The sequence below is a fragment of the Podarcis tiliguerta genome, assembly GCF_965153285.1.
Source record: "Podarcis tiliguerta genome assembly, chromosome: 1".
NCBI lineage: Eukaryota > Metazoa > Chordata > Lepidosauria > Squamata > Lacertidae > Podarcis > Podarcis tiliguerta.
The window spans coordinates 132,754,139-133,330,854 of record NC_139534.1 but is presented as its reverse complement, the minus strand read 5'-3'; the positions used below and the strand labels follow the sequence as shown (position 1 = coordinate 133,330,854).

Here is a 576,716-nt window from a genome sequence, read left to right as displayed (position 1 = left end):
ACCAAAGAGGCTTGCAATCCAATTTAGACAATAAAAGCAAAATAATTAAAAATAGGAATAAGGCAAAGGAAAAATTTCCCCCCTCTCCAGACTATTAACTTGGAGAGCTTTCATTCCACTAATCTGTTTTGAAATGAACAGAAATTGTTTTATTCCCCAGTTTGCAGGGGAGACAAAGTTGATAAAAGATGCTTAAATATGTTTTCTTCTCCTCATTTCTTGTTTCTCAGTTGATGACCCGTCTTGGAATAGGCTAATGATAGAGTTTAGTCGAGAAAGACAGCAAAAAATGTATTAATTGCTTTGGCAGCACTCTAAGTCTTGCCGTGTGATTATTTCCTCCTCCAAAACATGCAAAATGTCAGAAGTGAAAGATAAGTAGGTTCGACATTTAAAATAGCCTCTGAACTTCATTAGTCTAGAATTTTTTTTTAAAAAAAGCATTACCATAATTTGCATCAACCAAATGATTGCGCACAGTTAACTGAGATATGGCACATATGAGCCCACAAGGGATCAGGACAACAGGAAAACGGTCTAACCCAGCACATTCTTCTCTCAGGGGCCAATCAGATGCCTGAAAGGAAAGAAGTCCACAAGCAGGAGCCGAGTGCGAGTGCACCAACTGGGGGGAGGAAGGAAGGATGCACTCAGGTTGCTTTGCCAGGTACAGTGCATAGCTGTCAACCGTCCCTTATTTGGTGGGAAAGTCCCTTATCCCAGCGCTGTGTCCCGCTGCTGTCCCTTATTGATGATGTCCCTTAAATTCCCTGGGTTTCAAAAGAAGCAGCTCCTCTCCCTCCCTCCCTGCTGGCCAGGGAGGAGGGAGGCTCCAACTGTGATGATTGGCTGCGTTGCTCACCCAATAAGGAGTATAAGAACGACTGGGGGGGTGGAGCTTGCATGCCTTGTGCCGATCAAATCGGCCACGTTGCCTGGGGACTCGCCTTTGCTCAGCGCTTCCCAGCGGAGAGGTGACGGTGGTTTTCCTTGCTGCATCCCCTTTGCCGGGTCGCTGCACTGTGGGAACCACCGCTTGAGCCTTCGTTTGGCTGCTGGCTGGGCTTTCTGCCTTTGGCTCGGAGGGGCTCAGAAGCTGAACATACCTGTGCCTGGAAAATCCCTTACTTTGGCTGCTGATCCCTTATTTTCGAGGCTGCTGGTCCCTTATTTTCAAATCTGTAAGTTGACAGCTATGGGTACAGTGGAACCTCTACTCATGACCACAATCTGTTCAGGAGTCCTGTCCTTTTTGAGAAACAGGTCGCTGGTAGAAGCGCAGTTGTGCGCAGGCGCCTTCGGTGGCAGCCCTCTTCTGTGCATGTGCAGACAGCGGCAGCCGCTTCTGCATGTGTGCGAATCGCGGCAAACCCGGTGTTTACTTCTGGCTTTGCCGCGGTTGCGACTTGGAACGGGCTTAAGTAGAGCGGGACGTAAGTAGAGGTTCTTCTGTTTATCAGCAGGTTGCAAAGGTTCAAGGAGGGGGGGGGGAGGAGAAGATGAGTCCCAAAAGGATGCGCTTTTCAAGCCAGCCAGCTGTTTAAAGAGCTCATTAATTTTCCGCAGGCCCCCACCATTTAAGAAAATCAATGGGGATTCGGGAAGATGAATGTGTGGCGGGGTGCACGGCAGGGACCGCGAGCTTGGCAGCCGCTCTCGGTTACCGCTCAGGAATATTAACAATCCCGTTTTGATAAGCAGGAGCAGGCCAATAAACAAACGGGCCGGCTTTATTGATGGGGCGCCATTCGCATTCTGTTTAACATCCACTTGGAAATACGGCCGGATAATTGGACATAACCTTTGTGGCCGCAGGAGGAGCTGCCCCTCGCCCAAACAAAGGGCTTCTTTGCACAGCCCGGAGTTGAACTGCGGAACTTTAGTTGGGATTCTAGGATTGTTAATGCATTTCTCCCCTAAAAACAAAAAGTTTAGGGCAGGGGTGTCCAAACTTTTTTCAAACCTCTCTCAAAGAGGGCCAGATTTGATGAAGTGAACATGCGTGAGGGCCGACCAAAAAGCGTGAACTTTTTTTAGGATTTTACAATTTTAACCCAAAGTTGTAGAGCATTTTGGGGGATTTAACTCCAGGAAATAATCTGCCACACTTGTTGTATAGTCGTTTAGTGGTGTCCGCCTCTTCGTGACCCCCTGGACCAGAGCACGCCAGGCACTCCTGTCTTCCACTGCCTCCCGCAGTTTGGTCAGATTCATGTTTGTAGCTTCGAGAACACTGTCTAACCATCTCGTCCTCTGTCGTCCCCTTCTCCTTGTGCCCTCCATCTTTCCCAACACAGGGTCTTTTCCAGGGAGTCTTCTCTTCTCATGAGGTGGCCAAAGTATTGGAGTTTCAGCTTCAGGATCTGTCCTTCCAGTGAGCACTCAGGGCTGATTTCCTTCAGAATGGAGAGGTTGGATCTTCTTGCAGTCCATGGGACTCTCAAGAGTCTCCTCCAGCACCATAATTCAAAAGCATCCATTCTTCGGTGATCAGCCTTCTTTATGGTCCAGCTCTCACTTCCATACATCACTACTGGGAAAACCATAGCTTTAAGTATACGGACCTTTGTTGGCAAGGGGATGTCTCTGCTTTTTAAGATGCTGTCTAGGTTTGTTATTGCTTTCCTCCCAAGAAGCAGGCGTCTTTTAATTTTGTGACTGCTGTCACCATCTGCAGTGATCATGGAGCCCAAGAAAGTAAAATCTCTCACTGCCTCCATTTCTTCCCCTTCTATTTGCCAGGAGGTCATAGAATCATAGAATCATAGAGTTGGAAGAGACCACAAGGGCCATTGAGTCCAACCCCCTGCCAAGCAGGAAACACCATCAGAGCACTCCTGACATATGGTTGTCAAGCCTCTGCTTAAAGACCTCCAAAGAAGGACCAGTGACCAGTGGCCATGATCTTCGGTTTTTGATGGGATTTAGAAGTGGTCAATTAAAATATACCAAATCACAGCTCCCACAACTTACCCCAATGTCTTGTGTTTTGCTCTGCGTCCACCGAGGAGGTGGGGTGGGGGGCGGGACTGATAATGCCATGGACTGAAGATGCCTTAACTCCATTTCCCAGGGAACAGGAAAGTTTAGGGACAGCGAGAGAAGTTCAAGGACCTCCCTGAGAAGGTGGCTGTCAGGCTATATCTCTTTGGTGGCTTTCTGTGACAGGAGAATGCCCTCGGATCAAGCCCATCACTGCCTGGTGACAGTTCCATCACTCACGATATACCTCACTGAAAGAAAGCATCAGAAGTCGGGTGTTTCATTGTGGATTTTACAGCTGACGAAATGAACGAATCTGTCAGAAAGAGAGCGAGGAAAAACTGCTGGCATTTGTTATTTGAGGGATCTGCTGAGCTCTTCTGAACTTCCTTCCATCTTCTGCTTTGCAGGGTCAAGCGAATGTCTCAAGGCATAACTAGACTCTACCCAAAATGGTCCACAATGTTGTTTTCCACGATGAAAGTGTGATAGGAATTTTGAGGTCTTAGATATATGTTAAATGTTCATAAGTGTACCAACCAAGCACGTACATAGATCAGCACAGGAAGACCGACCTGAAACCATTTTTTATTCCCAAACTGACCAAATGTTTTCTTTGCAAGGTCAAAGGAAAATGGAAAAGCCTCCCCATTGTCTTTTCTTTCACAAATCCTGTCTTAAGGGCACATTTAAGACATAAATAGGGGTGAGCCTGTGACCTGGCTCAGGAACTGAGTATTTATTATTACAAAAGACTGGCCAGGCTCCCCAGGCAATCCAAACAAATGACCATTAAACAGGTAGCCTGGCAGACAGGAGGTAAACAAAGCACTCAGATTTCTGCTGTAGACAGCCCTTTCTGTGATGTAGGTATGATGTATCTGCTTTCCCTCTTGCTCTCCTGGCTTCAGCGAAAGCTGTGCAGCCTGCATTCACTCCATAAGACGCACACACATCTTTTTACTTTTACTTACTTTTTAGGAGGGGAAAGTGCGTCTTATAGAGCAAAAAATATGGTATTCTGTGAAATGTCCCATTTGTTTCATTTCTGCATTTCCAGGATATAAACTCCTGGAATGAATGAATGAATGAATGAATATCCTCCTCATCCACCACATGCCTTCACTCCAGCTGTGGCTTCCAGCAGCTGCTGTGGGTAGCAAAGGAATTAAACAAACACACACACATATAAATGGGTAGCCTTGAGCATGAAGAAGATCTAGGGATAGGGAGAAATGTAATTCCATTCACATGAAAAGCCAAACCTGCCTAATTTGCACATTTCACCATAATGGGCACACAGAAGCACAGCCATGGTTTGCAATGCCATTCTCCAGGGCAGTGATCTGTACAGAAATGCATATCCTAGGGTTGGCTGGCATCTGCCCGCCTCGGGAGACAATGGAGGAGTGAGCCTTCAGAGATGAGGTCCAACTGCTGTAGAGTTGTGGTGCCTGCTGTGGCTGTAGAGACTGATAGGGGAGAGACATGTTTTGTTGCAGCTGGGGCAGAAGGAGGTGTCCGGCAGATGCATCAGGGTGTTTCTTCTCTCTGCACTCCTCGCAGCAGTCATTCCTCCTCTGCTCACTGCTGTGGGTGCACAACCTGAATGGCTGCCTCCAGGCACTGCGGTCATCTGCAAGGGATTCCCACACATCAGGGTTGGGGTTGCCAGACTTCATGTCATGTCTGCAGACATATTTGCAACACAGAGACTGTCTGCCAAAGGGCCTGGGGCCCAAAGCCAGCTGGGATAAAGTAGAGCATGTCCTTGGGGTAAGGTAAAGGTAAAGGGATCCCTGACCATTAGGTCCAGTCGTGACCGACTCTGGGGTTGCAGCGCTCATCTCGCTTTACTGGCCAAGGGAGCCAGCGTTTGTACACAGACAGCTTCCGGGTCATGTGGCCAGCATGAAGAAGCCGTTTCTGGCGAACCAGAGGAGCGCACGGAAATGCCGTTTACCTTCCCGCCAGAGTGGTACCTATTTATCTACTTGCACTTTGACGTGCTTTTGAACTGCTAGGTTGGCAGGAGCAGGGACCGAGCAATGGGAGCTCACCCCATCATGGGGGTTCGAACCGCCAACCTTCTGATCAGCAAGTCCTAGGCTCTGTAGTTTAACCCACAGCGCCACCCATGCCCCAGTCCTTGGGGTAATGCGGCTTGTGAGAGACCGTGCCTGAAACCCTGGAATGCAGCTGCCAGTCAGTGCAGACAATACTGAGGCAGGTGGACCAATGGTCTGACCCAGCATAGGGTGGCTTCTTGCATTCATTTGCACATTTCCTTGGGAGTGAGACCCATAGAATTCAATGGGGCCTTCGGTCCGAGGGGTGATGTACAGGACTGCGCTGCCTGCTTCCCTTCCCAGAATTGCCTTCAGTTGGATGCAATCCTGGAAGCAGGCAGCGTTTTCTAAACGTGGACAGGCTAAGCTAAAGATTTGCCAGCGGACGTTGACAAGGGCATTTCCAACTTAGACTCCTCCAGACCACAGTTATTTAAGTGAATGTGGGAAGGGAGAAAAGTTTTGTTCCGTTGGACATCTCTTTGCGCTTACGTTGCTTATGTTGCTTCTTCACCCATTTTGGAAGGAGCGCCTCAGAGACCTTTGCAGCTTCCGTGCGATTTGGCCATCCTAAATAATTAGATGTCATCAATGAACTTTGTTATGCCTCGGCGCCCTGTGATTTATGAATGAGTGAAACAGCACAACGCCAACACAGATTGACAGCTAGACAAGCAATAGGCTCTGTTCTCTCTCCTCCTTGCGGCACGAAATAAGCAGCCAACTGGAACAGCCATCTATCATGCGCAGCTCTGACTCTGCTAAATTTATTTATTCATTTATTTCATAATATATATATGTACTGCTTGATTGTAAAAAAAAAAAAGGCCTCTCAAAGCAGTTTGCAAAGAGAATAAAGCAATATAATTATTGGTAAAAGCAGCAAAAGCAACTATCAAAAGATAAAATCAGCAATACAGTGGTACCTTGGTTCTCAAACTTAATCTGTTCCGGAAGTCTGTTCCAAAACCAAAGCATTCCAAAACCAAGGTGCGCTTTCCCTTGGAAAGTAATGCAAAATGGATTAATCCGTTCCAGACTTTTAAAAACAACCCCTAAAACAACAATTTGACATGAATTTTACTATCTAACGAGACCTTTGATCCATAAAATGAAAGCAATAAACAATGTACTGCAGTCACACAATCAGTCAATCAATCAATCAGTAGCTGAACCGGGTTCCACACAGTCACACACAAAAAGAGCCACAAAAACAAAAACGCAAAATAAATAGCAAAAACAGACCTCAGCGTAACACTCAAAACAGAGCACATTCAGCTTCTGAAAAAAGTTCGCAAACTGGAACACTTACTTCCAGGTTTGCAGTGTTTGGGTTCCAAGTTGTTTGAGTACCAAGGCATTTGAGAACCAAGGGACCACTATAAACTAAAACATACAGCAACATTCTACATGTCTGGACAGGCCTGTCTAAACAAAAATGTTTTTAGCTGGGGCAGTGAAGGCTCTGACTTCAAGTCTATAGGCAGGGAGTTCCAGAGTTCTTACAAATGTGGAATGGGTATTTTGTGGCACTTGTAGCAGTGCCAGTTCTACCCATTGATGTGGAAGTGCCATCTCAGTTCCCTTTGCCTTTCCTCCTATTTGCAGGATAAAAGCAACTTGCTAATCTGTTACGGAGTTCCTGGGTGGCTTCTTAGCTGCTGAAAAATCCTCGCAGTTGCCTTCGGATTAGAAATCTCTTCCAAAACCTGACATCCGAAGGAGGAGGAGGTGACACCTTTCCGTCACACATCTAACTCATGAGATGCTTCTGTGTGTTGGGGGAGAGGAACGGGCACTTCGTTCTGTTCCTGAGCCGCGAAGTAACAGCGAGAGATGATGAGCTGAAGATTCTTTGGAGAGGAGGAATCGAGGAGCGTCCTGCGAGGAGGGGTGCGGGGAGAAGGGGATTCTCAGCTGCCAAAGACACTGTGTTCTTGTCATGCCGTTATCCATCTCTGACTTATCGCTAAGGCTGACAGCTTGAGAAATGTCGTTCGGTGGGAGTTTATGTAGCATAAACACACTCTTAAAAACTGTTGCATGCCTTTACTGCTGGGAAGGGCCCAAGAACACCCAGGATAAAAGAAATATTGCACATCATTTTAGAGAGCTATCAGACAGGTTTTACACCCTGTATGTATCATGCATGCAGACTTGGCTATCCCATTTTTCCCCTCGCTCAATTACTTTTCTGCCCATGAATACATCACTGGTGGGTGAGAATTTGTGATGCCTCTTAAAAAACAGCTCAGGCCCAGGGCCAGGCCATTTTCCCCTCATATAAACCTGCCCAGCTGTGAGCTTTCCAAGGGAAGCTCTTCTCTCAGTCCCACCACCAGGCACACTTGGTGGGGATGCAAGACAGGGCCTTCTTGGTGGTTGCTGCTCCCAGGCAACTTGGGACTCCCTTCCTAGAGAAGCCAGACTGCCTCCGTTCTTGCTGTGCTTCCTCCGGCAGGTGAAGACTTTCTTGTTCCTGTTGGGATACTTCCAGGGAGACGGGGGCTTCCGGCAGGCCCCCAGCTGGCTCTGGACGATCACCGGTCTCCTGTGGAACAGCATCAGTCAATTAGTGGCACGAGCCTCAGATACGTTCCAAGACCAGTGCGCACCCTTTCAGCAGAGGGTTTAATCATCCACAACGGAAGATGCAGACAGATCATATTTACAGCTTTATTCAACGTAGTCAGGAACAAAGGAAAAACATGACTGAATCCCTTCGGGTGTCTTCTAAATGCCTTCTAAATATCATATGTTCATAAATATCATGTGTTATGAAAGACAATCTTACTCGGCTACGAGTGATCACCAATGAAGAGGTGTATATACTACGTGTCTGAAATAGCACAGGAGAGCAATCCTGAAGCCATTTTGACTCTCCCAAATTGACCTCAAAGCAAGAAGGAAATGGGAAAACCTCCCCATTGTCTCTTTGCTCACAAAACCTGTCTCAAGGGTGTATCTGTGTATGAATAGGGTGAGCCTGTGACCTGAATTCAGGAACTGAGTATTTACCATCACAAAAGAATGGCCAGGCTGCCCAGATAATGCAGTCAGTGACCATTATCAGTATCCTGCCAGACAGGATTTCTGTTGTAGACCGCCCCCTCTGATGTATTTCTACTGTAGACACTCCTCCTTCTGTGATGTATGTATGATGTTTTTGGGGGGTGGCCTTGAACTACAGAGTGGGCAGTTTTAAAAGTCTATATAAGAGCTTGCACGCCTTTGTTCTGGGTCCCTCCTGCCTCCTGTATGTGAGGGGGCACCCTGTTGCAACAGCTTTAATAAAGATCAGGCTTACTAGCTGCTTTGCTTCTCAATATTCTCTGGTTGGCCTCTATTATTTCCTCCTTCCGATAGGGCACCTACTTAAGGACTCTATATGGGCTCTTGGGAAAAGGAGCAGTTTTTTTCTTTTAACGGTTTGGCGAGCCAGCCAGGAGTTTCAGCTGACTGGATCCTGGGGAGAAAGAAGGACTGGTGATCCGGCGTACACCAGGCCATTTTGCCAGGAGGATCCATCAGTCCTCCAGCAATCGCAGGGTCTGGAAATAATTGGAATTCCAGCGGGGCTAACCAAAGGAAGCCATGCCCTATCGGACTGGCCTAAAACAACCAGTCAGATATCCCGGGATCGCCAGGAACAGCGCATGCGGAAGTAAGTATTAGAACCCCTATAACACCCTGCTCCCATAAAAACCTAACAGGAGCCTGCTAGGTCAGGTCAATGGCCCATCTAGCCCAGCATCCTGTTCTCACAGTGGCCAACTAGATGCTGGTGGGAAACCCACAAACAGGAGCACAAGAGCAGAACTCTTCCCTTCTGCGGTTTCCAGCAAATGGGATTCAGAAGAAGAAGAAGAAGAAGAAGAGTTTGGATTTGATATCTCGCTTTATCACTTCCCGAAGGAGTCTCAAAGCGGCTAACATTCTCCTTTCCCTTCCTCCCCCACAACAAACACTCTGTGAGGTGAGTGAGGCTGAGAGACTTCAAAGAAATGTGACTAGCCCAAGGTCACCCAGCAGCTGCAGGTGGAGGAGGGGGAAACGAACCCGGTTCCCCAGATTACGAGTCCACCGCTCTTAACCACTACACCACACTGGCTGAGCATAGTCATGGTGGAGAGAAGTCATGGATAGCTCTCTCAGACTCACACTTGTCTAACGCTCATTTAAACACATCCAAGTTGGTGGCCATGGCTGCTTCTTGTGGGAGTGAGTTCTGCAGAGTGCTGCACAAAGGACTTCCTTCTATCTGTCCTGAATTTTCAAACAGATGATTTGGGTGTGTGTGTGTGTGTGTGTGTGTGTGTGTAGGTCGCAGGGGCAGCTGGCACTGTTGTGTTGCCAGTTTGGATGGGCCCCAAATCCATTCAGATTGTTTGCAATTAAGCCAACGTGTTCCTTCATAAGCCAACGGGGGAAATCACTTTGATTAATCTGGTGTGAGTTTGGAGGAGCTCACAAATGATCAACCTATGGATTAGGGTCTTCTTTTAGCCCTGGTGTAAATATATCCTCTGCCATTTACGTTTGTGTTGTCAGCCCTCAAGCAAACACAACCAGAATTTACCAATGCTGCATTTTTCCCAGTGTTGCAGCAACCCCCACCCAGGAGGGGTTCTGACATCCCTTTTCCGAAATCTGGGTAGAAAGTCAGAAAACATCATAGCCGTTTCCTCAAATCTTTGAACTTTCTTCATAATGTGGCTTCTTTTGCTGGGGGTGGGAGGTGAATACGTAGCCTGCAACAACCTATCCTTGAAAAAAGAAAGAAAGAAATGGTGTCTGTAGAAGCCAGGAAATCCATGATGCATTTTAATAACTGTTAAAGGTAAGAGGATAAATACAATATTAATTTTATGGACTTACTTTTCACACTCCAGTAAACATACATTTCCATAATTATATTTACAGGGCCTGGCTGCGTTGAAAGATAAGGGATAATTACATTCAAGGCTGACAGGAGAGACCTGACAGAAATCAGGCATTTTTCTTAATGTTAACATTAATTAATATTAGGGGTTTCAATTGGATCTTAATTAATAACAAGAGAAGAATGGTATCTGTGAATTATTTACAGCAAATGAATCTAGATTTGTGAAGTCGGACGCCGAGTCTGCTTTCTCCTGCAATAATTTTTCTGACACGCTGCTTACAATAGCCAGACATCAAGAGAAACCAAGACTGTGCACACAATATTTTCTTTTTTGTGGGGGGAGAGGGGAGCCTCAAACTGGACATCATGAGTGTGGTATAGTGGTCAGTGTCAGACTAGGACCTGGGAGACCAGGGTTCACATCTCCACTCAGCCATGAAGCTCACGGGGTAACCTTGGGCATCAGTCATTTATTCCCAGCCTAACCTACCTCACAGGGTTGTTGTGGGTGTTAAATGAGGAAGGGGAGAGCCATGTACGGCACTTTGAGCTCCTTGGAGGAAAAAAGGTGGGCAATGAATGCAATCAGTGATAACTAATGAACTGGTGGCTGCCTCTGAAAGTGGTCGCTGTGTATTTGGATCCCTCCAGAGACGATTCCTCCAATGTCCTTAAATCCATTGTGAATGAAGGTTTCTGGGCCCCACCCTCCTCTGTGGGGAGCAGGATGCTCTTGAACTGCAACTGCTGGGAATCCTAAGTTGCTGTGCTGCTCTGGTCCTGCTTGCAGAATTCCCTTTGGGGCATCTGCATGGCCACTGTGAGAAGAACAGGATGCTGAGCCAGGTGGGTCCCCTTTGGCCTGATCCAGCAGCCATGCTCTTCTTTGCAGTCCACTCCTAGCATTTCAGTCCTCCATTCCATTCTAAAGAAGACAAGAACATTAGAAGAGCCTACTGAAATAATAGTAATGATTCCATCACCACCTTCTTCTTCTTCTTCTTCTTCTTCTTCTTCTTCTTCTTCTTCTTCTTCTTCTTCTTCTTCTTCTTCTCCTCCTCCTCCTCCTCCTCCTCCTCCTCCTCCTCCTCCTCCTCCTTCTTCCTCTTCATCTTCTGCAATCCCTCGTAGCCAAGTAAGATTGTCTTCCATAAACACGGTTTCAACAATGAGTCCATAAGTGACTGTGAAGGCCAATTATGGATCCACATGTCCTTCCACAGTGGGGACATTGGTTTCCAGGCAGGAGCTGATCACAGTGTGGATTTGCCAAGCGTGCCTTCCTCTTAGCATGTTTCTCCCTTGTGTCCTGAGTTCAAGTGTCTTCAAAGCTCATGATGCCTTTGGTCAAGGCTGTTCTCCAACTGGAGCTCTCGCAGGCCAGTGTTTCCCAGTTGTCAGTGTTTATACTACATTTTTAAAGATTTGCCTTGAGAGAGTCTTTAAACCTCTTTTGTTGACCACCAGCATTATGCTTTCCATTTTTTAGTTTGGAGTAGAGAAGTTGCTTTGGAAGACGATCATCAGGCATCCACACAACATGACCAGTCCAACAAAGTTGATGTTAAAGAATCACTGCTTCAACACTGATGATCTTTGCTTCTTCCAGTACCCCACTCACCTGGCTGATTTGGCCAGGCTAATGGTCCATCTAGTCTAGCATCTTGTTCTCACAGTGGCTGCAAGCAGGATTCAAGCCCAAGAGCCCTTTCCCGTGGTTTCCAGCAACCAGAATTCAGAGGCATTACCACCTTTGGAGGTATGGCATTAAAAGCCATCAAGGTTGGTAGCCATCAATGCCTGGAAGTGTCATCTAGTCCAACCCCAGCTTGAAGGTTTGTAAGCAGGTACCTGAGGCACTTCCCTAAGTCACACTCCCCTTTCTCTGAGCAAGAAGATGCTCAGTGTAGCACCCAGAGGGCAGCAAAGGAAGGAGACTTCAGGTGCTTTGAAAGAGTGCAAGGACTGCCCATGACAGACCGTCCCAAAATGCAGTCTATCACAGAATCATAGATTTGGAAGGGACCTCAGCCTTCCATCTAGTCCACCTCCCTGCAGGGCTGGATCTCAACTAAAGCATCCAAGACAGATGGCCATCCAACCTCTGCTCAAAAACCTCCAAGAGGAGAGTCTACCACCTTCCGAGGGAGACCGTAGACTCATGGGTGTCCTTCAGTTCTAATGTTACCAGAGAGGGAGGAAAACTTATCTCTGTCCACTTTCTCCTTGCTATGCAGCATTTTATAAACTTCTATCATGTCACCTTTTACTCACATGAAGTCTCTTCCTACCTGTATCCAGGGACGCGGGTGGCACTGTGGGTAAAAGCCTCAGCGCCTAGGGCTTGCCGATCGAAAGGTCGGCGGTTCGAATCCCCGCGGCGGGGTGCGCTCCCGTTGTTCGGTCCCAGCGTCTGCCAACCTAGCAGTTCGAAAGCACCCCTGGGGGCAAGTAGATAAATAGGGACCGCTTACCAGCGGGAAGGTAAACGGCATTTCCGTGCGCGGCTCTGGCTCGCCAGAGCAGCGATGTCACGCTGGCCACGTGACCCGGAAGTGTCTTCGGACAGCGCTGGCCCCCGGCCTCTTTGAGTGAGATGGGCGCACAACCCTAGAGTCTGTCAAGACTGGCCCGTACGGGCAGGGGTACCTTTACCTTTATCATGTCACCTTTTACTCACATGAAGTCTCTTCCTACCTGTATCCATCAGCCCCCTTCTCCTCTCCTCCTCACCAAACCTCCTTATATTTTCTAAGCCAGCCTAAATTGGGCTTTACCAGCAACCGGCTGGTTTCCCTCTCCCCATGCCTTCATCCTTGTCTTGCCTGCCTCCAATGATCAATAAACCCAGGGGCATGACAGCACGCCTTTCAACCGATGTCAGTGATTGGGCTCAATAACTGGTTCTGCCCCGACTGGGCTAGGCAACTGGAGCACGTTCAGAGACCTTCCAATCCTGGAAAACAGGTCTCAGCGCACTGGACTCACAAGTGTGCATTGTGACCACCAGACTCAGCAGAGTATAAATAACACGGAAGCTAGCTGTGAAGCATAACTCCTTTTATTTCCAGTAGCTACTACAAACTAAAGAACTACTGGCTTGCATGAGTTGCACAGCTCCCACTCAGCCATCTATCTAGTCACTACATAGATAAGACTCTCTGCACACATAGAGACAGTCAGTCAGTCAGTAGCGGAAGAGTAGAAGAGCAGTTTCCGCCCCTGCTTTCTCAAAACATCAGATCAAGAGATTCTTGCAATGGGAGGGGTGAAAATATCAAGAGGGCAATATTGCCATTTCATTTCATTTCTGTACCCGGTGCAGAAAATTTATTGTCACCCCCCATCAGCCCCCCATCAGCAGCTTTGGCTTAGTGGCCCAGAGCCCAACGGCTGTTGGTGGCCACCTTGGCCTCCACAGGCCGCTGCTTCCTCCACAGGCCACTGCCGCGGCCCCAAAAACCCAACCGCTGCTGGTGGGGGGCTAAGGAAGTTGGCCTCAGCAACATCAGCCCTTTCCTTGCCTTCACCCCGCCCACAGCCCACAGCTGGGTTGGGGGTGGCGTGAAGGTCTCAAGGCAAGGAGGGTGGCATCTGGGACCCGGGAAGTCCTGCCCACCATAGGAGCTTCAATAAGTTTATTTTAAAATACTTATTTTTTCCAGTTTGTCACCCGCCTCAGCGGTGGCACCCAGGGCAACCTGCCTCTACCACCACCACCCTTCCTACTCCACTGATCTGAGCATTGAAGGTGAGGCCTAAATAAATGTTAGGGGCTGAGAAGCACATAGAGTCCCGCAATGCGAAGGACAAGGGAAGTAAAACTCCTGGATTGACGCCCTGCTCAGCATCCCCGGAATACTAATTATTCTTGTCAAGTCTTCTCGGCACAAAAATAAATAAAACATGATGGTTGGGACTTGTTTATGATCTTAAGCACATGAAATGCCTCGCCTGTCCCTGCTTGATAACGGCTTGGGAGCGGAAAGGAGACAATGGCGAACTAAGCCACACTCAGCACCTCAGATCCTCCGCTTGAACGGCAGGGCCCTGGGCACCAGCCTCTTGGATCCAGCCCTTTACAGGGGTTCTGTCCTGGTGCCGATGTTTGCAGGGGCGTTTGGGACAAGAAGAGAGGAGGTGGAGAGCCAAGCTTCCTCTCCCGAACCCTCCACCTGCCCCCAAGCCCAGAGCTGTAAACCCAGGAGCGCAATCAATTGGGAAGTTTCTTGTAGTAGCCAAAGGCCATAACGGCTTCAACCGCTACCGTCTGCCAAACTGCAAATCGTAACTTACAGCATACAGCATTTACATAAAACAAGGCATCAGTGACGTGAAGAAAGGGAGTCGGAATTCATAAATAGTTGGAAGGTCCATCCCTTTTCAGATTCAAGGACCCCTCTCCCTGCCTCTCATCCCCCTTCATCTCCGTTTCAGGCTTTGCTTAGCAAAGTTTCTAGTTTCTTGTTCAGCTTGGCTGCCAAACTCTTCCTTCTAGTCCGCCGTCCTCCTTCCCTGCGAGGCTCTCGGAGGAAGCTGTTAATAAGTGTGGTCACATCTCTGGCCACAATACTCTGAGCGCCACGGAAAGGAACTTTGCTGCCACCACAGTCAATGACACATCTCATTTAACCAGCCAGTTTCTCCTTCTGGGTGGAGAGAGAAATAACTTCCCGCTCAGCAGGTGGAGGTAAATGGTGTTAGAATTCCTATCCCGAGTCAGTCTTGCACCTTTTAAGACCCCTGGCAAGTGACAGACATGGCGAGACCTGGTTTAGAGTCATTTAGGGATGGAGACATATGTCAATTACGGATGCTCTCAGCTTCTCATTTGCCTGATCTTCAATTCAGTTCCCTGCATCTACACATCAGTTTGTGGAGATGATTATTTCTAAGGGGCTTTGTTTCTGATATACACAGTATGTAATATTGCCTAACATATCCACAGTTGTAAAGCAATTTCCCCTGGTACAATGCATTGCAATGTTATTTTCTCTAACCGGGGTGGGGGGTAGGGGAGGCAGCGATGGCTTTAAAAGAGGGTTAGACAAATCTATTGTTAAATTTTATTTCTATGCCACCCTGTACCCAAAGGTCTCTATGGAGGAGAAGAGTGCTATCGATGGCTACTAGTCAGGATGACTATGCTCTGCTGACTTCCAGTAACATCTGGAGCATATAAAGCCTGCTGGATGAGGCCAATGGCCCACAGAGCCCAGCATCCTGTCCTCAGACTGGCCAACCAGATGTCCTCGTGGGAAGCCTGCAAGCAGGATCCGAACCTAAGACCAACTCTCTTCTCCTATGATTCCCAGCAACTGGTGTTGCTGCCTCTGACTGCGAAGGCAGAACATAGCTTTCCTCTTGGCTAGGAGCCATCCATGGCCCTCTACTCCTCCATGAATTTGTCCAACCAGGGCCGTCTTTACCCGGGGGTGCAAGGGGTGCAGGGCACCCCGGTGCCGAATTCTGGGGGGCACCGAATGGCTGGTGGGTGTGCAGCTTCCTTCCCAAGCCTCTGCGGGGATTGCTCTTCTACTGAAGCGGCATGGGGGAGAGTTGCGCGCCAGCTGACCAGATGGCTGGCAGTGCGCCGCTTCTCCCTCCCCATGCCACTATCCGTGGTAATTTGTGGGTGCTGGGCAGATCTTTGTGCCCCGGTGCCGCATACACTAAAGACGGCCCTGTGTCTAACCCTCTTTTAAAGGCATCTAGGTTGGTGGGCATCGCTGCAGGGAGTTCCATCGTTCCTCTGTGCGCTGCCTGGAGAAGTCCTTTCTCGTATCTGTCCTGTATCTTCTTCCAACATTCAGTTGCTTATACTGTTGGGAATCTGTGTACGTGCAGCTACTCACACAGAGTCAATTAAGTTTTGGCAGACAGCCAGAAGGCAATCTGAAGGAGTAAGTCTGCCTGGAGATAACAGAGACATGGAGACTGCTCCCTGATTGGTCAAGCTCTCTCAAGGGAGTGATAATTAATGGCCTACTAACTGTTAGTTCAGTGTTTGAGTTCAGAGTTCTGTGTCAGTGTAGGAGTTGTGAGTCGTGTCAGAGAGAGCTAGCAAAAGATCCGTGTTCTGTTCCTGTAAATAGTCCACTGTATATAATAAACACCTAACTACAAGTTCCTGGTTCCTGCTTTGTCTATCCTGTCTCCAGCCAAGTCGCCAATTGCTTCCGTGGATTCTGCGTGTACTCTGCTAGGTCTGGCTAAGGTCCTGCAACTAGTCGGAAAGTTGCGAAACACCAAATAGGTTTTACCAATATATATAAAGGAGGGCCACCAGTTCTTCTGCCTGTTTTATGCAAGAGATCAGCATTTAGTTTGAGCTGTGTGCACATTGAGGGGTTCAGAAGGAACATGTACTGGCTTTTTTAGACACTTCATTGTGGAGAGAATTACCTTTGGGACCGTCTTGTCAACACTGTTCCAAGAAGGCTTCAGTATAATCATTTTCTTTTCATTGTATCCCCCATCAGCTGGTGTGCAGGAGAAAATGCGTTAGCATGGAAATAAGGTGAGAATGTCCAGGAAATGAGGGAGAGTCACCTGCCTGTGATGGAGTGGCTGCCCAGGTTTGAACTGTAAATGGGTTATCATGATGGGAAACAGGTAGCAACATCCAAATCAGGGATGCTCAATGTTCGCAGAAATTGGCCAGGGACTGCAAAACATGTTTCAGATTTGGAATGATCATCAACTTCACACACTTCATGCAAAATCTTAAACTTAACTGGGCGCCGCAGTTCGAGAAGGGCATTGATGAGCTGGAAGTTGTGCAGAGGAGGGCTACCAAGGGAAGGGCGTTGGGGGATGTCTGGAAAAGAGAAGATATGAGCACCGTCTCCAAGTATCTGAAGGGCAAGCTTGTTTTCTGCTGCTTTGGAGGGTAGGACCTGAACCAATGAATTCGATAATACGATACGATACAATAATCTTTATTGTCATTGTCCCATACAGAACAATGAAACTGAAATAAATAAAAAGATCTACATAAGACATTCAAAACCAGCAAGCCTGCTATCCCAGCTATCCCAACTTGGTTAGCCTCCTAAAAACTCTGATACCCCATTTTAAAAATACAATATACTCCCTCAAAGCAGTTTAAAACCGTAAAGGGACCCCTAACAGTTAAGTACAGTCATGAACGACTCTGGGGTTGCGGCGCTCATCTCGCTTTACAGGCTGAGGGAGCTGGCGTTTGTCTGCAGACAGTTTTTCTGGGTCATGTGGCCAGCATGACTAAGCCGCTTCTGGCACAATGGGACACCAAAATCAGAGCAGCGCACGGAAATGCCATTTACCTTCCCGCCGGAGCGGTACCTATTAATCTACTTGCACTTTTGGCGTGCTTTTGAACTGCTAGGTTGGCAGGAGCTGGGACCGAGCAATGGGAGCTCACCCTGTCGTGGGGATTTGAACCGCCAACCTTTTGATCAGCAAGCCCTAGGCTCTGTGGTTTAACACACAGCGCCACCCGGGTCCCTTCAAAGTGGTTTACAAAAATATAAAACAAGGAAACGGGGAGAAATTCACAGCCGTGCTTTAAAACATACAAAAGTTAAAATACTTTTCCTCTTTCTCTTGCAGTTTTCAAAGCCTAATCCCCCTGCCCTCCGGTTTGCTGAGTGCAGCAGTTTCTGTCTTGGCAAACGCTCCAACATCCTTGTCTTTGAAAACCCCGAACGTGGAGGGTGGCCAAAAAACTGCTGTTCTGAAAAGTAGCATCATGGAAAATTCTCTTTGAAAAAACGCCCCCCTCCTGAGAACCCCAGAGATTTCTTTGCTCTGGGCTACAGGGAGAGCCGGTTCTGTCATGAGACCAATGGAGGCTGATGCTTCAGGGGCGATTTTGGAGATCAGGGTCCTTGAGCTCACCTGCTTCCTCCTACCTGCATGGATAACTGATGTAGGGAGAGGCAGAGCTGTTGGCATACAACCAAGGAAACGGGGGCAATTGGCAGGCCCCCAGCTGACTCCAGCTCACCAGCCGGTGTTCACATCTCCAGTCCTTGTTGCAGCATCTGCGACCCACAGCTTCAAAAGCTGGGGCACGCAACTCAGCAGAGATAACGCGCAAACAGAAGTGGCAGGAGAGGCTGTCTGAGCATATTTACAAGCAGTTTATTCAGCATAAAGGTGAAGGTAAAGGGACCCCTGATCATCAGGTCCAGTTGTGGCCGACTCTGGGGTTGCGGTGCTCATCTCGCTTTACTGGCCGAGGTAGCCGGCATGCAGCTTCTGGGTCATGTGGCCAGCATGACTAAGCCGCTTCTGGCGGACCAGAGCAGCGCATGGAAACGCCGTTTACCTTCCCACTGGGAAGGGATAGCTGGGATAGCAGGCTTGTGGGTTTTTGAATGTCTGATGTAGATTTCTCCAATTTCGTTGTTCTGTATGGGACAATGACAATAAAGATTATTGTATTGTATCGAAGGGAACGGAGAAGGTTAGCCACTTTGAGACTCCTTCAGGTAGTGATAAAGCAGGATATCAAATCCAAACTCCTCCTCTGAACACCAGTTGCTGGAAAACAACAGGAGGGGAGAGTTGCTCTTGTGTTCACATTCTGCTTGCTGGTTTCCCGCTGCCATCTGGTTAGCCTCTGTGGGAACAGGATGCTGGACTAGATGGGCCATGGGCCTGATCCTGCTGGGCTCTTATTCTGTCCTGATGTTTCCAAGCAAACCCATTTTAGTGGCTTTCTTTCCAATTTTTTGCAATTAAGCACTGGATATGAAAGTGGCACATTTCCAGTTCCGTCATGTGTTAAATATGTCTCCATGTGTGCAAAGTGGCAACTTGATTATTCTGTGGTGAGAGGCAGGGGGCTTGGAGGCGGGCGTTGGGAGGAGGAGGAAAAAAATCTTCTGCGCCAGTTATCAGCTCAAGCAGGAAACTGTGGACAATTCGTCTTTCTTAATTTATGTGTCAGGGCAGGTGCTATAAATCATTGCGGCTACAGAAGACAGGGTTTAATTAAATGACAGCTCTGAGTCACTGTTCCCGTAATTCAGAACCCAGACTCTACTTTGCAAAAGATCTCTCTAATTTGGAGTGTAATGTTTAAATCGAGATACACATTCCTGGTAATTCTCAAATTGCTACCCATTTCCCACCTCCCGCAAGTTCTATCATCACAGCGGAAAATGTTTTTGCCAGCAGAAACATCAGAACTCACCTCCGGGCGAACTGTTTATCATTGCTTTCCAGCTACAGGTTTCTTTTATTCCAGTTTTTTTTTAATAAAAAGAAATGTTTACAAATATGAAAACCCTTTTTAATTCCTGGACTATGATCACTTGTGAGAAATACATTTTTTTAAAAGAGGCACAGATTAGAAGTTCCTCTCAAAGTGGTTGATTGGATTAGTCATGCGGTCGACAGTCACTGATAGGTGCAAAAACCCCATGTAGCACCAGGAGATGAAACAAGGACTGTGTCAGTCAAGAATAGCAGAAGCTGAGAGAGCATCTCTATCTCTCTCTTGCATGTGCACTCACATGTAAGAGACACACATGCACAGACACACACACACATGAGCATAAGAAGAGTCTGCTGGCCCATAAAGTACAGCAGCCAATCAGATGCCTGAGGAGAACACACAAACAGGATCAGCAAGAGTGCTTTTTCCTATGAAAAACTGGCTTCTTTTACTAGACTCTCGAGCATGGGTAGGCAAACTAAGGCCCGAGGGCAGGATCCGGCCCCATTGCCTTCTAAATCCAGCCCGTGGACGGTCCGGGAATCAACATGTTTTTACATGAGTAGAATGTGTCCTTTTATTTAAAATGCATCTCTGGGTTATTTGTGGGGCGTAGGAATTCGTTCAATTCCCACCCCCCCAAATATAGCCTGCCCCCCCACAAGGTCTGAGGGAAAGTGGACCAGCCCACAGCTGAAAAAGGTTGCTGACCCCTGCTCTAGAGACTTTCAGTTTATGGGATTCCCTCCCTCCCCAAAAAACCCCAACAACAACAAGGCTGTCAGCCAGACCCTTGAACAGGGGTCAGCAAACTTTTTCAGCAGGGGGCCGGTCCACTGTCCCTCAGACCTTGTGGGGGGCCGGACTATAATTTGGGGAAAAAAATGAACCAATTCCTCTGCCCCACAAATAACCCAGAGATGCATTTGAAATAAAAGGACACATTCTACTTATGTAAAAACACCAGGCAGGCCCCCCAAATAACCCAATATAACAGATATGTCAGGGCCAACACCCACGTATAGACAAACATGTCTTTAGTACCCACCACCCAAAAGTACAATAGAACTTCCTTTGCATGTCTGGAGTCCAGTGATGAGATCTGGCTTCCCTTGGAGAACAATGAGCCCAACAATTGTCACCTCTGGGCACTTCCTGGAGTAGGAGGTATGTATACATGTCTTCAAGCTTGGGGAGGTGGCAGGGAAAAGAGTCCTTTATCCAAGAGCAAAATGGCGTTGGAATGGAGGAACTTGGCAAAGGGGATGATTTTATATGATTCATAAAGCTAGGTGTTTTCCCTGAGCTGTCCAGTCAAAAGGATGTTGTTGTGTTGTTTAGTCGTTTAGTCGTGTCCTCCTCTTTGTGGCCCCCTGGACCAGAGCACGCCAGGCACTCCTGTCTTCCACTGCCTCCCGCAGTTTGGTCAAACTCATGCTGGTAGCTTCGAGAACACTGTCGCACCATCTCGTCCTCTGTCGTCCCCTTCTCCTTGTGCCCTCCATCTTTCCCAACATCAGGGTCTTTTCCAGGGAGTCTTCTCTTCTCATGAGGTGGCCAAAGTATTGGAGCCTCAGCTTCAGGATCCGTCCTTCCAGTGAGCATTCTGAAGGCTGATTTCCTTCAGAATGGATTGGTTTGATCTTCTTGCAGTCCATGGGACTCTCAAGAGTCTCCTCCAGCACCAGAATTCAAAAGCGCCAATTCTTTGACATCAGCCTTCTTTATGGTCCAGCTCTCACTTCCATACATCGCTACTGGGAAAACCATAGCTTTTACTATACGGACCTTTGTTGGCAAGGTGATGTCTCTACTTTTTAAAATGCTATCTAGGTTTGCCATTGCTTTCCTCCCAAGAAGCAGGCGTCTCTTAATTTCGTGGCTGCTGTCACCATCTGCAGTGATCATGGAGCCCAAGAAAGTCAAATCTCTCACTGCCTCCATTTCTTCCCCTTCTATTACATTAACTATTTGTAACATTTAACAACTCTAAAGATGTGCCCCTCCACTGTAATTTCCGTAACACTTGACGGCAAGGGTGCAAAGGTGCTGAGCAGATAAAGCCCAGTGTGGGCTCACAGGGCGCAGTGGGCACCTGCGTGCTGGAGACAGGTTTCCACCTCTTTGCCTCTCCACCACCAAGCCCAGAGCAGCCTCTTTCATTAGGCTCCTTCCAAGTGGCCCAGGTGCTTAATGATGTCAGGGCAGCAGCCATCGCATCCCAGGACGGTCCATCGCTCGCCAATTAGGCAATCAGCAAGGATCTACTTACTGGCAATTTTATTTCTCCGGCATGTCATTAGAGAGGAGGGAGAGCAAAGGGAAAGAGGCTGCATTACTCAGGGATCCGAAACGCCTTGAGAAATTGAACAAAAGACGGCATCCAACGGCCAAGGCGAGTCTCTTTTTCAAGCCAACATGTTTCTTTTGATACGATGAGAAATTGTTCTTCCTGAACAAAGAAATCCATACTATCATTCTGCACCAGGCAAGTCGATGAAGAAAGCATGATTGCCCGTGTCTTGGCAGCGTCATGCAATAAACATCTACTCAGAAGTAAGCCCTGTTGAGTTCCATGGGGCTTACTCCCAAGCGGAACCCAAATAATGAATGGAATTGGAACGACACGCAGCGGATTCGAAACAGATGCTTCTACACGCTATTCACGCAGATGCAAAGTGATCCGCACACCTCCAATAAATGTCACCACGAAGCATATAATCAATAAACATTCACTTGCAAACCTGTCTGAGGGTTTCTGCTCGTTCGTAATTGTTACAGACTGTTCATATTCCAGAAATTTAGTCCATAAGAAGTGTCAAGCATACTAAGGACTGAGAAGGGCTGTCGCTCAGGGGCAGAGACCCTGTTCTCTCCCAGGTTCTACCCCAGCATCTGGAAAATGCCCCTGCTTGAAACCTGGAAGAACTGCTGCCAATTCACTGCAGCGAAATCTGAGCAAGGCATTTTGGGAGAAATTTCCCTTGGGGGTTCAAGTACAGAGGCTTAGACCAAAGTCCCAATTGGTCAGGATTTATTCAGCAATGCATGACAGGAAAGAGTCTGCGAGAGCATTTCCATAAGGACACACTCTATTTTTTAAAAAAAATATTTTTATTGGAATTTTATTCACAACATAACATAACCTCCCCCCCCCAATACACAGGCCACCCTCATTAAACGTGAACATAACATACAATAAGCATAACATACAACAATACAGTGGTACCTCAGGTTACATACGCTTCAGGTTACAGACTCCGCTAACCCAGAAATAGTACCTCAGGTTGAGAACTTTGCTTCAGGATGAGAACAGAAATCGGGCTTCGGCGGCGCAGCAGGAGGCCCCATTAGCTAAAGTGGTGCTTCAGGTTAAGAACAGTTTCAGGTTAAGAACGGACCTCTGGAACCAATTAAGTACTCAACCTGAGGTACCACTGTACAAACAACGAAATAAAAGACTTCCTTTATCCTGTATCTGGCGTACTTATTTACTTCTTATAAACTGTTTCCTTTATGAATAATTATTAAGATTTTTCTAATTATAACTTATAATTAAGTTATAATTAGAAGTTATAAGTTATAAGTTATCATGAGGACACACTCTATATAGGAAGAACATATGTCACCTTAACTGTTGGTTCAATCACCTTCTGCCATCCCGTCATCCCAACATCACTTCATCCAACCACAGTCCTTCAAAACCCTTACTCAACCTTTCTTTCTTTCTTTATTACTGTATGTGCAGAACCCTCCTTGTACCTTATCTGGAGTTGTTTTTCACTCTGACAGTGTTAGGATTGCCCTTAGCTGATTCTTACTGGTTTTGTGGTCTGTCCTGTTATAAGAAAAATACTGCTCCCTTTTCCTTATGGGGTACCCAAGAGCCTGAACATAGTCCTTATGTAGGTTCTCAACGGTATGACCCACAGAGGAATTTATGGTCTGCAAATAAAAACATCTTGAAGGTCCCAGGCCACAGAGAGGTTAGGCTGGCCTCAACTAGAGCCAGGGCTTTCTCGGCCGCGGCTCCAATCTGGTGGAACACTCTGTCACAAGAGACTAGGGCCCTGCGGGACCTGACATCTTTCCGCAGAGCCTGCAAGACGGAGCTGTTCCACCAGGCCTTTGGTCAGGGCGCAGCCTGACCCCCTCCTCTGGCAATCTGCACAGAATTTTGCTTAACGGTTGCCATCAATTTGATTTTAATTAATTTTTAGAATGAAATGTTTTTAGAATGTTGGATTATTTGATTGTTGTTGGCCGCCCTGAGCCCGGCTTCAGCTGGGGAGGGCAGGATATAAATAAAATTTATTATTATTTATTATTCTCTATTGGTAGGAGAAAATAACAGAGGCCAACCAGAGAATATTGAGAAGCAAAGCAGCTAGTAAGCCTGATCTTTATTAACCTGTTGCAACAGGGTCCTCACTCACCACACGCAGGAGGGAGGAGGAGGTGTGCAAGCCCTTATATAGACTTTTGAAAATTGCCTCCCCTGTAGCTCAAGACGACCCCCCAAAACATCCTCCATATACCACTGAAGGGGCGTTCTACAGCAGAAAACCTTTCTGCCAGGATACCTGATAATGGCCACTGCTTGCTTTTACCTGGGCACCCTGGCCATTCTTTTGTGATGGTAAATACTCAGTTCCTGAATCTAGGTCACAGGCTCACCCTATTCATACATAGATACACCCTTGAGACAGGATTTGTGAGCAAAGAGACAATGGGAAGCCTTTCCTATTTCCTTCCTCCTTGCAGAGAAACATTTGAGGTCAATTTGGGAGAGTCAAAATGGCTTCAGGATTGCTCTCCTGTGCTATTTCAGACACGTAGTTTATATACTTATGTATGTCTTTGCCTTCTAAATTTATGAACATATGAGATATATATATATATGTATACCATATTTTTCGCTCTATAAGACACACCAGACCACAAGATGCACCTAGTTTTTGGAGGAGGAAAACAAGAAAAATATAATAATATAAATATAAATAATAATAATTATCATTATTATAGTTGAGTTCTTTGCATCGTTTGCATTTTTTTAAAAAGACCTCAAGAAAATTCATTAATGCCTCCTGTTTTGTCCCCTTGCAATATGTACATTTTTGCCAGCAGTTTCACAAATATATGTATTTTATACACATTCCCCCCTAATATGATGATTTTGATTAATTGGATGTATATCCCTCCTATTTATCCAAGGAGCTCAAGGTGGCCTACATGGTCCACCCACCCCCCATTTTAATCCCCACAAGAAACCTTTGAGGTACTGTATTTTTTGCTCTATAAGACGCACCAGACCACAAGACGCACCTAGTTTTTGGAGGAGGAAAACAAGAAAAAAAATATTCTGAATCTCAGAAGCCAGAACAGCAAGAGGGATCACTGCGCAGTGAAAGCAGCAATCCCTCTTGCTGTTCTGGCTTCTGGGATAGCTGCACAGCCTGCATTCGCTCCATAAGACGCACACACATTTCCCCTTACTTTTTAGGAGGGAAAAAGTGAATCTTATAGAGCAAAAAATACGGTATATATAAGACCTTATAATTCCTATACAGGCCACATTGTGGTATACATGACGCTGGCCTCTCTGATAATGGGCTCTGCAGAAATTCCACATCAGCAGCTTCTTGTATTTGCTGTGGTCTTTTGTGTATGCAAAGGCAGAATTGGGCATCCGATCCAACTTCAGCCAGTTTTGCCTTGACGGAGGTTAGCAAAGTCAAGCTGGTTGAATTTCCCAGGAGATTCAGGAACACCAACTTAGAGCAGGAGTCTTCCAAGTGGATTGAGCAAACCTCTCCATCTCCTGCCCACTTTCTTCCAGATGCAAACAGGGAGACATCAGGGCCACGGCCTTTCAGATCCAAACAAGTGACCCACACAAAGTCCAACATCGTGCATTTTTAAAATTGCCTTTGCATCTGAGTAATGAATAACATCTTTGCAATCAGGGAAAGGGTGGCAAATGTTTAGTACCGTATTTCAAAGGAGTTGAGGAAATGGCAGATTTTGCTTCATGAACTTCAAGAAGGACACTGACAAACTGGAACGTGTCCAGAGGAGGGCAACCAAAACGGTCAAAGGCCTGGAAACGATGCCTTATGAGGAACGGCTAAGGGAGCTGGGCATGTTTAGCCTGGAGAAGAGGAGGTTAAGGGGTGATATGATAGCCATGTTCAAATATATCAAAGGATGTCACATAGAGGAGGGAGAAAGGTTGTTTTCTGCTGCTCCAGAGAAGCGGACACGGAGCAATGGATCCAAACTACAAGAAAGAAGATTCCACCTAAACATTAGGAAGAACTTCCTGACAGTAAGAGCTGTTCGACAGTGGAATTTGCTGCCAAGGAGTGTGGTGGAGTCTCCTTCTTTGGAGGTCTTTAAGCAGAGGCTTGACAACCATATGTCAGGAGTGCTCTGATGGTGTTTCCTGCTTGGCAGGGGGTTGGACTCGATGGCCCTTGTGGTCTCTTCCAACTCTATGATTCTAGGATTCTATGAACTGGACAAACCACTCTCCCCATCCTGACTTATTATTGGGAAGAGAAACTGTTAATACCCAGAGCATCTGCAGGACATAATGTTTGATGTTTTAATGTGCTTAATATGTTTAATATGTTGGAAGCCGACCAGAGGGGCTGGGACAACACAGTCAGATGGGGGGCATGAAGGAGGAGTAGGAAGAGAATGTACAGAAATGTTTATTGGGTGCCTGGAACAGAAAGGAAGGAGGCCGATTCATTTAGAGCCTAAGAGGTAAATTTGATTAAGGAGAAAGAGCCGGGTAGCAGAAGGCTATTTAATTTAGCAGGGAGATGCAAAATGAGAATGAATGCCTCGCAATAAATGCTCCCTAATTCACAGAGGGGGAAATGACCTAGTTTGTTTTTCTTCTTCTCGGCCCTGCGGGTGATGAATGGCAAAGGGGATTCTGCACGGTCCATCACCTGTTGAATCCAGACCAACCCTGGGCATTTTTCCTCAAGCTAGGACCACGAGCGATGACAGTGTCTTTGCGAACCTGTGCAGCTAGTTCGGTGGGTTCTGGGCTGCATTCTGCAGTGATGAAGCTTCTTGATTGAAAGATCAGCCACGTTAACATAAGAGCCTATGAAGAACCTTCTGGTTCAGGCCAGGGGCCCATCTAGTCCTGCACCTTGTTCTCACAGTGGCCAACCAGATGCCTGTGGGAAACCCAAATAAAAAATAAAAATAAAAATATTATTATTTGGGACGCGGGTGGCGCTGTGAGTTAAACCACAGAGCCTAAGGCTTGCTGATCAGAAGGTTGGCGGTTCGAATCCCCTTGACCGTTGCTTGGTCCCTGCTCCTGCCAACCTAGCAGTTCGGAAGCACGTCAAAGTGCAAGTAGATAAATGGGTACCACTCCGGTGGGAAGGTAAACGGCATTTCCGTGTGCTGCTCTGGTTCGCCAGAAGCGCCTTAGTCCTGCTGGCCACATGACCCGGAAGCTGTACGCCGGCTCCCTTGGCCAATAAAGCGAGATGAGCGCCACCACCCCAGAGTCGGCCACGACTGGACCTAATGGTCAGGGGTCCCTTTACCTTTACCTTTATTTTATTATTTATATCCCACCCACAAGCAGGATTTGAGCACAAGACTAACTCTCCCCTCCTGCGGTTTCCACCGGCTGGTATTCAGAAGCCTTGCTGCCTCCAACCCTGGAAGCACGACAGAGTCATCCTGACTTGTAGCCATCCATAGCCCTCTCCTCCTCTATGAATTTGCCCGATCCTCTTTTAAAGCCCTCTAGGTTGGTGGCCCTGCCTGCCACCTGCGGGAGTCTGTATGTGCTGAAGGAAAAATGACTTTCTTTTATCTGCCGTGAATCTCCCAGCATTCAGCTTAGCTGTGTGTCCACGAATTCTTGCGTTACCAGAGAGCGAGGAAAGCTTTCCTCTATCCACTCTTGCCATGCCATACAGAATTTTACGAATTTCTATCATGTTTATTATGGGACGTGGGTGGCGCTGTGGGTTAAACCACTGAGCCTAGGACTTGCCGATCAGAAGGTCGGCAGTTAGAATCCCTGCGACCAGGTGAGCTCCCATTGCTTGGTCCCTGCTCCTGCCAACCTAGCAGTTCAAAAGCACATCAAAGTAAAACAGGAAGGGACCCTGTCCTCAATAGAAAACCTGCACAGGTGGCGCTCTCATTATAAAAACACTCTAAAACTCAAGAAATTCCTATACAGAAAGGAACAATGGGAGGCACTTGACAAAGCGATCAAATTGCGGGACGACAAAAAATTCTGGGAAATTATTGCTCAGGGAGTTTCACCCAAAGGGAAAACTATAATCAACAGTATTTCACCCAACGTATGGTACCAACATTTCTCCCGGCTATATACAGCTCCAAACATTGCTAAACCGAGCCAGTTCCCTTCTCTTAAAAATGATCTATTAATGGGCTGGGATCCTGTTACCGAATTAGAATGTTTACAGCTAATTAAAACACTCAAAAATGGCAAAGCTCCTGGTGAAGATATGATTCCTCCTGAGGTGTTTACATTAAATGCCCAGTGGTGGGCTGCTTTCTTGGCCCAATTTTTTACGGTAATAAATGATACATGCAAAATCCCAGAAAACTGGAAACTGAGCCTGGTAGCCCCCATCTATAAGAAGGGAGACCCCCAAGACCCCTCAAACTATCGCCCCATAAGCCTCCTGGACATTGTGTATAAACTTTACACTCGCTACCTGCTAAATAAACTGGTTGACTGGGCTGACCACTCTAACTTGCTTAATCCGGAGCAGGCAGGGTTTAGAAAGGGCCATAGTACAACAGGCCATTGCTTGGTACTACAGACAATGATAGATAAGTATACAAAGGTACACAAGAGCAAACTTTTTGTGGCTTTTGTAGATCTTACATCTGCTTTTGACTCAATCTGTAGGGACAAATTATGGCAAAAACTATATGAGACGGATATTGATAGACGACTTCTTAATATACTTAGAGAGTTACATTCAGACACCACAGTTAAAATCAGAACCGGGATGTCAGGCAACTATACTGACCCACTGCCACTGGGGAAAGGGGTAAAACAGGGTTGTTTGTTAGCGCCGTTCCTCTTTAATTTCTATATAAATGACATTGTTCAACATATGGCAAAGTATAAGTTAGCAGCTCCCGCCCTGGAAGGCAAACATCTGAATATATTGCTATATGCTGATGACATGGCTGTCATGGCACTTACTCGTAGGGGCCTACACAGCATGCTGGAGGGGCTCGCAGCTTATTGTGCCCAAAACTCTCTAAAGATAAATTATGACAAAACAAAAATCGTGGTGTTTACTAGAGCTCGCCAGACATTCAGATGGTCTTTAGATGAACACGTAATCGAACAGAGACTTTCTTTTAAATATCTTGGTATCACTTTCCAAGCTACATCTAGCTGGCTTGCCCACTTCAAGACTGTAGCCCTCCTAACACGTAGGACAATCGGTGCTCTGCTCAGCTTTTTTTATTTGAGGGGAGGGCAATTGGTGATCCCGGCACTAAAAGCTTTTGTAGGAAAAGTGATTCCCCAGATGCTATACGGAGTAGAACTCTGGGGATGGAATCAGAAGCTGCTAGAACGGCTTGAAATTCTTCAAAACTATTATCTCAAGAGGATTCTAGGCCTTCCTCAAGGAACCCCAGCAGCTCTCTTGAGGGTGGAGGTTGGATTACCCTCTGTGTCTGCCAGGGCCCACTTAAGATTCCTACGATTTTACATCAAACTTGCAAATACCACAAACACCTTATTGGCCAAACAAGCCTTTGTATCTCTTCAAAAGAATACCACTTGGCGTCAAAACCTATCTGAGATCCTGGTTAGATACACCCTACCGGAGTTTAACACCCTCAAACTGTGGAGCCCAGACAAAGTTCGGGAATGGATCCTGGAGAGAGACGCTCTATTAGATATCACAAAAATTCAGAACCCAGGGTCCTCCCACTGGCTTCCCCGACTGAAAACAGTCAAAACCTGTGCCAATTATTTGGCGAATATCACCAATCCCACCCTTCGGAGAGCCTTCACCATGGCCCGTTTTCAAACCATTCCTACGGCCTACCTGACAGGCAGATATGCAAAAATCCCAGCAGAGCAACGTATATGTCTTTGTCATATGAGAACCCAAGAGGATCTCACACATTACATGTTGTATTGTCCCATCTATTCGGCCTTCAGGGATGCGATGTTACAAACTATTCCCAAATCAATAGTCAACTCTGAGGACCAAGTAAAGTTTTTACTGGTGGACGCTGATCCACGGATTTCTCACGTGGTAGCGGTCTTTGTGGTGAAGGCTATGAAAACTAGGGTACGGTTCCTGGACGAAACGGTGAGGTCCCTCCCATTGTTTTCCTAACCTGTTGCTGTATCTTCTTTCCTGAATGGTGGGGGTTTTTGGGTAGTCTCCTTGCTGGGATAGCATGGCATGAATTTTAGCTTACTTTTATAATCTTATTGTTATCTTTTAATAATGTTTTATGGTATTTTGTGTAAAGGCATGGACCTCACAAATTTAATAATAAACAAACAAACAAACAAACAAACATCAAAGTGCAAGTAGATAAATAGGTACCGCTCTGGCGGGAAGGTAAACAGCGTTTCCGTGCACTGCTCTGGTTCGCCAGAAGCGGCTTAGTCCTGCTGGCCACATGACCCGGAAGCTGTATGCCGGCTCCCTTGGCCAATAAAGCGAGACGAGCGCTACAACCCCAGAGTTGGCCACGACTGGACCTAAGGGTCAGGGGTCCCTTTACCTTTACCTTTATCATTTTTATTAAAAACAAAACAAAACAGACAAACAAACAAACAAACAAACAAACAGAAACCACCCTTCACATCCCTTCCCATTTTACAATTCGACCATGATCTTCGTAGCTCATTCAATCTGGTTCTTTTTGCCTGCCCTTCTCGCCTCCAGAAAGATTTCCTGACTTCCCAGCACACTTCCAGCTACTAACGCTATTATCCTCCGTTGTGATAGTGACGGCTCTGCCTTTAATGTTCTGACCCCACACAGGGAAGCTAATTTCGTTGCTATGGGAACCTGGATGGCGGTGGCTGTCGGCCTTTCTCTCCGAATCATGCCAGGGCAGCGGACTTCACATCTCCATCTTCCTGGACCAGGGAACGAGCAGCCTGCCTTCCCTTCAGTCCTTTGGTCTTTTGGACTTCCTGGGGACACTGCAGTCCCCTATCATTGGCTGGCGACGCAAATAGGCTTTGAACAAGGAGGCAGGCTTGCTAAAATATACATTTCCTGCCACTTCTCAGAAAAGGCCACCTAGCCCCCGAAGCTATTGCTTCATTATCATCTCTGCCAGTTCTACTGTGGCTACACTCCAAAGGATGTGGGCTCTCAGAAACCCAAACTGTGGTCAAGCCATCATAGAAGCATGGAATTGTAGCATTGGAAGGCGCCCCAAGAGTTATCGGGTCAACTTGCCTGCAATGCAGGAATCACAACTACGACCAGTCCTCTGAAATTATACCTGCTGCGTTCCATAATGCAGCAATACCGTGTAAACCAAAAACAGGTTGTAACCCAAGGTGAACTTTCGCCAATGGGGCCTCCAAAAAAATTGATTGTAATCAAAAAAAAGAAAAGGAAAAAAAGTGTTGCAATCCAAAAAAAAAGGGACACACACTTCAGGGTTTGACGTGGTTGTAATCCAAAATGGCTGTAATCCAAAATGGTTGCAAACCAAGGTACCACTGTATGTTTGACTTCTTTAACATTTCCCTTTTTGTTAACATTTGCAACTTTCAGTCTCTCTTCGCTATGAATCATAGAACTGTAGAAGTGACTGGAAGGGTCATCTGGTCCAACTCTCTGCAATGCAACATCATCAGCTTCAGGAATAGCTCTTACTCGCAGTAAGTAAAAATAAAAACAGCTAAAAATATAGGGCAATGCAGGAGGAACAGCTAAAGAATCCATGAAGAATGGCCAACCACCTTCTGAGGAATCCCTTCCACTGTCAAACAGCTCTTACCCTCACAAAATTCGTCCTGATGTTTAGTTGGGATCTCCTTTCCTGTTATTTGAATCCATTGGTTCGGGAAAACAAACTTGCTCCATTTTGCATAGGACAATTATCCTTCAGATATTTGAAGATGGCTATCGCATCTTCTCCTAGTCTCTTCTTTTCCAGACTGAACATCTCCAACTCCCTCAACCGTCTACACCAGACTTGGTTTCCAGACCCTTAATGTCTTTATTGCTTGGGAGAAAAACAGATTACTGCTACTGCCTACTTACAGTGCTGTCCTATGCATGCCTTCTCAGAGGTAAGCCCCAATGAGTTTGATGGGACTTACACCCAGGTATGGACATATTGGACACCCTGTCATGGGTGGTGCTGTGGTCTAAACCACAGAGCCTAGGGCTTGCCGATCAGAAGGTTGGCGGTTCGAATCTACTACGGGGTGAGCTCCCGTTGCTCGGTCCCTGCTCCTGCCAACCTAGCAGTTCAAAAGCACGTCAAAGTGCAAGTAGATAAATAGGTACCGGTCCTGCGGGAAGGTAAACTGCATTTCTGTGCACTGCTCTGGTTCGCCAGAAGCGGCTTAGTCATGCTGGCAACATGACCCGGAAGCTGTCTGTGGACAAACGCCGGCTCCCTCAGCCACTAAAGTGAGAACAGCGCTGCAACCCTGGAGTCGTCCATGACTGGACCTAAAGGTCAGGGGTCCCTTTACCTTTACCTTTACGCCCAGGTATGGACATATTGGACTGCAGTCTTTTTCCATTATTGCATCCATCAAAACTTATTTACGCTGTTGAATTTATCTTAATGCTGCCAATGTTTTCAGCTGTACACAATTACCGGTATTTCCAATATATTCAATACATGTTTTCCGATCTTCTTTAAATGTATGTTCTTCTTGTTCTCTTATTTTATAAGTTAAGTCTGCAAGTTGTGCATATTCTGACAACTTCAGTTGCCATTCTTCTTTAGTTGGAACCTCGTTCATTTTCCATTTTGGGGCCAACAAAACACGGGCCACAGTTTTAGCATACATAAATAACCTTTCTGACACCTGGGAATTTCAGTCTCTCCTATATCTATTGCCCAGCGTGTTACAGAGGCACAGCATCTTCTTCTCACAGTGGCCAATCAGGTGCCCACGATGGGAAGCCCTTCAGCAGGACCTGAGAACCAGCATCACATCTCTGATGGTAGAGAGGGAACGTAGCCATTGTGGTCACCCCCTGCTGTGAATGTGTCGGATCCCCTTTCCTCATCATTAAGAACATCCATCAGTCTTGACAACAATGTGTCAGAAATGACAAGACAAACCATGCAGAATAAACAGGACAGGACCATCGAAGGAGAGGAGAAAACCAGCTCTCAGTTGCCTCCCGGTGGCTGCTACTCTCCCTACATGCAAAGGTTTTCTTTTAACAAAACTTAAAGTCAGGAGGAGCAGAGACATCACCTTGCCAACAAAGGTCCGTATAGTTAAAGCCATGGTTTTCCCAGTAGTGATGTATGGAAGTGAGAGCTGGACCATAAAGAAGGCTGATCGCCGAAGAATTGATGCCTCTTGAGAGTCCCATGGACTGCAAGAAGAGCAAACCTCTCCATTCTGAAGGAAATCAGCCCTGAGTGCTCACTGGAAGGACAGATCCTGAAGCTGAGGCTCCAAGACTTTGGCCACCTCAGGAGAAGAGAAGACTCCCTGATGCTGGGAAAGATGGAGGGCCCAAGGAGAAGGGGACGACCGAGGACGAGATGGTGGGACAGAGTTCTTGAAGCAACCAGCATGAGGGAGGCGGTGGAAGACAGGAGTGCCTGGCATGCTCTGGTCCAGGGGGTCACAAAGAGTCGACACAACTAAACAACAAACAAACAACAACAACAAAGGGGCAAGAGGATGGTGTGTGTGTGTGTGTGTGTGTGTGTGTGTGTGTGTGTGTGTATGCTGGAGCTAGAAATGACTCTCAGACTTCCCAAAGCTGGTATCGCTGGGTTAAGTTCAGCCATTTTGTTGAATCCATTAAGCTAAATATTTCAATTGGATTTCGAATAAAAGGGCAATTAATGTTTTGAATTTTATTGTGAATCCCTTGCGAATGACAGCAGTGCCTTGAGACAGACAGTCAGGTTGTGTGTCCACAGCAGTGACCAGAGGAGGAATGACCGCTGGGAGGAGCGTGGAGAAGAAATGCCTTGGTGCATCTGCAGTAACACAACCGGACCCCTCCTTCCTCTGCCCCAGCTGCAACAAAACATGTCTCTCCCATATCAGTCTCTACAGCCACAGCAGGCGCTGAAACTCTCCAACAGTTTGACTTTACCCACAGGGGCACAAACTTCCATTGTTTCCTGAGACAGATGTATGCCAACCATTTTCCTTAGTGTGTTGTACAAACTGCTATTTGGAATAATGATTTTTATAGTGAAGGATAGGGGGCACTGGGGATGAGTTTATGGAATGCATGGGACATGAGTGGCGCTGTGGTCTAAACCACTGAGCCTCTTGGGCTTGCTGATCAGACGGTCGACAGTTCAAATCCCCGTGACAGGGTGAGCTCCCATTGCTCGGTCCCAGCTCCTGCCAACCTAGCAGTTCAAAAGCATTGCCAGTGCAAGTAGATAAATAGGTACCACTGCAGTGGGAAGGTAAATGGCATTTCCATGCACTCTGGTTTCCGTCACGGTGTCCCGTTGCACCAGAAGGGGTTTAGTCCTGCTGGCCACATGACCCGGAAAGCTGTCTGTGGACAAACGCCGGCTCCCTTGGCATGAAAGCGAGATGAGCGCCACAACCCCATAGTCGCCTTTGACTGGACTTAACCGTCCAGGGGTCCTTTACCTTTTACCTTATGGAACTAAGGGGGTGGTGCCCGCCCAAAGTTCTGTAATTACGCATTAGAGGAATGCCACCCATAGAATGGAATAAATTAAGGATGGCCCCCTTTCTGTCCCATTCCCCCGTCCGTTTCCATGAACATCAAGTCACTTTGCTGACGCCCCTCTTCCAAGGTCTCATCCACACTAGAGGCTTTTTGTTTGTCCCACTGCTTTCAGAGGCGGAATTAGGGCAGCGTGACTGGTTCTGCCGCACTGGACGCTGAGCCTCGGGGGGCTGCAACTATGATGTTATGTACAGTTGGGCATGTGTCTCTGCCAAGGGTCCTGCATGAGAGTAGGACGCTCCTAACACTTTCCAACTCTACAGTTCTTTTGTTGTTTAGTCGTCTAGACGTGTCCGACTCTTTGTGACCCCATGGAGCAGAGCACACCAGGCACTCCTGTCTTCCACTGTGTTATGTACTGAGTTGAATAGGATCCAAAATGCAGTCTGATTGGTCCTAGAACAATAGGATTCAGAATGCAGCAGTCTGATTGGTCCTAGAACAATGCAGCAGTATGATTGGTCTGCAGGAGCCACCCAATCCGGCTCCAGGTGGAAGTGAATCCGCAACCTGATTGGCCTACAGGAGAATCCTGGAACTAGCCAATCATGTGGGGCCCATTGTGTAAATAATGTATATAAAGCAGATATTTTGGGGGACTTCCATTCCTCACTACTATGAGCTGAATAAAGAGCATGAAATCCACACTCACCTCTAAGTATATTTCATATGATGTAGTGAATTGAGCAGAGCAGAAGGGGGGAGGCTGGGGTGGGGTGGGCACCAAATTTTGGCTTTGCATGAGTCACTGCTGAACTTTGAAAGTTCAAAGTCAACCCCTGCTGCTTTCCTTGCAAAAACCCACTGTTGACCACTGTGGACTGGTATTTGTTCTGTTTCACTAGTAAGCAGAGGGTTTTCCTGGCAATGGTGCAAATGAAAAACATCTCCGACCTGGGACAAGCAGCAATGTGGACACACCCTAATGAATTTTCCCTGCACCCTGTTTCATGTTTGTTCCTTTGGCTTATCTGTTTTGTTCAAAGTACCCCGGGACTCCGGGAAAAGGGTGTGAGAGATGTGGAAAGAGAGAATTATTTAAATGCTCGCTCTGTGCAACATTCAACAGCGTTTTCATGCCAACACTTGTGGCCTCGTCTCAGAGGTTGGTGCTTGCTGATAAAAGGCTCGTCTTTGGTGACTATTAATCTATTTTTAATTGCATCATCCAAAGTGATTCACTGCCTGCCAGTGGCGTGCTGAGGCTTGGATGCGGAGATATTCCTTTGAAACAGGGAAGGCTGGAGTGCTGGGGGTTTTTTTGAAGGGGGGGGGAGAGAGCATCCTGGCAATTTTGGCTGGCAGCCCAGTTCTAATGCCTATCTATTAAAAACAACTGCTTGGAGAAGTCGGATTCCAATTTACTCCTGAAACAGGGGTCTTTTCATGTCAGGTTTGGCATAATTCCCTCCTCCTTGAATAATTAGTTGGTGCGTCTGTGGGGTTTTCTCTGCGCCAATTGGAACATGGCGATCGCTTTTTACAAGACAGAGATGGAAAACATTATCCCCACCCCCCAGAAAAAAAGGAGAGAAGAGTTTTAGCAGTGGGGCAGGCAGGAAAGACCCCCGGAGCCACTTTTCAGCTGGTTCCAATACTGGCTGAGCAATACGGCCCTCCCAGAATCCCCCACCCCTTTTTGAGGGTGGGAAAATTGGGAGGGGCCTTTTTGCAAGGGATCAGTCTGGAACAGCAAAGTCCAGTTTCTTCACAACTTGATGCTGATGGGATACAGCAGGGGTCCCCAAGCTAAGGCCCAAGGGACTCTGCCGCCCACTGCCGCCGCCCGCTCTTAGCGGCACTGTGCTGTGCGGCTGCCCACTTCTGGGTCAGAGGAGCACCGGAAATAGCTTGTGCGCAAGCGCAAGAGTTATTGGCCATGCGCAAGCGTTATTTCTGGTGCACATCCGGGTCGGAGGAGGCCTGTGCACATGCGCACAAGCTATTTCCAGTGCTCCTCCAACCCAGAAGTGCGCCGGAAATAGCGTGTGTGCACACGTATGGGCACATGCTCCCCCGCCCTCCGGCCCGCCGCGCGATCGACGCTGGAGACACCGGCCCGAGGCGTGGTAAGTTTGCTGACCCCTGGGATAGAGAAAGATAAGAGCTAGATGCCGAGAGATACCTGTAAACTGTAAGGGAGAAAGGCGGGTGATAAATAAATGAATAAGTAAATAAATAAATAAATAAATAATTGATTGGCATCTGTCTTGTCTCAGGAGACAAAAGAGAAGTGTGCTTTTGGAGATGAAGTCAAATTGTTGGAAGGTTTCAGTGCCTGCTGTACGATGATGATGTCGATACTTTGGGGGTTTTTGGGGTGTCTGTGTGAGATGAGACATGGTGGTGGGATAATAATAATAATAATAATAATAATAATAATAATAATACCCCACCCTCCCCAGCCAAGACCGGGCTCAGGGCAGCTAACATCAAGTATAAAAACAAGTGATTAAAATACAACTTAAAAACAAAATTAAGCACAACATTAAAATACAGCCTCATATCAGTGGAAACTCAAATCAAAAATTTTTGGGGGGATGAAAACATCAAATCTTCACCAAGGCCAACTATCCAGACTGGTCCTACATGGGCCAGAAAAAAGCCAGGGAAGTCCCCAAGTAGGAGTTCCATCACAGAAGGAGAAAGGAAAAAGGAAAGAGGGGGAGGGGATCAAGTTGATTCCAAGCCAAAGGCCAGGTAGAACAACTCTGTCTTACAGGCCCTGCGGAAAGAAATCAGATCCCGCAGGGCCCTGGTCTCATGAGGCAGAGCGTTCCACCAGGCCGGGGCTAGTGTTGAGAAGGCCCTGGCTCTGGTTGAGGCTAATCTGACTTCCTTAGGGCCCGGGACCACTAGGGTGTTGCTTTTTATGGACCTTAAGGTCCTCCGCGGGGCATACCGGGATCCCATTTTCTGGTTTGCCTCAAGCGGCAAACCTTCTTGGGGCGGCCCTGCCAGGAAGGCTCCCTCCTTTCAGCCTCCCCTCCTCCTGGTTTGCTGTTAATAAAGACAACGGCAACATCTAGACCAGGGCCATGTGTGTCCCTTTCCCCAAGCTGAGCGCTGTGTCAAATCGAGAGTTCATTGCAGGTCTAAAGAGCGAGGATTGCGCAAAAGAAAACCAGCCGCCCCGGTCCTCTCCTTCCCCGTCAAGTCGCTGCTTGAGAACGAAAGGTCACCGTAATTAGCAGAGACAGGTTAGCTGGGAGTCTTAAGAGCATCTCGCGCTCCTCACTTCAATTAATGCCTTGGCTTGAAAGTCTCTCCCTCTCCATCTAGCCCCACTTCTGGATAAAGAGTTCTCACAAACATCTTGTTAATTACTTTTTATAATTAGCTGGTGGTGAAAAGGGAAAGCTCCCTCCGGGGCTCGCGGGGACCTGGGCTGTTTTTATCCGTGAGACTGGGCGCACTCTGGAGCCAACGATGACCTTGCAATTGTGCCTTGACTTTCTTTCTCTCCTGGGCTAAAAGCTGCAGGTGTTGTTGTTTTTCCATGGTGCTACAGAAAACGGAAGATGCCAGCGCTGGCAGCTTCCAAGAAGCCTCAATCTCCCCTCGCGCTTGATCATATAATACCGGTCTTGAAAGACCTTCATTGGCTCCCAGTACGTTTCCGAGCACAATTCAAAGTGTTGGTGCTGACCTTTAAAGCCCTAATAGGCCTCGGTCCAGTATACCTGAAGGAGCGTCTCCACCCGCATTGTTCTGCCCGGACACTGAGGTCCAGCTCTGAGGGCCTTCTGGCGGTTCCCTCACTGCAAGAAGCCAGGTTACAGGGAACCAGGCAGAGGGCCTTCTTGGTGGTGGCACCCGTCCTGTGGAACGCCCTTCCACCAGATGTCAAAGAGATAAACAACTACCAGACTTTTAGAAGACATCTGAAGGCAGCCCTGTTTAGGGAAGCTTTTAATGTTTGATGTATCACAGTATTTTAATATTCTTTTGGAAGCCGCCCAGAGTGGCTGGGGAGGCCCAGCCAGATAGGCGGGGTATAAATAATAAATTATTATTATTATTATCCAGAGGGTGCAAATGCTGCAGTGCAATTGCTGATGGAAGCGAGGCCTCGTCAGCATAGAAAGCCTGTGCTGAGAGATCTGTGCTGGTTGCTGATTTGCTACTGGGCCAAGTTCAAGGTGTTACTATGAGTGTATGAAGCCCTGAGCAGTCTAGGACATCCAGTTTTTAGGAGATTTGGGACAGACTTGGGCATTGTTAAACTGTGGAACTCACTTCCACAGGATGTAGCAGTGGCCTCCAATTATAAAGTATTTTTTATTTATTAAATCTTTTAGTCACTTTCTCTTGCCCGTGGCAACTCAAAGCAACCTACAACCATCATTCTCTTGGCTGGTTTTAAAAGAGGAACAGACAAATCCATAGGGAATAAGGCCATCAGTGTCTGCCAGCCACAATGGTTATTTTCTGCTTCCACTCTGAAGCATCTACTCTATTCCAAACTTAAAAATGGAAAGCGTAATGCTGGTGGTCAACAAAAGAGGTTCAAAGACTTTCTCAAGGCAAATCTTTAAAAAATGTAGTACAGTTGTACCTTGGGTTACAGACACTTCAGGTTACAGATGCTTCAGGTTACAGACTCTGCTAACCCAGAAATAGTACCTCGGGTTAAGAACTTTGCTTCAGGATGATAACAGAAATTATGCAGCGGCGGCACAGCGGCAGTGGGAGGCCCCATTAGCTAAAGTGGTACCTCAGGTTAAGAACAGTTTCAGGTTAAGAACGGACCTCAGGAACGAATTAAGTTCTTAACCCGAGGTACCACTGTATAAACACCAACAACTGGGAAACACTGGCCTGCGAGCGTTCCAGTTGGAGAACAGCCTTGACCAAAGGTGTCATGGGCTTTGAAGACACTCGAACTCAGAACACAAGAGGAAGGCACACTTGGCAAATCCACACCGTGATCAACTCCCGCCCAGAAATCAATGTCCACACTGTGGAAGGACGTGAGGATCCAGAATTGGCCTCCACAGTCACTTATGGACTCATTGTTAAAACCGTGTTTATGGAAGACAATCTTAATTGGCTATGAGGGATAGCCAAAGAAAGAAGAAAGAAGACTAGCCACAATGACTGTACTCTGCTTCCACTCTGAATGCCCGTTGCTGGGAAACACAAGTGGGGAGAGTTGATTTTGCAGTCAGGTTCTACTTCCAAGCTTCCCGTTGGGCACCTGGTTGGTTGCTCTGGGACTAGGAGGGTAGACGAGAAGGTCCTGTGGCTTGAGCTCTCAAGGCTTGCATGTTCAAATCAGCATGAAGCCATTGGCAGCTAGATTTTCTCATGAGTCACTTTGAAGAGGCCACAGGAGGTACAGTAAGGAGCTATTCTTAAAGGCCTCACTGTTTACGGACCACAGTCATGAGAAGGAAGCAGTCGTGTGTCTTATGGGATCCGTACTATTTTCCTAGAAAAAGAGATGCCAGAATTCGCCATCAACACCACCCTTGTTCTCTTCTAATGGCAATGGCATCCACCTGAGAGGGGCCGGAACTGAGCTCTGGTTGACAGATGTCCATCTAACCCTCAACAAAGGAGAGTCCACCCCCTTCTGAGGGAGACCGTTTCACTGCTGAACAGCTCCTCCCTTCTCAAAGTGATTCCTAAGGTTTTGTTGGAATCTTCTTACCTGTAACCATTGGGCCCTACACTCTGGAAGAGCAGAAAACAAGATTGCTCCATCTTCCATGTGATGGCCCTTCAGATCTTTGAAGATCTCCCCAACTTCTGCCCACTCCTCAAAACAAGCCACTGGCCAAAAGCAGCTGGACCTCCCTGCGAATCTCTTCCCAGGAGTTTTTCACAGTACAGCCTCTCATTCTTCACCAGAACTTGCCTCTCAGTGACAGCGCCACTAAATCGCCTACATATCCCACTAGCCTTGTGTGTTTTTTCTTCTTTTTTAATTAAAAAGCCATGTAAGAGTTATATCAGTTCTCCAGAGGCATTGTAGCTCCCGACACATGAAATAATGTCTTTTTATAATTAAACATTTTTTTTTCTGGGGCCACGCAAGTGGAGTAGAGATATAGTCCACACAATCTGTTACTGTCCAACCATGTCAAAGACTGTTCTTCTGTCTCCAAAATGTGATAGACAGTCAGTGAGAGCAGGAGGAGAAGAAAGAAATGGTCTCTTCCTCTGTTCCTTTCTCCAGCTGCATTTAGAGGTGAACAAAGGAGCCAGTTCCTAGGGGCTGAAGTTCCTTCACCTCCCCAATAAAATGTTGATACTCGGAAACCAATTGTGGAGGCAGAACAAGACCATCATGACTTGTAGCCATCAATCACCCTCTCCTCCTCCACGAATCTGTCTAATTCTCTTTTAAAACCACCCAAACTGGTGCCCACCTGTGCCTTCTGTGGGAGCAAGTTCCATACTTTAACTATGCATTGCCTGGTGGGTCTGCTGGAGTTAGGAGTTCCACAAAGAGGGCACCATGAAGGAGAAGGCCTTACTCTCTTTCCTCCCATAGGATTTGCCAAAATGTGTTTGTGTGTGTGTGTGGGGGGGGTGTTATAGGGGACACCACATTTCACGTGGGATTTCATCCATCAGGTGCCAGAGCATCAGAACAGCAGAAGCTGTCTTAGGTCATCTGACTTGTCTACACCACTTTCCCAAATCTGGGTCTCCAGCTGCTGTTGGACTACAACTCCCATCATCCCTGCTTAGCAGGACCAGTGGTCAGGGATGACGGGAATTGTGATCTAAAAACTGATGGAGACCCACGTTTGGGAAACTCTGCCCTACACTGACTGGCAGATGTTCTTGGGGGTTTCAGGCAAGGGTTCTGATCCCCCGTTGTACCTGGAGATGCTATTGGGGTTGAACCAGGATATAAGAACATAGGAATTTGCCTTATACTGCGTCAGACCCCCTGGTCCATCTACTCAGCATCATCTACCCTGACTGGCAGCAGGTATCCAAGGCTTCTGACTCATGTGATATCCCCAGCCTTACCTAGAAACATCAATAAAGAATGGAATCTGAGACCTTCTGCATGCAAAACAGATGCTCTACCACTGAGCTATTGGTCCCTCTCCAAGAGTACCCAGAGAAGGGCTTATCCTGGTGATTTTGATGGGGAACAGAAGGGATTGGGCCTTTTCCAAGGACTAAGGTAACAGCAATAGCCTTGAAATTGTGCTGGAACCAAAGCACAACAAGATGTACATTCCCTTATTTTTTTATTTCACCTTTCCCAGCCTGACCGCAAAAAGTCTGTGGGGTCTGCTGAAAGAGGCCCGCCATTTCCAAGGGAGAGACCCTAATACTTCTGGGACCTCACAAACCGTGTGACCCACTCCACCTCGTGCTTGACCGCCACTCCGTCGTCTTCTGCGGAAACTTCCACACTCGTCCTTACAGCCCCACTCTCCAGGTCCACAAAGGTCTGTGCAGAGTCTATGTTCACCAGGGCTCCTTCACCAAGGAACTCTTCGATATAGCCGTAGTCATCATCATTGCTGGGGCGACCGCTGCTTGGCCTGCAGATCTCCTCCTCCTGCTGCTGTGAATGATGCCTGTAGGCATCTTGATGGTCTGGATTCTTCCTGGTGGGAATTGACCTTGTGCCCCCTCTGTCCTTACTTTTAGGAGAAGGCAAGTCATGGTCTTCATCCACCTTTCTTTGAATCGCCCTGGTGCCAAGTTGCTCCACATCTTCATCATCTCCAACAATTCTTGACGTGGACAGATTTGAGGACCCTTGTTTAGAGTTTCCACACTCTTCTGCAGCCAATTCATGGACGGTTGAAAGCTTGGATCCTCTTGCCTCTGGACCACATCTGTTGTTCACAATGACTCCCTCTTTGGGAGATGCCAAGGTACACAAATCCCTACTAGTATCTCTCCCTTCTTTGTACAAACTGTTGGAATAATCACTTTGCTGGTTTCCATCCATTGGTTGTATCCAAAGGAATTCCCCTGACGGTTCTGGACCAGAAATGGTTCTGTCTGCAGCTTCTTCTCCCATGACGAGGTGGCCATCTCCACATTCCTGGTGTTGCCTGATCTCATTCTGACTCTGTGCGTCAATTTCATCATTATATTTCTGTCCCATGATGCTTCGTGTTTCTTCTCTTCCTGTGCAGCTTTTGAAAGTTGACTGGTCCAGTGAGGGCTGAGAGTCTCCCCTCTTTCCTTCCACATCCGTCCTATGAAGCAACATTATTTCGTTCTGGCAGGTGAGGGGAAGGATATGACAATGGTTGTCCAGTGACTCTCTAGGCCAATGACAAACCTTGCCCCTCACCTGCCTTTGATCTTTCCCTCCCTGAACCAATATTTATTCCGCTTTACTAGGCTATAAAATATACAAAATTTGAGAACTTGTTTTCTTTTTGTGATTTCAGGCGTCCAAGGTGTTTCCTTTATTCTTCCTGGGTCATCGTCCAAACAGTTTCTTGAGTTTCTTATTTTGTTTCCTTCCTATTGGAAACCTGCTGGAATCATGGCCCTTAATGGTAAAACCAAAGCTATGAACACTTTTAAGTTCCAGCCCTCATTGTGGGATGGCCTCTCTGTTTTGTTGTGCAGGCTGCTACCTGCCCTGTTCTAGAAGCTTCCTGAGATGGTTAGCAACATATTTATGACATCACCAGGATTTCACCCACTGACTCTGCAACACATTTTGACACGGCTTGGAAGCTGGGTGCTCTGTTGAGAAAATGTGAGAGCAAATCTGTAGTTTGTGTCATCTTTGCTACTGAATTGAGCACAAGAGTTACCTCCCCTCCTCAGAAGCATTGCTACCTCCCACTTTTTAGGCAAAGCCGAGGCATCATGGCTAGCAGTCATCAACAACCTTCTACTAATTTGTCAAATAGTTTTTTCAAGCCATCCTAGTTGAGAGCTCTCACTTTCTCCTTTGGGAGAGAGTTCCATAGTTTAACAATGCACTACATGAAGGATGAGGGACGTGGGTGGCACTGTGGGTTAAAGCACAGAGCCGAGGTCTTGCTGATCAGAAGGTCGGTGGTTCGAATCCCCACGACGGGGTGAGCTCCCGTTGCTCTGTCCCTGCTCCTGCCCACCTAGCAGTTCGAAAGCACACCAGTGCAAGTAGATAAATAAGTACCACTCTGTCGGGAAGGTAAACAGTGTTTCCGTGCGCTGCTCTGGTTCGCCAGAAGCGGCTTAATCCTGCTAGCCACATGACCCGGAAGCTGTACGCTGGCTCCCTTGGCCAATAAAGTGAGATAAGAGCCGGAACCCCAGAGTCGGCCACGACTGGACCTACTGGTCAGGGGTCCCTTTACCTTTACCTTTACCTGAAGGATGACGTCTTTTTTTATCTGCCCTGATATTCTGAAGGATGCAGCTCCACAAGGAGAACTTCCCCCGATGGATCTAAGTAATCTTATAGGTCTGTAGAGAGACAGGCAGCTCTTCAGCTAAAGTGGTCCCATGCTGTCCAGGGCTTTATATTGTCCCACACCACCCTAATTTATGAGTGGGGAGGCTCCAGGAGTTCTAGGTGCCTATCTAGGTTCGGTTTCCTTGGAATGAAGGTCAGCGGAGACTTTGGTATCTATAGGATGCATGGTTTTATTTACACATATATGCCACCTGAGCATAAGATGGAGGTGCTTACAGCATCAACACCCCAGGAGACCTTGCTTCTCCAATCGTTGCAGCAATGGATCCATTTTAGAGCAAGTAGGTCTCCAATACTCTGGCTCTCCTCCTCCTACCTGGCAGGTAGGACAGGGGGGTGGAAGAAAGGCTCACCCACTAGCCTGGAGAAGGAGAAGAAGAAGAAGGAGAAGGAGAAGGAGAAGGAGAAGGAGAAGGAGAAGAAGAAGAAGAAGAAGAAGAAGAAGAGGAGGAGGAGGAGGAGGAGGAGTTTGGATTTGATACGCTGCTTTATCACTACTCGAAGGAGTCTCGAAGCAGCTAACAATCTCCTTTCCCTTCCTCCCCCACAACAAACACTCTGTGAGGCGAGTGGGGCTGAGAGACTTCAGAGAAGTGTGACTGGCCCAAGGTCACCCAGCAGCTGCATGTGGAGGAGCGGGGAAGCGAACCCGGTTCCCCAGATTACGAATCCACCGCTCTTAACCACTACACCACACTGGAGGGCTTTAGTTGTAGCTCTTGCAACTGAGCTCATTCTTTTGGGATGTTAATGAGGACACTTAAATGACCAGCTATGGTCGCTTTGTCTTACAAAGAAGCTTGTCTGACCAGCACAGCAAATAGAGCCTTCCAAATTTCAAATTGAAGGGGAGACTCCTGTTCCCCTCTGCATCAATTATTTTTCTCGTCGAGTCTGACTATTTGAGCTGCCTCCTCTGCTAACCCTCACTGGGTACAGCAACCCAAGAACTGAAAGGGACTTGAGGCATCGTGCAGACTGAACCACCCACAACGTCCTGTTAGCAGCAAGATCTTGAACGTTGTTATAAGAAATCTAAGGTCCCAATTATAAAATAAACGTTCATAAATGTACAAGGCAAAGACACACATAAGTATATAAACCATGTGTCTGAAATAGTACAGGAGAGCAGTATTTTGACTCTCCCAAATTGACCTCAATATATTTCTCTGCAAGAAAATGGGGAAAGCCTTCCATTTTTCTTTTTGGTTACAAATCCTGTCTTAAGGGCGTATCTTTGTATGAATAGGGTCCTCTGGATTTGGGAACTATAAGTATTTAGCATCTCAAAAGGAATGGCCAAGCTGCCCAGGTAATGCAGTCAGTGACCATTAACAGATACCCCGGCAAACAGGATTTCTGCTGTAGACCGCCTCCTGTGATGTATTTCTGTTGTAGACCCGCCTCCTTCTGTGATGTATGCATGATGTTTTTGGGAGGTGGTCTTGAGCTACAGGGTGGGCAATTTCAAAAGTCTATACAGTGGTGCCTCGCAAGACAAAAAGAATCCGTTCCGTGAGTCTCTTCGTCTAGCGGTTTTTTCGTCTTGCGAAGCAAGCCCATTAGCGGATTAGCGGTATTAGCGGTTTAGCGGCTATTAGCGGCTATTAGCGGCTATTAAAGGCTTAAGGGATTAGCGGATTAGCTGCTAAAAGGCTATTAGCAGCTTAGTGCCTTAGAAAAAGGGGGTAGGGAGCGGAAAACCCCCCCAGGAATTGCAAGACAAATTCGTCCTGCGAAGCACCTCCAAAACGGAAAATCCTTTCGTCTAGCGGGGCACCACTGTATAAGGGCTTGCACACCATTGTTCTGGGTTCCTTCTCCCTCCTGCATGTGGGGAGTGAGGACCCTGTTGCAACAGTTTAATAAAGATCAGGCTTACTAGCTGCTTTGCTTCTCAATATTCTCTGGTTGGCCTCTGTTATTTTCTCCTACGGACAGAGAACCTACTTAAGGACTCTGTATGGGTTCTTGGGTACCCCATAAGGGGTAAAGGGGCAGTTTTTTCTTATCACAACATGGTGTGGTAGCATGTTCTTTGGTTCCACCCTCATTCCTTGCACAATTCACCTGCAAGCAGCACTGTCTATCCTGGGCCTTGCCCATTGAAAAGGGTCTTTCCCCTCTCTTTCCTGCTGCTACAGCTCCGAGTGCTTGAACAGCATTCCTCCTCCCCCTGCGACACGCTCCCACCTGTTTCCACGCTTGCACCTTGCGCCAGCCGTGCCGTTTCCATAATTCATGACATGCTCCTTGCATAATTTAGCATGTTTGGAGGGCACGACCAACTAAATGCAAAACTCCCAGGAACCCGGCAGATGCAAACACAGAAAAACAGGGACCTACGGAGAGGCGAGCCTGCTTCAATAATTCAAGCGCTTTGACATGTTTCATTTAACAGGTCTAGGACTGTATATAAATTCACCGGCAAATCTACTCTCCCTCTATGTCTCCACAACACCTTCGCTCCTGGATTACATGGGTGCTGAAGTAGCTCTAGCAGGCAAATGCACGCACGAACGCACCCCAAAGCTGTCAATTTCAGTTCCTCCAGGTTTCCCCTTTTCCCAATAAGCAGTGGGAATGTCTGGAGGCAGCTGGAGGATGGATGGAGGCTAACAGATTGAGGCTGAATCCTGACAAGACAGAAGTACTGTTTTGGGGGGAGAGGGGGCGGGTGGGTGTGGAGGACTCCCTGGTCCTGAATGGGGTAACTGTGCCCCTGAAGGACCAGGTGCGCAGCCTGGGAGTCATTTTGGACTCACAGCTGTCCATGGAGGCGCAGGTCAATTCTGTGTCCAGGGCAGCTGTCTACCAGCTCCATCTGGTATGCAGAATAAGACCCTTCCTGCCCACAGACTGTCTCGCCAGAGTGGTGCATGCTCTAGTTATCTCCCGCTTGGACTACTGCAATGTGCTCTACGTGGGGCTACCTTTGAAGGTGACCCGGAAATTGCAATTAATCCAGAATGCGGCAGCTAGACTGGTGACTGTGAGTGTTTCATGCATTACTGTATTTTAATATTTTGTTGGAAGCCGCTCAGGGTGGCTGGGGAAGCCCAACCAGATGGGTGAGGTATAAATAATAAATTATTATTATTATTATAGTTGAGTTCTTTGCATCGTTTGCATTTCTTTAATGAGACCTCAAGAAAATTCATTAGCATGTTAGTGCCTCCTGTTTTGTCCCCTTGCAATATGTACATTTTTGCCAGCAATTTCACAAATATATGTATTTTATACACATTCCTAATATAATGATTTTGATTAATTGGATGTATATCCCTCCTTTTTATCCAAGGAGCTCAAGGTGGCCTACATGGTCCACACCCCCCCCCCCCATTTTAATCCCCACAAGAAACCTTTTGCTCTATAAGACGCACCAAACCACAAGACGCACCTAGTTTTTGCAGGAGGAAAACAAGAAAAAAAATATTCTGAATCTCAGAAGCCAGAACAGCAAGAGGGATCGCTGCGCAGTGAAAGCAGCAATCCCTCTTGCAGTTCTGGCTTCTGGGATAGCTGCGCAGCCTGCATTCGCTCCATAAGACACACACACATTTCCCCTTACTTTTTAGGAGGGAAAAAGTGAGTCTTATAGAGTGAAAAATGCGGTAGGTTAGGCTGAGAGAGGCAGCCCAGAGGCCACACCCCGTTAGCTTCATTGGCTGAGTCGGGGGATTTGAACAGTCTTAGCACTGCGCCACGTTAGCTGAAGAGTGGAGTGCAAGTGCTTTAAAAATGCAAGCACACAGTCCCAGAGATTTAAGGGGGGGGGGGAGGCATTTGCAGAAATAGTGAGGCAATGCCTCTTTCCCGCTTTCCATTGTGTTCTCCAGCCTGCTCTTTCGCTTCCCTAATGAGGAAGTTGTCTTCCAGGCATGGTTTGGCTGCGAGCTTTGTTCCTGCTAATTAAAAATCAATTAGTATGTTGAGCAATTATCTAATTAACGTACTAAAGCTATCATGTTAGATTCCTATCCAAACATGCCTCTGCAATGTTGGGCATTAGCAATGATGCAAACGGGCCCCTCGTTGTTCGCGAGCGTCGCCCTGAATTGAGGAACGTGAGGCTTCTGTTAATCCCGTGTGCTCATGGCGCATCATTTGGCACATGCGGAAGAAGGGAATGTGAAATATCCTGGCTCCTCTCAGCCAGCTCCCATGTCCTGGAAGCCCAGGAGCTGAATCCGCCATTGTTCTCTGCTTTTGCCTGTGTTTTGCTGCTGGAATGAATTTTCGGTTCTCTCATTTTCCCCAGGCCAGCCTTAAGTTCAGTTCTGCACATTTGCACATCAGCGTGCCGCATGAAAGCTTGGGAACATTTTAGAGCATGTTTGTTTTAATATACAGTGGTGTATTATACAGCGGTTCTCAAACACCTTGGTTCTCAAACGCCCAAAGCCCGGAAGTAAGTGTTCCAATTTTCGAACGTTTTTAAGAAGCCGAATTTCCGATGCAGCTGTCGGCTGCTATTGTTTCAGGGGCGCCTGCACCAATCAGAAAGCTGTGCCTTGGTTTTCAAACATTTTGGAAGTCAAACAGACTTCCGGAACAGATTAAGTTTGGTGCTTTTTGCTATTTATTTTGCGTTTTTCTTTTTGAGGCTTTTTTGGTTAATTTGTTTTTTGTGACAGTGTGGAACCCAGTTCAGCTATTGATTGATTGATTGTGTGACAGCAGAAATGGATAAAAGCCCCCCATCCAAACAATGACTGTCATCAGTGCAGGTAAGGGGAAAAAATAATTTTAATGTTCATCATTTACAATACTGTCTTATTTATTTTATAGTACAGTGCATTGACAATTGCTTTCATTTTATGGATCAATGGTCTCGTTAGATAGTAAAATTCATGTTAAAGTGCTGTTTTCTGTTTTAGGGGTTGTTTTTAAAAGTCTGGAACGGATTAATCCATTTTGCGTTCCTTTCTATGGGAAAGCGCGCCTTGGTTTTGGAATGCTTTGGTTTTGGAACGGACATCCGGAACGGATTAAGTTTGAGAGCCAAGGTACCACTGTATTATGATGATGATGATGTTAGTTATGGTACATCTGCAGCAGCAGCAGCCACCTTCATCTTCCCCAGCTGCACCAAAACACGTCTTTCCTGTAAGGGTCTCTACAGCCACAGCAGGCGCTGCGACTCTCCAGTAGAGTACCCCCTGCCTTAAAATTGTGTTATTTTATGTTACTGTTTATTTATATGCTGCCTTTCAGCCAAAAAGCCTCCCAAGGTGGCTCCTCAAAATAAACAGACATATGCAAATACAGTGGTACCTTGGGTTAAGTACTTAATTCGTTCCAGAGGTCCGTTCTTAACCTGAAACTGTTCTTAGCCTGAAGCACCACTTTAGCTAATGGGGCCTCCCGCTGCTGCTGCACCGCCAGAGCACAATTTCTATTCTCATCCTGAAGCAAAGTTCTTAACCTGAAGCGCTATTTCTGGGTTAGCGGAGTCTGTAACCTGAAGCGTATGTAACCTGAAGTGTATGTAACCTGAAGTACCACTGTACAAAAATGCAATTGCAAATAATGCAACAAACACTTCAATGCAAATACAACACAATGCATTTTTTTAAAAAAATTGAAATTAACACTTAACATTTCAAAAGGATTAAAATACATTCATTACTTTGCCAAGGCAACAAAGCAAGAATATGGACTTGAACAGTAAACACACACACCCTTTTAAGGCAGGAGGTTCTTCATATTAAAAAGGATATTAACAAGCTAGAAGGGATGCGGAGGTGGGTGACCGGGTTGATCAAGGTTCTGGAAACTGCCTGATGAGGAATGGTTGAAGGAGCTGGGTATGTTTAGCGTGGAAAACAGGAGACTGAAAGGAGATCTTATATATATACATCTTATATATCTCAAGATATATAGATATCTCAAGGGCTGTCACATGGATGGTGGAGCAAGCTGGTTTTCTCCAGCTCTGGAGGGTAGGACCCGAACCAACAGAATCAAGTTACGAAAAAGGAGGTTCCAGCTCAACATCTGGAAGAACTTTCTGGTAGTAGGAGCTGTTCGATGGTGGAATGGTCTCCATCAGGAGGTTGTGGACTCTCCTTCCTCAGAAGTTTTTAAGTAGACGTTGGAGATTGGTGATCCTTGAGCTGTGATTGTTGCATCATGGGAGATTGGATTAGATGACCATTGTCGTCCCTTCCTTCTCTAGAGTTCTGTGATTCCATGAAACTCACTCGCCTTGTGGAAATGTCAGGGTGTCATCTTCTTGGTTCTAGGTAAGAAGACTGCACTTTCATGTTCAGGATCTTGCTCTGTTACTTCCTTTTCCTCCAGGATTATGACCTGCCAAACTCAACCCAACCCTGACAATGCTGTGGAGCTCATGGCAGGGAAGTTCTCTTGTGCAGCCCCATTTCAGTGGGGCTCACGCAGGCCCACCCTCTCCTGGATTCTGCCCTTTATCTGGTACGTGTGAACATGAGAGAAGCCTGCTGGATCAGGCCAATGACTAGTTCAGCCTCCTGTTCTTACAATGGCGGACCAGATGCCTCAACGGAAAGCATGGAAGCAGGATTCAAGCACAAGAACCCTCTCCCCATGCATGGTTTCCAGCAACCGATAGCCACCTTCTCCTCCATGAATGTTATGTACTAAGCTTGGATCCTAGAACAATAGGCAAGTAGGATCCTAGAATGCAACAGCTGATTGGCCTGCAGGAAAAGACCAATCAGGCTCCAGGAGGAAGTTAATCAGCCTATTAGAGGCCAGTAGTGATGTATGGAAGTGAAAGCTGGACCATAAAGAAGGCTGATCGCCGAAGAATGGATGCTTTTGAATTATGGTGCTGGAGGAGACTCTTGAGAGTCCCATGGACTGCAAGAAGATCAAACCATTCTGAAGGTAATCAGCCCTGAGTGCTCACTGGAAGGACAGATCCTGAAGCTGAGGCTCCAATACTTTGGCCACCTCATGAGAAGGGAAGGCTTACTGGAAAAGACCCTGATGTTGGGAAAGATGGAGGACCCAAGGAGAAGGGGACGACAGAGGACGAGATGGTTGGACAGTGTTCTCGAAGCTACCAGCATGAGTTTGACCAAACTGTGGGAGGCAGTGGAAGACAGGAGTGCCTGGCGTGCTCTGGTCCAGGGGGTCACGAAGAGGCGGACACGGCTAAACGACTAATCAACAACAGGATTGTAGAATGCAACAGCTGATTGGCCTGCAGGAAAAGACCAATCAGGCTTCAGGAGGGAAGCAGAATCAGCCAATCAGACGGGACTCATTGTGTAAATAATGTATATAAATCCTGAGGTTTTGGGGGCAATTCAATCACTGTTTTACAAGCTGCAATAAAGAGCATGAAATCATTACAGGACTCTGAGTATATTTCAATGAATTCCTCTAATTCTGAAATCAGAGAGGGGTGGCTTTGAAGATGACCAGCACTGCATGTTTTCTCACTTCGAGAACATATTTTTTGCTATTTTCTTCCACATTTGGGAATGCCCAAGGGGTTTGGTTCCCACCTCCGGCCCCTATTTTAATTGCTTGTTTAAAAGGAATCCAGACATGTTTTTCCAGCCTCCCTGCCCTCTTCCGATGTCCAAAACTTCTGGAGCAAACAGCAGGCGGGAGAACACACGTCTGATCTGATCATCCTTAACATCTCCCTGACAGAGACGGGACTGGCCCCAAATGGACTTTCCATGTTCCAAACCTCTCAGCTGTAAAAGACGGCCTCTGAAAAATTTACAAGTGTGCTTTGCAACCCTTCAGCTCTCCAGATGCAGTAGGATCCTCAGAAGCTGCATCCCTGGTTCGTTGCTCTGAATTGCAAAGCAGTTTGGGCTTTAATTTTTCATTTGTTTATTTTTGGCTTGCTCCACATGCTAGCAGAGTAACTGCTTAGTGCCGTACTTTCAAACTCCTCTTTCCTTTTTTGTTTTGTTTTTGTTCAAGTTCTTCCTGAGTGACCTCCAGGCCGGTCTGGCACTCCCTTGCATTGCAAAAAAATAATAATAATAAAAATGGAGCAACCTGTTGGACAAAGGGTTCCAAGTGCTAAGAACATATAAGAAGATGTTTGAAGACTGGGAAAGGTCTTTTTTCTGATAGACCGTCTAATTCTGCATATTCTGTCAGCTTTTGGATCCAATCTTGTATAGAGGCAATTTGATTACTCTTTCATTTTGCCGCGATAAGAACTCTTGCTGCCGCCATAGCATATAAAATATACCCTTCACCCTGATTTTTAAGTGGTTTGAGATTCCAGGAGTTACTTACCCAGGGTTTGTGTTTCCTTTAGAATGAAATAGAGCAGGGACCGGGGTGTTTAGGATATATGGTTTATATATATAATTCAGGAGTAAATTCAATTATCACTTGTAATACTAATCAGTTCCAAAACCCTCGTTTTGCAGCGCACTCCCACCAGAGGTGCCAATATGTGCCTTTAACCCCACAGCTCCTGGAGGTCGTGTGAGCCAATAACATGAAGTTGTTTAAGAATTGTCACAGTGTTTTCCCACAAAGCCACTTATACTTAACCAGCATTGATTTCCTAGCAGTCTGCAAATACATCCCCACATGTAACGGACACGCCACTTTTCAGAATGACAGACATGCATGGAAAGAGGTCCCTGCCTCCAAGGAGCTTGCAATTTTGGTGGGCGGGCAATAAGAGGAGGGAAGGGGAAGGCAAGGAGAATTTGGGATGAGTTTCTGTCGCTGCAGTTACATGAATGCAAGCTTTCTCCCTGAGCGTTCACACAATTGCCAGATGAAATAGCTTGCCCTGTTTTTAAAATCTGTTAAAAATGATGTACAGATGGCACCTCATGCCAATTAAATTGTCAAAGATGTATAAAAGAAGAAATAAGAACTGTTGGAAGTGTGGGGTGAAAGAAGGCAGTTTCTTCCACATGTGGTGGACATGTGACCTAATGAAAACGTATTGGGAAAATATATATAATGAATTAAAGAAGATTTTTAGGTATACGTTTTTGAAAAAAACCAGAGTCATTCCTGGTGGGAGAGGATATTGACAAGAATTATCAGAAGCTGTTGCTGGCTCAGGTGTGGAAACAGCAAAAATTGCCTACAATAGAAGAATGGCAGTACAAGGTTATGGAGTATGCAGAAATAGCCATAACTAACAGTAAAAATTCGACATCAGGGTGATGAAACATATCAAAAAGAATGGGGGAAATTTATGTTATGTATAGAGAAGACGATGTGAAATAGGGAAACCAGTAGAACTAAAATAAACCTCATAACGGGAAAACACAAGAAATTTATTGGATAATAATATCAAAATGAATTAAAAATGTATATTAGGACTATTGTTGAACAATGTTTGTAAATGAATATAGACAGACAACAATAATTGTATATATAGAAAGATTTATTTGTTTACAGACATTTTATGGGAAAAAATTGAAGAAGAACAATTATATATAAAATGGACAAAGACAATGCGAAAAGTTAAAGACGACATAAAAAAGCCAGAAGAAGGAAGGAGGGAAGTCAGCTTGGGAGAGCAAGAACAAATGTGAAACATAATGAGCTGCATTCTACAGAATATCAGGGCAGATAAAAAAAGACGTCATCCTTCATGTAAAGGTAAAGGGTAAAGGGACCCCTGACCATTAGGTCCAGTCGTGGTCGCCTCTGGGGTTCGGCGCTCATCTTGCTTTATTGGCCGAGGGAGCTGGCATACAGCTTCCAGGTCATGTGGCCAGCAGGACTAAGCCACTTCTGGCGAACCAGAGCTGTGCACGGAAACGCCGTTTACCTTCCCGCCAGAGCGGTACCTATTTATCTACTTGCACTTTGACGTGCTTTCGAACTGCTAGGTTGGCAGGAGCAGGGACCGAGCAACAGGAGCTCACCCCGTTGCAGGGATTCGAACTGCCAACCTTCTGATCGGCAAGTCCTAGGCTCTGTGGTTTAGACCACAGCGCCACCGGTGTCCCCAGGTGTATGTATAGTATGTAACTAAAAATTAAATAAAGACCATCTAAAAAGGAAAGAAAGAAATAGCTTGCCCTCAAGCCGGGAGTGGCCTTCCTGCGTATTTGTCTGTTGTGTGCTCTGCAGCGTGGAGCTCTGTTGCAAGTCGGAAATTAAATCAGGAGCTGATGCCAACACGCGAGAGGAGAAGAGGCAGGCGTAATGGCGCTTTATAGCTCACTCTGCCCGCCACTGCCGGCTGGTGCTCAGCCAAGGGTGTGATTTATTCATACCAGACACTGTCACAGCCAAAAGGGTCTGACAATAAGACCCTGACAAGTCTTCTGCCACAAGCCATTAGGGGAGCCATCAGTGAGACGCAGGGGGAAAAACAACAACATTTGCCAGCTAAGCTTGTTCTTAATCTCACACTCTTGGCCATGGTTTCGTGGTAATTTGGTGATATGTCATGTAGTTATAGGCCAGTCAATGGTGCCCAAAAGCCTTTGGGAATTCCTCTTTTTGTCCATCACTCTAATGGAAAAGAGCTGAGATAATGATGATGATAATTTTGTTGTTGTTGTTTAGTCGTTTAGTTGTGTCCAACTCTTTGTGACCCCCTGGACCAGAGCACGCCAGGTACTCCTGTCTTCCACCGCCTCCTGCAGTTTGGTCAAACTCATGCTGGTAGCTTCGAGAACACTGTCCCACCATCTCATCCTCTGTCCTCCCCTTCTCCTTGTGCCCTCCATCTTTCCCAACATCAGGGTCTTTTCCAGAGATTCTTCTCTTCCCATGAGGTGGCCAAAGTATTGGAGCCTCAGCTTCAGGATCTGTCCTTCCAGGGAGCACTCAGGGCTGATTTCCTTCAGAATGGATTGGTTTGATCTTCTTGCAGTCCATGGGACTCTCCAGAGTCTCCTCCAGCACCAGAATTCAAAAGCATCCATTCTTCGGCGATCAGCCTTCTTGATGGTCCAGCTCTCACTTCCATACATCACTACTGGGAAAACCATAGCTTTAACTATACGGACCTTTGTTGGCAAGGTGATGTTTCTGCTTTTTAAGATGCTGTCTAGGTTTGATGATGATAATAAATAATTATTTATACCCCTCCAATCTGGCTGGGTTTTCGTAGCCACTCTGGACGGCTCCCAACAGAATATAAAAACATAGAGTCGAACATTAAAAACTTGCCTAAGCAGGGCTGCCTTCAGGTGTCTTCTATAAGTCACTAGTTGTTTATTTCTTTGGCATCTGATGGGAGGGCGTTCCACAGGGTGGGTGCCCCCACCAAGAAGGCCCTCTGCCTGGTTCTTCTCACAGGGAGGGAACCACTAGAGGGCCCTCAGAGCCGGACCTCAGAGTCCGGGCTGGATGATGGGGGTGGAGACGCTCCTTCAGGTATACAGGACCAAGGCCTTTTAGGGCTTTCAAGGTCAGCACCAACACTTTGAATTATGCTCGGAAACATACTGGGAGCCAATGTAGGTCAGTGGCTTTGTTTCAATACCCACTTCCCTCTTTCAAAAAAAAAAAAGCATGATCTGCTTTTTGCCCCTGGGCAATTCAGCTCCAGGGAACACGCATTTGCTCCATAAGACGCACAGACATTTCCCCTTACTTTTTAGGAAGAAAAAAGTGTGTCTTGTGGAGCAAAAAATATGGTAAGTTTGTTATTTGTAAGACCTTTTGTGTACATGTGCATGAATCTGAATCGTATCTGAAGAAGTGTGCATGCACATGAAAGCTCATACCAATAACAAACTTAGTTGGTCTCTAAGGTGCTACGGGAAGGGATTTTTTTATTTTGTTTCGACTATTGAAGACAGTTTGCAACAACATACAGTCACGGTGAAGCAACGAATGTAAGCCGGTACCCTCTTGGAGTCAATAAGGATCAGGCAGACTCAGCAAATGGAGAATTAGAAGGTGAAGTTTATTGCCAGGCAATAAGGACCCAGTTTGGAATCTCTTCCAAAAGGAACTGGGACCCCGATTGACAGAAATCCAGAGGTCTTTATACCTGAGCAGATCACAGCAAATCATAGATCATGAGACAACCATGAGGCAGTCACCATATCGCCAGCGAAAATTAGCCAATTAGCAAGCTCCTTGCCATGCTTCCAGCTCCTGGTCAAGCACAGAGTTCTAGTTCTGCTTTCCGTTGCTTGCAGTGACGCTCTGTCTAACCTTTCTCCTAGTTATGACAGGACAGGGAGTTTGGAGATTTTGTGGTTTTGCTCTTCCTGTTCTGTGGATTAATTTAGCCTGTATCTGAGGGGATTTTGTACCAGAATCTCTGATTCACGTCTCCCCCTTGTCCAGGGTACATGGATTTTTGTAGGGGAAAGGTCGGCTCCTAATTTTGCTGTTTCAAGCAGTATGCAGTTAGCTAAGGCACAGCTTCCCTTTGATTCAAAATGGGTTATAAAATACTGTAAGCCCTGATTATGTGTGAGCATATATGAATATATTGATTACTGATAACTGATTATATGGATAGCATAGGGGTAGCCCTTCTTCCTTGCCTCATCGGATATAAGGCGTGTCCTAACAATGTGCACCTCAGGAATCAGAAGCCATGTGAAGGGGCGTGTCTTCAGCATTCTCCAAAATTTGGAAGGGGAAGGAGTTTCACAGCCATGGGGCTACCACAGAGAAGACCCTCTCTCCCTGTGCAGCACCCCTTGAGCCTGTGAATCCCTCTTGCTTTCTCTTTCTCCTCTCCCTGCCCACCTCATTTATCTCATCTATAACTTTACTCCTTATTTTGGTATCCTGTGAGGAGGCAGGACAGCAAGGGGCCATTAAGAACTCGAGAAGGACAAGCTCTGCTTCCCGTGGTGATGTAGAAGGCAGGCAGCGCCAGTTAAAAAGTCCATTTGCAACTGCAGTGAAGCTAAAATAAGTTTTTTCTTTTTTCTTTAAAAAGAAAACCTTCAGTGGTGAATGCCGAAGATACAGAATATGCTCTCAGTCTGCTCTCAGAAGTGGGAAATATTTTAGCAGCTGTCTCCAGAGATTTGGCCCTCCTTAGTTTTCTCAGGCTGCTTGAAAGATATAATTTGTCTGCTCGCAGCAGGGCGGCGCAGAGTCCTTCCTTGTCTAGAAGACCAGCATGGAGAGCCTGCTGGCGCTTCATTAGTCCAGAGCCAAGGAGCTCCTGCTGGGAACAAGGTGTGAGAGGAAGGACCAGGGAATGGGTCAAGGGGTCAGACAAAACCCACCGTCTGCATCCTCAGGACACAATGATTGAAATACATCCTGCAAAACCACCAAGGAATTCTCAGGATGGACTTGTGGAAAGCATCATCATCATCATCATCATCTTTTCTTTCTTCTTTGCGATCCCTTGTAGCTGAGTAAGATTGTCTTCCATCAATCAATCAATTTCTTTATTCGACCTATAGTCAGAAATAAAACATTACACAATAATTATAGTCTATAACATCATAGGGGTACATAAATAAGGGTAGGGCCACAGTACTAGACCTCTCACAGATAACCCACAGATTGTCTTCCATAAACATGGCTTTAACAATGAGTCCATAAGTGACGGTGGAGGCCAATTCTGGATCCACACGTCCTTCCACAGTGGGGACATTGGTTTCCGGGCAGGAGATGATCCCGTTGTGGATTTGCCAAGCATGCCTTCCTCTTAGTACATTTCTCCTTTTCGTCCTGAGTTCAAGTGTCTTCAAAGCCCACGACACCTTTGGTAAAGGCTGTTCTCCAATTGCAGCGATCGCAGGCCAGTGTTTCCCAATTGTTGGTGTTTATACTACATTACGCTTTCCATTTTTAAGTTTGGAATAGAGTAGTTGCTTTGGAAGAAGATAATTAGGCATCCGCACAACATGAGCAGGCGAACGAAGTTGATGTTGAAGAATCATCGCCTCCACACGGGTGATTTTTGCTTCTTCCAGTATTCTGGTATTAGTTCGCCTGTCTTCCCAAGTGATATAAAATTTTTTTCAGAGACACCATTGATAGAATCTTTTGAGGAGTTGGAGATGGCGTTTATAAGTAGTCCAACAACAACAACAAGAAGAAGAACAACAACAACATATTTATTTATATCCTGCCCATTTGGCTGGGTTTCCCCAGCCACTCCGGGTGACTCCCAACAGACTAAAAACAGAATAAAACATCAAATATGAAAAACTTTGCTAAACAGGGCTACCATTGATCCTGGAATGTCCCACTTTTCCTTAGGAGGTCCCTATTTTCATCAGAGGAATGTTGGAGAGTATGCCCTTGAGCGATGTTACTCTCAAAGGATTTCTCCCAGGAGACTCCAGGGGTGATATGATAGCCATGTTCAAATATATAAAAGGATGTTACATAGAGGAGGGAGAAAGGTTGTTTTCTGCTGCTCCAGAGAAGCGGACACGGAGCAATGGATCCAAACTACAAGAAAGAAGATTCCACCTAAACATTAGGAAGAACTTCCTGACAGTAAGAGCTGTTCGACAGTGGAATTTGCTGCCAAGGAGTGTGGTGGAGTCTCCTTCTTTGGAGGTCTTTAAGCAGAGGCTTGACAACCATATGTCAGGAGTGCTCTGATGGTGTTTCCTGCTTGGCAGGGGGTTGGACTCGATGGCCCTTGTGGTCTCTTCCAACTCTATGATTCTATGATTCTACATCGAGCTAGCAAAACTCCACAGGGCACCACTGTGGAACCAGCATTGTCTTCTGGTGAATTGTTGGATTTCCTTAATTTTCTTATTATTTTCCACTGCCCTCAGAAGCCTGAGGTGGTGGTGATCCAGAAAAGGGCCTTCTCTGTGGCAGCTGAGGAACGTCCCACAGAGTTGTGTCTGGCACCTTCATTGCACAGCTTCTGGCTGACACCCTTCATTACCTTGACTTTTGGCCCTTGAGGGGTATGTTTTTAGGACCCACCTTGTTTCTATGATTGTGAGTTTATTTATTTATGGAAGCATTTATATACCGCTAAACCACAAAGTGTGCAAAAGCGGTTTGCAAAAGGAGAAAAACGGTATTATGCAAGGACAAAAAGTTAAAAAGAATTTGAAAGCAAGAAAGTTTAAAATGCACATCAATTAACTATTGTATTCTTAATTGCTTGCAAAGGTGTGTTGGAATAAACAAGTTTTCTGCAAGTGTTTAAAAATTGGCACAGAAAATGTTTTAAACATATATATATAGTTGTAAACCATCCTGGGACCTTGGGGTGAAGGACAGCAAAGCATCATCATCATTCACCGCAAATGCTGTGTGTGAAAATGCCCACAGATTCTGCTCTCTCCATCCCCACCTTCAAACAATGAAAGAAGTCTCTGAAACATTTCAGAAAACAGGATGCAAAGAATAAATGAAAAGCGAGTTTCTTCTTCTTGGGGAAAAAAAAATAGGGAACGAAGAGCTTCCTCCAGTTGAGATAAATGGCCTGCGACTTTCATCCCTTGGGAGACAAAAGAGCTGTGAAGCACAACCGCAACGCAACAGCTCCTTTGCTCCGCAAACAATACCCTTTTCATCCCGTCCCTTTCTCAGAGGATGCACCTGAAAGAGGAAGTGGATTCTCTAAAAAGGCTTCTCTCTCTTCAACGCCATTTTATTATCCCTCATTCCTTTGAATACCCAGCGGTGCACTTAGTTTATCCTCCAAGCCACCCATTCAACGCCACACAGTTTCTGATTGGAGCAGAGCCTGGGCTTGGAGGAGCACTTTGTGCCTCAAATCCTCTCCAGCTGCTGTTTCCAAAATGCTCATTAGTTTTGACACTTTGAAGGCATTCCTCAGGAGTTTCCAGGGAGGTTTCTGTGGATGGAAGGAGGTGGGGTTTTTTTGCAAATGGCACCTGTCTCTTGCAGCCCTCAAGGCTGCAAATGCTGCCCCGAAGGTTTCCCCAACTCTTGGATCAGATTTGGGGATGGGGGGCAAGAGCTGCGGAAGGAAGGGGGGAGGACAGAAAATTGCCTCCCAGCGCCCCTTCATGGAAGCCTCCTCTGGATCAAAGAGCTTCTATGAATGGTTGCAGGTTGAAAACGCACACCAGTGGCTACGTGGTTTTGATCCGAAAGACAGATAAATTGATCTTTTAATCTACTCCTTGAAGATACCTGATGCTTATTTTTATATGTTTTATTAAAAAATAGCGTGCATGCGTTTTAAATTCTGTTTTCCCTCTCTGATGATTTGCATGGGGTCATTGGGTTGTTCTAGTTTTTATTTTCATTATGTATTTTGTGTTTTTATGTTGTGATTTTATTTCGCAAACCGCCCCGAGACCTGCGGATATAGGGTGGTATATAAATTTCAATAATACAGCTGTACCTTGGTTGACAAACAGAATCCATTCTGGAAGTCCGTTCAACTTCCGAAAATGTTCGGAAAACAAGGCACGGCTTTTGATTGGCTGCTGAAGCTTCCTGCAGCCAATCGGAAGCCGCGGAAGCCACGTCAGATGTTTGGGTTCCAAAGAACGTTGGCAAACTGGAACAATCACTTCTGGGTTTGCGGTGTTCAGGAGCCAAGTGTCGTAAGGCGTTTGTCAACCAATGTACGACTGTAATAATGATAATAATACAGTGGTGCCTCGCAAGACGAAAAGAATCCGTTCCGTGAGTCTCTTCGTCTAGCGGTTTTTTGTCTTGCGAAGCAAGCCCATTAGCGGATTAGCGGATTAGCGCTATTAGCAGTTTAGCGGCTATTAGCGGCTATTAAAGGCTTAAGGGATTAGTGGATTAGCTGCTAAAAGGCTATTAGCAGCTTAGTGCCTTAGAAAAAGGGGGTGGGGAGCGGAAAAAAACCCCCAGGAATCGCAAGACATTTTCGTCTTGCGAAGCAAGCCCATAGCAAATTCGTCCTGCGAAGCACCTCCAAAACGGAAAACCCTTTCGTCTAGCGGGTTTTCCGTCTTGCGAGGCATTCGTCTTGCGGGGCACCACTGTAATGGTAATAGTAATAGTTGCACTGGCCTCTGGTCTTTGCCATGACCAAAGCGGTAACTGGGTTTTGCAGACCATCCAGGGGAAGCCATCAGCATCCCAATGTGTCCGGATCATGGGAAATCATAGTCCCACTTTCTTCTGCCTTGGTCAGACCACACTTGGAATACTGTGTCCAATTCTGGGCACCACAATTTCAGAAGGACGTTGACAAACTGAAAGGTGTGCAAAGGAGGGAGACCAAGATGATCAAGGGTCTGGAAACCCAGTCTGATGAGGAACGGTGTTAGGATATTTCCGTTCCACCTTAAAAGGGAGCAGGATGTTTGTGTCACAGCCTGCGCATTTCCTGTTTCACAGGATGTTTCTGTTGTGTCTTTGCTTTCGTTTCTGTCTCTCTCTGCCGGAGACATTGAAGCAGGCAGTTATGTTTTTCTTTGTTCTGACCAACGCTGAATGAACTTGTAAATAATGCTCTCCTGAGTACAATTTTCACTATGCATTATCTGCTGATAGAGCGTTCATCAGTTCTGGAATGTGGCAAGCTATTTCTGGAGCTCATGTCGCTAATTGCTGATACTGCGTGTCTGTGGGAGATCGATGGACGTCCGGAGACGACGTGGAGTCATGATGGACTTTGTCTCCCTGGCAGTATCCCAACAAACGGCTGAAGGAGCTGGGTATGTTTAGCCTGGAACAGCTCTGGTTTTCCCAGTAGTGATGTATGGAAGTGAGAGCTGGACCATCAAGAAGGCTGATCGCCGAAGAATGGATGCTTCTGAATTATGGTGCTGGAGGAGACTCTTGAGAGTCCCATGGACACTGACTGACTGATGCTGCTCCATGGCCTGCCTGATGCCCCCGTCTCCCTGGCAGCATCCCAACAGTTGCCTGGGAGTAAGCTACGTACATGGAATACAGTGGGACTTACTTCTCAGTAGATAGTGTAAGGCTTCATTTAGAAGAAAGGACAAAACACCCCACACATTTCCTTTAAAAATGCTGGCTGCTGAAGCATTGCAATTAAAGAATTTAAAGTGGATGTGCATGTTAGCTTTACCATTTTCTTCATTTGGTTCAGGTATTCTATTTTCAGTATAAACAGACACATACAGACACACCCGCACCTCTTTTAATTGTTCTCCGAGACGTGGAGGGGAGGAAAAAGTAAAATCAGAACATTCTGGGCTCAAATCAGAGCCCAGGACAGCTTCTGTAATTCTGGGACAGTCCCTGGAAAATCAGGACACTTGGAGGATATGTGGCAGCTGAACGTATGACCTTGGATGGTGGCGGACTCTCCTTCCTTGGAGGTTTTCAGACATAGCTTGGGTGGCCCTTTGTCAGGGATTCTTTAGCTGTGATTTCTTGCATTGCAGGGGGTTAGAATCATAGCATCATAGAATCATAGAGTTGGAAGAGACCACTAGGGCCATCGAGTCCAACCCCCCTGCCAAGCAGGAAACACCACCAGAGCACTCCTGACATATGGTTGTCAAGCCTCTGCTTAAAGACCTCCAAAGAAGGAGACTCCACCACACTCCTTGGCAGCAAAGTCCACTTTCGAACAGCTCTTACTGTCAGGAAGTTCTTCCTAATGTTTAGGTGGAATCTTCTTTCTTGTAGTTTGGATCCATTGCTCCGTGTCCGCTTCTCTGGAGCAGCAGAAAACAACCTTTCTCCCTCCTCTAGGTGACATCCTTTTATATATTTGAACATGGCTATCATATCACCCCTTAACCTCCTCTTCTCCAGGCTAAACATGCCCAGCTCCCTTAGCCGTTCCTCATAAGGCATCGTTTCCAGGCCTTTGACCATTTTGGTTGCCCTCCTCTGGACACGTTCCAGTTTGTCAGTGTCCTTCTTGAACTGTGGTGCCCAGAACTGGACACAGTACTCCAGGTGAGGTCTGACCAGAGCAGAGTACAGTGGCAGTATTACTTCCCTTGATCTAGATGCTATAGTCCTATTGATGCAGCCCAGAATTGCATTGGCTTTTTTAGCTGCCGCGTCACACTGTTGGCTCATGTCAAGTTTGTGGTCAACCAAGACTCCTAGATCCTTTTCACATGTACTGCTCTCAAGCCAGGTGTCACCCATCTTGTATTTGTGCCTCTCATTTTTTTTGCCCAAGTGCAATACTTTACATTTCTCCCTGTTAAAATTCATCTTGTTTGTTTTGGCCCAGTTCTCTAATCTGTCAAGGTCGTTTTGAAGTGTGATCCTGTCCTCTGGGGTGTTAGCCACCCCTCCCAGTTTGGTGTCATCTGCAAATTTGATCAGGATGCCCTTGAGTCCATCGTCCAAGTCGTTGATAAAGATGTTGAATAAGACCGGGCCCAAGACAGAACCCTGTGGCACCCCACTAGTCACTCTTGGACTAGATGACCCTCTGAGGTCCTTTTCAACTCTCTGATTCTATGTTTCTTTTCTCTCAGCCAAAGGAGAGGGCCTTGTCTTTGCCCATATCACACTAGCGCTGATGAAGGAACTCATTAGCGGAGTCTAATTGGCGGGCACGCTTAATCTTCTGGCTGTTTCCATGGCTTAAGGAGGCTGTCACCATACTTCTGATGGTGTCTTTTATGAGGGTCCAGCAATTGACTTTAATTAAAAAACCGCACAGAGGAAATGAGCTAGTCAAGTGTGCTCCATCAACAGGGGGATAAAACGCGTCCCAGAAGAAACAGTGAGCTGCGAAGGGCCATTTCTCTCCTCTCCATCAACACTCACACGCTCGGGGCCACCGATCCCTGGCATCTTATCTAGGTGTATTTTGGAGAGAGGAATAGCGGGACGCTGCTTTGAGAGTTTCAGGCGACAGAAACGGGGATCAAGTCCCCACTCAGCCCTGATACTCACCAAAGGGTCTTCAGAACTATGTTCTCTTAGCTTCCCTTCCTCACAGAGTAACAGAATACAGTGGTACCTTGGTTTCCATATGTTTTGGATTACAGACGCATCAAACCCAGAAGTGCATGTCCTGGTTTGAAACCTTTTTTTGGATTACAACCCATTTTTTTGGATTATGGACAATTTTGGGGGGGGAGGGCCCCATTGGTGAAAGAGCACTGTGGGTTACAACCTGTTTTGGCTTACAAACAGACCTCCAGAACGGATTATGGTTGTAAACCAAGGTACCACTGTAATAGAAGCATATATATTATTAATAATAATTTATTACTTATACCCAGTGCATTTTTTCTGGGGGTACGCAGGGGCACACATGTTGTTGTTGTTGTTTAGTCGTTTAGTCGTGTCTGACTCTTCGTGACCCGATGGACCAGAGCACACCAGGCCCTCCTGTCTTCCACTGCCTCTGGTCAGACTCATGTTCGTAGCTTCGACAACACTGTCCCACCATCTCGTCCTCTGTCGTCCCCTTCTCCTTGTTTCTCAACATCAGGGTCTTTTCCAGGGAGTCTTCTCTTGTCATGAGGTGGCCAAAGTCTTGGAGCCTCAGCTTCAGGATCTGCCCTCCCAGTGAGCACTCAGGGCTGATTTCCTTCAGAATGGAGAGGTTTGATATTCTTGCAGTCCATGGGACTCTCAAGAGTCTCCTCCAGCACCAGAATTCAAAAGCATCAATTCTTCGGCGATCAGCCTTCTTGATGGTCCAGCTCTCACTTCCATACATCACTACTGGGAAAACCAGAGCTTTAACTATACGGACCTTTGTGGGCAAAGTGATGTCTCTGCTTTTTAAGATGCTGTCTAGGTTTGTCATTGCTAGTAGCCCTCAATAGCCCTCTCTTCCTCCATGAATTTAAGGATTCAGAATACTCTTGTTTCCAGCTCTTCCACTTTATATATTTGTCCTTCAGCTTCATTTTTGTGCCTGGTTCCCCCCCGCCCCGCCCCCTGCCTTTTCCTTCTTTCATGTACATCCCTGGAATTTTACAGTTTTAGCAAAATTGATCTGTGAGTGACTGCAAAATGTAGCGCGAATTCATAAGTGGTCCAGTAAATGAATTTCTTTAAAGGAAGTTGCCTTGGAAATGATGATTTCTGATGTAGCATCTCTCCCCAGAGACCCTTTATATCCAGCATGTTGGGGTTTTTTTTAAATGGCATATATTAGAGAGCCTAAACAGCATCAACAAAGAAAAAATAAAGTGTGAACAAACAGCAATGCGGAGTTGGAAAAATAGTCAGCGTGAAAGTTCTGGCTTCATTTTACAGTCATATTCCTGACCCTCCAATATTTAAGCATCATGTGAAATTTCTCTGAAATAATAATAGTGGACATTATTATTATTATTGTTGTTGTTGTTGTTATTATTATTAATACCACACTTCATCTGGGGATCCCAAAGGCAGTTTACATATAAAACTCCTCAAAATACATGACATAATAATAAACCAAAAAAAGCCCTCCACAGTTTAAAAGGTACCAGGCGAAAACATTCCTTTATAACCCTGTCCTGGACTGATTAAACAATCTGTGACCCTCTAAACTTTTATATGCCTGTTGTCTTTGTCCATGGAGTTCTCTTGGCAGGGATACTGGAGTGGCTTGCCGGTTCCTGCTCCAGGTGGATCACGTTTGGTCAAAACTCTCCACTATGACCTGTCCATCTTGGGTGCCCTGCTTGGCATAGTTCATAGCTTCTCTGAGTTCTTCAAGCCCCTTCGCCACGGCAAGGCAGGAAATCAGCCCTGAGTGCTCACTGGAAGGGCAGATCATGAAGCTGAGGCTCCAATACTTTGGCCACCTCAGGAGAAAAGAAGACTCCCTGGGAAAGACCCTGATGTTGGGAAAGATGGAGGGCCCAAGGAGAAGGGGACGACAGAGGATGAGATGGTTGGGTGATGTTCTTGAAGCTACCAGCATGAGTTTGACCAAACTGCGGGAGGCAGTGGAAGACAGGAGGGCCTGGCGTGCTCTGGTCCAGGGGGTCACAAAGAGGCAGACATGACTAAAAGACTAAACAACAACAACCCTCTAAACGTGTTTCTGTATTGGGGCTTATTGGTTGGCTTTTTTCGCTTATTATGCATTTTGCATTTTTATGTTGCGAACCACTCTGTGACCTTCAGATGAAGTATACAAAGTTAAAAAATAATAAACAATAGTCACAGAATCATAGAATCGTATAGTTGGATAGTAGTACTAGTAGTGATTTGCTTGATTCTATCAACATCAATTTGCAATGATTTGCAATGATTCTATCAACATCAACTTTGTTGGACTGGTCATGTTGTGCGGATGCTGAGGATCGTTTTCCAAAGCAACTACTCTATTCTGAACTTAAAAATGGAAAGCGTAATGCTGGTGGTCAACAAAAGAGGTTTAAAGACTGTCTCCAGGCAAATCTAAAAAAAATGTAGTACCAACAACTGGGAAACACTGGCCTGTGAGTGCTCCAATTGGAGAACAGCCTTTACCAAAGGTGTCATGGACTTTGAAGACACTCAAACTCAGGACGCAAGAGAGAAATGTGCTAAGATGAAGGCACGTTTGGCAAATCCACACCGTGATCAATTCCCACCCAGAAACCAATGTCCCCACTGTGGAAGGACGTGTGGATCCAGAATTGGCCTCCACAGTCACTTATAGGCCCACTGTTAAGAAGACCATGTTCATGAAAGACAATCTTACTTGGCTACGAGGGATCGTGAAAGAAGAACTAGTAGTGGTGATGATGATGATGATAGAGTGACTCCCCCTATGAGGAAAAGGTGCAACATTTGGGACACATTAGAGAAAAGGTGAGAAACAGCTGGCTTGATAGTAAAAGGTAAAGGGACCCCTGACCCTTAGGTCCAGTTGTGGCCGACTCTGGGGTTGCGGCGCTCATCTTCCGGGTACAGCTTCTGGGTCATGTGGCCAGCATGACTAAGCTGCTTCTGGCGAACCAGAGCAGCACATGGAAATGCCGTTTACCTTCCCACCTCAGTGGTACCGATTTATCTACTTGCACTTTGACGTGCTTTCGAACTGCTAGGTGGGCAGGAGCTGGGACCGAGCAACGGGAGCTCAACCCATCGCGGGGATTCAAACCGTCGACCTTCTGATCGGCAAGCCCTAAGCTCTGTGGTTTAACCCACAGCGCCACCCGCGTCCCACTAGCTTGATAGAAGTTTATAAAATTATGCCTTTCATTGAGAGAGTGGAGAAAGAAAGGCATTCCTCACTGTTTCATAAAACAAGAATTCATGGAAGTTTCCAATGAAGCTGAGAACTATCCAGCAAATTCTTTGGGCCCCAGGGTGTAGTTCGCATTGCTTGTAGATGTGCCGGCCTGTATCTTTCCCACCACAAATGCCACCAGACACAAAACATGGAAGAAAAATCTGATACCTGGGACAGAATCTCAGCTCCTGGGTTGCTTTCTTTCTAAATCAAATATCTGGCTTCTTCGTGAATAACATAAATAAAACAAATCCCTGCCTGCTGCGCGGAGACAGATTTAAAAATCCAGCAGGGGGCTCAGCAGGACCTCCGATGATCAGAGGGTTGGACACCAAATTGTGTTCCGCAGAACTGTGCGTCTCTCCTAGGGACGGAGGATGATTGCAGGGTTAATTTTTGGAAGAAAAAAAAGGTTGCAGCAACATTTATTCAAGCTGCCGTGGGTAGGAAGTTGGGATAGCAATTACTGTAACAGATAAATATCAGTAATAATGTGGGAAAAATCAGCTTTCACCAACAAGATGCTTTAGACCAGGGGTTCCCGAAGAGGGTGGTGGCGCCCCCTGGAGGGCAGTGGTATTACCTGGGGGGCCTCGAAGACGCGAGGGGGCGACAGGGGGAGTTGGAGATGCAAAAGTCTGACAGACTCTGAACAGCTGGTACCACGGAACCAAGTTCCTCAGCTTGGTTGAATCAATTAAGCAAAATAGTTTTAATTGGGTTTTGAATAAATGTGCAATTAATTGTCACCGTTTTGAATTTTATTGTGTGATTATCTTCCTTAGTCGGTTGTGCAAACAGCAGTTCTGAATGTCGTTCTTTATAGGGTGGGTTACGGAGCACAGGGAATGAGTTTGTGGAACTGAAAAGGGAGCGGCCCCCGAAAAGGTTAAGAAAAACCGCTTTAGACTTTAGCCCCTTGACGTTGTTATGAGATATAAAATAAATGTCCATGAATGTACCAGGCAAACACATACATAAATATATAAACCACATGTCTGAAACAGTACAGGAAAATCGGGTCCTCCCTTAAAGAGGGCACGTGTTGCGGTGAGACTTGGCAACCAAACCCTGTGTTGTGGGTGGGTACGTTTGGATAGCCACAACACCCAATTGGTAGGTCCCTTGATGCTGGGTTTAATCAGGCCAATGGGACACAGGCTAAAGAGATCAAGGGATCTATTTATGCCCATGCACGTGACCCAGAGCTTCCTCTTCCGGTGTCTGCAATCGGAACACTTGCCCACCTCTCCCTACTTTTAGGGCTTTGTGCTTGACCTTGCTATGCTGTCATGTGTCGTCTGTCATTGGGACAGGGGCATGGCAGGAATTTCCCCCACTTGGCTGATTGGCTGTTGCCATTTGGGTTTCGCCTGCTGCGTAGCAAATCGTCACAACTTGTAAGGTTGCGGATAGGCTCTGGTTCAGGTGATAGGGATGTGGGGACGCTCTCGCCATCCCTATGTGAAGGGTATTCCGTTAAAGGAATCCAGGGACTCAATGGTTTGGTCAACCCCTGAGAGGGGGTTGTGCCTGTGGCTGAGTCCAGGGGGGCATTTGGGCGGCAGAGATAGCCTGTTTCTGGCTTTCCGCTTATCCAGATGTTCACCCTAGACTGACCTATGCTGGTGCCCTGGGTCAGCACTACCTGCCACAGTGCAGGGAGCTAGTTGAACCAGAGCCTATGCAACCACTCACCTTCTGTAATCAATAAAGTTGTGGCCTAAATTCTGCCAAAAACCAAAATTTGAGTCTTGTCTCAATTTATTTAAGGGGGAGGTTTAAAGGTCTAAACACACAAACAGTCCTAAAGCCATTTTGACTCTTTCAGTGACCTCAAATATTCCTCTGCGGTTTGGATGGAAAGCCCATTTTCATTTTTGGGGAGCGGGGAAGGGGAAGTGTATTGAGGATGACGTATTTTGGTTAAATTGTTATGTTGAAATTTCTAATAAAAAATATTCAAAAATAATGAAGAAAAAGAGAGAGAGAGAGAAAAAGAGATTCTTGGATTGCGGGGGTTGGACTAGATGACCCTGGGGTCCCGTCCAACTCGACAGTCCTGTGATTCTACGATAGGCTGCCTTCTGGGAGAGTCGCTGCCCTGTTTTCCAAGCCCCCGGAGTCTCCTTCCTTCGCTGCTGTTCTGCGCTGAGCCCTTGGTGAGAAACATCAATGCACCTTGTTAAGTGAAGTGTTTGAAACGGAATCGCATTTGCATTTTAAAAGGCACTTATCGATCTGACTTCGGAGCTGATCAAACGCCAGGAGCCATAAAGTGCTCCAATGTTCCCACTTGGAAGGGAAGCGGACAGAACAGAACATCCCTAATAAATGGTGTGATCTTGAATGTTTTAATTTAATTTTTGATTTGCAAGTTAATGGGGGGGGGGGGCAGAATGAGGGAAAGATCCCTGGGAGGGCGGCCCAGATGGCGACAAGGCCTTGTGGGGAGGGGACATTTACTCTGGAGGTGACAGGGGGACACACACACATTTCAGCTGAAGACAATCCCCCAGTCCAGGGGTTATATCAATGCCAGGAGGGAGACGACTATTGATGGCTCCTAGCCAGGAATGACTCTGCCTCTACTGTTGGAGACAGTGATGCTTCTGAGTATTGGTTGCTGGAAACCACAGGAGGAAAGAGCTTTTTTTGTGCATGGGTTGTGCTTGCTGGTTTTCCACAGGCTACTGTGGTTGGCTACTGAAATATACTCGGCGTCAAGAGTGGATTTCATGCTCTTTATTCAGCTCATAGTGGGGAGGAGGAATGGAAGTTCCCCCAGAATGTCTGCTTTATATACATTATTTACACAGTGGGCCCCAGGTGACTGGCTAATTCCGGGAGTCTCCTGTAGGCAAATCAGGTTGCAGGTTCACTTCCACCTGGAGCTGGATTGGGTGGTTCCTGTGGACCAATCAGACTGCTGCATTCTGGATCCTATTGTTTTAGGACCAATCAGACTGCTGCATTCTGGATCCTATTGTTCTAGGACCAATCAGACTGCTGCATTTTGGATCCTATTGTTCTAGGACCAATCAGACTGCTGCATTTTGGATCCTATTGTTCTAGGACCAATCAGAGTGCTGCATTTTGGATCCTATTCAACTCTGTACATAACAGCTACTGTGGGAATAGCTGGCTAACAGCAACAACAACAACATAGTCATAACTTAGAAGTCAAACGCCTTGAGAGTCAAACGTTTTGGCTCCCGAACGTTGCAAACCCGGAAGTGAGTGTTACGGTTTGCGAATGTTCTTTGGAACCCGAACATCTGAGGCGGTGTGCTGGGCCCGGGGGCTAACCTGAGCAATGTGGTCCAGATCCGGTCCCGAATCCAAGGGTTCCGTGATGAGTCAGTCCGACAGGGCCAAGGTAGGACACGAGGCAGGAAACCAGGCAAGGACACGTACAGGATCTCAAGCAGGATCTGGCACACAGCAATGTTGCTCCCCCAACCTGGGGCAGGTCCGACAGCCTTTTATCTTTGTAGGGGTTGCGGCCGGTCCTGATCCCCCGGCGACTCACCTCCCTGTCTCACCCGAAGGCGAGCACTCCTCCCGCAAGTACTCAGGTCTCTCCTTCTCTCAGACCTGAGTCTCTGCAGCTCGGAAGACGTCGGTGGGTTACTAGACCCAGAGGCCGCCTCAGCCTCCCCTGACCCAACCGGTAGTGGAGCAGCTGTAAGTGATGGTCCAGCTGGAGGCAAGGAGGTCATCCCCACATCTGGAGCCAGGGCAGGCTCAGGCCCCTGACTCCTCGGCCCAGCTGGTGCTTGTTGCAGGGGAACCTGTGCAGACTGGGGCTCTTCAGGATCAGGCCCCAGACTTGGTTCAGATGATACCTCAGGCAAAGGATCTGGTGCAGACTGAGTCTCCTCTGGTTCTGAGTCCAAGCCTGAGTCCCAGGCCATCACATGTGGCTTCCGCAACTTCTGATTGGCTTCAGGAGCTTCCTGCAGCCAATTGGAAACCATGCTTTGGTTTCCAAACGTTTTGGAAGTCGAACAGACTTCTGTTCCACTTCCAGAGACCCAGAGTAAGATTTTTGGGCTGTTTTCCACTGAGTTGCATTTGCTATTTGACCTGCCAAGAGTTGAGGAGGCCCATATGACATCTACAAGAAACCTAGCCTTTAGAGACATTGGTCTAGTCCTGTGGAACTCTCTGCCACTAGAGAGTCAGTGGGACCTTCTGTGCCAATTTTCAAATGCTTGCTGAATACATCTTCCCACAATGGTTAATTGAGGTTTTTGTGGGGTTTTTTATTGTACGGTTTCATCTTTTTAATGCAGTAAACAGCATATGTATATGTATGGCACAGCGGCATGCAAATGTTTTTATGAATAATTAATAAAATTTCAATTCTGACATTCAGGTTTTGGAGTCGTGTTTTGACAACCGCACCTGCGCTGTGAAATCTAAGTGTTTCTTGAGATTTCATTTAAGCCGTTACACGTATTGGAAACGACCATTTTCTCTCTCGCAGAGATCCAGAGCAGATGACAATAAGCAAATCATTGCAACGCAGACAAAAGGTTTGTGCTGTAAATTAGCCAAGAGAGAAAGACGAGTGCGGCAGGACACAGAAATAGATTTTACTCGGAGGGGGGAAAACAACGGTCGGAGTTGGCAATTTTTGTCTTACCAGGAGGCAAATGCGCACCTGAAAGTGATTACGTTTCAATCAAGCCTTTTGTTTCCATTAGCAGCTTCCTTTAGGGTTGCACAGAAATCTAGCAAAATCTGTCCGACACATTTCCCAATAAAAGGAACATTTTTTGGGGAAGGGGAAGGCGAACTCTCCTTTTTAATCTGCCTGAAAACGATGACTACAAGACGCAGAGATGCACTTTGTGCGCCAACACAGCAAAAGAGGAATGATATTCTGTTGTGACAAAAGACTTCAAGAGCTTCTTGCGGGGAAAAAACATAGCCGAAGAACAATTTCCCGGTAAGCGGAAAAGACAACAGCATGGGAACAAAATGCCTGCAGATCCTGAAAGCATCTTTTCCCCGCTTCATATAATCTTCAGAGGATGCCAGCATGGTTGAAGAGCAACATCAAGGGAGTTATAAAAGACACTAAAGTGTCCTTTAAAAATGCAAGCCTTGCCCAAAGAAGAAGGAACACGAACTGTAGGCAATAAGGCCACCAGGAAGAACTTTTGACAAACAAGTAAAATATTATCAGCCAAAGGATCATGTTCCCTGAAAACAGCAAAAGAAAATGACTACTGAGAAAGCGAGAACTGCAGAGAAGCTCCATTCATTAACAACAACAACAACAACAACAACAACAATAATAACAACAACAATAACAATAATAATAATTTATACCCCGCCCTTCCCAGCCAAGGCCGGGCTCAGGGCAGCTAACAAGCAATAATAAAAACAAGTTGAATGGATACAACTTAAAAACAACATTAAAATACAACTTTAAAATATTGAAGCATTAAAATATTAAAATGCAGCCTCATCACAGGAGGAGAAAGGAAAAAGAAAAAAGAAATCATTAGATGCTGAGGTTCCTGCATTGCAGGGGTTGGACTAGATGGCCCTTGGGATGTTAGGATTCCTGCTCTGTGTTTGCAGTTATGGGATTGTTGTCTATCGCATGACGGTGTATGTTTTCACTCCACCGTGTGGGAAGTGACAGAGACAGGATGTTTGTGTTACTGCGTTCCATGAAGTGGGACTGTTGTCCTTTGTCCTTTTTCTCTTTGCTGTCTGATGAGAAAGAGGAAGAAGCTAAGGCAGAATGCTCCGAGTGTATTATATGTAAATAAACGTAGATTAGCCAAAATGCTGAGCTACTGAGGTCTGTGAATACTCTACAGATCCCTAAGTGTGCTGATGTCTCCAAGGCATCAGTCATTGTCATGTTTGGACTGGAGAAAGCTTTTGAAGCTTCTGAACAACCGACCAGGAGGGAGAGAACATTCCAGTCGGGCATGTGTCTCTGCCAAGGGTCCTACATGAGAGTAGGATGCGCCTAACACCTTCCAACTCTACAGTTCTATGACTCTATTAGTCTAGAAGCTCAGGGCGGCTAACACCAGTAAAATCACAATAAAACATAATAGGGGGGAAAAACCACTTTAAAATACAGGTTAAAATACAATTTAAAATGCAGCCTCATTTTAAAAGTAGCCCATAGATCAAGACCATAAGGGGAGGGAAACATAAGGGTGAGACTGAGTCCAAACCAAAGGCCAGGTGGAACAGCTCTGTCTTGCAGGCCCTGCGGAAAGATGTCAAGCCCCGCAGGGCCCTAGTTTCTTGTGACAGAGTGTTCCACCAAGTCGGGGCCAGTACTGAAAAGGCCCTGGCCCTAGTTGAGACCAACCTAACCACCTTGTGACCTGGGACCTCCAAGGTTGTCGTTTGTGGACCTTAAGGTCCTCTGTGGGGGATACCAGGAGAGGTGGTCCCGTAGGTACGGGGGTCCTAGGCTGCATAGAGCTTTAAAGGTCAAAACCGGCACCTTAAACCTGACCCTGTACTCCACTGGGAGCCAGTGCGGTTGGTAAAGCACTGGATGAATGTGATCCCGTGGCAAGGACCCCATGAGGAGTCTTGCCGCAGCATTCTGCACCTGCTGGAAAATGAAAGCCATATAGATCATTTCTTTGAAAGGATCTCCCTGACTGTTATAGGACTCTGGGAGGAGCTGGATGCCAGACTGGCTCATCCTTTATTCTGAAGCCAAGGAAGAAGAGAGTAGAAGAATCCGTTTTCTCTGGAGGACTAGTAATCTTGGTTAGGAAAGACGCTCTTCAATTTCCATCAAGACAAATCGCTGAGCCCTGCATCCATCACAGCCAGGCAAAGGCTACATTTGAGTGACTAATTAGGCATATTTCTCTCCTGGAAAGGGCTTGTCCATTACTCGGAACTGAGCATCGCTTTAGATGAATTATGGGCAATTCTCTGGTCATGTCCAGAATTCTTTGTCCTTATTCAGGCTAATGTATTCTTAGAAGACCAACGCTGCTTTGGGCTTCTTCTCCTGACCTCCTTTCCATCTTCACTTCGACAGACCTCGAAATTAGGCTCATCAGTTTTGCTAATGGATGGATCTTTGCTTGGTTTTAATTTTGATTCACACCAGGAGCAAAATCCGGCACATTAGGCTGATCCGGCAGTTGGGGCTTTGTCAAATGGAACAAGCTCTTACTGGGACAGCAGATCTGCTCCTCAAAAGGCCCAGTTTGAACAATTCATTAAAGATGGATTTCAGTTGTGCCTCCTAGACCTGTTGGAGGCTCTGCTTCTCCATGTTTGGAGGCAACAATGCTTCTTAGTACCAGTTGTTGGAAACCACAGGAGGGGAGAGTTGCTCTTGTGCTTGGATCCTGTTTGCGGGTTTCCCACCGGCATTTGGCTGGTCACTGTGAGAACAGGACACTGCACTAGATGGACCATTGACCTGATCCTGTGGGATGCAATCCACTGGAAGCAGTCAAATACAACATTGTGTGGGCAGGCAGAGTCCCCCAAACCCTGGGCGGCCTCCCCCATGTGGAATCACAACTCAAGACAACGTGCTATGGGATTAAAATTGGCCACAACTTTATTAAGTTTCAGATGTGGGTAGACCTTGGCCCAGGCATTGGGCGTTTATCCTTCCCAGTCCCCCACCGGGGATCTGGGGAACATCAGGGTTATCCAGAATGTGTGAGGATTGGGCTGGCTCTGGAGAACATATGTTCAAGCAGAGAGAGCCCACCTCCCGTTACGCCGCCGTTGCAGAGGAGAGCAATGACGACCTCTAGGCGTACGGCCAAAGCCTCCTCTCAAAAACCCCTTTAACGGGGAACCTGATGGCAGCCCAAACCAAAACTCCGGACAAGCTGGGCGAGGGGGCGCATAAAGATGTTGAAAAGCATTGGGGAGAGTATCGCACCCTGAGGCACTCCACACACCAAGGAGTGGCGCGACGACAGTTCCCCCCCAAGCGCCACCCTCTGTCCCCGACCAGAGAGAAACGGGCGCAGCCATTGAAGGACTGCGCCCTGGATCCCCATGTCGGCGAGTACTGGGTGCATGTGATCCCGCGGCGAGGACCCCGTAAGAAGTCTCGCCGCGGCCTTCTGCACCCGCTGGAGTTTCTGGGTCAGTCTCAAGGGCAGCCCCACGTAGAGCGAGTTACAATAATCAATCCCATAGTGAACAAATGGAGAGACTGACAAATGGACAAACTGTTTTCCAAAATATATAGCCGATCAGCACCCAAATGGGTCCAAGCGCCTTCCACCCCGATGAAGTCCAGAAGACTTCAGGACACCGTTTGTAACTTATTCCAAGGTGTTGTTGTTTAGTCGTTCAGTCGTGTCCGACTCTTCGTGACCCCATGGACCAGAGCACGCCAGGCACTCCTGTCTTCCACTGCCACCCGCAGTTTGGTCAAACTCATGCTGGTAGCTTCGAAAACACTGTCCAACCATCTCGTCCTCTGTCATCCCCTTCTACTTGTGCCCACATTCTTTCCCAACATCAGGGTCTTTTCCAGTGAGTCTTCTCTTCTCATGAGGTGGCCAAAGTCTTGGAGCCTCAGCTTCACGATCTGTCCTTCCAGTGAGCACTCAGGGCTGATTTCCTTAAGAATGGAGAGATTTGCTCTTCTTGCAGTCCATGGGACTCTCAAGAGTCTCCTCCAGCACCAGAATTCAAAAGCGTCAATTCTTCGGCGATCAGCCTTCTTTATGGTCCAGCTCTCACTTCCATACATCACTACTGGGAAAACCATAGCTTTAACTATACGGACCTTTGTTGGCAAGGTGATGTCTCTACTTTTTAAAATGCTGTCTAGGTTTGCCATTGCTTTCCTCCCAAGAAGCAGGTGTCTCTTAATTTCGTGGCTGCTGTCACCATCTGCAGTGATCATGGAGCCCAAAAAAGTAAAATATCTCACTGCCTCCATTTCCTCCCCTTCTATTTGCCAGGAGGTGATGGGACCAGTGGCCATGATCTTCGTTTTTTTGATGTTGAGCTTCAGACCATATTTTGCACTCTCCTCTTTCACCCTCAATAAAAGGTATTTTAATTCCTCCTCACTTTCTGCCATCAAGGTTGTGTCATCTGCATATCTGAGGTTGTTGATATTTCTTCCGGCGATCTTAATTCTGGCTTGGGATTCATCCAGCCCAGCCTTTCGCATGATGAATTCTGCATATAAGTTAAATAAGCAGGGAGACAAAATACAGCCTTGTCGTACTCCTTTCCCAATTTTGAACCAATCAGTTGTTCCATATCCAGTTCTAACTGTAGCTTCTTGTCCCACATAGAGATTTCTCAGGAGACAGATGAGGTGATCAGGCACTCCCATTTCTTTAAGAACTTGCCATAGTTTGCTGTGGTCGACACAGTCAAAGGCTTTTGCATAGTCAATGAAGCAGAAGTAGATGTCTTTCTGGAACTCTCTAGCTTTCTCCATAATCCAGCGCATGTTTGCAATTTGGTCTCTGGTTCCTCTGCCTCTTCTAAATCCTAATTCCAAGGTAAAAGCAGCTAATTCAAGTTTATGGTTGGCACTTCTGCAGAATCATAGAATTACAGAGTTGGAAGGGACCCCACGAGTCATCTAGTCTGTCCCCTGCAATGCACCAGCCTTTTTTTCAGGGCTTCCTTTAAATTTTGTGAACCAGTTTAGAACCTCCTGAATCGTTCCGCTTGCTCTTTTCTGAAGCGTTTTTTAAATCAATATGATAATCGGACTTGCAGGAGAAGGGGAAAGTACTTAGCGAAATAAATCACTAGAAAATAAAGCAATTGTGATTTTGAGTTAGTTTTAACTAAGGCACGTTGTAAGAAAGATCGTCAGAGGAATAGTGAATTCTGCATCATACTGCATTTAATATTTGATGGCCTGGTAACTTTTTAATAGTCCTGAACGAGCATTTAATTTAGATTTAATAAGGCAGCTAGTCTATTGCAATTAAATATCAATTGATTGCTTTTTTACAATAAAAAAATCGCTTTCTGAGGTTTAATATTTGAGATAAACCTGAGCTGGTGTGTAATTAAAGCACAGGAGGGGGAAAAAATGAAATGAGATGGCGAGGATACGGGGCTGGCAAAGACGATAGATTGAATTGTGAGATATCCTGGGAAAAGCATTGAAATGAGATGCTTAAACAGTGCAGGTAATTTCAAAGATGGAGGCTGAAGGCTGACTGCTGATGGGCTTCAATATTTGCAAGAATGGTTGGTGTGTGGGGGAGTCAAAAATCATGGCAGAGTGGGAATTTTTTTTTGGGGGGGGGAGTATTTAAATAAATATAATAAACTAATAAATTTCCAGGTAGGGTTAGAAATATAAACAGCAGTCAAAAACAGTACGGGAAATGTATGGAAAGAATTGGGCTGTATTAAAAGGAGATGGGGGAGGGTGTTAAAGAATAAATAAGGAACCATGGAGGGGGGGGGGAGAGAGGAAAGTCTTTTGATAGGAGATTAAAGGATGAAAATGTAAGATGTGTATACTCTCTCTCTCTCTCAATTTTTTATTGGTTTTCTTTTCTTCTTTCCATAAGGAATAGTGATTCCACAATCAACATCAAAAATACGTCATCGTCTTCCTTCTCCTTGTACCCTCCATCTTTCCCAACATCAGGGTCTTTTCCAGGGAGTCTTCTCTTCTCATGAGGTGGCCAAAGTATTGGAGCCTCAGCTTCAGGATCTGTCCTTCCAGTGAGCACTCAGGGCTGATTTCCTTCAGAATGGAGAGGTTTGATCTTCTTGCAGTCCATGGGACTCTCAAGAGTCTCCTCCAACACCAGAATTCAAAAGCATCAATTCTTCGGCGATCAGCCTTCTTTATGGTCCAGCTCTCACTTCCATACATCACTACTGGGAAAACCAGAGCTTTAACTATACGGAGCTTTGTTGGCAAGGTGATGTCTCTGCTTTTTAAGATGCTGTCTAGGTTTGTCATTGTTTTCCTCCCAAGAAGCAGGCGTCTTTTAATTTCAGGGCCCAAGAAAGTAAAATCTCCCACTACCTCCATTTCTTCCCCTTCTATTTGCCAGGAGGTGATGTGTCCTTTTATTTAAAATGCATCTCTGGGTTATTTGTGGGGCATAGGAATTCATTCATCCCCCTCCCCAAAATATAGTTTGCCCCCCCCCCCAAGGTCTGAGGGACAGTGGACTGGCCCCCTGCTGAAAAAGTTTGCTGACCCCTGGTCTAAACTGTTGGGCTGGCTGAGGGCATGGACGACCCCCAGGCAAATGACAGGAACGTTCCCAGGCTGTCCCTCCCATCAGCGTGCAACTCTAGGGAGTTCCGACAGCCTTCCCTGACGATTTATAGTGACTCATGTCTTGGAGACACGGAGCACACATCCAGCGTCCAGCAGGGATAAAACACAGTCAGAGCTAGGCTGGGGTTGTGAGCATGAAGCTGCTTTATTAAGCATAAGGCAGAACAAAACAAAACATGTCTCTTCTCTCTGGGCTTCCTTGGGGAAAAGTCAGAAGTGAAAGCAAAAACAAATGGAAACAGAGTACAGTGGTATCTCTGGTTGCGAACGGGATCCGTTCTGGAGGCCTGTTCGCAACATGAAAAGCCCTCAACCTGAAGCGCTGTATCTGTGCAGGTGCGCAGAATGATTTGGCGCTTGTGTGCATGTGCGAAGCACAATTTAGCGCTTCTGCGCATGCGCGAGCGGTGAAACCTGGAAATAACCCTTTTCGGTACTTCCGGGTCGCCGTGGGATGTAACCTGAAAGAATGTATCATGAAGCATACTTTACATGAGGTAGGACTGTACAGTGGTACCTCTGGATGCGAATGGGATCTGTTCCAGAGCCCCGTTTGCATCCTGAGTAGAACGCAACTCATGACTGCGTGTCTGCGTGTGCGCAGTTTGTGATTCGCTGCTTCTGTGCATGCGCCTGATGTCATTTTGAGCATCTACGCATGCACGAGCGGTGAAACCTGGAAGTAACGCATTCTGTTACTTTCGGGTCGCCGTGGAGCGTAACCTGAAAATGCTCAACCTGAAGTGTATTTAACCCGAGGTATGACTATACAGTAAACATCTGCTCCTGTGATTCCAACAGTTGGTGTTGGAATGCATAACACAGACATGTGATGAACCAATCCTACACAATATCTGCACAGTGAGAGGAATACAAAACCCAACATAAACCACTGAGCCTTTTGGGCTTGCCGATAAGATGATCGGCGGTTCGAAGAAGAAGAAGAAGAAGAAGAAGAAGAAGAAGAAGAAGAAGAAGAAGAAGAAGAAGAAGAAGAGTTTGGATTTGATATCCCGCCTTTCACTCCCTTTAAGGAGTCTCAAAGCAGCTAACATTCTCCTTTCCCTTCCTCCCCCACAACAAACACTCTGTGAGGTGAGTGGGGCTGAGAGACTTCAGAGAAGTGTGACTGGCCCAAGGTCACCCAGCAGCTGCATGTGGAGGAAGAAGAAGAAGAAGAAGAGTTTGGATTTGATATCCCGCCTTTCACTCCCTTTAAGGAGTCTCAAAGCGGCTCACATTCTCCTTTCCCTTCCTCCCCCACAACAAACACTCTGTGAGGTGAGTGGGGCTGAGAGACTTCAGAGAAGTGTGACTGGCCCAAGGTCACCCAGCAGCTGCATGTGGAGGAAGAAGAAGAAGAAGAAGAGTTTGGATTTGATATCCCGCCTTTCACTCCCTTTAAGGAGTCTCAAAGCGGCTCACATTCTCCTTTCCCTTCCTCCCCCACAACAAACACTCTGTGAGGTGAGTGGGGCTGAGAGACTTCAGAGAAGTGTGACTGGCCCAAGGTCACCCAGCAGCTGCATGTGGAGGAGCGGAGACGCGAACCCGGTTCCCCAGATTACGAGACTACCGCTCTTAACCACTACACCACACTGGCTCGAATCCCCATGACGGGGTGAGCTCCCATTGCTCTGTCCCAGCTCCTGCCTACGTAGCAGTTTGAAAGCACGTCAAAGTGCAAGTAGATAAATAGGTACTGCTGCAGCGGGAAGGTAAATGGCATTTCTGTGTGCTCTGGTTTCGGTCACGGTGTCCCGTTGTGTCAGAAGCGGTTTAGTCCTGCTGGCCACATGACCCGGAAAGGTGTCTGTGTACAAAGGCTGGCTCCCTCAGCCTGAAAGCGAGGTGAGCACTGCAACCCCATAGTCGCCTTTGACTGGACTTCACTGTCCAGGGGTCCTTTGCCTTTTACAGAATTATACAGAATTATAGAATCTTGGAAGGGACCCCCTGTGGCATCTAGACCAGGAATCTCAGCTAAAGCATGCATGACAGGTGGCATAGTCAGGAATTTTATTAGGGCGGGCAGGTCTTTTGTTGGGGGGGGGCACAGAACTGACATGATTGGACAGCTAAGTATTTCTATTGTTTTACTTGATGGGGGGGGAGCTGCCCCCGCCTGTCCCCTCTTGGCTATGCCCATGGTGCAGCCTCTGCTTTAAAATCTCCAAGGAAGGAGAGTCCACCATCTTTCTCGAGGGAGACCTCTGCACTGTCAAACAGCTCTCAGGCTCAGATAGTTTTCCCTCAAAATGGGGTGTTTTGAGGTCAGGAGGGGAAGATGGCCAGGGGCTTGGAGAAACGTCCACCCACCGCTCCTAGCCACTTCATAACAATAAATTAGGCTTGATCCTGCACCCTCTGAAAGCATATAGGAATTTTAAAGGGCCCAAAGAAGAGTCAGGAAAAGCGAGGCTTCCTTCAGAGGCGAATGAAACGTTTGCGATGTTGGAGGGCAGGTCTTGGCAAAGACCTTTTTCCCTGTGCCTTTTTAGTCTGCTTTTCTTTGGTGCCTCTTCCATCGACTCAGAATTCCTGCTCTTCAAGCAGAATACAGTCATACCTCAGATTACAGATGCTTTGGGTTGTGCACTGTGCCGAACCCGGAAGTACCAGCGCTTTGGACATGCTCAGAAGCGCCGAATCGCAACCCACATGTGCGCAGATGTGGCGCTGTGGGTTGCGGAAGCTGCGGGTTGCGAACGTGCTTCCCGCATGGATCACACTTGCAACCTGAGCATCCACTGTACGGTAAAAAGAAAGTTGACAAGCTTTTTTTTGTGTGTGAAATGGGTCCTGCTTCAAGCATGGCGCCCCCCTCGTCTCAGAATGAAAGCCCTCTCGTCTGTGACTGCTGGCCAGCAAAGGGGTTGACACATCCCTGAAAGGCGAAAATAAATAGCTTTTATTGTCATTGTGGTTGGCTTGGGGCAAGATTTACAGTTTTCTTATTGCCGCTGGATGAAATAACTAATGACTTCAAAGCACAAATTTATTGGGGAGATGCTGGTCGCCTGTCAGGTTGGGCTGGATAAATGGCAGCAAACAGTTGTTTCCCATCAGAGATCCGTCATCTGACATTGAGCACATCAGCGTCTCCTTGGCAACGGAGGTCTCACAAGCGCAGCAGGCAAACAGATGGACCTTGATGGTCCAACTCCTTTCCTGGACAGGAGGGAAGTCCTTTGCGCAAGGCGTAGCGGAACTATCAAACTCCCTTCCACCGTAGGCAGAAATGGCCACCAACCTGGATGGCTTTAAAAAAGGATCAGACAGGAGATACAGTGGAATCTCTACCTGAGACCATGATCCATTCTGGAGGTCCGTCTGGAGGTCAAAATGGGTCACTGGGAGAGGTGCTGTTGTGCACAGGCGGGGATCGCTGCTTCTGTGCTTTCACAACTGGCGGCAAACCCACCGGTTAATGGGATCATCTTAATAGATGGTCCTGGTTGCGGGCAGACTCTCATCCTGGTTCCCCCCACCCTGGTGTGGGTGGAGCTATCGCCCTCACACCAGGGTGGCAAAGCCATTTGTCAGCTGGGTGGCCAACAGCCTCACACCCAGGAAAGGTTACTTCTGGTCCTGGCAGAATGAGACATTGATCAGTAAATGTCAGTTTTACCATAATCACAGCCCAGCCAACGGCGGATCAGGACGGGCTGGCAGAGAAGAGAGGAAAATCTCTCCCCAATGAATTATGTGCGGTGGGGAAATAATTTATGGTGCACAAATAACCCACCACCTGCCCTGATAAAACAGAACTAATAGCAAAGTCCTAGACAGCATCTTAAAAAGCAGAGACATCACCTTGCCAACAAAGGTCCGTATAGTTAAAGCCATGGTTTTCCCGGTAGTGATGTATGGAAGTGAGAGCTGGACCATCAAGAAGGCTGATCGCCGAAGAATTGATGCTTTTGAATTATGGTGCTGGAGGAGACTCTTGAGAGTCCCATGGACTGCAAGAAGATCCAACCTCTCCATTCTTAAGGAAATCAGCCCTGAGCAGTGGCATAGTGTGGGGGGTGCAGGGGGGCCCGCCGCACTGGGTGCAACATCTGGGGGGGGGGGCGCTCCATGGGTTAGGGGGCGCAACATCCATGGGTTAGGGGGAGCGAATTACTTGCCTTGCCCCGGGTGCTGACAACCCACGCTACGCCACTGGCCCTGAGTGCTCATTGGAAGGACAGATCCTGAAGCTGAGGCTCCAAGACTTTGGCCACCTCAGGAGAAGAGAAGACTCCCTGGAAAAGACCCTGATGTTGGGAAAGATGGAGGGCACAAGGAGAAGGGGACGACAGAGGACGAGATGGTGGGACAGTGTTCTCGAAGCTACCAGCATGAGGGAGGCAGTGGAAGACAGGAGTGTCTTGCGTGCTCTGGTCCAGGGGGTCACGAAGAGCCGGACACGACTAAAGGACTAAACAACAACAACAGCAAACTCAGGGGAGAGGGCAAAATATCAGTTTCGCCAAGTTTGACTAGAACATTGGGAGGCTATGTGTCTACATTTTGAGGTGGGAGGAAACAGGTGTCCAATCCCTTATACTGGTGCAACTGGTTATTCCTGCCTAAGTGCAGAACACAGCTGTCAACGATTCCCTTTTTTAAAGGGAAATTCCCTTATTCCGAATAGGATTCCTCGCAGGAAAAGGGAAAAGTTGACAGCTATTGTGCAGAACCTTACAGTTGTCTCTAAGGACATTCCTTTTCTTAATTTGGCCCAGGATCTCCACTCCGTAAGGTCATTGTTATGTACTAAGCTTGGATCCTTGAACCAATAGGCAGGTAGGATCCTAGAATGCAACAACTGATTGGCCTGCGGGAGCAGCCCAATCAGGCTCCAGGAGGGAAGCAGAATCAGCCAATCAGACGGGACCCATTGTATAAATAATGTATATAAAGCCAGAGGTTTCGGGGAAAATTCATTCACTGTTTTACAAGCTGCAATAAAGAGCATGATATCACTACATGACTCCGAGTATATTTCGGTCATCTTGGATTCCCCCCCCCCCCCACTTTTTCATTATTATTAATGGAAATCTATGGATATCATACACAATCTTAAATACACGTACAAAGAAAAGGTAATAGTGATAATAATAATAATAATAATAATAATAATAATAATAATAATAATACCCTTAAATAATTATACCGTTAAATATTGATTTAAACTTGTACTTATACATGCTCTTTTCTTATACTTTCTAACCAAAGAAAAATAAACCAAAGTAAAATCAAATAAACTAAGCTATGTCAAAATAGACGTCCCGTCATTTCCCAATGTACTTTACATTTACAATTTTGAATGCACTTATATGTAATACCTTACTCTTAATATATTTTCTAATACTTTCTTATAACATATCGTACCATTTTTCCTTATTTATTAGTGCTTGATTTAAACAAGAATCATTCAAACGCGCCATAGATGTTATATCGTTATTATATTTTTGTAGGTTATTTCTTGAACGTAGCCCGTTTTTGAGTGAGTGATTCTTTTATATTTCCCCTTAATCTCTTTGTCAATTGAGTCACCTCTGCATAGTCTAGCAACTTATTCTGCCATTCCCTTACTGTCATCTTGGATCCTGATTCTCTCTTCTGTCGTTTTATCTGCCCCTCCCAGTTTGGTGTCATCTGAAGATTTGATAAGCATCCCTTCAATTCCTTCATCCAAGGCATCCATAAAGATGTTGAACAACACCAAAACCAGGATGGAGCGGATCTTGATGCAAACAAGTTATTTAAAGCAAAAATGGTCTGCACAGTCCTTGTGTTCCTTATAGTTGCTGAGAAGATGGGCCAATTGTCTTGCTTGCTGATATCTCATTTTCTCTCCCTTGTTAACTCCTACTCTGGAAAGCCAAACTGTTTTAAGTTTCCAGGCAGAAAGAGTTCCTTTCTATGGAAGGGAGAACTGAAGAATTGAAAGAGGGGTGAGGTGGAATGCAAGGGCAGAAAACTGCAAGAGATACACAGAACAATGGGAAGCCAGGGGTTCATCATTAGCACATCACCTTTCCAATGCAAACATGGTGTTTTTCTGAGGAAATTGCCACTCCAGCTGATGGGAGTGGCGCAATATGAATTAGGTATGTTTGGAGGTTAATAGAAGAAGGATGGAGGAGAAAACTCAGTGCTACGGATAACAAAGACTGCAGTGTGAAATCTGCAAATGAGTTCAGTATTCACAAGATGCCACTGTTCTAGGAATTACAAGGTCTCGTATATATAAATCATATGTTCATAAATTTACAAGGCAAACACATACGTAAGTATACAAACTACGTGTCTGAAATAATACAGGAGACCAATCCTGAAACCATTTTGACTCTCCCAAATTGACCTCAAATTCTTCACTGCAAGGAAAATTTCCTCCTCATTGTCTCTTTGCTCACCAATCCTGTCTTAGGGGCACATTTGTGCATGAATAGAGCGAGCCCTTGACCTTGATCCAGGAAATGAGGTATCTGAAGAAGTGTGCATGCACACAAAAGCTTATACTTGGTCTTGAGCTACTTGGTTGGTCTCTGAAGTGCTACTGGACATTTTTTTTTTAATTTGAGTACCATCACAAAAGAATGTTCAGGATGCCCAGGTAAAAGCAATCAGTGACCATTATTAGGTATCCTGGCAGACAGGATTTCTGCTGTAGACCGCCGCTTCAGTGATGTATGTATGATGTTTTGTGGGATGGTCTTGAGCTACTTGGTTGGTCTCTGAAGTGCTACTGGACATTTTTTTTTTAATTTGAGTACCATCACAAAAGAATGTTCAGGATGCCCAGGTAAAAGCAATCAGTGACCATTAACAGATACCCCGGCAAACAGGATTTCTGCTGTAGACCGCCTCCTGTGATGTATTTCTGTTGTAGACCCGCCTCCTTCTGTGATGTATGCATGATGTTTTTGGGAGGTGGTCTTGAGCTACAGGGTGGGCAATTTCAAAAGTCTGTATAAGGACTTGCACACCATTGTTCTGGGTTCCTTCTCCCTCCTGCATGTGGTGAGTGAGGACCCTGTTGCAACAGTCTAATAAAGATCAGGCTTACTAGCCTCTTTGCTTCTCAATATTCTCTGGCTGGCCTCTGTTATTTTCTCCTACCGACAGAGAACCTACATAAGGACTCTATCTGGGCTCTTGGGTACCCCATAAAGCAGGTGTGTCCAAACTTTTTTCAAAGAGGGCCAGATTTGATGAAGTGAACATGCATGAGCTTTTTTAAGGATTTTACCCAAAAGTTGTTGACCTTTTTTAATCAATCAATCAATCAATCAATCAATCTTTATTACGGTCCAGAGACCCAACAAATCATTACAAAGCAATACACAATTCAGACAACCTCCCTCCAGGTTAAACAAGCATTTTCTTCAGACTTAAAGATAGGGATCATTGGTTCTTGCAACCACTGATAAAAACTTCACCACTGTTTTTTAAAGATTCAAATTGTTTAGCTTTTTTTAGGATTTTACCCCAAACACCTTTTTTTAGGATTAAAGTTGTTGAGTTGTTCACCTTTTTTTAGAACCCTGGGATGGGAATTACCCGTGGGGGCCAGATTAAAATGACCGACAGGCCGCATTAGGTCCTCAGACCTGACTTTGGACATGCCTGCCATAAGGGAAAGGGAACAGTAGTTTTCTTATAGCGCCACCTTTTGTAAAATGGTCATTGGATGGAAGGGCCGGGGTTCCCGTTTGCTCCGCAGCTCTCACATGACAGGGTGGACATCAGGACAAGGGTATTATCTGAGGGGCGTAAGAGCATCATCTGCTGGATCAGGCCAATGGCCCGTCTAGTCCAGCATCCTGTTCCCACAGTGGATGACCAGGTGCCCCAAGGGGAAACCAGCAATCAGGACATGTGTGCTACAGCCACTGTCCCCTCCAGTGGTCTCCATGAACTGTTCTTCAGGAGCATTGCTGCCTTTGACCATTGAGGCAGAGCAGAGCCACTGAGGCAAGTAACAACAACAACAACAGCAACAACAACAACAACAACAACAACAACAACAACAACAATTTATTATTTATACCCCGCCCATCTGGCTGGGCTTCCTCAGCCACTCTGGGAGGCTTTCAACAAAATATTAAAATACAGTAATGCATCAAACATTAAAAGCTTCCCTAAATAGGGCTGCCTTCAGATGTCTTCTAAAAGCCTGGTAGTTATTTTTCTCTTTGACATCTGGTGGGAGGGCGTTCCACAGGGAGGGTGCCACCACCGAGAAGGCCCTCTGCCTGGTTCCCTATAACCTCACTTCTCGCAGTGAGGGAACCGCCAGAAGGCCCTCGGAGCTGGACCTCAGTGTCCGGGCAGAACAATGGGGGTGGAGATGTTCCTTCAGGTATACTGGGCCAAGGCCATTTAGGCCTTTAAAGGTCAACACCAACACTTTGAATTGTGCTTGGAAACGTAGTAGCCACCAATAACCCACTTCTCCATGGATTTGTCTCATTTTCTTTTAAAACTGCCCAAGCTGGTGGCTGTCCCTCCTGTGGGAGGGAGTTCCATAGTTTAACAGTCCACGGTGTGAAGTAGGATTTCTTTTATCCATCCTGAATCTTCCAACTTTCAGCTTCTTGCTGGGTCAGACGCTCAACTATCCCTAAACCCATCCTTATATTCATTTCCCAAACCTGCCCCAAATCCCCAACTCTATGGACACACTCAGATTTAAAATACTAGTATTGATTGTGACAAATCACCTTTCACCCTGTTGTGTTAATATTTTGTTGTTTAGTCGTTTAGTCATGTCCGACTCTTCGTGACCCCATGGGCCAGAGCACGCCAGGCACTCCTGTCTTCCACTGCCTCCCGCAGTTTGGTCAGACTCATGTTTGTAGCTTCGAGAACACTGTCCCACCATCTCGTCCTCTGTCGTCCCCTTCTCCTTGTGCCCTCCATCTTTCCCAACATCAGGGTCTTTTCCAGGGAGTCTTCTCTTCTCATGAGGTGGCCAAAGTATTGGAGCCTCAGCTTCACGATCTGTCCTTCCAGTGAGCACTCAGGGCTGATTTCCTTCAGAATGGAGAGGTTGGATCTTCTTGCAGTCCATGGGTCTCTCTAGAGTCTCCTCCAGCACCAGAATTCAAAAGCATCAATTCTTCGGCGATCAGCCTTCTTTATCAAGCGCTTAAAGGTTTGGTTTTCCAAATAGGTTTTCCAGTATCAAACCTTTCCTTAAAAACCAAAACCAATAACCAATAGTCACTGTTTGGTGCTCCACAAATCAATTTCCCTTTGAGATGATATTTTGAAATCATGTGCACGACACCACTGATCCACGTAATTTAAATGTTTTATGTGGTAATTGGTTTTAAAGCTGTGCTGTCAAAAGCCAAATTTTCCAAAGGAAATGGGGTTTCTATCCTATAGCAAGGATTCCCAAACTTAGGGACAGAGAGTGGTCAATTGTGAGTGCCTAAATCTGGTGGACTCCAGTTCCCCCATGGAACAAGGTGAAAATGAACCATCTACCACAGAATTTCCATCTCATCTGATTGAGCAAACATTCTTTTTTCTCCTCCAAATCCTATGTAAATGTTTTCCTATAGCTGACCTTTCATCGCTGCTTTTCACTCTTGAAAATGTAGCCTTGTAACTTCTCAACGTTTGCTTTGAAAAGAGGCACAGATCAATGGGAGCTCACAGCTATGGCGTCCATTTAAATGTCAAGGGTGTGCAGGGAAAAAGCAGCTGATGTGTAGAACATACAGACATGGGTTTTTTTTTTAATGCTTGTCAGAATTTAGGTACTCATGTAACATGAGTAGTTAATTAAAGGGGGGGGGGATTCCATCCCCTGGAAAAATACCTGTAGGCAAATCTTATGAAAGGAGGTAGAATATAAAGTCAAGAAACAGGCAGGGTCGGACTCTCTCTGTAGTTCATTGATTTCATTCTTTGCAACTGAGTTAAGAATGTCAGAACAAAAGGAGTATTAACTCATGGTCTGTGTGTGTGGTTTGGGAGCTGCACAGTCAGGGGAAAAACAATGCTGTCCAGGGTTGTAAAGACTGCGGAGAGAATAATTGGGTGCACTCTTCCCACCTTGGATCAAATCTATGCTGCCAGGTGCCATAAGAAAGCTGCAGAGATAGCGCAGGACAGTGCGCACCCCAGAAATGATCTTTTTCTTCTTCTGCCTTCTGGAAGAAGGTTCAGGGTTATAAAGACTAGGACTAGCTGCCTGAGAAACAGTTTGTAAAGGTAAAGGTACCCCTGCCCGTACGGGCCAGTCTTGACAGACTCTAGGGTTGTGCGCCCATCTCACTCAAAGAGGCCGGGGGCCAGCGCTGTCCGGAGACACTTCCGGGTCACGTGGCCAGCGTGACATCGCTGCTCTGGCGAGCCAGAGCCACACACGGAAACACCGTTTACCTTCCCGCTAGTAAGCGGTCCCTATTTATCTACTTGCACCCGGGAGTGCTTTCGAACTGCTAGGTTGGCAGGCGCTGGGACCGAACAACGGGAGCGCACCCTGCCGCGGGGAGTCGAACCGCCGACCTTTCGATCGGCAAGCCCTAGGAGCTGAGGCTTTTACCCACAGCGCCATCCGCGTCCCGAAACAGTTTGTATCCAAATGCAATTTTGGTTTTAAACGCAGTGTAAGGTAGTCTCTGTGGGTGTATATTGTATTTAATTGTGGGGTATTAGACTTTTTAGGGGGTTAGCCAGGCTGGGATAGCTGGGAAAGCAGGCTTGTTGGTTTTTGAATGTCTGATGTAGATTTTTTCAGTTTTGTTGTTCTGTATGGGACAATGACAATAAAGATTATCGTATCGTATCATATCATATCATATTGTATTGTATTGATTCTGCTGGATCCGGCCAAAGGCCCATCTAGTCTAGCCTCCTGTTCTTGCAGTAGCCAACCAAACACCCCAATAGGAAACCAGCAAGCAGGATTCGAACAGCTCTCCCCTCCTGTGGTTTCCAGAAACTGGGATTCCAAAGCATTTCTGCCTCCAACTGCAGACCCTCTTAGTGTCCCTAGTTCCCAGAGACAGTCCTAGATTTACAGAGGCTGTCCCGGGTTCTGATTTGATCCCGGAATGTCCTCTTTTTCCTTAGCATGTCCCTATTTTCACCAGAGAAATGTTGGAAGTCGTGGAGTTATGCAACTCCCGAGCCAAGGAGATAAGTAACTATATAATCTTTAGAAGACATCTAAAGGCAGACCTATAAAGAGGGAAGGTTTTTTTTTAAAAAAAAAAAAAAGTTTAGTGTTTTATTATGTTTTTATGTATGTTGGAAGCAGCCCAGGGTGTCTGGGGCAACCAGATGGTTGAGGTATAATAATGGAATAAAGGTAAAGGTAAAGGGACCCCTGGCCATTAGGTCCAGTCGTGACTGACTCTGGGCTCATCTCGCTTTATTAGCCAAAGGAGCCAGCATACAGCTTCCGGGTCATGTGGCCAGCATGACTAAGCCGCTTCTGGCGAACCAGAGCAGCGCACGGAAACGCCGTTTCCCTTCCCGCTGGAGTGCTACCTATTGATCTACTTGCACTTTGACGTGCTTTCGAACTGCTAGGTTGGCAGGAGCAGGGATTCAAACCACCAACCTTCTGATTGGCAAGTCCTAGGCTCTGTGGTTTAACCCGCAGCGCCACCCACCTCCCTTAATAATGGAATAGGACATTCCTATTTTCATCGGTGAAATGTTGGTGGGTATGCAGCTGTGGAGGAAGCAGCCATAGCTAGCCTTTGTTAAGTATAATTGTTTAATTGACACTGAAATGGGAATTGTGTTTTGGTGAAAGGGTTTAACAGTGGGAAATTCCATTGCAGTCTTCTAAGGCACTTATGAGGAATGGTTGAGGGATTTGGGTATGTTTTCCATCTTCTTCCCCTGTTACATTTAGTGGAAGTGTCTGCTAAAATATCTGGGTAAATAATAGCCTTGATTTAGGGTCTTGTGGTCTGAGACATAGCTCCATTCTGCTGGAGCTGACCGTGGGCTTTTGCCTCTTTGATCTCAGCAATCTGTTGCTCATAATTACATCTTCAGAAGAATCTTCTTAATTGTAAATGCAACGGGGGGGGGGGGGAATCATCACGGGAAATGACAGAATCATGATCTTGCAGGGAGTCTGTTATGTAATTCCAGGTGCATGAAATGCTGCAATCAAACTATTGATTTCTTGTTGAATGGTTGGTTATTCTGGGTTATTCTGTAAAGCATAAATGGGTTCAACATTTTTCTATGGGGGTGTGTGGGGATTCAAAGCAAAACCAGTCATGTGGGGGTGTTTGTGTATGTTTATGTGCAAAGGTTGTGGCCATGCTAACCCAAGAACAAGTTAATGGATTGGAACAAAATTTGTTGAATCTTGTTGCACACAGAAGAGCTAATTAGTTTTTGTCTGCAGAGTTACAACTGGAAGTAGAGAGGAATTTGGGCTTCGGGGTGTAATTTGGTGGGTTTTTTAATGCATATCTTTGCAACTATTGCTTTGATCAACACGAAACTTCTTACGCAAGGTAGAGCTTGTTTATTTTATACGTAAAGAGCTAGAGCTTGTTTATTTTATACGTAAAGCTGGCACTGGTCAAGTCCCTTTCTTGCCATGTTTTTGGAAACATTGCATGGACCTCTCCAAAGTGCTGGACACATTTACCTCTCATATGAGGAACGGCTAAGGGAGCTGGGCATGTTTAGCCTGGAGAAGAGGAGGTTAAGGGGTGATATGATAGTCATGTTCAAATATATAAAAGGATGTCACATAGAGGAGGGAGAAAGGTTGTTTTCTGCTGCTCCAGAGAAGCGGACACGGAGCAATGGTTCCAAACTACAAGAAAGAAGATTCCACCTAAACATTAGGAAGAACTTCCTGACAGTAAGAGCTGTTCGACAGTGGAATTTGCTGCCAAGGAGTGTGGTGGAGTCTCCTTCTTTGGAGGTCTTTAAGCAGAGGCTTGACAACCATATGTCAGGAGTGCTCTGATGGTGTTTCCTGCTTGGCAGGGGGTTGGACTCGATGGCCCTTGTGGTCTCTTCCAACTCTAGGATTCTGTGATTCTGTGATTCTATGATTCATATGATCTCAGGAGTTGCATAGAATCAAACAACTGCAGAGTTGGAAGGGGGATGCGGCCCAAACTCATGCAAAGCAGGAAGCACAACTAAATAACCCTTGAGAGCAAAGCTTGCCTCTGGCCTCTTTGGCTGCCTCTGCTATCGCAGCTGGAGATGGTCACTCAGCTGGTCAGGGCCTCGCCCTCTTTGGCCAGCTGGGAGAAGAAGGCAAGGAGCAGGCCTTGCAGGACTCGCAGCCAAGATGAGCCAAACTCGCCCATGACAACGTCAAATGTCCCCCCTGTTCCTCCCCAGCTGGGGCCAAATGAGTGATATTATTGCTGTTGAACATACTCTCCTTTGGAGATCAGCTGCAGAGATGCTGAAAGTCTCCAACTTCTCCCAAAGGCCAAGATAAACACAGGCGAGGCTTGCAGGATGGCAATTTTTCCTTCTGTCAGAAACAACAAAGCAACTGTTTATTATGCTCAGTTCTCCCTCTGGTTGCCTGCGGGTGTGTGTGTGTGGGGGGGGGAATAATGACCCCAGAATACTGTTTACTCTGCATAGCAGATTTGTAGCAGGGCTTTGATGTGTGGGCTGATGCAAATTGTTCAGCATCTTGTCTCTATCTGTGGTCACAGGGCCAGGATGAAGTGGGCTCTGTTTACAAGAATCAGTGGGGATCAAGATATAGCAAGCAGTGTTTTGTGCGAAGGCTGCAAACAGATTTTACCTCCCTAGAGCCCTGGGGACGAACTGTTTGCAACGTGACAGCCGTCGTGGAGGAATTATCTTCCTATTCCTCCCAGTGCTGCTGTACGGCTTGGATTTCCCCATCTTATTTTGGAATGCTCTGTTTTTTTATGTTGTAATTTTGTGTTGTGACCTGCCATGAGATCTACGGGTATAGGGCGGCATACAAATTAAATAAAAAAAATAAAGTATAGCAGAAAAAACTCCAGTGCAATTATAGGCTCCATCAATAGAAGTTTAGTATCCACATCAATGGAAGTAGCTATCACTTCATCTCATCTTGGTTGGACCCCAGCGGAGGTCCTGGGTCCCGTTCTCAGTATCCCAGTTTAAGAAGGATATTGGTGAGCTAGAAGGTATGTATAAGAAGGCAATCAAAATGATCAAGGGTCTGGAAAACAAGCCTTATGAGGAATGGTTGAGGGAGTTGGGCATGTTCAGCTTTGAAAAGAAGATGACCGAGAGGTGATCATAGAATCATAGAATCATAGAGTTGGAAGAGACCACAAGGGCCATCGAGTCCAACCCCCTGCCAAGCAGGAAACACCATCAGAGCACTCCTGACATATGGTTGTCAAGCCTCTGCTTAAAGACCTCCAAAGAAGGAGACTCCACCACACTCCTTGGCAGCAAATTCCACTGTCAAACAGCTCTTACTGTCAGGAAGTTCTTCCTAATGTTGAGGTGGAATCTTCTTTCTTGTAGTTTGGATCCATTGCTCCGTGTCTGCTTCTCTGGAGCAGCAGAAAACAACCTTTCTCCCTCCTCTATGTGACATCCTTTTATATATTTGAACATGGCTATCATATCACCCCTTAACCTCCTCTTCTCCAGGCTAAACATGCCCAGCTCCCTTAGCCGTTCCTCATAAGGCATCGTTTCCAGGCCTTTGACCATTTTGGTTGCCCTCCTCTGGACACGTTCCAGTTTGTCAGTGTCCTTCTTGAACTGTGGTGCCCAGAACTGGACACAGTACTCCAGGTGAGGTCTGACCAGAGCAGAATACAGTGGCACTATTACTTCCCTTGATCTAGATGCTATACTCCTTTTGATGCTAGTGATAATGATAGCCTTCTTCAAATATGAGAAGGGATGTCAAATGGAAGATGGAACAAGCTTGTTTTCTGCTGCTCCAGAGAGGAGGAACCCAAATAATGGATTCAAATGACAAGAAAGGAAATTCTGTCTAAATGTTAGGAAGAACTTTCTGATGGCCAGAGCTTTTGGATTGCCTTGGAAGGTGGTGGACTCTTCTTCATTGAAGGTTTCCAAACATAGGTTGGATGGACATCTGTCAGGAATTCTTTAGGTTTGATTACTCCATTGCAGAAGATCGGACTAGATGGCCCTTGAGGGCACCTTCCAAATCTTCAATTCTGTGATTGTGTGATTCCAGGATGAGGCAAGCAGCCTGGATGCAAGGAGCATGGAAGCATCCGAGGAGCTGTGAGAGCCAGCATGCAGAAGGAGGAGCTGTTTACCTCTTCTGGGAGAATCAGTGACCCTTGAAACAATTGGTTTTGTGGTTTTCCCTCCTGCTTAGGGCTGAGACATGGAAGGCCTCAACCTCCTGGAAGTGCAGTGAGTCTTCTGCTCCCTTGAAACAATTGGTTTTGTGGTTTTCCCTCCTGCTTAGGGCTGAGACATGGAAGGCCTCAACCTGCTGGAAGTGCAGGGAGTCTTCTGCTTTCGGTTGGCTCAGACTCATCGCTGTCTCTCTTTCTGGGAATTGGGAAGTGACGGTGGAGGAAAGGAACCGAGTGTGTGACTGATCTGGGCTTGCCAGCTCTGCAATAGTATGCTTTCCTAGCAAGGGACTGAAGGCAGCATGCATGGCTCTTTCCATCATTTTATCTTTGATAGTACCGTGGTACCTCGGGTTAAGTACTTAATTCGTTCCAGAGGTCCGTTCTTAACCTGAAACTGTTCTTAACCTGAAGCACCACTTTAGCTAATGGGGCCTCCTGCTGCCACCGTGCCGCCGGAGCACGATTTCTGTTCTCATCCTGAAGCAAAGTTCTTAACCTGAAGCACGATTTTTGGGTTAGCGGAGTCTGTAACCTGAAGCGTATGTAACCTGAAGCGTATGTAACCTAAGGTACCACTGTATAGAAAATAGTAGACTTCAGCAGTATGGAAAAGATCCCAGGTTCCGTCCTTGGCATCTCCAGTTAAAATTAGGGAACAGGTAGCAGGTGATGCAGTGGATGACAGGGAAAGACTATCTTTGCCTGAGACCCCGGGGAGGTGCTACCAGTCAGAGCAGGTAATGCTAGGGCAGGCAGAAAAATAGCCTTATCTGATACATGGAAGATGGAGCAAGCTTGCTTTCTCCTGCTCTGGAGGGTAGGACCCAAACCAATGGCTTCACGTTACAAGAAAAGAGATTCCGACTCAACATCAGGAAGAGCTTTCTGATGGTAAGAGCTCTTCAACAGTGGAATTCCCCCAAGAAGTTCTGGACTCTCCTTCCTTGGAGGTTTTGAAGCAGAGGTTGGATGGCCATCAGTCATGGATGCTTCAGTTGATATTTCTGTTATTAGAGGGGTGGACCAGGTTGTTGGGATACTGCCAGGGAGACAAAGGCCACCAGGCAGGCCTACACGTCATCTCCGGACGATCTCTCGGTCTACTGTAGAACAGCATCAGTCAATTAGCGACACGAGCCTCAGACGCATTCCAAGACTCATGCACGCCCTTCTTGCAGAGTTTCCACAACAGAAGATTCACCCAGGAGAGCATATTTACAGCTTTATTCAACGTTGGTCAGAACAAAGGAAAAACATGACTGCTTGCATCCGTTTTGAGGAAACAGCCGGAACAAAAGCTATATACAAAACGGGAACTCCCAGTGAGCAGGAAGTAAACAGGCATGTGACACACAGCAATCATGCTGACTCTTTTAAGGTGGAATGGTGGAATGGAACTATATCCTAACAGAGATGACCCTTGGGGTCCCTTCCAACTCTACAATTCTATGATTCTCTGGTTTAAGGCAGTTTCTTATGCTCACCAACAATGGAATCTCATGCGCTGGACACAGACTTCAGCTGCATCACCTTGTAGGCCTTTTCGGACAAATATGTGATGGTCACTTAAGTCAGGAGATCACACACCCTAAATGGCAAACACAATATGAGTGTGTTGGAAAGGGACCAATGACACCTAATCCTGCTTTAAGGAGGCTTCATGGGATAAGCCCACCTACCCCAGTCTCAACTCCTTTGAGAAAGGACTGTTTCCACAGAGGTGAATAAACTTGACACAAGACAATCTATAGCTGAAATAGATCTCCACCCAGTTCTCTAAAGCCCCAGGGCCAACGTGATTTAGTAGGCTGCTCTCTGTGTTACAAAAACCATTAACCCTGCCATCTTTCTTAAGCCCTCGGTAGCTTTCAGTGGTCCAGTGGTTTGCCACATGTGATCTTTGCACCAGAACTCCAGCATGTTTGCTCAGCTTGCAGCTCGTTGCAAAGAGAAAGCCTCTTCTGAGATCCGGCTGAAGCCACGTGCAAAATGAGATCCAGGGAGCGTTTTCGCTGGACTCAGCAAAAGGTAACCATCATTAGCAATGTGCTGAATCAGACCTCCAGGGGGCAGCTTTCAGAAGCTTAAGGCGAAAAATACCAGGTTTAAAAACACAGAGGAAGAGAGAATGTGCCTGGAATGAGGAAGCTGCAAATCTGCTTGGAATAAGCAAGTCGTGGATCTAACAAGGCGAGTGGTGCAGCGAGAATACTTTAGTCCATGCCGAATCAGATGGTCTATCAGAAAAAATAAAGAATAAATCAAAACAGGAATTTGTTTCAAAACGGGAGGTTTTCAAAGAATATCTGAAAAATAAATATAGTAGTTTAAATTCTGTTGCAGCATTCGAGTAATAGTTGCAAGGTAGATATAAGAAATTATATTTATTAAGAATAAGTTTAATTATGATAAAAGTGTGTATTGGCAATAAGTAATATGAAATTGAAATATGGAATAGATGGGAGGTTGGGTCTTTAGTGTTAAGACCAATCTATGTTTTATTGTATGCTAAGAAAATTATGTGTCTATGGTCATTCTTGTGTGTAATTTGGTATTTGTGTTTTTTCTTTTTCTTTTTTCTTGTTGTATCAATAAAAATCTTTAAAAGATTCCATTGAGCACATGGATTGATAATATGGACAGATTAGCTACATATGAATGAATTGCATGTCGACGCAAATTAAGAATGGATAAATATGAAGAAATCTGGAATGGATATTTAAGCGATAAGGCGGATAGTGGGGGGAAGTGGAGGGAGGAGAGAGAGGTGGGGAAATATTGTCAAAAGGGGGCAGTCACAGGTATATCAGTGTATTTAAATCTGAATTGTCAAATTGTGTTATTATTGTTATTATGGTTTTTGTTGTAGTGTCTTTTGCAGTTGTTGTTTGTATCGAAAAAATGATTAAATAAATTTTTAAAAAACCACAGCCATTGGGTTAGTAGCCACTGATAGTCTCGTTACCCTCCATGAATTTGTCTAAGCCTTTTTGAAAGCCGTTCTTGTTGGTGGACACGTGTAGATAACCAGCACGTCAGAAGACGAATCCTGGTCACTCCTGGAAGATAAGTTTCCACAAGGACTGCTACAAATGCAACAACCCAATGGAGAACTCCATGTCCCAGCAGCCTCTGAGGTCTCCTTCCTGCTAAGGAGCATCTCAAGAAGCAGGGGCACCAAAACAGTTATTGCAACCCTGGTGTTGGTCCTCACTCCTGTTTTTCACAGTAAGCAGGGATCCGGGAGAAATCTGCAAGAAACAGACAAGATGCACCTCCTTCTCACCAGCTGAAGCACCTGGCATGGGAACTTGGGTGCCACAATTTCAAGACCCTGCTGAATGCAAGATGACACTAGCGGATGAAATCTAGGGAAATCAGAGGAACCTTGCTGTGTGGGCTGTGAAGAAGTCCTTGCTCAAATTCTAAACCTACGTTGATGTTCTAACTCCTGGTTGGCCACAGTGTGCCCACAAATGTCACCCTGGATCTGCAAGAAGAAGACGACACGGAAACATGTGATTCCATCAGTCAAAGTGGTTGAGCTGAAAGGTAGGCTAGATGGACCTGATCCAGCATGGCTTTCCTTATTTGCTTACGCTAGGTCCTAATGCCCTGTCAGGGAACTGCCATCAGTGCCGGAGGGAGAGAGCAAAATCCAGAGGGATTCCGGAGAGCGTCCCGGGATTGGGAGAGGCAGCCCATCTTCTGGGAAAGAGAATCAGCATAGCACCAGTGGAGAAGGGGGGCAGATGGGGGAAGCGGTGAGGCAGTCCCATTACACCTTGCCGGGGACCAGAGGGGAGAGTAGAGGTCCTCCGCTGCCTACGCCCTCCTTGCGCAGAAGGCTTTCGCGCAAAGAGAGTAGGAGAAGACTAGGCGTCAAAGAGCTTCTTTGCTGGAAGAAGTTTAAGAAACGCCCACTGACGGATTCTGCCAGCGATTGAGACAGCCACGGGTGAGTGGCTGTCCGGACAGAAAAGGTTCACTCAGGCAACCCAGCCAGGTGTTTGCACCGGCTTACGCACGAGCAACCCCTAGAACCATTACATGCCCCTTCATGGATCACTGCCTTGCCGTGGCGAAGGAGCTTGATTAACTCAGGGAAGCTATGAGCTATGCCGTGCAGGGCCACCCAAGATGGACAGGTCATAGTGGAGAATTTTGACCAAACGTGATCCACCTGGAGCAGGAACCGGCAAGCCACTCCAGTATCCCTGCCAAGAAAACTCCATGGACAAAGAAGGCTGATTGCCGAATAATGGATGCTTTTGAATTCTGGTGCTGGAGGAGACTCTTGAGAGTCCCATGGACTGCAAGAAGATCAAACCTCTCCATTCTGAAGGAAATCAGCCCTGAGTGCTCCCTGGAAGGACAGATCCTGAAGCTGAGGCTCCAAGACTTTGGCCACCCGTGAGAAGAGAAGACTCCCTGGAAAAGACCCTGATGTTGGGAAAGATGGAGGGCACAAGGAGAAGGGGACAACAGAGGATGAGATGGTTGGGCAGTGTTCTCGAAGCTACCAGCATGAGGGAAGCAGTGGAAGACAGGAGTGCCTGGTGTGCTCTGGTCCAGGGGGTCACGAAGAGGCAGACACGACTAAACGACTAAACAACAACAAGGTCCTGATGTGCCCAGACTGACATGAATCATCGCATGCAACTGAACGATTGTCTCCTCCAAACCCAGCCTGGCAATTCTGCTGCAAGAGAACCACACAGCTGTTCCCAGCTCCCTGCCCACTTCTGCCTGAGGTAAGGTGCCTAAAGTTTATTGCAGAGAAAAGGAGCAGGAGATAATGGCACTTCTGAATACACTAATGTATGCTAATGTGTGCTGAGTGTCATGGCTCCTCGGCTTGTGCTGGGACTATCTCAGGACAGCTTCATGGTGACAGGAATTTAAAAGCAGCAAAACAGCCTTGTCGGGGGAGGTCATGATCATTTCCGACAAGGGTGACTTATCCCTGCCACTCTCCCGGTGAAAGCTACTAAGCCGTCACCCCAAGGCACCCAAAGATCTGATTAATATTTCACCGTATTCTAAGAAATGCTCACCAATTAACTCGCCCAAGTCCATGATCAATTAAACATGAAGTTATAGGGAAACTTCGCAGGGAGGAGACGACAACGGGAAGACACGGTGGGCTGACTTTTTTCTTTTTCCTCTTTGGCAGTGAGCTTCTCAAGTCAGCCTCAGAGCGGGAGAGGCTTCCAGAGGGGGAAGAAATCATTACAGAGATAATAAATGAAATATTTAAAATTGCATTAATACCACAACCCAACCCCTGCCTGTTGAATTTTGTCAAGGTTGTAATGAAATCTCCCAAGTATTCGTGTGTCTATGATTTATTTATCGGCTGCAGCTGGAATTACACTGCAAGGTTTTGGAAATCGAATAAGAGGCACCTCCCAAAACGATGGGATAAGTGAGGTTTGGGGTGTTTTTTTTTATCCCATGGATTAAACTGACTGGCTATCAAGTGGGAGAGGCCCACACATGGACCTGGGGAAGAATATTTATTGTGCTGTGATATTTATGCTTATTGTCAAATTTTAAAAAGTGAGCCCTATTGGATTCAGCAATAGCATTCGATAATACTTCTGACTATACATGCTCAGGGTGGCTCTTGTGGGAATTGTTTTTGGTTATTTAATAATCATAGAGTTGGAAGGGACCCCGAGGGTCATCCAGTCCAGCCCCCCTGCAATGCAGGAATCTCAGCTCAAGCATCCATGACAGATGGCCACCCAACCTCTGTTTGAAAACCTCCAAGGACGGAGAGTCCTAAGGATTAGAACCTAAGAATGTAAGAAGAGCCTGATGAATGAGGCCAATGACCTGTCAGGTGTGCGTGCAGGAGCCGGGCCCTGTGGCCAGTAGGGCTTCACAGGACTGGGGCCTTCCTGAGTTTGTTCTGGAGAGGCAAGGCGTGGCCACACAGGTGAGGCCGCTTGGTAACTCACTGCACCTGGTGGCAAGAGCCGGGAAGGGAGGTGGACTCCCGAAGACAGCATTCCAAATGTGGTCCCATCACATATTTGTATAATGGCATCATGCTGCCGACAGTTTTATTTTCAATTTCTTCCCTAATGATCCCTTGCATGGAATTAGACTGAAGATAGATGCCAAATGAATGTTAGGAATAATTTCTTGCCCAACATTTATTTTTTATATTTACAATGTGTGTATACAATGTGCTTTTTTTGTGTATTTCTGTGTTATCTATATAATGATAGCCATTGCAAACACATTTTTGTTTTAAAACAATATGTTTGCTTTAGCATTGGTGTTCCGTTTGCATTCACTGTTTTGTTTAATTAGCTCTTTGTTAGCCCCCCTTTTAAAATCACTTTCATTTTGTTATTTGCTCATTAAATGCACGCTCATTTGGGTAATTGCTTTGTTTTCTTTCTCCTGTTTCCTTGCTGTTTCCTTTTTTTCTTCTTTTCTTTTCTTTTTTTGCCATCTCAAGTGGTGACAGTCGGAACAGCAGACCAGATTTCAGAAGCCATTCCTCATGGCTGCCATCACATTTCCTCAAAATGCCTTGAATGTTGCATTGCTCTGAAGCATTCCAGGGAAAGCTGAGGTGGCTCCCATGCAGGGCCACTAATTTTTGGTTTACGTGGCACCCACTATTCTCTCCCTCTGACTTTTATATCCCCCTCCCCTCCCCAGGAGTTCCGGGTTCTCCTCCCCCTGGTTCTCCTCCCCCTCCTCATTAAACCCCGACAACAACCCTGGTTAGGCTGAGAGCCAGTGACTCTCTGAAGGTCCCTCCATGAGCATCATGGCTGAGTGAGGATTTGAACTCAGGTCTCCCAGGCCCTGACCCAGCACTCTAACCACTCCATGGCCCTGCCTCTCTATTCACCTTGTTACAAACCGCAGAGTGGCTTGTGCAAAGAACAACGCAAGAATCGCCTAAATCAGGCACGTCCAACTCCCAAGAGAATGTGATCTATTCTCAGTATTTAAAAACTGCCATTGTCATTGGAGAGAGGAGGAGCATGCATTTTGGGGAGGAGGATTGCCCAGAGTTGTTGAGCTTTTTTTGGAGCAGAGGGACCTAGCGCCAAGGGCAGGGGGCCGCAGCTACATTCCTTGCCCACAATCAAACAGGATACCATAATCAACTCGCAATAAACCTGGAACACCCCAGAGGCTGTAGGTCGTGGTCAACCGGTTGGACATGTCTGGCCTAAATGGTGTGGAGGACTCCCTGGTCCTGAATGGGGTGACTGTGCCCCTGAAGGACCAGGTGCGCAGCCTGGGAGTCATTCTGGACTTACAGCTGTCCATGGAGGAGCAGGTCAATTTTGTGTCCAGGGCAGCTGTTTATCAGCTCCATCTGGTACACAGGCTGAGACCCCACCTGCCCGCAGACTGTCTGGCCAGAGTAGTGCATGCTCTGGTTATCTCCCGCTTGGACTACTGCCATGCGCTCTACATGGGGCTACATTTGAAGGTGACCCAGAAACTGTAATTCAGAATGTGGCAGCTAGACCCGTGACTGGGGGCAGCCGCCGAGATCATATAACACCTGTCCTGAAAGACCTACATTGGCTCCCAGTACATTTCCGAGCACAATTCAAAGTGTTGGCACTGACCTTGAAAGCCCTAAATGGCCTCAAAGGCCCAGTATACCTGAAGGAGCGTCTCCACCCCCATATTTCTGCCTGGACACTGAGGTCCAGCGCCGAGGGCCTTCTGGCGGTTTCCTCACTGTGTAAAGCAAAGCTACAGGGAACCAGGCAGAGAGCCTTTTTGGTAGTGGCACCCGCCCTGTGGAACACCCTCCCATCAGATGTCAAGGAAATAAACAGCTACCTGACATTTAGAAGACATCTGAAGGCAGCCCTGTTTAGGGAAGTTTTTAATGTGTGATATTTTAATGTAGTTTTAATCTTTAGTGGAAGCCACCCACAGTGGCTGGGGAAACCCAGCCAGATGGGTGGGGTGCAAATAATAAATTATTATTATTATTATTATTATTATTATTATTATTATTATTATTACTACTACTACTTTGTAATGATTTGTTGGGTCTCTGGACCGTAATAAAGATAGATAGATGATATAGATAGATAGATAGATAGATAGATAGATAGATAGATAGATGATAGATAGATAGATAGATAGATTATTACAGAAATCCGACGTACTGGCTGCTTTCAGTTGATGGGGTGGGGAGTCTGCAGCATGGGGAGATGATTCTGGAGTGCCGTCTGAAATGCACTTTTCTCTCAACCCACAGTTCCCCAACCTCCCTTATTTTGTCTGCCATGTTTCTTAGGAAGAAGCAATCGATGGATGCTCAGTGTGTTGACAGAAACACACCATGTCCTTCTGCCCACGAATTATGGTGACTGTTACAGCACATGAAAATTCAGATCTATTAGACTGGCAAGCCATTGTGATTCGAAATGATAAGCCTGGCTGGCTGTGCTCCCCCCTCCCTTGTCCCCCTGCTATTAGGAATAATTGAGTTTTACAACTGCCCGTGCTAATGTTTGCCTCGTCGCCAGTTTTCTTTCTCCCTTTTTGCCATTATCCTGCATGCAAGGAGACAGCCTTGTGTATTAGTTATGTACTTTCTTGCTGTCTCTGGTCTTGATTAAAACTCCTTGATTAAAAGTCTGCTTTTGCTAATAGCTGTATGAAAGCCATTTTGCCTCTGTTTTTACTCTCCGCTTCGCCAGCAATCAAAGATGCTAAATGCTCCATCTGACACAACCGCGCATCTCTCTCCACAAAGAATATAATAGCCTGAACAATAAATGGAAAGCTGGGTTGCTTTTATAAATTGTTTTCCCATTATAACAAGAAAAAGAAAGGAAGAAAGAAGCAGCGCTGTAAATTACTCTGAACTGACCACATCATGCCAGCGGGGTTAAAATCCATTAATGTCTCGTCCGTTTTGAAATGTCCGCTTTGGAAATATGAGGATCGCAAATTTCATCATTGCTTTTGGGCAAATGAGTGAGAGTCGAAAGGAATTTCTATGGAAGGGATGTGATTTTCTGCAATCTTCTGCTCTGCTCCCCTTCCTACCCCAGTCGCTTCCCCTGGCATCTAGCATCACGTACAGTGGTACCTTGGAACGGAATCTGATCCCGAAGTCCGTTCGACTTTCAAAACATTGGGAAAACAAGGTGCGGCTTCCAATTGGCTGCAGGAAACTCCTGCAGCCAATCAGAAGCTGCGGAAGCCGCTTCAGATGTTTGGGTTCCAAAGAACGTACGCGAAGTGGAACACTCACCTCCGGGTTTGCGGCGTCTGGGAGCCAAAACGTTCAACTCGCAAGGTGTTCGGGATCCCAGGTACAACGGTATCTACTTTAAAGCCTCCCTTCAAAGCCACCAACAGGACTACACACTGGGGGGGGGGGGCTCAAAAAAAAAGAAAGGAAGGGACAAATACAAGATGGGTGACACCTGGCTTGAGAGCAGTACATGTGAAAAGGATCTAGGAGTCTTGGTTGACCACAAACTTGACATGAGCCAACAGTGTGATGCGGCAGCTAAAAAAGCCAATGCAATTCTGGGCTGCATCAATAGGAGTATAGCATCTAGATCAAGGAAAGTAATAGTGCCGCTGTATTCTGCTCTGGTCAGACCTCACCTGGAGTACTGTGTCCAGTTCTGGGCACCACACTTCAAGAAGGACACTGACAAACTGGAACGTGTCCAGAGGAGGGCAACCAAAATGGTCAAAGGCCTGGAAACGATGCCTTATGAGGAACGGCTAAGGGAGCTGGGCATGTTTAGCCTGGAGAAGAGGAGGTGAAGGGGTGATATGATAGCCACGTTCAAATATATAAAAGGATGTCACATACAGGAGGGAGAAAGGTTGTTTTCTGCTGCTCCAGAGAAGCGGACACGGAGCAATGGATCCAAACTACAAGAAAGAAGATTCCACCTAAACATTAGGAAGAACTTCCTGACAGTAAGAGCTGTTCGACAGTGGAATTTGCTGCCAAGGAGTGTGGTGGAGTCTCCTTCTTTGGAGGTCTTGAAGCAGAGGCTTGACAACCATATGTCAGGAGTGCTCTGATGGTGTTTCCTGCTTGGCAGGGGGTTGGACTCGATGGCCCTTGTGGTCTCTTCCAACTCTATGATTCAATGATTCTAAATGCCTGGATTCTGAATCCTGTAGCAATGGGTGAATGGCAATGTTTTATTGGAATTTGACCTGAACATTCAGTAAAAAGTTCATTTTTCATGCCATTGTGCATTTACCTTGAGATGCAATATTCTCCTGAGTTTTCTGAGCTGACGGAATGGGGATGGGGGTGCAAGAATGGGATGGCTGCTGCTTTGGAGGTTTGGCGCTCCTTTTAGGACGAGAACCATCTGCCTGAGCTCCTGCCTGCTCCCTCCCCTGCTCTTACCAGGAAACAGACTCTGAAAAACAGATTTGGAATGTGGGAATTGTGGGAGGTAATTCCCTTGGCGGTGGGGGTGGTCAGGGGAGGGTTCAATACCAAATTCCCAATCAGCCAGACTTTATTTAGTAATGCATGTTAGAATTCCTGCTCCGTGACTGCAGTCATGGGATTGCAATCCCATGGGAAGTGACGGAGACAGGATGTTTGTGTTCTTGTGTTCCACAAAGTGGGACTATTGTCTTTTGTTCTTTTTCTCTTTGCTGTCTGATGCTAGAGAGAGAGGGAGCCATGGTGCAGTGCTCCGTGTGTGTTTATATGTAAATAAAGTTAGAAGAGTGACTAGTGGGGTGCCACAGGGTTCTGCCTTGGGCCCGGTCTTATTCAGCATCTTTATCAACGACTTGGATGATGGACTCAAGGGCATCCTGATCAAATTTGCAGATGACACCAAACTGGGAGGGGTGGCTAACACCCCAGAGGACAGGATCACACTTCAAAACGACCTTGACAGATTAGAGAACTGGGCCAAAACAAACAAGATGAATTTTAACAGGGAGAAATGTAAAGTATTGCACTTGGGCAAAAAAAATGAGAGGCACAAATACAAGATGGGTGACACCTGGCTTGAGAGCAGTACATGTGAAAAGGGTCTAGGAGTCTTGGTTGAACACAAACTTGACATGAGCCAACAGTGTGACGCGGCAGCTAAAAAAGCCAATGCAATTCTGGGCTGCATCAATAGGAGTATAGCATCTAGATCAAGGGAAGTAACAGTGCCACTGTATTCTGCTCTGGTCAGACCTCACCTAAGTGTGCCGGTGTCTGTTGCCATCAGTTGCTGTGATGTTCGGACTGAAGAAAGCTTTTGAAGCTCCTGAACGATCAACCAGGAGGAAGGGAACATGCCAGTTGGGCATGTGTCTCTGCCAGGGTTCTACTTGAGTCTAGAACAAGCTCCTGAAAGTATTTGTGGGGATATATCCATTAGTACACACCCTATATGGGAAATATGTGTCATCTTGGCTGTTCAGCCAATCACCTTCTGCCATCCCAGCACCTCACCACCTCTCATCTAACCATAGTTCTTCGAAATGCTTACTCAACCCAGGTTTTCTTTGCTGTATATGCAGAGCCCTCCTGGCCCCTTAGCTGAAGTTTTTTTCCACTCTAAAAGCCAGCACCAGATTCCTCCTAAGGTGGTGCTTACCAGTTTTGCAGTCAGCCAGCGCTCTTGCTTTGTGACAGTGATAATGGGTTTTGCAGAATTTCTACCTCAGGGTGTGTCAGGCAACAGAGAGAAGGCAAAACAGACAACCATTATATCAATGCTGTACAGTGGTACCTCGGGTTACATACTCTTCAGGTTACATATGCTTCAGTTTACAGACTCCGCTAACCTAGAAATAGTGCTTCAGGTTAAGAACTTTGCTTCAGGATAAGAACAGAAATTGGGCTCCGGCGGCGCGGCGGCAGCCGGAGGCCCCATCAGCTAAAGTGGTGCTTCAGGTTAAGAACAGTTTCAGGTTAAGTACGGACCTCCGGAACGAATTAAGTACTTAACCCGAGGTACCACTGTATTATAATTATGGCCAGCTCATTGTATCTGGGCTTTTCAAATGAGCGGCCAATAGAAGCCTTGCAGGTGAGTCATGCCTTGCAGTTAGCCAGTGTGGTGTGGTGGTTAAGAGCGGTGGAGTCGTAATCTGGGGAACCAGGTTCGCTTTCCCGCTCCTCCACATGCAGCTGCTGGGTGACCTTGGGCTAGTCACACTTCTCTGAGGTCTCTCAGCCCCACTCACCTCACGGAGTGTTTGTTGTGGGGGAGGAAGGGAAAGGAGAATGTTAGCTGCTTTGAGACTCCTTTGGGTAGTGATAAAGTGGGATATCAAATCCAAACTCCTCCTCCTCCTCCTCTTCTTCTTCTTCTTCTTCTTCTTCTTCTTCTTCTTCTTCTGGCTCTGCCTTGAAGGCCTCATTGAGTTTATGGAAGAGACTGAAGACCCACTTCAAGCCATAAGGTAATGTTCAAACACTGCTTCGTCCCACCTCCAAGAGCACCAGCTGCCCAGGCTCATGAATTCCACCAACGAGCTTCAGAGTTACCTTACGAGAAGTTTTGAAACATGCTTTGGTTACAAAAAGGAGATAAACCAGTAAATATGATATCTATAAGGTGATGAGGAATCTATTGAAAACAAATTCAATAGAGGCCATCAAGACTAAATGAATGTTTTATTAGATATATAAATCTTGTGCTCCACTATTAAGTCCCGCTTGGATTTATTAAATTCTGTGTGCTTTGAGGAACACACTCGAATTGTAATAAAAAAGACGGATTGAATCTCATCAAATGTTAATAATCCTCAAGCAGGTCGATTAGATCTTCTGCGATGTGGGTGAATATTGGAAGCCCTAATATTTGTTGGGAAACATTCGGCAATCAGAGGCGGTGGGCATGAAGCTATGACGGCTGCAAGGTATGAGGCTGGCGGTTCTCCTGCTCAAGTTCTACACTGCTCACTTAACAACTTAAGACGAGTCTGCTGGGTCAGGCCCATCTAGTCCTGCACCTTCTCCTCCCAGTGGTCAACCAGATGCCCCACTGGGAAACCAGCAAGCAGGATCCGAGCCCAAGAGTTGAAGCTCCTCCTGTGGCTTCAAGCAGCTGGTGTTCAGAAGCTTTCCAGCTGTGGAGATGGAGCAGAACAATCCTGGCTTCTAATAATAATAATAATAATAATAATAATAATAATTCTGAGCACAATTCAAAGTGTTGATGCTGACTTTGAAAGACCTAAATGGCCTTGGCCCAGTAGACTTGAAGGAGTGTCTCCACCCCCATCATTCAGCCCAGACACTGAGGTCCAGGTCCGAGGGCCTTCTGATGGTTCCCTCCCTGCGAGAAGCCAAGTTACAGGGAACCAGTCAGAGGGCCTTCTTGGTGGTGGTACCCAGCCTGTGGAATGTCCTCCCATCAGATGTCAAGGGGATAAACAACTATCTGACATTTAGAAGACATCTGAAGGCAGCCCTGTTCAGGGAAGTTTTTAATGTGTGACATTTTAATGTAGTTTTAATCTTTGTTGGAAGCCGCCCAGAGTGGCTGGGGAAACCCAGCCAGATGGGCGAGGTACAAATAATAAATTATTATATGACTGACTGCCATGGTGCTCAAGAAATGCAAAAAAAGGAGAAGAGAGCTATCAATGGCTACTAGTGGTGATGGACTGGCTTTGGCAGGCGCTGACGAGGACCAGAGCCTTCGTCCTTATCTTTCCTCAGCTGAATTTGAAGAATTCTGTGCATTATGCTGGCAACACCAGCAGGGAATTTTCTCAAAAGACAGAATATATTTATATGCACGTGCTAACTGGACTTTCAGGCAGCAAATCATCCAAAGTAAGCAATACATTACAGCAAAACAGTAATAGAATTTATATATATATATAAAAAAAAAGCATGTGAGGGGAACAAACAGCAGGCCCGGGACCTGGGACCACGCTAATGAATCCCATTATTCATCACTCTCTTAATGGCTCAGCCATGGATAACGTGCATAATTCAATTGTAAAGAGGCTTCATTGAAACAGATGGAGCCTGTCAGGACTTTAATGTGCACCAATGTGCATTTCGCACGGCTAACCAGGCTGACAGGGGCACTGCCCCACCCATTTGAGAAACTGCACTCATCCTACCCAAATTCTGTTTTGTTGTTGTTGCTAACAACACACACAAACACACACGCATAGAGATTTTCCCTACAGATGCATTGTCCTGGGACACATGAAATGGAGTGCAGATCAAGGGAAGTATTAAAGGTAAAGGGACCCCTGACCATTAGGTCCAGTCATGGCTGACTCTGGGGTTGCGGTGCTCATCTCACTTTATTGGCCGAGGGAGCCGGTGTACAGTTTCCGGGTCATGTGGCTAGCATGACTAAGCCGCTTCTGGCGAACCAGAGCAGCGCACAGAAACGTCATTTACCTTCCCGCTGGAGCGGTACCTATTTATCTACTTGCATTTTGTTGTGCTTTCGAACTGCTAGGTTGGCAGGAGCAGGGACCGAGCAACGGGAGCTCATCCCATCGCGGGGATTTGAACCGCTGACCTTCTGATAGGGAAGCCCTAGGCTCTGTGGTTTAACCCACAGTGCCACCCACATCCCTAAGGGAAGTAATAGGACTGCTTTATTCTGCCTTGGAGACCTGTGTCCAGTTCTGGTTACCACAGTTGAAGAAGGCTATTGACAGCCTAGATGGTGCACATAGGAGGGCCACCAAGATGGTCCGGGGTCTGGAAACCAAGCCTTATGCAGAACAGTTTAGGGAGCTGTGGAAGCCTGGAGAAGAGATGGTGGAGAGGAGAAATGATTGACATCCCTAAATGTCTAAACTGGGCTGTCACATACAAGATGGACCAAGCTGGTTTTCTGCTGTTCCAGAAGGGAGGACTCGAACCAATGGCTTCAAGAAAGGAGATTCCAACTCAACATCAGGAAGAACTTGGTGACAGCAAGAGCTGTTCGATAGTGGAATGGTCTCCTTTGGGAGGTGGTGGACTCCCCTTCCATGGAGGTTTGGATGGCCATCTGTCATGGATACTTTAGCTGAGATTCCTTCATTGCAGGGGGTTGGACTAGATGGCCCTCGGGGTCCCTTCCAATTCTGCAGTTCCATGCAGCTAAAATGCAGCCTGGCACGCCCCTGCTTATTCCCCCTCCATTTGTTAAGCTCATCTCACCCGTCCTCTGGCGCCATAATGTCCTGCGTTTCACACCATGAGCTGCTGGGAGTTGGCTTTCCCAGGTCATCTTTGCTGTCCATGCTGGTGGTTGCCATTCACGAAAGGGTGTCTCGCCCTCGCTCCATCTCGCTGGCACGCTGTGAAATTAAGAAAAGAAAAACGGCAGGAAACTGAGCTAACAAAACAAGTTTCCCAAAACACACTCACACCCCGGCATTTCCAAAGGAAAGCATAGTTAATAATAATAATAATAATAAAAAATTTTATTTATATCCCGCCCTCCCCAGCCGAAGCCGGGCTCAGGGCGGCTAACAACAATTAAATAATCAAACAATCAAATAATCAAACATTCTAAAAACATTCCATTATAAAAATTAATTAAAGTCAAATTAATGGCAACCGTTGAGCAAAGTTCTGTGCAGGTTGCCAGAGGAGGGAGTCAGGCTGGGACCTGACCAAAGGCCTGGTGGAACAACTCTGTCTTGCAGGCTCTGCGGAAAGATGTCAGGTCCCGCAGGGCCCTAGTCTCTTGTGACAGAGCGTTCCACCAGATTGGAGCCGCAGCCGAGAAAGCCCTGGCTCTAGTTGAGGCCAGCCTAACCTCTCTGAGGCCTGGGACCTTCAGGATGTTTTTATTTGACGAGCGTAGGTTTCTCTGTGGGGCATACCAGGAGAGGCGGTCCCGTAGGTACGAGGGTCCTAGGCCGTATAGGGCTTTAAAGGTTAAAACCAGCACCTTAAACCTGATCCTGTACTCCACCGGGAGCCAGTGCAGCTGGTATAGCACCGGATGAATGTGATCTCGCAGTGAAGACCCTGTAAGGAGTCTCGCTGCGGCATTCTGCACCCTCTGGAGTTTCTGGGTCAGTCTCAAGGGCAGCCCCACGTAGAGCGAGTTACAATAATCCAGTCTGGAGGTGACCGTCGCATGGATCACAGTGGCTAGGTCAGGGCGAGAGAGGTAAGGAGCCAACTGCTTAGCTTGGCGGAGATGAAAAAATGCCGCCTTTGTTATAGCTGCAATCTGCGCCTCCATGGAGAGGGAGGTGTCGAAGATTACACCCAAACTCTTAACGGACGGTGCTGGCACTAATTGCACCCCCGCTAGAGATGGGAGTTGCCCCCTCAATCCCATATCGTCCCGTCCCAGCCAGAGGACCTCTGTCTTCGAAGGATTTAACTTCAACCGGCTCCCACGTAACCATCCAGCCACAGCTTCCAAGCATCTGGTCAGTGTGTCTGGGGCCGAGTCAGGGTGGCCATCCATCAACAGATAGAGTTGGGTGTCATCAGCATACTGATGGCAGCCCAGCCCAAAACTCCGGACAAGCTGGGCGAGGGGGCGCATAAAGATGTTAAAAAGCATCGGGGAGAGTATCGCACCCTGAGGCACTCCACACACCAAGGAGTGGCGGGATGACAATTCCCCCCCAAGCGCCACCCTCTGTCCCCGACCGGAGAGAAACGAGCGCAGCCATTGAAGGACTGTGCCCTGGATCCCCACGTCGGCAAGGCGGTGGTCCAGGAGTTCGTGATCGACCATGTCGAAGGCTGCTGACAGGTCTAGAAGAATCAGCAGCCCCGACCCGCCTTGATCCAGCTGCCTGCGGAGATCATCTGTTAGGGCGACCAGAGCCGTCTCGGTCCCATGACCAGCGCGGAAGCCGGACTGGAATGGATCCAGAGCCGATGTTTCATCCAGAAACCTACCAAGCTGTTCAGCAACCGCTCTCTCAATCACCTTACCCAGGAATGGAAGATTCGAAACCGGGCGGTAATTGGATAGATCTAAGGGATCTAATGATGTTTTCTTTAAGAGCGGGCGCACCACTGCCTCCTTCAGTTCCCCTGGGAATGTCCCGGTGCCAAGGGACAAATTGATGATATCCCCCAGGGGGGCCCGCACCTCGTCTGGACACGCTCTAATCAGCCAGGACGGGCACGGGTCGAGAGGACAAGTAGTGGGCTTTCCAGCTCGGAGGAGTCTGTCCACATCGGCTGGGGATATCCGGTCAAAGTGGTCCAATACTGGACCCGAGGACAGTCGAGGGGCCTCCAGTTCCTTTATTGTATCCAAATTGGCAGGGAGGTCATGGCGGAGCAACAGGACCTTCTCCGCAAAGAAGCTCGCAAATGCCTCACAGCTGTGTGTCAAATTATTATTTAAATTTGGCTGTCCTTCAAGGGATGTTAAAGACCGAATTATACTAAATAATTGCGCCGGGCGAGAGCTAGCGGATGCAATGGAGGCCGAGAAGTAGGACTTCTTAGCGGCCTTCACTGCCATCTCATAGGTTTTCATAAAAACCCTATAAGATGTTCTTGAAGCTCCGTCACGGGCACCCCGCCATACTCGCTCTAGCCGTCTGAGGTCCCGCTTCATTTTCCGGAGCTCCTCGGTAAACCAGGGAGCCCGGTTTCTGCGGGGTCGCAGAGGGCGCTTAGGTGCGATCTCATCGATGGCTGCCAGGAGCTGGGTATTCCAGCCCTCAACAAGCTCAGTCAATGAGTCGCCAGGGGGAGCAAGGTCCCGCAAGGCTTGGCGGAATCTAACAGGGTCCATCAGCCTCTGCGGGCGAGCCCAAATCGGCTCGCCACCTAAGCGGGGTGGGGGTGGAACATCAATCCTGGCTTTCAGAGCGTAGTGATCAGACCATGGCACCTTCATCGAAGGAAACATGATCACATCTATACCGGCCCCAAAGATCAAATCCAGCGTGTGGCCTGCTTGATGTGTGGGGCCCGAAACAAACTGGGAGAGCCCTAGTGTCGCCATGGAAGACACCAGGTCCAGAGCCTGTGAGGAGGGAGTGGCATCAGCATGGATGTTGAAGTCCCCCAATACCAATAGGTTAGGAAACTCCAAGGCCCAGCCGGCCACAGCCTCCAGCAGGCCTGACAGGGTGGCTGCTGGTGCGCTAGGTGGCCGGTACACCAGCCAGACAGCCAAGCTCACCTCGGAGCCCCACACTAGGCCAACACATTCAATGCCGGGGATCGATGGCGATGGTAGAGCCCTGAAAGAACAATTTTCCCGGATTAATAATGCCACCCCTCCCCCCCGGCCCACAGTCCGTGACTGGTGGAGGACAGAGAAACCCGGGGGCGCCATCTGTCGTAAGGTAACAGTATCCCCTTCGCGCACCCAGGTCTCCGTCACACAAGCCAGGTCGACCCCCTGCGAGATGAAGAAATCTCGCAGGGTGGCGGTTTTGTTGCCTATAGACCTGGCATTGCACAACACCAGTGACGGAGGTGAGTAATCCTTGTTCACCCTACCCTCGTCTCTCGGGATGGGGCGCAGATTGGAAGGGGTACGAGCATATCCGTATCTCGATCCCCTTCGCCTATAACATCTGCCCCCACCGCCATACCTCCCTCGCCCCTCCACAGTAGGAATCCCAAGCCTCATACTCTCCTCGATTTACAAAATATAAAAGCAACCAAACAGGCAAAACAGTTACACTAAAACAAAACCAATCCCCACCCCACTCAACAACCATCCCACCCCACCCCAAAATAACACAAAACAAAATAAAAATACATGGATAAAAACCACCGTTTATGGTGGTACAACAAAGTAAAAAACTAAAAACCCTTTAAAAATATATAAAAACATTTTAAACATTTGCTGCTGTAGCACCAGCGTCCTTACAGTTGTGGCGATGGTGAATGTGGGCCCCGCCCCCTGGCCTAGTAAAGTGGGCTTGCTGGGGGAAGAGCCCTCTCCACAAACTCATGGCGAAGCGGCAGCAGCAGTGTCCCGAGGCCTCCCTGGAGCCTTAAGTGCTGAGGTGGGGTATGGGGCCCGTCCCCAGGCCCAAGATGGAGAGTGGGCTTGCAGGGGAAAGAGCCCTCCCCACAACTCACGGCGAAGCGGCAGCAGACGAAATTACTATTATTTCCATTAAGTGCGTCCTCCACCGGGGATGGCGATTTGCTTCGTTGGTTGATTTAAATCATCTCTCCCATCTCGTCGGGCTCCGAGCCCTGTACTCATGTTCCAGTCTCCATAGAAACAAGATGCGGTTGGCTTTCACTCAAATGCTACCATCAAAGCGATGCGCTCCAGCATTGCCTAAATAGCAGCTCTGCTCTGCAGACACACATGCCAGCGGGTGGGGTAGGGGCGGCAGTTCCTTGAGAATGCAATTGCTGCTTCCAGATCTTATCCCTCAAGAGAAGTGGCTATTCCTCTCGGAAGGCGGATGGGAGAGTGTTGTTCTGAGCAATCAACACAATACTTACCCCATGACATTTTGGCCCAAGGAAGTTTCCCCTGGTGCTTTCATTATCTTCATCAGTGCAAACCCATAACTCCTCCAGGAAACAGAAAACTGCCGTGCTGGAAGGCCCAAAGTGCTGGATCCCATGTCTCTAATGTAATCCAATGGGAGCAGTCAAATACAACATTCCTTGTTTTCCTAGAGTGGACGTGCAAGGGGATGTTTGGTCCAGCCAGTCAAAACTTCCTGTTCCTCCTGGCTGGAGCATCCTTCCTTTTGCATGTGATAGAAAGTGGGTGTGACCTCACCTGTCCAGGTAACAAAAGGACGAGTCACGCAGCACACCTCTCTCTTTTTCACTTCCTTCTTCGTTTGACCAGCTTTTAGCTCGGACTGCTCTGCTAGCTCTCAGCTAGCAGAAGCACTGGGATTATTCCCCCGTATGGGGCAGATCCACATGTACATATTTGTAACCTAGTATGCCTTCAGGGATCCAACTGTGAACTGATGTGAGCAAACTTCTTTTATTGAGTTTGAATAAGATTGTGGAGTCTTTATTCTTTTAAGAGGGATTCAAGGGAACTTACCAGGAACTGAGACAGACTGAATTGTATAACAGTGAACTCACACGAGCCTGCAACCAGTTATCTGCTGTGCATGTAAAAGGGGGAATGTAAACTCTGCTAAGTAAAGGAACTTGCTAGTGCAAGTTAGGAAGGATATTAATAAACAGTATATCTTCTCCTGCCACCCTCAACATTCCCACAGTCTCAACTCTCTCCCTCCAAGCAAAAGCATCCTCTGGTCAGCCAGGGAGCAGCCAAGGTTACTATTCTCTGAAGGTCATCTTTATGTAGGATCTAGGGATGTTGGTGCCACCTGAAAGCCAGGACTCCCCAGTTATAGACTCCGCACACACTCAGGAGCAACATGACCGCCACATGTGAGCATATGATATGCTAATGTACTTCTAGGCTGCATCAAGAGAGGTCTTGCCTTCTGGTTTCCCATTGGGGCCCCTGGTTGCCACTGGGAGAATAGGATTGTGGGTTCAAACCCTGCGTTGGGCAAAAGATTCCTGCATTGCAGGGGGTTGGTCTAGATGACCCTTGACCCTTAGGGTCCCTTCCAGCCCTATAATTCTAGGGTTCTATGAACTACAGCCCTAATGAGTGTATTCAGCATCTTCTCTTGCTTTTAAAGGGGATGCAACAACAGCCTGGGAGCTTCAGAACATCAAGACACAAGGAGAAATCAAGGTACCCTGATACAGAGGAAATTTGCGCTGGAATCCTGACATGTTTTTCTGAGGGTCTGTCCTGAAGACAGATAGCAGGAGCCAGGTAGTAAAAAGCACCTGCTGCCGCAAACTCCTGATTTCAGCTCCTCACTGAACAACTCAGACATGGTTTTGATAATTGCTAAAAAGGGGAGGAAAATCTCAAGCGAGGTTTTTGTTGCAGTCTGCTGTGCCGAGCTGGGTAATGCAATTCTTCCCAGAGACACTAAAACAGCAAATGAAGTCTGCAGGTCTATTTTTGCCTTCTCTTATGTGGTGCATTATGAAGTGATGCTCAAGGTTCTGATAAACAGGTAAATAAATTTTACTTTTTTTAAAAAAAAAAAAAAGAATAAGAAAAAAGGCCAGTGCTACAAATTGCTTTCCTGAGTGTTTTCATCTTCAACAGAGATGGCAAATGCAAACAAGCCCAAACCTATTTTTATTCCCTGGTAATTCCCACATGGACGAGATCTGCAAGCGAGCTGCTTTTGGGAGAAAACTATTCTGCTGATGTTGGCAGGGTCAGGAGGGAGAGGACGGCAGAAACAAGGAGTTGGGAGAGACTGAACGAGCGGCAGAGGGGGGTACTTAATAGAAAATTGGAGCGTAAACAGGACAGGCACACACTCCAGTTGCACTAACACATTTTCACTCTCCGTTGATGGTGTGTTTTATGTTATTTTATTCAAAAAATGCAAGTTAAGTTTTTGTTGAGACAATCCAAAACAGGGGGAGAGGAGAACCTTTTCCATGCTTGCAGTTTGCCTCCTTAAATCACAGGGAGGTAACATTAGGAAGAACTTTCTGATGGCAAGAGCTGTCGGATGGTGGAACAGACCCACCTCAGAAGCTGGTGGGCTCCCCTCTTTTGGAGGTCTTCAACAGAAGTTGAATGGCCATCTGTCAAGGATGCTTTAGCTGTGATGCCTGCATTGAAGGACCCCTTGGGGCTCAAGTAAAAAGGTAAAGGTACCCCTGCCTGTACAGGCCAGTCTTGACAGACTCTAGGGTTGTGCGCCCATCTCACTTAAGGAGGCCAAGGGCCAGCGCTGTCCGAAGACACTTCCGGGTCACGTGGCCAGCGTGACATTGCTGCTCTGGCGAGCCAGAGCTGCACACGGAAATGCCGTTTACCTTCCCGCTAGTAAGCGGTCCCTATTTATCTACTTGCACCCGAGAGTGCTTTCGAACTGCTAGGTTGGCAGGCGCTGGGACCGAACAGCGGGAGCACACCCCGCCGCGGGGATTCGAACCGCCAACCTTTGGATCGGCAAGCCCTAGGCACTGAGGCTTTAACCCACAGCGCCACCCGCGTCCCTCCTCACTTGGGGGTCAAGTACAACTCTCCAATTTTATGATTGTAGGTGTGATGAGCTTTTATTTATTTTATTTATTTCATAAAATCTATACATCCCCCCTTCCTTCCATCTATCTGTCTGATGTTCCCTTTCTCTGTAACTATCACTGAATCTAAATAAATAGTAGATAGTTTCAGAGATTCAGGTAGGTAGCTGTGTTGGTCTGATGCAGTCAAAATAAATAAAATAAATAAAAAATTGTCCAGTAGCACCTTAGAGACCAACTAAGTTTGTTCTGGGTATAAGCTTTCATGTGCATGCACACTTCTTCAGATACCATGCATGCGCATGAAATCTTATACCCAGAACAAACTGTGGAGGCCAATTCTGGACCCACACGTCCTTCCACAGTGGGAACATTGGTTTACGGGCAGGAGTTGATCTCGGTGAGGGTTTGCCAAGCGTGCCTTCCTCCTAGCACATTTCTCCCTTTTGTCCAGAGTCTGAGCATCTTCAAAGCCTATGACACCTTTGGTAAAGGCTGCTCTCCAATTGGAGCACTCGCAGGCTGGTGTTTCCCAGTTATCGGTGCTTATACTACATTTTTTTAGATTTGCCTTAAGAGCATCTTTAGATCTCTTTTGTTGACCACCAGCATTACACTTTCCATTCTTAAGCTGGGAATCTGCCATCTACCTACCAGCCTACTTACCTCTCTGCTGGTTCTGCGATGAAGATACTTTTAGCATTAAATGGCAACCAAGCCTCTTGTTCCTCTGGGTCTTCCAGCTGTCTTCCGTTGTCCAGGGAAAACTTTCAGTAAGATGCAACTGGTCCATGGTGAAAGTTATCTGCGGGTCAACAGGCTGTCTGCCGTTTATTAATGGCCGGTTGAAGGGAAAGGCACCATTAAGCAGTATCTCCTTCCGAAACTTATGATATCCTGGGCTGGTTATGGAACATTTCTTCCACACCTGGCGGCAGCTGCTGCCTCACCTGCTTGAGCTAACATTTTCTCAGTGTGAAGGATGTGGCCTGTGAAGGGGAAAAAATCCTTCGTTCTGCTCGACCTTTAGAAATGGAGACAGATACCAGAGTTAACTTTGGTTTCGGCCAAATGGCTTCAAGTAACAGGAAAGGAGGTTCCTATGAAGCATCAGGAAGAACTTTCTTTCTTTCTTTTTTTAAAAAATAATTTTATTAGTAATTTCAACATAACAATTCATTTTTCCTTCTTCATTCATTACATACACCTCAATTTCTTAACATTCACTATATATTCCTCCCTCCCTCCCCTCCAGGGCTTCCTCCAACTTCTGCTTCTGTTTGTTTCTCTTTTCACCCACTTTGCTCTCTCTCTTAACAGAAAAAGTTATTAATAACATAACATCAAGCCTAAAAACATAAAAAATAAAATACACTCTAATATTTCACTATTTTCTAAACATTTTCTAATACTAATAATGTCAATGTTTATTTAAATCCTGCCATCAAGTCTATTGACTTTCTTTGTTTCTGCAAATATAATATAAATGGTTCCCATTCTTTTTCAAAGTGTCTGTTGTCTTTTTCTCTTTATCTGCCATTTTTGCCAGTTCTGCATAGTTCATCAACTTCTCTGGCCATTGTTCTTTCGTTGGTATTTCTCCTGACAGCTGGACATATAAAGGGCCCCATTACCTCCAGTACTTTAGGGCCTCATCAAACCTAAATCCGTCCCTGTATGAAGCCATCATGGCCAGTCGCCACTGAGAGCCTTCTCCTTCCTAATTTTGTTTCTCAATGCCCTTTGTTGGTTTGGATGTAAATTTGCCCCCTGCCAACGCTCTTTTTCTGGCATTAGCCCCCCTCCCTCTCTCCTTCTGCGTTATATCCCAGCAATTCTGGACATGAAGATATTCTGTTTGAATTGCTTGAATGTTATCTCCGTTCAACTTCGATGCGTGACCTTTCCACTGGGATGCAGCCATTACACTGAAGGCTCTATTCAGCGGGATTGTTCGATGCACTTGAACATGGCTTGCCAGAGCCCTGCGAAGGAGAGATAGGGCTCTTGCTACGGAATTCACAATGCAACAAAACACACACACCCCTTTTCTCTCTCTCTCCTGGTGACTCACGGTACTAACAGGCTGCTCTCATTCTCCTGATCTCAGTATCAGAAGGGGGGCGAAGCTCGCACCTCTCTGAACCTGATTAAACAGCTGGAAAAATCTGCTTGAATATCCAGAAGACCCTAGAGGACCCCCCTCCTGTGTCCCTGACATAGAGGGGAGCCGGCCTGGAGATATTTAGAAGAAGAAGAGAAGAGTTTGGATTTGATATCCCGCCTTTCACTCCGTTTAAGGAGTCTCAAAGCAGCTCACATTCTCCTTTCCCTTTCTCCCCCACAGCAAACACTCTGTGTGGTGAGTGGGGCTGAGAGACTTCAGAGAAGTGTGACTGGCCCAAGGTCACCCAGCAGCTGCATGTGGAGAAAAGCGAACCCGGTTCCCCAGATTACGAGTCCACCGCTCTTAACCACTAGACCACACTGGCTCTCAAATACAGAAGGTCAGTGTTGGAGCTGACGAAATCAATAGAGGAAGGCTGGAAAATGAAAGCAAGGTATTGATGAGGAGGCTGAGCTGTGGGCACAGTAGTAAGAATGAAAGAAGTGTGTGCTGGATTAGGTCAAATGCATTACTTTTCCGTTCCCACAGTGGCCAAACAGATACCCATCACCAAGGGTCCCTGTTTTCCAGGAACATCCCTGAATTTACAGAAGCTGTCCTGGTTTCTGATTTGATCCCGGAATGTTCTGTTTTTCCTTAAAAAGGTAAAAGGGACCCCTGACCCTTAGGTCCAGTCGTGGCCGACTCTGGGGTTGCGGCGCTCATCTCACTTTATTGGCCGAGGGAGCCGGCGTACAGCTTCTGTATCATGTGGCCAGCAGGACTGAGCCACTTCTGGCAAAGCAGAGCAGCGCATGGAAACACCGTTTACCTTCCCGCTGGAGTGATACCTATTTATCTACTTGCACTTTGACGTACTTTCGAATTGCTAGGTTGACAGGAGCTGGGACTGAGCAACGGGAGCTCACCCCGTCACGGAGATTCGAACCACTGACCTTCTGATCGGCAAGTCCTAGGCTCTGTGGTTTAGACCACATCACTATTTTCACTGGAGAAATGTCAGAGGGTATGGAAGACCACACACAGGATTCAAGCACAAGAGAGCTTTCCCCTCTTGTGGTTTCCATCAACTCTTATTCAGAAGTGTCCGAGTCTTCTCCAGGCGGCATGGGGAACTTCTCTAACAGATTTAGGGAGCAGAGCAAGTAGAGGGGGGGGGGGACATTCTGTTGTGCGAGGACTTCTTGCAATGAGAAAATGCTTACACAGCCCTAATTCGGATTCAACCCTTTGATTCTTCCTCTCTAAAGGATGATTTGGGTGGCGCTGTGGGTTCAATCACAGAGCCTAGGACTTGCTGATCAGAAGGTCAGTGGTTTGAATCCCCACGATGGGGTGAGCTCCCATTGCTCGGTCCCTGCTCCTGCCAACCTAGCAGTTCAAAAGCACATCAAAGTGTAAGTAGATAAATAGGTACCGCTCCGGCGGGAAGGTAAATGGTGTTTTCGTGCGCTGCTCTGGTTCGCCAGAAGCGGCTTAGTCCTGCTGGCCACATGACCCGGAAGCTGTACGCCGGCTCCCTCGGCCAGTAAAGCGAGATGAGCGCCGCAACCCCAGAGTCGGCCATGACTGGACCTAATGGTCAGGGGTCCCTTTACCTTTACTTTTAAAGGATGATTTGCCTTATCAGAAACAAAGAATGTGGCACAGTCATTGCCAACTGCAGAATTTCAAAACACAACTGCAATGATCACACCGCTTCTCCCCCCCGCCCAGTTTTCTGTGTGAGCAGATTCTGCACACAAATCTTGAAGAGCAGTCAACCACACTGCTTTGCAGCTGCCTTTTAAAGGGGAACAGCAGGTCTGTATTGCATCTCCATCTCCATCCCCACTCCCTTTTCTTTCTCCCTTTCTCCCTTTCTCTCTTTTTCTCTCTCTTTTAGCACTTTATTTTCATAACTGAAATTGAATGAATGAATGAATGTTGACCACCTTGAAATATGTAAAGGGCTGTCCCATGGAAGATGGATAAAACCTATTTCCTGCTCCTCCACAGAGTAGGACGCAAAGCAAAGGATTCAAGTGACAAGAAAGGAGCTTCCAAATTTACATCAGGAATATTTTCTGACAGTAAGAGATGTTCCACAGTGGAACAGATGACATAGGAAGATGTCCTATGCTCCACATGACAGGGGGTTGAATTAAATGACCTTTGGGGGTCCCTTCTATGATTCTCTGTTGGGTTGGGACTCATAAAGATATGCTTCTCACGAGAAAGGATTGTGGCTTCTCTCTCCAATGTTTGGGTCGAATCCTGGTGCCTTCGCCATTCTGCTCTCCAGCCCGGCGTAGTCTTGCTCCTCTCTCCTCTCTTTGCTCCGGCAATCCTTGAAGCGGGCGATTGAAATTCTTGCCCTGTGCTCTGCACATTCCTTGCCAGAGAGCCCCATTCATCAGAACTTCCTTGTTCTGGTTCAATTAAATTCTATAGCACTCGGAGGTGATGTAGCACCGGCCCTGGTGTGGAATTTCAATGCCGCCGACGCTCTTGTAAATACACGGCTGAGGATAAATTGGCCATCAGTGGCGCTGAGAGGCGGCGCAGAAAGTGTGTGACTACAGCTTGTTTTTATATGCTTGGAAGAGGGTGAGCCATTGCCAAGGACCTGGGCAATGTTCTTGAGCCTGGCAAGAAGGGGGGCAGGATTTGGTGGTGGTGGTGTGTGTGTGTGTGTGTGTGTGTGTGTGTATCATAAAATAAATCCTGCTTTGCATTGGATGTTTTCAAGCAATGTTTTGAGAAAGACTGGGAGATCTTGCTCGGATCACTATGATTAAAGCTGTATTTGTATGTATTCAGATAATCCCCCCCCCCCATCTCAGAAGTGGAAAGTGGGGCTGGAAAAAGAAACTCTTTTCTCCCACCTTAAAGCTGGGAATTGGCTTGATTATTTATTTGATTTATTGACGACCTAATGCCAACAAAGGTCCATATAGTTAAAGCTATGGTTTTCCTAGTAGTGATGTATGGAAGTGAGAGTTGGACCATAAAGAAGGCTGATCGCCGAAGAATGGATGCTTTTGAATTATGGTGCTGGAGGAGACTCTGGAGACTCCCATGGACTGCAAGAAGATCAAACCTCTCCATTCTGAAGGAAATCAGCCCTGAGTGCTCACTGGAAGGACAGATCCTGAAGTTGAGGCTCCAATACTTTGGCCACCTCTTGAGAAGAGAAGACTCCCTGGAAAAGACCCTGATGTTGGGAAAGATGGAGGGCACAAGGAGAAGGGGACGACGGAGGACGAGATGGTGGGACAGTGTTCTCGAAGCTACCAGCATGAGTTTGACCAAACTGCGGGAGGCAGCGGAAGACAGGAGTGCCTGGCGTGCTCTGGTCCAGGGGGTCACGAAGAGGCAGACACGACTAAACAACTAAACAACAACAACAACAATAGCAAAGTCAGGGGAGAGGGCAAAATATCACTTTCACCAAGTTTGGCTAAAACATTGGGAGGCTATGTGTCTATTAACAACAAAACAACAACAACAACTGGTTTCCCAGTGTGGTGTAGTGGTTAAGAGCCAGTGTGGTGTAGTGGTTAAGAGCAGTAGTCTCCTAATCTGGGGAACCGGGTTCGTGTCTCCGCTCCTCCACATGCAGCTGCTGGGTGACCTTGGGCCAGTCACACTTCTCTGAAGTCTCTCAGCCCCACTCACCTCACAGAGTGTTTGTTGTGAGGGAGGAAGGGAAAGGAGAATGTTAGCCGCTTTGAGACTCCTTAAAGGGAGTGAAAGGTGGGATATCAAATCCAAACTCTTCTTCTTCTTCCCTATTTCACCTTATCTTTCCTATGTATGACTTGAATTTTTCCCATTCTTTTTGAAATGATTCATCGCCCTGTTGTCGAATTTCCCCCATTAATTTAGCTATATCTGCATATTCCATTGCCTTCTGTTGCCATTCTTCTACTGTTGGCAGTTGTTGCTGTTTCCAAACAGCAAACGGCATGTGCCCTTTCAGCGTTGATGAGGGGAAAGCTCTCTCTCTCTCTCTCTTTCTCTCTCCCTGTTCTCTGGAATCCAAACACATCGCCCGGTGCAGGGGAGAAAGAGCTATTTCAGGAATATGAAATTGCTGCAGAGCAAGGGAGGTAGAGAATGGCTGTCGAAACGAGATGTGCAATGTTTCTAGATTGCACGAGAGCTCAAAGGGCAAAGAGCACGGAGTCTATTTCTTGCTAAGGGACTGTTGAGGAGGCCTTGCTGAGCAGGCTGGCATCTGGTTCAGGAAAGGGGGGGGCAACAGCAACAAATCAACCCCCAAACAGGCTCATCTCCTCATCTCCTGGAAGAAGAGTTTCCTTTCCCGCCCCCTTGACATGGTAATTATCATTCAAGGTGCTGATGGCAGCAAGCTTTACAGCTTCCAAATAAACGGTGCTTTTTGAGGGAAGGGCTCCCCAGGCAGACATCAGCCGGAGGAGAAGAGTCAGGAAAGGTGAGCCTGGGAAAAAGATGCTGCTTACATAAGATGGGCAGAGGAGGGCTGGACAGGCGTACAGATGAGATTGAGACCGCTTGAACTCTTGACAGAGAGATTCCGGGGCAGGGCAACAGAAAAAACAATGCCATGCAATATATATTTCCAGTCCTGGACAAGGCAGATATCTCCAGGTGTAGCCTAGTAAAGGTAAAGGGACCCCTGACCATTAGGTCCCGTCGTGGCCGACTCTGGGGTTGCGGCACTCATCTCGCTTTATTGGCTGAGGGAGCCGGTGTACAGATTCCGGGTCATGTGGCCAGCATGACTAAGCCGCTTCTGGCGAACCAGAGCAGCGCATGGAAATGCCGTTTACCCTCACGCTGGAGCGGTACCTATTTATCTACTTGCACTTTGACGTGCTTTTGAACTGCTAGGTGGGCAGGAGCAGGGACCGAGCAACAGGAGCTCACCCCGTCATGGGGATTCGAACCGCCAACCTTCTGATCGGCAAGTCCTAGGCTCTGTCTACTCAGAACGAGTGAAATCAGAATGAGTGAAGGCGGTGAAGGTCCTGTGTGAGTGTCTGGAGGCAGTTGCAGGATGAATGGCGGTTAAAAGATTGAGGTTGAATCCTGACAAGACAGAAGTAATGTAATAATAATAATAATAATTTATTATTTATACCCCACCCATCTGGCTAAGTTTCCCCAGCCACTCTGTGCGGCTTCCAATGGATTGTTAAAAACAATACAACATCAGACATTAAAAACATCCCTAAACAGGGCTGCCTTCAGATGTCTTTTAAAGATAAGATAGCTGCTTATTTCCTTCACATCCACAGGGTGGGCGCCACTACCAAGAAGGCCCTCTGTCGCCTTCAGGTGTCCTGGATCGAGGCCGTTTAGGGCTTTAAAGGTCAACACCATCACTTTGAATTGTGCTCGGAAACGTACTGGGAGCCAATGCAGATCTCTCAGGACCTGTGATGAGTCTGAGAGGTTTTCTATTTGCCTTGCCACTTCCCCTGGGGAAAAGGGCACTTTGCCGCTGAATCTGAGCAAATGTCAGTCCATGGGAAACACTCTTGATGTTTGCTCTGGTTCAGCAGTAAAAAGCAGCTATCCCTGGGGCGAGAGAAGCCACAGGACAAGCAAAAGTGTGGATGATTCCCCGTTTCCAGCAGTCTGCAGAAGGCTTATTTGTTGGGTAGTCAGTGCAAAGAATAGTGAGTTAGATGAAGGAATGGTATGATCCAATATTAGGCAGTTTCCTACATTCCTGTGTTGACTTCGGGCCAGATAGAATCATGGAATCATTCTTTGAAGGGATTTCCAGGTATCATCTAGTCCAACCCCCACATTAAGAACATAAGAAGAGCCTGCAGGATGAGGCCAATGACCCATTGAGTCCAGCATCCTCTTCTCACAGTGGCCAACCAGGTGCCTCAATGGGAACCCCGGAAGCACCTGGTATTCAGATGCAGGTGAGGCAGAGCCCAGCCATTGTGGCCAGGAGCCATTGATAGTCTTTCCCTCGCCTATGAATTTGTCCAATCCTCTTTGAAAGCCAGCTGTCTTGGTGGCCATCACCGCCTCCTGTGGCAGGGAGTTCCATAGGCTGGCAGGACACAGCCATCCCAACTAGGAGCCCTCAGTGAAGGCTGGCTTCTTATCTTCACATCCCTCTTTGCTGCTAATAATAATAATAATAATAATAATAATAATTTATTATTTGTTCCCCAGCCACTCTGGGCGGCTTCCAACAAAGATGGAAAATGCATTAAAATGTCAAACATTAAAGACTTCCCTGAACAGGACTGCCTTCAGATGTCTTCTAAATGTTGGGTGGTTGTTTATCTCTTTGACATCTGGTGGGAGGGCGTTCCACAGGGCGTGCCACCACCGAGAAGGCCCTCTGCCTGGTTCCCTGTAACTTGGCCTCTCGCAGAGAGGGAACCACCAGAAGGCCCTCAGAGCTGGACCTCAGTGTCCGGGCAGAACGATGGGGGTGGAGATGCTCCTTCAGGTCTACTGGACCAAGGCCGTTTAGGGCTTTCAAGGTCAGCACCAACACTTTGAATTGAGCTCAGAAACGTACTGGGAGCCAATGTAGGTCTTTCAAGACTGGTGTTATGTGGTCTCAGTGGCCGCTCCCAGTCACCAGTCTAGCTGCCACATTCTGGATTAATTGCAATTTCCAGGTCACCTTCACAGGTAGCCCCACATAGAGCACATTGCAGTAGTCCAAGCAGGAGATAACTAGAGCATGCACCACTCTGGTGAGACAGTCCGCGGGCAGGTAAGCTTAAGGCTACATTCTCACGTACAGCCAGATGCAACCATTCATGGCGAATTACAGCCGCAGCAGCTCTGCAACCCATCTCAGCCGTGAGTCACGGCACATTGTCTTGAGAGCAAAGGTGGATTTACAACTCCCTCCCCTTGTCGAATGACTCCGCCACCATCAGCCTCTTTAGAATTCACCCGTTGTAATTAAGATTCAGGGGAAGGCTGAGGAGCCAATAAAACCCAGAGGGAACTCACATTCTTTTAAGCTTAATTTACTAGTTCATAAGCTGGGCATCCTCACGAATTCCGGAGTGGCGGCAAAGCAGTTGGGCTAATGAGCGCGAGGGGACTGGTAAATCGAATTCGGGACTCGGCCGACTCTCAGCGTTGCTGTTTTGTGGTGGGAGGAGGAAGATGAAGAGGGGCAGTGAAGAAAGACAGGCACAATCTGTTGGGTGATTTACTATTATTATTATTATTTTACTTTTTGAAGTGGATTTTCATCATAATTTTCAACTGGGGGCATCCCAGTCAGTTGGGCGGCACATTAATACAACTAATACTAATACTACTAATAAGCTAAGAATATCTGCCCTCCTGCCACCCCATGCACTTTAAGGGTGACAATTTTTATTTGGTTATTTTTGAAGTAAGAACATGAGAAGAACTTGCTGGATCAGGCCCATGGCCCCTCCAGTCCGGCATCCTGTTGTCACAGTGGCCAACCACGTGCCCCGATGGGAAACCCATAAGGAGGACCTGACCACGAGATACCTGTGGGAAACCTGCAAGCTGGATTTGGGCGCAAAAGCAACTCTCCCCTCTTGCAGTTTCCAGAGGCTGGAATTTCAGAAGCATTTCTGCCTCCTGCAGGGCATAGTGTTCATCCTGGCTAGGAGCCACCAATAGCCCTTGTGATAAAGAATTTTAAAGTCTTCTTCTTGTTGTTGTTTAGTCGTTTAGTCGTGTCTCCGAGGGAGGATGCCTTCATTTTGCTCTCCGTTCCCAAACAGAAGAGCACAAAGCGGAATGAGGCCGTTGCCGCCTTTCAGCGTGGGTTCAGCTTCAGCCCACGTACGGGTCCCAAACCCAGCATTCCTCAAACTTGTTGTTGTTGTTTAGTCATGTCTGACTCTTCGTGACCCCCTGGACCAGAGCACGCCAGGCACTCCTGTCTTCCACTGCCTCCCGCAGTTTGGTCAAACTCATGCTGCTAGCTTCGAGAACACTGTCCCACCATCTCGTCCTCTGTCATCCCCTTCTCCTTGTGCCCTCCATCTTTCCCAACATCAGGGTCTTTTCCAGGGAGTCTTATCTTCTCATGAGGTGGCCAAAGTCTTGGAGCCTCAGCTTCAGGATCTGTCCTTCCAGTGAGCACTCAGGGCTGATTTCCTTCACAATGGATCTTCCTGCAGTCCATGGGAACACTGGACTTCGAGAACACTGTCCCACCATCTCGTCCTCCGTCGTCCCCTTCTCCTTCTGCCCTCCATCTTTCCCAACATCAGGGTCTTTTCCAGGGAGTCTTCTCTTCTCATGAGGTGATGACCAACCTAGCTGGCATTGAAAGAGGATTGGACTGATTCATGGAGGAGGACAAAAATCTGCCCTTTCTTTCTATATGGGGTACCCAAGAGCCCATATAGAGTCCTTACGTAGGTTCCCTATTGGTAGGAGAGAATAACAGAGGCCAACCAGAGAATATTGAGAAGCAAAGCAGCTTGTAAGCCTGATCTTTATTAATCTGTTGCAACAGGGTGTTCCCCTCTCATGCAGGAAAGGAGGAGGACACAGAACCAAGGTGTGCCCGCCCTTATATAGACATTTGAAATCCCCTGCCCTAGAGGACCTAAGCGACTAAACAACAACAACAGGTTGGTGGCCATCCCCGCCTTCTGTGGCAGGGAGTTCCATAGTTTGAGTATGTACTTTTTAAACAAGTCCATTCTTTGATCTGTCCTGAATCTTCCAGTGTTCAGCTTCAGTGGAAGCACATGAATTCTGGTGTTACAAGAGAAGAAAGTGACCCCTAATGGTCAGGGGTCCCTTTACCTTTACCTCCACTTGGGCTCCATATGGGGATTTGCCTCCAAGGCCTGAGGCAGTGATGTTTCTGACAGCACCATCATCATCATTTATATACCGCCCTATACTCGGAGGTCTCAGGGAGGTTCACCGAAAAGATCACAATATATAAAATAAAAATAAGAACACTAACCCAATAACCCCCGCCCAAAAAAGAGCCACATTTTAAAAGGGTATAGGATGTCAATCAGGTCAGGCAAAGGCCTGGTTAAAAAGGAACATTTTTGCCTGTTACCTAAAGGTGTCTAATGAAGGCGCCCGGCAAACTTCCCTGGTGAGAGCACTCCACAGATGGGGAGCCACCGCAGAGAAGACCCCGTTCTCAAGTTGCCACCCTCCGGACCTCTCGAGGAGGAGGCACACAAAGAGGGGCCTCGGAAGATGATCTCAGGGTCATATGGAAAGAGGCGGTCCTTGAGGCATCACAGTCCTGAGCATGCTTTTCTTCTGTTCTTATGGAAATCCAATTTTCCCCTCTTGAATTTGGGCCTGGGTTTGGGGGTTCTCAATTACCAGACCTTTCCCCACCACCCCGGAATGGCACCAAGGCATCTACCTGTGGACACTCACCATTCCAGAAGAATTGCAACATATATAGAGAAATTCCTCCCCACCACGGCTTTCCAGACATGCCTGTGAGGAGAATCAGAGCTTAAGGGTCAATAGCTCAGAGTCTGCATTCTGCCCACTGGGGGCTGGTCCCACATAAGGAGTTTTGTCTGTTCTTTGTTATGAGACTTAGTTTCGGTTTTGCTGACCACCAGAGCCAGCAATGTCTGCTCCTGGAATGCTGATATGCTGATTTATTGCTGCTGTACAAATAAATGCTTCTTAGATTAGGAAGAAGCTGTGTACGGACTGTTATTTCTGCACACACACACAAGGCACACACCGCTGTCCGCGATACTCTGCTCGAAGCTGGGAAAAGTCCAGAGGCACAGAGAAACGTGCCGGATGTCTGAATCCCACAATGCCTCTGTGAATTCTAGCAATTGCATTTTTGCTGCCTGTCCATCTTTGCTGGCATAGCTGTGAGTCTTTGGACACTCATGAAATTTGACCAGGGCCATCAACGTTTGCAACTTGAATGTCAATGTTCCTGTAGTTTTGGACGTTCACTGTCACTGTCCGACCCAGCACTGAACACAGCTTTGAATGTTTTCTGCCCTCTGACCACTGTTAGGTTCTCAGTAATGATGAACGAAATCTTGGGTCATGTCAACAGCTTTGCTCGCCCACCACCTGCCCGCAGGCCCAGAGCATAGTGCTGATTCGCTATATCACGCTAACATTGTTCCCCGTCGTCAGGTGACTTCTTCGCACCCGTTGCAATCTTGCCTAATATTCCACTGCAACTTTCCCTTTCATCAGCCTGTCATCCTCTTGATGGCTATTCATACGCCGAGGCACTTGCACTATCCATCACCTGTCAATTATCTTCCTTTTCTTTTCTGTATCGGAGCTATCGGAAAGGAGCCTTTCATCCCCAGCGCACAGGAGCAAACCCTTTTTTCTAAAGATAACACCTTCTGATGTGCAAAGGTATTTGATCACATCGCTCCGCTAAATGGGCTCTCAGACGCAAAGTAAATTTGGACATCACCTTACAGGAGCTGGAATGGCCAGTTAACAAAGGCGTCGAGATAATCATGTACAGATAAGGGTGCTGCTCTCCTGTAAATTACAAATTGAGATACAACCACCATTGTCTCAATCCCCATAATAAGGATTTGCGAAGTAGAGGCTAATTTGATCACGTGCAAGATCTCCAGGCTTGCTGTTGGCCTCTGTTTGTCTCAGGAGACAATGGAGGAATGAGCCTTTGGGGGCAAAGTCAAACCATTGAAGAATTACAATGCCTGCTATGGCTGTAGAGACTGATATGGGAGAGACATGTTTAGTTGCAGTCGGGACCCAGGAAGGCTTCTGGTGTGTTGCTGCAGATGCACCAGGGCTTTTCCTCCCTCTGCGCTCCTCCCAGCAGACATACCATCTTTGTTAACACAGCCTTATGGGCAGTTGAATAGCATTGGTACCAGGTGATGCCAATTTTGGCCTGAGCTTGTAGGTCTGTTGTGAACTTTCAGAGCTGCATCTTTAGTTATCCTGCGGGAACATCAAGAAAGAGCAGACTTTTGCCCACATGGCTTCCTCCACAAGTTTTGGACAACAACTCCCATCAGCACCAAGCTGGCCAGGGCTGAAGAGAATTGCAGTCCTAGCTTTTGGAAGGAGCCAGTTTGAGGAATGTATAGTTAAAGCTATGCTTTTCCCAGTAGTGATGTATGGAAGTGAGAGCTGGACCATAAAAATGGCTGATCGCCGGAGAATGGATGCTTTTGAATTATGGTGCTGGAGGAGACTCTTGAGAGTCCCATGGACTGCAAGAAGATCCAACCACTCCATTCTGAAGGAAATCAGCCCTGAGTGCTCACGGGAAGGACAGATTGTGAAGCTGAGGCTCCAAGACTTTGGCCACCTCATAAGAAGAGAAGACTCCCTGGAAAAGACCCTGATGTTGGGAAAGATGGAGGGCACAAGGAGAAGGGGACGACAGAGGACGAGATGGTTGGATAGTGTTCTCGAAGCTACCAGCATGAGTTTGACCAAACTGTGGGAGGCAGTGGAAGACAGGGGTGCCTGGCGTGCTCTGGTCCAGGGGGTCACGAAGAGTCGGACACGACTAAACAACTAAACAACAGCAACAAGTTTGAGGAATGCTGGGTTTGGTACCCGCACGTGGGCTGAAGCTGAACCCACGCTGAAAGGCATCAACGGCCTCATTCCGCTTTGTGCTCTTCTGTTTGGGAACGGAGAGCAAAATGAAGGCATCCTCCCTCGGAGACACGAACACGGCCGAGAGGATGAATGAAGCTGCGTCTTCCTTCATCTGAGCTCAGCATGCTCTGCCGCCGCCAAACTGAGACTTGCCTGGCTATGTGCGCACAGCCACTTCCTCTCGCTCCGGGGTAGCAATAAACCCACCGTCGGATGATAAACTGCAAACATCTTGCGAGAACCTTGGCAGGGAATTCAACGACAAAGTGGGAAAACATGTGTGGGGAATGACCCTGCTGTCTCAGGGGCAAGTGTGTTACCGGGACACTTTTATGACGATGTCATTATGATCATATAATTATAAATTTCCTCCATTGTCTTCCGAGACGGATGGAGGCCAACAATTATATATTTGTTTATACCCCACTTTCCCCCTGACTCAAGTGGCTTACAGATAACATAAGAACAGCTAAAACCATCGAAGCAAAACAACCATTAAAAAACAATTAGACATGAATAGAAGTAAAACTATATATATAATCTGTTAAAAACATACAGATACTTACAATAAAAACAGCACAGCGCCAGCCCTTTCATTAAAAGCAGTCAGTTCCCTAAAGCCTGTTGGAATAAGAAGGTCTTTACTTGCTGGCAGGCAACAAGTGAGGGAACTAGTCTCTGGCTCTTCTAGGCAGGGAGTTCCAAAGTTGCCTGGGAGAAGCCACCACCAAGAAGGCCCTCTCCTGCTTCCCTATCAAGCGTGCCTGGGAGGCTGGCAGGACCAAAATAAATCATGGAACTTTGAAGTGTCAGGCATAGCTCTAATGGCTTTAGCCCAAACGTAGCAGAGTTTTCCTGCACAGCAAAGAAGCTAGTTGAGGTGGAAATGACTAGTCAGCTAGACTCAGAATAACTATTTACAGGATTTATTAAAAGGGAAAAGAAACCAGCAGAGTTTCTGCATACAAAACAAAGCAAAATAAATCCTTTCTTTCTCTCTCTCTCTCTTAACCATATACAGCACTCCTACTCCTAACACACCTAACCCAAACTGAGCTAGCATTTCTAGATAACAGAGTTGAGTGCTGGTCGTTAACCAATCAGAGTAAGTAGTTTCTAGGTCAAGCAGACATTGGCTTTCTGCCAAGAGTAAATTGACACTGCCTTGAGTTAATTGTGTGAAGCCAGAATCTGTAAGTTTGCATGAGAAACTTTCATGAGAATCAATTAACAGAAACTTCCCTGAAGATGTCAGAGTCTGGGCAGATTCCCAAAGCCTGGACATAAGCTGTATAGGGCTTTCTAGGTCATAACCAGCCCTTTGGGTTGTGCCCAGAGACAGACTCATAGCCATCTGGGCTAGTTGGAGTTTCTGAGCACTTTTTAAAGGCAGCAAGTTGCAGCCACCCACTTTTCAGCCTGTGTCCAGAATATGTGGGGTTGAAGGCTTAGCAACCAGAAAACACAACTGAAGCATCTCAGCAGCTTTTGTTTTGTCTTGTTTGTTTATGGAAAAGCATTCATAAGCTGCTATTTCACGAAAAAGAAGATCATAGTAGTTTGCAAAACATAAAAACAGACAGTGAAAAAACAAAACAAAAGGTTAAAAGCAGACGTAAATCAACCATTGTGGGAAGATGCATTCTGAATTAACACCAGGGTGACAGCAGCCTTCAGTTTTTATTTATATAGGAAGATAAAGAGGATTGAGCAAATTGGGAGGGGGATCTTTCCCAGGCACATGCTACAAATTCACAAGGTTTTTTTTTCATTAAAAAGCCCTTCTCTTCTTTCGACCTTTCCTCATAGGGTCAGCAGGCTGTTAAGGGTCAACAGGGGATGTGAGTGGTGCTGTGGTCTAAACCACTGAGCCTCTTGTGCTTGCTGACTGCAAGGTCGGCGGTTCGAATCCCTGCGATGGAATGAGCTCCTGATGCTCTCTCCCAGCTCCTGCCAACCTAGCGGTTCAAAAGCAAGTCAGTGCAAGTAGATAAATAGGTACCACTGTGGCGGGAAAGTAAACGGTGTTTCCATTTGCTCTGGTTTCCGTCACAGTTCTTCATGCACCTGAAGTCATTTGGTCCTGCTGGCCACATGACCCGGAAAACTGTCTGCGGACAAACACCAGCTCCCTCAGCCTTAAAGAGAGATGAGCGCCACAACCCCACAGTCACCTTTGACTGGACTTAACCGTCCAGGGGTCCTTTACCTTATCTTAAGAGAAGCAATAGGTGGCATCTGGTAAGACTGGATTCATGCTCCATCAACCAACAGGAAGCGGGTGAGACTGACACACAGTCAATCGCTACCGCAGCTCATTCTCAAGGATGCACGATACAATAATCTTTATTGTCATTGTCCCATACAGAACAACAAAATTGAAAAAGAAAAAAATCTACATGAGACATGCAAAACCAACAAGCCTGCTATCCCAGCTATCCGAACCTGGTTAGCCTCCTAAAAACTCTGATACCCCATTTTAAAAATACAATAAACTCCCATAGAGACTCCTTACACTGCATTTAAAACCAAAATCGCATTTGGATAGAAACTGTTTCTCAGGCAGCTAGTCCTAGTCTTTATAACCCTGTACAGTGGCACCTCAGGTTAAGTACTTAATTCATTCTGGAGATCTGTTCTTAACCTGAAACTGTTCTTAACCTGAGACACCACTTTAGCTAATGGGGCCTCCTGCTGCAGCCGCACCGCTGGAGCATGATTTCTGTTCTCATCCTGAAGCACTATTTCTGGGTTAGCGGAGGCTGTAACCTGAAGCGTATGTAACCTGAGGTACCACTGTACCTTCTTCCAGAAGGCAGAAGCTGAAAGTGATCATTTCCGGGGTGCGCACTATCCTGCACTATCTCTGCAGCATTCTTATAGCACCTGCTTCCCCAAATGCTTTGGTCCAGATCCAAAGTCAAATTAGAAGACATTGTACTAGATCCCTGTGTCTAGTTCTGGGGACCCCAATATAAGGTCCGTATAGTTAAAGCCATGGTTTTCCCAGTAGTGATGTATGGAAGTGAGAGCTGGACCATAAAGAAGACTGATCGCCAAAGAATTGATGCTTTTGAATTCTGGTGCTGGAGGTGACTCTTGAGAGTCCCATGGACTGCAAGAAGATCAAACGCATCCATTCTTAAGGAAATCAGCCCTGAGTGCTCACTGGAAGGACAGATCCTGAAGCTGAGGCTCCAATACTTTGGCCACCTCATGAGAAGAGAAGACTCCCTGGAAAAGACCCTGATGCTGGGAAAGATGGAGGGCACAAGGAGAAGGGGATGACAGAGGACGAGATGGTGGGACAGTGTTCTCGAAGCTAGCAGCATGAGTTTGACCAAACTGCGGGAGGCAGTGGAAGACAGGAGTGCCTGGCGTGCTCTGGTCCAGGGGGTCATGAAGAGTCGGACACAACTAAACGACTAAACAACGTACTAGATCCCTGTGTCTAGTTCTGGGCACACCAATTTAAGGAGGATATCGACAAACTGGGACGTGTTCAGGGCAGGGCGGCCAGGATGACTGAGGATCTGGAGAGGAGGAGAGAGAGAGGTGACTTGAGAACCACCTTCAGATATCTAAAAGGCTGTCACATGGAAGAGGGAGCAAACTGGCTTTCTCAAACCAAAAGATTCAAATGACAAGGAAGGAGATTCCGACTCAGTTAGGAAGAATTTTCTGATAGCAAGATCCATTCAGCAGCAGAAGAGACTCCCTTCGAAAGTGATGGACTTGCAGGAGGTTTTTGGACAGCGATGGAATGGCCATCTTTCAGGGATTCCTGAATACTTTCTTTCAGAAGACATAGAAACCTGCTCAGGTGTGAATGGGTGTTTGCACAGTGTGTGTGGTATTAAAAATGGGGGGTAAAGTAAGGTAAAAGACTGAAGAAAGCGAGACATTTTATTTTTCATCTCCGACGTAGCAAACATCACAAGGTCTTTCACTTCCTTTGACTCTGCCTTTGTCAACTCTTTCTCTGCAGAGCAAAACATTTGTCAAATAATATAGCATCTCCCTTTTGCTTTCTGCTTCCTCATCCGCCCTCCCTTTTGGTGTGAATATCCATAATCCACAGATCCAGGCTCTTGGGCCTGGTTTGTTGTTGCTCTGGGCAATGGTTAAATTTATGATTTTAGGCTTGCTGCACTCATGGGAAAAGAGAGGGGGAAATTTGCAGAGATTATTTCACCTTCGAGGGTGAATAAATGTTTAGCAAAGAGCATAATCTCTTTGAACGAGGCCGGCATTTTCGCACGGCTTTCGGCAGGAGACAATGAGGGACCTGCTGCCTTATTTTATTTAAATGTTGCTTTGGATAGCGTCGTTTTCAAGAAGATAATGAAGGTTTAAGGTTGGCCTCTTTTAAAAAGTGGATGTTTATCAGGACAAGGCTTGAACTGGGGAGAAAAAACCCCCAGACATTCTTAAAAACCATTCAGGAATATTGCACATAAAAGCTCTCGCATACCATCCAACTTTGTTACAGGAAAAACCAGGATGCACATCTTCCGCGACACATTCACAGGATCTCGCCCTGAGATCACGGCACAAGAGTGCATGAGATTTCATCACCCCTAATGGCCGCTATGATCTTGCATGGAAAAATGTCCTGTTTTTCCTGGGACACTTGGCAGGTGTGCTCTCAGCTGTCTCTCCCTAAAGGCTTGCAGCCTGCGAGTGCTTCTGGATCCAGCTCTTTCGCTGGAGACTCAGGTAGCCTCAGTGCCCAGAAGTGCCTTTTACCAACCACAGCCCAACAGGTAAAGCCATTTCTGGCCTGGGAATGCCTGGCCACAGTAGTTCGTGCATCGGTTACTTCAAGGCTGGATCAATGCAATGCGTTTATGCAGGACTTCCCTTGCTCAGGTCCATGGAGGCGCAGGTCAATTCTGAGTCTACCAGCTCCATCTGGTATGCAGGATGAGAACCTACCTGCCCGCAGACTGTCTTGCCAGAGTGGTGCATGCTCTAGTTATCTCTCGCTTGGACTACTGCTATGTGCTCTATGTGGGGCTACCTTTGAAGGTGATCCAGAAACTACAAGTAATCCAGAATGCGGCAGCTAGACTGGTGACTGGGAGTGGTCGCCGGGACCACATAATACCAGTCCTGAGAGATCCTGCATTGGCTCCCAGTACATTTCCGAGCACAATTCAAAGTGCTGGGGCTGACCTTGAAAGCCCTAAATGGCCTTGGTCCAGTATATCTGAAGGAGCGTCTCCACCCCCATTGTTCTACCCGGACAGCGATGTCAAGCTCCGAGGGCCTTCTGGTGGTTCCCTCACTGCAAGAATTGAGGTCACCGCTGGGGCATGCCTAAGGCCCTCACCTCCCTAGGTTTCCTTTATCTGACTACCCTTCAATATGTGGGGTGAGTGATGGCGCTACCTCCCCTCTTCCATCTACAGAACTATACCAATGCCTAACCGCCAATACCCAGAAAGTTGTGATGATTTGCCATGAGTAAGGCAAAAACCAAGTGGCTGGTGCCAATTTGCCAAGGGGAAAAAATTCCGACCTGGCCCCTTAATGGCGACCAACCGAGGTCCATAGCAAGGTCAAGGGTGGGAGGGTGGGAAACAGGAGCAGCTGGAGGCGGCGAAAGAGGGAGATCCCCAGCTGTGCCTCCGTTAAATAGGGCAGGCCCTGCCCCCAGAGCAAGCCGGGTGGAAGTGGCTTTTTTATTCCACAGCCCATAACAGAAACACTACTGGAAGAACTATGGGGTTTGTGGGTTTGTGACGCGAGAGACGGACAGCCCCTGAGACAGCAGCATCTGAACCGCAACCTCATAAACGTGGGGGTGGGGGGGTGGGGAGAGGCTCCTTTAAACAATGCTCCTTTTGCATCAATGTACTCAAACCAATCAATCAAGAAATGTGGATTTCCTGATTGCAGAACGCATTTAAACCCCCAAACGAGAACATTGCGAGCGTCTACCTTGCTCAGCCCAAATTAGCGGTCTATTTTTATGTAAATGGAGTTTCCGCATGGATTTCTGTCAATCAGGGACTCCATCTCTTGTTTGGCATCTTTCCGACACTTTGGCGCTTGATGAGTGTTCATCATCTCCCTGTCACAGTTGCCCTGAAAAAATAAAGGGGGGGGGGATGCTCAAATTGGAATATCTTTGCAAGACTATAATTTATAGATTTGGATTTGTAGTTTTGTAGTATGAAGACGGGGAGTATGATAGCCAGATGGATGATGCTGTGCTTCTTCCAAAAGACTGAAGCTTCTTACGGAAAGCTCCATACAATCTTAGTTGGAAGGGACCTAAAGGGTCATCTAGTCCAACCCTCTGCAATGCAGGAATCTCAGCTCAAGCATCCCTAACAGGTAGCCAGCCAACCGCTGCTTAAAAACCTCCAAGGAAGGAGATGTTAGGAGTTCAGCCTACACTCGAGTAGGATCCTGGCAGAGACACATGCCCAGCTGGCATGTTCTCTGCCTCCTGGTTGATTGTTCGGGAGCTTCAAAAGCTTTCTTCTGCCTGAACATCACAGCGACCGATGCCAACCGACACCGGCACACTTAGGCATCCGCAGAGTATGCGCAGTTGCGTAACAGACCTCAGCAACTCAGCAGTTTGGCTAATCTACTTTATTTACATATAAACACACCCGGAGCACTGCAACATGGCTCCCTCTCTCTCTAGCATCAGACAGCAAAGAGAAAGAACAAAGGATAATAGTCCCACTTCACGGAACACAGTAACACAAACATCCTGTCTCAGTCACTTCCCATTCTGTGGAGTCAAAATATACAACGCCATGTGAAAGACAAAAATCCCGTGACTGCAATCATTGAGCGGGAATTCTAACAGGAGAGTCAACCTCCTGAGGGAGACAGTTGCACCCCCCTTGAGTCTGCCCATAAAAAGAGAGAGACTCATTGTGAGACTTTTGTGGGTGAGATGAGAGTTTATTTGGACGGAGAGGGATGGTGTTCCAGAAGGAAAAATGAATTGATGTTGTTGTTGGTTGGGTTTGGAGGAGACAATCGTTCAGTTGCATGCGATGATTCATGTCAGTCTGGGCACTTTAGGACCTTGTTGTCGTTTAGTCATGTCCGCCTCTTTGTGACCCCATGGACCAGAGCACTCCAGGCCCTCCTGTCTTCCACTGCCTCCCGCAGTTTAGTCAGACTCAAGCTGGTAGCTTTGAGAACACTGTCCAACCATCTCATCCTCTGTCGTCCCCTTCTCCTTGTGCCCTCCATCTTTCCCAACATCAGGGTCATATATCTATTAGTAACTTGGTCTTAATTTTATAGGCAACTCTGTATTCTTGCAATATTTTGTTTAAGTTGTCTGCTGTTGCTTCAGTTTTTTTTGCCCACCACTTAGAGATATTTTTAATCTATTAAGTGGTAAAGAAAGTAAATAATCAAATTAAAGGCTGTTGCTGGAATCAGAGTGTCTGTCATTTGACACAGGGAAGTCAAAAGTGCGAAGGGGCAGCAACCCCCCCACACAAACCATCGTATTCAGAGGCCGCGGACTTCTGAGGGTCTGGAGATATTCAAGTCCCAGATGCAAGTCCCGTCCTTCATGCTGTGCTCTCTGCTGGCAGATGGGGCACCCCAAGGCATCTAGAGGTGCCATGGTTTCCCCACTCCTGCTTATGCTGTTGGCCAAATGAATCGAGGACCCGCATGACACACCCAGCAGGAAACAAACACAGCCAGGAGACTAATGACATTGTTTATCGGAGTGCAAACCTTCACGGCCGAGAGGCCATCAGGACCGCCTTGGGCAGCAAATGCCATGAGTTTAATTATGCATTGCATAAAGCACTTTCTTTCACCTGTCCTGGATCTACTGCAAATCAACATTATCGGAGGGGCCCAAATTAGGAGTAGAAAGCGGTGATTTCTCTCTAGCCTCTGTCTCTGCACCATATTTTACAAAGCTCCTCTCAGGTGGACCTCTTCAGCTTCCTTCCTTTCTTCCCTCCTTCCCTCCCTCCTTCCTTCCTTCCTTCCTTCCTTCCTTCCTTCCTTCCTTCCTTCCTTCCTTCCTTCTTTCCTTCTGAATCAACAGATCTGAAATTATTTACTCAGTACTTCCCAAACCCTTTTGGGTCACCACCTCCTGAGTTCCACAAACTAACCGACTATATCCGGCTTCAGCCCGTCCGCTAGAAGTCCGGGAAGGGTTAGCCACCAGTAGAGGGAGTCCTGCTGATGCACATCAACTAGGGACTCCCCCGGGGTCACCGCTAGGGGGTGTGCCTTAGGCCCTCACCTCTCCAGGCTTTGGACAGGGCCACGCCCCCCCGGAATCCTTTACCGGATGACCCTTCAATATGGGGGGCAGGTGATGGTGCTTCCTCCCCTCTTCCATCTACAGAACTATACCAATGCCTAACCGCCAATACCAAGAAAGTTGTGTCGATTTGCTATGAGGTAGGTGAAAACCAAGTGGCAGGTGCCAATTTGCCAAGTGGAAAAATTCCTACCAGGCCCCTCATCGGCGACCAACCGAGGTCCATAGCAAGGTCAAGGAACAAAAACCTTAAAGGGCGGGAGGGTGAGAAAAACAGGAACAGCTGATGAGCGGCAAAGAGGGAGATCCCCGCCACCCCCAGAGCCAGCCAATTGGCTGGCCAGGGGATGATGCAGCCGGGTATTTCCCCAATCGCACGCGTGGTGAGGCTGTGACGCCCGCAACTCCACCTCCTCTGCAAGGTGAGAGTGGCATTCTGGGAACCAGTTTCCGGAAACCGCAGGAGGAGAGAGTTGGGGTGGGGTAGGATTGGGTCAAAGGGCTGCCATTTGCTGCTCCCTCTTGGGCAGCCTTGGGGCAGACCCCTTTGCACCAGCTGAGAATAACATTGCACGACTCTGAAGAAGCGCTTTCTGCCAGGTCCATCAAAGCCTGTGCCACAGGGAAGTTGTTACCCCTGTGGATTTCATTCCATGAGACGGCAGCTCCTCCTAGTGGGGCACAAAGCAAGTGGAGACAGCAGCCCCGTTCTCCAGATGGAGCTGCCGGAACGTCTTCCACTGGTGGGGAACAGCATCGCTGCCATTTATTTCAAAGAGCCGTGTGCTGGAGCTGAAGGCTTCAGTTTCTGTGAAAACACCCTAATTTGTTGCGCACAGAAGACTGCAAATTCCAGGCGGATTCCTGGCACGTTGCAAGTTTGGAAACCTTCCAAGCACAGCCCACCCACCCGTCCCTTAAAGAGGGGGCAAGATCTCAGCGGCTTTGCAGGCATCTGAGCTGACCCCAGTTTCAGTTCTTGGTCTAAGAAATGACTAAGAAGAGGTGTGGGAAAAGGAGACATGAGGGCAGATAGATAGTCCAAGCTGGGGGGAAATATGGGAGAAACGTACGTTGAAAATGTTGTCTATAAGAATGAAAGAAAATTATTATAAATTAGTTTGGAGATGGTATTGGACACCAGTCAGATTAAATCAAATAAACAAGAATATTTGGTGTTATGTTGAAGGGGATGCCAGGAAACAGGGAATCACGTTCACATGTGATGGGGGTGTAAATCCGTACAATTTGGGGGGGCAAAGAGTGTTTAAGGAGATAACAGAAATCACTAGGTTAAAGCTGACCGAAAGTATAGAGGTAGCATCATTATCAATTGACGATGGCGTGGAAGGTTCGCAGGCTACGAAGGACTTGCTCATAAATTTATTGACAGCTGCATGCGTTATTATAGCTAGGAAGGGGCAAGCGGAATATAAAATGGAAGACTGGTATAAAGAGGTGTGGGATATAGCTATTAATGGTAAATTAACAAGTGCCGTTAAGGTAAGACGGGGAATATGCAGGAGGAATGATTCTGAGGAGATAGGGAGGGTGTTTGTAGAATTTGTATTGTTAAAATGGGAAGGGGTCAAACCACCCCAAGAGGGGATGGTTGAAATTTTGGGAGGTTGGATAGTTCCAATGGAATGGTCTCGGTGGTGGGGGCACATTTTTATTCTTAATTCTTTATGATTATTACTTTGCCAAAATAATAAAATAAAATAAAATAAAATAAAATAAAATAAAATAAAATAAAATAAAATAAAATAAAATAAAATAAAAAAATAAAATAAAATATGTCTTAGAACATAAGAACTTAATAAAAATCTGCCAGATTCAGAAGCATTGACTGCCTCCAAGCATAGAGACAGAGCAGAGCTAATTTTGAAGGAGCATCCCTGTTTTTCATTTGCATCTTCTTCCTTTTTGGAAAGCATGAATTGCACAGGTTCACCTTTCAAATGCAACCTGATCCAAATTCCTCCCTACCAGGCACCATCAGGAGTTTGCAAATGCACCGTCCTGGATCCTTGGGACTTCTCTGTGCTCCCAGGGCAGGACTGGGCTGCTGGCTCTGAGCTTTGCAGTCATCCGATATCCAGGCAGTAAAACTCGAGGAGATTTTACACACCAGCTCAGGGCTCAGGAGTCACTGCTAAAGCCCATTTATGGACTCGCCTGCTCCCCGAGCAAATCCTCTCGTCGTTAAACCTTTCTGGGGAGAGCCATCAGGTTTCACCGCCTTGTGTCACAAATGGCAAACGGGCCGAGAAAATGCCATTCTGGGACTGCAAACCAGGAGGCGGAGGAGGCCTCTGAAACGACCTGAAGCAGAATGAGGCTGATGGGAGGAAGTCGGACATCTGGTTATTCGTATATTTTTAGGTCCTCGGGGGCAGGGAAAGCAAATTGATGGAAAAGGAAACTTGACTTTCTGAGCCCATGAAAAATAGAATCTTAGAACTGGGGTGCGAGTTGGGTATGGAGAAGAGAAGATATAATAATAATAATAATAATAATAATAATAATAATAATAATAATAATTTATAATTTATAATTTAAACCCCACCCATCTGGTTGGGCTTCCCTAGCCTCTCTGAGTGGCTTTCAAAAAAATATTAAAATACAGTAATGCATCAAACATTAAAAGCAGGGATTTGAACACTGGCCTCTCGTGGGCCCTAGTTCACGCCTCTGACCACTACACCACACCAGTTTGCTATTCCTGTGCGGCAGGCTGGAATAGGGCCCAGTCCCAGTGATGGGGTGAAACCTGTCCTATTTATTGGAGAGATGGAGACGAGAGTTTTCCTCTCCGTTTTAGTCTCCCAGCCTGCGAATCTGTGGTTTTTGGGCTCACTCACTCCCTGATCCATTTATAGAATGCAAAAACGCAGAGAAGACACCTAATGGCTTCATCTGTTTCCAGCGCATTCCGGAAGCTTCCTTGACATGTCACCAGGAATATTTCACAGCTTCCTAATGAGGACCGGTGTTTGCCACGCCGAGCCAGCTTGGTTCTCTTGGCAGAGAAGGAGCTGCTGTTTGCCTCCTAATGAATTTACGATGATAACTGAATTACTATAAAGAGATTCACTTGCGTCTAATTGTAATTGAGAGGGGACATCCCTAACAACCTCTCGGTCTCATTAGGAGCTGTCTGTTCTCTCCCTGGTGTTCTGGTGGGGTTTCTTTCCTCCCAAGCCAAGGTTTATTCTAAGCAAATTAACTTCTTTAGCAGAGGAGCGACTTGGCAAACACCTCTTGGAGAAGATGCTGAACCTTTCAGGGTCTCCACATCCGCTGGCGTTGTGCCACCAGGTAGGTACCAGTTTCTGGGAACAAACCATGAGAGTGTGGTGTCTCCTTCATGCTCTGTCCGTGGCTCATGGGCCAAGGCTAGATTGAGAAGCATCAAAGAAGCTGTTATGTATTGAAGTCCTCACCCTGGCCACCAGGGGTATCATGTATATAGTTTTCACTCAGGTCCACGTGAGTTAATTTAGGCAGGAAACCCTGGGGTGTTGTTGTTACAATGTTGACAGCCAGCTGCCTATAAAAGCAGGCCGGCTGAGCTGTTTGCTCTTCAGTTCAGTTCCAGCTTACTTATAAAGAACTACTTGGAGAAATCTCTGTGTCATCTGCTATGTCCACCCACTATTTAATACTGGCGACGAGGATGGGATCGGATGGACATCAGAGCACAGCCAGATTTAGACACTCACTGAGCTGAAACACTGAGCAACACTGAGCGAAATCACTGAACAGAACCAATTCAGAGCTGACTGTTCTGGCTAGAGCACGGTGTTCCATCCATCGCCTCCACGTCGGCATCAGAACTATGGCTTCACTCGTGCCTCTACTGCCATTTGCCCCAGCCTCTGAATCATGGGACTCCTACCTCGCTCGGTTCACTTGCTACCTCCAAGCAAATGAGCTGACGGAAGGGTCAGAGGAGCATAAGCGGGGCCTATTCCCCAATCTCTGCAGGCCCGAGGTGTTTGAGACGGCCCAGGTTTTGGTCGCGCCACTAGCAGTCCAGGCAGCGCCATGGGACGTGCCAAAAGAGAAGCTAAATAACCACTATGCTCCGAAGCCGTCCAAAATTGCTGTCCGCCATGCATTCCACCACAGAGGGCTGAGCTGTTTGCTGTCCGGTTCAGTACCAGCTTACTTGTAAATAACTACTTGGAGTTCTTTACCTGGAGAAATCTGTGTTGTCTGCTATGTCCACCCACTATTTAATAGAAGCGTTTCAGTTAAACGCGCTGTAAATTTAAACAGGGAAAACAGGTGGAGAAAAATGAGACTTCACGGTGCCACCTGGCGGCACAATGTTATATTGCATATACAACACATATACTGTATTTTTCCATGTATAACATACACCCATGTATAAGACACCCCCTATTTGGGGAGACTTAAGATTAAGAAAATGGGGGGAGATTGCCCCTGTGTATAAGACTACCCCCCCTTTTAACATTATTTTTTAGAGTCTCAAGTGAACCTTCGGGATAACAACAACAATTGCTACAGCTGTGAATGGAGGAGCCCGGGTGGGACCTAAGAAGAAGAAGGAGGAGGAGGAGGAGGAGGAGGAGGAGGAGGAGGAGGAGGAGGAGGAGGAGGAGAAGAAGAAGAAGAAGAAGAAGAAGAAGAAGAAGAAGAAGAAGAAGAAGAAGAAGAAGAAGAAGAAGAAGTTTATTACTTATTCCCCGCCCATCTTGCTGGGTTTCCCTAGCCACTCTGGGCGGCTTCCAACAAAATATTAAAAATACATTAAGACATCAGTCATTAAAAGCTTCCTAAACAGGGCTGCCTTCATATGTCTTCTAAAAGTCAGTTAGTTGTTTATTTCCTTGACATCTGATGGGAGGGCGTTCCACAGGGAGGAAGGAGTCAGAATCCCATGCCCCTGCCAATATCTCTTGGGGTACCAGAGTCATCAGAACATTGGAAGAACCTTTTGGATCAGGCTAATGGCCCATCAAACCCACCATCCTGCTGGCACAATGATCAGATGCCGGTGGGCAACTCTACAGTTCTATGATTTTGGCCACCTTTGGCCACCTGCCATGTGTGACTTAGTTGAGATTCCTGCATTGCATGGAGTTGGACTAGGTCAGGCACCCCCAACCTTTGGCCCTCCAGCTGGAGCTTGTTTAGCTTATACATAAATCCAGCACTAAGCTGGACCAAGCTGAGAAACAGCACCCAGTCCTGGCATAAAATGAAAAAAAACCAATAGACTTTATTTCTGAAAAATTCTGTCCCCCCCCCCTTTGTCTAGCTGGACCCCCTTTCAGCTCTGGCAAATACTTTCTCAAAACTCACCCCACATTTGAGTTCAAGACTATTACTCTGGTGAAAGATACCCTGTTTCTCAAACCCCCCTGTGATATCATTATTCTTCGGGGCTTTCTCGATGATCCATTACTCTTGTGTGGTTTTTTTTTTTTGTCTTTCATTTTACAATGTAAAATCTTTTGTGTCAACAGAATCATGTACAAGGGACTAATAGGATTTATAGGCTTTTATAAATTAGAGTTATGGAATATTACCTGCTTCTCTTCATTCTTAACCAGCAATTCCTGGAGATAGATGGCCTTTAATGACACGTCGTGGCATTACACATTTATTTATTTTAAACTCGCCTGCCATGCAAAGCTGAACATGGTGAAAAATGACATTTCAAAGGGGACCTGGGAGATTTTAGGAGGAGATGGAGAGGAACGGAGATCCATTCTAATCCAGCCGACTGCCAGGCATGCGTTTTGCACAGCAATTAGCTGAACAACACATTAGCTCCAGGAAACGGGGTTTTGCTTTTTGAAGTCTGCAACTTTTTAGCACTTCTGAGCTTTCTCCTTTGTGGGAAGGAAAGGTTTCTGGGGCTCAGCCCTGTGGAATCCCTTCTTCACCTGCCATATGTAGGAGAAGGGGAGGGTGATCAAAATCCCATCAAGTTAAAAGTCCAGCAGCTGTTCTGCAAACTTCTCTGAAAGTGAATTCAAGTTTCAAGAAAGGAAAGTCATGCCTTTCTCTTCTCCTTATCCTCTCGCACAGCCAGAAAAGGAGGATTTCGGAAGATTCCGCTTCCCCTTTCCTTTAAACTTGCCATGTCCAATCCCAGTTTCACCATAGCAAGGGCTCATTTCAGCAAGGCAGCTTCATGAAACCATGGTTTGCATTTGGCATCTTTTGAAACAGACCATAGTTGAGCCATGATGCCTCATTCAGATGCAAGCTTGCAACAGCTTCTGGCACTGTCCTGGCTATGCAGGAGGCTGAGGGTCATGGGACAGGTGATCCAGCTCGATAATGCTGCGCTAAACCGTGGTTTGAGGGTAACGTGCAAACACAGCCCAAGTACACGGGACAAGGTCCTCTCTCTGCTCCTTTCGGCACACCTGACTTCCTTCCCCACACCGCAAACTGGATGCGCGAACTGTTGTTGTTGTTTAGTCATTTAGCTGTGTCCAACCCTTCGCGACCCCCTGGACCATTTTCTGCCAGGACTGTGTGCTGTTTCTCAGCTTGGTCACCAGTGTCGGATTTACGTATAAGCTAAACAAGCTCTAGCTTAGGGCCCCATTCTCTTGGGGCCCCCCCAAAAAAAATTTAAAGGAGGAAAAAATTGGATGTACATTTCCAAAATATAAGATAAAAAACAAATGAAATAAAACCTACACCCAGCAACAGTGTTTTGTGTTGTGTAGGCTCCTATGATGTAAGTCATGGGCCCCACCTGCTCCCTAAAATACCACTGGTTTGCTCCTTTCTATATATAGGGTGCCTACATTTTGCATGGACTGGTTGCATGGCAACATGGGCAAATGGCTTGAGATACCTATGAGGTCCATAAATTACCATATAGCATATATTCAACACAAAAAGCAACGACAATTTGTTGTTGGCAAAGGACAGCTGGACATAGAAAGGGCCCCATTACCTTCAGTAGCCAAGGGCCTCATCAGACCTAAATCCGGCCCTGGACTTGACCAGGGGTGGGCAGAAGTGAGCATGTTGCACAAAGGCCCCCATGCTCAAATTCCAGAAATCCATCTGCCAAGGGATCTGGTTGGGGAAGGGGGTGATGACCAATAGACTGTGGCTCAGGGGTAGAGAACCTGCTTTGCATTCAGAAGTTCACGGGTTCAATCCCTGGCAACTCCAGGTAGGACTCATGCCTCAAAACTGTTAAGATTCTTCTCCCGTGTTGCAGTCATGGGATTGTTTTTATCGCATGACGGTGTATGTTTTCATTCCATCTTGTGGGAAGTGACAGAGACAGGATGTTTTATTACTGTGTTTCTGTGATGTAGGACATTTGTCCTTTTGCTCTTTCTCTCTTTGCTGTCTGATGCTAAAGAGGAAGGAGCTGAGTTGCGATGCTCCAAGTGTTTATATGTGACTAAACATAGTTTAGCCAAAAAGCTGTGCTACTGAGTCTGAACGCTGACTGCCTATACTCCGCTGATCCTGAAGTGTGCTGATGCCTCTAAGGTATATGTTGCTGTGAGGTTCAGGCTGGAGAAAGATTTTTAATCTCCCAAACAACCGACCAGGATGGAGAGAACATGACAGCCAGGCATGCCAGTTAAGTCAGAATCTCCTTTCTCTCCCCCCCCTTCCTTCCTTCCTTCCTTCCTTCCTTTCTTTCTTTCTTTCTTTCTTTCTTTCTTTCTTTCTTTCTTTCTTTCTTTCTTTCTTTTTTGGTAACCAATCCAAAGCTTTATTTTGAGTACAACAATCTTCTTCCTCTCCAGAGGGGAAGAGAGGAGATGGGCATTTGGTTGAGCAGTGAGTGGCATTAGCAAGGGATTATACAGTTCACTGGAGGAGACTCTTGAGAGTCCCATGGACTGCAAGAAGATCAAACGTATCCATTCTTAGGGAAATCGGCCCTGGGTGCTCCCTGGAGGGACAGATCCTGAAGCTGAGGCTCCAAGACTTTGGCCACCTCATGAGAAGAGAAGACTCCCTGGAAAAGACCCTGATGCTGGGAAAGATGGAGGGCACAAGGAGAAGGGGACAACAGAAGATGAGATGGTGGGACAGTGTTCTCAAAACGACCAGCATGAGTTTGACGAAATTCCATGAGGCAGTGGAAGACAGGAGTGCCTGGCGTGCTCTGGTCCATGGGGTCACGAAGAGGCAGATACGACTAAACGACTAAACAACAACAACAAATCTCGCCCTGGGGCCACCTGCATCCTGTGTCAGACTGGTGCTATTAGACAAAGAAATGGGAGTTTCAGTTCAGCTCGATTTGGTCGTGCTCATTAGGTGCAAAGCATGGGCCAGAGGGTCCCCGATGTGCCTGATCCTTTCTGTCAGGCCGCTCCCCACTCTATTCCCCTACCATATGGTGGGCTCAGTGCAAACATCAACACAGGGATGGTTGAAGCTGACACTGTGAATACCTGCTTCTCCCCAGAGCATCCTGAGCCCCGCAGCATGGCCCCCGAAGGCCCCCGGAGCCGCTTCTCATAGCAGACGCGTCATCCGAGCTACATTTGGGAGAACATAATTTCTGCTGCCCTTCAATTGCATGTCAAACACTTCTGGTCTCGCCACGATATTACATCCCACAGCCATTAAACATGTATTATCTTTGGAAGGAAAAGCAGAGATTAATGACCCAAACCAGAATGATGAATTTACTGTGGAAGGAGAAGGTAGACTTACGAGGGAAGCCGGCAGGATGGAAGAGCAAAAAATGTTATTATGGGCAGATAAGTAATGGAAGGAGAAGGTTAAAGAAGGAGAAATGAGCAAGTTGTTATTGTAAATGATTTTCTCGCCGGGGAAAGGAGAGAAAGGGGAAAAAAAGACTGATTATTTGGATGACTTTGTCCCCTCTGCCTTTTTAGACACACTCACTTCCCAGCTCCAAAGTAATAGATTGATAGATTTCCATACAAGACCGGATCATTATGATCTGCTCTCATCTCTTGTCTAATTTAGGCCAGAGCAGCTCAGTCAACAGTCTCAGAGCTGCAGCCAGGATTTCTCATGCAGGAATATCACAGCTTTGAAAGTCCAGATGGGCAACCTGTTGCTGTCCCAAGTGTTGTTGGGATTACAACTCTCATCAACCTCGACAACGGGACTGTTGGAAAATCCAGGAAAGACAAGAGAAAGAATTTACTCCTGCAGCACTTAGTTAAACTGTTTTAAACTTAGTTTAAAACTTATTTAACTGTTTTTAAACTAAGTTTAGTTTTAAACTTAGTTTAACTGTTGTTAAACTTAGTTAAACTGTTTGGATCCATTGCTCCGTGTCCGCTTCTCTGGAGCAGCAGAAAACAACCTTTCTCCCTCCTCTATGTGACATCCTTTTATATATTTGAACATGGCTATCATATCACCCCTTAACCTCCTGTTCTCCAGGCTAAACATGCCCAGCTCCCTTAGCCGTTCCTCATAAGGCATCGTTTCCAGGCCTTTGACCATTTTGGTTGCCCTCCTCTGGACACGTTCCAGTTTGTCAGTGTCCTTCTTGAACTGTGGTGCCCAGAACTGGACACAGTACTCCAGGTGAGGTCTGACCAGAGCAGAATACAGTGGCACTATAACTTCCCTTGATCTAGATGCTATACTCCTATTGATGCAGCTCAGAATTGCATTGGCTTTTTTAGCTGCCGCGTTACACTGTTGGCTCATGTCAAGTTTGTGGTCAACCAAGACTCCTAGATCCTTTTCACATGTACTGCTCTCAAGCCAGGTGTCACCCATCTTGTACTTGTGCCTCTCATTTTTTTTTGCCCAAGTGCAATACTTTACATTTCTCCCTGTTAAAATTCATCTTGTTTGTTTTGGCCCAGTTCTCTAATCTGTCAAGGTCGTTTTGAAGTTTGATCCTGTCCTCTGGGGTGTTAGCCACCCCTCCCAGTTTGGTGTCATCTGCAAATTTGATCAGGATGCCATTGAGTCCAGTACTTCTGTCTTGCCAGGATTCAGCCTCAATCTGAGTTTCCCATAGGCATCTGTTTGGCCACTGGCAACAGTATCCTGGACTAGCTGCTGCCCTGGAAACTTGCCCATTGACTCCCTTCTCTGCCTTTCATTGGAAATTGCCATTGATCCATGTCCCTGGTCTCTGGCTTCCCACATGGAAAGCCACAATCCTGTTATCTCTTTGGATGCCTTTGGGAGACAAGCAAGAAGGATTTGAACACAAGAGCCTTGTCCACACCTGCAGTTTCCAGCAACTGGTATTCAGAACCATTTCTGCCTCTGACTGTGAAACCATCATAGTTAGTAGCCTTTGATGGCTTTTCCCTCCATGAAGTTGCCCAGTCCTCTTTGAAAGCCATCTAGGTTGGCTCACCGTTGCTTGGCACAGGTGCAGCTTTCCAGCTGAGTCCACCTTCTCCTCCATAGTCGTTCCTCTTCTTCAGCCACAACACACCTGTTCTGCTGCTGCATCCAGAGACTCTAAGGTAAAGGTAAAGGGACCCCTGACCATTAAGTCCAGTCGTGGCCAACTCTGGGGTTGCGGCGCTCATCTCACTTTATTGGCCGAGAGAGCCGGTGTACAGCTTCCGGGTCATGTGGCCAGCATGACTAAGCCACTTCTGGCGAACTAGCGCAATGCATGGAAACGCCGTTTACCTTCCCGCCGGAGTGGTACCTATTTATCTACTTGCACTTTGACGTGCTTTTGAACTGCTAGGTTGGCAGGAGCTGGGACCGAGCAACGGGAGCTCACCCCGTCACGGGGATACGAACCGCCGACCTTCTGATCAGCAAGTCCTAGGCTCTGTGGTTTAACCCACAGTGCCACCCACATCCCAGAGACTCTAGATCTCCCTTAATTCCTGGGGGCCATTCGCCTTGCCCGTCAGAAATGCCACACCTGATTTCGGCGTATCTCGGCTTTGTATCACTCAATACAAAGCATTTGGCGGAGACATAAATACTATTATCATTTTGCAGTAACTGACACCCACCGGCTCCCAAAGTGAAGGCTTAAATGGACAAAGGAGGCCTGGCTACCCCCTGCCCCCCCTGCCGGACGACAGCTAAGGAGCAATTATTACTTTGGAAAGGTCAGGCTGCCTGTTGTGCATCTTTGCTGCCAATAAAGCTCAGCCTCCAGCTATTTCTTGCCTCCACTGATCCACTCGGCTATTGTAAATCCAATCTGGTTTATGATTTATTACAGGATGAAATCCATGTATTATTTCCCCCCTCCGTAATAGGATCTGATGATTTCTGGCTTAGCGAGAAAGAAAGTCAATAGTACAAATCTACCCAGTCCAGTACTCAGCGACCACCTTGGGAGCCCTGGCTTATCCTACCAGAGAAGGCTGCCTTTCTGGCAAAGTCCCTCTCTCAACAGAAAGCCCTGGAGCTCTTGGGGGGGGGAGAGGGGGAATCGTAAGTGGAGGCCATGGTCCTCAGGGCCGTCTTTACCTGGAGGTGCAAGGGGCGCAGGCACCGATTTCTGGGGGGCGCCCAGCACCCGCCTCTGAAGCCACCTAAGCTCTCAACTATCTAGCTGTTATGAAATAATAAATAATTTGATCAAGCTAGAAAACCAAAATACATGTATACCTAGGTATTACCGAAATGTCTTCCTTTCGGGGAAACAGAGTCAGTGGCGTAGCGTGGGGGGTGCAGGGGGGGCTGGCCGCACCGGGCGCAACATCTGGGGGTTAGGGTTAGGGGGCGAAAATCCACGGGTTAGGGGGCGAAAATCCACGAGTTAGGGGGCGCAAATTACTTGCCTTGCCCCGGGTGCTGACAACCCACGCTACGCCACTGAACAGAGTAATAAACACATTTCCCATGTAATTTTGCCTAGGGACAGTTTTTGAAAAGCAATTTGCCCCAATAGAATGCAATTTTGCATGCAGTTTTCATTCTTAGGTCCTAGTAAGATACATTTTTGTACACTGCAATGCAAAGCTCAGAGAAGCACTGGAAGGTTGTGCAGGGATGCAGCTCGCCCCGAGGGCCATCCCGGGGGGTTGACATCGCCGCACCCTCCATGCTCACTGCGCCTCCAGACATTTGCCACGCAGTCGGCTAGCGGCACCCTGCCCTGACGCTCGTCACATGTGCAGTGGGAGGCTAGTGGCGCCTCCATGCTTGCTGCACAGCTAGCAGAAGACTGGTGGCGCCCCTCCCCTGAAGGCGGTGGGAGGCTAGCAGGGCCACCCAATGCTCACTGCATGGGTGGCAGGTGACTAGCCCCGCCCCCGTGCCACTCCAGGTGCAGAGCAGGTAGCTCCGCCTCTTCAGAGAAGGGAGGTTTTCAAAGGACTGCTGTGTTTCAGTTCACATAGTGTTTGCTGCTGATGTTGCATTGATTTCCCACCTTCTTCTCCGAGCTGCTCAAGGGGGGGGGGGCGACATGGCCCTCGCCCTCCTCATTTTAATCCCCACAACAACCCTGTGAGGTAGCTTAGGCTGAGAGGCAGTGACCAGCCCCCCAAGGTCACCCTTGTCCGAGTGGGGATTTGAGCCCTCGCCTCCCAAGTCCTGGTCCGACACTCTAACCACCAGGCCATGCTGCAAATTGGGTAAAGGTAAAGGTAAAGGGACCCCTGACCATTATGTCCAGTCGTGACCGACTCTGGGGTTGCGGCGCTCATCTCGCTTTATTGGCCAAGGGAGCTGGCGTACAGCTTCCGGGTCATGTAGCCAGCAGGACTAAGCTGCCTCTGGCGAACCAGAGCAGCGCACGGAAATGCCATTTACCTTCCCGCCAAAGCGGTACCCATTTATCTACTTGCACTTTGACATGCTTTCAAGCTGCTAGGTTGGCAGGAGCAGGGGCCAAGCAATGGGAGCTCACCCCATCACGGGGATTCGAACTGCCAACCTTCTGATCAGCAAGCCCTAGGCTCTGTGGTTTAACTCACAGCATCACCTGCGTCCCTCGCAAATTGGGTAGGCCCACATTTAAATGCGAAGAGAATCATTTTTCTTCCCCATTGCCTGCGTGATGTGGTTCTCACAAGAGTTCCCTGTGCCCCCTTGCTCTGCTTGAAAAACCCCCTCCAACTCTTGAAAATCCAGGAGAAACCTTTCGCACGCAGGTCTGATTCATCCTGGAGCCCTGGCTGACTTGGCGACGGGCTGTTTTCTCTTCCCTCGGCAGGAGCCAAACTCCACCTGCTTCGCTGAATGCATCATTGCCGTGAATTCGCTTTTTTAAAATAGTGGGGTATTTCTCGCTGTTGAAACATCGAGTAGCAAGGCATAAAAGAACTGACAAGTGCTTTGGAACAAAATGCAGGCAGCCAAAGAATGGGAAATGGCTCTCTGTTCCACACACAACCTGCCCCCTCTTTTCCTCCCATTCAGCTCCCTCCAATCATGCCACTTCCATTGTGAACTATTATCCCTTGCTATGCAAAGCAATAGAAAGAGACTAATGGATTCCTTGAGGGAAAATGTGCATGTAAGGTCAGCTTTCCCGCTTCTTGAATATATATATATATATATATATATATGTATATATAGAGAGAGAGGAGGGGTGAGAAAAAAGCGAGTAATTACCCCTGCTTTTATTTAAGATTGCCTTGGCTAAATATATCATATTTTTGCAGCATGAAAGACTACCTATTTGAGCTCCTACCTAATGGCTCACCATTAGCATTTGCTTAAAATAGAGTCATTGATTCACCAGGCAGCCAATACTTTGCAGGAAGAAGAAAGCAGGCTCTCGCCTTGATCTGGGGATCCCTGTTTGGGTCTGTGGCTTATGGCAGGACACAGGGCCATGCTTGCAGTAATCTTGTGCGTGTTGCAGAGGAGGGCAACCAAGATGATCAAAGGTCTGGAGGAACGGTTGAAGGATCTGGAATGGTTGAAGGTATGTTGGCCATCTTCCAATACCTGAAGGGCTGTTTACAAGTAGGTAGCTGTGTTGGTCTGCCGTAGCACCTTAGAGACCAACTAAGTTGGTTCTTGGTGTGAGCTTTCGTGTGCATGCACACTTCTTCAGAAGAGCTGTCTCATGAAAGATGGAGCAAGCGTGTTTTCTGTTGGACAGTGGAATGGTCTTCATCAGAAGATGGAGAACTTTCCTTCCTTGGAGGCTTAAGCAGAGGCTGGATGGCCATCTGTCAGGGATTCTTTAACACAGACATTTCCGGTCGATCGCGATCTACTGGTCAACAGTGTCAAAAGCAGCCTTAATATCTAGGAAGGCCACATAGAGATGTTCTTTGAATAAAGTGGATTTCCCTGGCCTAAACCCTGCCTGCTCTGGACCTATGATGTTATTTTCATCAAGTCAAATACAGTGGTACCTGAGGTTACATACGCTTCAGGTTACATACTGTCAGGGGTTCAGGAGCAGAGTCACTGGAGAGGGAAGAAACAGAGAGCGAGGGGGAGGAGTCGGAAGGAAATGTCAGCGGCGACAGTAGTCCAAGATCTCTGAGTCTCTCCAGTGACTCGGAGGATTCACAGAAAGGGGCCCCCATGGTCAGGGCAAGGGGAGTGCCCAGGGGGACACCTCGGGAAGAAGGGGACTCAGAGAGTAGCAGCTGGAAATCCGGACCAGCGTCCCCCCCAGAGTGCAGTAGGGGGGAGGAGTCTAAGGCATCGGGATCAGGGAGCGCGCAGGCAGAGGGAGAACGTGAGGCAGGAGTGGCCACACCCTCGTCAGGGAGCGAGGAAATGGTCATCCGGAAAGTAAAACGCGCGCGCGCGCCAAGTTCAAATGTACAGGAGGGCGGCAGGGTGGGCAGCCCGGGTAAGGAGCCAGGTCCTAAAGCCCGCCGAAGAGAGGGGGAGGAGTCAGAGGGGTCTAGCTCCGCGTCGGAAGAGTCCAGGAGGAATGAGACCCCGGGGGGTAGTAAGACCCAGAGGAAGAGAGAAAGAAGGAAGAGGTGGAGTAAGATTAGAGTCTTGAACTGGTGCACGGGGGGTGGAGATCCAGACAGAGCTTCGCCGGTCTAGAGTCCAGACGTAGGGCTGGGACGCTGAGACTTGTAAATGGAGACTATTCTTCAATAAAGACTTTGATACTGTACTATCGGCTAGCGTTGGTCCTTGGTGAGCTGGGACCCGGAGCCAGCCCTGACAGTAAGCTCTGTCTCAAATTTTAAAGTTTTGGCACCAAGAACCTCGCCACGTGAGTCGGCGCAGCGAGGACAGAGGAGGGGTGCTTACAGAGCTCACAAAACTCAGGCAAGATGACGACGGAAGAGAAGATAAAAGCCCTGCAAGAAGCGGTGACACAACTCAGCACTGAGGTAATTGCATCCAGGAAGAGAGAGGAGGAGATGGTTACCTCCTGCCGGGATCTCCAGGCCAGGTTGGACGTGCTTTCCAAAGAGGGGCAAACGGGAGCCAAGGCAGAAGGCATAGGTTTGGGGAGAAGGGGAGGAAGCCTTGTATCGCATTTCGACGGGAGTTTGCAGCAGTACCCCAACTTCAGAGCAGACCTGCTGTTTGCGCTGGATTTACTTGACAAAGACTTTAGAGATGAGAGAGAGAGAGTGGGGTTTATCTTGTCCCATTTGCATGGGGAAGCCAAAACGTGGCTGCGGAATCTATGGAGGGACAATGATCCAGCGCTCCAAGATGCGAAGGCTTTTATTAAAGCAATGGACTCATGCTTTTTATCAAAGGTAGACGTCGATATTGCCAGGAGGGACATACATGGACTTAAACAAGGCAAAGCCAGCGTGCGGCAGTACCATACTCGATTTTTCGGACTGGTTCATGCCCTGGGGTGGGAAAAAGATTCTGCGCCAGTCAGAGACCTCTTTTGGGAGGGGTTGAATGCAGATGTAAAAGCGGAGATTGGAAGAGGGGAGAGACCAAGGAGCACCCAGCAGGTAGTCCAGAGGGCTCTGGAGATCGGGGTGCATCTGGAAGAACGTCCTTGCAACAGGGAGGAAGGGCGTTGGGGAAGGGCACCAGCCAGAGCACCTCCCTTCTTTCCCAGAGAAGCAGCGCGTGCGCACTCCACACCCTCGCAGGGAGGGGGAGAAGAGCCGATGGAGATAGGAGGTGCCAGGGCTCAGTCAGCTAACAGAGCCCTAACACCGGGAGCAGCCAAAACGAAGCCTCCTAGAGGGAACAGGAAGTGCTACATCTGCGACAGTGCTCAACACATGGCGAAAGAGTGTCCCCAGAGGCTCCACAAGCACACTGCAGCCTCCGCAACAGTCGCTGAAGCAGCTCAATTGAAAACGCAGCAACAGTTAAACGACAGAGTCTGGCTGGAGGAAGAGGCACTGGGGTCCAGTCAGACAAGTCAATGAAACAATCCCCAGCACTTTTGCAACCCACAGACCCCCTCCCACCCAAACCAGTGGTGCAGCTTACAGCGTCTCTCCAACTGCCCAATGGACGCACTCTGGAGGTGCCGATCACCATTGACTCCGGCAGCAACGCTGACTTTATGGGACAGGAATTCATTCAGCAGCACAATATACCACTGCTACCAGCCACGCTGCCCCTGAACGTTGTCACGGTGGATGGCAGAGACTTGTTAGGGGGGCAGGTGGTGCAACAAACGCAACCAATGGTGATGCGGATTGGAAATCACCGAGAAGTCATCAGCTTTAATGTCACACACCTGTCGGACACGCCGGTAGTCCTCGGCATGAGTTGGCTGCACAGGCACAGCCCAGCATTGGCGTGGTACCAACGCCAACTGACCTTCGGCTCCTCCTATTGCGCGGAACATTGCATCCTTCCTAGCCCGGAAGAAGGAGGGGACGACCCGCAGCTACAATTAGGCACGCTGCAAGCAGTGCCTCGCAAGTATGCAGCGTTTTTGGAGGTTTTCTGCGAGAAGGAAGCGGACAAGCTGCCCCCCCACAGGCCCTATGACTGCAAGATTGACCTCCTGCCAGGAGCGACGCTGCCAGCCGGGAAACTGTATTCCATGTCTGAGGATGAGCTGCAGGAGCTCAAGGAGTTCATAGACCTCAACTTGAAGCGCGGTTTCATCCGGGAGTCGAAGGCAGCGGGGGGCAGTCCTGTATTCTTTGTGAAGAAGAGGGACACGCCCCAAAAAAGACTTGTGGTAGACTTCAGAATTTTAAATTCCAGAACCAAGCCCGCGGCCTTTCCCATGCCCAAGATAGATGACCTGCTGGCGACGGCGAGGAAAGGACGCGTTTTTACAAAGTTGGATCTGCGAGGGGCGTACAACCTGATTCGCATACGGGAAGGAGACGAGTGGAAGACTGCCATGTTCACGCCCCTGGGCACATATGAATACAGAGTTATGCCCTTCGGTTTACAAAATGGCGCCCACTGTTTTCAAGCTTTCATGCATCACGTCCTGGCGGGTCTCCTCTACAAGACATGCGTCTGCTTCTTGGACGACATCCTGATATTCTCAGAATCGGAGGAGGCCCACGAAGGTGACGTCAAGGCAGTTCTGCAGAGACTGCAGGAGCATCGGCTGTATGCCAAGCTGGAGAAGTGCCAGTTCGACAGGACGGAGGTGGATTTCCTAGGCTACAAGCTGTCGGACAAGGGGCTTGCCATGGACAGCGCCAAGGTTCGCACAGTGTTGGACTGGAAGAGCCCGCGCAATCGGAAGGAGGTCCAGCGGTTTGTGGGGTTCGCCAACTTTTACCGCAAGTTCATCAAGGGGTTCGCGATGCAGACGGCGGCCATTACTGACACGCTCAGCTCTAAGAAGAAGAAGTTCATCTGGACGGAGCAAGCGGAGCAGTCCTTTCAGAACCTTAAGCGTCTCTTCTCGTCCGAAGGGCAGCTACTGCATGTGAATCCCAGCAAACCGATGAGGGTTGAAACAGACGCCTCAGACAGAGCCGTGGGCGCCGTACTGTTGCAGGAGGACCCGCATGGGGACTGGAGACCGTGTGCCTTCTACTCTAGGAAGCTCAGCAAGTCGGAGCAAAACTACACCATCTGGGACAGGGAGTTGCTGGCCATTCATGCAGCATTCAAGGCGTGGCGACACTTCCTCGTCGGGGCCAAGCACACCGTGCAGGTCCGCACGGATCATAAGAACCTGGAGTACTGGCGCACGGCAAGATTCCTAAACCAGCGGCACATCAGATGGGCGGAATTTTTCGCGGATTTCGACTTCAGGATAGAATACATCCCAGGCGACAACAACATCATGGCGGATGCACTGTCCAGGAAGCCGCAATACCTCGAAGAGGAGGCACCAGCAGCGGCCAAGCACATTTTCGCTCCGAAAGCGTGGGCGTGCGCTGCAGCAACCGTGGACTTGGAGGCGGTCCGTCGAGCACTGCAGAGGGACCCCTTTGCACAAGCCAAGATGGAGGAGGTGCACAAGGGCACGGTGAAGGACGACGAGTTCCAAGTACGAGACGGATTGCTCATCCGCAGAGGGGCCCTCTACGTACCGGGAGACGACCTCCGGGCGAAAGTACTGCAGCAGTTACACGACGCACCCACCGCCGGGCACTTTGGCAAGGAGAAGACGGCAGAACTCGTTGCCAGAGATTTTTGGTGGCCCAAGATGCGGGGGGAAGTCGCGGAGTACGTCTCGAGGTGCGACACCTGCCAAAGGGCCAAGTCAGTCCACAAACCTCCGGCGGGACTGCTCGAACCGCTGCAGACTCCGAGCGAACCGTGGGAGAGGGTGGCCCTGGACTTTGTCACGGATTTACCCAGCTCAAGGGGTAAAACGGCAGTGCTAGTGGTGGTGGACATGTTCACTAAAATGGCCCACTTCATTCCGTGCGCGAAGGTCGCCACGGCAGAACAGACCGCCAAACTGTTCATAGACCACGTCTTCAGAGTGCATGGACTGCCACGGTCTATCTTGTCCGACAGGGGGCGCCAGTTCATTTCGAGCTTCTGGCAGAGGCTGATGGGTTTCCTGAACGTCAAGATCAACCTAGCGTCGGCGAGACACCCGCAGACCAATGGACAAGCGGAACGCGTCAACGCCGTCATGCAGCAGTACCTGAGATGCTACGCAAATCAACAGCCGACGACATGGGTGGACTACCTGCCGCTCGCTGAGTTCGCTTACAACAACACGAAGCACGTGTCCACAGGGGTGACGCCGTTCTTCGCCAACAACGGGAGGCATCCCAGAACCTTCCCGGGATTAGAGAGACTGGGGGAGGGGGAGCCACAGGCAGCGGAAGTCTTGGCGGCGGAATTGCAGGAAGTCCACGAGCAGCTTAGGAGGCAGTTAGAGCTGGCAAAGCACGCATACAAACTGCAGGCTGACAAGCACAGGAGGGTTGGTGAAGACATACAGGTGGGAGACTGGGTGTGGTTAGCGGCCCACGCAGTGCCGACCAGATCCTTAGCTAAGAAGAAACTCGGACATAAGCAGCTAGGACCTTACCTAGTTGAGGCACAGATCAATCCGGTGGCCTTCCGGTTGACACTTCCGGAAGGATCCAGAATGCACCCAGTATTCCATAGGTCGGTGCTCACGCCCTACAAAGCACCTCACCGATTTCAGGCGCAGGGCACGGCACAAGACCGGTATGAGGAGATCCCCCCAAGGAGGGAGTCGCCAAGAAGGGAACCCATCAACCAGGTCACAGAGATTTTGGACTCGAGATGGGGGGAAGAGGGAGTAGAATATTTTCTCGCAAGGGAAGGTACCCCGGCCAGCGCCAACAGTTGGGTGCCGGACTATGCCCTGGACGAGCCTCTCCTCAAAGAGGAGTTTCATGCCTTGTTCCCACACAGGCCCATGCCAGCCGAGTATTTCGACGACTGGCTTTTCACACCCACGCTTTCTACCAGCACGTTCCAGGGATTTACCTCGGACGAAGAACCACCATTAGACACACGTTCACCGGAGGGCTCGCCCTCGGGGTTTGCCTCAGACCGCTCGTTTTGGTGGGACAATCGAGGAGAGGAGAGGTGGCTGAGGGGCCCTTGGCAGGCAACGGACCCAGAGGGGAACGAGGGTGAGAGGGACATGGACGTGATGGGGGAGGACGTTGGGTTCGAGCATGGCGGCACGGAGATGGAAGCAGAGGAGAACGAGGTCGGCGAAGACATGGAGGACGAGCCGGATTTCTCTAACTGGATGCACGCCACGGGGGACGAACTGTATCCACCATTCACCCCCACAACGACGGAGCACCCAGCACCCCCGCCGGAGGAAGGGGAGGGGGGAAGGGGGGGCTTCGAGGGGGGGATGGATGTCAGGGGTTCAGGAGCAGAGTCACTGGAGAGGGAAGAAACAGAGAGCGAGGGGGAGGAGTCGGAAGGAAATGTCAGCGGCGACAGTAGTCCAAGATCTCTGAGTCTCTCCAGTGACTCGGAGGATTCACAGAAAGGGGCCCCCATGGTCAGGGCAAGGGGAGTGCCCAGGGGGACACCTCGGGAAGAAGGGGACTCAGAGAGTAGCAGCTGGAAATCCGGACCAGCGTCCCCCCCAGAGTGCAGTAGGGGGGAGGAGTCTAAGGCATCGGGATCAGGGAGCGCGCAGGCAGAGGGAGAACGTGAGGCAGGAGTGGCCACACCCTCGTCAGGGAGCGAGGAAATGGTCATCCGGAAAGTAAAACGCGCGCGCGCGCCAAGTTCAAATGTACAGGAGGGCGGCAGGGTGGGCAGCCCGGGTAAGGAGCCAGGTCCTAAAGCCCGCCGAAGAGAGGGGGAGGAGTCAGAGGGGTCTAGCTCCGCGTCGGAAGAGTCCAGGAGGAATGAGACCCCGGGGGGTAGTAAGACCCAGAGGAAGAGAGAAAGAAGGAAGAGGTGGAGTAAGATTAGAGTCTTGAACTGGTGCACGGGGGGTGGAGATCCAGACAGAGCTTCGCCGGTCTAGAGTCCAGACGTAGGGCTGGGACGCTGAGACTTGTAAATGGAGACTATTCTTCAATAAAGACTTTGATACTGTACTATCGGCTAGCGTTGGTCCTTGGTGAGCTGGGACCCGGAGCCAGCCCTGACACATACGCTTCAGGTTACAGACTCTGCTAACCTAGAAATAGTGCTTCAGGTTAAGAACTTTGCTTCAGATTGAGAACGGACCTCCGGAGCGAATGAAGTGCTTAACCCGAGGTTCCACTGTAGTTAGTTTATTTAACAGATGTTGAGCATACAATTTCCTGATGTTTGACAATTGGCCGATAGCTGGACGGCAGCTTTTTATCACCCTCACACATCTGGTTCTCAGTTGTAAATTATATGCTGATCTCCGTCAGTAATTTCTAGATCAACTCTGTATCCCCAAATGGAAACCAGAGTCGGAGGTCATACATTTTCTATGACTGGGGAATGATCAAGAGCTCACCAAGTTAGTGGCTAAATATCTCTATTTGGTTTTGTGTTGTCGAAATACACTGCAGGCGTCTGATCTCCCTTGGAAGCCAAGAGATGTGACGATAGACTGCTCTGCCTCCTTTCTTTTAGCAAATGTTTTGTGCCACTGGGGAAGTGGTAATTCTGTATTGATTTGTTTTGGATGTTGGTATGTGATGCCAATAAAAGGTTTGATAGTGATGATCTACTGGTCAATCGCGGGGCGTCTCTGCTCGATCCTGGTCGATCTTGCGATCTCAAAAAGCTCAACAACTTTGGTCAATCCAATGGATAGTTCACTGTCAGGTTTTTTTTTATATTGGGAGTAGATAGCAATCTCTTGAGAGAAGAAGAGAAGAGTTTGGATTTGATATCACTTTTTGATTTGATATCCCAGTTTATCACTACCCGAAGGAGTCTCAAAGCGGCTAACATTCTCCTTTCCCTTCCTCCCCCACAACAAACACTCTGTGAGGTGAGTGGGGCTGAGAGACTTCAGAGAAATGTGACTGGCCCAAGGTCACCCAGCAGCTGCATGTGGAGGAGCAGGGAAGCGAACCCGGTTCACCAGATTACGAGTCCACCACTCTTCAACACTACACCACACATGCCTGCTTCAACAGAAAGCCCTGGTCCTCTGGATGGAAAAAGGAGACTCCTGCCATGGGAGCACCATAAGTGGAGGACATTGTCCTCATGGCTGAAATGTGGAGAGCAACAACCAAAGTGGCACATTGCTTCCCAAAGGGATCAATACATCCTGCTGTCTCCCCTGCTTGCTGGTTTCCCACAGGCATCTGGTTGGCCACCGTGAGAACAGGATCCTGGACTAGATGGGACTTTGGCCTCATCCAACCAGCTTGCCTTAGGTTCTTAAAGGTCCCGCCCAGAAGCCTTTCCCAGCAGGTGACAAGGAGACCTCACAAGCCATTGAACAAAGATGACTCAATTTCATCGGCAGCCACAATGCACGGGGGCAGAGATCCTCCTTGTCTCCAACGGTTAGGCGAGCAGCGACGGGCTGCAGCCCTAATTTAATAAATAGCATTTAATTAGATATATCAAATTAGTGCCGCGCAAATATTTGCAGAGCTACTGTTTGTGCTGGCGCTAATTAATGAAACGCTGGGGCCCTTTCAGGCGGTCTCCCGTTCTTTTTTTTCTTTTCCACGGGTTTTCTTCTGCCACGTCTTTTGTGCCAAAGGAAACTAGGAGGAATTAATTACCCTTCCAGTATTGTGTGTGGTGAGGATTTTTTTTAAAAAAAGAAAAAAGAAAAAAAGGGGGAGGAGGAGGGGATCTGATCTTGGACGTTTGGTTAATAGCTTTTCTTTTCCTGCTGAATATGTATTATTGACGTGCATCAAGGAACAGCGCGGAAGACAAAAGGAGCTGGCCTTGAGCCTGGCGACTCTGGAAGCAGCCAGGGCCACGTAACTGATTATCTCTTTCATTTGGAACAGTTTTATATGCTAATTCGGAGGGCCGAGCATGCAGATACGGGCAAATCAAAATTCCTGGCACACGTGGAAAAACGGAAGCTGGCCGGGCGGCCTCCTCCCCTCCCCGAATTGCCTTTTTGTTTGTTTTGTTTCAATATGTTAGAAGGCAGGAGAAATAATTCCACTCATTTGTCTTCCCTGGCACTGTGCAAAGGGCGCTCAGGATGGGCAGTTTGACATCCAGGGCATTCCCTCGATTCCTGGACTTCAAAGCTCTTGTTACTCGGTGCCAGGTGAGCCAATATTCTGTCCCCGACCGCAGAAGGAGGGATTCTGCAACCAGAATGAAGCAAATCAGTGCATTTGGGAAGATCCTCTCTTTTCGCCATGAGAAGGGTGGCCATATTTGGAGCATTAATAATAATAAAAAATTATTTATACCCCGCCCTCCCCGGCCAGAGCCGGGCTCAGGGCAGCTAACACCAGTAAAATGACAATACAAACATAATAGGAAAAAAACCAATTTAAAATACAGATTAAAATGCAATTTAAAATGCAGCCTCATTTTAAAAGTAGCCCATAAATCAAAACCGTAAGGGGAGGGAAACATAAGGGTCAGACTGAGTCCAGACCTAAAGGCCAGACGGAACAGCTCTGTCTTGCAGGCCCTGCGGAAAGATGTCAAGGGCCCTAGTCTCTTGGGACAGAGCGTTCCACCAAGTCGGGGCCAGTACTGAAAAGGCCCTGGCCCTACCTGAGACCAATCTAACCACCTAGCGACTTGGGACCTCCAAGGTGTTGTCATTTTGTGGACCTTAAGGTCCACCGCGGGGCATACCAGGAAAGGCGGTCCTGTAGGTACGTGGGTCCTAGGCCGCATTGCGTATGGTTCTGGTCACCTGGCCTCGAAAAGGATATTGTTGAATTGGAAAAGGTTCAGAAAAGGGCTGCCAAAATGATCGAGGGAATGGAGCAACTGCCCTATGGAGAATGGTTGCAGCCTTTGGGGCTTTTTAAGTTTAGAGCAAAGACAGAGATGGCTGGATGTTGTTGTTGTTTAGTCGTTTAGTCGTGCCCGACTTTTCGTGACCCCCTGGACCAGAGCACGCCAGGCACTCCTGTCTCCCACTGCCTCCCGCAGTTTGGTCAAACTCATATTTGTAGCTTCGAGAACACTGTCCCACCATCTCGTCCTCCGTCGTCCCCTTCTCCTTGCGCCCTCCATCTTTCCCAACATCAGGGTCTTTTCCAGGGAGTCTTCTCTTCTCCTGAGGTGGCCAAAGTCTTGGAGCCTCAGCTTCAGGATCTGTCCTTCCAGTGCGCACTCAGGGCTGATTTCCTTCAGAATGGATAGGTCTGATCTTCTTGCAGTCCATGGGACTCTCAAGAGTCTCCTCCAGCACCATAATTCAAAAGCATCAATGCTTCGGCGCTCAGCCTTCTTGATGGTCCAGCTCTCACTTCCATACATCACTACTGGGAAAACCATAACTATTACTATACGGACCTTTGTTGACAAGGTGATGTCTCTACTTTTTAAGCTGGATAGATGTTTATAAAACCATGCCTGGCATGGAGAAATCAGAGAGAGGAAAGCTTTTCTCCCTCTCCCAACACCAGAACCCGCAGCATCCATGGAAGTTAAATGTTGGAAGGTTCAGGGCAGATAAAAGGAAGGACTTGTTCACACCACATATAGATGAACTGTGGATTAGGCAAATCCGTGGAGGAAGTGAAGGCTCTGAACAGCTCCTTGCCAGAATGGCTATGCTCTGCCATCATAACCGGAAGCAGCAATGCTTCTGAATACCAGTTTTGGGGAAATGCAGGAGGTGAGAGAGAGGTCTTGGGTTCGAATCCTGCTTTCAGGCTTCCTCCAGGTATCTAGCTGGACACTGTTTGAACAGGAAGTCAGACTAGGCTGGCCGCTGGTCTGATCTAGCAGACTCTCCTTATGTTCTGTCCCAAATCTAGTAACCCAGAAGAAATTGCCATAGCAACAAGCGGAATTTTCCTTAGAGGATGTGAGAGAAGAAGTTGACAATAAGGAAGAATTAATTGAAGCCGCTTAATGAATAGAAACATTAAATGCTAATGAATCATAGATGTCCCACTAAACCCTCTTATGAATTAGTCTGAAAGCCAAAAAGAAGCACTCCAGTTGAGTGAAATCAAGGGCGAAAGAATAAGCATTTTCGCACTCACTGTCCTTGCAATGGATTAGAAAGCAAACAAATCTGGAATTTCTGAAGAACTCCAGAAGTTGTACAGCTAGAGAAACAGATTGGAAGCCCCTGGATTCTGAAATGCCTCCAAACGAACCACAGAGTTGGGTCGTGGGAGATGAGGAACGAGGAACGGACAAACAGCATTGGTAGCAGCAGGAGAAGAGTTTTAAAAACCAGGAGGTTTTGGGGTTTTTTTAGAGAAAGAAAATAAATCATTTGCAGCTCACTTAAAATGTCTGTGGTAGTGTAGAGAACTGAATGGAAGACTGGGAAAATCAGGCTGGAAGGAAATGAATAAACGGAGTTCTGAAGAAGAAGAAGAAGAAGAAGAAGAAGAAGAAGAAGAAGAAGAAGAAGAAGAAGAAGAAGAATTTACTATTTATACCCCGCCCATCTGGCTGGGCTTCCCCAGCCACTCTGGGCGGCTTTCAAAAAAATATTAAAATACTGTAATACATCAAACATTAAAAGCTTCCCTAAACAGGGCTGCCTTCAGATGTCTTCTAAAAGTCTGGTAGTTGTTCTTCTTTTTGGACATCTGGTGGGAGGGCGTTCCACTGGGAGGGCGCCACTACTGAGAAGGCCCTCTGCCTGGTTCCCTGTAACCTCATTTCTTGCTGTGAGGGAACCGCCAGAAGGCCCTCAGAGCTGGACCTCAGTGTCTGGGCAGAACGATGGTGGTAGAGACACTCCTTCAGATATACTGGACCAAGGCCGTTTAGGGCTTTAAAGGTCAACACCAACACTTTTAATTGTGCTTGGAAATGTACTGGGAGCCAATGTAGGTCTTTCAAGACTGGTGTTATATGGTCTTGGCGGCCGCTCCTAGTCACCAGTCTAGCTGCTGCATTCTGGATTAGTTGTAGTTTCCGGGTCACCTTCAAAGATAGCCCCACGCAGAGCGCATTGCAGTAGTCCAAGCGAGAGAAAACCAGAGCATACACCACTCTGGCGAGACAGTCCGCGGGCAGGGAGGGTTTCAGTCTGCGCACCAGATGGAGCTGGTAGACAGCTGCCCTGGACACAGAATTGGCCTGCGCCTCCATGGACAGCTGTGAGTCCAAAATGACTCCCAGGCTGCGCACCTGGTCCTTCAGGGGCACAGTTACCCCATTCCGGACCAGGGAATCCTCCACACCTGCCCGCCTCCTGTCCCCCCAAAACAGTACTTTTGTCTTGTCAGGATTAAATCTCAATCTGTCAGCCGCCATCCATCCTCCAACCACAATCCCTTCTTCTTGGAATTCCGAGTAGAAATTGGTAGGATTGTGATGTAAGCAGGGAAATAAATGAAGGTAAATCATGCAGCAAACCAGATTGGCAAGGAGTCCAAAAAACCAAGGCGTACGGTTTCGCGCAACCTTTGGAGCTCCTGCAAGATCTGGTGGCAGCTTTGAGCCCTGTGGGTTGATAGGAAATTTGCAAGAGCTCCGTGCAACCTGGGCTCTCCTCCCGTCTGGAAGGGATGGTCTTCAGGGAGCACATTATGAACTCTTCATCATCCGCAGGAAACCAGGATTGCCGTGGAAGCAAGTCAGAGGCTGGAATCAATACTTGGCATTATTTTAATTAACAACTGGAGGGCACTTGATCCTGTCTCCAGTCAATTAAAAAGACATTATGTAGTGATGAAGTGGGAGGTAATGATATCCGCGGTTCGTTCCCACCTATTTGCCTTGAATGAAACGGGCCTTTAAAGAAAGGTGGAAGCAGCAGAGGCCAGATCACTTCCACCCTCCTAGACACTCGCGAGTCCCCAAGCAGCTGCCATTTGGGTGGGGGTACCAAAAACAAGCCCATTCGGGTGGGGGGGTCAGAAGGAGTGTTACGTACTGAGTTGATTAGGATCCAAAAGGCAGCAGTCTGATTGGTCCTAGAACAACAGGATCCAGAATGCAGCAGTCTGATTGGTCCTAGAACAAACGGATCCAGAATGCAGCAGTCTGATTGGTCCTAGAACAATTGGATCCAGAATGCAGCAGTCTGATTGGTCCTAGAACAATTGGATCCAGAATGCAGCAGTCTGATTGGTCCTAGAACAATAGGATTCAGAATGCAGCAGTCTGATTGGTCCTAGAACAATAGGATCCAAAATGCAGCAGTCTGATTGGTCCTAGAACAATAGGATCCAGAATGCAGCAGTCTGATTGGTCCTAGAACAATAGGATTCAGAATGCAGCAGTCTTATTGGTCCACAGGAGCCACCCTATCCAGCTCCAGGTGGAAGGGAATCCACAACCTGATTGGCCTACAGGAGAATCCCGGAATTAGCCAATCACGTGGGGCCCATTGTGTCAATAATGTCTATAAAGCAGACATTCTGGGGGAACTTCCATTCCTCCTCACCACTATGAGCTGAATAAAGAGCATGAAATCCACTCTCGACTCCGAGTGTATTTCAAGGAGGCTTCCTGTTCTGAAGGGATCCACTCCAGGGGGCATTAGAGGGAAGGAAGCGGAGCTCAGTGGGTGGATTGAAGCACAGGAGCGAGATCTCCTCTCTTATCAAAGGCCAGCCATTGTGATCCATAAACCATAGGATTTGTATGGCACGTTAGAATGACCTAAGTCATCATTCTCACAGTGCCCCCGAAGTTAGGATGTTGTTTATTGTTTTAATGTTGTTATTTCTTTAAAGATTTCATTGAAGTAGATGAAACAAATCAATACAATGAAAATAAAAGGAGTGCAAAGAAGCAACACAGTATATCGGGAAGAGAATATTAGGTTGTTAAACGACTTAAGTGGGTGTGTGGGTTGTTGGGGAAGAGGTGGTACCTCTGGTGGGGGACATATGGCGCTCCTTCTGGGGCAGTTTGCCCACCTGCACTCAGCTCCCACCTGTAGCTCCGAGATGCTATCAGCATCGAGGGAAATGGCTTCATCTGGCCAGCTAAACCAGGTGAGCGTAGTCGATAGGTCTAAAAGACTCGGTGAGTGATGGATTTCCCCTGCATTCAAAGACAGGCTCCTGTGGATTGAGTGGACAAGACCAAGAGATGGTCCAGAAGGTGGTTTCCGGAGGCGGCGCGAAACCGTGATGGCGGACCTCTTCGAGCTCTGAAGAGGGGCACCGCAGAAAAGGGTTGTTTCGCTACGGCGCAGCGGCAACCCATCAAGAAAAACCACGGACAGAGAGAGTCCGTGGCCGTGGGACTCGGCGGGCACCTGGAGCGACCCCAAATTCGCGGAAGGGACCCCGTAAGGGGCCCCGGAGTGAAGGAGGGGGAGCGGTGCTGTGAGTTCATCGCTCTTTCTGCGGAGGCGAAGCCGCGCGGCTGTCACGGATGAGCGCTGACCTTTCTTCCAAAAATACTATTCTGAAACAGCAAACCCGTGAGTAAGGACTTAAGATTTGTTATAATAACTTGAAGAAATTTGGCTGAAACCGGGAGACGAGAAAGAGGAAGTCCGTCTTCCGGCACTGCTTATAAGATCAAAGCAGACTGTTTAAAGAGCGGAAAGCGCTGTGAACAGGGAAGCTTTAAGGCTTTAAAGTGGGACTTTCGTGCACACTTGAAATTCTATTCTTAAAGGAAGAAAAAATACAGTTTAAATCGGACTTGGAGCGGTCCCCCATGGGGCGAGGGAAGACTCTAACCCCAAATCTTCGGGTGGCCGGGTGAAGTTGCTTGACTGCGGAACTGTTACAAACTTCCAGATACTTTTGTAACTGAAGTGCAACTTTTGGGCTTACTTAGTTTGAGTGGATACAATTGCAGGCACCTTGTTGGAACATTGTTAAACGTTTTAAAGTGCTCTGCAGGACTTTTTTCTTAATGTTTTGGAACTAACTTGCTTTTAAAATTGTTTTTGAAAACGGAAACTTTAATGGCGGAAAAGTTACCTTCTTCTTACTAACTTTTGGTGGCACTCCCCCTAGAGGACATTGGATAACAAAGGCCTGGGAAAAGTTTTTTTGCTTACTTTCTTTCTCCAGACTGTTTATAAATTTGGACTTGTCTTTCCCATGGGATTATAACATCTGACCTTGAACATTGACTGATGAGTGGTACAGGAAAGACAAGAGCAGCCAAAGCTAAGGAAGCTAAGGAAAATGAAAAAGCAAAAAAGCAGGCACAGCTTTTGCAAACAACTTTAACTCAGGGACGTAGACTATCAGTGCCTGCTGTGCTTGCAACACAAAAAGTAGAAAGTGAAAAGCCTGAAAAATCTGAAGAGGAAGATATGGCATCAGGAGGAGCAGAGGCAGCACTGAAACAAGTTTTGGAACAATTGTCAACATTAAATCAAAAAATTGATAACCAATCAACAAAAATTGACCAAGCTACATCCTTGATCCAGAAATTGACAGATCAGGTTTCCCAACACACCCAAGCAATTGAAAAATTGCAAGGAGCAACGGAAGAGAACCGTAAATTGGCAGGGGAAGCCGTTGAAATTGCAACATCAGCTAAAAAAGAGGTTGAGGAAGTTAAAGCAGAAGTCAAGCCTCTGCATAAACAGATAGGGGACCAACAAACCTATCTCTCTTTGGTGGAACTGAAAAACCGGGAGACTAACCTTAGGCTTAGGGCGGTCCCAGAAATCGAACAAGAAGATTTGATTGGATTTTTGACAACAGAATTTTCAAAGTTCTGGGGCTTAAAAGAAGAAAGTGATTTTAAAATAGTATCGGCTTTTCGATTGGGAAGATTGGTAAGAAAAGACAGATCTAGAGATTGTCTAATAGCTTTGAGATCAAGAGAGGAGAGAGACAAAATACTAGGCCTACACTTCAAAAACTCAATCGAGATACAAGAGAAAAGGGTGGAAATCTACCGAGATATTCCTAAACAGCTATTGGATCTGAGAGCCACCTATTCAGAATTGGCTAAGTTGTTGAGACTCAACTCAATTCCTTATAGGTGGGAGTTCCCACAAGGACTATCATTTACTTACAAACAGAAGAAGGTTAAAATAAGATTACCAGAGGATCTACAAAAGTTCCAGCACGACCACGGAGAAGATCTCCAAAAAGAAGCAGCAGCCCTTTGGCCTATACTTAAACCAGGACCCACTCTGCCAGCAGGCGGAGGGACGCCTAAACCCTCGGAATTAGAGGAAAAAGAAGATACACCGCTCTAGGTGTAACAGAATAGTTCAGGATGTCTCTGCAGCTACTCAGTTGGAATATAAATGGTGGAAACTCCCCGGAGAAAAGAAGGAAACTGTTTCATATATTGAAGAAAGAACAATTGGACATTATTTGTTTACAAGAAACCCATGTGACCAGGCTCCACAGGAAAGTTTTGGTTAACAAAAGACTAGGCCAAGAGTTTATTTCCTCAGACAAGGTAAAGAAAAGAGGAGTGGTGATTTATGCTAAGGAGAGCCTGATACCTAAATTTTTATTCAAAGATGAATATGGAAGAATTCTGGCAATTGAAATCCAGATCCAAGGAGAAAAAATATTGATACTAGGAATTTATGCTCCAAACGACGGGAAATCAGAATTTTTCAAGAAGCTGCATGAGACGCTGCTGGACTATCTGGACTATGCTAACATCATAATGATGGGAGACATGAATGGAGTGGTGTCTACACATATGGATAAGTCTTATAACCAAAATCTAACATCAGACGGCAGACTGCCTAAAACTTTTTTTGAAATGACTGACAACCTGGATTTGATTGATATATGGAGGACAAAGAACCCCCTAGGTAAAGAAGGAACTTTCTTCTCTGAGGCCCACCTGTCCTGGTCAAGGATCGACCAAATCTGGACCTCCAGGGGGCTGGCACCCAAGACTAAAAAGGTGGAAATCTGCCCAAAAACATGCTCCGACCACAACGCTCTGAAATTAGATCTCAGACTTACTCAAACCGGATCCTTCAGATGGAGAATGAATGACACTCTTTTAAGAGATCAAGAGATTGTGAAAAAGGCCCAAAAAACATTAAAGGACTATTTTGAGATAAATTTGAATACTACAGTAGAAAAAAGAACGATCTGGGACGCAAGCAAAGCTGTCATGAGGGGGTTTCTGATACAACAGAATACAATTAAGAAGAAGCTCTGGAATGGAAAGAAAGATAAAATATTGGAGAAAATACATCAAGGAGAGAAAAAATTGAGAACTAAACCAAAGTCAAAGGATCTGTTGAGAGAAATTAAATTCCATCAAGCAGAATATTCAAAATTGATTAATCAGGAGATTGAATGGAAAATAAAACAGATGAAGCAAAGATCCTTTGAATCAGCAAATAAATGTGGAAAGCTGCTAGCTTGGCAGCTGAAAAAAAGACAAAAGTTGAATACAGTTACAAATCTAGAGATTGAAGGAAGAACGGTGCAGAAACCAGAGGAAATTAGGAAGTGCTTCCACAGATATTTTAAAGAACTTTATGCACAGGGGCCTCAGAAAGAATCAGAGATAGATCATTTTTTAAAGACAAATGGACTATCAAAAATAACTCAAGATAAAAGATCAATCTTGAACTCTACAATAACCACCCAGGAAATTGAAAGTGCCATTCAGAACATGCAACTAGGCAAATCTCCAGGCCCGGATGGGCTTACCTCCAAATACTACAAGACTTTGAAAGACTATTTAACACAACCCTTGTTGGAGGTATGCAACCAGATCATGGATGGGAAGAGGGCACCAGAAACGTGGAAAGAAGCGTTCATCACATTGATACCTAAGATAGAAACTGAAAAGACTCAACTCAAGAACTACCGCCCCATCTCACTTCTGAATGTGGATTACAAAATATTTGCAGACATTTTGGCAAGTAGACTTAAAAAAGTTTTAATTGAAGTAATTCACAAAGACCAAGCAGGCTTTCTCCCTGGTAGACATTTATATGAGAATACCAGAAACATCATCGATATCTTGGAACTTTTACAAACTAATAGGAACACAAGGGCGGTGTTAATTTTTGTTGATGCGGAGAAAGCATTTGACAATATATCTTGGATGTTCATGAAGAAAAACTTGGAAGGGATGGGAGTGGGGCGGGGGTTTGAAAATGGGTTACGAGCAATTTATTCAGAGCAAAAGGCCAAATTAATAGTGAACAATGTGGTGACGGAGGAGTTCAAAATTGAAAAAGGGACACGACAAGGGTGCCCTCTATCCCCTCTTTTATTCATTTCAGTCCTGGAGGTGCTATTGAACATGATAAGGGAGGACCGGCTGGTACAAGGGATAGAGGTCGGAGTGAAACAATATAAACTTAAAGCTTTTGCAGATGACCTAGTTTTGACATTGCAGGAGCCAGAATCCAGTACAAAAAGAGTTCTTGAACTTATATCTGAGTTTGGTCGGGTGGCGGGGTTTAAGTTGAACAAACAAAAAACCAAGGTTTTGACCAAGAATTTGACACTTACAGAAACAGAGGGGTTTCAGAGAGAAACAGAATTAAATGTGGTAAAGAAAGTGAAATACCTAGGGATCTATTAGTCTTCCAAAAATTTGAATTTATTTAAGGACAATTATGAAAAATGCTGGTTGGAAGTAAAGAAGGATTTAGAAATTTGGTCAAGATTGAAACTTTCCTTGTTGGGAAGGATTGCAGCAATTAAAATGAATGTATTGCCGAAAATGTTATTCTTGTTTCAAACCCTACAGATCGTGGACAGAGAGGAATGTTTTGGAAAATGGCAGAAGGATATATCTAAGTTTGTCTGGCAGGGCAAAAAGCCCCGAATAAAGTATAAAATATTAACTGACTCAAAAGAAAGAGGGGGATTTGCCCTGCCGGATCTGAGGTTGTACTATGAAGCTGCAGCCTTCTGCTGGCTGAAAGATTGGTTTTTGCTAGAAAACACCGATGTCCTAGATCTGGAAGGTTTTGATAATGCATTTGGTTGGCATGCATATTTATGGTATGACAAGGTTAAAGTTCACAAATTGTTTAAAAGCCATATTGTCAGAAAAGCGATTTTTGCAGTCTGGATGAAATATAAAGACTTATTAGAGAGTAAAACACCGAGGTGGCTATCACCGGTGGAGGCCAAAGCTCGAAAAAGAACCAATATGGAGGCCTATTGGCCGAAATATTGGGAATTAATTGAAAAAATTGGAGACGGTTGGAAGTTGCAGAGCCAGGACAAATTAAAAAACAAGGTGCGAGATTGGTTACATTATGCTCAAATTCAAGAGGTTTTTAAAATGGATAAAAAGGTTGGTTTCCAGGAGGGGAAATCGAAACTAGAGACAGAATTGTTAGAACCAAAGACCAAGATTTTATCTAGAATGTATAACTTGCTGCTTATGTGGAACACACAGGATGAGACAGTTAAATCTGCTATGATAAAATGGGCACAGGATGTTGGACATAATATTATGTTTGAAGACTGGGAAAGGTTATGGAACACCGGAATGAAATTCACGGCATCTACTGCCTTGAAGGAAAACATTATGAAAATGATATACCGGTGGTACATGACCCCAGTCAGGCTAGCCAAGATGCATCACCTGTCTGACAACAAATGTTGGAAGTGTAAGGAAGCAGAGGGGACTTTCTTCCATCTCTGGTGGACCTGCCCAAAAGTGAAGGCCTTTTGGGAAATGATTTATAATGAATTGAAAAAGGTATTTAGGTATACCTTTCCTAAGAAACCTGAGGCCTTCCTGTTGGGCATGGTGGACCAGAAAATGTCAAAGAAAGATAGAACTTTGTTTATGTACGCTAGCACAGCAGCAAGAATACTCATTGCAAAGAGTTGGAAGACACAAGATTTGCCCACGCTGGAGGACTGGCAGACGCAGTTGATGGACTACATGGAGATAGCTGAACTGACCGGCAGAATCCGAGATTTGGATAAAGAAACAATTGAGGAGGACTGGGGAAAATTTAAAGATTATCTGAAAAAATATTATAAGCTGTATGAATCCTAAGAAAGTGCATGATTAGGAAACGTTAAGCTTCTGCGAATATGATTAAGTAAATGGTAAAATTAGTGACAAAAGAGAAAAGGAGACAATTTAAATTGAATATGTTATGTTTATTTTAAAGGTATTGAAATTGAGATATAATATATTGTATTTGGATACATAACATTCGAAAGTTACAACAAGGTATGAAATAAGGTAACAAAATGCTGACATTGTTAATGCAAAGAACGCAGAATCGGAAGGGGTGGGGAAGTCCAAGTTGTTTTTTTTGTTTTTGTTGTTAAAAAAAAGAGAAAATTTGTTTCTTGTAACTACTTTATTTGTTTATAAACCTATAAAATTGTGGAAAGAAACGCAATAAAAAAATTTATAAAAAAAAAAAACAGAAGGTGGTTTCTGCACTTGCTGTAGAGGAAATTGAGGGGCAGTTGATGCTCCTCCACCTGGGAAGGTAGCCCACCTAGAAGGAAAACTCTGGTCCTAAGCCTCCGCTGCCTTTCGGGACATCTTTGGGAGAAGAAAAGGATAAGAGGTAAACCCCAGTGGTGTAGCCAGGGGGCGGTGGAAGGAGCAGATTGCCCTGGGCGGCACTGGGTCTTCAGGGTGCCTGAGCCACCTGGTCCCTCCCAGGCCCCTCCAGCTGGAGGGGAATAATAATAATAATTTATAATAAATTAAATTAAATTTTAATAATAAATTAAAGCAATGACAAACCTAGATAGCATCTTAAAAAGCAGAGACATCACCTTGCCAACAAAGGTCCGTATAGTTAAAGCCATGGTTTTCCCAGTAGTGATGTATGGAAGTGAGAGCTGGACCATAAAGAAGGCTGATCGCTGAAGAATTGATGCTTTTGAATTCTGGTGCTGGAGGAGACGCTTGAGAGTCCCATGGACTGCAAGAAGATCAAACCGATCCATTCTGAAGGAAATCAGCCCTGAGTGCTCACTGGAAGGACAGATCCTGAAGCTGAGGCTCCAAGACTTTGGCCACCTCATGAGAAGAGAAGACTCCCTGGAAAAGACCCTGATGTTGGGAAAGATGGAGGACACAAGGGGACGACAGAGGACGAGATGGTGGGACAGTGTTCTCGAAGCTACCAGCATGAGTTTGACCAAACTGCGGGAGGCAGTGGAAGACAGAAGTGCCTGGCGTGCTCTGGTCCATGGGGTTACGAAGAGGCGGACACGACTAAACGACTAAACAACAATAATTATCATTTATACCCTGCCCATCTTGCTGGGTTTCCCCAGCCACTCTGGGTGACTCCCAACAGAATATTAAAAACACGATAAAACATCAAACATTAAAAACTTCCCTATGCAGGGCTGCCTTCAGATGTCTTCTAAAAGGCAGATAGTTGTTTATTTCCTTGACATCTGATGGGAGGGCATTCCACAGGATGGAAGGATAATAATAATAATAATAATAATAATAATAATAATAATAATAATAATAAAAAAAAAATGTGCTCCACATCACAGCTGAGATGTGCTGCACTGCGAAGTGAATGTTTTGCTGGTTGCCTATTGCCTCTCAATCGCTGGATGGTCACCTTGTTGTGGTGAGTGGGCTTGCATGTTCTTATGGCACTTGTGAGCGAAGCCGTCGGGAGTCTCGTACTCCCAGCTGGGTCAACCAAGGCGGTAAGGTCAAAGGGAAGGAGCTAGACAAAGAATTATCCAAGAAGTCCTCAATAGCAGAAGAGGCGGAATATGACAAGGGGCATGTTACAACGGCTGTGAAGGCAGGTGAAGGCTGCAGGAGATAAGAATCTACTGGTCGTCATGATTACTCATGCCATCGGAAAACCACTTCTGCCCTGTGAGTGGCGGTTAGGCATTGGTATTATTTTGTAGATGGAAGAGGGGAGGAAGCGCCATCACCTGCCCCCCATATTGAAGGGTAGTCCAATAAAGGATTCCGGGGGGCGTGGCTGTGTCTGAAACCTGGGGAGGTGAGGGCCTAAGGCATGCCCTCTATTGGTGACCCCAGGGGAGTTCCTAGTTGATGTGCATCAGCAGGACTCCCCCTACTGGTGGCTAACCCTTCCCGGACTTCAAGCAGATAGGCTGAAGCCAGATAGTCTGTTAGGACTAATGCCTAAGCCAATACCGCTCATCACCTGTAACCAATAAAGTCGTGGCCATATTTAGCCCATTAATCTTAAATAATTGTGTCATGTGTCTTTATTTCCACCGGGGGGGGGGGGGGCAACTCGCCACGCAACAGAGCCTTACTGCGAAGACTGTGTGTTGGTCAGCGTGCACTGATCTACACACATAAAACACATCCACGCACAGGTGTCTTCCAAAAACACATCCCAAACCCAAACTCCCAAAGTACCATGGTTAACTGCAAATGGTAACGGGGGCAGGATCGTGAAATCTGGAAGCCCCTAGTCATGGACCGGCACATGGGCGCTGGATACAGATTCAGTCGCTCTGACTCAAGGAACGAGGCAGTTGAGCAGCTCAGCAGCCGTATCCAGGACTGAGCAGCCCTTTTTAGGATCCACTCTGCTCGCCCTGAAAAGGGGGAGGGGCTGGGAAAGGTGCCCTAAACATAGTCTGCCTCCCTTTTCCCTGACTGGATTACTGCACCCAGTGGGGACACCACCTAACGGTCGTAAAAGATCAACGCCCGCCCAGAAACCCATGTCCCCACTGTAGAAGGACGTGTGAATCCAGAATTGGCCTCCACAGTCACTTACGGGCTCATTGTTAAAACTGTGTTTATGGAAGACAATCTTACTCGGATACAGGGGATCACCAAAGAAGAAGGAGGAGGAGAAGAAGAAGAAGGAGAAGAAGGAGAAGATGATGATGATGATGAAGAAGAAGAAGAAGAAGAAGAAGAAGACTATTGCCTAGAATGCAATTTCTATTTGAGTTTAAATCCTGAGCCTCTTACACCTGCCTTTGAACAGCCTCTGGACAGGCTGATGGTTTCTGAGAGCTCTGTCCCCCCTTGCCGGGTGGGATGCAAATTCAGAAGCAGAGGACCGTCCAGCCGGACCCTCCCTTCACATTGCCCTGAAAGTTCTTGATTGTCTTGCTGGCCTCGTTCCCCCTCAAGTGGCCACTCTCTGCTGATGTGAGCCGTGGATTAGCATTCATGCCCAGCGGGGGAAAGAGCATTGCAGCGAAGACCCCCCCACAGAGCCCGTAGTGGCACCACTAATGAAAATTAGAGAGGGTTTAAAGGTCATTCCAAACTCATTCAGCCTCTCTTAATGGCTGTCCGTAGGATGTGATTACCATTTGTTAACAACAGAGATGATTTATTAGCAGGTTGCAGAGAGGCTGGTCTTGTAAAACAGAGAGGAAGGGAAAAGGTTCACACTCCTGCGAGCAAAGAAAAAAACCTCAAACCACTTGGGATCACACAATCTCTTGGTCTTGCCCTGGTAGCAGGGCAGGAATTTCCTTGGAAAACTCACAATCCTCATTTATTGGGGCAGGAGACCTGGCATCCTTAGGGTGGCATGTATGCTGATTTCTGCACATCTGAGCCGCTCTTCTGAAATCCACATCCATACAAGCTAGTTGCCTGTGTCTTGAAACATCTGGTGGGGGCTTGGGGCATCCGTCTGCTCCACTATAAAATTGCTTGATGCATAATTTGGGTCAAAACTTGTGTGGAAAGGTTTCCCTTTCCACACAAATAACATTGCATGGTGAGGGAGTACGGCTGTGGGCATTAACGCTCTCTCACCACTGCATTCCCTGCCAGCCTGACTCCATCAAGACTGACCCTTACACACTCAGGGCCTTGCAGAGCCAGGCAGAGGCACAGGCCAGGTAGATAATGTGCCCCCCTCTTTTTTTACCCTGGGGATAACTGAAGTCTTATCTTTAACGTACGTGTGGTTTTAATTCTTGGCAAACAAGATTTCAAACAAAAACTCACCAACTTTTAACAGCATTGAAAAAATGGTCCACCATCACGTTTGTGGCGCCCTGGCTGCTGGAGCCTTGGTTGCCTCCACCCACCTGGCGCCCGTTCCGCACTCCTCTGCGGAGCCGATCGCAGGCCCCACCCCGGACGCTGGGGAAGCTATTCTCTCTCGCTGCCAGCCATGGCCCCAGGGAATCCGCCACCACCGCCACCGCCATTGCGCCTCCACGTTCGCCCCAGTGCATCCCCTGCGATTGTGAATATGTTGACCGAGGCCCCCTTTGGAATCGGAGGCCGGGGCCAAGTGGCCCATATGCCCCCCCTCCAATGTCTGGGCCTGCACACACTGTCCCCGGTCACAAAGGGGTGCAGATCACAGTCACAGCCTTGCATGCGTTGTGTTGGGTGTAGTGAAGGGTTAACCTTCTGTGCCTCGAGGCTGAGGGGAAGGGCTTGCGAGGGAAGTGAGCCAGGAGGATGTGACGTGAGCTGTCTGAGTTCAGTGGAAATCGAAAGTGCAGTCTGCTAACTGCGTAGCTCCGAAGAGGGAGGCAGAAACATGCAGTTGCATTCAGATGGAGTTTGATCTGTAAATACTTGTTTTTTGGAACAATAAAGTGACTTTAGAAACAGAAGCAAAGTCTTGGGGGATCCTCTTTTCATCATACGCTGCTGTGCTATTCTGCTGATTGTTTTACAACCTGCAGAGGCTCACAAGAGGGAGCGTGCTGGACGCCAGCAATAAAGCCATAAATCTATCGAAAGAGATTTATCGGAGCCAGGTCAATCCAAGACGTTGGAAATGAAGGAATGGGTTTCTGTGCAGTCAGTTTGAAACTGACCCAAAATCCCCATTTTTCCTCCTCCAAGGGAGCATTTCTAAAATGCTCTAACTTGAGCTCTTGAGCCAAAACCCAGCTGTATAAACAAGTGCTCAAAGCTCTCTCCCTTATCAGTCCGTGACGGCAATGAGTGGCCTTGCCAGTTCCAGTAGAGCAGGGTCTTACCTTACATCCTGACCACAAAGACCACAAAGATGCACAGACCTTGTCAAGTCTGACAAGAGACCAGGGAACGGCGCCAGGAGTTGGTGGCCTCCTGCCCCAAGATCAGGAACAACCTTTTATGGTCAAGAGTACAGGAAGAGGAAAACCCTTTTATGGTTAAGAGTACCGGAGCAGGAACATATGTGATGTCAACCTGCGTGTATAGGCTGATGTAGCTGGATTCCTGGGGAAGGAGGGAGAGGGTGCCTGGAGGATATATATACTGCATGAAATTTCTCGTTTCTTTGGACTTGCTGTGGACTGACCACGCAAGTGCCTTCTGCTATCCGGAGAGCAGAATAAACTCTTTCTCTGAATCAACCTTGGTGTCATTTGACTTCCTCCCTCCCTCCCGGGAGCAACGCAGACACCACCAGTCAGTAAAGTCTAATAAGGCTACAGAATCAGCCACAGAGTAAGCCGATCGGGCACCTGGGGTGGTGCACGTGCCCTGCGCCCAGGGGTGGTGCCAACCAGGGCAGGACACTCAGCAGGGCCTCCAAGGAGTCTGCCTGCCTCCTCTTACTCAGCCACCCTGTAGCTGAGAGGGAGGCTGCAGGTGGATCATTTGGGAGAGTGTGGATTCTGCGGGCGCCCAAGCCACCGTATCACACCCAGGAGAGACCCGTGGCTCAGGCGCCGCTGCAGGCCCTGCGGTGAGTGCCGCCCGGGATTTTGTCACCCCCTCAGTGGTGGCACCCGGGGCGGACTGCCCCCACCACACTCCCTCCCCCCGCCCCTGGGTGGAATCCCTGTTAGATCCATTATTACCGAGTCCAGGGTCACATACACAAGAGGGCAACCGAAGCACAAGACTGGCGAGAGCTGGTTGAAGAGGAACTTAACAGCGGAATGTTAAAGAGAAAAACAGCTTCAGATAAAGTACAAGGAGGGTTCTGATACGTGCAGGAAAAAATAAGTTGCCTTTCAAGGGCTGTGGTTGGATGAGACGGTGAAACAGCCAAGTTGACACACACTTTTTCTATATAGTGTTTTCTAATGGAAGGCTCTCACAGAGAGGGTTGGGGATAAAGGAATGAAATAATAATAATAACCAGATTTCCCCCCTAATGCAATAGACCCAAAATGGTCTATAGTAACAATGATTAAGTTAGCGTATTAAAAAATAATACATATAAATCATCCTAACAGATTTCTGGAAAAATAGGTATTTTCCATAATGTTTTGGAGTACATAATGAAAATGTTCAACCTCAGGCCTTTGCCCTGTTGTAATACCATGAGGACCTGCTTATGGATTATTATTGTTATTTGTTTAGTTTATTGAATTTAAATATAAAACAATACAAAACTAATAATAATAATAATAATAATAATAATAATAATAATAATAATACCATTGTGATTTCTGTGCTAGGCAGCAAAACGACCTAAGCAAACCATTTGAAAATATGAAATAGCCAGGTTTAAAGTATTATTATTATTTTGCAATAAAGGATCAATCCACCTCTTTGCCCATCTAAAGTGTGGCTTCTCCCTGCGGAAAGGAAATCCTGCGCTGACATCATGGAGATGAGCCAGCTCATGTCCACACTCAGGAAAAAGAAAGGGAGTTCTTTGGCGGTTAGCAGGAGTCTCATTTCTGCCTGGGGCCATAATGAATAGATGCCTTTTATTCAGCCGGGCGAGAAATGCCTCTCCCTAGTCACCTAATGGATGCCACCAGAGAGAATCTATTTGCGAGGAGTTATTGTGCCCATGAAACAAAAGGGAGCAGCTCTGGGCAAGCTTGGCTGCCCTTCAGTAAAGGAGCACAGCATGCAAAAGGGATCACAAAAAATAATTAGCCAGGGACCATTGGATTTCTCTTCTCTGGGGATCCACGGGCTCCTGTGCCAGCCTCTGGTGTAGATCCATCTCATGCCCGCAGAGCCAATTTAATGTGGCTGGGCTAAGTCAGGGCAGGGGTGAAGGAAGCTAACAGCACCCGGTGTAGGGTGCTGGGGGTGGGGCAAATCGCTCAGCGGCGCATGCACCGTACGTACAATTCATGCTCGCCGCTGCTACGTACAGTGCACACGCATGCAACGTACATAGCGCTGCCGCGTATGCGCCACCGGGCGGTTTGCCAACAGCGCCGCTCGAGCGCCGTACAGATGGTGGCAGGATTCTCTGCTTGCGGTGGCAGGATCCTCCACATGCAGCTGCAGCAGCGCGATGGCGGTGGCTCATGACGCTGCGTCTGGGGGCAGCAGGGCAAGTCTCCCACAGGGTGCCTTCTTGTCACCCCCTTATAGATGGCAGCCAAGGTGGACCACCCCCTTGCACCCTTCTATGTGGGGCTACCTTTGAAGGTGACCCGGAAACTACATCTAATCCAGAATGCGGCAGCCAGACTGGTGACTGGGAGCGGCTGCCGAGACCACATAACACCGGTCTTGAAAGTGCTGGCTTCCAGTATGTTTCCGAGCACAATTCAAAGTGTTGGTGCTGACCTTGAAAGCCCAAAACGGCCTCGATCCAGTATACCTGAAGGAGCATCTCCACCCCCATCGTTCTGACCGGACACTGAGGTCCAGCTCTGAGGGCCTTCTGGCGGTCCCCTCACTGTGAGAAGCGAAGTTACAGGGAACCAGGCAGAGGGCCTTCTCGGTGGTGGCACCCGTCCTGTGGAACGCCCTCCCACCAGAGGTTAAAGAGATAAACAACTACCAGACTTTTAGAAGACATCTGAAGGCAGTCCTGTTTAGGGAAGCTTTAAACATCTGAAGGACTATTGTATTTTAATATTGTGTTGGAAGCCGCCCAGAGTGGCTAGGGAAACCCAGCCAGATGGGTGGGGTATAAATAATAATAATTTATTATTATTATTATTATTATTCCTCCGCCACTGAGTCAGTGCTCCAGACAGACAGCGATGGTCCTTAGGAAGCCTCTCTCAGAGATAACCGACTTCCTTTCTCTCTCTTACAGTATGAACATGTATTGCCCAACACAAACTTTCATCTCACATTACAAATTAATCCATCAAATGGAGGGTTCTAGGAATCACAAGCCTTTTTTCTCCCCCAAGCTCCAGCCCATCTAGGAGAAAGGAAAACTCTGGTCCTCAACCTTGGCTGCCTTGTGGACATGAGTGAGAAAGGCTTCAGGAGTAAACCCCAAGGAACAAGCCATAGCCACCACCATGTAGGACATCTTCAGGAGAAGAAAAGGATAAGGAGTAAACCCTACACAAATCCAGAGGAGTCCCCAAGACCATTGGATCATGCCTTGTATGCCTCCTTCTGGCAACTCCTACAGCCGAGCTGGTGACAAATGTCTTGCTCCGATTTCTTTTGTATCACCTCAGTGAGACCGAGAGTGGGGTCTTGTCCAGACCTCCAGACACACTGTCCAGGTTTGCACCTAAGGGCGGTCACTACATAGAATTCATGGAATTACAGAGTTGGAAGAGACCCCAAGAGTCATGTAGTCCAGCCCCCCTGCAATGCAGGAATCTCAACTAAAGCATCCATGACAGATGGCCATCCATCCTCCACATAAAAACTTCCAAGGAGCAAGAGTTCACCATCTCCCAAGGGAGTCCATTCCATTCTCACTACCTGAATGTTCTTCCTGATGTTTAGTTAGAATCTCCTTTCTTACAACTTGAAGCCATGGGTTCGAGTCCTCCCCTCTGGAGCAGGAGAAAACAAGCTTCCTCCCTCTTCCACGGGACAGCCCTTGAGATATTTCAAGATGGCTCTCGTATCTCCTCTCAGTCTCCTCTTTTCCAGGCTAAACATGCCCAACTCCCTCAACACCACATAAGGAGAAGGCCAGGGGGAGGAGAGGACTTGGGGGAGGACTAGAATGATCTTACCCAACACTCTCCAATCACAGCAAATGGGGGCGGAGCTAGACTTTGCCTAATGAGGGATGCAAGATTAGCCTAGAATGCTATGACCTCACTCAATGCTCTCCAATCACAGCAACTGGGGGCGGAGCTAGACTTTGCCTAATGAGGGATGCAAGATTAGCTTAGAATGCTATGACCTCACTCAACACTCAATACTGTGATTGGAATCATAGCAAATGGGGGCGGAGCTAGACTTTGCCTAAGGAGGGATGCAAGATTAGCCTAGAATGCTATGACCTCACTCAACGCTCTCCAATCACAGCAAATGGGGGCGGAGCTAGACTTTGCTAATGAGGGATGCAAGATTAGCCTAGAATGCTATGACCTCACTCAACGCTCTCCAATCACAGCAAATGGGGGCGGAGCTAGACTTTGCTAATGAGGGATGCAAGATTAGCCTAGAATGCTATGACCTCACTCAACACTCAACACTGTGATTGGAATCACAGCAAATGGGGGCGGAGCTAGACTTTGCCTAATGAGGGATGCAAGATTAGCCTAGAATGCTATGACCTCATTCAACACTCAACACTGTGATTGGAATCACAGCAAATGGGGGCGGAGCTAGACTTTGCTAATGAGGGATGCAAGATTAGCCTAGAATGCTATGACCTCACTCAACACTCAATACTGTGATTGGAATCACAGCAAATGGGGGCGGAGCTAGACTTTGCTAATGAGGGATGCAAGATTAGCCTAGAATGCTATGACCTCACTCAACACTCAATACTGTGATTGGAATCACAGCAAATGGGGGCGGAGCTAGACTTTGCCTAATGAGGGATGCAAGATTAGCCTAGAATGCTATGACCTCACTCAACGCTCTCCAATCACAGCAAATGGGGGCGGAGCTAGACTTTACTTGATGTTCTGTTTCAGAAAACGTTTAGTGGAATTGGCTGGCAATTGCTCCGCTTATGTTTCTTTTGAATCCTGTCCCCATATATGCCATTCATTCCCATTCTTTTCTTTTTAGTTTGCTGTCTTGGTCTCAGCCTCTCCACCACCAGTTTTGCTTCTAGTTCCTAGGTAAGGTTTACTTACAACTGAGTTTAGTTTCCTGCATCTTACTATCAGTTCCCTTATTAGAACTGTGTTGTGTTGTGTGCGTGCATGTGTTGTGAGTACATTGCACACAGTCCAGTACTTTATTATAACAACAGCCAGCCACATCATTATAGTGTTTTTCTGATAATTGTTATAATTCCAGTTGCTAGGCAGCCACCAAGCAAGCAAGACAACAGCCTAGTTTTGTGGCACACAATGTTATTCTCATCATCATCACCACCATCATCATCATCGTCTAGCCACCCACACTTTGTGGAAACATTGGCCAGCATTATTATTATTATTATTATTATTATTATTATTATTCCTGAAACTGGGGACCTCTGGGTGGCTGGAGTGTTCAACAAACATAATCAACACTTACCAATACCTTACCTGGAAATAAGCTTTATTGAACATAGTTGTAAAATTATCTCTTTCAGTTCAATGACTGAATCATCGGCACAAACGTTTTTCTACAGATTGTTTTTTTAAAATATAAAATCAAGCCTCCTCATTGTTTACCTGTGTCTCTTTGTGCTTTTTTTTTGGAAATATTACTGTTTTCAAAGATTGAACTTTTATTTTCTTCCTTTTAATATCCGAATTATTTGCATACACGGTTCCCCCCTCCCCTTTCCATCCCCCGGGTTCTGAAAGAATGGAGAATATTCGTAATAATTATAATAACTCTTGCTTAGGCAAAACTCTTTTTCTTTTTAATGAAGTCAAAAGCTGAGATAATTTAAGGAAAAAGGTCTTCAATTTTTTTTCCCATTACCGACTTGTATAGAAGGGGAAATTTACAGTGTATTGGAAAAATTGGCTGATTATAGGTATGGGATGGAGCCAGGTAACTGGAAATAATTTGTACAGGTTTTATTTTTTTCTTTTATTATTATTTTTTTTGTAAAAGTGATTTGCTGTCGTTGGTTTTTTTTCTGTATTTTTTTCTTAAAATTTTGCTAAAATAATAAAATAATATTTCACAATTTTGCACAAGAGTCTGATGAAAGGGCAGAGGACTTCTCTTCTCCGTGTTTTTGACATGAAACCAGGTCGGCTGGCTTGCATTTTGCCGCAAAGAGTCTTGTTTGCTTCCCCTCGCCCCGCTGACCTCCCCCTAAAAGTAAGGACCAATCTGGTTTTGCACAGAGGTTAGAGTAAGAAAAACTCCGTGCTTTTGTCTCTCTGTGTGTGTTTGTGTGTGTGTGAACCACCTTCTTTTACAACTCCTCCAGCCAACCTCACATGGTACTCTGAAAAGCAAAGGCTGGCCCCGTTTCCCCCAGGATCAAACGGGCACCAATTTCTCACGGGCGCTACGTAGAAAGGCCATGGCTGTCGGGAAGGTCTCTGCCCGCAAGGGGCTTCCAAGTCAATCCATCTCCTGAAGCAGCTCACTGCTTCTGCTCTTTACCATTCCTCTTCAGCGTTTACGATTGACTTTTTATTGATTGATATTTTTTTTTGCTCTTTAGGGAAAAAAAGAGAAGTGTTTTTTGTTTTTGCAAACGTCCCCCGAACCTGCAAGCTTCTCTCCTCCGTGATTCCGTTTCCCCACCCACCCCACGTTTTTCTTCTACTTCTCAGGCTTGTTATTGTTGAAGGCACTTGGTTTCCATGGCGTTTTAGAAAAAAAGATGGTAGTTTGGTTTCGTCACTTGGTTCAAACGGATGACTCCGGCCGGACTTGGGAGGGGAGGGGGCGGAGCGAGGAGGAGGAGGAGCAGGAGGAGGAAAGGGGTCTCAGAGGGTGCGAGGGCCTGGGGGCAGGGGAAGATGGCGTCCAGGCATGGCGTCCGAGTGGCCGCAAGCCAACTTTGGACAGACCCGTGTCACCACCGAACGTCCGAACGTTCCCGGAGTTACGTCGATGCATGCAAAGCGAGGAGGCCGCATACCGTGGATCTAGCCTTGCCATGGGGAACTGAAACGAGAATGTCTTCAAGAAGAGCTGGGGTGCCGCTGAGTCCTCCTTCCCAAGGGCAGCGGCGAGGAAAGGGGGCCTGAAAGGGCGGCGTGGGACTCGATGCGGGAGAAAAACCTCGTGTGGAAGGGGGAAGAACAGAAATGCAGGCTCATCTTCTACCCTGTTTCGCAGTGAGGTGTAGGGAGTGGGCTCTCTCCTCCGTTCCCCCTTCTTTCACGCTCTCTCTTTCACGAAATCTCTCCGTTGGCAAGTCATTAGGGCCTCCATGGCAACAAGCGAGCTATTCATTTGAAACAAAACAAGCCATGACTTTGTGCTTTGAACAAGGAATTCTATAGCTCTTTGACAGAGTTCTTCCAATGAATGCTGTGTGTATGTGTGTATGTGTGTGTGTCTCTCTCTTTCTCTCTCTCTGGTTTCGTTTGTTCGTCTCTAATTAACCACAAAAGCACCTGAAGGTCTCTCTCCTTCACTTCCACGTGGAAAACTGTGGCGTCCGCAGCCCCTTTGTCGCTCCATCTCTTTTGTCTTTTATAAACTCCCAAGGCTCCCTTTTTTTATATATATTTATATTTTTTTTTAATGTTTGATTCTTCTTCTTCATCGTCTTCTTCATTTTTTATTTTTTAAAAAATCGTTTTTGAGTCAGTCAGTGGAGGAATCTTTGGTAGTTTTTGTTTCTTTTTAAAAATGTTCTCGTTTCCTCATGCCCACCTCGTCTGCTGTAGCCTCTGCCGGAATAAGGTCACCTCTGATGACTTAAGACAGACATGAGAAGGAAAACGGGGAAAATCCGTATATGTGGCAGAGTCCTGACTGTGCCCGAAGGTATATCTGAAGAGAGAAGGGGAAAGAGAGTTAGCAAACATTGGAGTTAGGCAGGCCTCTGAGGATTCAGTGGACGGACAGAGTTCTCCCTTTCCTGTTTCCAGTTTGATGCAGTTTTATGCCCTCCCAAAAATCTCACCAGATTTCAGGCGCATTCCTCCTAGAAAGCACATTTTCCTATCAAACTGTCCTTCCATCACTGCTAGAAGTATAGTCTTTCAGTGCAGAATTTGCTCGATAAATTCATTATCCTCCTCCCCTTTCAATGGTATGAGCTGGAGGTTCAGTTGCTAACAGGGGCTCAGGGCCGACTTACTCATAGGCACTAGGGGTGCGGGGCACCCAGGCGCTGGACTCTCTGGGGCGCCAGGCTGAGAGTCCGGGGACAAGATTTGGAGTCCAGGGATCGAAGAGCCAGGCCAGCCGCTGCCGAGTGGACCAGAGCCTGTCAGAGCACCACAGGTGTTTCTGCTGCGGGCACTGAGGCAGCTGGCCGCCTCTGCCCTTCTGAGTGCCTGGGATAGGCGGGCCGTAGAGAGGCCCACCCAGCGCATGCATGCTGCTCACACAAGGCGCGCAGCTTCCCTCCCAAGCCTCTGGGAGGTTGCTCTCCTCTTGCAGCAGCATGGGAGAGAGTTGTGTGACCCCCCAAAAGTTCAACAACTCTCATAGAATCATAGAGTTGGAAGAGACCACAAGGGCCATCGAGTCCAACCCCCTGCCAAGCAGGAAACACCATCAGAGCACTCCTGACATATGGTTGTCAAGCCTCTGCTTAAAGACCTCCAAAGAAGGAGACTCCACCGCACTCCTTGGCAGCAAATTCCACTGTCGAACAGCTCTTACTGTCAGGAAGTTCTTCCTAATGTTTAGGTGGAATCTTCTTTCTTGTAGTTTGGATCCATTGCTCCGTGTCCGCTTCTCTGGAGAAGCAGAAAACAACCTTTCTCCCTCCTCTATGTGACATCCTTTTATATATTTGAACATGGCTATCATATCACCCCTTAACTCTGAGCTGCCCCCCCCCCAAATTGGGGGTGCTGGGCAGTTTTTTGCACCCCGGTGCCGCATATGCTAAAGACAGCCCTGCAGGGGCTTGGACTACATGACCCTCGCAGGCCCTTCCAGCAATTCTATTTTTCCAGTTGTGCATCTTGTTCCGTAATGCCATTAACCAGAACGGTATTTTTCTCCTCCTTTCTGGCTAGTTCACCCTCATGAGCAACCCACAGCTTCAATTCAGTGTTGGCCTGAATGTCGCGTGGGGTTAATGACAAACGAGCAGCGTCCTCGGCTAAAGGGACAGAGCGGTTAGCCACTTAAATTGTGATTAAGGGGCTGCTTCCCCGTTTGCAAGTCTTCTGTTCCAAAGGAAGCAGTCAGGAGACATTAAGCCTCTTACACATTTCATGCCGTAATACGAGGAGATGTGCATGGGAGAGCGAACCGGAGAAATGGGAGCAATCTGCCGTAGCGTTTTAATGTTCTAATGCTCTGCTGAATTATAGCGCTTTAACCTGCTCAGAGATCTTAGGGTGAAGGGCAGGAAACAAACAAACAAACAAACAAATATTGATCTTCTGCAAACTAAGGCTGTTGGTACTAAAGGGTTAAGAGGTAACAAGTCGCTCTAATCACTGAGCAGCTGGAAGTCATTAAGCATCCAGGAATGTGAGTTAGTTTGTATAAATAGTCAGTTCACCTGTGTGTTTCTCCCCTCTCCGCCTTCTTTTTGACCTGACTCGCAGACTCAGTTTGTGGCCATGGGCGTGTTTGCTGATATGAATTAAGTTTAGAGTAAAGTTTTCTTTATGCCGGAGATAAAAGCATGTGTGCTTTATCGCCAGGGTTTTTCTTTTGTAAATAAAGTTTTTTTTCTGAGTTCCAAAGTGCATGCTCCAGGATTCTTCATTGAAAGGTACTGACTCTCCTGCCTTCTTCAACCGCTGCACAAAATTCTCTGCTGAGATAAGATTTATGGCGTTGGAAGCGCACTGGACGTTTACTTAACATTAAACTAATTAAAGTTTAATGGACAAAGGCGTAACCCATGGGTTGGCAAACTAAGGCCCAGGGGCCGGATCTGGCCCAATTGCTTTCTGGATCCAGCCCACGGACGGTCTGGGAATCGCCACATGGATCAGTGTGGGGATTCTGTTCGTTTGGGCTGCACCATTTCTCTCCCTCACACGCATCACGGTGCCGCCTCCTCCCTCCCTCCTCCTGGCTTCTCCTTGCCCTGCCTAGAGGAGGAAGGGGGCCGGGCAAAGCTGGCTGAGCACCATTTTGAGCAGCCCCTCTCCAGAGCCAGCCCTTTTGCACCGCTCATCATCCCTCCGCTGCCACCACAACCAGCCCCTGCCACTCGCAAGGTCCAGGTAAGCAGCCACTGGGGCTCGTCCGGTGATGTGGAGAAGGGAGGGGAGAGTCGTGGGCGTGATTTTTTCTCCAAAATATAGTCTGGCCCCCCACAAGGTCTGAGGGACAGTGGACCGGCCCTCTGCGGAAAAAGTTTGCCGAACCCTGTAACCCATTGCAATTTACTCAGGGGCAGAGCACATCTAAATAGGGCCTGGATCGGGTGCAAGGGGCAAGTCCCCAAAGGGGGCACGACACGGAGGGAGTCCGCTACAGCACCGGCACAGGGGCGCCCTCACACACCCCAGTCCAGGAGAGTGGGTGGCACAGCCTCTCTCTGTCCTTGGGTCTTGATTCACCCTGGGAAGGGGGGGGGGATGCGGCTGGGCGTGCCAGGTGGGGGCAGGACACACAGAGGGGGATCTTCATCCTTCAAGCTCTCCAGCTCCCACTGCCAACAGGGCGCAAGGGGTGCCTCTGCGGGGGTTGCCTAGTTTGTGCCCCCCCAGATTGTACGCCCTGGGCTACGGCCCCCATGCCTCCCAAGCTACACCACTGAATTTGCCTGTTCCTTAGTAGTAGCTTATATTTAGAATATGCAACAAGCCCTCCTGTTGATCATGGCTTATTTATTGTGCCTTCCTCTAAGCCCGTTTTTTCTTCCCATCCCAGATAAAAGCATTTATTAATTGCATTTATTATAGCTCATATATTTTCCCCTTTTTTTTTTTTTTTTGCAAAACATCAAATTTTTGCCACGTTTATTTTCAGGATAGTCGCTCTTATTGTTTTACAATATTTTCCAGATCCTCCTGTTCATTTCCATTGATGCAGTCTAGAAAGAGGCTCCTGTAGTTATGACCCTGAGATCATCTCCTGAGGCCCTCCTTCGTTTGCCTCCTCCTAGAGAGGTCCGGAGGGTGGCAACATGAGAACGGGGCCTTCTCTGCAGTGGCTCCCCATCTGTGGAATGCTCTCCCCAGGGAAGTTCGCCTGGCACCTTCATTATACAGCTTTAGGCGCCAGGCAAAAACGTTCCTTTTTAAGCAGGCCTTTGGTTGATCTTATTGACATCCAACACCCTTTTAGAATGTGGCACTTTTTTTGGAAGGGTGTTTATTGGGTTATTGCTTTTGGTTTGATTTTATATGCTGTTGTCTTGTTGTGAACCACCCTGAGACCTCCAAGTATAGGGCGGAGTATAAGTTGAATAAAAGAAAGAGAGTAAGAGAAGAACTTGGATCATTACATTTACACTGGGGCCTGGGAGCAGATTGTGGCTGGGACGCTGCTGCGAGGACGAGGGTGGATCAAAGAGACACTTACGATTGTTCACATAGTCCTCTTTTGTGCATTCGCCTTCCACAATCGAGATGTCGTCGATGGCGATGTCGCCTTCGATACCCTTGCCACGGATCCCTTCAAAAACAACCTGCAATGAGATCACATGAGATGCACCTGAAAAAGATGATCAGTGCAGCAGGAGCAACAGAAATAGGGGATCGTGCAGGCAGAGTTGCTTCCAACAGATACAGGGCCAGTTGAATCTCCTATGGCTACCATATCTCTCCTTTCTGAATGTTCGGTAATCTGTTTTAAGAAGGCATCATCCACAGTTCCTTCCATTTCTTTACTATGTACCATATGCGGTGGAAATGCAAAAAGATAAAGGAATTTTGGGACATGAACTAAATTATTTTAGTTAACCTTCGCCAAAAATCCAGAAGCCTTTCTCCTAGGTATTATAGGCGTAGATATACCGAAAGATTTGAGGATGTTATTTACGTAGGCAACCACAGCCGTGAGAATACTATTAGCCCAATGTTGGAAAGGAGAGAATATACAGACAAAAATGGAATGGCAGGCAAAACTGATTGAGTACGCTGAGATGGCAAGCCTAACAGGGAAAGTTAGGAATGGCTGGGGAAGCCCAGCCAGATGGGCGGGGTATAATTATTATTATTATTATTATTATTATTATTATTATTATTATTATCATGACGACCAAACATTGTAAACATCTGAAATCTTTGGCAGGCTTTGAATGACTCCTGCAAGGTGACATAACCTATTGGATAAATATAAACTAGACGTTATTCAATATGCAGTTAACATAGAAATGTAGAGGACCCACGTGGAGGGAAGCCTTAATACATTACTATATACCGTATTTTCCCGTCTATAAGATCCCCCCATGTATACGATGTCCCCTATTTTGGGGGACTCAGATTTAAGAAAATGGGGGGAGATAGATCTGTGTATAAGACGCCCCTAATTTTTGACATTATTTTAAAGGGAAAAAACCTAGCCTTATATACGGAAAAATATGGTAATTTTATTTCATTTTCAACATTTAAGTATTTTTTTAACGTTTAAGTATTTTTTCCCCTTTTTATGTATATCTCTGATGGAGAATGATAATTGTGATGTATACTAAAAAATCAATAAAGATTAAATGCAAAAAAAAGAAGAAGAAGAAAAGGCGGCATCATCCAAGTCTTCAGACTGGCTTGGAGATCCATCACAAACCCCCACAGTAAGAGAACAGTTGTTTCCCTCACCTACAGTTTTTACCCATATACTCCCAATCTGCCTTCCATGCTCCAGGTCACGGATTTCTTCATAAGTGTACACATCCTTTACATGCAATGCTACTCCTCCTCCCTTCCTGTTTGGTCTGTTCCTTTTGAACAGGTTATACCCCTCAGTTTCTTACATTTCAGTCATGAGTTTTATCCCACCAGGTTTCAGTAATGCCTACCAGGTCATATTTGCCATCCTGAATTAAAAGCTCAAATTCATCTTGCTTGTTTCCCATACTCTGTGCATTAGTATAGAGACAACTGTAACCAGGAGGCAACTGCTGTCTCTGCTCCTCTGGCTCCGAATCAGTGTCTGAGATAAGGGCAAGGAATCAATTTTGCAGCTCCAGGGACACAGCATGGGTCCTGACAGTCCTGCTTCTGTGTGTCATATTCCTCCATCACCTGGATGGGTGGTCTTCCTTCTCCCTATGAACACCTCTCATGTCATCTGGCCCAATAGCTTGAATTGTGGATAGATGGGGTTCAATGAGAGCCATCTTCAAATATCTCAAGGGCTGTTACGTTAAAGGTGGAGAAACCTTATTTTCTCATGCTCCAGAGGGGAGGACCTGAATCGATGCATTCAAATGATTAGAAAAGGAGACTCACACTAAACATTAGGGAAAACTTTCTGATGGCAAGAGCTGCTTGCCATGGGATGGAGCACCTGGCAAAGTGGTAGACTCTCTTTTCTTGGAGGTTTTTACGTAGAGGTTGGGTGGCTATCTGTCAGAGATTCTTTAGCTGTGATTCCTGCAGTGTGGTGGTTGTACTAGATGCCCCTCAGGGGTTCATTCCAACTCTACAATTCTATATTCTTTGTGGTTAATGCATATCTTATGGTGGTTCAGAAAAGGGCTATATCAGACTGTCAGACTGCGAGACTGCAGTGAGATCTCAGAAGGTCCTTTGGGCAAGGACTGGCACTCTCTTCATCTATACAAAACAGCACTCCAGTAATGTTAAATTCTAGTTTATACTAGGAAATGCTCTTGCTATAATTTATCCCTGCCTTAGCTGGTCATTTAGAATCAGGGATTGCTGCAAAGCATTCATAATCCCCTCTTCAGATGAGAAATGCTTCGCCGATGATATGTGGGCCCGGAAAGCATAAAATAAATCTTGGATGCACTTCAGTGTGCGAATTAACCTATAAAAAGCTTTAATTTCTGTGCTGGAGCAACAGCATTTACTGCAGACAGAGATTCACTCTGATTCACTCTACTTAAAATTAACTGGGAGGTTTACATCCCTTCCCATTTAGGCTCTGAAATGCAAAATAAAGTTTGGTTGGCCCAGGAGCTGCAAAAAAAGAAAGAAAGTAATTTAAAGTTCCAGCTGTGCTGACATTTATTCGGCTTTATTTGTTCAGCGTTTTCACGGCCTTAAATTTGTTTTATGCTGTAAAATAAGAAAAGGAGGGGCAGGGGAACCAGGGAGGCAGGGAGGCAGGAAACTCCAGGAGCGAATGGACAAAAATCGAATGATTCCACTGAAACAGACTCTCGCTAGTCCTGTTCATGGGGAAAGTAAGAAGGACAGGGCATTGGAGTTAGCACTGAGTTGTGCAAAAGCTATTTACATCACAGATGCATCTGGGGTTGGGGGTTTTTCAGTGTGGGGGGGTTATCTTGGGAATGGCAAAGTTCTTGGGGTACACTGCATAGACTAGAACCCCATGGGACTCACATTCACTATCTCCCTGCCCCCTCTATACTTGTAAGCAGTTTCCCTCTTGGTCTGAATGTTCCCCTATCAGTATTCATTGTGGTTTTCATTCTGCAAATGACACACAATTGATTATTGCCTCTCCCCTCTGCAATTTGCATTGTGTTTCCTTTGCATTGAAATGAATGGGGTGGACCAGCCTAATAGTCGCACAACTGATGGCGTAATTAATCATGGGGAATAAGGCGACAGGCGAGAGAGCAAGGTGGAAAAGAGCAGGTTTTGTCAGAAGCCGAATCGCAGCAGAGCGGAAACAGAGCGCCACGCAGCAAATATGTCTCAGAATGGAAATCAGTGCTGTATTACTGTATATCCCTAGTTGCAATTCAGTTCTAAGCATGGCTACTGAGATGCAAGCCCCACTGAGTTTGAGGTATCTATGAAAAGGCAACATGTTTGTGAGTGCGCCACAGGGACAACTTGAATTTCATGGGATGCCCCTCAAATCTTCATTTCCTCTGCAACGTGTGAAATCCAGCCTCGTAGCTCTGGCAGGTGCATTAACACAAAAGGATCAATTTTGTTCATCAGCCAAGAGCAAGAAACCAGAACGGATCTATTCAGCCACCTGACCCATTTCAGGAAGCATCTGCCAATCATCTGCAGATGCTCCAGACCTTCAGACCTTTTCAGATGCATATGCAAGAGGGGAGAGAATGCTTTGCCTGGCAATATAAAGTCCAATATTGATGCTTAATCAGCAATGTCATCATATGCAAAAAAAATTTAAAATGCTTTGATCAGCAACCCAAACGAAGAGATGAGTAACACATTATAATAATGGAACTACTGGACGACTGTGAATGTTGGACCTCAATCACCATCTGCCAGTTCAGAAGACTCTGAATTTCATCCATCTTTGGACGTTATATCTAAGACCAGGAGCCTGAGTCTCCTGTGCCCATGACTGTCCCAAAGGAAGACGTGTCATTCCAAATTTGAGCTTCAGCACCCAGGAATGTCCTCCTGACTTGGGTGACTATTTAGACAGAGACAGTGCAACCCCATTACTCAGAAGGAAGCCCGTCCAATGGTGAAGCAACTAACTCAGGAGAATATAAGGAGGGTCCTGAAGAAGGATTGGGCCAAAGGGAGCCCATCTAGTCTGCAGCCTGCTCTCACAGGGACCAAGCAGGTGTCCATGGGAAGCCTGCCAGAAGGACCTGAGATCACTCCTCCATGCTTTATTCCCAGCAATCTGTATTCAGAGCTCCCTGGCAAGTGGGTAGGCTTGTAGCAGATGGCTATGGGGATTTACTAATATGATGGCCATCTGTCAGGGTTGCTTTAGCTGAGATTCCTGCATTGCAGGGGGTTGGACTAGATGACCCTGGGGGCCCTTCCAACTCCTCAGTCCTATGATTCTACAGAACCTTTAGTCCAAGGTTCTCAGGGCGGATTACATTCAAGTCAATAATCTCACTGGTTGCTTTTGGCGATAATCAGATTGGAGCTTCAGTTTGTTAAGTTGGAGGAAAGAACTGAAACACTTGCAGAATCTCAGTGGGATCCCGTGTCTCTAGCACAGGGGTCCCCAAACTAAGGTCCACGGGCCGGATAAGGCCCGAGGGACTCATTTATCCAGCCCGCGGTGACCCCCGCCACCCGCTGTCCGCTCTTACCGGCACTGCGCTGCGCGGCTGCCCACTTCCGGGTCGGAGGAGCACCGGAAATAGCTTGTGCGCATGTGCAAGCATTGTACGCATGTGCAAGCATTGTTTCCGGTCACATCTGGGTCCGAGGAGGCCTGTGCACATGCGTACAAGCGATTTCCGGTCCTCCTCCGACCCGGAAGTGCACCAGAAACAGCGTGTGCGCATGCGTATACGCATGCGCTCCCCCGCCCTCCGGTCCACCGCATGATCAGCGCTGGAGACACCGGCCCGAGGCACGGTGAGTTTGCTGACCCCTGGACTAGCACTTGCATTATGAGACACCCAAAGCTCAGTGCAGTTATGAGTGACAATTCCTGCCTGGAGATTTTTCTCTTTTGTTCCACCCTGTTTTGGATCCTGCCCCCAACACCCCCAAAAACTTCAAAACACCGAAAGCAATTTATAAGCTTTTTGCTGGCAGTGTGCTTGCTCCCATGAGTGCGCATTCATGCATAACAGATTTAAAAAATAAAATAAAATAGAGGGACCTCATTGCTGCTATGAACTGCTGCTATGTTTCTCTTTGCAGTATAATTGTGATGGTTTTTATTGCATTTCGTATAATTTTTGTTGGGATTGAGTGGAATTGTGCAAACCTTAGGCCATAGCTGTCAACTTACAGATTTGAAAATAAGGGACCAGCAGCCTCGAAAATAAGGGATCAGCAGCCAAAATAAGGGATTTTCCAAGCACAGGTATGTTCGACTTCTGAGCCCCTCCGAGCCAAAGGCAGAAAGCCCAGCCAGCAGCCAAACGAAGACTCAAGCGGTGGTTCCCACAGTGCAGCAACCCGGCAAAGGGGTGCAGCAAGGGAAACCACTGTCACCTCTCCGCTGGGAAGCGCTGAGCAAAGGCAATTCCCCAGGCAATGCGGCCGATTTAATCGGCACAAGGCATGCAAGCTCCACCCCCCAGTCGTTCTCAGACTCCTTATTGGGTGAGCAACGCAGCCAAGCAACACAGCTGAAGCCTCCCTCCTCCCTGGCCGGCAGGGAGGGAGAGGAGCTGCTTCCTTTGAAACCCGTGAAATTTATGGGATATCAACAATCCGGGACAGCAGCGGGAAATGGCACTGGGATAAGGGACTTTCCCGCCAAATAAGGGACTGTTGACAGCTATGCCTTAGGCAGGTTGCTTGTGCTTTGTGCATGACAGGTCGGTTTTTAGAAAGGAGGAAACCAATAAAACGGGGGTTGTCCTCCTCTAAGACAACCATCTTACCTGAAACGAAGTGTTTGGGTGTATATTCACTCGGGCCTGAGACCAATGCTGCCCTTTGTTGCCGCTCGATGACCAGAAGGGGTTTTCTATGGAAGCCTGGTTCTTTAACCGCAGGTAGACATTCAACGTTCCTTTGGGGGGGGGGGGGAGCAAACACACACAGCAGAAGGCAAAGGTTAGGAGGTTGTGAGATGTTGGGTGATGGGATGCCGCAAAAGAAACCTGAAATGGGCCACTGAGCCAGAGCTCTTGAATCACAGACTTGCAGAATCACAGAAGGGACCCCCAGAGGCATCTAGTCCAACCCTATGCAATGCAGGAATCTCATCACACAGTTCTCCTCATCCAATCTGAAACCACACCTGACCCTGCTTAGCTTCACAAATGCATCAGCAGTGATTTGAAGATACCCGTTGCTCGGTCCCAGCTCCTTCCAACCTAGCAGTTCGAAAGCACATCAAAGTGCAAGTAGATAAATAGGTACCGCTCCGGCGGGAAGGTAAACGGCATTTCCGTGCGCTGCTCTGGTTTGCCAGAAGTGGCTTAGTCATGCTGGCCACATGACCCAGAAAAACTGTCTGCGGACAAACATCGGCTCCCTTGGCCAGTAAAGCGAGATGAGCACTGCAACCCCAGAGTTGGCCACGACTGGACATAATGGTCAGGGGTCACTTTGTGTTTACCTTTAAGAAGAATCTGCTGGATCAGACCAAAGGGGGCCCATCTAGTCCAGCATTTTGTTCTCACAGTGGCCAACCAGTAAAGGTAAAGGTAAAGGGTAATATTTCTGGATTAGCGGAGTCTGTAACCTGAAGCATATGTAACCTGAAGCGTATGTAACCCGAGGTACCACTGTATTATAATTCTGCTCATCACATTTTATATTTTAATGGAGCATTTTCACTGTGTTAGTTTAATGGAGTACTACTACTACTAGTTGTTGTTGTTATCATTATTAAAATTATTATTAGTAGTATTACTATTATTAAAATGCATGTTTACACACCCTGAACTTTAGGGAGATGGTGAGATTAGAAACTGAAATATATATTTATGTGTACGTGAGTATTAAATATGAACAGATATATATTATAATGATATATTATTTTTCTTTTCCAACGGAATGTGTCCTTGCAAAGGCCCAGAGTGGCACCTGCCCTATTCGGACCTCAAACCTCCGAGGGCACTTGGCGAAGGCCTCAGAAACTCGCTCCAACGGACTTGGTGACTTTGCGGAAGAGTAACCCCAGAGAAGTTTGAAAGCAGCTTATCCCCCAAACTCGTGTCTGCCCGGCGAGGCCTTTCATTCCCGCTTCTAATAAGGAGCAGAGCTTTCATGCATATGGATGTTGCCAGCCAGACTCGTTTGATCTCCGCAAAGAGCTTAAGAAGGTTTTAAGACGCTCGGACAAATGGCGCTCAAGATGCTCAGGCTCCCAGCCCTTTTCCCCAGACTCAGGGGGGGACCTTTTGTACAGCAGATGTCAATTCATCTCGGCAGACTCCCTGGCCTCTTCCAGATCCATTACCCTAATTTAACAGTCTCCCAAATCCCTTGGAACAGATTCCGGCTGGAAGATTTCCGACGGCGAATAATCCCAGGCAGTGATGAAAGACGGAGGCAGTCAGCCGGCCAAGACTTGCGATGTGGCCACTGGCGGAAGGAATCCACGGCCAGACCTGCGGCTTCATGTCCCAGAAAGAGGCGCAGGGAGTGCTTTTCAGTCCTGAGGGCCATATTCGTATCTGGGTGACCTTCTGAAGGCTACCTGCTACTTGTGCCCAGCAGGGCCAGAGGCTGGGTCTGGTTTGGAGACTCCAGCTGGTGCAGAATGTTGATGGGTTGCTGATGAACACAGCACACCGTGGTTAAAACAGCTGCACCAGTTGCACATCCAGTACAGGCCTGGGTTCGAAGTCCTTGGATTAATTCCCAAAGCCCGGAACAATTTATGTCTGGGGTCTCTCAGGGATCGACTGAACCCTTCAGTCCCAACTCGATCTCTGAGATCATCTGCACGAGTTTTGTTGGTCATTCCCTGAGCTGGAGAGGCTCACTTGGTAGCAATAAGAAACTAGTCCAGTCCTGTGGAACTCCCTGCCACTGTGCCTTCTGTGCCAGCTTTTAAATGCCTGCTGAAAACCTTTCTATTTTGCCAGGTAGTTATGAATACAACCTTCACTAAGTAGTTGATTGATGCCAGATTTTAACTCTTTATATGGTTTTTATTGTACTTTTGTTGTAAACAGCTTTGATATATACACATCTATTTAATGATACAGCAGTGCAGATATTTTTATATAAATAAAATAACATTAAATAAATCTGCACAACTCCCTTTCAACTCTACGCTACTGTGATCCTATGATCTAACGGCTGAGATGTAATGGGATGTCTGGGAACATTAAGAAGAAAGGCTGGCCGTGGTGAGAGACAATGGACCTCCCTGGGGCATTTGGCTAAGCCAGAGCTCTCTTCCACCAACTTCTCCACGTCTGAATTCTCTCTGGAGGTCAAGCAAGAGATGTTGAAAAGGGCAAGGCCAGTAGCAATGTTTGCTAAGCAGTCTCAGCTCATCCCCAAAGACCAGGCGCTGGAGATGAAGGACAGAATAAAGGTCAAAGGTAGGGGAGGAGAGGAGAGTAGGAGAGGAATCTTCTCTGCCCAGAGAACATTCAACATCAATCGGAAGATCTGGGCAAACGTATCTTGTGACAGCAGTGAAATTAACACCAGTGGCGGAATCAGCTCACCTATGTGTTATTTAACTTATATGCAGAATTCATCATGCGAAAGGCTGGACTGGATGAATCCCAAGCCGGAATTAAGATTGCCGGAAGAAATATCAACAACCTCAGATATGCAGATGACACAATTTTGATGGCAGAAAGTGAGGAGGAATTAAAGAACCTTTTAATGAAGGGGAAAGAGGAGAGCACAAAATATGGTCTGAAGCTCAACATCAAAAAAACGAAGATCATGGCCACTGGCCCCATCACCTCCTGGCAAATAGAAGGGGAAGAAATGGAGGCAGTGAGAGATTTTACTTTCTTGGGCTCCATGATCACTGCAGATGGTGACAGCAGTCACGAAATTAAAAGACGCCTGCTCCTTGGGAGAAAGGCGATGGCAAACCTAGACAGCATCTTAAAAAGACATCACCTTGCCAACAAAGGTCGGTATAGTTAAAGCCATGGTTTTCCCAGTAGTGATATATGGAAGTGGGAGCTGGAAATAATTGATGCTTTTGAATTACGGTGCAGGAGGAGACTCTTGAGAGTCCCATGGACTGCAAGAAGATCAAAGCTCTCCATTCTGAAGGAAATCAGCCCTGAGTGCTCACGGGAAGGACAGATCCTGAAGCTGAGGCTCCAAGACTTTGGCCACCTCATGAGAAGAGAAGACTCCCTGGAAAAGACCCTGATGTTGGGAAAGATGGAGGGCGCAAGGAGAAGGGGACGACAGAGGACGAGATGGTTAGACAGTGTTCTCGAAGCTACCAGCACGAATTTGACCAAACTGCGGGAGGCAGTGGAAGACAGAAGTGCCTGGCGTGCTCTGGTCCAGGGGGTCACAAAGAGGCAGACACGACTAAATGACTAAACAACAACACTATCTTGTGACAGCGGTGAAATTAACACGAGTGGCAGAATCAGCTCACCTATGTGTTGTCCGTACATGTTGTAATAGAAGCTGAAGCAGTAGGCCGTGTTGGTGGCTCCGTAGGGGTTTTTTGGGGGGATGCTGAACAGAGGGCTGGTCAGTCTGGCCCGGTCTCCTTCCTTCCTGGGACTGGAGGCTTCAATGTACATGAAGAACCCTGCAAAGAGGAAACAGCAAGGTCAAGAGGCGGGATGACAGCAGCCAACCGAACCCAGGAAAGGAGCTTCTCCTTCTGCCCAGGCTGTAGACAATAATAATAATAATAATAATAATAATAATAATAATAATAATAATTTATCTATACCCCGCCCTCCCCAGCCAAGACGGGGCTCAGGGCAGCTAACAACCAATAATAAAAACAAGTTGATTAAAATACAATTTTAAAAGATTAAAATACAACATTAAAACATTAGGATGCAGCCTCTTCACAGGAGGAGAAAGGAAAAAGAAAGAGGGGGAGGGAATCAAACTGATTCCAAGCCAAAGGCCAGGTGGAACAGCTCTGTCTTACAGGCCCTGCGGAAATAAATCAGATCCCGCAGGGCCCTGGTCTCATGAGGCAGAGCATTCCACCAGGCCGGGGCCAGTGTTGAAAAGGCCCTGCCTCTGGTTCAGGCTAATCTGACTTCCTTAGGGCCCAGGACCTCTAGGGTGTTGCTATTTGTGGACCTTAAGGTCCTCCGTGGGGCATACCAAGAGAGGCGGTCCCGTAGGTATGAGGGTCCTAGGCCGTGAAGGGCTTTAAAGGTCAAAACCATCACCTTAAATCCGACCCTGTACTCCACCGGGAGCCTGTGCAGCTGGAAAAGCACTGGGTGAATATGCTCCCATGGCAGAGACCCCATGAGGAGCCTCGCTGCAGCATTCTGCACCAGCTAGAGTTTCTGGGCAGCCCCGCGTAGAGCAAAATACAGTAGTCAAGCCTGGAGGTGACCGTCGCGTGGATCATAAGCAGGTAAATCAGCGGTTCCCCAACTTTTTGGGGGGTCACCGGCCTCTTGTTTCCATAAAATCACCCCAGTGCCCCCCTTCCCTATAAAAAACATTATTCAGAATAGCTCTTTGCATGACCCACTAAGGAAGCTGGCAATGCAATGGAATTCAAAACGGTAGCAATTAACTGCGCATACGTTCAAATCCAGTTGAAACTATTCAGTTTAATTCAGGCTTTCCCAAACTTGGGTCTCAAGCTGCTTTTGGACTACAATTCCCGTCATCCCTGACCACTGGTCCTGTTAGCTAGGCATGATGGGAGTTGTGGTCCAAAAACAGCTGGAGACCCATGTTTGGGAAACTCCATCAGGCAAGGCCTCCATCCCCAACCTCCAGTCTCTGCTTCTCAATTTGTATTGTATTATTTTATGCACTGTGGCTGGCCGTTGTTTTATTGATTGTACTTTCGAAATTATTTATTGTAATTTATTTATTTATTTATTGTAATTTATTTATTTATTTATAGTGGGTTTCTCTTTAATTTTTATATGCTGATATTATTATTCTACACTATTCTAATGATTGTTGAATGTGGCTTTATTTGATGTAGATTGCGTATTTTAAAGCTATGCTTTATTATCACATTTTTGTAGTACATTAGATTGTTATAAGGTGTACATTCCTTGTTTCTTCAGCTTGTAAACCGCCTTGAATATTGTAAGATAGAAAGGCGGTATACAAATTAAAAGTGATGATGATGATGATGATTTAGCAAGGCTCTTAGAGGCCACATTTAACAACTATGTCAATTTTCGGTAAATTCTTAATGTGATGGGTGAGCATGAAATGACTGCAGATTCCCAATGTCTAGTTTAGAGTCACTTAGCAGGAGTTTTAAATTGCCACTTCCAGGGTCCCCCTGTCACCCCCTCACCTCTCAGGTCCCAAAGGCCAATTGCAACTTCCTATGAATGTGCAACCAGGACATATTGCGTGACGAGTCCCCCCCCCCCCCGCCTCAGGGAAATAAAGACACATTACACAATTATTAAGATTAATGGGCTAAAAAAGGCCACAACTTTATTGGTTACAGGTGATGAGCAGTATTGGCTTAGGCATTGGTCCTAACTGACTACCGTATTTTTTGCTCCATTGGACACACCGGACCATAGGACGCACCGGACCATAGGAGGGGGAGAACAGGGAAAAAATTTTTTTTCTTGCTTTCCCCCTCTAAAACAAGGTGCGTTCAAGGTACATTCACCAGAGCTTGTGAGGCTGGCGGTGGGGGGAATCGCTGCATTCCCCCACCGCCAGCCTCAAAGATCCCTGAAGCCTTTGGAGCGCAGCGCCCCGCTGCCCTGCAGAGGCTTTGCGCACAGTCATCCCCAAACTAGAACAGCAAGACGGAGCCCTCCGTCTCGCTGTTCTGGCTTGGGAACAGCCTTGCTAGCCTCTGTAGAACAGCGGGGTGAAGGCACCCCGCTGCCCTGGAGAGGCTTTGCGCGCAGCCGTCCCCAAGCTAGAGCAGCGAGAGGGAGCGCTACGCAGTGCTCCGTCTTCCTGTTCTGGGTTTGGGCATAGCGGTGCAGCCTGCATTCACTCTATAGGACGCACACACATTTCCCCTTAATTTTTGGAGGGGAAAATGTGCGTCCTATAGAACGAAAAATATGGTATATCCGACTTCAGCCTGTCCGCTTGAAGTCCGGGAAGGGTTAGCCACCAGTAGGGGGAGTCCTGCTGATGCACATCAACTAGGAACTCCCCCGGGGTCACCGATAGGGGGCGTGCCTTAGGCCCTCACCTCCCTAGGCTTTGAACAGGGCCACGTCCCCCAGAATCCTTTACCGGACTACCCTTCAACATGTGGGGCAGGGGATGGCGCTTCCTCCCCTCTTCCATCTACAGAGCAATACCAATGCCTAACCGCCAATACCCAGAAAGTTGTGACGATTTGCTATGAGGTAGGCGAAAGCCAAGTGGCTGGTGCCAATTTGCCAAGTGGAAAAATTCCTACCAGGCCCCTCAATGGCGACCAACCAAGGTCCATAGCAAGGTCAAGCAATGAAAACCTTATAGGGTGGGAGGGTGGGAAAAGCAGGAACAGCTGGCAGGCGGGAAAAGAGGGAGATCCCTGGCTGGGCCTGTGTTAAATAGCTCAGGCCAAGGACCCCGAGCCAGCTGATTGGCTGTCCAGAGGATGACGCGGCCAGGGATTCCCTCAGTTGCACAGAGGCTGAGAGTCAGCCACCGCACACATGGTCCAACTTAAAAGTTCCTGGCTCAAATGGTAGCATCCTTCCCAGAGATGTCTGAGATTGGAGGTCCTGAATCATGTCCCCAGCACATAAGATAACCTCAAGGTTAGATTGCTGCAATGCGTTCTACGTAGGGCTGCCTCTGAAGGCAGTTCGGAAACTGGTGCAGAATTCAATGGCCAGGTTGCTCACTGGAGCAAGACTGTTTGAGCATATTACACCAATCCTGGTCGACCTGCACTGGCTACTGATTAATTTCTGGGCCTAATTCAAAGTGCTGGTTTTGACCTATAAAGCCTTAAGCGGCTCAGGACTGCAATTCCTCAAGGATCGCCTCTTCCCATACGAACCTACCTGGACCCTGAGATCATCTTCTGAGGCTTCCTTCACGTGCCTCTTCCTCGAGAGGTCCAGAGGGTGGCAACATGAGAACGGGGTCTTCTCTGCAGTGGCTCCCCATCTGTGCAATGCTCTCCCCAGGGAAGTTTGCCTGGCGCCTTCATTATACACCTTTAGGCACCAGGCAAAAACGTTCCTTTTTAACCAGGCCTTTGCCTGACCTGGTCAACATCCTATGCCTTTTTAAAAAATGCTGGCTCTGTTTAGGGGGGTTCTATTGGGTTGTCGTTGTATTTTGATTTTATGTATGTGATCCTTTATGTGAACAGCTCTGAGACCTTCTGGTATAGGGCGGTGTAGAAGTAAAATAAAATAAATAAAATAAAATAAAGATGCTCAAGGGACACATTCCCTTAGTGTCTCTCCCAACAGAGTTCATGACCCAGGGTACCCAAGACATTACAAATGGAAGTGTGAAGGAGCTCTTGTGCTTGGTCAAAAGCCAATCTGAGCTTTAGGCTGAGATATGAACTTTACCTTCCTTGGATCCTGACCGGTCAGCGCTGGGCCCTGTGTTTGGGGTGTACTTGGTGTCCCGGAGGATAATGTTTTGCCTCGTCCAGTCAAAGTTGTCCTTCTCGTCTTGGGTGAACAAACAAATGTTGCCGTCTTCAAAGCCGCAGTGGAATTCTCCTGCCAACAGACGGACACCGCATTCGCATGAAAAAAAGAGGATTTCAACAACCGTGAAGCGTTTGGGGCTCATCTTCTCAAGCAGGCTGAATGCAGACAACCCTGAGACAAGGCTCCACTTTGGACCATAGCCCTGGCAACCTCTAGGAGTAGACAGCCTGGGAAGTCAAGCAAAGCCTTTGCCTGCATGCAGGAACACAGAGAACAGGCATGCCCAACTCCCAAGAGACTGCGATCTACTCCCACTATAAAAAAAATGACAGCGGTCTATCCATTAGATTGACCAAAGTTGTTGAGCTTTTTTGGGGGGAGCCTTCACCAAAGTTGTTGAGCTTTCCAACAATTGATTGTTGTTGGGAAATCAATCTGGGATGCCAGGGATGCCCAGGGATCAACCAACTGGTAGATCGCAATCGACCGGTTGGACATGCCTGATGTAGAAGATTTCTTGGTGGGGGCAGGGAGGAGCAGCAGTGGAAGGAATTGGGGCGTGGGGTGGAGGTTGTAAAGCAGAGCAGAACATCCCTAGGTAGGTTTAGCTGAAAATTTGTCCGAATTCAATGGGACTTCTGAGAAAACCTGCCTGGGAATGGGCTGCCAAACCCATCGAATGCAGGAGGACTGTATAGGTTGCACCGAACTCTATAGTAGTGCTTTTAAAAGCTGGGAGCAAAACAAGAAATTAAGAGACTGCACCTAGGATCCTAGGGAGTAGGCTGGCTCTGCTTCTCTTCCCTTGCCATCAAAATACCCCCAGGGCAGAAGGAGGAGAGCGAGATTGTTCCATGAGGCAAGCAGAAATCTTTGCATTTATGGAGGGATCTCCTTAGTGCTATGTCATATTCCTTCTTGCATCAATTAATAGCAGGCTCATAGCCAGCATTGTTTGGGAATAATAATAATAATAATAATAATAATAATAATAATAATAATAATATTTATACCCCACCCATCTGGCTGGGTTTCCCCGAATATCTGGGCGGCTCCCAACAGAATATTAAAATACAATAGTTTAGAGAGGTTCCGTTCAGCATATAACTGTATCCCAACATAGTAGAAAACCTGTTCCCAAGATCTCAGGAAGCATCATGCAAAATTTGGTTAAAATCAGTGCTGCTTTGAAAAGTTGGGTCTGCCATCTTGATTCAAAATGGCACCCAACCACATCCCAACATAGGCAAAAAGCTGCTCCCTTGATCTAAGGAAGCACCATGCAAAATTGGGTCATGACAGCTGAAGAGGTGTCCAAATTGCTGAGCAAACAGAGAGGCAAGCAACTTCCCTAAGCATACCATAGACTATTTTTATTGACATTTCATTCTAATTAATGCAGAAACCAGGTATTGCAAATACTTACGTAGGTGAGGATTCATCGGGGCTAGAAGGGAAGGAGAGAGAAGATCCTAAAATTAATTAATTTCTGCACATGCTGATGAGAAGTTTGCGGCTGATTCTCTGCCCCCTCTAATTATCTTTCCAAATCCACTTAAATTGCATTCTCAGTTCGTTTTATTTAAGGCATTTACATTTATTTATTCAAGGCCTCAATTTTTCATACTTCTAAATGGTGTGCATACAAAACCACCTACAGAAAACGGGATTTCTGATGTTGCATTTTTTATGTTTTGCCAAGTTTTTTATATTAACTTTGCACTGGCCTTATTTCTTTAGAGCGAAAGGCATTACATAAATACTCTTATGACATAAATGCATTACAATGAACATTTCGCCTCCGGTTCAAGTGGGTTTACTTTGTGAGCGTATATTCATGTTTCAGTAAAACAACTTCTGAGGTGGAGGGAATGGGGAAGAAGATCCTGGCACTCTGCCCGACACTTGCTGATACGTCGGAGGAGATTTAATAAATTCCTGCAAAGGCGTAGAAATTTTAGAAATAAAATATAATAAAATAACTACAAAGATAAATGATGTCATGTGACTCCAAGGCTACAGAGGAAGGGAAGATCTCGGATCTGAATATCCAGAACCCATTTGTTCTTCTGTGTCCTACTTCAGGTATAGGGGAATGTTTGCTCCCACTCAATGTTGTTAAATGCCAACTCACATTAGGCCCAGGAACCATAGCCAATGGTCTAGCAGGGTGGGGGCTGTAATCCAAAAACATCTGGAAGGCCACAGATTCCCCATCCCTGTTGTGTTTCATGGAAATAGGTTTGAAAAGCATTGTGTATATAAGAGGGTCAGCATCTTAAAAAGCAAAGCAGAGCCATCACCTTGCCAAAGCCACTCCCGAGTTCAGGAGGGGGGGGTTGCGGGCTTACGACCCCATCCACACCCTCGCGGGGCTGGCCCTAGCCCCGTGGGACTCCCCATGATTCCCATTCCCATTATTATTCATTTGCAGCAGCGTCGGCCAATCGGCTGGCGCTGGGGGGCGGGCCAACCTGAGGGCACTTAAGGTCAGGTCAGCCCCAGGCTCGCCCCTTTCCTCTCTCGGAAGCAGCAGCACTCCTGTCTTCCACTGCCTCCCGCAGTTTGGTCAAACTCATGCTGGTAGCTTCGAGAACACTGTCCCACCATCTCGTCCTCTGTCGTCCCCTTCTCCTTGTGCCCTCCATCTTTCCCAACATCAGGGTCTTTTCCAGGGAGTCTTCTCTTCTCATGAGGTGGCCGGACTCTCAAGAGTCTCCTCCAGCACCAGAATTCAAAAGCATCCAGTCTTCAGCGATCAGCCTTCTTTATGGTCCAGCTCTCACTTCCATACATCACTACAGGGAAAACCATAGCTTTAACTATACGGACATTAGCTTTAACCTTAGCTTTGCCGCTTACCTCATAGCAAATCATCACAACTTCCATGGTTTGGCGGTGAGACATTGGTCGGGGTATTGTTATGTAGATGAATGGGGGGGGGAGCGCCATCACCTCCCCCGGTTGTGAAGGGTAGTCCGGTAAAGGACTCCAGGGGCATGGCCCCATCCGAAGCCTAGGGAGGCCAGGGCCCAAGGCACGCCCCTGAGCGGTGACCCCAGGGGAGTGCCTAGTTGATGTGGATCAGCAGGGCTCCCCCTGCTGGTGTTAGCCCTTCCCGGCCTCTCAGGCATACAGCCTGAAGCCGGATAGTTGATTAGGACCAATGCCTAGGCCAATACCGCTCATTTCCTGCAAGCAATAAAGTTGTGGCCAATTACACCCATTAACCTTAACTGTGGTGTCTTGTGTCTTTATTTCTTCTGGTGGGAGGTGGGAACTCGCCACGCAACTGAGCCCATTCAAGGCAAGCAGAACTTGAGTGCTACCCTGGTCCGAAATTTGACTCAGCAAAAACCCTTTTGAAAGAACACTTTGATTCAGCTGCACTGCCTTTATATTTGATTCCCCCACCCCATTCCTTTCTCTAAGAAGAATAATCAGCCATTTGCTTCCTGTGTAATTTTCCACGGGAAAAACGTAGTCAATTATTCAAGATCACCCTCTCCGTGTTTGCTAACACAATTACTTCGCATTTGCTGAGGAACGCACTTTCTCTCTCCTTTTTTTGGCATTCTCCTGACTCCAAATGAACCCAAATTGTGGGGGGGACAGCGCTGAGCGACACTCGCTTTGTCGCCAAACTTTGTGGCTTTCAGGGAAGCTGTAATTAATGGCGGACCTTGAATGGCGCAATATTCATATTGTTCTCAGCGTGGCGGCCAGGGCGGAACGGGTGGGCTGGCAAACAAGGCTCACCTCCCCTGTGAGTGACAGGAGCATAGAAACAAATCCAACATGCTGGTTAGTTATTTGAATGTCAGGGAACGGCAGCGAAAAGAGAATCTGGAAATGTAGGTGGGGGGCGTTGCAGCTCACGGTGATTCTTCCACTGTCCCTTCTGAAAGTTCTGGCGCCGAATGGGTGGGAGAGAGGGTGGCGAACCAGTGCAGGGTGGTGGATAGAGCACTGGGCTACGGCCCGAGAGAGAGCAGGGTTCGAATCCCAGCTCGGCCTTGCAGCTCACCGCAGGACCTTAAGCCAGTTACCGCCTCTGAGACCAGCTTCCTCCGCAGGTTTGTCGAGAGGAGAAAAAGCAAAGCAATTTCCCCTAACAGACACTTCTCAGTTTGGCAGTTTCACCAATATGTGCATTTCTATGCAAATATATGCATTTCTATGCAAATATATGCATTTCTGTGCACATTACTAGGCTGGGGAAATGCAGTGCAAAATTCAGAGAGGAGAAAATTTGGAACTTTGCCTCTGTTTCACCTGGCACATCATCTCAGAAAGTGTGAATTACGTAGATATGCCTTTCAGTGTGAAATGGATCAATTATCTCTCCCATCCCTAAAGTGGTGGAGCTGCAAGGGCAACTACCTCTTCCTAGAACAGGGACATCCAACTCCCAATAGACTGCGATCTACTCACAGTATAAAAAAACTGGCAGTGATCTACCCATTGCCGTTGGATGGATCAAAGTTGTTGAGCTTTTTTTTAGCAAGCTAATGAATGAATGGAACTGAATCTATGAATGAATGGAATTGAATGAGGATTGCAATATACACAGAACATAATAAAAAGTCAATTATGTAAAACACAGCTTGTTGTTTAGTCGTGTCCGCCTCTTCATGACCCCCTGGACCAGAGTACGTCAGGCACTCCTGTCTTCCACTGCCTCCCCCAGTTTGGTCAAACTCATGCTGGTAGCTTCGAGAACACTGTCTCGCCGTCTTGTCCTCTGTCGTCCCCTTCTTCTCCTTCTGCCCTCCATCTTTCCCAAAATCAGGGTCTTTTCCAGGGAGTCTTCTCTTCTCATGAGGTGGCCAAAGTATTGGAGCCTCAGCTTCACAATCTGTCCTTCCAGTGAGCACTCAGGGCTGATTTCCTTCAGAATGGATAGGTTTGATCTTCTTGCAGTCCATGGGACTCTCAAGAGTCTCCTCCAGCACCAGAATTCAAAAGCATCCATTCTTCGGCGATTAGCCTTCTTGATGGTCCAGCTCTCGCTTCCATACATCACTACTGGGAAAACCATAGCTTCATGGATCACTGCCTTGTTGTGGCGAAGGGGCTTGAATAACTCAGAGCAGGAGGCAACAAGCTTGCTCCATCTTCCACCTGACAGACCTTGAGATATTTGAAGACTGCTCCTATCTGTAATCAGTCTCCCCTGCAAACCATTGTCCTAACCATAAACCAGCTTTGGCAAAACGGTGGCATGCAGATAAATAATAATTAGAATCTGGATGAAGTAATCCACTTCTTCCTGCATATTTCCGGAGCAGATCTGATTGCGTCCACATGAGTGTTTGGCGTTGTCATGGAGATAGCCTCAGACAATACCTGGATAACAGGCTCATTTGCAGCCGCGAGTCAAGAGGCAGGCAGGAGATATCGTAAACATTTACCGTGCAGGGCTTCAAACGTTAAAACAGGACGAATGCAGGAGTTAAGGAAGAATTTACAACCCGGTTGGTAGCATGACTAATCTTTCGCTCTCCCCCAACTCCTCTCAATCTAGCCTGCAGCCAAAGAGCCATGAATCAGACTATTAATATTCTCAATAAAGTTCTAATTGCATGTGTGGCTCTTTGCACAAGCCAAAATGACTCATTCTTTGAAAAAGATGTACCGTATTTTTCGCTCTATAAGACGCACTTTTCCCCCTCCAAAAATGAAGGGGAAATGTGTGTGCATCTTATGGGGCGAATGCAGGCTCCTTGGCGTCAGCGATAGCAACGCGAAGCCTCCGAAGCCTGCGCTCCGGAGGCTTTGCGTTGCTTCCACTGAAGCCAGGAGAGTCTGCTCTTTGAGGCTGGCGGTGGGGGAAAGCAGAGCTATCCCCATCGCCCGCCCCAGAGGATGGGGCGCAACAGGAAGGCGCGTGACGCCTTCCCGCTACTCTCCAACCCGGCTTTGAGGATGGCGGTGGGGAAAGCAGCGCTTCCCCCGTCGCCAGCCGCAGAGGATGGGGGGCAGCGGGAAGGCGCTCGACGCCATCCCGCTACTCTCCAACCCTCCTGTGGGCTTTTGCGGGAGATGGGGGAATTCCCCCACCTCCCACAAAAGCAGGCAAAAGCCGCACGCTCTTTAAAGGGGCTCCGCGGCTTCTGCTGGCTTTTCTAGGAGGTGGGGGAATTCCCCCACCTCGTAGAAAAGCCCGCAGGAGCCGCGCACCCTTTGAAGAGCGCGCCCCTCTTGGGGGCTCTTCCCCGAGGAGGGAGAAGGGACTGACTGGCCATTTCAGTCCCTTTTCTCTCCTGGTCAAAAAGCCCGTAGGAGTCGCGCACAGCTCCTGTGGGCTTTTGCGGGAGGTGGGGGAATTCCGCCACCTCCCGTAAAAGCAGGGAGAAGGTCTTGGAGTAGCGCACTGGCTGCGTGCAGCCTGTCCGCTGCTCCCAGAGCTGCGGGGGGGGGGGGGGGAATCATATTTTTTTCCTTGATTTCCCCCCCTGAAAACTAGGTGTGTCCTATGGGCCGGTGCGTCCAATAGGGTGAAAAATACGGTAGCCCTCCTTTTTTCGCGCAGGAGGGCCAGCCAAGTATATACATACATGTGCGTGTGCCTGCAACAGAGATAATATTCAGGATGGATTTGTTTTTTAAAGGACCTCTTCACCCAGGGTGTAGGTAAACTATTGAAGTCCCTCCCAGAGGAGGCAGTGATAGCCACCAAACCTGGGTGGCTTAAAAACAACTTTGGACAAATTCCTGGAGGAGAGGACAATTGATGGCTCCTGGCCAGGATGGCTGGCCTCTGCAGCCGGGTTTGGACCTTTCGCCACAAGGCTTGGTTTCCAGACCCTGGATCATCTTGGTTGCCCTCCTCTGTACACTTCCAGCTTATCAGCTTGCCAGTATCCTTAGATTGTGGTGCCCAAAACTGGACACAGGACTCCAGGTGGGGGCTGACTAGGGCCATCTTTAACTGGGGGTGCAAGGGGTGCAGGGCACCAGGTGCTGAATTCTGGGGGGTGCCCAGAGCCCACCTCTGAAACCGCCTAAGCTCTTACCTATCTACCTGTTAAAGGTAAAGGTAAAGGTACCCCTGCCCATACAGGCCAGTCTTGACAGACTCTAGGGTTGTGCGCTCATCTATCTCTATAGGCTGGGAGCCAGCGCTGTCCGCAGACACTTCCGGGTCACGTGGCCAGCGTGACAAGCTGCATCTGGCGAGCCAGCGCAGCACACGGAACGCCGTTTACCTTCCCGCTGGTAAGCGGTCCCTATTTATCTACTTGCACCCGAAGGTGCTTTCGAACTGCTAGGTTGGCAGGCACTGGGACCGAGTGACAGGAGCGCACCCTGCCACGGGGATTTGAACCACCGACCTTTCGATCGGCAAGTCCTAGGCGCTGAGGCTTTAACCCACAGTGCCACCTGCGTCCCTATCTACCTGTTACGAAATAATAAATAATTTTGATCAAGCTAGAAAAACAAAATACATATACAGTGGACGCTCAGGTTGCGAATGTGATCCATGCGGGATGCATGTTCGCAACCTGCAGCAGTGCGTGGGTTGCAATTCAGCACTTCTGCGCATGCGCAAAGCGTGATTTAGTGTTTCTGCGCATGCGTGAGCCCCCAAACCCGGAAGTAACCCGTTCCGGTACTTCCGGGTTTCAGCGGGTCCGTAACCCGAAAAAATGCAACCTGAAGTGTCTGTAACCCAAGGTATGACTGTATACCCAGGTGTTACCAAAATGTATACCTAATGTTTCACTAAAGGACTTTCGACTTTGTGCGCTCATTTACCAAAGATGCGCCAGCGCTTGTCATTCACAATGGCGGCACTTGTCAGACTTGGGGTTGCTGGATGGATTCTTTGCACCCTGGCGGCGCATACACTAAAGACACCTCTAGGTCTGACCAAGTCATCATCATCATCATCATCATCATCATCATCATTTATTTATTCCCCGCCCATCTGGCTGGGTTTTCCAGAAGAGAGCAGGTATCTCTGTGACTAGACAGCAGGCTTCGCGGCATCTCGCTTCCTCTGCTGCCGGCTCCCTGCAGCACCTCCTGCTGTTGGGACCTGATCCTGCCAGCACCCAAGTTCTGCAAGCATGATGGATCTGCTTGGCAGGCTGAGCCAAGGTCCTAGCAAGGGGTTTTGGCTTCCTCTCGTGCTATAAAAGGCAGCCTTAAAAAGCAGCCTTTTTTTATGATGATGTACTTACAATGTGGAAAATTCCCCCTTTAAAAACGAGGTAGAGGGAGATTGTAAACATTCAATTAACTGCCTTTGGTTACCGGCTGATAACGGTTTCGTTCCTGGCATTTGGAGGAGGACGTTTCAGCCGACAAAAGGTTTATGCTCTATTAATACGATTAATTGGCTTTAAAAGTGCTACAGGAATCTAATGTTCCATTACTGCGAGGAGAGACACCCTCCTGTCCTATTGCTGCAAAAGAAAAAAAAAAGCCATTTCTTGAGGGAGGGATATTGTCTAAAGCTTTGAAGAGCCACATTTCCCAAGATCCTCAAATTAGGGACCCCATAGGATCACCCAGTCCTCCCTTCCTACGATGCAGTGCTTGCAAAGAAACCCTCTGCAATTTGCCATGCGTAGTTCCAGGGCTGTCTGCAAGTTTTAATCTGGGTTTTTGTTTGTTTGTTTATTTGTCACTGATTTTATCTTTGGAATATTTTAATTATTTCATTCCCCGATGGCTTCATTGTCTTGCCTTTTCTGAAAACTGCTTTGAGGCTTTGAGGGGTGATTGTTTACAATCTACAATTCTACAAAATTACTACGACGAAGCAAATATTCTTACCGCTGTATTTGATCACGCGTATGGTCGAGTCTCCGTCTCCGAATATGGTGACCGGGGTCAGGCGGACTTCGTAAGCCTCAGGCTTGATCAGCTCTGTCAGGTTGTAGGTGATCAATTCTCCCTTCTGGATCTTCAGGTTCACGGCAATTTCCTGCTCCCACCAGCGCTGCTGTCCGGCCTAGAAGCAAGAGGCGAGAAGGTTGCTGAGCTCCAGATGAGCAAAACACGCAAATCAGCAGCGCAAAACCCGGCAAAACTTGAGAAAACCAAAAAGATGTTTATTTATTAAATATATTAGTTCAGGTATAGGAAAACTTGGCCCTCCAGATGTTTTGGGACTACAATTCCCATCATCCCTGACCACTAGTCCTGTTAGCTAGGGATGACGGGAGTTGTAGTCGCAAAACATCTGGAGGGCCGAGTTTGCCTATATTAGTTGCCTACTTTTTTGCCCAGAAACTGAAAACGAAGTACAGAACAACTTGGGGAAGAAAACTACTGTATTTTTTGCTCTATAAGACACACTTTTCCCCTCCTAAAAAGTAAGGGGAAATGTGTGTGTGTTATGGAGCGAATGCAGGCTGTGCAGCTATTGCTGAAGCCAGAACAGCAAGAGGAATGGTTGCACAGCAAAAGCAGCGATCCCTCTTGCTGTTCTGACTTCGCTTCGCTGAAGAGGCGCTGCGCAGAGAGGGAAAGCTGCGCAGAGCTCCTTCAGCGAAGCGGGAGGAGAAACGGAGCCCCTTCCATTTCTCCTCCTGCTTTGCTGGAGAGGCTCTGCGCGGATTCAGAATATTTTTTTTCTTGTTTTCCTCCTCTGAAACTAGGTGCGTCTTATGGTTGGGTGCGTCTTATAGAGCGAAAAATACGGTACATAAAACCAGGAAAACAGATATACTGTATGTTGAAACAGGCCACCCACTCCAAAAGACCACAGAAAGTTAAAATTGAAAGGCCTGGTTTAAAAGGAATGTTTTTTGCACTTGAAGGATGGTGCCAGGCAAGCATTCTAGGGAAAGCCTCATTACGCAAATGAGGAGCCACCACTGAAAAGGCCCTGTTCTGATGTAGTCACCCTCCAGACCTCCCATGGAGGGAAGCACATGTCAAAGGGACTAGGGTGATAGTCCTAGGGTCTGGGTCAGTTCATATGGGGAATATCCCATGAATGGCTGCCCCCCCCCTTGACCTCAGTGGGTCACAGCCATGGCAGGAGAATTAGGGAATCACATGCGGACCTTCGTTCATTTGCTCAAATCTCAATTCCAATGGTGTTCCTTTGCTCTCGGCACCTGTTCCAAGACATGCTTGGAGTGGTGAAGGGTCGTGGTCTGCGTGTCAATTGCCCCAGCCTCTGTCCCCTGGCATCTCCCGGCATGGCTGGGAAAGAAAGGAATCCACTGTCTGAAGTTCTGGAGATCCACTGTCCACATCCACACCAAGCATGGAAAGCACTACGATGCCTCATTTTGTCATATGTGGTGGGATTGTAAGGTAATTAATTTTTTGGGAAATGATATACAACGAATTGAAGAAAATGTTCCATTTAACATTTGTTTAAAAACCCCGAGGCATTTTTGTTGGGGATTGTAGGGAAAGACCTGCCAAAAAAGTTGAAAAACATCTTCATGTATGCGACAACGGCCGTGAGAGTTCTGGTAGCACAAGGATGGAAGACTGAAGAACCCCCACCTAAAGAATCATGGCAAGAAATATTGATGGACTATGCAGAACTGGCAAAACTGACATATAAGCTACGGGACAAATGTGTTAGGAAAAATGGGGGGTAAACAAGGATGATATGTTTTTGGATAATATGTCATGTTATAATTTTGAATAATAATAAAAAAAGAAAGCACTACGATGCCACATTAAAGAGTTGCATCGCAGGGGGTTGGACTAGATTACGCTTGTGGCCCCTTGCAGCGCTCCGATTCTACGATTTCTATGTATGTAGAGAGAAAACCCTATTAATCAGTTCAGAACGAAGTCTGGCTGGTGGAGGCAATTGCCTTGTCTTCATAAACAGAGTCTTTTAACAAACCTTTGCCCAACCACAGTGCGTAGGCTTGATTTCCTTTGACATCCTGCGCTAGCCTGGTTGATGGGAAGAAACCGCTCAAGGTGCAAGGAAAGCAGAGCAGAGATGCCTCTTTAAACATCCCTGGGAAATTGCATCGGGAGACGGTTCGCTTGCAGAGAGAGTTTCCATTTGACCCGAGAGGGAGATGGATGGGCCACGCTCCATTATTCATTAGGATGTAAGTGAGCAAATTTGTTTGCTTGTTTTGAGATCTTACGGCCGATTTTCAAGGCCGTTCTCTCACAGAGCTGCTTCCGACATGTAAAACGGCAATAGAGCCCTGAAGAACGGATCAAAAAAAGCAATAAAAGCCCACTCTCTATGCTTTCTGGAAGTGATTGAAGCCAATCCCCCCCCCCCCCCCACGTAACAAGCTTTCCCAGCTAGATGAGAAGGTCTTTGCACCAGGAGTTCATTTGTTTTGAATTGCCCTGTGATATTCGGGTGAAATGCGGTATACAAATTTAATAATAAACAAACAAATCAATAAATTTGGGATTGTTTTAAAAATGATTTTCAGGTACGTTTCTGCACCCTCCACCCACTGTTTTAAAAACAACTTTAGTCGCTTCATGATATGTCTGTAAAAAAAAAGTCTTGTGGCAAATATGCAAAAGGACATTCCTAAAGTAATCAGTTTAATCATAAAAAAAAACACAATTAAAAAGACAGAGCTTGACAACAACGTCAAGGGAGACCTCCTGGATGAGGCCAGCGGGCAATCATGTCCAGCTTGGCCGCCGGTATTTAAATATATCTTCCAGAAGAAACCAGAGGCCTTTCTCCTGGGCATGGTTGGCCAATTGGTGTTAAAGAAAGACAGAACTTTCTTTATGTATGCTACAACAGCATCAAGAATACTTATTGCGAAGTATTGGAAGACACAAGAACTACCCACTCTGGAAGAATGGCAGATGAAGGTGATGGACTATATGGAATTAGCAGAAATGACCGGCAGAATCCGAGACCAGGGAGAAGAGCTGGTGGAAGAAGATTGGAAGAAATTTAAAGATTATCTACAGAAATATTGCAAAATTAATGAATGTTAGAATGATGTTGGATTGAGGTTAAGGGTTTTTTAGCAATAATGTTGAAAGAATATGCAAAAATGGAATGTTAACAGGTGGAAAGTTAAAGCTATAATATATTAAGATCAAGATTAAGATAAAGGTAAAGAGGGAAAGGATTTGCTGAATAAATAAATTGAACTGGAATACAAAGAGGGGAGGTGTGGGGAGGTCCGAGAAACAAGAAAATGCAAGATATGTTATGAAAGATTGAACTGTTTTTAATTGTTTTTTATTTTTGTATTTTTCTTTTTTCTTTTTGTGAAAATCTTAATAAAATATCATTATATATATATAAAAAAATCATGTCCAGCTTCCTGTTCTCATAGAGCCTATGATAAGAATTTTAAGGTCTAAGATATATAATAAATGTTCATAAGTGTACCAACCAAGCACGTACATAGATCAGCACAGGAAGACCGACCTGAAACCATTTTTGATTCCCAAATGTTTTCTCTGCAAGGTCAAAGGAAAATGGAAAAGCCTCCCCATTGTCTTTTCCTTCACAAATCCTGTCTTAAGGGCACATTTAAGATATGAATAGGGTGTGAGCCTGTGACCTGGCTCAGGAACTAAGTATTTATCATTACAAAAGTCTGGTCAGGCTTCCCAGGCAATCCAATCAAGTGACCATTAAACAGGTAACCTGGCAGACGAGATAAACAAGGCACTCAGATTTCTGCTATAGACCGCCTTTTCTGTGATGTATGTATGATGTATGGAGGGGTGCTCTGGAGCTCCAGGGCAGGGAATTTAAAATTTCTATATAAGGGCAGGCACACCTTTGTTCTGGGTTCCTCCTTTCCTGCACGTGAGGGGAGCACTCTGTTGCAATAGATCAATAAAGATCAGGCTTTGTTATGTACTGAGTTGAATAGGATCCAAACTGCAGAAGTCTGATTGGTCCTAGAACAATAGGATTCAGAATGCAGCAGTCTGATTGGTCCTAGAACAATGTAGGAGCCACCCAATCCAGCTCCAGATAGAAGTGAATCCACAACCTGATTGGCCTACAGGAGAATTCTGGAATTAGCCAATCACATGCAGCCCATTGTGTAAATAATGTATATAAAGCAGATACTTTGAGGGGACTTTCATTCATTCCTCCTCTCCACTATGAGCTGAATAAAGAGCATGAAATCCACTCTCGACTGAGTATATTTCAGGCTTACTAGCTGCTTTGCTTCTCAATATTCTCTGGTTGGCCTCTGTTATTTTCTCCTAACAATAGGAAACCTACGTAAGGACTCTGTATGGGCTCTTGGATACCCCATAAGGGAAAAAGGGCAGATTTTTGTTTACAACCAGGCCAAGCAAATAATTGGGGCAAACTCGCAAGTAGATTTGAGAACAGCAGCCATTCTCCCTTCCTGCGGTTTCAAACTGCACAGTCAGAGCCAAGCTATACTGGCCAGCAGCCTTCAATAGCCCTCTCCCTCCAAGAATCTTATGCGCCCTTGAGGACTAACACCTTTGCTATGGCATAAACTGTAGTCCACGAAAGGCAAGGAGCACGTTAGTTTTTAAGATACCGAAAGGCTCTTTGTTGTCTCCATTTCATTAAGTGTGTCAGCGGAATCAATAAGTTTGGTTCGGGATGGAGAATTAAAGAGGCCGACCTCAGCCCCAGTTGAAATGGGAAGGAGAGCAACCTGGAACAAAAGGTGGCATGGCATTTAATCATTTTGCTTAGCTGCAAAAGAGCAGAGTTGCGTCCTGACACATGTATCCGCAGACCGCCTGGGACAGGAGAATAATTGGGCTAAATGCAAGATGGATTTAAAGGGGAGACAGCAATTTCAGAAAAGCTGAAAGTTTGCTTTGAACTTCCCATTGCTGGTATTATTTAAATTTGTGGACAAGACCATTATATAAAAATGAAATAGAAAAGAAAATAATAAAAAGAAATGGGGGGGGGGGGGGGGAGATCGCATAGCAAGCAAACAAACAAACACCCTCTAAAGTATGGTGAGTAAATTGAAAGGAAAAAATATCATCATTTACATTGGAATTCCAGAAATGTAAAAACAGGGCCCCACCTCTCCAATAATTTGTTTTTGTGATTGTGTTTCTCTCATAATTTTTTATCATTAAGGCACTTTGCCAAATTTTTCTTAACCAATTAGACACGGTAGGGGGGAATCTTTATTTTTCCATTTCCCCGCTAGACAGTTTTGCTGCTGTTAGCAGTGTGGTAATAACCTGTAAATCAGTATTAATGGCTTCATTTTATATTTTGAAGGGCAACCAAAATGATGAGGGGGGTGGAGGCAATGATGGCGTCCGATGCCTACTGGCCAAGCTGGCTACGCCTGTGCCTCCCCAGGAGGAAATTGCTGGAAATTGCTGGAGGTGATAGGATCCTGCTTGGATCTTGCTCCCCTTTTTCTCTTTAAAAAAATATATATATTAAATTTTCCAACATACATTTATAGTATCCAGTCTAAATTTATCACCTATTTTCTCTTTTAGACTTCCTTCAACCTCTATGACAATCATCCATTATTCAAATTGTTAAATACGCATTTCCTAATTTTATATTGCATTTTATAAACCTTCACACACTTAGTTTTCATCAATACAATAGTCCTCTATCTTTTACAGAACTTCTTGAAATCCCACTAGCGTCATTTGCTCATCACATACACATTTCAGATAGTCTGAAAATTTTCCCCAGTCTTCAATGAACTTTTGATCTTGTATATATCTGATCTTTCCTGTTAGTTTGTCCAGTTCAGCATACTCCATCAGTTTCATTCTCCATTCTTCGAGCGTCGGCAGTTGTTCCTGTTTCCATCTTTGGGCCAATAATATTCTCGCTGCTGTTACTGCATATTGGAAAAGTTTACAGTCCATTCTATTTATTTCATTTCCTACTATTCCTAGAAGAAAAGCCTCTGGTTTCTTAACAAATATATATTTCAACATCTTTTTCATCTCATTATATATCATTTCCCAGAAGCCCTTCACCTTCTTACAATCCCACCACATATGATAAAATGTTCCTTCTTTTTCTTTACATTTCCAACACTTATTACATGTTTTATACATTTTTGCCAGTTTCACAGGTGTGATGTACCATCTATAAATCATTTTCATCTCTCTAATGGAGATAGCCAGTGGGGAGTTCTTGATTCTAATAAACTTCTATATGTCTCCCATATTTCTATGAGAGATCTTCTAAAGATGTGGTTTTCGAAACCTTTATGAATCTTTCTTTTCCCTGTTTCTCATAGGCAACTGTTCAGCCCCTGTGAGAACAGCCAGCAGGTTCTTTTTAAGTTCTTAGTCCTTGTTCTTCGTGTGACAAAACACATATAAACATAGCTGTCAACTTACAGATTTGAAAATAAGGGACCAGCAGCCTCAAAAATAAGGGGTCAGCAGCCAAAATAAGGGATTTTCCAAGCACAGGTATGTTCAACTTCTGAGCCCCTCCAAGCCAAAGGCAGAAAGCCCAGCCAGCAGCCAAACGAAGCCTCAAGCCTCAAGGAAAACCACCGTCACCTCTCCGCTGGGAAGCGCTGAGCAAAGGCGAGTCCCCAGGCAACGCAGCCGATTTGATTGGCACGAGGCATGCAAGCTCCACCCCCCAGTCATTCTTAGACTCCTTATTGGGTGAGCAACGCAGCCAAGCAACACAGTTGGAGCCTCCCTCCTCCCTGGCCGGCAGGGAGGGAGGGAGAGGAGCTGCTTCCTTTGAAACACGGGAAATTTAAGGGACATCATCAGTAAGGGACAGCAGCGGGACACAGCACTGGGATAAGGGACTTTCCCGCCAAATAAGGGACGGTTGACAGCTATGCATATAAATATTCCTTACATTCTGCACACAGCTCAGAGGACTTGGCGCTAATCCAGGCTTGTGTGTTGAGCAAGCTGCTTTATGGAAGTGGGTTGTGGGTCGTGGGCAACTTATAACCATCAGGAGCGATGCCTCAACACCTTCCATGTGCATTGCATCAATAATAATAATAATAATAATAATAATAATAATAATAATAATTTATTTATATCCTGCCCTCCCCAGCCAAAGCCAGGCTTAGAGCAGCTAACAACAGTAAAAATAGCACAATTTACATAAAACCACAGTCAATTAATTGAAATACATTCTAAAATCAGTTCAGAATCAAATTAATGGCAACCATTGGGCTAGAGTTCTATGAGGATTACAGAAGGAGAGAGGGGGGTCAGACTGTGCCTTGGCCAAAGGCCTGGTGGAACAGCTCTGTCTTGCAGGCCCAGCGGAAAGATGTCAAATCCCTCAGGGCCCTAGTCTCTCGTGACAGAGCGTTCCACTAGATTGGGGCCATGGATGAAAAGGCCCTGGCTCTGGTTGAGGCCAGCCTAACCTCCCTGTGGCCCAGGACCTCCAAGATGTTTTTGTTTGAAAACCGTAAGGTCCTCCGTGGGACATAGCAGGAGAGGCAGTCCTGTAGGTACGAGGGTCCTAGGCTGCGTAGGGCTTTAAAGGTTAAAACCAGCACCTTAGACCTGATCCTGTACTCCACCAGGAGCCAGAGTTGGGCACCACATGGCAGGAGAGAATCCCAAACAAAGATGTGCTCTCCCAAACCCACATTCCCGGCATGTTCACACTCTTGTCTCTGCAAGGTCTACGCTGGTTTGGTCACGTCCACACAATGGAGGATGGCAAGACCCCCAAGGACACGCTCCATGTGGAACGAGCTTCAGGCACCAGGTCTGTTGGCAGAACAACTCTGTGCTACAAAGATGCTTATAAATGTGATATGAAGTCTGGCGAAGTCATCAACTGTGTGGGAATCCCTTGCAGACGACCGCAGTGCCAGCAAACAGCCAGCGGTGACCAGAGGAGGAATGACCGCTGGGAGGAGCGTGGAGAAGAAACGCCCTAGTGCATCTGCAGCAGCACAACCGGACTCCTTCCTCTGCCCCAGCTCCAAGAAAACATGTCTCTCCCATATTGGTTTCTACAGCCACAGCAGGCGCTGTAACTCCTCAACAGTCTGACTTCATCCACAAAGGTGCACTGTTCCATTCAGGTCCGTCTTTAGCATATGTAGCGCCGGGGTGCAAAAAACTTCCCAGTGCCCCTATTTTTTGGGGGGGGGGGCAGGCCAAAGTTGTGCAGCTTTTTTTTGGGGGGGGGGGGGGGTGCAACTCTCTCCCATGCCACTGTGAGAGGAGAGCAAACCCCACAGAGGGTGAAGGCCAGCTGCCTCAGCGCCTGCAGCAACAAAGCCTGCGGTGCTCCAAAGGGGTCTGCTCCGCTCAGCAGTGGCTGTCGGCTGGTCTGGCTTTCTTCAATCCCCAGATGCCAAATCTCAGCCCTGGACTCTTGGCCTAATGCCCCTGAGAGCCCAGCGCCCAGGTGCCCCACACCCCTAGCGCCTATGGGTAAGGCAGCCCTGGTTCCATGGTCTCCTGAGACAGACAGATGCCTTATGAGGAACGGCTAAGGGAGCTGGGCATGTTTAGCCTGGAGAAGAGGAGGTTAAGGGGTGATATGATAGCCAAGTTCAAATATATAAAAGGATGTCACATAGAGGAGGGAGAAAGGTTGTTTTCTGCTGCTCCAGAGAAGCGGACACGGAGCAATGGATCCAAACTACAAGAAAGAAGATTCCACCTAAACATTAGGAAGAACTTCCTGACAGTAAGAGCTGTTTGACAGTGGAATTTGCTGCCAAGGAGTGTGGTGGAGTCTCCTTCTTTGGAGGTCTTTAAGCAGAGGCTTGGCAACCATATGTCAGGAGTGCTCTGATGGTGGTTCCTGCTTGGCAGGGGGTTGGACTCGATGGCCCTTGTGGTCTCTTCCAACTCTATGATTCCATGATTCTATGATGCCAAAGCAACATGCAGGTGCCTGAATAAAAAGAGAGCTTTAAGGTGAATCTGTACATTGCTTGCTTTTCCTCAAACAGCATTGATTGAGGCCTTTCCTTTTGCCAGCTTGTGATGGTCACCCATACGTAAGAGAGAGAGGGGGGGGGAGCAGACAATGACAGGCCCTGTTCCCTTTCACTGGATTCGTCTCCTCCTGCTGAGCTTGAGTGACAGCTCAATTTTTTCAGCTCCAAGGGATCTTGGTGATCGACGCCGTTGCAGCCCGAGGGGGGGTGGGTGCGGGAGGGAGGGCAGCTCACTCTGGAAACTTAAAGGTTTTCAACTTTCACAAGATTGTTACCCGTCAAAACCCTCCTGACATGTGTTTAGCACTCGCTCTGTCAGGGAACAGCGGCAGAATGACAAGAGGTGCTGTTTAAGGAATTCTGCCACAGAGCTGGGCGATTGATCTCCGGTGGAATCTGGGTCGTTTCTCACTCAGATCCAGACAGACTTTTGTCTCGCTGGGAAATAATAATAATAATAATAATAAGCATCTGCCTTCACGAGAGGGCAGGGATGGTTTGCCACTTCCAAGACTGCCTGAGCTGTGTCTGAGCACCGCAGCCCATCTCCCACATGGGTGGAGGCAACTCAGAGAAGTCTCTTTCGAAGTTGCCCCATGCAGTGAGACTTCATCGCTCCCGTCAGTTTCCTCTCTTGCCATTTATTCCTTGTTATTCAACAAGAAGCCTTGGAAGAAGGATGAAGGGAAGAAAGGGAGGCAGGCGGGTGGTGAATCATCCATCCATCTGCGCAGGGAAGGACTGTTCTTGCTCCATCTGGCAAGTGACTGACACCCTTATCTGGCCTTTCAGGATCCTGGAAGTTGCCGATATCGCCTCCTGTGTCCTCCCATCAATCAAGCCGTGATTGACGTGGCTTTGAATAGGCTCCTCCACTTGCCATTTCTGGAGTCTGCTCGGAACCACTTCCGAGAAGGCTGGCAAAACTCTCTAGAAAACAGGAGGGCAAAAGAGCATGGGTGCTGGATCAGGCCAGTGGACCATCTGCGGCTGGAACCATCAACGCTTCTCAAGGCCACTGGCTGGGAACTACAGGAGGGGAGCAAGTGCTCTTGTACTCACATCCCGCTTGCTGGTTTCTCCTCGGGGCATCTGGTTGTGAGAATAGGATGCGGGAGTGGATGGACCGCTTGCATGGTTCTGCAGGATATTTGTATGTCCTTAAGCTAGCCCAGCATCCTGTTCCCAGGATGCCCCATTGGGAATGATAATGATGGTGGTGGTGATGATGATAATATTAATAATAATAAATTTATTATTTACACGCCACCCATCTGGCTGGGTTTCCCCAGCTGCTCTGGCGAGCTCCTAACAAAATAGTAAAAGATCAAACATCAAAAACTTCCCTAAACAGGACTGCCTTCAGATGTCTTCTAAAAGTCAGATAGTTGTTTATTTCCTTGACGTCTGAAGGGAGGGTGTTCCATAGGGCAGGCGCCACCACCAAGAAGGCCCTTTGCCTGTAACCTCACTTCTCGCAAGGAGGGAACCGCCAGAAGGCCCTCGGCGCTGGACCTCAGTGTCTGGGCTGAATGATGGGGGTGGAGACGCTCCTTCAGGTATACTGGGCCGAGGCTGTTTAGCACCAACACTTTGCATTGTGCCTGGAAACGTACTGGGTTCCAATGTAGGTCTTTCAGGACTGGTGTTATCTGGTCTTGGCAGCCACTCCCAGTCACCAGTCGAGCTGCCGCATTCTGGATTAGTTGGAAGCCCATAAGCAGGACCTGAATGCATTTTGTCTCTCTGCTCTTACCATACATATTGTATGTTTCTCTGGCCTCAAGAGATCTGCACTGCAGGGGTCATCCCTAGATTAAAGTGGGTTGGTCTAGATGACCCTCTGGGTTCCTTCCTAACCGACAATTCTATGATTCCAGCCAAGATTTTGCACATGGAGAAATGAAGCGCTCAGGTTTGTTATTTTTATTTATTTTTGCTAAAGCACAGGCATAGAGGATATTTTGTTTTTGTTTAGCGAAAAGCTTCATTTAAGTTTTGAAAAACCCCACGTTGCTCCGCTCTAACAACACAAAACACCCCGAGCTCCTCAGAACTCCAAGGGGCAGCCTTTTTGACAGCCTCACTTTGTAATGCCTATCGGAAAGCCTCTAAGGCCCAGACTGGCGTGGAGCTGCAAAGGCTTTTAAAATGCGGGAAATGAAGAGCTTTGTTTAAGCACAGATTGAAACGGAGGGAGCACAGAGTGACTTGGAAAAAGATCAGAATTTTGTTTAGCCTGGAGAACAGAAGATCGAGAGGAGATAGGATTTGTTGTTGTTTCATCGTTTAGTTGTGTCCGCCTCTTCGTGACCCCATGGACCAGAGCACGCCAGGCCCTCCTGTCTTCCACTGCCTCCCCCAGTTTGGTCAAACTCATGCTGGTAGCTTCGAGAACACTGTCCCACCATCTCGTCCTCTGTCATCCCCTTCTCCTTGTGCCCTCCATCTTTCCCAACACCAGGGTCTTTTCCAGGGAGTCTTCTCTTCTCATGAGGTGGCCAAAGTCCTGGAGCCTCAGCTTCAGGATCTGTCCTTCCAGTGAGCACTCAGGGCTGATTTCCTTCAGAATGGAGAGGTTGGATCTTCTTGCAGTCCACGGGATTCTCAAGAGATAGGATAGCTATGTTCAAATATCTGAAGGGCTGCCCGGTGAAAGATTTCTTGATTTCTCCTGCTCCAGATTGCAACAACCCCAGAGTTGTCCGTGACTAGACCTGACTGTCAGGAGTACCTTTACCTTTAACCCATTCTGGTGTATCAGGTGCCAAGCCTAAGGGACGTCATGATCTACACAGTCCCTTTTATGTCCTTGGGAGTTCTTCCAAAATCATTACCATGGAAGGTAATAATTTTAGTGTTGGCCACCCATAAACCTCTTGCAAACAAGATCCGAAGAGCTCTGTGGGTTTCGCTGCTTTAGAAGAGAGCTCTTCTCCCGGTTAACTTGGCCCTGGATGGCGTCTGGAATAAAACCCAAGTGTCAGATTGTGGATTAAGCACCCGCACTCCAACAGGGTGGTTAATTTAAGAAATCAAGGCAAGGCAATCTAAACCTCTCAGTTGGAGCACTCGACACCCGCTCTCCAAAATCAACTCTTTGCCAAAGATGGAAATGAGATGATGTTTTCTCCAACAAAAGTGTGTGGAAATTTTGACACACAAAAAAAGGTCTCAGCCGTTTTTATTTCGCATAGGTTGAGAGCTCCTTTAGCACAGCAGCTGTGAGATGAAAAATCCTCCATTTATCGCTTTGTTTTTATTCTGTTTTTCAGAGTGAGAAACCCTCCCGAGGCAGCTCGCGGCGATTTTAAAACTTAAAATGACAAAAAATGGTTGATACGCAATTAAAGATGATCAAAACCAGCCAGACAACAGGAACTCACTGCCAGCATGTATGACAAAATCAACCAAACAGGAAGCAAAACAAAAAAGTTTTTTTTTTTTAAAAAAATATTTATTACTTTTTCAACAATTTAAACACTACAAAAAAAAACAAAAAACAATACAATATAATACAAAGACACTACATAACACTAACACATTAAACTAACAAAACCAAACAAAAACAGCTTAAAACACTCAAACACTTTCAATATCTTGTCTTTCATTCACTTATTTCACCGACCTCCTCACACCTCCCTCTTTTTATTCCACTTCTGTCAATTGTTTCAGTAATTCCTTTCCATCTTCCTCTGTTTTCTGTCCTATAATTATCTTAACACATTCTAACCTTATTTTTCCTTTAATATTCTATTAAACTATTCATACTTAAATCCTTATAACATTTCTACTAAAGCCATATAACTTCATTCCGACATTCTTTTAACATTCATTAATTTTGCAGTATTTCTGTAAATAGTCTTTAAACTTTTTCCAATCTTCTTCCACCGACTCTTCTCCCTGGTCTCGGATTCTGCCAGTCATTTCCGCCAGTTCCATATAGTCCATCAACTTCATCTGCCATTCTTCCCGGGTGGGTAAATGTTGTGTCTTCCAATACTTCGCGATAAGTATTCTTGCTGCTATTGTTGCATACATAAAAAAAGTTCTATCCTTCTTTAGCACCAATTGGCCGACCATGCCCAGGAGAAAGGCCTCTGGTTTCTTCAGGAAGGTATATTTGAATACCTTTTTCATTTCATTATAAATCATCTTCCAGAATGTCTTAATCCTTGGGCATGTCCACCAAAGGTGAAATAATGTACCTTCAGTCTCTTTACATTTCCAACATTTATTGTCGGGCAGATGATAAATTTTTTCAAGCTTGACTGGTGTCATGTACCATCTGTAAATCATTTTCATTAAATTTTCTCTTAGGGCATTACATGCCGTAAATTTCATACCTGTGGTCCATAACTGTTCCCAGTCAGCCATCATTATGTTATGTCCAACATCTTGTGCCCATTTAATCATAACTGATTTCACCATTTCATCCTGAGTGTTCCATTTCAACAGCAAGTTATACATTCTTGACAAATTCTTAATCTTTGGATCTAACAATTCTGTTTCCAATTTTGATTTTTCCACCTGGAAACCAACTTTTTTGTCCAAATTGTATGCCTCCATTATTTGGTAATAATGGAGCCAATCTCGCACTTTGTTTTTCAATTTTTCAAAGCTCTGCAATTTTATTCTGTCTCCATCCTGTTCCAGAATTTCCCAGTATTTCGGCCATTTGGCCTCCATATTGAGTTTTTTCTGTGCCTTCGCTTCCATTGGTGACAACCATCTTGGGGTTTTCTTTTCTGACAAATCCTTATATCTTATCCAAACATTAAACAATGCTTTTCTAACAATATGATTTTTAAACGCTTTATGTGCTTTTACCTTATCGTACCACAAATATGCATGCCAGCCAAATGCATTGTTGAAGCCTTCTAGATCCAACACTTCAGTGTTTTCAAGAAAGTTTTCAAAAAAGTTTTGAAGGGCTGCTTAAAGGCAGCTACTGTTAAGGGCATTCCACAGATGTGGAGCCAACACCAAGAAAACCCTGACTCTGGCAACTGCCAGTCAGAAGGTGGAGCGGAAAGTAAGTCTGATTTCAGGGGCTGAGCATCTTCCAGCATTGAAGGGGATTGGTCTAGATGAACCTCAGGGCCTCATCCAGCTCTACAGTTCTAGGATTCTAAGATTCTATATGGGTTCTTCAAGCAGTTCCTCAAATAGCTTGGTTCCAGTATGACCTAAATTGACAGATTCCTCATCATTCCTCATCATGGCCTAGGACGCTCATACCTACAGGACCACCTCTCCCGGTATGCCCCATGGAGCACCTTAAGGTCCATAAATAGCAACACCCTAGAGGTCCCAGGCCCTAAGGAAGTCAGATTAGCCGCAACCAGAGCCAGGGCCTTTTCAACACTGGCCTCAGCCTGGTGGAACGCTCTGCCTCATGAGACCAGGGCCCTGCGGGATCTGATTTCTTTCCACAGGGCCTGTAAGACAGAGTTGTTCTGCCTGGCCTTTGGCTTGGAATCAGTTTGATTCCCTCCCCCTCTTTTTTTTCCGTTTTCCTTTCTCTTCCTGCGATGAGGCTACATTTTAATATTTTAATGTTTCAATATTTTAATTGTTGCATTTTAATCTTGTTTTTAAGTTGCATTCATTCAACTTGTTTTTATTATTGCTCGTTAGCCACCCTGAGCCCGGCCTTGGCTGGGGAGGGCGGGGTATAAATATATTATTATTATTATTATTATTATTATTATTATTATTATCTTTAGCAGGGCTTAAACATCAGACAAAAAAGTGTGGTGGACACTTTGGAAATCCCTGCTTATTGATATTAGGGAGGCACTTCCACTGTATTCTTTTCAGCACCTGCGGAAGCACATTCTTTTTTAGACCAGCCTACCCAGATGTTTAGGAAGTTTGAGTTTTACCGAGTTTTACCGAGTTCTAGTCCACTCTATTGTGGCTTTAACTGTGTGTATGTTTAAAATGATGGTTGTAAAAGTTTTAGTGATGATTTGAATTTTTTTTTTTTTTATCTTCGAGTTTTTTCCTCTATGGCATATAGATTTTATGAAATGAATGGAAAATAAATAAAAACGAACCCTAGCCTGCTCCATAAAGGCAAGAGTCGCCTAAATATATACAATTTGTCTGCCGCTGGAAGTCATCCAAATATTCCAATCCCTGGATAGCTGGATAGCTCAGCTGGTCAGAGCCTGGTCCTGATAATGCCACGGTTTGGCCGCAGGGCTGGTTCCCCTCCCTGACTTTAGGACACTGCCATAAAAAAATTGACTTTTTGACAGTGCAGAAAAGGTTTCTAAAAGACAGAAAATGGATTCATGGAATTGTAGAATTGTAGAGTTGGAAGGAACCCGGGGGTCATCTAGTCCAACCCCCTGCAATGCAGGGATCTTAGCTAGAGCACCCATGGCAGGTAGTCATCCAAGCTCTGTTGAACAGCTCTTCCTGTCAGAAAGTTCTTCCTGATCTTTAGTTAGAATCTCCTTTCCTGTCATTTGAATCCATTGGTTCGGGTCCCGCCCTCTGGAGCAGCAGAAAACAAGCTTGTTCCATCTTCCGCTTGGTAGCCCTTCAGATATTGGAAGGTGGCCATCATCCCCACTGTCAGTCTTCTTCTCTTCTCCAGGCTAAACACACAGAATTCCTGCAGCCATTTCTCATCAGGCTTGGTTTCCAAACCCATCACCTTCTTCGTCAACCTCCCCTGGACACCTTCAGCTCCAACCTCTATCCCTAACCAGCTTGTGTATGTCACAGCAGAAAACTGGATTTGCAAAAGCAGAGGGTAAGGAATTCACTTTTGAAGAACAGAGGAAAAACAGAAATGGTGGAGGGTGTTCTCGGTTTAGATCCAGTTGCAAGTCAGACCAAAGTTGGTGTCGGAAAAGATCCACGCAGCTCGGTAAAGGATGTGACTGTTAGAATTCCTGCTCCATGATTGCAGTCATGAGATTGTTGTCTTTCACATGACGGAGTATGTTTTGACTCCACAGAGTGGGAAGTGACAGAGACAGGATGTTTGTGTTATTGTGTTCTGTGAAGTGGGACTGTTGTCCTTTGCTCTTTTTCTCTTTGCTGTCTGATGCTAGAGAGAGAGAGAGGGAGCCATGTTGCAGTGCTCAGTGTGTGTTCATATGTAAATAAAGTAGATTAGCCAAAATGCTGAGTTGCTGAGGTCTGTTACACATGATGCGCAAACTCTGCAGATCCCTAAGTGTGCCGGTGTCGGTTGGCATCGGTCGCTGTGATGTTCGGGCTGAAGAAAGCTTTTGAAGCTCCCGAACTATTGACCAGGAGGGAGAGAACATGCCAGTTGGGCATGCGTCTCTGCCAGGGTCCTACTTGAGTGTAGGACGAGCTCCTGACAGTGACTGTGCCTTTAAGCCACACAGAGATGCACACTCAACCACACAAGGATTTCACTAAGGATGAACTGATGTTCCCTGCTCTGCTTTCCAACAATGGAAACATGGCAGATGGTGAGCCACAATCCACAACAGTTAATGTGGAGCCTCAACCTCCTTGGACAAATCTGGATAGCAAGAATTGTATAAGATTCTTACCACACCTGAAATCAACAGCACAATCCTCACCACGCCTTCTCAGAAGGAATTCTCACGGCTTTCAGTGAGAACGTAAGCTTTCCTTTATCTGCAATCCCAGGTAAAGATGAGTAAGACTGTAGCCCTAAGTATGTGGCACGTAACACAACTGCATTTCCCACGGGCAAAAGGGGTCACAGGACCATGGATGATTTTTTTAAGTGTTACGGTTGCAGATGAGGAAAGTCCCTTGAGCTGATTTTTCTTTTTTCTTTTTAACATGTGGGTGAGAATTTGATCTGCCTTCAAGCCACCCCAGGAAGACTGGTGTGCCTAAAGATCAAACTGTATTATTTAACACTCATTCCCACTCCTTATCAGGTTCCACAACTGAGTCAAAGAGGGATATTCACTTCTGCAAATGTGTTTGCATTGAGAGATTTCTTGAACGTTATCGCTGGGCAGACTAACTCTTAAGCAAATTCGCAGCAGGTGTTAACAGGGAAGAAGGCGTCTAATTATCACCCTGGCTCCAGGAGATATCACGGCATAATGAAGGAAGAGAGCGGAGTCTCTTTCTCTCTTCCTCAAACAAACACACACGTGAAAATCCCCATTTGCAGTTGAGTCACATAACCCAGTCAAGAGCAGCTCCAAGCGAAGGCTCCCTGATGGGCACTCCAGGACATTTAAAAGATTGCGGCTGTTTATTTGAAAGATGTCCTACTCACCCTTCACCATAAGGTTCCAAGGTGGGTGAGAACAATACACTGATAGAACTGTAGAGTTGTGATCCCCAAAGGTTATCTAGTCCAACCCTCTGCAAGGCAGGAATCTCAACGAAAGCATCCATGGCAGGTGGCCAGCCAAGCTCTGCTCAGAAACCTCCAGTGGTGAGCCCACCATTTTCCAAGGCAGACTGCTCTACTGTTGAACGGTTCTTGCCTAATATTTAGCTGGAATCTGTAGGAATGTTCAGGGATGCAGGAGAGGATATATTGTTTGATTATAGCCTTTCCAACTTGTGTTAACAAGTTCACAATTTAGCAGAGTAACATTCCCTTTTTTAAACTCACAGCGGATGCGTTTGCTCAGGCTCGCTAAAGCCTCTAGAATAACTGTTCTGGTATTTCCCCCTTATTCCCTCATAAAAGATAAGACACGACACAGTCTTCTATAAAAGTATAAAAAGAATTTACTCACATTCTGTTCACAATCGGATCCCAGAAGGCAGACTTAGCTTAGAAAAGTAACATACACCTGGAGACTATCCCATAAGGAGACAATCCCTTTGTCCTCTCTTGGCTGGAGGCCAAGAGAGCATCTTTGGCTAAGCAGATGTTGCTTCTTCGATGCACGTAGTCAAAGAGAGAGAGATGGCTGCCCTGCCCTGTGCTTTTGTCGTTACCTGAACAGGTGAGGCCACGCCCACCTCTAGTCACATGCAGAGGAAGTCTGTCCCAGCCCAGAAGGAAACAGGAAGTTTACCTGCTGGCTGGACAAACATTCCTCCCCATGTGTAAACATGTTCACTCTAGGAATGTTGTACTTGACTGCTCTTGTGTTTCACATCCCACAGAATCTCCTCCCTTCCAGAGCAATAGAAGAAAAGCTTGCTCCATCTTCCATGTGACAGCCTTTTGGATCTTTGAAGACAGCAATCATCTCACCCCATAGTCCTCTCTTCTCCAGGCTAAGCAGTCACAACTTCCTAAACCAGGGAGTGGCACCATCACTGAGGTTTTGCAGTGTGCACATTTATGGATTTGCACTTGATGAATGAATGAACCAATTAACCAAATGAACGCAAATGAATGAAAATGGATGTTCTTTGCACCCTCTTCCTGGCCCAGTCACCATAACTTTAGGGGACGGTCCATAGATGAAGGAGAAGAAGAGTTTGGATTTGATATCCCTCTTTATTACTACCCGAAGGAGTCTCAAAGCGGCTAACATTCTCCTTTCCCTTCCTCCCCCACAACAAACACTCTGTCAGGTGAGTGGGGCTGAGAGACTTCAAAGAAGCGTGACTGGCCCAAGGTCACCCAGCAGCTGCATGTGGAGGAGCAGGGAAGCGAACCCGGTTCACCAGATTACGAGTCCACCTCTCTTAACCACTACACCACACTGATTTGAGCCTCTTCTGAAAGGGGCCATTTGTGACCATTCACTTCCTCACACGGTTCAGAGGTAGACTGTGGAACTCCCTCCCACAGGAGGCAGAGATGACCACCGATTTGGATGGCTGTAAAAGAGGTAGAGACATCAACTTGCCAACAAAGGTCCGTATAGTAAAAGCTATGGTTTTCCCAGTAGTGATGTATGGACCAAGTGCAAGCTGGCAGAACTGCCTCCAACGTGCTTCCCCTCTTGGCACAGCCCCACCTAGCAAGAAAGCAAATAGCACGAGGCCCAAGCAGAGCTGTTCCAGAACGCTTTGAGCTTCCCCACCGAACGGCAAGCAGCTCACATCCCGTTGCTCTGCCTGAAACGTGCTCTTGCCGCGAGAGCTGAGGTGAGCCAACTCCCCGTCGCAGACATGTCAGCCCTTTCAAAAGCTGCTTATCTCCACGAGTGCTCTTTGATAATGCCTTGTAAGCTTTGCCTGGGGGCCCTGCGTCTCGAGCAGCCGATCCGGGGAGCGCCGAACATGTCCCGCCATCTTGCCTTTCTGAAGACAAACCCGCCTCGCAGGTGTCACTTGTGAGGATGTAAGGAATATCAAAGTGCTCATGTAACTCCTCAGATAAAGGAGGATGTAATTATTGTTCCTGACCAAAGCTGGCAGGCAGATACAAAAGCCAGCCTTCGCTTTGCATCATCTCATCCACAGGGAAAGCTGGGAACTAGTCAATGATGTCCAAAGAATTGGTCCTGCTCATCAGGAGGTTGTCCTCGACCAAGGCCAAAGGCTGCCCATAATCTTCTCACTTCGCCGTTGGTTTATCCTGCAAAGTCTAGGTCGGCCTTTGCTGATCCGGTGCCCTCCTGATGTCTGAGACCAAGAGCAATAACAGTTGTGTAGCAGCAAAGTTTGTTGCCAACCAAGGTCCGTATAGTAAAAGCTATGGTTTTCCCAGTAGTGATGTATGGAAGTGAGAGCTGGACCATCAAGAAGGCTGATCACCAAAGAATGGATGCTTCTGAATTCTGGTGCTGGAGGAGACTCTTGAGAGAGTTCCACAGTCTAGCTCTGTGCTGTGCAAAGAAGGACTTTTTCTTACCTGCTCTCAATCACCACTCAAGCTTTGCAAGACTTTCTGGGAGTGGCCTTACACACCAGTGACCAGCAGTAAGTTGGCAGTCCAATTTAGGAAAATAATCTTGCGGTAATGCACCCAGTTTCTTTGCAGAAGAAGCCAGCCTTCTTATGCATGTGCTATTAAAGGCTGGCTTCTTTCTACGTCACTTTCAGATTATTTTTTAAAGTCTTCGTGAAAATGCATTAGCATTTTAGCACTGATTTCTCCTTCTACACAGTTTTGTTTCTGTGGTTTCCCCAAACCTACCTCATTCTGAGAACAAGTTTATCCCTAAAATGATGGGTTTGCTATTTTCACTGAAATGGATATTTGTATGGACGCTTTCCTCTAATAAATGTATGCATGGCGTTTGGTCAGAAAGCTACACCACAAGATTCAGGCACAACCAACTTTCCATCTTTGTACACAAAAGAGTTCCCTTTGAAATATGTTGGGCTCCATAGACAGAGTTCTGTGCCCCGTCTGCCTTTCCCTCAACAACCAGGGAAAAAAACACAACGTGAAGCTCATGCAGCAGATGTGATGACACCGCAGGTGTCCGTTTCTGCTGCAAAACATCTCTCCTTTTTTTTTTTTTTGCTGAGATTCCTGCAGCCCTCCAGCTTCAACCGGGACCACGTCTATCATCTTCCTGTTCAGCTCTGCATCCCAGAGAGCTGCAAATTCATTTTGCACATCGAAAACCCTCTTTTGTACATCGCACGTCGCCCCCCCCCAAAAAAAATCCTTCTAATTGACAGAGACAAAAAGCGAGTTGAAACAGGAGATGAGATTGGAGTTGGGCAAAAGGCACCTCGCCCTGCTTCGGAAGAAGCGCCTGAGACTCTCACCTGCCGGATGCCCAGGTGGTACGTGAGGATGCGGTCCACAGCGTCCGGGTTCATCTGAGTCCACTCGAGGCTGTAGGCGTAGACGCGGGCCCGATTCTGCCACAGCGGGTTGTACGTATCGTAGTAGAACTCTGGTGCATAGGCTTTGCCTGTGGGCAAGAGAGGAACGAGGGTCAGGCGAGAGGTAAAAGGTAAAGGTAAAGGTAAAGGTACCCCTGCCCATACGGGCCAGTCTTGACAGACTCTAGGGTTGTGCACCCATCTCACTCAAAGAGGCCGGGGGCCAGCGCTGTCCGGAGACACTTCCAGGTCACGTGGCCAGCGTGACAAGCTGCATCTGGCGAGCCAGAGCCGCACACGGAAACGCTGTTTACCTTCCTGCTAGTAAGCGGTCCCTATTTATCTACTTGCACCCGAGAGTGCTTTCGAACTGCTAGGTTGGCAGGCGCTGGGACCGAGCAACGGGAGCGCACCCCGCTGTGGGGATTCGAACCGCCGACCTTTCGATCAGCAAGCCCTAGGCGCTGAGGCTTTAACCCACAGCGCCACCCGCGTCCCTTAGGCGATGCCAAAGCAGCAAGAAAACAAACAGTGTGGGCACATCATGTTTCTAGATCATGGGTAGGCAACCTAAGGCCCAGGGGACCGGATCCAGCCCAATCACCTTCTCAATCCGGCCCACGGATGGTCCGGGAATCAGCGTGTTTTTACATGAGCAGAATGTGTCCTTTTATTTAAAATGCGTCTCTGGGTTATTTGTGGAGCATAGGAATTTGTTCATTATTTTTTTCAAAATATAGTCCGGCCCACCACATGGTCTGAGGGACAGTGGACCAGCCTAGGGCTGAAAAAGGTTGCTGACCCCTGTTTCAGAATCTCATGGGCAGCCAAACTAAGGCCCGGGGGCTGGATCCGGCCCAGTCGTCTTCTAAATCCAGCCGGCGGACGGACCAGGAATCAGCGTGTTTTTACATCAGTAGAATGCGTGCTTTAATTGAAAATGCATCTCTGGGTTATTTGTGGGGCATAGGAATTCATTCATTCCCCCCCCCCCAAAAAAAAAATATAGTCTGGCCCCCACAATGTCTGAGGGACAGTGGACCGGCCCCCTGCCCCCCCCAAGCCACATTCTAAAAGGGTGTTGGATGTCAATCAAATCAACCAAAGGCCTGGTTAAAAAGGAACATTTTTGCCTGGCGCCTAAAGGTGTATAATGAAGGTGCCAGGCAAACTTCCCTGGGGAGAGCATTCCACAGACGGGGAGCCACTGCAGAGAAGGCCCCGTTCTCGCGTTGCCACCCTCCGAACCTCTCGAGGAAGAGGCACGTGAAGGAGGGTGTCAGAAGATGATTTCAGGGTCCGGGTAGGTTCATATGGGAAGAGGTATTGTGGCCCTGGGCCAATTAAGGCTATATACCAGCGCTTTGAATTGGTCCCGGAAACTAATCGGTAGTCATTGCCATGAGTTTTTCTAACAGATGAGGTTCAAACTATAAACATTCATAAATAAAATACATAGTAAAGCAATTCCATTAAAAAACACACCACAGTAATTAAAAACAAGAGGCTCAGGTTGAACAATGGAAGGTGTGCTGGTGTATGGTGTAAATAATAATAATAATAATAATAATAATAATAATAATAATAATAAATCCCAACTGAGTGTTAAAAACAATACAGCATTAAATATTAAAAGCTTTCCTGAACAGGGCTGCCTTCAGATGTCTCCTAAAAGTCTGGTAGTTGTTTTCTCTGGGAGGGCTTTCCACAGGCGTTCTGCGGGTGCCACCACCAAGAAGGCCCTCTGTCTGGCTTGCTGTAACCTCGCTTCTCGCAGCAAGGGAACCGCCAGAAGGCCCTCGGAGCTGGACCTCAGTGTCTGGGCTGAACGATGGGGCTGGAGACGCTCCTTCAAGTATACTGGACCGAGGCAGTTTAGGGCTTTAAAGGTCAGCCCCAACACTTTGAATTGTGCTTGGAAACGTACTGGGAGCCAATGTAGGTCTTTCAAGACTGGTGTTATGTGGTCTTGGCGGCTGATCCCAGTCACCAGTCTAGCTGCCGCATTCTGGATTAGTTGTAGTTTCCAGGTCACCTTCAAAGATAGCCCCACGTAGAGCGCATTGCAGTAGTCCAAGCAGGAGATAACCAGAGCATGCACCACACTGGCCAGACAGTGCTTGGGCAGGGAGGGTCTCAGCCTGCGTACCAGATGCATCTTCCAGAGCCAGCAGAATGCCAGCATAGATGGGGACTCTTGCATTTCATTACGGAGTACATGCCACATTTTATTTATCTATTCAGTTTTTATACTGCCCTTCATCCAAACACCACAGGGCGAATCACAGCATAGCAATGCAAAATAACAACACAAAAGACATAATAAAGAAAGGCTGCATTGCGGGGGTTGGACCAGATAAGCCTCAGGGTCCCTTCCAACTCTACAATTCTGACTCTAAAATGGAGTGGGTTTTATTTGCTGATCTTAATGCTTGGTGCCTCAGCTCGCTTGTTTTCCTCTTCCCTCCCCATCCCTGTTTCCTTTTGTGCCGTGTCATTTTAGACGGAGGGCAAGGACCGTGTTGCATTCCTTGACACATAAGCTGCTCCAGGAGCCCTTCTGAGCAAAGAGAGGGAGATAAGCGGCCTTTGAATAAATCAATGAACAATAAACGTCTGAACGAGCTCTTTATATATATTTGAGCAAAGAGCAACACTGCCCTGCATTGTGAAATGTATGAATATTAGTGGAGTGTAGGATATTTTCTCCCACAGGAAATGGAACTCGCGGTCTCTTTTAGGTTGTGATCCCCGACAGAGCTGGCCTCTGCCTTGAAAGGAGATGCTCTGGGGCGCCTGTCAGCCCAGCCAGGAGAATTTCAGTTAAAATTCCGCTCGCAAAGCGCCTTCCATCTCCACGGCATTTGTTATCGACTGCAAGCTCGGTGCTTCCTAAGAACAGGGGAGGAAAGTGCAGGATCTCTTGAGTTCAAAGAGGTTTCTCCTGCCCCGTGAGCAGGAGGATCAATACGGAACAGAGATTGCGGTGCTGAACTCAAAGCAACACATGTGTGTGTGTGGGAGGGAGGGAGGCAGTGAGAGAGAGCTGGAAATCGTGGACTTCCAATGAATCATTGCTGCAACAATTCTTCCACATCAACTTCGTTCGCCTGGTCATGTTCTGTGGATGCCTGATGATCCTCTTCCAAAGCAACTACTCTATTCCGAACTTTAAAATGGAAAGCATGATGCTGGTGGTCAACAAAAGAGGTTTAAAGACTCTCTCAAGGCAAATCTTAAAAAATGTAGTATAAACACTGACAACTGGGAAACACTGGCCTGCGAGCGCTCCAGTTGGAGAACAGCCTTGACCAAAGGTGTCATGGGCTTTGAAGACATTCGAACTCAGGATGCAAGGGAGATTCCATCAATGGTGTCTCCAAATTTTTTTACACATCATTTGGGAAGACAGGCAAACTAATGCTAGTGTACTGGAAGAAGCAAAGATCGCCCGTGGTGGAGCAATGATTCTTCAACATCAACTTCGTTGGACTGGTCATGTCGTGTGGATGCCTGATGATCATCTATTCCGAACTTTAAAATGGAAAGCGTAATGCTGGTGGTCAACAAAAGAGGTTTAAAGACTCTCTCAAGGCAAATCTTTAAAAAATGTAGTATTAACACCAACAATTGGGAAACACTGGCCTGCGAGCGCTCCAGTTGGAGAACAGCCTTGACCAAAGGTGTCATGGGCTTTGAAGACACTCAACTCAGGACGCGAGGGAGAAAGTGCAAAGAGGAAGACACGCTTGGCAAATCCAAGCGTCTCAACCGGCTTATTGCAACACAGCTCCCTGTTTTGGTCCTGGAGGAAGAACTGTGAGGGGAGAGACTTCGTCAGGCATGGCCTCCTTCCATCTGCCTTGCTCCACCCTCTAGTCTCTGCTTCTCAATTTGTATTGTATTATTTTATTTACCACGGCTTGCTGTTGTTTTATTGATTATAGTTTAGAAATTATTTATTGTAACTGTTGAGTGGATTTCTGTTTAACTTTTATATGTTGATATTGTTATTTTATACTATTCTAATGATTGTTGAATGTTACTTTTTTATGTAGGTTGCTTATTTTAAAGCTATGTTTTATTACCACATTTTTGTATTGCATTAGTGTGTTATAAGGTGTACATTTTTTCTTTCTTCAGCTTGTAAGCCGCCTTGAGTATTGTAAGATAGAAAGATGGTACAGTGCTACCTTGGGTTACAGACACTTCAGGTTACAGATTCCACTAACCCAGAAATAGTACCTCGGGTTAAGAACTTTGCTTCAGGATGAGAACAGAAATCGTGCAGCGGTGGCGCGGCGGCAGCAGGAGGCCCCATTAGCTAAAGTGGTGCTTCAGGTTAAGAACAGTTTCAGGTTAAGAACGGACCTCCGGAACAAATAAAGTACTTATCCCAAGGTACCACTGTATACAAATATGATGATGATGATGATGACGACGAAGCATGAAATGTAAGCCTCTTGGGGACATGGGAAAGTACCTTATAATGAGCCAGACCATTGGTCCATTTTGCTCAGTATATCCTTCACTGACTTGCAGCATCCCTCCAGGGGGTTGGGGCCGGAGATGCTCTTAGCCCTACCAGGAAATGCCGCTAGGACCACCTGCGTTCAAAGCAGATGTTCTGTCACGGAGCTATAGCCTTCCAGGGATTCCAGAAACCCAGGCCACATCCCAAAGGCCTTAATGGATATGTTGTGTGTTCGTTTAGCGCTCTCTGCGTTTTCCATAAATACACAGAGAGAGAGAGAGACAGGGAGACACAGCGATTAGTCTGTCAGGGTGCGGTGGAGGAAATGAACTGGGGAACGGCGCTCCGGCAGATGGCGGGGAAGCATTTCCTCTCCCCCGGAAAGATCAGGCGCATCAAGTCTCAAAGCCTCGTTCTCATAATTACCAATTTGGCAAAGAATTCGAGGCAGGGAAAGCAGACACAACTGTTTACACTTCCCTTTCTTAAATGGCTCAGGGAAGAAAGAGCATTTTTGCATTCATCCACATTCTCGGAGGAAGAGATCGCAGCGTCATATCGTAGAACTGGGTGGCAGTAATTGGGGATGGTTTGTTTTTTAAACAACAACAACAAAGTTTGTAAAGAAAATAAAAAGGGCTGAAGAGTTGGGAGGGGGTCCCAAAGTTCAACTCCCCCCCCCTCCCTCTGCAATGAAGCAATTGTTAAGCGTAATTGTTTAATATTCGCTGAAATGGGAATGCCAGTGGGTGGTAGGGGTGAAAGGGTTTAACTCTAAGGGACTCTGAGCTTTAACTGAGTGGATAATTAATGATTGTTTTCTGCTAGCCAACGCATGAGTGTTTAACCTTAGATCACATGAGAGGTATTGAATTGCAAATCTGCCATCCTGGAAAGGGGGTGGCTGGAGTCTTTGTTCTCAGACTCCATGGAAGAAAGGCAGCTCTCCAGGAAAACAGCCTCAGGCTGGAGTGCAGATTATGGGGAGAGACAAGCCTCTGCTTCTAGGACTGTTGGAATTAGTTCATTTGTTGTAAGATGCTGAGTTTATGCCTCAGACTGGCATATGTCCTGTGGGTGCATCATTTGATGTTTCTGTATCATTTTGAAGAAAGGTCTGCAAGTGAAGTTTTGAATAATACCTAATGGGTCTGGAGAATGTTTCATTTCCAAAAAGAGTTTTTATGTCACATCAAACTGCAGTAGGAATCACCGATGATCACAGATGGCAGTCTGTGGGGAGGACAGTTTTGCTCAAGAATTTGCTCCTTTTGGGATCACCACTAAGAGCACAAGATTGCAAGAGGAGTGTGCTGGATCAGACCAGTGGGCCATTGAGTCCAGTATCCTGTTCTCTATGTCGGAAACTCACATAGTTCTGAGAGCCAGTGTGGTGTAGTGGTTAAGAGCGGTAGACTTGTAATCTGGGGAACCGGGTTCGCGTCTCCGCTCCTCCACATGCAGCTGCTGGGTGACCTTGGGCCAGTCACACTTCTTGAAGTCTCTCAGCCCCACTCACCTCACAGAGTGTTTGTTGTGGGGGAGGAAGGGAAAGGGGATTGTTAGCCGCTTTGAGACTCCTTCGGGTAGTGATAAAGCGGGATATCAAATCCAAACTCCTCCTCCTCCTCCTCCTCCTCCTCCTCCTCCTCCTCCTCCACCTCCTCCTCCTCTTCTTCTTCTTCTTCTTCTTCTTCTTCTTCTTCTTCTTCGCTTCTGAATACCAGTTACTGGTGACCACAGGAGGGTGGGGAGCGCTCTTGTGCCCATGTTCTGCTTGCAGGTTTCACATTGGGGGCATCTGGCTGACCCCTGGGAGAAAAGTCTTGGATTAGATGAGCCATTGGCCTCATCCTGCAGGATCTTCTTAATTTCTTATGTAGGTCTAGCCTCAAGCTTCATTACACAACTGTTTCAGGTGTTTGGTTTCCAGTGCATCACCTGCCCCAGGTGCACAGCCCTTTACAGCAGCAGGGAGCCTGTCAGGGATGCTTTACCTGTGATTCACGCACTGCAGGGGGCTGGTCTGGATGACCTCTGGGGTTCCCTTCCAACTCCACGACTCCACAAGCCTCCTGGACGCTCCTTGTGGGGTTTAGGGCCCTGGCTGTTCCCCAAACTGCAATTCTGAAGATGGGTGGGGGGCGAATTCGCTGACCCCCTCGCAAGTTTTGGTTCCTCTCCTTACGAGGCCTGTGGTTTATAAATCCTAAACAAAGCAGAATATTTACCCTGCGAGTTACGGCCGGCTGCAGCCAGCCTGAAAGATGCTCTGTATTACCCGCTTGGCCTTTATTATGCAATATATATTTTATGAAGAGCTGGTAATAAATGCAGATGCAAATTCCGCTCCTCTGTCTGTGCAGTGGGGAAGGCATGCCGTCCTTTGAATTAGATACGCAAAGGGTGATTTTCACATCTTCAAGCAGCCGGGGTCTGTTGGAGGAGACCATTCTTCACATCGCAAGTCACTCTCCACCTTCCGGCACCAACTGATCCTCTCTCCCTTTTTGCTGCTTCCACTAATTACACAATTATGGAACTTAAGATGGGCACAGCGGCATCTCTGGAGCTGGCGCAATCCTAAGAAGTGGAGCGAGTTTCTTCAATGTTCCTCTCTTTCCTTTTCCCAGATAACAGAAAGTCCACAGAACCTTCCGTGCCAAAACTAAGCAAACGTGACCCCTGCTGGATGAAGAGGGAAAGAGCAGGGACTCATCTGCCTTCCCTGCAGCACAGAATCAAAGAACTGAAGATGACCTCCAGGGGTCATCTAGTCCAACCCCAGCAATCTTGTTTCCCCGACTCCAGCTTCATCCTCCTAGTGCAAAAAAAAGGTGTGTCACTAGCTTATCCTAGAGACCAGGGACAGATCTGTTAATTTCAGATTCTCTCAATCTTCCCATTCCAACCCTAACAACAACAACAACAACAACAACAACAACAACAACAATTTTTATTTATACCCCGCCCTCCCTGGCCAGAGCAACCCAGGTCAAAATGCAATTTAAAATGCAGCTTCATTTTAAAAGTAGCTGTCAGGGAACTACCATTGGCTAAGAGGAGGTTAAGGGGTGATATGATAGCCATGTTCAAATATATAAAAGGATGTCACATGGAGGAGGGAGAAAGGTTGTTTTCTGCTGCTCCAGAGAAGCGGACACGGAGCAATGGATCCAAACTACAAGAAAGAAGATTCCACCTAAACATTAGGAAGAACTTCCTGACAGTAAGAGCTGTTCGACAGTGGAATTTGCTGCCAAGGAGTGTGGTGGAGTCTCCTTCTTTGGAGGTCTTTAAGCAGAGGCTTGACAACCATATGTCAGGAGTGCTCTGATGGTGTTTCCTGCTTGGCAGGGGGTTGGACTCGATGACCCTTGTGGTCTCTTCCAACTCTATGATTCTATGATTCTAAGGGAGGAGAGGGGAAAAGCCGGATGGATTACAGAGAGCCCCCAAAGATCGTGGGAAGCAGCTCCTCCTCAGTGGAGGAGAGTAACCACGCCTCCAGCAGAGAGGAGCTTCAGAGCTCGGGGGAGGTGAGGCGGTGCCAGGACACCTTGCCTGAGCAAAGCAGGAGGGGGGGGGGAGAGAGGTCCTCCATTACCCACGCCCTCCCTGCGCAGTAGGCTTCCGCGCAGAGAGGGAAGGCACAGATTGGACGTCAAGAAACTACTCTGCTGGGAAAGGTTTAAGGACTGCCCACTCTCAGATTCTGCCAGTGAATGAGGGAGCCACGGAAGAGTGGCGCTCTGCATGGTGAAGGGTTTTTGGCACCAATAACAAGGCTTTACGGCCAACCAGGGAGGAATTTGCCTGATTGCTCTCAAGCAACCCCCTGATACCCTTACAGCAGCCCATGGATCAAAACCATAAGGGGAGGGAAACATAAGGGTCCAAACCAAAGGCCAGGCGGAACTGCTCTGTCTTGCAGGCCCTCAGGAAAGATGTCAAGTCCCGCAGGGCCCTGGTCTCTTGTGACAGAGCGTTCCACCAAGTCGGGGCCAGTGCTGAAAAGGCCCTGGCCCTAGTTGAAACCAATCTAACCACCTTGCGACTTGGGACCTCCAAAATGTTGTCATTTGTGGACCTTAAGGTCCTCCGCGGGGCAGACCAGAAGAGGCGGTCCCGCATTCCTGCAGCAACTTGGCAATTACTATTTCTATAAATCCTCATGAAAATTCATCAGCATTACAATGAGAATTTCTGCTGATAAATGCATTTTCTAGGCAGCTTTGGTTAATAGATCCATTTTTTTTTATTTTTTTCTGCAAAGCAATTTACCCCAATAGAACATATTTCTATATACACAGAGAGAAACATTTACTCTAGGATATCCATTTCCATACCCATTCCTTGGCTGGAGAACTGCACCGTGCAATTCAGAGAAGTGTGAATATCAAAGGGTGAATATCGCCTTGCATGGCATTGGGTTGGACTACATGACCGTTTTGGTTCCTTCCAACTCCACAGTTCTATGACGCTCTGTACATTTCCTGCAACAAGCCAACTGGTCATGTTATGCAGATGCCTGATGATCGTCTTCCAAAGCAACTACTCTATTCCGAACTTTAAAATGGAAAGCGCAATGCTGGTGGTCAACAATAGAGGTTTAAAGACTCTCTCAAAGCAGATCTAAAAAAATGTAGTATCAACACCAACAACTGGGAAACACTGGCCTGTGAGTGCTCCAGTTGGAGAACAGCCTTGACCAAAGGTGTCCTGGGCTTTGAAGACACCCAAACTCAGGACGCAAGGGAGAAATGAACTAAGAGGAAGACACCGGGATCAACTCCTGCCTGGAAACTAATGTCCCCACTGTGGAAGGACGTGTGGATCCAGAAATGGCCTCCACAGTCACTTACGGACTCACTGTTAAAAGCGTGTTCATGGGAGACAATCTTACTCGGCTACAAGTGATCGCCAAAGAAGAAAAAGCCCTCTGACCTTGGAGAAGATGGAGAGGTGACAACATAGCCATCTATCCAAATATCTTAAAAGCTGTCACATGGAAGAGGAAGCAACCTTGTTCTCTCCTGCTCTGGACGGTAGGACTCGAACCCATGGCTTCAAATTACAAGAAAGGAGTTTTTGACTAAACATCAGGAAGAACTTTCTGACAGCAAGAGCTGTTCCACCGTGGAACAGTCTCCCTCAGATGGTGATGGACTCTCGTTCCTTGGAGGTTTGATGGCCACCAGTTGGGGATTCTTCACTTGCAACTCCTGCATTGAGGGGGGTTGGACTAGATGACCCTGGGGTCCCTTCCAGCCCTGCAGTTCAATGATTCTATCTCCCAGGCATCCAACCACCTTATCTCAAGAGATGGATGGAGCTCCACAGCTGAACAATGTTCCTGCGAGGCTCAGAGGCCATGTGGAGCACCTTTACAGTTTATGAGCCACTGGGATTTGGAGCCCAGTCCATTCAAACCACGCAAAAATTAATTACCGCCCTGAGCCTCCTGTGACGGAGAGGCAGCCTGCCAGGCTCATGTTCCCGATTTACCTTGCGCAGACACAAAGCCCTATAATCAGCGTATCGGCTGCGTCGAATAGACGTGACAAAGCGTCTTTGAAAAGACCCACAGCGCTAATTTACTGGAAGCTTTGAACACTTAAAACAGAGTTTTGGCTGCGGGAGGAAATGTACAGGGTGGGCTTAATCCTGCCCTGACATTTGGCAGCGGCGGCGGCGAGGTCAGTGTGATGATGGAAGTGAAAGGAGAGATACAGGTGTGTTTCTGTTTAAACTGGATCTCGTGGGTGTGTGGGGGTCATTGACGGATCAAGTGCTTTAATAACTGAAAAATAAAGGAACTGGCAGTATTAAATAGTCTGTGGTTTAATGAACAGCCTTTAGTTATTCCTGCAGACTGTAGTTTGGTCAGGCTGTGTCTGTTGCAAAATAATTAGACAACTCCTTGCTCCCATATTGTGCTTTCCTGAACCCACAAAAGATCCCTTTCGAGTTTGGCTCCTCGTGGGTTTGGTTTGATATGTCTATAGACCCTCTCCTTATCTATTCTGGGATGCCCTCTGAAGTCAGAATTGTGGCGTGGCGGCTCAGGATTAAATATAAAACCCTGGCACATGTCTGCCCATTTCCTAAACTAGACATGGTAGGTTGGGATTGAGGTGGAAGGTTGCGATCCAGCAGCATAAAAATAAATAATCCCATTGCAGGTTGCATCAATTGAAGTGTCACGTCCAGATCAAGTGCAGCAGGGATGGCGTTGCCCCACTGGCACAGACACTTTCACCTGGGTTGTGTGGTAGTACTCGTGAAGCAGTAGTTGGTTCCTGTGACATTTGGTGAGATTTTGGTGAGGTCTCACCAGAAACCGGCACCACTTCAGGCAGGCTCTGCTTCTCCATAACTGGTGGTGGTAGCAGGGCAGGCAGGGCACTCAAATGGGTGCCACCCTATGGTATTCTGCTGCCCGAGGCAGCGGTTGCCTCAGCCTGCCTCATGCGTGGTCCGGCTCTGAAGGGAAGTCATAGTACCACTCTGTTCAACCTTGGTCAGACCACACCTGGAATACCGTGTCCAGTTCTGGGCACCACAATTTAAGAAGGATGTGGACAAGGTGGAAGGTGTGCAGAGGAGGAGGACCAAGAGGGTCAAGGATCTGGAAACTAAGCCATAAGAGGAATGGTTGAAAGAGCCTGGAAAAGAGGAGACTGAGAGGAGATATGAGAGCTATCTTCAAATATATTAAGGGCTGTCAGATGGAGGAGGGAGCATGCTTGTTTTCTCCTGCTCTGGAGGGGAGTGTTAGATTTCTGTTATGCCACTGTGCAGTTTTTGGAGTCACAAGACTCTATTGACATTCCAGACATTCGAGACTGCTGGAAGTCTCACGGGAGACGGATGTTGATGTTACTGGTTTCCTGTTTCTTTGTGCCTTTTCTCTCTCACACACAGAGAGAGCCGTCGCATATTCTTTTCTGTCCTGCATAGTTAGGAATAAACGTAGCAATGTAGCACACATTTCCCGGCTCCTTCTGCTATTTGGATACTCTGCGTAATGGGGGAGTGTGCCTAAGCCTCATCAAAGGCTTAGGTCATTAATCATCATCAGAGGAGAGCCTAGATGGATTCCTGAAGACACGACCGGAGGAGGAGAGGCGTTTCGGTCGTACGGAACCCCCGACACGGAGGACCTGAACCAATGGCTCAAAGTTGCAAGAAAGGAGATTCCGACTAAACATTTGGAAACACTTTCTGACAGTAAGAGCTGTTCAGCAGTGGAACGGACTCCCAGGAGGGATGGTGGACTCTCCTTCCTTGGAGGTTTTTAAGCAGAGGTTGGATGAACCACCTGTCAGGGATGCTTTAGCCGAGATTTCTGCATTGCAGGGGGGTTGGACTAGAGCAGAGGTCCCCAAACTAAGGCTCGTGGGCTGGATAAGGCCCGAGGGACTCGTTTATCTAGCCCGCGGCAATCCCCGCCACCTGCTGCTGCCACCCGCTCTTACCGGTGCTGCGCGGCACGGCTGCCCACTTCCGGGTCGGAGGAGCACCAGAAATAGCTTGTGCGCATGTGCAAGAGTTATTTGCGCATGCACAAGTATTATTTGCAGTGCACATCCGGGTCGGAGGAGGCCTGTACACATGCTCCTGAGCTATTTCTGGTGCTCCTCCGACCCGGAACTGTGCCAGAAATAGTGTGTGCGCACGTGTATGGGCACACGCTCCCCCACCCTCCTGCCCGCCATGGAAGCGGTGCTGGAGACACTGGCCCAAGGCATGGTAAGTTTGCTGACCCCTGGACTAGAGGGCCCTTCCAACTCATTATCTTCTACCATGTCCCCATTTACCGTCGTTTCTCATAAACTCAAAAGCCAGGCAAACTCCGAGAAGAACATTGATCTCTTTGAATAGGCTGGTTCTCCGAACTGCCGACTGAACGAGGAGGCAGCACATGAAGGTCCCAACATGGTGCCCAAGACATCACAGAACATTTGCCGGGTGACTCAGCCGGACCCAAAAGGTCACGTCGTGAGAGCTCTGATGTGTTAAACTGGCTGTGTGAATTGAACCAGAGCCTCAGAGCATCAAAGGTGAGGGATGGCTTGGTTTGAACTTTGCCTGTTGGAGGGTCAGAGCTTCAAAGAGGAACCAGATACATGGCCTGCAGGACTCTGAAACGGCCACCCTGAATGGCGCAGCTAGGAAAAAAGAGACTTCTGTTCTCCCTGTCCTTGCGGGAGGTTTAAACATCGCAGGAACCGTCCTTAAGGCTCCTATGGAAACTTATAATTTACTCTGCTGGTTTATAGCCTCCAACTTTCATTTGGACTTAAAAGCGGAAGCTAATAACTAAGAGTCAGTCTGATAATCAAATCTCCCTTTGCAGGAAGACCAGGGCAGGCAGGAGAGAATTACAGGGGATTTGTTCTCATGGCCCCACAAGGAAACACATTCAATTCAGTGCCATCATTTACAGTGGATGTCTCTGAGGTATTCAGTGGACTTGAGGGTACCAACTGCCCAGGGGGTTCCAGAAAGAGAATGTTGCAAGCCCCGGCATGGAACCTGAAACCTTCTTCATGCAAATTAGGTGCTTTATAGTTTAACGGTCTGTGGCCCTTCCCCTTATCTAATGCTGTCTTGTTGGATTGCAAATGCAACAATTTGCACTGAAAATAAACACTTTCCCACTGAACTTTGGTCCTTCTGCAAAAATAAATACAGTGGTATCTCAATTCGTTCCGGAGGTCCGTACTTAACCTGAAACTGTTCTTAACCTGAAGCACCACTTTAGCTAATGGGGCCTCCAGCTGCCGCCATGCCGCTGGAGCACGATTTCTGTTCTCATCCTGAAGCAAAGTTCTTAACCTGAAGCACTATTGCTGGGTTAGCGTCTGTAACCTGAAGCGTATGTAACCTGAGGTACCACTGTACAGCAAGGGGCCTCAGAAGAAAAGAAAGATACCCAAAGAAAAAAGCAGATGAACCCAAAGTTGGCAACTTGTTTAAGGATAGATCAAAAGCCTTCTGAATGTGGTTTTTCCAAGGAGAAACAAGCCCAGGGAAGAGGCACTTTATAAAAATCATGCACTGAGTGGAGAAAGTGGATACAGAAAGGGTTTTCTCTGTTGTAATAAGAGAACTCATGGGAATCCATTGAAGCCGATTGCTGTAAGGCTCCGGACGGATAAAAGAAAGCACTTCTTCACACAGCGCCTGGCAGCACTTGCCCCCCCAGGAGGCAGCAATGGCCACCCACTTAGATGGCTTTGAAAGAGAAGGAGGCAAATTGGTGGAGGAGGAAAAGACTATTGGCTGCTACCGCCGGGATGGCTCTGCTCTGACTCCACAGTTGGAGGCAGGAATGCTTTTGAATGCCGGTTGCTGGAAACCCCAGGAGGGGAGACCACATAACACCAGTCTTGCAAGACCTACATTGGCTCCCAGTATGTTTCCAAGCACAATTAAGAGTGTTGGTGCTGACCTTGAAAGCCCTAAGCAGCCCAGTATACCTGAAGGAGCATCTCCACCCCCATCGTCCAGCCCGGACACCTGGGTCCACCTCCCGAGGGCCATCTGGCGGTTCCCTCCCTGCAAGAAGTGAGGTTGCAGGGAGCCAGGCACAGGGCCTTCTTGGTTGTGGTGCCCACCCTGTGGAATGCCCTCCCATCAGATGTCAAAGAGATAAAGAACTACCTGACTTTTAGACGACATCTGAAGGCAGCCCTGTTCAGGGAAGCTTTTAATATTTGATGAATTATAGTCATATTTCATGTTACGTCCGCTTCATGTTATGTTCTTTCAGGATACGTCCAGTGGTGACCCGGAAGTACTGGAAAGGGTTATTTCCGGGTTTCACCGTTCGCGTATGCACAGATGCACAAAACGACGTCACGCGCAAGCGGCAAATTTCATCCCGCCCATGCGCCGCTGTGCCGCTGCGGGTTGCGCTCTTTTCATGTTGCAAACGAGCTTCCGGAACGGATCCTGTTTGCAACCAGAGGTACCACTGTATTGTATTTTAATATTTTGCTGGAAGCTGCCCAGATGGGTGGGGTATGAATAATATATTATTATTATTATTATTATTATTATTATTATTATTATTATTATCTCGTGTTCAAATCCCACTTGCAGGTTTCCCCATGCATTTGGTCGTCCCCAGTGAGGACAGGGTAGGTGACTCAAGGGGCCATTGGGCTAATGCAGCAGGATCTCACATTCTGAAGCCTCTCAGCCCTCCCACAGACAGGAAATGGCCCTTATGGTTTAAAAACAAAACACTCAACGAGAACACAAGACTGTTTGCAACCTCCAGAGCCCACTCTGTAAACAGTTCTCTGCCAGAGGGCACAATCGTGATGTTTTAAAGACCTTGTTCTACAAGTTATCTCATAAGAGCCACGATTCCGCACAATGGTTTGCAATATCCTTTTTCTTTTTTCTTTTGCAATGCAATAAAAAACCAAGTGAGGTGTTCAGCCTAGGATCCAGGATTGTGACATGAAGACAGGAATCAATCCCAGACAGAAGACAAAGAGGGACCCAAGGATTTTGCATGCCCTTGTGTACTTTTCTCTGCCTGTCTATAAGTCATGTTGATGAGAGGTCCCATACTGCCTTGGATGCAGTGGGTGCCAACAGGCAGAATGAGGCTTCGGCAGGTAATGGGCCCCGATCCTGCACCTCTCTTTGTAGGGAAGAGCTGAGAGACAGGGAGTGGGTACCTGATTCAACCCTGCCAGCGCTGTGCAGATGGGAAAATATGTCAAGCTCAGTTTATCATTTCCCCCCCAATCTTAAATTTGGTTCTGTGCATTTTCAGATCGGCTTGTGATTCTTATTTTTTAAAGTCCTCATGATAAATGTTGTGCAAGCATCCCTAATGCCATCCATTTTAACCAATATATCTATTTTTAAAATGCACCTTTCAATCCATTCTTGTAGACATTAGTCTGGACAACAAGACTGCAACTTTTGGATGAAAACGAATTTCCAGAGGCATTTGTGCATCAGTCTGTATGTTGTGTCAGGAAGCGCAAGTTAAGTTTCATTTTCCATGGAAATGGAACTGAATTCTTCCTCCATCCCTGTTGTTTAGTCGTTTAGTCTCGTCCGCCTCTTCGTGACCCCCTGGACCAGAGCATGCCAGGCCCTCCTGTCTTCCACTGCCTCCCGCAGTTGGTCAAACTCATAATGGTAGCTTCGAGAACACTGTCCCACTATCTCGTCCTCTGTCGTCCCCTTCTCCTTGTGCCCTCCATCTTTCCCAACATCAGGGTCTTTTCCAGGGAGTCTTCTCTTCTCCTGAGGTGGCCAAAGTCTTGGAGCCTCAGCTTCAGGATCTGTCCTTCCAGTGAGCACTCAGGGCTGATTTCCTTCAGAATGGAGAGGTTGGATCTTCTTGCAGTCCATGGGACTCTCAAGAGTCTCCTCCAGTGCCAGAATTCAAAAGCATCAATTCTTTGGCGATCAGCCTTCTTTATGGTCCAGCTCTTACTTCCATACATCACTACTGGGAAAACCATGGCTTTAACTATACAGACCTTTGTTGGCAAGGTGATGTCTCTGCTTTTTAAGATGCTGTCTAGGTTTGTCATCCTCCATCCCTACATTAGAGAAATGTGGGGACTAGGCTAGAAGAAGACTCATCCAAAGCTGAATTGGGTGGCATTAATATCCCTGGAGTTGACAGTTGCATCCTTCCTTTGGGGCATAAGAGCCTTTTGGATCTGACCAGTCACCCATCTAGTCCAGCATCCGGTCCTCACAATTGCCAAGAAGATGCCCTAATGGGAAGCCCATCAGATGGACCAGAAATCAGCACCCTTCTCCCTTCCTGTGGTTTCTAGCAACTGGTACCCAGGAGCATTGCTGCCTCCAGAACTCATCTCTCTCCATTTTGGTTTTCCACAAAATGTTTCGGGCCACAACTCCAAATCTCCATTCTGGTTGATGGGAGTAGTAGCACACAACATCTGCGAGACACAACATCAGGTTGCAGCGGCTGCCCATTGCGGTTGAATAATCTGCTCTGAAAGAATGAGACCCTCCCTGCCCACAGTCTGTCTTGTCAGAGTGGTGCATGCTCTAGTTATCTCTCGCTTGGACTACTGCAATGCGCTCTATGTGGGGCTACCTTTGAAGGTGACCCAGAAACTACAACTAATCCAGAATGTGGCAGCTAGACTGATGACGCGGAGCGGCCACTGAGCCCACATAACACCGGTTTTGAAAGACCTGCATTGGCTCCCAGTACGTTTCCGAGCATAATTCAAAGTGTTGGTGCTGACCTTGAAAGCCCAAAACGGCCTCGGTCCAGTATACCTGAAGGAGCGTCTCCACCCCCATTGCTCTGCCTGGACACTGAGGTCCAGCTCAGAGGGCCTTCTGGCAGTTCCCTCCCTGCAAGAAGTGAGGTTACGGGGAACCAGGCAGAGGGCCTTCTCAGTGGTGGCACCTGCCCTATGGAAAGCTCTCCCACCAGATGTCAAAGAGTAAAATGACTACCAGACTTTTAGAAGACATCTGAAGGCAGCCCTGTTTAGGGAAGCTTTTAATGTTTAATAGATTATTGTATTTTAATATTCTGTTGTAAGCCGCCCAGAGTGGCTGGGGAAACCCAGCCAGATGGGCGGGGTATAAATAATAAATTATTATTATTATTATTATTATTATTATTATTATTATTATTATTATGAACAGCCTGAGCAACAAGCAGCTGGTCGGCCTTGTGGAGCCCCAGAGCATCTCACCGTTGCATCAGGCTCCTGAAATGCCTCTCCGTCCTTCCCGCCTGTCTTCAGTCCGAGGCAGACCGGAGAGAACAGGAAAGAAAGATGATCAAGTGCCTAATGCACACCTCAGGGGAGAGCGATGGAGCTGCGCTTGCTCCGGTGGCAAATCGTTGGGCAATGAGTGCCAGAACTATTAAACAGGGACTCGCCAGCGAGCAGGAAGGACATTAATGGTCCCCGAGGCTCCTCTCTGCACCGGCAATTTGCGCTTCCGACAACGCAGTAGAGCTGAGAACAAAAGCAACCGTGTCAAAGGGATTCCTTTCAGATCACTGAAAGGAGCACAAGGCAAGCAATCCAGAGATGATGCAAAGATGCCTGCTTCCTCCTGCACATTCCTTCTCCTCGCCCCAAGGCATATCAGAAGAGCCTGGTGGATCAGGCCCTTGGCCCATCTAGCTCAGCATCCTGCTCTCACAGGGGTAAACCACGTGCCAGCGGGGAACCAGCAAGGAGGATGCAAACACAAAAGGAACCTCCCCTCCTGGGGTCTCCAGCAACTCCCATTCAGAAGAAATGTTGCCTCCAACATTGCTGCCTCATGAAAGGTAATAATAATAATAATAATAATAATAATAATAATAATAATAATAATAATTTATTATTTGTACCCCGCCCATCTGGCTGGGCCTCCCCAGCCACTCTGGGCGGCTTCCAACAAAGATGAAAAATACATCAAAATGTCACACAGGGCTGCCTTCAGATGTCTTCTAAATGTCAGGTAGTTGTTCTTCTTTTTGACATCTGGTGGGAGGAGAAGGCCCTCTGCCTGGTTCCCCGTAACTTGGCTTCTCACAGTGAGGGAACCGCCAGAAGGCCCTCAGAGCTGGAACTCAGTGTCTGGGCTGAACGATGGGGGTTGAGATGCTCCTTCAGATATACTGGACCAAGGCCGTTTAGGGCTTTCAAGGTCAGCACCAACACTTTGAATTGTGCTCAGAAACGCACTGGGAGCCAGTGCAGATCTCTCAGGACCAGTGTTATGTGGTCCTGGTGGCCGCTCCCAGTCACCAGTCTAGCTGCCACATTCTGGATTAGTTGTAGTTTCTGGGTCATCTTCAAAGGGAGCCCCACATAGAGCGCAATGCAGTTGTCCAAGTGGGAGATAACCAGAGAATGCGGGCAGGGAGGGTCTCAGCCTGCGTACCAGATGGAGCTGGTAGACAGCTGCCCTGGACACAGAATTGACCTGCGCCTCCATGGACAGCTGAGAGTCCAAAATGACTCCCAGGTTGTGCACCAGGTCCTTCAGGGGCACAGTTACCTCATTCAGGACCAGGGAGTCCTCCACACCAGCCCGCCCCCTGTCCCCCAAGAACGGTACTTCTGTCTTGTCAGGATTCAACCTCAATGGTAGTAATCAATACCCTTTTACTCAAGGGATGCGGGTGGTGCTGTGGTCTAAACCACTGAGCCTCTTGGGCTTGCCAATCAGAAGGTTGGTGGTTCGAATCCCCACAACGGAGTGAGCTCCCATTGCTCTGTCCCAGCTCCTGCCAACCTAGCAGTTTGAAAGCACACCAGCACAAGTAGATAAATAGGGACCACTGCGGCGGGAAGGGAAACGGCGTTTCCATGCACTCTGGTTTCCGTCACAGTGTCCCGTTGCGCTAGTAGCGGTTTAGTCCTGCTGGCCACATGACCTAGAAAGCTGTCTGTGGACAAACGCTGGCTCTCTCGGTCTGAAAGGGAGATGAGCGCCGCAACCCCAGAATCGCCTTTGACTGGACTTAACCAACCAGGGGTCCTTTACCTTTTTTTCTTTTATTTACCCTTCCCACCCACAAATTTGTCTAAATTGCATCCTAAATGTGCAAGTCCTTTCTATACACACATGCAGTATGCCTTCCAACATTTCTCCAGTGAAAATAGGGATGTCCTAAAGAACGGCTCAGGACTGCAATACCTCAAGGACCACCCTTTTCTATATGAACCTACCTGGACCCTGAGATCATCATCTGTGCCCTCTCCTCAAGAGGCCCGGAGGGTCGCAACACGAAAACGGGGCCTACTCTGCAGTGGCTCCCTGTCTATGGAATGCTGCCCCAGAGAAGTTCGCTTAGCGCCTTCATTATGCACCTTTAGGCGCCAGGCAAAAACATTCCTTTTTAACCAGGCCTTTGCCTGACCTGATGGACATCCTATACCCTTTTAAAATGTGGCTCTTTGGGAGGGGAGGGGTATTATTGGCTTATTGTTTTTATTTTGATTTTATATATTGTGATCTTTTCTGTGAACCACCCTGAGACCTCCAGGTAAAAAGGTGGTATACAAATTCTAATAGTAATAATAAAATAATAATAATAATAATCAGATCATTCTAGGATCAAATCAGAAACCGGGACAGCTCCTGTAAATCCGGGACTGTTCCTGGAAAATAGGAACATTTGGAGTCTCTCTTTCTCTTTCTCTATCTCTATCTCTTTCTCTATCACACACACACACACCTCTACACACAATTATGACAACATGCTCTCAATGCGCACACACACTGCTTTTCCTCCATCACAAAGTCACCACTGCCTGTCCACATTGATCAGCGATGGAGGGAGGTGGCTCATCATTTGCACCCAAGAGAGAAGGCACCTGTTCTGCATTTTCATGCGCTGGAGTGCGCACTGCAGCCTTGGCATCATGGCAACCCTGGAGGTGGGGTTGTGGGGGCAAAGCCTTTGTCCCCTGCCCCACCCTGGCCTGCCAGCCCTAGACGGAGCAGTACGGGGGGGGGAAGCCTACCTGTCACCAGAAAGGTGCACCTCCCGGCCCCCGCCTCGTTGATGATGTTGCAGTTGTAAATCCCATAGCTGTCTCTGGAAAGGCTCCGGATCGTGTACTCGGTGGAGTCCTGGGCGTCAAACTGCCCCGTCCGAAGGAGTTTGTTGCCCAGCCGCCACTCGAAGGTCAAGACGCGGGTGGGGTAAGCCCTCAGGACACGGCAGGTCATGGTGACGCTTCGGCCTTGGCCCTGACGGATCTCCAGGAAGGTCGGCTCCACGGCTGGAGGATCTGCAAGAAGAAGGAGAGGAGAGGGGATTGCAATTGGTTTCCTTCAGTGAACCACACCGGCGGTGATGCTGGAGACCGTTTTGCTAGGTCAGAACCCGCAAAAAGCAGAGTCGCCAGGCCTGTAAACTAGTTGGTAATATCCAAGGCAACACGATGACCAAATTCAGTGATATGATATCAATACAGTGGTACCCCGCAAGACGAATGCCTCGGAAGGCGAAAAACTCGCAAGACAAAAGAGTTTTTCGTTTTCTGAGGTGCTTCGCAAGACGGATTTTCCTAAGGGCTTGCTTCGCTAGATGAAATGGCCCTGCCTCTCGTGTCATGGCGACGGTCACTGCACGCACGCTCGCTCGCTTCCCCGCTCCTCCGGCTCCCTCCCACCTTCCGGCTGATGGTTAGTGCCTTGCGCCGCTGCCCACCGCCCTCGCGCGCTCCCCTCAGAGAGCCGTTGCCGCCAGTGCCTCTCTCCCTGGAGTCGCGCTCCTGAGCCCCGCCGCCCTCCAGCAGCCGCGTCGCACGGTGGCCACAACGCACGGGTGAGTCTGAGGTACCGGCTGCGGCAGCTGCCCTGCTTCTCCCCACCCCTCCCTGCCGTTGTCAGTGTTTAAATGCAGTGGTGCTTCGCAAGACGAAAAAACTCGCACAATGAAAAAACCACTGTATTTACTCTTTATATAATATGAAATATATGAAATCACATAAACAGAAAACTTAGGAATCTCTGAAAGTCACAAAATAAGCTCTCTTAATGGATTCTCTTGAAAACATAAAACCAAATAAACATAAGTCTTATAAGTCTCGAAAAGTCTTTGAAGACTATGCAAGTCTCTGAAAGAAGCAATGTATCAGATTCTTATCTGGCAAAAAACAGGCTGTAAAGCTTTGTTTATGGCATCCGGCGATGCCGAAGTAGTTCGCAAACAGACGTTGTGAACAGTGATTCTGGATATACCCACTGTTTCGTGGAATTCTTCTTCAGCACAGCAGAAGGATACAGAAATGCTTCACAACCCATCTATATGGTGAATGAAAATGTATAAGGGTAAAGGTAAAGGTACCCCTGCCCATACGGGCCAGTCTTGACAGACTCTAGGGTTGTGCGCCCATCTCACTCAAGAGGCCGGGGGCCAGCGCTGTCTGAAGACACTTCCGGGTCACGTGGCCAGCGTGACATCGCTGCTCTGGCGAGCCAGAGCCGCACACGGAAACCCCGTTTACCTTCCCGCTAGTAAGCGGTCCCTATTTATCTACTTGCACCCGAGAGTGCTTTCGAACTGCCAGGTTGGCAGGCGCTGGGACCGAACAACAGGAGCGCACCCCGCCGCAGGGATTCGAACCGCCGACCTTTCGATCGGCAAGCCCTAGGCACTGAGGCTTTAACCCACAGCGCCACCCGCGTCCCTAATGAAAATGTATAAGTACTATATAATATGCCTTGGATATTACTGACTATTGTTTGCAACACAGGGGTTAAATTGTTAGGCCCCTCAACTGCACAGAGGCCTTCCCTCACCTTAGCTTTACACACAAGTAGACATTAAGTCACATAGCAAGCGGAGCTGCAACCGGGTAACTAAGCAACAGCCTTATCAGACAGAGCAATCCCAGGCGCAGAGGAAGCATCAAGGCTGTAAACTCATCAGCAAATTTCTTCAATCATCAGAAGATCTCCTGGCTCTGTTTTTACAACATTCCCCCCACCCAACAAGGATTTAACAGTTTCTTTTCACTACTAACTATTGCTAAGCACTGGACAGCAGTCATGAAATTAAAAGATGCCTGCTTCTTGGGAGAAAAGCAATGACAAACCTAGGCAGCATCTTAAAAAGCAGAGACCTCACCTTGCCAACAAAGGTCCGTATAGTTAAAGGTATGGTTTTCTCAGTAGTGATGTATGGAAGTGAGAGCTGGACCATAGAGAAGGCTGATCGCCGAAGAATTGATGCTTTTGAATTCTGGTGCTGGAGGAGACTCTTGAGAGTCCCATGGACTGCAAGAGACCAAACCGATCCATTCTGAAGGAAATCAGCCCTGAGTGCTCACACTGCCACACTGCTACTCGTCCTGTGCCTAGAAAGTACTGGTTCTGAGCCGTTTTCATCTTGCCCCTCTCCTTTCCCAGGGAAAACCCACTCTTTAGTGCTAATTCAGAGCAAATGTCCATCTGGTGAAAACTTGCATTGCTGTTTGCTCCGATTGAGTACTAAAGAGCAGTTTTCCCTGGGGGGAAGCAGCAGGACAAGTGGGAATGTGGATAAGGCCTAAGACTCTGAGATGCTTTTCCTGTGTACTCCTGTCAAGCTAGGTGTGTCCTCCATCCTACCTGTGTGCATCTGGTTGCTTGTGCCTAAGTGCTGAACAACAAATAAATGACAGAAGAGACATTCCCAATTTGGCACATCCCCCAGCAACGACCCAAACATCCTTTATGACCATCGTCCTTAGCCTATGGTTACCAGACGTCTCCGTTTCTCGGGGACAGTCCCCGGATTTACAAATCTGTCCCTGGACAAAATCCGTCCCCAGAATGTCCCCGGACTTCATTTAATGTCCCCGGATTTATATTTTAAGTGTTGTAGATTTATTAATAGGGAATGAATGTTGTGTGATTGGTTCAACGGCACAAGACACAACATATAGGGACTTCCGGAGCGGCAAAATGGCGGGTGCTATGGCAGCGAGCAGCTCCTGATGCCAGCCAGAGCCAACTGCGCTACCAGGCTGGCTCCGGGCTGCTGAGACTGCGGCTGCCAAGGGGGAACCGGGGACACGCAGCGTGTCAACTGCGAAAACTGCTGACAACCCCCCTCCCCATGACTCAAATTGACCCGGGAGCGAGAGCGTCTGGCCACCCGGCCGACTGCCCAGCGGCGCTCCAAGGCTAGTAAAATCCCCAGAGCCAAAACAGGGAGAAGCAGGAAAGGGGAAGGAGAAGGAAGAGAGAGAAGGAGGAAGGAGAAAAAAGAGGGGAGCCCCAACCTTGCCACGCCGCTGCAGCTGCCACCACTGAGGAGGAGAGGTAGGAGAGCGCTGGGAGGGCAAGGACACATGGCTGAGCCCCGGCCCGGCCCGAGCCTATTCCAAGGCAGATAGCGCTCCAGGAGATCAGGCTAGAGCCCAGAGGAAAGCCGTGCGACAGAGGAGACCCAGAAGAGAAGACATTGCTTCGTAATTTATTTAAAAAATGATTTTTAAAAAGTAACTTTTTTTTCTCTTTTCAAAAAAGAAAAGTGTCCCTGGATTCTTTGGGGGCGGGGAATCTGGTACCCTTCCATTAGCTGTCCTGGCTCTGCTGGGCTCCCACAGAGAAGCTGCCCTCCTCGGTCATCTGACACTGACAAACTGGAACGTGTCCAGAGGAGGGCAACCAAAATGGTCAAAGGCCTGGAAACGATGCCTTATGAGGAACGGCTAAGGGAGCTGGGCATGTTTAGCCTGGAGAAGAGGAGGTTAAGGGCTGATATGCTAGCCATGTTCAAATATATAAAAGGATGTCACATAGAGGAGGGAGAAAGGTTGTTTTCTGCTGCTCCAGAGAAGCGGACACGGAGCAATGGATCCAAACTACAAGAAAGAAGATTCCACCTCAACATTAGGAAGAACTTCCTGACAGTAAGAGCTGTTCGACAGTGGAATTTGCTGCCAAGGAGTGTGGTGGAGTCTCCTTCTTTGGAGGTCTTTAAGCAGAGGCTTGACAACCATATGTCAGGAGTGCTCTGATGGTGTTTCCTGCTTGGCAGGGGGTTGGACTCGATGGCCCTTGTGGTCTCTTCCAACTCTATGATTCTATGATTCCTCCAGCCTTCAGGCTATTAATGGGCCACAACCTTCCAGCCTGTGGAGCAGCAAAGACCTTTGCGGCTCCAGGCACCTGTTTGATTGACAGGCAGGAGATTAGATGGTTTTAGACAGCGCTGAGAGTTACAGGTCATTCTGAGTCCTCGGGAGGGCAATTAAAGTTCTTTCTCTTTTCCTCAACTCTCTGCCCCTAAACTCCCCTAAAATCACAGATCCTCTAGGCAGATGTCCCCCCTTCTGATGAATTTCGGTGTTCGGTCCAGGTGTGGGAGGGAGCTGGAGGCATACCTGGACTGGGGTTCTCATGTGGGTCTGGCTTGGGAAGCTCCCTAGTTCAGTGGCAGAGCAGTGTGGACAGTCCTGAGCCACGTAGGCGGATCAGTGTTTCCATAGAATCACAGAACTGTGAAGTTGGAAGGGACCAGGGTGGATCTGATTTAAATCAAATTGATTTAAATCACAATTTAAATCACAATTTAAATCATGATTTAAATCACTAGTCAGCAAGACTTCATTTAAATCATTTCTTTTTACAGAAAGACTCCTTCTTGCTGGTATAATCTTAATATTTACAACCAGAGGAAGGTTTCATTTTGGAATAATAAATTTTCAGAGTAGTTTTTACAGTTATATAAAAAAAAATTCTGATTTGGTTATACTATTAGAAATACATAGACAGATAATTATGAAATTATGGTGAGGTTTAATAAGTGAACTGTTTATATTTGGACAACTTTTCTTCTGGACTTTATTGGAAGGAGAAAAATAATCATTTCCTTAACAACTATTTAAACAATTTATTGAACTAAAACAATAACATTATAGCACATGTATCCATGTTTGTTAACTGATGTGGTTAAACATTCCCTCCCCCCCAAAAAAAACCTTCGACTGAGTTTTACCACACATGAAAACTTAAAACAAATCCTTATTTCCTTATTAGCCTTTGGACTATAATGTAACTTAGTATTTAAGTGCGAATTTAATGAAATTTTCCATTGGAACGCAGGACATAAGAAGCATAACATTTGAAAAAATGAGCAACCTGGTATTTTTTTCTTGTGATCTCCCATGAAGCCTTGTGATGAAGGACGGCCTATAAATCTAATAAAGAAAATAGTAAGGGCACAAAAAGAGCTTTGGGCTGGATCCTTCTCCACTGTCAAGAGCTCGGGATTTGGGTTTGCTTTCAGGGAAGAAAAATTACCAAGATATCTTTAGCCTTGAAAAAAAGACTGCAATCCTGAATACCAGTTTCTGAGAAGCACAACTTGGATGTTTGTGCGTTGTGGCACCTGGGTGGCCAAAGGGAGAACAAGATGTTACACAAGATGGGCTCCATTTGTCCTGATCCACCTACAGGGCTTATCTTCTCCTCTTAACAAGAAAGTTTGCTCCGTAGATTTGTTGCCAAAGATGAGGCAAGAATGTTTGGAGGAGCCAAACAGAGACATGAAGGAAGACAGATGCTTGCTAAATATCTTCGCAGAAGCTTACGAAAAGCTCGGCCTATCATTCAAAATCCAAAACACCAAAGTGCTGCACCAACAAGCACAAAACAACCCCTCTGCAGCGCCACAAATCCAACTCAATGGTGTAACGTTGGAAAGTTTCAATCACTTTTCCTACCTGGACAGCTATCTTTCCACAAGGGTTGACAATGATGCCAAAATCCAGCATCGCCGGAGCTCTGCAAGTGCGGCTTTCTCCCGATTGAACTGCAGAGTTTTTGAAGACCAGGACATTCTCAGGGAAACCAAAATGCTTGTTTACAAAGCTATTGTACTACCAACCTTACTGTACGCTTGTGAAACATGGACCACTTATAAACCCCATCTTCAACTCTTCGAAAGATTCCATCAATTGTGTCTCTGAAAATTTTTACACATCACTTGGGAAGACAGGCAAACTAATGCCAGTATACTGGAAGAAGCAAAGATCACCAGTGTTGAAGCAATAATTCTTCCACATCAACTTCGTTGGACTGGTCATGTTGTGTGGATGCCTGATTATCGTCTTCCAAAGCAGCTACTCTATTCCAAACTTAAAATGGAAAGCGTAATGCTGGTGGTCAACAAAAGAGGTTTAAAGACTGTCTCAAGGGAAATCTTTAAAAAATGTAGTATAAATACTGACAACTGGGAAACACTGGCCTGCGAGTGCTTCAGTTGGAGAACAGCCTTTACCAAAGGTGTCATGGGCTTTGAAGACACTCAAGCTCAGGATGCAAGGGAGAAATGCGCTAAGAGGAAGTCACACTTGGCAAATCCACACCGTGATCAACTCCTGCCCAGAAACCAATGTCCCCACTGTGGAAGGACGTGTGGATCCAGAACTGGCCTCCAGTCACTTGCGGACTCACTGTTAAAACCGTGTTCATGGAAGACAATCTGACTCGGCTATGAGGGATCGCAGAAGAAAAAATCCTATTGCTCCCAATCTGACGCTGAGCGAGGTGATGCCATAGATCCCAGCTTCTGGTTTCCTTGCACTTGAAAGATAATAGCAGGTGAGGGGGGACCTTCCTACTGCCCCCTCCTGCAAGGAGATTGCCATGGTTTTGGCTTCTCGGCTGCCGATTCCTCAGGCAGCAGAACAATTTGCAAGCTGCTTCAATCAAGGATTGCAAACAGCAGCCCCTGAAATCAGCGCCGGCTTTAGGAAGGCTGTCAAAGGGCTGTTTCACAGCAGATCTGCCGGGCGGGCTCCTGGCAGACAGGTTGCTGGGAACAATCAGAAGCTCACCTACAATTAATGTTGAGGCTTCTTGACGTGAGTCTGCTTCTCTTCTCTGTGCCTCTGCTTCCCAGTGGTGCAATGTGAATCCTGGCAACAGACCTGCCTCCCAACGAAGATGGCCATAGAGTGCCAAAAACCAAGCTTCAATTAAGCCTAAATATAAGGGAGGAAGAACCCTGCTGGGTCAGGATAGTGTCCCATCTAGTCATAGAATCGTGGGGTGGGAAGGGACCCTGAGGGTCATCTAGTCCAACCCCCTGCAATGCAGGAATCCCAGCTAAAGTCTTGCATCCTGTTCTCACAGTGTCCCAGCAGATGAGTCTTTTGGCAAGCCCCCTGACAGGAGCTGAGCACAAGAACCTTCTCCCTTCCTGATGCTTTATTAATTGTTATTTTATTTATTAGTTTCATATACTGCTGAGGGTCACAGGGCGGTTTCCAAAATAACGGTGTTCAGAAGCATTGCTGTGGAGGCAGAGCACAGCCCTGGCGGCTAGGAGATATCAATGGCCATCAGCAGCCCCCTCCTCCTCCAGGAATTGAAATTGATTGAAATTGAAATAGTTTATTGTCACTTGTACAACTTGTATACAGTGAGGTTACACGAGCGGTATAAGTAATTTATTATTATTATTATTATTATTATTATTATTATTATTATTATTATATCATCCCCTCCAACATTTCGCTGATGAAAATCAAAAGGAAAAGCAGAACAGTCTGGGATCAATTCAGAAGCAGGGACTGCTTCAGTAATTCCAGGACAGTCCCCAGGAAATCGTGACACTTTGGAGGGTCTGGTATACCCATTGCTGGAACCGCCAGGAGAGGGAGATCCTGCTTCCCAAGAGAGCCATCTGGTTGGCCACTGTGAGAACAGGATGCTGGACAAGATGGTCCACTGGTCTGATCCAGCACATGCTCTTCTTATGCCACAGGAAGGCCCCCACCCCGTGAAGTGGTTTTGGGCTGCCTGTCATCGCAAAGACCGTGTGTGTGTGTCTGAATCAATCCACTCCAGATCCCCTCCTTCGCTGCAGGGCTCTCTTCTCAGCAGCGTCTCTCTCCTGCTCCCTCCCTCCCTCCCTTAGAAGCCACCAGTCACCAGAGTGTTCTCCAAGAGACAAATATATCTCAAGCCTGTTTGTAGTGAATTTGAAACTTTTATTTGCTGAAATAGTCACAAATCACAAGGAGGGGGCCTTACGCGGCCGCCTCTCGAGGGATTCTGATTTGCCACAGTGACAGACTTCTTTAAAGTTCCATGAAGCCTGCATAATTTACGGCTCTTCAGAATAACCTACTCTGCGGCCGATGTTTTATGCATTATCGCTCCATACTTCATATTTTGGATGAGGTGGTTTGCATAGCAGAGACGGACTGCGCAAAAAGAGCGATGCATCATTGGAAGCGGGTGGAAATGGCTTGGATTAGCAGGCTCTGCTGGGGGTGGGTGGCAGCAAATAGGCGGCTGGGGGGGGGGATTTTGTTCAATCCATAGGATGAATCCCCAGTGCAGCTAAGCCACAGGAGATGGACTGGAGCCAACATTGGTCCCTGTCTGTGCAGGTGAGATGAAGGGACAAGCAAGGTTGGAGAAGTTGGGGATCCCAGGAAAAGAGATGCTATGCTCACTTGCACCTGCAGCATGCCATTAAAGCCATGTGATACCACTCTAAACAGTCCGTATAGTTAAAGCTCTGGTTTTCCCAGTAGTGATGTATGGAAGTGAGAGCTGGACCATCAAGAAGGCTGATCGCCGAAGAATGGATGCTTTTGAATTCTGGGTGCTGGAGGAGACTCTGGAGAGTCCCATGGACTGCAAGAAGATCAAACCTCTCCATTCTTAAGGAAGTCAGCCCTGAGTGCTCACTGGAAGGACAGATCCTGAAGCTGAGGCTCCAAGACTTTGGCCACCTCATGAGAAGAGACGACTCCCTGGAAAAGACCCTGATGTTGGGGAAGATGGAGGGCACAAGGAGAAGGGGACGACAGAGGACGAGATGGTTGGACAGTGTTCTCGAAGCTACAAATATGAGTTTGACCAAACTGCGGGAGGCAGTGGAAGGCAGGAGTGCCTGGCGTGCTCTGGTCCAGGGGGTCACAAAGAGTCGGACATGGCTAAAAGACTAAACAACAACAACAAAACCACTCTAAACATACCGTATTTTTCCGTCTATAAGATGCCCCCATGCATAAGACGCCCCTGATTTTTGGGGACTAAATTTAAAGAAAATGAGGGGAGAAGGCCCAAAATTGTTGAGCTTTTTAAAGGGGGAATTACACGCACGCCATCACCCCAGCAGGGCCGTTGCTGGGGGCTGGCAAAGTTTCCAACTGTGGGTGGGAAACACTCCCTAGAGCATGCACCACTGGCATCGGCATGGAGGGTTGCGTGCCTGCCAACCAGCTGGCGGATGGCGCGCAGCTTACCCCCATGCCACTATCCATGTATAGGACAACCCCAGTTTCTTGACATGATTTTTGAGTCAAAAAACCTCATCTGAGCCCAGCTTCAGCTGCGGAGGGCGGGATATAAATAAAATTTTATTATTTACTATTATTTTATTATCTAATTCAGTGGTGCCTCTGGATGTGAACGGGATCCGTTCCGGAGCCCTGTTTGCAGTAGAATGCAACCCATGATTGCCTGTGCGCAGGTCGCGATCTGCTGCTTCTGCGCATGTGTGTGACGTCATTTTGAGCGTCTGCGCATGCGTGAGCGGCGAAAGCTGGAAGTAACACATTGCGTTACTTCTGGGTTGCCGCGGAGCGTAACCTGAAAAGGCTCAACCTGAAGCATATTTAACCCGAGGTATGACTGTACATGGAAAAATACAGTATATGGCTTCCTCCTAAGAACCCTGGGGGGTGAAGTTTCTTAAGGGTGCTGAGAGTTGTCAGCTGACCCCCCTTCTCCTCTCAAAACTATCAATCCCTTTTCCCAGGGAACTAGAATGTAAGAAGGGCATTTGCTGGATCAGGCCAATGGCCCATCCTGTCCAGCATCCTGTTCTCACAGGAGCCGACCTGCAAACAAAAAGTCAGTCTGGCTCCCCACCCAACACAACTCTGCATTCTTTCTTCATTGAGCCTGGGAGGAAAGGTGTTTTTCTTCTCTTCAGCATTCAAAATCCAGCCTGCATTTCCTAGGCACCTGCTGTTTATTGAATGGGAGATCCCAGGGCTGAATTAGTATGTTGTTGTTGTTATTATTATTTGTTAGCAGAATACGTTTCCCTCAAATAAACTTCCAGCCACGGTCTGTGGCAACCCAGCTTCATGGAGGTTCCTCTTCATTCATTAGAGGCAAAACCTTCCCTTTGTTCAAGGTCAAGCAACCCCCTTTCCCCATTTTTGCACGGTAATAAAACATTTAATTTTTATTATAGTTATTGTCCTTCCTTCTCCCTCAAAGGGGCACAGAAGCTGCTGCAGAGATCTCTGTTCACAGACCCCGGAGGCCTGGCAACCCTTCTGATCTCAAGGCACACACTCCGTTTAATTGAAAATAGTAATTTATCCCCTTGCAATCTTGCCTGGTTACCATACAACAGAATCTTTCCCATTGTTTCCTGGCCCTGTTTATGTGATTTTGTTTTTGGGGGTATTGTATTCCTCTGTTGATTTTTATTGCTTCGCTCCCCCCCCCCCTCCGCTCTGGGATTGAAAACATTCGACGAAGAGCAGGCTATGAATACTGCAGAAAATAAATAACACAAGACTTTTGCAGGCCCTGCGATGGACGTCCTGAGCACTTTCTAGCCACAGTTAGGAAGGGCCTGGCAGTAGGAAATAAAACACGACGAAAGCGACTGGAGTGGGCACGACTTGGCAGGCTCTTAATACCCATAACAATATTGCCAGCATGGCTTCCCTGACCATATCCAGAGCAGCAGTCTCTTTTGCCAACAATATACCTCATCTTGGAGGTATTTGAGGGGCTCCTAAAAGGAACCACAAACTCACAACAGTGGGGGCTATTGCTCAGGCACTGGATGCTTGGGCCTGTCGCTCAACATCCAAAAAAAAAACAAAGTGCTGCACCAACAACCCTCTGCAGCGCCACAAATCCAACTCAATGGTGTAACATTGGAAAGTGTCAATCACTTCTCCTACCCAGGCAGTTATCTTTCCACAAGGGTAGACATTGATGCCGAAATCCAGCGTCGCCTGAGCTCTGCGAGTGCAGCTTTCTCCAGATTGAAGTACAAAGTGTTTGAGGACCAGGACATTCGCAAGGAAACCAAAATGCTTGTTTACAAAGCTGTTGTACTATCAACCTTACTGTATGCTTGCGAAACATGGACCACTTATAAACACCATCTCCAACTCCTCAAAAGATTCTATCAACAGTGTCTCCGAAAATTTTGACACATCACTTGGGAAGACAAGCGAACTAATACCAGTGTACTGGAAGAAGTAAAGCTCACCAGTGTTGAAGCAATGATTCTTCAACATCAACTTCGTTGGACTGGTCATGTTGTGCAGATGCCTGATGATCATCTTGCAAAGCAACTACTCTATTTCTGGCTATGAGTGATCGCCATAGAAGAAAGATGAAGAGGAAAGCACAAAAGCACAATTGCACTTTGCAGGGTAAGAACAGACCCTCCAAATTTCCCTATTTTCCAGGGACATTGCCTGATTTAGTGAAGCCGTCCTGGTTTCTGATTTGATCCCAGAATGTCCCACTTTTCCTTAAAGGTAAAGGGTAAAGGGACCCCTGACCGTTAAGTCCAGTTGCGGATGACTCTGGGGTTGCGGCACTCATCTCGCTCTATAGGCCGAAGGAGCTGGTGTACAGCTTCTGGGTCATGTGACCAGCATGACTAAGCCGCTTCTGGCGAACCAGAGCAGCACACAGAAACACCGTTTACCTTCCCGCTAGAGCGGTACCTATTTATCTACTTGCACTGGCTGCTTTTGAACTGCTAGGTTGGCAGGAGCAGGGACCGAGCAACGGGAGCTCACCCCGTAACAGGGATTTGAACTGCCGACTTTCTGATCAGCAAACCCCCGGCTCTGTGGTTTAGACTACAGTGCCACCCATGTCCCACTCACTTTTCCTTAGGATGTCCCTATTTTCATTCGAAAAATCTTGGAGGGTATGGAGTTATCCCACCCCTGAGCTGTCTGAAGTCAATCCTGTATAGGAAAGGTTTTTTCAAAAAAATGTTTAACATTTTATTATGTTTTTATATATGTTGGAAGCTGCCCAGAGTGGCTGGGGCAACCCAGTCAGATGTGTGGAGTATAGTAAGTAAAATGATGGAATGGGACGTCCCTATTTTCATCGGAGAAATGTTGGAGGGTATGCGAGGAGGCGTGGCTGCATGTTTCAGCTGACCAGCTGCACATACAGAAGTTGAGTGTGTTGTGCTCAGGACAGGCAGCGGGGGGCAAATGGGTCCATTTCAATTCCTCCCTGTTTCTCATTTTTCCAATCTTCAGCGCAGGCCCCCTAGCTCAGGGGTAGAGCACCTGCTCTGAGTGTAGAAGGTCTCCATGGCATCTCCACCTGGGGGGGAGAAGACTTCCTGAGAGAGTGTATGGCTTGATTCAGGAGAAGGTCTTCCTATAAACTGACAGGCTTCTCCACACTTCATGGAGTTCCATGTAGAAACTATTCAGCTCACAAGAAAATCAAGGTTGTTGTTGTTGTTTAGTCGTTTAGTCGTGTCTTCGGCGATCAGCTTTCTTTATGGTGCAGCTTTCACTTCCATATATCACTACTGGGAAAACCATAGCTTTAACTATACAGACCTTTGTTGGCAAGGTGATGTCTCTGCTTTTTAAAATCAAGGTTAGCAAATCCATATTTAAATTATGAACAAATCCAGGTGTTTGTGTGTGTGTGTGTGTGTGTGTGTGTGTGTTTAAACGAAATAACACCAGGTTCTCTGATTCTTGCAGCTTTAAATATCTTGACTTTCTGGCTCCCTTCCAAAAATTATTTTCCGGGTAGCGTGTGGCCTGACCTTTTCAAAAGCAAACAAACATCAGCGGCAACATATCTAACCCACCTTATCTAGGTCACGCCACTGTGCATGGAGATCTTTCCTGGGCACTCACTTGTTAAAGTAACCCCCCAAATTCCACTTTCGTATATCTGCTAAAGAACCTTGGGGAATGTCGCCTCCTGCTTCAACGTGGATCTCAAGGCACAATGCAGTAGTTCGAAAAAGCGCCGTTCCTCCAGCTCATGCAAATGACACCTCCAGAGTTTTCATTGAAGATTGAAAATGTTTTATGGGCCCAAGACCTGGGTCATAACATAATGTTTGCTGACTGGGAACGGTTATGGACCACCGGTATGAAATTTACGGCATCTAATGCTTTAAGAGAGAATATTATGAAAATGATATACAGGTGGTACATGACACCAGTCAATCTTGCAAAAATCTATCACTTGCCCGATAATAAATGTTGGAAATGTAATGAGGTTGAAGGTACATTCTTTCACCTTTGGTGGATGTGCCCAAAGATCAAGGCATTCTGGGAGATGATTTATAATGAGCTGAAAAAAGTGTTTAAATACACATTCCCGAAGAAACCAGAAGCCTTTCTCCTGGGTATGGTTAGCCAACAGGTGCACAAGAAGGATAGGACATTTTTTATGTATGCTACAGCAGCAGCAAGAATACTCATCGCACAGTATTGGAAGACACAACAGCTACCCACGCTGGAAGAATGGCAGATGAAAGTTACCGACTACATGGAATTGGAAGAAATGACCGGCAGAATCAGAGACCAGGGAGAAGAGACGGTGAAGGAAGATTGGAGGAAATTTAAAGACTATTTACAGAAACATTATAAGATAATGAACGTTTGATGACATCGGATTGATGGTGAATGGTTATTAGTTAAAAAGTGAATAGAGAAAGATCCAACATTTTCTTAGATTTAAGGAAATGCAACTATCTATTAGACTTTAAGATTATTAGAAAATCAAAATATGATAGAGGGAAATAATTTGCAGACAGAATATTTGATTTGGAATACAGAGAAGGAAGGTCTGGGGAAGTCGGAGAAATAAGTTAATGCAAAGAATACAAGGAGATAAAAATTGTTTTTAATATGTTTATTTTCTTTTTTGTATTTTGCTGTTTTGCGTTTGTGTGTTGTAGTGCCCTTTTTTCTTTTTGTTCCTCTGTTGTGATGTTGTTTGTTTATTGTTGTTTTATGTCTATTGTAAAACCCAATAAAATATTATAAAAAAGAAGAAGATTGAAAATGTTTTAAATAATAATAATAATTAATAATAATAGCTGATTCGGCAATATCTTTTGAACAAGGGGTGTTCCTCCAGACGTTTATTTTATGCTTTTTATTTTGTAAAGTTTACATACTGCTTGGTTGTTTAGAAAACTCCTCAAGGCAGTGGACAAAAAGATAAAACAATAAAACTATCAATAAGAAAATAATCAACGACAATAATGCAAGAGTTTTGAAAAGTTAAAACCATAGAATTATATCGTTGGAAGGGACACCATGAGTCTTCTAGTCCAACCCTTGCAATGCAGGAATCTCAGCCCGTACGGGCCAGTCTTGACAGACTCTAGGGTTGTGCGCTCATCTCACTCTAGAGGCCGGGGGCCAGCGCTGTCCGAAGACACTTCCGGGTCACGTGGCCAGCGTGACAAGCTGCATCTGGCGAGCTGGCACCAGCGGAGCACACGGAAACGCTGTTTACCTTCCCGCTGGTAAGCGGTCCCTATTTATCTACTTGCACCCGAGAGTGCTTTCGAACTGCTAGGTTGGCAGGCGCTGGGACCGAACAACGGGAGCGCACCCCGCCGCGGGGATTCGAACCGCCGACCTTTCGATTGGCAAGCCCTAGGCGCTGAGGCTTTAACCCACAGCGCCACCCGCGTCCCTACGATCAGGATCATGCCAGAGAGTAAATCCAATTGAACTCAGTGGGACTTAGTTCTAAGGATTGCAGTGTAAGGCCGTCCAGTCTTTACTCAGTTGCCTGGGAGTAAGCTCCATTGAATACGGTGGGACTTACAGCTGAGTAGACATGTGAAGGCTTGCAGGGTAAGGCTCCATTTACGATAAAGGAATAAACGCCTCTCTCGCTTCCTAAGAAATGGCTGACTGCTGAATCATCGCAATTAAAGAATTTTAAGTGGATTGGTGACATTTCCCTTAGAAATTATAGGAAGGGCTTTATATGCTTCTACATTTCCTTCATTGGGTGCAGGTACATTATTTTCAGTTTAAACAGGGCTCCATTTTTGCACCTACACACACATCTTCTTCTTCTTCTTCTTCTTCTTCTTCTTAAATTTTTATACTGCCCTATACTCGCAGGGAGGGAGAAACTTGGGCATTCTGGGATCAAATCAGAAACCAGGATAGCTTCTGTAATTCTGGGACTGAACCTGGAAAATCGGGACACCTGGAGGGTATGCAGAAGAAGGTGACCCCTCTGGGGTCGAGGCTCATTGAGGCTGTCATCCTGCTTCTCATAGCAGATGACCAGTCTGTAGACTTCCTAATAATAATAATAAATAATAAATAAATAATAACAATAACATATTATTTATACCCCGCCCACCCAGATGGGCCTCCCCAGCCACTCTGGGCGGCTTCCAACCGAATATTAAGAACAATACAGCATCAAACATTCAAAACTTCCCTAAACAGGGCTGCCTTCAGTTGTCTTTTAAAAGTAAAATAGTTGCTTATTGCCTTGACATCTGCTGGGAGGGTGTTCTACAGGGCAGGCGCCACTACTGAGAAGGTATTTAGCTGCTCCATCTAATACAGTGGTGCCTCGCAAGACGAAATTAATTTGTTCTGTGAGTTTTTTCGTCTTGTGAATTTTTTCGTCTTGCAAAGCACCACTGTGTATTGACGGTTTCCCATAGGAATGCATTGGTGGTTTTTTTTTAAAAGGCGCAAGACGTTTTCGTCTTGCAAAGCAAGCCCATAGGGAAATCCGTCTTGCGAAGCAACTCAGAAAACGAAAAACTCTTTCGTCTTGCGGGTTTTTCATCTTCCGAGGCATTCGTCTTGCGAGGTACCACTGTATTTTGCCATACATGCAGCTGGAAAGGTTTTTGTCATTCAGCAGCCCGCAAGCCTTTTAAAATAAAATAAACAATGCAGAAAAGCAGGCAGAGGGCTTTCCCCCTACATTCAGACAAAACCCGAAATGGAAAAGGGAAGTCATCAACAGACACGGTTCCTTGAAGCGGAGCCAATTTGCATCCGCCGCAAAACTCACGAGTCGGGTCCCAAACGCTGCCGCCCTTTCGCGCAACAGCACAAAACATAAGCCCAGGCGGCGCTTTTTGCGGCCACATGTCCTCCGTAATGAAAGCTAACAGACCAATTTGCTAGTAATTTAGATAATGTACAAGCGAGAGACAGCCACTTACGCGTAATTTCGAACAAATTAGAATCGGCCAGGGTTTGTAAATTTTACCTGGAAATGATTCTTCCTAATGTGGCACATGCACACAAGGTTTCCTACGATTCAGCGGCCACTTGTAAGTTCATCATCGCCGTTGACTGGCAATCAGATCTCTCCGGCGGGGCTGGCCCTGTTGCACTTCCGACAACAAGCGCTTTGCAATTTGCGGAGAAAAGCGAGCAGGATTGTGTAAGATGTGTCAGGAGAACGGAAGCACAAAAGAGCAGCCCAGAGGAGGAGAGGGCGACCCTTCCAGGGCCCCTATCCTGCGGGTGAGTTTTGCCTTTGACAAAGGCCCTCATCACCAACAGAGACACAGTTTACAGTGGTACCTCAGGATGCGAACGGGATCTGTTCCGGAGCCCCGTTCTCATCCTGAACAAAACGTAAGATGCGTCTGCGCGTGTGCGGGTCACGTTTCGCCCCTTCTGCGCATGCGCATGACATCATTTTGACTGCCCGCACATGCGGCAAAACCCAGAAGTAACACGCTCCATTACTTCCAGGTCACAACCCGGGAGCGCAACCCGAAAATACTTATCCTGAAGCGTATTTATCCCAAGGTATGACTGTACTGACAAAGGAAAGAGGAAAGCAGAAGACTGTGAGGAATTTGCATGGAGATATGGATGTGAGGAAGGAAACTGCAGTTGGGTCACCCAGCTTAGTAATACACTGATTCCAGTATTTCTCAGACTCGGGTCCCCAGTTGTTGTTGGACTACAACTCCCATCATCCCTGACCACTGGTTCTGCTAGCAAGGAGCTGGGACAGAGCAACGGGAGCTCACTCCATCGTGGGGATTCAAACCACTGACCTTCTGATCGGCAAGCCCAAGAGGCTCAGTGGTTTAGACCACAGCACCACCCACTAGCAGTTCAAAAGCACACTAGTGCAAGTAGATAAATAGGTACCACTGAGGTGGGGAGGTAAACAGTGTTTCCGTGCGCTCTGGCACTCGTCACGGTGTCCTGTTGCGCCAGAAGCAGTTCAGTCTTGCTGGCCGCATGACCTGGAAAGCTGTCTGTGGACAAACACGCCAGCTCCCTTGGCCTGAAAGAGAGATGAGCGCTGCAACCCCATAGTCGCCTAACAGGTTGATTGCGGGTGTGTCCCAGGTCGATCATCGTATGAAGTAAATTTTTTTATATATACATATAATATTTTATTAAGACTTTCACATAAAAAAAAGAAAAAGAAAAATACAAAAAGAAAAAGAAAAACAAATAAAAACAATTCCATTTTCATAATATTACTTACATTCGCTTATTTCCCAGACTTCCCCACACCTCCCCTCTCTGTATTCCAATTCAAATATTTAATCAGCAAATCCATTCCCTCTGTCTTATCTTTATCTTTATCTTTATCTTAATGTATTACACCTTTAATTCTTCATCTTTTAAACCTTTAAATTTTCTGTACTCCTTCACCACATTATTACTAATAACCCTTTAACCTCCATCCAACATCATTCTAACATTCATTAATTTTATAATATTTCTGTAAATAGTCTTTAAATTTCTTCCAATCTTCCTCCACCGTCTCTTCTCCCTGGTCTCTGATACTGCCAGTCATTTTTGCCAGTTCCATGTAGTCCATCACCTTCATCTGCCATTCTTCCAGAGTGGGTAATTCTTGTGTCTTCCATCGTATGAAGTAAATTGATCTCCTTTACAACTTTGGTCAATCCTCCACAATGGGTAGATCATAGACAGTTTTTTTTTTTTTTTATAATGGGAGTAGATCGCAGTCTCTTGGAAGTGCCTGGACTAGACTGAACCATCCAGGGATCCTTTTACCTGCTAGCAAGGGATGATGGGAGTTGTATTCCAACCACAGCTGGGGACCCAAGTCTGAGAAACAGTGGGACTCTACACTGCTTGGGCGTGGCTCTCCAGGGAAAGATCCCTGATTAGAGAATCTGCTTTGCATACAGATGGGCCTACATTTGATCCTTGGCATCTCCAGCTGGGGTTGGGAGAGATCCCTGCCTGAAGCCCAGGACTTCACATTTGACCATCTCAGGCTCTTCCCCATCTCCAAGATGACCATTACATTCAGGGTCTGGAACAGGGGTGGGGGAGTCGGGTCCAGGATCCAAATGTGATCCTCCAAGACCTCTCTCCTTGGCTCTCAGGACTTCCCCTGGGCCATCATCCTCCGAGTAGGAATGAAAGGATATGTCCATTTTGCTTCTCATTTCAACAAACTCAGAGGCTTTTCCTAGCTCTTCTCTGTTTCTTCTCTGCTGGATGTGGAGTCTGGGCAAATGTTCATGGGCAAAGGATGCTGGACCAGGTAGGTGACTGGCTGGACCCAGCAGGCTCTTCGGATGCTCTTATGTAATTCTTGCACCAGTGCAAAAGCTGAGCTGAATCCCACCTTCTGCTCTGCAACCCCACAGCTTCTGCTGGGCTTTGGGTCTCACCCGCACCCCATGCCCAGAGGGAGCCTGATCCAGACATAGCTCCTTGCAGCTTCTGTGAAGTCCACCAGGCAATCTTCTTCCTTTAGCAGGCTCCTTTAGGCAGGAATAAGATATTATTTTTTATACAGTGCATCCCTGCATCTGATCATCGCCCTCCTATTTCAGGATTTCATGAAATCTAATGCTTCTCCTTTGCAAGTCTGCTTTCTTCCTCTGTGCCGTATAATTGTCTGCTTTTTTATTATTATTGAAAAAAGAGACCCACACAAAAGCATCTCACCTGCACCGACCCCGTCCCTTCCGGGCTTTCTCATTCCCTTTCTTCTGCGGTTCTTTGCTGCCCCCTCCAAGCTCCTCGCTCATTTTTATCAAGCCCCCTTTTTATCTCTCAAATTGAATTTCAAGGTTACTGGAGAGAGGTATTTCCCCCTCCTCCTTTTCTCTGTTCCTTTCTGAATACTGTCACACCTTATTCTGCAAATGCACTTTCTCTCCCCCCCCCCCTTTGCAACCCTGCAGTGCTTTCCAGGGCTGCCTCCCCCCCAAAAGAAAAGCCTTGCATGCTTCCCTTGCAGGGATACAGACCCTGTGCGGACCCTGTGCGAGTCTCCCTCCCCAAGAGCCACAAGATGAACGCAAAGTCCTCTCTTCCCCCTGCAGCTATGCCACAAAGACACACCTTTCGCCTCCAGGCTGTCAACTGGGCCATAAAGCACATTTATGTTATCCTCCGGGGAAGCAACACCCTTGTTTGTCAGGTGGGGAAGAAGGCATCGCATTTGGGAGCTCTCGGAGCTGAAAGCCTCCGATCCGGTGACAGGTTTGCTTACCTGGCATTGCAGCTGATTACCCTTCCCTTGAGCGCCCGCGAAAGGTTACTGTTGAAGGACAGACCCCGGGCGCAACTGTCAGTTTTTGAAGAGCCTTTACCAGATCTGAAGGGTTGTGCTTTCTGGAGGGATGTCACAAGGCCTTTTCCTCCCTGAGTTGAGAAGGGAGATGCTGCACACACACACACACACACACACACACACACACACACACCCTTAGCTTAGGCTCATGCAAACATAGAATTGTGGGGTTGGGAGGGATCCCCAAAGGTCATCTAGCCCAGCCCCTCCTGCAATGCAGGAATCACAGCTTCGGAATCCCTGACCGATGGCCATCCAGCCTCTGCTTAGAAACCTCCAAGGAAGGAGAGTCCATCGCCTTCCGAGGTTGCCTGTTCTAGGGTTGAGAAACACCCTCAGAAAATAATAATAATAATAATAATAATAATAATAATAATAATAATAATAGCAATAGTAATTTGTTTATACCCCACCCATCTGGCTGGGCTTCCCCAGCCACTCTGGGCGGCTTCCAACAAAATATTAAAATACAATAGTCCATCAAACATTAAAAACTTCCCTGAACAGGGCTGCCTTCAGATGTCTTCTAAAAATCTGGTAGTTGTTCTTCTCTTTGACATCTGGTGGGAGGGTGTTCCACAGGGAGGGCGTTCCACAGGGCGGAAGGCCCTCTGCTTGGTTCCCTGTAACTTGGCTTCTTGCAGGGAGGGAACTGCCAGAAGGCCCTCAGAGCTGGACCTCAGTGTCCGGGCTGAATGATGGGGGTGGAGACGCTCCTTCAGGTATACTGGACCGAGGCCGTTTAGAGCTTTAAACACTTTGAATTTTGCTCAGAAACGTACTGGGAGCCAACGTAGGTCTTTCAAGACTGGTGTTATGTGGTCTTGGTGGCCACTCCCAGTCACCAGTCTAGCTGCCGCATTCTGGATTAGTTGTAGTTTCCAAGTCACCTTCAAAGGTAGCCCCACGTAGAGCGCATTGCAGCAGTCCAAGCGGGAGATATCCAGAGCATGCACCACTCTGGCGAGACAGTTCTTCCCAATGGTTAGCTGGAATCTCCCTGCATAGCGTATGTGCACTTATAACTTTTTGCACTTTATATGGTGTGGAACTCTTTTCCCCAGTGACTTATGTGCCATCATTTTGTTTTATTTTGGAGAAGGAAAGTTCTTCATAACTCTTAGCAGGTTGAGAGTTACTGGGGGATTTTTAGATGTACATTTGATCCAGTTATTCAGTAGGTATTCTATTTAAAGAGGGTTAGCAGAAACATTGGAATAAGCCCCAAATCTCTCTCTCTCTCTCTCTCTCTCTCTCTCTCTCTCTCTCTCTCTCATCTATCTTCCTCCTCATATGTTGTTGTTGAGTCGTTTAGTCGTGTCCGCCTCTTCGTGACCCCCTGGACCAGAGCACGCCAGGCACTCCTGTCTTCCACTGCCTCCTGCAGTTTGGTCAAACTCATGCTGGTAGCTTCAAGAACACTATCCAACCATCTCGTCCTCTGTCCTCCCCTTCTCCTTGTGCCCTCCATCTTTCCCAACATCAGGGTCTTTCCCAGGGAGTCTTCTCTTCTCATGAGGTGGCCAAAGTCTTGGAGCCTCAGCTTCAGGATCTGTCCTTCCAGTGAGCACTCAGGGCTGATTTCCTTCAGAATGGAGAGGTTGGATCTTCTTGCAGTCCATGGGACTCTCCAGAGTCTCCTCCAGCACCAGAATTCAAAAGCATCCATTCTTGGATGATCAGCCTTCTTGATGGTCCAGCTCTCACTTCCATGCATCACTACTGGGAAAACCATAGCTTGAACTATACAGACCTTTGTTGGCAAGGTGATGGATTTTCCTTCCTCTTAACCTATCCTCCTCATATACATACACACAGACCCAAAAGCAAAACAATGCCAAACATTTTCTGAGCCTCTGCTAAGAGCACATTTCCCTGAGTAATTAAAACATTTTGGGGTCCCTTTTTCTCTCTCTTTCCTCCATTTTTGCAGCTGCAACTGCTCCCTGCCCTCCACCCGCCCCCACAACCTAACCACGTTTCTACATTTCTGCTCTTTTCCTCATGTATTATCGATGGTCTGGGATTTTCCTTCCTCTTAACATATCCCAGTAAGAATTCTGAGCACGAGTCAATACATTTCAAAACCCACATTTTTTATATATGTATATAAAAAAGCGATCTGGCTAAATCGACAAGCCATCATATCCCATGTTGTACACCTGTGTGAATAACAGAACATGCTCACGGAGGCAGATTAGACATAATCTAACGCAGTGTAGCAGGAAATACGGATTCACTCGCCCGTAATGCTTTTACACGCATTCTGGAACTAGACACATATACATGCAAATGCAGCTTCGCTGATAAACAGAACTCTGTCCTCTGTGCCAGGGCTAGACAAATGCACGCAAGGGCTATCAGCAGCTACCAGGTACAATGGATATGTTCTCCCTTCACTGCTGTAGACACCAGGAGAAGAGGATGCTGGTTTAGACAGCCCATAATAACAACAACAACAACAACAACAACAACAACAACAACAACAACAACAACAACATTTTATTTATACCCCACCCTTCCCAGTTCAGAAAACCAGGCTCAGGGTGGCTAACAACAAATTTAAAACACTTAATTAATGCAACAAAAAACAACATAAAATACAGTATAAAACGTGAATAATAAATTCAGAATTCAAAAATCAATTTAGGGGGGAAATCCATCCAATAAACATTAAATGATCACCAGGGCTAGCTGCATAATTAGTCCTACTTGGGCCAGCGAGGAGACCAGGGGAGAATTAGCTGCGGGGTCTCAGAGCAGGTAAACTTCATAAAGGGGGGGGGGGGGAGGGAAGGAAGGGGAATAAAAGATCAGGCTAAGTTCAGATTGAAAGCAAGGCGGAATAGCTCTGTCTTACAGGCCTTGCGAAAGGAAGTTAAATCCTGCAGGGCCCTGGTCCCATGGGACAGAGCATTCCACCAGGTCGGAGCCACCACCGAGAAGGCCCTGGCCCTGGTGGAGGATAATATGACTTCCTTAGGGCCCAGGACCTCTAAACTATGATTATTCATGGACCTTAAGGTCCTCTGCGGGGCAGACCAGGAGAGGCGGTCCCGTAAATATGAGGGCCCTAAGCGCTTTGGCCCTGATCCGGCAGCCAGGATCTTCTTACCTCCTTATGGGTTCAGACCAGGGTGATTGGCCAGGAAAACAATAATATTTTTATTATTTATATGCCACCCATCTGACTGGGTGGCCGCAGCCGCTCTGGCTGGCTCCCAACAAAATATTAAAAACACAGTAAAACATCAGCCATTAAAAACTTCCCTGAACAAAGGCACATTTTATCATATGTGGTGGAATTGTAAGGTAGTAAAAGGATTTTGGGAAATGATATATAATGAGTTGAAAAAAAATGTTTAAAACAGCTATTTTTAAAAAAGCCTGAAGCCTCCCTTTTAGGAATTCTAGGTGCTGAAAATAACAGAAAAGACTATTTATGTCTGCAACCATGGCTGCACGGATGTTACTGGTCCAGAGATGGAAAGAAGGTAAAGTCCCTACTAGAGAAGAATGGAATATGAAGCTAATGGACTATGCTGAAATGGCTAAAAGGACTGGAAGATTCAGAAAGACTAACATTTTAATAAGGAATGGGGGAAAATTATAAGGTATCTTAAAGACCATTGTGAACAGCTAAAATTGTTAGTAGGATTGGAATATCACTTGTAGTTCAAGTTGAATTCTGGACATAATGGAAGAGGTAAAGGACTTGGAGTATCATAAAAGATCATAGCTGTCAACTTTTCCCTTTTCTTGCAAGGAATCCTATTTGGAATAAGGGAATTTCCCTTAAAACGGGAAACGTTGACAGTTATGTAAAAGATGCAGGAGGAAATGATTCATAAAGGACCCACAAAGAGGAGGATGGAAGTCCAGGAGATTCTTTGGAATCCTGTTTTTTATGTTTTATGTTTGATATAGCTCTGTAAAATTTTAATTTGAAAAACCAAATCAATAAATTGTTTTTTTTAAAAAAAAAACTTCAGACGTCTTCTAAAAGTCAGATAGTTGCTTATTTCCTTGGCATCTGATGGGAGGGCGTTCTGCAGGGTGGGCGCCACCACCGAGAAGGCCCTCTGCCTGGTTCCCTGTAAGGGAAGGCCTTCGGAGCTGGACCTCAGTGTCTGGGAGAACAATGGTGGTGGAGACACTCCTTCAGGTCTACTGGGCCCCTAAACTGTGAGAAGCGAGGTTACAGGGAACAAGGCAGAGGGCCTTCTCGGTGGTGGCACCCGCCCTGTGGAACGCCCTCCCATCAGATGTCAAAGAAATAAACAACTATCTGACTTTTAGAAGACATCTGAAGGCAGCCCTGTTTGGGGAAGTTTTTAATATTTGATGAATTATTGTACAGTGGTACCTCGGGTTAAGAACCTAATTCGTTCTGGAGGTCTGTTCTTAACCTGAAACTGTTCTTAACCTGAAGCACCACTTTAGCTAATGGGGCCTCCCACTGCCGCTGCGCCACCGCTGCATGATTTCTGTTCTCATCCTAAAGCAAAGTTCTTAACCCGAGGTACTATTTCTGGGTTAGCGGATTCTGTAACCTGAAGCGTATGTAACCCGAGGTACCACTGTATTTTAATATTTTGTTGGAAGCCGCCCAGAGTGGCTGGGGAAACCTAGCCAGATGGGCGGGGTATAAATATTATTATTATTATTATTATTATTATTATTATTATTATTAAGCTGTGGTGGGATTGTGCCCTGGCGGCTCCTGCAGCCTTGCTGCTTCGAGGTGTGGTCAGGACTGAAATCGAGGCTCAGCACAATGTAGCTCAGGGAGTGTTGCGCCTAAACCCTGCTTTCTGCAGCTTTGGCACAGTGCACTCTGTGGAGGCGAGGGGTCGATGTAAGTTTGCAGAGTCCAATCTGGGCTCCCCCCCCCCCCCGCTGGAAAACTTTGCCATCGTTTTAGAGTAGAAAGGCCGTCTCCCTTTGCCCACCCCACCCCTGCCAAATTCAAACGTGGCCGGATCATTTAGAGGAATCAATGTGCACTTGATACGAAAGTTCGGGCTCCTGCTAACGAGATGCATATTTTGACCCAGAAGCAAAAAGCAAAGCCATCAGCCTTGGACTGGGGACTGATTAGCTGCTCAGGAAAGGGGAAGAGTGTTCTTTTGAACGAGTGTGCTTGATTGAAAAAGAAAATCAAGATGGCCCTTTGGAGTAGCCGTAAGCCGCTAATTACCTCCTCTAATGAAACCAAACTATCCGGGGGTGCTCTGGAGGAAGAGGCATGAAGGACTTGCTTCCACTTCGACACAGTCCCCCGAGACAGAAACTTATGAGATCGGCTCTGCAATCAACCTGCATAATGTGGCTAAGACGGCATAAGCTGCTAATTAGCAATTTTCCAAAACAAAGCTGTTTGAGCTTGTATGAAAGGGCATGGAGGAGGGATTAGCGGGCTGGAGCCTGGAAATTGGAGATTTGTTTGGAGTGCTGTTGGGCGCAGCTGCGGGGAAGGGTGCGCAACTGGGGGGAGCTATGGGACCGAGATGTCTGGGCCCCAGAGCTTGGCTGGATTTGTCCAGAATCGCGAGAAAACGGCTACTTTTTGCAGTGCTCGTGATGTGGCAGTTCAAGAGAGGCGCTTGAGCAGCTCAGGGGAGAACATGTGCCTTGCATGCAGAAGGGCCCAATTTCAACCCCCCTGGCATCTGCGGGTGGGGCTGGCAGCGAAACCGGGGATGAAATCCTGGAGGGGCTTTGCTGCCAGTCAGTCCAAACAGTACTGAACAATACAAACCCGTGGTCTCACTCAGGGTAAGGGCTTATCCACATAACAACAGCAACTTGATTACAGTGGTACCTCGGGTTAAGAACTTAATTCGTTCCGGAGGTCTGTTCTTAACCCGAAACTGTTCTTAACCTGAAGCACCACTTTAGTTAATGGGGCCTCCTGCTGCTGCCGCGCCACCTCTGCATGATTTCTGTTCTCATCCTGAAATATACTCAGAGTCACAAAGTGATTTCATGCTCTTTATTCAGCTCAGAGTGGTGAGGAGGAATGAATGAATGTCCCCTCAAAGTATCTGCTTTATATACATTATTTACACAATGGGCTGCACATGATTGGCTAATTCTGGAATTCTACTGTAAGCCAATCAGGTTGTGGATTCACTTATATCTGGAGCATGATTGGGTGGTTCCTGCCAACCAATCATACTGCTGCATTGTTCTAGGACCAATCAGACTGCTGCAATTTGGATCCTATTGTTCTAGGACCAATCAGACTGCTGCAGTTTGGATCCTATTCAACTCAGTACATAACACATCCTGAAGCAAAGTTCTTAACCTGAAGCACTATTTCTGGGTTAGCGGAGTCTGTAACCTGAAGTGTATGTAACCTGAGGTACCACTGTATTTATACCCCACCCGTCTGACTGGGTTTCCCCAGCCACTCTGGGTGGCTCCCAACAGAATACAGTGGTACCTCTGGTTGCGAACGGGATCCGTTCCAGAGGCCCGTTCGCAACACAAAAAGAGCGCAACCTGCAGCAGCGTGTCTGCGCATGCGTGGGTTGTGATTCGCCGCTTCTGCGCATGCATGTGATGTCATTTTGCGTGTCTGTACATGCGCGAGCGGCGAAACCCGGAAGTAACCCTTATCGCAACCTGAGGTTCCACTGTATATAGAAATGAGCAAACCAGTGATATTTCAGAGAGCAGGCGGAGCCCATGGCTTACATCATAGGAGCCCACACATCACAAAACACTGTTGCTGTATGTAGGTTTTCTTTATCTTATATTTTGGAAATGTACATCCAGGTTTTCTTTTCCTTTAAATTTTTTTGGAGCCCCCCAATAGAGTGGGGCCCTAAGCTAGAGCTTGTTCAGCTTATATGTAAATCCAGCACTGGTTCTGCTTCTTAAACCAAAGTCATATTTTAGTCCTCCGTTGGAGTTCTCATCTCTACTCTGAATTCTTTGCAGGTTGTCAACACTGGATGCTGTTGACACATCCTCCTTGAGAGAGAACCGTGATGCTGATGGTGCCAGACAACTGCTTCAGGGACTGAGGATTCCCTGCCTTCAATATTTGCAACACCGACAAGTGGGGGGTGGGGGCCACCGCCTGCCTTGTTTGAAGGCTTCTGTTTGCTTGTTTTCTTATCCAACAGGTCTCATCTGTTCTACCAGATTCTTCTTTATTTATTTCGGGGCTCTCACCGCCTCAATTTCTTCCCCTTCTATTTGCCAGGAGGTGACGGGACCAGTGGCCATGATCTTAGTTTTTTTTTATGTTGAGCTTCAGACCACATTTTGCGCTCTCCTCTTTAAAAGGTTAAAAATCAATAAATAGATTTAATTTGATTTTGGAATCAGTGTGCAATGAATTGTTGCTGTTTGGTGTTATTATCTTCCTTAGTGGGTTGTGGAAACCACTATTCTGGGGGGGGGGGGATCTTTTTAATAGGGTAGGGGCCATTGGGGGCGAAGTTTACGGTGCCGAGGGGGAAGTAATCTCCAAAAGTTTGGGAACCACTGCTTTCGATATGTAAAGAAATAGATTCAACCTCTAATAGCTGGACTCTGCATTCTCTACTGATGTGTCAGCCAGGAAGGGACAAACTACACAACACTCCTTGGGTCGCCTTTTTAAAATAAATCAATAAAATAAAATACACCAGCTAGGAGTAAGAGCCCTTTCCACCAGCCACAACCTTGCTAAACTTATCCTCGGCATTTGCAAGTTTCTTTTTCTGTTAATACTTGCAAATTCCTCACCTTTGCACAGGTCGTTGGGCACAGATAGCCTTCAACCACCGTAAATGTCAGGGTGTCCTGACTGCTCGCTTTAGTAAACAGCGTCATGGTGTTGACAGCTGCTTAATTTTTCTTGCTTTGTTGCTTTCCGGAGCCAGTGGGGAGTTTTCCCAAGCCACCCCCCCCCCAGTCAGTTTGCTGTCATTTTCAGGAGTGGCACCTAGCCTCCCCACACGCTGCCATCCCATAGCTGAAGATCAGCTCCAGCACCACAATGAAGAACGGTTGCAGCGTTGGAAATGTGTTAGTTTAGAGAAAAGGCAGGGAAGCAGCGGCATGATAGAAGATTATAAGATCACGCACGGCTTGGAGAAAATGGAAAGATAAAAAGTTTATCTCTGTCTCTCAAAACACTAGAACTTCTGGGCTTCCCAAAAGCTGAGTGTTGGAAAATTTAGGACAGGTAAAACAAAGGCTTTCTTTATGCAGCACGTTAATGCACTCTGGAACTCACTGCCACATGAGGCAGTGCTGGCCACCAAAGGCAACAGCCAACTTGGAGGAGAGGGCTATTGATGGCAACCAGTCACAATGGCTCTGCTTTGATTATCGTCTTCTGAAGCAACTACTGCTCTGGTTTCGCCAGAAGCGGCTTAGTCATGCTGGCCACATGACCTGGAAAAACTGTCTGTGGAAAAACGCCAGCTCCCTTGGCCAATAAAGCGAGATGAGCGTCACAACCCCAGAGTCGTCCCCGACTGGACCTAACAGTCAGGGGTACCTTTACCTTTTGCAGCTTGGCTCAGACTCCACTTTTCGATCCAAAGTTTCCAAACCAAAGGACTCTCTTCGTTACCGATTCAAATCCCAACAGACATATAGGACAGAAGAATTTAACAAGTGTGTGCATGTGAGCGAGAGAGAGAATTCAAATGAAAGTCTCTCTTTTGACGGAACTGCTGCTTTCTTTATCAAAAGGTCCACGGCAGGAGGCTCTGTGCAGAAACACGCTGTGAGAGTTGCTACAGGTCTGAAGGTCAGTGCCGATGGATGAATAAGGGTCCAGCTTAATAACTCAAAGCAGGGCAGAGATGATCAAAAGGGAGGTGAGATAAAGAGCGATCCTGGGAACGTGAAAAGTGCAGGAGAAGCAAGAGCAACAGGAACATAGTTAAGAGAGATCTCCTGCTGGGGGAGAAGAAAGGAAGAGCGATACACCAAAGGAGCAGAAATCAAGCAATGACATTATTAGGACATCACCCCAGGAGAAGAAGAAGAGGGCCTCTGTATTTCCTTACAGAGTGACACAGTAAGAGACCTCTTGAGCAGAGTCCTGCAGCCAACATGCTCCCAGCTCCTTTAATACAATCATGGATCCTTCAACATCAACTTCGTTGGACTGGTCATGTTGTGTGGATGCCTGATTATCATCTTCCAAAGCAACTACAGTGGTACCTCGGGTTACAGATGCTTCAGGTTACAGACCCTTCAGGTTACAGACTCCGCTAACCCAGAAATATTGCCTCGGGTTAAGAACTTTGTTTCAGGATGAGAACAGAAATTGTGCAGTGGCAGCAGGAGGCCCCATTAGCTAGAGTGGTACCTCAGGTTAAGAACAGTTTGAGGTTAAGAACGGACCTCCAGAACGAATTAAGTTCTTAACCCGAGGTACCACTGTACTCTATTCCGAACTTAAAAATGGAAAGCGTAATGCTGGTGGTCAACAAAAGAGGTTTAAAGACTCTCTGAATGCAAATCTTTAAAAATGTAGTATAAACACCGACAACTGGAAAACACTGGCCTGCGAGCACTCCAGTTGGAGAACAGCCTTTACCAAAGTTGTCCTGGGCTTTGAAGACACTCGAACTCAGGACGCAAGGGAGAAATGTGCTAAGAGGAAGGCACGCTTGGCAAATCCACACCATGATCAACTCCCACCCGGAAACCAATGTCCCCACTGTGGAAGGACATGTGGATCCAGAATTGGCCTCCACAGTCACTTACAGACTCATTGTTAAGGCCGTGTTTATGAAAGACCATCTCAGTTATGAAGGATCGTCAAAGAAGAAGAAGGAAGCATAGAGTTGGAAGGCACCCCGAGAGTCATCTAGTCCAACCCTCTGCAATGCAGGAATCTCAACTGCTTAAAAACCACAAATGAAGAACAGTCCACTGGCTCCTGAGGGAGACCATTCCACCATTGAAAAGCTCTTGCTGTCAGAAAGCTCTTCCTGATGCTTAATTGGAATCTCCATTCTTTTAACTTGAAGCCATGGGTTCAGGTCCTCCCCTCCAGATCAGGAGAAAACAAGCTTGCTCCATCCTCCTTGTGACACTCCTTCAGACAGCTGAAGCACCTCTTACCTCCTCTCAGTTTCCTCTCCTTATAGATATGCAGACAGTTAAGAGTACATTGAGGGATGCGGGTGGCGCTGTGAGTTAAACCACAGAACCTAGGACTTGCTGATCAGAAGGTCGGCGCTTCGAATCCCCACGACGGGGTGAGCTCCCGTTGCTCGGTTCCTGCTCCTGCCAACCTAGCAGTTCAAAAGCACATCAAGTGCAAGTAGATAAATAGGTACTGCTCTGGCGGGAAGGTAAACAGCGTTTTCGTGTGCTGCTCTGCTTTTGCCAGAAGTAGCTTAGTCATGCTGGCCACATGACCCGGAAAAACTGTCTGAGGACAAATGCCGGCTCCCTCGGTCAGTAAGCAAGATGAGCGCCGCAACCCCAGAGTTGTCCGCGACTGGACTTAACAGTCAGGAGTCCTTTTACCTTTAAGAGTACATCACCCACAATACTCAACCAATGTTTGCTTTTGTTTCTTATTTGCTTTTGACATATTTTTAACTTTTTATTATTTCACCACCCTGTTTTATGTTTTCCTCTTGTTGTAAACCACTGTGGTACATTTTATGACACTTGTTTAGTTATTTAGTCGTGTCCATGACCCCATGGACCAGAGCACGCCAGGCACTCCTGTCTTCCACTGCCTCCCTCAGTTTGGTCAAACTCATGCTGGTAGCTTCGAGAACACTGTCCCACCATCTCGTCCTCTGTCATCCCCTTCTCCTTGTGCCCTCCATCTTTCCCAACATCAGGGTCTTTTCCAGGGAGTCTTCTCTTCTCATGAGGTGGCCGAGGTCTTGGAGCCTCAGCTTCAGGATCTGTCCTTCTAGTGAGCACTCAGGGCTGATTTCCTTCAGAATCGAGAGGTTTGATCTTCTTGCAGTCTCTTTAATAGCAAGCTGCTGCCTGATTCTTGGTTTTGCTTTGTTGAATTTTGATTACTTAAAGTTGAAGAGGGGAGAAATAAGGGTGCTGGAGTGAGTTGTCGCAGATGGAAGCTATTATGACTCCGGAGTCCAAGAAAAAAATGAAATCCAGAATGAAGATTTCTCTTCTCCAAGCAAAGAGGTTCCTACAGACCTTCTCAGCTGTGAAGCTCCAAGCTTCTCCAATCAATTTGGAAGTCATAACCTGTGTCGGCACAATTAATTAAATTGTTATACATCACTTCGCAAATACCTCCGGGAAGGTGGGCTTCCTCGCTCCTGTACACAGAGCCAGGCTTCTCCTTCCAAGGTGCTGGTGTTAATCAATAGTTGCTCTGATCCCAATATTGGCTTTAGATGAGAGCTCCTTCCGTGGTGGCCCCCTAGGGGAGCTGCTCTCCGCGATCCTGATTACCGTTAACAAAACAAGGCCGTTTGCTCATCAAGTCGCGGCACCCCAAGAGCGAGAGAAGGTGAGCGGCGCTCAATACATCTATACTGCCGTCTTCCGTCGGTTGGATACAGCTATGCCATCGTGTGAGAGGAGCGATTTCTCCTAGTGCAACAGAACTTTGCATCTGCCGTGGATGCTTGAGCTGAGATTCCTGCATTGCAAGGGATTGGACTAGATGGCCCCTGGGGGTCCCTGTCAACTCCGCAGCTCTATGATTCCACGATTCCCCTCCCTCTCTTCCCCTCGCCCCACCCCCAACTTTAAGGCGATGGTGGGTGCACAAAGGTGCGGGTGGAGGAGAGGGAAGGAAGGTCCGTTGCTCGAAAGGAAGCTGTTCCACTTCTGCAGTGGACCAGAAGAGCATGAGAAGAGCACCTGCAGGATCAGACCAATGGCCCACCTGGCCCAGAATACTATCCTCTCAGTGGCTTGTGGGAAGCTCGAAAGCTGCTGTTTGTGTGGAGCATGCAAATCAGATAGGTTCACACTAAAATGCAAAATGGGTGGCTTTCCTTCCTCATCTTAGCAACAAAATTCCTCCTAACCCCCCCTCCCAACACAGCACATGCCATACTGCAGATTTCCTTAGCCATTCCTAACACACAGGGGCGTATCGTGGGTTGCCAGGTCCCGGGGCAGGGCAAGTGTTGCACCCCCTGGTGGCCGGGAGCAGTCAGTCTGTTCGCCGGCCAGTATCTAATCAAGGGAGCCTCTGCTTGCAAAACCAGCTCTAGCCTGGGAGCAGAGATAAGGCAGAGAAACGGGATGCTGGGATTGCTGCTGTGTCGCCTTCCCCTCCTGTCCTTGCAGTGGGGCAGAACACACGGGGCTCTGGCAGTGCTTTCCCCCCTTCCACTTCCTCCCTCCTCCCTCCCTCTCGGCTGGCTCAGGGACAGGGCATGTGCGGGCATCCCAAGGTGGCTTGCCTCCCCGTGGCTTCGGCCTCAATGGGGGAGCCTGTCATGGGGGCGCCTGGTTGCATCCCCCACTTCAGAAATTTGCACCTGGTGCCACGGTCCCCTGCTCCCCATGCTACACCACTGCCAATACAGTACCAGGACGTCTTCCCTCCCACTGCTCCAGGCTCCCTTGAACTCCTCTGGGCTTCTGGAGGCAACCCCTTACCACTTGTTGCTGCCCCATAAAAAGTTCCACAATGGGAAAATCCACCGCAAGTATTTCTTTGGGTGGGGGGAGAATGCTGTGTCACATTCTAAACAGATGTCCCTCTTGCACTCTCCAAAATGAACAGTGGAACAGTGACTGTGATAAAAACTATAATCACTTCCGAAGCGGCTGTTTTTGGCAGTCCTGATGGCCTTTGGATGGACAATGAATCTTCCCAACTTTGTTGAATGCTCATTGGACAAGCTAGCACCATCCCTGGCATTGCCCTAATACTCCAAAAGTCTCTTCCGTCGGGCTGTTCTCTGTTGGGAAAGCACATAGCCTCAAAGCAGGCTGGGTTTTCTCAGAAGGCCTCATAAGTGTTCCAAGGCAAATCCTTTCCCCAAGCCGCGGATGCTATAAACAATATTTTCTATGCAGCGCCAACGAGAAATGATTGCATATAAACTCTGGACGGAAACCCCGGCAATAACTTACCTCTTGTCCTTTTGGATATTGTGGCTTGATAAGGTACATGATGTAAACATCTGATTATATTGTGCCTGGTGGCATTTTTATGCGCTAGGTGTCGTCCCCGAGGATGGTAAAAGCGGATGGCTGAAATTGCTTTTGGACACGGCTCCATGCTGCCGTGATGGTTTTGCGCTCATCAGCATGGATGCGAGGAGTGGGAACAGAGGGCTCAGGCACACTTCTCTTTTGCCCCCCTCTTTCCAAGCACAGGTCCAAATTTAAAGGTCCGAGCCCTCCTTCTCCCCCGTGAAAACCAGCTCTCTAAAGCTGAAGTGCAACAAATGGCAGTTTGGGTTTTCTGTGGGTTGCTGCTTGCTCCAATTTAGCTATAAAGATCACATTATCGTGGGGAAAGCTCTGTGACAAAAAGGGCACTTGGTCATGGAAAGGTTAGTGTGGCTATGCCCAGAGACAGGCTGAAACTCCAGACCAGGGGCACCACAAGGGGTGGGGGTGCCCTGGGTGTCATGCCTGGGGGGGTGACAAAATCTCCCCGAGCATATCAGTATGCCATCACTCCCCCCCCCCCCCGGGCAGATGGATTTTCGCAATTGGCGTGATCGGCGTTGCGAAAATCCGCCCACTGATCGCGCAAATATGCCAGCCGTATTTGTGTGATCGGCAGGCTATGCTGGCACCCCCGGGAGGAGCAGCGTGCCCCCAGGTGCACGTCATGTTTGCCGCTCCAGGTGCCCGCGCAGTTTCCTCCATCACTGCTCCAGAGGTCTTCACTGTTGCATCTCACGCTTTGCTCTCTTTGGGTTTGTTTGTGTTTAAGCCTATCCAGGACAATGGGCACAACCCACTGGAAAGATCTCCTGCCCAGACCACAAGAATGAATGGAATCTGTGCAACAGCCTTACCCCGGTTTTGCCCAGGCCCCATTAATTTCAGTGGTTCTTGGGCAGGAGAACAATCCCAGGAGATTTTGTTCAGCGTGTTTAAGGAGGAAGCTTCCTGCGTAAGAACACAATAAGAGCCTTTCTGGGTCAAGCCAAGGGCCCGTCTACTCCAGCATCCTGTTCTCATAGTGGCCAACAGATAATCCCAAAGGGAAACCAGCAAGCAGGATTCAAGCACAAGAGCTCTCCCACGCTTTCCAGCAAGCGTCACTCAGAAGCATTGGCGCCTCCAACTCTGGAGAGTCCCCATGGCTAGCAGCCATTGTTAGTCCTCTATGGAAGTGAGAGTTGGACCATAAAGAAGGCTGATCGCTGAAGAATGGATGCTTTTGAATTATGGTGCTGGAGGAGACTTGAGAGTCCCATGGACTGCAAGAAGATCCAACCTCTCCATTCTGAAGGAAATCAGCCCTGAATGCTCACTGGAAGGACAGATCCTGAAGCTGAGGCTCCAAGACTTTGACCACCTCATGAGAAGAGAAGACTCCCTGGAAAAGACCCTGATGTTGGGAAAGATGGAGGGCACAAGGAGAAGGGGACGACAGAGGACGAGATGGTGGGACAGTGTTATAGAAGCGACCAACATGAGTTTGACCAAACTGCGGGAGGCAGTGGAAGACAGAAGTGCCTGGCGTGCTCTGGTCCATAGGGTCATGAAAAGTCGGACACGACTAAACAACTAAACAACAAACAACAACTTTTGAAGCCATCCAAGTTAGTTGTCATCGCCGCCTTCTATGGCAGGGAGTTCCACAGTATAACCATGTTGCATGGCGCACAAGTGTGACCCCAGACCAGGAATGCATAGGCTGTGTGAATTCAGCATCCTTTGAAAAGCAGCAAGATCATTACTGCAGCACAAGCTTTTGCGAACAACACTATTATTACTGTTACCTTTGGCGTGGTCCCTTCACATCTCCCAAGAAAGAAGGAAATAAAGGGTTGATGATCTGCTTAGTGAGGATGGTGAGAATTTAGGGCCATTATTCTCTGTGGGGTTGTTTTTTGAGACATGTCAGCAGAGGATGCCCATGTTGTGATTCTTGCACTGTGGGAGGTTGGACCAGATAGCACTTCCAGCTCTGCAGTTCTATGATTTTTCCAATCTTGAAAAAGGTGGTATCAGGGAAAAGCAAGTCCACTCTTGTCTATGAAAGCTCCTGCTGCTCCAGTGAATTTGTCAGTCATTAATGTCTCTAATTTTCAGACATTTTCTTTACTGCTACTCTTTCTAGATCGTGTGTGTGTGTGTGTGTGTGTGTGTGTATCAGGGCACTTGCTTCTGTAAAAGCTCCAATTTTCAGCCATTAAACAAGATCACTTTGCAGAGGATAGAGGGTGATGATGAAGTAAATTGCACAATTTGTGCGCACGCACACACACACACACACACACACGAATCCATCCTTCCAGCCACGTGTAAAGTGGCTATTTAATAGCATCAACTGGAACAAATAACATTAATGGCTACACCTCCAACAGGAATGTACTATTTTTGCCCATTTCATGAGAGTCTTAGGGCCAAGCTACATATTACACCGGAATGCATCACTTAAGCTCAAAAGAGACATTGTAGAGTCGAAAAAAGCTTAGAAAAGGGCCACCCAAGTGGTTAACTGGATGGAGTGCCTCTTCTGCAAAGAAGGGTTGCAGCACTGGGGATTTTTAGTTTAGAGAAATGGCTAGTAAGGGGGCACATGATTGTTGTTGTTTATTCGTTTAGTCGTGTCCGACTCTTCGTGACCCCCTGGACCAGAGCACACCAGGCCCTCTTCCACTGACTCCCGCAGTTTGGTCAGACTCATTGGTCAAACTTATGCTGGTAGCTTCGAGAACACTGTCCCACCATCTCATCCTCTGCCGTCCCCTTCTCCTTGGGCCCTCCATCTTTCCCAACATCAGGGTCTTTTCCAGGGAGTCTTCTCTTCTCATGATGTGGCCAAAGTATTGGAGCCTCAGCTTCAGGATCTGTCCTTCCTGTGAGCACTCAGGGCTGATTTCCTTCAGAATGGATCGGTTGGATCTTCTTGCAGTCCATGGGACTCTCCAGAGTCTCCTCCAGCACCATAATTCAAAAGCATCCATTCTTCGGCGATCAGCCTTCTTTAGGGTCCAGCTCTCGCTTCCATGCATCACTACTGGGAAAACCAGAGCTTTAACTATATGGACCTGATATGATAGACGTTTCTCAAATTATGCATGGCCTGGAAAAAGTGGGGAGACAAAAGTTCTCCTCTCTCCAATGCAGCTGAATATTGGGAGATTCAGGACAGGTAAAAGGAAGGACTTCACCATGCAGTGCGTGGTTTATCTGTGGAACTCCCTCCCACAGGAAGGAGCAATGGCCACCAAACTAGATGGCTTTAAAGAGCCAGGGCCTTTTCAGTCTGGTGAAACGCTCTCCCACAAGAGACCAGGGCCCTGCGGGACTTGACATCTTTCTGCAGTGCCTGCAAGATGGAGCTGTTCTGCCAGGCCTTTGGCCGGGGGGCAGTCTGACCTATTTTCCTTTGCATAAGAACAACCATGAAGGAAGCCTCCCAGCCTGTTCACAGGTCCTTATATGATCAGTGAAAACAGTTGGTCCTGGCAAGTAGTAACCGCTCTCAATCTTCGCCTGATAACTGCCATTTGTCCAGATTTTAATTAGTCTGAATCAATTTTAAGATGGATTTTAATTACGGTATTTTTTGCTCTATAAGACTCACTTTTTCCCTCCTAAAAAGTAAGGGGAAATGTTTGTGCGTCTTATGGAGCGAATGCAGGCTGTGCAGCTATCCCAGGAGCCAGAACAGCAAGAGGGATTGCTGCTTTCACTGCGCAGCGACCCCTCTTGCTGTTCTGGCTTCTGAGATTCAGAATATTTTTTTTCTTGTTTTCCTCCTCCAAAAACTAGGTGCGTCTTGTGGTCTGGTGTATCTTATAGAGTGAAAAATACGGTAATTGATGTCTGTTTTTATGCATATGGTGTTGTTTTTATGATGTTTAGCTGTTCTGAGCCTGGCCTTGGCCGGAGAGGGTGGGATACAATTAAAAATATATTATTATTATTATTATTATTATTATTATTATTATTATTATTAGACAATTACATGGGAGAGGAGAGGATTGTCGATGGCTCCTAGCCAGGATGGCCAAGCTCTGCCTCCACAGTCCAGGCAGAAGCACTTCTGTATATGAGATGCTGTGAGCCAGAGGAGACAACTGCTCTTGGGCTTGGATCCTGCTCGCTGATCCCCCCCCCCCCCCAGCCATCTGGTTGGCCACTGAGAGAACAGGCTGCTGGACTAGATGGTCCAGTGGCCTGATTCTGCAGGCTCTTCTTACTTAGATGTTCTTATTTGGTTTAACTGCGATAATTTCTAAAATTCAAAATTAAAATTTGGAATTTTAATGTGTGCAACTTGCCATCATTTTCAGGCTGAACCTGCGGTGCCGCAATCCTTGCCTCTTAACAGGTTTCCGACAGCCACTTGAACACATGGGAAACGGTGAAAATGCAACTCTCCCCAAATGTATCTAGGTGAGACTGCAAAAACCACAGCACTGTGGGTTTTTTGTGCTGTGATCTCCGGGCACAATGTAGCTGCTGCACAACGGTGACTTGCAAAAATAAAAATTAATAAGAAAGTTGCAAATGTAAAACTTCAGAAATACGTGCACAGAAGTATTGGCAAAGCCAGAGACTGCAACTTCTGTCTTTGCATTTGGGGTGGGGGTGGGGAGAAGCACCCTCTCATCTTATATACACTCACACATTTTACAAGAAACCAATTATGGCATTCTAAGATAAGATACCGCATTCTATTTATAGCCCACCACAGAGTCATCTCAGACGGAATCTTACATAATTGCTTCCCAAAAAAGAATTGGAGTGCCTTAATAAGGTGTTCTGCAGGATCCTCATTTGCCTTCAGAAATAACCCTGAACTCAGTCATGCAAACACACCTCCTCACTGAGCCAAAAACCCTCCCCAGGTAACACCTCCACATTCTTTCACATAATAGCAGCCAGATTTCATAATCTTTACTTTGATGCTTTTTTTCTGATTGCCACGCTAAAAGCAGGGGACTGGGATTCTAGAGAAAGCCATTTCCCTCACCCTGAGAAAAGAAAGTGCGGCGCCAGACCAAGAACCTAAACATATTACCCCCAAAATGCAATATTAAAAAATGGGGTCAGTGTGGCACCTTCCAAAGGCCTTTAAGGAGCCATTGAAACTTCCAATTCCTTCCGTTTAGACATGAAGAGTGATCAGCAGTCAAAGACCAGAGCCAGACTCTGTAGAGACCATCACCCAAACCCCTGCAAGCAGCAGATATCCTCCCTAAATAATATTTCTTGGAGGCAAATAGCTCAGTTGGTTAGAGCATGGTGCTGACGATGTCAAGGTTGCAAGTTTGATCCCCGTTAGGGGCAGCTGCATAATCCAGCATTGAAGGGGGTTGGACTAGACGATTCTCTGGGTAACTTCCAATTCAATGATTCTATGAGCTAAAGCTTCTGGAAAAGAAGAAAAAACACACCTCAATTTATCCTGCCTTATGGAACAAACCCATCATAAGCTAAACAAAACAGGATCCGATCCACAAAAGTTGTCGCTATAAAGCTGTGAAAGGCACAACTGATTAAGAAGGTGACATCTCTAGAATTTTATTACACTAAACTGGATCACAAAACCACAAAACTGTAGAGTTGGAAGAGACCCAAACGGTCATCTAGAGCAATCTCCTGCAATGCAATGTATCCAATGTATCATTTAAACAACAACAACACACTGTGAAATGGGAGAGGTGTATATTTTGAACTCAATATTTCATTACTGAAGAGCTTTCCCCAATCTTACAAGGGTTAAGAACACCCACCGCATTGTCAAAGGTGACCATCACCTTCTGTTTCCAAGATACCCAAAGCCACCTCTTTTGACTTGTCTTGGGCCAACTACACAATACAGTTGTGAGTTTGTGGGGCCAGTTTGAAGGATGCCGCAACTTACTTCCAATTCTTGGGGTCCTCTACCCAGTGAGGGTTAGAATCTAAATAAAGGGTTCAACTCCTACCAAATTACCAGACATGTTTCTTTGCAAAACGACGACCTTAGCTGGCCACTCAAGTGTCTTCATCAGCATCCCAAAAGGATGGCTCAGGTTGCAAGAGCTATAACTGACGATGCCTTCCAGGCTAATGGGAGGGGGGCTTTCCTCCACCTGCCTCACCTGTCTGCTAGGTAGGAGAACAAGAGCCAGAGAGGTGTGTGTATGAACTGAACCAGAAGAAGGCTGGAAGCTGGGGACACAGACTTGCTTGCTCTGTGCTGGATCCAAAACTGTGACTAATGGCGAAGCTCAGGTTGTGTTTATGTGTTTATGTGTAAATACAACCACACATCCCAAAGACATTGCAGTCGCTGGTGATCTCCACTCCAAGGAAACAGAGCCCAGGTAACTGCCTGGAACCCCCAGAGTCCCTCCCCACTGGGAGATTGGGGTACATGCAACAATACTGATTTACCCCGCACCCAAGACATCGTTGTTTTGTAAAGCTGAACCCCTGACAACAAAGGAGAAGCCACAAAACTCTCACACAAAACTGTATCATGAAGCAGGTTCCCAAACCTACCCGCAAGACTCTGTGGAGCTTAGGAAAACCTCGGGCGCTTAGCACCAACAGCGGATGGTTCCAGAGACAAGACCTGGCCCGGAAACGCAATCCAGACTCATTTTTACAAAACCAGGGGGCAGGGGAAGGTGTGGACTTACACTGCACTATGAGCTGCACCAGGGCTTCCCTTGGCTTGACGTTAAATCCATTGTACTGGCTGGTCTGACACCTGTAAGTCCCCGTCATCTCCCTCGAGACGTTGACGATCCTCAGGATCCCATCGTAGCTCTCCATCTGCATAGTTCCATCGGGCATGGGGACCTCCTTGTCCGCCCTGGACCAGAGGATGATCGGCTTGGGCTTCCCGGTCACCTGGCACTGCAGCTCAACCGTGTCTCCTTCCCTGGTCACCAAGGGCGACTTTTCTTGCGGGACAGTCAGGTTGGGTGGAACTTCAAATGGGGGCAAAGGGGTGGGAGAGAGAAAAGGGAGGAAAGAGAGAGGGGGGCAAAAAAGGGATGATTAGTACTTAGAAGTTCTCTGCATATGATGCAAGCATAGGAATCATAGAATCATAGAAGAGTTGGAAGAGACCACAAGGGCCATCGAGTCCAACCCCCTGCCAAGCAGGAAACACAATCAGAGCACTCCTGACATATGGTTGTCAAGCCTCTGCTTAAAGACCTCCAAAGAAGGAGACTCCACCACACTCCTTGGCAGCAAATTCCACTGTCAAACAGCTCTTACTGTCAGGAAGTTCTTCCTAATGTTTAGGTGGAATCTTCTTTCTTGTAGTTTGGATCCATTGCTCCATGTCCGCTTCTCTGGAGCAGCAGAAAACAACCTTTCTCCCTCCTCTATGTGACATCCTTTTATATATTTGAACATGGCTATCATATCACCCCTTAACCTCCTCTTCTCCAGGCTAAACATGCCCAGCTCCCTTAGCCGTTCCTCATAAGGCATCGTTTCCAGGCCTTTGACCATTTTGGTTGCCCTCCTCTGGACACCTTCCAGTTTGTCAGTGTTCTTCTTGAACTGTGGTGACAGTGGCACTATTACTTCCCTTGATCTAGATGCTATACTCCTATTGATGCAGCCCAGAATTGCATTGGCTTTTTTAGCTGCCGCGTCACACTGTTGGCTCATGTCAAGTTTGTGGTCAACCAAGACTCCTAGATCCTTTTCACATGTACTGCTCTCAAGCCAGGTGTCACCCATCTTGTATTTGTGCCTCTCATTTTTTTTGCCCAAGTGCAAGGATTGCTCTGTCTGTCAGGATTTACAGCATATATATATATATATATATATGCTTTCGTAGATTTTCACGGGTACAGGAATGCAGGTTTTGGTGTCCTCGGGTGTCTTCCCGTGTAAAAGTTGGGGTGTCTAGGCGACGTTTCGACGAGGTCTCACTCGTCATCTTCAGGCTGGTGCTTTCGGCTTCTTGTTACTGGAACAGAGCAGGATCTCAGTGTTTGAGTTCCTATAAATACTGTTGAGGAGGTGTGGTGTATAGCCTCCAATGTTCTGGGCAGAGAGGAGGTTCCCAGGCTAGTGTGCCTTTTCTTCTTTTGTTCCTTAATTACTTGAGGGATATCTTGGGTGATTTCTTGAGTGATTTCCTGAATCCCACTTAGGTGGGTCATTAGGTGTGGATTAGTTGCTAAAGCCTTCGTGTCTTGAACTCTTGAACTTTGTGAAGAGTTTTTCTGAGAAGATGGCTGTACTGCACTTGGTTGTGCTCTGGCTTGGCTTCGTGTATAGGGGCGAGCTGTGGTTTTGTGGCCTGTGCCAGCCAGATCTGTGTAGGGATTGCAGGGGGGTGCAGCATCCGGAGGTGCCACCCTGGTTTGGCTACTGGATGGTGTCTGTAATTTATCTGTGGAGAGGGTCTGGGTTTGGGTCTGGTGTGGTTGATTGGTGATGGCGTTCTGTGTGCCTCTGGATCTGGTGTCAGATTTTGTGGGGAGGGCTAATTTCCAGATGTCTGGCAAGCGGGATGTGTCGTCACGCTTGTTCATGTTGTGAGGGTGTTTCTCTATCTCGATGGCTTCCATGATTATTCTCTTGTGGTGATGTTCCATGTTAAAGAGCAATTTGGAATCTGCAAAATTAATTTCGTGTCCTGTTTCTTTCATGTGTTGGAAAAGGGAGGAAGTTTTTTCTTCTTTTTTGACGGCATTCTTGTGTTCTGCGATCCGTGCATTTATTCGTCTGTTTGTTTGTCCAATGTACGTGGCTGGGCAGACTTTGCAGGGTATTTCCATTATATATATATAATGGTTGAAACTGTGAAACTGTGCAAATTAAATGCGGGGGGGGGGGACTCTTTTGCACCGGGTGACCCAAGTGGAGCCCATGCAAAAAGATTTTAATCTCTCTGCCTTGCTTGCTAGGCTAGGGATGGTCTTGTGGATAGTTGGATGGCCCTGTGAGATCCCGTGAGAGCATCACAGAGTCTTGCCCAATAAACAACTTTTAGTTGGGGGGGGGGTATAGGCTGGTTGGCGCACCAGCTCCAGAAGGCATGAATGCATATATGGGGGCAGTTCCAAGGAGGCCGTTTGAATATATGCATTTTTGCATATCCGCACCATCCCCAGAACATAACACCCAAGAAAGATGCCATTGTACAGAAATTGTCTGGGCTTTTGAGAATTTCACATGAAGCAGGACAAAGAGGGGAGAACTCGCCCTTGCAGTAGACCAACCACTGTGCAGTCCATCTTCCTCAATGTCTGCTGCTCACAGCACCAGAAGTGTGGGAAATTAGCAGCCAAATCTAACAATGCATATTCTTGCTAGTTAGCATAAGAAGGGGTTAAGGCCACAGAGCTGTATTGCTGATGGGCAGAGACTCAGACCATAGAAATGTAATTGGTAGAGAGGGCTCTGCGTGATGTCATTTCCCCTCCTCTCTTGAGCAGGAAGAATCAAAGAAGTATTTCCTGTTCCTTTCCTCTCTCTTTCTCTTTGACCAGCGATGGGAGCAGGCATGGATCCTACTGTTCCATCGCAACCACACGCCTCAGGTCTGTTTATGCGGTAAAGATTTTCCCTTCATTTATTTCCCTGCTGTTGCTGCTGAGAACAAATGCAGGACTATGAGTAAATAAATCATATTTTAAACTACTTCTCAGCCTGTTGTCTGCATCTTTGTTAAGGAGGGGAAGAAAAGGGGGAGGCAGCTTGCTTCTCAGCTGGACTTAATTCGCAACCTGTTCCTATATGCTTTCCATTTTTCCGCTAAGGATCAGACTTTAAACTCTTCTCAGTATATGTTCAACCCACACACGTTGGCACCTGGAGGGATAAATTGCCATTAATATATCCTCTCCTACGTATTAAAACATATCCCACAAGAAGTAGATAAAAAGAAGTGAAAAAAATAACTTATTTTTCCATTAAAACAGGTATTTGTTTTGCAGGCACAATAATATTGAAAGGTGTTTAATTTTTTTTAGAAATGATTGGAGGATGGATGGACGGTTGGAGGTTGGATGGCGGCTAACAGATTGAGGTTGAATCCTGACAAGACAGAAGTACTGTTTTTGGGGGACAGGGGGCAGGCGGGTGTGGGGGACTCCCTGGTCCTGAATGGGGTAACTGTGCCCCTGAAGGACCAGGTGCGCAGCCTGGGAGTCATTCTTGAATCACAGCTGTCCATGGAGGCGCAGGTCAATTCTGTGTCCAGGGCAGCTGTCTATCAGCTCCACCTGCTATGCAGGATGAGACCCTTCCTGCCCGCAGATTGTCTCATCAGAGTGGTGCATGCTCTGGTTATCTCTTGCTTGGACTACTGCAATGCGCTCTATGTGGGACTACCTTTGAAGGTGACCCGGAAACTACAACTAATCCAGAATGTGGCAGCTAGACTGGTGACTGGGAGCAGCCACTGAGACCATATAACACCAGTCCTGAAAGACCTACACTGGCTCCCAGGACGTTTCCGAGCACAATTCAAAGTGTTGGGGCTGACCTTGAAAGCCCTAAACAGCCTCGGTCCTGTATACCTGAAGGAGCGTCTCCACCCCCATCGTTCTGCCTGGACACTGAGGTCCAGCTCCGAGGGCCTTCTGGCGGTTCCCTCATTGCGAGAAGCCAGGTTACAGGGAACCAGGCAGAGGGCCTTCTCGGTGGTGGCACCCGCCCTGTGGAACGCCCTCCCATCAGATGTCAAAGAGAAAAATAGCTACCAAACTTTTAGAAGACATCTGAAGGCAGCCCTGTTTAGGGGAGCTTTTAAAGTTTAATAGGTTATTGTATTTTACTGCTTTTTGTTGGAAGCTGCCTAGAGTGGCTGGGGGGATCCAGCCAGATGGGTGGGGTATAAATAATAAATTATTATTATTATTATTATTATTATTATTATTATTATTACTCTGAGTAAGGCTTGCCGTTTTTAAGAAGTCTCGGCCGAGCCATTAATTACAGTGTAGGAATTTACTCTTGCCATGATTGCAACGGGCACATTTATTTAAAGGTAACAAAATACTCCAGCGGTTGCTTTCGGAATGAAGAGATGGTTGTTTCTCTCCTTCCCCGCCAGGCTCATCCGGGGAAGGGAGCAAAAGCACCGGGAAGAACAGGCTCCCTTTGGTCTCTTGAGAGTGTGACATTCAATTAGTGAGTGCATTTTGCAGATAAAAAGGTCAGTCAAAAGGAGGAGAGGCCACCCTGACCCGCCACTTCCTTGCTCAAAGAGCTGAACACAGATTCCAACTGTGACTCACGCTGTACGATAAAAAGGGGGGGGGGGGGGCAGAGAAAGAAACAACTTCTCCAGAAATGACTCAGAACAGGAATCCTGATGGATGTTCTGTAGCAACCAGCCTGTGCCCTAACTTTTGGCGAGGTTACCCTAGTTGAAGGTAAAGGTAAAGGACCCCTGGGCGGTTAAGGCGACTATGGGGTTGTGGAATTCATCTCGCTTTCAGGCCGAGGGAGCCGGCGTTTTCCACAGACAGCTTTCCGCGTCAAGTGGCCAGCAGGATTAAACCACTACTGGCGCACGGAGGACCGTGACGAGTGCCAGAGCGCACGGAAACGCCGTTTACCTCCCCGCCGCAGCGGTACCTATTTATCTACTTGCACTTTGACGTGCTTTCGAACTGCTAGGTTGGCAGGAGTAGGGACCGAGCAATGGGAGCTCACCCCGTAGCGGGGATTTGAACCACCAACCTTGCGATCGGCAAACCCAAGGGGCTCAGTGGTTTAGACCACAGCGCCACCCAAGTTCCCTTCTTTTACCTTTGCCTAGTTGAAGAGGAGGAGAGGATGGGAGAAGCTGTTTGAAAGTCAGATGATAATGATGATGATATCATCATCATCATCATCATCATCACCACCACTTGTTTATTTAATTCACAAAATTTATATACCGCTTGATTGTAAACAAAAGCGGTTTACAAAAAGATAAAAGAAGAAAATCTGGGCAGGCTTGTCTAAAAAGGAATGCACTGGAAAAAGCACAGTGAAGGTGCCTGCTTGATCTCAATAGGCAGGGAGTTCCACAGAGTACATGCTGTCTCACGAAACGATCAGCTTCTCGCTAATGCGGAACTGGTACCACGTGGCAGCTGCCCATTCTGCCAATTGAAGCGATCGAGTGGGCACATGTGGAGTAGGGAGATCTTGTAGGGTTTTGCCAAGTCAACTCCAAGAAGCTTACAAAACAACTTTCAGAAAACAAACAGCCATACAGTATATTAAAAACCTTAAAACACCCAGAAGTCAGGAGAGGGCTGCTGTCCCATCACATCATCATAGAATTGTAGAGGAACAGGAGTTTGGAAGAAGAAGAGACTGAGAGACAATGGGAAAGCCTTCTTCATATACCTGAAGGGCTGCCCCATGGAAGATGGAGCAGGCTTGCTTTCTGCTGCTCTGGAGAGTAGAACCTGAACCAATGGATTCAGATGACAAGGAAGGAGAGTCCAACTAAACATTAGGAAGAACTTTCTGACAGTAAGAGCCGTTCGGCAGTGGAAAGGAGCCACCGGAAGGTGGTGGACTCTCCTGCATTGGAGGTCTTCAAAAAGGTTGCCTCCTGTCAGGGAATCTTGAGCTGAGATTCCTGCATTTCAGGGGGTTGGACTGGATGGCTCTTGGGGTCCCTCCCAACTCAACAATTCTATGATTTTAAATCCACCTGGGGAGTCACAGAGGAATGTGCAGAACAGATCTGGGGGCATGTGGGGAGAGGTGGAAGTCCCGCTGCGGAAGCAGAAGTCATTCCACTCATGTAGTGACTTAGCACTACTTGGGATTTGATATATATACGGTATATGTGTGTGTGAATTGTTGGACATTATGGAAATGTTTCGAAATATCTCTTTGCTATCCCTGCAAGTCCAAACAGTGATGAGTAACTCTCAATGACCTTCACATGCACTTGGAGTTGGCTGTGCGATTGTGATCAAGTTCTGCCCTCTAGACAGTGTTGATGACTAAGAGGACACCCAAGGAGATTGGTTCTACCTCAAGGCTTTCTTCCTCTCAGCCCTTTCTCCATCCATCATCGCCCATCCATCACTGCCCGAGGAAGTTATGGAGAGCTTTCAGGTCCGACCTTCTGATGGATGCTTCTGATATCTCCAATCCCTCTTCCAAATGAATCCATCACAACTAACAATAATGCATCGGTTACTTTCTGCTGGAGAAGAAATACGCCACTGTGTGGAACGGCCCGGCGGCAACCTGGCGAGACGGTCACAACACAGCCGTGTCCGTCGCCCATCCATCATGCCATGGACATCCAATAAGACCTGTATTCACACTGCACTTCAACATTTGGGTCTTGCTGTGAGTTATGAGCAGCTGTGTTGTGCTAAAGGAAAGAAGGATGTTGGCAACCCTGAGCAAAGTTACTTTAGGATCCATGAACATTGCTCACATTCTGTCTTCTATTGATTTAAAATCCTAGAGGAGGGGTGGGGATTCTCTCGCCCGCAGGCCCACCAGAACTGATAGGCTGGCCAGCGAGGATGTTGGGGGCAAATGCCCACCTTTCCAGGGCCTGACATATTGTGTGCGTGCCTGTAATGAGCTTGAGGGCCGGGGTCAGCCTGGATGATGCCCTGAGTTCCTTTCAATTCTCAGAGGACTGTACCCTGCTGTCAGCTGGTTTAGATGCAGGTCAGCACTCAAGATGTAGACAAGCAGAATGAATGGTTAGCTCTTCCTTCAAGAAAACAGCGTGCCAGGCAGCAATGCCTATAAAAAAGGACTGGTCCCCATGAAACAGTTGCCAGGACTGAAGCTCTCTGCCTTCTACTTCCCACTAAGTCTCCTCCCCAGCTGGATGTCTCCCAAGCAGCCTTAAACTAAGTTGGGGTGGGGCCACCATGCCTACCGTTCTGCTACATACAAGGCTCTCTGTGACCTTGGAGACAAGCAGCCCCTCCTTCTCTGCTTCATGTCCTGAGTCTGCATTGCTTTCTGCTCTAGCTCTTCTCTCTCACTCAAGCCAGTCGCTTCTTCAGCCTCCAACCCTCCTGTCCCCCACCTTCATTCTCCGGCCTATCCTCAGTGTCCCACCACCACTGCCCAGGCTCTGAGTCTTCCTCCCCTGAGTCTTCTTCCTTGGCTGGTGCCTCCCACCCCTCCTGACATCTCCAGCCAGCACCTGACATCTCGCTTGCTCTGTGCTGGGTCCAAAACTGCAGCTAATGAAGAAGCCCATTGACACCCATTGGAGTGTCAATGCTGTGAGCTCCTCCATCCTATGCTCAGGATGTATCTATGTGCCAACAAATCCAAATATTCTAAAGACACCACAGTCTCCACTGACCTTCATTCCAAGGAAACTAACTCCTGGGTAAGCGCAGGAGGTCTCTCACCGCCTAGAGATTGGGCTGGCATGTCACACTCTCCCTTCTTGTGGTTTCCAGCAACTGATGTTCAGAATCAATTCTGCCTCCAAGTGTGGAGGTGCAAAATAGCCAGGATGCCTAGTAGTTATCAATAGCATTGTCCTCCATGAATCTGTCCACTCCTCTGTTCAGCCCATCCAAGTTGGTATAGAATCATAGAATCATAGAGTTGGAAGAGACCACAAGGGCCATCGAGTCCAACCCCCTGCCAAGCAGGAAACACCATCAGAGCACTCCTGACATACGGTTGTCAAGCCTCTGCTTAAAGACCTCCAAAGAAGGAGACTTCACCACACTCCTTGGCAGCAAATTCCACTGTCAAACAGCTCTTACTGTCAGGAAGTTCTTCCTAATGTTTAGGTGGAATCTTCTTTCTTGTAGTTTGGATCCATTGCTCCGTGTCCGCTTCTCTGGAGCAGCAGAAAACAACCTTTCTCCCTCCTCTATGTGACATCCTTTTATATATTTGAACATTGCTATCATATCACCCCTTAACCTCCTCTTCTCCAGGCTAAACATGCCCAGCTCCCTTAGCCGTTCCTCATAAGGCCTCGTTTCCAGGCCTTTGACCATTTTGGTTGCCCTCCTCTGGACACGTTCCAGTTTGTCAGTGTCCTTCTTGAACGGAGGTGCCCAGAACTGGACACAGTACTCCAGGGTAGCCATCACTGCCTCCCGTAGGATGCCAGTTCTGTTGTCTAACGATCAGCATCATGAATTGTCGAGTTGGAAGGGACCCCCAAGGTCAATCTAGCCCAACCCCTGGTAATAAGAACCCAGGAAGATCCCTGCAGGATCAGGCCAGTGGCCCGTCTACACCAACATCCTGTTCTCACAGATGCCTGTGGGAAACCTGCAAGCAGGATCCAAGCACAAGGGCAACTCCTCCCTCCTGTGACTGGCATTGCTGCCTCCGACTGCGACTGAATCTCTGCCCCCTTCATTGTCCAACCCCTCCTTCTCCTTCTGGTGAGTCAGCAGCCTGCCTTCCTCGAAGTTGTCCCAGGAGGCGTGTTACTCATACCACAAAGGACCAGGAGACTGTGGAGAGACACTCATTCCCAGGACACAACGTCTGCTTTACAGGTCAGGGTGTTTGGCTTTACAAAAGCATCAGACAATGGGAGCGCCTCTTGCCTTTCAGTCCTCAGCTGAAAACTCACCTACTCTTCTTCCCTGACAACCTCCTTGGTCACCCTCCCAAAATGTTCATCTTTCTTAGAAATCAAATCTAAAGCTTCGTGAGCTCTTCCTTCCTCCCCTCTGGTGCTCTGAGCATTAAGTAATAGACAGACTAAATTAGGCTGAATTGGGGCCTACGCCGAGGTGCTTAATTTGCAGAATGCATTCTATTCACAGGATCGGGATCCCTATCAATACAGTAGGTGGCCTTACATACCCTTCAACATTCCTCCAGTGAAAATAGGGACATCCTATTCCACCCCATCTGACTTTTCTCCAATGAATACAGGGGCATCCTATTCCACCCTCTCCACCATTTCTCCAGTGAGGGAAAAGTGGGACATTCCAGGATCCAATCAGAAACTGGGAAGGCTTCTGTGATTCCAGGCATGGGAAATTGGGATACTTGGAGGGTCTGGCCTCATACGGAACCAGACCCACTGGTCCACCTAGCTCATAACTAGCTAGGGTTATATATATTTTTTGTAATTGTGCAAATCTGTTCATGTTGCAAGTCACCTTGGGCATGGTTTTAACAATGAAGAGGTGAGGCAATGATGAATCCCAGCCCAAATTAGCTCCTTTGATATTTGCCCCTGTTGAAATGAGTGGTGAGGAGACGGCTGCCCATCACTCCTGGAAACCTAACGGAGTCTCAAGGCTCCGTGACAACCGTGCAGCTGGTCTCCATCCACTGCCCACCCAACTGAATCTCCACAGTGGTGGAGGGGTTGGAGCAATGTTTCTCAAACTTGGGTCCTCAGTTGCTGTTGTTGGACTACAACTCCCATCATCCCTGACCACTGCTAGCTAGAGGAGACGGGAGTTGTAGTCCATAACCAGCTGGGGACCCCAGCTTGAGAAACACCAGTAGAGTGTTGGTCTAGGAGCTGGGAGCTCACTGGGTGACCTTGGGCCAGTCCCTGCTTCTCTCAGCCTAAACTAACTCCCAGGGTTGTGGTTGTTGTGGGGATTCAATGAGGAGCAGCTGGAGGAGAACTATGGACCCCACCTTGGAGGAAAAGTTGGGCCATAAATGCCATTAATAAATAAACATTATGTCAGGGAGCTGCCGTCGGCCCAGAGGCGAGAAATAGAAGGGCAGTTGTGTTACAGGGAGCCTCCAAAAATCTTGCAAAGCAGTTCCTCTTCCATTGAGGAGGAAAGCCCCACCTCCAGTGGAGAAGAGGTGGAAGGACCAGAGGATGCTGGTTAGAGCCTTAACACTGCTCCTGGGCAGGCCGGACAGGAGGGAAACACGCCCTTGCCATCGCCCATCCTGCGCATATAATAATAATAATAATAATAATAATAATAATAATAATAATAATAATTTATTATTTATACCCCGCCCATCTGGCTAAGTTTCTCCAGCCACTCTGGGCGGCTCCCAATCAAGTGTTCAAAACAGCACAACATTAAATATTAAAAACTGCCTTCAGATGTCTTTTAAAGATAGGATAGCTGCTTATTTCCTTCACATCTGAAGGGAGGGTGTTCCACAGGTGGGTGCCACTACCGAGAAGGCCCTCTGTCTGGTTCCCTGTAACCTCACTTCTCACAACGAGGGACCCGCCAGAAGGCCCTCGGCGCTGGATCTCAGTGTCCGGGCTGAACGATGGGGGTGGAGACGCTCCTTCAGGTATACAGGACCGAGGCCGTTTAGGGCTTTAAATGTCAGCACCAACACTTTGAATTGTGCTCAGAAAGATACTGGGAGCCAATGCAGATCTCTCAAGACCAGTGTTATGTGGTCCCGGCGAACACTCCCAGTCACCAGTCTAGCTGCCGCATTCTGGATTAATTGCAGTTTCCGGGTCACCTACAAAGGTAGCCCCACGTAGAGTGCATTGCAGTGGTCCAAGCAGGAGATAACCAGAGCATGCACCACTCTGGTGAGACAGTCCGCAGGCAGGTAGGGTCTCATCCTGTGTACCAGATGGAGCTGGTAGACAGCTGCCCTGGACACAGAATTAACCTGCGCCTCCATGGACAGCTGTGAGTCCAAAATGACTCGCAGTAGTTTGAGGCACAGAGAGGGGAGGAGATGTTTGGGCGTAACAAAAATCTTATGTTTGGGGAGGCCCCAAAAGAGACCAGTCTCGGATTCTGCTAGCGATTGAGCCAGACATGAGCTTTGGGGCTCTTCACTGTAAATAGTTTGCATCAAAATAAAGCCTGAAAATGACAGGTCGGCGGGCCAAAGTGGAAAATCTAAAGTTAGATAGTGCTAAGATAAATTATAGAACAAAAAATTGAGAAAGATGGAAAGGATTTGCTGAAATAGCTAATTGAACTAGAATACAAAAAAGGGAGGTGTGAGGAGGTCAATGAAACAAGTAAATGAAAGGTAAAGATATGGAAATTGGATGCGTTTAAATGTTTTTGTTTTTCTTGTTGTTTTGATGTATTTTTTTTTGTTTTCTTTTTATATCTTTGATGTATTGTTTGTTAAATTCTTTGTTGTTTTTTTGCTTTCTTTCTTTCTGTAACTATTAACCTTCTAATAAATATTATTTAAAAAAAATAAAATAAAAATGAAAATGACAGGTCGGAGTCCTGCCTGGTTACTCTCGAGCAACCGCAACAGCCACCTGACACATGATCTCTTGCCTCCCATTCTGGCTGCCAAATCAGACTCCAAGAGTGACGGAAATGCCCTCACCTGTGCTGCTGGAAATGTTGACATCGATGCTGATGTCCGAAATCCCCCCGCCCTTCAGGGATGCAACACAGGTGTATGTCCCAAAGTCCGTGAACTTCAGGTCAATGATATCCAGGTTGGTGGTCCCCGGGGAGACGTCGGGGTCCGTCTGCGTGATGACCATCCTCTCCGAGCTGCGCAGCGGCCGGCCGTTTTTGAACCAGCTGAAGATGAGCTCCTCGGAAGGGACCGCCTCCACCTGGCAGGAGATCTTGACCTCCCGGCCGATCTGGATGTTGTCGTCTTTGTGATACGGGTCAGGCGTGATCCAGAACCGCCCTTTCTTCAAGGCTAAAGGGAAGAGAAGCGCAAGGTGAGTTGCGGGCAAGGACCCCTTTTGATTCACCCCACAGGTGAGACCAGGGATACAGGAACCTGCCAATTTCTACACTTCTCTTTTTTATTTTAATAATTTTTATTAATTTACAACAAAAACAAAACAAAACATACATTGTTTTCACATTCAAATTTTTCCAAATCTTTCTTTTTGAACTTCCTTCAGCTTTTCCGTAAATCTTTCGTAGTCATTATTAATTTACGCATTTCCTTTGTTTATATTGTCATTGCTTGAATCTTTTTCCTCTATTCCCTTTTAACAATACCTCTCACATTTTCACAGTGCTCTTTTGAAACCCTCTAGCGTTATTTGACCCTCACTTATACTCTCCAGATATTCAACAAATTTTCCCCAGTCCTCTGTAAGCTTTTGGTCTCTTAAATATCTAAACTTCCCAGTCATCTTATCCAATTCAGCATAGTCCAACAACTTCAATCTCCAGTCTTCTATTGTCAGTATTTCCTGTTGTTTCCATTTCAATTTCTACACTTCTCACAGCTTTTCCAACTGGGTTGTCCACATTTTTTCAGCAACTTGCAACACAAGTATAATGTTTCAAAAGCTGCATGAAACTTTGCTGGCAATTTAGTGCAAATTTCTCTTAATGTACACATTTTTTGTATGCACTTTTGACTAATGTGCATAATTCTGCAAGCTGCTTCCTTTCATATAATGCGTTCATGATGCTTTCCCCACTAATACACACATTCTTATGCACCCTTTAATACACATTATTTGGTTGGAGAAGCGTTTTGCAAAATTCAAAGAAGTGCAGATTGCAGAGGATAACTGTGTGTTGGGTTCATGCAATGGTTTGAAATGCTAGAATAAGGTCGTTTCTCATTAAAACAACGCAGATATAACCCAAATACCTAAAAAACCACCTCCTTCCTTACAGACTCTCTTGGGTGCTGGGATAGGCAGAGGGGGCCCTTTTGGTCATTCCTCCACCCACTGAGGCTCAAGGGGTGGCAGCACAGGGCCTTCTCTGTAGTGGCCCCTGAGCTGGGAAACCCCTTCCCCACAGAAGTGTGCCTGACACCTTCATTGTGCAGCTTCTGGCAAATGACGAATGGCTTTTGACAACCTGGGATGTATATTTTCAGCTCCTACATTATTTCTGTGATTGTAAGTTTCTTTAAACTGATTTTAATATTGTGTTTTCACTGTTGCAACCAAACCCTGGGGCCTTAGGTGGAAGGGCAGAGAAATAACAAGAAACAAAGTAAGATTCCCCCCCCCCCTTCCTTGAGTGAGACACAACACTATGGCAAACCGTCAAAAAGGGAGAGCATCTCTGTTGGGCCAGCAGTTCTGTAAGTAACAGCTAATCCCCCCCCCCAAAAAAATTCTACATTTTCCTTTGGACTGAATGTGCTTTGCTGTGTTATGCTGTAGCCATGAGGCCAAGGAGAAGCAACCACTGTGCCTCTCTGCCTGGCCTGCTGCTCTCACTTAGCCTCTGGGCGTGCTGAAGTTTGATGCTCCCCAAGCCACCTTAAAAGATAAGCCACTTTTTAAGTGCCACCCATACGATTCCTGCTCCTATAAGTGTCTCTGTTTTGCTTCGTGCTGGAAAAGTGCCATGAAGACAAAGACACGGGCCGAACGTTTTAGCAAGCAAACATTCAGGCTGAATGCAAACTGTGCAAGACAAATAGCAAAATGCAAATTTCAGCAGCAGCAGCACGGACTCCGCAGCCTAGGAGAACTTCCACGCCCCCTTATTTCTCTGGCTGCTGATTCCACACCCCCTTACTTCCCAGGAGGATGAGGTGTGGGTGAAATTAGGACACCGCTGACAGTCTGTTGCCCTGGACTGATGCAATGGTGGACTGACCAAGGGGGACATTATCGCAACAAAAGGCAGAAGGCTCTAGACGAGCTCATCGTCCCTCTGTGTCACGACACGGTTCTTACGTCATTTGGCAATTTCGTGGCCGGATGTGCAGCAATGCATGCTGGGAAAGGTCTTACGAGGGCATCCATAGTTCACATCAGGACAGCTCCCTCCCCCCTAGTCGTATGCATGGCAAATACAGAAATCTCTCATCCACACTCAATTGCTTTGACTCTTTTGACCAAGGCTTTGGAAACCAAGCCTCCTGAGGAATGCTTGAGGGAGTTGGCTGGTCTAGCTTGGAGAAGAGAAGACTGAGAGGAGATATTCTGCTCTGGTCAGACCTCACCTGGAGTACTGTGTCCAGTTCTGGGCACCACAGTTCAAGAAGGACACTGACAAACTGGAACGTGTCCAGAGGAGGGCAACCAAAATGGTCAAAGGCCTGGAAATGATGCCTTATGAGGAACGGCTAAGGGAGCTGGGCATGTTTAGCCTGGAGAAGAGGAGGTTAAGGGGTGATATGATAGCCATGTTGTTTTCTGCTGCTCCAGAGAAGCGGACACGGAGCAATGGATCCAAACTACAAGAAAGAAGATTCCACCTAAACATTAGGAAGAACTTCCTGACAGTAAGAGCTGTTTGACAGTGGAATTTGCTGCCAAGGAGTGTGGTGGAGTCTCCTTCTTTGGAGGTCTTTAAGCAGAGGCTTGACAACCATATGTCAGGAGTGCTCTGATGGTGTTTCCTGCTTGGCAGGGGGTTGGACTCGATGGCCCTTGTGGTCTCTTCCGACTCTATGATTCTATGATTCTATGATATTGCAGGGGGGGGGGCGGGTAGACTATATTATCCTTAGGGTACCTTGGGGTTCCTTCCAACTCTATGTTTTTGTGATTCTATGAGATGAGAGCCATCTTCAAACATCTTATTCCAGAAACTACAACTGATCCAGAATGTGGCTGACAGGCTGGTGACTGGGAGCACCGGTTCTAAAGGATTACGAGCTGTTTGACAGTGGAACCGTCTCCCTCAAGAGTTTGTGGACTCTCCTTCTTTGGAGGTTTTTTTTAGCAGAGGTTAGATGGTCACCTGTCATGGATGCTTTAGCTGAGATTCCTGCGTTGCAGGGGGTTGGACTTCCAACTCCACATGGGATGCAGGTGGCACTGTGGTTTGCACAACAGAGCTTCTTGGGCTTGCCGATCAGAAGGTTGGCAGTTCGAATCCCCGCGACAGCGTGAGCTCCCGTTGCTCGGTCCCTGCTCCTGCCAACCTAGCAGTTCAAAAGCACGTCAAAGTGCAAGTAGATAAATAGGTACCGCTCCAGCGGGAAGGTAAACAGCATTTCTGTGCGCTGCTCTGGTTCACCAGAAGCGGCTCAGTCATGCTGGCCACATGACCTGGAAAAACTGTCTGCGGACAAATGCCAGCTCCCTCGGCCTATAGAGCGAGATGAGTGCACAACCCCAGAGTCGTCCGCGACTGGACTTAACTGCCAGGGGTCCTTTACCTTTCCCTTTTTTACCTCCAACTCCACAATTCTCTGATTCTATATGGAGTGCTGCTGAGTTGTAGCTTTCTGCTTTACTTTAAATGTTCCTTTCATCTTTCCTCCCTGATCATTTTAAGCTGTTTTGGACGGGCGTTTGCCTTAAAGGATTTGATACTTTTATAAAAAAGGGAGGCCATTTTAGCAGTTGACTGCTTCACACTCAGGAAACGCCACACCTGCAAGACTCACCTACTCAAGAACACCTTCTTAAGCAATTCCAAAACATGTCCTAAGCCCTCCCTGTGGCCAAAACCAGCCCCTCCTGTCCCCTGCCTCAACCAACTGCATTGCTAATGCACAAATTAAGTTGCAACCGCCTTGGCGACAACTTCTCCGCGTCCTCTCGAGGTGTAGCTGTGCTGGCCTTCCTCCACCCCAAGCATTCCTCTAATCTGCCCAAACATCCCTATCTTGCAAATGCACATTTAGCAGGACATGAATGGCATCAAAGGGAGGCTTTCAGCTCCCTTCTGTCAACAGGCTTTGCTGGAATACTTATGGCAAAGTCAGCCGCCTCTGAAGCACCCACCAGGGACCCAGGGCTGCTCACGTCGGCCTCTGCAGAGGGTGTTTACGGGTTTGACCATGCAAAGCCCGTGGCGTCGGCTGTAGTAAGGAGCCGGCCTGCGAGACGAAGCAAATTGGGCTAGAGCTGAGCCAACAATTCTCAGAAGACTGTTTCTTTCCCCCCGAGGAAATTCTGCTGAGTCTTTTTTCTCTTTCTCGCCCCCACTTCACGATCAAAGCCACATTCACACCGTGCATTTAAAGGACTACAGTGCCGCTTTGAAGCACACATGGCTTTCCCAAGAATCCTGGGAACTATAGTTTCTTGAGGGTGCTGGTGGCTGTTAGGAGACTCTCATTTTCCCCCTGCCAAAGCTACAATTGCAGGAGCTCCCTGGGAAAAGGGATTGGTGGTTCTGGGAGGGGAATAAAGGTAAAGGTAAAGGTACCCCTGCCCGTACGGGCCAGTCTTGACAGACTCTAGGGTTGTGCGCCCATCTCACCCAAAGAGGCCGAGGGCCAGCGCTGTCCGGAGACACTTCCGGGTCACATGGCCAGCGTGACATCGCTGCTCTGGCGAGCCAGCTCAGCACACGGAAACGCCGTTTACCTTCCCGCCAGTAAGCGGTCCCTATTTATCTACTTGCACCCGAGAGTGCTTTCGAACTGCTAGGTTGGCAGGCGCTGGGACTGAACAGCGGGAGCGCACCCCGTCGTGGGGATTCGAACCGCCGACCTTTCGATCGGCAAGCCCTAGGTGCTGAGGCTTTTACCCACAGCGCCACCCGTGTCCCCCGGGATGGGAATAGGGGGGTCTTATAACAACCTGCAGTGCCCTTAACAAACTGCAGCTGCCCCAGATGCTACCCCATCTAAATCAGACTGGCAAAACAAATTAAGAGAATCTGTGGAACTAGCAAGACTGTCAGGGGACTGCCATCGGAAAAGGGAAGGGAGGCACGGGGCCGTTGGGACACAGGGAGGCTCCGGAAATCTTGGAACAGTCCTAACTGCAATAGAGACCCCCGTCTGAATCCCCAGAGAGTTGCAGCTGCCAGTCCATGTGGGCGATACTGAACTGGAAGGAGCCACAGTCCGGCTCCGCAAACAGCGTCTCCCCGCGCTCCTCTCCTTCCAGACGCCAGCAGCGCCTTCCTCTGCTCCTGGTGGGGCTCCTCCTCCGCTCCTTAGCATTTAACAAATCCCCAACTTCCAAAAAGTGTCGGTGCAATTAAGCAGCAAGGCATTATCCTACCAGGGCATCTCAAAACTTTTTAATATCAAGTAATTACTTGGCACTTATGAGACCAGATGCATTCACATTTTCAATTTAAATGCAAATACTGCTGAAGGATTTACACAGGTTGGTACCTCTAATTTTTATAAATGCCTCTTTCTTAAAAGGGGGGGGGGAGGAGAGGAGAGGGGAGAGGGGGAGAACGGCAAGAGAACTTGATCTTTTGCAAGTGTAGCTCTACAGATGTCTCCATCCGCCTGGGATCAAGTTAATTAGGTACTGTTTGTCTGGCAGGATTCCAGGGGTGGGGGGTGGGGGCCATAGGTGGATTCTCTGCAGGAGTGAGGCACTCAGCAGCTGAAGTGCACCTGAGCACAGTTCTGGCACCTCTCAGGTGCGGACCATTGCGGGCTCGTGCTCCCCCCAACCGCTTCTCGCCTTTAGCTAAAAAAAGGTAAATGACCCCTGGATGGCTAAGTCCAGTCAAAGGCGACTGTGGGGTTGTGGCGCTCATCTTGCTTTCAGGCCAAGGGAGCTGGGGTTTGTCCACAGACAGCATTTCAGGTCATGAGGCCAACATGATTAAACTTCTCCTGGTGCAATGTGTGCTGGGCCTGGGGGTAACCTGAGTGACTCGGTCCAGGTCCGGTCCTGAATCCAAGGGTTCCGCGAGGAGTCAGTCCGACAGGGCCGAGGCAGGAAACCAAGCCAGGTGAGGCACAGGATCACAGGCAGGATCTGGCAAACAGCAATGTTGCTCCTGCAACCTGGGGTGGGGTCCGACAGCCTTTTATCTCTGTCGGGGTAACGGCCGGTCCTGATCCCCTGGCGACTCACCTCCCTGTTTCACCCAAAGACAAGCACTCCTCCTGCAAGTACTCAGGTGTCTCCTTCTCTCAGACCTTAGTCTCTGCAGCTTGGGAGACGACGGTGGGTTACTAGACCCAGAGGCCACCTCAGCCTCCCCTGACCCAACCAGTAGTGGAGCAGCTGTAAGTGATGGCCCAGCTGGAGGCAACGAGATCATCTCTACATCTGGAGCCAGGGCAGGCTCAGGCCCCTGACTCGGCCCAGCTGGTGTTTCTTGCAGGGAAACCTGTGCAGACTGGGACTCTTCAGGATCAGGCCCCAGACTTGGTTCAGATGATGCCTGAGGCAAAGGATCCGGTGCAGCCTGAGACTCCTCTGGTTCCGAGTCTGAGCCCGAGTCCCAGGCCATTACATAATGGAACACCATGACAGAAACCAGAGCACATGGAAATGACGTTTACCTTCCTGCTGCAGCTGTCCCTATGTATCTACTTGCACTTTGTGCTTTCAAACTGCTATGTTGGCAGGAGCAGGGACCGAGCAAAGGGAGCTCACCCCGTCACAGGGATTCGAACTGTCGACCTTCTGATCGACAAGCCCTAGGCTCTGTGGTTTAACCCACAGCGCCACCTGCTACCCTGGGTAGCTTCCAGCAAAGTATTCAAATACAAAACCCTCAGATGTTGAAAACCTCCCTGTACCTCTTGAAGCAGCATAATCCTTGCACATAAAAAAGGTAAAGGACCCTTGGACGGTTAACTCCTGTCAAAGGCGACTATGGGGTTGCTGCGCTCATCTTGCTTTCAGGCCGAGGGAGCCAGCGTTTGTCCACAGACAGCTTTCCGGGTCATGTGGCCAGCAGGACTAAACTGTTTCTGGCACAATGCAACACCATGACAGAAAACAAAGCGCATGGAAATGACGTTTACCTTCCCACCAGAGCAGTACCTATTCATCTACTTACACTGGCATGCTTTCGAACTGCTAGGTTGGCAAAGCTGGGACAGAGCAACAGGAACTCACCCTCTCATGGGGATTTGAACCGCTGACCTTCTGATCGGCAAGCCCAAGAGGCTCAGTGGTTTAGACCACAGCGCCACCCATGTCCCTTCTTGCCTTTACGTACTTCTGAAAAGAGCAAAGCAGAAGCTGGCCAGCATGTGCAAGTCTACACTCTTTTTTAGACCTATGATTCCAGCTAGCTTACTAGCTGCTCTTGGACAAGCTACGGGGCAAGTCCGTTTGCATTTCCTTTCCTTCAACCCCTCTCCTGTGTAGCAGCTCTGGGCTTTGAGCTTTCGAGCCCACTACTCTACTGTTGCACATGTGTGTGTTTGCACAAGGGCTCGTCCACACTGTCCTAGCCACCTGCTTGTATCTAAGACAGGGGTGCCCAAACTTCTTTCAAAGAGGGCCAGGTTTGATGAAGTGAACATGCATGAGGCTGATCAAAGTTGTTGAACTTCTTTTAGGATTTTGCCCCAGGACATATATTACCACAGGGCCAGATTCAATCAAACGGTGGGCCAAATTAGGCCCCCAAAATGGACCTGATCTAAGAGAACGAGGAGGAGCACATTTATTTGACCGGCACCAGAGCTGATCCCCGAACCAGCTAGAGAGACAGCTTGCCGTAGTTTTCAGCACCTCCATGGGTGCCGAACGCAGCTTTTGTCAAACTGGCATTGGTTCAAGGCTGTAACAACTTCATGATGAGTTCTGGCACCTATTTTTCTTGTTGGGAAAGCAACGGTTCTCCCTTTTCGTTTGCTGGATGGTATTCTACAAATGATTTAGCGCGTCTATGAAACATGAAGAGCAGCCCTCTTCATGAGGTCAATGGGCCATCTAGCCCAGCAGATTGACAGAGGTCAGATGGCCATCTGTCATGGATGCTTTAGCTGGAATTCCTGCATTGCAGGGGGTTGGACTAGATGACCCTCAGCGTCCCTTCCCTGCAATTCTACGATTCTATATTTCCAGTAAATGGGCTGTTCGTTTGAGGTGCTTACACTATATAGAGAAAAGCAGAGAGGCGTTCCTCCCCCTTTCTTGGATCTGACAAGCACCCATCTCCTTGTCACCACCTGGAGACAGAAGTTCTGGGGGTGGAAACAGGTAGGGAATGAATCAGGAAAAGAGGGGGATTTTGGCACCTGGCTGCTAGCCCCATCAATGAAAGGGCCGTACAACACATATTCACAATTTGCAAAAGAAAACAATAACAGGTATCATATTGTACTGCACCATCGCAGAAGCTCAGGGGTATTTTAATCACATTCACAATATTAATGAGCAAACAAAGCTCTTCTAGCTAGACTGTTCCCCTACCGGACGTTACACTGCGGTTCAGGGAAATCTCCACCCGAGGTGATACTTGGGCCTGGATAGCTCAGTTGGTTAGAGCATGGTATTGGTAACACCAAGGTTGCAGGTTTGATCCCTGTAAGGGACAGCTGTCTGTTCCTTCACTGCACTTCCAACTCTACAATTCTATGATCTGACTTAGCAGAAGACAGCTTCCAATATTCCTCAGGCCCTGGAGATCCACCGCTGTTTGCAGCCTTCCTTCAGAGCTTGATTGCACCCTCTTCCCCCCAACACTTCAGAGGAGCTCTCGTGGCACGGAAAGCTTTTAACCTATTATTTAGGAATAATCATTGCTGCATCCGGCTGCAACAACCATGATCAATAGGCTATCTACATCTTAATGTGGAGCTGCCTATAAAATCGACCCAGGAAATGCCTCGGCTGCTGGCAAAGGAGAGAGTCCCAGCCTCAGTTCCCGGCTGTAAAATGCACAAGGCGATTAAACTGAGTGGCCATTGCCCTTCTGTGTTTTTATCCATGGGCTTGTAAAGTTTCATGGGGAGAGGGATGCTCAGCACGGCAAGAGTGGAAACTTTAAACCACTTGGAAACCGCTAAAGAATGTAGGAAGAGCCTGCTGGCTGGGGCCAATGCTCCATCTCGTTCAGAATCCTGTTCTCACAGTGGCCAACCAAACGTCTGTGGGGAACCAGCAAGCAGCATTTGGGCACAAGACCCTTCTCCCCTCCTGTAGCTTCCAGCAACTGATGTTCAGAAGCATTGCTGCTTCCAACTGTGGAGGCAGAACAGAGCCATCACGGCTAGGAGCCATCAACGGCCCACTACTCCATCAGTTGGCCTAATCCTCTTTTAAAGGCTTCTAGGTTAGCGGCCATCCAGTTTAACTATGTACAGCATGCAGAAGTACAATTCTGCTGCTTTGGATTCCACTGAAGAACCTTGGCTCGAGGGGGTTTATTGAGATGACCTTATTGCAGTCAGATCAACAATTCATGCTTTGCCTGATAGGCACATCAAAGGATTGAGGCTCACAGAGTCCCCCCCCCCCCCGAAACAAAATAAAAAAATTCCTTCCAGTATCACCTTAGAGACCAACTAAGTTTGTTCTTGTTATGAGCTTTCGTGTGCATGCACACTTCTTCAGATACAGTGGTACCTCTGGATGTGAACGGGATCCGTTCCGGAGCCCCGTTCGCATCCTGAAGCGAACGTAAGATGCATCTGCACATGCACGGGTCGTGTTTCGCCGCTTCCGCACATGTGTGTGATGTCATTTTGAGTGTCTGCGCATGTGCGAGTGGCGAAACCTGGAAGTAACACACTCCGTTACTTCTGGGACACCGCAGAGCGCGACCGAAAATATTTAAGCTGAAGTGTATTCATCCCGAGATATGACTCTACACTGAAACAGAAGTCAACAGACCTTTATATATCATGAGAGGGAGGGGTATTACTCCGAAGGGTGGTGGGAATGGGTGATTGGCTGATAGGTGTGGTCAACCTGTGGACGAGCTTTCTTGTAAAATTTGCTAGAGAGAATTCTGTGAGATTACTTCCTTTGTCTGCCTTGGCAGGAAGCTGCAAGACTACAGACTTCCTTTCTGAGCAGCCTCCTCTTTCTTCATCGTGATTCCAAGCTGACCACATATACATGTCTGAGCTCTGCACCTCAGATGCCATTTTTTGAACTTAAGTTTTGAGCTTTTGTAACTTAGATAATAGTTATAAGCTTGCCTTCATTTTGCTACTGCAATTGTTGCTTCAAGACCTAGATTATGTAAGTAAGTCCTACTTTTACTTCTTCACAAAACTGTGATTTTTGCTTTTAAGGGGGAGAAAAAGTGTTAATCCCAGGAAAATCCACTGCACCTTAAAGCATCTTGCATAATTGTTTCTAAAAGTTTAAAACAACCTTGTCTTAGCTTCTGAGTTTAAGCTGCAAAGAACTGTACTCTGCTGATCTCACTCACATGAATTAGGAAGGATCATAGCTATGCAATATATCTTCTGCTAGTGTCTAAATCCAGACCTGCACATTGAGGGGACTCCTTTACAGTTGTGGGGTGCATGCACTTTGAAGGTGCCAAAAGTTGGGGTAGGATATTGAATCCTCTGCAACTGGGAAACATGAATGGACTTGTTTGAGCACCACATCAACAAGCAGAAGGAGAATGAACCCAAACACATATTACAGGCATCTAGCTGTCTGCAGAAGGAGATTGTCCCTCCTGGTGGGGCATGGCTTGATTTAGCTCCAGATGACTCAAGCAGTATGCTGAAATGGCAAATAAATTCTTGTCCCTGAATCCCTCTTCGCTCGCATTTCTCCCCAGCCCTGGAACAGGTGCTAACAACTGCGCTGGGCTTCTGAGACTTCTGTTTTGGAGACGTGCAACTCACACTGACAGGCCCTGAAAAGGCACACACACCCCTCTTAAAATAAACTCTCCGAAACCAAAAATATGGAGAAGAGTTTCACCACAGAGGAACAAGGCACCAAGATACCTTGGCAGCAGTAGGATGGAGCTTCATTAAATTTACAAATTTCTCCAGGAAACCAAACACCCGTTTCAATGGTTTCTACGAACTTCTGGATCACTAAATAAGAATGTGTTTTACAGATGTATGTACAGTTGTACCTCTGAAGTTGAATGGAATCTGTTCTAGAAGTCCGTTCGACTTCCGAAACGTTCAACTTCCAAAGCGCGGCTTCTGATTGGCTGCAGAAAGCTCCTGCAGCCAATTAGAAGCCGCGGAAGCCCCATCGTACGTTCGGCTTCCCAAAGAACGTTTGGAAACTGGAGCAGTCACTTCTGGTTTTCCATCATTCGGGAGCTGAAACGTACAAGTTCCAGGGTGTTCAAGAACCGAGGTACGAATGTACTGTGATTTGTTGTGGTGTACGTACAGGGATATAGGTATTTTGGGGGGTCTGCAGGGAAATAAGAAGGAAAGAAAAAAGAATTGCAACTCACGGGAACAAAATCTTAAAAGCCCCCTTAAAAATCTCTCTGAAACCCAAAATACGGAGAATAGTTTTCCTACAGAGAACTTGGTACCCTGGAGCATATAAAACAGAACAAAGTAATCTTGTAATAATACAGGAAAGGTCCCCACTGCTTGAGCACGGAAGATTAAAAAGCTGGCACCAAAATGCCCGCTCTGCCAATGCTGTGGCTCCCTGCTGGCCTTCCCTGCCTAAGTGCAAACATGGGGCTGCTACATGAATGACTTGCTCCTTCCAAATGAGCCACAGAGGCTTTGGAGCACTGGGCTGCATTTCCACAGATGCGGCACAGCTCCCATGCCCTCCCTCCCAACCTTTTCATTCCCCTGTCCAAACGAGAGCTTGGCACAAAGGAGACACAAATCAAGGGCCTGCTTCCTCTTAAGGATGGAGCAGCCAGGGGTAGAGGAAGGAGGGCGGTAGGGACGGTCTGCCCCAGGTGTCATCGCCGAGGGGGGTGACATTTGGCATGTCACCCGCCCGTGACTCCCAAGCCTACACTGAGCCGTCGTGGGAAGGGGGAGGAGCTGCGCCAGCTTGACCAAACTGCGGGAGGCAGTGGAAGACAGGAGTGCCTAGTGTGCTCTGGTCCATGGGGTCACGAAGAGGCGGACACGACTAAACAACAACAACAATAATTAAAATTATTGTTATTTCTGCTCCGCTGAATGAAGCCCGGCTGACTGGGAATCTTTACCCTCTTAACTTGAACCCTCAAAGGGAATTTTCTGGGTTCGCTGCGGAGATGTTTCAATGCCACGTCCGAAGCGAAGCTGACCACATCTCAGCCACTTGGTGTGTCCACCATGCGGGGACACGTTGCAGAAATCAAATAGCTGCTTCGGTCCACATCCTCTGTGTGCATCTTTGCAAAATTCAATGGGAACTGGAGGGAGGAAAGGAGAGCCATTTTGTAGGCATTCTCCTTATTTCCTACGCTTTCCCTGTTTTGAAAATGTGCTTGGAAGGAAGCTCACAGTTTGAGCTGTAAATTTGTTTATTTCATAAGGAAGCTCACAGTTCCGAGTGGCCAATCTGCTTGTTTCAAACACTGATGGGCTCCCTGAGCTTCTGGAGCAGGGCTGGTTCAGGCAATAGAGAGGGAGGCAGGCCATCACAAGTATTTTCTCTCGCCGACGTTGGAGGCTTTGGGGATGAAGCTGAGTTTACTCGCGCTCCCTGACATTTCCATTTCCTTCTCCCAGCTTCTGATCGTTTGAGGAATTCATTAGGCTGTGCAGGAGTGTGGTTTTTGTTGTTTTTTTAATTTCAAAAAAAAAAAATCAAGATAGAATTTTAATTATATTTTGTTCAGTCTCATGAGGCTCCCAGGCTTGAGTTGCTATGAATAAATATGCAGAAGGTTTGGTTTATTATGCCATGACTCATGAAATCTGTATCCAAGGGGAGTCAGGGTTTATATTCTTTGCTATCTCTGAGAGAATCTTGGATGCTAACCTCTTTCCTTGCCTGCTCTGAAATGCTAAAACACACACACACACAGACACGCATACCAACCCACTCCAACGAAACACACCAACATATCAAGTCAGTTTCTTCTCAGTTTACATTTCCAGTTAGGGATATGTGAGACCCCCCCCCCCCCAAGGAGAAATTGCACCTCTAGATTGAGAGCTGGACCATAAAGAAGGCTGATCGCCGAAGAATCGACGCTTTTGAATTCTGGTGCTGGAGGAGACTCTTGAGAGTCCCATGGACTGCAAGAAGATCAAACCTCTCCATTCGGAAGGAAATCAGCCCTGAGTGCTCACTGGAAGGACAGATCCTGAAGCTGAGGCTCCAAGACTTTGGCCACCTCATGAGAAGAGAAGACTCACTGGAAAAGACCCTGATGTTGGGAAAGATGGAGGGCACAAGGAGAAGGGGACAACAGAGGACGAGATGGTTGGACAGTGTTCTTGAAGCTACCAGCATGGGTTTGACCAAACTGCGGGAGGCAGTTGAAGACAGGAGGGCCTGGCGTGCTCTGGTCCACGGGGTCACAAAGAGGCAGACACGACTAAACGACTAAACAACAAAGATTGATTTTCCCAGTGCAAAGTTATGCATTTCCATGGAAAACATTACAAAGATCTACTCCACTGGTCTTGGCTATTCCTGCCTACAGTGCAACAATTCTCAGTTTCAACATCTTTTCTCTTGTGCATTCTCCCTTCACCCTTACACTGCATCATGGGCCTTGCAGTATTACACGATGCTGCAAGAAATGTTGAAGGAGATGCTCGGTTGTGTGTCATTTTGAGGTGCGCTGGGCAAGAAAAAGCGACCCATAAATTTAACAAACAAACATCAAAACTTTAAATGAATTTCACACTGCATTATGGGTTTTGTTGCTTTTGATGGCATCCACAAGCCCCCTGCAGCCCGGCTCCCGGCAGATGTCCTGAACTGCTGACTGGGGCTCATGGGAGTTTTAGTCCAGATTGCCTGGATAGCATCAGGTTGGGGAAACGGTTAATATTGCTAATAATAATATTCACAATTATTTTGAAATAAGACTATAAACACATGATGCAGTGTGACTGCAAGCTGCCTATGAATGAAGGAGCACATGCAGCACTTGTCTGTAACAGTCGTTCCACTGCAGCTGAGCAGATGGTAGCAATGAACATATCGACAGTCTGCCAATGAATCTTGAATGAAAGTTCCCATTTTGGGATTTCCATTTTAGGCAAAAATCTGGCTCTTTTCAGAGAGGGGAGAGTGGTTTTAAGCCATAGCTCACTTGCTAGGAAGGACCAGCCATCTCCCACAGATTTAATTTAACAGTGTCTCCGCCATCGCATGAACAATATTTATGGTACAGTGGTATCTTGGTTCTCAAACGCCTTGGTTCCCAAACGCCAAAAACCCCGAAGTAATTATTCCAGTTTTCAAACACTTTTCGGAAGTCGAACGTCTGATGCGGCTGTCGGCTATTGTTTCCACGGTGCCTGCACCAATCAGAAGCTGCGCCTTGGTTTTTGAACATTTCGGAAGTCAAACGGACTTCCGGAACAGATTAAGTTTGGCGCTTTTGTTATTTATTTTGTGTTTTTCTTTTTGAGGCTGTTTCGGTTCATTTGCTTTTGTGACTGTGTGGAACGCAGTTCAGCTACTGATTGATTGATTGATTGTGTGACTGTGGAAATGGATAAAAGCCCCCCATCCAAACAATGACTATCATCAGTGCAGGTAAACCAAAAAAGTTGTTTTAATTTTTATCATCTACAATACTGTCTTATTTGTTTTATATTACAGTACATTGATTATTGCTTTCATTTTATGGATCAGTGGTCTCATTAGATAGGAAAATTCACGTGAAATTGCTGTTTTAGGGGTTGCTTTTAAAAGTCTGGAATGGATTAATCCATTTTACATTCCTTTCCATGGGAAAGCGCACCTTGGTTTTGGAACGCTTTGGTTTTGGAACGGATTAAGTTTGAGAACCAAGGTACCACTGTATTTATAGGGGGAACCTCCTGCAAACAGAGGACTGAGCATGCTCAGTGAGCCCAGAATTTCGATTGGCTGATGGGGAGTTAGGGTAACTAGGATTATGGGATGGAATAGCCCAGAAGGAGGTCATAGCAGGTGAACACTGAACAGGAACTTTCCACTCTGCACCATTTTACTGCAGATCCAAATTGCTCAATCTAAAAATTCACCAACTGTCTACCTTGTGACACCTCTACCCTCCCCACTGCCGCCGTGAGCCACACACTATAAAACTTGTCATCCTGAGGACTCCATAGTTTTCTGGGTAATAAAGTGCAAACAGAGGTTATGACCCTCATGAAATAATCACAGCGGGATTTCTCTGACACCGCAAAAGCCCTCCGAGGCTATTATTATTAATCTCTGGTTCTTATTAAAAGCCCCCTTTGCGAACGAGGCTGTGTTCTAGTGTTATTGCCCTATTGGATTACAGAAAGAAAGAGAGAAAGCAAGGTTTATATGAACTACTCGGTTTGGGCAGATTAATGTGCCACATTGGCGCTAAGCAGCCAACACAAAGCAACCGGCTCGCCACAAGAGTTATCAGTATTGTTTTTAGTTGCAAATTGGGAAGCCTCACCTTTAAACTCTACGTGGGGCTACCTTTGAAGGTGACCCGGAAACTGCAACTAATTCAGAATGTGGCAGCTAGACTGGTGACTGGGAGTGGCCGCCGAGACCACATAACACCGGTCCTGAGAGATCTGCATTGGCTCCCAGTTCATTTCTGGGCACAATTCAAAGTGTTGGTGCTGACCTTGAAAGCCCTAAACGGCCTCGGCCCAGTATACCTGAAGGAGCGTCTTCACTCCCATCATTCTGCCCGGACACTAAGGTCCAGCTCCGAGGGCCTTCTGGCGGTTCCCTCACTGCGAGAAGCCAAGTTACAGGGAACCAGACAGAGGGTCTTCTCGGTAGTGGCACCCACCCTGTGGAACGCCCTCCCATCAGATGTCAAGGAAATAAGCAACTACCCTATTTTTAAAAGACATCTGAAGGCAGCCCTGTTTAGGGAAGTTTTTAATATTTAATGCTGTATTGTTTTTAACATGTGATTGGGAGCCGCCCAGGGTGGCTGGGGAAAATCAGCCAGATGGGCGGGTTATAAATAATAAATTATTATTATTATTATTATTATTATTATTATTATTATTATTATTATTATTATTATCGCAAATGGAATCAAATTTCCCTCCCACCCCTACTTTTGAGAAAACTTATTCTGATGGAAGAATGGAGGTGTCCTAATCACACACTGAGAGAGACACACCCTGAGCTGTTTGACAGTGCAACAGATTCCGCCAGGATAGAGTCTCCTTCATTGGAGGTTTTTAAACAGAGGCTAGATTCCTGCCCCCAGTCCTTCGTGCATTGTACTAGATGAGCCCTGGGATCTCTACAATTCTATGATTCTAAAAACAACAACTTATCAGTCACCTTTTTATTAATTTGCAAAAGTACAGTGGTACCTTGGTTCTCAGACTTAATCCATTCTGGAAGTCCGTTCCAAAACCAAAGCATTCCAAAACCAAGGCGCGCTTTCCCATAGAAAGTAATGCAAAACGGATTAATTCATTCCAGACTTTTAAAAACAACCCCTAAAACAGCAATTGAACATGGAGTTTACTATTTATGGATCCATAAAATGAAAGCAATAATGTACTGCAGTCACATAATCCATCAATCAGTAGCTGAACTTGGTTCTACACAGTCACAAAAACAAAACAAAAAAGAGATACAAAAACGCAAAATAAATAGCAAAAACAGACAGACCTCAGCGTAACACTCAAAACGGAGCACGTTTGTCTTCTGAAAAACATTCGCAAACCAGGAACACTTACTTCGGGGTTTGCAGTGTTTGGGTTCCAAGTTGTTTGAGTACCAAGGTACCACTGAAATTCAAAGCAGCTTACAGCAATAAATATGGAACACGTGCATTAAAAGCAGTATTAAAAAAACCTAAAACACATTCATGTTTTTAAAAGGCAGGTTGAAAGCATCCCACCCAGAGGAGGAGGGCCCAGGTAATTAAAAACCAAAGGCCTGGCAGTAAATAAATGCTTCAGCCATGTCCCCACCAATCTTTACTGCATTCCCACCCATCAAATGTGATTTGCCATTTCTTTTGACGTTCAAACACCAGTTTTTCTGTGGGATTGAGGCCACCCACTCCCTTGCCATTGTGTGTCCCTTCCTTCCCTGATCGGCCACCTCTCCACCCATTAACTTTTTGGGTCCTGTCCTTTATTCGAGGCCTCCGGAGTGCTGTGATGGCTCCCTTGTCATGTTATCCTCATGAATAAGGTGGGAAAGGGGAATATGAGCTCAGGGCTTCCATGGTTGAATAAGTCTAACACCCTCTTTCTTTATCTGAACCACCTAACAGAAATACAACATGGAGTCAGGAAAGCAGTATCATAAAAACAGAGGTGCATTTTTTTTCTTTTTAAAAAAGTATGATAAAAATAGGAATTCGGTGATAAAAGGCGCCGATCTTATGGGCCAGGGAACACCTGGAAATAAAGATATGTCTTTAAAAAACACCTGAAGCAAAGTGATGGATGGTGCATCACATACCCACAAAATCCATTATATCACAGAGGCTGATACCACCGCTCTCCATCTCTCTGCTTGCCAGCAAGATCTATTACCAATCTGGACCTCTGCAATTATGGTGGGAGAACACAAGGGGGGGTGGGAATCCAGCATACACAAAGGACCCTGAGTGAGATGTACCCATCACTCAAAATTCAGGAAGTCCCTGTGTGGTTTCTCACTTGGCAATAGTCTTCAGAACATAGGAACTCAAGATGTGCGTGCTGGATCAGGCCAATGGTCCACCTGGCCCAGCATCCGGTTCTCACAGTGGCCAACCAGATGCCCCAATAGGAAACCAGCAAGCAGGATCCAAGCTCAAGAGCCCTCTCCCCTCCCATGGTCTCCAGCGACTGGTGTTGAGAAGCATTGCTGCCTCTGACTGTGGAGTCAGTCATGGCTAGTAGCCTCTGATGGTCCATGAATGTGTTTGATCTTCTTTCAAAACCATCTAGGGTGGTGGTCTTCACTGCCTCCTGTGGGAGCGACTTCCAAAGTTCAACAAGGCACTGCACAAAGCCACTCCCGACCTCAAGAGGAGGTGTTGTTGCGGGCTTCCAGCCGCCGCGCGATTAGGGGAATCCTCGGCCTGCGTCATCCCCTGGCCAGCCAATCGGCTGGCCCAGGGGGTGTGGCCTGCTCCATTTAAGGCAGGTGCGGCCAGGGATCTCCCTCTTTGGCCGCATTGGTATGAGTGTTGCTATGTAGATGGATGGGGGGGGGGGGAGGAAGCGCCATACCTCCCCCGCATATTGAAGGGTAGTCCGATAAAGGATTCCGGGGGGCGTGGCCCTGTCTGAAGCCTATGGAGGTGAGAGCCTAAAGCAAGCCCCCAATCGGTGACCCCGGGGGAGTTCCTAGTTGATGTGCATCAGCAGGACTCCCCCTGCTGGTGTTAACCCTTCCCGGTCTTCAAGCTAACAGGCTGAAGCCGGATAGTCAGTTAGGACCAATGCCTAAGCCAATCCCACTCATCACCTGTAACCAATAAAGTTGTGGCCAATTTTTGCCCATTAACCTAAAATAATGGTGTCACGTGTCTTTATTCCTACTGGGGGGAGGCAGGAACTCGCCACACAAAGCACCCTGACTCTGGAATGGGGCGCTGTGAAGGGAACAAAACACCAAGGCAGAAAATGACCAGAGCCAAGAACTAAGAGACAGAGCAACAACAGAAGACAGATCTGGACGCCAGATGGAGAAGACCAAGCAGCAGAGGAGCACAGGAGCATAGGAAGATTCCTTATTCTGATCCAGACCAAAGGTCTCTCTAGCTCAGCATTGTCCACACTGACTTGCAGAGGCTCTCCAGGTGTTCAGACCAGGGTCCTTCCTGGTCCTACCTGGAGATACCATCAGAGGTGGAATCTGGCACCTTCTGCATACAAGGTAGATGTTCTGCTAAGGAGCTATGGACTTCTCTCATGCATGTCCAGACTGCAAGGGGATTCTCAGGATGAACCCCCCTTTAGCAGTTGTGCCCCTGTGCAGACTGTGACCCACCAAGCCCAACCACAGCTTTCGAGCCATGCATGATAGCCAGCTCGCTGGATCACCACCTGGTCATGGCAAGTGAGCTTGCACGTTCCTATGACCCTTGTGAGCGAAGCCTTTGGGAGACTTGTTCTCCCAGCTGGGTCAACCAAGGCGGTAAGGTCAAAGGAAAGGAGCTAGACAATGAATGATCCAAAAAGTCCTCAATGGCAGAACAAGAGGAAGATGACAAGAGGCATGTTACAACGGCTGTGAAGGCGGATGAAGGCTGCAGCAGATAAGAATCTCCTGATCATCATGACTACTTCATGCCATCGGAACAGAGCCATACTGCAAAGACTGTGCATTGGTCAGCATGCCCTGATCTACACACATAAAACAAATCCACGCACAGGCTTCTTCCAAAAACCCATCCCAAACCCAAACCCCAAAAGTCCCATGGTGTTTGGCAAATGGTAACTGGGGCAGGATAATGAAATCTAGAAGCCCCTAGAAGAAGAAGAGTTTGGATTTGATATCCCGCCTTTCACTTAAGGAGTCTCAAAGCAGCTCACAATCTCCTTTCCCTTCCTCCCCCACAACAAACACTCTGTGAGGTGAGTGGGGCTGAGAGACTTCAAGGAAGTGTGACTGGCCCAAGGTCACCCAGCAGCTGCATGTGGAGGAGCGGGGAAGCGAACCCAGTTCATCAGATTACGAGTCCACCGCTCTTAACCACTACACCACACTGGCTCTCCCTAGTCATGAATTGGAACATGGCTGGTGGATACAGATTCCGTCGCTCTGACTCAAGGAACGAAGCAGTTGAGCAGCTCAGCAGCTGTATCCATGACTGAACCGCCCTTTTTAGCATCCACTCTGCTCGCCCCCAAAAGGGGGAGGGGCTGGGAAAAGCGCCCTAAACATAGTCTGCCTCCCTTTTCCCTGACTGGATTACTGCGCTCAGTGGGGTCACCACCCAGTGGTCATAAAAGAAGGACGTGTAGATCTAGAATTGGCCTCTGCAGTCACTTACAGACTCACTGTTAAAACTGTGTTTATGGAAGACAATTTTACTCGGCTATGAGGGATTGCAGAAAAAGAAGAAGAAGAAGGAGGAGGAGGAGGAGGAGGGGGGGAGGAGGAGGAGGAGGGGGAGGAGGAGCAAGCTAGTTTAGCACACCTCCTCCAATGGTATGACATTACCCCTGATGGCAGACTCTTCCACTGTCTCTTGAGACAGACGGATGCCAACAATGGGTTTGGCATGGTGGGTCACACATGGGAAGAAGCCTGGTCTGCAGTGATTAACCAAGAGTTCGAATAAGGACCAAATCCTCCAGATGATTAGGGTTGCCATATATTGAAAAGCAAAAATGAGGACACTTTGCCGGCACCTGGGGCAGAAAGGGGAGGTGGTGCAGAAGTGGGCATATTCTACAATGTCCCTACAAAATGTACAAAAACGAGACCCTGATCCTTTCCTGCATCATGCAAAACCCACACAGTCTGTATATGTTTTGCACTTGGTTGCCTAGTACTGAGTAGGCCACATAAAAGGTAGCCCAACTCCCGGACCCCTGGACATTTTGGCAAATTCAAAAAATCTGCCTGGACAGATATTTTACCCCTGAAAAAGAGGACACGTCCTGGAAAAAGAGGAGGAATGGCAACCCTAGATGAAATGCCAAGTGTGAAGCTTGGTTGGAGAGGCAGCAGTTGTCTTAAAGGACCATCCTGGGCGCTAGCAGAACTCTGGGGCGATGGCCTGTCTCCTCCGTCAACAGGCAGGAGCTGACATCTGTCCCCAATGTAAAGACAGCTTTAAAAATAGCACAACTATTTCTTCCTGAATTACCTTCTACATGTGTGCCATGCTAAAAATAGTTGTTGTTTCGAAAGAGCGGCACTAAAAATAACTGAAGTTAGGTCAGGAAACAGTAGAAAATGAACTCCTCAGACAGAGACCTTTTCATCCCAATGAGAAAGCTTGTTTGAAGCAAAAAAAATGTCTTCAGCTGTTTCCGGAAAGCACTTGTGATATCCGGATGCTGCGATGCGGCGCCACAGAACAGGGACAGCCACGTTCAAAGCCCTGCTCTGTGGAGAAGGCCTCGGGTATTTGGGGGGACCCCCAAGGAGAAGTTAAAAAACATGAAATTAGAAGACACCTGCTTCTTGGGAGAAAAGCAATGGCAAACCTAGACAGCATCTTAAAAAGCAGAGACAACACCTTGCCAACAAAGGTCTGTATAGTTAAAGCTATGGTTTTCCCACTAGTGATGTATGGAAGTGAGAGCTGGACCATCAAGAAGGCTGATTGCCGAAGAATGGAAGCTTTTGAATTCTGGTGCTAGAGGAGACTCTTGAGAGTCCCATGGACTGCAAGAAGATCAAACCTCTCCATTCTGAAGGAAATCAGCCCTGAGTACTCAGTGGAAGGACAGATCCTGAAGCTGAGGCTCCAAGACTTTGGCCACCTCATGAGAAAAGAAGACTCCCTGGAAAAGACCCTGATGTTGGGAAGTATGGAGGGCACAAGAAGAAGGGGACGACAGAGGACGAGGTGGTGGGACAGTGTTCTCGAAGCGACCAGCATGAGTTTGACCAAACTGCAGGAGGCAGTGGAAAACAGGAGTGCCTGGCGTGCTCTGGTCCAGGGGGTCATGAAGAGTTGGACATGACTAAACGACTAAACAACAACAAGGAGAAGAAGAAATCAATCAGCTTGTTTCTCCAGTTACCTGGTCCTGAGATAGGACAGATATAAACACACAAAATGGAATCGTAGAATGGTAGAGTTGGAAGGGACCCCAAGATTGAGTCCAATTCCCTGAAATGCAAGAATCTTTTCCCCATGTATATACACATTCTATCAGACTGTCTTGGTGGGATAGATAGGAAGGAGAAGGTTCATTTCATCAGCTTTGCTGGAAGCCCTGCTCCACCAGCCACCTCCTGCCCCAAATTGTCCCAGCTGGTCAGAATAAGAACTGTTTAGAAATTGATGCCTGAGAAACCCCTACGAAGGAGCAGCGGCAAGAAAAATTGATGGACTTTGCAGAACTGGCAAAACTGACGCACAAACTACGGGACAAGGACAACTGTGACTTTAAAGAAGAATGGGAACCCTTTACAAAGTACTTAAAGAAACAACAAAATGAATTGGACGCCTTGGCAGGTTTCGAATAAACAGACACAAACTTATTGGTTGTTAACATAATGGACAGATGATTTAAGGATCTTGACAATTTGATAATATGCAGGGAATAATATGTGTTGAAAAATCAGAGAGAGGAACTGAGGGAAGTCTCGGGGGGTGGGTGGGTGGGAGGGTTTCTTTTTGGGGAGGGGGGAATGGGGGGAATGAAAAGAGGATGATAATTGTTTTGATAATTTGTTATGCTGAAATTTTCAATAAAAACTATTTTAAAAGAAGAAAAAAGAAATTGATGCCTGAGTTCCGATTTTTATTTTCCTCCTCTCTCCCTGTCCCTATTCCCTTGTGTGTCATGCCTTCAGCTTACCACCACCACCAAAGTGCTATTTTTCTAGAAAAAGAGGAGCTGGAACTCTTCATGAACGCCTCCCTTGTTCTCTGTGGTGTAGTGTGGTGTAGTGGTTAAGAGCGGTAGTCTCGTAATCTGGGTAACCGGGTTCGCGTCTCCGCTCCTCCACATGCAGCTGCTGGGTGACCTTGGGCCAGTCACAGTCTCTCAGCCCCACTCACCTCACAGAGTGTTTGTTGTGGGGGAGGAAGGGAAAGGAGAATGTTAGCCGCTTTGAGACTCCTTAAAGGGAGTGAAAGGCGGGATATCAAATCCAAACTCTTCTTCTTCTTCTTATAACGGCAATGGTGCCCACCTGAGAGGGGCTGGAACTGAGTCCCAGAGAGTTCCAGCTGAAGAAAAGTCCTGATTATGATCATTGTAAGCCTGCAGGTATCCCTGAAGGATTGTCTCCACCCCCATCGTTCTGCCCGGACACTGAGGTCCAGTGCCGAGGGCCTTCTGGTGGTTCCCTCCCTGCGAAAAGCCAAGTTACTAAGAACCAGGCAGAGGGCCTTCTCGGTGGTGGCACCCGCCCTGTGGAACGCCCTTCCAGCAGATGTCAAAGAGATAAACAACTACCTGACATTTAGAAGACATCTGAAGGAGGCCTGTTTAGGGAAGCTTTTAATGTTTAATAGACTATTGTATTGTAGTGTTCTGTTGGAAGCTGCCCAGAGTGGCTGGGGAAACCCAGCCAGATGGGTGGGGTATAAATAATAAATTATTATTATTATTATTATTATTATTATTATTATTATTATTATTATTGCGTTATTTTGCCTGTTTGTAAGTCACTCTGCGAGTCCTTATAGTTGAACAGTGGGGCACAAATGCTCTAAAAAACCCTCCCCAGAACAAATAAATAAACATAAGGCCTTCTACGTATGTAACTACCCAAACGTTGAAGCCCAGCAACAGAGGGGCAGCCAGTGCTAACAACAACAACAACAACAACAATAATAATTTTGTTATTTATACCCCACCCATCTGGATGGGTTTTCCCAGCCACTCTGGGCTGCTCCCAACAGCCTACAAAGCATAGCTGTCAATGTTTCCCCTTTTTAAGGGAAATTCTCTTATTCCAAATAGGATTCCTTGCAAGAAAAGGGAAAACTTGACATCTATGCTACAAAGGTGCCATATCCTGTGGCATTTTGCCCCCAGAGGCCATCGAGCCTCCACGTTCTGCACTAGCTGGACCCACCTCAAAAATAGCCCCACACAGATGCACTCTGCATTAATCTGCACCTTCCAGCCAGTAAGCCCAGTTCCAACGCCATTCCATGGGTCTTCCACCGAATGTTTCAACCCTAAAGAGTCGCGCGGTTTGCCGGGATTTGAACCGTCTCCATCAGAGGCATGGAGACCCAGATCTCACGCCAATTCAAAACTGCTCAGGCAAAGAAGACCCAGTCTCATTGGCACAGAAGGTGGCCGGCGGCTCTTACCTCGGACGATGATGTTGGTGGACTTCTTTGCTGGGTTCCCCACGTTGTTGTTGGCGATGCAGCTGTAGGTGCCGTCGTCGTCGGAGGTGATGGCTGGGATGGTCAGCGTCCCCCCCTTCAGGACCGTCTTCTCAGGCAGGGCCCCCACCGACCGGACCCAGGTGAGGGTGGGGAGGGGCTCCCCGCCTGTTGTGACGCACACCAAGGTGATGGCCTCCCCAGGATTGACCACGATGGGGTCGTCCACCAAGAGCTTGATCGAGGGAGATGCTGTGGAAAGAGGACCAAGGGGCAAGTCGGTCAGGGTTCAAGGTCACCGCCAAGAAGGATGATAAAGGAAGAAGTTAAAAAATGTTGGGGGGGGGGAATTATTACACCCTTCGAAGAATTAGTGAAAGGATATAGGACAAATGGGATGTGGGTGGCGCTGTGGGTTAAACCACAGAGCCTAGGACTTGCTGATCAGAAGGTCGGAGGTTCGAATCCCCGCGACGGGTGAGCTCCTGTTGCTCGGTCCCTGCTCCTGCCAACCTAGCAGTTCGAAAGCACATCAAAGTGCAAGTAGATAAATAGGTACCGCTCTGGCGGGAAGGTAAATGGCGTTTCTGTGCGCTGCTCTGGTTCGCCAGAAGCGGCTTAGTCATGCTGGCCACATGACCCGAAAGCTGTATGCCAGCTCCCTCAGCCAATAAAGCGAGATGAGCGCCGCAACTCCAGAATCGGCCACAACTGGACCTAATGGTCAGGGGTCCCTTTACCTATAGGACAGATAGGTCCAAAATAGTTTCAAAACTGTATAAGGTGTTATTAGACAAAGGGAAATCACCAAAGGAAAGTTTGAAATAATATTGGAAGCTAGATATTCAGGAGCAGATTTTAGATGAAGATTGGGAAAGAACCACCCTTTGTTGCAACCTCTAGGATAATCCAGGAACAAGGGTTGGTATTGGTACAAAAATGGTATTATACACCTGTAAGGTGATATCATATTACAAAATGTGGAAGTGAGAATTGCTGGAGGAAATGTGGAGCGATGGGAACATACAGTCATATGTGGTGGGGTTGTCCGTTAGTTAATGAATTTTGGAAACAGATTGGTATAGAAATATCGGGAATTATGGGTAGGTGAAAATATCTAAATTAATGGTTCTTATTAGCCTGAGTAGCACCTAGTTAAAAACAAAAGAGGAATGTAAATGGGTAAAATTGATGGTAATTGCAGCCAGACAGGTTATAGCGAGTAATTGAAAAAATGCAGAAGAGCTAGGGGTGAACCAATGGAGGGAAAAACTGAAAAATATTATAATTTTAGAATACCTAAATGTGAAGATACACAAAATGAAAGGGTTTAAGGTCAATGAGAAAACCTGCTTGGTCCTTATATATTAAATCATTCATAACTTTTCAAAAAAAAAAAAAAAACAACCCAAAATAAAAGAAAGAGGAGGATTGGTTTGAGAAGATATTGAATTATTTGGGTAGGTTTGAACAACTTGGGGCAATTAAAATGTTAAAAGTTTAATAAACCTTGTGGAGGGAGGAGTTTAATGTATATAGAACTGTACATATGGTTGATTTGAATATGTTATTATTGATTATGTATACGCAATGTATCATCCACCTGGGGGGTTTCACTGTTTGCGTTTTGGTTGTTAGTTAAAAAAAAAAAAAGAATATCAGAAGAATTTTGGGAATTATAGGGACAGAACAAGCTGAATTGCATAGAAATTGATTTATATATGCGACTACAGAAGCAAGAATGCTACTCAGCCCAAAATGGAAAGAAGCAGAAGTCCCAGCAAAGGAAGACTGGATACAAAAACTTATGGAACATGCAGAAATGGCAAAACTTACCGGAAGAATAAGAAATCAAGATAACAAACTTTTTATAAAGGAATGGAAATGGTTTATTGGATATTTGCTGATAAATTGCAAACAGATATTAAAAAAATTGGCAGGATTATGGTAATAACCTGCAGTTTCGTCAGAGTTTATATTTCAAGTAGATAATTAAATGAATTTGGATATGCAGAAGATATTGGAAAATAAATTTAAGGAACTACAGAAAGAGGAGGAAGGAAGTCAAACTTTGAAATGTCAAAATGATTGTAAAATGAATGAAATGGATAAATTTGAAAAGTATAAATACATCTAGAAGGCAGTGATGGCCACACCTGGCAGCATCAGGGGCGGGCTGGGCACCCAAGAAATGTTGACTGCGAGTGCCTGGCCTTCTTCCGCTGCTGCCACCCGCTGTCTTACCTGCCAGACCCCCCTACCCCAAGGCCGCAATGGGCCCCGTCAGGCTCTCCTATAGCCAGGCAGGCTCCGTCGGGCATCCCTGTGGCCATGGCGGCTCCCACGGCACCTTCCTTTGTCGTGTGATCTCATGCACATGCTCCGGACACCCACAAAATGGAGGCAGAACCTGGCACGTCTGATGGCCACCAGCTTCGATGGCTTTAGAAGAGGATTAGACAAATTAATGGAGGATGAGAGGTCTCTAGCCTTGAAAACCACAGGAAGGGAGAGTTGCCATGGGAATGGGATACTGGAATAAATAGGCTATGGACCTGATCTGTCGTTCCAGAAATGGGCTGTGCCCACTGTCCGCTTCCAGACACTGCCAACTATCCCTCTTTCCCTTATCGCAGGGATAGGCAACCTAAGGCCCGGGAGCTGGATGCGGCCCAATCGCCTTCTCAATCCAGCCTGTGGATGGTTTGGGAATCAGCTTGTTTTTACATGAGCAGAATGTGTCCTTTTATTTAAAATGCATCTCTGGGTTATTTGTGGGGCCTGCCCGGTGTTTTTGCATGAGTAGAATGTGTGCTTTTATTTAAAATGCATCTCTGGGTTGTTTGTGGTGCATAGGAATTCGTTCATTTCCCCCCAAAAATATAGTCCGGCCCCCCACATGCTCTGAGGGATGGTGGACCAACCCACGGCTGAAAAAGGTTGCTGACCCCTGCCTTATTGCTTGTGGGCCATGGGTAATTTGCTATTTCAAGCCTCCGCCGTGAAGCCACCCCATTTTATCACTCCGTTCTGCTTATTAAAGGGGCTGTTTTCCTTATCGGGGGATTACAGGCATCCTCGGAGCGAGGCAAGTTGTTGTTCTGCCTACTAAAGGAATAATTTATATATTGTAACGCGCACACAGAGACATGCATACACTCCTCAACCCAGATAATTCCTTAATATGTTGACATTGAAAAGAATTTCTCTCCCCCCCACTCTCTCACTCTCTCTCTAAAAAAAGCATTAGACAAAACAGCCCGACACTTAATGGCGAGATTAAGAGTCGAGGCAACCTTTTTAGCTTGGACCTTAGGAGAGAAGATAAAAGGGCAGCTTATGACATGATTTCATTACACAGCGCCACACCGCTAAGGCAGGCAGATTGCAGGGGATCATCCTTCCTTAAGCAACCCATCAGCATCTAACATCCGCATTGTGCTCCTCGCCACGAGGGCCGCTGAAATCTTAGTCGAGAGGTGGGCTTAATCCACCCGCCATGCCTTTGCAAAATGAGCATGAAGTCATCGCTGGAGCAGCAGATCATCGGAAGCCCTGCTGCCTCCGACCAAGGAGGAAGAGCATAGCCCATGGGTAGGCAAACTAAGGCCCAGGGGCCGGATCCGGCCCAATCGCCTTCTCAATCCGGCCCACAGACGGTCCGGGAATCAGTGTGGTTTTAAATGAGTAGAATGTGTCCGTTTATTTAAAATGCATTTCAGGGTTATCTGTGGGGCATAGGAATTCGTTCATTTCTTTTGGCAAAATATAGTCCAACCCCACACAAGGTCTGAGGGACAGAGGACTGGCCCCCTGCTGAAAAGGTTTGCTGACCCTTGGCATAGCCTATGTAGCATAGTAGTCAAAGCATTGGACTAGAACAGGGGTCAGCAACCTAAGGCCCGTGGGCCACAAGCAGCCTACGGGGGTCGTTTAACCGGCCCACAAGCTGCCCCCGAACCGAGCCGCCCTCTCAGCGAGTCCCCACATGTGGTGCTAAACCGGCGCAGCATGGTGCGGGGACTCGCTTCCGCGGTGCTGGAAATCACGTCTACGCAGATGCATACACCAGAAAAGAAGTCTGTGCAGACGCTGGAAATAGTGGGCACGCACGCTCTCGCACGCTCACGCACGTGCACAATCCGGCCCTCAGCTGGATCTCCGCTGGAGTGAACCGGCCCAGGCGAGGTAAACCTTGCCGCCCCCTGGACTAAAACCTGGGGGAACAGGATTCAAATCCCCACTCAGTGGGTGACCTTGGGCCAGTCCCTGCCTCTCAGCCTAGCCTACCTCACAGGGTTGTTGTGGTGATGAAATGAGGAGTGCAAGGACCGTGTTCACCACCTCACGTTCCTTGGAGAAAAGGATAGGATAGAAATGTTATCATTATTATTTTATTATTCTGATGGTGGTGGTGACGATGATGACGACGATACATAGAGAGTAAAGAGAGGTGTACTACCCCTGGTAGTGGACACGTCATGCTCCTCTGGGGGTAGTTTGTCCACCTTTGGTTCCCACGTTGCACTCAGCTCTCACCTGTGGCTCCTAGAAGCTGTTCACATGCAACAGCAGCCATAATCCTGTGAAGCAGCTTTGACTGGCTGGCTGAACCAGGTGAGGGGAGTCGATGGGTCTCAAACCCTCAGCGAGTTAGGGACTTCCCCTGCATGCGAAGACAGGCTGCGGCGGACTGAGTGGATGAGGCCCAAAGTGGGTCCAACTGTCAAGAAAGATTTCTGCACCTGCTGTACAGGGAATCTGTCAGGAACTTGTCCTACACTCGAGTAGGACCCTGGTAGAGACACATGCCCGACTGGCATGTTGCCTCCCCCCTGGTCTTTTGTTCAGGTGCTTCAAAAGCTTTCTTCAGCCTGAACATCACAGCGACCGATGCCAACAGACACCGGCACACTTAGGGATCCGCGAGTTTGCGCAGCTTGCGTGACAGACCTCAGCAACTCAGCATTTTGGCTATTCTACTTTATTTACATATAAACATACACGGAGCTCTGCAACATGGCTCCCTCTCTCTCTAGCATCAGACAGCAAAGAGAAAAAGAACAAAGGACAATAGTCCCACCTCACGGAACACAGGAACACAAACATCCTGTCTCCGTCACTTCCCACACGGTGGAATGAAAACATACACCGTCATGTGTACAATCCCATGACTGCAATCATGGAGCAGGAATTCTAACATCAACCTGAGAAGGTAGCCCATCTAGAAGAAGGAAAACTCCATCCTAAACCTCTGCTGCCTTGTGAGATATCTTCAGGAGAAGAAAAGGCTCAGGACTGAACCCCACACAAATTCAGAGTGGAGTCCCTAAGACTGTTGTGTGGCACCTTGCATGCCTCCTTATGGCAACTCTTGCACCTAGACTGGTGCCAAACGTCTTGCTCTCCATTCCTGTGGACTACGTCAGCAAGGCTGGGTCTTGTCATCTGGGCAGCCCAGGACCTCCTGGCACACTGCCAAGGTTTGCACCTCAGGGAGGTCATGTCACATGTCACATGTTCACGGGTGATCAAAGTCCCGGCAGGGGACATCAGGACCGGGGGCAAGATGGCAGGGTGGGAGCAGGAACAGGGGTCCAGAAGCCAGGAGTCAAGAAGCCAAGAGTCCGAGGGTCAGAGAGCCGGGAGTCAAGAAGTCAGGGGTCCAAGGATCAAGAAGCAAGGAGTCATGAAGTCAAGAGTCACGAAGTCAAGGGTCAAGAAGCCGAGGTTCAAGGATGAGGAAGCAAGAAGCCAAACGCAGCAAGGCATGAGGCGTGTTGCTGTGGCAAAGAGCCGAAGGGAAATGCTGACCTTATATCTCTTCCCGGCTCTTGCCACCAGGTGCTGTGAGCTACCAATCGGCCTCACCTGTGTGGCCGCGCCTTGCCTCTCCAGAACAAACTTAGGAAGGCCACAGTCCTGCAAAGTCCTTTTGGTCACAGGGCCTGGCTCCTGCACGCACACCTGACAGGTCACTCCAGCTCTGCTCACGCAGCTGTTTGACTTCACCCCCAGAGGTGAGCTCCATTGCTTCCCAAGACAGATGTAGGCCAACAACAATGATGTTATTTATTGTGGCTCCTCAGGAGGTCTGTGGAGCTGTTCTGCACACTAGAGGAACTGGGCCTTTGGTGCCATGGCACCCTCCCTTAGAACAGCCATCAGAGTGGCCCAACCATATGCCTGTGGGAAACCAGCACACAGGATCCCTCTCCCCTTCTATGGTTTCCAGCAACTGGTATTCAGAAACATCACCGGCTCCAGCTGTGGAGGCAGGGTGGAGCCATCCTGGCTAAGAGCCATCGATAGCCCTCTCCTCCTCCATGAATTTGTCTAATCCTCTTTTAATGCCATCTCGGTTGGTGGCCATGACGGCCTCCTGTGGCAGGGAGTTCCACTGCTTAACTATGCATTGAGTGAAGAACTGCTTTCTTTAATCCGTCCTGAATTTTCCAATGTTCAGCTTCACTAGCTGTCCACGAGTCTCGGTGGTGCTTGAGAGAGAAGGGAGTCTGCCTCTGAGAGCATCCGAGGACAAGCACGATGACTCAGGTGATGTACAGTCAAGCCCCACAGATAAAATCAAGCGGCCGGTGAATTAGGTGGGTTTAAGTGCACCCAATTACATTTCTGGGCAATGCTGTAAACCTCCATTGCGTCTGATGCCTTCCTGATGAACACATGTGGAGCTGAGGCATCGGCTTAATTGTTTGCTTCTGATTAAGGCAGACGACCCGTCGATTAGGAACCCGGCCAGCTGATGGCCAGGTTGCACTGGGAAAATTGGCTTTCAGGAGACGCAAAGAAGCAGGGGAAAAGGAAGGGTCGCCGGCACCTGGTGCGGGGTGTCAAGGGGCGGGGCAAATTGCCCAGAGGGGCGGGGCAAACCGCCCAGTGGCACATAGAATCATAGAATCATAGAGTTGGAAGAGACCACAAGGGTCATCGAGTCCAACCCCCTGCCAAGCAGGAAACACCATCAGAGCACTCCTGACATATGGTTGTCAAGCCTCTGCTTAAAGACCTCCAAAGAAGGAGACTCCACCACACTCCTTGGCAGCAAATTCCACTGTCAAACAGCTCTTACTGTCAGGAAGTTCTTCCTAATGTTAAGGTGGAATCTTCTTTCTTGTAGTTTGGATCCATTGCTCCGTGTCCGCTTCTCTGGAGCAGCAGAAAACAACCTTTCTCCCTCCTCTATGTGACATCCTTTTATATATTTGAACATGGTTATCATATCACCCCTTAACCTCCTCTTCTCCAGGCTAAACATGCCCAGCTCCCTTAGCCGTTCCTCATAAGGCATCGTTTCCAGGCCTTTGACCATTTGGGTTGCCCTCCTCTGGACACGTTCCAGTTTGTCAGTGTCCTTCTTGAACTGTGGTGCCCAGAACTGGACACAGTACTCCAGGTGAGGTCTGACCAGAGCACAATACAGTGGCACTATTACTTCCCTTGATCTAGATGCTATACTCCTATTGATGCAGCCCAGCACCGCTTCATACAGCGCATGCGCTGTGCCACTACATACAGTGCAGGCATGGCGCCACTACGTATGGCACTGCCGCGCATGCGCCGTACGGATGGCGGCAGGATCCTCTGCTCGTGGCTGCAGTGGGGCAGGGAAAACCACCTGGCAGCGCATGCGCAGCACCGCTATGTACCTTCTTGTCACCCCCTCAGAGATGGCACCCGGGTCAGACCAGCCCCTGGCCCCTTCCTCCACCACTGCAAAGAAGATGCCCATTGGCCTGATCCTGCAAGCTTTCCTTGTATTCTGGTCATTGGGCTAAGGACCTCTAAGTTCCGCTCCCCTCTCACAATTTCCAATTTTCAAATACTGGTGACAAGTGGTTTTTTCCCCATAGATAAAATGTCCAAAAGACAATCCCAGTTTTACGAATTCCATAAAGCATGGATTATCAGCAGGAAATGGATGCTGGAATAAAATTAATTCCACCACCATCCCCAGTGAATGGTGTGGATTTTACATTATTTGACCATCAGCTGCTTTCTGGGAGGCCGTTGTCATGATCGCTTTGTGATATGAAACGGACACTGGAGACAGAGTTTTTTCAGAGCTGACTCCCCAGTGCAAGCATAAATCTCTGAGCCTGAGAATAGTGTTGGCTCCAGGCCCACAAACAGAGTCATCTCACCTTTGTCAACAGGCTGAGCAAAGCATTCAGACACTCCTTCCTTACCGAATGTTTTCCCCACCGAAGCTGCATATATTCTCTTGGCAATAATGACAAAAGTCTATTCTGTCACACAGCTCAAATATCTCAGGCGTGGTGAGGATTTAAGAGTTCCTGAATCTGCCAGGTCCAGTTTCTCATTTTTCTGGTCTAAACTCCAAATTGCTTTGCAATTTAAAAAAGAAGAAGTTCCCCTGAAAATTCATCAGGCTTTTAGTGTGCACTTCCCTTCACGAACACATTAGTATGCAAGTTTGCCTAATGCACACAGCCTTGCAAAGCAATTTCCCCTAATACAGTGCATTCTTGTATGTTATTTTCAGTAATATGGGCATTTAGATGCACAATTTACCCCAATATCGGCATTTTTATACACATTACTTGGCTGGAGAACTACAGGGATGTACACTGAGGGGAAGAGAAGAAAGTCTTTCTTCACACGGTGCATATTTAAAACTATGGAACTTGCTCCCTAGGAGGCAGCAATGGCCGCCAACTTGGGTGGCTTTAAAAGAGGATTGGGGCCATTTTTGAAAATGCTGGCGGGTGAGCAGGTGTCTGCACCCGCTTTTGTTCCTGTTCCATTCCTTGTTTCTGCCACCTGCTGCACCCCACCTGTTGAAAAATGGTAAGATTAATTTCAATCCTCCTTTTCTCCCCCTTAGTGGCTTCCACTGCGCAAGAGTGAGCATGGGTACGGCAGCTTTAATCAGGAGCGTACAATGCACTCATGTGCTTCGGCCACTTCTAAGGGGGAAGCGGAGAGACCCAAATGGAAAGTTGCGACAAACTGTGAATGCCCAGAAGACCTCCGAACAAATCATGCAGATCAGGAGCAGATTGTTCAGGCAACAGGGCTGTTCCCACCCGATTTGATCACTGGGAACCAGGATGCTCAGGGACAAATTCTAACAGGGAGGAAAATGATTGGCAGATCTGGTTTTCCCTACAGGAGGGAATAGAAGCAAAAGCTTGATTCAGGTTTGGTAGAATGCCAAGAGGCAGGTGGAAGTGCCATCAACTGCATAGTTCTTTCTTAGAAAAAGAAGAAGCTTTCTTTGAGTAACCATTTGCCATGAACATAGGACTTAGCCGCCGTCAGTACAGAACATACCATCATAGTTACAAATCTGTAGGTTTTCCAGCAACCATGAAACGAACAAGCCACATAAAACAAAACCAGCCGTAAAGAACAAAATTGCAGTGTTGCAGTAAGCTGCCCAGGTTACAGGTGAGTTGGAATTAAATTCTTATCTTTTGTGCATTTAGGATAAAGAGAGCACAATAAGTAAGTTTCTGTGAGCCTGCCTGCCTGCCTTGGTCTCCATGATGCTATGATTTATGAAGCCTCCTGCATCATGGTGTCTGGTCATTGCTGAGACCATATCCAACAGTCTCACCAGTCCCTGGGATGCATCCCTGACCTAAATTTGTGCAACCAGTTTGACTTTCTCCCCCCAGTAAGATTTCTGAGTTTGAGTCCCCACTCACCAAGAGGTGGGGTGTTAAGGGGCTTCTCTGAAGCCCACTCCTTCTAAGAACATCAGAAAAGCCTGATGGATATCAGACCATGGGTAGGCAAACTAAGGCTCAGGGGCCGGATCTGGCCCAATCACCTTCTAAATCTGGCCCACGGACGGTCCGGGAATCAGCGTGTTTTTACATGAGTAGAATGTGTCCTTTTATTTAAAATGCATCTCTGGGTTATTTGTGGGGCATAGGAAATCGTTCATTATTTATTTATTTATTTCAAAATATAGTCCGGCCCCCCACAAGGCCTGAGGGACAGTGGACCAGCCCCATGCTGAAAAGGTTTGCTGATCCCTGGATCAGACCCATGGCCTATCTTGTCCAACATCCTGTTCTCCCAGTGGCTGACCACTGTTCCCCCAACGCATTCTTGGGACACTCAACTTTCTACACCCCCCCCATTCAGAGAACCATCGATTAATTCCTACCCTTTGCTTCCCAATTCCTCATTCACAAGAGGACCTCTGCTTTGACTGCTAAGCTTACTCGGGAGTCTTTGGTGAGGTACTTTGTCGAAAGCTTCTTCAAAGTGAGAGTATGTGATGTCCACTGGATCATCTCTATCAATATGCTTGTTGAGACTCTCAAAGGACTCTGCTAGGTTTGCGAGGCACGAAATGCCCTTGCAGAAGCCATGCTGACTCTGCCTCAGCAGGGCTTGTTCTTCTATATGCATAATGGAAACCCTTGACTATTCGCTCCCAGGCAGTACAGTGCTACCTCCGGTTGCGGACGGGATCCGTTCCAGAGGTCTGGTCGGATCCCGAGGTTTCCGCAACCTGAGGAGTGCTTCTGCGCATGCGCACAGCACGGTAGAGCACTTCTGCACATGGGCGTGTGGCGAAACCCGGAAAAATACTTCTGGGTTTGCTGGGTTTGCATCCTGAAGTTTACCAGAGGGTTACGTAAGGCAAGGTACTACTGTACATTGTCCAAGAGTTTCCTTAATATTTAAATCTTAGAATAACTTTGGAAGTGGATATAGGCTGTAGGGTTAGAAGTAGAAGATAGTGTATTTTAAAATAGTATTATTTGTAAGTGATGTGAAGATTTTTATGGTTAAAGTAAGCGTGATAAAAACATGTTTAGAAATTATGCTAAAGATGAGGTAAAATGAAAATCAGATAAGGGGGACTTGGGGAAGCCCACCTAACAATGTTTAGAAAAAATAAGGATAAGACAAGAATTTGTTTGTATTGTTTGTTTTTCTGTTTGTGTTGTTTATTTGTGTTATAAAATGAATAAAAAAAAAATTGGGGGGGGGGGAGTTTCCTTTTCTCCATGCAAAAATAAAGGAAGGAACCCAGCGAGATCCAAGAAGCCAGATGCAAAGGGGCCCCAATTCTCATCCCAGACACAAAGCAGGAATCTCATTAAGGCTGCTGCTGGCAGCTCCCTTATTTAGGAGTGCTCTGTGCCTCGGCAACATTGATATTATTCATCCTGGAGTCTGCTGTCCTCCAAAATGTTTTGACATTTCCTGCAAAATCGCATCCCACCAAACATCAGCTCAAAATTAGTAGCTCCTCTTTACTTGGAATCTGAAGAACGGTTAACAACAGGAGGGAAGAGGATGCAATGAGCACAGAAACCAAAGCATAAAGGTGAAGGGACCCCTGACCATTAGGTCCAGTCGTGGATGGCTCTGGGGTTGCATGCTCATCTTGCTTTATTGGCCGAGGGAGCCGGCGTACAGCTTCCGGGTCATGTGGCCAGCATGACTAAGCCGCTTCTGGAGAACCAGAGCAGCGCATGGAAAAGCATTATTTCCACATTTTTAAAAAATCCAGCCCTACCTGGATTTGGGAGTCCGTTCGACTTCCAAAACGTTTGGAAACCAAGGCGCAGCTTCCGACTGGCTGCAGGAAGCTCCTGTAAGCCAATTGGAAGCCGTGTCAGACATTTAGTTCCAAAGAACATTCACAAACCAGAGCACTCACTTCCCGGTTTGCGGCATCCGGGAGCCAAAACGTTTGACTCGCAAGACGTTCTGGAAGCAAGGTACGACTGTAAATCTGTATGGGAGCAACTCTGCACAGTATGGAAACATGGTGGGTGGAAATGCGTCAGTAGCACTAACCACTGAGCTCCCCGCCACCCAAAAGTGAGCAGGCTTGATGAGAGGTCTCCTACTGACCGACAACAGAAATGAGAACTGGGGATGGAGAAATACCTGTTTTGTTGGAAAGCCGGAAGGACACCATTTTGTCGGAGATGTTGCAGACGTTCCGGACCGAAGCGATGCAGCTGTAGTTGGCATAATCCTGCGGCCGGAGGTTCTTGAGCTTCAGGATCTTGGTTTCACCCTGTTGGCAGCAGGAGAAACAATTGTGAGTGTGCAAGGAGGGAGGGATCATGACTCCCGTTTGCAAAGAGGTATCCAGGATAAGTTCATCCTTGTGAAAGAGTCTAGATAAGGGCAACCAAAATGCTCAAGGGCATGAAATGACTCGCCTAGGAACTTGCAGAGTTTGGGACTCTTTGGCTTGCAGAAAAGGCGAGGAAGAACCAACATGATAGGAGTGTATGAAATGATCCCTGGCATGGAGGAAGTGGATAGAGGAATGTTTTGATAAGAGTCTTCTGGATCAGGCCAATGGCCCATCTAGTCCAGCATCCTGCTCTCACAGTGGCCAACCAGATGTCCCCCAGAGGAACCAGCAAACAGGATTCAAGCCCAAAAGCACTCTCCCCTCCTGTGGTTTACAGAAACTTGGATTCATTTTTTTTATTACTTTTTTTTATTACTTTTTTATTGATTTTCAAAAACAAAACAAATTTAAATTAAACTTAAACTTAAACATTCAACCTTTTTTCTCTTCTTATTTACCCTGCGCAATTTCGTGCCCGAACTTCCCTCCTTCTCTGCTTCGGTTTTCCCAATTTACATCCATTACTGCAGATTCTTAATTACATTCTATATACATCACAAGATTTATGTTAGCCCTGCCACAGTTTTTAAACTTCTACAGTTATTTCGTATATACACAACAAATTTACTCCACTCCTCCTCAAACTTTGTCATTTTTTGGTCTCGAATTTTATAACTCATTTTTGCCAATTCAGTATACTTGAATAATTTCGTTTGCCACTCCATTAGGGCTGGTAACTCTTGGGATTTCCACTTTTGGGCCGCAAGAATCCTGGGTCTAGTCACCCACCGACGTCTCCCAAGCTGCAGAGACTGAGGACTGAGAGAAGGAGAGACCTGAGTACTCAGCAGGAGGAGTGCTGGCCTTCGGGCGAAACAGGGAGGTGAGTCGCCAGGGGATCAGGACCAGCCATTACCCCGTCAGAGATAAAAGGCTTTCGGACCCCGCCCCAGGTTGCGGGAGCAACATTGCTGTGTGCCAGATCCTGCCTGAGATCCTGTACCTGTCCTTGCCTGTTTTCCTGCCTTGCGTCCTGCCTTGGCCCTGTTGGACTGACTCCCAGCAGAACCTTTGGATTCAGTACCGGACCTGGACCGCATTTCTCAGGTTACCCCCGGGGCCAGCACGCAGAAGCATATGGCGGCAAGGCATAGCCATCCTGGCTTGTAACCATTGACAGTCTTCTCCTTCTCCATGAATTTGTCTAATCCTCTTTAGAAGACATCCAAGTTGTTGGCCAACTTCTCTGTCCAGAACCTTCCAACTTTCAGTTTCATTGGATGCCTATGAGTTCCAGTTTTACGGGGCGTGGGCGGGACGAATAAAAAGGAAGCACTTCTTCATTTCAGCAAATGAAGAACTTTGGGACTCCATCTCACAGGAGGCAGAGATGACCATCAACCTCTTAGGGCTTTCATAGAGAATTAGACAAATTCGTGGAGGAGAGAGCCATGGGTGGCTCCTGGCCAGGATGACTATGTCCTGCCACCAGCAGGGGGCAGAAATACTTCAGAGTCCTGGTTGCTGGAGGCCACAGGTGCAGAGAGTGCTTTCATTGCCCTCATGTCCCAAAAGATGAACCACTGGCCTGATCTAGCTGAGGTTCTTCTTATGTTCTTTGTAGGACGAATATGTGTTGCGGAATAAAAGAAGGGAAAGTCACCAACACCACCCATGATCATTTTATTGATTCCCACTCCCCTCTCTCCTTTGATAATTTTCAAATACAATTTCTTTCCTCATTCACTAATGGAGAACAGTTTTGCAGGGAATCACCGGAGTTATTTCATACAGCAATATTGTGAGCTGGCCAATGTTTGGCTTGGAACGTAACTACTGGGTTTTGTGATTCTTGGAATACCATAGCAAAAATAGGAGAAAGAAACAAGTTGAAAGTCTCTTAGGAATTGCTGAGATAAAATATGCCCAGAAATGCATATATATTTTTGGAGAAAACCTGTTCCAAAATCCATATGACGTTGTAAAGTTTAATGCAGATTTTCAGGGACTGATTCAGTAACAAGATGGGAGCAGAGTTATGAGACTGAAAACAGACCACTTTCCCCACCTCTACAAATAAAGTATTTTGCATATTAAGTTTATGAAGATATTGAGCAGAGGGGGCAAAACACCCCCCACCCCCCAAAACAGGTTCTACCTCCCAATCAGAGTGGGATCCATGCCATGAAAATTTCAAACATTTGTCAAAAGAATTTTTCTCAGCCAATTTGTGTAATTAGACTTATTATGCCTAATGACTTAATTAGCGTAAACACAGCAAATGTAATCTCATAATTGGGCTCTGCAATTACAATATGTAATGATGATGAAAATTGCTTTTTTGGGGGGTGGGGGTGAGGTCCCCCCTCCTGCCTGCAAACATGTCTGGCCACCCCTCCTCGTAAGGAGAAGTTACGTTCAGTTCAAACCCAATTCATTTGTTTAAGGCATCAGCCTCTTCTAAGTGCATCTATGATTCAAATTGCATATAGCGAATGATACCAATGTTTTGCAACTGGTGGTGGAGTACGGCTTTGGAAACAATTTCACCTAGATTGAAAACCCTGAACTTATTCTTCAAAAATTTAATCATTGCAGACAGCCAGTGATATGAGGAACAAAGATGCACATGGAGTTAGTTGGAAGTCGATTTCTTGGAAGGTGGTGGACTCTCCTTCCCTGGAGGTTTTTAGGCAGAGATTGAATGGTCATCCGTCAGGCCATCAGTCTTTAGCTGTGATTCTTCGTATTGTAGGCGATTGGACTAGATGATCCTTGGGGTAAGTTCTAACTCTACAGTTCTCTGATTCTATGAAGTTGAGCCTGGGAAATGCTGTCTTTGGGTACCTCCCAACTTTACAGTGCTATGATTCTATAATAATTATAATAATAATAATTTATTATTTGTACCCCGCCCAACTGGCTGGGTCTCCCCAGCCACTCTGGGCGGCTTCCAACAAAGATGAAAAATACACTAAAATGTCACATATTAAAAACTTCCCTGAACAGGGCTGCCTTCAGATGTCTTCTGAATGTCAGGCAGTTGTTTATCGCTTTGACACCTGATGGGAGGGCGTTCCACAGGGCAGGCACCACTACCGAGAAGGCCCTCTGCCTGGTTCCCTGTAACTTGGCCTCTCGCCGTGAGGGAACCGCCAGAAGGCCCTCGGAGCTGGACCTCAGTATCCAGGCAGAACGATGGGGGTGGAGATGCTCCTTCAGATATACTGGACTGAGGCCATTTAGGGCTTTCAAGGTCAGCACCAACACTTTGAATTGTGCTCGGAAACGTACTGGGAGCCAATGTAGGTTTTTCAAGACCGGTGTTATGTGGTCTCGGCGGCCGCTCCCAGTCACCAGTCTAGCTGCCACATTCTGGATTAGTTGTAGTTTCCAGGTCACCTTCAAAGGTAGCCCCACGTAGAGCGCATTGCAGTAGTCCAAGCAGGAGATAACTAGAGCATGCACCACTCTGGCAAGACTGTCTGCAGGCAGATAGAGTCTCAGCCTACGTACCAGATGGAGCTGGTAAACAGCTGCCCTGGATACAGATTTGACCTGTGCCTCCATGGACAGCTGTGAGTCCAAAATGACTCCCAGGCTGTGCACCTGGTCCTTCCGGGGCACAGTTACCCCATTCAGGACCAGGGAATCCTCCACACCTGCCCGCCTCATGTCCCCCCAGAACAGTACTTCTGTCTTGTCAGGATTCAACCTCAATCTGTTAGCTGCCATCCAACCTCCAACCACCTCCAGGCACTCACACAGGACCTTCACTGCCTTCACTGCTTCTGATTTAAAAGAGAGGTAGAGCTGGGTATCATCTGCATACTGATTCTAGGACAAGTAGGAAAAGGACAAGGGAAGCAATGGTACTCCTCTATTCCATGAAGTGCTCTTTGGGGAGCTGGCTTCAGATAGCAGGTCCGTTGGCAGACCCAAATGAATCCCTTGCACACGACTGCAGTGCCTGGAGACAGACAGTCAGGTTAACCTCTGGGAGGAACAAAGAGAAGAAACGCCCTGGTATGCCTGTATCAGCACAACCGTACGCCTTCCTCTGCCCCAGCTGCAACAAAACATGTCTCTCCCATATCGGTCTCTACTGCCACAGCAGGCGCTGTGACCTTCCAACAGTTTCGCTTCACCCTCAGCGGTGCACTCCTCCATTGTCTCATGAGACAGACGGATGCCAAACAATTCCATCTTCATATTTTAATGCCTGAGTGATTGCTTTCAATGCTGGTGAACCACTTAGTGTCCTATTTTGGAATTAAGTGATTGATAATGCTAATAATAGGATGCGGGTGGCAGTGTAGTCTAAACCACAGAGCCCAGGGCTCGCCGATCAGAAGGTCAGCGGTTCGAATCCCTGCGACGGGGTGAGCTCCCATTGTTCTGTCCCAGCTCCTGCACACCTAGCAGTTCGAAAGCATGTCAAAGTGCAAGTAGATAAATAGGTGCTGCTCCGGCGGGAAGGTAAACAGTGTTTCTGTGCGCTGCTCTGGTTTCACCAGAAGCGGCTTAGTCATGCTGGCCACATGATCTGGAAAAATTGTCTGTGGACAAATGCCAGCTCCCTCGGCCTGTAAAGTGAGATGAGCGCTGCAACCCCAGAGTCGTTTGCAACTGGACTAAACAGTTAGGGTTTCCTTTATCTTTATCTTTAATGCTAATAATAATTATAATAAATAATAACAACAATAATACATAAGTAAAAGGTAAAGGTAAAGGAACCCTGGATGGTTAAATCCAGTCAAAGGCGACTATGGGGTTGCAGCACTCATCTGGCTTTCAGGCTAAGGGAGCCAGTGTTTGTCCACAGGCAGGTTTCTAGGCCATGTGGCCAGTAGGACTGAACTGCTTCTGGTGCACTGGGACACCGTGACGGAAACCAGAGCGCACAGAAAAGCCTTTTACCTTCCTGCTGCAGTGGTACCTATTTATCTACTTGCACTGGTGTGCTTTCGGACTGCTAGGTTGGCAGGAGCTGGGTCAGAGCAACGGGAGCTCGCCCCGTCACGGGGATTCGAACCACCGACTTTCTGATCAGCAAGCCCAAGAGGCTCAGTGGTTTAGACCACAGTGCCACCTGCGTTAATTAATACATAATACATTAAAACATAAGTATCAGCACTGCTGATAGGGCTGACAGCATTCCAGTTCATTCCAGCAGGATCTGGGACCTTTGCAAAGGGTGAACCGATAGGTCTACTCTCTCTAGTCCAATATTGCCTACACTGGCTTGCAGCAGCCCTGGAAAGTCAGCATCCAGGCAGCCTTTTCAATGATCCTCTTTAAAAAGAACAACGATAACTGGAGCCTTGCATGTTGTACATGGAAATCATGCATTAAGCTTCAGACCACCCCAACCCCCGGCATCAAGGCAGATTTGTGGGGAGCATTGGCGATTCTTAAACTTTTAATTACATTTTGTCCTTTTTATAAACATCTTTCCAATCTCACCCTCACCCAGGGAGAGATACACTAATTCAAGCTGACCTCTGATAAATATAGAAAAGGTTAGCGATAAGCCTTCAGTTATCAAGGCGGCAACTTGATTTGTTCATTAAATTCAAAGCAGAGAACGAATCCCAGGCAGGAGCCTAAAAAGCTCAGCGCTATTCCAAAATGGAATCTAATTTAATGTGACATATCATATAACCCGGTAAGAACTTATCTAATAAAGGAGATAATAATAAACATTTCCGTATCGCGGCATTATTAGGTGAGGAATCCCAGCTCGCAAGGAGCCCTTCACTTTTAATTAAATGCTCAAAAGAGCAGCCAGTCAGCCTGTTTGTGTCCGTCCCTCCAATAATAATTAATAAATTAATAAATTGTGAATCACCCACGCGGCATGAAGATGAAATCCAGCGGCTGAGATCGCTTTTGACAGGGCAATCTCCCCACCGGATTACGGGGCCTTGTCAATTTCTTGGGGGGTGGGGGGAGAACGCTTCCTATCAACGCACCTTGACATTTGGGCAGCTAATGCTTTGACGTTATGGATTACTGCCTTGCATTTATGTCCCAACCTTTTCCTCCAAGGAGGCGAACGCAGTTCTTCCAGTCTCATTTAATGACACAACAACCCTGCAAGGTGGGTTAGGCTGAGAAAGGCAGTGAGCGATCCCTAAGGGGAGTTTCTTAATGTTTAATGCTGTGTTGAGTTTTTAATATTCGGTTGGAAGCTGCCCAGAGTGGCTGGGTTTCCCCAGCCAGATGGGCAGGATATAAATAATAAATTATTATTATTATTATTATTATTATTATTATTATTAGGTCCCACCCGGGCTCCTCCATTCGCATCTGTAGCGGAATCAGATGGATACCACCACCATCCGTACGCTGCTGGCAAACCACTATGTACAGCGCATGAGCGTTGTTGTTACGTACAGTGCATGTGTGCGACGCTGTACATAGCAGTTTGCTGCCAGCGACGGAGGATCCTCCACATGCGGCTGTGGCGGCGCAATGGCTGCTTACGCCACCGCAAGCCCCCACACGGTGCCTTCTTGTCACCCCCCCCCAGACATGGCACCCGCACTGCCCCTGCACTGCCCCCCCTTGCGACGCCACTGCCTCAGAGGATGATCTCAAGGTCTGAGTAGGTTCATATGGGGAGAAGCTGTCCTTGAGGGATTGCGCTCCTCAATGGCACATTTTCTCACCACACCAAAAAATCTGTCCGTCTTTTGCACCTTGCTCTGGTTGGTAGAACTTGGGGTTCTACTACTAAAATTAAAAATAAATATCTGACTAGCCTCGAGGTCTCTCCATTCTGGGTGTAAAGTACAGTCATACCTCAGGTTACAGACGCTTCAGGTTGCGTTTTTTTGGGTTACGGACATGCCGAAACCTGGAAGTACCGGAACAAGTTACTTCTGGGTTTCGGCGGTCGCACATGCGCAGAAGCGCTAGGTCACGCTTTGCACATGCGCAGAAGGTCCGAATCGCAACCTGTGTGTGTGCAGACGCGCCACTGCGGGTTGCGAATGTGCCTCCCACACGGATCACATTTGCATCCCGAGTGTCCACCGTATCTCGTGTGCTTGTTCTGTTGAAAATTATTGGTGCTACTGTTGCTCTTAGTTTTATTTTGCACAATTACAGTGGTACCTTGGGTTACGAACTTAATTCATTCTGGAGGTCCGTTCTTAACCCAAAACCATTCTTAACCTGAAGTGCGCTTTCGCTAATGAGGCCTCCTGCTGCTGCCACGCTCCCACCATGTGATTTCTGTTCTTATCCTGGGGCAAAGTTCTCAACCCAAAGTATTTGTAACCTTAAACATTTGTAACCCGAGGTACCACTGTATTTTAAAATGCATTTTAAAATGTCGGTGCGGTCTAGTGGTTAGAGTTTTGGACCAGGACCTGGGGGTGCTGTGTTCAAATCTCCGCTTGGCCATGAAGCTCACTGCGTGTGGCCTCTCAAGGATTAAATAAGGAAAAGCAGAGATATAAATAGAATAAACAAAAAATTGTCCACAGCAGAAGACTATCCACATTTCAGTTCCAGCAAGGAGCCTCTCCTGAGCAGGGGCCCTATCCTGCAGAGCATTGCGGGTGATCCCAACCCGGGAAGAAGGCTGCAACTTCCTAAAATGTCCCTAAGGAAGGGAGTCCAATCCCACGGTGTTGAACCTGGCCCAATCCCTCCTCCTTCTTGAGGTCCCATCGCTGCCTCATCCTCAGCAAGGCTTTGCCAGCGATTCTGAGCAATATAAAGCTGTCAGGTGCAATAAAGGATGAAAGCGATGGGCCTTTCCGAGCCATTAGTTGAGAATTATCTATGAAAGTTGAAAGTTGTTCTGCGCCGGGTTGCTGATTGTACACTCAGCATCTCATTTGTTGCCTCTCGTCGGTTCTCGCGCCTCGATCCCAGGAGCTGCGGCTCCGCCAAGCGGGGAAGGGTCTGGAGCCGAACGGGATGCTCACATTGGGAAGGCAGCTCATGCGCCGGAGGATCTGGCCCAAGAGAGAATCACGGAAACGTAGAATTGTAAGTGGTCCCCAAGGGGCATCTAGTCCAATCGGCTCCAATGCAGGAATCACAGGTGCAGATGTTGTATCTGCAGCTGTCGCCAGATGATAGAAAGATAGAATCAAAGAAGCATAGAACTGTAGCGTTGGAAGGGGCCCCCCAAGGTGTCAGGAACTCGTCCTACACTCGAGTAGGACCCTGGCAGAGACACGTGCCCGACTGGCATGTTCCCTCCCTCCTGGTTGATCATTTGGGAGCTTCAAAAGCTTTCTTCTGCCTGAATATCACAGTGACCGATGCCAACTGACACCAGTACACTCAGGGATCCGCAGAGATTGCGCAGCTTGCGTGACAGACCTCAGCAACTCAGCGTTTTGGCTAATCTACTTTATTTACATATAAACACACACGGAGCACTGCAACATGGCTCCCTCTCTCTCTAGCATCAGACAGCAAAGAGAAAAAGAACAAAGGACAACAGTCCCACTTCACGGAACACAGGAACACAAACATCCTGTCTCCGTCACTTCCCACACAGTAGAGTCAGATAGTTGAAGACGGCTCTTATGTTAAGGTTACCAGACATCCCCGTTTCCCGAGGACAGTCCCCAGATTTACAGTTTTCCCAGCATCCACATGTACATAGAGAACAATAAGTGTCCCCGGATTCATTGAAAAAATCTGGTAGCCTTATCTTATGTGTCCTCTCCTCTACATATGCAACTCCCTCATCCCTTCCTCCTCAGGCTTGCTTTGCAGACTCCTGATCATATGGACCTTGGGTGGTGGTTTCCTGAGCTCTGTTTTGGATCATGGAGACAAACTGATTCTCCACATTGAACCTTGCATCTTGAGACTAGGCCGCACCTCGAACCCCAGCCTTTTGCATACGTTTTTGGGTGAAAGGTTTTACAACCTCGGACCGAGACCCTTGTCCCTGAGGGCACCCCATGGAGCATGACAGGGTGTTACAGAGGGAAAGAGAACAGGTGACACCCCACCTTACGGGGTCCTCACTGTGAGATCACATTCAGCCGGTGCTATACCAGCTGCACTGGCTCCCCCTGGGGTACAGGATCAGGTTTAAGGTGCTGATTTTAACCTATACAGCCTAGGACCCTCGTACCTATGGGACCGCCTCTCCCGGTATGCCCCACAGAGAACCTTAGGGTATTCAAAGAAAAACTTATTGGAGGTCCCGGGCCATGGAGAGGTTAGGCTGGCCTCAACCAGAGCCAGGGCCTTTTCAGAACTGGCCCCGATCTGGTGGAACGCTCTGTCACAAGAGACTAGGGCCCTGCGGGACTTGACATCTTTCCGCAGGGCCTGCAAGACGGAGCTGTTCTGCCTGGCCTTTGGTTTGGACTCAGTCTGACTCCCTCTCCCCTTTCATAAGAACTTACATGAAAGTGGCCTCCCAATTTTTCTCACAGGCCCATATAAGTTCAGCACAAACCGTTGGGCCTGGTGAGCATTCAAGGTCCCCAACCCTAATCTGCGGGTTGCCATCTGATTGGATTTTATTCTGATCCTGATCTGATTTGAGGATGTATTTTAATTGATTGTCTGATTTTATGTTAATGTATTATACATTTGATCTTATCCGCTCTGAGCCCGGCTTCGGCTGGGGAGGGCGGGATATAAATAAATTTTATTATTATTATTATTATTAACCCACTTTTGTCAGAATTGCGCAGCCCCCAAGCACTTTCACAGTATAGGATGCACCACTCTGACCCCCAAAGCTTGTCCACCCTGGCCCTAGAGGACAAACCCAGAAGCAGGGCATCCCTGGCAGATCTTACCTGGCCAGGTACTCTCTAGGAAGGGAGCAGCAAGGTTTACCTTGCCTGGGCCGGTTCACTGTAGCGGAGATCCCTCCATGGGCCAAAATGTGTGCGGCTGTGATTTCTGGCGTCTGTGTCACAGAAGCAAGTCCCTGCGCCGCGCTGCGCTGCACCCATTTAGCGCAGCACACGGTGACTTGCCCGAGCAGGCGGCTCAGTTCAGGGGTGGCTCGTGGGCCAGTTAAACGACCCCCAAGGGCTGCTTGTGGCCCATAGGCCTTAGGTTGCCGACCCCTGCTCTAAGATGAGCCTTTACAAGATTTAAACCTGGCATTCAGTGGAACCCAGAAACATACCGGCCACTAGTGCAGCTCTTTTGTCACCGGTCTGCCTTGCTTTCGCCTCAACCCACATGCCCATTTGAAAGGCGTTTCTGCAGAAATTGAAATGACATTGATAAGAGTAGTAAGTAAGAAAAAGTATGACTGTACCTTGATTCCTACCTGGGTAAAGAAGGGCTCGTAAATTTCAACCCCCTTGTCGGATCCTTGGAGCAGCACCTCCTGCCCTCGCCGCCAGCTGTACCGGACAGGTGGGTTGGAATTGGCCACACACCTGAGGAACACCGTCCGCTCATAGTAAAACTGCTCCTTGGCTTCCCCTATGCTCTGGTGGACGGTCACAATTGGGTCGTCCAGATCTGGAAAGGGAAGGAGGAGGAAGCAGGAGGTTAGCAGAGGCATAGGGCTCCCTTGTTTCAATAATAATAATAATAATAATAATAATAATAATAATAATAATAGTTTATTACTTATACCCTGCCCATCTGACTGGGTTTCCCCAGCCACTCTGGGCTGCTTCCAATAAGAGATTAAAAATGCATTAAGACACCAGTCATTAAAAACTTCCCTAAACCGGGCTGCCTTCAGATGTCTCCTAAACGTCAGAGAGATGTCTATTTCCTTGACATCTGATGGGAGGGCGTTCCACAGGGCAGTCACCACCACCGAGAAGGCCCTCTGCCTGTTTCCCTGTAAATTTGCTTCTTGCAGGGAGGTAACCGCCAGAAGGTCCTCTGTGCTGGACCTCAGTAGCTGAGCAATGGGGTGGAGACGTTACTTCAGGTATATTGGACCGAGGCCATTTAGGGCTTTAAAGGTCAGCACCAACACTTTGAATTGTGCTCGGAAACGTACTGGGATCCAATGTAGGTCTTTCAAGACCGGTGTTATGTAGTGTCTGCAGCCGCTCCCATTCCCCAGTCTAGCTGCAGCGTTCTGGATTAGTTATAGTTTCCGGGTCACCTTCAAAGGTCGCCCCACGTAGAGCGCATTGCAGTAGTCCAAGCGGGAGATAACCAGAGCATGCACCACTCTGTCGAGACAGTCTGTGGGCAGGGATGGTCTCATCCTGTGCACCAGATGGAGCTGACAGACAGCTGCCTTGGACACAGAATTGACCTGTGCCTCCATGGACAGCTGTGAGTCCAAAATGACTTCTAAACAGGGTTATAGCATGTGTTCTTTATAGATGATTCAGGTTGCATCTTAAGGTGAATCTACCACATTAAGCCTTTCCAAACAATGGGGGGAACACAACACAACCGTCTTTCGAATTTTGCACTTTTGCAATGTCGTTCTTGAACCAAGCAATGCTACCAAAATGCATTTATCACAGGAAATAAAAATGAATATGATTGTGAAAGCAACATATGAAAATGCATTTTCCCCCCAAATGCTGATAAATTTCTGTGTTGATTCCTGCAGAAGTCTGGAGAACTAAATTTAAGATTGGGGGGGAAATGAGAAACCTTATTTTTCACTTATTTATTCACTTTGTTTGCCGAGCTTCATCTGAAGTCCTGAGGGCAGTTCACAACAGAAAAATGCAAAAGGGGAATATAAAACACATAACAAATTGTAGTTTGAAGAAGCTCCTGAGAATTCCATAGGAGAAACGCTTGCAGGATTTCAGCTCCGGGGCTTCCTTGGGCGAGAAAATGTCTGCTCAGCAAACTCAAAGCTGTGTCTCTCTGCCCAGACCCCGAGGTGCAAGACTTACTCCTAAGTAATCATATATAGGATCGAGCTGCAAACCTGAGCATAGTGATGCCCAGGGCAATGAGCTTCACGACCTTTTCCTGCCTCACGGCCTTTGGATTCTGTACCTTTTGCCGGGAGTGTAATCTAAAGCCTTGCTTCCAGCAAATGTCCCTACAGAGGGTTGTAACTTCTCTCCCGGCTGCAGCAATTAAGATCCAATTCGGGGACCGAAAATATAGTTCAGCTGCCTCATTAATTTCCGTGCTACCTTCGGAGTCGAGTTTCCTCTGGCCTCTCTGCAGACAGGCCAGCCTTCTTATTGCAATGCCACTTTCAATATCCATCCAAGGTAGATACCCAAATCGTATCGCCATCGAAAGAAGATTTGGCGAAATATTATTATGCCCCCCCTTGTGTTTAATTCAGCATAGGAGGCAGGATTGGACCCAGGGCTGGATTGAGGTTTGATGAGGCCCTAAGCTCCTGAAGGTAACAGGGCCCTTGATATGTCCAGCTGTCCTTTTTCAACAACAAGTTGTTGCTGTTTTGTGTGTGGAATATATGCTATATGGTCATTGATGGACCTCATAGGTGTCTAAAGCCATTTGCACATAACAAAATATGTATTTTATCAAAGTTATTGTTGAATTACATCCAGTTTTTCCTCCTTTAAACTTTTTTGGGGACTTCACAAGAGAGTGGGACCCTAAGATTTTCTTGTTTAAAGGTAAAGGTACTCCATAACCGTTAGGTCCAGTCACGGGCAACTCTGGGGTTGCGGCGCTCATCACGTTCCATAGGCCGAAGGAGCCGGCGTTTGTCTGCAGACAGTTTTTCCGGGTCATGTGGCCAGCATGACTAAGCCACTTCTGGCGAAACCAGAGCAATGCACAGAAACGCCATTTACCTTCCCGCCGGAGTGGTACCTATTTATCTACTTGCACTTGACGTGCTTTCAAACTGGTAGGTGGGCAGGGGCATATAGCTTATACGTAAATCCTGCACTGGTCGGACCACTGTTGGGAATAGGGGATCTTATTTTTAAAAATGGCTGCCTCTTGTGTGTCCTTGACACACTAAGGACATGAGGACATGAAAAGAGCCTGCTGGATCAGGCCACTGACCTCTCTAGTCCAGCATCTTGTTCTCACAGCAACCAGCCACATTCCCATGGGAAATCCACAAACAGAATTTGAGGCATCTGATCAAAGATCTGTATTTTAAATTGGGCTTAAAAATATATTTTCAGATGCTTGCTCCAGGCTAGGCAGTAAAAGTTGCTGAGTGCCTTGGCAGTTGTTTATTTTTCTGAACAGGGCCCCTCATTGATTTGTTGCAGTACCTCAAAGTTGTAAAAAGGAGCAAAAGCTGGGAACAAAGGTCATACAAATTACAGAATACAATCCAAGCTGCAAAAACATTAATTAGAGTTGGTAATTACTCAGACTCAGCCATATCTTCCCAAGGTTTAAGGTATCCTGAGAAGGTTAAAGGGGCAAAGAGCTAATAGCAACAACAGCTGCAGCCTGGTGAGGAAGAGAGACTGCTCTGAGGTTGCTTTTAGGTCACTTTGGAAACTGTTTTTTACTAATCGTTTCTTCTAAAAATCTATCTGTGTTATATATATGAAATGTATTGACTTTAGTGTAATTATGCAAAATCTAGAAAGTAAGAAATGTTAGATTCTTATGTTAGATTCTTATTTCATTGATGGGGTGTGAGAAGGTGAACCCAAGACCTCTGTTTATATGACAAAATTTGAAACCATGAGCCATCTGTTTTAGCCATTTGCCCCTGTTGCCAAGGGCAGAAGAGCAAAGAGCAGAAGAGCAAAGGGCATAGGGTGATCTGATAATTAAGATGCCTTGTCAAGGCAAATGTAAGATATATGATAGAAGGAAATATAGCTCTTTGTCTCCCATAAAAGGTAATAGGAAATGGGTGTATCTTTTATGATTGGTTCTAGCAAACAGCCAATAGGAATTTCAACCAGGCTGATTGGACAGAGGCAGCCAAAGGAGGAGTAAGGAGGCTGGGCTGAGGGAATATAAGTGCTGGTCACCAGGGCTGGGGTGTGCAGAGCTTTTGGTAAATATACCACTGTGCCAATCATTTATTTGTCTGACAAATAAATTATTATTTTAATTTCTCTATTGCTGCGTTGAATATTTCATTCCAGCTAAGTGTTAACCACAAGCAGGGTGCTACAAATTCAAGCGCAAGAGCAACTCTCCCCTCCTGCTGTTTCCATCAGCTGTGATTCAGAAGCATGGCAATGGATGCACAGCCCAGCCGTTGTGGCTGGTAGCCAGCGCAGTCTTTAGCATATGCGCCGCCGGGGTGCAGAGATCCGCCCAGCGCCCCCAAATTTAGTTTAGCCCCCAAATTAACTGAGAATGACAAGCACTGTTGTTGACTCATCTGACAAGTGCCACCATTGTGAACGACAAGCGTCACCACTGGCGTGGCGCGTCTTTGATAAACGAGCGCACAAAGTCGAAAGCCCTTTAGTGAAACAGCAGGTATACATTTCGGTAATACCCAGGTATATATGTATTTTGTTTTTCTAGCTTGATCAAAATTATTTATTATTTCATAACAGATAGATAGTTAAGAGCTTAGGCGGCTTCAGCGCCTGGCGCCCCCCAGAATTTGGCGCCCACGTGCCCTGCAACCCTTGCACCCCCGGGTAAAGACAGCCCTGCTGATACCCACTGGTAGTCATCTCCTCCGTGAATTTATCCTCTTATAAAGGTAAAGGTAAAGGTACCCCTGCCCGTACGGGCCAGTCTTGACAGACTCTAGGGTTGTGCGCCCATCTCACTCAAGAGGCCGGGGGCCAGCGCTGTCCGGAGACACTTCCGGGTCACGTGGCCAGCATGACATCGCTGCTCTGGCGAGCCAGAGCCGCACACGGAAACGCCGTTTACCTTCCCGCTAGTAAGCGGTCCCTATTTATCTACTTGCACCTGGGAGTGCTTTCGAACTGCTAGGTTGGCAGGCGCTGGGACCGAACAATGGGAGCGCACCCCGCCACAGGGATTCAAACCACCGACCTTTCGATCGGCAAGCCCTAGGTGCTGAGGCTTTTACCCACAGCGCCACCCGCGTCCCATCTCCTCCGTGAATTTATCCTCTTATAACGCCATCTAAATTGGTGGCCATCACTTCCTCCTGTGGCAGGAAGTTCCACAGCTTAACTCCGAAGAAGAACTTTATTTTAGCTCTCCTGAACCTTCCGACATTCGGCACTCCTTGGATGCCCATGAGTTCGCGTGGGGAGGAAAACTTTTCTCTACGCGCTTTCATAGAATCACAAAATGGTACAGTTGGAAGGGACCCCGAGATTCATCTAGTCCAGCCCCCTTGCAAGGCAGGAATCTCAGCATCCGGGACAGATAGCCATCCACCCTCTGCTTAAAAACCTGCAAGGAAGGTTTGTAAACTTTATTTTAGTGTAAAACTGGGGCAATTCTCCCTCGTTTCAAAGTGGGGAATCCTTCTTCCACGGTAACTCGTTCTGAACTTGGAGCCTCCTTGCAGTGAGAGATCATTAGCAGAGGCTGAAGGACAAGAAGTGATTGGCAGGTGTTTGGGGTTTGGTTTTTTTTTTGCTGTTAATGAGCCTTTGCCTTGCCTCATATAACCAATGGCAGGCCAGCCCCGGGGGACTTTAAATCACGAAGGCCTGCTACAATGGGTATCTTTGCAATGTTCATTTAATTAAAGTGTGGTTAATTTTTTAACAGAGCTACATCCATTATTAGTCACGCATGTTAGCAGTAAGATTTTTCTTTCTGGAAACACATCCCTGAGACCTATTTTTTCCCCTCCCACAAAGGCTGGTGGCACCGCAATTAGCTCAATAAAACATATTAATTAGTTCTTTTCCAAATGGAGACAAAATGCAAATGAGCTCTCCAGCCCATTAATTTGTAACTAAAAAAAACAAAAACCCAACTACTGTGAGCTTGTTCTGGTGCAGTTTGTGCAGTTTGCTTCCGCTGGACTTCAAGCAAGCTGAATCTCTGGTCCGATATAGGCTCCATCTGTAGCTTTGTGCAATTGGTGATCTGAAATATCAACCTCCCATTTCTAAATCAGAGATGATAAAAAGATAATAATGGATTCTCATTAAAAAAAACAAACCAGTCAGTAGCTTGTAATTCTCATTTGTTTACAGGTGATGTGTTCCTTTTTTAAATAAAAAAAAAAATCAGGTACACTTTCCTCATGTTAGCTCAGCATTGTGCAGAGCTATATCATAGAATTGCAGAGTTATGAGAGACCCATAGGGTCATCCAGACCAACCCTTTGCCATCAGTTTGGGTGTTCAGAGAGAGCGTGTTCTCCCTGAAAAGAGAGCACGTGTTGCGGACGGGTCCGCTGAGTCACCCCTCTGTTGCCAGGCAGGGTGGTTAAACTGACCCCTGGCAATTGATTGGTGGGGCTGGATTGCTGGGGGAAATTGTTTGTTGCAATTTGGTGGGAGGGATCGGAGCTTTTGAATTCAGGACATGCAGCTTGCCATTTAGTTTTTGCCCATTGCGTAGCAAATCGTCACAATCTGTAAGGTTGCGGTTAGGCATTGGTTATCAATTGGTTGGAGGAGGGGTAAGGATTGGCTGGGCCTGCCCCTCCAATGCTGCTGCGGAAGGGAATTCCGTTAAAGGAATCCAAGGGCTTGCCACGATTTCGTCCGAATCCCTGAAATGGGACCAGGGCCAGCAAGCCCCAGGAAGCATGCGGGTGAGTGCTGAGGGTCTGTGACTCAGCTCCTTCGCTCCCCAATACAGTGGTGCCCCGCAAGACGAATGCCTCGCAAGACGGAAAACCCGCAAGACGAAAGGGTTTTCCGTCTGCAGAGGCACTTCGCAAGACGAATTTCCCTATGGGCTTGCTTCGCAAGACGAAAAATGACGGAAAAAAATTGATTTTTTCCCCCGCTCCAAAACCCCTTATTCTGAATCGCTAAGCTGCTAAAAGCATTTTAGCAGCAAAACCGCTAATCTCCCAAGCGTTAAAAAGCCGTTTTTAGTCCTTAAAATGTCAATAGCGCTAATAGCGCTACTCCGTCAATGGGCTTGCTTCACAAGACGAAAAACCCGCAAGACGAAAAGACCCGCGGAACGGATTCTTTTCGTCTTGCGAGGCACCACTGTATGCATTATTATTTTTTAATCCCCTTAAAAATGCACCAGCATTAGAGTGCGAATTTGTCCTAAAATGCACTTCTTCTTTTTTTGCTAAGCATTTCCCCAATTTAAGGCATTTTGGTACATTTGCTTCACTGACACCTGCATTTATTTTTTATTTTTTGCAGACATTGCACTGCACAGTTCGGAGAAGTGAATGTTGCGAAGGATGCACCTAGGCTGGCAAGCCGTTGCAAGAAGAGGGCTGGTTGCTGGAGAAATGCTAAACCAGGCATTTCCCTTCAGAGACTGGGCTCGGTTTGCAATCAGCAGTTCCTGCTACCTCCCTCGCTGCAAGGGAGCACAAATCTCAGGCGTTGCACTCCCCAGGATGTGGGTGGGGGAACATATAAGATAATAATATTGGCATTTCAGGAAAATGCCTTTCTGTGCTTGGGGGATGAACAAGGGGGAGGGAGAGAGAGAGGGGGAGAGAGAGAATCCATCTCTGTATTACAACCCTTTCTTTATTTGTTATGGTGGTAATTGGTTCTCTGAGGAGCAAGAGGCTGGGAGCCAGAGATGTTGCGGATCGTTGTGAATCAAGATGCCAGCAGCTGCTCTCCTTTCCTGCCTCTGCTCTGCCTCCAACATCGTGCAGGACCCTCAGAGACCCTGGAGAGGAAGAGAGTTCCTTTGTAGTCCCAGATCTAGACTCTGTACTGTGCTTAAGAGCTTTAAAGGTAAAGGTACCCCTGACCATTAGGTCCAGTCGTGGCCGACTCTGGGGTTGTGCGCTCATCTCACGCTATAGGCTGAGGAAGCCAGCGTACAGCTTCCGGGTCATGTGGCCAGCATGGCTAAGCCACTTCTGGCAAACCAGAGCAGCGCATGGAAACACCATTTACCTTCCCGCCAGAGTGGTACCTATTTATCTACTTGCACTTTGACATGCTTTTGAACTGCTAGGTTGGCAGGAGCAGGGACCAAGCAACGGGAGCTCACCCCGTCGCGGGGATTCGAACTGCCGACCTTCTGATCGGCAAGCCCTAGGCTCTTTGGTTTAGACCACAGCGCCACCCGCATCCCTCTTAAGAACTTTACTTATTTATTTACAGTGTGTTACAGATGTTATGGGGGGGGCACATGTTTAAAGTTGTTAAATGTTACAAATATTATGCATAGAGGTATCATTTTGACTTGACAGCTCAGGGAAGTTACCTAGCTTTAAAAATCATATAAAATCAACTCTTTTGCCAGTTTCCTTCAAACCACCGCCAATTTGCTTCATTGGCCAGGGACTTGGAAACCACTCGGCCCCCACCATAATCCCTCAAGCGAGAGGTCACATACTCACAGGAAGGTACTCGTAGGTGTCAATTGCTGGGCAAAGGCACTTGCCCAGGTGGCAGACTATGCAAACCAAAGTTCTGTTGTCCTTTTGCAGTAGGTGCTTCGAATGTACTTCCCAATACATATCCTGTATCTGCCTGTTGCCCCAACACATTCCTCCTATGTTAATCATGTATAAAGATAAAGGTAAAGGGAATCCTGACCATTAGGTCCAGTCCTGACCGACTGGGGTTGCGGCGCTCATATTGCTTTATTGGCCGAGGGAGCCGGTGTACAGCTTCCGGGTTATGTGGCCAGCATGACCAAGCCGCTTCTGGCAAACCAGAGCAGTGCATGGAAACACTGTTTACCTTCCCACCGGAGTGGTGCCTATTTATCTACTTTCACTACTTGCACCTTGATGTGCTTTCGAACTGCTACGTTGGCAGGAGCAGGGACCGAGCAATGGGAGCTCATCCCGTCGCAGGGATTCGAACCGCCAACCTTCTGATCGGCAGGTCCTAGGCTCTGTGGTTTAACCCACAGCGCCACCCGCGTCATGTATAACCCTCCCCTTTTCTGATGTAGAAATTATGTAGTGATGATGCTTAATGAACTGTATGCTGGGATAAGACAGAAGCTTCTAAAAGTCCTTGTCACCCCATCCTCGGGGTTCAAAATTCCTCTTTGAACCTGTTGCGCAATAAACTTTGGTCTACAGCTCTTTGCTCCCGTTGGTGGCTGGACTCCTTCCTTTATTCCGTAGGGACCCGTGGGCTCTGCCTGACCAGCTGGGTGACTGAGCAGCCTCGTGCCTAGATTTTCCATAACAAGCGTCATAGTGTAGGGCAGGGGTCAGCAAACTTTTTCAGCAGGAGGTCAGTTCACTGTCCCTCAGACCTTTGGGGGGGGGGGAAACTATGTGCCAAAACCATCCTCTGCTACCACTTCTTGGGATTTATGACACTCTGGGGTTGCCCAGAGGCCCCCTCAGTCTCCCTGACCTTTCTGAGCGTCCTCCCAGTAAGCACAATTCTGGAACGGCTCATCCCTTCATTCCAGTGTGCTCTTCAGCAACATCTCCCAGATGAAAGATGCAAGCTAATCTTCTGGCATAGCATAGCAAGAAGAATGGGCCATCCGTACGTATTCATTTACACTATATACAGACAGAGAATCATGGCGCTCTCTCTCAGTCAGGTCCAAGAGAGAACAGGCACAGACAAAAATGAAAGAACAATACAAAGCATATACAGATAGGACAGTATCCTGTTCTCACGCTTCTTCTCAGATAGTGAATTACACCAGTCACAAAACACAGCCTCGGAGGAGTGATTTGCTAACATTGCCATGATTATGACCCGCATTTTGGGCAAAAACCTTTATTGGGACCAACCCCAAAGTTGCCCAAATGTGATTTTTTGGGGGGAGGGGGGTGTTCCCTAATACATCCATGCTGCTTCCTTTGCGTTTTACGTGTTGACGGTTCTTATTTCTCTCGTAAGGTGGGGTGGCGGGCTGAGGTAAGCGCGCCATTTCTGTCAGCCCTGGAGAGCATGTGCGCCTGCGTGAGTGAAGGGAAAAGCCATTGGCCACGCTAAGTCAGGCCGGTGCTGCTCAAGTAAAAACGTTCTTTTCCCCGCATGAGGGAAGAAGAAGAGTTTGGATTTCATATCCTGCTTTATCACTACCCGAAGGAGTTTCAAAGCGGCTAACATTCTCCTTTCCCTTCCTCCCCCACAACAAACACTCTGTGGGGTGAGTGAGGCTAAGAGACTTCAGAGAAGTGTGACTGGCCCAAGGTCACCCAGCAGCTGCATGTGGAGGAGTGGGGAAGCGAACCCAGTTCACCAGATTACGAGTCTACCAGTCTTAACCACTACACCACGCTGGCTCTCTGGAAGATGAGGTGGCAGTGGCTATTTACCTTTCCATGGCTGGCACCGTGTAGCTAACGAGAAGCTTCCCCAGGACAGTACAGAACTGCTTAGGAGTGCAGCCACCCAAGCGCTCACCGCTTCCTCTGGATTCCCAGACCATCCGCGGGCCGGATCTGGAAGGCAATTGGGCCTGATCCGGCCCGCGGACCTTAGTTTGCCAATCCATGGTGTAGGGGGCTGCAGGGGAGGTTGCAAAGTTGTTAGAGGCACGAAATTTCAACGCTTGGTGCTGCCTCAACAACTTCTGTTGCTGCATCCTATTATTCTTAGAAATAAGAATTTGGAGAACTGTTATACAGGTGATATAATGAAATTAGTTAGAGGGGATTCAAGGAAGTCAGTTATCAATGTAAAGAGATTTAGGTATTTGAAGTAATAATTTTCCTTTGTGTTTAGTTTAGTTTATTGTAGTGTAATGTGTTTTTCTTTGTTGTGTGTTTCGTTTTGTCTTTTTTGTGATAAATGTGGAAAATCAATAAATGCACGTTGAATGCATGTCCATTTTGGAAAATGCATCTTTTTTTGTGATGTTGGATTAATTGGATAAAGGCAGATGGTCATTCAGCTAAAAATACATATTTAATTGCTTGAGAGTCCTAATGAATTTATTTTTATAGGGGTACTTGACTGCTTTCAAATCTTTGAAGCAGTGCAGAATTATTTTTAAAGTGTTTTCAAAAGACATATTAAAAGTTAAAGTGAAGCAGACAGTGGTGGCGGCTGCTAATAGTTGGAGTCCTGGACTAGGACCTGAGAGACCAGGGGTCAAACCCCATTCAGCCATGCATCTTAAGAAGCAGAGACATCACCTTGGCAACAAAGGTGGAATTGGCACTTTTACAGCTGCCACGTAATACCTTCATTGCATTTGTAAGAACGTAATGGTGACAGCAGTCACGAAATTAAAAGATGCCTGCTTCTTGGGAGAAAAGCAATGACAAACCTAGACAGCATCCTAAAAAGCAGAGATATCACCTTGCCAACAAAGGTCCGTATAGTTAAAGCTCTGGTTTTCCCAGTAGTGATGTATGGAAGTGAGAGCTGGACCATCAAGAAGGCTGATCGCTGAAGAATGGATGCTTTTGAATTATGGTGCTGGAGGAGACTCTTGAGAGTCCCATGGACTGCAAGAAGATCCAACCTCTCCATTCTGAAGGAAATCAGCCCTGAGTGCTCACTGGAAGGACAGATCCTGAAGCTGAGGCTCCAAGACTTTGGCCACCTCAGGAGAAGAGAAGACTCCCTGGAAAAGACCCTGATGTTGGGAAAGATGGAGGGCACAAGGAGAAGGGGACGACAGAGGATGAGATGGTGGGACAGTGTTCTCGAAGCGACCAGCATTAGTTTGACCAAACTGCAGGAGGCAGTGGAAGACAGGAGTGCCTGGCATGCTCTGGTCCATGGGGTCACGAAGAGTCGGACACGACAAAACGACTAAGCAACAGGGATGGAGGAAGAATTCAGTTCCATTTCCATGGAAAATCAAACTTACTTAGCGGTTCTTGACACAACATACAACAACAGGAGAACAATGTGCAGGACCTCAAGCTCTTTAGAGAAAAATGTGGCATATAAATGTTAATCATCATCATCATCATCAGGGCAAAAGGAATATGTACTGTTGGGAGGGTCCCTGTTGCTATAGAAGCAGTATATAATTTTATTTCTAACTTTTAGAAGACATCTGATGGCAGCCCTGTTTAGGGAAGTTTTTGTTTGAATGTTTGAAGTTTTATTCTGTTTCTAGTGTTCTGTTGGGAGCCGCCCAGAGTGGCTGGGGAAACCCAGCCAGGTGGGCGAGGTATAAATAATAAAATTATTATTATTATTATTATTAAGTTTAAAAACAAAAACGAAAGCATGTGCATCCCCCACTCCTGGCTGGCATGCAAGTCCTGCAATTTTAGTCACTTTGTAGGAATATTTGGCCGAGAGTTGCCCTTTCCTCCCGGAGGTCTTGTTATCATTCTTGCTGTGTTCAATTTTTGCTTCGTTTTTTTTACGCCGGGGTCTGTGGAAGGAGAGAACTGTCAAAGGCAGGCTAGGTGTGGAGGTGCAGGAGATGCCAATCAAGTTGTCAATCGGAATGGAGGGAGACTGGCTTGCCCTTTGGATGAAAGGGTCAGCCGTGTGCTCTGCATGAAGATCGCTTGACGCCTCGCTCCCTCCCTGCCCTGGGAAAGAATCGGGAGCCGCAAAGAGTTGTCCTGGCCTGGGGTGAAGGCTTGTAAACATCCTGCGTCCTCATCTTGCAAGCTGTTGGGATGCAAATGCGATTCACTCCTTGCAAGCCTGATGTTGGAAGCAGGCATTTCACGGGGGCCGTCGTGCAAGTCAGAAATGAACAAAACTTCTCCCTGTCATCGTAGTTACAGGTGGGGTGATGGGAGATAAGGATGCCTGCAAAATCCCCCCTATCCACACTTCTCCCCATATCAGTTGTTATAGGAATTCCAAGGTCTTATATATAAAAATAAATGTTCATAAATGTACAAGGCAAACACATACATAAGTATATAAACCACGTGTCTGAAATAGTACAGGAGAATAATCCTGAAGCCATTTTGACTCTCCCAAATGGACCTCAAATATTTCTCTGCAAGGAGGAAGGAAATGGGAAAAGCTTTCCAATTGTCTTTGGACTGTAGAGGCTTATACCTCCCTGCAAAGACAGTCTGGCAAGTATGGGTTAAGCTGAGCACACTCTCAATATGCCTAAGAGATTCAGGAACTAAGTATTTACCATCTCCAAGGAATGGCTACTCAGAGAAGGCAATCAGATAAGGCATGATCAGGTATCAGATAAGGCATGATCAGGTATCCCGGCAGACAGGAGAGAAACAACACACTCCAATTTCTGCTGGGGACCACCTCTTTCTGTGATGTATGTATGGTGTTTTGGGGGTGGTCTTGGGCTACAGGGTGGCAATTTCAAAAGTCTATATAAGGCCTTGCACACCAATGTTCTGGGTTCCTCTCCTCCCTCCTGCGTGTGGTGAGTGAGGACCCTGTTGCAACAGTTTAATAAAGATTATGCTTACTAGCTGTTTTGCTTCTCAGTATTCTCTGGTTGGTCTCTGTTATCTTCTCCTACCGATAAAGAACCTACTTAAGAACTCTATATGGGCTCTTAGATAAAGGAAAAAGGAGAAGTTTTTTTCTTACAACACAGAGAAAAGTTTTCCTCTGTCTCTCTACTAAGCCTAGAACTTGAAGCTGAACATTGGAAGATTCAGGACACATAAAAGGAAGTCCTTCTTCACACAGTACAGAGTTGGACTATGGAACTTGATGTAAACAAAATCTGCCCTTTCTCCCCCTTATGGGGTATCCAAGAGCCCATATAGAGTCCTTAAGTAGGTTCCTTATTGGTAGGAGAAAATAACAGAGACCAACCAGAGAATATTGGGAAGCAAAGCAGCTAGTAAGCCTGATCTTTATTAAACTGTAGCAACAGGGTCCTCACTCAGCACACACAGGAGGGAGGAGGAACCCAGAACAATGGTGTGCAAGGCCTTATATGTTGTTGTTGTTTAGTCGTCTTAGTCATGTCCGACTCTCCGTGACCCCATGAACCAGAGCTTGCCTTGGAAATTTCTTCTCAAAGCTTCTCCTTCTTAATGTCCATGGAGTTTTCATGCCAAAAATACTGGAGTGGTTTGCCAGATCCTTCTCCAGGTGGATCACATTTAGTCTAAACTCTTGGCTATGACTTGTCCGTCTTGGGTGGCCCTGCATGGCATAGCTCATAGCTTCTTGGAGTTATTCAAGCCCCTTCACCACGACAAGGCAGTGATCCATGAAGGGGAAGGCCTTATATAGACATTTTTAATTCCCTGGCCTGGAGCTCGACCACCCCTCCATATATCATACATACATCACAGAAGGGGTGTAACCTAAGACCACCCCCCAGATACCTACATCACAGAAAATGTGGTCTAAAACATAAATCTGAACGTTGTTTTTCCTGTTTGCCAGGTAATCTGATCATGCCTATTCTGATTGCCTTTCCTTATAGTCTGTCACCCATTAAAATTCCTGAGACAATGGGAAGGTTTCCTGACCCCCTCCCTCCTTGCAGGGAGAACATTTGGTCAGTTTGGGAATCAAAATGGTTTCAGGTCGGTCTTCCTGTGCTGATCTATGTACGTGCTTGTTTGGTGCACTTGGGTGGGCAGCGCTGTGGGTTAAACTACAGAGCCTAGGGCTTGCTGATCAGAAGGTTGGCGGTTCGAATCCCTGCGATGGGGTGAGCTCCCGTTGTTCGGTCCCAGCTCCTGCCAACCTAGCAGTTCGAAAGCATGTCAAAGTGCAAGTAGGTAAATAGGCACAGCTCTGGTGGGGAGGTAAACGGTGATTCCGTGCGCTGCTCTGGTTTGCCAGAAGTGGCTTAGTCATGCTGGCCACATGACCCAGAAGCTGTACACGGCTCCCTCGGCCAATAAAACGAGATGAGGGGTGCAACCCCAGAGTCGGCCACGACTGGACCTAATGGTCAGGGGTCCATTTACCTTTAAGACCTCAACATTCCTATCACAACTCCCTCCCACAGGAGGCAGCGATGGCCACCAAACTAGATGGCTTTAACAGGGGATTGGACAACTACATGGAGGAGAGAGGGGGCCAGTGATGGCTGCTAAGTATGGTAGCTCTGCTCTGTCTCCACCACCGAAGGCAGCCATGTTTCTGAATACTAGTTGCTGGAAACCACAGGAGAGGAGTGTTGCTCTTGTCCTCAGATCCTGTTGGCAGGTTTTTGAGAACCATATGCTGGACTAGATGGGCCCCCTCTGGTCTGATCCAGCAAAGCTGAAAAAATGTTTTCAGCAAAAAAATATATTTATTTATTGTGCACATCTTCATCTTCATCCATGCACACACCCTTTGTGGTACATTTCAGCCCCCCGTTCTTTGCACCTCTGTATTTTTTAAAAAGACGATCTGGTTTCTGATGCACGCCATGCCAAACAAGGAATCTCGGAGGGTGTAATGTTATGCGTGATCACACGCTTCATCCATCTGCCCTGACACTCGCCAGGAGCCTCGGCTATTATTCAGCATCCGAGCGCATCGGCAAAGCAGGCCAGGAAAGGGACGCAAATTAATCGAAGGGGCTGAACTTTTGCTGCAAACTGCCCATGCACTAATTCTGGGATAAATTTGAGAAACGATCTATGTTCCGACTGGCAGGAAGCTGGAACATAAGTCACAGGTCAGTAATGGACAAAACGCAGGGGAGGTGGTCATAACTCCTGGGAAAATAAAACCATAGAATTGCTTGACATTCTATAAATAGGAATTCAGTAAATAGAAATTTACCTGCTTGTGACTGGTGGGATAGATCAGCCAGTAGAGCATGAGTTTTTAATGCCTAATGCTAAGTTTTAGTTTTAATGTTTAATGTCTAAGTTTTTAATGTCTAATGCTGTATTGTTTTTAATACTCAGTTGGAAGCTGCCCAGAGTGGCTGGGGAAACCCAGCCAGATGGGCGGGGTATAAATAATAAATTATTATATATTATTCTTATATGAGACTCTCAAAATCAGGGTTGTGAGTTTGAGCCCCATATTGGGCAAAGGAGTCCTGCATTGCAGGGGGTTGGACTAGATGACCCTCGTGGTCCCTTCCAACTCTACAATTCAATTCTATGAATTCTTGGATTAGGAAGCACCAGATCAGTATACAGAAGATTTCAGGAAGGGCTTCCTTCTTCACAATGTACGAACTACCCTCTGCAAGACATCCTGGGAGCCAATGCAGATCTCTCAGGACCGGTGTTATGTGGTCTCCCAGTCACCAGTCTAGCTGCCGCATTCTGGATTAGTTGTAGCTTTTGGGTCACCTTCAAAGGCAGCCCCACATAGAGCGCATTGCAGTAGTCCAAGCGGGAGATAACCAGAGCATGGACCACTCTGGCAAGACAGTCTGCGGGCAGGTAGGGTCTCAGCCTACGTACCAGATGGAACTGGTAGACACCTGCCCTGGACACAGAATTGACTTGCGCCTCCATGGACAGCTGCGAGTCCAAAATGACTCCCAGGCTGCTCACCTGGTCCTTCATCGCACCTGTCCCACCACCAGGATCCGGGATCTATGCCATGGAGGCATGTTCTGTTTGCACTGAGGAGCCTTCAGTCTGGCAAGCCACCACCTGCAGCCTAAAGCGGTACAGTCCAGGATGGCTCTCTCCACGAGAACTCAGCCCTGATGACCTCGCTCGTAACCATTGCCCCATGCCAAGCGATTCCTGACCTTGGGTGTTTGCCAGGATCAGCCACGTAAGAAGATTAAGAAAACACACTCGCCATGCATCTGTTAAGACTCCTTTTGTTCGAAAGCTAGTCAACTTCTTTTCTGAGCGGAGAACAGAACCATGACTAGAATTCTTTCTTTTAAAAGATAAGACGACCATTTTTCCCCCCCATAAGCTGATTTTGCTTTATACAATGTAGATAATTCATCCTCCACTGGGTCAAATTTCCTTTCCAGGGAAAGTATAAAACGTTCCCCATCAGCACCCTCGGGTAGAGAGAGAGAAGAGATACCGGCAAATGCTTTGCGCATGCTGAGATCTTATATATCTGCCTTATACTGAATGTCTTTCCTATGACTTTCCTCATGCTGTGTGTGACTTAAAGCTGCAGAAGATCATAGCATCAGAACTGTAGAGTTGCAAATAATCCAAAGAGTAATTTTGTGCAGCCCTGTGCAATGCAGGCCAAAAGGGTGGAATGCATTTTCTTCCAGGATAGCTAGTTCCCCATATCTGAGATTCCTGCATTGTAGAGGGTTGGACTAGATGACCCTCGGGGTTCCTTTTAGCTCGACAGTTCTATGATTCTATGTGTCTATGAACTGTGATATGAAAAGGCACTCAATACACAAACGGTGTATATAACCATTATTGTTTGGTGAAATGACTAAAAGTGTATCAGCAGTGTGTTGACAAAATAGTAAGGCCATTGGCTCACTTATCCACATGTGGTGGCCATGCCCCAAAGTATTTCTGTTTGGGGAAAAGGGTCTTTCATGAAGCAGGCCTTATCACAAAACAAGACATCCCTTTGTTTCCTAAAATAGCACTTCTGTCATATTACAGTGGTACCTCGGGTTAAGCACTTAATTCGTTCTGGAGGTCTGTTCTTAACCTAAAACTGTTGTTAACCTGAAGCACCACTTTAGCTAATGGGGCCTCCTGCTGCTGCTGCGCCACAGGAGCACAATTTCTGTTCTCATCCTGAAGCAAAGTTCTTAACCTGAAGCACTATTTCTGGGGTAGCGGAGTCTGTAACTGAAGCGTATGTAACCTGAAGCGTATGTAACCCGAGGTGCCACTGTATTCAGAAACTGCTGAACAACTTTCCCACAAGGATCTCATTATTCACCAAATGGCTACAGCACAGTATACTATTGCAAGGGATTGGGATTCCCTAAATGCAGACCTGTTTGAGATCTGGACCTCACAACTCTGAAATGCAACATTACTAGACAAGCCTACAGACCATGTCCGAGAGAGTGGCATAAACGAGAAAACCACTACTTTTCAATCTACCTGCCACAGTTTTATTACATGTGCAACATTGGCAGAACGTGCTTATTGGTGCTCACCAACACATGACAACTTATGGAACAAGACCTTTGTCTAGAACCAGTTAAATGCAATAAAATAAACATTTAGTGCTTTTGTTGGGCGTGGGATTGTTGAATATTGGTTGTTGCTTCTCGCATAAATAAGTGGAAACAATAAAATATTTGGACAACATAAATTGTTGCTTTCAAACGCTAGCAAACTCTGCCGGCCACCTGCCTGGCACCCTGCCTGGTCAACCCCTCTCTTCCCTCCAGGATGCCAGCCATGGCACTTTGACGCTCAACCGCAACAGAGAAAAGGGCTTTCAGAAGCAGGTACTTACAGTACACGTCGACCCTGATCGATTTGATGGCTGGCGAGCCCAAACCATTCTCTGCCTTGCAGTAATAGCGGCCCCCTTGATGTCGCTGGATGTTGGCGATCCTCAACGTCTCGTTGAAGACACTGGAGTCTTGAAACCGGTCAGAGGCACTTCCTGCTGTTTTGGTCCACCTGATCTGAGCAAGCATCAAAACAGATTGTTACTTTAGCATGCCCATTTGTGTTGTGGAGCGAGGGCTGCTTTCTGAAGACACAGAAAAAGAGAGACTCTGCCCTTAACAACTTGGGGCCAGTTTACCTTGAGAACACCTTGCTCTGTATAAGGCAACCCTGTTTAGGGAAGCTTTTAATGTTTGATGCATTACTGTATTTTAATATTTTGTTGGAAGCTGCCCAGAGTGGCTGGGGAAGCCCAGCCAGATGGGCAGGGTATAGATAATAAATTATTATTATTATTATTAGTCCACTTGACTGCTTTGATCTGAGGAACAGGCACTGTCATAAGTGTCACAAAACACCCATTTACATTTGTAAGAAATTCATCTCTTAGTGTTGCAGGACCTAGACTTGGGAACTCCCTGCCTATAGATATCGGGGTGGCAACTTCACTGTACTGTTTTCGGCACCTGCTAGAAATGTTTTTGCTTCGACAAACCTACCTAGACATGCAGACATGTTGCTATATGTTTAAATCTGTTTCTAGCTTACTGCTGTATAGCCTGTGGCTATGGGAGAAGGAGGACCTTTTGAGGGCTTTGATGTTGTCACCAGGACTGGACAATGTCTCGATACATCATCCAATCCCATGATAATGGTTTCGCAATACTCAACAAGGCGATACATCATGATGTGTGCACATGCTGTGTAGAAACGTGTGATGCGGGGAAAACTGTGAAGCCGTAAATCACTTCTCTCATGATTCGCACCACCTCTAGTGCCCTGGAATATTAAATGACGGTTGCAAAAATATGTGAACACAAATCAGTTTTAGACCCCTAAGTAGTAGCAGTTGCCAAGACATTACCCCATTAGGTCCATCCTTATTTCAGACATTGTGATATATTGATATATTGTGCTGTTTAGTCGATGATATATCACAATGTTGAAAACCAGGCATTGCCCAGCCCTAGTTGTGTCCCCTCCAGGTTCTATATAGGTGTAAATAAACCAAATATATTGTGAAGACCCCACGATCTCGCTGTGACTTATTCCCAAAAGGAAACACAAACTCTGGCTGAGCCCCTCGAACTCCTGGAATCTCGCACTGCTCAGAGATTGGGGTGGCATGCAACCATAGGAAGAAGCTGCTGGCAGACCCTCCAAGTGTCCCTATTTTCCAGGGATTGTTCCGGGTTTACAGAAGCCGTCCTGGTTTCTGATTTGACCCGAGAATGTCCTGCTTTTCCTTAGGATGTCCCTATTTTCACCATAAAGAAGACTGATCATCAAAGATTGATGCTTTTGAATTCTGGTGCTGGAGGAGACTGTTGAGAGTCCCATGGACTGCAAGAAGATCCAACCTGTCCATTCTGAAGGAAATCAGCCCTGAGTGCTCACGGGAAGGACAGATCCTGAAGCTGAGGCTCCAATACTTTGGCCACCTCATGAGAAGAGAAGACTCCCTGGAAAAGACCTTGATGTTGGGAAAGATAGAGGGCACAAGGAGAAGGGGACGAAAGAGGATGAGATGGTGGAACAGTGTTCTCGAAGCGACCAGCATGAGTTTGACCAAACTGCGGGAGGCAGTGGAAGACAGGAGTGCCTGGCGTGCTCTGGTCCAGGGGGTCACGAAGAGGCGGGCACGACTAAATGACTAAACAACAGCAATTTTCATTGGAGAAATGTTGGAAGGTATTAAGTTATCTGACTTCTGAGCTGTCTGAAGGCAATCCTGTAGAGGAAAGGTTTTTTAATGTGTTGGAAGCTGCCCAGAGTGTCTTGGGCAACCCAGTGAGATGGGCAGGGGAAATGTTGGAGGATATGCCTGCCGGATCTAGTCCAGCATCCTGTTCTCGCAATGGCCAACCAGATGCCCCTGGGAAACCTGCAAGCAGGATTAGAGCACAAGAGCAACTCTCTTCTCCTGTGGTTTCCAGCAACTGATGTTCAGAAGCCTGCTGCCTCCAACCCTGGAGGCAAACTATAGCCATTGTGGACTGAGTTGAGTCCAGCCCTTATATTCTACCTACCCTACTTTTCGCTCCGTAAGACACACTTTTTTCCTCCTAAAAAGTAAGGGGAAATGTTTGTGCGTCTTATGGAGCGAATGCGTGGTCCTGTCTTACTCTATCTGAATAGAAAGACTAGACTTTATTTGCATAGCCAACAGGCCATAGCATCAAAGGACAAACACCAACAGAAATACATTACAAATATAATTAAAATCTTGTGACCTATTAAAACCCTAGGTAAATTAATAATCTCAGTACTTAAAACTTGGCAGAAGTAATAAAATAATAATAATAAAACATAATGATAATAATCATAAAAACCTAGGCGAGGAATCCGAGTGACCACACTGATATCATTCAGATACCAGCTCTCAGTCTCATTGCTCTCTCGATAAATTTGGCAACCTTCTCTGTTGTCGAGCTGTTCTGGTCGGCTAGAAGTGAGCACAATTTGGCTTCGCAAGAGCGGCCGGGGATGGCAGATAGGAGCGGCGTAATGGTCTCGTCCCTGAGATCTTTATATAGGGAGCAAGACAAGAGAACGTGTGACGCCGTCTCTACATAGCCAGCTCCACAGGGGCAGAGCCGGTTCTCAAATGGAATTTTTTGATATCTACCTTCAAGAACAGCTGACGGTAACATATTTAGTCTGGCCAGTGTAAAGGCCCGCCTAAGTTTTGGAATGGTTAAGGTAGACAAATAAGGTGCCCGAAAATCAAAATGGGAGGGGGGCAGATAAGCGTACCAAGCACTAAATTTCTTAATATAGGCCAGATTATTCTGCTGCTCAATATCCTTCAAGCGCTGATTGATAATGGTTTTTGCCTTGGGGAGACCCATTTTCAGGAGATGCTGTGCTTGTAGGCCACATGTAAGTAGTTTTTGATGCACTACTTTGGACCACCGACTTCTATGAGCATCTCGTGCTACTAGAGGTAATAGTCCAGATGGGTTTAAATTTAAACGAAGCCAATAGTTGAATGTTCTTATCCAGGTCCGGGTCTCGACGGAGAGGAGGCCGGTCTCCAGCCGTAGGGCCGCATTTGGTACGCATGATGGAACGGCTAGAATCTGTCTTAAGAATTTAGACTGGACCGTTTCAAGTGTGCGGCAATGATTTCCCGTCCAGATTTGGGCCCCGTAGAGTAGTTGTGCCAAGGGTTTTGCTTGAAAGACCTCCAAAGCTGCTGGGATATGTCTGCCCCCCTTCGTAAAGTAAAAGCGAGACAGTATTTTGACGCTTTGGGATGCTTTTTCCCTAGCATATTTATGGTGGGCCTCCCAGGCCCCTGTTGACTGGAAAAGTACTCCGAGGTATTTGAAAATTTTGACCTGTTCTATTGGCTGATTGTCCATCTCCCATCTGTGATGTCTGTGTCTCCTAGCGAAGACCATGACTTTAGTTTTTTGGTGATTAACCACCAATTGATCTCTCCTGCAGTGAGCTGAGAATTCTCTTAGTAGCCTGGTGGTCCCTGGAGCCGAATTGCCCAGGGGCAAAAAGCAGATCGTGCTTTTTTTTTTTTAGAAAGAGGGAAGGGGGTGTTGAAACAAAGCCGCTGAGCAGCTGATCGGCAAGTGATCGGGAGGGAGATAAGGGATGCTAGCAATAAAGGAGGCTGCCTGGGAGCGGGGAGGTAAAGACAACAAACTTGCACAGAGAGGAGACAGGAATACTAAAACAAGCAATGAGAGAAATTAGAAGAAGAGGAGGAGCAAAAAACTGCTCCAGCTAAGGAAAAGACGCTAAGGCAAACAAGAGGGAAGTGGGTGTTTAAACGAAGTTGCTGAGCAGGTGGTCGGCAAGCGACCAGGAGGGAGATAAGGGATGCTAGCGATAAAGAGGCTGCCTGGGAGGGGGAAGGTAAAAGCCCATGGATCCTCAGGATTTTTGCATTGGGTCACCCCAAATTCACCATCAGATCACATAGCATGTCCATGGCTACAGCCTGCACCCAAAAAATCACACATCCACTGTTTCGTGGGGCTGCAATGGCGCAAAAACGTAGTTACAAAGCACGGATCCACACGGATCCTGAGGATTTTTGCATTGGGCTACCCCAAACTCACTGTCAAATCACATATCATGTCCATGGCTACAGCATGAACCACAAAAATCATACATCCACTGTTTCATTCAGAATATTTTTTTTTCTTGTTTTCCTCCTCTAAAAACTAGGTGCGTCTTATGGTCAGGTTCGTCTTATGGAGAGAAAAATACAGTATATCCTCAGGAAGTCAAGATGGTGAACAAGTCACAATGCAAATATCAATGAACCTATATAATTCAATTTTCAAACCCCATCATAAAAAGCAATAAAGTAAGAAGCACAGCAATAATGATATTCAAACTAGTATACGTTGCTAGCCATAGATGTTCAAACATTTCTGCTAAACCTCTCATCTGCATCTAATTGTCTGCTTTCTGGAGATGTTGAAGAACACTGTCTGCAAATCACCACATATTTAAGCACACACAATAATCTTAGGGAAAAGGTTTCGGAAACTGTAAAAAAACCAAAAACCCACCCATTTATTTTCCAACAGAGATGAAAGCCATTTTCACAGCATCCAAGTAGAATCTGTACACTTCAGCCAATATCCTGCCTATTTTTAATATCTCAGCTAGACAAGGGAAGGAAAAGAACAGAAGGAGATGGCAGGCAGGGGCAGGCATGAGGTTTCTTGTTTATTTCATGAAATTATACGCTGATGAATTCTGGAGGGGAAACTTCAATTCAGTTTACAAAAAAGACAAAATAAAATAATATTATCAGTAAAAAATTTAGAGCCACAATTCAAAACTTACAAATAATAAAAACGTGATAGAACAGACTAAAAGAAATTAAAACACATAGAAATTTTCTAAGCATCTGGATTAGGTTTGTCCGCCAAAAAGAATAAAGAATATCATGAGGCAGGGAGTTCCAAAGTTCCAGTGCTGCCACACTAAATATTGTTGTTGTTGTTGTTTAGTCGTTTAGTCGTGTCCAACTCTTCATGACCCCCTCGACCAGAGCATGCCAGGCACTCCTGTCTTCTACTGCCTCCCTCAGTTTGGTCAAACTCATGCTGGTAGCTTCGAGAACATTGTCCAACCATCTTGTCCTCTGTTGTCCCCTTCTCCTTGTGCCCTCCATCTTTCCCAACATCAGGGTCTTTTCCAGGGAGTCTTCTCTTCTCATGAGGGGGCCAAAGTCTTGGAGCCTCAGCTTCAGGATCTGTCCTTCCAGTGAGCACTTAGGGCTGACTTCCTTCAGAATGGATCGGTTGGATCTTCTTGCAGTCCATGGGACTCTCAAGAGTCTCCTCCAGCACCATAATTCAAAGCATCAATTCTTCGGCGATCAGCCTTCTTTATGGTCCAGCTCTCACTTCCATACATCACTACTGGGAAAACCAGAGCTTTAACTATACGGACCTTTGTTGGGAAGGTGATGTCTCTGCTTTTTAAGATGCTGTCTAGGTTTGTCATTGCTTTTCTCCCAAGAAGCAGGTGTCTTTTAATTTCGTGACTGCTGTCACCATTACGTTCTTACAAATGCAATGAAGGTATTACGTGGCAGCTGTAAAAGTGCCAATTCCGCTGACTGAAGCAGCTTAGAGGGCACATGTCGGGTAAGGAGATCTTTCAGGTAAACTGGTCCCAAGTTCTTAAGGGCTTGGTATACTAATAGTAACGCCTTGAACTCAGCCCAGTAGCAAATCAGCAACCATAGTAGATCTCTGAGCACGGGTGTTACAAGAATAATAATAATAATAATAATAATAATAATAATAATAATAATTTATTATTTATACCCCGCCCATCTGGCTGGGTTTCCCCAGCCACTCTGGGCAGCTTCCAAAAGAATATTAAAATACTGTGATACATCAAACATTAAAAGCTTCCCTAAACAGGGCTGCCTTCAGATGTCTTCTAAAAGTCTGGTAGTTGTTGTTCTCTTTGACATCTGGTGGGAGGGCATTCCACAGGGAGGGCGCCACTACCGAGAAGGCCCTCTGCCTGGTTCCCTGTAACTTGGCTTCTCGCAGTGAGGGAACCGCCAGAAGGCTCTTGGTGCTGGACCTCAGTGTCCGGGTAGAGCGATGGGGGTGGAGACGCTCCTTCAGGTATACTGGACCGAGGCCATTTAGGGCTTTAAAGGTCAGCACCAACACTTTGAATTGTGCTCGGAAACGTACTGGGAGCCAAGACCCGTCAGCAATTGTTTATTTTTATTTACTGTATTTTAAAATGATTCTTTATTACAAAACCATTTACACAGAACGTAAACAAAACAAAAAACAACATAGACACTGACTAACAACACCTCATTTGACATTACATACCCTTTAACTTCCGATTCACCTCATTGTGCTTTTTATACCTTATACTAGTTTATGCGCACTTCATTTTTATGATTCTTTTCAGTTAATTATCAGGAAAAATGTTACTTTATGATTTCCTTGAACTTCAATCCAAATCTGTCAGGATTTATTACAGTACTTTTTAAGATATTAAGATGTTTGAAGATGGCTGTCCTGTCACCTATTCATAAGAGTAGGCAGTCTGCCCTTTCACAATCCCAAACATCTTGAAAAACCAACGAGCCCAAGAAGATCATGTCTACGTGCAACGATAGCTCCGCCATCTTGGAAACCAGCAGCACGCTCTTGACTTAGAAAGTGGTGCATTTTGCTGCAGGGTTTGTGGTCCATGTCTGCTTCAAAATGCCCTTCCAAATGCAAAGGGAGGCACTGCCAATGTCTTCCCAGAGCTGTCAGATCTCTCAGAGCTTGGAGTGGCAGCTGCCCCCATCCGTGCCACACTCGACAATACAAGCACCATCTGTCAGTCCGTCTAAAACCGAACAGATGTGTTCTGTCAAGAAAACTCGACGTACACGCGAGACAGCCAACCTTAGCACAGATATATTCCCCCCCCCCCATCTCAGACTGTCAGCATTTCTCTATTATTAAACTCCTGGCAATGAGGAGCTTTAAATCATTTGTACAAGGAATGTGCCACTGGATAAACGCATGATCGGAGGTCAAATTGATTGTTTTCTCCCTTCCCCTTCCTGCTTTCACATTAGAAAAGGCATCCTTCATTGCATTAATTCACGGGAGCCAGAATTTGGAATCATCATTGCGCCTTTTGAGATTAGCAAGCAAAGAAGGATGGAGCGAATCATATGGCATTTGATTTACCGTATATTTCTTTTTTAGAAAAATGTCCAAATGGAAGAAATGGGAAATGCATTCCAACCGCATGTTGGAGCTCACTTAAAATGTATAAAAAAAGAAGAGAGGAAGAGCACAAGTCATGATGGGCACTGGTGTAACGGAAGCTATGGGGGGCCGTGGCCCCGGGTGCAAAATTCTGAGGGGGTGCAACCAGGTGCCCCCACGCAGGTGCCAGCTTCTGTGGGAATCCCCACCTGGCAGAGCAGCCTAGGTCCACAGTGAGTGGGTGTGGATGGAGACAGACAAGGGGCAACCCCAGCACAGAAGAGCCCAGTGCTCCTCTCTGTGGGCATCAGGGGGATTTGCCCCCCAAGGGCCGTGTTGGCCAGCCAGGCTCCCCACTGTATGGGCAAGCAAGCAGTGCAACATGGCCTCGCTTGGCTCCAGTGGGGAGGAGCACAGGCAGCATCCGTGGCTTGCCTGCCCCGGGCACTGGCAACCCACAATACGCCACTGACAATGGGAAGATCAGGAGTTGCCTTGAATCAAACCACTGTTCCATCGAGCCCAGTGTTGTCCACTCTATCATGACCTGCAGTGGCTCTCCAAAGTTTTGCACAGACATCCCTTCCCTTTCCCAGAGATGCCATGGACTGAACCTGTGGCCTCTGCATGAAAAGTAGCCGCTCTACCACTGAGCCTTTGGATAGTCCCATGTCCTGGTCCACATGCCACACGAGCCACTGAAGAGCTCCAGATGATTGTTGAGGTCCCACCAGAAAAAGCTCCCCTTGTGCAACACACATGGTCTCCTTTGCAGAACACAGAAGTTTGAACTCCGCGATGAACCCCTGCAGCTACTTCTGATTCATTCCTACAGTTTGCCAGGCACTCTTCCCCATTAAATGCAAAGATGTAGCTTCTGCCGTGAGCCTTGTAAAGGAGGAGAATGATGAAATATCACTGTCTCCTATTGAACTTTTGCAAATTGCCACGTCTGCGCTCCACTTCCGCAGCCTGAAACAGCAGGCTGCTTAGCTTGCGAGGCACCAAAGACTCCCATTTAGCATATTTTGCTTGGGAAGGAGAGGATTGTTTGCTAATGCTGATAGGCTGACACCCGCAGCTGGCTTCATAACAGAGAAGAACCTCTAGGAAGGGAGGAGGCCCCGGCGCACCTTGCCCGTGTGGCAAATTACAGGTTTTACTGTAGACCCATTTGTAAATACTTGCAGGAGGTGGATTTAAATTTTTATTGTGCGGCAGGAAGTAACTTACTGGCCACCCACAGAGTCTGGAAAAATGTATAGGATGCAGATCTTCATTTGAAAGAAGGCAGCAGAGTAATGAATATGCAAGGGCAAGATGGAAACCTGCCTTCGTACCTTATTTCATATGCTAATAGCTGTGAGATGCAGAGAAAAGCAGCCTTGGTCATCTACAGCTTAGAACAAAAAATGGGAATATCAAACAGTTTGCAAGATAATCACCCGAGAGCAAGTCCCACAGTCGATAATAATGATAGTTTAAAGTAAAAGCCGGCATGATAGAAGTTTGCATGGAGAAGGGGGAGAGGGAAAAGTTTTTCTCCCTCTACCATAACAACAGAATTTGTGGACATGCAATGAAGCTGAAGGCTGGAGGATGCAGCACTTCAAGCAGTGGGAGAACTACCGTATTATACCTCCATAAGACGCACCTTTTTCCTCCTAAAAAGTAAGGGGAAATGTCTGTGCGTCTTATGGAGCGAATGCGTGGTCCCTGGAGCCGAATTGCCCAGGGGCAAAAAGCAGATCATGCTCTCTTTTTTGAAAGAGGGAAGTGGGTGTTGAAACAAAGCCGCTGATGGGCAAGCGGTCGGGAGCAAGATAAGGGATGCTAGCAATAAAGGAGGCTGCCTGGGAGCGGAGAGGTAAAGACAGCAAACTTGCAAGGAGAGGAGACAGAAAGACTAATGCAATGAGGAGAGAAATTAGAAGAAAAGGAGGAGCAAAAAACTGCTCCAGCTAAGGAAAAGACACTGAGGCAAACAAGAGGGAAGGGAGTGTTGAAAAGAAGCAGCTGATCGGTAAGGGATCGGGAGGGAGATAAGGGACGCTAGCGATAAAGGAGGCTGCCTGGGAGGGGGGAGGTAAAAGCTCATGGATCCTCAGGATTTTTGCATTGGGTCACCCCAGATTCACCATCAGATCACATAGCATGTCCATGGCTACAGCCTGCACCAAAAAAATCATGCACCCACTGTTCCATGGGGCCGCAATGGCGCAAAAACGTGGTTACAAACCACAAATCCACATGGATCTTCAGGGTGTTTGCATTGGGTCACCCCTAACTCACCGTCAAATCACATGTCTGTGGCCACAGCATGAAACACAAAAATCATGCACCCGCTGTTTCATACAGAATATTTTTTTTCTTGTTTTCCTCTAAAAACTAGGTGCGTCTTATGGTCAGGTGCGTCTTATGGAGCGAAAAATACGGTGACTCCAACAGTCGGCAGGGATGACTGCAAACCTGGTTGGCTTTGAAAGAGAATTAGGCAAATTTGTGGAGGAGAGGACTATTGGTGGCTCCCGGCCAACATGGCTCTGCTCTCCCTCCACAGTCAGAGGCAGCAAAGCTCCTGAAGACCAGTTGCTGGAAACCACAAGAGAGGGCTCTTGCGATGTTGTGCTTGTGAGCTTCACACTGGCATCTGTTTGGCCCTTGTGAGAAGAGGATGCTGGCCAGGGCCATAATAAATACCCACCCTGGACCCTCTCTCCTGAGACCCTCCGTCAAACTCTCCCATGGATCATAGAATCATAGAATCATAGAGACCACAAGGGCCATCGAGTCCAACCCCCTGCCAGCAGGAAACACCACCAGAGCACTCCTGACATATGGTTGTCAAGCCTCTGCTTAAAGACCTCCAAAAAAGGAGACTCCACCACACTCCTTGGCAGCAAATTCCACTGTCGAACAGCTCTTACTGTCAGGAAGTTCTTCCTAATGTTTAGGTGGAATCTTCTTTCTTGTAGTTTGGATCCATTGCTCCATGTCCGCTTCTCTGGAGCAGCAGAAAGCAACCTTTCTCCCTCCTCTATGTGACGTCCTTTTATATATTTGAACATGGCTATCATATCACCCCTCAACCTCCTCTTCTCCAGGCTAAACATGCCCAGCTCCCTTAGCCGTTCCTCATAAGGCATCGTTTCCAGGCCTTTGACCATTTTGGTTGCCCTCCTCTGGACACGTTCCAGTTTGTCAATGTCCTTCTTGAACTGTGGTGCCCAGAACTGGACACAGTACTCCAGGTGAGGTCTGACCAGAGCAGAATACAGTGGCACTATTACTTCCCTTGATCTAGATGCTATACTCCTATTGATGCAGCCCAGCATTGCATTGGCTTTTTTAGCTGCCGCGTCAGTGAGGGGGAAAGCAAGGAACCTTTTCTTCATAGATATATGGAAACACAACCCAGGGACTTCTTCCTCTGAGGGTCTGCAGAAGGAGATTCCCTGTGACCTTCTTCCCTGCAAGAGATGAAACATCTCTCTTTCCTGTCTAGCTCCACATTCTCCAGGCCTTATCATCCAAAGGTTTGGCACTTAATACCGAGACGTTTCCTTCTGCTGTGCCTTAGGGCTCAGCTCTCCTTATAGCTTAACACACCGAGGAAGTGTTTGGCTACCTGAAGGCCTTCAAAGCAATTGTGCACAGCAATAACCCTCTGCTGCCCTGAGGTGAATGGAGCTTCAACTGCTCAGAACAAGGCAACTGAAGCTGAACAGGATCCTGCCACCTGATGAGCTTTCAGTGTCCATTTGCACACAGGGGGTGGATATTTGAGCTCCTTCAGACCTCCTGATCTGCCCCTTGTTCTAGGCAATGTGAATCCAGGAATGAGTCAATCAACATCCTGTCTTCCTAAAAAGACTTTGCAAATCTTTTTAAGAACAGAAGAGGAGCTCGCTGGATCAGGCCTGTTATGGAACCTTCATTAGAGGCTTTTTAGCAGAGGTTTGGGTGGCCATCTGTCAAGGATGCTTCAGCTGTGTGATGGACTTGGGCTCGGACTCAGAACCAGAGGAGTCTCAGTCCTTTGCCTCAGACGGCATCTGAACCAAGTCTGGGGCCTGATCCTGAAGAGCCCCAGTCTGCACAGGTTCCCCTGCAACAAACACCAGCTGGGCTGAGTCAGGGGCCTGATCCTGCCCTGGCTCCAGATGCGGGGATGACCTCGTTGCCTGCAGCTGGGCCATCACTTACAGCTGCTCCACTACCGGTTGGGTCAGGGGAGGCTGAGGCGGCCCCTGGGACTAGTAACCCACCGACGTCTCCCGAGCTGCAGAGACTGAGGTCTGAGAGAAGGAGAGACCTGAGGACTCACAGGAGGAGTGCTCACCTTCGGGCGAGACAGGGAGGTGAGTCGCCGGGGGATCAGGACCGGCCGTTACCTTGACAGAGATAAAAGGCTGTCGGACCCCGACCCAGGTTGCGGGAGCAACATTGCTGTATGCTAGATCCTGCCTGAGATCTGCACCTGTCCTTGCCTGGTTTCCTGCCTCGTGTCCTGCCTTGTCCCCGTTGCACTGTCTCCTCGTGGAACCCTTGGATTCGAGAGCGGGCCTGGACCGCATTGCTCGGGTTACCCCCAGGCCCAGAACAAGCTGTGATTCCTCCACAGCAGGGGGTTGGACTAGATGACCCTTGGGACCCCTTCCAGCTCTGCAATTCTATGACTCTATGACAAAAGCCCTCTCCCCTCCTTTGTCTTCCAGCAACTGGGATTCATAAGCATTGTTGCCTCCTACTTTGGAGCCAGAGCAGGGCCACCCTGCTTCGCCACCACTGAGACCTCTCTCCTCCATGAATTTTCCCAATCCTATTTTAAAGCCACCCAGTGGCCACCACTGCCTCAAGTGGGAGGGAGTTCCACAGTTTAACTATGTGCCACATCAAGGAGGACTTTCTGGGAGTCTGTCCCGAATCTTCCGACATTCAGTTTGGTTGGATCTCGAGTTGTAGTGTTAAAGCCCAGTACTTCCAGACATGATTAACTTTCTCTGATAGCTGAAGTATCTGTGGCTAAGCAGCTTAATTTAATTAGATCATCTGCTCCAGATCATCTGCTTGACAGTATGGTGCAAACCATTGACGCGCCAGCCCTCTTGGGAGAGAGACTACAGGCTCTCCTTCATTATACGCCGTCGCCTAATGATCCAGACAAGGTGCAGAGACTAAACAGGCTGGACTTCTGAGCTCAGGTCAGATGTTGGGATGCGACCATGTGCCAAAGTATGTCTGACATCTCCCTGCAGGCTGCATCTCTCAAAGTGATGGATAACTTGGTGTGGCTCCTTTAGCCTCTGCAGATGTTCCCCTTTGATTCTCACAGATTTCCTTTGTCCAACCTCCTTTCCCAGCAGTTAAGTAGCAAATCGGGAAGAACAAGACTCACGGGAGGAGAACCACAAATTCATTTATTACTGATTGCACCAAATATCAAAAACATTGATTTCGTTGGCTTCCTGCTCGCTTCCTTTCGTGGAGTTCAATGCCAATCTCTTTAAAGGAGGATGAGACAACTTATTGGAGGAGAGTTATCAGGTGGCACAATGGGTCTGGCTCTTAATCAAAAGGTCGGTAGTTCAAGCCTTCCCAGGGATGGCTGTGGACAGGATTCCTGCATTGCAGGGGGTTGGACTAGATAATCGTTAGGTTCCCTTTCAACTCTACAGTTCTATGATTGGGCTATGAGTGGCTGCTGACCATGATGGCTATGTTCTAACAACCTACGCTGATCCTTTCAAACTTCCTGCTCAACCACTATGATGGCGGCTAACAGATTGAGGCTGAATCCTGACAAGACAGAAGTACAGTTTTGGGAGGACAGAGGGTGGGTGGTTGTGGAGGACTCCTTAGTCCTGAATGGGGTAACTGTGCCCCTGAAGGACCAGGTGCGCAGCCTGGGAGTCATTTTGGACTCACAGTTGTCCATGGAGGAGCAGGTCAATTCTGTGTCCAGGGCGGCTGTCTCCCAGCTCCACCTGGTACGCAGGATGAGACCCTCCTGCCCACAGACTGTCTGGCCAGAGTGGTCCATGCTCTAGTTATCTTTCACTTGGACTACTGCAATGCGCTCTAAGTGGGGCTACCTTTGAAGGTGACCTGGAAACTACAACTAATCCAGAATGCGGCAGCTAGACTGGTGACTGGGAGCAGTCGCGGAGACCACATAACACCGATCCTGAAAGACCTATATTGGCTCCCAGTATGTTTCTGAGCACAGTTCAAAGTGTTGGTGCTGACCTTGAAAGCCCTAAACGGCCTCAGCCCATTATTATTATTATTATTATTATTACTACTATTACCCATGAGGTCCCTTTCAACATGGCAATTGTATGATCCCCCCAATATTGGAGGTTAAAAAGGGGACAGAGTACCTCTATTTTGCATTGTGCTGGTCACCTAATCTGAATTCCTGTGTCCAGTTATGGGCGCCACAATTTAAGAAGGATGTTGAGAAACTGGAACATGTGCAGAGGAGGGCAGCCAAGATGATCAAGGGTCTTGAAACCAAGCCTGATGAGGAATGGTTGAGGGAGTTGGGCATGTTTAGCCTGCAAAAGAGGAGGCTGGGACGAGATATGAGAGCCATCTTCAAGTATCTCAAGGGCTGTCGCATGGAAGATGGAGGAAGATTGTTTTCCCCTGTTCTGGAGGATTCTTACAAGAAAGGAGTTCTAGCTCTACAATTCTATGATTCCAAATTATAGAAATGCCTGTGGATTTTGTTTCCTTTTCCTTTTAAAAGGAATGGGGAGCAAAGGTTTTGTGGATGTTTGTGTGTCTGGAATTGCTTTTTTGAAAAAGTTGAACCCTCGGCAGTTCTTTGGCACAAATAAAGGGGTAGCGAAGTGCTTGCATTCAAAATGAGAGGCTTAAAAAGCCCCCGAGCAAGCTAATGGCTGCATTATGCAGAAAAGAAGGTATGCTGTTAAAAGTAAAATTGCTGGAGCCGTCTTATGAGAAGACCATTCTGGAAATCGCCATCATAACAGATCCGAGTAAATGTGTCATTATCACGAAGGCAAGGAAGACGGGATGCTGTAAAGGCATCTCTTTTGGGGGCTCACCCAGCAAGTGATCAAAGGCAGCCATTAATCCCCGTAATTCCTCTGGGATGTGAAGAGGTTTTTATCGCTTCCCATTTAGCACTTTTCATATGAAATAATCAATACTAATTCTATGATTAAATAATTCTTTTGAATGGCTGTTTTATTGGTTTTGTATTTTTGTCAATGCAGGCAGGGAAAACAACCTTTTCCCTTCTTGCTTTCAAAATACAGCAGATAGATTATTTCTCCTTATTGGATCAGGATCTCCCAGGACAACTTCCAAATATATTTTTATTAACCTGACTAGTGAATGTTTGCTTATTTGCTTACCTACTTATTTATTACCTGCCCTTCTCACCAAATCTCCCAGTGTGGGTCACAACATTAAAACACAATATTATATCAACTACAAGCAACTTCAAGAGAACTACAAAACATCCTACAAGATGGCTTTGCCCTACATGTGCCCACGCAACCAGCTGCCAAATAATCCATATTCCACATCTGTAAGATCTTGACCGCTTAGTGTGGCCTTCGCCTGAACATTGGAACTTTCTGCTGCAGATATTCATATTGTGCAGCTTGAAGTGACTGGATGCATAAGAACCGACTCCCTTTGGAAATAAAACATTGTCAAGGCCCATCCGTCTAATTAAAGCTTTACTTGCACAACTTTCTTCAAAACAGAAAAAGGCAGTAGATGATACACCCAAATAGTTCCAGACAATACTTAGCACCTTAGAAGTAAAAGAAAATTCAAACGGTCTCTCTCCTTCCAGCTTCCATTTTGCCTGCAGCTTTTTTCCTGGGTATCCATTTATACATCCTTCCTTCGACAGAGCCTGGGAACAAAAACTAAAGGCAACTCCCTTTCAAAATGGAGATTTGCAACCAAATACCTTTGTCACCTGATCTAAGGTTAAACACTCATGTGTTAGCTAGCAGAAAACAACAATAGTTAATTAACAACCAGTCAAAGAGCTCAGAGACCATTTAGTATACTTCAGTTGAATTTTCCAATGTTAAACCTTTCAGCAACACACACAGGCATTTTTCCATTCCAGTGCTAATTAAACAATTACGCTTAGCACCTCCTGCCTATTGATATCAAGTAGGTGCCGAATTCTGGTGCTGGAGGAGACTCTTGAGAGTCCCATGGACTGCAAGAAGATCCAACCTCTCCATTCTGAAGGAAATAAGCCCTGAGTGCTCACTGGAAGGACAGATCCTGAAGCTGAGGCTCCAAGACTTTGGCCACCTCATGAGAAGAGAAGACTTCCTGGAAAAGACCATTGTTGTGACCATTTTAGCCTATTAGCCTAAATAATTGTGTCACGTGTCGTTATTTCCACCAGGGGGAGGCGGGAACTTGCCACACAACTGCTGGTGGAAATCAGCATGTAGTTTACATTTAAAGACCATATGAGTAAGAGTTTCCAGCAGGTGTTCTTGACATGGGCAAATTCTTTCTCCTTCCACCATTCCCGAGAACCTACCCCAAAGGAGGTTTGATGGGTTTGAATTAAACCTGGCCAACGAAAATGCCCTTCTTTCTTGGGAGAAGAAGCAGAAATTAAAGATAATTATAATTAGTTTCATGTGCCCAAGAAAGTTGAAAGTAAAGAGGGGAGGTACAAATAAAGGGAGGACTTTGCAGGCTGCAATTTCCGCAAGAGGAAAGCACACACACACACACACACACGCTGTCAGCACGCACGCTGACAACAAGGTTGGAAGTAAGACAACGTGTGCTGCTTGATACTGTGAGTTTTGCTGTGTCAGGATTGTTGATTACTGGACTGAGATTATACCGTGCTGGAGAGATAAAGAAGGAATGTGAATAGTTTCCTATATAATAGTAACAGAAATGCTTGTGCAACCAGTCAAGCAATAAAGATGCTCTTGACTGTGAATCTGAGTATGACTCCTGATCTTGTCCTCTGCCTCCGGGGAAAACTCTGCTACAAACCGTAAGAAGTGGTTTTACCGAGGTGCCACCACACAAGCAGAAAAGCACAGCGGATGTGTGTGAGCGGTAACCTCTAATATCTTATACACCACAGAAAAGGGCATTCATTGCGTTCTGCTTGCCTGGCGACCCCAAGTTACATGCTGACAAGTCCACATCTAGGGAAAGTCACTGGTGGGAGGTGCAGGGATGAATATTGAGGAGGAGGAGGAGGAGTTTGGATTTGATATCCTGCCTTTCACTCCCCTTAAGGAGTCTCAAAGCGGCTAACATTCTCCTTTCCCTTCCTTCCCCACAACAAACACTCGGTGAGGTGAGTGAGGCTGAGAGACTTCAGAGAAGTGTGACTGGCCCAAGGTCACCCAGCAGCTGCATGTGGAGGAGCGGAGATGCGAACCCGGTTCCCCAGATTGCGAGTCCACCGCTCTTAACCACTACACCACACTGGCTCCCGCGATGCTGGTTTTGTTGAGGGGCAATGGCTCTCCCTAGTCATGAATTGGAACATGGCCGGTGGATACAGATTCAGTCGCTCTGACTCAACGAATGAGGCAGTTGAGCAGCGAACCCAGTTCCCCAGATTATGAGTCCACTGCTCTTAACCACTACACCACACTGGCTCCCGTGATGCTGGTTTTGTTTAGGGGCAATGGCTCACTTTTGCAAATTGCGACCCAGAGGAAGACGTTTTCCCACCCCACTGCTGAGAGGCTTGCAATCAGCTCTCCATCCTCAGGGCTCCAGGGAGCATTTCTGTGCTGGTCCCGGGGGCTAACCGAGAGGCAAGGTCCGAGTCCAGTCCGAGGTCGAGGGTGCAGTATGGAGGCTGTCCGTCAAAGCTAAAGATGGGTCCAAGGCAAGGAGTCGGGTGAGGTCAGGAACTCTGGCAGAAGAGCAGGACAGGGTGCAGGAAGGAACAGGCTACCAACAATGTTGCTCCCGCAACTTGGGACTGGGGCTGGCCGGCTTTTATCTGCCCCGAGGCACAGGGCGGCCCCGATCCTCAGGTGACTCGCCTCTCCTGGCCTGGAGGCGAGCACTCCTCCTGCGGGAACTTACTTCCCTCCGCCTCTCTGCCCTGAGCCTCTGCAGCTCAGGAGAGGCTGGAGGGCTATCAGACCCAGAGGCATGGGTCTGATGGGGCTGAGAGTGGAGCACCTGCAGGCAATGGGTCCTCCATCACCTCAGGAGCCAGAGCAGACTCAGCTGGTGCCTGCACCTGAGGATCCAGCACAGGTGAGGACCCTTCAAGCTCAAGCCCCAGCCCCGGCTCAGCTGGATCTTGAGGCGGGGACTCCTGTGCAGGCTGGGATTCGTCAGGTTCAGCCTCCGAGTCCGATTCCCAGGCCATCACAGTTTCTCTACATCCTGGCCCTGCAAGTAGGAAGCTCCTTGAGCCTCTGAAAGCCTTTCTTCCCAAGCGAAATCATCCGGGAGGTATTGAAGCAGGATCATGCATTGAGCTGTATGCCAGGGTTGAACCACTGACCTGCCTGACAGCTCCGTAACTCGAACTCATATCCTTGGAGACAAGAGAGTGTCAGAGACTACACCGCTAGGCTGGTGCTGAGCTATCCCAGCCATTCTCCCTACAGCAGCCTTGGCACTGTTTTTGGCCCCTTCGCCGCCTCCCCCCACCTTCAAATTAAATCCAGTTAACTGAGCATCCAGGAACACGCTCTTTGAATGTTTTCTTTCCTCCCACTATATTGTCCTTTGTGCGCAGACACTATTGATTTCTTGCAATACAATAGCGTTTACTTAAACTAGCTCCCATGACGAAAACCCCACAGCATTAGTTAAACGAGAAGCGGGGTAGATTCCAGCATAACGTTTTATGTGCACTGGGCCATGGCGGCAATTTTTCTCCATGGCTAAATACACAAAATGTTCAGTAAAAAAGAAAAAAAAGCAGGTTATCCCTCTCTCAGATTACTAGGGAGGGACGGAGCTGGATGTTGGAAGATTCAGGCCAGATAAAGGGAAGTCCTTTGTGCAGCACACAGTCAACTTAAGTTCAGTTAACTATGGAACTCCCTGCCACAGGAATCCACCAACCTGGATGGCCTTCAAAGAGGATTAAACAAATTCATGAAGGAAGTTAAGGCTATAGATCAGGGGTCAGCAACTTTTTCCACGGGGGCCGGTCCATTGTCCCTCAGACCTTGGGGGTGGCTGGACTATATGGGGGGGGGTGAACAAATTCCTATGCCCCACAAATAACCCAGAGATACATTTTAAATAAAAAGACACATTCTACTCATGTAAAAACATGTTGATTCCCGGACCGTCCGTGGGCCGGATTGAGAAGGCGACTCGGCCAGATCCGGCCCCCGGGCCTTAGTTTGCCTGCCCATGCTATAGATGACTACTGTCTTGCCAGAGTGGTGCATGCTCTAGTTATCTCCTGCTTGGACTACTGCAACGCGCTTTACCTGGGGCTACCTTTGAAGGTGACCCGGAAACTACAACTAATCCAGAATGCGGCAGCTAGACTAGTGCCTGGGGGCGGCTGCCGAGACCACATAACATCAGTCTTGAAAGACCTACGTTGGCTCCCAGTACATTTCCGAGCACAATTCAAAGTGTTGGTGTTGACCTTTCAAGCCCTAAACAACCTCGGTCCAGGACACCCGAAGGAGCGTCTCCACCCCCATCGTTCTACCCGGACACTGAGGTCCAGCTCCAAGGGCCTTCTGGTGGTTCCCTCATTGCAAGAAGCAAAGCTACAGGGAACCAGGCAGAGGGCCTTCTCGGTAGTGGCTCCCGCCCTGTGGAACACCCTTCCAGCAGATGTCAAAGAGATAAACAACTACCTGACATTTAGAAGACATCTGAAGGCAGCCCTGTTCAAGGAAGATTTTAATGTTTGAAGCTGTTTTTAATATTCTGTTGGGAGCCACCTAGAGTGGCTGGGGAAACCCAGCCAGATGGGCGGGGTATAAATAAATAAATTATTATTATTGTTATTATTATTATTATTATTATTATTATTATACTAGCCACAGTGGCTATGCTCTACCATACCCTCCAACATTTTTGTCCACAAAATTGGGAAGTCAGGAGAGGCACACCTTCCAATTCAGAGTTCTTGCACAAGTCAGCAGGGTCTGAAAGCCGCTTTAGCTCTCATCAGCAGGTGTGCCAGAGCTCTGGCGCGACCCTGCTGACTCACGCCGGATCAAAAAACAGGAGATGCAAACAGAAGCTGGGATTGGGTTCAGTGATTCTGGGATGTCGCACATATAACGGGACCGTTGTGGGATATGTGCTCTGCTTCCCTGGAAACCGCAGGAGGGCAGATTGGTGCTCCTGTGATCGAATCCTGATTGCAGATTTCCTATAACGGGTAGCTGATTAGCCCCTGTGAGAACAAGAAGCTGAGCTAGATGGGTCATTGGCCGGATCCAGCAGCGCTGTCCTTCTGCAACAGAACATGGGACTTGGTGGGGGATTGGACTCGATGGCCCTTGTGGTCTCTTCCAACTCTATGATTCTATGACTTCCTGCATCTGAACTACGTGTTGGAAATGCTCAAAGATGTGTCAGTCTAGAATCCCTGCTCAGGTCTCTCTCTCTCCCCCCTGTGAATAACATTTGCACTTTGATGATCTCCTCAGGGGTTCAACTTACTCTTTTGGGGTGGTTCCTGCCAATTTCCTTGATTTTTTTTTTTTAGGTGGGAAAAAAGCTTTTTCTGGTAATTGGGTATTTACCTCATCAGCATAATGATCCTCAATTATGCAATTAGTTTTCATATGTGTAATCATTTGAACATGTCATTATGCCTAATTGCGCCTTTAAAAAAATGGTATAAGACAAAATCTCCATCCTTTGATTGACAATTGCGTGGATGCAGTAAGGGAGGCCCAGCGAAGAGAAGGAGGCCTTCTGTCTTTCAAGATATTTTTTTTACATTTTCTTACAAAAACAACATCCTACTAAGATGAAGAAGTTTTTCGTGTCCTCTCCTGGTTTTTGTTTGCCTTTGCCTTGAAATCATTGTGGGTATTTTGGATGCGTCTCCACCCCCATCGTTCTGCCCGGACACTGAGGTCCAGCGCCGAGGGCCTTCTGGCGGTTCCCTCACTGCAAGAGGCCAAGTTACAGGGAACCAGGCAGAGGGCCTTCTCGGTGGTGGCGCCCGCCCTGTGGAACGCCCTCCCACCAGATTTCAAAGCGATAAACAACTACCTGACATTCAGAAGACATCTGAAGGCAGCCCTGTTCAGGGAAGTTTTTAATATGTGACATTTTAGTGTATTTTTCATCTTTGTTGGAAGCCGCCCAGAGTGGCTGGGGAAACCCAGCCAGATGGGCGGGGTACAAATAATAAATTGTTGTTGTTGTTGTTGTTGTTGTTGTTGTTGTTGTTGTTGTTGTTGTTGTATTTTCAGTCTGGAAGATGCTCTGAGTCTCCTCCAATTCTTTGGCTCCTGTGCCCAGTGAGGATTGGAGGAGTTTGCTACGGTGGTCTGACAAGGTTTTTTTTTGTAAGACAGTGGTCTTAGCTGGCCACACAAGTGTCTTCATCAGCATCCCAAAAGGATGAGCCAGGTTGCAAGAGCTACAACTACCGTATTGGCCTGAATATAAGCCTCACTCTTCTTTTCCCCCAAATTCTGACCGTGGAAATTTAAAGTGCGGCTTATATTTGCAACCTTACAGTATGCAGCCTGGAGCGTGGGGCAAACAGCGCCAGGAGCGCGGCAGAGCGCCGCCCACCCTGCATGCGATCCCTTGTCCCCTGCCCCAAGGTTGGGAAGGGAGAGAGCACAGCTCCCCCCCCCCATATGCAGCCAGGAGCAGCCGGGAATGGAGCGGCTTATATTGGGGTATTTTTTTCTTCCCTCCAGTTTTAAAGGTGTGGCTTATATCCGGGTGCAGCTTATATTCATGCCAATACGGTAAGCGGTGGGGCCCTTCAGGATAATGGGTGGGCCTTTCGTCAACCCCATCGTCTAGCTGTGAGGTAGAAGAACAGGCTGGAAGCTGGAGACACCGAGACCTGCTTGCTCTGTGCTGGATCCAAAACTGCAACTAATGGGGAAGCAAGTTCTGTTGGGGTGTTGATGCTGTGAGCCCCGACATCCTATGCTCAGGTTGTATATACAGTGGTACCTCTGGTTATGTACTTAATTTGTTCCGGAGGTCCATTCTTAACCTGAAACTGTTCTTAACCTGAAGCACCACTTTACCTAATGGGGCCTCCCGCTGCCGCCGCGCGATTTCTGTTCTCACCCTGAAGCAAAGTTCTTAACCCGAGGCAATATTTCTGGATTAGCGGAGTCTGTAACTTGAAGCGTATGTAACCTGAAGCGTATGTAACTCGAGGTACCACTGTATGCTTATATAAAAGCATATACAGTCATACCTCGTGTTGCATTCGCTTCAGGTTGAGCGTTTTCAGGTTGTGTCCCGCGGCGACTCGGAAGTACCGGAAAGGGTTACTTCCGGGTTTTGCTGCTCACGCATGCACAGACACTCAAAATGACGTCATGCGCATGTGCAGAAGCAGAAAATTGTGACCTGTGCAGGCTCAGACACGGGTTGCGTTCTGCTCAGGTTGTGAACGGGGCTCCGGAACGGATCCTGTTCGCAACCGGAGGTACCACTGTATCTTAAAGGCACCACATTCTCCACTGGACTTCATTCCAAGGAAACAGAACTCCGGGCAAGGGCCTGGCTGGCACCCCCAGAGACTTTTGCCGCTTGGAGTTTGGGGTGGCATGCGACTTTGTGCTTGGGTTCCTTGTGGGGTGGCTGTGGCGATGAGGCCATGGCGCAGCTCTGCAGTCCTGTGAGCCTCAGCCAGCATTCTGGAATGGTAAAGACGAGATGCAGGTTTGCTGCCTCGTTGAGAAAAGAGGCCACAGACGCAGCTATTTTTGATTTTGTGCAATCTGCTGCTGCCCTCATCACAGCAAGGATTGCTAAAGTGGGCATTGTTATTTTGCAAGCCAAATTTGCAACAACAAAAAGAAAAGAAAAGGACCTCTTTAAAATTATATTTACAGCTTCCTTTGATCACAATTAAGTGAAACATAAAAGGCTCCTTTCATGTCTAAGCAGAGACAGGAAGTGCAGTTTTAATTGACAGAAATGCTGATAATTACACTTCATTATTGCCTGCAAGGGGGATATTGCTTACTCAGAGCACTCCTGTCCTGATTTGATGCTCCAGGCCTAGATTACGAAAATTCATACTTTGCAAGGCAGCTCTTGGAGACAAATTTCCAAAGCTTTAGGTAGAACGTGGAGGTAGAAATAATAGTTTTGCGGGATCTTAAGGATGAAAAAAATGATTATGGTAGAGGCTTTTGCAGCCTGAAGTCCACTTCATCAAAAATACAGTGTGTTGTCTTGAATTGCAGGTTCAATGAGTGTTCAGTCTGCCCGGGTGCAGATCTCTATGGTTGTGTAGTCATTCACATGTGACATTCAATGCGTCTGTCTACCTGCGTATGTAATAGCTGCGCTGCCCAAATCAACCAATGTAACTCTTTCACAAAAACACTTGTACATGTGTAGAGGCAGCTTGTGCCTGGGTTCAAGGTAACATGTGGAAATGTAAAGAAAAGGAAGGGACTTTTTACCATATGGGGTGGGAATGCAGAGAAATTTTAAAATTTTGTGAAACGATATATAATGAGTTGAAGAAAATGTTTAAAATAACATTTATTTTTTTAAAAACAGAAGCATTTTTGTTAGGGATTGTAGGACAAGACCTGCCAAGGAAAATAAAGAATTTATTTATGTATGCTACAACAGTGGCAAGAGTCTTGATTGCGCAAGGATGGAAGAATGAGGAAACCCCGACAAAAGAACAGTGGCAAGAGAAATTGATGAACTATGCAGAACTGGCGAAATTGGCATGCAAATTGCGAGACAAAGACAAATGTGACTTTAAAGAAGAATGGGAAGCTTTTACAAATTATTTAAAAAGGCAACAAAATGAACTGGACTCCTTGGCAGGTTTTGAATAAACATAGACAAATTTGTTGAGGGTTAACATAGTAGATAGATTATAGAAGGATGTATACAATTTTATAATATGCAGAAGTTAACATGGGTTGAGAAATCAGAGAGAGGAGCTGGGGGGGAGGGAGGGAGGGAGGGTTTGCTGGGGAGGTGGGGAAATGGGGGGGGGGAAATAATGAAGATGATTTGTTTTGATAATTTGTTATGTTGAAATTGGTAAAAAAAAAAATTAAGGTAACATATAACAGTAGTAACAGCTGTTTAACAGTGGAACAGTCTACCATGAGAGGTGGTGGACTCTCCTGCCTTGGAGGTTTCTAAGCAGAGGTTGGATGGCCATCTGTCATGGATGCTTTAGCTGACATTCCTGCATTGCAGGGGGTTGGACTAGATGACCCTCAAGGCCCCTTCCCTTCTTCAGTCCTATGAGTCTAGGATAAGACCATATGATGAGCTTCCTGGATCAGGCCAGTGGCGGTGGAGGAGGAACAGCCCAGCTGTTGCATCAGACCAAAGCCCATCCAGTCTAGCATCCAGTGCTCAGACGCCTGTGGGAAACCGACAAGCAAGATTTGAGCATAAGAGCCCTCTCTGGTGGTTTCCAGCAACTGGAATTCAGAATTCAGGAATTGCCTCTCACCACGGAGGCAGATGCCAGGGACTGAACCAGAGACATTTGGCATGCAAGACAGATGCTCTACCAGTGAGCTATGGTAGGGTGACCAGACGTCCCTGTTGCCCGGGGACAGTCCCCAGATTTGCGAATAAGTCCCTGGACAAATTCCAGCCCCGGAATGTCCCCAGATTTCATCTAATGTCCCTGGGAAATGCAGCGGCGGCAGTCTCAGCAGCCCGGAGTAGTTGGCTCTGGCTGGCTTCAGGAGCTGCTGGGAAGTCCCCATATGATGTGGTGCAGGGGCTCCAAGATGCAGCTTCCAGGCTGCCTCCACCTTCCCTGACCCCAGCAACTCAGCTGTGAAGGGAGGCTTCATGCTGCCTATTGGAGCAGCCTCCCAACTCCTACTTGTGTGCAAGCAGGAGTGGAGCAGGGATCTCTCAGCTGTGAAGGGAGGCTTCACGCTGATTATCAGAGCTTGCGTGCAAGCAGGAGGGGGCAGGGATCTCTCAGTTAGGCAGTATGAAGCCTCCCTTCGCAGCTGAGGGATCCCCGCCCCCTCCTGCTTGCACACAAGTAGGAATGGGATTGGGGCTGCTCCAATATGAAGGGAGACATCACACTGCCTGAGAGATCCCTGCCCCCTCCTGCTTGCACACTAGGAGTTGGGGTGGGGCTGCTCTGAATGGCAGTGTCACGCAAGTAGGAGTGGGATTGGGGCTGCTCCGATGGGAAGGGAGGCATTGCGCTGCCCGAGCCTCGCCACCACCTCCGCTCTCGGCCCTCCTTCTCCGCCTTCCACCGCGCACCGCTTCCCCACCACCACCACCAAGAACCAACAACTCAGGGGCTGCCCAGGCTCATGGAGAAGGAGATAGAAGCCTCAGAGGAAGGGGAAACATGGCGCTTGAGGTCAAGGCGGCGGCAGCCCCTCTGCCACCGCCATCGCTGCAGCATCAACGTCCTGAACGTGTAGTAATTAATTAATTTACTGTCCCCGTATTCATTGAAAATAATCTGGTAACCTCAATTATGGGACCCTTCCCCATGTCCTAGGAGACAAGGATTTGCTCAACCTGCATTCTGAACAGGAATTCTCCAGCAGAGGTAGGGCAAGATGCTCCCAGAGAAGGGAGCGCAAGATGCACCAAGCTTATTTCGCATGGTCCTGCAGGTAAAGTAAAGGACCCCTGGACGGTTAGGTCCAGTCAACGGTGACTCTGGAGTTGCGGTGCTCATCTCACTTTCAGGCCGAGGGAGCCGGCGTTTGTCCACAGACAGCTTTCCAGGTCATGTGGCCAGCAGGACTAAACCCCTTCTGGCGCAACAGGACACCGTGACAAGTGCCAGAGCGCACAGAAACACTATTTACCTTCCCGCCTCAGCGGTCCCTATTTATCTACTTGCACTGGCGTGCTTTCGAACTGCTAGGTTGGCAGGAGCTGGGACAAAGCAACAGGAGCTCATTCCATTGCAGGGATTCACACCGCCGACCTTCCGATCGGCAAGCTGAAGAGGCTCAGTGGTTTAGATCACAGCGCCACCCGCATGAGCCTGCATCCCGGGCCCCATTTCCTGCTGCTGTGGATGAGCTTTGCCCATCTGCTGTTTGTGCTTCTAGGAGACGGGGTGGAAGAAGGAGACTTCAGCTGGCTGCCCCGAGGCCCAGCACCGGCTCCCACCCCACACTGGCCAGCGAGCCGCCCCCCCCCCCAGCCCTTCCTTGCGCAGCCGACGCCATCCATGCAGCAAGAGCCTTTGGGCAATGTTAGTGTACACCAGCTTCGCTCCTCGCTGGCTTGCTGCTTGTTGCTAACCAGCCCTGCAAAGCTCAAGGATCGGCTGTGCTAAATATAGCCCTCCTCTCTAGGCCACTGCTGGGATACAAAGGAAGATGCTCCAGCAATTCCTTCCTAACCACATCAGCATCTTCACCGAGAGCAGGCCTCTCGCTCGGAAGAAGCGGCAGGGATGCGGGCGATGCGGAGCCCTCCTTCAGAACAGGAGGATCATGGAATCGTAGAGTTGGAAGGGAGCCAGGGGGTCATTTAGTCCAACCACCTGCAATGCACAAACGGCAGCTCAAGCACAGGTTGATAGGTAAGACTGGGACCTAACCCAATGATCTCTCTCAGATTCAGCTGGTCACAGCTCCTGCCAGTCCAGCCAGCACAGCCCATAATCAGGGTGGCTTCCTAGAGACATCTGGTTGGCTGCTGAGAGAACAGGATTCTGCACTAGATGTTCTGCTGTGTGATGGCCTGGGACTCAGGCTTGGACTCAGAACCAGAGGAGTCTCAGTCTGCACCGGATCCTTTGCCTCAGGCCGCATCTGAACCAGGTCTGGGGCCTGATCCTGAAGTGTTCCAGTCTGCACAGGTTCCCCTGCAACAAGCACCAGCTGGACCGAGTCAGGGGCCTGAGCCTGCCCTGGCTACAGATGCGGGGATGACCTCGTTGCCTCCAGCTGGGCCATCACTTACAGCTGCTCCACTACCGGTTGGGTCAGGGGAGGCTGAGGCGGCCTCTGGGTCTAGTAACCCACCGACGTCTCCTGAGCTGCAGAGACTGAGGTCTGAGAGAAGGAGAGACCTGAGGACTCACAGGAGGAGTGCTCGCCTTTGGGCGAGACAGGGAGGTGAGTCGCCGGGGGATCAGGACCGGCCACTACCCCGACAAAGATAAAAGGCTGTCGGATCCTGCCCCAGGTTGCGGGAGCAACACTGCTGCTTGCTGGAACCTGCCTGAGATCTTGTGCCTGACCTAGCCTGGTTTCCTGTCTTGGCCCGGTTGGACTGACTCCTCGCAGAATCCTTGGATTCGGGACTGGACCTGGACCGTATTGCTTGGGTTACCCCCGGGCCCAGCACACGCTGGCCTGATTCAGCAGGTTCCCCTTGTGTCCTTACCAGGGCCGGATTTAGGTTCAATGCGGCCCTAAGCTCCTGAATATAATGGGGCCCTTTCTATGTCCAGCTGTCCTTTGCCAACAACAAATGGTCACTGTTTTTTCTGTTGAATATATGCTATATGGTAATTTATGGACCTGATAGGTATCTCAAGCCATTTGCACATGTGTCATGCAACCAGTTCATGCAAAATGTAGGCACCCTATATATAGAAAGGAGCAAACCAGTGGTATTTTGGGGAGGAGGCTAGCAGGCGGGGCCCATGACTTACATCATAGGAGCCTACACAACACAAAACACGGTTGCTGGATGTAGGTTTTATTTTATTGGTTTCTATCTTATATTTTGGAAATGTACATCTGGATTTCCCCCCTTTTTGGGGGGGGCAAGAGTGTGGGGTCCTAAACTATAGCTTGTTTATCTTATAAGTAAATCCAGCACTGGTCCTTATGCCCTCCCAGCCAAGCCCGCTGCAGATATTGACAATGTATTTCGGTTCGGCGTTTGCATCCTTCCATACGTAGTTAATTACAGCTGACTCCTTCCTTAGCGCCTCGGACTGCGCTAACAAGGTTTGCGCGCCATTATTCTCGGAGCGCCATTAGGGAGGCTGTCTTTTATAGATTTCACTTTTATTACATGCACCGCTAATGAAGGCATAATGCGATTATGATGGACTGAGTCCCAGGGAAAATTGTTGCCAATTGGGTTTGGCACAAAATAATAAATTGCCTTTGGATCGAGTGGTAAGTTTGGGGAATAAAAAGAGGGACCCTTATAGGCATCAAAATAAGGCCGGTTATAAGTTGAACAAGGAAATTAGATTTAACAGGAGCAAATCAATTTGCGGCATAAACTAACACAGTAGCTATATACAAGCTGGGACTCCATTTTTTGGGGGGGGGGGAGGGGAGGATGTGCAGTGACTTTATTCTGATTTTATTTTTTGCAGAGGAAATTTGTTAGATGTATTAGTTGTTTGTCCCTCCTCCCGCCTGAGTGTTTTCCCCAATTAAATTTTCTTATAGATTCTTAAAGCGAACAAGCATTTTTGCTAATGGCTGTTCCTCTAAGGAAAGTTGAATTGGATCGCTAAGTAGGAAAGTCATAAAGAATTGTCTCTAAACACCAGAGGTGCCTGTTCAGCAGCAGAAAACTGCCAGGTCTGAAAAAAATTATAAGGATTCTCAAGCCTAGCAAGGACTCCAGAAAAATGGGGTGGTAGTCATAGAACCATAGAATCACAGGAAAATTGGGGTCTCCGGGGCTTTTCTCGTCCCATCCCCTGCAATGCAGGAATCACAGCTAAAGAAGCTCTAAGATATCTCCTCTCAGTCCACTCTTTGCCACAGTAAACATACCCAACTCCTTCAACCATTCCTCATCAGGCTTGGTTTCCAGGCCCTTGATCATCTTGGTCGCCCTCCTCTGCCCACCTTCCAGCTTGTCCACATCCTTCTTAAATTGTGGCACCTAGAACTGGACACAGTATTCCAAGTGTGGTCTGACCAATGCAGAATAGAGCGGGACTATAACTTCCCTCTATGGGACGGGGGTGGCGCTGTGGGTTAAACCACAGAGCCTAGGGCTTGCTGATCAGAAGGTCGGTGGTTCGAATCCCCACGGCGGGGTGAGCTCCCATTGCTCGGTCCCTGCTCCTGCCAACCTAGCAGTTCAAAGCACGTCAAAGTGCAAGTAGATAAATAGGTACCGCTCCGGCGGGAAGATAAACGGTGTTTGAATGCACTGCTCTGGTTCGCCAGAAATGGCTTAGTCATGCTGGCCACATGACCCGGAAGCTGTACACCGGCTCCCTCAGCCAATAAAGTGAGATAAGCGCTGCGGGGATTCGAACCGCCGACCTTCTGATAGGCAAGCACTAGGCTCTGTGGTTTAACCCACAGCACCACCCGTGTTGTAATCAATGTACTGTACTATAAAGTAAACAAGACAGTATTGTAGATGATAAAAATTCAAATTAAATGATAAAAGTCTGTTCCAAAACCAAAGCGTTCCAAAACCAAGGCGTGTTTCCCTGTAAAAAGTAATGCAGAATGGATTAATCCATTCCAGACTTTTAAAAACAACCCCTAAAACAGCAATTTAACATGAATTTTACTATCTAACAAGATAGTAATGAAAGCAATAATCAATGTACTGTACTATAAAATAAATAAATAAGACAGTATTGTAGATGATAAAAATTCAAATTAAATGATAGTCACTCTTTGGATGGGGGGCTTCTATCTATTTTTGCAGTCACAGAATCAGTTGGTAGCTGAACTGGGTTCCACGCAGTCACAAAAGCAAATGAACAGAAGAAGCCTCAAAAACAAAAATGCAAAATATATGGGGGGGGGGGAGCACCAAACTGAATCCGTTCCGGAAGTCCGTTTGACTTCCAAAATATTCGAAAACCAAGGCGCAGCTTCTGATTGGTGCAGGCGCCCTGAAAACAATAGCCGACATCCGCATTGGACGTTCGGCTTCCGAAAAAGGTTCAAAAACCGGAACATTTCCTTCCGGGTTTTTGGCGTTTGGGAACCAAGGCGTTTGAGAACCAAGGTATCTCCATCAGGGATGCAGCAAGCAGATAGCTCAGCTGATGCATCATCTATATTAGGGGCTGCATAAAAATGGTTTTTTAGCAGGGAGAACCGAGCACCAAAACTGCCTCCCTTGCAGTGCTGAGGCGCTCCAAACCGTCTGTTTTCGGGAGACGAGGCCAAGAATGGGAGAGAAATGTGCAAGCGCATTTCAGCATTTTTCTCTCTGCCCCCCCCCCCCTGCTCCAGGGCCCACAGCCTCTCCGACTCTTTATGGAATTTCACTTTCCCTGCTAATGCTGATGACTCTCGCTTTCCCCACTGTGGCAGTAATAGCTGCTAATCAACTTGTAATGCAGTAATCACAACTGCGGGCTACGGCCATGCAAAGCAGGGGGGAAGAAATAAAGAAATAAATCAGAGGGGGGGGAAGAGGGGGAAAGAGAGAGAGGAAGGAAGGAAGGAAGGAAGGAGAGAGGAGAGAAAGAGGGAGAGGAATGAGGTGGAGAGAAAGAGGGCTAAGGCAGGCACCACAGAAATTAGAAAAAAGGAGAATTTTTTTGTCGGATATAAATAATGTGGAAGTATACAATCATAAACATTATTTTCCGTCTCATTGTAGGTTTTGTTCCATTTCGAAAAATGTAATTTCTTTTTGCTGTTTATCAGTGCTTTTTTTCCTGGGGGGGACGCAGGGGTACGCATACCCCTAAACCTTTTGTGAACCTTTGTACTTTTGTCCATTTACTGTACAGTATTTATTTCCCCCGATTTGAACTATAAAGTGGTGATTTTCGTGAGACAAAATGAGAGTACCCCTCGACATTTATTTATTTTTAGGGGGGAAAAGCACTGCTGTTTATTATAGTTCATATTTTGAATTAGATGTATACGGGGCACCGAAATCTCTTAAGTGCTTAAGGCCTCAAAAGGTCTTGATTTGGTCCTGGAAAGAAGGGAGAGGGTTGAGGTGGGTGGGCTGAGAGAGATACAAACACCAGTTTGGCTGCAGAAGTTGCTGGAAGGAGACGTACAAGACGACATCCGAACATCTTGGGGACTCATCTCCATATTTTTGTGGGGTTTACTCCCTTTTCACTCCCAAAGATGTCCTACACGTCACTGGAGGTTTGGGGTCAGAGTCTTCCTTCTCCTAGATGCAGCGCCAGATTTACGTATAAGCTAAACAAGCTCTAGCTTAGGGCCCACTCTCTTGGGGGCCTCCAAAAAGTTGAAGGGGAAAAAACAACTGGATATACATTTCCAAAATATAAGATAAAAATAAAATAAAATAAAACCTACCTACAGCAACAGTGTTTTGTGTTGTGTAGGCTCCTGTGATGTATGGTAAGTCATGGGCTCTGCCTGCTAGCCTGCTTCCTCAAATATCGCTGGTTTGTTCCTTTCTGTATATAGGGTGCCTACATTCTGCATGGACTGGTTGTAACAATTACTTTAATAAAATACATATTTATGTGCAAATGGCTTGAGATATCTATTAGGTCCATAAATAAACATATAGCATATATTCAATAATAATAATAAAATTAATAATAATAATTAATACTTTTATTTATACCCCACCCTCCCCAGCCAAAACCGGTCTCAGGGCGGCTAACACCTGATATAAAAACAATTGATTGGAATAAAACTTAAAAAACAAGATTAAAATACAACATTAAAACATTAAAATGCAGCCCCATTTCAGTGGAAACTCAAATCAAAAACTTTTTTAGGGGATGAAAACGTCAAGTCTTCACCAAGGCTAACTATCCAGACTGGTCCTACGTGGGCCAGAAAAAAGCCAGGGAAGTCCCCAAATAAGAGTTCCATCACAGAAGGAGAAAGGAAAGAGGAGGAGGAGGGGATCAAGTTGATTCCAAGCCAAAGGCCAGGTGGAACAACTCTGTCTTACAGGCCCTGCGGAAAGAAATCAGATCCTGCAGAGCCCTGGTCTCATGAGGCAGAGCGTTCCACCAGGCTGGAGCCAGAGTTGAAAAGGCCCTGGCTCTGGTTGAGGCTAATCTGACTTCCTTAGGGCCCGGGACCACTAGGGTGTTGCTGTTTAAGGTCCTCCATGGGGCATACCAGGAGAGGCGGTCCCATAGGTACGAGGGTCCTAGGCTGTGCATATATTCAACACAAAAAACAGCAACCATTTATTGTTGACAAAGGGCAGCTGGACATAGAAAGGGCCCCATTACCTTCAGTAGCTTAGGGCCACATCAAACCTAAATCCGGCCCTGCCTACATGGGCTCCCTTCCCAGGTGGACAAGCCCCATCTGTCCCTCACTTCCCTCTATAGCACATGCAGAATCCGTCTTCTTCACCATTGCACCCCCTCTTGGTCTTATCCACTCCATCCCTGTTTTAACACACAGGGGAAGTCCCTAACATAGGCATCCCCAAACTCGTCCCTCCAGATGTTTTGAGACTACAACTCCCATCATCCCTCGCTAACAGGACCAGTGGTCAGGGCTGATGGGAGTTGTAGTCCCAAAACATCTGGAGGGACGAGTTTGGGGATGCCTGCCCTGACGTATCAAGGGTTAGAGACCCATCGGCTACCTTTCCTGGTTTAGCCAGCCCGTTGAAGCCGTTCCCCAGGTGTGGCCGCTGTCACCTGCTGACAGCTACTAGGAGCCACAGGTGAGAGCTGAGTGCAGGGTGGGAACCAAACTACCCCAGAAGAAGCACAACATACCCCCTAACACTCCACACACCCCAGAAGCAGGGTGACCTGGTGCAAAAGACCAAACTGACCGCTGAGCTGCAAAAGAACAAATGAGCGCAGTGTTCTTTCACATGTAACCACAAGCTGCCTGGAACAAGGAAGCAGCTGCTGTGCAAACTCACGTCAACAGCTTTCATTCAAAATCTGCTTGTACCTTCCATTTTATTTTAAGGAGTGAACCTTGCACCTTGCGGGACAAGCTGTGCAGAAATATTTCTTCCGTTCTGCATGTTCCCAGAGGATTCACTGACTCTCCTGGGGTTACTGATCACGCTCTCAGGTGCCTAAACAAAAGGTACTGACCTAGCCACTGTGATCCACGCGATGGTCACCTCCAGGCTTGATTATTGCAACTCGCTCTACGTGGGGCTGCCCTTGAGACTGACCCACAAACTCCAGCGGGTGCAGAATGCCACGGCGAGACTCCTTATGGGGTCCTTGCTGCGGGATCACATTCAGCCAGTGCTATACCAGCTGCACTGGCTCCTGGTGGAGTACAGGGTCAGGTTTAAGGTGCTGGTTTTAACCTTTAAAGTTCTATATGGCCTAGGACCCACGTACCTACGGGACCGCCTCTGTTGGTATGTCCCACGGAGGACCTTACGGTCTTCAAACAAAAACATCTTGCAGGTCCCAGGCCACAGGGAGGTTAGGCTGGTCTCAACCAGGGGACATGCTTGTTTTGTGTTTTCCAATTTATCTGAAGAAAAGGACCTCTGCATGGATCCTGTTTGGTTGTCGAACACTGCAGTCCTGCTCTCAGAAATAACTCCCACCGATTTCTGCGTGGCTGGTTCCCAGGCAAGTGTTATAACACGACGGCTGTTTTAGACATACTTCAGAGTAGACATGCTTACGATTGTCTGTACACAACCCCCCTCTCCAAAACAAAGCACTCCTGGATGCTTTTTAGCCATTATCTGTGCTGAAATATCAAACACTTTGGCAAATTACTTAATTTTCTATTTTGCATCATTCTGGTGCAGGAAGCCAGGAAGAATGTGAATAATTTCATCCATTAAGTGGGACATTAGTTGCCATGGAAGCAATGCCCCCATATAAACGCATATCGTAGTCTCTCTGTCCACTGTGGGGGCTGCAGAAGGGCCTTAACAACCTAGGAGAGTGCAGGATCAGGCCAAGTGCCTGCCTAGTCCAGCAACCTGCTCTTGCAGCGGCCAGTCATATATTCTCAGTGCTCACAACAGCCCTGTTAGGTAGGACAATATAGTTGCAGTTGGTAGAGTAGGAGACTCTTAATCTCAGGGTTGTCGATTCAAGACCCACTTTGGGCAAAGGATTCCTGCATTTCAGGGGGTTGGACTAGATGACCCTCATGGTCCCTTCCAACTCTACGATTCTCTGATTCTATAGAGGGAGGCATGTCTGAGGCCACCCTGGGAGTTCATGGGAGAGGCATGTGGCGATCACACAGGGCCCCCGGACGTTTGACGGTCTATTGACCCTGTGCCACCACTGTAATTGCTTTCTTCGCTGCCACCAACCCGTTCCTCACGGGTATACACAGAGTCCAGTCAGTTGTTAACATTAACAAATAATCAAGTTTATCTTATAGGCATAAACAAGCTTATGGTTTCAGTTCATTTTTCTTGTCAGCTTTTTAATCTTAGTTCCTTAAGTGTCCTACTCGTTCCTAACCACTTCCATCTGATTATCCCAACTATCTGACTCCACCTAACAGTTCCTCTCACTCTCTCACCACACAACTCGACCAACTCACAGACTATTCCTCCCTCTTCCTTCTCCAGCTCCCAACTCTCAACTGACTTCCACACAGCAGGACTCTAACCCTAACTCCTACCAGTTTCCACTGGCCAATCACATCACACTCATTTTAACCCTTTCCTTATGACCCACCTAGGAGGCAAATGCCACAAGGCAAGATTCAAGCCAACCAAAATGATCTGGGTGTTTCTTCATCCTCTTAAAGGTTGCAGAGAATGCATGGCAAGGAGAAAGCAGATAGAGAAAGCCTCCTCTTCTCATAAAGCAATATCCAATGGGCCCCTGGCCTGATCCTGCGGGCTCTTCTTATGTTCTTAAGCCACGGACTTCCTGATTCCAAGCTCATCCCCCTTGGCAGAACACAATCATGGTTTGCTTTCTTCATCAGGGACTTCAAGCAATTCATTGTCAGAAGGGACGGCTTCTCCCACCCCTCTCTTTGCTGAGAGTTGCAATGAGAGAGAGAGAGAGAGAGAGCGCAGGACAGAGGATGGGAGACAGGCGGAGATGATCAGCGTGCGAGCAGGAGGGAGAGACAAATCCATAAACTGGTAAAATGAAGTGAAATCAATTTTCCTTCCAGGGCCTGAGATGAGAAAATAGAGATTTGAGGGGAGAAAACACACTGATCTGTGCAACATGCTGGAACCACGATAGGCTTGTTTTGCCAGAGTTTTGCTGATCTGGGGCATCAGAGTCTCTTTGCCTGCTTAAGGAAGCCATTTTCCAGGCACTATAAAAAGCTGGCAGCCACACTGAGCCATTCAGCGCATCTGAAGCTCTCAGGTAGCAATGACTAGGAGTCCTCCAGGGACACGGGTGGTGCTGTGGGTTAAACCACAGAGCCTAGGACTTGCTGATCAGAAGGTTGGTGGTTTGAGCTCCTGTTGCTCGGTCCCTGCTCCTGACAACCTAGCAGTTCGAAAGCACGTCACAGTGCAAGTAGATAAATAGGTACCGTTCCGGCGGGAAGGTAAACGGCGTTTCCGTGCGCTGATCTGGTTCGCCAGAAGCGGCTTAGTCCTGCTGGCCACATGACCCGGAAGCTGTACGCCGGCTCCCTCGGCCAATAAAGCGAGATGAGCGCCGCAACCCCAGAGTCGGTCACGACTGGACCTAATGGGGTCCCTTTACCTCCAGGAGTCTGATACAGTTCTGTGTCATCCCCAAGTGGTGAGAAATTATAACCAGAGCATGTACCACTCTGATGAAACAGTGCGCAGACAGGTAGGGAATCAGCCTACCTGTAGATAGCTGCCCTGAACCCACAAATAACCTGCACTTCCATGGACAGCCGTGAGTCCAAAATGACTGCACACCTGCAAGTTCACTGCACGTACGGTGTTAAAGGACAACATTATGAAAATGATGTATAGCTGGTACTTAACCCCTGTAAAACTAGCAAAGATATATCATAATAGTGATAATCTATGCTGGAAATGTAAAGAAAAAGAGGGTACCTTTTATCATATGTGGTGGACCTGCCCCAAGGTGAAAGACCTCTGGGAGAAGATTTACAATGAATTGAAAAAAAATGTTGAAATATACATTTCTTATAAAATCAGAGGCCTTTCTTCTTGGAATAACAGGTTTGGAATTGCCCAAAAAAGATGTTAGATTTTTTTTGTATGCCACAACTAAAGCTAGAATTTTATTAGCCACGAATTGGAAAACACAAGAAGTACCAACAGTAGAGGAATGGCAGATGAAGGTGATGGACTTTTCGGAGCTAGCTGACCTGACCGGAAGACTCCGCGACCAGAAGGAGGAGGAACACCACAAAGAATGGAATAAATTTAATGATTATTTAGTTAAATATGCTAAGATAACTTAAATAGAAATACTTGCAAATAATAGACTTAGGATTTCAATAGAATAGAATAATAGAATAATAGAATTATAGAATAATATGTTTAAAGTAAAGATGAAAAGAAAGAAAGATGTTAACTGATTAAGTAAATTTTATGAGAAATTTGTTTTGGAAAACTGTTACAATGATATATATTGATATTCAGTCAGGGGAATTTGAGGAAGTCACTTAACAATGTCACTAAGATTGGATTAAGTACAGTTAAGATGTTTGTTTGTTTAATTTTTTTGGAAAATCAATAAAAAAACTTGAAAAACAAAACAAAAAACAAAAGGACTGCAGACCTGGTCCTTTAGGGGCACAGTTACCTGATTCAGGACCAGGGAGTCCCGTCCCCCCGCCGGCCCCCCTGTCAATATCCATTAAGTGGGACATTAGTTGCCATGGAAGCAATGTCCCCATATAAATATATATTGTAGTCTCTCTGTCCACTGTGGGGGCTGCAGAAGGGCCTTAACAGCCTAGAAGAGTTGCAGGATCATGCCCAAGTGCCTATCCAGTCCAGCAACCTGCTCTTGCGGCGGCCAGTCATATATTCTCAGGGCTCACAACAGCCCTGTAAGGTCATTTAATTACGTAGGTTTGGTGCATTCCATATCCTGATTCAAAGGTGTCTCTAAGCAGCCTATGACGTCATACAAAAATGTCGCAACTAAAGGCAAGAAAAACCGCCCTCCCCCAATTTTGGAGATGCAAATCCAGCTGTGGACCTCGCGCCTCACAAGAAGAGCTCACCTGCGGCCGAGGGTGCCCTGTGACCAAGCAGGTCAGCTCCAGCGTCTCCCCTTCCCGGATCGTGTACACTCTCTCTGAGTATCGCTCCTCCTCAATGTTGCAGGCCAGACCTGAGTGGATGATCCTCACTGTGGGTGGGGCTGCAAAGACAACCGGAAGGAGATCTCTGTTATCATTTTGAAAATAGGATACATGACAAAACCAAACCGTGAACTTGCGGCTTGTCGATGCACAGAAAAAAAGAACGGAAGCAATAATGCTAGATGAGATGCAGAAATAGCAATTGAGGATGCCAAAGGAAGCAATTTGCACATCCCCCTTGTATGCGTGACCTCTTAGTATGCCACAACCCTAACTGAATGCCAAACATTTATCCTTTGGGCAATGCTCCCATCATAGCTGTCAACCTTCCCTTTTTATGCAGGAGATTCCCTTATTCCAGCGCCGTTTCCCGCTGCTTCCCGCTGCTATCCCAGATTGTTAGATATCCCGTAGACTGTCTCTGGGACAGCTGAGGCTGCTGTTCCCTTATTTTCAAATCTGAAAGTTGACAGCTATGGCTCCCACTGTTTCATTTGAGATTGTACTCTCCTTGGAGGCAGGGACCGTTCTCTTTTTTAACCAATGAATTCATGTACAGTCATTCATTCATTCATTTGTCAGACACCTGCTATAACCCCACTGAAGAGGATGCGAGTGGCGCTGTGGTCTACACCACTAAGCCTCTTGGACTTGCCAATCAGAAGGTTGGCAGTTCGAATCCCCACAATGGGGTGAGCTCCCATTGCTCTGTCCCTGCTCCTGCCAACCTAGCAGTTCAAAAGCACACCAGTGCAAGAAGATAAATAGGTACCACTGTGGCGGGAAGGTAAACGGCATTTCCATGCGCTCTGGTTTCTGTCATGGTGTCCCGTTGCACCAGAAGCGGTTTAGTCTGCTGGCCACATGACCCGGAAAGCTGTCTGTGAACAAACGCCAGCTCCCTCAGCCTGAAAGCGAGATGAACGCTGCAACCCCATAGTCGCTTTTGACTGGACTTAACTGTCCAGGGATCCTTTACCTTTACCTTTTACCTATAACCCCACTGAACTGTAGGTCATCGGACCAGGTAACCATTAGGGTCCCTTCCAACTTTCCAACTTATGATTCTGTGACTACTACATTAATTCTGTATAGTAATACAGTGGTACCTCGGGTTACAGATGCTTCAGGTTACAGACACTTCAGGTTACAGACACCGCTAACCCAGAAAGAGTACCTCGGGTTAAGAACTTTGCTTCAGGATGAGAACAGAAATCGTGCAGCAGTGGCGAGGCAGCAGTGGGAGGCCCCATTAGCTAAAGTGGTGCTTCAGGTTAAGAATGGACCTCTGGAACAAATTAAGTACTGTATTTTTTGCTCTATAAGACTCACTTCTTCTCTCCTAAAAAATAAGGGGAAATGTGTGTGCATCTTACGGAGCGAATGCAGGCTGCGCAGCTATCCCAGGAGCCAGAACAGCAAGAGGGATTGCTGCTTTCACTGCGCAGCGATCCCTCTTGCTGTTCTGGCTTCTGAGATTCACAATATTTTTTTTCCTGTTTTCCTCCTCCAAAAACTAGGTGCGTCTTGTGGTCTGGTGCGTCTTATAGAGCAAAAAATACGGTACTTAACCCGACTTATCACTTTAGTGAACTATTTCTCCATGTGCTAGCTCTAGCCAAAAGAGCATTACCCTCACAAAAGAGGGGGGGGGGGTATCAGCAGAACTTTAAAAGTGCCAAAATATCTGTGGAGAGGACCCGACCCCTAAGTGGAGGAAGAAAACCAGCATGGAAAACTGGCAGAAAGAAAACCCATTGGAGACATGATCCCAGAAAAGGTTCCTTGTCATCCTGAACAAGGCATTGCGACATCTTGTTACAGGTTCCCCTTGTACTAGCTCATAGAATGGTAGAGTTGTTAGGGACCACGAAGGCCATCTAGTCCAGCCCCCTGCAATGCAGGAATATTTTGTCTGAGGCGGGTCTCGAACCCACAACCCTGAGATTAAAAATATCATGTTCTGCCAACTGAGCTATGCCAGCTGAAATGTCTCCACAGTAATCACTTGGTACTATGAGATGGAAAATGGACATGAATTAACATCAGGATTCGATCTCAGGTCCACCAGCACTAGGAACCAGATAATTACCAGCTTAGCTTAAGCTAATGGAACCATCCACGGTTCCCCAACAGTTGAAGGCATGCTTAACAACACTCTTCCGACCCAGAACTTCATAAAGGTTCACATGGCTGCATCGAAGTCCTATTGAAAGGAGATTCCTGTCCCCCATTTTTCATTTCACTGGCATGTACAGAATTTTCCCCTCCGCTGAATCTGCAGGTGGGGAAAACTCCATCTCTTCATCCCACCGCAATGGTGAGAAATTAGCAGACAAGCCTCCATCCATCATCGTTTTATTAATCTCCAAGAACCCCCCAAAGGAAACTTTGCATTTTTAATTTTTTTTAAAAAAAAAAACTCTGGTTATTTTGGGTTTAATTTTCAAAAATTAGCTTTTCATTATTGTTCCTTCATTATTGTATGTACTGCTTGAAGTGCATTATCTCGCTCGTTACGCAAGCGAAGCACTTTAATGAGGACAATAAAACTAAGCAGTTGGCACAATGGGACCCCCTCCCCAGCCTCCCTCTCTTTTGCACAACTCATCTCCTGTAACAGCCCCTTCCTCTCCATGGGAGGCGCCCCCTGCTGGCTTATTGGGGACACTCAGGCTTCCGACTCAATCATCGTAAAATAAAATAAGAGGCCTCCCCACGCCTCTCCTTTTCTAGGTAGCTCGATTTCCAATCCTTGGGTGGGAATTGACAGTCAAACATTAACTAACACTCTGCAGAATTTAAACTTAATTGCAAGCGACGGTTCAGCCCAGATGAGTGTCCTGTGTCCTGTAGAAGTGATGTCTATGGAGGTGGGAATTCCATTGGCCCATTAAAATAACAGAACAGAATCAAACACACTGAGAGAGAGAGAAAGAGCCATCCCCTGGTTTTTAAAAAATGAGCTCCTTTATTTCATGGCATGGAGAAAGCAGTTTTCCCTCCCTCTCTCCTAATATTTGAATTTGTGGATATCCGATGAAGCTGAATGTTGGAAGATTCAGCGCAGATAAGAAAAAGTCCTTCTCATGGTGCAGAGTTAAACTTCGGAACTCACTTCTGCAGGAGACAGCGATGGTCACCAACTTCAATGGCTTTGAAAGAGGATTGGATAAATTCATGGAGGAGGAGGAGAGGATGAATGCTATGCTTTGCCTTCACAGCTGGAGGCAGTGATGCTTGTGGGGTTTTCCATGGACATCTGTTTGGCCACTGTGAGAACAGGATGCCGGACTAGAGTGGCTGGGGAAACCCAGCCAGAAGGGTGGGGTAGAAATAATAAAAAATCATTATTCATATTATTATTACTAGAAGGGCCATTGGCCTGATCCAGCAAGCTCTTCTTATGTTCTTCAAGGTAGACAGTTACCGCTCAGAGATGCACTTTGCAAATATGCCAGCGGTGATGATTATGCCACCTGTTGCTAGACTGAGCTCCATTGCAGAGAAACAAGACCCTGGCAACAACGTTTAGAATCTGTTGGTGTAGGCAGTGGTCATAGAATCATAGAATCATAGAGTTGGAAGAGACCACAAGGGCCATCGAGTCCAACCCCCTGCCAAGCAGGAAACACCATCAAAGCACTCCTGACAGATGGTTGTCAAGCCTCTGCTTAAAGACCTCCAAAGAAGGAGACTCCACCACACTCATTGGCAGCAAGTTCCACTGTCAAACAGCTCTTACTGTCAGGAAGTTCTTCCTAATGTTTAGGTGGAATCTTCTTTCTTGTAGTTTGGATCCATTGCTCCATGTCCGCTTCTCTGGAGCAGCAGAAAACAACCTTTCTCCCTCCTCTATGTGACATCCTTTTATATATTTGAACATGGCTATCATATCACCCCTTAACCTCCTCTTCTCCAGGCTAAACATGCCCAGCTCCCTTAGCCGTTCCTCATAAGGCATCGTTTCCAGGCCTTTGACCATTTTGGTTGCCCTCCTCTGGACACGTTTGTCAGTGTCCTTCTTGAACTGTGGTGCCCAGAACTGGACACAGTACTCCAGGTGAGGTCTGACCTCTGGTGAAGCTTCTGGTGAAGCTGCATGCTCCACTACCGGGGGCGGAGAGCAGGCAGGGGCATGGCTGGTGCCCACTGGGGGGGTGATGCATGCCCGGGGGCATGGTGCACATCCTGGGGCATGATACGCCACCCGCGAGGGCATGGCGCACTGCCCACAGGGGCGTGACGCGTGTTCTGGGGGCGTGGCGTGCCACCTATGGGGTGTGGCACCCAGCACGTGGGGGGGGGGTGTTGAGGGGGCATGATGGCACCCTGCCAGAATAGTGGTGCCGGAGGCGGTCTGCTTCCTCTGCACTCCCGTTCCTCCGCCAGTGGGTGTAGGCTCTGCACAGAAGTTCAGTTCAATGCATGGAGTTCAAGAGTAGAGCTTGTGGCTACATCCTGGCTCCACAGTCAGTGTCCACTTGCTATTATTCCCAGATTTATACCAAGAAGAAAGCACACCAAGAACTCCGGTCAATGTAAGTTTCAATAGTGGGAGTGGTCCCTGCTCACAAATCAATAGTCAATAGTAACAAAAGCTAATCCATTTGAGTTTGTAATCTCTGTTTGAGTTTGTAATCCTTGTCAGAATACATACTTTTGAATGGATTAGTTTTTGTTACTATTGACTATTGATTTGTGAACAGGGACCACTCCCACTATTGAAACATACATTGACCTGAGTTCTTGGTGTGCTTTTTTCTTGGCATATTATTCCCAGATTGGCATAATGAACAGGTTAAGGGCTTAAACACAGGATCAATTAGATTTTGAGGAGGAATTTGAAGGCAGAGAGAGAGAGAGAACGAACAAACAAACGAACAAATAAACACACGCACCATTTCTACCAACTGGCTAAGAATGCATGAGCAAGATGCCCAACTTTTAAATTAGCAAGACTGCTTCAAAAACAGGCTTCTTCTGGGCTTTCTTTTGCCATAGGGTTGTCACCAGAAATTGTTCCCTGCTCCTCCCATGGTTGCATGCAGGGTGCAATCCCACCCTCACTGCGTTCCTGGTCCTTGGGGATGAGAAGCTACAACAACCCCAGACCTGTCCCGTCTACCCTCTGCAAAGGGTTGTACCCCAGCAGACCTCCTTCTAAATGACATTGCCCAGGCCAGACTCATGTCAGCAGGCATTCTTGGGAATGACTTTTATGAAGTCTTCGGACTGCAAAGCCCATCCATGCATTTGCGATCGCAAGGGAACTGTCCAGTCACACAAGCATCCTTGGCCTTCATTTAACACAAGCTGTTTATCCAACTAAAGCAGGGGTAGGCAACCTAAGGCCCAGGGGCTGGATGTGGCCCAATCACCTTCTCAATCCGGCCCACGGAGGGTTCAGGAATCAACGTGTTTTTAAATGAGTAGAATGTGTCCTTTCATTTAAAATGCACCTCTGGGTTATTTATGGGGCCTGACTGGTGTTTTTACATGAGCAGAATGTGTGCTTTTATTTAAAATGCATCTCTGGGTTATTCATGGGGCATAAGAATTCATTCATTTCCCCCCTTCAAAATATAGTCCAGCCCACCACATGATCGTGGACTGGCCCACGGCTGAAAAAGGTTGCTGACCCCTGAACTAAAGGAACCGGCCTGCAATCAGAAAGTCCTGAAAGTCCATGTCGCAGATTGATCTTCCCTTGAAATTTGCTGCTCCACCCCGAAAGATGAACTTCAACATGGAGTTCCTCCAGGTGGTTGGGTTTCCCATACCCAGTTGCAAATACCATTCATCCATTAATATACCCAGTGCCAGATTTGCGTATAAGCTAATCAAGCTATAGCTTAGGGCCCTACTTGCCCCCCCCCCAAATCACTATTAATATACTTCTTCTTAATTTCAGTTCAACAATTCCTTTGATAAAATACATATTTTGTTATGTGCAAATGGCTATAGATACCTCTTAGGTCCATCAATTACCATATATTCAACACAAAAAAACAGCGACCATTTGTTGTTGACAAAGGACAGCTGGACATATAAAGGGCCCCGTTACCTTCAGTAGCTGAGGGCCTCATCAAACCTAAATACGTCCCTGAATATACCTAACAGAAATTGCAAGGACCATTTGTGAGGTATTCTGTAGCTATGAACCCTTTTGGACCCCTTCTAATTCTATGATTCTACCATGAAGATGTCACAGAAACAATGATTCTGGCTTCCATCCCCTTCTACTCCTTGCAGTTTCAGTGGAGATAAATTCTCCCTGACATTTCACCTAAATCCCACTTCCTGCCATTTAAGATGATGCAGAACAATCGGGAGAGACAAATGGTTGAGTCAGAAGACAGTAAAGATCAAACTCATACGCCGTGATCAAGAGTATCGCGTTTTGTTGCTGCTGCTGCCGCTTGCTGCTGCTGTTTCGACTCCTGGCTTTTTTATGGTTCAGGAGATCTCGCATATTTACCAAATGTCACTTCCTTCCCACCCCTGGAAATAATCGCCACCGTGGCTCCTCCCGAGAGAAGGTCAGCCAGGATTAAATGCCAGGCGAGACACGGCGGTAATATACTATGTGGCATTTATGTTGGGGAGAGACTTTCTTTTTTCCCTCGTAGAAGAATTCATCTTTTTATTATACCCAATAAAAATTGTACGAAAGAAACCATTAGGATCCTATCCTCAGGAGTAAATAAACCGAATGCAAGAAGGCAGAGGTAACGAGGAACTGACAAGGTACAGCCAAAGTTCTGACTGATTGGTCTAAATTAATTAGTCTAAAGACTCTCTTTCCAGATTTTGACAAATACCTCTGAAGGCTGCGAATCAGGTGAACTCATATCCTGCTTCCAGGCTTCCCTTGGGGGCATCTGGTTGGTGACTGCATTTTTAAAGGTAAAGGTAAAGGTAAAGGTACCCCTGCCCGTTCGGGCCAGTCTTGCCAGACTCTAGGGTTGTGCGCTCATCTCACTCTATAGGCCGGGAGCCAGCGCTGTCCGCAGACACTTCTGGGTCACGTGGCCAGCGTGACAAGCTGCATCTGGCGAGCCAGCGCAGCACACGGAACGCCGTTTACCTTCCCGCTGGTAAGCCGTTCCTATTTATCTACTTGCACCCGGAGGTGCTTTCGAACTGCTAGGTTGGCAGGCACTGGGACCGAACGACGGGAGCGCACCCTGCCGTGAGGATTTGAACCGCTGACCATGCAATCAGCAAGTCCTAGGTGCTGAGGTTTTACCCACAGCGCCACCCACGTCCCACATTTTTACCCCACGCTTTTCTCCAAGAAGCTCAAGGTGGCTTCCATGGTTCTTCCTCTCCTCATTTAATCCCAAAACAATCCCGTGGGGTGGATTGGGCAGAGAGGAAGTGACTGGCCCCAAATCACCTGTTGAGATTCATGGCTGAGTGGGGGTTTGAACCCTGGTCCAGTACTCTAGGGCTTGCCGATCAGAAGGTCGGTGGTTCGAATCCCTGTGACGGGGTGAGCTCCCATTGCTCAGTCCCTGCTCCTGCCAACCTAGCAGTTTGAAAGCACACCGGTGCAAGCAGATAAATAGGTACCGCTCTGGCGGGAAGGTAAACAGCGTTTCCGTGTGCTGCTCTGGTTCGCCAGAAGCGGCTTAGTCATGCTGGCCACATGACCTGGAAGCTGTACGCCGGCTCCCTCAGCCAGTAAAGCCAGATGAGTTCTGCAACCCCAGAGTCGGTCATGATTGGACCTAATGGTCAGGGGTCCCCTTACCAGTACTCTCTAACCACTGCACCACACTGACTAGATGGGCCCTTGGGCCTGATTAAAGAGGCTATTCTTACAAGCATGTTCTGTTATTATATACATCAAGTCCTGAGAATGGAAAGCTGGACTAGATGGGTCATTGGCCTGATTCAGCCCTGCAGGACTCTTCTGCTCTTCTTGGGTTGAGCTCCTTCCAAAACTCCCCTAGTCTCCAGGGTCTGGAAGCCAACGCCAATGATTTAAGCGAGTTGGGTAGATGTAGCCTGGAGACGAGGAGACCAAGAGGTGATACAACAGCCACCTTCATACGTTATTCAGCTAAGAAGATAACAAAATATTCTCATCAGCTTAGAACATATCTGCTGCTATCTACAGGAATGTCACATGGAAGATGGATCAAGTTTGCTTTTTTGCTTCTCCAGAGCAGAGGACACAAACTGGTGGATTCCCATGAAAGAAGAGGCCAACTCAACATTGGGAAGAACTTTCTGATGGCGAGAGCTGTTTGACACGGAAATGGATTCTGTCAGAAGTTGGTGGATTCTCATATAGGACATAATATAATCTGTGGGAAGAACGTTGGAAGAGTGATCTGAAGTTCACAGAAGTTCCTTGAAGGAGAACTACCTGAAAATGATTTACACGTGGTGTTTAACTCTGAGTAGACTTGCTAAGATATAAAAGATTGAATCAGAAAAGTGCTGCAGATGCAATGAGGCTGAGGGTACGTTCAGTCATATGTGGTGGACTTGTAAAAGGGTAAAAGAGGACTGGGAAATAATTTATAATGAATTGAAAGAAAATGTTTAGAAATATTTTCCAGCAAAAACAAAAACAAAAAACCCAGAGAGTCCTTTTTGTTGGGGAAAATTCAGACGGAAATTCTTAGGTGTCAAAAAATGTTATTTATGTATGCTGCCAGTGAAGCCTGTTAGCCCAAAAATGGAAAACGAGTGAAGTCCCAACTAAAGAAAAATGGCAACTTAAACTGATAGAATATGCACAGCTTCTAGACTTAACGTATAGAATAAGAGAAGAAAAAGAACACACGTTGAAAGAACATTGGAAAATATTTATTGAATATATTGGGGGGGGTTGTCTACACTTGAAAATGTTGGCAGCATTAAGATAAATTCAAAAGTATAAATATGTTTTGATGGAATACTGAATGGTTTGGTTTATATAAAATATGCAGGGATATCTGTTATGCAAAATGAACCATGGAAACAGAAGAAGGGAAATCGTTGATATTTTAAGGTTGTATAAATGAATATTCTAAATTGTGAAACAGAAAATTTAGTAAAAATTATGGAGGGGGAGGGAGAAGTTGGTGGATTCTCCTTCATTTGAGGTTTTTAAGCAGATTTGGAGAGCTTATTCAGCTGTGATTCCTGCACAAGAGGGGTTGGGCTCGATGCAAAATTCTACGATTCTACTCTAGGATGGCCGCTTAGAAGGTGCGTAGCTATTCCCCGGAGCCACTGCAAATGAGCCTGGCAGCAAGATGCCCCCTCCCTGGGGAGGCAGACTGCAGGGGTCCCCTTCGCCTTGCACCCTCTGATTTCCACCCTGCATTTCCCCCAAAAGCATCTTCAATTGGCTTAGAGAAATAAAACTCAGCCGAGGCCTTTTGTTGAGGTGGCACAAGTGCAAAACAAGCCCGTGCATCTTCGGCAGCCTGTCTGGGGAGCCCTAGGAATGCCGTTGAACTAAGAGATGGAGACAGGCGACCAGATGCATTTCATAGGAAGAGGACAAATGCGGAATGCGATCACCACGGCAGCGTGTGAAGGAGCCAGAGCATGGCCTCAACATCTTATTTCACAGTGGGGAGAAGAGGCTGGCTGTTAATACAATGCATATCACAGCAAGGCTGGCTGCACAGACACGAGGCAGGGGGGATGAAGGGTCAGGGCAGATTGACTTGCTTGCCCTTGTCCCAAAGCGCTTCCATACAGAAGAACATCAGAAAAACCTTGTGGATCAGGCTAGTGGACCATTCTCACAGCAGCCAGCCAGATGACCCTGTGGGAAAACCCTCCAGCACAATTTGAGCGACTCTCCCCTCCTGTGGTTTCCAGTATTCAGAAGCATGTCTGCCTTTGACCCTGGAAGGACAGCACAGCCATAGTGGCTAGGAGCCATCAATAGGCCTCTTCATGTATTTGTCTAATCTTCTTTCAAAGCCATCCAAGTTTGCTACCCAAAGGACAAAGGAGCCTTCCTAGGTTGATCCAGCCTCCTCCAGCCAACGTTTCACCACAAACTGCCTCTGCAGGCCAGTGGTGCCTTGGTTCTCAAACTTAATCCATTCCGGAAGTCCGTTCCAAAACCAAAGCGTTCCAAAACCAAGGCGCGCTTTCCCATAGAAAGAAATGCAAAATGGATTCATCCATTCCAGACTTTTATAAACAACTCCTAAAACAGCAATTTAACATGAATTTTACTATCTAACGAGACCACTGATCCATAAAATGAAAGCAATAAACAATGTACGGCAGTCACACAATCAGTAGCTGAACTGAGTTCCACACAGTCACAAAAATAAAACAAAAAGAGCTGCAAAAACAAAAACGCAAAAGAAAAAGCAAAAACAGACAGACCTCAGCAGAACACTCGAATAGGAAGCATAACACTCAAAAGCTTTCTTTGGCTTCCAATAAAAGTTCGCAACCGGAACATTCACTTCCGGGGTTGCAGTGTTTTGGTTCCAAGTTGATTACAGTATTTTTTTCCCTCACTTTTTCCCTCCTAAAAATTAAGGGGAAATGTGTGTGCGTCTTATGGAGCGAATGCAGGCTGCGCAGCTATCACAGAAGCCAGAACAGCAAGAGGGATCGCTGCTTTCGCTGCGCAGCGATCCCTCTTGCTGTTCTGGCTTCTGAGATTCAGAATATTTTTTTTCTTGTTTTCCTCCTCCAAAAACTAGGTGCGTCTTGTGGTCTGGTGCGTCTTATAGAGCGAAAAATAGGGTAAGCACCAAGGCATTTGAGAACCAAGGGACCACTGTACTTGCATGTTCTGACTTGTACATTTGTTTTACTCTCTTCCCTCTCTCTCTCTCTCTCTCTCTCTCTTTCACTCTCTCTCTTTCTCTCTCTCTTAAAAAGATATTTATATATACCACCTTTCAGGATAAGATCTCACAAGATGGTTCACAAGATGGAAACGCAAGATAAACCACAGATAAACAGTCCAAACAGAGGCAACAGAGCAGTAACCGCCCCCCCAGCCCATCAACAAATGGCTGTAGAATATTAATCAGAAGTCATCAGATGAACCTCCCTGCTGACAGCATTCCACAAACAGTTTCCAGGTAAGCTACAGAACCCAGGATTATTATTATTATTATTTTGGGGGGATGTGATACGCTTTAAATTTGTTTTAAATGTATGGTATGGACACAACCACAGACCCACAGAGAAAGATTTGCCTTTCTGGCCAGCGGCTTCCATTTGCTGAACATTTGTCTGTTTCTGTCCGACCCCCAAACCACACTGCCCAATTTGTGCCAGTGTCCCTAATTAATAGCAAAAGCATAAGAAAACACGCCGCTAATTAGATCCCAGCCCTGCCTCTCTGGCCCTCCTGTAGCCGGCTGATCTAATTTTGACACTGCAAGGCTGATCAGCAAGCTATCTATTAAGTTAGAGTAGGGGGAAAGACTCTGGTTCTTGGAAGCGCCAAGATCTCCCCCTTATAGCACATTTGCAGGGCTGTTTTGTGCTCCTCCAGCTGGGCGAGCATTAAAAACTTATGGCCTGTGACATACGGCGCATGTTCATATTTACTTGCAGAGAAGGAGGCTGTAGCAGTTCGAGGGGAGAGGTGGGAAGCCAGGCCTTTTATCATGCATTTTAAAAGGCCATTGTGTTTTCAGTTCTCTGCTGATGGATCCGAGCTTGTCAGTTCCTTTGAATTGATCAGCATCCTGTATGGCAGGGCAGCATCTTCAGGCCAATTTGCAGGACTGCCGGGTGTGCGAGGGCTGGGTGAGAAAGCACTTGCAAATCCTGCCCATGCTGTTTTACAAAATGAGCGCAAGCCATGCAGAAGGATTGAGGATCATCTAGCTCACCAAGGCAAGAATGAATCCTGCAAGTGGCAAGGGCTATACACAGTAAATAATAATAATAATAATAATAATAATAATAATAATAATAATAATAATTTTTATTTATATCCCGCCCTCCCCAGCCAAGGCCGTGCTCAGGGCAGCTAACAAGCAATAAAAAAAAAACAAGTAGAATGAATACAACTTAAAAACAAAATTAAAATACAACATTAAAATATTGAAACATTAAAATATTAAAATGTAGCCTCATCGCAGGAGGAGAAGGAAAAGAAAAACAAAAGAGGGGGAGGGAATCAAATAGGCTCCAAGCCAAAGGCCAAGCGGAACAACTCTGTCTTACAGGCCCTGCGGAAAGAAATCAGATCCCGCAGGGGTCTTATGAGGCAGAGCGTTCCACCAGGCCAGAGCCAGTGTTGAAAAGGCCCTGCCTCTGGTTGAGGCTAATCTGACTTCCTTAGGGCCTGGGACCACCAGGGTGTTGCTGTTCATGGACCTTGAGGCTCTCCGTGGGGCATACCGGATCTCAAAAGAAAAGGATATCAAAATTCCCCATTTTGTCTCAGGCTCTTCTTATGTTCTTATCACTGGCATCAATTGTTGGGACTGTCTTTTGGAAAACGCAGATCCTGCTACAAACAGGGGAGGAAAACAAGGGATGCTTCCTGCAAGCAACAATGCCAGGTTTCTGAGAGCAGGGAGCTGTCCACAGAGGACCATCAGTGGGCAGTGCTGAAAGCTGCAATTGAGATGTTGAGGAAGGGTTGCTTGTGGAGAGGAAAAGAGGGGGGTTGACATGGATTTTTAGTGGGGAGGGGGCTGCTATAAGTCAGAAAGACCCTGGCAATTGGCCCTGCGTGAGGCTCAACAAGGTGGCCAGAATCTGTCCTCCTTTATTATTCCCGTGGAGGCCTTTACAAGATATCATATATGAGAGGTGGTATGAGAGCCATCTTCAAATGTCACAGCTGTCTCCTGAAACACATGCTTTCCTGAATGCTGAGATGTAATTTTCCAAATGAAAATGAACGAAACGTCTATATTGGGCAATAACGCATATAAAAATGTGTCTACTAAGGCAAAGTGCATACTAAAATGTTAATCATGTTTGTGAGAATCTTTTTTTAAAAATAAATAAATGCAAGCCGATGCAACAATGTGAGGAACGGAACCTAAGATTGAGGAAATGTGAAACTGGGGGAAAGCAAAGGTGATAATGTGACTTCCATCACACACACACACAACACACACACACACACACAAAGCACAGGCCTGTGTGTGACTCAAGAGACTCTAGGCAGCTTCAGCAGGAAGAAATGGATTCTTAGTATTCAAGAGATGCCCCCCCCCCTCCCTCTTGGCCTTGGGAGAATTTGCATTTCTGTAAACACCAGCTCACGCTGCTGAGTGATCACATTCACAGCCACTGAGAGGCAGCATCAAATTCCTTCTTCTGCTCAGCCACCAGTACTGAAAGGTATCTGCTTTGATATGCAGGAACAAGAGGCTTTTGCAAATGAAAGGAAGCTGCTCCTCAAAGGGTCTTAGGAGGCTTGAGAGCTGCCACTCCAGAAAACAAATTGAGAGGGGGCATTGCTGATAGACAGAGCTAAAGGAGGAAGGAGAGATAAAGAAACTCTACCCAGGTTGCTCTTGGCGGGTCACAGTGACCCTTTCAGATGCTTCCTGGAAGCCTTTATAGACACCCATCTTAACGGCCCTGTGGATTTCATGATTCATGGCAAGCACTTAAGAACATAAGAAGCGTCTGCAGGAAACAAGCTTGCTCAATCTTCCACGCAGCAACAGCCCTTTAGATATTTGAAGACAGCTCTCAGACCACCTCTCAGCCATCTTCTCCTGATTAAAGACCCCCGACTCCCTCAACCATTCCTCTTAAGGCTTGGTTTCCATCATCAGCACCATCAGACATCTGAAAGTGAGGTGGTTGAACCACCTTCGGCCTTCTCCTTAAGAGTCGGAAGTCATTGATTTCCACTCTGAGGGGGCCGGGACCCCTGAAACTTTTAAACGGCAAAGGAAAATGCAACACCATGGTCTCGTTCTTCAGAGGAACCATACTAATTATCCCCCCCCCCCATAAAGGTAAAGGTAAAGGGACCCCTGACCATTAGGTCCAGTTGCGGATGACTCTGGGGTTACGGCGCTCATCTCGCTTTATTGGCCGAAGGAGCCGGCATACAGCTTCCGGGTCATGTGGCCAGCAGGACTGAGCCACTTCTGGGGAACCAGAGCAGCGCACGGAAACGCCATTTACCTTCCCACCGGAGCAGTACCTATTGATCTACTTGCACTTGACATGTTTTCGAACTGCTAGGTTGGCAGGAGCAGGGACAGAGCAATAGGAGCTCACCCTGTTGTGGGGATTCGAACCGCCGACCTTCTGATTGGCAAGTCCTAGGCTCTGTGGTTTAACCCACAGTGCCACCCACGTCCCTATCTCCCCGCTGTCTTGAAGCAATATTAAATGATCAACTGAGAATGTGGATTCTGCTCCCTAATCCCCCTCTACAGCTCTGGGATGGTGGGGCATGACTTCCACGTAAGAAGATATTATTGCTATTTTATCTGGGGGCTGTCATGAGCCTAAACGGCCTCAAAGGCCCAGTAGACCTGAAGGAGCATCTCCAGCCCCATCATCCAGCACGGACACTGAGGTCCATCTCCAAGGGCCTTCTGGTGGTTCCCTTGCTGCGAGAAGCCAAGTTACAGGGAACCAGGCAAAGGGCCTTCTCGGTAGTGGCACCTGCCCTGTGGAACGGCCTCCCACCAGATGTCAAAGAGAACAACAATTACCAGACTTTTAGAAGACATCTGAAGGCAGCCCTCTTTAGGGAAGCTTTTAATGTTTAATAGGTTATTGTATTTTAGTGTTCTGTTGGAGTGGCTGGGGAAACCCAGCCAGATGGGCAGGGTATAAATAATAAATAATGATTATTATATTATTAGATCTCATTACTCAGATCTTGCTAGATGCCATCATTTTATCACCTTGTGTTGTTTTTAAATGTTTGTTACTTATTTATTTCATTTATATCCCCCCTTTTTGCTTCCATGAACTTGAGGTGCTATACACAGTTCCCCTTGCTCGTTTAATCTACACAACAACCCTGTGAAGTAGGTTAGACTGAGAGGCAGAGACTAGCTCAAGGTCACCCAGTGAGCTTTGTGGACTCAAATCCTGGTCTCCCAAGTCTTTGAACAACCCCTACTTTTTAACCACCTTGTCTCTCCATAGTCTGAGCCACTTCAAATGTAAGAGGAGAAACCACAACATCCCAAGGTATTGGGTGGGATCCAGAACACAGCTATGGAATCCAGTTAGCCAGCCCACTTTCTGGATGTTTGGCCAAACTTCCTCTGCGGAGGTCAGGAAATCGGTTTGCCAATGAAGCTGGACTAGAGGTGGAACCTCCTTGCTACATTATATTTTGTCAGGGTGCTGAGGAAACCACAGACATCCCTGCTTACTTCCTTATTAAATGAAAGGAAAGCCTTTTGGTACCTCTCTCCTGATCTCAGCATCAGGCCATTAACAGAAACTCTTTGCATTACCCGCTAATTGGGAGAACTTTGCAGGAAAAGTCCAAGCACAATCGCAAATGTCAGCAGGCTCTGGAACAAAGACCATTCTTTCTCCTCTTTTGAAGAAATCAATGTTCTCTTGTAGAATTTGGCACTTGAATAATGCAGAGCTAAGGGGAAGGGAATTAATTTGATATATTCCCCTTTTCTAAACAAAGTGATGAAGTAAGCAGAAGGGGTGGTTGAAGCCAGATATTTCAGAACAAGCCCTTTCTATAATTATAATGATAATCATGTCAACAGGTTTGGCATGTGTGAGCCAGTGTGGTGTAGTGGTTAAGAGCGGTAGTCTCATAATCTGGGGAACAGGGTTCGCTTCCCCGCTCCTCCACCTGCAGCTGCTGGGTGACCTTGGGCCAGTCACACTTTTTTGAAGTCTCTCAGCCCCACTCACCTCACAGAGTGTTTGTTGTGGGGGAGGAAGGGAAAGGAGAATGTTAGCCGCTTTGAGACTCCTTAAAGGGAGTGAAAGGCGGGATATCAAATCCAAACTCTTCTTCTTCTTCTTCTGAATGGTGAGTCTAACATGTGTTTACCTTAAACGGGCCTTTGATTAATTTTTAAATTTAATTTAATTGAGCTTTGGTGTAAAATAAATCCTTGTTCAGGGGTCTTCAACACACTCAGAATGCATATTGTTTGGAGTGGGACGCATCTATAGCTCTCATATACATCCTTTTTGCTACCTGAAAGAACTCAACACCAACATTAGCTTCATTCATGGACAGCTAATGAAGTTGAACGTTGGACTACACAGGACAGATAAAATAAAGTCCTTCTTCACACAGTGCATAGTTAAGCTTTGGAACTCACTCCCATAGCTGACCACCATGCTGGATGGCTTTGAAAGAGGATTAGGAAAATTCATGGAGGAGGAGAAGACTATTGATGGCTACTAGCCAGGAAGGTTATGTTCTGCCTCAACAGTCGGGGTAATTGCCAGCAGGCAGACCGGGCAACTAGGCAAACGACATTATACAGGCTAACCTGTTCCTCTCATCTGCGTCCTGTTTCCGGGATCCATCAAACTTATTCCCCGATGAGATTCTGTGACTCATGTCCAGAGACACTGAGCACACATTAGCAGAGAAACAACATCAGCAGAAACCAGGCTCTGGGGTGTGAAGACTAAGCTACTTTATTGATATACAAAATCAGGACAAAGGAAAACATGGCTCCTCTCCTTCTTGCTCACGGAGCGAAGGGAAAACACAAAAGCAATACAGAACAGAACTTCCATTCACAAGACTCCAACAATCAGTGCTGGAATGCAAAACACAGACATGTGATTAAAACAGTTCCACCCGTCTGCACAACGAAGGAATGGAATACCAACAAGAGGCAGCAATGCTTCTGAATGCCAGTTTCTGGAAACCACAGGAGGAGAAAGTGCTGGTGTGCTCGGATCCTGCTTGCAGTCTTCTCATTGAGGCATCTGGTTGGCCTCTGTGAGAACAGGATGCTGGACTAGATGGGCCATTGGCCTCATCCATCTCTTCTGTTCTTAGCTATTCTATCTTTGAACTATTCTTAAGAATATAAGAAGTGCCTTGATGGATCAGGGCAAAGCCCACCAAGTTCAGCATTGATGGGGCACCAGGAACTGATTCAGTCCTGAAACACAAGGTTCCCCTTTCCCCATTGCTGCAGAATACTACCCAGCGCAGACTTTGCCAAGCTGTGGCCCTCCAGCTGTCTTGGGCTGAAGGTCCCTTCCTCCCTCACCATTGGGCATGCTGGCTGGAGCTGATGCGAGTTGCAGTCTGAGATATCTGGAGGGCATCAGGTTGGCCATGGCAACCTCAGGGGCACAAAATTAAATGCAAAGCCTTCCCTACAGCAATTAAGCTCAGAGCCTTTTCTTTCCGTGCCAGCAGCACCATGGCTGAAATAAAAATCCATATCAAATAGGGATCATGCAAATTTTACTGCCCCAATATCCCCAGAGTTTGTATAATTATTAGCACTTCCTTGGGCTTTTTTATTCTTCCATAAGATCAACAAATCAATAAAAAAATTAATGACGAAGATTCTCGTTTCCCTGTTCCAGTTTCCAGAGCACATAAAGATGATGGATTAAGGCTTATACAATATCTGGTCCCCCTTCAAGCTGTTGTATGACATTTTCAGTTTAATTAACACAATACAATTAGCCATTAACTTTCATTATGGAAGCGCTCGTTCTGTTGAGAACTGGAGAGAGCCAGTTAAGTGTGCAATGGGAGAGGAAATGGGAAATTGGTTTGGAGCAGAGATGGACAGCATTTCCCAGGCTTGAATTCATAGAATCAGAGAAGTGTAGAGTTAGATGGGACCCCAAGGATCATCTAGTCCAACCCCTGCAATGCAGGAATCACAGCTAAGGAATCTCTGACAGACGGCCACCCAACCTCTGCTTAAAAACCTCCAAGGAAGGAAAGTTCACCACCTCCCGAGGGAGCCTATTTCACTGTTGAATGGCTCTTGCCATCACAAAGTTCTTCCTAATATTCAGTTGGAATTGCCTTCATTGTCATTGGAATCCATTGCTTTGGGTCCTACCTTTTGGAGCAGCAGAAATCAAGCTTGCTCCATCTTCCATACAACAGCCCACCAGATATTTGAAGAGGGCTATCCTATCTCCTCTCTGTCTCCTATTCTCCAGGCTCTAGCACCCCCGTTTCATGATCTAAGTTTGTCTAGAGACAATGGATAAAACAAACACCATTAGCTGTACAGTGGATGCTCAGGTTGCGAACATGATCCGTGCGGGAGGCACGTTTGCAACCCGCAGCGTTCGCAACCTGCAGCGGCACATCTGCACACGCTCGGGTTGCGATTTGGCGCTTCTGCACATGCGTGACCACCAAAACCCGTAAGAAACCCGTTCTGGTACTTCCAGGTTTCTGTGTGTGCATAACCCAAAAAAACGCAACCTGAGGCAGCTGTAACCAAAGGTATGACTGTACTGCTGGATAAGTGTTTAATGGTTATTGCATTTGTTTAAAAACCAATTAAAATTGTTTTTAAAAAGAGATTTGGAATGGCCTTGCTTCTAAGGAGCAGATTTGGGATCATTTCAGATATGAGGCTCCTTTTCACCTCAAGTTCCGGATTTCGTAATGATCCTGGTTATGTCACTGGATATATACCAAGAACCTAGTCTCCTGAGAAGTTTAGAGAATGGAAAAGAACATTTGGAGTACTATGTCCAGTTCTGGTTGCCCCACCTCAAAAGGCATATATTAGAAATGGAAAATGTGAATGCCATCATTTAGTGTTGCTACTTTCTTGGGCTCCATGATCACTGCAGATGGTGACAGCAGTCACGAAATTAAAAGACGCCTGCTTCTTGGGAGAAAAGCAATGACAAACCTAGACAGCATCTTAAAAAGCAGAGACATCACCTTGCTGAAAAAGGTCTGTATAGTTGAAGCTATGGTTTTCCCAGTAGTGATGTATGGAAGTGAAAGCTGGACCATAAAGAAGGTTGATCACCGAAGAATTGATGCTTTTGAATTCTGGTGCTGGAGGAGACTCTTGAGAGTCCCATGGACTGCAAGAAGATCAAACCTCTCCATTCTTAAGGAAGTCAGCCCTGAGTGCTCACTGGAAGGACAGATCCTGAAGCTGAGGCTCCAAGACTTTGGCCAGCTCATGAGAAGAGAAGACACCCTGGAAAAGACCCTGATGCTGGGAAAGATGGAGGGCACAAGGAGAAGGGGACGACAGAGGACGAGATGGCTGGACAGTGTTCTCGAAGCTACCAGCATGAGTGTGACCAAACTGTGGGAGGCAGTGGAAGACAGGAGTGCCTGGCGTGCTCTGGTCCAGGGGGTCACGAAGAGTCGGACACGACTAAACGTCTAAACAACAACAACAACAACCTTTAGTGTTAGCAAATTCCATCATTTTCACATAGAACAGCTTCTTTTTGTCTATCCTCAACTTTCCTTTTGCCCTTTTCTGAGTCTTTTCTGGCTCCACAATATCCTTTTTGGTTGGCTATTGGCTGACCAAGCAGGTTCTTCTTATGTTCTTAAGAGTATTCCAAATATGCATGCAACTGAGAGCTCTGGGATCGGGATGAATAATCCTGAGATGAAACACAAGGCAGAGATCTGGACGCAGCCTTAGGCTGCAACCCAACACCCTCTAACCTGCGAGTAAGCCTCACTGAATGCATTGAAGCTTCCACAGAGCTGTCACCGTTTAACACGGGCTCCTAAAACTTGGATCACGGCACCTACATATTTGAAATTAATTTTAAAGCCCATTTCTGCAGAACTGCATGAAAAAGAAATCCGGAAGGTGTGACTGGGCCCAAAGAAATCTATCCCTAAAACCTTACAGGCAAGTTTCTCAGTTTCTTGCTCTCCCGGCAAACTAATATAGATAGCATCCCCTCCTCTAGACTTTGTTTCTCAAATGAAAATAGTCCCCTTCCATCGTTTCCATACGCTGCTTTGGTGTGGAACCATCTAACCACAGGGAATTCCACTGAAGCATGTTCAGAAGGTTATTCGGCAGGCTTTTAATCTTGTTTTTACTTGCTGTGAGGCGAGGCAAGTTTAAACCATTCAAATGCAAAGTTTTATTGAAGCCACAGACTAAAATGGAAGGCAGTCTTTGTGCGGCAGGTGGTCTTCCCCAACAGGGAAGCATGTTAGCTCAGTGGTAGAGGATTTGCTTTTCAGGCAGAAGGTCCTGTGGGTCAATACTCATGCCGTTCGACAGAGGAACAGACTCCCTGGGAGGTGAGGGACTCTCCTTTCTTGGAGGCCATTAAGCAGCGGTTGGATGACCACCTCTCATGGATACTCCTGCATTGCAAGGGAGTGGACTAGATGATCATGGTGGTCCCTTCCAACTCTACAATTCTTTGAGACACTCCCTCCATTAAACCCTGGAGAGCTACTACCAGTCTCTGTGTGTGTGTTTTTAAAAAGTCCCATATGCCCAGAGACATTGCTCCTGCCCATTGGGGGATATAGGAAGATCCGAACACATTTTTTTTTAGACGTCACTTTTGTGATGAGATGGGACACGGGTGGCGCTGTGGGTTAAACCACAGAGCCTAGGACTTGCCGATCAGAAGGTCTGCCGTTCAAATCCCCGCAACAGGGTGAGCTCCCGTTGCTCGGTCCCTGCTCCTGCCAACCTAGCAGTTCGAAAGCACGTCAAAGTGGAAGTAGATAAATAGGTACCGCTCCAGCGGGAAGGTAAACGGTGTTTCCGTGCGCTGCTCTGGTTCACCAGAAGTGGCTTAGTCATGTTGGCCAAATGACCCGGAAGCTGTACGCCGGCTCCCTCGGCCAATAAAGCGAGATGAGCACCCCAAACCCAGAGTCGGCCACGACTGGACCTAATGGTCAGGGGTCCCTTAACATTTACCTTTACTCATGCCTGCTTCTGCATGGAACGATAGGGGTCTCCCCCACATTTATAAGGCTTTTGGGTCCCGCCAGAGCGGTACCTATTTATCTACTTGCACTTGACGTGCTTTCAAATTGCTAGGTTGGCAGGAGCAGGGACTGAGCAACAGAATCTCACCCCGTTGCGGGGATTCGAACCGCCAACCTTCTGATCGGCAAGTCCTAGGCTCTGTGGTTTAACCCACAGCACCACCCAAGTCCCCAGGGCTGAGTAGTCAACCCCTTTTCTGTGCTTGGTGCTGTAATTCCCACCACTGCCACCAGGAGGCAGGCTGCTGTGCTTTGTTTGTCCCCGGCTGCCACCTCCAATTCCCGCGGACCCAGCCAGAGAATCCCCGAAGTTTCTTTCCGTGACAGCTGTCAAGCCTGAATAACCATGTACAATATTTGAAGGCCTCTAATCTTGTGTTTCAGCCCAAATATTTACTAGACTCAAGTCTGTGCTGAGCAGCTGCTCTATTCATAAAAACTTCATTTATTTATTAATTTATCTCTCAAAAGGGAGAGAGTTGCGGAATGCGTCTCGTTTGCAAATCGGGACATGTGTGATGGACGAAAGCATATCGGTGGGCTTTTTCGGCATCTTACCATCGGATAATCCAACTCCCAAACTGGGCACGCTTGTCTGTTATGCGCACACATCAAGTGCAGTTAGCACAGCTTGCCAGGCGATTGAGTATGCAACACAGCCATTGAATCCCGGCATTATTACTGCCGATCAAAGGTATCCTTTATAATTAAAGTGTTCCCCGCAGCTGTTTGCGAAGAAATGTTCAAGAAACACAACACATTAAAGGGATAGTCAGGCACGTTTGCAGGGAACAAATCTCCTCTGTTTGGGACCATCTCAAAACCCCAGGTTCCATTCCATGTGTGGATATCCAATTAAGGAAAATGTGATCTGGCAAAACGTGCCGGGGTTGTGCACATCAGAATGTAAGAAGAGCCCTGAAGCATCAGGCGCAAAGGTGGTCCATCTATTCTAGCATCTGGTTCTCACGGTGGCCAACCAAATGACCACAAGAAGCCCACATAAGAATGTAAGCGGATAAGAACGGCTAAGGGAGCTGGGCATGTTTAGTCTGGAGAAGAGGAGGTTAAGGGGTGATATGATAGTCATGTTCAAATATATAAAAGGATGCCACATAGAGGAGGGAGAAAGGTTGTTTTCTGATGCTCCAGAGAAGCGGACACGGAGCAATGGATCCAAACGACAAGAAAGAAGATTCCACCTAAACATTAGGAAGAACTTCCTGACAGTAAGAGCTGTTTGACAGTGGAATTTGCTGCCAAGGAGTGTGGTGGAGTCTCCTTCTTTGGAGGTCTTTAAGCAGAGGCTTGACAACCATATGTCAGGAGTGCTCTGATGGTGTTTCCTGCTTGGCAGGGGGTTGGACTCGATGGCCCTTGTGGTCTCTTCCAACTCTATGATTCTATGATTCTATGAAGTTCTAGTTGCTCGTCTAGTCCAATATCCTGTTCTCATAGTGGCCAACCAGTGGCAAATTGGTAAGTAGGACAAGAGCATCAGAGCCCTCTGCTCCTCCATGAATTTGTCTAATCCTCTTTTTAAAGGATTAAAAGGACCCCTCGTCACAGGGTCTCTGCCATGGGAGCATATTCACCCAGTGCTTTTCCAGCTGCATTGGCTCCTGGTGGAGTACAGGGTCAGATTTAAGGTGCTGGTTTTGACTTTTAAAGCCCTTCACGGCCTAGGACCCTTGTACCTATGGGTCCGCCTCTCCCAGCATGCCCCACGGAGGACCTTAAGGTCCATATATAGCAACACCCTAGAGGTCCCTGGCCCTAAGGAAGTCAGATTAGCCTCAACCAGAGCCAGGGCCTTTTCAACACTGGCTCCACCTGGTGGAACGCTCTGTCTCTTGAGACCAAGGCCCTGCGGGATCTGATCTCTTTCCGCAGGGCCTGTAAGACAGAGTTGTTCCACCTGGCCTTTGGCTCAGAATCAGTTTGATTCCCTCCCCCTTTTTCTTTTTCCTTTCTCCTCCTATGATGAGATTGCTCCCTAATTGTTTTAATGTTGTATCTTAATCTTTTAAATTGTACTTTAATCAACTTGTTTTTATTATTGGGTTGTTAGCCGCCCTGAGCCCGGTCTTGGCTGGGGAGGGCGGGGTATAAATAAAAAATTATTATTATTATTATTATTATTATTATTATTATTATTATTATTATTCCCAACCAGGTTGATGGGCATCACAGCCTAATGTGGGAGAGAGTTCCATAGTTTAAGTATGTGATGCATGAAGATGGACTTTATTTTATCTCCCCTGCATCTTCCAGCAAGCACAGCTGGAATGCAATAGTATGTTTCCCCCAGTAGCCAACATTCAGAGGTTTACTGCCTCCAACTGTAGAAGGAGGACACATGAATCTATGATCTTGACATATACTGAGTCAGACAGACCTTACAGAGGCCCAGTAATGGGGTAATGAACATTTCCCTTCTCATTTCTCTAACTCACAGGTGTCATCCAGATGTTTGGGACTGCAATTCCCATGAGCCCTGACAAACCAGGAGGCCACCTGGTTTGGGAAGGCTGAGTTAAAAGTATGTGTTGGCATTTTCCCAGTACAGTGGTACTTTGGGTTACAGACGCTTCAGGTTACAGACTCCGCTAACCCAAAAATAGTACCTCGGGTTAATAACTTTGCTTCAGGATGAGAACAAAGGTGGTGGCGTGGCGGGAGCGGGAGGCCCCATTAGCTAAAGTGGTGCTTCAGGTTAAGAACGGTTTCAGGTTAAGAATGGACCTCCGGAACAAATTAAGTACGTAACCAGAGGTATCACTGTAATGTTATTAAATGTCGAAAGTAAGCCTCATGACAGAACCATTTCTGACAGGAGATCTTAACATCCAATGGCCAAATCCCATCCTACTTTCCTGGTAAAAAAATTCAGGCAAGTATCAAAGTCTGGTGGCTTGTCAGTAAAGGGAAAGGTAAAGGGACCCCTGACCGTTAGGTCCAGTTGCGGATGACTCTGGGGTTGCGGCGCTCATCTCGCTTTATTGTCTGAGGCAGCCGGCGTGCAGCTTCCAGGTCATGTGGCCAGCATGACTAAGCCACTTCTGGCGAACCAGAGCAGCGCACGGAAACGCTGTTTACCTTCCCGCCAGAGCGGTACCTATTTATCTACTTGCACTTTGTTGTGCTTTCGAACTCCTAGGTTGGCAGGAGCAGGGACTGAGCAACGGAAGCTCACCCCGTCGCGGTGATTCGAACCGCCGACCTTCTGATTGGCAAGTCCTAGGCTCTGTGGTTTAGCCCACAGCGCATTGTCAGACATAGGCATAAAACAGATCTCTGTGTCTCCCTGGGTGCTGTCCGTGGTCCTGAAAACTGGTCAGTTCGGTCACAGAACACAGAGAGGTGCCTTATTATACTAATTCAGACCATTGTTCCATCTAGCTCTTTATTTATTGCCTTCACACTCACTGACAGTGGCTTCCCATAGTTGCCATTTGGGACTGAACCTGCAAACTTTTTGCATGTAACATCTTCCTCTGATATATGATTCATCCAAGTTATTTTACAGCTCACTGATTTTTCCCGAAACCATAAGAGTTTTACACAGTGCATGTTTTTCCCCCCAGCTAGAGCTCACCAGAGCTCAGCTCCAGCACCTCTCAGGTGGGTGCCATTGCTATTCTAAGATAACAAGGAAGAAGTTCATGGTGAGCTCTGGCACCTTTTTTTCCTAGAAAAAAACATCACTGGTTTTACCTGCATTCATTCCTAAGCCTGCTCCATCTAGTTTCCACATTTATCAGCACACACATATATCCGTACAAAAATGTGCATTTAATATGTGCATCTCTGAAAAAACTATTTTAGTCCAATAGATGAGGTTTTTGATGCATCTCAGCCCTTTTTGAGCTGAGAGTTGTGTCACAAAATTCAGATGGCTGCAATTCAGACTGGATTTACACCGGGCTTGGAAAGATGAAGACCCAAATTGAAACTCTAAGTTGTCTGCTTGCTGGCCACTCCCAAGTGCTTTGGTCTGCCCATTTATAGCTAACGCTTCCTTTTCTCATTAGGGACATGTTTGTTTCTAAATAAAAACATGCCAATTCTGTCTCCCTTTAATTGGGCCTGACCCATTTTCTTTCTTTCTTTCTTTTGCAAGGCAGTGAACCAAGTGGCAATTAACGAAATGCCCCATCAGGATAATGTTCTACTGGGTCCCTGCAGGTGCCTGTTCAGGGAGAGGGGAAAAAAAGGAAAGGGCAAGGACCTGAAAGGAAGGGGCATTGGTCACAAAACATTTGAGGGCTTGCTGATCAGAAGGTCGGCGGTTCGATTCCCCGCTCGGTCCCTGCACCTACCAACCTAGAAGTTCAAAAGCATGTCAAAAGTGCAAGTAGATAAATAGGTACCACTCCGGCGGGAAGGTAAACGGTGTTTTCGTGCACTGCTCTTGTTCTCCAGAAGCAGCTTAGTCATGCTGGCCACATGACCCAGAAGCTGTATGCCGGCTCCCTCGGCCAATAAAGCAAGATGAGCACCGCAACCCCATAGTCGGCCACGACTGGACCTAATGGTCAGGGGTCCCTTTACCTTTATCCCATGGTTCTTCTCCTTCTTTAATCCCCAAAACAACACTGCTATGAGGGAAGTTTGGCTGAGAGGCAGTGATTGAGTCATCCAGTGAACCAGAGCAGCGCACGGAAACGCCGTTTACCTTCCCGCTGGAGCGGTACCTATTAATCTACTTGCACTTTGACGTGCTTTCAAACTGCTAGGTTGGCAGGAGCAGGGACCGAGCAATGGGAGCTCACCCCGTCGTGGGGATTCGAACCACCGACCTTCTGATTGGCAAGCCCTAGGCTCTGTGGTTTAACCCACAGTGCCACCCGCGTCCCTACAATATCTCTAGAGAGGGTAGCAAATATTGCTTTTAAAAAGGTAAACTTGGGGCAGGTTTTTCATGAGCATTTGGGTCCTTCTCAAATGAAAATGTTCACCCCGTCCCAAAGTTTCTGTAACACTGATGATGCACCAGCTCATTGCCGGCCATGTCTCTGGCTGGATCGCCTGTGGGCAGATGGCACGTACCATGCCAGAGGAGGAAGCCAAAGGATGGCTGAGGCTTTTGTCCCCCACCCCCCCTCTGGCAATGAATGGATTCTCTCTGGGAGCTTCTGAAGACCAGCATTGATGTCCCCGTCAGAGACAGCTGCTCACCCATCTTTGCAGAGTGGAAAATTGGTCGCAGCCAAAGCCAGGAAAACATGCATCTGTCAGAGGAACTGGCTGTAACTTTGAGCCGCTGGTAGAAATAATGAGGAAAGCGAGGAGGCAATAAGCAAAGAAGAAGAAGAGAAGAGTTTGGATTTGATATCCCGCCTTTCACTCCCTTTTAAGGAGTCTCAAAGCGGCTAACATTCTCCTTTCCCTTCCTCCCCCACAAGTGGTGAGTGGGGCTGAGAGACTTCAAAGAAGTGTGACTGGCCCAAGGTCACCCAGCAGCTGCAGGTGGAGGAGCGGAGACGCAAACCCGGTTCCCCAGATTACGAGTCCACCGCTCTTAACCACTACACCACACTGGCTCTCAGAAGAAGTCCTTTGGGGGAAATGGAGTCTGGCAGCAATGCTCCTGAATCCCAGTTGCTGAGGCCACAGAAGTGGAGACAGCTCTTCTGCTCAGTTCCTGCTTGTGGGTTTCTCGTGTGCATCTTGTTGGCCAATGCAATCCAACAGGCTCCTCTTAGCAGTTTATTTTTTCCGTTTTGCTGCGTCAACTTCTTTTCAGAATGAAACACACAGGAGGGTTTAAAAGACGTCTCTTGGCATTTTACAAGCTGTTTGCACAACCGCAGTGCGAGCCGACCCCCTCACTTAACCCCCTCGGTCTGCTGGGATCTCCAGTCCTTGTATTTATGATGGGGAAGAGGGCAAAGCCTTTGCATTCTTCATCAGATGACAACCACCAGCAAAAACACCAACGCTAATATTTGTCCCTGAGGCACACACCCCCTTAACCCTTCAACATGGCTTTTCACACTCCTAATAGTAATTAACTGGGCGGACATTTGCCTTCTCACCCAGCAAATCCTGTATTTCCAGATAGTTGTCTCCTTACATGACTTCGCCACTCTTCATTCACACGGCACCATCTCTCTTTGAGATCTGCTGTGATTGTGTTTGCTCATTTCAGTAAATCAAGCCCAGCTCTCTGAAACTGAACATAAGATCAGGCCAAAGGGAGCCCATTGGGTCCCACATCTGTAGGAATGATCGCTGGGTTGGGGGGCACACTCCCTGGCCGCGGGCAGCCTCAGCTGTCTGCATGCGTGACGTTGGGGTGCTTTGGTCAAACCCCACCTGGAGCACACTCCCCCTCACAGATAAAGCCACAGCTGTCTGAACATCTTGCCCTCTGTCTAACCTTTTGCGGCCTTAGTAGTCTGCCCTGTCCTGTCTGTGACCTTTGTCTCTGAGACCTTTGTCTCCTTCGTCATACACTGTGAAAGGGGAAAATGATGCGGTGGAAACAGGCGCCAAAATAACTTTGTACCACCCCATGATCTCGGGACTGGAAGATGTGTAAAGGCCACAGCCCAAAATGTATCTGCCAGGGATTGCATATTATGTCAATAAAAGGAGCCTCCACAAAGCTGGCCGGCATCTTGCCTGCAGCTCACCTGTGCGCAGCTCACCTGCATTATCAACTCCTGCCTCATGGCCTTCACTTCAACATCCTGTTCTCACAGTGGCCAACCAGATGCCTCAATGGGGAACCAGGAAGCAGGATTCGAACACAAAAGCAGCCCTCTCACCTCCAGCAACCGGAATTAAATTGGCCTGGACCTGTCTTTGCTTCTCAGCTAATAAATGGTTTGCATTTCTATCTCAACACTTTCTTTTAATGAACACAACAACAACTGTCCAAAATTTGGTAAGTGTAAAATAGTTGAACCTTTGGGAAGGAAGCATGGGATATAAATTCTAATAATAAGGGCAGGGCTAACAGATAGGGAGAAATATACTATTTCTGGTTTTCCACTAACTCTTCAAGCTCCATCTCTACTCCCCTCTCTCCTGCCTGAAGAAACCGTGAGAAACTAGCTCCCACCATGGAATAAATATGAAGAAACTGTAAGTAAAGACTCTTTACTCTTTTAAGCACTGCTAATGAGACAGGTGGGTGGTGGAAGGACTGGGTGAATCCACCTCCCTTCCTTTTAACTCTGCAATATATAAGCCAAGTTATATATTTCAAAACCCAATTTTTAATGGCATCAGACTTGGTTGTCTCCAAGTCTTTCCTGCAATGCATCTCTCCCAATGGTTTTTTGGGGGGCCACCACCCCCTTGGTTCAATAAACTCATCCCTGGTGTTTCCATCCTATAAAAAGCATTATTCAGAATAGTCATTTGCATGATAATAACACAAAAAAAATTCAAAATGGTAGCAATTAATTGCACATTCAAATTTAAAACTATTCCGTTTGATCCGTTCAATAAGACTGATGAACCTGATCCAGTGATAACAGGTTTTTGAAGTCTGAGAATCCAGCACCCCCCCTCGTTCCCCTTGCCTTTTAACACCCCCCAACTAACCGCCCGCCCCCCGGAGGTGGTCCTGTCCACTTTGGGAGCCACTGCTCTAACCAATGGACAACATGTACCCCCTCTCTCTCTTTTTGGGCTTTGCCTTGTTTTCCTTCCCTGGATATTTCAGCCACTCCATTCTTCTGGATCTCTCAAGCATGGGGGGGGGGGGGGCATCAGCCCCAGCAGACAAGAGAGATTTGGAATCTAAATACCTGCAGCAACGCAGAATAAGCAGCGCTGGGTGAAGTGGGCTAGGTATAATCCAGGGATTAAATTATCAGCAAAAGGAAACGTTTCTTTGTTCCCTTCCCTGCTTTCAAGTAAAGGAAGCGTGTTTGTGTGTAGGTGGTAATCAGCTGTAGCGAAGAAACCTGGTGAACAATATGAGCATTTCAACCATTAAAACCTCTCTCAGGTGATTAGTCACTGTAGTAATGAACTATTTACGGATGCTCTGCTAAGTGTAGGATGAAGTAACACACAAATTTACACCCCGATATATCCTGAGTCCCAAAATACTCACAGTGTAGAACTAAACAAACCCTTTGCCTTGTGAGCTTTGTAAAACTGCTCACCTATTCATCTACAGTACCCTTAATAATAATAATAATAAAATTATTATTACTACTACTACTATTATTATTATATTTTTTATGATAGCTTTTCTATCCCACTTTTTCTCAAAGGTGCTCAAAGGGCATGCGTGGCTCTGCCCCATCCCCATTCAATCTCCACAACAACCCTGAGAGGTAAGTTAGACAGAGAGGCAGGGAGGTCATGCAAAAGGAGCTTCCTGACCAAGTAAGGATTTGAACCCAGGTCTCAGTCCATCGTGCTAAACACTGCACTATTGTCCTTGTCTCTAATTCCTGCGCCCGCCTCCCCCATTTTGACAGAACTCTAGATCAATAGGGGAAACTGTATTTTATTGCGTAGATGGGGGGGGGGTCCTGGGGGAAGAACACAAGGAGATCCTCTTGGGTCAGATTTATGTCCCATCAACCTGTTCTCACAGTGGCCAACCAATGCCTGCTGGAAACCAGAAAGCAGGATTCAAGCGCAAGAACTACTCTCCAGCAACTGGGATTCGGAAGTACCGTATTTTCCTGTATATAAGACTAGGTTTTTCCTCCCCTAAAAATAATGTCAAAAATTAGGGAGTGTCTTATACATGGGGCCATCTCCCCCCATTATCTTAAATCTGAGTCCCCCAAATAGGGGGTGTCTTATACATGGGGGCTGCTGCTGGAGGAGACTCTTGAGAGCCCCATGGACTGCAAGAAGATCCAACCTCTTCATTCTGAAGGAAATCAGCCCTGAGTGCTCACTGGAAGGACAGATCCTGAAGCTGAGGCTCCAAGACTTTGGCCACCTCAGGAGAAGAGAAGACTCCCTGGAAAAGACCCTGATGTTGGGAAAGATGGAGGGCACAAGGAGAAGGGGACGACAGAGGATGAGATGGTGGGACAGTGTTCTCGAAGCTACAAACATGAGTTTGACCAAACTGCGGGAGGCAGTGGAAGACAGGAGTGCCTGGCGTGCTCTGGTCCAGGGGGGCACGAAGAGTCTGATACGACTAAACGACTAAACAACATACATGGGGGCGTCTTATAGATGGAAAAATACAGTATTTACTGCCTCCATCTGTGATGGCAGAGCATGGCTAGTAGTCGGAGAGGAAGGAGGGAGAGAGAACTGTCTCTGCTGCTACGAGAAGTCATAGCCTATTTCCGACATTCTTCTCCCATTAAAGTAATGAAAGGCAACACGCAGCCTTGCCCCCCCCTCCTATTTTTAGCTCCGCTCCGTAGGTACAATAAGAGCCTCCCAGAAGACTTATGCGTTGTGACACAGCCGAGGGCCCGCCGGGCGCTTATCTCGCAACTTGTTTCATTTCATGTGTCTTGAACTATAAGGAATACATATTAAAAATAGCCCATGTTTCCTCTGTGGCAACAAGTTCAGCAGACAAGACAGAGAAGGCAAATTTAAGGTCACCGCCCCCTTCTGAAAGGATGCACTGCTGTGGACTGGGTCTTCTCCCCCCATTATTATTATTATTATTATTATTATTATTATTATTAATGCCCTGCCTTTTTCCCTGATGGGGCTCAAGGCAGCTTACAGATAAAATAAAAACAGCTAAAAACATAGGGGGGGGGGAACAATTTGAGAACAAACATATATATATAAAACATACAGAGGATTACAAGAGAAACAGCATGGCACCAGCCCTTTCCTCAAAAACAGTCCAAAGGCCACTGGAAGAAGATGGTCTTCAACTGCCAGCAGAAGGACAGCAAGGAGGGAGCCAGTCTGGCTTCTCTAGGGAGGGAGCCCCAAAGTCTTGCAGCAGCCCCACCGAGACGGCCAATATTGAAATAAACAGGAGTATTTGAAGTGCTTCAACATTTTAATGCTTGCTCTTGGGAATTTGAGTACAGTGGGCGTTCAGGTTGCGAACATGATCCTTGCGGGATGCACATTCACAACCCGCAGTGTTCGCAACCCGCAGCAGCGCATCTGCGGACGTGCAGGTTGCGATTCGGCGCTTCTGCGCATGCGCGGCCGCCAAAACCCGGAAGTAACCCGTTCCGGTACTTCTGGGTTTTGGCAGTCCATAACCCAAAAAAACGCAACCTGAAGCGTCTGAAACCCAAGGTATGGCTGTATTGTTTCCAGTCTCAAAGGAGAGGAGGACACAATGTTGTGGGGTTAAGGAGGAGAACAGCAACAAAAGCAGAAGGCAAATGAGCCAATGGCACACAGCAGTGACTGCTCCTGCAACTTTCCTGGGTTACAAACTCTATTACAGTTATTTAGCCATGCTTTGTGCATCCTAATTGCACTACAGTGAAATTCAGGTCGATGGAGGGGGAGGGGCGGGACACACATACATATGTAAGTATGCAAATCTCTGTGCAAATGTGATGCAACCCTTGGGGCTTTGGTAAAATGCCAAAAAATTGGTTTCGGACATGGTAATGAATTTATATTCCTGAATGAAGGATGTTTCTTGGGTCCAGAGAGAAATAGCTCGACATGAAAACGGCCTAGAAAAAGTCTTCACTTCATTTGCATCTGAAGTCCAGAAGGGATGCTAAATCTTCCAGGGCATCTTACCCATGATCCCCAAGGGTTTAAAGGGATTCCATCCCCGGTACCTGACCTGGCCTGGGCTTTGGTAAAGGTAAAGGACCCTGGACAGTTAAGTGCAGTCAAAGGCGACTATGGGGTTGCAGCGCTCATCTCGCTTTCAGGCCAAGGGAGCCGGCGTTTGTCCACGGACAGCTTTCCGGGTCATGTGGCCAGCAGGACTAAACCACTTCTGGCACAACAGAACACTGTGATGGAAACCAGAGTGCACGGAAACGCCCCTTACCTTCCCACTGGAGTGGTACCTACTTATCTACTTGCACTGGTGTGCTTTCGAACTGCTAGGTTGGCAGGAGCTGGGACAGAGCAACCGGAGGTCATCCCATCATGGGGATTCGAACCGCCGACCTTCTGATCAGCAAGCCCAAGAGGCTCAGTGGTTTAGACCACTGCGTCAGCCGCTGTTTCTGAAGGATACACTGCACTGAAGAGAACTCTTTGACCACATCCTTGTCACCCTACATAAGACTATAAATCCAACATTCATATATAAACTGACTGGGTCTAAAGTGACAGGGACTTAACCAGGGAGCAGATCTCGGTCTCCTGATGGAGAGGTCAATGACAAGGTCAATCCAGTGTGTGTTGCAGCTGTGAAAAATTCCACACTGGTGATTATTTGGAAAGGGATTGAATATTGAACAGCTGGTATCATCATGTCATAGCCAGAGTTGTGCTGCAGCCATATGTGAAATGCTTTGGGGTAGTTCCATAGTGACCAACATAACATTTGCATGCATCCTTCCATATTTTTTTGTGTGTGTTTTAGCTAATATTATTTAACTGCCATTAACATCAAACTACTTGTTTACTGCTTTTTCTTCCCTACAAAAATAAAAGCTGTGGCCCACGTTTTAAAAGCTGCGACCCATGTAACAGTTTTGCAACCTGAAGAATTTATCTGTGACTTGGACAAGAGTTTTCTCTAAAAGTATGAATCATACCCCCTGCCCAAATATGACAATATATATAAAGATCTAATGTTTCATGGGCAAGTGTCAAACTTATGGTCATGTTTACTGTAAACAGTGGAGGAAAGCTTTTCTGGCAGATGACATGACATGTGACCAATGAAATGTGACCAATGTAGCATGTGAAAATTCATTGATAAAGGCTTCCAATGCAAGACTCTGTGTATGTGCTGGGTTCCTCACTGTGAGAAGTGAGGTTACAGGGAACCAGAGAGAGGGCCTTCTTGGTGGTGGCGCCCGCCCTCTGAAACGCCCTCCCACCAGATGTCAAGGAAATAAACAACTACCTGACTTTTAGGAGACATCTGAAGGCAGCCCTGTTTAGGGAAGTTTTAATCCTTTGGGAGCCGCCCAGAGTGGCTGGGGAAACCCAGCTGGATGGGCAGGGTATAAATAAATAAATAAATAAATAATAATACCCCACCCAAATCACTAGTAATGATTTGTGTTTTTTTAACCCCTGTATTTATCATGTCACAGAAGTCCTTATTCTTTTTAAAGGGGGGGGGGAATATATTTCATACTAATGAATACATCACATTAAATCACCAAGCTAAGAAATTTTCTTTTCAAATTCCCACTCTCAAACCCAACGATAACAAATCTACATTTCCCATGGGCGCATAATTCCCTGTGTTTGTGGTGCTTATTTCAGATGATGTCAAAATTCTTTTGCATTTTCTGTTCAAGACAGCCTTCAACCTTTTACAGGGTTATCCCTTTACCAGAAGCAAGGGTGAATGTTCATATCCCTAGATCAGGGGTGGGGGCCCTTCGTCTGGTGGGCCAACCTTGGCCTGCCAGGATCTCCATTTTGGCCTTTGAGACCCCTTTGGGCAAGCCATGCCCATCCAAACTACACCTGATGTCATCTATAGGTAAGGGTGGGGCTTGACCGAATTGCCCAGCACACCTGACAAACAGCTGGTTGTAGGACCCTTGGTGTAAAGGTAAAGGTAAAGGTAAAGGGACACCTGACCATTAGGTCCAGTTGCCTATGACTCTGGGGTTGCGGCGTACATCTCGCTTTATTGGCCGAGGGAGCCGGCGTACAGCTTCCGGGTCATGTGGCCAGCATGACTAAGCCACTTCTGGCGAACCAGAGCAGTGCACGGAAACGCCGTTTACCTTCCTGCCGGAGTGGTACCTATTTATCTACTTGCACTTTGATGTGCTTTCAAACTGCTAGGTTGGCAGGAGCAGAGACTGAGCAATGCGGGGATTCGAACCGCTGACCTTCTGATCGGCGAGTCCTAGGTTCTGTGGTTCTATCCACAGCGCCACCCGCGTCCCAACTCGGACCCTTGGTGAGTGTTGCGCAAATGTACACACAATCTCTTAAGGAAGTCCCAGGAATTGCAGAGTATTCAGGTGTTTTTTTCTACAGCTGCACATTTCTTCCCCCCTTTGAAGAGGCCATGCGTTTCCACTCCACAGAACCTGCGCATGCTTGGGGAGTGAATGGATGGGGACAATGGGAATACTATAGAGCTTTCCCGTGCCTCAGAGAAACAAACAAAGATCCTCTCAATTATGAGCAAAACCCTCTTGGCTACAAGCCCTCTTGCACACGGAATAATGCGCAGGAGTGGCCTCAGCTTCCGATATTCATTCCTAAGTAGGGAGAAGAAATGTGGATTGATCCTAATTGGATTCTTTCGACACAATGCAATAAGGAAAAGCATCAAATTAATGGCCCGGTGGCTGCCCTTCTTGAATCTTTCCCTTAACAGCCTCCTTGTTGCTTTCACTCTAAATTGCTTGGAAGGGAAGAAGGGTGGAGAGGGAAGAGGCTTGCTTGCAATAAACGGAGAGAGTAGAGAGGGAGCCCCGTGATCCTTAGGCACTAAATTAAATTAATCTCTGGATTGAAATGCCATGGGGTGATGGAACAGTGGGCACCAGACCCTGGGAAGAGGAAGAGGAAGAGGAAGAGGAGGAGGGCCACTGGGTGATGGTGTAGAGGTTAGAGTGCTGGGCTAGAATCTGCCAGAGACCAGGGTTCAAATCCACACTCAGTCACGAAACTCACTGGGTGACTTTGCGCCATCCCTCCTCGTAAGGAGAACTTAGGTTCAGTTCAAACCAAATTCATTTGTTTAAGACATCAGCCTCTTCTAAGTGCATCTGTGATTCAAATTGCATATAGCAAACGATAGCAATGTTTTGCAACTGCTGGCTTTGGAAACAATTTCACCTAGATTGAAAACCCCGAACTTATCTGTGTGAGAGCCAGTGGGGTGTAGTGTTTAAGAGTGTCTGACTAAGACCTGGGAGACGGGGTTTCAAATCTCTATCCCTCCCTGGAGCTCATTTGGGCCAATCCCTGCCCCTCAGCCTAACCTACCTCACAGGGTTGTTGTGGGGACTAACTGAGGAGGGGTGGACCATATAGACCACCTTGAGCTCCTTGGGGAGAAAGGCGGGATAGAAACAAAACAAAATAATTAAAAACCGTGCAGCCCTGACCTTGGTGCTGCCCTGCCCTGCCCCAGCCCATCAAACAGCTCTCCACCACTGACACTCCTAAGGAAATAAAGGTAAAGGTAAAGGGACCCCTGACAGTTAAGTCCAGTCGCAGACGACTCTGGGGTTGCGGCACTCATCTCGCTTTATTGGCCGAGAGAGCCAGCGTTTGTCTCCTCCACAGACAGTTTTTTCTGGGTCATGTGGCCAGCATGACTAAGCTGCTTCTGGTGAAACCAGAGCAGTGCATGGAAATGCTGTTTACCTTCCTGCCGGAGTGGTAACTATTTATCTACTTGCACTTTCTGGCATGCTTTTGAACTGCTAGGTTGGCAGGAGCTGGGACCAAGCAACAGGAGCTCACCCCGTTGCGGGGGTTCGAACCGCCAGACTTTTGATCTGCAAGCCCAAGGCTCAGTGGTTTAGTCCACAGCGCCACCCATGTCATTTCCTAAGGAAATAGCAGCATAGAAATCCTGAAAATAAAGAAAGAAGGCAAGATACTGGCTTTAAGCCTTCGAGTCCCAAATAACCCTTGTTAGCTGAAGGAGCACCATTTTGCAGCAAGCATATCACAAAGGTGAATATCCCCTACTTCTTGCATTTCTGCCAGCCCAAGCAGGCATCTCGCACAGGGCTGTTGTGGGCATTAAGGAAATGTTTATTGTGAAGGATGGTGTACACGATGGAAATCTATGGCGTAATGGAAATAATGAACTGCTTCTCGCATCTGGAATATCCATCCTGGGATTAGGACAGAGGGTGTGCCTTGACCATACCCAGTGTCCTGTAGAATCATAGAATAGAATCATAGAATCATAGAGTTGGAAGAGACCACAAGGGCCATCGAGTCCAACCGCCTGCCAAGCAGGAAACACCATCAGAGCACTCCTGACATATGGTTGTCAAGCCTCTGCTTAAAGACCTCCAAAGAAGGAGACTCCACCACACTCCTTGGCAGCAAATTCCACTGTCGAACAGCTCTTACTGTCAGGAAGTTCTTCCTCCTGTTTAGGTGGAATCTTCTTTCTTGTAGTTTGGATCCATTGCTCCGTGTCCGCTTCTCTGGAGCAGCAGAAAACAACCTTTCTCCCTCCTCTAGGTGACATCCTTTTATATATTTGAACATGGCTATCATATCCCCCCTTAACCTCCTCTTCTCCAGGCTAAACATGCCCAGCTCCCTTAGCCGTTCCTCATAAGGCATCATTTCCAGGCCTTTGACCATTTTGGTTGCCCTCCTCTGGACACGTTCCATTTCTGGGGACCTCAGATGAAGAAGGCTATTGACATCCTGGAAGGTGTGCAGAACAGGGTGACCGAGGTGATCAAGGGTCTGGAAACCAAGCCTTAGAAGAAATAGTTGAGGCAGTTTGGTCTGTTTAGCTTAGAGAAGGTGGTATTGCCTTATTATCTGAAGATGCCTTTGGGGACGAAGTCAAACCATTGGTGAATTGCAATGCCTGCTGTGGTGGCAGAGACCAACACAGGAGAGAGATGATTTCTTGCAGCTGGGGAAGGTGATATTATAGCTATCTGCACACATCAATCTATCACATGGAGAATGGAGAAGGATTATTTTCTGCTGCTCTGGAGGGAAGGATCCAAACCAATGGATTCTCATGACAAGAAAGAAGAGTCTGACTAAACATCAGGAAGGACTTTCTGGTGATGAGAGCCGTTCGACACGGAAATGGGCTCCTTCGGTAGGTGGTGGACTCTCCTCTTAGATAGAAGTTAGATGGCCAGATGTCAAGGATTATTTAGCTGTGACCCTTGCATGACCCTTGGAGTCCCTTCAACTCTGGTTGGCATCCGTCTGTCTCAGGAGACAATGGAAAGGTATGACTTCAGGGCTGAAGCCAAAGCTTTGGAGAATTACAGTTCTGCGGTTCCATTATGCATGTGAATTTCTGCGTTTGCAGGCATTCCAATCTGCTTCCCACGTTTCCGATGGAACGCCAAGGGGGTCGATGGGTCTGGGCTTGTGAAAAGAAGAGCTTTCCGGGGGTTTAATTAAGTCTGAAATGATGCTCAATAGGATTGATTTCGGTAGAGGGTTTCCTTCAAAAGCCTGATTGCCTATTTGTAATAAAGGCAATGGCTTATCAATTGCATAAACAAATGGATCGGCAGACAGCTCAGCGGATCAATCCACGCTGGGCGCGGCACACCTCCCAGATATTTAGCCGCTTCTCTTCTGTTTCTCTAGTGCAACTTCCAGCTTTTGGATACGTCTGCAGCCAAGAAGCTGGTGCTGCAGCCGTGGCTGGAGAAGGGGAGGCCCACAGAGTCAGTGCCATGTTCTGGTGAAGGCTTGCAAACAAGAGGAAGGTTTAAAGTATAGGGCCATAGGAAGGGGCCTTATACCGAGTCAGAATATTGGGGCCCATCTTAGTCCTGTGGGATGTGAAACACAAGTCAAGTACAACATTCCTAGAGTGAACATGTTTACACATGGGGAGGAATGTTTGTCCAGCCAGCAGGTAAACTTCCTGTTTCCTTCTGGACTGGGACAGACTTCCTCTGCATGTGACTAGAGGTGGGCGTGGTCTCACCTGTGCAGGTAACGACAAAAGCACAGGGCGGGCTAGCCATCTCTCTCTCTTTGACTACATGCATCAAAGAAGCAACATCTGCTTAGCCAAAGATGCTCTCTTGGGCCCCAGCCAAGAGAAGACAAAGGGATTGTCTCCTTATGAGATAGTTCCCAGGTGTATGTTACTTTTCTAAGCTAAGTCTGCCTTCTGGGATCCAATTGTGAACAGAATGTGAGTAAACTCTTTTTCATACTTTTATAGAAGACTGTGTCGTGTCTTATCTTTTATGAGGGAATAAGGGAGAAATACCAGAACAGTTATTATAGAGGCTTTAGCGAGCTTGAGCAAACGCATCCGCTGTGAGTTTAAAAAGGGAATGTTACTCTGCTAAATTGTGAACTTGTTAACACAAGTTGGAAAGGCTATAATCCAACAATATATCCTCTCCTGCATCCCTGAACATTCCCACAAGTTCCATCTGCACTGACTGGAAGCAAGGGCTCTCTGAGAGTCAGTCAGGGAGTCTCTCTCAACCCTGCCTGGAGTGGCTGCCAGGGGTTTTCTCCAGGTAAATTTGTAAATTCTGGGTTAGATCAGTCATTGCTTTGTTCCAGCAAGGCTCTTTGTATCACCTTCTAGTTATTTGAATTTGCAATGACCATGGCTATCAGGACCTTACATACAGCGGACGCTCGGGTTGCGAGCGTGATCCGTGCGGGATGCATGTTCGCAACCCGCAGCATTCACAACCCGCAGCGGTGCGTCTGCACATGAGCAGATTGTGATTTGGTGCTTCTGCGCATGCGCAAAGCGCAATTAAGCGCTTCTGCACATGTGCGACCCCTGAAACCCGGAAGTAACCCGTTCCAGTACTTCCGGGTTTCGGCAGGTCCGTAACCCGAAAAAATGCAACCTGAAGCGTCTGTAACCCAAGGTATGACTGTACCATGATCCAAGATGGATGGCCATCTGTCATGTATGATCTAGTTTTCTGCATTGCAGGGGGTTCGACTGAACGACCCTCGGGATCCCTCCCAAGTCTACAGTTCTATGGTTCTATGCTTCTATATTCTGTCTGCTAGCTGTTTCGACTTATCCCTAACGCCAGGCACACCTCGCACTCCAACTGGAGCAATACATCTTTTCGAAACCTTTGAAGAAGTTGTTGTTTCTTCCTGCCCACAGAGAACATTCATTATTTAATTGGCATCCCAAAAGGTCATTCCTTCCATTGCTCACCAGGTGAAAATAGACATGTTAAAAGCTCCTCGGTGTGACAGTGCAGCAATCCATTTGGCAAGATCTGACAGCAGAAAGGCCCCTAAGGAATGGATTTTGCAAATCTGGATGTTGCCATTCAGATCCAGCACTGAGTCACATGTGATTTAGATGAAATGCACTTTTTGTGCATTATTCTGCACTGAATTGTGGCCAATGATTCTATGAATTTGAATACTCACTAGCTATATATACTGTAGGATGTGCAGAACCATAGAACTTAAGGAAAGCTAGTTAATTCTAGTTTTATGCATGGATTTGCCTTCTGGGAGCTACTGGTGTCCAGCTCTCATTTATATTGTTACAGATTGGAGGGGTGGCCTCCCTAAACCCTAGAATTTAATAAATGGTAGAGTTTTGATTATGTGGGGTGTGAAGGAAGAAGACAGGCTGCAAAGGAATTCCTGGGCTAGCCTATGCAAAACGACCTAGCCAAGCTGGGGCCGTTAAGGAACAGTAAAGGGCCATTGAAGGGCAATTCAACGCAAGAGAACTGTCCTGTCCCCTCTTGTCCTGAAGTGTCAACAGAGACGGGGGTTTGGGAAGCTTGACAGAGTAACTGGGTGTGAGGTGACAGGAAAAGAGAGTCCTGAGCAAGGGTTGCTGGGAAGAAGGAGGAGGAAGAAGGAGGGGGTCCATCTTGGGCAGGTTGGCTGCAGGCTGGCTGGGAGAGACCCTTCAGGGATGCATGGCAGTGGGGGACAAGACCCTCTTGAAATGACCATGCTGTGAGATCTAGACTCCTTCCATGATGATATTTGGCTGAATGACATATTTGCTGGGATTAGGGATTTGTTACAGGTTGGAGGGTACTGGCGGCAAGCTTCGCTTGAGTGGCGGTTAGGCATTGGTAGGGGTATTGTTATTTAGATGTGTTGGGGGGAGGAGCACCATCACCTCCCCCAAATATTGAAGGGTAGTCCAGTAAACGGATTCCGGGGGGCATGGCCTCGTCCGAAGCCTATAGAGGCCAAGGCCTAAAGCGCGCCCCTGAGCGGTGACCCCGGGGGAGTGCCTAGTTGATGTGCAGCAGCAGGGCTCCCCTGCTGGTGTTAAACCTTCCCGGTCTTCAAGCAAACAGGCTGAAGCCGGATATACGGATAGGAGCAATGCCTAAGGCAATACCGCTCTTTACCTGTAACCAATAAAGTTGTGGCCAATTTTAGCCCATTAACCTTAATCAATGGTGTCTTGTGTCTTTAATTCTACTGGGGGAGGTGGGAACTCGCCACGCAACAGTCTCTGCTGTGACTCAATTCTCCAAATGACCACAGACCCTGGGTGAGTGTCAGGAACTCCCTGGGATCTTGCTACTGCTCGGCAGAGAGTGAGGGGTGGCTCTCAACTAATGATGATGATGATGATGATAAATTATTTATACCCCACCCATCTGGCTGGGTTTCCCCAGCCACTCTAGGTGGCTCCCAACAGATTAAAAACAGAATAAAACATCAAGCATTAAAAACTTCCCTAAACGCCCTCCCACCAGAGGTCAAAGAGAAAAACAACTACCAGACACCTGAAGGCAGCCCTGTTTTGGGGAAGTTTTTAATGTTTGATGCTGTGTTGTGTTTTTAATATTCGGTTAGAAGCTGCCCAGAGTGGCTGGGGAAATCCGGCCAGATGGATATAAATAATAAATTATTATGATCATCATCATCTCCACATTGGCCTACATGGCCCCTTCCAGTTCCACAATTCTATGATTCTATGAATCTACGGATCCTGTTCTCACAGTGGCCAATGCTTCCTGCTACTGAAATGAAGTCTGCCCCCCTCCCGTTGTACCCTTACCCCCAAATTGGTTTCGGGGTTTAAAACACACACCCCTAAACACTGTGCAAGGGAAGGAGAGAGGGGGTAATTTCATTTAACAAGCAGAAAATGTGATTAATACTTTACTGTGCTGGTTTTACTGTATTTTTTTCCTAGGGTGAGGGTAAATTCTTTCTAGAGTCAAAGGTGATCTATATATATATATATATATATATATTGCACATCACGTGAAGTCCACTGCCCAACACTTTCACTGTCCCAATGTTAGGAGAGAGGAGCAGCTCATTTGGGAGCGCATGAGACTCTGAGTCTCAGGGACGTGGGTTCAAGTCTCACACTGGGCAAAAGATTCCTGCATTGCAGGGGGTTCGACTAGATGACCCTCGTGGTCTCTTCCAACTCTACCATTCTATTATTCTAACCTGGCACAGCCCAGGACCTAAAGTTTGGGTTCGCACCCTCAAACCCACCCCAGCTCTATAGAAAGTGGCTGTCAGTGTTCTGGTTTGCAATCCACTGCAGAACTTCATTATCCAGGCTTCGCCCGTCCCTGGAGATCGAGCAGAGAGCTCCAGAGACAGCTCTATCTCTTGCAAAAGTGCCTTCCTGGATTCATAATCACCAAGCAAGAATCTCTCTGTGACTGGATTGCACAAGTTCATTCCGACATGCTCACTCTGCTTCTGGGAATTACAATGAAGCTTTCTGTCAAATTTCACACCAGGAGTCCACAGTCTACATATGCTGCTTAGGACTGGCATAAGTCTGGTGCTCAAAAGCAGAGGATCCATTTCACACACAAAAGGTCCTGGGTTCAGTTCCCAATGGTGAGACTGAGAGAGACTCCAGTTTCTGAAACCCTGGAGAGCTACTACAAGTCAGTGCAGGAAATACTGCGCTAGATGGACCAACAGTCTGACTCACTAGGAGGCACCTTCCTACAATCCTATGATTCCACCCCATCATTGATGTCAGACAGTAAATTGAGTTTAGAATTGAGGCTTAACATGTTGAACTCTCAAACCTAGACAGCATCTTAAAAAGCAGAGACATCACCTTGCCAACAAAGGTCTGTATAGTTAAAGCCATGGTTTTCCCAGTAGTGATGTGTGGAAGTGAGAGCTGGACCATAAAGAAGGCTGATCGCCAAAGAATGGATGCTTTTGAATTCTGGTGCTGGAGGAGACTCTTGAGAGTCCCATGGACTGCAAGAAGATCCAACCTCTCCATTCTGAAGGAAATCAGCCCTGAGTGCTCACTGGAAGGACAGATCCTGAAGCTGAGGCTCCAAGACTTTGGCCGCCTCATGAGAAGAGAAGACTCCCTGGAAAAGACCCTGATGTTGGGAAAGATGGAGGGCACAAGGAGAAGGGGACGACAGAGGACGAGATGGTGGGACAGTGTTCTCGAAGCTACCAGCATGAGTTTGACCAAACTGCGGGAGGCAGTGGAAGACAGGAGTGCCTGGCGTGCTCTGGTCCAGGGGGTCACGAAGAGTCGGACACAACTAAACGACTAAACAACAACATGTTGAACTCTGCCCTAGTTGAAATGGGAAGCAGAGTGTTGCAGGGTGGGAACCAAAGGTGGACAAACTACAAACCTGGGCAGTGTGTCCAGAGATCCTGGGCTGCCCAGTTGACAAGACCTGCCTCTCCCTTGCTGGTCCAAAGGAAAGCAGAACAAGATGTTTGGCACCAGCTTCGTTTCAGGAGTTGCCGGAAGGAGGTGTACAAGGTGCCATTCAATTGTCTTGGAGACTCCATTCTGGATTTGTGACTCAAGCCTCAGACACCTTTAGAGACTCTGAGCACGCAAACCAGCAGAGATAAGAACTCTTTATAGCAGAAGAGGAGGGCAGAGACATGTGTAAGCAGTATATTACAGGCGTTTTATTCACCAGCAGGAACAAAGGAAAAACATGTCTGCTCCCCTTCGTCTCCAGCAAAACAGCAGAAACACAAAAGCTATATACAAACGGAAGTTCCCAGCAAGTGCTGGAAGTAAACAGGCATGTGACACACAACAGTCATGCCTGTACCCTTTTAAGGTGGAACGGAACTATATCCTAACAAAGTTTACTCCTGAGTCTTTTCTTCTGCTGAATATATCTCACAAGGGAATGGAGGTTTAGGATCAGAGATTTCCTTCTCCTAGATGGGCTACCTTCCCAGATGGATGACCCCATCTGCCCCTCTTTTCCCTCTGCAGCTTGTCCAGAAACCCTCTTCTTGACCATTGGACCCACTTCTGGTCTCTTCTGCTCAATGCACCAGAACCTGTCTTCACAAGCAGGGGAAGTCCCTGATGGTTTCAGACCCATTGGCTCCCCTCACCTGGTTTAGCCAGCGAGTCGAAGCCAAACCCTGGGGTAAATAATTAGTAATATTAATTTCTTATTTGTACCCCGCCCATCTGGCTGGGCTTCCCTAGCCACTCTTGGCGGCTTCCCAAAAAATATAAAAAATACGTTAAAATGTCACACATTAAAAACTTCCCTGAACAGGGCTGCCTTCAGATGTCTTCTAAATGTCAGGTAGTTGTTTATCTCTTTGACATCTGGTGGGAGGGCGTTCCACAGGGCAGGTGCCACCACCAAGAAGGCCCTCTGCCTGGTTCCCTGTAGCTTAGCTTCTTGCAGTGAGGGAACCGCCAGAAGGCCCTCAGAGCTGGACCTCAGTGTCCAGGCAGAACGATGGGAGTGGGGACACTCCTTCAGGTATACAGTGGTACCTTGGGATGCGAATGGGATCCATTCCAGAGCCCCGTTCGCATCCTGACGTCATTTTGAGCATCTGTGCATGCACGAGCGGCGAAACCTGGAAGCGCTCAACCTGAAGCACATTCAACCCGAGGTATGACTGTACTGGTGTGGCCACTGTCAGAATCTAGGAACCACAGGTGAGAGCTGAGTGCAGGGTGGGAACCAAACTACCCCAGCAGAAGCACAACATACCCCCTAACACTCCACACACCCCAGAAGCAGGGTGACCTGGCACAAAAGGCCAAACTGACCGCTGAGCTGCAAAAGAACAAATGAGTGCAGTGTTCTTTCACATGTAACCACAAGCTGCCTGGAACAAGGAAGCAACTGCTGTGCAAACTCATGTCAACAGCTTTCATTTGAAAAATGTTGGAAATCTGCTTGTACCTTCCATTTTATTTTAAGGCAGTGAACCTTGCACTTTGCGGGACAAACTGTGCATAAATATTTCTTTCATTCTGCATGTCCCCAGAAGATTCACTGACTCTCGTGGGGTTACAGATCACGCTCTCAGGTGCCTAAACGAAAGGTACTGACCTAGCCACTGTGATCCACGCGACGGTCACCTCCAGGCTTGATTATTGCAACTCGCTCTACGTGGGGCTGCCCTTGAGACTGACCCACAAACTCCAGCGGGTGCAGAATGCCGTGGTGAGACTCCTTATGGGGTCCTCGCCATGGGATCACATTCACCTGGTGCTATACCAGCTGCACTGGCTCCCGGTGGAGTATAGGATCAGGTTTAAGGTGCTGGTTTTAACCTTTAAAGCCCTATACGGCCTAGGACCCTCATATCTATGGGACCGCCTCTTCTGGTATGCCCCATGGAGGACCTAACGTCTTCAAATAAAAACATCTTGGAGATCCCGGGCCACAGGGAGGTTAGGCTGGCCTCAACCAGAGCCAGGCTTTTTCGGCTGTGGCCCCGATCCGGTGGAACGCTCTGTCACAAGAGACTAGGGCCCTGCGGGACTTGAGATCTTTCCGCAGGGCCTGCAAGACGGAGCTGTTCTGCCTGGCCTTTGGCCAAGGCACAGTCTGACCCCCTCCTTTGGTAATTTCTTCACAGAACTCTAGCCCAATGGTTGCCATTAATTTGATTCTGAACTGATTTTAGAATGTATTTCAATTAATTGATTGTGATTTTATGTAAAATGTGTTATTTTTACTGTTGTTAGCCACTCTGAGCCCGGCTTTGGCTGGGGAGGGCAGGATATAAATAAATAAATAAATAAATAAATAAATAAATAAATAAATAAATAATTATTATTATTACTACTACTACTACTACTACTACTACTAAAGAAACCCTGGACAGTTAAGTCCAGTCAAAGGCGACTGTGGGGTTGAGGCGCTCATCTCGCTTCAGGCCGAGGGAGCCGGCGTTTGTCCACAGTCAGCTTTCCGGGTCATTTGGCCAGCAGGACTAAACTGCTACTGATGCACAGAGGGCAATGATGAGTGCCAGAGTGTCCGGAAACGCCATTTACCTTCCCGCTGCAGCGATCCCTATTTATCTACTTGCACTTTTTGGCATGCTAGGTTGGCAGGAGCTGGGACAGAGCAATGGGAGCTCATCCCATTGTGGGGATTCGAATCGCCGACCTTCCGATCGGCAAGCCCAAGAGGCTCAGTGGTTTAGACCACAGCGCCACCCGCATACTCTCTCTGTGTGTGTGTTTTATTTCCACAACATTAACCTGAAACTGCCACCCGAGTGCCAAGGAGACATTTGACTCTTTGCCCTGAGCTGCAACTCAGTTCTCCAAACCAGTCAATAATTACACACACACACACACACTGCTCCGACACCGCATCTGATCATCATCCTTGGCATCAGGAAGGAGCTTTTGGCCAGTTTCCATGTGGTGTGTTTATGAGGTTTTTCCTTTCAGATATTTAGAGATACAGGCAGCTGCTGTCTCCTGAGTCAGATAACAGGTCCATCTAGCTCATCATTCTCTGCACAGACTCACAGAAGCTCTCCAGGGTTTCCGATTTAGGAAACTTTTCCTGAATGCAAAAAGGGGGGCTCCACCCTGTGCTGGCTGAGGCTGATGGGAATTGTTGTCCTAAACATCTGGAGAGCACCAGATTCGCAAAGGCAGCTGTATGGTCTTGCTGGATGAGACCATGACACTGATGGTCTTCTCTTGCAGCAGGACTTCTCATCAGAGAGCCTCTGCGTCTTCCGTCCAGCTCTCCAAAACCTTGCAGCGGATCATGTCCCAAGTGGGCGAGGCTGACATCACGCTCTACCACCCCCACAAATCTTTTTTTAAGAACGTTTCTCCCCCTTCCCCCACCCTAACATTTCCCCCCAAAATTCCTCCCCCGACTAACGTTCACGTTGAGTCGCCTTGATGAACACGTTGACTCACCGCTGAACTTCAACTATGCATTAGACACTGTTAGGGAATTAAAGTCTTTTGTTTCACTCTGGGGGGCTGTCATCTTCCTCTCTCCCCTCTCCCCTCTGGATCAATAATGAACAGGGGAAGTTACAGGAAAAGAAGGGCTTTGTGGAACTTTACGAAGATCCAGCGCGAGAGTGATTAAAAAACCAGAACGTTCCAAACCTATCAAAACATCAAGGTGAAATATCTGTACTTTGCTGTTCTCACTTTCCTTTTTTGGGGAAAATAAAATAAATAAATAAATAAATAAATAAATAAATAAATCCTTCCAGTAGCACCCTAGAGACCAACTAAGTTAGTTTCCTTTTTTTTTTTTTGTCTGATTGAAACAAATTCAAGAGTCTTAGGGTTTACAATCCCCTTAAGTGGGTGTGCTGATCAATTGCAAAAGACCAGACACAACCAAATATTTTTTTTCATTAAATTTGTATACTGCCCTTCATCCAAAGATCATAGGACAGTTCATAACATGGAAGTTCAAAGTTGTGACTATTTGCACCTAGCAGGACTGAACATTCCTGCGCTCAGTTGTGTGTGAGTATGATAAATGTGTTGCAGTCAATGACCACTTCTGCAAATACCGTATTTTTCCATGTATAAGACTAGGGTTTTTTCCTAATAAATGCTGTCAAAAATTAGGGGGCATCTTATACACAGATAGTGCCGGGGCCATTTTCTTAAATCTGAGTCCCCCAAAATAGGGGCGTCTTATACATAGGGGCGTCATATAGAAGGAAAAATATGGCACTTCCTTGATCAAATGCCTTGCTGGCTCAAAACCCTTTCGACAATGATTGGACTACAATGTTCATTATGAAGACTTCCCAATGCATTTGAAGACTGCTCGTTTTGCTTTCTTCAAAGGCAGAACCATGCCACCAATAACAACAAACCATGCAGATGACTTAAAAACATAAAATAAATTCAAGGACGTTTTTCAGCCGCGATAGTTAAAAATAGAGTTCTATCAATAGTTGCCATGAGGAGCAGCCGCAACAACCAAAAAAAAAGAAATCTGTTGGATGGCTCCTCTTTAAGACTTCTTCGTGCCACTATCGGGACTGTCCTCTCTGCTTTCTACAGCTTCTTAGAATTTGGAAGGGTCGCAAAGGGTCATCTAGTCCAACTCCCTGGAACACAACGCAGTTATTGACGTGGTCTTTTTTGTCATGCGTGACCCTGTATTTGAAAAAGGGGTTGGTTGCAAATAAAGGCAGATGAAAGAATGTAAGAAAAGCCCTGGTTGTATCAAGCCAATGGCCCATCTTGACTGCCACTCGTTTCCAATGGTGGTTGGCAGTGGTGGAGAAAACCGCTTAGGTACCTGGAACGGCAAAAATGATGTGCACCTGGGGGCAGAGCGATCCACCCACAGAGGTGGTACGATCTGCCCACGGGGGCACGCTGATCCTCCCAGGGGTGCCAGTGGTGCTTGCTCATTGCACAAATACGCCCAGCGTGCAGCGCTGGCTGCCGGGGATGCAATCAGTGAGCAAATTTTCACGGCGGCAATTGCACCAATTGCAAAAATCCACCCGCCGGGGGTGTGATCTGGCCGGGGGGGGGGGTGGGTTGTCACCCCCCTAAGCATTATACCCGCACCCCCACACTCCCCTTGCGATGTCCCTGGTGGTCAGATGCTTCCAGAAATCCTCTCTGCCCGTCCCCCTCTAGCAACAGGAGATCATGGAAGACTGCCTCTGAACCTCTATTCAGTGCCACGGACCACCCAACTGACTGTATTCACAGCCGCACTTAGGAGATCAGTTCAAAGGTTTCTCCTTTTTCAGTGAAATATCCTTCACCTCTCCTCCCTTACATTCCTCATATCTGCTCCAGGGGTTCCCCCAGTCTTCTGCAGCATATGGGGAAACAGCATGGGACATGTCCAGAGGAGGGCAACCAGAATGGTCAAAGGCCTGGAAACGATGCCTTATGAGGAACGGCTAAGGGAGCTGGGCATGTTTAGCCTGGAGAAGAGGAGGTGAAGGGGTGATATGATAGCCATGTTCAAATATATAAAAGGATGTCACATAGAGGAGGGAGAAAGGTTGTTTTCTGCTGCTCCAGAGAAGCGGACACGGAGCAATGGATCCAAACTACAAGAAAGAAGATTCCACCTAAACATTAGGAAGAGCTTCCTGACAGCAAGAGCTGTTCGACAGTGGAATTTGCTGCCAAGGAGTGTGGTGGAGTCTCCTTCTTTGGAGATCTTTAAGCAGAGGCTTGACAACCATATGTCAGGAGTGCTCTGATGGTGTTTCCTGCTTGGCAGGGGGTTGGACTCAATGGCCCTTGTTGTCTCTTCCAACTCTATGATTCTATGATTCTATTCTATGATTCTATGAATGGGGCTCAATAACGGATCTCATTCGCATCCCAAGGTACCACTGTATTCTGTGATTCCGTGACCAGAAACTGATTGCTATGTCATCACTGGCAAAGGGAGAAGATCCTCAAAATCGCCTGAAGGCAGCAGGCTAAGGAAAACATTGTGCCTTAAGAACATCAGAGGAGCCTCCTGGATCAGGCTCATCTAATTCTAGAACCCCAGAGTCGGGATTTGAATACAAGAGCACCCTTCTCTACACTGCTTTCCAGCAACTGGTATTCACAAGCATGGCAGAGCATAGACATCATGGCTTGGAGCCACTGAAAGCCCTCCCGTACAGGAATTTGTCTCATCTTCTTTTACACCCATCTACTTGGCCATTACTGCCTCCTGTGGCAGTGAGTTCCATAGTTTAACTCTACTTCGGTCCAGTATACCTGAAGAAGTGTCTCCACCCCCATTGTTCTGCCCGGACACTGAGGTCCAGCACCGAGGGCCTTCTGGCGGTTCCCTCACTGCGAGAAGCCAAGTTACAGGGAACCAGGCAGAGGGCCTTCTCGGTGCTGGCTCCCACCCTGTGGAACGCCCTCCCACCAGATGTCAAAGAGAAAAACAACTACCAGACTTTTAGAAGACATCTGAAGGCATCCCTGTTTAGGGAAGCTTTTAATATTTAACAGACCACCGTATTTTAATACTTTGTTGGAAGCCGCCCAGAGTGGCTGGGGAAACCCAGCCAGATGGGTGAGGTATAAATAATAAACTATGATGATGATGATTCTGTCCTGAACCTTACAGCATTCAACTTCATTGGTTGTGCATAGGTTCTCCCCGCTACCACCCCCCCCCCAATATCTGCCGTCTGAGGCAGCTGCCCCACTTTGCCCCATAACAGGGCTGTCCCTGGACCACCCCCGTCCCACATGGATGCTCGATCCCTTCTCTCCGCAATCTTCCGAGGAGCTACAAAGCGAGAAACGGGAGAGCCTTTCCGTCTCCAATCTGGCGGTGCTCTGGCCCCGAAAGAACAAATAAAAACCTCCTGCATTTGTCATTTGATTTGGTGCTGCTTATAAACCTCCCTAATTAACATGCTCGCTTGAGCTTGCCTGGAGATACGGCTCGCTCCTGCACTGTAATAACACCGCGGAGATAGAAAGTGGTGATACTGGAAAGCACGCACGGACAAGGAATACCCGCCCACACCTGCAAGCCGCAGCCGAAGGTTCGTGTCGGTGGTCAGGACAATGACAAACACAACTAGGAACAGCAAAGAAATGACTCAGGAAATGGAATTCAATTTCTCGACGCCGCTCCTGGAGAGGTACATGACAAATAGAACAGAAAAGGGAACACAATGAAACAGAATATAATGTATTTTGCCGCGCTCCTCCAGGGTTGTAAAAATGCATTTTTCTGCTATCCTTCTTTCTGCCGCGCTGACAAGTCTGTCGCCGTCATTCCCCGCCTGAATCGTTTAGCTATTCTTCTAGCACGGAGCTTCGTAAAAAAAAAAGTCCCAGACCGCACAATGCCCCTTTGGACAAGACGGGAAAATTAATGAGTTAAGAAGCCAGAAGGTGTGATAGAGCTCCTCTGGAAGTCAGGAGGGGACGTGAGAGGACTTTACGAAATTGTGGACGGCACGGAGAAAGGGGATAGAGAAAACTTATACCTCGCACTAGAACTGTGTCCAGTTCTGGGCACCACAGTTCAAGAAGGACACTGACAAAATGGAACATGTCCAGAGGAGGGCAACCAAAATGGTCAAAGGCCTGGAAACGATGCCTTATGAGGAACAGCTAAGGGAGCTGGGCATGTTTAGCCTGGAGAAGAGGAGGTTAAGGGGTGATATGATAGCCATGTTCAAATATATAAAAGGATGATGTCACATTGAGGAGGGAGAAAGGTTGTTTTCTGCTGCTCCAGAGAAGTGGACACGGAGCAATGGATCCAAACTACAAGAGAGAAGATTCCAGCTAAACATTAGGAAGAACTTCCTGACAGTAAGAGCTATTCGACAGTGGAATTTGCTGCCAAGGAGTGTGGTGGAGTCTTCCAACTCTATGATTCTATGATTCTATGAACTCGTGGATATTCGTGGATATTGGAATATTCAGAGCAGAGCTCACTCCAACAGGGAAGAGTGCTGGCCACCAACCTGGGTGGCTTTGGAGAGGATTGGACAATTTTTTCCAGGAGGAGAGGGTTCTGTAAGTCCTAGCCAGGATGGCTGAGATCTTGGAGGCAGCACTGCTTCTCATGACCAGTTGCTGGAAACCACAAAAGGGGAGTTGGCTGTTGTGCGCAAATCTTGTTTGGGGATTGCCCATTGGGGCATCTGGTTGGCCACTGTAGGAACAGGATTCTGGACCAGTTGAATTGCATCAATAGCTGGTTGATCCGCTCCACTTCCCAGTGGGGAGGAGTTGCGGTGGACCTAATATGTCCTTGCGTGTGTTATTTCTCAACAAGGGGGTGGCTTCAGGGTCTTGACACAAAGAAAGCTTTCTGTTGGCTTATCTCCACCTGTTCAACACACACACACACACACAATGCCTATATACAAAGTATATTTAGCATCTCCCCTGAAGGGATATTCACATTTAAGTTTTGCCGGCTTACTGGTGAACAGCTGGTCTCTGAAATAACACCCCAAGAAATGCTATTTTCTCACAATGAAAATGTAACGGCAACGTTGGGGAGCACCCCCCCCCAAACACCTGCAACAAAATATATGCTGGCCAAGAAACAAACATTTTCCTCTGTTTCACATACAGTCTGGCAGCCTCAGACTCCTGCGTTTTGGCTCAGAGTTGGAACTCAGGTGAGTCTTTGCCTAAGTCCCAAATCCGAAAGAGCCAAGATCAGTGCCCCACACGCTTAGCTCAGAGATGGAGACTGAGTAAGATTCTCAAAGACTTGCATTTTGCAAATCCCTCTATGAAATGTCATGATCCACATCCCAGCTGGGATGACGAAGGCACCACTTCACCCTGTTGTTGTCTGGAAAACAGTTTCCCTCTCGGTTTTTTTCTTTTATTTAGATCACAAAGGGAGTTATTTAAAGACCCAGCAGAGCTCTGCTTTGCTGTCAGTCTCCTCAATTAAGATTTTTGTCAGATGCAGCTGTCGCTGACAAGGACGGACACCAGCCGGGGAAACGCCACTCTGAGCTCTTTGGAGGAAGGTTGGGAAACAAACAGGAGAAGTCAGAGTGGCCCCAAGGTAGTGTTCTTTGCTGGTTGGTTTTAATGAAGAAAATCAAGCTACGTTCAGAGGTGTAGCTAGGGGTGCAGGGGCACTGGATGCCACACTGGGGGGGGGGTGGCACTTACCACAGGGCCTGCAGCGCACCTGAGCCATGCGTCTCTCCTGGGAGTGACATGGTGATCTGGGCACCAGCAGGCTCCACGCTGACTGAAATGCCAGCATGGGAAGAAGAAGATGAAGAAGAAGAAGAAGAAGAAGAAGAAGAAGAAGAAGAAGAGGAGGAGGAGGAGGAGGAGGAGGAGGAGGAGGAGGAGGAGGAGGAGTTTGGATTTGATATCCCTCTTTATCACTACCCTAAGGAGTCTCAATCAGCTCACTGGAAGGACAGATCCTGAAGCTGAGGCTCCAAGACTTTGGCCACCTCATGAGAAGAGAAGACTCCCTGGAAAAGACCCTGATGTTGGGAAAGATGGAGGGCACAAGGAGAAGGGGACGACAGAGGAGGGGATGGTGGGACAGTGTTCTCAAAGCTACCACCAAACTGCGGGAGGCAGTGGAAGACAGGAGTGCCTGGCGTGTTCTGGTCCAGGGGGTCATGAAGAGGCGGACACGACTAAACGACTAAACAACAACAAAGGAGTCTCAAAGTGGCCAACAATCTCCTTTCCCTTCCTCCCCCACAACAAACACTCTGTGAGGTGAGTGAGGCTGAGAGACTTCTGAGAAGTGTGACTAGCCCAAGGTCACCCAGCAGCTGCAGGTGGAGGAGCGGGGAAGCGAACCCGGTTCACCAGATTACGAGTCCACCGCTCTTAACCACCACACCACACTGGCTCTCAGTGTGGGACTAGCGTCTACCTGCTACCTCCCCTTCAGCCAGTGAGGCTCCACGCAGTGCACTCTGCCCCAACTCACCTTGCCCCCATAGGCAGCTAACCCCCGTCCCTGGGCACAGGGCACAGGAACCACTCCAGGCACCCGAGTGGCTAGCTACACCACTGCTACGATGGTAAAATTCTCCATCAGCCCACCCTCTTTCAAGTCTGGCTCCAATTACTGGTGTAGAGGGAGGTGGCCAGGTGGTAGAGTCAGGGATGGTCTGCTTTAGAAATCCAAGAAGCCTTCTTTTCATCTGACTAATCTGAAAGAGGTTGAGGGCCCATCATTTCTCTCAGAGCAGCCTTCTCCTATCAGATGTTCTCCAGATGTCTTGACTTCAACTCCCTCCTTCCCTTGGCCATGCTGGCTGGGCCTGATGGGAGCTGGAGTCCATCAACCTTTGAAGGAGGCAAGATCAGAGAAGTCTGTCTCAGATAGCAAGAACTGGAAAGGAGGAAGTGGGGATGAATGGGCCCATTCATATGGATTTCTATGCCCATTCATATGGATTTCTATCCATTCATATGGATTTCTATGCCCATTCATATGGATTTCTATGCCCATTCATATGGATTTCTATCCATTCATATGGATTTCTATGCCCATTCATATGGATTTCTATGTCCATTCATATGGATTTCCACCCCACCTCCAGCTGCCCCATAATTTCATGAAAATTAGCCAAAGCATTCATGGGAAAGGTGAGGGTTTGGGCTGAGATTTGAAGACAGCACCACAAATGTATTCTGGGATGGAAGGCACCTTGGAGCAAGGTAAAGCAAAGCAAGCTCAAGCTGATAGGGGAATAGGTGTGCCAACTTGAGCAAAATATTGTGGGGGCCCAGTTAAGCCCCACCCTGCATAACCGATCACATGATACAGTGCACACACACCATTTGAATGGGAATGACCACCAACTTTGTGGGGGACCAGCACCTTCAAATATTTTGTTGTGGGGGTCTGAGCCCCCATGCCCCTAGGAGTTGGCACCTATATATAATAATAACAATAATAATAATAATAATAATAATAATAATAATAATTTATTTATACCCCACCCATCTGGCGGGGTTTCCCCAGCCACTCTGGGCGGCTTCCAATTGAATATTAAAAACAATACAGCATCAGACATTAAAAACTTCCCTAAACAGGGCCACCTTCAGTTGTCTTTTAAAAGTAAAATAGTTGTTTATTGCCTTGACATCTGCCGGGAGGGCCTTCCACAGGGCAGACACCACTACCGAGAAGGCCCTCTGCCTGGTTCCCTGTAACCTCACTTCTTGCAGGGAGGGAACCGCCAGAAGGCCCTCGGAGCTGGTCCTCAGTGTCTGGGCAGAATGGTGGGGGTGGAGACGTTCCTTCAGGTATACTGGGCTGAGGCCGTTTAGGGCTTTAAACCTTTGGCCCTCCAGGTGTCACTGAACCACAACTCCCATCATCCCTGGCCATTGGCCATGCTTATTGGGACTGATGGGAGTTGGAGTCCCACAACATCTGGAGGGCCAAAGATTCCCCGCCTCTGAAATAGAGAAAAGCTGGGATGTGTCTGTATGGGTCTATGTATCATGAAAAGAAAAGAGATTCCAACTTAACAGCAGGAATAACTTTCTGACGGCAAGAGCTGTTCAGCAGTGGAATGGACTCCCTCAGAAGGATAGTCACCCTGTTATGGATGCTTTTAGTTGAGATTCCTGCATTGCAGGCGTTAGACTATATGACCCCGGAGTCCCTTTCAATTCTACCGTTCTATGATTCTATGAAAACGCTGCTTAGCAGCACTGCAGACAAGCAGGCTCTGGGTCCTAGAACTCTCTTGATCCTTGTGTTGTGCCCAATACAAAATTGCAACTTATGCAAATAAGTGAATGACTAAGCAGAGGCTGTGTTTAATTAAACATTCATAGGATATTGGAAGAAATTTGAGATTTCTGCCTTTATAGACTTAAGACCCCAACGCTCCGTAGAATTCATCTTGAAGATAACACCTACTTTGTATCCAGATTTTTCTGCTAATTTGTTGTTTGCCGCATTTCCTTAGATTCCCCCCCCCCCCATCCTTAGTGTTATTAAAACTGTCACCTTGGCTCCCAGCATTGATTTAAAATCCCAGGTGTAATACTTAGGAAGGCAAGAAACAAAAATATTTAACTAAAGAGGTTTGTGGGTTTTTAAAAAATATTTACACACACTGCATGTTCCACGTATAAACGTCAAGGGTGCAATCCTAGGCCTTTGTGACAAAGTCCCTCACCAAAGACCCCTGAGCAAGCTTAGTAAAAGGTAAAGGTACCCCTGACCGTTAGGTCCAGGCGCAGACTACTCTGGGGTTGCGGCGCTCATCTCGCTTTATTGGTCGAGGGAGCCGGCGTACAGCTTCCGGGTCATGTGGCCAGCATAACTAAGCCACTTCTGGCGAACCAGAGCAGTGCATGGAAACGCCGTTTACCTTCCCGCCGGAGCGGTACCTATTTATCTACTTGCACTTTGACGTGCTTTGGAACTGCTAGGTTGGCAGGAGCAGGGACCGAGCAATGGGAGCTCACCCCCTCGCGGGGATTTGAACCTCCAACCTTCTGATCGGCAAGCCCTAGTCTCTGTGGTTTAACCCACAGCGCCACCCGTGTCCCTCAGCAAGCTTAGTAGTCAGGGAAGAAGAAGAAGAGAGGTCCTCTTGCAGTTCAGGAGCTGGTTAAGTAACAAGATGCAGAGAACAGGAGCAAATGGACAGTTAAGAACCTAAGAAGAGCCTGGAGGTTCAGGTGAGTGGTCCATTTAGTTTAGCATCCTGCTCTCACGGTGGCCAACCAGATGCCTCTTCTGGGAAGACCATAAGCAGGACCTGAGCACAAGAACGGTATCTCCTCCTGCATTTCCCAGCACCTGCTATTCAGAAGTATTGCTTCCTCCAACTGTGGAGGCAGAGGATAGCCAGAGGCAGAGGAAGGGGGTATGGGGGCGCCGCACCCCAGGTGTCATTACGGAGGGGGTGACATCCGGCGTGCCACCCACCCACGACTCCCAAGCCTACCCCGAGCCGTCGGGGGAAGGGGCAAAGCTGTGTCGCCTTGCTGGCGGCCTTCCCCCCTTCCCCCTTCATTTTGACAGCTTGGGGGAGGCTTGGGAGTAGCAGGCGGGTGGCACGCCATTGCCCCCCACTCCCGGGCTGTTTCCTGGGCAGGGGAGCCTGCCCGAGCTGTCAAAAGGAAGAGGGAAGGGAGGAAGGCTGCTGGCAAAGTGGCATGGCTCTCTCCACCACCACCCTGCCCAGGAAGCAGTCCGCCATGGGTGGCTTGCTCTGGCCCGATCTCACCCACTGGGACATTGGTGTCTCACACCCCATGGCCCTGCCCCTGGGTGCACAGCATATGCACCACTCTGGGTGCTGGAACAGCTAGCTCCATCATGGCTGGTAGCCTCCAATAGCCTTCTCCTCCTCCATGAATTTGTCTTGTCTTCTTCCAAGCCATTCAAGTTGGTGGCCATAAAAGAGAAGGAGAGAAACTTTACTATCCATGTTCTCCATGCCATGCATAATTTTAGAGACTTCTATCACGTCACATCTGACTTGCCGTTTCTCTGAAATAAAAATTCCCAAACGCTGCCAGGTTCCTCCATGTGAGTCTGACCAAAGCAGAACAGAACAGAACTATTCCTTCCCTCGATGATCTCATGGTGTTGGCTGCATGTGCATGCATGTTTCTTTGTACATGCCCAATAGCCCTGCAATATGCAGGCTTCCCCCCAATATGCAGGGAGAAGGAAGAGAGGGATGCAATAAAGTAAGCCAAAAGCCAACGTCTAAGATGACAAAAAGGGACGCGGGTGGCGTTGTGGTCTAAACCACAGAGCCTAGGGCTTGCCAATCAGAAGGTCGGGGGTTCGAATCCCCGCGACAGGGTGAGCTCACGTTGCTCGGTCCTTGCTCCTGCCAACCTAGCAGTTTGAAAGCACGTCAAAGTGCAAGTAGATAAATAGGTACCACTCCAGCGAGAAGGTAAACGGCATTTCCGTGCGCCAGAAGCGGCTTAGTCATGCTGGCCACATGACCTGGAAGCTGTCTGCGGACAAATGCCAGCTCCCTCAGCCTGTAAAGCGAGATGAGCGCCGCAACCCCAGAGTCGGTCACGACTGGACCTAATGGTCAGGGGTCCCTTTACCTTTACCTTTAGCTAGTTAGAGCATCTGCTTGGAATGCAGAAGATCTCAGGTTGAGCCCCCATTATCCTCTCAAGGTGGGACTGAGAGTGTCCCTCTGCTCCAACCCTGCAGTGTCGACCAGCCTTTCTTAACCTTGGATCTCTGTATGCCATTGGACTACAACTCCCATCATCCCTGACCACTGGTCCTGCTGGCTAGGCATGATGGGAGTTGTAGTCCAACAGCATCTGGGGAGACAGGGTTGAGAAAGTCTGCCGTAGACAATACTGAGCAAGATGGATCAATGATCCATCATTGCAAGGCATGTTCCCTTTACCTTTTGAAGATGACAAATGGATATGAAGGCTGAGAGTTGAATGTAGCAAGTGGCAAATTATTCTGCCTTGATCAGCAGTTGCAGATTTCCCTACTGTATAGTTCTGTGGAGTCCCAGAAAGTAATCTTGAGCGCCCACCCATGCATTTGAACACTGAGTGGGGGGCTGGTTCTGTGGAAGGCACTTTGTCCGACTCAGCCGGAGAGACTCTCCAAGCATAACTCATATGAGCTACGACTGACTGGTGGACCATAACTCTTTGCTTGCCTGATGTTGGTACATGTAAATCTGAAGCATAATGTAGCATTACATTTCCAGTGATTTCCAGTTATTTGTTTGGGCAAGGATGAATGCCGCACCTCAGCTAGCAAGTAACCAGAAGGCTGTATAAAACAATAAAAAAATAAGCAATATGGATGAGGAATGGAGGAATGAAGCCAGGAAGCATCACGGATATTACGGATAAATAAATTGTGGCGTTATGATCCCAGAAGTCTCTGTTCTTAATGCATAATGCATCGTTTCGCTTCGTTTAAATGAACTTGGTTAACTCTTGCTGCCTCAGCAGCCTTCAACAGAAAGGGAGCCTGCTGGATCAGGCCTGTGGCCCACCAAGCCCAGCGTCCCTGTGGGAAACTTGCAAGCAGGATTGGAGCGCAAGAGCATCTTCCCCCTCCATTTTCAAGTTACAAGAAAGGAGATTACGACTCAACATCAGGAAGAACTTTCTGAGGCTAATGGCCATTCAGCAGTGGAATGGACTCTCCTACCTTGGAGGTTTTTACGCAGAGGTTGGATGGCCATCTGTCATGGATGCTTTGGTTAAGATTTCTGCATTACAGAGGGTTGGACTAGATGAACTTCAGGGTCCCTTCCAACTCTAGGATCCTATGATTCCTGTGGCTTCCATCAACTGGTATTCAGAAGCATTGCTGCCTCCAGTTGTGGAGGGTAGAGAATAGCCATCCTGGCTAGTAGCCATCAACAGCCCTCTCCTCCGTGAATTTGTCTAATTCTCTTTTAAAGCCTTCCAAGCTGGTAGTCATCACTTCATCCTATGGCAGGGAGTTCTATAGTTTAACTACGGCCTAGGACCCTCTTCCTACGGGACCGCCTCTCCCGATCTGCCCCACAGAGGACGTTAAGGTCCACAAATAACAACACCCTGGAGGTCCCGGGCCCTAAGGAAGTCAGATTAGCCTCAACCAGAGTCAGGGCCTTTTCAACACTGGCCCCGGCCTGGTGGAACGCTCTCTCTCATGAGACCAGGGCCCTGCGGGATCTGATTTCTTTCCGCAGGGCCTTTGGACAGGGCCTGTAAGACAGAGTTGTTCCGCCTGGCCTTTGGCTTGGAATCAACTTGATCCCCTCCCCCTCTTTCCTTTTTCCTTTCCCCTTCTGTGATGGAACTCCTATTTGGGGACTTCCCTGGCTTTTTTCTGGCCCACGTAGGACCAGTCTGGATAGTGGGCCTTGGTGAAGACTTGACATTTTCATCCCCCAAAAAGTTTATTTTTATTATTATTAACTATGCATGGCATGAAGAATTACTTTCTTGTGTTTGCCCTGAATCTTCCAACATTCAGCTTCGTAGGATGTCCATGATTTTAAATTTTATAAAAATCTCTCTTGCCTTTTCTCTAAATGCTGCAACCTTTCTTCATTTGCGAGTCACTACACCCCCTTCATCATTTGGGTTGCCGTTTTCTGTACCTTTCCCAACTCTACAGGTGGAGGTGATACAAAGATGCTTGCATCCCCTTCATTCTGCAGCTGGCCATCTCACACTCTGAATCTGCAGGCTCAGCCGCTGAAGAAAGGAGAACTTGACCCCCATGCCTGTCTCTTTATTTGGCAATCGTTTCCCCTCTCCATCCTTCCTCTGTTGCTCACATGCTGCTCTGTCTCTCCAGCTCAAACCCCCTCTCCAGCTTTAACAAAATAATTGCCAGTTCCATCTGAAAACTGTTAGAATTCCTGCTCCGTGATTGCAGTCATGGGATTTTTGTCTATCACACAACGGTGTATGTTTTGACTCCACAGAATGGGAAGTGACAGAGACAGGATGTTTGTCTTACTGTGTTCTGTGAAGTGGGACTATTGTTCTTTGTTCTTTTTCTCTTTGCTGTCTGACGCTAGAGAGAGAGGGAGCCATGTTGCAGTGCTCTGTGTGTGTTTGTATGTAAATAAAGTAGATTAGCCAAAATGCTGAGTTGCTGAGGTCTGTCACGTAAACTGCGAACACTGTGGATCCCTAAGTGTGCCGGTGTCTGTTGGCATCGGTCGCTGTGATGTTTGGGCAGAAGAAAGCTTTTGAAGCTCCTGAACGAAAGACCAGGAGGGAGAGAACATGCCAGTCGGGCATGTGTCTCTGCCAGGGTCCTTCTCGAGTGTAGGCTGAACTCCTGACAAAAACTAGCTATGTACTAATTTTGCCTAATTTTTGTGATGAACTATCTCATTGCAAATTTCTTGGATCTTGGAAGATTTGGGGCAGATAAAAGAAAGCACTTGCTGACACAGTGCATTGTTAACTATGGAACCTGCTCTCCAAGAAGGCCTTCAACTTTGATAGGCTTTAAAAGAGGATTGGACAAATTCATGGAGGAGAGGGTTATCGATGGGTACCAGCTATGGTGACTATGGTCTGCCTTCACAGTTGGAGGCAACAAGACTTCCAAATACTAGTTGTTGGAGGCCACTGGTAGTGAGAACGCTCTCGTACTCCTGGAAAACTCTAAACTGTATTCAACACAGCACTTAAGACAAACATTGTATCAGTGCAAAGACCTCTCCTTGTACAATGAAATGTCCCCCCTCCCCTCCCATCAGGCACTCCCAGATCCATTTTTAAGGGTTCTCCCAACCCCTTGGAGCAGGCATGGGTAAAGACCAGCAAGGAGGAAGACCAAAGTCCCATTGCACTGGCTGTCATCCTTGTGTCCTCACAGCTGTTTTGTTGAATGCCACCCCCAGTTTTTAACCGACATCCTATGACTCTAACATACCTTTCAACATCATAGTCAGACACTGGAGAGACCTGTCAGGAGTAAGTATGGACCAATGGTACCAAATAGTATGGGAAACAGCCCTACTAGAAAAATTAACTAATAAACTGAAACTGACACGGGGACAAACAGAAGAAGACGCCATCACCCCGGTATGGCTCCCCTTTATCACATACACAGCCCAACAGGACAATGACAATAATCCACCAACAGCATACAACTCAATATGGCTAACCTGATCCAAAACACCCACCCACCTCACTCACACACGAAAACAAAGATCACCACAGCCAATCACAAGCAAACAATCACACCCTAGGCCAACCCCAACCTCTCTCACCACCAAAGGAACACAAGTGAACAACACAAACAACGCTGACCCCAAACTCTACATACATTAAACATAATAGAAACACCGCCACCCGACCCCACCCCCTTCCATCTTCCCTCTCTCCACCCCCCCTTTTCTTTTTTCTTTTCTTCTCCCCCTAATGCCTCAACAAATGAAAAGGATTTGTAAAAATGTTACATGGAAAAAACAACAACAAGGCATTACACTCACTTCTGTAAAACAAGAAAACCCTTAATAAAATATATATTAAAAAAAAACATTTCTCTGATGAAAATAGGGATGTCCCGTTCCATAATGGTAATTTTACTATTAATACCCCCCCACACACACACACATCTTACTGCGTTGTCCCAGCCACTCTGGGCAGCTTCCAACATATATAAAAGCATAATAAAACATTAAACATTAAAATAAAAACCTTCCCTATACAGGATTGCCTTCATACAACTCGGGTATCAGACAACTCCAGACCCTCCAATGTTATTCCAATGAAAACAGGGACATCCAGCTAAAGAGTATATGAAAACACATTGTTTTGGAGTAAGCATATCGGTATGTAATGAATGATGCTTTGCAGGGTTAAAGAAAGAGAAAAATGGTGTAAAAAGTATAAAGATAGAAGTTATCTACATTAGACACAACAACTTAATTTCAAGGTCTTAGAACAAAGGAAGGAAGTCAATATTTTCATATGTATGTAATGACTAGATTAGAATGATGATATGGTTTTATTTGTAGATGTGTCTTTTTGTGTTCTTTTTTTCTTTTGTGTTCTTTTTTTCTTGTTTGTACCGTTTTATTTTGGACTCAATGTTTGTAATTTTTGCTGTAATTTTGTATTGAAAATAAAAAGTTCTAAAAAAAGAAAAAAGAAAATAGGGACATTCTAAGGAAAAGTGGGACATTCCGGGATCTAATCAGAAACTGGGGCGGCTTCTCTAAATCAGGGGCATCCCTAGAAAATAGGGACACTTGGAGGGTCTGCTCTAAGGTTCCAGCACAAGTTAGTTGCATGTGAGGCAAGGAAGAAGGCCTACCTCTATGCTATTCATATAATCAGTTATCAGTAATCAATATATTCATATATGCTCACACATAATCAGGGTTTACAGTATTTTATAATCCATTTTGAATCAAAGGGAAGCTGTGCCTTAGCTAACTGGAAACTGCTTGAAACAGCAAAATTAGGAGCCGACCTTTCCCCTACAAACATCCGTGTACCTTGGACAAGGGGAAGACGTGAATCAGAGATTCGGGTACAAAATCCCCTCAGATACAGGCTAAATTAATCCACAGAACAGGAAGAGCTAAACCACAAAATCTCCAAACTCCCTGTCCTGTCATAATTAGGGGAGAGGTTAGACAGAGCGTCACTGCAAGCAACGGAAAGCAAAACTAGAACTCTGTGCTTGACCAGTGCTTGACCAGGAGCTGGAAGCATGGCAAGGAGCTTGCTAATTGGCTAATTTCGCTGGCGATATTGTGACTGCCTCATGGTTGTCTCATGATCTATGATTTGCTGTGATCTGCTCAGGTATAAAGACCTCTGGATTTTTGTCAATCGGGGTCCCAGTTCCTTTTGGAAGAGATTCCAAACTGGGTCCTTATTGCCTGGCAATAAACTTCACCTTCTAATTCTCCATTTGCTGAGTCTGCTTGATCCTTCTTGACGCCAAGAGAGTACCTGCTTATATTCCCGTGCTTCACATAGACATGTGGAATCACATGTAGCGTATTTTTCGCCCTATAGGGCACACTTTTTCCCCTCCAAAAATGAAGGGGAAATGTGTGTGCATCCTATGGGGCAAATGCAGGCTTTCGCTGAAGCGTGGAGAGCAAGAGGCGTCGGTGCGCACTGACCCCTCTCGCTCTCCAGGCTTCAGGAAGCTATCTGCAAGCCTTGCGCGCCCGGCGGGAGTTCCCCCGGGCACGCAAGGCTTGCGGGCGGCAGCCTGCAGCGCGGAGCATGGGGCGCCCTCCGGAGGACGCCCCGTGCTTTGCGCAGGTGTCCGCAAGCCTTGCACGCCCGGCGGGAGTTGCCGCCGGGCTCGCAAGGCTTGTGGATAGCAGCCTGTTCTGGGGGCTGGGGTGGGAAATAAAAAATTTTTATTCATTCCCCCCTCCAAAAAAAATGAGATGCGTCCTATGGGCCAGTGCGCCCTATAGGGCGAAAAATACGGTAGATAAGGATCGGGGAGTCCAGCTCAGTCCCAGAGTAGTAATACTGCTTTCAGTGGGCAGATAATTTGGCCTGTTACAAAACAACTTCCAAAGGCAGTCAATGAAAGCAGTGAAGCAGAGATTCCTTGAAAGGTCAGGTGATAAAACCATGAAAAATGTTTTGAAGTGCATAAAAAAGGGGCAAAAACATTTACATTTACAAAAATGCAGAAGCCCAAAGAATCTACGGCGAAAAAATGATAAGATTACAGCATGGAACTGCAGTTAGCAGAATAATGATAACATCAGCATGGAGGAGCTAAGGGAGAAGTATTTTTATAGTTCTACCGTTAACACTCCTTTTGGTTTTTAGTCTTATTTCTCTGATTCTTTGTTCATGCATCATATGCCCCTCTCTCGTCAACACATAATATTATTAGAGTGCATGCAGTAGAATGCTGGAAAACACTGCAGCTTCAGCGAGGAAAGGGAAAGGTCAAATGGAAAGACTCTGAGCTTTTGGCAGGAAGGAACCGGCCACACAAGAGAGACCTAGAAACTGGAGGTGTGTGTGCATGACACCAGCTGTGCGCTGATTTTTATAACGTAATTCTGATTATTAAGAGATATGAGAGTGAGTAAGAAATAGAGCTGTGGGTTTCTGGGGGTCAGTTTGGATGGTGTCTCCCAGTACGTTTCCAAGAACAATTCACAGTGTTGGTGCTGACCTTGAAACCCCTAAACAGCCTCAGTCCAGTATACCTGAAGGAGCGTCTCCACCCCCATCGTTCTGCCCGGACACTGAGATCCAGCGCCGAGGGCCTTCTGGTGGTTCCCTCACTGTGAGAAACCAAGTTACAGGGAACCAGGCGGAGGGCCTTCTTGGTAGTGGCACCCGCCCTGTGGAATGCCCTCCCTCCAGATGTCAAAGAGAACCACAACTACCAAACTATTAGAAGACATCTGAAGGCAGCCCTGTTTAGGGAAGTTTTAATGTTTGATGCATTACTGTATTTTCATATTTTGTTGGAATCCGCCAAGAGTGGCTGGTGAAGCCCAGCCAGATGGGCGGGGTATAAATATATTATTATTATTATTATTATTATTATTATTATTATTATTATTATTATCATTATCATTATCATCATCATCATCATCATTATTAAATTATTGGGGTCTTGGGGTCCTCCAGTGAGAAGGATGTTGTTGAACTAGTCAAAGAAGTTTCTTTAGGAGACAATGACTTTAGTTGGCCATTTGAGTGTCCTCATTAGCACCCCAAAAGAACGAGCCAGATTGCAAGAGCTACAACTAAGTGATGGGGCCCTCTAGGGTAATGGGTGGGCCTTTACTTCCCGCCCCCCCTCACCTAGCTGCTAGGTAGGAGAGCAAGAGACAGAGTGGCTTGTGAGAGCTGAGCTGAGCTGAGCTAGAAAGAGGCTGGAAGCTGGAGTCTCTGAAACCTGCTTGCTCTGTGCTGGATACAGAGTTGTGACTTATGGAGAAGCAATATATGCTGGGGTGCTGATGCTGTGAGCTCCGCACAACTTCCGCTCAGTTGCATATTTGTGTACATAAGGTCATACATTCTAAAGCAGGGCTTTCCTAACTTGGCTCTCCAGTTGTTTGGGGAGCTATAGTTCCCATCATCCCCCACCACTGGTCCTACTAGCTAGGGATGATGGGAGTTGTAGCCGGAGACTCAAGTTTGGGAAACCGTGTGAAGACATCACAGTTTATAATAATAATTTATTACTTATACCCTGCCCATCTGGCTGGGCTTCCCCTGCCACTCTGGGCGGCTTCCCAAAAAAATATTAAAATACTGTAATACATCAAACATTAAAAGCTTCCCTAAACAGGGCTGCCTTCAGATGTCTTCTAAAAGTCTGGTAGTTGTTCTTCTCTTTGACATCTGGTGGGAGTGCGTTCCACAGGGAGGGCGCCACCACCGAGAAGGCCCTCTGCCTGGTTCCCTGTATTTTTTTTTTTATATAATATTTTATTTTCCGCATTCAATAAACAAAAAAAAAGAACAAATCGACAAACACATCAAAAGGAAAAAAGCAAAGGAAAAACAATACATACATTATACAAAAACATAAAGAAAAATAAAAACGGTAAGAATAAAAGAGTTAAAAACAAATATTGTATCATTATATTCTTCAGCATTAACTTAGGTCTGCGACTTCCCCATACCTTCCCACTCTGTATTCTAGGTCTTATATTCTGGTAGTAAACTCTTTCCCTCTGGCGTATCTTTGGTTCAGATTAGTATTATTGTCTTATTTATCCTTACATTTCCCTATGTCTTATTAAATATACTTTCTTTAACATTGTCATTTTTATAATAACATTCTTTTACATTCAATCTGATAACCTCAAACGTTCGTAATTTTATAATGCTTCTGTAAATAGTCTTTAAATTTCCTCCAGTCTTCCTTCACCATCTCTTCTCCCTGGTCTCTGATTCTGCCGGTCATTTCTGCAAGTTCCATATAGTCGATGAGCTTCATTTGCCATTCTTCCAGCGTGGGTAGATCTTGCGTCTTCCAATATTGCGCGATGAGTATTCTTGCTGCTGTTGTAGCGTACATAAAAAAAGTTCTATCCTTCACTTGAACCTGTTGGTTTACCATACCCAGGAGAAAGGCTTCTGGGGTCTTTCTAAATGTGTATTTAAATATTTTTTTCAATTCATTATAAATCATTTCCCAGAAAACCTGCCTGGTTCCCTGTAACTTGGCTTCTCGCAGGGAGGGAACTGCCAGAAGGCCCTCGGAGCTGGACCTCAGTGTCCGGGCAGAAAGATGGGGGTGGAGACGCTCCTTTAGAGATACTGGACCGAGGCCGTTTAGGGCTTTAAAGGTCAGCACGAACACTTTGAATTGTGCTCGGAAACATACTGGGAGCCAATGTAGGTCTTTCAAGACCGAAGTTATATGGTCTCGGCGGCTGCTCCCAGTCACCAGTCTAGCTGCCGCATTCTGGATTAGTTGTAGTTTCCGGGTCACCTTCAAAGGTAGACTTCCTTCCTAGGAAATCAAACCTGAGTGAGTACCTGGAGCATCTCTCATCGCTCAGGGATTGGAGTGGTGTGTAACAGGATAAACAGATTGACTTACGGTCTTTTGTTTTTCCTTCAGTGTGGTGGCCAAGCCCAGGAAGATGACAGCAATTATTTGTCCCCAAGGCTTTTAATCAGAGATGAGTGGGTGACTTTTCTTCTTCTTCTTGTTCCCCCACCCTCCTCCCAAGGCCTTTCCTGGATAAGATTTATGGGGAGTGTGTGGCCAGCTCTGATCTTGATGAAGGATGGCAGTTGATACCAAAATTAATCCAATCCTAAATGATACTTAATAAATCAGCTACGAGCCACAAGCTCCAGTCTGAAGCCAGGCTCTGCTGAGGACTTTCCGCTCCTGACCTCTTTAATTAAATTGCCCAAGGACAGGTTGCTCCTTCGCTGGCGGCTGGTTCAAGGGATGCAGAGCAGCAGCCCAGAGCCAATCAAGGAAGGGCATCTGGGGTCACCAGGCAGCGGTGAGGCTGGCTTCGCACTTCATCTCACCCATTAGCGACGTAACATGACGGCTGTTCAAAAAAATGTGCATTTTGCTTCTGCTGAGGTGGAAATAAGATGGGAAGAACAAATGAGAAGCATTGCTCTGTAAGACCAGAGGAAGTGCAAAGAGGTGGATGGAGACTTTTATCACATGTGGTGGACTTGTGATAAAGTTAAGAACTTTTGGGAGTTAATTTATAATGAACTTAAGAAAATATTTAAGTACACATTTCCTTTGAATTCTGGTGCTGGAGGAGACTCTTGAGAGTCCCATGGACTGCAAGAAGATCAAACCTCTCCATTCTGAAGGAAATCAGCCCTGAGTGCTCACTGGAAGGACAGATCGTGAAGCTGAGGCTCCAAGACTTTGGCCACCTCATGAGAAGAGAATACTCCCTGGAAAAGACCCTGATGTGGGGAAAGATGGAGGGCACCAGGAGAAGGGGACGACAGAGGACGAGATGGTGGGACAGTGTTTTCGAAGCTACCAGCATGAGTTTGACCAAACTGCAGGAGGCAGTGGAATACAGGAGGGCCTGGCGTGCTCTGGTCCATGGGGTCAAGAAGAGTTGGACACGACTAAATGACTAAACAACAACAAACACCTTTCCCCAAAAAACAGAAGCCTTTTGGTTGAGTTTGATGGGGAAGGAAATTAAGAAAGTGGACCTGCAGCAAGAAATATTCTTGCCCCAAACTGGAAAGTGCAAGAAGTCCCTACCATTGCAGAGTGGCAGACGAAAATGATGAGTTATGCAGAACTAGCCAAACTGACGGGAAGAATTCAGGACCAGGACGACCAGAGGTTTCAAGAAAGTTGGAGTAAATTTATTGTGTATATAAAAGACAATTGTAAAAGCTTAAAAACACTGGCAGGATTGAAATAGCTCTTACGATGTACGGCAGATATAAGATTAAATAAATAGAATATGCAATATAAGAAAATAAGGGAGACTCGCTGAAGGAGGGAGGGAAGTTGTGAGCACAGCAGAGCTAAAGTACCTATGGGATTTACTGTACAGTGGTACCTCGGGTTAAGTACTTAATTCGTTCTGGAGGTCTGTTCTTAACCTGAAACTGTTCTTAACCTGAAGCACCACTTTAGCTAATGGGGCCTCCTGCTGCCGCTGCGCCGCCGGAGCACGATTTCTGTACTCATCCTGAAGCAAAGTTCTTAACCTGAAGCACTATTTCTGGGTTAGTGGAGTCTGTAACCTGAAGCGTATGTACCCCAAGGTACCACTGTACTGCCTTGTAAAAGTATGAATAAGGGGGGGGATTGGCTGTTGTGTAAGACCAGAGGCATGCCCAATGTAGCACCCGGTCTCTGACAGGAGGAAGTCCTTCTGGGGAGCCCACAAGCATAAGAACATAAGAAGAGCCTGCTGGATCAGGCCAATGGCCCATCAAGTCCAGCATCCTGTGGCCAACCAAATGCCTCTTCTGGGAAACCCATAAGCAGGATTCGAACACAGGAGACCTCTCCTCCTGTGGTTTCTGGAAAAGCGTGTTCTCCTTCAGGGAGAGCACGTGTTGCGGTGGGGTCTACTGAGCCACCCCTCTGTTACCAGGCAGGGTCTCTAAAGATGGCCTGGGGCAGTGATTGGTTCGATGGGTTGCTGGGGTAAAAGTTATGTTGCAATTTTGGTGGGAGGGGTAAAAGGTTTAAATACTCTGCACGCAGCCTTGTACTTTCTCTTTTGCTGCGTGCAACGGATCACCTGCCCACCCGCCCTAGAGTAAGGGGTTGTTGCGTTGACCTTGCTATGCCTGTCATGGGGTCGTCTGCCTTTGAGCGGGGGCCTGGTAGGGATTTTTCCACCTGGCAAATTGGCTGGCTGGGTGGTTTTTGCCTACTGCGTAGCAAATCGTCACAACTTGTAAGGTTGTGGTTAGGCATTGGTTATAAATTGGTGGAGGAGGGGTTAGGATAGGCTGTGCCTGCCCCTCCATGGTTGCTGCGGAAAGGGAATTCCGTTAAAGGAATCCTGGGGCTTGCCATCTTTTCGCCCAATCCCTGGAATGGGACTAGGGCCGGCAAGCCTTCGGGGAGCAGGCGGATGAGAATTGAGGGTCTGTGACTCAGGTCCATTTCTCCCCGACTTGCCCGGAAGTCAGTTCTGTCCCCAGGCCGGAGGACAGATAGTCTTAACCAATGCCTAAACAACCACTCACGGTTTGTATTTGAATAAAGTTGTGGCCAAAATCATGCCAAAAATCTTAAACAAAAATTACGTGTCTGTTGTGAGTTATTTGGGGGGTGGATTGGGGACCTCGACACGCAACTGGTATTCATAAGCACTGCTGCGTCCGACCCTGGAGGCAGGGCATAGCCATGACGACTAACAGCCATTGACAGCTCTCCCCTCTATGAATTTATCCAGTCCTCTTTTAAAGCCATCTAAATTAGAGGCCATCACTGTCTCCTGCGGGAGGAGTTCCATAGTTTAACTCTGCGCTGTGCGAAGAAGCACAGTGTGAATTTCACCCCTTACCCACCAAAATGCCCCATTGTGAGCACACCAACTATAAAATAGGAATTCCAGGATAATGGGCATGCAATAGGGTTGCCATTGACGCCATGAAGGCTGTGGGGTCAATGGAGTGCGCCATTTACTGCCCGCAACTACTTTCCACCTACCTACGGGATCACCTCTCCTGGTATGTCCCACGGAGGACCTTACGGTCTTCAAATAAAAACATCCTGAAGGTCCCAGGTCCCATGCTGTAGGCTGGCCTCAACCAGAGCCGGGGCTTTTTCGGCCGTGGCCCCGACCTGGTGGAACGCTCTGTCACAAGAGACTAGGACCCTGCGGGACTTGACATCTTTCCGCAGGGCCTGCAAGACGGAGCAGTTCCACCAAGCCTTTGGCCAAGGCACAGTCTGACCCCCTTTGGTAATCCTCACATAACTCTAGCCGAATGGTTGCCATTAATATGATTCTGAATTGATTTTAGAATGAACTGATTTTAGAATGTATTTCAATTAATTGATTGTGATTTTATGCAAACTGTGTTGCTTTTACTGTTGTTAGCTGCTCTGAGCCTGGCTTTGGGTGGAGAGGGTGGGATATAATTAAATTATTATTATTATTATTGTTATTATTATTATTATTATTCACAGTGGAATTGATTCCCACAGACAGTAGTGGGCTCTCCACTGGAGGCTTTTAACAGAGGTTGGGTGGCCATCTGTCAGGGATTCTTTCGCTGGGATACCTGCATTGCAGGGGGTTCATCTAGATGACCCTCAAGGCCCCTTCCAACAATTTTATGATTCCATGACGTGAACCAGGGACCACCCTTGGGTGAACTTGCCACAGGGCACCACTTCCCTTTCTTTCCATTCTCAAATCCCCCTTGTGTATGTGTGTTGGGGGAGGGAGGGCATTATCGTTCCCAAGAGAGCTGGCCTGGTCAGCTTCCATTCATGACTTAAGAGCATCCATTGGGCCTCATATTCTCCTTCCCATTGAGCTGCCCCCATCTGCCTCCAGCAGTGGCTGGCATGTCAGTTTCCAAGAAGAAGAGGGAGGATTGTGGGGTTTTTTAAAAAAAAGGGGGGGGAGAGGAAATATAGGGAGATAAAGTAGAAAGCCAAGAATATAGTTGTAAAAAAATAAATTATGATGCGCATCTCTAGAAAGGATTTTGAAATCTACACAGCTCCATGGTGACATGACATATTTATACAGGGCCAGATACTTCCATCACGAGGAAGATGCTATGCCGTTTAATTGAAGGATGCTGGAACGTGGCTGTTGCTTAGGAAACAAAGCTTTTGAGGAAGAATGCTGGACCGCAGTGATGAATTGAGGGCTTTTTCAAAAGGTTGTTTGGCCCCAGAAGAAAAGCCATTTCTGCGGAAATAACAGGTTCCGTGCTTCTCAGCGAGAGCAATTGAACGCCGAGTCAGCTGCTTCGCTCCACGACTAAATCGCATTTTCATATATTGGACTCCACAGATCCCCCAGTAGGATTTCCAAATGCAATTAATATTTATTCAGACTTATCAAAGATTGACTGCTTGGTTATTAATGTTTGTTATTGACTATTAACTAGGGAGCGCCAACTTCCTTCACCCATAACTTCCAGATCCTTTTCATTTCGTAATTGCATTAAAAACAGAAATTGTGTCAACCAAGGCTTAATTTTAAAAAGTCCCTGATGGGCTAAAAATAATGAACTCATCTCCATTAACTGCAAGGGCTGGATTTTAGACTATTATTAAGTGCTGCTGCTTCTCTCCGACATAATAAAGTTTTATTTTTGCCAGTGCCTTAAAGCATGATGAAGTTGCAGACCGACTGAAAGAGGGCAAAAAAAAAAAAAGTCCTTAATAACACAGCACATATTTAAACTACGGAACTCCTGCCCCCAGCATGGATAGCTTTAACAGAGAATTAGACAAATTCAGGGAAGAGGAGAGGGCTTTCTATGGCTCCTAACCACAATGGCTATGCTCTGCTCAGCCTCTACGGTCAAAGGCAGCAGCGCTTCTGACTAATAGTTTCCAGAAACCACAGGAAGGGAGAGTGCTGCTTCGGTGCTTGAATCCTGCTTCTGGGATTGCCAGAAGAGGCATCTGGTTGGCCACTGTGAGAATAGGATGCTGGACTAGATGGGTGTTTGGCCTGATCCAGAAGCCTCTTCTTATGTTCTCAACACTAAGAGCAGAACGACATATTTTTCTTGGTGCTGGGATGCTATCAAAAAGAGTATGTCTGCATTGAGTTCTCAGTTCTTATCATGCACATAAATATTAATAAAACACCACTACTACTACTTCTACAAATGATGATGATGATGAAGAAGAAGAAGAAGAAGAAGAGGAGTTTGGATTTGATATCCCGCTTTATCACTACCCAAAGGAGTCTCAAAGCGGCTCACATTCTCCTTTCCCTTCCTCCCCCACAACAAACACTCTGTGAGGTGAGTGAGGCTGAGAGACTTCAGAGAAGTGTGACTGGCCCAAGGTCACCCAGCAGCTGCATGTGGAGGAGCGGAGACGCGAACCCGGTTCCCCAGATTACGAGACTACCGCTCTTAACCACTACACCACTACATAATAATAATAATAATAATAATAATAATAATAATAATAATAATAATAATAAATTATTTATACCCCACCCTCCCCAGCCAAGACTGGGCTAACACCAAATATAAAAACAATTGATTGAAATACAGCTTAAAAAACAAGCTTAAAATACAACTTTAAAACATTAAAATGCAGCCTCATTTCAGTGGAAACTCAATCAAAAACTTTTTAGGGGATAAAAACATCAAGTCTTCACCAAGGCTTATGTCTTATCATGATTAGGCAAAAAACACCTTTCCTCCTCCCTTAGCAGGTGTCTGCAGGATCTACTATCCTTCCAAATTAACCATCTGGATTCCACATATCACTACCATCACAATCAGCAACAGGGACATGATAATTCTCATTGTTAATATATTTCAATCAGCGTTTGTGGCATTTTGCAGAGGGAGAGAGAGAGAGGCCTCTGCCCCAAACCGCTTGCCATTTAAGATTCACAAGCTGGAGTTGACTCTGTATTAGCAAAACAGGATCTACACCGGTGTGTCAGGCCTCATGAGCACAGCAACTCAGGTCTTGCCCCCATGAGCAGCTGCTGAGACTAAAGGTCCCTGAATCCCCACAGCCAGCTGTCTCCTCCTCTCCAGGGTTCCCCCCACCCCAAGCAATCAGAGACTGCGCCAGCATGACTGTCTTTGCTCCGCTCTCTTCATACCTCTCCTGGTTCTGGGAGACCAGGGCGAAGGGGAGCTGGAGACAGCAGGAGGGAGAGACACCCATGCCTCTTCATGGACTCCTCTCTGCCCCAGACTCTCTCTGGTCACTAAGCCTTGTTAGATCTTCAGCTTCTGAAACCTCCTCCTCTCCATCTCGAAGATTCATTGCATTCACAAAGCTAGCATGTCAGGAAAAGGAGGTCTTGTCTCACCTCCTGTGCTAGCTTTCTTCATGCATGGAGGGTTTCTGTTTTTTATGTGGGGTTAAGATTCCCCAGTGTGATCCCTGCGTGCATAGATATACCTTCCTCTGATCTGCACCTATTTCCCCGATGTGGGAACAGCTCAAGGTGGAGATTCTCCTTCCCGGCCCACGCTGGCCTGGAATTAATAAAGCACAAAAACATCCATCATGTCAAAAGCCCTGGCAGTACACCTAAACCGCCACCACGAGAAGGCAATTTAGAAAGCTGATGGGTTTTTGTAAAGGACTAATGACATTAGTCTAATCACTAAAAATCAGACACAGTGAGAGAGGGAAGGGAGCTTTTTACATCACAGCAGGGATAAAATTAATGCAGTGCCCCATTCTTTTAGGTCGTTTCCTCGACAAAAGAGGATGATTCAAAGGTGTCAGGTAGGGGTGCTCAGCTCCTAGACCTGCCTTCACTTGGACCCAACACAAGAGCCCAATCCTGCTCTGTAGTCTATGAGGAGCCAGGCAAGCTTCTATCTTGCCTCCATCCACGTAGGGCTCTGTCCCAGGTCCTGAAGGCTGGTCGCAGAATAATTGCTTTTGAATTCTGGTGCTGGAGGAGACTCTTGAGAGTCCCATGGACTGCAAGAAGATCAAACCTATCCATTCTGAAGGAAATCAGCCCTGAGCGCTCACTGGAAGGACAGATCATGAAGCTGAGGCTCCAAGACTTTGGCCACCTCATGAGAAGAGAAGACTCCCTGGAAAAGACCCTGATGTTGGAAAAGATGGAGGGCACAAGGAGAAGGGGACGACAGAGGACGAGATGGTGGGACAGTGTTCTCAAAGCTACCAGCATACGTTTGACCAAATTGAGGGAGGCAGTGGAAGAGAGGAGTGCCTGGCATGCTCTGGTCCATGGGGTCACGGAGAGTCGGACACGACTAAACGACTAAACAACAACAACAACCCAGATGTGTGTTTCTTTTTATAATTTTTGTATTTGATTTTAAAAGGTGGGAAAATATATATAAACATACAACAAAAAAACAGTTCCAAATCCAAATATCGAGATTTCCCTGAATCTCCTGACCCCACCCCCCGTTCCTTCAATGGGTTATAATATTATTATTTACAACTGCATATCAATACTTATCCAAATTTTAATCGCTCTATATTATCCATCCTTTCTATAACCCCTTTGAGGTTGTTGTTGTTTTTCCACAATCAAGTGGCATATACATTTTATGTTTAAAATGTATACATTTAAATGTATACATTTAAAATTAGCCACTTGAGCATCCTTTTCTTCATGCCCCAGGGATGCGGTCATTTCCCCCGGGGCTAAAGGGGACGGAAAAAAGAAATTTGGGGAAAATAATGATAGATAATACAGAAGAAGAAAAATCGATGCTGTAGGTTTTCTCCCTTGGGAAACCTTAAGGAAAATGAAAGATGACAAGTTGCTGGAGGCCTTTGCTGTGTTTTTGTTCTGGAGAGAAGCATGTGATCCACACAAATGGAGATGTTTTCCTAAGTGTTGCTGAGGATGGGGATCCTGGCAGAGGAACAGGTTGCAGGTTCTCCAACTCCCATGCTACAGTTTTGTGAGCAAAAGGCCTGGGCTTGCAGTTTCAGGTTAAGAACGGACCTCCGGAACGAATTAAGTAGGTAACAAGAGGTACCACTTTATAAGCTTTCATGTGCATGCACACTTCTTCAGGTATCTGAAGAAGTGTGCATGCACATGAAAGCTTATACCCAGAACAAACTTAATTGATCTGGACTCTTGAGAGTCCCATGGACTGCAAGAAGATCAAACCTCTCCATTCTGAAGGAAATCAGCCCTGAGTGCTCACTGGAAGGACAGATCCTGAAGCTGAGGCTCCAATACTTTGGCCACCTCATGAGAAGAGAAGACTCCCTGGAAAAGACCCTAATGCTGGGAAAGATGGAGGACGCAAGGAGAAGGGGATGACAGAGGACGAGATGGTTGGATAGTGTTCTTGAAGCTACCAGCATGAGTTTGACCAAACTGCGGGAGGCAGTGGATGACAGGAGTGCCTGGTGTGCTCTGGTCCAGGGGGTCATGAAGAGTCGGACACGACTAAATGACTAAACAACAACAATAGTCAAGAGAATGTTTGAACCTCAAATGTCCATTATGCAGGTTTGGCAGGACTTTCTCCATCTAAGATGACAGCCAAACGAATCCAGAACTTTCCTTTGTTTTGTTTGTTTTGGTTTTTTACAAGCAAGTCCCTCCACATGCAGAGAGAGAGACAGAGGCACCACCAGCCCACAAAGGGAGGCTGAAGTCACCAGCAACATAAATTAAAGCAGATATGTTCTTAACGGATATGATCTCTTCTTTTCAAGTGCCCAGGATTGGGATGACTTATGAGGAGCAGGCCTGCAGGGTGAAGTTAATAAATCTATCCATGCCTGAATCAAGGCCAAGGCCTGGTAATAGCTCAGGTGCAAAATGCAAATGCAAGTCTCCAGCTGAAAGAGAGGCTTGTAGGAAGCTGAGCACGTTTTGCATGGTTTTTGGTGCACCGCCTCGCAGATGCAACCCATTCCTTCTAAGTGCCCCAAGCGAGGCACTTGAGAGTGGCTCAGAATTCACCTCTGCCACAGAATTGCAGCCTTGAGGAAGACTCTGAGCAATGGTTCTCTTGCCTGTGAAGTAAGGATAAATTGTAAGTGGACTTACAACTCGCAGGACCAATGTGCAGGTGAACAGGGTTAGCTTGGACTTCTAAAGAGCCACTCACCTGGTTGACTATAGGGAGCAGAAATTGCCTACAGGTTATTATGCATGAAAATGCTTGGAAAAGAAAAGAGAAATGTTTGGTTGGGAGGGGAATGCTCTGGAAATCGTTACTTTTGGAGCTCTCTAGCCGAAATTAAGAGCACTGGAAGAAATATCAACAACCTCAGATATGCAGATGACACAACCTTGATGGCAGAAAGTGAGGAGGAATTAAAGAACCTTTTATTGAGGGTGAAAGAGGAGAGCGCAAAATATGGTCTGAAGCTCAACATCAAAAAAAAGAAGATCATGGCCACTGGGTCCTTTGCCTCCTGGGAAATAGAAGGGGAAGAAATGGAGGCAGTGAGAGATTTTACTTTCTTGGGCTCCATGATCACTGCAGATGGTGACAGCAGCCACGAAATTAAAAGACGCCTGCTTCTTGGAAGAAAAGCAATGACAAACCTAGACAGCATCTTAAAAAGCAGAGACATCACCTTGTCAACAAAGATCAGTATAGTTAAAGCTATGGTTTTCCCAGTAGTGATGTATGGAAGTGAGAGCTGGACCATAAAGAAGGCTGATTGCCAAAGAATGGATGCTTTTGAATTATGGTGCTGGAGAAGACTCTTGAGACTCCCATGGACTGCAAGAAGATCAAACCTCTCCATTCTTAAGGAAATCAGCCCTGAGTGCTCACTGGAAGGACAGATCCTGAAGCTGAGGCTCCAATACTTCGGCCACCTCATGAGAAGAGAAGACTCCCTGGAAAAGACCCTGATGTTGGGAAAGATGGAGGGCACGAGGAGAAGGGGACGACAGAGGACAAGATGGTGGGACAGTGTTCTCGAAGCTACCAGCATGAGTTTGGCCAAACTGTGGGAGACAGTGGAAGACAGGAGTGCCTGGCGTGCTCTGGTTCAGGGGGTCACGAAGAGGCGGACACGACTAAAGGACTAAACAACAACAACAGCCTATTGCATATGCTATATTCAGCAGCCTGGAACTGTTGTGAAGTGGCTGCCTCCATAGCAGTGAAAGGAACAGTTTCTACTGGGTCGTGTCTAAAGGCTTACTCACACTATGCATATAAATTGCATTGAAAGTGTTTTCCCCAAAGAATTCTGGGAACTGTAGTTTGTTCAGGCTGCCTTCACAAAGCGCACCCTTAAAAAGACGATAGTTCCAGTATTTTTTTTTGGGGGGGGGATAAAGGGATTGAAATGCATAAATTGAATAAGCCCGTAATCAACAGGCTGCATGGCCAAGACAGACCATGTTTGACCTTGGCTTCAAGGTCAAGCCATCAATCTTCCGCACCGCTTTAAAAAATAACAGTTTCTGTATATATTTTTATGGAAGGATTGATCCTATCACAATAGAATGAAGATGCTAGGAACATGCTGGAACCACAAATAAACTACAAATGAAATACAAACAAAAGTCATGGGTCTTTGTCACTGCTGAGGAATCTTGAGATCAAAGAAGGTTAACCCACCCAGTTCTATTGTCGTTTGGTGGAAGGAGTGAAATGGGTGGTGTCTGGTGAAATCATGCCAAGCGACTTTAAAAGAGGGTTTTTAAAATTCATGGAGGAAAGCTGTTGATGGCTACTAGCCACAATGGCCTTGCTCTAATTCAGGCACCTCCAGACTCAGCACCCTCCAAATGTTTTGGGACTACAGTTCTCAGCATCCCTGACCACTGGTCCTGTTAGCTAGGGATGATGAGAGTTGTAGTCCCAAAACATCCGGAGGGCCAAGTGTGGGGATGCCTGCTCTAATTGTCTCAATGGGAAATAAATGTCCAAATGAACATATTAAATGAAAATCTACTAGGCAAATGTATGGAAGAGGAGGCTATTGATGATTACTAGCTGCAATGGCTACTGTCTATCTCCTCTGTCAGAGGCAGCAAGGCTTCTGAATCCCAGTTACTAGAGACCACAGGAGAGGCGAGTTGCTCTTGTGCTTGCTGGTTTCTCACATGCATCTGGTTGGCCCTTGTGAGAACAGAATGCTGGACTAGATGGGCCTCTTTTGGCTTCATCCAGCTGCAGGGTTCTTCAGATCTTGGTGCCCAGTGCACCCTGGTGTTTATGCCAAGCCTCCAGAATCTCTTTCCCTCTCTCCCTCTCCCTCTCACGCACTTGCACACTCACAGGTTGGCATGCACAGGGTGCCCCCGAGGCCGGATCCTGCACAGTCACAGATGCCGCTTGCCTGGGAACTGACAAGGGGTGCAAGGAGAATTCAAAATTGCCCAAGCCCAGCACACAGACACACCCCAAAACTTCTGGAGGGCCGAGTTTGCCTATGCCTGCTCTAGCTCCACAGTTGGAGGCTGTGATGCTTCTGAACATCAGTTCCTGGAAGGCAGAACAGCACCTTGGACAGCTCCAAGGCCTGGAAATGATGCCTTATGAGGAACAGCTAAGGGAGCTGGGCATGTTTAGCCTGGAGAAGAGGAGGTTAAGGGGTGATATGATAGCCATGTTCAAATATATAAAAGGATCTCACATAGAGGAGGGAGAAAGGTTGTTTTCTGCTGCTCCAGAGAAGCGGACACGGAGCAATGGATCCAAACTACAAGAAAAAAGATTCCACCTAAACATTAGGAAGAACTTCCTGACAGTAAGAGCTGTTCGACAGTGGAATATGCTGCCAAGGAGTGTGGTGGAGTCTCCTTCTTTGGAGGTCTTTAAGCAGAGGCTTGACAACCATATGTCAGGAGTGCTCTGATGGTGTTTCCTGCTTGGCAGGGGGTTGGACTCGATGGCCCTTGTGGTCTCTTCCAACTCTATGATTCTATGATTCCAAATGAGTTGGGCTTGCTGGCTCAAGTGTTCTCCTAAGGAAGTGGTTGTGCTGCTGAGAGCAAGAGCAAAGGGACCTGGTCCATAAACTGAGGAGACCTGGAGTGGGATCTGACTGCATCCAAAAGGGAAGCACCTGCTTTGCGAGCAGAAGGTCTCAGGTTAAGTCCCCAGCATCTCCATTCAGGAATGGGAGCTAGATGATCCAACGGCAACTTCCTAACATAAGAGCATCAGAAGAGTCTGCTGGATTAGGCCAAAGCTGCTTTAGTCCAGCTTCCTGTTCTCAAAGTGGCTGACCAGATGCCTGTGGGGAGGGGCATAGGAAGCGGGTGGTGGGGGTGGACCGCCCCGGGTGACCTCACCGAGGGGGTTACATTCAGCGTGTCGCCCACCCACAACTCCCAAGCCTAGCCTGAGCCATCGGGGTAAGGGGGGGAGCTGTGCTGCTTTGCTGGTGACATTCCCCCCTTCTCCCTTGATTTTGACAGCTTGGGGGGGGAGGCTTGGGAGTCGCGGGCGGGGAGCGCGCCAAATGTCCACTATGGGTGGCTCACTCTGCCCCCGGCTGCAGGGCACTCTGGGCACTCCACTCTGGGCACCCGTGCAGATATCCCATGCCTGGGAGGGCACCCTCTGTGCCGCACCCCACTCGGGAGTGCGTTTGCCCTGGACAGCGCGGGCATATGCTCCACCGCTGCCTGTGGAAAACCTGCAAACAGCATTCAATCACAAGAGCACTCTCCTCCTTTGGTTTCTAGCAGCTAATGATGATGATGATAATAATAATAATAATAATAATAATAATAATAATAATAATAATAATTTATTATTTATACCCTGTCCATCTGGCTGGGTTTCCCCAGCCACCCTGGACAACTTCCAACAAAGTATTAAAATACAGTGGCTGCCTTCAGATGTCTTCTAAAAGTCTGGTACTTGTTGTTCTCTTTGACATCTGATGGGAGGGTGTTCCACAGGGAGGGCGCCACTACTGAGAAGGCCCTTTGCCTGGTTCCCTGTAACTTGGCTTCTCACAGGGAGGGAACCGCCTGAAGGCCCTTGGCGCTGGACCTCAGTGTCCAGACTGAACAATGGGGGTGGAGACTCATCGTCAGAAGCATTGCTGCCCCAACAGTAGCAGAACATAGCCATCATGGCTAATATACATCACTAGCCCTCTCCTTCTCTTTTAAAGCCCCCCTTGTTGGCGGCCATCCCTGCTTTCTTCTCACTGCTTGGAGAATTACTTCCTAAGTAGGGCTATTGACCACCAGAGCCCAGAAGGATATCCTTAGATCATTGTTGCCATCTTTTTCAACAGGGATCTCTTGGGTAGAGCCAATGACCTTGGGTGGCTGGGAGATAAGGTTTCCTCTTCCCAAAGTTCTGGGGAAATGGTTCCAGAGATAAATTCATTCAAAGATACCCACAACCGCAAACTGATCACCACCAGCCCTCCAATGAACTGAGGTTATTGTAAGAGTGACAGTGAAGGAAAACAGCTGAGCTGGCTTGTGGGGTGGGGTGGTAGCCAGCTGCCAGCTCAGAGCAGGGGGGAAGGAGCCTCCGAGAGGAAAGCTGACATTTTATTAACAGCTTTGTTAAAATTAATGGGACCACATCCAAGCAAACAATCAGGAATCAATAAAAGAGCTGCTTTAAATTAAGAACTGTGTCATCCTGTGGGAGGCTGAGAAGACAAGACCCAGCCAACACAGCGGTGAATATTGGCAACTTCATATTCTTGGATGGCGGTACATTGTTTTGAGGAGAATCAAGAATTCCCGCCCGTCAAGGCTTTGCAAGACTGGCAGTGGCTGGAGAGAATCCCGAGAGCCGAGTGCCAAATTATCTGGGCGGGAACTTCCGAATGAGGCAGCTGCATCTTGAGCCAAGGAGGCTCCAGGTATACCTTAACTTAGGTGCGTTGAGAGCATTGATTGCTCTCCCCCAATGGGCTGCTGTCCAATTGACACTGGGTGGCCCATTAGTCCTTTGTGGTTGTCTGAACATCCAGCTGGATGTTGCAGGGGGCTCACTTGCAAACAATGATTCTTCAACATCAACATCACTCATGTTGCGCAGATGTCTGACTTGTCTTCCAAAGCAACTACTCTATTCCGAACTTAAAAATAGAAAGCATAATGCTGGTGGTCAACAAAAGAGGTTTAAAGACTCTCTCAAGGCAAATCTTTAAAAATGTAGTATAAACACTGACGACTGGGAAACTGGCCTGCGAGTGTTCCAGTTGGAGAACAGCCTTTACCAAAGGTGTCATGGGCTTTGAAGACACTCGAATTCAGGACGCAAGGGAGAAACGTGCTAAGAGGAAGGCACGCTTGGCAAATCCACATGTGATCAACTCCCACCCAGAAACCAATGTCCCCACTGTGGAAGGATGTGTGGATCCAGAATTGGCCTCCACAGTCACTTACGGACTCATTGTTAAAACCGTGTTTATGAAGGCAATCTTACTCCGCTACGAGGGATCGCAGAAGAAGAAGAAGAAGAAGAAGAAAGAAGAAGAAGAAGAAGAAGAAGAAGAAGAAGAAGAAGAAGAAGAAGAAGAAGAAGAAGAAGCATGAGGCAAGATGTTGGGCAAGATCGTTCCTTGGTCTGATCTGGCTCTTCCCAAACTTCCACTAGATTTCCACAAGTGGTGTTTACATCATGAGAAAGGTTATGCAACATGCGGGAAACATCAGGGAAGGAAATGGCATGGAAATGGCACGAAGCGCTGTCTGATTGCAGCCTGTCTCCTGCATAGCAGGACTAAGCTGCCCCATGTGGACACAGACACAGCCCAGAGCCTCACAGAGCAGCAATGAAGGTTTCAATTATTCACACTTGTCGCCTGCCCCTTGCCAAATGTTCTCTGGCTTTGGCTTTGCCTTTACAAAAATGTCACAGTTACAAAAAGCACAAGTGCTATTAAGACGATATGATGAAACCCACCCAGCTAACCACCAAAAAGAGCAGCACAGGAGAGAACATAAGCGGAGAAACTCTGAGCAGGAATCAAGCACACAAGAGACTCTCTCTTCCTGTGGTTTCCAGCAACTGGTATTCAGAAGGATGGCTGCCTCTGACCATGTGGGTAGTAGCCAGCAATAGCCTTGTCCTCTGTGAGTTTGTCTAATCTCCTTGTAATTATCACACTAGTTCCAATGTCACAATTTCAAGCAAGTCGTGGCCCCGAGTGTAGCAAACAGTTTTAACCCAACTGTGGTTATTTTCTGCTGGTATGAATAAAAATAATAATATAATAATTTATTATTTGTACCCTGCCCATCTGGCTGGGTTTCCCCAGCCACTCTGGGCGGCTTCCAACAGAACACTAAAATACAATAACCTATTAAACATTCAAAGCTTCCCTAAAGAGGGCTGCCTTCAGATGTCTTCTAAAAGTTTGGTAGTTGTTTTTCTCTTTGACATCTGGTGGGAGGATGTTCCACAGGGCGGGTGCCACCACCGAGAAGGCCCTCTGCCTGGTTCCCTGTAACTGTAATGAAGAGGGGGAAACTTGATCGGCATAATGTTTCTAGCATGTTCCATATGGCTTGGAGAAGCAGCCTAATGGAGGTCTTTAACCGAAGAGACAAGTTCATTCCACACATCTCTAGGAACTTACATGGCTCAGGACCTCAACACCTTAAGGATCGCCTGTCCCCGTATGAACCGACCCAGACCCGGTCTGCACTTGTCATCCGAGACCCTTCTCTATGCCCCCCCCCCCCCGAGAGGTTCAGAGGGTGGCAACAAGAGAATGGGGCCTTTTCTGTGGTGGCTCCCCAATTGTGGAATGCTCTCCCCAGAGTGGCTGACCAGGTGCCATCATTACATGTCTTTAGGCGTCAGACAAAACATTCCTCTTTACCAGACCTATGACTATTAAATGATCTGTGGTCTTTGAAAGTGTGGGCCCTCATGATGACTATTGTATTATTTGGCTGTTGGTCAGTATGGTTTTTATTATGCCTTTATCATCTATGTTTTGTAATGTGTTTTCGATGTCGTACAGTGGTACCTCGGGTTACATATGCTTCAGGTTACACACTCCGCTAACCCAGAAATAGTGCTTCAGGTTAAGAACTTTGCTTCAGGATAAGAACAGAAATTGGGCTCTGGCGACGTGGTGGCAGCAGGAGGCCCCATTAGCTAAAGTGGTGTTTCAGGTTAAGAACAGTTTCAGGTTAAAAACGGACCTCCGGAATGAATTAAGTACTTAACCCGAGGTACACTGCACACTGTACTGGGATTTTCTGATAAAGGCTGGTCTATAAATTGAATTAACAACAACAACAATTGCCTCTGTTTTCTCCTTTCCATGGGCTTCAAACATGAGAACATAAGGAGGACCTGCTGCATCAGGCGAATGATCCATCTAGGGTAGCATCCTGTTCTCTCAGTGGCTGACCAGATGCCCCAATGGGAAACCTGCAAGCAGGATTTGAGCGCAAGACCAACTCTCTTACACTGTGGCTTCCAGCTACAGATATTCAGAAGCATTTCTGCCTCCAAATGTGGAGGCAGACCATAGCATCACAGCTGTCAACGTTTCCCTTCCCTTATTCCGAATGGGATTCCTCGCAAGAAAAGGGAAAAGTTGACAGCTATGCATCACATTCATCCTGGTTAGTAGCCATCGATAGCCCTCTCCTCCATGAATTTGCCCAATCCTTGTCTAAACAGAAAGTCGAATGGAAGACATGGAGCGTTGGCATAAATAGCATTGGCCGGCTGAGGAGTGTATGACAATATATCCATTTCGCTCATCAGCTGCGAGTGCTGAATCAGCAGGTTGCTAAAAGGATATAATCAAAGGGATGTCAGGCGCCCGTTACATACCCACCGGCAACGGCCACTCACAGAAAGAGCCTGTCAGGGATGGCTCCTGACATGAGACTTCCTGCACAAGGCCATTCATCATGGATTTGACACCGTCTTGTCCAGTCTCATTTCCGGAACAGAGCCAAGGTGTTAGCTAATCAACCTGTCACATCATTTCAGATTCCAGGACTATTGCCAGTCCTCTGGGCATGCCCCATTTTGAATTAATGTTAGAGCTGCATTTTTGGAAAGTTTCTCAAACTGGAAGGCAGGTGTTGTAGACTTTGCAAATGATCATGAAACAGAGATTGGGAAGATTATATCTCTGCTCCTGAGCTTTGCAGAAACTGGCATTCGAAAGCATTGCTGCCTCCAAAGTGGAGGCAGGACAGAATCATCCTGACTTGTAGCCATCCATAGCCCTCTCCTCCTCCATGAATTTGTCCCATCCTCTTTAAAAGACATCTGGGTTCAACCACAGAGCCTAGGGCTTGCCGATCAGAAGGTCGGCGGTTCGAATCCCTGCAATGGGGTGAGCTCCCGTTGCTCGGTCCCTGCTCCTGCCAACCTAGTAGTTCGAAAGCACGCCAAAGTGCAAGTAGATAAATAGGTACCGCTCCGGTGGGAAGGTAAACGGTGTTTCCGTGTGCTGCTCTGGTCCACCAGAAGCAGCTTAGTCATGCTGGCCACATGACCCGGAAGCTGTACGCCGGCTCCCTCGGCCAATAAAGCAAGATGAGCGCAGCAACCCCAGAGTCAGTCACGACTGGACCTAATGGTCAGGGGTCCCTTTACCTTTTTAGGTTGGTAGCCACTGCTGCCTCCTATGGCAAGGTTACCAGATTTTTTTAAAAGAGTCCAGAGGCACTTTTTAAAAGAGAGAGAGAGAAAAAAAATATTATTATTATTTAAATTAAGAATATCTCTTCTGTGGTTTCCTCTGTCACGCAGCCTTCCTCTGGCCCCTGGGTCTGCTCTCTTGGAGTGCTAGCTGCCATGGAGTAGGCCTGGGTCAGGCCTGGGCTCAGCCATGTGCCCTTGCCCTCCCGGTGCTTCCCTACCTCTCCTTCTCAGCGTCGGTAGCAGTGCGGCAAGGTTGGGGCTCCCCTCTTTTTTCTCCTTCCTCTTTCTCTCTCTCCCTCCTCCTCCTCCTCACTGTATCAGCTGAGGGGTTTTTACTGGCCCTGGAGCGTCGCCAGGCCATTGGCTGGGTGGCCAGGCACTCTTGCCCCCGGCTCGATTTGGGTTGCAGGAGGGGGGTCAGCAGTTCCCCCAGTTGACGCACCGGGCGTCCCCGGTTCCCTCTCGGCAGTGGCAGCGGCAGCACAGTTGGCTCTGGCTGGCTTCAGGAGCTGCTCGCTGCCATGGCGCCCACCATTTTGCCTCGCCAGAAGTCCCCATATGATGCGTCTTGTGCCATTGAACCAATCACGCAACATTCATTTCCTGCTAATAAATCTACAACACTTAAAATTTAAATCCAGGGACATTAATCTGGGGACATTCCGGGGACAGATTTGTAAATCCGGGGACTGGCCCCAGGAAACGGGGACGTCTGGTAACCATATGGGAGAGAGTTCCACAGTTTATGCGCAGATGTGATTTACAATGATTTATAGCTGCTGCTACTACAATGATGACAAAACTACAACAAAAATATTCTGACAGTAAGAGCTGATCAACAGTGGACCCTCCTTCCTGGGAGGTTTTTAAGCAGAGGTTGGGTGGCCATCTGTCATGGATGCTTTGCAGGGGGTTGGTCTTGATGACCCCTCGGGGTCCCTCCTAACTCTACAATTCTACGACTCTATGATAAAAAGCAAAAGCAGACAGGAGTTGTAAAACTGGGTGTCTTCCCCAGGACAGCCTCAGGTTGGATTTTGAGGAGCATTTATTCAAAAAGTCACAAGGCCAGCATCTTCCCTGCACAGCTATCCATCAAATAAAAGTACACGGCTTCAGTTTGGAACCCAAGCAAAACTGTCTCCTATTTCTTCCATTAGCAGCTTGCAAGCTGAAGAGTGTAGCAAATGGGATCATAAAGCTGAGCTGAAGCATTTATTTTCCCCTGAAAACTATCTTCACAGAGTGGAACTGACAACCTTTTCCAGTAACGCTCGAGGACAAATCAAGGGCAGGCAGGGAGGGGGGAATTAAAGAGGCCTCAAGTTCCCTGGGAGCATCTTAATTTCCCCCCTCCCTACCACCCCTTTCGGTGGGGGGTTGCGTGTAGCAGCCTTTTCAAATGTAAAATATCTACACAGTTGTCACTTTGGTGTACAAAACATATTTGCGGAGAAACAGGCGATTATCATTTCAAACCAGAGGAAGGCAGCCCTCTAAGCCTGGGTTATTAAAAAAGCGTGATCAAAGCCTGATAGGAAACTTTTAAAACACACACGCCACACAGAAAAGAGACAGGAAGATAAAATCTTAACTCAGGAGAGCAAGAAGTGTGTGTGGGGGGGGGGAATATAGTTCATTATGCTTTTCCTATGTGCAACATATTGAAAGAGGTGAAATATTAAAAATGCAAATTGAGGGGGCGAGAATATTAAACGTCATCGAACTTCAGGAAACCAGGAAGACGGTAAAGGAGACCATCGAAATTCAGCTCCAAAGTGTTCCTGGCATATGGAAGGGGGGGGGAAGCTTAGAAAAATGGGGTGCTTGATATGTTCAGCTGCGTATCACAGCTGCAGATTAGAGACTTGACTATTGCCCCAAAAGTTCCCAGTTTGGATCTTCCATCTGCAATGAATGTGAACGGTGGTTCTCCATCCCTCCCTTTGCCCCAGTCTCCTTGCCCCATCTGACCATAAAAAACATAAGAATGGCCTGTAGGATGAGGCCAATGCCCCATCTAGGCCAGTCTCCTGTTCTCACAGTGGCCAACCAGATGGGAAACCTGCAAGCAGGATACAGTGGTACCTCGGGTTACAGATGCTTCAGGTTACATACACTTCAGGTTACAGACTCCGCTAACCCAGAAATAGTACCTTGGGTTAAGAACCTTGCTTCAGGATGAGAACAGAAATTGTGCTCCAGCAGCATGGCGGCAGCAGGAGGCCCCATTAGCTAAAGTGATGCTTCAGGTTAAGAACAGCTTCAGGTTAAGAACGGACTTCCAGAACGAAATAAGTAATTAACCCGAGGTACCACTGTATATTGTAAGTCGCTTTGTGTTACTTTGGTAAACAAAGAGAGCAACCAATACATTTAACAAACAATACGAGTACAGTGGTACCTCGGTTCCCGAACGCCTCCGCTGTCGTATGTTTTGGTTCTCAAATGCTGAAAACCTGGAAGTAAATGCCTTTTTCGGAACCCAAATGGGCGATGCAGCATCCGCTGAGCGCAAGAAGCTCCTGCAGCCAATGGGAAGCTGTGCCTCAGTTTTTGAGCATTTTGGAAGCTGAACAGGCTTCCAGAACTGATTCCGTTCAAGAACTGAGGTAAAAAGGTAAAGGTACCCCTGCCCATATGGGCCAGTCTTGCCAGACTCTAGGGTTGTGCGCTCATCTCACTCTAGAGGCCGGGAGCCAGCGCTGTCCGAAGACACTTCTGGGTCACGTGGCCAGCGTGACAAAGCTGCTCTGGCGAGCCAGCACCAGCGCAGCACACGGAAACGCTGTTTACCTTCCCGCTGGTAAGTGGTCCCTATTTATATACTTGCACCCGAGGGTGCTTTCGAACTGCTAGGTTGGCAAGGGCTGGGACTGAACGACGGGAGATCACCCCGCCATGGGGATTCGAACCGCCGACCATGCGATTGGCAAGTCCTAGGCGCTGAGGTTTTACCCACTGAGGTACTACTGTATATAATTATTCTATCTATTGCATTTTATGTGACCTGCCTTTGGACCCCAGTTGCTTGAGACCTCAGGATGGCAGAGGGTTCGTTTGCTCAAATTCTGCTTTTCAGGCTTCCTTTTGGAGCGTGCGAGAGGCTGCGGTGGGAACAGGACGCTGAGCCAGACGGGGTCTTAATCAAACATCCAGAAAACACAATAAGTTAGTTCCTCCATCAGATAATAAAGTGTTTTCTGCCTCTTGGGCTCCAGAACCAACGTCCTACTCCCAGCTACCTACAAATTGTATTTTCCTTCATCTGATTGGATAGCCCCCAGCTCCGCTCCCCACTCAAATCTGCCATATGTCCCATTTGACCTCGTTCTTGAACTGCCTAGCATGTCAAAACTCGCACCGCATATGTGGCAGGAAGAAGGGGGTCTTTGCAGAATGCTTTGGATGCCGGCGGCACGACAGGCAAACAAGAACTGCTGCAAAGCAAAATCGCACCACCAACTGGCCCTTGGAGAAGGAAGGCCACATCTCTAAATGCGCTAAACATTCAAAGCAGTTTCATAACACATTAAACCGCCTGGGCTTCTCTCAAAACATCCTAGAATCATAGAATCATAGAGTTGGAAGAGACCCCAAGGGCCATCGAGTCCAACCCCCTGCCAAGCAGGAAACACCATCAGAGCACTCCTGACATATGGTTGTCAAGCCTCTGCTTAAAGACCTCCAAAGAAGGAGACTCCACCACACTCCTTGGCAGCAAATTCCACTGTCGAACAGCTCTTACTGTCAGGAAGTTCTTCCTAATGTTTAGGTGGAAACTTCTTTCTTGTAGTTTGGATCCATTGCTCTGTGTCCGCTTCTCTGGAGCAGCAGAAAACAACCTTTCTCCCTCCTCTATGTGACATCCTTTTATATATTTGAACATGGCTATCATATCACCCCTTAACCTCCTCTTCTCCAGGCTAAACATGCCCAGCTCCCTTAGCCGTTCCTCATAAGGCATCGTTTCCAGGCCTTTGACCATTTTGGTTGCCCTCCTCTGGACACGTTCCAGTTTGTCAATGTCCTTCTTGAACTGTGGTGCCCAGAACTGGACACAGTACTCCAGGTGAGCTCTGACCAGAGCAGAATACAGTGGCACTATAACTTCCCTTGATCTAGATGCTATACTCCTATTGATGCAGCCCAGAATTGCATTGGCTTTTTTAGCTGCCACATCACACTGTTGGCTCATGTCAAGTTTGTGGTCAACCAAGACTCCTAGATCCTTTTCACATGTACTGCTCTCACATGTACTGCTCTCAATCCTGGGAGCTGCAGTTTCTTCGGGGTGCTGAGAGTTGCTGGGGGACTCTCTCATTCCCCTTACAGAGCTACAATTCCCAGAATGCCTTGGTTAAAGGGATTGATACTACCAAGTAATAGTCCTTTCAGGGACGCGGGTGGCGCTGTGGGTAAAAGCCTCAGCGCCTAGGGCTTGCCGATCGAAAGGTCGGCGGTTCGAATCCCTGCAGCGGGGTGCGCTCCCGTTGCTCAGTCCTAGCGCCTGCCAACCTAGCAGTTCGAAAGCACCCCCGGGTGCAAGTAGATAAATAGGGACCGCTTACTGGCGGGAAGGTAAATGGCGTTTCCGTGTGCTGCTCTGGCTCGCCAGAGCAGCGATGTCACGCTGGCCACGTGACCCGGAAGTGTCTCCGGACAGCGCTGGCCCCCGGCCTCTTTGAGTGAGATGGGCGCACAACCCTAGAGTCTGTCAAGACTGGCCCGTACGGGCAGGGGTACCTTTACCTTTAATAGTCCTTTCAACCACCTTATTGGGTAAGGGGAGGAACCACTTTTGAAAGGGTAGGATAAAAAAGCACAATTTCACAAGTTGCCAGAGCTTCCCTTTTGCCCGTACATTTCAAAGAAGCAAGATGAAAGCAGCAGCCAAGAAATGGGAAGGGATCCTTGCTCAGTGGTTACAGCACAACGCTCTGCATCTAGCAGGTCCCAGGTGAGATCTCCAGCATTCCCCAGTTAAAAAGGACTGGTGGTAAGTGATGGGGAAGTCTCCTTGCTTCCGTCTCTGGAGACCCCCCCTGCCAGTTGGAGTAGACACCACCAGTGTGAGATGGATAATAATAATAATAATAATAATAATAATAATAATAATACCCTGCCCATCTGGCTGGGTTTCCCCAGCCACTCTGGGCGGCTTCCAGCAGAATACTAAAATACAATAACCTATTAAACATTAAAAGCTTCCCTAAACAGGGCTGCCTTCAGATGTCTTCTAAAAGTAGTTGTTTTTCTCTTTGACATCTGGCGGGAGGGCGTTCCACAGGGCAGGTGCCACCACCAAGGAGGCCCTCTGCCTGGTTCCCTGTAACTTGGCTTCTCGCAGCGAGAGAACTGCTTTTAGAAGACATCTGAAGGCAGCCCTGTTCAGGGAAGCTTTGAATGTTTGATGCATTACTGTATTTTAATATTATGTTGGAAGCCGCCCAGAGTGGCTGGGGAAGCCCAGCCAGATGGGCGGGGTATTAATAATAATAATAATAATAATAATAATAATAATAATAATAATAAATTTTATTTATACCCCGCCCTCCTCAGCCAAAGCTGGGCTCAGGGCGGCTAACAACAGTCAAAATAATCCAACATTCTAAAAACCTTTCATTATAAAAATTAATTAAAATCAAATTGATGGCAACCAGCAAGCAAGACCCTGTGCAGATTGCCAGAGGAGGGGGTCAGGCTGCGCCCTGACCAAAGGCCTGGTGGAACAGCTCTGTCTTACAGGCCCCGCGGAAAGATGTCAAGTCCCGCAGGGCCCTAGTCTCTTGTGACAGAGCGTTCCACCAGATTGGAGCCACAGCCAAAAAAGCCCTAGCTCTGGTTGAGGCCAGTCTAACCTCTCTGAGGGCTGGGACCTTCAGGATGTTTTTATTTATGGACCGTAGGTTTCTCTGTGGGACATACCAGGAGAGGCGGTCCCGTAGGTATGAGGGTCCTAGGCCGTATAGGGCTTTAAAGGTTTAAACCAGCACCTTAAACCTGATCCTATACTCCACCAGGAGCCAGTGCAGCTGGTATAGTACTGGATGAATAAAAGGAAACCAGCATTTTGCACCTTGATTACCTGGACAGGTTGGACAGCACAGGTTGCATTTTTCTAGCATAACGGGAAACCAGCAAGCAGGATACCGCCTGGTATTCATAAGCATTGCTGCCTCTGACTGTGGAGCCAAAGCAGAGCCATCATGGCCTGTAAGTAGCCATTGCTAGCCCTCTCCTACACAAAATTGCCTTTTCTTTTTAACAAAAAGAGACACTTGGGGTGGCGGCCATCACTGTCTCCTGTGGGACGAGAAAGGCTTCCACCAGGTCTGCTGGAGCAACTTCTCTCTCTGCTTGTCCTAGAGGATAAATGGAAAACCTATTTATCGCAGGTCATCTGCGCACAGAGATCAGAGGACCCCTGTCAGAATCAGTTAGCCGCTCCCCCATCAGCAAACTCGCGGTATATATTTATGGAGGAATTAAGAGGTCAATTGATTTCCGAGCGCAGTTTGAGCGCTGCCAGGATCTCTGCCGGCAGCTCTTCTTAGCAGGAGCGGCCCACAACATTCCACATGGGAGCTGGCCTTAGGAACCACCGGTTGACTCCGTGAAAAATTGCCCACCCCCCAAAAAAGGGGGCGATTTCCCCATCAGACTCTCTGGCATCAAGCAAATCACGTATTCTAGGACTGCGCCGCCAACTTGCCAGCCCCAGAGCCACTCCAGCCTTATTAATCTGAAGTATGAAAGTCAGGGACGCGGGTGGCGCTGTGGGTTAAACCACAGAGGCTAGGATTTGCCGATCAGAAGGTTGGCGGTTCGAATCCCCGCGACGGGGTGAGCTCCCGTTGCTCGGTCCCTGCTCCTGCCAACCTAGCAGTTCGAAATCACATCAAAGTGCAAGTAGATAAATAGGTACCGCTCTGGCGAGAAGGTAAACGGCGTTTCCGTGCGCTGCTCTGGTTCGCCAGAAGCGGCTTAGTCATGCTGGCCACATGACACGGAAGCTGTATGCCGGCTCCCTCAGCCAGTAAAGCGAGATGAGCACCGCAGCCCCAGAGTCGGTCACGACTGGACCTAATGGTCAGGGTCCCTTTATCTTTACCTAATGAAAGTGACACCGTCGGCTGGAGGGCATATGGAATGCTAAGAGGATCAATGGCGCAGGGCAATGGGAAGAGGTCAGAGGATGTGCAGAAATAGTGAGAAGCGAGGAAAGTGAACAACTTGTGTCGGGGGAATAGCAACACAACACGCATTTCGCTCGGTGCTGGCCCTCGGCTATTTGCAGGCTCCAGCCTTTGCCAATGTGGTGCCATTTTGAACTACAATTCCCATCAGCCCCGGGAATCGCATGGCAGGTGGAGGGCACCAAGTTGGCAAAGGCGATCATATCGCATCCATCTGTGTTCCACACCGACAGCCGCAGGGAGCAAGTTGCTCTGGGATGAAAGGAACAACATGCCGCTCCGGACCAGCCGTAACAAGACAGGTTCGAGGTTGTTGTATTAATTAAAAAGTCCAGGGTACCTCAGGGACCATCCCAACTCGATCACTGAAATCACCTGCAAAAGCATCGCTGGTCATTCCCTGAGTTTGTGAAGCACACTTATAACAGTGAGAAACCAAGCCCTTAGTGTCATCAACCTAGTCCTGCGGAACTCTCTGCCACCAAAGATTCAGCAGCGCCTTCTGTGCCAACTTTTAAGGACCTGCTTAAAACCTCTCCATTCTGCCAGGCCTCTGCAGGCAATTGAAAGTACATCTTTCCACAATGCTAATCAAAGTCTGTTTTCCACTATTTTAACTTTTATGGTCTTTACGGTACTGTTGTAATGTTTTATTGCTGTAAACAGCTTTTTTTTTTTAATGACCTCTTCATCCTGGAGAAGAGTGACTAGTGGGGTGCCACAGGGTTCTGTCTTGGGCCCGGTCTTATTCAACATCTTTATCAACGACTTGGAGGATGGACTCAAGGGCATCCTGATCAAATTTGCAGATGACACCAAACTGGGAGGGGTGGCTAACACCCCAGAGGACAGGATCACACTTCAAAACGACCTTGACAGATTAGATAACTGGGCCAAAACAAACAAGATGAATTTTAACAGGGAGAAATGTAAAGTATTGCACTTGGGCAAAAAAAATGAGAGGCACAAATACAAGATGGGTGACACCTGGCTTGAGAGCAGTACATGTGAAAAGGATCTAGGAGTCTTGGTTGACCACAAACTTGACATGAGCCAACAGTGTGACGCGGCAGCTAAAAAAGCCAATGCAATTCTGGGCTGCATCAATAGGAGTATAGCATCTAGATCAAGGGAAGTTATAGTGCCACTGTATTCTGCTCTGGTCAGACCTCACCTGGAGTACTGTGTCCAGTTCTGGGCACCACAGTTCAAGAAGGACATTGACAAACTGGAACGTGTCCAGAGGAGGGCAACCAAAATGGTCAAAGGCCTGGAAACGATGCCTTATGAGGAACGGCTAAGGGAGCTGGGCATGTTTAGCCTGGAGAAGAGGAGGTTAAGGGGTGATATGATAGCCATGTTCAAATATATAAAAGGATGTCACATAGAGGAGGGAGAAAGGTTGTTTTCTGCTGCTCCAGAGAAGCGGACACGGAGCAATGGATCCAAACTACAAGAAAGAAGATTCCACCTAAACATTAGGAAGAACTTCCTGACAGTAAGAGCTGTTCGACAGTGGAATTTGCTGCCAAGGAGTGTGGTGGAGTCTCCTTCTTTGGAGGTCTTTAAGCAGAGGCTTGACAACCATATGTCAGGAGTGCTCTGATGGTGTTTCCTGCTTGGCAGGGGGTTGGACTCGATGGCCCTTGTGGTCTCTTCCAACTCTATGATTCTATGATTCTATGATTCTAATTCTATGATTCTATGATTCTACCTAGCAGTATATAAATATTTTTTAAATAAATAAATGAATAAATCCTCATGGGCATTAGTCAGCATTTCACAGTTTTTCTCCTAATACACCCATTTTCGAAAGGCAATTTTGCCTATCGTGCATCTTTTTACAGTGCATTTGAGTATGCTGTTAGCACTAACTTATGCATTTATTCAAACTTTCCCTTGGCATATATATGTTTGCATACGCTGGGCAGAGAACTACATTGGAAAGGTTGGAGAAGGGTGATCTCCAAAAGACAGCTGTGTGAATTACATATCTTCCAACATTTATCCGATAAAAATAGGGACATCTTTAATAATAATAATATTAATAGTAATAATAATACCCCACCCATCTGACTGGGTTGCTCAAGCCCCTCTGATCAGCTTCAACAATATATAAAAACATAATAAAACATTAAAAAGTTTCCCTGTACAGGGCTGCCTTCAGATGTCTTCTAAAGCTTGTACAGTGGTACCTCGGGTTAAGTACTTAATTCGTTCTGGAGTTCTGTTCTTAACCTGAAACTGTTCTTAACCTGAAGCATCACTTTGGCTAATGGGGCCTCCTGCTACCGCCGCGCCGCTGCTGCGCGATTTCTGTTCTCATCCTGAAGCAAAGTTCTTAACCCAAGGTAATATTTCTGGGTTAGCGGAGTCTGTAACCTGAAGCGTCTGTAACCTGAAGCATCTGTAACCTGAGGTACCATTATATAACTTAGCTCCTTTGCTTGGGGGTCGGATAACTCTACACCCTCCAACATCTTTCCGAGGAAAATAGGGAAGTCCTAAGGAAAAGAGGGAGATTCTGGGATCAAACCAGAAACCAGGACAGCCTCTGTAAATCTAGGACTGCCTCTGGAAAATAGGGACACTGGGAGGGTCTGGAATCAGGGATATTGGCTTTTAAATGCCAGCTGAATCTTCTCCCATCGTTACCCCCCAACTTTATTCATAGTGGTAGAACTTCCTAAAAAAACTCTTTCCAGGCGCCCATCTTGGCAGTCCCACTGAGCCCCACACCCCATCAGCTGGCAATTGTGCCTCCAAGGAGGGAGCGGAAGTGTGCCACAATGTCTAACACACACACACAAGTGCACACACAGATGGCTGATCTGACTAAACCAGATTTAGTTGACCCTGGAGCTAGTCCATGGAGCCAGCCCCAACATGCGACAGCTCCGCTCTGAACTTTGCCACCCCAGCCGAGGCGAGGGTGGGCTCGGCTCCAGAGGCCTAATCCCCGCCTGCTCCAACAAGGGATTACGAGGGCGCGTGTGAAAACGAGGAGGGCAAGGACCCGGCAACAACGCAGGCGGGAGGGTGAAGCGGAGCCAGCCCAGGCTGGCAGAGGCACCAGGGAAGGCAAACGGCGCAGGAGAATGCAGGGAGAAAACCAACCGCGGGGCCAGATTCTGCAATGTTTCGCAAGGTTTTTGCAATCAAAATCGTAAGAACAGAGGCTGCTGGATCAGACCAATGATAATAATAATAATAATAATAATAATAATAATAATAATAATAATCGCCGAAGAATGGATGCTTTTGAATTATGGTGCTGGAGGAGACTCTTGAGAGTCCCCTGGACTGCAAGAAGATCCAACCTCTCCATTCTGAAGGAAATCAGCCCTGAATGCTCACTGGAAGGACAGATCCTGAAGCTGAGGCTCCAAGACTTTGGCCACCTCAGGAGAAGAGAAGACTCCCTGGAAAAGACCCTGATGTTGGGAAAGATGGAGGGCACAAGAAGAAGGGGACAATAGAGGATGAGATGGTTGGACAGTGTTCTCGAGGCTACCAGCATGAGTTTGACCAAACTGCGGGAGGCAGTGGAAGACAGGAGTGCCTGGCATGCTCTGGTCCAGGGGGTCACGAAGAGTAGGACACGGCTAAACGACTAAACAACAACAAAGTCTGCTCCTGGCTTAATCCTCTTTCAAAGCAATGGTCACCAGAACAAACCATAAAACTCGGCCGGAAAGGGGGTCACGAAGAGTCGGACACGACTGAACAACTAAACACCACCACCACCACCACCAACAACAACAACAACAACAATAATAATAATAATAATAATATATTATTATTTGTACCCCGCCCACTCTGGGCAGCTTCCAACAAAGATGAAAAATACACTAAAATGTCACATATTCCAGCATCCTTTTCACACAGTGAACAAATGCCTGTGGGAAACCAGCAAGCAGGATCTGACCACAGGAGCAATTATTCCCTTGTATGGTTTCCAGCAATTGGTATTCAGCAGCCTTGCTGCCTCCAAATGTAGGAGGAAATGGAGGAGGAAGGCATAGCGTCATCGAAGTGTAGAGCCATGGGGTAACCCAGGGGTCATCTAGCAGACCCTCCAAGTATCCCTATTTTCCAGGGACAGTCCCAGATTTACATAGGTCAGTGCAAATGTGAGGTGATGGTAAACCTCCGACCTCAGAGCATGGGAAGTCAAAGAAAGATGGATGATTTGGCTTAATATTTGGACTGTTGGCTTATTTGATAACATTAGCTAAAGTGGTGCTTCAGGTTAAGTACAGTTTCAGGTTAAGTATGGACCTCCAGAACCAAATAAGTACTTAACCCGAGGTACCACTGTACTTTATTTATATATAAACACACACGGAGTGGCGCTGTGGGTTAAACCACAGAGCCTAGGACTTGCCGATCAGAAGGTTGGCGGTTCGAATCCCCACGACGGGGTGAGCTCCCGTTGTTCGGTCCCTGATCCTGCCCACCTAGCAGTTTGAAAGCACGTCAAAGTGCAAGTAGATAAATAGGTACCGCTCCAGCGGGAAGGTAAACTTAAGCCAGAAGCGGCTTAGTCATGCAGGCCACATGACCCGAAAGCTGTGCGCTGGCTCCCTCGGCCAATAAAGCGAGATGAGTGCCACAACCCCAGAGTCAGTCACGACTGGACCCAATGATCAGGGGTCCCTTTACCTTTACCTTTACCCACACAGCACTGCAACATGGCTCCCTCTCTCTCTAGTATCAGACAGCGAAGAGAGAAAGGACAAAGGACAATAGTCCCACTTCACGGAACACAGTAACACAAACATCCTGTCTCCGTCACTTCCCACTCTGTGGAGTCAAAACATACACTGTCATGTGATAGACAAAAACCCCACGACTGCAATCACGGAGCAGGAATTCTAACAAAAACAAGCTTGCTCCCTCATCCATGGGACAGCCCTTCAAATATCTGAAGACAGATATCACAGTGAGGCTGCAGTGACATCACAGAATCCCAGCCAATCATAGAACAAAGGACTCCCAAGCGGGGGAACGGGGACGGACGCAACCGGCCGGCATCACCGCCTCGTCTGGAAAGTCACAGGTTGTTGGCTTCCTAACAAACAACGCCTGCTTCCCCCAAGGCACGAATCCTGCGCTTTGCCAAGCAGCCCCTGCATCTCAGAGGCCCCAAAGAAGCACGGACCGCGCTCCGGTTAATGATGCCCTTGTTGCGCACACAGCATCATTTTCATGTCAAGCCGCGACAACCCCTGGCTATTACGAGTCCCCAGATTAATCATTCTCCTCCGCTATTTCAATAATACATGTAATTTCCAATCCCGCACACCCCCCCCCCCAGCTCCCGATGCACCCTCTATTTACGACTGAAGCGCGGCCTCGCCAGCGCACCCCGGGCCTTATTAATAACCTGCCGGCCTGCGAGCCTAATTGGTATTCCGGCACATGTGGAAACGTGGAGGTTGATTACACCTGATCCACTGGAGGCTGCTTTGGACGGCCGCCAAGGCCTGGCCCTTTGCCAGAGAGGCAATTCTGTGCCATCCTCGACTAGAATGCCAACTCAGGATTAGGCCCCGGAGGAAGAGCCCCAAACGGAGGGCGAGGCCAAAGGTCTCCCGTCAACTCTCAGCAGTCAGCCGTCTCCGAGACAGGCAGTTAAGGATCCTCTGCCTAACATTTCAATCTTAGGGAACGGGCAAATCTGTAACCAACCAACCAGCAATTATTATATTAGGTCCAACAGATCAGTAGAGTAAGAATAACAGAAGTACCGATGCAAAAAGGAAAGAGCTGTGTTGTATGGTTCCTGCATTTCAGGGGTGGTATGGATGACCCTCCTGACGCTACAATCCTGCCTTTCCATATCTGGAAGAGACGGATCCAGCAAACAGATAATTAGGAAAGCCACATTTTGTGTTGTGCCAGGCCTGTATTTGCTGCATATTTGCCAAGTTTCAACAACAGCCGACTCTGAGACTGGAGTTGTGGAGGATTCTTAACTGCCTGTCTCCGCGTTGATATGTTAATCGTAGGAATGGGAAAATATGTCAATTTTGATAAATATTTTTTTAAAGATTGAAGCAAAGCAAACAAACCAATACAATAAAAACAGATGACGTAAGCTCCCCTTACTTTTTCACGTGGTGCATCTAAGACAGTTGAGGGATGCGGGTGGCGCTGTGGGTAAAAGCCTCAGCGCCTAGGGCTTGCCGATCGAAAGGTTGGCGGTTCGAATCCCCGCGGCGGGGGCGTTCCCATCGTTCGGTCCCAGCGCCTGCCAACCTAGCAGTTCGAAAGCACCCCTGGGTGCAAGTAGATAAGTAGGGACCGCTTACCAGCGGGAAGGTAAACGGCGTTTCCGTGTGCTGCACTGGCTCGCTGGCCACATGACCCGGAAGTGTCTGCGGACAGCGCTGGCCCCCGGCCTCTTGAGTGAGATGGGCGCACAACCCTAGAGTCTGTCAGGACTGGCCCGTACGGGCAGGGGTACCTTTACCTTTACCTTATCTAAGACAGCAAGAAAAAGGTAACAATAATGACTTCCAGACATTCTTATTGCGCTACTTTATTTTTCCAACTAGCTTAAACGCATTTCATTATTTCTCTAATCTCTTCTTTTATCTTAACTTTACTCTCCTTTCACTCCAATCATTTTCTAGATTCACTCAGTATCTGTCAGAAATTCTACTTTTTCCACATAAATTTTGATGCATTCCTTAAAGATAGCCATCTCCTTATTCACTTTTTGCACCATATCTCCTCTTATCCTCCCTGTTAGTTCGTCAAGTTTTTAGTATTTAGTGCTGTATGGTTTTTAACACTCGATTGGGAGCAGCCCAGAGTGGCTGGGGAAACTCAGCCAGAAGGGCGGCGTATTATTATTATTATTATTATTATTATTAAACCCAGTTCCCCAGATTACGAGTCCACTGCTCTTAATCACTACACCACGCTGGCTCCTCAGAGCAATGCAGCCTCTGACTGGGGAGACAGGGCATAGCCATTGTGGTTGATGTGCCAACAGGAAAGAGTGCTGCTGCTTTGGCAAAATGCCTGATAGAAACTGATATTGTTGTCGTCCCCCCCACCCTCCTAATCACACCCAATTTATATATCCGAGTCCCACAAAGTCCCCTTTTTTCACACACACACACACACACACACACACACACACACACCATTTACAGATCAAAGCCCCCCATCTGGAAAGCCGAGCTACCATTAAACACTGATAGTTGGGCTTTAGAATATTTTTAGCACTAGTGTTTAATGACATGGAGGCAGTTTTAACTACAAGCCGGGAAATCCAGCGAAATGCACTTTCGTTTAAAGAGGAAATCCCAACTTTGGAGCTGCGTGGTCCAATTACGGGGTTTTAGTCCATCCCGTATGCGGCAGAAAGATTAAAGCGGCTTAGGGGAGGGAGGAAGACGTGGGAAGAGAGGAGGAGATGGAAGGAGAAGAAGACCCTTTTTTCAGAAGCACACCCCCCCACCCAACCCCAACTGCAATGAACCAGGTGTGCATCTCGGCACAAGAATGGCTTGTTATTTTAAAGCGATGTTTCCTTCCATTGGCTGTAGGGCGTTCTGGCTTGAACCAAGACTTCATGGTGGGATATGGCTGTAGCTCAGAACAGGGATGGAAGTAGGGGGGCGGTAGGGGGGGTCCGCGCCGGGTGTCACCACTGGAGGGTGTAACAAAATGCCAGTTAGCACTCACTGCGGGGCCTCCAGTGCGCCTGAGCTACGCATCTCTCCTGGAAGAGAGCGTCTCCACCCCCATCGTTCCACTGAGGTCCAGCTCCAAGGGCCTTCTGGCGGTTCCCTCACTGCGAGAAGCCAAGTTACAGGGAACCAGGCAGAGGGCCTTCTCGGTGGTGGCGCCCGCCCTGTGGAACGCCCTTCCACCAGATGTCAAAGGGAACAACAAATACCAGACTTTTAGAAGACATCTGAAGGCAGCCCTCTTTAGGGAAGCTTTTAATGTTTGATGTATTACAGTATTTTCATATTTTTTTTGGAAGCCACCCAGAGTGCCTGGGAAGCCCAGCCAGATGGGTGGGGTATAAATAATAAATTATTATTATTATTATTATTATTAACTAGGGCTGGATTTAGGTTGGGTGAGGCCCTCAGCTCCTGAAGGTAATGGGGCCCTTTACATGTCCAGCTGTCCTTTGTCAACAACAAATGGTTGCTGTTTTCTGTGTGGAATATATGCTATATGGTCAATGATGGACCTAAGAGGTATTTAAAGCCATTTGCACATAAAATACGTATTTTATCAAAGGAATTGATATAGAAATGAGCAAACCAGTGATGTTTTAGGGAGCAGGCTAGCAGGCGGGGCCCATGACTTACATCATAGGAGCCTACACAACACAAAATACTGTTGCTGTATGTAGGTTTTATAAATAAATACAAATAATCTTTATTGAGGTTTTATTTTATTTGTTTTTTATCTTATATTTTGGAAATGTACATCCAGTTTGTTTTCCCTTTTAATTTTTGGGTGGCCCCCAAGAGAGTGGGGCCCTAAGCTATAGCTTGTTTAGCTTATATGTAAATCTGGCACTGGATGCAACATCTTCTAATTTCCCTGCAAGCAGGTCTGAACGAAGGCTCAAGACACAGGTTGTCTGCAGGTGACCCTGAGGAGGGGATCATGCCCTCAGGGTTTTGTAAAGTGGATTATTTGAAATACTGCAAGAATGTCTATGAATAGAATTATTAGTTAAGGACAATTAAATGTAATATAGAAATTAAGAAATGCAGAATAAGTGATAAAGAACGAAAAATCATCAGAGGTTTTGACGGAAGTCTAAAATATTGTATAAGATGAGAAGATACGTTGTATGACTGTTGGAACTGATGTTAAAAAATCAATAAAAATGTGTGTGTGTGTTGTTACAATAAGCGACACACTTTCAACATTTGTGGGGAAAAGGTCTGATATCGTGTAACCCATGGGTACGCAAACTAAGGCCCGGGGGCCGGATCCAGCCCAACTGCCTTCTAAATCCAGCCCGCAGACGGTCCGGGAATCAGCGTGTTTTTGCATGAGTAGAATGTGTACTTTTATTTGCAATGGATCTCTGGGTTATTTGTGGGACATAGGAATTCGTTCATTCCCCCCCCCCCAATATAGTCCGGCCCCCCACAAGTTCTGAGGTACAGTGGACTGGCCCCGTGCTGAAAAAGTTTGCTGACCCCTGGTGTAACCCCAGAAAAAAGCACCAGTTTCCATCAATTTTGGGTTGAAAAAGAAGATGATGAAAAAGCTCTATTGACTGAAAGTGTTTTAATCAATTGGTAATTGAACGGGTTCATTAAATAATTAATAATTGTTGCAGCTCTGTAGTCCATGTTGTTCTTCCATCGTCAACATCAACATCATCACGGTTTTCAGAGTTTTGACTCCCTGAACCATACGTTGTCTCTGGAGAGCATCTGACAGCTTCCATGTGTGCACCAGAGATGGGTTGTCTGGTCACATTAAATCTCTGATCAAAGAAAGCATTTAAGCGAAAGAACAGGTGGTGGTTCTAACAGAGAGGCCATCGCTACATCTTGCAGTAGGGAGTTCTGAACCTTCTGATAACCCCACCAGTCAGCTGGCCAAAGTGGTTGATCCTAGAGCTTTCCCATCATTTCAGGGGTTACATGAATCTACTCTCTGTTTCTTATTAAAAGGAAAGTAGAATGGTTATTATGAGGAATGGTTGAAGGAGTTGGGTACGTTTGGCCTGGAAAAGAGGAGACTGAGAAAAGATATGAGAGCCATCTTCAAATATCTCCATGGAAGATGGAGCAAGCTTGTTTCTCCTGCTCTGGACATTAGGGTCCCCAAACCAATGGCTTAGAGTTACAAGAAAGGAGATTCTGGCTAAACACCAGGGAGAACTTTCTAGGAGGTTTTTGAGCAGATGTTGGATGACCATCTGTCAGGGATGTTTTAGCTGAGATTCCTATATTGCAGGGAGTTGGAACAGATGATCTTTCCAACTCTACATTTCTATGATTCTGTGATTCTATGAATTTTTATGGTCTACTAAGACCCATGGATTCTTTTCACGTATCCTACTGTTGAGCCAGGTGCCCCCCACCCAACTTTTACTGGTTCAGATGGTTATTCCTGCCTATGTGTAGGCGCCCGCCCTGTGGAACGCCCTCCCGCCAGATGTCAAAAAGAAGAACAACTGCCAGACTTTTAGAAGACATCTGAAGGCAGCCTCATGTCAGCAGGCATTCTTGAGAACGAATTTTATGAAGGCTTCGGACTGCAAAGCCCATCCAAGCACTTGCGATTGCAAGGGAACTGTCCAGTCACACAAGCATCCTTGGCCTTCACTTAACACAAGCTGTTTGTCCAACTAAAGCAGGGGTAGGCAACCTAAGGCCCAATCGCCTTCTCAATCCGGGAATCAGCGTGTTTTTACATGAGTAGAATGTGTCCTTTTATTTAAAATGCATCTCTGGGTTATTTGTGGGGCACAGGAATTCGTTCATTTATTTTTTTCCCAAAATATAGTCCGGCCTGCCACAAGGTCTGAGGGACTGTGGACCGGACCCCTGCTGAAAAAGTTTGCTGACCCCTGTGTCAGGGAACTGCCATCGGAGGTGGAGGCGGAGACAAGGCTCCAGAGGGATGCCGGAGAGGGTCCCAGTAGGGAGAGAGGCAGCCCATCCTCTGGGGAAGGAAATCAGCGTAACACCAGTGGAGAAGGGGGGCAGATGGGGGAATCGGAGAGGTGGCTCCAGGACTCCTCGCCGGAGACCAGCGGAGAGGGCACGGGTACTCCGCTGCCCACACCCTCTTTGCGCAGAAGACTTCCACGCAGGGAGAGTAGGAGAAGACTGGGCGTCAAACAGCTTTTATGCTGGAAAAGGTTCAAGAAACGCCCACTGACGGATTCTGCCAGCGACTGAGGCACTCACGAAACTTGAGGCTGTCCAGACAGAAAGGGTTCAACCAGGTAACCTAGCCAGGAGTGGCGGCAACTTACGCACGAGCAACCCCTAGAACCATTACACCCTGTTTTAGGGAGGTGGGAGATTATTTACTTTAGGGTCACAGAACAGCTCCCAATTCTGCTCCTTGCTCACACTTTTTCACTAATGCTTAAGAAGATTGAAAGAGGGGGAAAGGAGAAGAGAGAGAAATAAGACAGTACCAGATGCCTGTGCATTTTTGATGAGTGCCAGTGCACAGCAAGTTCGCAATGATTTGGCAGAGTATTAACTTCTATTCCTTTTCCTGGCTCTGCAGGACTAAAGGGGGGGAGGCATCCAGCAAGGGCTGGAAGATGCCTCTTCCCTGCAGTTGGAACCAAGAAGCTGCGAAGGACAGATGACCATCTTGAAAATTTGGCAGCGATCAGGTTACCATTCTGCCACTCACACTTCTCATCCCGATAGGCCCACAATTGCAAGCTCATTGCATCGGAGAGAATATGGGGATGAGCTTATATAGCCCAACTTCCCGAATTTAGCCAACCATTACCTATGAATGGGACGCGGGTGGCACTGTGGGTTAAGCCACAGAGCCTAGGACTTGCCGATCAGAAGGTCGGCGGTTCGAATCCCCGCGATGGGGTGAGCTCCCGTTGCTCGGTCCCTGCTCCTGCCAACCTAGCAGTTCGAAAGCACACCAGTGCAAGTAGATAAATAGGTACCGCTCCAGCGGGAAGGTAAATGACGTTTCCGTGCGCTGCTCTGGTTCGTCAGAAGTGGCTTAGTCATGCTGGCCACATGACCCAGAAGCTGTATGCTGGCTCCCTCGGCCAGTAAAGCAAGATGAGCGCTGCAACCCCAGAGTCAGCCACGACTGGACCTAATTGTCAGGGGTCCCTTTACCTTTACCTAGGAATTCCTCTTGGAAGGAGGCAAAGGGTTGTCCCCTTTGCAGCATAGCCCAGAGCAAAGGAGGGAAGAGGCAAAGGAGAGAATGGTGAACTCCAAAAATATGTCATAAGAACAGCCTACTCTTGCATGGGATGTGCCCTTTTAAAATGCATGTGTGAGTTATTTGTGGAGCCTGCCTGGTATGCATAGGAATTCGGTCATTATTATTATTTCAAAATATAGTCCGGCCCGCCAAAAGGTCTGAGGGACAGTGGACCGGCCCCCTGCTGAAAAAAATTGCCAACCCCTGCTCCACCAGTTTCAAAGCAGAGTTCATTGACTCTGTGAACATGTGATTTCTATTCTTATACCTCACATTTTGGCCAGAAGATCTTCCAAGCAGAGCTGATCTATATGTGTGCCGACAGACTGAGGTGGGCGTCGTTGTTGGTTTTGGCAGTGTTGAAATGCAGCCGCCGCCCCTTTAGTCAAATCTGAGGAAATTTCTTCTGAGCACTTTCAGAGAATTCTCCTAATAATCAAACTTTGCCATCCCTCCGAATCGATTTCTGCGGCCGGTCTCAGTGATGTTGGCAGATGGCCAGATCCGATTGCCTCCAGAGCATCTTTCTGTCATCCCATTCACGGTGCCAATGGCAATTTTTTGAAAATGCTCCTGTGACTCATCCCGGCTGACGATTTGCACAATTAAAGGCTTATGGGGAAATGTGGTTTTTTTCCCCTCCTGCAAAAGCACTGGTTTTTATCCAGTGATTCAAAACAGAGGAACTTGTTCTAATGTCCACGGTTCTGACATTAGGATTTCTCTATCCTACTCCTGAGGAAATAGCTCAGTGACAGAGCATCTTCTTCGCATGCAAAAGATCTCAGGTTCAACATGCAACATCTCCAGGTAGAAAAGTCCCCTGCCAGAAAGCCTAGCTAGTAGCTGCCTGTAGGAGTTGACAGAACTGAGCTAGATGGATCAGTGGCCTAACGTGCTATAAGGCAGCACCGACCGTTAGGTCCAGTCACAGCCGACTCTGGGATTGCGGCACTCATCTCGCTTTATTGGCCAAGGGAGCCGGCGTATAGCTTCCGGGTCATGTGGCCAGCAGGACTAAGCCGCTTCTGGCGAACCAGAGCAGCACATGGAAACACCATTTACCTTCCCGCCAGAGCGGTACCTATTTATCTACTTACACTTTAACGTGCTTTTCAACTGCTAGGTTGGCAGGAGCAGGGACCGAGCAAAGGGAGCTCACCCCGTCGTGGGGATTCGAACCGCCAACCTTCTGATCGGCAAGCCCTAGGCTCTGTGGTTTAACCCACAGCACCACCCGTGTCCCACTATTATGAAAGCATGTATCTATTTATTCCCTGCCTTTTTCCTTGATGGGACTCAAGGGGGCCTACAGATAAAAATAAGAACAGGGGGGAAACGGGGGGGGGGGTCACTAAAAAAACAATTAAACAGTCGTGGATGCTTTAGCTGAGATTCCTGCATTACAGGGGGTTGGACCAGATGTCCCACAATTCTATGATTGGCAAAATTAAAACTATATACTTATAGAAAGTATATTAACACCTTACCAGTGATTGCAATAAAAACAGCACAGCACCAGGCCCTTCATTAAAAGCAGTAAGTTCCCCAAAGGCTGATGGAACAAGAAAGATTTCACCTGCCAGCAGAAGAACAGCAAAGATGGAACCAGTGTGGCTTCTCTAGGCAGGGAGTTCCAAGGTTGCCTGGGAGGAGCCACCACCAAGAAGACCCTCTCCTGCATCCTCCCTGTGAGGGCAGCAGGACCAGGAAAAGAGCCTATCCAAGGATAGGGTGTTAGATGTATGGAGCTGCCTTTTTCAAATTTTATAGCCCACCTTTCCATCAAGGGACACACAACGTGAGGGGTCTCCCTCTGTCATGACAGTTGAGTTCATGGACATCCAGCGAAGCTGAATGTTGAAAGATTCAGGGCAGATAAAAGGGAGCCCTTCTTCACGCAGCACAAACCGGGGAACTCTCTTCCAAAGTAGGCAATAATGACTGCCAACTTGTTGCAGATATTAATATTGCCCAGTTTGAAGTGACTGGAAGCATAAGTACTGTCTCCTTTTTGGAATAAATCATTGCTCAGACCCATAAAAATATTTTTCAATCTTTTACTGCCAGAACTCTTTAAAATAAAACAGAATGCATCAAATGATTCCTCCAAAATATCCATACAATGTATTGTGTTGTCCAGCACAGGCTCAGCATCTTGGAAAATATTAAATAATCCAAACAGAACTAAAAGCAAAGGTCTTTCCAAGACCTGCATTCCAGTCTCTGGGCTGTTTAATCTGCCTTCAGGAGAGCTTCATTTTACATCTTCAATCCATTGAGTTTGGGAGAAAAACTCAAAGGCAACTCCTTTCAAAATGGAGATGTGCAACCCAATACCTCTCACATGATCTAAGGTTACAACACTCACATGTTAGCTACCAGAGAACAATCAGTTAGTTAATCATTAACTTAGCAAGAGCTCAAAATGCTCTCCTCAGCTTTAATATAGCCCCATGGGGGGGCATGTTAAACCTTTTCACCAATACATATTTAGTCATTCACCTTTTAAACCTTAATACACATGCAATTTTTCATTTCTGGGTGCATTAAACCATTATACTTAACACAACATAAATGGCTTTAAAAGAGGATTGGATGAATTCATGGAGGAGGAGAGGGCTATCAGGGGCTACTAGCTATGCTCTGCCTCCACAATCAGAGGCAGCAATGCTGAGGACCACAGAATGGGAGAATGCTCTGAGGCTCAGCTCCTGCTTATGGGCTTCCCAGAAGAGGCAACTGGTTGGCCATTGTGAGAACAAGATGCTGGACAAGTTGAGCCACTGGCTTGATCCAGCAGGCTCGACGCGGGGGGCGCTGTGGTCCAAACCACTGAGCCTCTTGGGCTTGCTGATCGGAAGGTCGGCAGGTCAAATCCCCACGACAGGGTGAGCTCCTGTTGCTCTGTCCCAGGTCCTGCCAACCTAGCAGTTTGAAAGCATGCCAGCGCAAGTAGATAAATAGGTCCCGCTCTGGCGGGAAGGTAAACAGCGTTTCCATGCACTCTCCATGCACCAGTAGCGGTTTAGTCCTGACGGTCACATGACCCGGAAAACTGTCTGTGGATAAACACCAGCTCCTTCGGACTGAAAGCGAGATGAGTGTCGCAACCCCATAGTTGCCTTTGACTGGACCTAACTGTCTAGGGGTCCTTTACCTTTACCTTTTACATTTTAATGTACAAGGAAAGAATTATCCATCCAGTTAGATGTTTCCTATGCTCTTCCCTCTGGCATGGAGCTTCCTTGGCTGTCTTGCTTGGACAAGTGAGAAGTGGTTGCTGTTCAGTCTGCCTTTCATTACACACACACACACACACACAGGCTCCCTGACTGCAGCACATGGCAGCCCGGAACTACAGAGGCCAATCCGTGGGCAGATTGACATTTGGTCCTTTCCAACCCCTGTGCAAATGCTGTGCTTCTTAAATTTGACTTTGCCATCTGTGACACTAAACCCAGAATCGAGCAAAATGAATTCGAAAAATAGCGCACTAGGCAGGTAAAAATAGCTCCCAGAGTTCCTTATCAGCCCCCTGGCTCCTTCCGAAAAGTTGTGCTTGTATTATTCATCCGGCTTTTAAAAAGATTGAGTGAATTGGAAGGAAACAAAAGGAAGGAAACCTGCGGTAAACAGGGGAATGGATGCTTATGCTACCGCCAGGAGTCCATAGCCTTTTCTTCTCCCATTCAGAAGCAAAATCTATGAATGTTTGGTTGGAACTCTAACCATTTCCCTCAATGCAGAAGTGGATTCGCTGTACCTGAGATGCCACCCCCAGGTGTTCATACCAGGTGGAATGCACCAAAACAAAGACATCCACATTCAAGCTGGGAGGGGAGGGAAGCTTTGACAATCTCTTGCTTACTAAAATGCCAAAACCACGCTCACAGAGTCGGGGAAGAGAGACCTTAACTCAGTATAGAAATGGGTTGCATTTTGCATGAATCCACACGTGCCAAATTAATGATAGCATATGAACGCCTTTCTCCTCAAGGCTGGGCTGATGAAAATATTAGAAGACCAAGCACTTTTCTCTCCTAACGAAAGACGCCAAAGGGTTTGGTCTCACTTCCACAGTGTGCCACAAACAAATCACGTGCGTCCCTCCTGTATCTGAAGGGTTGGCATGTGGAAGATGGAGCAGAGGGTTGGGCCTGAACCAATGGATACGAATGTCAAGGGTGGAGAGTCCAACTCAACGTTAGGAGGAACCTTCTGACAGTAAGAACTGTTTAGCTGTGGGATGGACTATTTCAGAAAGCAGAATCATAGAACTGTAGTCATCTGGTCCAACCTCCTGCAATGCAGGAACCACTTAAAGAGGAAAGGGTGCAGATTTTAAGAGAGACTCTCCTCCATTGGAGGTTTTTAAGAAGGGGTTGAACGATGGCCATCTTTCAGGGATTCTTCAGGTGTGATTCCTGCATCACTGGGGCTTGGGCTAGATTTGTCAGCTGCGTTCCTTCACTGACAGGGAATGAGAACGCAGGCATAGAGAGAAAACAGATAAGAGTGGAATGCAGAGGGGAGGGAGAAGCAGCTGGGAGCAGCCATAACTTGATCTCTGGACACAGGGAAAACAAAAGAATGCAACTTGTTGGCTCGGACAGTTGGTGCCCTCTCCAAAATCACGTAGGGTCACGAGACTGGCTGGAAGCACGAAAAGGAAAGGGAGAGAAGGTGGGGGTTTTCATGTTGGGGGGAAAGGGGGCAGAGCTTTTAATGTTTGATGCATTACTGTATTTTAATATTTTGTTGGAAGCCACCCAGAGTGGCTGGGGAAGCCCAGCCAGATGGGCGGGGTATAAATAATAAATTGTTGTTGTTGTTGTTGTTGTTGTTGTTGTTGTTGTTGTTGTTATTATTATTATTAGAGTTTGCATTTGATATCCCGCCTTTCACTCCCTTTAAGGAGTCTCAAAGCGGCTAACATTCTCCTTTCCCTTCCTCCCCCTGCTTGGCAGGAGGTTGGACTCGATGGCCCTTGTGGTATCTTCCAACTCTATGATTCTACGATTCTATGATTCTATGAAACACTCTGTGAGGTGAGTGGGGCTGAGAGACTTCAGAGAAGTGTGACTGGCCCAAGGTCACCCAGCAGCTGCATGGGGAGGAGCGGAGACGCGAACCCGGTTCCCCAGATTACGAGACTACCGCTCTTAACCACTACACCACATTATATCTGTGCAATTTGAGGATGATGGAGATTAGCTGAGCTCCGACCGGGGCTTTTTAATGTGACTAATAAATCTGAAATAATTAACTGCCGGAGTCATCTCTCGTGTGTGGGAGAGACCCAAGCCATTCCAAGATTACTCTTTGGGCCCTTAGAACCCTATGATTCTATAAGCCACCCTGGGAAGGAACACAGGACAACATTCCTAAAGGCCAGACAGCAAGGCTTCATTTGGCCTCTGGGCTGAGTTTTCCCATCCCTTCCTAGGCTATGTGGCAGGAAAGAGGAAAACTCCACAGTCAACAGGGGCTACCCAGCTCTTTTCATAGAATCACAGTCAAAGAACTGTACAGCTGCAGGAGACCCCAAAGGTCATCTTCTCCAACTCCCCTGCAATGCAGAATAATGATGACCCAAAACACCATCTGGAAAGTCTCTGTGTTAGGCAGACAACTGCATCCTCCTCGCAATCTCTCCCAGTGCCGTATTGAATAGCAAGACTGCTGAAACATTGCAGCAACATCAAAGGTGAAGGCACCCCTTTTTAAGGGAAGATTGGCTTTGTTTTTTCCTGCAGTGCCGAACATAAGCCCTGACACCGATCGTTGAGTGTAATAATTAGATTGGTTTCGTGTTGCAATTTTCGCATTCAATCACAATTAGTCAGAATGGATCCATGCTAAACTAATGCAACCCTATTATCTTTCCTCAGAAGCAAAGCTTTCTTGAGACAGGGTGGGAAACACACAAGAGGGACAGCAGCACCTTCAGTGCCTGCAGGATGGAGATAATGTCCTCTTGAATATCAGTTCAGCCGAGCAGCCTGAAGCGCAGAACGGAAGTCTGATTTGGGGTGTTCCTTCCGTGCGCTGGGAGTAGATTGGCAAGGAATGCAGAGCTAAGTAAATCAATTAGTTATACCTGGATGGTTGGCTAAGGAAGAATCCGTCACCACAAACGGCAGCATTCAGAATATGAATACCATCCTGTATATCGGGGGGCCAATGCGGTGACCTTCACTGACAAACTGGAACGTGTCCAGAGGAGGGCAACCAAAATGTTCAAAGGCCTGGAAACGATGCCTTATGAGGAACAGCTAAGGGAGCTGGGCATGCTTAGCCTGGAGAAGAGGAGGTTAAGGGGTGATATGATAGCCATGTTCAAATATATAAATGGATGTCACATAGAGGAGGGAGAAAGGTTGTTTTCTGCTGCTCCAGAGAAGCAGACAAGGAGCAATGGATCCAAACTACAAGAAAGAAGATTCCACCTAAACATTAGGAAGAACTTCCTGACAGTAAGAGCTGTTTGACAGTGGAATTTGCTGCCAAGGAGTGTGGTGGAGTCTCCTTCTTTGGAGGTCTTTAAGCAGAGGCTTAAAGCAGAGGTCTTTAAGCAGAGGCTGATGGTGTTTCCTGCTTGGCAGGGGGTTGGACTCGATGGCCCTTGTGGTCTCTTCCAACTCTATGATTCTATGATTCAGAGGCTTTTAGATCACAATTTAGAACCACTGAATTGTATAGGAGGGACCCAACTATACACTCCCCCTGCAATGCAGGAATCACAGTTACAGCTTCACTGACAGATGGCCAGCCAAGCTTTGACTGGAAACCGCCAGTGATGGAGAGTCCACCACCTTCCAATAATAATAATTTATTATTTATACCCCGCCCATCTGGCTGGGCTTCCCCAGCCACTCTGGACGGCTTCCAAAAGAATATTAAAATACTGTGATACATCAAACATTAAAAGCTTCCCTAAACAGGGCTGCCTTCAGGTGTCTTCTAAAAGTCAGGTAGTTGTGGTTCTCTTTGACATCTGGTGGGAGGGCGTTCCACAGGGAGGGCGCCACTACCGAGAAGGCCCTCTGCCTGGTTCCCTGTAACTTGGCTTCTCGCAGTGAGGGAACCACCAGAAGGCCATCGGTGCTGGACCTCAGTGTCCGGGCAGAATGATGGGGGTGGAGACGCTCCTTCAGGTATATTCGACCGAGGCGTTTAGGGCTTTAAAGGTCAGCACCAACACTTTGAATCCTCTTTGGCCATTGGCTCTGCTGGTTGGGGCTGATGGGAGTTGGGGGTCTAGCATAGGAGGGCACCATGTTGACTACCACTGCCCCACATCCCTTTCCAACCCAGGTGGACTACCGATAACGTACAAGTCACCAAGCAGCCAAAGAATGACAAAAGGGCTTGGATCCAACTGATCAACATCACCAAAATTAACAAACCTAAGTCAGTCACATCTATTCATTGCGTTAAGTCTACTCTGTATAGGGCAAATGTTGGAGGCAGGCTAGGATCTCTGCTAGAGCCAAGCCAAACAGATCTTCAAAAACGAATGTCAAGGAAAACCCCACTGTGACAAGACAGCAGGCAAAAGGCAGCTAATGAACAGCACCTACCGGCTGCTGTACTGCTGCAAGGCATTGATTTCCACACCATAGTCCTGGGAGAACCCAGAGGTTGCTTAGATGCATTTCAGGGGTTATGTAAGAATGGTGACTAGGAGCAGCCGCCAAGACCACATAACACCGGTCTTGAAAGACCTACATTGGCTCCCAGTACGTTTCTGAGCAGAATTCAGAGTGTTGGTGCTAAATGGCCTCAGTCCAGTGTACCTGAAGGAGCGTCTCCACCCCCATCACCCAGCCCAGACACCAAGGTCCAGTGCCAAGGGCCTTCTGGCGGTTCCCTCGCTGCGAGAAGTGAGGTTACAGGGAACCAGGCAGAGGGCCTTCTCAGTAGTGGTGCCCGGCCAGTGAAACGCCCTCCCATCAGATGTCAAGGAAATAAACAACTACCTGACGTTTAGAAGACATCTGAAGGCAGCCCTGTTTAGGGAAGTTTTATTGTGTTTTTAATCTTTGTTGGAAGCCACCCAGAGTGGGGAAACCCAGCCAGATGGGTGGGGTGCAAATAATAATAATAATAATAATAATAAGTATTATTATTATTATTATTATTATTATTAGTGCATTGCTGGATCAGGCCAGTGGCCCATCTAGTCTAGCATCCTCTACTCACAATGGCCAACCAGATGCCCGTGGGAAGCCCGCAGGATCTGAGCCCAAGAGCCCCCTCTCCTCCCATAATCTCCAGCAGCGGGCATTCAGAAGCATTTCTGCCCCTGACCATGAGGGCAGAGCGCAGCCATCCTGGCTCCTAGCCATCAATAAACTTCTCCTCCCTGAATTCATCCAATCCTTCTCTCAAAAGAATGCTGCACCATTAAAACATAAATGGAAGACATGGAGCGTTGGCATAAATAGCATTGGCCGGCTGAGGAATGTATGACAATATATCCATTTCGCTCATCAGCTGCGAGTGCTGAATCAGCAGGTTGCTAAAAGGAAATAATCAAAGGGATGTCAGGCGCCCGTTACATACCCATTGGCAATGGCCACTCACAGAAAGAGCCTGTCAGGGATGGCTCCTGACATGAGACTTCCTGCACAAGGCCATTCATCATGGATTTGACACCGTCTTGTCCCACCCTTCCCCCAGCAGGCCAGGATCCAAGAGCAAGAGGGCTTCCCAGCGGCTGACAATCAAAAGCATTGCTGCCTTTCTCAGTGGAGGCAGAGCCGAGCCATCGTGGCTAACAGCCATCAATAGTCCCCTCTATCATGGATTTCCCTAATCAGAGGCGGGTTTAGGACAGCGTGCCTGGTTCTGCAGCACTGGGCACTGAGCCTAGGGGGCGCTGCAGGGCACTGCAACTATGACACAGTGAAATGGGGAGAACAGAAGGGGAGAGGGGTTGCGGGGGGGTGAATTTTGGCCTCGCATGGAGAGCTGCTGAAATTTGAAAGACTAAAGTCTGCCATGGCAAACCTAGACAGCATCTTAAAAAGCAGAGACATCACCTTGCCAACAAAGGTCCGTATAGCTAAAGCTATGGTTTTCCCAGTAGTGAGGTATGGAAGTGAGAGCTGGACCATAAAGAAGGCTGATCACCAAAGAATGGATGCTTTTGAATTCTGGTGCTGGAGGAGACTCTTGAGAGTCCCATGGACTGCAAGAAGATCCAACCTCTCCATTCTGAAGGAAATCAGCCCTGAATGCTCACTGGAAGGACAGATCCTGAAGCTGAGGTTCCAAGACTGGCCACCTCATGAGAAGAGAAGACTCCCTGGAAAAGACCCTGGTGCTGGGAAAGATGGAGGACACAAGGAGAAGGGGACGACAGAGGACGAGATGGTGGGACAGTGTTCTCAAGGCTACCAGCATGAGTTTGACCAAACTGCAGGAGGCTGTGGAAGACAGGAGGGCCTGGCGTGCTCTGGTCCAGGGGGTCACGAAGAGTCGGACACGGCTAAACGACTAAACAACAACAAAGTCTGCTCCTGGCTTAATCCTCTTTCAAAGCAATGGTCACCAGAACAAACCATAAAACTCGGCCGGAAAGGGGGGAAATGAATGAAAAAGTAATTTTGCAAAATGAAAAATAAAAGAGCAATGAAATAAGCACACCATAAGACTTCCGTTCCATCACACGCCTCTTAAGGCTGGTCCAGCCACTGGACTACTTGCTTTCTGAATTTCGCTCCTCCACCAAAGTTATTCCCCTGCAACTCCTTGTTTGCAATCTTTATTTAGAACTTGCGTAAGAAGAGCCTTATTTTAAACATTAAAACCTCCAGCGTTTCAATACGAGATCCCAGTGCGCTGGGTAGGAGAGAACAGTGTTCCTTAAAATAATCCCAATTTGATGCTCTCTGTTCTAATGTTATGGAGATTAGTGAGAAAATGACATCTCAAAACTGATTTCCCTTGAAAATATGTACAGTTAAAAGCACTTCAGCTCGCTGAGGCTCTGCAGAGCAATTTTGTTCACAATGTGCTATAAAAAGCTTAGACGTTGCCACTATTTCAATGTTCGTTAGCAATGATCGTTTAAAGAGCTTGAAGCGATGGGGCATGGAGGGTTCCCCCCCTCTTTTCCTTAATTAAAGTGCCACAGGTAAGGCTTCTATGCAAAATAGGTGTAATCACAATGCTAATAATAATAATAATAATAATAATAATATTTTAATGTGTTTCCTTTCAAAACAAATATTCTACTCCAGGTTTTGGATTTCCTTTTCTTGCAAAGCTTAGCCACGTGAACACCAGCAGCTAGAGCAAGCATAGGCAAACTTGGCCCTCCAGATGTATGGGGACTACAATTCCCATCATCCCTAGCTAACCAGGACCAGTGGTCAGAGATGATGGGAGCTGTAGTCCCAAAACAGCTGGAGGGCCGAGTTTGCCTATGCCTGAGCTAGAGATAACAGAAGGATCTAGAAAGCCACTCAGCCAACACTTTGTAGGATCATAGAATAATAGAATTGTAGAGTTGAAAATTGGAAGACAACCCGAGGGTCATCTAGTCCCCTGCAATGCAGTAATCTCAACCCTGAAAGTCTGATAATACAGTGCGGCTTGTGATGTTCCCATGCATTTGGAATATTTCACCACCAGTGAAAGGGGTTGGGGGTGGGAGATATCTGAGCCACCTTCTATGAACAAGAGAAACAGCATAAGTGGACCAAAGCTGACAAAATAAATTTCAGCGGAGACAACTATAAAGTTCTACACATAGGCAGGAATAACCATCTGAACCAGTAAAAGTTGGGTGGGGGGCACCTGGCTCAACAGTAGGATACGTGAAAAGAATCCATGGGTCTTAGTAGACCATAAAAATTCATAGAATCACAGAATCATAGAAATGTAGAGTTGGAAAGATCATCTGTTCCAACTCCCTGCAATATAGGAATCTCAGCTAAAATATCCCTGACAGATGGTCATCCAACATCTGCTTAAAAAGCTCCTAGAAAGTTCTCCCAGATGTTTAGCCAGAATCTCCTTTCTTGTAACTCTAAGCCAATGGTTTGGGGACCCTAACCTCCAGAGCAGGAGAAACAAGCTTGCTCCATCTTCCATGGAGATATTTGAAGATGGCTCTCATATATTTTCTCAGTCTCCTCTTTTCCAGGCCAAATGTACCCAACTCCTTCAACCATTCCTCATAATAACCATTCTACTTTCCTTTTAATAAGAAACTGAGAATAGATTCATGTAACCCCTGAAATGATGGGAAAGCTCTAGGATCAACCACTTTGGCCAGCTGACTGGTGGGGTTATCAGAGGGTTCAGAACTCCCTACCACAAGATGTAGCGATGGCCTCTCTGTTAGAACCACCACCTGTTCTTTCGCTTAAATGCTTTCTTTGATCAGAGATTTAATGTGACCAGACAACCCATCTCTGGTGCCCACATGGAAGCTGTCAGATGCTCTCCAGAGACAACGTATGGTTCAGGGAGTCAAAACTCTGAAAACCGTGATGATGTTGATGTTGACGATGGAAGAACAACATGGACTACAGAGCTGCAACAATTATTTAATGAACCCGTTCAATTACCAATTGATTAAAACACTTTCAGTCAATAGAGCTTTTTCATCATCTTCTTTTTCAGCCCAAAATTGATGGAAACTGGTGCTTTTTTTCTGGGGTTACACCGGGGTCAGCAAACTATATGGGGGGGGCTATATGGGGGGGGGGGGAATGGATGAATTCCTATGCCCCGCAAATAACCCAGAGATCCATTGTAAATAAAAGTACACATTCTACTCATGTAAAAACACGCTGATTCCCGGACCGTCTGCGGGCTGGATTTAGAAGGCAATTGGGCTGGATCCGGCCCCCAGGCCTTAGTTTGCGTACCCATGGGTTACACGATACCAGACCTTTCCCCCGCAAATGTTGAAAGTGTGTCGTTTATTGTAACAACACACACACACACACACACAGACATTTTTATTGATTTTTTAACATCAGTTCCAACAGTCATACAACATATCTTCTCATCTTATACAATATTTTAGACTTCCGTCAACACCTCTGATGATTTTCCGTTCTTTATCACTTATTCTGCATTTCTTAATTTCTATATTACATTTAATTGTCCTTAACTAATAATTCTATTCATAGTCTTTCTTGCAGTATTTCAAATAATCCACTTTACAAAACTTCTTGCAGTCCTACTAGCATAATCAAATATTTACTCCAGTCTTCTAAGAATCTCTGATCCCGCAGGTTTCGAATCCAGCTTATTGTAACAACTTCCTGGTGAGTACGGGCACCTTTTTTTCTTATTGGTTTTTTTTAAAAGTCCTGATGGACACCATCTAAGAGCAGGATTTGTGGAATCACAGAATTGCAGAGTTGGAAGGGACCCCGAGGGTCATCTAGTCCAACCCCCTGCAATGCAGGAATCACAGCTGTTCCTTCTTCACCTCCGTACTTTCCACAGCTAATGAACTAAGGTTTCAAAATGGATAGGATCTAGGGAATTATCCCCTCCTCAGGGTCACCTGCAGACAACCTGCGTCTTGAGGCTTCATTCAGACCTGCTTACAGGGAAATTAGAAGATGTTGCATCCAGTGCCAGATTTACGTATAAGCTAAGCAAGCTATAGCTTAGGGCTCCACTCTCTTGAGGGCCGCCCAAAAATTAAAAGGGAAAACAAACTGGATGTACATTTCCAAAATATAAGATAAAAAACAAATAAAATAAAACTTCAATAAAGATTATTTATATTTATTTATAAAACCTACATACAGCAACAGTATTTTGTGTTGTGTAGGCTCCTATGATGTAAGTCATGGGCCCTGCCTGCTAGCCTGCGCTCTGAAATATCACTGGTTTGCTCATTTCTATATCAATTCCTTTGATAAAATACGTATTTTATGTGCAAATGGCTTTAAATACCTCTTAGGTCCATCATTTACCATATAGCATATATTCCACACACAAAACAGCAACCATTTGTTGTTGACAAAGGACAGCTGGACATATAAAGGGCCCCATTACCTTCAGGAGCTGAGGGCCTCATCAAACCTAAATCCGGCCCTAGTTAATAATAATAATAATAATAATAATAATAATAATAATAATAATTTATTATTTATACCCCATCCATCTGGCTGGGCTTCCCAGCCGCTCTGGGTGGCTTCCCCCAAAAATATGAAAATACTGTAATACATCAAACATTAAAAGCTTCCCTAAACAGGGCTGCCTTCAGATGTCTTCTAAAAGTCTGGTAGTTGTTGTTCCCTTTGACATCTGGAGGAAGGGCGTTCCACAGGGCGGGTGCCACCACCGAGAAGGCCCTCTGCCTGGTTCCCTGTAACTTGGCTTCTCGCAGTGAGGGAACCGCCAGAAGGCCCTCAGAGCTGGACCTCAGTGTCTGGGCAGAACGATGGGGGTGGAGATGCTCCTTCAGATATACTGGACCGAGGCCGTTTAGGGCTTGAAAGGTCAGCACCAACACTTTGAATTGTGCTCAGAAACGTACTGGGAGCCAATGCAGATCTCTCAGGACCGGTGTTATATGGTCTCGGCGGCCACTCCCAGTCACCAGTCTGGCTGCCGCATTCTGGATTAGTTGTAGTTTCCGGCTCACCTTCAAAGGTAGCCCCACATAGAGCGCATTGCAGTGGTCCAAGCAGGAGATAACCAGAGCATGCACCACTCTGGCAAGACAGTCTGCAGGCAGGGAGGGTCTCATCCTGAGTACCAGATGGAGCTGGTAGACAGCTGCCCTGGACACAGAATTGACCTGCGCCTCCATGGACAACATGCATCGCAGCATGCGCTGCTGGTGCTTAGGGAGCCCAGGTTTGTTTGTTGCGAAAGACATTAGAGCACTCTGAACACCTCGTTCATTTCATAGCGTTGCAAAAACAAAAAACAAAAAGATATTGCAAACCATTGTGAGAATCCGGCGTGTTATGAGATAACTGAACAAGAGATAGAATGCAGAACAAGGTCTTTTAAAACATCACGATTGTGCCCTCTGGCAGACAACTGTTTACAGAATGGGCTCCGGAGGTTGCACACGTCTTGTGTTCTCGCTGAGTATTTTGTTTTTCAACCTTGAGGGCCATTTCATATCTGTGTGAGGATTGAGAGGCTTCAGAACATAAGAAGATCTTGCTGAATCGGGCCATGGGCCCATCTAGTCCTGCATCCTGATCCTGATGCCTGTGGGGAACCAGGAAGCAGGATCTGGTCACAAAAGAAGCCCATTCCACTACAATGGCTTCCGCCAACTGGCATTAAGAATCATGGCCGCCTCCAGTCGTGCAGGCAGAGCAGAGCATTGCCTCCCAGTTAGCTATAAATTGCACTGGCTCCCGGTGGAGTATAGGGTCAGCTTTAAGGTGCTGGTTTTGACCTTTAAAGCCCTTTGTGGCTTAGGGCCCCCACATTTATGGGACCGCCTCTCCTGGTCTACCCCACAGAGGACCTTAAGGTCCATGAATAATCATAGTTTAGAGGTCCCTCGTACAGTGGTACCTCGGGTTAAGTACTTAATTCGTTCCGGAGGTCCGTTCTTAACCTGAAACTATTCTTAACCTGAAGCCTCATGCTGCTGCCGTGCCGCTGGAACAGGATTTCTGTTCTCATCCTGAAGCAAAGTTCTTAACCAGAGGTACTATTTCTGGGTTAGCGGAGTCTGTAACCTGAAGCATCTGTAACCTGAAGTGTATGAAACCCAAGGTACCACTGTATTTATGGGACCACCTCTCTTGGTCTGCCCCATAGAGGACCTTAAGGTCCATGAATAACCATAGAGGTCCAGGGCCCTAAGGAAGTCAGATTATCCTCACCAGGGCCAGGGTCTTCTCAGTGATGGCTCCGACCTGGTGGAATGCTCTGCCCCAGGAGACCAGGGCCCTGCAGGATTGAACTTCCTTCCGCAGGGCCTGTAAGACAGAGCTATTCCACCTGGCTTTCAATTTGAACTTAGCCTGATATTTTATTCCCTCCCCCTCCCCTTTTTATGAAGATTCCCCGCTCTGGGATCCCACAGCTAATTCTTCTCTGGTCTCCTTGCTGGCCCAAATAGGACTAATTTAGCCAGCTAGCCCTAGTGATCATCTAATGTTTATTGGATAGATTTCCCCCCTAAATTGATTTTCGAATTTATTGTTATTCACATTTTATACTATATTTTATGCTGTTTTTTGTTGCATCAATTAAGTGTTTTAAATTTGTTGCTAGCCGCCCTGAGCCCAGTATTCTGAACCAGGAGGGGTGGGGTATAAATAAAAATTTATTATTATTATTATTAATTGTGCAACATGAATTTATGCATCTGCAGGTGAATCCCATCCCCAAATAGTTTTTAGGTGTTTCCAGGTAACTTTCTGCATCTCCTTTCAAAGTTCCTGGATGCTCTGTGCCAGCAAGTGAACAATGGGCTGTGCTCACTCCCCTTGGATACGGGAGAGAGGAGAAGCCTGCGACGTTTTCTTATTCAGACTCACTCCATGGTTGTACCACCTTAAATCAGCCACCGTAATGTTCGCATAATGCCTTTGTGTGTTTAATTAATCCCATCTCCCGGGACTTGCCTGGGGCAGCGAAAATGGCAGCCGCCGAAGAGTTTCTTGCAATGATTTGTTGCACCGCTGCATGGCCAGGGCTCCTGCAAGCCATGGTGATATAGATGCAAATTCCTCCTGCTAAACAGGACGAAAAGGTGACTCCATTCCAGCTTAGGAAATCCCAGTCCAGGATTCCATCTACAGTATTTTTCGCTCTATAAGACGCACCAGACCACAAGACGCACCTAGTTTTTGGAGGAGGAAAACAAGAAAAAAAATATTCTGAATCTCAGAATCCAGAACAGCAAGAGGGATCGCTGTGCAGTGAAAGCACCAATCTCTCTTGCTGTTCTGGCTTCTGGGATAGCTGCGCAGCCTGCATTCACTCCATAAGACGCACACACATTTCCCCTTACTTTTTAGGAGGGAAAAAGTGAGTCTTATAGAGCAAAAAATACGGTAATTATAAGATGAAGGCCTATCCGTGGAGCGGCTCTCTCCAGCGGCCTATCTGTTCCAGCATCCTAAATACCCTCCAAAATTCCTTAGATGAAAATAAGGACATTTCCCCCTCCCTCCCAACTAACCCCCTCGACTCCCCATTTTTGCCCCTCCCCCAAGCATTTCCTATCAGAAGAGAGTGCCACCAATGGGGCACAGCGCAGACGCCATCCATCTTCCTGAGAAAACGCCTTCATCCCAAATTTATATTTTACAATCATCTTCATTGTCATTGTCCCATACAGAACAACAAAATTGAAAAAATCTATATCAGACGTTCAAAAACCAACAAGCCAGCTATTCCAGATATCCCAGCCTGGTTAGCCCCCTAAAAACTCTGATACCCCATAATTAAATACAATATACTCCCATAGAGACTCCTTACACTGCATTTAAAACCAAAATCGCATTTGGATAGAAGCTGTTTCTCAGGTGGCTAGTCCTAGTCTTTATAACCCTGGACCTTCTCCCAGAAGGCAGAAGCTGAAAGAGATAATTTCCGGGGTGTGTATTATCCTGCACTATCTCTGCAGCTTTCTTATGGCACCTGGAAGCATAGATTTGATCCAAGGTGGGAAGAGTGCACCCAATTATTCTCTCCGCAGTCTTTACAACCCTGGACAGAATTGTTTTTCCCCTGACCGTGCAGCTCCCAAACCACACACACAGAACATAAGTGAATACACTCTCAACAGTACAGTGAAATATACTCAGAGTCAAGTGTGGCTTTCATGCTCTTTCTTTAGCTCATAGTAGTGAGGAATGAATGTTCCCCCACAAAATCTGTTTTATATACATTATTTACACATATTTGAACATGGCTATCATATCACCCCTTAACCTCCTCTTCTCCAGGCTAAACATGCCCAGCTCCCTTAGCTGTTCCTCATAAGGCATCGTTTCCAGGCCTTTGACCATTTTGGTTGCCCTCCTCTGGACACGTTCCAGTTTGTCAGTGTCCTTCTTGAACTGTGGTGCCCAGAGCTGGACACGGTACTCCAGGTGAGGTCTGACCAGAGCAGAATACAGTGGCACTATTACTTCCCTTGATCTAGATGCTATACTCCTATTGATGCAGCCCAGATAATCTTTTAAAGCCACGTAGATTTGGGGCCATCACTGCCCCACTGGAGAAGGAAGTTCCATAGTTGAGACTAGGGCCCACAGCCCAGCTCACTGTCTCGCCAGGTGCAGTTCAGTAGCTCTGGGAGGAGATCTGTGATTCCTCAGCTGAAGCAAGCTCAGAACAGGTGAGGGTCACATTCCTCATCAAGTCCAGATGTTGCAATCAGCATGCAAAGTATAAAAGGGCAGCAGAACTGCAGGGTTGGGTCTGCTCAACTTCCCATGTTGGTTGAGCCATGGCTTAGATGTTCCAGGGAGCTCTTCAGGACTGATGAACAAATGTCACATAGAGGAGGAAGAAAGGTTGTTTTCTGCTGCTCCAGAGAAGCGGACACAGAGCAATGGATCCAAACTACAAGAAAGAAGATTCCACCTAAACATTAGGAAGAACTTCCTGACAGTAAGAGCTGTTCGACAGTGGAATTTGCTGCCAAGGAGTGTGGTGGAGTCTCCTTCTTTGGAGGTCTTTAAGCAGAGGCTTGACAACCATATGTCAGGAGTGCTCTGATGGTGTTTCCTGCTTGGCAGGGGGTTGGACTCGATGGCCCTTGTGGTCTCTTCCAACTCTATGATTCTATTCTATGATTCTATGTCTTGACCCCTGGATTGGCTGCAGATGTGGGGACCTGGCCTGACTGCACTCTCTACCTGTTGGGCTGCTGACTGCATGCTAGAATCTGCTGTGGGGTGATGCACTCCAGATGTCCAGATGTTGCAATCAGCATGCAGAGTACAAAAGGGCAGCAAAGCTGAAGAAAAGATTTTGGAAGATAAAAGGGGGGGAAATATTTACTTTCATTATTATCATTTTGTGTGCAGGTGTGGGTGTCTGCACATATGTGTGTTTTTGTATGCAATGTTTGGGGGGAAATAAGACGGCAAATAACAAACTAAATATTGATGTATGTAATTTTTATTTCTTAATTATATTTAGTGGTAGTATGGCTGTATTGTTTTTTGTAACATAAAATCATTCAATGAAAATTATTTAAAAAACAAATAAATAAACACAAAAGGCCAGCAGAACTGAGAGGTTGGCTCTGCTCAATTTCCCATGTTGGTTGGACCATGGCTTAGATCAGGGATCAGCAACCTTTTTCAGCCATGGGCCGGTCCACCGTCCCTCAGACCATGTGGTGGGCTGGACTGTATTTTATTTATTTTTTTGAGGGAGGGGAATGAACGAATTCCTATGCCCCACAAATAACCCAGAGATGCATTTTAAATAAAAGGACACATTCTACTCATTTAAAAATACACTGATTCCTGGACCATCCACGGGCCGGATTGAGAAGGCGAATGGGCCGCATCCGGTCCCTGGACCGTAGGTTGCCCACCCCTGTCTTAGGTGTTCCAGGGAGCTCTTCAGGACTGACCGTCAAATGTCTTGCCCCCTGGATTGGCTGCAGGTGTGGGAAGCTGGCCTGGCTGCACTTTGGACCTGTTGGCCGGCCAAACTGCTGGACTGCATGCCCAGATTTGGGGCCATCACGGCCTCTGGTGGGAGGGAGTTCCATAGCCAAATCTTCCAACATTCAGCTTCGTTGGGTGTCTGCGAGTTCTAGTGTTTGAAGAGAGGGAGGAAAGCTTTTCTCCCTCCATTTTCCCCCATGCCAGGCATCCTTTTGTAACCTCCTCTCCCGTCACCTCCCCCTCACCTTTTCTCTAAACTAAAAATTGAAGATGCTGCAACCTTCATGAGAAGCTGCTCCCTGTGCTTGATCATTTCCAGTGTTATGAAAGGCCTCTGATCTCAGCTGGTGTGGGAAGAAATGCCTCTCTTTTCTCTCTTGAAAGTTCCCCTTTCCAAGTCTCACCCATCAGAAAACTCATCTCTTCCACGAAGATGCTGGCTTATTTACGATTTCGGAAGATTGATGTCCCACCCTTCAGTTATCGGTAGTTTGGGGGCTGGGGCGGTGGTGGTGGAGAGAGGGACTATCAGTCACACACAAAAGCAATAAACTCATAAAAAGGCAATGCATTAATAAATCAGACAAATAAAGTCATCTCTCAACTAAAAGCACCAGGGCGGTGAAGGGGGAGGGGGGAGTCCTGGCGGCAGGAGGGTAATGTGGGGAAATCAGCCACAGATTAAAAGGCCTGAGAAAACATCAAAACAATATCCGTCCTTCTTCCCAAAGGAGCCCAGGACGGCAATCACGGAAAAGATAAAACAATTTTAACATCTTAAAAATCTGTTCAGGACAATATTTCTGACACGTTAGGGTATCGTATACCCTTAGATCCTGAAATATTTCTGCTTGGTGAGCTGAAGGAAAATGTTCGAGAAATAGTGTTCCAGTCCTGTAACTGCTGCTAAGATTATGATAGCCTAAACTGCAGGGAAAGTGCATCCGCTATTGTATGTGAAATAATAATAATAATAATAATAATAATAATAATAATAATAATAATAAAGGTCTTTGGAAATAATGACTAAAATAAAAAGAATACACATGGGAAAACATCTTTCATAATGTTTTGGAACAATGTTCAATGATAATGTTCAATCTTATGTTGCCTTCAGCCTATTGTAATATTATGAATCCCTCTTTATGGATATTTTTCTGTTTACTTTATGTAAATTAAATATATATATAAAGAGAGAGAGAGAGAACAATTTCAGTGCAGACTGGAAGATATCTCTTCTTAAAAGGCTTGTTGGAAGAGGAAGGTCTTCAGTAGGCCCTCAAAGACAACAGAGATGTTGCCTGTCTAAGGGGAGGTGCCACCACGCAAAAAGCCCCGATTCCTACACTGTGCGGAAGGGACCTCCAGGATAAGATGCAGCTGCAGGAGGTCCTCACCTGCAGAGCCCAGTGATCTCTTAGGGTGTGTAAGGGGCGAGGTGATGTTTCAAGCATCCTGGTTGTATAGGGCTTTAAGCACCAAAGTCAGCACCTTGAATATTGTTGCTGTTGTTTAGTCGTTTAGTCGTGTCCGCCTCTTTGTGACCCCCTGGACCAGAGCACGCCAGGCACTCCTGTCTTCCACTGCCTCCCACAGTTCAGTCAGACTCATGCTGGTAGCTTCGAGAACACTGTCCCACCATCTCGTCCTCTGTCATCCCCTTCTCCTTGTGCCCTCCATCTTTCCCAACATCAGGGTCTTCTCCAGGGAGTCTTCTCTTCTCATGAGGTGGCCAAAGTCTTGGAGCCTCAGCTTCAGGATCTGTCCTTCCAGTGAGCACTCAGGGCTGCTTTCCTTCTGAATGGAGAGGTTTGATCTTCTTGCAGTCCATGGGACTCTCCAGAGTCTCCTCCAGCACCAGAATTCAAAGTAAATACAATGTTGGGGGTCCTGTGCATCTCCAGACGTTGTAGGACTCCAACTCCCACCAGCCATATTCAACCTGGCCAATGGCAAGGGATGATGGGAGTTTTAGTCCAGAAGAATCTGGAGAGTCGGAAGGAGCACCCATCCCTCATCTGTCTCTTGCTTCTCTGCTTGGATGAGGTGCCTGAATGCCTTGTGTCTGTGGGGAGGAGGGTGCCTTACTCTGAGCACAAGTAAGCATTCAGCTAATGAGCCTCTTCCAAGGGACCATCAGCCCACCGAGTCTTGCAAGAGCAAAGTTAATGAGGTCTGGGTGGGTAATGCATTCTCCATTATAAATGGAGCACTGCAACTTTTAAAACTTAAACGCGGAGAACAGAAACCAGCGCAAGTGTTCTGCTCGTTCCTCGCAACATCACTTTCCATTCTTCTCTACCAGAACTTTTCAAAATAATCAGAATTTTTGCATGCAACTCAAATGGAAACATCAGAGCTGGGGGGTGGCAGGAGGAATCCTAGGTCTTTCCTGAGAGCAATATATTTTGTCATGAATAGTTATGCAATTTTCAGCTTTATTATCCTCATCATAGTTTGAGGTTCACATGTGCTGTTAGTGGGAAGGTAGTCTTCCTCCTCCTTTGCTGTCCCCACCCTGAAAAATTTGCAGTGTGAATCCAAAGCATCTGTTTGCAAAAACTGCAAATAAATGACAGCCTAACTTAAGAATATAAGAAGAGCCTGCTGGATCAGGCCAGAAGGGGTCCATCCATTTAATTTCTATCATGTCACCTTCTAGAGGGGATGGCTAAACCCAAAGTTCAGGGGATCAGAGAGAGAAAGGAAAGTGAATAACAAAGCAAGAAACTATCCTCCTGCCCAACTTATGCAAGGAAGGACAATTAAGGGATGGTGCCATGTTTTATGAGACAACGTTATCTGCCAAACCCCAGTGGTGTGCTCCACCATTTCACACCTTAATGGATTTATCTTCTCGTAAGAGTAAGTGCACCTGAAACTCTCTGCTCGGTCCAAGAGTCAGATGAGTTATTTCACTTCTCCTTGCTTTCGTCCCACCCGGTGACCTTCCAGAGTAACCAGGAAGCTCTGTTCATATATCAGCATAATCTGTGCATGCTTGGCTGTGATGGGGAAGATGAAGGTTACCTGCTATTGGAAGAAACCCATCCAAGATAAAGGTTGGCTCGCTAAGCTAATTTACAAGAAGGAAGGGACCCCGGAGTGCCGCACCTAACAGAAGACAGAAAGGTCATGGAGGGAGGAAAGGTACTTATGGGGAATGGGGAGCAATTATCAGAGAGACCCAATAAATACGCAATGGACCTTCAATAGCCTTTCTTGACTCAGACTTCCTGAGGCACATACTTTGCCCTTTCACATACCAACAGATTTATACCTGAAAGTCTTCATATGATGAGGTGCCATATATCCAAGGAGGCCAGTCTAGCCCCAAGCTGGCCAGTTTCCCAAACCCAGAACTGAGGTCTTCTCCATCCAACTGTCCAATACTATCAAGGGAAGTAATAGTACTTTTCTATTCTGTCTTGGTCAGACCCCATCCTGTGTCCAGTTCTAGACACCACAGTTTAAGAAGGCTATCGTCAAGCTGGAAGGTGTGCAGAGGAGAGCAACCAAGATGACTGAGGGTCTGGAGACCAAGCCTGATGAGGAACGGTTGAGGGAGTTGGGTATGTTTAGCCTGGAGAAGAGGACTGAAAGGAGTCTTCAAATATCTGAAGAAAAGATGGAGGAAACTTGTTTTCTGCTGCTTCAGAAGATAGGACCAATGGATTCAAATGACAAGAAAGGAGATTCTGACTCAACATTAGGAAGAACTTTCTGATGGCAAGAGCTGTTTGACAGGCTCCCTCAGAAGGTGGTGGACTCTCTTTTATTGGAGGTTTCTAAGCTGAGGTTGGATGGCCATCGGTCAGAGATTTTTTAGCTGTAACTCTAGCATTGTAGGGGTTGGACTGCATGGCCTTAGGGTGTCCTTTCCAACCCTGTGGTTTTATGGTGATTTTTTCATCTGAAGATAATTTTATCTGAAAGTTCAGCCTCTCTATTCACTATTCCTACTATTATTATTTCAGGCTTGCAACATGCCACACATGATAAATGTAGGTACACATCGGAAGGAAAACGCTTGCCTTTTCTGTTTGCAAGGGGGATTTATCACCACATATGCTATCTAATGTGAAGTCAGCTCGAACCTGGCAGGTGGAAGACATAAGCCATTCTGTTTCCCCCAACTGTTCACCTGGAAAGAACCCTCTGCTCGCCATAGGCGAATGTCTCCATAGATACCTGGCATATCATTCTTAGCCCTTCAGATATGCTAACATGATTTCTTTCCCCCCAGTGCCTGCCTTGGCTGTAAACTGCTGCCCACTGTAGCAGATGGGCTTCAGTCTGTTTCAGAAGGGGCTATTTATGGTGTCGCCATTTACACGAGAACAGGAAACGCAGCACATTTCCATACAGAAGCGTGTGGCAACCTACCATCTTTGCTGCGTTCCGATTCAAGCACGTTTCGTGCTGAGGAAGCCTCGTCTTAATGAGAAAGTCTACATAATTAACCCAGATTAATTTAGGGTGTGCATTTAATACACAGAACTTAATCCGTGCTAAGCCCTTCTAAACCTCCAGACGGGCACCCATTGTAGATTAGCAGGCCCTCCTCTGAGCCAAGATTAATGCTGTTTTAAACTGAATTAAGGGTAGCTGAAGGAAAGGGGGCAGCCACTTCTAATCTATTCCTCGTGCTCTGCAGGTGTCAGACTTCACCATGGGCAGTGTCGAAATCCTGCTCCTCTTGTCTGTTCTAAGCCAAGACATTCCAAGAAACAACTTAACCATTTCCATGTTTGCAAACATTTCTCTAGGAGCCCAATTTGAGCAGAAAGCTCTAACATCTGCACAGTGGAGAGGTAAAGGTAAAGGTAAAGGGACCCCTAACCATTAGGTCCAGTCGTAACCGCCTCTGGGGTTGCGGCGCTCATCTTGCTTTAGTGGCCGAGGGAGCCGGCGTACAACTTCCGGGTCATGTGGCCAGCAGGACTAAGCTGCTTCTGGAGAACCAGAGCAGCACACGGAAATGCCATCTACCTTCCTTATATAAAGGTAAAGGGACCCCTGACCATTAGGTCCAGTCGTGGCCAACTCTGGGGTTGCGGCGCTCAGCTTGCTTTATTGGCTGAGGGGGCCGGCATACAGCTTCTGGGTCATGTGGCCAGCATAATAAATAATAATAATAATAAATTTTATTTATACCCCGCCCTCGCCAGCCAAAGCTGGGCTCAGGGCGGCTAACAACAATCAAAACAATCCAACATTCTAAAAACTTTTCACCATAAAATCAATCAAAAACAAATTGATGGCAACCAGCAAGCAAGACCCTGTGCAGATTGCCAGAGGAGGGGGTCAGGCTGCGCCCTGACCAAAGGCCTGGTGGAACAGCTCTGTCTTGCAGGCCTTGCGGAAAAATGTCAAGTCCCGCAGGGCCCTAGTCTCTTGTGACAGAGCGTTCCACCAGATTGGTGCCACAGCTGAGAAAGCTCTGGCTCTAGCTGAGGCCAGCCTAACCTCTCTGAGGCCTGGGACCTTCAGGATGTTTTTATTTGCAGACCGTAGGTTTCTCTGTGGGGCATACCAGGAGAGGCGGTCCCGTAGGTACGAGGGTCCTAGGCCGTATAGGGCTTTAAAGGTTAAAACCAGCACCTTAAACCTGATCCTGTACTCCACCGGGAACCAGTGCAGCTGGTATAGTACCGGATGAATGTGATCTCGCAGCGACGACCCCATAAGGAGTCTCGCTGTGGCATTCTGCACCCGCTGGAGTTTCTGGATCAGTCTCAAGGGCAGCCCCACGTAGAGCGAGTTACAATAATCCAGTCTGGAGGTGACCGTCGCATGGATCACAGTGGCTAGGTCAGGGCGAGAGAGATAAGGAGCCAACTGCTTAGCTTGGCGGAGATGAAAAAATGCCGCCTTTGTTATAGCTGTAATCTGCGCCTCCATAGAGAGGGAGGTATCGAAGATTACACCCAAACTCTTAACGGACGATGCTGGCACTAGTTGCACCCCCGCAAGAGATGGGAGTTGCCCCCTCAATCCCATATCACCCCGTCCCAGCCAGAGGACCTTTGTCTTCGAAGGATTTAACTTCAACCGGCTCCCACGAAACCATCCAGCCACAGCTTCCAAACATCTGATCAGTGTGTCTGGGGCTGAGTCAGGATAGCCATCCACCAACAGATAGAGTTGGGTGTCATCGGCATACTGATGGCAACCCAGCCCAAAACTCCAGACAAGCTGGGTGAGGGGGCGCATAAAGATGTTAAAAAGCATCGGAGAGAGAATCGCACCCTGAGGCACTCCACACACCAGGGAGTGTGACTAAGCCGCTTCTGGCAAACCAGAGCAGTGCACGGAAACACCGTTTACCTTCCTGCTGGAGCGGTACCTATTTATCTACTTGCACTTGACGTGCTTTCAAATTGCTAGGTTGGCAGGAACAGGGACAGAGCGACGGGAGCTCACCCCATCGCAGGGATTCGAACCGCCGACCTTCTGATCGGCAAGTCCTAGGCTCTGTGGTTTAACCCACAGCGCCACCCGTGTCCCGCACAGTGGGGAGGGAGAGGGGCAACTACTGTTTCCTGCACCAAGATTTTTTAAAATCCCATTGGCCACCTGCAACATGGCGATCTTCCAGGATCCAGCTCTCTACTCAACCAGGTGTTGGAAGGCTGAGAAAGAACAGGACTCATCTCCTCTTCAGCCCTACAGCTGCGCACTGAACGGCCAGCACAATCTCCCTTCATATTTTTCTTTTTGACAGCCAGGGCTTCTGTCGGTGAGGTCCACATAGCGATCTTTGGTTCTAATACTCCTTTATATTTTACCCAGACCTTATACAGCAATTTTCTTATAATGTGATTCAAAAATCCCTTGTGTACCCTCACCTTTTCATAAATTAGATAAAGCATGTCAACCATAGCAGTTATCAAAACCCTCTAGGTCTAGCACACCTGTATCTCTTAAGGTAATCCAATCTTTAATCCTTTTTAATTATTATTTTTCAAGTGCAGCACACCAATAAAAAGTTCATTGAAACTGGTATTACAATAAAAAGCAGTATCGATGTCATCCAAAAAACAAACCTAGTCTGTTCACCCAAGTCAATGAACAGACGCAATCCTTTTTAAAAAATAATTATAATAATAATCAGTCTTCATTGTCATTTGTACTTATGGATATCATTAGTTATTTTGGATACCACTGTATCATTCCTCAGTTATCAAAGAACCAAAGAATTGTTGAGATGGAAGGGATCTCAAGTCCAACTCCCTGCAATGGTTTATCATTTGCTTTGACACCTTACTCCATTTCCAGTGCATATTTTATTCTGGATTCTGTGTTTACACCGGCCAATAAACATGCCTGAGTGTTTTCTACACACAGCTAACACTGCATGGGAGATGAGCAGGGCTGCCTTGACCTCTCATGCTCCCTGTAAATATGTGAGATGCAAGCTGCAATGGAGGAGAGACAGAGTTTGGATTTTTGGAATCTTTTATTTCAAAAAAGATGCTGAGCCTGTGTTAGAGAACACAAGACATTGTACGGACATTTTGGTTGCATCTTTGATGCTTATGTTCAGTTTTTGAAGCGTTCTGCCAGTAAAACTTTGAATAATATTGTTATGGAACTGGACATAACAATGAACTGGCTTGAGAGCAGTACATGTGAAAAGGATCTAGGAGTCTTGGTTGACCACAAACTTGACATGAGCCAACAGTGTGACGCGGCAGCTAAAAAAGCCAATGCAATTCTGGGCTGCATCAATAGGAGTATAGCATCTGGATCAAGGGAAGTAATAGTGCCACTGTATTCTGCTCTGGTCAGACCTCACCTGGAGTACTGTGTCCAGTTCTGGGCACCACAGTTCAAGAAGGACACTGACAAACTGGAACGTGTCCAGAGGAGGGCAACCAAAATGGTCAAAGGCCTGGAAACGATGCCTTATGAGGAACGGCTAAGGGAGCTGGGCATGTTTAGCCTGGAGAAGAGGAGGTTAAGGGGTGATATGATAGCCATGTTCAAATATATAAAAGGATGTCACCTAGAGGAGGGAGAAAGGTTGTTTTCTGCTGCTCCAGAGAAGCGGACACGGAGCAATGGATCCAAACTACAAGAAAGAAGATTCCACCTAAACATTAGGAAGAACTTCCTGACAGTAAGAGCTGTTTGACAGTGGAATTTGCTGCCAAGGAGTGTGGTGGAGTCTCCTTCTTTGGAGGTCTTTAAGCAGAGGCTTGACAACCATATGTCAGGAGTGCTCTGATGGTGTTTCCTGCTTGGCAGGGGGTTGGACTCGATGGCCCTTGTGGTCTCTTCCAACTCTATGATTCTATGATTCTATGATTCTATGACAGTGATTTTTTGCAAAGGAGTCAGTTCTTATGCTTCCAGTCTCTTCGAACGGTGCAATAATAATATCTTCAATACATGTTAAGATCCGAATGCAAACCTGCTCTTGCAGATGTGACCTTTGGGCTTCAAACTTCCAACCATTCATAGCATTTTCACTTCCTTTGTTAAAGTCAGAGCTAAATCAGCGTCACTGGCTATCAGGGCAATTTTCCATCACAGGGCTTACAATAAAAAGGTGCTCGGTTTTAAAGATAAGTAGACGATTTGCCAATAAAAGTACATGGTGGTTATCATAATGATAGCTAAGTCCTTCATCCTACCAGCCCATCTTCCCAAAATAGCAACACACTTTGAATTAACATATAATGATCCTTTTTATTCGAGTCATCTGTGTCTGTAAAAGAGGAAGTAATTGGTGGGGAAATGGGAGGAGGAAGGCGGCAGCAGCAGAAAACACAATTTGTGCTTCTCCTGCTGGGGACCAAGTCAGGACTCCAAAAAGAAACACAACATCCTGCCTTCTGGATGTCGCCTGTCTACAAACACCCCACTTTGTTTGCTCTGCTGGCTGAGGCTGATGGGATCTGGCATCCCCAAAGGCAGGAGCTTCCACTGCATTGGCTACAACTGAGTGATGCCAACTAGGTATACCTGAAGGAGCGTCTCCACCCCCATCGTTCTGCCCGGACACTGAGGTCCAGCTCCGACGGCCTTCTGGCGGTTCCCTCCCTGCAAGAAGTGAGGTTGCAGGGAACCAGGTAGAGGGCCTTCTCGGTGGTGGCGCCCGCCCTGTGGAACGCCCTCCCATCAGATGTCAAGGAAATAAAGAACTATCTGACTTTTAGAAGACATCTGAAGGCAGCCCTGTTTAGGGAAGCTTTTAATGTTTAATAGGTTATTGTATTTTAGTGTTTAGATGGAAGCCGCCCCGAGTGTGGGGTATAAATAATAAATTATTATTATTATTATTATTATTATTATTATTATTATTATTATTATTATTATTGTATTATTATTATTATTATTATTATTATTATTATTAGTTTCCCCATATGTACTGGGGATGCCCAGAGGTAAAGTAATTCTGGAATAAAATCCTAAAGTTTATTAATGAAATTTTTAAAGTGGAGCTTTCAATAGACTTTGATTTCATGGCAATGGGCACACTTGGAATCACGGCTATAGAGAAAGGGGACCAGCTTATTTTCAAAGCTATTATATTAGCGGGAAAGGCAATGATAGCTTTAGGTTGGAAAGATAGAGAAAAATGGACAGTAGAGGCATGGAATAGTTATTTGTTTGAACTTATTCAGTCGGACATTGTTGCAGTAACGTCACAGGAAACAAGGTGGAAGGTCAAGTCCACCGCAATAAGGAACAGACGGAACCCCTATCTTCAATGGATAAAAACTACTGGAACAAAAGACATTTGGTGGAAACGAAAGACGCTATGGCTGTGGCTGAGGATAATTGTTTGAACCCTTCCAATGGATATGGGGGGGGGGGGGAAGGGACGGGAAGGAAAAACTGTACGGAAAATTTAAAAATTGGAAGGAGATAATATAATGTATGTAAAAATCCCAAAATAAATTAATTAAAAGAAGAAGACAAGAAATCACCCAGCTGATAGATGCCATCAGTCCTCCTGCTTCTAAGAAGAGACTCTGGGTTTGAACCCAACATTGGGTGAAAGATTCCAACTCTACAATTCTCTGATTCTTACGATTCTATCGCTTGCCAGATCCAAGTTACAGAAAGGATGGTTGTTTTTATTATTACTTAAAAAATCAATAGAAAAAGTTTGGAAATTCTCCAAGTGCAAAGACCCCCCCCCCCCAAGGTAATCTCATTCCAAGGAAACGTGTGATAGAAATGTGAAATGAAGAACCTGGGTATCTGTCAATATTCACAGGAGCTATTTTTAGGCAGGCAAGAGAGAGAGAGAGTAAGAAAGAAGACAAGTATTAAAATGTTAATACAAACTTGTCGGCGTATGATTGCCTTTAGGGAGCCACTCGCAGCTTCGTTAGCCAGCGGCAGCTCCCAACCTGTGCCGCCTTCAGGGATCACGGATCCCGAAGTCTGGACTGGAAGCAGAGTTCGCCAGGAAACTGTAGCTCTGCCAACCTCTTTAAAGCCCAAACCCTTCGCTCTCCACTGCAACTAGAGCCTGCTCTTTCCTGTCTCCCCAAATCTGCAGTTCCCAAAGTGGGCAGGGGCTCTCTCTGGGGGCAGGGGGATTATCCAGAGGGGTGCTAAGAGACAAAGGGCTAGCAGAGGGGCAATGGAAGTGACCATTTAGTACTCCTGCTAAGGGACTTTAAACCAAACACTGGGAGTCAAATCGGTTATGATCAAATGGGCACAAGATATAGGACATAATATACAATTTGAGGACTGGGGGAAATTGTGGAAAGTAAATATGTGGTCCAGCTCTCACTTCCATACATCACTATGGTTTTCCCAGTAGTGATGTATGGAAATGAGAGCTGGACCATAAAGAAGGCTGATCGCCGAAGAATTGACGCTTTTGAATTCTGATGCTGGAGGAGACTCTTGAGAGTCCCATGGACTGCAAGAATATCAAACCTCTCCATTCTGAAGGAAATCAGCCGTGAGTGCTCACTGGAAGGACGGATCCTGAGGCTGAGGCTCCAAGACTTTGGCCACCTCATGAGAAGAGAAGACTCCCTGGAAAAGACCCTGATGTTGGGAAAGATGGAGGGCACAAGGAGAAGGGGACGACAGAGGACGAGATGGTTAGACAGTGTTCTCGAAGCTACAAACATGAATCTGATCAAACTGCGGGTGGCAGTGGAAGACAGGAGTGCCTGGCATGCTCTGGTCCAGGGGGTCACGAAGAGTCAGACACGACTAAATGACTAAACAACAACAACAAAAATATGAAATTTACAGATTGTTCTCTTTTGAAAGAAAATTACATAAAAATGATGTATAGATGGTATATTACACCAGTACAGATAGCAAAAATGTACAAAACTGGGTCAAACACATGTTGGAAATGTAAAGAAAAAGAAGGGACTTTTTATCATATGTGGTGGGAATGTAGAGGAGTGGAAAAAAATTGGGAAATGATATACAATTAATTGAAAAAAAATGTTTAAAATGGCATTTGTAAAAAAAACAGAAGCATTTCTGTTAGGGATTGTAGGACAAGACCTGCCAAGAAAAACAGAGAACTTATTTATGCTACAACAGCGGCAAGAGTCTTGATAGCACAAGGATGGAAGAACGAGGAAATCCCAATGAAAGAACAGTGGCAAGAAAAATTGATGAGCTATGAAGAACTGACTAAATTGGTATATAAATTGTGGGACAACGACAACTCTGACTTTAAGGAAGAATGGGAGCTTTTTACAAATTATCTAAAAAGACAACAAAATGAACTGGACTCCTTGGCAGGTTTTGAGTAAACATACACAAATTTATTGGTCGATAACAGGGTAGATAGATAATGTAAGGATATGTATAATTTTATAACATGCAGAGAACAATAAGTGCTGAGAAATCAGAGAGAGGAGCTGAGGGAAGGGGAGGGGGGAGGGTTTGAAGGGGGCTGGAAAAAAAGGGGGAATAATGAATATGATATGCTTTGATAGCTTGTATGTCGAAATTGTTAATAAAAATATTTTTTTAAAACAACAACAACAACAACCAAACATTGGGAAACTGGTATCAACACAATAAGAGCTTACTGAGCAGTGAAGCTGTTGCTAAAAGTGGAATCGAAGACTCTTGCTAAATGACCATCAGACCTTGAAAGGCTGGTGGCAGAAGGACAGGAAAAAGAGGCGTCCCCATCTTAGGTGGGATCACATTCCCATGGAAGGTTTGGATTCACTGCCTGGAGGCATTCCAGGACCTTGCTTAGGGATGCCCCGTTGTAGCGGTGAATGTTGAGGCTGCTCCTCCACAATGCATGACTTTGGATGCACATAGCAATGTGGTGGACCACCATCCCATTGGCCTCAACAATGAGGAACAGCTACTTCTCTCCCACCCCACAAAGGAAGCCACAACAGCCAGGAGAAACCAAATACAGAAGCTCACAACTTGGGTGGTTTAAGAAGATTGAGCAAATTCATGGAGGAGAAGGCTACTGATAGCCACTAGTCATGGTGGCTGTGATGATAATGATGATGATGATGATGATGATGATGATGATAATAATAATAATAATTATTATTATTATTTATTATTTGTACCCTGCCCATCTGGGTGGCTTCCACAAAGACAAAAAAATACACTAAGATGTCACACATTAAAAACTTCCCTTCAGATGTCTTCTGAATGTCAGGTAGTTGTTTATCTCTTTGACATCTGATGGGAGGGCATTCCACAGGGCGGGTGCCACCACTGAGAAGGGCCTCTGCCTGGTTCCCTGTAGCTTTGCTTCTCGCAATGAGGGAACCGCCAGAAGGCCCTCGGCGCTGGACCTCAGCATCCAGGCAGAACAATGGGGGTGGAGACGCTTCTTCAGGTATACTGGGCCGTTTAGGGCTTTAAAGGTCAACACCAACACTGTTCTGCCCTCCACGTTGCAGAAGATGGAGCAATGCTTATGAATAGCAGTTGTTGGATTCTACAGGAGGGGAGAGGGCTCTTCTGCTTGAATCCTGCTTACAGGTTTCCCAGAGGCATCTGTTGGCTGCTGAGAGAAAGGGATGCTAGACTAGATGGGCCTTGTTTGGTCTGAAATATCTCAAGGGCTTTCTCATGGAAGAGCAAACAGGCTTGTTTTCTCCTGCTCTGGAGGGGAGGACTCAATCCAATGAATCCAAATTACAAGAAAGGAGATTCCGACTAAGCATCAGGAAGAACTTTCTGACAGTCAGAGCTGCTGGACAGTGGAATGGTCTCCCTCGGGAGGTGGTGGACTCTCCTTCCTTGGAGGTTTTTAAGCAGAAGTTGGATGGTCATCCATCATGGATGCTTGAGCTGAGATTCCTGCATTGCAGAGCAGGTTTGGGCAATGATGAGACACCCCCCCCACACACACACACACACCAAACAAAACCCTCCTGGCTTTATCAAGATGAACTTTCTGGAGAATGGTTTGCTTTGATTTTGTAGGGGCTTTATTCTTGCAGCGTTTTAAATATCCAGCACTAACCCTGCATCACTAGAATGTTTTTGGATTATTTTATGCAGGACTGCAAGCCGACTACCTGCTGGATATAAGGAAGTGCCGGCGTTTATAAATAATCCAGAGGCATACAGCTCAAGATAAAACCCCAGCAAAATCAACTTGCCAGAAGCCAGGAATAGCTCTTTGTTTGCAAAAGCACCAGATGCCTCTACACACCCCTTCTGCAAAACAAGCCTCTTTCCTCTCCAGTGTCTAGCAGTGGAGGGCATGTCTGAACTCAGAAGCTGCTCCACGCCACAGTCTTCTTTGTTCCTGGAAACTTCTGAGGGATGAATCAAATCTCCCAGGCTTTATTCCCAGGAGAATTTGAAAGAGGTGGCACCCAACTCTATATTCACCTGGCTGGGAACATCCACATATCCAGACCAGGGTACATGCCTGCATTTTGAAGAAAGGACTGCTTTCCTCAGTGGCCCTCCCTCATCTAGGCCTGGTGGTAGGTATCCTGGGGGATGTTATTTCCCAATGGCATCCAAAGTAGGGTTGCCATCTGTCCATTCCCCCCGCCGCCCCCGGACACATCCTCTTCTTCAGAGTTAAAATTTCTGTACGGGCAGATTTATAAAATTTGGGGGGAAAGTCTGGAGTTTTTTTGTTTGGTACGAATACCATTCTATTCACAGAATCATAGAATCATAGAAGAGTTGGAAGAGACCACAAGGCCCATTGAGTCCAACCCCCTGCCAAGCAGGAAACACCATCAGAGCACTCCTGACATATGGTTGTCAAGCCTCTGCTTAAAGACCTCCAAAGAAGGAGACTCCACCACACTCCTTCGTATTCGTACTGAGCTGGAAGTTCCTTCAGCAACCAAGGGCAGAGGAAAAGCAACCGACAGCTTCACTCAATCAATCAATCAATCAATGACTGGGCTTAACCGAATTCATTTCTGGACATCTATGGCTTGGTAATAATAATAATAATAATAATAATAATAATAATAATAATAATACACTGGTACAGTGGTGCCCCGCAAGACGAATGCCTCGCAAGACGGAAAACCCGCAAGACGAAAGGGTTTTCTGTTTGCAGAGGTGCTTCGCAAGACGAATTTCCCTATGGGCTTGCTTCGCAAGACGAAAATTGACGAAAATTTCCCACTAATCCCTTAAGCCTTAAAAAGCCGTTTTTAGCCCTTAAACTGCCAATAGCGCTAATAGCGCTAATCCGCTAATAGGGTTGCTTCGCAAGACGAAAAAACCGCAAGACGAAAAGACTCGCGGAACGGATTCTTTTCGTCTTGCGAGGCACCACTGTACCTCTGGTTGTGAACAGGATCCGTTCTGGAGGCCTGTTCGCAACATGAAAGGAACGCAACCCACAGCGGCGCACCTGCGCACACGTGGGTTGCAATTCGCCGCTTCTGCGCATTCATGTCACGTCATTTTGCACTTCTGCACATGTGTGAGTGGCGTAACCCGGAAGTAACGCTTTCCGGTACTTCCAGGTCACCACAGGACATAACCTGAAAGAACGTAACATGAAGCAGACGTAACATGAGGTATGACTGTAATAATAATAATTTATTATTTATACCCCGCCCATCTGGCTGGGTTTCTCCAGCCACTCTGGGCAGCTTCCAACAAAGTATTAAAATACAGTGGTCTGTTAAACATTAAAAGCTTCCCTTCCTTTCAAACCCCCAAAACACAGAACTTGGAAGTATCTGCTCCACCATCAGCGAAGGCACAAGATCCATCGTCTCTGCAGTAGCCACGAACGCAGAGATTAACATTTGAAATGGTTCATTCCTTTTCTACACAACCACCCAACTTTTAAAACCTTTTCAAACTTCTTGTTTGATGAATATTTGAGGATGAGAGCTTTAAATACTGGGCTTGAGAGCATTTTCTTGTCTCTTAAAAGGATTGCCAGAAGAATATGAGGCCAACATGCAGCAAGGCCCATTTATTAGAAGCCCCTGGAAATAATTGGCATTATTTTAAAGACCGTGATATTTGTACAGGCTCTGACAATGCACAACTCTGTGCCTCTTCTTGTCATGAACTAAGTCTTTGCACGATGTAAACGGAAGACTCTTCGCATTTTACTGTGGGCCTAATTCATATGACTGGGATCCTCCCTCTTCCAGTCTTGACACATCTCAGCACCCTTGCAAATGTCTACCATCTCCAAACCCACATTCAGTTTAGTGGACACTACAGGAAAGGGGTCTGTGCCCCTGATTTCAGGCATCCCAGAGGTACCCCAGGGATGATGGGAATTGTAGTCCCAAAACACCTGGAGGGCTGCCTTTGCCTATGCCTGGACTAGGGCTGGGAGACAAGGGTTCGACTCCTCACTGGGTTACCTTGGAGGCCAGTCACTGCCTCTCAGACAAACCTACATCACAGGCTTGTTGTTGGGATTAAATGAGGAGAGAGAGAAGGAACCATACATGCCACCTTGAGCTCCTTGGAGAACAGGGACTCAGCTACATTAGTAAAAAACCAACACCCAATGTTTTAAATGCATTATAAACATGCAACACCAGATGGCGCTGTAGAGCACAAAACTTTTCTATGTGATTTCACATAGTGGTTTCCCCCCCCCCCCATTTGTTAAAATGATTTCATTTGTGACTTATTTATAGCATTTCCTTTCCTGTGTGCAGATCTAGCCCAGGTAGGATATAAATGCAATAAATAAATAAGTGGAGGAGGAAAGTGGAGATAGGGAGGGAGAGGCTTCATACACGGCTCAAGTGCTGGTGTTGTGCGGATACGAAAAGGGAGGAGGAAGGTGCAATTGCTACACAAACTCTCATCGGCCAATTCCTTGGCTGCGAGTCTTGGCTTGACGTATAAACACAGCGATTAACCGCCACTCTCAGCCTGCCCCACTTGAACTAACAAGGCTAGCATCAGCCAGAAAGAGAAAGGATAAAAAGATGGTGCTATAAAGATATCCGATTCATTTGGCCTTGCCATCAGGGCTTCCCATCAGGCAGGGCCAACCTTGGAGCATGCTGCTTTCTTCAGCTCCCACCTGATGAGAAGACCCAGTTTGCATAGCATCCAGGCCAGGCATAGGCAAACTCGGCCCTCCAGATGTTTTGGGGACTACAACTCCCATCATCCCTGACCACCGGTCCTGTGAGCAAGGGATGATGGGAGTCGTAGTCCCAAAACATCTGGAGGGCTGAGTTTGCCTATGCCTGATGCAGGGACCCAAGGTAGCTTCTAGCAAAGAGCTCGGTTTGGAGAGAGGGAAGCAATCAAGGGGGAAGGAAACACAGCCTTCCAGGACTGCAAAGGCGCTCTGCAGCAGCACTGCAGCCTCAACTTCTCTGCAGGAAAAACAGCACTTGCTCCATCAAGAGGACATCGGGTGTGATGCGCACGGCGGAAATGTAGGCAGATGCCTGATACTAAATCAGTGCATCTAGCACGGATTGGCAGTGGCTCCCCAGAATTTCAGACAGTGGATCTTTCCCAGCCCTGTCCAGAGATGGAAGCTGAGATCTTCGGTGTCCAAAGCATGTGCTCTACCCACTGAGCTACAAGGCAATCCAAGTGTGATGGCCTGGGAATTGAATTCAGAGGCTGAACCTGAGGGATCCCAGCCTGCACAGGAGCCCCTGCCTCTAGGACCAGCTGAGCCGGGGCTGGGGCCTGAGCCTGAAGGGTCCTCACCTGTGCTGGATCCTCAGGTGCAGGCACCAGCTGAGCCTGCTCTGGCTCCTGAGGTGATGGAGGACCCATTGCCTGCAGGTGCTCCACTCTCAGCCCTGTCAGGGGAAGGTGAGGTTGCCTCTGGGTCCAGTAACCCTCCAGCCTCTCCTGAGCTTCAGAGGCTCAGGGCAGAGAGGCGGAGGGAACTAAGTTCCCGCAGGAGGAGTGCTCACCTCCAGCCCAGGAGAGGCGAGTCACCAGAGGATCGGGGCCGCCCTGTGCCTTGGGGCAGATAAAAGCCAGCCAGGCCCAGTCCCAGGTTGCAGGAGCAACATTGTTGGTAGCCTGTTCCTGCCTGCACCCTGTCCTGCTCTTCTGCCAGAGTTCCTGACCTCACCCGACTCCTTGCCTTGGACCCCGCTTCACCCTTGACGGAGAGCCTCCATACCACACCCTCGGACTGGACTCGGACCACGCCGCACGGTAACCCCCCGGGACCAGCACACCGAGTCTGTTTTCCTGCCCCTCCGCTTTGCTGCTCTCGTCCTGCAAAGACCCTGTAAAGGGACCAGAAAACTGCCGCACATTAAAGATGCCATAAATACCCAGGATCTCAAGTCTCCAAAGTGATAACTATGTATCGATTCCTCTCTCGTTTGGGATAAGGGTCCCAAGGAGTCAGAGGGAATCTGAGAATTATCACTGTTGCAAGATAAAAACACAGCCAAACACACACACACACACACACACACACACACACAAAAACACCACACACACAAAAGTGACTCGTTACTTCTCTTGCAAATTGTGTGGTGATTCATGCTACTCAATCTGGTTTTTGAATGGGAGACATAAAAACATGAGAACATAAGAAACACTTGCTGGATATTTATTTATTTATTAATCTATCTTTTAAAAAAATGTTTAGGGGTGATCTCATTTTCCTTAAAGGTAAAGGGACCCCTGACCATTAGGTCCAGTCGTGGCCAACTCTGGGGTTGCAGTGCTCATCTTGCTTTATTGGCCGAGGGAGCCGGCGTACAGCTTCCAGGTCATGTGGCCAGCATGACTAAGCCGCTTCTGGCGAATCAGAATAGCGCACAGAAACGCCGTTTACCTTCCCGCTGGAGCGGTACCTATTTATCTACTTGCACTTTGACATGCTTTCGAAATGCTAGGTTGGCAGGAGCAGGGACAGAGCAACCAGAGCTCACCCCATTGCAGGGATTCGAACCTCCGACCTTCTGATCGGCAAGCCCTAGGCTCTGTGGCTTAACCCACAGCACCACCCGCATCCCCTACTCATTTTCTTACTCATATTGAAATACTACCCCCTCAGTGAATCCAAACTTAGATTCACAAAATGTTTAGGGGCATGCGCACCCCCAGAAAAAAGCACTGTATCTTATTAGATTCAGGGGTGCCAACTTGAATAGAAAATGGGGGCAGGTAAGCCCCCCCCTGCATAATCAATCACATGGCTTAGTGCACGCACACCATTTGAATGGCAATGCCCATCACCTTTGGGGGGGCAGACTGACCCCTTCAAATGTTTTATTGGAGGGGACAAAGACCGCTTGGCCCCTAAGACTTGGCTCCTATGATTAGATTTGTATAGGATTAGGCCCCGTACCCCATCTTGAGCTTCTGGGAGGAAAAGGTGGGGTAGAATCAATCAATCAATGGAAAGTCTTGCTTTTTTAAGAAAGCTATTGTCAGGGAACTGCCATCGGAACAGGGGAGGGAGGCGGGGGGGGGCATTGGGATACAGAGAGCCCCCGAAACTCCTGAGGAGCAGCTCCTCTTCCAGCGGTGGGAACATTGCTGTCAACTTACAGATTTGAAAATAAGGGACCAGCAGCCAAAATACAGGATCAACAATTACTTTGATTAAATACATATTTTGTTGCTTGCAAATGGCTTTAGATACCTATTAGGTCCATAAATTACCATATAGCATATATTCAACACACACAAAAAAACAATGACAATTTGTTGTTGATAAAGGACTGCTGGACATAGAAAGGGCCCCATTACCTTCAGTAGCTTATTTAAGGGACATCATCAATAAGGGACAGCAGCGGGACATGGGGCTGTCCCGCCAAATAAGGGACGCTTGACAGCTATGGGCGGGGAAAGCCACACCTCCAGTGGAGAAGAGAGGGAAGGGGCCAGCCAAGCGAGGAAAGGGCTTGAGGATGCTGCTGAGAGCCCCAGCACCTCACCTAGCCGGGCTGGCCAGGAGGGACGCACGCCACTTCCGTCGCCCACCTTGCGCAGAGGGGTGAAACGCAAGGAGGGGAGGAGGAGGCTTGGGGTGTCGAAGTTCTTATGTTGGGGGAGAAGCTGGAAGGGGCCACTCCCGGTTCTGCAAGTGACTGAGACAGACATGAACTTGGTAGATCTGCACTGTAAATAGTTTTCACAATAAAAACCTGTAAAAGACAGGTCAGAGTCCTGCCTGGTTACTTGCGAGCAACCCCCACCACCATCTGACAGCTATCAAGTTTGATAGCAAATTAGGGGAGCTGGGTATGTTTAGCCTGCAGGAAAGGACACAGAGATGGCATGAGAGCCATCTTCCAAATATCTGAAGGGCTGTCACATGGAAGAGGGAACAAGCTTGTTTTCTGCTGCTGCTGCAGAGAAGAGGACCTGAACCAATGGATCCAAGCTACAAGAAAGGAGATTCCGACTCAACATTAGGAAGAACTTTCCAATGGCAAGAGTTGGAAAGGACATCCTCAGAAAGTCATCATCATCACTGGAGGTTTTTAATCAGGGCAATCTGTCCGGGATTCTTCAGTGGTGATCCTGCAATGTAGAGGGTTGGAATGGATGACCCCTGAGGGTCCCTTCCAATTCTACAATCCTGTGATTCTATGATCCACTAGAAACCAGATCAATCAGCCTTCTGTAGTCAGCTGTGCATCTCTGCAGAAGATCTTTGGATCAGCCGTACAAATCTCTCTGCCCCCACACCCACCCAAAGCAGGCCGACGTAAGAGTTAAAACCCGATGAAAGATTGGTTGTTTCTCTAAATTTTTGCCGGAGTCCCTTGGCTGCGCTGGGAGAGAGCGCAGCATGCTATTTAGAAATGCATGGCACTGCAGCCCCAGCATAATGAGGTCCCTGTTCTCTGCTGAAACCGCTTTGGTTCCTATCGCACAATATCCAGAATTGTACAGGGTTAAACCCATATGATACAATAACCGCATTCAAAACAGCGCTCCCAAACAGCCACGGACCACCACCAGCAGCAGCCCCCCCCCCCCCAAAAAAAAAGACAGGCTCACGAGGACAATCATCACCAGCTTGGGGGGAAATAACAAGGAATAATGAACTACGCCCCCTGTTTTTATTGGGCTTTCTAATGAGGAAGGTGCATTTCAAAAGCTGTGTTTTGGGAGGGAGAGGTTTCGCCAGACCTCCTTTTCCGATGTTCTCCTTCCCACCCACAGCAAATCCCACCCTCCCTTTCACTCTCCTTAAAGCATCAGACCAAACACGAAGCGTTAGGCAAACCTGAGCCAGCTCCGATGACATCCATCCATCAAGAACCACCGAGCCAGCCCCCATTCATCCCCCCTCCCGCCCCGCTTGGCGGTAAAACGTGAGAAATGAAAGGAGAGACTTGGCCAGCAAAAGCCGACTTTGACTACAGCCTGCTCAAGAAACAGACCCTTCCTAGATGAAGAAGCTCCAACCATTATTATTTTTTTAAAAAGCAAATTGAACAGATACATTTCCATTGGCACAGAATTTCTCCCACTAGCTGTGGCAATAGAGGGGAACTACAACGCCCATCATCCCCGATGACTGGTCATGCTGTTTGGTGCTAAAGGGAGACAGAAGGGCTGGGGCCTTCCTGCTAGCAGAGAGGAAACCAGTCCCCACCAGGGGCACAAAAATCACCTATCACTCTATGGATTGTGTGGCATTTGTCGTCGCAAGATCAAAAGGGGCAGAAAGTCCCCGTCCTTCTTGCACCACAGCATAAAAGTGTGCGGTAAACTGATTTTTTCCCCAGGGGGTGGGCAAGGGCTGATGTAGCTCATTGCTGGGGATGCCAATACAGCTTTTTGCCAAGGGCACAAGGAATGCCTCTGTGTATAAGAGCTCGTAGTTTGCATGCCAAAGGTCCCAGTTTTTTATTCCCAGGATCTCCAAGTTGGATGGCAAAGGCTTCCACCAGAGTCCTCGGAGAGCCACTATTAGTCTGGGTGGACCAAAGGTCCCCAACATGGTGACTTTAAAAGTGCCATGCTCTCCAATGCCTCGGTGGCAAAATCTGGGGCACAATCTTGCCAGTTGCCATCTTCCCATTTCCCCCCGCAAGAGAATGGTGCCCATTTTGGGAACTGTGCCCTCGTGTGAATTTGCACCGCACTTCAAAATCGCCCAAGAGAGCGCTGTCCTAGAAGGGCCACCATTCTCTCGCAAAAAATACACACAGGATGTCCCGGTTTTCCCACGACACTTTCAGGGTATGCAGTGTGCCCACCAGTACTGATGCCCATTAAATACCCCACTAAAAATCTTATTCAACATTCAAGCTGCTGTTTGTTCTTTCTCTTTGCACTGGATTAGGTGCATGCCTGAATTTCATTGGATGCCAGGATTGGACACCCGCCCTCCCTTCTGTGAAGAACAGGAGAGCGGTGTGGCGGCCATTTTGTGCCACACACAACACAGCGGCCATTTTGCGGTTGGCTCCCACGGTATTTTCTCAAAATGTGCCCTTCAGTCTGGTGCAGAAAGCATTAAGCCAGAAACATCTAGAGTCCGGCTCAGCATAAGACCAAGTCCAATAATTTATGGATGACCAGAGGTTCCTCAACTTATCTCCAGGAGTTTACACCGTGACTCGTCTCTCTACCACCTCCCTCAGAAATGGCAAGCCTGGGTGCCAAAGTCTTTCTACTTCTGACCAAGTGCACTGAGCTTTATTTGAACTGATTTGCAGAGCAGTTCAGCTCTTGCAGTCGGCTCTGTTGGAACATAGGAGCTTGGGTCATGCAAAGTTTCTTTCCGCTTGCCAGTGGTTGGCCAATACACTAGGATTTCCAGTGCATTTGGAATTCTAAGGTCTCATATATATAAAGCGTATGTTCATAAATTTACAAGGCAAACACATATGTAAGTATATAAGCCACATGTCTGAAATAGTGGGAGAACAATCCTGAAGCCATTTTGACTCTTCCAAATGGACCTGTTTAGGGGTGCCCTGTTTAGGGGAGCTTTTAATGTTTGATGTATCACAGTATTTTAATATTCTTTTGGAAGCCGCCCAGAGTGGCTGGGGAAACCCAGCCAGATGGGCGGGGTATAAATAATAAATTATTATTATTATTATTACCTCAAATATTTCTCTGCAAGGAGGAAGGAAATGGGAAAAGCTTTCCAATTGTCTTTGGACTGTAGGGGCTTACACCTCCCTGCAAAGACAGTCTGGCAAGTCTGGGTTAAGCTGAGCACACTCTCAATATGCGTAAGAGATTCAGGAACTAAGTATTTACCATCTCCAAGGAATGGCTACCCAGATAAGGCAATCAGATAAGGCATGATCAGGTATCCCGGCAGACAGGAGAGAAGCAACACGCTCAAATTTCTGCTGGGGACCACCTCTTTCTGTGATGTATGTATGGTGTTTTGGGGGGTGGTCTTGGGCTACCGGGTGGGCAACTTCAAAAGTCTATATAAGAGCTTGCACACAAATGTTCTGGGTTCCTCCTCCCTCCTGTGTGTGGTGAGTGAGGACCCTGTTGCAACAGTTTAATAAAGATCAGGCTTACTAGCTGCTTTGCTTCTCAATATTCTCTGGTTGGCCTCTGTTATTTTCTCCTACCAATAGAGAACCCATTTAAGGACTCTATACAGGCTCTTGGATACCCCAAGCAGCAGGCTCAGCTTTTGACTTCTAAGAAACTTTCACAGAAAACCTCAGAAAGGACCTGGTAGGGATGAAGCTGTTACCTGGGAGACCAGGGTGCAAACCCTACTCAGCTATGAAGCCCACTACTGCCTCTCCTTAAGAAAAGTCACTGTCTCTCAACATAACTGACCTCACAGAATTGTTGTGGGGATAAAATATAAAGCAGCAGAGAAGTGTGTGCATCAGCCTTGAGCCCTTTGGAGAAAAGGTGGAATTGAATGCAACCATTTTAAAAAGAGAGAAGTGTGTGTGTGTGTGTGTGTGTGTGTGTGTGTGTTTTCATTCTTGCTTTCCTTCTCTCATGGCTGACCAAGATGGGTGACATGCCTGGCACTCACACAAAAATCCAAATGTGTCCAAAGGCCTAAAAAAAAGTTAATGTCCCCTAGCAACATTTTTAAGGGATGTGGGTGGCGCTGTGGGTTAAACCACAGAGCCTAGGACTTGCCGATCAGAAGGTCGGCGGTTCAAATCCCCACGACGGGGTGAGCTCCCGTTGCTCGGTCCCTGCTCCTGCCAACCTAGCAGTTTGAAAGCACATCAAAGTGCAAGTAGATAAATAGGTACCACTCTGGCAGGCAGGTAAATGGCATTTCCGTGCGCTGCTCTGGTTCGCGAGAAGCGGCTTAGTCCTGCTGGCCACATGACCCGGAAGCTGTACGCCGGCTCCCTCGGCTAATAAAGCGAGATGAGTTTCGCAACCCCAGAGTTGGCCACGACTGGACCTAATGGTCAGGGGCCCCTTTACCTTTACCTTTAGCAACATTTTTATTTTAAAAAGAAACCAGAGAGTGCCTTCTCTGCAAAGCCATGGGTGGAGTAAGGCAAGATCCCCTTTTCCGTATTGATCGATTGATTGTTAATTTGTTTACCCCGAAGACAAAACCTTTTTCAGACATTGTGGTGAGGAGGGAGAAGTATAAGCAATGCGGTGAGGATCCGTTTGCTTCCCTGATTTTATTGGCTATTTTATGTAGGCTTTAGTGTACCATCAGCACTCTAGTTTTCTGGAATTACACGAGCTATAAATACAGAGCTCAGCCTCTGTGGCACATGGGACAAGAGCGGCGGAGGAATTTTTTTCTGCCTGGGACCAATTTATTATGCTGCTCCTGAACTTCCGTGATTTGATTTAATATTTGTATTCTGCTTTTCCAGCAACAAATGCTGAGCTAAAAGTGGACCAGAATAATCACAACCACATTAATAAACAACAAACGTGCCATTACTATGATATCAAACACAGCAGTATGTTAATAAAGAGAACGACAACAGTTTGGGAGGCAGCGCCCAGCCAGATTGCTCAACTCCCAGATTTTATGATGCGGTTTGGAAGGAAACAATCCATTGAAAAGAACCAGGGGATGTTTTCCTGAACTTGTCATCTGGGAGAAGTATATATAGTTATGAAAATTCTGAAGTCTCAAATATATAGAATAATATATATTAAGTCTCAAATATATAGAATAATATATATTCTATAATATATAGAATATATAGGGCCTAGGACCCTCGTACCTACGGGACCGCCTCTCCTGATATGTCCCACAGAGGAACCTACGGTCTTCAAATAAAAACATCCTGAAGGTCCCAGGCCACAGAGAGGTTAGGCTGGCCTCAACTAGAGCCAAGGCTTTTTCAGCTGCGGCTCCAACCTGGTGGAATGCTCTGTCACAAGAGACAAGGGCCCTGCAAGACTTGACATCTTTCCACAGGGCCTGCAAGACAGAGCTGTTCCACCAGGCCTTTGGTCAGGGCGCAGCCTGACCCCCTCCGCTGGCAATCTTTACAAAACTTTAGTTTATGGTTGCCATCAATTTTGATTTTAATTAATTTTTATAATGTTTTTATAATGTTGCACTATTTTAGTGTTGTTAGCCGCCCTGACCCCGGCTTCGGCTGGGGAGGGCGGGATATAAATAAAATTTATTATTATTATTATTATTATTATTAGCATAATTCTTGCTTTTGAAACGTGTTGGTCATGTGGGCCTCTTTGCATTGTAGGAGTCCTTCATAATTCCCCTTGCCTGAGAGCACATAGACCAGGGGTCAGCAATCTAAGGCCCATGGGCCGGAAGCAGCCCACAGAGGTCGTTTGACCAGCCCACGAGCCGAATCGAACCGCCCGCTCACGCACTGCGCTAAACCGGCGTGGCGCAGTGTGGGGACTCGCTTCCGTGGCACCAGATTCAATGTGGCAATTCCCAGACCATCCACAGGCCAGATTTAGAAGGCATTTGGGCCTGATCCGGCCCGTGGACCTTAGTTTGCCGACCCATGGCCCAGATGCTCAGCACTGAGGGATCACCAGGTCTGGTTGGGCTTTCTGACTGTCATATCAATGATCCTCCTCTTCCTCTTCCCAGTGTTGATGCTTTGTGTAAACTCTGTTAATCCTCAGGAATATCACACCTTGACCTGCCTGAGCCACTGTGACCCCACCTTATGCTTGAAGTATTTCTGCTTTGCAAAGGGGATGTCTGTCTTCTCCATGCCAAAAATGGTAACCTTCAAAAAGAGGTGTCTCTCTTTGTTCTGGGTCTCTCACCTGTTTACAAGGAGGAGTGGGGGACACTGTGGCAACAGAAAAATAAAGATCAGCCTTGCTTCCACTGGACCCTGCCTCCATCCTTTCTTCTCTGACCAATCATGGACTTAGGGGACTCTTGGGGAGTTGGGCAGCCAAAGCCAAACAAGAATTTCCCCAATAACAATATTATGGGAAGAGGCAGCGTTGTGCAGTGGTTAGAGAGTGTTGAACGAAGACCTGAGATGCCAGGACTCAAATTCCTCACTCATCTATAAAGCTCACTGGGTGACCTTTGGGCCCAGTCTCTGCTTCTCAGCCGCACCTACCCAGCCTAAATATACTCAGATCCTTCGACTGTTCCTCATAAGGCTTGGTTTCAGGACCCTTGATCATATTGGTCACCCTCCTCTGCACACCTTCTAGCTTGTCCGTATCCTCCTTAAGTTTTGGTGTCCAGAACTGGACATAGGACTCCAGGTGGAGTCAGATCAAGACAATACTGAACAATACTATGGCTTCCCTTGATCTGGACACTAGACTTCTGTAATTCAGTAGACTCCAGCAGAGCTAGAATTTGACTCCTGGATCTTCTGAGAATCTCAGGAAACTCTTGCCAGCTTTCCGGAACTTGACTTGAAGAGCAAACTTTTACTATTCTTCCTCCTCCTCCGAGAAAAAAGGGAGAATTGTCCTTTTGAAAGCTCAATCTCCTTGATATTTCTTATGTTAATGATCTCACATTTTTTATCCTCCTTGCTGTAACAATGGCTCCTTGCAGCCATGCTGTGCTCTTCCCTTTCGTTTTACTTAAATGATTGCCCCATGACACCCCTCTTGAATAAAAGCATGGAAAGGGAAAAGCTGAGCTTCTCTTATTATTAAGCAACATTAGACTCGTGTTTGTTCTCCATTTAATTTGCATATGGAGAGTTAAAAACCACTCCTGTCGGGATTGACAAAGAGGTAATTCTAAGGTTGGGTTCTCTCCCCCCAAGAAAATAAAGTCAGTATGCTAAACAAAGAGGCTAACAGGACCTTTTGTTCGACCTTTCCAGGAGCTTTGAAAAATGCTTTCAGCTTCCCACAATCACCAGAAATACATGGTATCACACAGAGATGTGCCCGCTTCCAGCAGATCAAGGAAATGAGATTGGGATTGTGTTGAAACTGACTCTGAGCCCACAGAAGGGGGAACAAGGAGAGTGAGAAATCTAAGATCACCATAAAGTGGGCAAGGAAATCAGCCCTGAGTGCTCACTGGAAGGACAGATCGTGAAGCTGAGGCTCCAATACTTTGGCCACCTCATGAGAAGAGAAGACTCACTGGAAAAGACCCTGATGTTGGGAAAGATGGAGGGCACAAGGAGAAGGGGACAACAGAGGATGAGATGGTTAGACAGTGTTCTCGAAGCTACAAACATGAACCTGACCAAACTGCAGGTGGCAGTGGAAGACAGGAGTGCCTGGCGTGCTCTGGTCCATGGGGTCACGAAGAGTCGGACACGACTGAACGACTAAACAACAACAACAAAGTGGGCAAGGAACCATCATTGATTTGGCTACTGACGGCGGCCGACAGACTCTACTACAAACTGGCTGTGGTTTAACATATTTCATAAGAGCATAAGACAATAATATGAGGCTGCTGGATCAAGCCAGTGACCCATTTGGTCCAGCAACCTGTTCTCACAGTGGACAACCAGATGTCTGTGGAAAACCCGCAAGAAGTACCCTAGCAACCTTGCACAACTCCAAGACAACGTTGTCTTCCCAATTGACTTCAACGAGCAAAGAGATGCTGAGATGAAATAGAGCGTGCTGAGCAGTTGGTTGTAAACAGCACAGCTGCCCCACCATTCATAGCAACACTGCAAGGCAGTAGGAGAAGCTCATTGGATGCAGACCTCTGCTACTCCTACAGCGCTTGCAAGGGGCTAACCCTGCTTCATATGTCCTAAGCGTCAGGCATGCCCTCTAGATCAGACCAGAGTGGGTCAATCGGGGTCGCAACCCTGTTTCACGTAGCAGCCAGCCAACGCAGGCACAAACAGAGTCACAAGACAACCCCCGTCTCCCACAACTAGTATTCCATGTTAGGCTACCCCTGAGGCTGGAGGCTCCATTGTTCATTGCTGTCTCAACAGCACATTGCACACCGCCCTGTGACCATGATGGATAAATGACAGTCTAGGTGTATAGCAAACTAATGTAGCCGTCATGACTAACAGGCAGCAAGACATTGACTCATGCATTAAGTAATGAAGTAAGATTCCATCCTGAATCTATTGTCAATCAGTTTATGAAAGCAGACTCTTGAGAGACAGGTAGGAAAAATTATCTTGGATCTTCCAACACCATATATCATCTGTGATCTGTGATTACTAAGACCTAACACGGGTTTCTCAAAAATAAGTCATGTCAAACAAACCTCATTTCTTTTTTCGATGGAATTAAGTTTGATGGAACTTGGTGGATCAGGGGAATGTTGTGGACATAGCGTATCTTGATTTCAGTAAGGCTTTTGACAAAGTCCCTAATGATATTCTTGCATTGAAGGTGGTAAAATATGGGTTGAACGAGGTAACTGTTAGGTGGATTAGTAGCTGACTGGCAGGCTGAAACCAAAGATGACTCATTAATGGTTCCTGTCACCCTGGAAAAAAGTGCCAAGTGGGGTGCTGCAAGGTTCTGTCCTGGGCCTGTTGTTGTTCAACGACTTTATGAATGACTTGTATGAAGGAACTGAGGGAGCGTTCATCCAATTTGCAGATGACACCAAACTGGGAGGAGTAGCTAATGCTGCAGAAGACAGAATCAGAATTCAAAGTAATAATAATAATTTATTATTTATACTCCACCCATCTGGCTGGGTTTCCCCAGCCACTCTGGACGGCTTCCAACAAAGTATTAAAATGTTAAACATTAAAAGCCTCCCTAAACAGGGCTGCCTTCAGATGTCTTCTAAAAGTCTGGTAGTTGTTCTCCTCTTTGACATCTGTTGGGAGGGCGTTCCACAGGGGGGTGCCACCACCGAGAAGGCCCTCTGCCTGGTTCCCTGTAACTTGGCTTCTTGCAGTGAGGGAACCGCCAGAAGCCCCTTGGTGCTGGACCTCAGCGTCTGGGCAGAACAATGGGGGTAAAAATGCTCCTTCAGATATACTGGACCAAGGTCAGATTGGACCTTATCAGATTGGAGAACAGGCCACAAGCCAACAAAATGAATTTCAATAGGGACAACTGTCAGGTTCAGCTCTTAGGCTTTGCACCCTAAGGTCCTATGGCAGGTTACAACAATTAAAATCAAGTATATCTAAGGTCCTATGGCAGGTTACAACAATTAAAATCAAGTATATCTCCACCCCCATCGTTCAGCCCACAAGCTGAGGTCCAGCACCGAGGGCCTTCTGGCATTTCCCTCGCTGAGAAAAGCCAAGATACAGGGAACCAGGCAGAGGGCGTTCTCGGTAGTGGCACCCACCCTGTGGAATGACCTCCCACCAGATGTCGATGAGAACAACAACTATCAGATTTTTAGAAGATATCTGAAGGCAGCCCTGTTTAGGGAGGCTTTTAATGTTTGATGTATTACAGTATTTTAATATTTTGTTGGAAGCCGCCCAGAGTGGCTAGGGAAGCCCAGCCAGATGGGTGGGGTATAAATAAATTATTATTATTATTATTATTATTATTATTATTATTATTATTATTATTATTGTTATTATACACAATGTCAATAATAGTTTGAAACAACTTACAGTCATAGAAATGTGGTGGGTCCTACAGTGTGTCTAGAGGGGAAACTCTCCAGGGAGGAGTCCAGCTCTGACCCTGGAAGTGGCACCTCCCTTGGATGAGGAGTCTCAACCATCTCCCCAACCAAGTCTGTCTGCCCGTACCAGTTCTGCAGAATGTCAAATAAGCCTTCAGCGCCTGTTGGGAGAGGCCACACCACAAGGACTCTCCAAGGTCCTGAAGAACCCAAGGCTACGCGTCTCTTTCCCAACCATCTTGCCCTGCAGATGCTGCAGAGTGCAATTCCCACCAGCCCCAGCATGATGCAACCATGTAGCTTGGGATGGTTGTGAGATGCAGTCCCAAACCTCTGGAGGATATCAGGTCGCAGAAGGCTGGTTCAGGGAGAGTTCTGCCATCCTTTCTTCTGTAGCTAAATTTTAAAAAAAGAAAAAATTCCTGGAACAGCCTGCACATGAGTGGAACATAAGAGGATCCTGCTGGATCAGGCCATCTAGTCCAGCATTCTGGTCTCACAGGGACCAACCAGATGATTGTGGGAAACCAGCAAGCAGGACTCAAGCACAAGAACATTCTCCTTTCCTGTGGTTTCCAGCAACAGGTGTTCAGAAGCATTGCTGCCTCTGACCATAGAGGCAGAGTATAGCCATCATGGCTAGTAACCATCAATGGATTTTTCCTCCATGAATTTGGCCATCTAGGTTGGTGGAGGGGAGTTTCATAGTCTAACTCTGCTCTGAATAGAGACGTATTTCCATTTATGCGTCCAGGATCTTCCAATATTCAACTTCACTTGATGTCCACAACTTCTAGTGTTGTGACAGTGGGAGGAAAACTTTCCTCTCTCTACTCTCTCCATGCCATGAATAATTTTTACAAACTTCTATAGTGTTACCTCTTACTCAGTCATCAAAGATAAGCAGGACTTGGTCTGGGTAATGGTGGAACGGGAGACCACCCTGGGAACTCTCTGCATGATATTTTGAGTTCCACAAGAGGGGGAACATAATGTTTTGAAGGTCCAGGTGAATCCTTGTAAAACTGGACAATTGCACTGGGTCTCTGTGAACTCTGTCCAGGGCTGCAGGAGATTGATTATATATTTTAAAAATTGCCGCTAGCTTCTGAACCCACTGAACTGAAGCATCTCCGAGACGGAAATTAATTACCTTTCTCCTACCTATTTGCAGAGCAAAATCCTTGATTGAGCCTTCTTAGCCCTGGCAAAATATTAATCATCATATTCATACTTGTGTCAAGATTTTAGATTATTACCGGTAACTGTTATTTTTTTAATAATAATAATAAATCCATCAGACACGTTTTGCTGAGATTTAAAGGCTCTCTGGCAATGCAGATAAGCAATGAAAACTTGGAGATCAGCCGTCCCCAAGTAGTTCCTCTCCAAAGGATTTCGACTGCAACTTCCATCAGGCTCAAGCTGATGCTTCAAAGCAACTGGAGAGCAACATGCTGGAAAAGCTGCTTTTCCAGAGGAAACAAGGGAAGGGCACTCTCAAAGCTGCTGAATGCCCCCTGTTTGAGCTGTTGACCCTTGTTTCCAAAGGCCATAAGAGTGTGCCCATAAGAACATAAGGAGACCCTGATATATCAAGCCATTGGCTCCTGCAACCCAGCATCCTGTTCTCACAGTGACCAATGAGATGGTTGTGGGATACCTGCAAACAGGACCTGCTGAATATACTCTCTGTGCACAGGCAAACTTTCCAACGTACATCATAGACTAGACTACACTAGAATAGAATAGAATAGAATAGAATAGACTAGAATAGAATAGAATAGAATAGAATAGAATAGAATAGAATAGAATAGAATCATAGAGTTGGAAGAGACCACAAGGGCCATCGAGTCCAACCCCCTGCCAAGCAGGAAACACCATCAGAGCACTCCTGACATATGGTTGTCAAGCCTCTGCTTAAAGACCTCCAAAGAAGGAGACTCCACCACACTCCTTGGCAGCAAATTCCACTGTCGAACAGCTCTTACTGTCAGGAAGTTCTTCCTAATGTTTAGGTGGAATCTTCTTTCTTGTAGTTTGGATCCATTGCTCCGTGTCCACTTCTCTGGAGCAGCAGAAAACAACCTTTCTCCCTCCTCTATGTGACATCCTTTTATATATTTGAACATGGCTATCATATCACCCCTTAACCTCCTCTTCTCCACGCTGCTGTTGGTTAGTGGCAGATGACACCAGCCTAGTCATAGCAATGGGAATAATAATAATAATTTATTATTTATACAGGGACGCGGGTGGCGCTGTGGGTAAAAGCCTCAGCGCCTAGGGCTTGCCGATCGAAAGGTCGGCGGTTCGAATCCCCGCAGCGGGGTGCGCTCCCGTTGTTCAGTCCCAGCGCCTGCCAACCTAGCAGTTCGAAAGCACCCTCGGGTGCAAGTAGATAAATAGGGACCGCTTACTAGCGGGAAGGTAAACGGCGTTTCCGTGTGCGGCTCTGGCTCGCCAGAGCAGCGATGTCACGCTGGCCACGTGACCCGGAAGTGTCTCCGGACAGCGCTGGCCCCTGGCCTATAGAGTGAGATGGGCGCACAACCCTAGAGTCTGTCAAGACTGGCCCGAACGGGCAGGGGTACCTTTATTATTTATACCCCACCCATCTGACTGAGTTTCCCCAGCCACTCTGGGTGGCCCCCAATCAAGTGTTAAAAACAGTACAGCATTAAATTTTAAAAACTCCCCTAAACAGGGCTGCCTTCAGTTGTCTTTTAAAAGTAAAATAGTTATTTATTGCCTTGACATCTGCTGGGAGGGCATTCCACAGGGCAGTCGCCACCACCGAGAAGGCCCTCTGTCTGGTTCCCTGTAACCTCACTTCTCGCAATGAGGGAACCGCCAGAAGGCCCTCAGCACTGGACCTCAGTGTCTGGGTAGAACGATGGGGGTGGAGATGCTCCTTCAGGTATACTGGACCGAGGCCATTTAGGGCTTTCAAGGTCAGCACCAACCCTTTGAATTGTGCTCAGAAACGTACTGGGAGCCAATGCAGCTCTCTCAGGACCAGAGTTATGTGGTCTCAGCGGCCACTCCCAGTCACTAGTCTGGCTGCCACATTCTGGATTAGTTGCAGTTTCCGGGTCACCTTCAAAGGTAGCCCCACGTAGAACGCATTGCAGTAGTCCAAGCGAGAGATAACTAGAGCATGCACCACCCTGGCAAGACAGTCCGCAGGCAGGTAGGGTCTTAGCCTGCATACCAGGTGGAGCTGGTAGACAGCTTCCCTGGACACAGAATTGACCTGCGCCTCCATGGACAGCTGTGAGTCCAAAATGATTCCCAGGCTGCTCACCTGGTCCTTCAGGGGCACAGTTACCCCATTCAGGACCAAGGAGTCCCCCACACCCGCCCGCCCCCTGTCCCCCCAAAATAGTACTTCTGTCTTGTCAGGATTCAACCTCAATCCGTTAGCTGCCATCCATCCTCCAACCGCCTCCAGGCACTCACACAGGACCTTCACCGCCTTCACTGGTTCTGATTTAAAAGAGAAGACACCCCAAAGCAAATCTTGCTGCCTTACTGAGCTCTCAGAATAACACCACAGCAGAAACTCTGCAATCCCCAATGTGTACAGGGTGTATACCTGAGATTTTGTGTGTGTCAGCTAGTTTACACATGTGCTTTTGACATTGTAAATAAATATACATACATTACAATTCCCGAGTAAGGAGATGGCCTTTCCCCAAGGTGTTTGCTTAGCCTTAGCCAATAGCTAAAAGGGACACCTTAAAGCAGTGGTTCTCGAGGGGTGTGGAGCATCACACCAGTGTGGCAGGCGAGGAAGGCGAGTGTGGCAGGAAGATTCAAGGACAATCAAAGAAGCACCTAAACCTTTCGGTGTAGTAGCGTATTGTATAGTTTTGTTTTAGTTTTTTGCAGAACAGAGATAGATACCTTCAGTGCTTTTTTCTGGGGGTACACAGGGATGCACATACCCCTAAACATTTTGTGAATCTAAGTTTGGCCTCATTGAGGGGCAGTATTTCAATATGAGTTGGAAAATGAGAGTACCCCTAAGCATTTTTATTTTTATTTTTTAGAAAAAAGCACTGGATATCTTTGCAAAATGAGAACAAGTGATTATGCAAGCTCACCCCTCTCATTGAGGCCCATACGCAAGAGGCTCATTTATAGTTATATTTTGGAAATGATTCCTGTTCTTATGTAGCTGCATTATTTTATACTTTCCAGGGATGTCCCATGATCATATTATAAAGTAGCTGTGTTCTGTGCTATAAATCAAACCCCGCTAGGGAATTGTTCCTTTTGGTTTTCCAATGTATAAGAAGTACACCCAATAATCAATATCTATCAGTATCAATAAAAGCAACAATATTCATACCAATATCAATTTAAAAAATCAGTATGAGCCCAGAGAAAATAGTTTGAGAACTGCTGCCAATGGCTAGAAGATGCTTGCTTAGATGAGCGTTGCTGGCCCTTGATTGCTGGTGGCTACTAGCTGTAGAACAAGTTCTGCTTATTTTGGTGAGGTTTAATAGGAAGCTGTTTACAGGTTAGGAATCCAGAGATACCAAACAGGAGATGCCTGGGAATGTTGTCATCCCCACCCCCCTACCCCACCCCACACAATTCAAGAAGGAGCTTTGACTGTGGAAACTCTAAGGTTTGGGGGAACAACTGTCATTACTTAAAAAGCCAGCTCTTGCCTTCCCTCTCCAGCTTGGCATGCATTTTTCCTTAAGCAAACAGGTACAGCAAAAGAAAGTGTTCTCTCTCCAGGACAGTCTCATCATTAGGAAACTGACCCTGTGAAAGACTGCCCCCTAGAGGCTCCTGCTGCTCAAGGAGAAGGTGGTGAGCACAAAGCATTGAAATAATTCAACTAGAGTTGCTTTTGCTGAACTAGGCATTTTGGACAATAGTACATGGACGGCCCCATCTTCCACAGAAGGCGCACCTTAAAATCAGGAATGTTCTGGATCTGAGCACCCTGCTAAGCCACCCAACAGCCTACCTGGGTATCCACAGCACTGCGGGGTTCGCAAAGGCTCCATTTCCCAGCCCCCACTGGGGCAGGTGATTCCAGGTGGCCAATGGAAGATGTTCAAAAATCCAACCGGTTGATGCAGGACCAACACAAATACCAAAGCAAAGGTAAACCCACAAGAAAGAATCCTTAGGGCAGTCTGCACACACCAAACACAAAAAAACCAAACAGATTCCAGCTGTGTGCAATAGCCAAAAAAAGAAAACAGGAGATAAAGGAACCTCAAAAGCATGGAGGGCAAGACAATTCTTTATCTGCATTTTTTATATAAAAGAATCCTTTTCAACAGGAATTGACGGAAAGGTTGGGGTATTGACGACCAAGTCCTACCAACAGTCTCTAGATGCAGACTCGCACCCAAAACCTGCAGACGAAATTCCTCAACCAACCACCGTGTTTTGAATGGGGAGTGTGAGCAGAATCACACACCATTTGCCAGGGAGAGGCTGTGTGTCGCCTGCCACATCCATGCGCTCTCATCACCAGCACAGCAAAACGGCAGCGGGGAAGGGTTATGCCAATCACGCTCATCGCTCTGTGCTCGACTCCAGGAATCCCACACCTCAGAGCCACCAAGACTGACGGCCTGTTTCTTCCTGCCCACATATAACATGCTGTCTTTGTGAGAAAAGAAACACGCACACACACTAGATTGAATGAACATCCTGTCCTCCGAGGAGAACCTTTTGTAATGCACACTCACACAAAGAAGGTTGTTTTTTTCATATATATATATATATATATATATATATGCAACCATGGTGCCAAATAACACCACTTGCCATCAAAACTCAGATCTGCAGGAGTCACAAAATCGGGCAGGGACATCAACAGATGGTTGGGGGATCATTATAAATTGAATATAACCAAACACAAGTCCAAGTGCCGTTAGAGTGCTCTGTTCAGGGGTGAAAAATCTCATGCATTTGCCCCCAAAAGGAAATATTATGAAACTAGCACAGAACTTCAGCAACATACATTCTCTGCGTGCAATATTTTTTTCGGGTGTTCGGCTAGGAAGGAAATTGGTGGAAGTGTATGGGGGATACTATCGAGCACACCAGAGGAGAGGAATTCGTTTGGGGGTTTTTTCTTCCCAGGAACAGGCCTCCTCAAACAGCTAGAACCTGGTTTGATCACGGGAAAGCCACACAAGAGGCAAAATTCCCAGGGCCCAAGAGAAACCACTCGTCATTACCAAATGGCCTTCCAGGCACCAAGAGAAGCCAAGGGACCTGGCTCCCTGGTCCAGAGCCAGCCCTGCCCAGCCTAGCCCCCTTTCCAGAGAGGATGCTCTTCAAAGAGGCATGAAATCCATCTCTTCCCTCTGTGTGTGTGTGTGTGTCATCACTAGCTGGAGAGAAGAGACGCGGGGAAGGTTTGGCCTCTCTCTGGGTTCGGCATTCCCGACATCAGAAGGCTGTTGCCAGGGAAATGGAATGAATGAGAGAAATTCAGAAGGAAAATGCAAAACTACCCCCACCCCTACCAAAGCAAAAAAAAAGGGGGGGAGCAGTTACTTCCAGGGGGAAGAAAGGGGTTCGATACAGAGGTACCGAGCCTTGTCTCTTTTCTGTGCTGCAGGAAATGCTGATTCTGGGGAGGAGCAGGGGGTTTTTTTACACACACATACACACACAATTGCCGCAGAGAAGGAGAAGCAAGCTGCCTGCCTGCCTGCCTGCCTGCCTGGGGAGTGAATGAATCTTCCCTCCCCCGCCGCCCCCTCGCTCTGCCAACGTCAGCCGGAGATTTGCATGGCACAAGCGGCGCCCACCGCCGTCTCCTCCTCCTCCTCCTCCAAAGCGGGCACCGCGGCCATTGGAGCCGGGCAGCGCTGTGTGTGCGTAAATGTGCCACGCTGAAGATGCCGCCCGCTCTCGGCTGCTTCCAGAGGGTTAAACTCCATCTCCCCCTGGCTGCCAACCCGAGTTAATTTCCACCTCCACAACACCGGGGGTTGGGGAGATTTAATAGAGGGTTATTTTTAGCATCCTTCCAACACGCGCGCACACGCGGGCGCACACACACACGCACCAAAAACCTTCTACAGGGAAGCTTCCCCCCGCAAAAAAAGAGAGACATCTGAAAGGCCACCCCAGAAATAGATGCGGGAAAGTTTGCAGCCTGTCAAAACCTCTCCTAACCTCCGCTCACCGGGAAGCAGGGCTGAGAGGAGTTCAGGAAACGGGGGGGGGGGGGGGAGAGAGAGAGAGAAGAGAGAGAGAGAGAGAGAGAGAGAGAGAGAGAGAGAGAGAAGTCTTTTTCAGCCTCCAAGACTCTCTCTGGGCTCTGCTGACATCTCCGCACACGCCTGCCTGTCTCTGCAGCCTCGGATTGCACCCACCAGCCTCTCCGGGCGCCCATCACCAGGGCCTCCTGCCCCCCAATGCAAGACCCCCTGGAGGCTCCCAAAACGAGCCCAGAGGTGGAAAGATTCCCCCTCCCATGTGCAAGCAGACCGTGGCTGGCATCGCATCTTTCGGGGGGAGGTGGAGAGGGATGAGGCAAACGAGCCTCCTTCTCTTTCCCGAGGTCTTTGCAGCTGGTATTTAGACAGCTGCGTGGAGAAGGGGAGCGGGGGCCAGCGAGAGAACAGAGGGGGCCATTTACGCGCCCAGGAGAGCCCGGCCAACCTCGGCAACACGGAGCTCCAGAAAGCCCGGAGCTGGGAGGATGGAGCGGTGGACGGAGCGAGTCAGAGACGGACCGAGTCCTCCCGGTCATTGCCCGGTGCCCAGATGTGCCTCCGGCTGCATTTGCAGCTGGAGGAAGAGGAGGGGGGAGCCTGGGGCTTCCTCTCCTTCCTTCCTTTGCCCACCACCCTCCGCCAAATCTCCCGTTCCTCCCTCCCCACCCCAAAGTCAGCTCCCTCCAAACGGTCCCTCTCCCTGGGATGCCACCCCCTCCACCGTTCCTCGGTGGCGCAGAGCAGGTCCCCCTCCCCTCTCCCTCGTTTCCTGGACCGGCGGGGAGGTGGGGGCAGCAATCCGGTCGCCTGAGCCAAGACCCGAGTTCGAGCCTCGTTCGGTTGAGATTTGGGGGTGGGGGGGTGCGAAAGAGCTGCTTTTTGAGCTCCGGAAGGTCGGGGGTGCGAAGAGAAGGCTCTCCATGCTTGCAAGGTCACCACGACGCGGGAGGTGGGCTGTTTTTTCCCCTCCGGTGGGGAGAGAGAGAGAGAGAGAGAGAGAGAGAGAGAGCAGTAGCGAGCCGGTGGCCGGCACTCACCGTAGACGCCTTGCCCGGAGATGCCCTCCAGCAGCACGGCGAGCAGCCACACGGCCCCGTAGGCTAAATCCATCTTGGCGGCGGCGGGAGCAGCGGCAGCCACATATCCGGGCGGAGGGGACCGGGAGCAGGAGGAGGCGCGCCCCGCTCGCTCGCTCGCTCGCTCTGCCACGGCCCGCTCGCGGCTCCCGAGGATGGAGGAGGGCGAGGACAAGGATGGAGAGGGAGGCAGCGGCAGGAGGAAGAGGCGGAGAAGAGGCGCCCCCCGGGCAGGAGGCGACGCGCGGCGGCGGAGGCTCCGAGCCCCGGCTAGATCGCGGCGTCCTTGCGCGGCGCACTCTGCTGCGGCGGGGCCGGCGGCAGCGGCTCGGCGGCGGCGGAGGAACAGGGCGCAGCCATGGCGGGAGCGCCCCCGGCGCACTCCCGGGCCTGCGGGCGGCGGGGCTGCTGGCTCTCTCCTCCTCCTCCTGCAGCGGCGGGCCCGGGCTGGGAAAGGCAGGATGCGCGCCTGGCAGCAGCTGCGGGGCTTGCGCGCCGCGGTCACGTTGGGCGCTACGTGCTCCGAGCCGCCAGCCGACAAGGCAGCCCCGAGCCGGCCGCGTCAACCGCGCGCCGCCGCCGCTACCGCCGCCACAGCCGCTGGGACCGCTCGTGCCGCCGCCTCTCGCTTCTCCTCCTCGCGAGCGCCGCGGAATGGGAGGCGCCGCGCCTGCCTGCCTCCTGCTTGCCCAGCCTCCGCGCACCTCCTCCTTCCTTCCCTCCTCCTGGCCTGTGGGAAGCTCGCCGGCTTGCGGGCAGCACCGCACGCTTCGTCGGCAAGCGGTTGGGTGCAGGGATCTAGCTCACGTCTGCTTGGACATCTTTGGCTAGGGCGCGCTGACCCGTCTCCTGGGGAGAGTCGAGAGGGATGGAAAGAGGTTCTTCTTCACGCAGCACATAGCTAAAGCGTGGAAATCCCCCCTCCTCTGGCGGGCAGCGGCGGCCACCGACTTGGAGGCTTTAAAAGAGGCAAACAGAAATTGGCGGAGGAGACGGCCCTCGATGGCTACCAGCCAGAATGGCTCTGCTGTGTCTCCACAGTTGGAGGCAGCGATGCTTCTGAATGCCCGTTGCTGGAGGCTGCAGGAAGAGAGAGATGCTCTTGCGCTCAAGACTTGCTTATGGGCATCATCTGGTTGGCCATCGTGAGAACCCGATTGCTGGGCTAGACGGGCCACTGGCCTGATCCAGCAGGCTCAATTTATGTTCTTAATGGACACGGCTAACTACACATCAGGAACACATCATTCTGACACCAAGAGCTGTTAGACAGCGGAACGCTCTCCCTCGGGAGCAGGTGGACTCTCCTTCCTTGGAGATTTTGAAGCAGAGGTTGGATGGCCATTTGTCCTGGATTCTTTAGCTGAGATTCCTGCATTATAACGGGTTGGACTAGATGACCCTAGGGGTCCCTTCCAACTCTACAATTCTAGGATTCTAGGCCCATTAATATAAGCCATAAATCAAGAAGGAGAGGGCTACCAATGGCTACTAGATACGATGGCTATGCTCTTCTCCACTGCTGGAGGCAATAATGCTTCTGAATCCCAATTGTTGGAATCCACAGGAGGGGGGGGGGTTCTTGTGTTGAGGTCCTGCTCCTGTGTTTCCCACCATGAGCATCTGTTTGGCCACTCTGAGAACAGGGTGCTGGATTAGACGGTCCATTGGACCATCACCCTGGGACCTTAGGGTGACGGGAGGGGAATAAATAAGTGAAGAATAGTTATGTTCTTAAATATGTGACTCCTGGCCCCAGTCCTGGAAGCCAAAGCAAAGCCAGCCATAACCGCTGCCCCCAATCTGGATGATATGGTGTGCAAGGGGACTCTAGCAACATTTCCCCCCAAGCTGGGGAACTCTGCACCACACTTTTGGGCATCAGCTCTTTTCACCGACTTGATTTTGGGTGGGCTCAGAAGCCAGTTGACACCCACAAGACATACCCCTCCCAGGAGCTTCTCCAAAGCGAAAACATGCATATATACAAAAAGTTCCCAAAGTCAACCTGGGAGGGGGAATAAGAGGGTGACCTGCATTATTCTCAAGGCCCCCTCTCCCTTCTGGGATTAACATCAACAGCTGCTTTGTGTTGAATCAGCCCACTGGCTAGTACCGGTTCTCCAAGATCTGAAGCCATCACTGAAATTATGGAGATGGTCTGGAGGCAATGTGTGTCTTCTTCCACCCCAAGCATAGCTCTTCCCACAGATGACTTAATTTTCATTTCCTCAAATATGGGCTAATCTGGGATTTGAGCGTGGGACATGGCCCCCAAAGTGAGAATTGGGACCCTCGGCCAGGGATGATTAGCCTGTAGCCCTCTAGATGGGGCTGGACTCCAGATCCCATCTGCCCTGGGGAGCTTAGCCAACCACCATCCAACAACATGGACAATTCATAAATTTTGGGGTGAATGAATATATGCTATCAAGAGAAAGAATTGAGGAGGCTGATCTAGCAGGTCTCTCCTTATGTTCTTAAATTCATTGAGTACAAGGCTATCACTAGACAATGCAGGATCATTCATGGAGCAGAGTGAGGTGTGGACTCCAATACAGACAACTTCCAGTTTACATCGGGGTTATGTTCCAATGTGCCATGCTTTTAAGTGAAATCAAGTATATTTGAAACACCACTGAAAAAGCCTGCAAACTTTTCTGTGCCCCTTTCTGTGACATTTCTGTGACATTTTCGGGTCACTTCCACGTTCAGTGCAATGCTCAAATGCACGGTCATGCACCTACAATGCGCCTACAATGGTCGCTGCCTGTACTAATCCGCCACTAATGCACTATTATTGTGTCAATTATATGTTGCAGAAGACACCTGCAAAAAGCCCCCCCAATTGACAGGGGCTTCATTTCCCACTGGCTGGCTTCCCATGGGCATTTGATTGGCCAACGCTGGAACGGGATGCTGTGTTATGATGGGCCATTGGCCTGTTCCAGCAGGACCCCTGAGCACTCTTTCCAGCATTTGAGAATGTTTCTGAATACAAGTTGCTGGCAATCACAAACGGGGAGAGGTGCTGTAGTGTAGTGAGAGCCAGTGTGGTGTAGTGGTTAAGAGCGGTAGTCACGTAATCTGGGGAACCAGGTTCGCGTCTCCGCTCCTCCACGTGCAGCTGCTGGGTGACCTTGGGCCAGTCACGCTTCTATGAAGTCTCTCAGCCCCACTCACCTCACAGAGTGTTTGTTGTGGGGGAGGAAGGGAAAGGAGAATGTTAGCCGCTTTGAGACTCCTGAAGGGGAGTGAAAGGCGGGATATCAAATCCAAACTCTTCTTCTTCTTCTTCTTCTTCTATCCCGCTTGCATGGTTCCTATTGGAACATCTGGTTGGCCACTGTGAGAACAGGAACTTGGGTCTGATCCAGCACAGGCTCCCTTTCTGAGACAATAAAAGCAAGACAACAACAACAAAATAGCATTTAATAAGCACCACCTAGATGGCTTGGGCAAATAAAAGGTCTTTGCTGCAGGGACATTTCAAGCAGCAGAAGGCAGGTCTTCCTGGAGAGAATTCTAGAGACAGGGTGCCAACACAGAGAAGGCCCTCCCAAGAGGACCTCACTAGCTAGTCAGAGTACTTGTGTGAGAGAAGGGATCCTTGATAGTGAGGTCCATGAGGACCTGCCTTCCACTGGATCAGATTATTTTGTACTGGTATTCTCCACTCAGTCACACAGTGACACTATGTGGTCTCAGACAGCGAATGGTCCTGCCCATAGCCTGTTATATTTTCTCCAGGATCAGAGACAGACAGCCTCTCAAAAAGCCAGTTGCTGGGTTCCATGAACGGGAGAGTGGTCTTGTGCTTCTGGGCTTCCCAAAGATACCTGGTTCATCACCATGGAAAGCACTAAGCTGGGCTGGAGAGGCCTTTGTCCTGATCCGGCCAGGCTCTTCTTAGCAGGGCCAGCCCTACCATTAGGCTGAGGGAAGTGCCTGCCTCGGGTGGCAGTTGCTGAGGGGAGGGGACACAGCTGTGTGAGCTGTTTGACTTCCCCTGAGCCTCTGAAGGAAGTCAGACGTGGAGGAGCTGTCCCATTGCCAGTGCTGAATTGCGATGCAACTCCCAGCATGGTTGGCTTTTGCACACGGGTTGGAGTTCAGGGTCCCACATGGTTCTTCATTCCAGGCGGCAAAGTGTTGTTGGCCAACCTTGCTCCTTACTAGAGTTCAAGGGCTCGTTCCATCCAGCCAAGAATGCTTGGGGTGGAAAGGGGGTGGTCAGTGAGTGGTGTGACCAGAGGAGAGGGCAAGTAGCTGGGGTAAAAGCCCCAAAGGCCAGAGAAGGTGCCACATCCTGGTTCATCAGTGACAAAGGGCTGTTGTTGTTGTTGTTTAGTCGTTCAGTCGTGTCCGCCTCTTCGTGACCCCCTGGACCAGAGCACGCCAGGCACTCCTGTCTTCCACTGCCTCCCGCAGTTTGGTCAAACTCATGCTGGTCGCTTTGAGAACACTGTCCCACCATCTCGTCCTCTGTCGTCCCCTTCTCCTTGTGCCCTCCATCTTTCCCAACATCAGGGTCTTTTCCAGCGAGTCTTCTCTTCTCATGAGGTGGCCAAAGTCTTGGAGCCTCAGCTTCATGATCTGTCCTTCCAGTGAGCACTCAGGGCTGATTAAGAATGGATGCGTTTGATCTTCTTGCAGTCCATGGGACTCTCAAGAGTCTCCTCCAGCACCATAATTTAAAAGCGTCAATTCTTCGGCGATCAGCCTTCTTTAAAGTCCAGCTCTCACTTCCATACATCACTACTGGGAAAACCATAGCTTTTACTATACGGACCTTTGTTGGCGAGGTGATGTCTCTACTTTTTAAGATGCTGTCTAGGTTGGTCATTGCAAAGGGCTAGAAGGTGCAAAAGCAGCCTGAGGACCAAACCATCCATTCATTTCCCCTCCTGCCTGCTTGGCTGACACTCTTGAAGCCAACGCTCCAGATCATTTTGCCGTCTCGGCTTGAGATTTGAGCACATGAGTCTGTGCAAGGGCTTTCACACATGGGGGGGGGGGCAGCCAGGGCCTTCCAAATCCAATTTTAGGTTGGTGAGTCAGCCTCCATGGTTTGATATGGCATGCTAATGGCATTTCCTCCCAGCAAAAAAGGGGGGGGTTGTTCTTTACGCAGAACCAACACCCCCGGCCCAAGGGAACGTGTCCTGTCCTCCACCCCAGCCCTGTCTTTGGCAAACATGGGAAATTGTCAAAACTCTCAAAACTTGGCATCGTAGGAAAGCAAAACTGCCTTCCCCTCCCCATCCCAAAATGTTGTGAATACATTTCAAATTGACATATAAAAATAAGGAGCAGACATATGCTAAACCATACTGGGAGATCCCAGCAATGTAGACATTGCTTAAACATGACATATCTGAGCTAATCTCTAATTGGGGTCCCTCCATACATTACATTTTAGGTGTACATCTAATGTTTTCCCCCGCAAAGGTACACCTAGAAATTTGTCCAGAATTTCCAGCAGAAAACTCAATGCCTATTTCTTTTCATTAACTGTTATTTATAACATTCATTGATTTAACAAAATGCATATATCACACATGTATATTAGAACCTCACATGGAATATTTAAAATTATCAATTAAAACATGTAAAAGCAACTAAAAACATTTAAAGATAATTAACATTAACAGTAAAAAAAGACACATCATTAACAGTAAAAAAAGACACATCAATATCTACGAGTCTAGATGGGCTTACCTAAACAACAAAACAAAACAACAACAACAACAACAATTACCGTATTTTTTGCTCTATAAGACTCACTTTTTCCCTCCTAAAAAGTAAGGGAAATGTGTGTGTGTCTTATGGAGTGAATGCAGGCTGTGCAGCTATCCCAGAAGCCAGAGCTATCCCAGAAGCCAGAATAGCAAGAGGGATTGCTGCTTTCACTGTGCAGCGATCCCTCTTGCTGTTCTGGCTTCTGGGATTCAGAATTTCCCCCCCCCTTGTTTTCCTCCTCCAAAAACTAGGTGCATCTTATGGTCTGGTGCATCTTATAGAGCGAAAAATATGGTAACCAGCCACTGAAAAGAGCACAGCGAATGTGCCTGTCTGGTGTCAATTGGCAGGGAGTTCCAAAGTTTAGGCGCTGTGCTAAAATATTGATTTCTTACAAGTGCAGTATAAGTGTTATTTGGAATCTGTGACAGCACCAGTTCTGCACATTGAAGTGGTTGAGCATAAGTGGTTGAGGTAAGGTGACCCAACAAGTAAACTGGTTCCAAGTCATTAAGAGTTTTATATACCACTCTGAACTGGGCCCAGTAAGAAGTTGGCAGCCAGTTCAGATCTCTGAGCAGAGGTGCAATATGCTTCTCAGGAGGCACTGATGGCCACCCACTTGGGGGGCTTTGTCTATGAATTAGACCAGGGGTGGGCAACTCCCAAAAGACTGATCTACTCACAGAGTTAAAAACTGGCAGTGATCTACCCCCTTTTGGGGGGTTCAGGTCAAAGTTGTTGTTGAGCTTTTTTTAGGAAGGAGGAAGGCCCATTTTTGGGGGGTTCAGGTCAAAGTTGTTGAATTTTTTCAGGGAGGAGGTAAAATGTTGAGCTTTTTTTAGGGGAGCCACAGTTGTTCAGCTTCTTTGGGGGGAGCCAATGATCTACCAGTGATCTACTGGTAGATCACGATCTACCTGTTGGACATGCCTGAATTAGACAAATTCATAGAATAGAACACTCTCGATAGCTGCTAGCCAGGGTGGCTTTGCTCTGCCTCCACTTTTGAAGCTACAGTGCTTCTGAATACCAGTTGCTGAAAACTGCAAGAAGGGAGACTGTTCTTGCTCTTGAAATCTGTTTGCAGGTTTCCCATTGGGGTATTTGGTTGGCCACTGTGAGAACAGGAGGCTGGGCTAGAGGGATCTAGCAGGATCCTCTTATGTTCTTGCTGCGAGGGAAAAAACAAACAGAAGCCTCCCTTTCCTTTTCCTCCCTCTTGTCAGTGCAATATCCGTGCCCAAAATGAATGACAGATGATGCAGGCTGCAAAGAGCTGACCTGCTTGTCAAAATGTCCGTCCAGAAGGGGCAGATGGTGGTAGGCCAGAGCCTTAACTAGATTGGGAGGCATCAAGCCAAGATACCTGATGCTATCTTGGCTGTCGACGGGACTGTGGCTCCGCTGCAAAGCCAAGTCGGTGTTGCATGAGGGTTGAGTTCTCATTGAAGGGGAAAATCAAGGACTGTGTTGTATTGTAAGTTGGGGGCTCACAGGATTGGATGTCCCTCTGGCCTTCTCCAAATGTGCTCAGTTCTTTCACCCTTTCTTTAGAGGACTTGAGTCTCCAAGCACCTACTACCTTTGTCACCCTCATCTGGACACACTTCAGTTTGTCAACATCTTTCTTAAACTGTGGAATCCATACCTGGAGACAGACCCCAGCCTACCCTCCAAGGTTTCTCCAATGAAAATAGGAGATGTCCTATTCTACATCAGGAAGTTTTGCCTGAGTTTGATCTCTCCACAGACATAAACATCATATACTCATATACAGGGACGCAGGTGGTGCTGTGGTATAAAGCACTGAGCCTCTTGGGCTTGCTGATCAGAAGGTTGGCAGTTTGAATCCATGCGAGGGACTGAGCCCCCATTGCTCTGCCCCAGCTCCTGCCAACCTAGCAGTTCGAAAGCACACCAGTGCAAGTAGATAAACAGGTACCGTTGTGGCGGGAAGGTAAATGGCGTTTCCATGCGCTCTGGTTTCTGTCACGGTATCCCGTTGTGCCAGAAGCGGTTTAGTCCTGCTGGCCACATAACCTGGAAAACTTTCTGCGGACAATCGCCGGCTCCCTCTGTCTGAAAGCGAGATGAGCGCCACAACCCCATAGTCGCCTTTATCTGGACTTAAGCATCCAGGGGTCCTTTACTCTTTTGTATGTTGTTGTTGCTTAGTCGTTTAGTCGTGTCCGACTCTTCGTGACCCCATGGACCAGAGCACGCCAGGCACTCCTGTCTTCACTCTTTTGTGTACTCATATACATTGATCACCTTGAGTCAATTGCAACCTCTCAGCCTCACCTGCCTCACAGGTTTGTTGTGAAGAAAAAAGGTGCGAAGGAAGGGATAATGTGTAACACCTTCAATAGATAAATGGAATGAAATAAAATTGGACTAGATGACTCCCAACTCTGCAATTTTATGATTCGATGTTATGCTGCAGTTTGTCTTCCACCGAAAGCTACATCATTCGCCTCGCCGTCCACCATGGCAAAACGCTGCAACTTAACTTAATTTACAGAATTAATTATGTAAATTGTGTTGCCATTATGTTCTCCCACCCCATTCATTTCAATGCAAAGGAAACCCAATGCAAATCGGGGGAGGATCAATTACTTGCCATTTGCAGACAGAAAACAACACTAGCAGCAAATGCTGATCATATTTGCAAGATTGATTTCCATTCCAGACATGGGGACGACAAATAAGCAAGCATTGGCAATTTCCACTCCAGTTTCTGTCAGAATTCTGTGACACCCCTGCAAGACAGACACATCTGCCGGGCAGCTGCACCAAGTGGTATGTCACTGCTGTTAGACAGACCGCGATCCCTCATGCAGTCATGCTGGCCAACTTTCTCCCTCTCTGAGGTCTCCTGTGCCCTTAACATCTGTTTCACAACTGTAAACAGGTGGTGATATCCATATCACTGTATGGGTATGCTGGAAAAGCTTCACCTATAGAACTTTTCATTATCCATTACTTTTGTATCCCATCCTTGCCCCAAGGAGGAAAGGGGCCGTGGGCACTGCCCCCAACCTTCCATTCATTGCCATAACAGAAATAGGGGTTAGCTTGGCACGGAGCCAGTGGATCAAGGTCAACCAGTGGCTCAACTCCATGGCAGCCTGGAGATTTCACAGAACCATAGAAATGGAGAGTTGGAAGGGACCCAAAGCATCCTCTAGGCCAACTCTCCGCAATGTAGGAATCACATCTGAAGAATCCACCTGTGGCTTAAAAACTTCCAGTGAAGGCGAGTCCATTGCCTTTCCAGGCAGGGCTTTTTTCCCAGCCAGAGCTCAGCTCCAGAACCTTCCAGCTGGGTGCCATTGGCATAAGGGAACAAGGGAGAAGTTTGTGGTGAGCTCCAGCTCCTCTGTTTCTAGAAAAATAGCATTGTTTTCAGGTAACAGTTCTTACCACCAAAAACTCTTCCTAAAGTTTAGCCAGACTCTCTTTTCTTGCCATTGGTTGAGGTCCTAACTTCTTGCAGCAGAAAAGAAGCTTGCTGCAAACTTCCATGCGACAGCAATTCTATGGCTATCCAATTGTGGGAATGTTGTAGATACAGTGGTACCTCGGGTTAAGTACTTAATTCATTCCGGAGGTCTGTTTTTAACTTGAAACTGTTCTTAACCTGAAGCACCACTTTGGCTAATGGGGTCTCCTGCTGCCGCCACGCCGCCGGAGCACGATTTCTGTTCTCATCCTGAAGCAAAGTTCTTAACCCGAGGTAATGTTTCTGGGTTAGCGGAGTCTGTAACCTGAAGCGTATGTAACCTGAAGCGTATGTAACCTGAGGTACCACTGTACTAGGAGAGGACATATTGATTTAATAGTATCCTTCCTAACCCATACTTGTAAGTCAGCAGCAGAGAGACATTCCCCAATATATAGCAGGAAGCTAGTTGGTAGACTTCTCTGAATCTCTTTACTTAACCAATCCAACCTGGCTTCGTTCAGATTGGAGTGTATTCCTGGCAAGACCCCTTTTAAAGGTAAAGGTAAAGGTACGCCTGACCATTAGGTCCAGTCACGCACGACTCTGGGGTTGCGGTGCTCATCTTGCTTTATTGGCCAAGGGAACCGGCATACAGCTTCTGGGTCATGTGGCCAGCAGGACTAAGCTGCTTCTGGCGAACCAGAGCAGCGCACGGAAATGCCATTTACCTTCCCGCCAGAGTGGTACCTATTTATCTACTTGCACTTTGACATGCTTTCGAACTGCTAGGTTGGCAGGAGCTGGGACCGAGCAACAGGAGCTCACCCTGTTGTGGGGATTCGAACCTTCAACCTTCCATTCGGCAAGCCCTAGGCTCAGTGGTTTAACCCACAGTGCCACCCGCGTCCCAAGACCCCTTTTATCCCTCCTAAAAAGGATAAAGACACAAGAAGCTTCTTTTAAAAGTATAACAAGAAGTTTATGCAAATCCAGTTCACAGCTGGATCCCTGAAGTCAGGCTTTAGCTTGTAGCTACAGATACAGTGTGGCTTACATCTTTTTGTAAGGATGGGTCCAGAGAGCCAGCAGTGCAGTCCAAGAGAAGAAAAGGCATCAAAGGAGAAGAAGGTGGCTGTGTGACTGGACCTTTTCTGGGGTCTGCCAGGGTCACGCCCACCTACCTGGCCACATGCAGGAGGAGGATGCTCCAGACCAGGTGGAACAGGAAGTTCCCCTGTCCGTGTCCACTCTAGGCAAACAAGGAATGTTGTATTTGACTGCTCCAATGGATACATCCCACACCTATCACCTCTCAGTCTTCTCTTCTGTCAGCTTGAATATCTCCAACTCCCTCAACCATTCCTCATAAAGTTTGGTTTCCAGACCTTTGATCACATAATCCTGCCTTGTCGATATGCTACTTAAATTGTGGCACCCACAACTGGACACACTTCTCCTGGTGGGGTTTGACCAAAGCACAATGGCTTCCCTTGGTTGGGACACTCCATTTCTGTTGATTAGACCTCAGGCCTGTCTGCCATTTGAAAGAACAATGTCCCAGCGAGCAGTAAATCCCACTGTTTGGCAAAGTTCCTGCCATCTAACACGGCTGCTATTGTGAGAAGGGGAGAGCTCATTGCCTCATGGGATTTTGCCTGCAATTAATATTCAATGCACACCTAGAATCCCATAAGTAAATAGCTGTAAATGGTGTGGTCCATCATATTTCTCTTTAAATGTGCCAAACTAATTCAATTTCATTCCAATTCGAAATGGGCTTGATAATGTTGACCTTCTCACTTCTCACACATTACATCAATCAGAACACCGCCAACCTGGATGGCTTTAAAAGTGGATTAGATAAGTTCCTGGAGGAGAGGGCTATCGATGGCTCCTAGCCACAATGGCGAGGTTCTACCTCCACAATTGAAGACAGCAATACTTCCAATTTGCAACATTCTTCTGGTTGGCCACTGTGAGAAAGGATGCTAGACTAGACTGGGAGATTCACCAAGGCACTTGCTGACCTGGGCTGCCCAGTTGTCCACCTGCCTGCCCCCATCTCCCTTCTCCAAAGCCTCCAGCACAGCTGTGATGGACCAGCAGCTCTGAGAGCCCATTTTGTCAGAAGCTGTAGTTCAGAGCACCACCTGTTGGCAGCTATGTGAACTGCAGTGTGACAACATCCTTAGAAAATATCGGGTTTACATAAAGCACACACAAATCTCTATCCCTATCTCCAATGTGGATTTTCTTTTTTTTTTAAAAAAAAAAATAATATTTATTAGAAGTTTAATAGTTACAGTGGGGGGAAAAAGGTAAAAATAAAATAAAAAATTAACAAACAATACATCGAAAATAAAAGGAAAAACAAAAAACAATACATCAAAACAACAAGAAAAACAAAAACATTTAAAAACAAATCCAATATTTCCATATCTTTACCTTTCATTTACTTGTTTCATCTACCTCCTCACACCTCCCTTTTTTGTATTCTAGTTCAATTAGCTATTTCAACAAATCCTTTCCATCTTTCTCAATTTTTTGTTCTATAATTTATCTTAACACAATCTAACTTTAAATTTTCCACTTTGGCCCATTAACAATCAATTTTTGCTTAATTCTTTATAACATTTCTGCTAAAACCATATAACTTCATTCCAGCATTCTTCTAACATTCATTAATCCAATGTGGATTTTTAGCTGTGAAGAGACCGGAAGAGTCTTGTGGATTAGATATGGTCCTCAACCAGGGGGCCAATTTTGCTAGGGAATTTTTTAATTTTATGAGCTATGTGACTTTGCTGTAGTTTGAACTTTTTACACAGCCTTTTCATGCATTGTGATATTTTATGTGTTGTGACTTTGTTGTCATTGATTATAGTCCAGTAATGATTTGCCGTAACTGTTGAGAGTGGATTTCTGTTTATTCTTTGCTGACATTTTGAGAGTTAATTTTATTGCGTAATATATTCTAAACGGATTATTGAACATTACTTGATACAAGTTGCTTATTTTAAGGTCATGTTCTTTATTGTGACACATCTGCATTGGGTCGGATTGTTACAGGATGTGTGAGCCTTGTTTTATATTTTGTTGTTTCTGCAGCTTACAGAAACTGCCTTGTGTAGAGCAATAGAGAAAAATGGTATACACATTAAAAGGGAAAAGAAGAAATGAAATCTGTGTCACTTAATGGAGTGCATAGCAGAAGCTACTTTATGCAGAAGAAGGTGGGCAGGAGGGGACAGGTGGTTGCCAGCTGGGGGGGGGGGGAGGCAATCTGTCCAGCTCCTTTAAGAAGTTCCATATGCAGAAATCACCAAGTCAACCTCTGCTAGCTCCTTCCATTTGTTACAACGAATGAGAGGGATCCATTTCCAGCCAGGATGCTGCCCTCCCAGTTCCCATGCATTGCAACAGATTAGAAGACCTGCAATTGCTGGCGACCGAGACCCTGTTATAAGAACATCTCCGGGGCTCAGTTCCAATGCTGGGAAGAACGCCGATTTGTCAAGGGTTAAATCCTATGTAACCATTTCACGGTTGCCTTTTAGCATTTTGATTGCGTGTCCCACTGAGCCAGTTTTCCAAGAAGGCAGGTGATGCATTTTAATGTAAAGAAAGTCATTGGCCGATATGGGTTTTTGTAGCCCCCATGGAAAGGTCTCCCCTCCAAAAGAGACCCTTGGGACAGTCTGCAACAGGCAGCCCCCTCCTGCCCCCAAGCCATATCTCTGAAGGTTTCCATCTGTAAGCAGCTCCCTGAACACAGCAAACTAGCAAAGGGCTCTTGTGCTCTAGCCTTGCTCAGTAGATTCCTGCTGGGACCTCTGATTGACGAACTGTGGGACCAGGATGCTGAACTAGATGGGCCTCTTCTGACATCTTTGAATTAGGCCAAGCATTTGGGGTTTGGAAAAAAAGAAACGATGAATGGGAAGGGGCACAGCTCACAGCCAGACACTTGGCCTGGGCCATCCCCAGCCAAGCCTGCAGGTTCTCGCCAGCGTATGAGGCTGGTCAGATCACCCCCCATGCTGTTTCAAAGCCCTCGTCTATACTGCCTTCGGTGCCCATGTATCCTGTAGACCCTTTTGCAATCATGTGACATTAAAAGGCAAAAGAAAAGGAAAAAGATCATGTGTAGAAAACTTCCTGATTTGTCTTGTCTGTCCCCAGCCTGTATTTATGGGTGTTGAAGTCTGGCTGCGTCGCTGGCTGTGCTGTGTTTTTGTTTTTAATTGCTCCAAGGCTTATTATCCAGAGTAAAAGCATTATTTGTAAAACAGCAGAACTTAAAAAAATATATATAGGAATAAAAAAAATCAATTTTCTAAAAAAAAGAGAGAGATATGATAGGTTTTTATTTTATTTATTTTTTAAAAAAATAAATGATGTGAAGGGAGAGAGCATTTCCCACAACACTTTCTCCTAATACTTGAGTCGCTCAAGGAACTTCATATTCAGCAGATTCACCACAGGCACTGTGTTTTTCGCTCTATAAGATGCACCAGACCATAAGGCGCTCCTAGTTTTGGGAAGAGGAAAACAAGAAAAAATATATTCTGAATCCCAGAAGCCAGGACAGCCAGCGGGATCGCAGCACAGCGACCCTGCTGGGTGTCCTGGCTTATGGGATATCCAAGCACAGCCTGCGCACGGCTAAAACTCCCCCAAGAGCCGCGCTCCCTCCATGCGGCTCTTTAAAGGGAGTGCTGAGCAGAGCCTCCCGCCTGCATTCGCTCCATAAGACGCACACACGTTTTAGGAGGGGGAAGTGCGTCTTCTAGAGAGGAAAATACAGTATGTTTCTAAGCACAATTCAAAGTGTTGCTGTTGACCTGTAAAGCCCTAACAGACTCGGCCATGTATACTTAAAGGAACGTCTCCACCCCCAATGTTCAGCCCGGCACACTGAGGTCCTCCTCCGGGGGTCTTCTGCTGGTTCCCTCACTGTGAGGTTATAGGGAACATGGCAGAGGGCCTTCTCGGTTGTGGCACCCGCCCTGTGGAACGCCCTTCCATCAGATGTCAAGGAGATGAGTAATTATCCAACCTTTAGAAGACATCTGAAGGTAGCTCTGTATAGGGAAGCTTTTTAAGATTCAACATTTTATTATGTTTTTATATCTGTTGGGAGCTGCTCTGAGAGCCTGGGGCAACCCAGTCACATGGGTGGGATACAATTATTATTTATTATTATTATTACTATTATTATTATTATTATTATTATTATTATTATTATTATTATTATTATTATTATTCTCCTAGAAGATAAGGTGCCGGTACTCACCATGAAGTTTCAGTAAGTGCCACATTTTAACCAATTGTCGTCGTCGTCTTCTTCTTCTTCTTCTGATTCTTGCATTGCAGGGATTTGGGCTACATGACCATTGAGTCCCTCTGAACTCTCCAATTCTATGATTCTATTAAAGGGTTGTTTTCTTTTCACAATACAGTGGTACCTCGGGTTACATACTCTTCAGGTTACAGACGCCACTCACCCAGAAATATTACCTCGGATTAAGAACTTTGCTTCAGGATGAGAACAGAAATAGTGCTCCGGCAGCATGGCAGCAGGAGACCCCATTAGCTAAAGTGGTTGTGGCGTTTGCCTCCTAGGATGGGTCATAAGGAAAGGGTTAAAATAGGTGTGATGTGATTGGCCAGTGAGAATGCAAAGGGGGAATAAAAGTTAGAGTGGGAGGTTTTGAAAGTCAGTTGAGGTTTGGGAGTTGGGGTTTGGGAGTTGAAGAAGGAAGAGGGAGGTTTAGGTGTGGGTTGGTAGAGTTGTATTGCGAGAGAGTGAGAGGAATTGTTAGGTGGAGTCAGATAGATAGTTGGAATAATCAGTTTGAAGTTGTTAGGAACTAAGAATAAGAAATTGACAAGAGAAAAATTAACTGAAACCATAAGCTTGTTCCTGCATTTTAAAATAAACTTGATTATTTGTTTATGTTAACAACTGACTGGACTCTGTGTGTCCCCATGAGATACGGAGTGGTGGCAGCGGAAAAAGCAATTGCAGTGGCGGCACAGGGTCAGTAGACTGTAAAACGTCCGGGGGGCCTGGGTGTGATCACCACAGTGGTGCTTCAGGTTAAGAACAGTTTCAGGTTAAGAACGGACCTCCAGAACGAATTAAGTACTTAACCCGAGGCACCACTGTACATAATGAACTTACTGGATCCACTAACACAAAATGTGGAGATGACCATTAGCTTGCTTTAAATGGTGATGAAACAACTTCATGACAAAGGTGGAGGAGGAGGAGAGGTCTATTCACAGGAACTATGGATCTGTGAGCAACGAAACCTTTAATTTTAACAGACCTCTCTGACTGTGAACTTCTACTAGCTGCAAAGCAGAGAAGGGCATTTTATTCCTGGCCCTCCTGGATGCTCTGGGTTGGAGAAGAGGACACTGGCTTAGGCTGACCCAGCAGGGCTCCTCTTCTATTTTTACAACTGCCTTGGGACCCAGTCTCCCGATCAATGGGGGTCCAGCCATGAGGTCTGGGCTCCTGGCAAGTACGCAGAGATCCACGTGGCTGCCCATCTTCTCCCCAGAATGATCTTGCCTGAGAATTGGACACAGTCCTTGTGGAGAAGGCAGTTGTTCCCTCTGGTGGACTTGCCAGACAACTGCCAGAGGAAGGCAGGTGAAAGCTTGACATTCTCTGCTCTTCAGTGACAGACGCTGGAAAGAACAGAGGCTCTATCGGGTGACAAGTTTTCCAGACAATGTTTATCGATCCCTCTGTTCTATTGACAGGGAAAGCGTTCAATATTATCTTTCGAGTCTTGCAAAATAAGGAGAGGCCTTGAGGACACTAGCCCCACCCCACTCAATGTCTACCATGTGCAAAACACTACCTTAAAAACAAAAGGGGGGGAAAGGAGGATATAG

General features: G+C 47.2%; 1 protein-coding gene across 2 annotated transcripts; it reads right to left on the bottom strand.

Annotated features, from left to right (window-relative positions):
- Window positions 1-181,328: 181,328 nt before the first annotated feature.
- On the bottom strand, window positions 181,329-560,861 carry MDGA2 (MAM domain containing glycosylphosphatidylinositol anchor 2). Of its 2 annotated transcripts, none has more exons than XM_083434972.1 (17): window positions 560,576-560,861; window positions 402,186-402,325; window positions 365,637-365,811; window positions 347,765-347,973; window positions 337,299-337,431; window positions 325,377-325,646; window positions 301,150-301,479; window positions 289,584-289,877; window positions 250,254-250,523; window positions 230,211-230,359; window positions 209,548-209,725; window positions 202,187-202,207; window positions 200,674-200,829; window positions 196,602-196,760; window positions 192,940-193,070; window positions 187,077-187,182; window positions 181,329-183,398 (listed from the first exon to the last, which is right to left on the bottom strand). In XM_083434972.1, exons 1-17 carry the CDS (start codon window positions 560,646-560,648, stop codon window positions 183,310-183,312), a joined length of 2,883 nt encoding a protein of 960 aa, XP_083291098.1. In that variant the 5' UTR covers window positions 560,649-560,861; the 3' UTR covers window positions 181,329-183,309. The 2 variants fall into 2 exon arrangements, with proteins under 2 accessions (XP_083291098.1, XP_083291099.1); XM_083434973.1 differs by having other exon boundaries at window positions 347,777-347,973.
- Window positions 560,862-576,716: the final 15,855 nt, after the last annotated feature.

Excerpts from the sequence above, each read along its gene's own strand:
- MDGA2 (XM_083434972.1), bottom strand. The coding sequence starts at position 560,648 with ATGGATTTAGCCTACGGGGCCGTGTGGCTGCTCGCCGTGCTGCTGGAG. Across the intron at positions 301,480-325,376 it reads CACCAACATCATCGTCCGAG|CCTTGAAGAAAGGGCGGTTC; the intron begins GTAAGAGCCGCC and ends TCTTCCCTTTAG. Across the intron at positions 250,524-289,583 it reads GGTGCAGCTCATAGTGCAGT|ATCCTCCAGCCGTGGAGCCG; the intron begins GTAAGTCCACAC and ends TTCTTCTTGCAG.